At 43.8% G+C, this 576,716-nt stretch overlaps 5 protein-coding genes across 11 annotated transcripts; 2 read left to right on the forward strand and 3 right to left on the reverse strand.

Annotated features, from left to right (window-relative positions):
- The first annotated feature begins 1,702 nt into the window (after positions 1–1,702).
- On the forward strand, positions 1,703–33,991 carry TCTEX1D1 (Tctex1 domain containing 1). The gene is made up of 5 exons (XM_030206073.1): positions 1,703–1,761; positions 6,209–6,332; positions 17,177–17,259; positions 23,089–23,213; positions 33,454–33,991. Exons 2-5 carry the CDS (start codon positions 6,211–6,213, stop codon positions 33,655–33,657), a joined length of 534 nt encoding a protein of 177 aa, XP_030061933.1. The 5' UTR covers positions 1,703–1,761; positions 6,209–6,210; the 3' UTR covers positions 33,658–33,991.
- Positions 33,992–85,254: 51,263 nt separating this feature from the next.
- On the reverse strand, positions 85,255–246,220 carry WDR78 (WD repeat domain 78). Of its 3 annotated transcripts, none has more exons than XM_030207191.1 (17): positions 246,170–246,220; positions 224,674–224,860; positions 194,220–194,410; positions 183,196–183,308; positions 173,532–173,688; positions 173,128–173,267; positions 145,297–145,464; positions 140,578–140,772; positions 133,150–133,259; positions 123,166–123,252; positions 116,910–117,061; positions 113,772–113,926; positions 106,221–106,345; positions 101,589–101,687; positions 96,899–97,125; positions 90,467–90,620; positions 85,255–85,863 (listed from the first exon to the last, which is right to left on the reverse strand). In XM_030207191.1, exons 1-17 carry the CDS (start codon positions 246,214–246,216, stop codon positions 85,813–85,815), a joined length of 2,358 nt encoding a protein of 785 aa, XP_030063051.1. In that variant the 5' UTR covers positions 246,217–246,220; the 3' UTR covers positions 85,255–85,812. The 3 variants fall into 3 exon arrangements, with proteins under 3 accessions (XP_030063051.1, XP_030063050.1, XP_030063052.1); XM_030207190.1 differs by having other exon boundaries at positions 133,117–133,259; XM_030207192.1 differs by lacking the exon at positions 246,170–246,220 and adding an exon at positions 241,637–241,672 and having other exon boundaries at positions 133,117–133,259.
- Positions 246,221–247,002: 782 nt separating this feature from the next.
- On the forward strand, positions 247,003–353,566 carry MIER1 (MIER1 transcriptional regulator). 5 transcript variants are annotated; one of them, XM_030205554.1, is made up of 15 exons: positions 247,003–247,235; positions 266,854–266,889; positions 267,717–267,741; positions 281,298–281,443; positions 300,428–300,583; positions 312,964–313,096; positions 325,206–325,270; positions 331,119–331,191; positions 339,896–340,047; positions 344,966–345,047; positions 346,269–346,363; positions 348,633–348,760; positions 351,384–351,523; positions 351,810–351,853; positions 352,031–352,242. In XM_030205554.1, exons 1-15 carry the CDS (start codon positions 247,068–247,070, stop codon positions 352,142–352,144), a joined length of 1,557 nt encoding a protein of 518 aa, XP_030061414.1. In that variant the 5' UTR covers positions 247,003–247,067; the 3' UTR covers positions 352,145–352,242. The 5 variants fall into 5 exon arrangements, with proteins under 5 accessions (XP_030061414.1, XP_030061412.1, XP_030061411.1 ...); XM_030205552.1 differs by lacking the exon at positions 351,810–351,853 and having other exon boundaries at positions 247,004–247,235; positions 312,964–313,078; positions 352,031–353,566; XM_030205551.1 differs by lacking the exon at positions 351,810–351,853 and having other exon boundaries at positions 247,005–247,235; positions 352,031–353,566.
- A 32,715-nt stretch (positions 353,567–386,281) lies between these two features.
- SLC35D1 (solute carrier family 35 member D1) lies at positions 386,282–468,962 on the reverse strand. The gene is made up of 12 exons (XM_030207194.1): positions 468,577–468,962; positions 467,902–467,935; positions 467,728–467,814; positions 464,960–465,027; positions 463,258–463,329; positions 459,049–459,117; positions 453,772–453,874; positions 446,753–446,845; positions 414,404–414,471; positions 404,552–404,630; positions 391,680–391,762; positions 386,282–386,540 (listed from the first exon to the last, which is right to left on the reverse strand). The coding sequence occupies exons 1-12, from the start codon at positions 468,807–468,809 to the stop codon at positions 386,432–386,434; spliced, it is 1,098 nt and encodes a 365-aa protein (XP_030063054.1). The 5' UTR covers positions 468,810–468,962; the 3' UTR covers positions 386,282–386,431.
- A 14,220-nt stretch (positions 468,963–483,182) lies between these two features.
- C6H1orf141 (chromosome 6 C1orf141 homolog) lies at positions 483,183–571,746 on the reverse strand. Its single transcript, XM_030207444.1, has 9 exons — positions 571,638–571,746; positions 551,508–551,595; positions 539,079–539,248; positions 528,742–528,848; positions 528,455–528,561; positions 511,500–511,641; positions 500,366–500,492; positions 488,661–488,850; positions 483,183–484,662 (listed from the first exon to the last, which is right to left on the reverse strand). The coding sequence occupies exons 2-9, from the start codon at positions 551,580–551,582 to the stop codon at positions 483,481–483,483; spliced, it is 2,100 nt and encodes a 699-aa protein (XP_030063304.1). The 5' UTR covers positions 551,583–551,595; positions 571,638–571,746; the 3' UTR covers positions 483,183–483,480.
- Between the last annotated feature and the right edge of the window lie 4,970 nt (positions 571,747–576,716).

A 576,716-nucleotide genomic window follows, 5' to 3' on the forward strand; every position in this document is an offset into this window, starting at 1 on the left:
GAGTAGGATTGCGTGGCCAGTATTCTCAGTGGAGGAGGGTAGTTAGTGGGGTCCCGCAGGGGTCTGTGCTGGGTCCGTTGCTTTTTAATGTATTTATAAATGACCTAGAGATGGGAATAACTAGTGAGGTAATTAAATTCGCCGATGACACAAAATTATTCAGGGTCGTCAAGTCGCAGGAGGAATGTGAACGATTACAGGAGGACCTTGCGAGACTGGGAGAATGGGCGTGCAAGTGGCAGATGAAGTTCAATGTTGACAAGTGCAAAGTGATGCATGTGGGTAAGAGGAACCCGAATTATAGCTACGTCTTGCAAGGTTCCGCGTTAGGAGTTACGGATCAAGAAAGGGATCTGGGTGTCGTCGTCGATGATACGCTGAAACCTTCTGCTCAGTGTGCTGCTGCGGCTAGGAAAGCGAATAGAATGTTGGGTGTTATTAAGAAGGGTATGGAGTCCAGGTGTGCGGATGTTATAATGCCGTTGTATCGCTCCATGGTGCGACCGCACCTGGAGTATTGTGTTCAGTACTGGTCTCCGTATCTCAAAAAAGATATAGTAGAATTGGAAAAGGTACAGCGAAGGGCGACGAAAATGATAGTGGGGATGGGACGACTTTCCTATGAAGAGAGGCTGAGAAGGCTAGGGCTTTTCAGCTTGGAGAAGAGACGGCTGAGGGGAGATATGATAGAAGTGTATAAAATAATGAGTGGAATGGATCGGGTGGATGTGAAGCGACTGTTCACGCTATCCAAAAATACTAGGACTAGAGGGCATGAGTTGAAGCTACAGTGTGGTAAATTTAAAACGAATCGGAGAAAATTTTTCTTCACCCAACGTGTAATTAGACTCTGGAATTCATTGCCGGAGAACGTGGTACGGGCGGTTAGCTTGACGGAGTTTAAAAAGGGGTTAGATAGATTCCTAAAGGACAAGTCCATAGACCGCTATTAAATGGACTGGAAAAATTCCTCATTTTTAGGTATAACTTGTCTGGAATGTTTTTACGTTTGGGGAGCGTGCCAGGTGCCCTTGACCTGGATTGGCCACTGTCGGTGACAGGATGCTGGGCTAGATGGACCTTTGGTCTTTCCCAGTATGGCACTACTTATGTACTTATGTACTTATGTACAGTACACTGCTGTAAGCAGCAGCGGCCGTCAAAACAAAGACGCGCTCCAGTCTTAAGGTCGTACTTGGATCCGGAAGATCCGGGGATCCCGCAGCTCTAAGAAAGTCGAAAGCTCATACCTCAATGAACTAGCTAGATTTTAAGATTCCGCCAGCCTCTCTGTGTACACTATACTCATTACGCCGTGACCACTGAAATAAGTCTTTGCTTTTAAATAAATGGTCAAATCTAAATAAAAATAAGCTACTGCAACCTCTTTACCATTACTATACAAAATGAATCGAAATTATTTTGCTAAAGGGTTGTAACAATCAACTTGATCATTTTCACTAGCCAGGTTTTATTAAGGTCCCGAGCCACGGCACACACCCTTTAAACCGTCTCGACCTAAACCGGAAGCAAGCAGTACAAGTGAAAGCGAGGCTTGGCACACGTACGTCATAGGGCGTGGTGACTGGAGCCCAGCTTCACAGAGTAGACTCTGGCTTGGGTATGGCTAAAAATGTTTTTCCGCCCATTTTCCATCTCGGGCAAAGGCTGCTGCTTGCCTCTTTCCGATTGGTGCTACGTTGTTAGGGGCAACGGAACGCTGAGTTTAGCTCCAGCCCAGGAGAGAGGAAACTCTGACCGGTAAGAATTGTTTGCATGCTAATATTATTGTTTTCTGCAAGGGTTCATGGGCGTTTTGTTTTCTGTTACCATTAATTTATTGCGTTTTAATGAAGCTGCCTTCGGGGCTTCCAGTTTTGCTTTGATAGAGTTGATATAGCTGTTGAAGTATGGTCCTCTTTTTGTAGTGATAGTATAAGAAGTTTCTCATTACATAGGTAACGTAGGATGACCATAGCGCTTCATATCAAAAGATGCAGGCTGGCTGAGCCTATTCAGATTTTACCATTGCATGCATGGACTTGCTTTTTGTTTAAGAATCTGGAACTTCAGATTCAGGGGCTGACATGCAAGAGAAGCATAGTGGAAAGCTGTGTATGGCTCTAATATGATGATATCAGACCTACTCTTATCTAGCACATGAGAATCTGTACTTTCTGTAAAGTATATGGTTTTATATAAATAGATATAGATATGTGGATAGGGCAAATTGGGTGGTTACCTTGGATGCTGTTCAACGAGGGGTGCTGCTGGATGCATAGGTGTCTCTACGTGGTTGCCACCCCCGTTCTTGTAGATATGGCTCTTCTGCCGCTTCAGATTCCTGCGATGTGTAGCAGCAACAATAGAGCAAGTGAAGCTGCATGTCCTTCCATCACGCATGCTGCTAAAAGCTCTGCTGGGCCCTCCCGCCCCTCAAAAATAGTGTAGCAAACCCCCTGGTGGTAGAGTGCGGAATTACACTTACAGCAGAGAAGATCACTGTCTATGGGGTTTCCAAGGAAAACTCCACACACAAAGGGGATTTGATAAGAAAAATGAGTAAATATTTTATTAAACAATAATAATAAAATGATAGCATTTAATTGTGTTTCATTAACAGAGTACCATTTGTTAAGGTAAGACGATATTACAACAGAACGGTACTAGGTGTTAAATACTTTACAATAAATTAGAACGGCAATAAGGTGCTCAACTTAGCAGCAATTAACATTTCAACACTTTCAAACTCAACTCCTCTAATTGTACAAATATCACACACACATTCCCAGAAATGGGTTATTGCTCTGTTCCCCTCAGCACCTCTACAACTGGGACTCAGGGGCTCAGCAACATGCAGATCCTAACCAAATACAGATAAGAACATAAGAGTAGCCATACTGGGTCAGACCAGTGGTCCATCTAGCCCAGTATCCTGTTTTCCAAACAGTGGCCAAGCCAGATCACAAGTACCTGGCAAAAACCCAATTAGATGCAACATTCCATGCTACCAATCCCTGGGCAAGCAGTTTCTTCCCCGTGTGGAGTGGAGGACTAGCCTAGTGGTTAGTGCAGTGGATCCTGGGGAACTGGGTTTGATTCCCTCAGCATCTCCTTATGAATCTGGGCAAGTCACTTAATCCTCCATTGCCCCAGGTACAAACAAGTACCTGTATATACAATGTAAACTGCTTTGAATGTAGTTGCAAAAAACCACAGAAAGGTGGTATATCAAGTCTCATTTCCCTTCCCTTCCCATGTCCGTCTCAATAGCAGACTATGGACTTTTCCTCCAGAAATTTGTCCAAACCTTATTTAAACCCAGATACGCTAACCGTTGTCACCCCATCCTCCGGCAAAGAGTTCCAGAGCTTAAGTATTCATTGAGTGAAAAAATATTTCCTCCTATTTGTTTTAAAAGTATTTCCATGTAACCCTCATGTGTCCCCTAGTCTTTGTACTTTTGGAATGAGTAAAAAATTGATTTACTACTCGTTCTACACCACTCAGGATTTTGTAGACCTCAATCATATCTCCCCTCATCCATCTCTTTTCCAAGCTGAAGAGCCCTAACCTCTTTAGCCTCTCCTCATACGAGAGGAGTTCTATCCCCTTTATCATTTTGATCGCTCTTCTTTGAACCTTTTCTAATTCCGCTATATCTTTTTTGAGAAACGGCAACCAGAACTGAACACAATACTCAAGGTGTGGTTGTACCATGGAGCGATACAAAGGCATTATAGTATTTTTGTTCTTATTCACCATACCTTTCCTAATAATTCCTAGCATCCTGTTTGCTTTTTTTGGACGCCACCGCACACCAAGCAGAAGATTTCACCGTATTATCTACAGTGACACCTAGATCTTTTTCTTGAGTGTTGAACCCCAAGGTGGACTCTAGCATCAGGTAACTATGATTCAGATTATTCTTTCTAATGTGCATCACCTTGCATTTGTCCACATTAAATTTCATCCACCATTTGGATGCCAGTCTTCTAATTTCCTAAGGTCTTCCTGCAATATTTCACAGTCCGCTCTTGTTTTAACAACCTTTAATAGTTGTGTATCATCTGCAAATTTAATCACCACACTCATCGTTCCGAATACCATATCATTTATAAATATGTTAAATAGAACCAGTCCCAATACATATCCCTGTGGCACTCCACTGTTCACCCTCCTCCATTGAGAGAAATTACCATTTAACCCTATCCTCTGTTTTTTTTTTGTCCAATAGCCAATTCCTAATCCACACCAGAACCTTGCCTCCTATCCTATGACTTTAATTTCTCAGGAGTCTCTCATGAGGAACTTTATCAAAAGCTTTCTGAAAATCTAGATACACTACATCAACTGGCTCACCTTTATCCATGTGTTTATTCACGCCTTCAAAGAAATGAAGACTTCCCTTAGCCGGACCCATGCTGACTCTGTCCCATTAAACCATATTTGTCTATGTGTTCTGTAATTTTGTTCTTTATAATAGTTTCTATTATTTTTCCCGGCACCGATGTCAGCCTTACTGGTCTGTAATTTCCTGGATCACTCCTGGAACCCTTTTTAAAAATCATCATCACATTGGCTACCCTCTAATCTTCAGGTACTACGGGTGATTTTAACGATAGGTTGCATATTACTTACAGCAGATCAGCAATTTCATGCTTGAGTTCTTTGAGTACCCTTGGATGTATGCTTTCTGGTCCAGGTGATTTACTACTCTTTAATTTGTCAGTTTTGCTCATACTTCTTCCAGGTTCACCGAGATTTCTTTCAGTTTCTCCACATCATCATCCTTGAAAACTATTTCCAGTACAGGCAGATCTCTTATATCTTCTTCCATAAAGACAGAAGCAAAAATTCATTCAGTTTCTCCTCCCTGAGTGCCCCTTTTGCTCCTTTGTGATCTAACAGTCCCACAGATTTTCTCACAAGCTTTCTGCTTCTAATGTACCTGAAAATTTGTTTCTGTGAGTCTTAGCCTCTGCGGCAAGTTTCTCTTCATATTCTCTTTTAGCCTTCTTGTCAGGTAAGTGTCTTAAGTGTGTAAGGAGTCAGTATACACAGATCTGAGATTTTTTTCCTCAGGCGTGAACATGTGTTTGCTAGCTGTGCAACTGTCTAGCAGTGGGTACCTTTGAAGTCCTCGGGCATCGGCGTCAGCTCTCTTGTTCGGGAACTCTGGAGTACCTACTAGCCTGACTTTAAAAACGCAAAATGAGAAAACCCTGCCTCCCTATCTTCGGTGAGTGCACCCTACCTATGGTCAGTGGGTACATTGGCCAATGGCCGTGAAAGCTACCTAGGTTCAAATAAAAAGATAATCAGGGGAATTTCCTACCAAGTTTCCAACCCTTTCCCTTGAATTCTCAGTTCTAACTCCCACCCATACTTCCTCCTTACTGGCACTGTTCATTGAGGTGGGCAGGGTCTCCCAGGAGGCAGGCGCCTGGCAGAAGGCACACACAATAGTAGGCTTCAAGGACGGGAATACTCGGCACAGTATATGTCTCTTAGATGAGCTTTTCTCTTAGGGACAGGCAGTTCTACTGGGGCGCACTCTCGCGCAGGTTTCCTCAGAGTCTGGACGCCACTCTGGGGGCAAGAGAGGTAGAGAGTCGGATCTTGAATTGTCCCAGAGGAAGGCACATGACTGAAGGTTCACCTAGAGTGTTAGATACCCATAGGCCAGTCCTGAATATAATAAAATGGTAATGTAAACCAGTGGCTGTCCATCCTCAGGAAGCACCCAACCAGTATATCCACGATGAATATGCATGAGATAGATCTGTATACACTATCTTCACTACTGTAACATATTTCTCTTATACATTACAGTATTTATATTTTTGAGGTATGTGAATGTAATTATAATGTACCCATTTTCTTCTCACTTGTATATTATTGATAGTCCAACTGACCTTATAGAGCTTGCGTTGCAAACCCTTGTTCTCATGTATGTAGAACTGATGCTGAGTTCACAATCAGCATGCAGAATGATAACATTTTCCCCACTATTAACCAAATGTTGTCTTTTTTTTATCCCACAAAGATCATTCTTATGGCGGTAAGAGGTTCTGAATGAACTCCATAAAATAAGTTGAGATAACCTATAAATACCTAATTTTTTATTCAGTATTGCATATATTACATGTTATTACAACATAGAAAAGTGATATTATGAATTAAAATTATTTTGCTTTTTATTTAGACATGTCGGACATTGCCAAGGATAAGGCAGCTCGTCTGTTAAAGAAAAGAGGTAGTACAACCTCTCTAAGCAGCCATGAAGTCAAAGGAAAAGAAGTAAAAGAAAGCACTGGGAAAAACAAAGAGTAAGTTGTTCCACAAATGCTTAACATATGGGATGCTATCTGTTTAAAAAATATTCATGAAGAATTTCTTGTGGCACTGTTTCTCTGCCTTATAACAGAGACATTTCAGTCCATCTTCTTTTGTAGAAATGTCTGCGGTATTTACTCATCTTTAAAAATTGCACTAGTTCAAGAGATCTACGTCCCTCATGGATTGCAGATCACCTTAAGACTCAAGTTTATTAGGGATTTACTATCCCACCCATCATAGAGTAATATCTGGGCGGCTTACAATCTAATGAGAAAATAGGGGAGACCGGACATAACATGTAGGATAGAAGGGGGTGAGCTACAATTCTGATAGGATAGTGAGGAATAGTGCATGAGGGGGGGGGAATAAAATAATTTGACTCATCTCGGGACCGGTACAACACTCAGGCAGCAGAGCCGTAGGCATCTATGAATAAAAACGTTTTTTGAGTTCTGAATTAAAAATTTCTAATGATATCGGTCAGCAGGAAGATTGCGGTAGTTTGTTCCAATGTAGTGGACCTTTGACTGAAAAGATCGCACCCCTGCTGTGTTCGTAGATTTCTCAAAATGAGAGGACTGTCAGCCAATTTTGAGTTGAAGATCTTAAAGCTTTAAAAGGAGAGTAAGGGATTAGCAATTGTGAAAGGTAGGGGGGCTCACCTCTAAGATGGTTCTTGTATATTAAACGTACAGTCTTAAAGATGATACGATGAGGCAGTGGTAGTCAGTGAGCTGACTTCAGGAGGGTTTTTAGATGGTGAAACTTTCTTACCCCCATGATCAATTTCATGGCTGTATTTTGTATTAATTGCAACCATCGGATGTTCCTTGTCCTAAGGCCGTTGTAAAGTGTGTAATCTAATTGACTAAGTATGAAGGAATAGATCAATATATTTAGGGCTGGCGGGTGCAGCAGAGACCTAATAGATCGGTCTGTTGGAGCCTAAAAAAGCATTTCTTAACTACTGCAGAAATTTGTGGCTGAAAAGAGAGTGTCTTATCTAAGATAACGCCTAACATTTTACTATTTGGTTGGGAAGTAATGGGAACAGAACAGAGTAGGATATGCAGAGGTAGAGTGGTGGTTGTAAGATTGGAGAAGAGATCGCATCAATTTATCTAGGTTAAGGGTAAGCCTGTTCTCACGTAACCAGTTGATTAGTTGAATCATGTTATTGTTAAGGCTGTGAATCATATGGGTATCATTCGAGTCTAAAGCGTGAAGGATCTGGATGTCATCAGCATAGACAAAATACCATAAGACCTAAAGATTGAGCAAGAGTCAGCAGGGGTGCTAGAAAAATATTGAAGATTGTGGGTAATAGAATAGATCCCTGAGGGGACAGTGTTGACCTAGTGTTTTGAAAGTTGACATCATAAGATCAATTGGAAAAGTAAGACTGGAACCATTCAAAAACTGTATCTCTCATTCTGATCTGGTATAGCCTATCTAATAGGTTAGTATAATCCATTAAATCAAAAGCAGCAGAGAGGTGCAACGATAGTAAAAGTACTATTTATTTTTATCTAGATGAAAGCATATGTAAGTAGTAACGCCTAAAAGGGCAGTCTCGGTACTGTGATGTGTTCTGAATCCTGACTTCTTGTATTGTAATGTATTTGTTTTTGAAAAGGTGATACCAGATTAAAGTTAGGAATGGGGAGGGGAGTTATAGCACCTTCCCAACTTATCCAGTAGGGATACAGAATCATCTGGACCCTGGACAAAATGGGTCTAAGCTTCTCGTAAAAAATACCTGACTTTTGGCAGTAAATAAATGCACCAGAATAAATGCTTGTAGCATGATATACCTTTTCAAGCCTGCATGTGAACTCATTGGCACTGTCAAGATACATATAGATGTATTGTTGAGTATCCCTGCACTTGTGCTAACAGAACTTTAGTAGACAGTGGTTTTCTTGCATCTTTCTCAGTAAGACAGTGAGAGTTGTACTCTTTCTTAACCTTTGTTTATTTCTTTAAAGCTCAGAGAAGTTAGAGAAAGATAATTGCGCTTAGACAGACACAACCCGGTAATTTGGTACTAGCTAGCTAAGTGCATTCAGTCTTCGAACAAAGTAATGCCGAGTCTTCAGAATGGAAATCGGAGAGGTAAGGTCTAAACTTTTATAGCTCTAGTTTCTATGAATGTAATTTTTAACTTGGATTATTAAGTTTTATTAAGTTTTATCTAGCAAACACCTCATAAAATTCACTGTAAAAGCATTGTCATTCTTCTTGGCCCCGCTAACAACTAGCACACTAAGCTGTCATCTTGCCCAATGCGACTAATCTTCCCCTCATTCCACTCTTGGTTCCTTACCTTCCATGCAGTTCAACAATCAGCCCCACAATGCTCCATTCAGTTGGGAAGTCTAGTGGTCCTGTGGCACCCTAAATTCTTTTGCTGTTGTATCTGAGACTGTTCATGGCAAGGTGCTCATATGCAATGATGTATACATACAGTATATACCCCCACTAGACAGCAACAGATAGACACCACTTGTCTTGAAGTTCATTATATATACAGATGGTTTTGTTTCTGTTCCACTAGTGTCTTTATTGCATAACAATGAGAAAATAAATTCCAAGGGCAGGTTTTTCTACTGAAGACAGCATGAAATCGAGCAAAGCTATAATAAATATAAACAGAAGAAATCAGGCAGCCATGAATCATGTGACTTGCTAAGAATGCATTTTTTTGCAATTAAGAAAAAAAGGTCTTATTCCTTAGCATCCTTCCAAACCAGCCCAGAGAAGACTGATGGGTTGTCCACATCTACCAGCATGTGGAGACTGAGAATTCCGATTCTTGAGTAAGCCAATAAGACCCCTATACAACTCCTTCTAGAATCAGTAGTCTCAGTCTCCAGCAGGTGGTGGCTGTGGTGAGCTTTTCAGTCTGTTAGGATTTTCTGCTTTCTGTCTTTTCACTTGAAAAATCAAAACAAAACAGTATTTACCTTAATCTTTGCTCTGCATCTATGCTCCATCTGTGGTTCTCCAATTTACAGGCCGGGGCTGAGGCCCATGGAAATTCTCTTTTGCCCTAGGGATGCTAAACTCAGATGGCCAAGTCCCTCACTCCTCCTTTCCCCCTGGTTTTCCTCTGGGTTATTGTAGGGCATAGTAGTGCAAGACTCATTGCTGTGCCTCAGCCCCTTCACAGGAAGGGAGACTCGTGTTGTGGAGGACAGCCACACAAAAAATAAAATAAAAAAAAGAAATAGCTCTTATTTAAAAATTGAACCCCTTTCTAAGTCCTCTCTAGCACCAGCACATTGTGCTCCGTGTGCACTCTTCTAGGGTGTCTTCCTGCAGAGCTGCTTGTTTTCCTCTCCAGGAGACATTGTGTGTGCGGCTGTGCGCGGCTCTGCAGTTTGCTAGTGTTACTGCCATGAGCTCTGACAAGCTGAGGAAATACACTGCTTGTCAGCATTGGGGCCTTACCACTACCGGAGTTTGCAAATATTTTGTGGCTCCGGAGGCAGTGGGGGCTTTGATGTCAGGGGAAAATCACGGCTTCTCAGTCCCACAGGACAAGCTCATCTGTTAGCGGCAGGAGCAGAGTCAGTCTCTCATAGGCTAGTGGTTCCCGTTTTAGCAGGAATCACTGCCATTTTGGAACCTCAGGCACCAATTTTTGAGCAGCCTCCATAGCGCTCTGCAGGAGTCATTTAATTCAGGTACTAGAAATATGTAGGGAAGACTCGTGAGGAAGGGGGGGTCCTCCAGAATTTGTGCTAGCGATATACAAGGCCTTTCTGTTGAAACAGTTCAAACCTCTGTCAAATCTGGAAGCAGATCCTTCCCAAGGAGGAGGAGGAGGCTCCCGAGGATTATGTGGACTCTGAGTCTCTTTTGGAGAAAGCTGACCTAGATGTTCCTTTTGAGGACAGAGAGCGTGATGATCCCAGGGAGGGTTTCCCTTCTTCGGATGAATTGCCCCCAGGTGAGGGCCATTCTGTGGTCAGAGTATTTCATAAGGAGAATTTGCAGGAGCTTAGCTATTTGGTTTCTTGTACGCGCAAATTTTGATGAAGAGCCTGTGTCTCAGGAGATCAGGAAGACTGTAGGTCATTTCTCATGTATCATGACATAAGAGACATAGTTCAAGTCCAGTGGGATGTTCCTGATACCCCATTTTGGCTGGCTAGGCCCATGATCAGGCTTTACCCTTTTCCCAAGCAGGATAGGGATTTCTTAAAACCTCTCGTGATGGATGTGTTGGTTTCCTCTGTCACCAAGAGGATTACAGTTCCAATGGATGGGGATACGGCTCTGAAAGACCCTCAGGACCACAGGATGGAAACCCTTTTGAAGCACAATTTCTTTGTCTCGTTTCTGGCAGTCCAGGCTGACATCTATGGTGGCTTGGTGGCCAGGGCATGCTTCAGGTTGGCAGAGAAAGTGGATAGGTCAGCTGATGATTTTTCTGTGGTGGACTGGGAGGTTGCTAAGATTGAGATGAGATCAGCTATCTTGGCGGATGCACTCTGTGATTTACTTAGGGCTTCTACTTACTATTAATACTGGCTTCAGCAAAGTCTATGGCTCTGGGAATAGCGGCCAGAAGGTCCCTTTGGCTTTGGGGGTGGTTGGTGAATGTGGCCTCTGAGTCCAAGCTGAGTAAGTTCCTTTTTGGGGCTCCTTGTTGTTTGGAGAGAAGCTTAATAAATTGGTCAAGAGTCTGGGTGAATCAAAAGTGCTGCATCTGCATCTAGAACTGTTGGACACAGGGTTTCAGCTGGTAGGGGTTGTGCACGTGATTTCCTGTGTTTTCAGTCTGGGAGAGTAGGTGTCTCTCAGAGGTCTTGGTTTTATCAGTGTTCAGCCCTTTTGTGGGGCTAGGTGCAGTGGCAGGGATGTTGGCTCTGGAGCTCAGCTGCAGGGGCATAGTTCACAGTGAAGATGTTGGGACCCGTCCTCTGATACCTGTAGGAGCTTGTTTGAGAGAGCTCTATTGGAGGTGGGCCCAGATCACCTTGGACCAGTGAGTCCTCGATGTAGTTCAAAGGCTACACCTTAGAGTTCATTCATTCTCTGCCAGAGTCTCTTTGTCAATACCATGTGAAAGTGAAGGTGGTAAGAGATATCCTTGAAAGGATTCTTCAGCTATGAGCAGTGTGCCATTCCCTGTGCCTGAGCTTGGGACTGACCATTATTCCATTTATTTTGTGGTTCCAAAATGGAGGTCATCTTCTGGCCCATTTTAGATCTCAAGGTCACTCAGGGTTCCCAGTTTTTGCATGGAGACCCTTTGTTCAGTCATTGTGGTGGTTTATTCTGGGGAGTTTCTGATGTTAGAATTGACGGAGGCATAGCTTCACATCCTCATTCATCAGACCCATCAGAGGTTCCTTCATGTCACAATTTTTTTGGAAAGAATTATCAGTTTTGTGCAATGCCCTTTGGCATGGCGATGGCCCCTCATATGTTTTCCAAGGCCATGGTTGTAGTGATGGTGGCCTTCTGCAAGGAGGGGATTCTTGTCCATCCATATCTGGACAATTGGTTGATTCGGGCGAAATCATATCATGAGATCTGCCAGGTGATGGCACAGATGGTTCAGTTTCTGCAGCCCTCTAGGTTGTGTAATCAATCCTTTCAAGAGTCACTTGGTGCCTGCACAGACCTTGGAATACCTTGGCATCCATTTTAACACTCTCTAGGGCCGTGTGTTCCTTTCTGCGACAAGGATTTAGAAACTACAGGACCAGATTCTGAGCCTTCTCTGCTGCAAGTCTCCGAGAGCCATGGACTATCTTTCAGTCCTGGGAACTATGATGACCTCGCTGGAAGTTGTTCAGTGGGCCAGAGCTCATATGAGGCCTTTGCAGTGGTCACTTCTTTTCAGGTGGTGTCTCCTAGAGATGACTCCAAGCGGCGGCACAGAGAAGTCTGAGGTGGTGGCAGCTCTATTCTCCCAATCTATCAAAGGGAGTTCAGTTGGACCCACTACAGTGTATGGTGGTGACTACTGAAGCCAGTCTCATGGACTGGGGAGCCTATTGTCTCATTCATCTGGCTCAGGACCTTTGGTTCCAGGAGAAGATGTGTTCTTCCATCAACCTGTTGGAAATCAGGGCTATACGATTGGCTTTGTAAGATTTTCAGGCTCTTCTGGTGGGCAAGGCAGTGAGAGACATGTCCGACTGTGTCAATCATCAAGGCAGTATGAAGAGTTGTCTATTAACAGAGGAGACAGCTTCTCGTGCACTGGGTGGAAAGCCAACTTGCAGACGTGTCGGCCTCTCACGTGGCAGTGATTCAGAACATCCATACGTGCAGGACGTCAGACTCACAGAAACAGAAGCCTGCGCAGTTGCATTGCTGATCTGCAAAGGCAGGCTTCTACATGGAATGTTGCTAGTGGAATAGCAACATTCCACGTAGAATCTCCAATAGTAGCAACAGAATCTCCATAGTAGCAACATTCCATCTAGAATCTCCAATAGTAGCAACGTTCCATGTAGAATCTCAAATAGAGAAATGGAAATGGGACTTGATATACCGCCTTTCTGAGGTTTTTGCAACTACATTCAAAGTGGTTTACATATATTCAGGTACTTATTTTGTACCAGGGGCAATGGAGGGATAAGTGACTTACCCAGAGTCACAAGGCGCTGCAGTGGGAATCGAACTTAGTTCCCCAGGATCAAAGTCCACTGCACTAGCCACTAGGCTACTCCTCCAGTCCTCCACAATAAGACGAAAGGCATGACCAAAATAAGAAGAACATTTTGAAATGATAGAAAATATGAATTTAGAGGAGATCCACCTGTATACCAATCGTTAAGGGTACCAACGACTGAAGGTTTACTTGATATAACAATACCATCTATAAAACTATGAATTTACATTAAAACTTGACTGTAAAAAATGAGAAAAGCCAGAGAGCATCAGACAGATGATATCACGAATATTGCAGATTAAAGAAGTTAGGGCCATGTTTACTAAGCTGCGCTGTAGGTGCGCAAACTTTTTAGTGCATGCTAATGCTAGAGACATCCATAGGAATATAATGGGTGTGTCTATCGTTAGCATGCGCTAAAAAGTTAGCACACCTACAGCGTGGCTTAGTAAATAGGGCCCTTGAACCCAGCAACACAAAAGTAAATAGTGCCTGAACCCAGCAACACAAAGAAACCTAACTTGTAATGAACATTATGATCACTATATAACTTCCCTTTCTACGATTCCCTGATATGTCTGAAAATATTTATTTCATTGACAATAACATCACTCTGTATTTATTTATTTATTCAGAACATTTATACCCCGCTTTATACCACTGAAAGCAGCCTCAAAGCAGCTTACAAAGAACTGAAGAAACAATTACAATGTCAGTAGAGAAAAAGGCACAGAGGAAGAAGGGAAGGGAAGAAACAGATAAAATAGAGATAAAGATGGTCCGCAAATATGATGACTGCAGGCGTTATGATGAAGCTCAGGAATAGGCTGAATCTCTGAGTCTACCTGTAGAAACTCCGACAATGAGAAGGCCATGAATGAGCCAATTAGCACCAATAATTGTCATTTTAGCAAGCAATTATTGGCACTAGTTAGATTTCATTGGCATTAACATTTGTTTTCCACTGGAGGTGGCTATCACCTCACGGTACTATGTAAGCCACATTGAGCCTGCAGATAGGTGGGAAAATGTGGGGTACAAATGTAACAAATAAATAAATAAATAATAGGTCTCCCAAAGGGTTTTTTTTTTTTTTTTTTAAAGAACCGCAAGGCATTTAGATCTACATCGGGCAATCATGCCATCTATCAGGACATTAGTCTACACAAATAAGAATTCGTGATCATTCAACAGATAATCAAACAAAGGAAAAGTAAGATGCTTTTGTAGTAAGCAAACCTGAAAGTACCAGCAGAAGTGAAGACGATGTCCTCTGTTATTAAAGGCGTGAAAATGTGCCGAAAGCAATTGAAAGTCTAATTATACAGTTGTCGGCATGATGTGTGATGCTGCGGGTGCCTCAAGGGACGGACGCACAACTCAAAGATGCATTTAGTAGATGGCGAGACTAACTCGGAAAAAACGAGTACAAGTAGTGTGAAAGAAAAAATAATGAAGGTGTAGCAGTCCATAAAAATAAAAGCTATAAGTGTTTATACTTCACAGAAAAACTATAAGAATAAAAAAAAAAGGGACGTGAAAACTAAAAATAAAAAAAGGGATGTGAAACAATCTTAACAAGCAATTAACATGTGTCTTGAAACAATATTAAAGTGCATCTGTGGAAAAAGTGTTAGCACTGTATTGTGATATAAGTGGTCTACTTCAATTAGTTATAAAAAGAGGTAAAAAGGCAATGTGAGGGATGTATGATTAAAAATATAGATGGTGATGAATGGGCAACGATAAAATGATGTCTGTTGAAGAGCAGGTGAAGAGAGTGATTGTGAAGAATGAAACAGATATGTAAAAAAAAATGATTAAGGTCTTAATGATAAGTCCCATAATGTAGTGTTCTATGTTTTATGTGTAAATGTTTCATCCACTCCTCCTATGTGCACACCCATCTATTAAATATACACAGTTATGCATATATTTACTGCATTGTGCTTAGGCAGAACATTTCATAAATAGTTACCTATTCTGTGTAGAAAAGTAGGCACCTACTTTTCTTTATAGAATACTAGCTTAAGAGGTCAAATTTGCATTTGTATATTAGATGGGAGCACTTACACCAGCCATAGAGCTGGTGTAAATCTTCATGTCCAGATTGCTAAAAGATGCACATAGTTTCATTTTCATCCTACCAGACCAGTCCATAATATGTGGGTTTATACTTGCCAACCGAGCTGTGCAGCCTGCACCATATAAACTAGTGCACAGTCACAGCTCCCTAGTATTCTCTGTCTCTAGCAGATGGTGATTAATTTCCCATTCTCTGCCCTGGGCTGGTGTGGGAGGTTCCAGGTTGGGCTGGAGAGTTGGAGTCCTGGCAGAACATAGTGGATGATGAGGAATCCTGGACCCTTGAATTCCCACACCTGATACCCAGAGGAGCTTGGGTCCCTCTCCACTTCCTCAGCGCTGGCAGTCAGGTTGCTTTGTTCCTTCAGCTGGGAAAAAAGAGCACGAGGGCTGTCTGTGGTGCTAGTAGGTTTCAAAGAGAACACTGATTGTTCATTAGGAACTAACAGGCAATGAAAGAGCTGAGGCAGCAGCCACGAGGGAGCTCCAGGGCTGCTCTCTCCCCCTCCCCCTTCTTTTCTGAGCATGCCGGGAGTGGTGCACCAAAGAGAGGCTCCTCTTTTTGAGTGGGTCCCATGGCCAGAAGCAGCGCAATGATGTGACCATATCCTCCCCTTTGCTCCCATGGAGGTGAGTTGGACCGCAGGAGTAGTCTTGCAACCCGCCCCAGTGTGGCCTGGAGGAGTCATGAAGGTGCAATGGGGTGGAAGATTGTGATGGGCCTGCAGTATGCAACATGGGAACTAGCTGCATTGGGTCTCAGTCCCATCATCCGGCAGTTGGCGATGGTGCTTTGTCAAAGCCTGAGGCTTGATTTTAAGGGGGGTTGTTTCCTGCCAGGTCTTCCCAGGCTTAGTACAGTGGAGAGAGGAGGGGAAGGCCTTTCTCTTCAACATGTGGTGGTGGCTTTGGTGATATGGGGAACCCAGGCCTTCGGCTTTTCCCATATCCTTCTCTTACCCCCTCTTCAGCACTCCCATTGTACCTATACCCCCTCTGTCTTTCTCCCACTCCCTAGTCGTCCATGTTCATCCTCTGTACTCATCATCATCTACCTTCCACAGCCTTTCATCCCCTCACCAGCCCCAACTCCATCTGTGTCTCTCCTTCTGTCCCCTGCCTGCAGGCCATTCTTCTATTCCTTACCTTCTAACCATCTCCTTTTGCCCCTCTTGTACCATCCTTTTAGCCTAATTTCTTCTCTCTCTGTCACCCACTTTAGACCCATTGTTTTCCTCTCATACCTCTCCATAGCACCCCTGTGAAGAAACTGTGTTTTAAGCCTGTAAAATGTATTGGATATTTTCCTGCATGAATTTATGTTCTGAAGTGTATTTCTCTATTTGGCCAGCAGGTGGTTTTTCTTTGCTATAAAGCTGTTACGGAGAAAGGAATATTCTTTTCTTTAGTTTTAGCACACAAACAGGAAGCAAGAAGCAGTATATTTTTGAAATGTTCTTGTTCTGGGCCATCTGATTAGCCCAGGAGCTCATTTTCATTTGGAGAATACTGGCTTTTGCTCCAGTCTCAGCCAGAAAGAAGAGAGAGACAGATCTCTTTGCTAAGGCCCTGTAGACAGTTACATTTGATAACTCGTGAGCAGCTATATGTCTTGATCTTCCCAGGTACTTTTTAGAACGTAAACACACAGTTAGTGTTATAATTGATCCATATTTCAGTCTTTTAGGGTAGCACCTGCTGCCCCATGCCATATTGTAATGACAAGGAGCGCTAAGCAAACAGGACACTACAGGACCTAGAGAAAAGTAAATATTTCTTCAAAGACTTTTACTAGTTAATTTTTCATTGTACTCTAATAGCCTGTAGTACATGTATTTAGGAGTAATTCATTTCCACTGTTTTCCAACTTCTAAGAATGACTTTAAAAAGATTGACATAGCTAAAACAAGTGACGTTTCTTTCTGTTGTAAAAACATTTAACACATGTATTGGTTTTCTCATTCCTTCTGTGAATATGTATTTATAATGATGTCATACATAACAATCTGAAAAGGGTGCTTTCCAGGCATCTTATAAACTGAGAGAAAAGTTGTTGCAAATTTTTGTTACAGCAGTCTACATACATACTTCCATGTTTTCATTACTTTTCAGCTTTATAAGTACAGTGTCATATGTGGAAGAACCTGGCCACAATGATGACATCATAGTGCCGATGGAAAATACTTATCAGCTGGGTAAGAAATGTGTCCTGTTCCCTGTGTTTTAGAATGAAAATTCAAACTATAAAACATAACTCAGATATGTACTATGTTTGCAGCTCTAGGAAAGCCCAGAATTCTGCACTGTATAAGGAGACGTCACTTGTAGCAGAATTCTATGCGGGTTATTTAATTATATGATTTTATATACCACCACCTCTAGCAAAAGTCAATCTAGACAGTTTACAATAAAAAGAAAAATAGAACCAAATTTACTCCCCCTATTTAGAAAGCTATTAACATAAACTGATAACATTAGAAATATTATACCACATCATTCCTACCATTTAATCCACTGGGAATAAAAAGGCCTCAACATTTTTTCTAAACATCAACAGATTTTTAGAGGCTTATATTTTAAAAAGCTGATCCCCTAAATTTAAAAACTTATTTTACTACTAGTTGTCATTTCTATAGCTCTACTACTACTACTATTTAGCATTTCTATAGCGCTACAAGGCATACGCAGCGCTGCACAAACATAAAAGAAAGACAGTCCCTGCTCAAAGAGCTTACAATCTAATAGACAAAAAATAAATAAATACTAGACGTACACAGTGCTGAACACTTGAACATGAGACAGTCCTTGCTGCTCAACAGAGTTTACAGTCTAATCAGGACAGACAAACAGAACAAATAAGGGATAAGGGAATTACTAAGGTGGGCATGATAAAACAGACATTGAATAGGGGTTAGAAGTTAAAAGCAGCATCAAAATGTATGCGTGCATTTTCGGTCAGACTTAGAAGTCAGCCCAGCCTGGTGTCCATTTACTAGATTTAAGGGGAACTTTATAACAGAGTGTCATAAAATACGTGATTATTGTGCCAATTTACGCTTATTTTATAAAGGAGATCAAACCAAGGGGCCCTTTTACTAAGCTGTGGTAAAAAAAACAAAGAATTGACCTTAGTATTCCCTTATACAAGTATTTCATTCATTCATTCATTCATTTCAGTATTTATATACCCTTAGACCTAAGCGTTTTTACAGTTTTCATTTGACAGGTACTGGGTCTGTCCCTAGTGAGCTCACAATCTAAGTTGTACATTGTACCTGAGGCAGTGGAGGGTTAAGTGACTTGCCAAGGGTCACACGGAGCTGCAGAGGGAATTGAACCCAGTTCCCCAGGTCAACAACCCACTACACTAACCATTACATAGTAACATAGTACCATAGTAGATGACGGCAGAAAAAGACCTGCACGGTCCATCCAGTCTGCCCAACAAGATAAACTCATATGTGCTACTTTTTGTGTATACCTTACCTTGATTTGTACCTGTCCTTTTTAGGGCACAGTCCGTATAAGTCTGCCCAGCACTATCCCTGCCTCCCAACCAAGCCCCATAAGTGTCTATGTGCGCCCAGCACGCGCCAAAATGCAGTTACCGCCAGGATACTGCATGGCTCTTGCGGTAATTTCATTTTTGGTGCATGTCTGATACGTGCGTCTGAAAAAGTTTTATTTTTGGACGTGCGTATTGGATGCACGTAGGTCATCACCGCCCGGTTACCGTGTGAGACTTTACTGCTAGGTCAATGGCTGGCGGTAAGGTCTCAGACCCAAAATGGATGCGTGGCAATTTTCATTTTGGTGCACGTCCACTTTCGGCAAAAGTTTTAAAAAGGCATTTTTTATAGATACACTGAAAAATTATTCTGTGTGAGTCCAAAACACGCATCTACACTACTGCAGGCCATTTTTCAGCAAGCCTTTGTAAAAGGGCCCCTAGCAGCCTTCAATTATCTTGCACCTTATTTATGCAGTAATATTCCTTTATATCTGAGAACAAATTAAAATTTCACTCCTTAAAAAATTATAAACAGCACAAAATATCACTGCCCACCTTGTATGCAGTGCTCCTCGCTATAGCTGGCCAGAGATGGTTTCTCTCATTAGGTGGGTAGGTGTGTTGGTTATAGACATTTAAAAGAAAAATAGGATATTTTCCTAAAAATAAAAAATAAAAAACCTGGAGGATATATCTGAAGACATCCAATATAACCTGCTATTTTTAGAATTTGTTCCCTTATGTGTAATTTGGATAGAGACCATTAGAAAATGGAGCTTCAAATTTCAGCTGTTTGACAACTGCTCCTTATTTCAATCACCAGTCCCATGTGTGATTGCTATTTTTGATGTTTTTTTTTTATATATGCTGTAAAATCACTCTCACTTACCCCCCTGTTTACTAAGCCACGCACAGACAGCCGCTAGCGCAGCTTAGTAAACAAGAGGTGTTAACATTCTCAGTGTACATGTACAGCCAGCGCTGTGATTGGCTCAGAGACTTCCAGGTCTCTCAGCTGAGTGAAGCACGGCCAAAAAAGATGTTTTTTATTATTGCGGAGGTGAATGACAGCGAAAACGGACGGCTTTTTTTGATGGCCAGCCTCAACTGCACTTTTGTTTTTATTATTGCGGGGGGGGGGGGGCGAATGACTTTTATAGCGGTTTTTCATCAGTTTTCAATTCAGCGCAGCCCCAACGAGAGGTACAGACCTCTTGTTAGAGTTTCCAGCATTAAGGCAATCAGAAAAGCTTAGTGCATCTCATTACAGTAGGGTTTCTACACAATTTGCTCATCAGCATTCCGTTTTCGTTAGCTGCTACCGTCGTCGTAAAATGGCTTTTAGTGCATGCCAGGGTTTACTACTTGCTCGTTAATGGCTCGTTATTGGCTCGTTAGGTTTAGTGCATCTGGCCCTGAGCCGCTATCATATGCCTGACTGTATAAGTTTGGAAAAGACTGTTTCAGGGTCAGTGCGCTAATATTTCTGCGTCTTCCTTCTAAACTCACATTACTACCAAGGTTTTATACTCTCTCGATGCCATTTTAAAGAGCTGCACTGCCGATTTCATCTGTTCAATCAACTTTATTACTCTCTCTAAAACGTTTAAAACAACTGAAGCTCTAACCAAGTGTTAAGGCAAATAGATTATATTTATTAAAACAATAATGAAGGATAGGCTGATTCTCTGTTAAGATGTCACTTAATTGATCAAAATTCAGTCCAAAAATCATGTCAAAAATGTCATTTAAAACTAGTCTACTCAACATCATCATTCAGACCAAAGGGAGGTCTATCTACTGTTCTCCCGAGGTCATGGCGATGCCAGTGCAGCTCCATTTTCTGATGCTCCCTAGTCTGCACACTGCATGCATATTACTAGACATCTCAGTGTGCTTATACTAGCGTGTTTAGATGTTTTATGCATGTAAAAGCCTTTATATGCAAAAAAAAAACTTTCTAAAATGGCCTCTTTAAGAATCTAAGGTAGGCATCTAATGCTAAAAATTATTTCTGAGTATCTAAACTTTTTCCCTACCCTAAATCCATCCCACATAGCCACTCATTTTTTAGGATACCAAGGTCATTATCTTATTCTTGGCTCACCCCAATGATCCAACTTAATTAAAGCCCACCCACATGATTCTGTCCCGATGATTGTTCCATCTCTCCCATTCTCCTTATGCTCACCCCCTATCTTTTCCTCTCCATCCTTCCCCATTTTCATTCCCTTCTACACTCAATCCCTCCTATGCTCAATTTACTTATCCGTTAGCTCCATTATTACTACGTTTACTACAATTTGTATTAATCTTCTTAAAGACTTTGTAATTCTTTTTACTTGTTACTATGTAAGCCGCATTGAGCCTGCTATGTGTGGGAAAGCGCGGGGTACAAATGTAATAAATAAATAATAAATTACTCAATTAAATTGTATGCGTAAATGAGGTACATGCCCAAATTTGCATGTGCAATTCTAAACGCCATATATAGAACCTGGGGGTGAATGTATGGGCACTTAATATCTGTGCCTGTACATTTAGAGTAGGCGCATAGTGGGCTCCACCTCTGGAACAGAATCCTTGCCACGCCCATTTTTCCAAGTGTATAAAACTAGGTACATACTGTTGTGTTCACCTAGTTTTATATGTGCAGCTCTGATGAAAATGAAAGTCAGGCAGCACTTAGACTTCTGGCACAGCACTGAATGTCTGTGCCATTTGAAAATCGAGTGCATGGTTTTTAATGGTACGTACAGGTTTTATTTTCTGCATGGATTATTGTATAATTACAGTACAAGTTCAAAAAATTTTGAATGCCAGAAATCCAGACCACCCAAGAATCCAGATCTCAAAAAATTGTGGTTTCCGGACCGTCCAAGAATCTGGTCTACACATTCTTACACATTCTCCCAAACACTTTATACGCTTCTATCTACATAGGTACTAGAACTGAAAATAGGGATACCATGTTGGCATTATTTATTCGGTTTAGGACTGCAGTTAAAGATGATAGTGGCTGGATATTGTCACTACTCAGATAATTTTTTGGCCTATCCTGACTTTATCCCAAATCCAGCACCTTCTCATATGACTAGTGTCAAGCCATATAGTCAGCTTATTGACCTCATACTGTCCATATAAGTTTCTAAAACATACAAAGAGAGAAGTTGTATGTTTATCAGCCACTAGCGAATATATAACTTCTTTTGATTGGCCCAATAATTTAGTAACAATGTAGATCAAGGCAGAAAAATATTAAGGGTGTTTACTAACATGCATTAAAAGTATAACTTATGATATTTGCCAAATAAATCATGTTAAGTGGTAAAATCATGTTGTTTTGCCTTAACATGTGTCATTTTACTGCAACACAAGCTACATAAAAATGAAATGAAAATGCATGCAGAGCATCTCATTATTATATAAGTTAAATAATGCAACTTGCATTTAACTTCACAAGTTTGTTATTCCTGGATAAATAACACCAATTTTGAACTGACATTATGTTTCCTCTGTGAATGCATCAGGCCACTAATCTGTGACCTAATGCTCCTAGGCCACTGTTTCAAGGGTGTAATGCATATAATATGCAACATGTCCCCCCCCCCCCCCCCCCCCCCATTTCCAAGCATTTAGCAGGGCTATTCCTGTTGTCTAGCAGGAGGACACAAGAGCAAGGCCCAGTTGCTCTTAACCCCTAAACTACCAGCATCAAAATGGCACTGATCAGCCCCTAGCAGTATTCTCAAGGCACTACCATTGTTTCAAATTGTCAAATAAGGAGCATGCACTCCTATGCTCCCCCCCACCCCCACAGTAAACATCAGGGCTATCCATGGTAGGTGCTGGGGGAAGGGTGTCTCGTGCGGTGGGGGGGGGGGGGGGGAGTGTTATGAGCATCTGTGAAGGGGAAGAATTAGGGCATGGAGGGAATTGTTTTTTTTTACACCAGCTTCTTTAAATGGCTGCCCAGGAGCATCAGGCTGTACATTAGCAACCTAGCGCTCCCGGGGAGGTTAAATAATGCCAGCTTACAATGTAGAACGCAAATTGCGTTATTCATTTGATGAGGGTAGTTAGTTACTAACCTGTGATACCTATTTATGGCAAGTTAGTGAGAGCGGCAGCAAATTAAGTTCTAGTAAAATTAAATTTTTACTGCAACTTAGCACCCACCTCTCTAAATGGACCATCCAGTCTGCCCAGTTATTCCCATCCACTGTGCCAAGGATGCAACCCAGCTGCCTCCTGTAGAGCTTATCCAGTTGTACTTACCCTTTGTACTTACCCTCTTGGGTTGAACAGCATACAAAATCTCCTTTCAGTTTGCACTTGGCACCTCCTCTTTTCCCATGTCTAATCACTGCTAACACCGACATAATTGGTGTTAGTGACCCGCATTTTTTTCCCCCAAAATCCATTGAGTTTGATTAATCCAATAAAATGTCAATTTGTTGCATAGCAATCCCTTTAATATATTAAAAATATTTAATATCTATATATGTAACAGGCCCTACAAAACGCTTTCCAGTTACCACAGTAAATAATATACTGAAAGAAGTGCTTACCAGTTATCTTCAAGAAGAAAAGTATGAAGCAGAACTGTGCAGACAGATGACTAAAACCATCTCAGAGGTGAGAAGTCAAGTGAAGCATATGAATGTGTTATGAATTATTATTGTAACCCGATTCCAAATTCATCTCAAAAAGGTTTAGTATGTAGCCTCTAGATATAGAAGTCAACTTTGTGTTATTTGAAATTTGTTATCAATGCTACCTACAGCCTAACTATTTAGAACTAACACTTATCGAGTTCATAGAGATTTATTTTATGAATGAAATAGATGGAGAAAACGGGGGAAAAATGAATAGCATCCCTGTTTAAACAGCCTATAGTAATATATGACATAAGGGCACTCTGAGGCCTAGGCGTCTAGGTTCCGTTATAGAATATTAGCATAGCCCAGTATCAGCTAAAGGCAGCAGCAAATCAGGTAGACTCTGCAGAGGCTGGCTTAAATCCAGCAAATGTGGTCAAGTGAGGTACTTGATATATTTCATAGTCCCCAAGAAGGAAGGTATCTTTTGGCTGATTCTGGACCTCAAAAGAGTTAATAAGAATCCCCAAGCTTTGCATGGAGATGTTTCACTTGGTCATTGTGAGAGTCTGAAAGGGGGAGTTTCTGACATTCTTAGATCTCATGGAAGCATATTTCTGTATCCCTGTTTGAATGGCGTATCAGAGGTTCCTTCTAGAGAATGACATGGGGACAAAGTTTGCCCCCGTCCCCATGAGTTCTGTCTCCGTCCCCACCCCATCCCCGTGGGTTCTCTCCGTCACCATCCCGCCCCATCCCTGCAGGCCCTGTCTCCGTCCCTGCTCCATCCCCGCAGGTTCTGTCCCCGTCCCCATGGGCTCTGTCCTCAACTGCAGAAGCCTCAAACAATTATGATTTTATATTTAAATCTTTAATAAAAAGTATAAAAAGGAACAATATACTGTGCAACTGTTGTGTATAAATTACAAATAGAAAACAAAAACAACAGTGAGCAACTATAATAACCTTTCTCACCACCACCCTCTACAACTTTCAGCCCCAACCATAGCTAAGTTCTACTACCCCAAGGAATCCTAATGAACCCTTTTAAACTGTCCAAGGGTACAAAATATAACCCGTTCTATATGCCCTAGTGGAGAGAAATATGCCCCGTGAAGCACTGTTATGATTTTTTAATCTGTGGATGAATAAGAAGTCATCAATCTCAGGATTCAGTCTAGCTCTCCTGTCTTCCACAGTCCTTCCTGCAATATAAGATGTCTTCTTAGAAGATATGCTGGTAACAGGATGTACAGGATCCCCCATGCAAATTTTGCTGGTTGTGGCCAGCATGTTTGCTTGTTTTTCCAAACAATCGAGCTGTATGTACAACTCGTTCTGAGGGGAGAGGGGAAGCAAAAAAGAGCCTGGAATGGTGGTTTTAGAGAAGAAATCTGGAGAAAGAAATGAGCCTTGAGGCTCTGGAATGGATCGTGGTCACAACAGATGGTAGCCTTAAGGGCTGGGGAGTGCATTTCCAGCGGCAGATGGTGCAAGGCTTGTGGGGCATGAAATTTAAATTTAAAGTTGCATTAAATCTTTTTATTTAAAGCGTTTAACTTAGATATTTGTGGGGAGGGTTTGGTGCGTTAGGGTTTCTGAGGAGGTTAATTATGGCATTCTTCTAATGTTTTGAGATCCCTTCTCATGGTTTCTACTCCCTCCATGGAATCCACTCTGTTGGGTGTCTGCAAAAAGGCAAACTGTTCCTTCTTGCCCTTCAACAATGTCTCGCACAAATGTATTAAACAGAGTGTTATAATAAGCAAGTGTTTATTTTAGTAGGATTTAGAACTTAAGAGACCAGAAGGCTCATTTTCAAAGCACTTAGCCTCCCAAAGTTCCATAGAAACCTATGGAACTTAGCCTCCCAAAGTGCTTTGAAAATATGCCTCCAGGTTATTCGTATTAAAAGTTAAATCACTATTCGGCTGAATAATGCATTCGGGGCACTATTCAGGACCAAATCAAATCGAATTTGAGTATTCAGTACAGCCCTAGTTATTGCAAATTGATGAAACTCCGTCTTTTAAATTTAGCATTAAACAAGTGTTTTGGAAGTCCAGTTGGGATTGTTCCAAGAGCTCTAATGGTGCTGATTATAGTTAATTTGGGCTATTTTGCTAAAAGCACTTTTAGATGGTCTGCATCTTTGGCTTTCCATAATTAGCATTTGCTGCTATTTGAAATTTTCTTTTAGTCTTAGCTTTCATAGTATTTGTTTGTAACGCTGGTTCTTGAGCTGCTAAGATCATTCCTTCTACTTTTTTTTAATGCTCCAATTTTCAGTCATTGCCAAAATAGGTTTTTGCCACATTTTTCATCAATATCTTTTATGTATCGGCTGTGCCATGGCTTGTCTTTCCAGTGGTTGAACCTGCAATTCTGTTTCTTCTTTTTATATTCTGTTTTCAGCTCTGATGGGGTCAATATTCAAAACAATTTAACTGGACAGGCGAGACTCCACCTAAGCCGAAACTGGCTATTCAATGGGTGATCTAGGGGCAGATTTGGGGAGGAATCGGGACTTAACCAATCAAGTGCCAATACTTAGTGCTTTTATGAAAGGGTTGATGTGCGATAGTTCTGGCTCGAGGGTGCACCATTTCCAGTGTGACGGAAAATATTCCTAAATTTCTAGTGCGTCACTAACCGGGTGGTAATTCTGGTTACTGCGGGAGCCCTTACCGCCACCTCAGTGAGTGGTGGTGAATTCCCCCCTCCCCCCCTGCATGGCCACACAGTAAAAATAATCTTACTGTATGGCCATTTGCGGTGGGGGGGAGGCTTTTTACCTGCTGTGGTAAAAAAGGCCCTGGTGTGTGGGGAAAAATGACCCCCCGCTGCAACCGCAGGGCCCTTTTTACAGCAGCTTGGTAGAAGGACCCCTCACCAAATAGGATCACATAAATAGCAGTCTTATTTTTGGCGCTTAACTGGTTAAGTGCCGGCCAGCCACACAGACCTGATTATTTCATGCCAGTGACTGGACATGGCCCGGCATTGAATATGTAAAGCTGTTGGGAGCAAAAATATTACTGACCACCACCAGCTGAATACTTACTCTGATGTTTTCAGCACATTTTCATTGCAAACTTCAATTGAGATGGACGCTCTGCTTCTTATAATACTAGCCATTAAGCCCGTAACAACGGGCTAGTTTTTTGTTTTCCGATGGCCTCCCCCCGTCCACCAACTCTGCTCTCTCCCCTGCCCTCCCCCCAGAGTCTGTTTCCCTCAGTTCCGCCCCCTCCTTCCCTCCCTGCTCCCTCCTCCTCCGATTTCCACGCCCATGTCCAAGCCCTCCTCCCTATTGGGCTGTACTGCTGGTGGAGGCGGGGCTTGGACTTCTACACTCTCAGCGTTCCGACTCTACTGCACATTTGCAGGTGAGTCGGTCACTTGCCGTTTGTATGTTTGATAGTCATTTATGCCTTTTTTTTCTTCTGCAGTTTGATTCACTTTTAACAAGCCTTTGATGCTTGGTATAACTTGTATATAATCTATATATGTCATTTCATGGGTGTAGGGCATGATTAACATGATCAATTTCCTGGTTCTTTGATCAAAATTGTCCAAATCCTCTTGTGTTTACTTTACAATTCCAGCAGAATATATGATGATTGGAATTGTTCAAGGATTAGTAGCTTTAATTACATTACCTCCACTTAACTTTGACTTTAGAATTTACCAAATACTTATGATAAGAGTTTGAGCTACAATTCATTTTGATCTGGTCATGTTGAAAATCTGAGGCTTGTAATAATCTTAGATGCTGTATCCTACTTCTAGTGCCAGTTGTTTAATGAGACTTCCATTAATTAGCTGTAAACCAACTTCCTTTCTAATTTTGCCTCTTTAATTATCAGTTTCAGCTGGTGGTGGTCTGTTTTTCTTTAAACACTGACCATCACTAGCTAAATTAGATTTGGATATTTAATGCCAGGCCACATAATAGGCACCAAACCAGCACATTAATGATATTAAAAGTCCAAAATTTATTTACCACATAAAAGCATAAATACGTTGTGGGCGGAGCCTGGACATGCTGGAAGATGGCTGCCTAGGGAAAGAGATCCCTCAACCTGCATAGTAAAACACCATTTTATCAACTACATATCTGGCACAAAAACTTCTAACTTACTTATATGATATGTCTACTAACCATAATTGTAGAAACAAAGCTCCCCTGCCTTCAGGTTCCAGCTGTAAACGATTGAAACAAGACTGCCTGACACCAGTCAAAATGGCGCAGATCATTGAACGCTGTAACCTGCTGGAACCACTCATGTTGGAACTCAGTGCGATCAAACTAATGATATAGGAAATATGTCTAGCCTTGCTGCCATTAGATTGGAAATAACAGAAGTCAATTGGCAGCTCAAATTATGCACTGACAGAGTTGCTAAGGTGGAAGAGAGAATTTTGTGCATGGAGGATGATATGCAATATTATAAGAAAGACCATGACCTACTTGAAAAACTCAGAGTGGTCTTGGAAGATTCTAATAACCGGTCTCAGTGAAACAATATTCGGATAATTCCTTTTATGGAGAACTTTATACCAAAATTACTAAATATGTCATTCAAGATGGCGTTTGACTGGAGAGAGCACATCGAGTCCCTGCACAGAGGCCTGCAACTTTAAAAGGTACGAGACCCTTTCTGATTAAAATACTACACCACCAACAAGGGATTGAAATCCATTCTAAAGTAAAATCTGCGGCGGATTTGAAACGGAATGGTTTGAGAATTTTTGTTGTCCCCGATTTTGCCAAGGAAACAGCTTTAAAGCACAAACGGTTGCTCGTCACAAGGCTGCAACTAAAACAAATGGGGGCCCGATATGGCCTATTTAATTCTGCAATATTAAAAGTCGCATATAACAATGCTTCGCACAAATTCACGGATCATATCAAATGCTACAATTTATAAGAGATTCGACGGCTTTATCAAATGGATGACTGTGATTCGGTCCTCTAACTGGTTGATCATTCCAACTCGTTCCTTTAAAACTGTGCATCTATGTGAATGGTATATATTTAAGGAATGTTATATTATGAGCTAAATGTCATATGCTTGCTCCAGTACTTCTTTTTGACTGTCATATGCCAGAAATCATTATCTGATCTACTTCTATACATACTTTTGCTGTTCTTTGAAATATGCTTCTTTTAATACTATGTTCTCAATATGCAAATGAGATTGACTCTGACTCTTTGCTCTATCAACCTTCCCCTTTCTCCTGCCATGGAAAATTTTTATGGTGTTCGGTTTGTTCGGTATGTGCTTTCTAAAGTGTGGATAGTGATACATTTTAATATTTTTTTCTTTTTACAGTGGATTAGTCTACCTATTATCTATATTTATTTATTTGTTGCATTTGTATCCCACATTTTCCCACCTATTTGCGGGCTCAATGTGACTTACATGATACCATGATGGCGATCGCCAGTTCCGGTATGAGAAATACAGAGTGATAATTGCATTAAGGATCAATAAGTGATAGAGTACATTGGGTATGAAATACAGAGTGGTACTTGCATTAAGGATCAATAAGTGATGGGGTACATTGGGTAGTCAGGAGGAAGGGTTACGTTTTGTCCAATTCTTGTTTGAGTTTCGTTGTGTTGTGTGGTTCCGGTGTTTAGGTTGGGTCATTATGGTATGCCTTTTTGAACAAATTGGTTTTTAATAATTTCCGAAAGATTGTTAGGTTGTGCTTTGTTTTCATAATGTTTGGTAGTGAGTTCCATAGTTGTGTGCTTATGTAGGAGAAGCTGGATGCATAAGTTGGTTTGTATTTTAGTCCTTTGCAGCTTGGGTAGTAGAGATTTAGGTATGTGCGTGATGACCTTTTTGCATTTCTGGTTGGTAGATCTATGAGTTCTGCCATGTAGATCAGGACCTTGCCGTGAATGATTTTGTGAACCAGGGTGCAGATTTTGAATGTAATTCGTTCTTTGATTGGGAGCCAATGTACATTTTCACGTAGGGGTTTGGCGCTTTCATATCTCGTTTTTCCATATATGAGTCTGGCTGCATTGTTTTGGGTAGTTTGTAGTTTCTTAATAATTTGTTCTTTGCATCCGGCATATATTGCATTGCAGTAGTCTAGGTGACTTAGCACCAATGATTGTACCAGACTTTGGAATATTTCCCTCGGGAAGAAAGGTTTTACTTGTTTGAGTTTCCACATTGAGTGGAACATTTTCTTTGTTGTAATTTTCGCTTGTTTTTCTAGCGTGAGGTTTCGGTCTATTGTGACTCCGAGAATTTTCTGGCTGTCTGAGACAGGAAGAGTGTATTCTGGGGTGTTTATAGTGTGAGTTTGTTCGTGTTGTATGTGATGAGAGGATGAGACAATGTGTTTTTTTCTGCGTTGAGTTTTAGTGAAATGCATCCACCAAGAGTTCATGAGTTTGCAGGCTGAGTTCAATTTTGTTTGTGATTTCTGTTAGATCGTGTTTGATGGGATTATATCGGACCGTCGCATAGATGTAGGGGTTCAGGCCATAGTTGGCTAGGGATTTGGCTAGTGGGGTCATCATTAGGTTGAAGAGGGTCGGTGATAGCGGTGAACCTTGGGATACGCCGCATTCTGGTTTCCAATGGTGGTGATGTATTCGATTTTGATATCACTTGGTATGTTCTTGTGGTCAGGAAACCCTTGATCCATCCAAGTACCTTTCCACTGATTCCGAAGTATTCTAGGATGTTTAGTAATATTTTATGGTTTATCATGTCGAACGCACTAGACATGTCGAATTGTAGCAGGAGTACATTTTTGCCTGTTGCAATTTCTTGTTTGAATTTGGTTAGGAGAGTGATTATTACTGTTTTGGTTCTGTGGTTGGAGCGAAATCTTGATTGTGACTCGTGTAATACTGAGAATTTGTTTAAGTAGTCAGTGAGTTGTTTGGTTACCATGCTTTCCAGCAGTTTGACTACCAAAGGGATGGATGCTACTGGACGGTAGTTGGTGATTTCATTTCCTTTTTTCTTTGAATCTTTAGGTATTGGGGTGAGTAGTATGTTGCCTTTGTACTTAGGAAAGAATCCATGTTGCAGCATGTAGTTTAGGTGTGATGTGAGGTCTGCTATGAAGCGTTGAGGGGCTGATTTTATTAGGTAATTGGGGCATGTATCCAGTTTATGAAGTGGCTTTAAGTGTGTTACCCCATAGTTATTTATATTAATGATCTCTCATGGTTTCTTACTATTCTCTGAACACTGACGGTCTAAACCATCTGGTTAAAAGAAAGAAAAATTCCAGGCTCTTAGAAGATTAAAAGCAGATATCATATGCTTACAAGAATATACAAGGAGTAGCCTAGTGGTTAGAACACCAGTCTTGAAATCCAGAGGTGGCCGGTTCAAATCTCACTGCTGCTCCTTGTGATCTTGGGCAAGTCACTTAACCCTCCATTGCCTCAGGTACAAACTTAGATTGTGAGCCCTCCTGGGACAGAGAAATACCCAGTGTACCTGAATGTAACTCACCTTGAGCTACTACTGAAAAAGGTGTGAGCAAAATCCAAATAAATAACTAAAAATACTGTTTCTCATAGACAGTGGCGTCGTGAGGGCAGCTGACACCCGGGGCGGGTCGCCACTGCGCACCCCCCCCCCCCCCCCCCCCGGGTGTAGCGCGACGCACCCTCCCCCCTCCGTAGCGCAACCCCCCCCCCCCCCCGCGAGAACATACCTGGAAGGCGGTGGCGGGCGGGAGGGCCAATCCGCCGAGTGCACGCTGCTGGGGGGTGTCGGCGCCTTGCTGGTTCCTTGCTTTCTCTGCCCCGGAACAGGAAGTAACCTGTTCCGAGGCAGAGAGAGCAAGGAACCAGCGAGGCACCGACACCCCCCAGCGGCGTGCACCTGGGGCGGACCACCCCACCACCCCCCCTTCCTACGCCACTGCTCATAGACTTAATACAATATGGTTTTAAGCATGTATACACATCACCCGCTAAGAAAAAGAGAGGAAGAATTGCAATCCTAATCAAAAATACTTTACAAGTGGAAATACTGTCGCAGAAATCAGATGATTGTGGCAGGTGGCTTAAAGTAGATCTTAAAATAGATAACAGACATATATCCCTGATGAATATATATGCACCCTCAGTAGGTGAAACTCCTTTTTTCCTGTCCTTACAAACAGTGATAATTGAAAATGCAGATTTTACTGTTATAATGGCTGGTGATCTCAACCATATTATTGAGATGGACATGGGGGAAGCCAATGCTTGTCCCGGGATTGGTAACATGGAATGTTGCTACTAATTGGGTTTCTATAATAGAAAAAAAGAAGAGAATTGTATTTAATTGAAGTTTAAATAAAATTGAAATCAGTATATTATTCAATTTTAATTTTAAAAGTCCAAAAAAATCTAAAAAAAATGCATTCCAGTTTAAGAAGGTAGATGATTATTTCAGAATTTGTGCTGCAGATGTGAAATAGCTTGAGGCTTTAAGAGATCTCATAGCCGATATTTTATATTGATGATGCCTCAATGCTGAATGTGTTATGATGTAATTTAGGCAATATATGTTTTCTACCATTGATGCTCATCTAACACACTTCTCTCCTTTTTTCTATTATACCAATTGTTGTGGAAGTGTTGGGGTTTTTTTCCCTTTTCCAGGTTTGATACTAATTGGGTTTCTGCCAAGTACAGTCCCCTCCCTGGACATATACAAGGAATTTTCTCAATATTGGGGGTGCTCAAGCACCCACAGAACTGGCTGCTATGCTTGTGACCTGGATTAGCCACTGTTGGAAGCAGGATACTGGGTTAGATGGACCATTAGTCCGACCCAGTGGTTCTAAGCAAATAAACCTAAAAAAAAAACAAAAGTAGGAAATGAGTGCATCTATGCATTTCTTCATAAAAATGAGAGAGAAAAAGGGGGAGGAAGAGAAAGAAAACAAAGTGCACTTACCACAGAAGGGGCTGATTGATACTAGCCTCAAACATGTGAAAAGTCCAATTACAGTCAAATATTGAGCTTTTAATAATATGATCAACAATTGGAGTGGCTCACATGAATGTGGCTATTTTGGACTGTGGTGTGGAATTTTTTTTAAAGACTTTTTAACGTTAATGAAGTTTTATATTATATATTAACATCTGCTAGGTGGACTTCCCTTCCGCTGCTTCCTCAATTGATCCTATGCATTTGGGATTTGCCTCTCTTTGCTTGTTGTTATTTTTACAGCCATTTTTTTCATGTGACAGTTTTTTCTCTGCTGCCTTTGCGCCTCCAGCTCAGTCAGAGCTGGCACTGTGAACCTTCATTTTCAACCACATGAGAATATTCCCCTTGTTTATAATCCCCACCCTAATACACCTAATCTGGCCTTTGCAGTGACAGTCCTTCAGTTTACGGTCCATCTTCCTTCTGGTAGCCTGCAATAACGGGCCTTGACTCCGGCCTTTGAGTGATTCCCATCCCTCTGGGGTAGGGTTACCATATGTCCGGATTTACCTGGACATGTCCTCTTTTTGAGGACATGTCCAGGCAACCGGGCGGGTTTTGCCAATCTGCCCGTTTGTCCGGATTTCTGGACAAATGGGCAGATTGCTAGCCTCCCCTCCCCTTAGTTACTACTGCCCTGGTGGTCTAGTGACCTCTTCTGCCTTCGGGGCAGGAAAGAGCCCCCTCTTTCCTGCCCGGAGCGCTGCCCTGCACGCATTCCTTCCTGTTGGTGATCTTGGCGCCGATTCAAAATGGCCGACGAGAGTTGAAGTGACCTCACGAGAAGTCAACACTTGGCGGCCATTTTGAATCGGCACCAAGATCAACAGGAAGGATGCATGCAGGGCAGCACTCCAGGCAGGAAAGAGGGGGCTCTTTCCTGCCCCAAAGAGGTCACTGGGCAGTAGTACGGTAAGGGGAGGGGGGTGACGGGGAGGGGGGGATGGTGTGGTGTGTGACAAGGGGAGGGGAAAATGTGACAGGGGGTGGAGCGAGGGCGTGAAAGGGGATGGAGCGGGGTGTGTGGTGGGGGCGGGGCATGTGTCCTCCTTTTTGGGGGACAAAATATAGTAACCCTACTCTGGGGGCTGTAAATGCTGCTTCTGCATGATCTGTATCTCCAACTGGCCCAGGCAATGAAAGATCTGGCTTGGAGATCGAATTGAGGACATTCACTTGGTAGTACACAGCATTGGCACTGTACAGCACTGCTCCTTTATACATTAATTGTACAAGTAAAATATCCAAACAGTTTAGAATATAAGGAGTAAATAAATCAACAACTTTTATCTGTTGCAGGTTATAAAAGCCCGAGTGAAAGACCTGATGATCCCAAGGTATAAAATTATCGTGTTAATCCATATAGGACAACTCCGTGACCAAAGTATGCGTTTTGGAAGCAGATGCATCTGGGATCCTACGAATGATACATATTCATCTTATGCTTTGAGAAATGGCTCCTTGTTTGCTGTAGCTAATGTCTACGCTGTTTACTTTGAGTGAAAATGTGGTAGGTTGAGGTTAGCCAGAATGAACAATCTGTCCCAAATCTAAAGTGTACTGTACTGTATTTTGGTGATGTTTTAGAAGAGTGTGGGCGCACTGCACCTTTAAAAGTAATCATGTACTTCTTTACCATTTTTAACTTTTGGTTTTTACACTGCAGTCCTTATGAAAACTATTTGCGTGCTGTTTGATGGTAAGCTTTCCATTCTGTTCTCCAGTCAGAAACAGTGTAAGACTCTATTACCTTACAAATATGTGTCACGAAACACCTAGCCTGGGGCTACCCCTGTGGCCACTTAGAGGATCTATCCCCAGCACTACACTAGCACCCTCCTCCCACCGCTGTGTCCCAACTGCCTCTGAGCAGTCTCCCCCTCTCAAATTATCCCCAGTGATTTCTAGGATACTGAGGGCCACAATCTCAGTGGTCCCACAGTTGCCAGAAAGCAGTCACATACACAACACACAAACCACCAGGATTCTTAGTCAGTCCAGACAAGCAGAGGCAATAAACTAAAAATGTTTATTGTCATGAAAAATTAGAACAAGGAACAGAAAAGGTGTAATCAGCAAACAACAACGGGTAAGTGAAATATAGATCAATTATAACACTATCTAAACATTTGTTTACTCTCTAAGTAGTACCTGGGGAGTTCAGGACATATAGCTGCTCATAGGTTATCAAATATAACTGTTCACAGGGCCTCATCAAATAGATCTTTCTCTCTTCCCTCCCAAACTGAGACAGGGGAAAAAGCTAGTACATCCTGGCTGAATTTGAACTCCTGAGCCAATTAGAGCCCAGAACAGAAAATTTTAAAAGTACCTGGCCATATCACTGCAGGTTACTTTCTATGTTAAACTAAAGAAGGAACAGTCATTTCTCTGTAACAGCTTTAAACATAAACACGCACCACCTGCTGGCCAAACTAGAGAAATACACTTCATGAAATATTCTTGTAATTTATATGCTGGAAAATTCACCATTTCGCCACACTATACTTAATAACACACAGTTTAAAGTCTTTTAACTATATCTAATATAGTGTTAGCCTGTACATTTTCTGATTGATGGTTTCAATTAAAAATTAAAACTTTTCTGTTGCATTGTCATGTGCTGGAGCCAATGGCTCGTTATTTTTGAGATGTTATTTCAATAAAAATTCAAAGTTAAAAAAAAAGAAAATTAAAACTTTTTATTTTTATATTGAAACTATGCTATATTTTTATGTTTAGTTTTAACTAATTTTTATTGGTGAACAAAATTAGAAATGACCACATTGCAATCTGTGAAGTCCAGTTCAAGACAATAACAATTTCTTCTGGGATTGTTATTGTATGCATTGTCACCAGTTCATATAATCTGTCTAACACTCCCCCCCCCCCCCCCCCGAATACCCAATACCCACATTACACCCCTATAGGAACACAGTATAGTGATGGGATTTAGCTTCTTATAGTTCTGAAGCTAGCCAAAGACATCAACATAACCCCACCCCTTCATCCCCCTCCTAACCTTCCAAATATAATTAGTTGGATATCTGTGTTGGGGAACAGATAGCCACATTGCTACCATCAGAGGGTGTTTAGAATGAGACTTCTCCATACACAGTCAATTTTTGAATTTAACAGTCCCAAATTCCCAGAAACTTTTGTTTGTGTTTAGGGCATTATGTACAGGGCATATCTCAAGGGCATGTATGTACAGGAAGAGAGCCTTTTTCAAATGAAGGAGAGCTCTGGAAGTGAGGGGGCATATGACAAATTAAGGAGGGAATAGGCTTAGGAGTAACTTAAGGAAGTATTTCACAGAAAGGGTGGTGTGGAGGCGTGGAATGGCCTCCCGGGTGGAGATGGTGGAGTTGATGACTGTTCCAGAATTTAAAAACGCATGGGATAAGCATGTGGGATCACTTAGGAACAGGAAAGAATTAGGGGTTACAGAGGATGGGGCAGACTGGATGGGTCATATGGCCTTTATTCTGCCGTCATGTTTCTAGGGGAACCTTTAGTTAACTGTACCTCCCAGGGGCAATAATAAATGTAATTGATTCCTCCAGTTCCAGTAAGTAGGGGGTTCAGCTACAGTCCAAGATTGCAAAATACATTCTTGCTCCTTTATCCCTCCCTCCTAACTTGTACAAAAACGTTCAGGAGAGCCTATTACTGTAACTTTAAGTTACATCAAGGTACTCTTCTCCATTTTAATCTTGGAATGCCATACCAATTTATTTGGACCAAGTATGGCAAATTATTTCATCCATATTTAATTTGACTTGAAATAATGACTCCTAAAAAGATTATCTTTTGGTTCATTGAGATTAGATCACTCTTTAGATGTTTACAAATCAAAACTTTTTGACACATTGATAGCAATTACCCTTAAATTATGTACTATTCAATTGGAAGGATAATTCGCAACTTATATACATTTGTGGTGGAATAATGTCTTACAAATTCATAAATATTGTACAGCCAGTACTGGTAATTTTCAGATATCTAATCATGAAATTTGGTTAGCTTTGCAAAATTCTTGGAATCAAATCCAACTAAATAGCCACCTAAGGATAATATCTAAATCTCCTCCCACCTCCCCCCCCCCCCCCCTTGTTTTTTTTTTTCAATTAATGTCTTTTCATATAACTTCCCTTAAAGTATATTGAAGCCTCATTATCTGTATACTTGTTGTATATTCACTCAATCAAGCTTTTAACTACTACAACATTATTCAATTTATATCCAGTTAAATGTCTGTTATCATATAGTTTCTCTTATGGAATGGAAGTTAATAAAACATTGTTATTTTGCATTGAATTTGGATGTTCGCTACCCTTTAAAATCTAATAAACTTTATTAAATAAGTAATCATATATTTGAACTACTGCTTTCTAAAAGTATTGTAATGTACGGACAATCCCCCAAAAAGTGTAACAATGATTATCAGCCCTTTGACATTTCATACACAGTGGAGAAATCAAACCCTGGATTTATGTAATTGTACCTGAGTAAAATTTGCCCTATGTAATACTCTAAAATACATTCACAGAGATCAGCACTTGTACTCAACCCAGGGATACTCTTAAAGGGGTCCTTTTATGAAGCTGCGGCAAAAGGGGCACTGCACTTGTGTCGGCGTGTGTTTTTGATGCGCGCCGAGGCCGCCTTTTACCACAGCAGGTAAAAGGCAGTTGTTGTTTTTTTAAAGAAATGGGCATTGTGAAGAATAATGGGCTGTCCTATCCCGGGTAGGCCACTAGATGGCGGTGTTCCCATAGAAATGGGGGAAAATGTCCAGGATGAGTCACTAGAGGGAGCCAGTAGGGGAATGTCCAGGTGGAGGTTGCTAGGACCAAGGAGAGTCCTGGGCTGGAAACAGGTGTAGGTGGCTATGGGCTGGGTCCTGCCTGAAATTAGGGGGAAGAGCCTAGAGGGGTGGAGACACTAATTAACCACCTTATACCTGCCTGAGTGGTGAAAGAGAAGAGAGGAGCTGGAGACCTGGCAGCTAGAGAAGATCCCCTTGAAGCAGTGGTGTGCTGGAGCCGGCTCGCAAGAGCTGGTTGTTAAATTTTGCTCGGACTTGCGAGCCAGTTGTTAGAAAGGGCGAGCCGGCTCTCCCTCCCTCCGGATCCGGTCCCTCACCGACCCTGCCTTGGCCATCAAATTCTTCGGGGCAGGCAGTGTTGCCTGCCTGCTGCCATCGCTGACTCTCCCCTGCTGCCGGTTCGCGCTTTAAAAATGGCCGCCGAGACTTCCAGAGGCGGCCTCGTGCGACTTCTGCTGAAGTCTTGGAAGCTGCCCTGTAAGTCTTGGTGGCCATTTTGAAGCGTGATCGGGCGGTGGGGGAGAGTCAGCGATGGCAGCAGGCACGCCCAACAAAACAACAGCCGAATCCCAAAGGTCACGGAACAATAAAACCGTGAACCAAGCCTAGCCAGAAAGGACTGAGACCTACCTACAACCCGATCGCTCTTTCCATCGGGCACCGGTTGAGAGGAGCTGGGTGGTTCTGGGGAGAACGGCTGAGCAGAGACGGCATACCCCCAACTCGCCCGCCAAGGAAGGGTACTGAGGAGCTGCGGAGAGCCGACGCAGGGCAGACATCCCACTGCCGAGATCGGGGAGCTGATCTGATCCTAGGAGACCCGCGTGGCGAAATGAAGTAGGCACCGGCTGAGAGTGACGGGGTCGATCCGGGAACAGCAGAGTAAAGATCGAAATCTTGGAGACACACGCGTCGAAACGAGAACAGGTACCGGCGGAGAGCGGAGTGGTGGCTCCAGGGAACGGCAGAGCAGAGAAGGCACACCCTCCCAACTCGCTCGCCGGACCTGCAAGAACAGCGAAGGAAACCTGCGAACGGAAGGGAAACGAGGAGCAGCGGAGAACATGTGCAAAAAGGTAGTTTCATCTCCTCCTCTCTAGATAGTACGCTGCCATAAATGCAAATCAACCTTCCACTCTTTAAAAAACCACAAATAGCAAAGCTAAGTACATCTGCCTCTAAGCAGGACAGGCAGGCAGGTATAAGGAAGCTGCCTTTTCTTTGTTTGTTTGATAGTGAATAACCCTAGAGTTAAGGAATCAAGGCTACTGAACCAGACAAGACACATGATCTGAAGACAACCTAAACTCATCCCTCACAAACCCAGAAAACTCTTAAAAAAAAAAAAAAAACCCAAACAGACACAACAAAATGATCCTTCAACAAACTAATTCTAATAACTTTCATACTATCCCTAATACACCAAACACTATCCACCCCCCTCACAAACACGAACAACATGCCCACAATTCTCAGCCTCTTCAGAGTACCCAATTACAACACACCACACTCAAAGTCTGTACCCTAGTCCACGTGATCATCTACGGAGAAGCCCCAACCTACATGTCAGATCTTATAGAATTGCCTAGTAGGAACGCAAAAAGATCATCACGCACTTTCCTCAATCTCCATTATCCTAACTGTAAAGGGATGAAATACAAATCCATATATGCGCCAACTTCTCATACATCTGCACGCAGCTATGGAACGCACTACCGAAGGCCGTAAAAACAACACAGACCTAACCATCTTCGGGAGACTACTAAAAACAGACCTGTTCAGAAGGCCTACCACAAACACCAGCATAAAACTAATATTACATTATACAGTATCTATACAAAAGCGGTGTGCCTTGAGGGGGGGGGGGCTCAATGTACTTTAGTGGAGCTGTTGCCAATGTTTCCACTAGTATGTAGGCGTGGTCAGGATGCAAGGGGGAAGGGGTTCCAGATATGTGTTGCCTCTCATTTTAAGCACTGCATGGTAAGTGGAGGGGGAATTAGGTGATATTCTCTATATCTGATTTCAGCAATAGTTTTTTGGGGTCTTCTTATGAAAAAGCAATAACAGGTAGTGCAACAACAAAAGAACCTCAGGTGCATGTTACCCTGCCTATGTACCTCCACCTGCACTACCCCAACTGTAAAGGTCGCAAGTAGCAAAACTTATATGGATCCATTTCTCCTTCCGTGGCAGCCAACTCTGGAACGCTCTCCCTAGACCTATCCGAGCAATCCATGTCCACCTCCCATTCAGGAAAGCACTAAAAACCCATTTATTCAAGCAAGCCTACCCAAAGGACCCAGATTAATCTTATGAACCCATCTACCTTACATATACCGAAGAGAGAACGACATAGACCCAGACTCTATCTCCCACCTTACTTTCCTCTCTATCACCTGTCTCTACCTACCCATCCATCCTATTGCTATGTTATACTTAATTTCCTACTTTACATAACTAAATTCTGTGTTACCTATTACTATGTAAGCCGCATTGAGCCTGCTTTTAGTGAGAAAGTGCGGGATACAAATGTAATAAATAAATAAATAAATATGTATAGTGCTTGCACATGAGTGGTGGTGTGATTCTGGGGGACAATACTTCACATTCCCCTTTCTACGCTGCTCCTTATAGATCTCCATACCCTCATGGTGACATCCTGTGGGGGCAGGTGATGTGGAGTTTCATTATTTGTTTCCTGTGCCTGAGGCACAGGAGGGCCCGTAGCTCTGCTGCCTCCTCCACAGAATAATGTGGTTCCCTTCTCAGAGACATAGCTTGGCGCTCTATTAGAACATTTCTCCACATGCAGAGGTATATGTGCAGGTTTTGCACTTGGAGGGATTGTCCTGCCATTGGCGTGGACGTTTTTGCAACGTGGGGACCAGTACCGCTGTTGCACGTTTTACATAGTATATATTCGATTGGCAGAAATGTTTTATCTCCAGATGTCTCGGAAGTTTTCAGTACGTCCTCGTTCAAAACATTTTTAAAGTGTATTTTTAAATATTAGTTTTTTGTTCCATTATGGACTGCCGTTTTTTAAACAGCTTCCGATAAACAGTTAGTTCACCATTTGTACAGTATATTGAAAAATGCCCTCCACGTGAGCTAAACGTTCCTCCCTTATTGCCATATCTATATACTGAAATTTGTAATAAGCTAGGGAGTGTCAGTTGTTCTATGATGTATTAACTCGTTCAGGGGTTCTTTTACTAAGGTGTGCCTGCACTGGTGTAGACATGTGTAGTGGAGCTTGCGCAGTTCATTTTTCAGCACACCTGCAAAAAAGGCCTTTTTTTTAGCTGAAAATGGATATCGGCAAAATGAAAAGTGGCGCGTATCCATTTTGGGCCTGAGACCTTACCCGCCACCCACTGACTTAGCGGTAAGGGTAAGGTCTCACATGTAAACCGGGCAGTAATCATCAGCGCACATACACTGCTGAGTTACTGCCCGGTTAGCAACCACGCGGTAGAAAAGAAAAAATATTTTCGGATGCATGTATCGGATGCGCATAAAAAATGGAATTACCGCCCGTGCAGTAGTTCCAAATTGATGCGTGTTGGACGCTGTGAGCACCTACACGCTTTTGTAAAAGAGGCCCTCAGGGCGACAATTGGAGCAGTTGTTATATGAGTTGTGCAATGTGTTTGCCGTAATGCCTTCCTCTTGAACCAAGCTGGTGTTCCAGTTGAAGAATCTTTTATTCTTATGCTTAAATTGGAGTCATTAATGATAGGATTCTCTCAAAATGCATTATGCTCTAATAAAAGAAAATAATATTCAAAGAGCATGTACTTGGGAAAATAGGTACTTACCTGTGTAAATGCCTGAGCTGAAATTGGCACATCTCGCCTTCAGCTGATAGCGTCCATGGGTTCCTTCGCAAGCATGCTGTTAATCATATTAAGAAGAGGTGTTCTGTGGCCGGTATGTGGCTGGCATAAAAGCATGCACTGGGACATTTATTTCTGTGCCCAGTTCTAGAAAGGTAGATGAGGAATTTGAAACAGGGAAGCATGGATATGGGTTCAGCTTTATACCAGGGCTTTTTTTCAGGGGGTACTGGAGTACCGGCACCTTTTCCATTGTCTGCTAAAATTGACCCATGGTCCCCAGGTTTTAAATGAAGAGGCTCAGGCTCTACACATCAATTCTGCCTTGTCATAGATTCTGTGACTGGGTTGCAGGGGTGCTGGCTTTGTGGGGTGTGGGTCCCTCAGTGATCACCCCACCCCTAAAGAGTGGCCTGGCATTTGAGTACCGGCACCTTTTTTTTATAGGAAAAATACACTGGCGTTACACAATAACAAATTCATCTCATATTTTTATTTATTATTTATTTATTTATTTATTTATTGCATTTGTACCCCACATTATCCCACCTTTTTGCAGGCTCAATGTGGCTTACAGGGTGTTAATATGATATAGTCATTACATAATCTTAGATACAGTCGATAATACGCTGAGGGGTAAATGAGGATTTAGATGGAAAGGTGTTAGGAAAGGTGTCTTATGGAAAGAATATTATGTTTGGCCATATGCTTACGTTCTCAACATTTAAGTATGCTTTTACATCAGCTATCTCCAAGGTATTTTATGCTATTCCATATAAAATTCTGGTCTCCAGTAGGTACAGTTTACAAATATAGTAGTGATGATAGTACTTGAGAAATGGTGTCTGCAAAGCAAGGAAAAATATTTATGCATGCTAAAGTTACTCTGAGACCTAATGTATGAGATCAAGTATTTGATTTTGCACCTTAAAATCACTTGCTATAATTAAACAGTACTATAAAAACTCCTCATGAAGTTCAATCTAGACCAGTCGTGGTTTTTTTTCCTGGTTTGATGACTTGTGTTTTAAAATAATTGTTTATTATAGGTGAGCACATTAAATAAAGCTTCTTTCCTTCTCATTATGTTCATAAAAATCTGAAATAGGCAGTGACTTGAATGAGTTGAGCGTCCACAATGTAGACATTGCAATGCAGAGTATTTGCCTTGCAGCTTGGTAAACCTAATGATCTGTTTCTAAAGGTCTTCACAGCCTTTTAGCTGTGTACACATTAGGCAGCAGTTATATAACAGGTGCCTAGAATTAGGTGACCAAAGTTACACAGTAACCTATGCTATAAAGACTGTATCGCCTGAGTATTAATGTGCCTAGCGTTTAGTCCTGAGCACATAACCAAACCATAGAATCTGTATTCTAGGGTATTTACACACACATGCACACAAATGTGAGTGCCCAGGTTTTAGAAATGTCCCCAAAGTGGTAAAATTCTGTCCCTCTAGATAGGACATTTTCTACAAGTCAGAATATTTTGCATTGAATCATACAAAATTAATTTGGTAAGTGCTAACGGTGCCAGAAAATATTACTGCTATTTTTTTAAAGAAGCAGTAACATTAAGGGGCCCTTAAGGCACGTAGGTGCCTATGCACGTAGAATGCATGTCTAATTGGAATTACCGGCCAGCTACCACGAGCCTGGGCAGTAATTCCATTTTTGATGCATGTCCAAAAATACTCATTATAAATTTTCTACTGCGTGGCGCTTACCCAGCGGTAATCAGCAGTGATATGCCGGACAATTACTGCCCGGTTAACGTGCCACTAAGTCAATGATGATGGTAAGGTCTCATTACGAAAATGGACCACACGCTGGTTTTAATTTTGCCACACGTCCATTTTTGGTCACAAAAATACGCCTTTTTGCAGGCGTTGCTGAAAAATGGACCTGCACGATCCAAAACACGCATCGACACCATCGGAGGCCATTTTTCCGGCACGCCGTAGTAAAATGGTATGGCCCCTAAATGATGTTTAAAATAGTATTTATGATATTCATTTGGACTACATATAAAAATATTCAGGCTGTGTAGCATACCTCGACCTAATGGACACGAGAACCCTGCATGGTTCTGGGACGGTAGAGGAAATTGGTAGAGAGGAAAGCAGCAAGCAAACACATTGTACAGGAAATGACAGAGATGCCAAGTTACCCAGTTCCGACTGGAATTTTGGGACAGTCCTGGATTTCTGACCACCCTGTCATGGAGCATTATGAGACTAATTTTAGTGGGCACAATCAGAAACGGGGGTGGTCTTTTACGAAGGTGCGCTAGCATTTTTAAATCACGCAAAAACAGCGCACCTTCGTAAAAGACCTCCTTTGTGAAATAAGTTCAAAACCAAGACTGGCCAAAAGTCTCCAGCCTGGAACTGGGTAACGTTTGATCTCTGAAATGGGGGAAATAGGCAGACCTCTGCAGACAATAGTCAGGGCCGCCGAGAGACTGGGCCAAGCCTGGGACAAGGCCGCCCCTGGGGCGCCCCCCCCCCCACCCGAGGTCGCCGGCCCCCCTCCACCTGCCACCGAGCCATCTGTACTGACCTTAAGCGCCTCACCTTTGAAAGCGCAGCAAGCAGCGGCATACCACTCCTTCCTTCTGTGTCCCACCCTCGCGGAAGTTACGTCAGGCAAGGGCGGGACACGGAAGGAAGGAGTGGTCTGCCACTGCTTGCTGCGCTTTCGAAGGTGAGGTGCTTAAATTCAATGCCAGGGAGTGACGGAGGGCGGGCGGGTCGTTTTGGTATTTCTCAATAAAGATTTGGAATCATATATATACGTCTCCTTTGGTGTTTGGAGAAGACAGCTTGCCCTGCTCCTGTTTCCTGCCTGACTGATTCTCATAGGGACTGAGTGTACCTCCACCTTTGGTGGGTGTCTTTGTCCATTTCTAAATCTATGCACGTGGTTATAGAATACACCGTGGACGGCATCTAATTTAGGTGTTGGTATTATATACCAAGTTTTACTTGGCATAACTGTCCAGACTAAATTTAGTCACGTGATGGGGGCGCTCAGGCGTATTCTATAAACCACACAGAAGTTTAGGTGTATTTTATAAAGAATAAAGAAAATATGAGAACCACAGTTTATAACAACAAAATAAAATCAGCTAGAATAAATTTTATTGTGGTGCTATAATTTGTGCTGTAGACCACAAGTTTTCATTTGCTGCAATGGCATGCCAACACCTTGAATCTTGGTTTTTGTTATTGTTTTGGCAGAATATACTGTATATTTAGATTTAACACATGCTGGTCCAATGTACAATGTACAGTGTTTTATAGTAGATTCCAAGGCTACATAATTAAACTTATACAATTTTTGCTGCAAACAGCATTGTAAAGATTTTTGTGGTGTGTTTATTATATAGGCCGTTCATATTCTTTGTTCTTGGGAAACCGTTTTACTGGTGCTCAGACTGAGGGAACCACCTGCTCCCTGACTGGATCTGTGAGGAACCCCCCCTCCCCGCCCCATTTAGGTTGCCTATGAGAGGGAGCAGTCAGTTCATCCTTTAACTTGGGCAGCAGATTGCCTTGAGTGCTCCTGATCTCATAACATATGCAGACTAACTCATTTGGAGACAATCCTCCTCCCCGCTCCCCCAGCTCAACTTTTGTTCACACAAAAAAAAACAAACATGGAAGGATATCTTTAATGGTCCCATGGGAGGTGTGGAGAGGAAAACGGTAACGGAATTCAAACATGCGTGGGATAAACATAAAGGAGTCCTGTTCCGATGGAATGGATCCTCAGAAGCTTAGCTGAGATCAGGTAGCAGAGCCGGTGGTGGGAGGCGGGGCTGGTGGTTTGGGAGGCGGGGATAGTGCTGGGCAGGACTTATACGGGTCTGTGCCATGAAAATGACAGATACAAATCAAGGAAGGTGATACACAAAAGTAGCATATATGAGTTTATCTTTTTGGCAGACGGATGGACCATGCATGTCTTTTCTGCTGTCATCTACTATGTTACTATCCACCTTATAATCGAAAGAGAAAACGCCTAGATTTCGACCCAAATCGGGAGATAGACGTTTATCTCACAAAACGAATAAATCGGTATAATCGAAAGCCATTTTGGACGTTTCAACTGCACTCCGTCGCAGATGCGGGCAAAGGTTATGGGGGCGTGTCAGAGGGTGTGGCGAAGGTGGACTGGGGCGTGGTTATCGGCCAAGGAGAGATGTACGCGTTAGGGCGATAATCGTAAAAAAAAAAGGCATTTTTAGCGAACATTTAGGACACTTTTGTTGGAACCCTTTTTTCACACGAACAGTCCCAAAAAAGTGCTCTAAATGACCAGATGACCATCGAGGGAACGGGGATGACCTCCCCTGACCTCCCCAGTGGTCACTAACCCCCTCCCACCACAAAAAAATGATGTTTCACAACTTTTATTTTCACCATCAAATGTCATACCCACCTCCATGTCAGCAGTATGCAGGTCCCTGGAGCAGTTGTTAGGGGGTGCAGTGGACTTCAGGCAGGTGACCCAGGCCCATCCCCCTACCTGTTACACTTGTGCTGCTTAATGCTTATTAGTCGTCCAACCCCCCCAAACCCACTGTACCCACATGTAGGTGCCCCTTCACCCCTTAGGGCTATAATAATGGTGTAGACTTGTGGGCAGTGGGTTTTGAGGGGGATTTGGGGGGCTCAACACACCAAGGGAAGGGTGCTATGCACCTGGGAGCTCTTTTACCTTGTTTTTTGTTTTTGTAAAAGGTGCCCCCTAGGGTGCCCGGTTGGTGTCCTGGCATGTGAGGGGACCAGTGCACTACGAATCCTGGCCCCTCCCACGAACAAATGCCTTGGATTTATTCGTTTTTGAGCTGGGCGCTTTCATTTTCCATTATCGCTGAAAAACAAAAACGCCCAGCTCAACAAATTGTCAAATAAAACATGGACGTCTATTTTTGCGAAAATACGGTCGGTCCGCCCCTTCACGGACCCGTTCTCGGAGAATAAACGCCCATGGAAATAGACGTTTTCGTTCGATTAATGCCCCTCTATGGTTCCTCCATATCTCATTTCTGTTAATACAAAGTGCCATTTTGCCATTTTGAAGCTCAGTTGTCAGGTTAGGTTTAGAACAATTTCCAACAATTCCACCAGACTAAAAATATATAACCCAACTAAAGAACTCTCCTAAAGTTCTTTAGTGGGTTATATATTTTTAGTCTGGGTGGAATTGTTGGAAACTGTTGATTTTACCCACACCAGGTTGATTTCATTGAAACCCTTACATTTCTACTAGGTTTGGAACAGGCAACTGTCTGCAAGTAATATGCTGCTAGGCACTGATTCAGAACTTATTGGAATTGCTTCACTCCCAGCCCATATAATTGCTTCTTTGGTGGCCAACCTTAGCAAAGCAGGGGTAAATGCTTGACTCTGCAGACCCCAGATAAGAAAAGGAACCAAGCCTGACCAGAGCCTAGCACCAGTGGAGCTCTCTGCCATGTTTATACTAAAAAGAAAGATGGAGAAATATTGGGCCTGCTCCTTTCTCCGCCAGCATTCACTGCTTTGGACCTTCCTAGAAAGAACTGTCCACAGAAGGGACTGAGAATAAGTATTATTAATTTACAACAATGCATAGTACACCTACAACACTACAGTAGTAGACAGGGAATATAAGAATATACTCAACACCACGTATAAAATAAATTAAACAAAATATTGGTGATCGCTATTGTCCAAAATAGGTACCCAAGCAAGCAAAATTTAAGTTGTTTTCTAAAAGAATACATTTTTGTCATTAATGGCAAAATGACAGGCATTTTGTTCTACTTATTAGGAGTGACAATGGAAAATACTCTATTGCAGTGCTTGTCAATCTTTCTGTGGCTATTATCCAATGATCGAGGTCAAATGAAATTGTATGACACCCCAACCTTATGATATGAAGAGTAATGAGGCACCTATGGAGAGTCATGAGGGGTGTGCTGGTAAATTTTTAACAACAGGCTCTCTCTCTCTCTCTCTCTCTCTGGGCATAGCCAGCCCTGCAATTTGGGGGGGGGCGGGGCATGGGGGGACTGGGGGGACAACGCATGCCCCTCTCTCTCCACCTCATATAGGCATGCTATGGATTGGCACCACACCCCACTGCTTGTTTCTGGCTCTGAGCAGCAAGCTGGGACTTCTTGCACATGGAGGAGAAGTCCCAGCCTGCTGCTCAGAGCTGGAAATCAGGAGCGGGGAGCAGCAGCAGTCTATTCACTTGGCTGGCGAAGCTCAGCATACCCACCAGCAAAGTGAAAGAGAATTGAGGTGGGGGCCCGAGCCCACATTTTGGGAGCCAGTGGTTAAAGTAGCCATGGAGGGCCTACTTTAACAACCGGCTCTCAAAATTCTTCAAAATTTAACAAACGGCTCTCACAAGCCCGTGAGAGCCTGCTCCAGCACACCACTGGTCATGATTCCAAACATGGTTTTTGTGACCCTATTTTGGGTTCCAACCCACAGTTTGGGAGGCTCTGTTCTACTGTGCACAAGCTCTGTGAGGTAATAATAGGATTGACTGAGGTCCTGTCTGGAAATCTAGCGTTCCTTATATGGGGCTCAGCCGAATTGCAAAATATCCCACCTCAGGAGTTTTTACCATGCACAGTTGCATGCCTTGTACTCCCAATCTGTGGAGCCTTGGAAGCATTGAAACTAAGATGTTAAAAAGTTGATTGTGCTTATGAGCATTTTCTGAAATAAGATAATTTATTTTCCTGAAGATTTGTGGTATGTATTGGTAGTAGAATAGGGAGGTCCACTGGGGCCACTTCTTTGCCCAACACAGCATCAGTAACTAAAGAGCTCTGGAGCTGGAGTTTGTCTTTTTTTGAATCTCCAATCAAAAAGGTGTTTCATTGACCCTGGTAGCAAGGGCTGGAACAATTATTTTCCAAAAGAGTGTTATTTGCAATTTTGAAAAGGTGGACTGGTTAGAGATGATCTGGTTGCAGCTGGTTCGGGACACCTTGAATGACAAGTTTTAGCTCTGGAGGCATCAAAATACCAGTTTCACATTGTACAACAATGTGGATTGAAATTCCATGTGTAAAGGGGAAAAGGATAGTGATAGGCGTGTACTACCGTCCGCCTGGCCAGGATGAACAGGTGGATGCAGAAATGTTAAAGGAAATTAGGGATGCAAACAAACTGGGCAACACAATAATAAAGGGTGATTTCAATTACCCCGATATTGACTGGGTAAATGTAACATCAGGGCACGCTAGGGAGGTAAAATTCCTTGAAGAAATCAAGGTCGGCTTTATGGAGCAGCTGGTACAAGAGCCAGTGAGAGAAGAAAAAATTCTAGACCTAGTCCTTAGTGGAGTGCATGATCTGGTGCAGGAGGTAATGGTGCTGGGGCCGCTTGATAACAGTGATCATAATATGATTGGATTTGATATTAGCTTTGAAGTAAATATACATAGGAAATCAAATACGTTAGCATTTAACTTTAAAAAAGGAGACTATGGATAAAATGAGAAGAACGGTGAAAGAACCTTAGAGGAGCAGCTGCGAGGGTCAAAACTTACATCAGGGCGTGGACGCTGTTCAAAAACACCATCCTGGAAGCCCAGGCCAATATATTCCTCATATTAAAAAAGGAGGACGGAAGACCAACGACAGCCTGCGTGGTTAAAAAAGTGAGGTGAAGGAAGCTATTATTTATTTATTTATTTGTTGCATTTATACCCCGCTCTTTCCCGCTCGGTAGCAGGCTCAGTGCGGCTTACATAGTATGGAATTACATAGTATCACAGAAAGAACACAGCTGTAGCAATAGTAGAGGTATGGTGAGGTTGTTAGGAAATAGGTTGAGATAGGTGAAATGGGCAGGGGATGAAGGGGTAGGAGAGGTAAGAGTGGTGTAGAGTGGGTTCATAGGTTAAGTCTGGTCATTTGGGTAGGCTTGTTTGAAGAGGTAAGTTTTTTATTAGAGCTAAAAGAAAATCCTTCAGAAAATGGAAGAAGGAACCGACTGAAAATAATAAGAAACAGCATAAGGAATGTCAAGTCAAATGCAAAATGCTGATAAGGAAGGCTAAGAGGGACTTCGAAAAAAAGATTGCGTTGGAGGCAAAAACACATAGAGGCAGATGCACTAAACGTTTTTCATCGTTAAATGAGCCCTCAGGGAAGAATTTCCTATCCTTTCCATGCACTTAAGCCTATTTCCGACGACAGTAGCAGCTAACGAAAACGGAATGGAGATGAGCAATTAGTGTGAAAACCCCATTGAAACGACATGCACTAACCTTTTCCGATGCCTTTACGCAGGAAAAAGGCAGGAAAACTAACGAGAGGTCTGGACCTCTCGTTAGGACAGCTCTGTGCCAGGAAAAAGTGTTAATTGAAAAAATAAACAAACTTTGAGCCAATCCCAGCGCATTAGCAGAGCTAAAAGCGCTGTGATTGGTCCAAAGGACCTCAGAAAACACATAAAAAAATAAAATAAAAAAAGGATCGGGAGGGGGCAAGGGCGCTCATCAGGAGCGTCCTGTACAGACGGCCTTGCCCCCCCCCCCCCGCTGCTCCCCACTTTTCGCCGCTCCCCCACCCCGAAAAAGCAAACTTCTAGAAGCCCCTGCCCCCCCTCCCTTCCTCAGTACTCTGTCACCTGTGCTCCGCCTCCCGACATCCTCCGTCCGTGCCCCGCCCCCTTTTGGGGTCGTCGCCGCCATTCCCCTCCTCCATCGGGCCCCCCTTCCTCTTACCGGGCCCGTGCAGCGCCTCTCTCCTCTGTCCGAAGGCGCTGCACGGGCAAGAAGAACGCTGAATCAGCTGATGCCTGCCTTCGCGATGGCGCGTCTTTCTCCTCCTGGGCCCGCCCCTGTCTGACGTCAGTAACCTACGTAGGTTACTGACGTCAGACAGGGGCGGCCCAGGAGGAGAAAGACGCGCCATCGCGAAGGCAGGCATCAGCTGATTCAGCGTTCTTCTTGCCCGTGCAGCGCCTTCGGACAGAGGAGAGAGGCGCTGCACGGGCCCGGTAAGAGGAAGGGGGGCCCGATGGAGGAGGGGAATGGCGGCGACAACCCCAAAAGGGGGCGGGCACGGACGGAGGATGTCGGAGGCGGAAGCACAGGTGACAGAGTACTGAGGAAGGGAGGGGGGCAGGGGCTTCTAGAAGTTTGCTTTTTCGGGTGGGGGAGCGGCGGAAAGTGGGGAGGGGCGCAGGGGCTGCTAGAATTTTGCTTTTCGGGGGGGGGAGCGGCGGAAAGTGGGGGAGCAGCGGGGGGGGGGGGCAAGGCCCGTCTGTACAGGACGCTCCTGATGAGCGCCCTTGCCCCCCTCCCGACCCTTTTTTTTTATTTTTGTTTTTATTTGGGAGCCATGTGCTTGCGATTGACTGTGTTGTGACTGTTTGTGGCATGCGCAGAGCAGCTAACATAACGCTTGGCTGCTCTGCGCATGATTTGGGGGCCGATTAACGATGTGTATGTGATCTTTGATACATTGTACGTTTCCTACCGATCTCAGCATGTATGACTTTTTTTTTTTGGTGCATTTTTCGTTATTTTAAAATCGTTAGGGACTTTAACGATTTAGATTTTTTTACGTTTGGTTGCTGCATCTGCCTCATAGTAAAAATGTTTTAAAGTATATTAAAAGCAGGAAGCCAGCAAATGAATCGGTTGGGCCGCTAGATGACCGAGGAGTAAAAGGGGCGATCAGGGAAGACAAAGCCGTAGCGGAGAGATTAAATTAATTCTTTGCTTCGGTCTTCACCGAGGAAGATTTGGGTGGGATACCGGTGCCGGAAATGGTATTCAAAGCTGACGAGTCGGAGAAACTTAATAAATTCTCTGTAAACCTGGAGGATGTAATGGGGCACTTCTACAAACTGAAGAGTAGAAAATCTCCTGGACCGGATGGTATTCATCCCAGAGTACCGATAGAACTGAAAAATGAGCTTGTGGAGCTATTGTTAGTAATATGTAATTTATCCTTAAAATCAAGCATGGTACCGGAAGATTGGAGGGTGGCCAATGTATCGCTGATTTTTTAAAAAGGTTCCAGAGGAGAACTGAGGAATTATAGACCGGTGAGTCTGACGTCGGTGCCGGGCAAAATGGTGGAGACTATTATTAAGAACAAAATTACAGAGCATATTCAAAAGCATGGATTAATGAGACAAAGTCAACATGGATTTACCTCACCAATCTACTACATTTCTTTGAAGGGGTGAACAAACATGTGGATAAAGGTGAGCTGGTTGATACTGTGTATCTGGATTTTCAGAAGGCGTTTGACAAAGTACCTCATGAAAGACTCCAGAGGAAATTGGAGAGTCATGGGATAGGAGGTAGTGTTCTATTGTGGATTAAAAACTGGTTAAAAGATAGAAAACAGAGAGTAAGGTTAAATGGTCAGTACTCTCAATGGAGAAGGGTAGTTAGTGGGGTTCCCCAGGGGTCTGTGCTGGGACCGCTGCTTTTTAACATATTTATAAATGACCTAGAGATGGGAGTAACTAGTGAGGTAATTAAATTTGCTGATGACACAAAGTTATTCAAAGTCATTAAATTGTGGGAGGATTGTGAAAAATTACAAGAGGACCTTACGAGACTGGGAGACTGGACGTCTAAATGGCAGATGTTTAATGTGAGCAAGTACAAATTGATGTATGTGGGAAAGAGGAACCCAAATTATAACTACATCATGCAAAGTTCCACGTTAGGACTCACAGACCAAGAAAGGGATCTAGGTGTTGTCGTTGATGATACGTTGAAACCTTCTGCTCAGTGTGCTGCTGTGGCTAAGAAAGCAAATAGAATGTTAGGTATTATTAGGAAAGGTTTGCAAAACAAAAATGAGGATGTTATAATGCCTTTGTATCGTTCCATGGTGCGACCACACCTCGAATATTGTGTTCAATTCTGGTCGCCGCATCTCAAAAAAGATATAGTGGAATTAGAAAAAGTGCAGAGAAGGGCAACGAAAATGATAAAGGGGATGGGACGACTTCCCTATGAAGAAAGGCTAAAGAGGCTAGGGCTCTTCAGCTTGGAGAAAAGGCGGCTGAGGGGAGATATGATAGAGGTCTATAAAATAACAAGTGGAATGGAACAGGTAGATGTGAAGCATCTGTTTACACTTTCCAAAAATACTAGGACTAGGGGGCATGCGATGAAGCTAAAATGTAGTAAATTTAAAATGAATCGGAGAAAGTCTTTCTTCACTCAACGTGTAATTAAACTCTGGAATTCGTTGCCAGAGAATGTGGTAAAGGCGGTTAGCTTAGCGGAGTTAAAAAATGTTTGGGCGGCTTCCTAAAGGAAAAGTCCATAGACCATTATTAAATGGACTTGGGGAAAATCCACTATTTCTGGGATAAGCAGTATAAAATGTTTTGTACTTTTTTGGGATCTTGCCAGGTATTTGTGACCTGGATTGGCCACTGTTGGAAACAGGATGCTGGGCTTGATGGACCTTATGAACACAAAGCAGAACTCGTAAGTGGGGCAACAGGAGAGAAGCAACGTGTGCTGTTCTAGGCAAAGTATAATGTAGCTTCAACGGCTAGCTAAACTATCCCCAAGTAGAAGCTTTACCAGTAGACTCTCAATTCTTAATCCAACTCTTCTTTATTGTAGTAATCATAGCAAAACAGGGAAAATCAACTTACAGTTCAGTTGCTTGGAAGAGAATTGTTGCCTTCTGCACACAGAGTCCATATCTAGCCACCTCAGAGGCAAGGAAATGGCCAGAACCTTAGCCCAGCTGAGAGAAAAACCTGTAACACTCAATGGGGAATAAGGGGGGCTAACATGGGGAAAATGAATAGGGAATGACTTGGAGAGATGGTGAAAAATCTTGATGCAATCACAGTAGATTAAGGAGGGATCAGCCCCTAGAACAGCTTCTGATCACAAACATATGCTAGGAAGCCTGGAACTCTCTCACACAGCCTCTAGGGCAGAGAGGGAGGGCTGGTCCTGGCCCTGAACTAAGACCCAACAGAGAAAGCTCACAAGGTGTCAATCACAGGATACTGCAAACTGTAGGGGGGAGCTCCAGTACACAATGCTATCTATTACACAAATAATGCAGTTGTATATAAATAATACTCATACTAAATGTCCATAACAATGCACCCTGCCACAATGAATATGGGGGCAGCAAACAAAGACACTGGTGAGGTGACTCTTACTTTCTTCCTTCCCCCTTCTCTCTCCCTCTAGTCTTTCTTATACCATGATACAGTTCATTTCCATTTCCTTTGCATTTTGCCCTGCAAATTGCCTTGTTGTTGTTTTAATAAGGGTGGTATATTTTAAGTGCTCATTTTCAAAGCACATAGACTTATTTTATTTATTTATTTATTTTTATTTTTGGTACATTTATACCCCACATTATCCCACAAGAGCGGGCTCAATGTGGCTTACAATAAATAGTAACATAGTAACATAGTAGATGACGGCAGAAAAAAGACCTGCATGGTCCATCCAGTCTGCCCAACAAGATAAACTCATATGTGTATACCTTACCTTGATTTGTACCTGCCTTTTTCAGGGCACAGACCGTACAAGTCTGCCCAGCAGTATTTCCCGCCTCCCAACCACCAGTCCCGCCTCCCAACACTGGCTCTGGCACAGACCGTATAAGTCTGCCCTCCACTATCCTCGCCTCCCAACTACCAACCCCTCTTCCCCCACCTGCTCTGCCAACCAATTTCGGCTAAGCTTCTGAGGATCCATTCCTACTGCACAGGATTCCTTTATGCATACACCACGCATGTTTGAATTCCGTTACCGTTTTCATCTCCACCACCTCCCGCGGGATTTACAATATTACAAAAGGATGTAATTCAGGGTGGGTACAGTTTCAAGAAATTAAAGGGAGGGGTAAGAACATGAGGATAAGACAAGGGTGCATGACGAGGTTGGTACAATCGGCGGGCAGGCGGGTTCAGTCGATTTGAGGAAGGTTATGACTTAGTATTGTCAGTGGGGTAAGCTTTCTGGAATAAAAATGTCTTTAAGGATTTCTTGAAGAGCTGGTGGTCATCAGTTTCTTTCAGCTGCCGTGGTAGAACATTCCAGGATTTCGGGCTGACGTAGGTGAAGGTTGATGCAAAGACTAATTTATATTTAACATTCTTGCAACTTGGATAGTGTAAATTGAGGAAAGATCGAGGAGACACTGAAGCATTTCTGGATGGTAGATGAATCAAATCTAGCATAAAGTCAGGGGCTTCCCCATATATTATCTTGTGTGTCAATGAACAGATTTTGAAGGTAAGACGGTCTTTAATGGGAAGCCAGTATAGAATATAGCGAAGAGGGTGAGCATGGTCAAAGCGTGATTTGCCCAATGTTAACCGTGCCGCAGTATTTTGTGCAGTCTGGAGTTTTTTTAGGATGAAATCACGGCAACCTGCATACATTCCACTGCAACAGTCAATATGCAATAGAACCAACCAATGAATAAGGGTACAAAATAGCTCTTTCATGAGGAATTGCCTGATACGCTTCAACCTCCACATTGCGTGGAACATTCTTTTTGTAATGAGATTAGCTTGGCTATGTAATTTTGTAAGTCTATGTACTTTGAAACTGAGCCTCTTAACCTAATAAACCATAACCACCTGTCATCCCCACATTGCCCTGTCATGTATACATACAATATCTTATAAACTCCAGAGGGAAGCTCTCTTTGGTACAAGTACTACAGTGAGTGTTAGCAATAAATTTGAGAGACTGACAACATACTCCACATACCCTGGTTTAGGAGCAAAGTTCATTACTGCAGGACCGCCGAGAGACTGGGTCCTGCCTCTGCCCCCCCACCACCTCCCCAAGGCCACCGCCACTCCCCCCCCCCCCCCCCGAGGCCACTGCCTCCCTCCGTCTGCCACCGGGCCGGGCCCCCTGCATTGAAATCACACCGCCTCTCACCTCCGTGAGAAAGCAGTGCAGGAAGCAGCAGATCGCCTCCCTTCGGGCCTCCTTTCCTCCCTGTGCCTTGCCCTCGCGGAAGTTACATCAGACGAGGGCGGGACACAGGGAGGGAAGGAGGCCCAAAGGGAGGCGATCTGCTGCTGCCTGCAGCGCTTTCACACGGAGGTGAAAGGCGCTGTGATTTCAATGCAAGGGGCCTGGCCCAGTGGTAGACGGTCGACAACAGAGCCGAGGGCGGGCGGGTGGGACTGCGGCGCAGGGCCCCGGGGAATTCTGTCCCCCCTGCCCCCCCTCTCGGCGGCCCTGCATTACTGTCATAGTTTTTGCAAAAATAACCCATTTGGAGAAATTCCCCCCCCCCCCCAAGTAAAGACAGAAGAATCACAGCCAGAAAAATATACATGGCGAATTGGTAATTTATTCAATTTTATCCTTAAAATTAGCAGAATACAGCAAAAAATGAATGAGTCAATATTCAGCCACTGCAGTTGGCCTTTTTTTAAACAACAGCTGTGACGGTTAATATCTGGCTATTCGGCAGCACTATCCAGATAGTGACTGGCACCGAGTATCTGGATAAGGCAGTCAGCACCAGAACACAGCGAGACAGTAGCAATATTTACGCTCCGCTTTACTAAGCAGCGCTAGTGGCTATTTATGCGCTATTGCCAACCACAGCCCAGAATGGGCTATGTCAGCACTGGCGCATGGACAGCCACTGGCACTGCTTCGTAAACAGACCCCTTCGTCTGCTATCTGCGTTATTCTTCTATCTGTCACGACCCTGGATAATTCCCAAACCATATTAGCTCCACCCACATTCCACCCAGCACTATCGACCCTAGTGCAGAACATTCTGTGAGGATACTCAGAGGTATTATCTGGGTAGTGCCTCTGAATATTCTGGTCAGCAGAACTTAACCAGATAGAAGCTGCTTTGTCCGGAGAAGTGTTTTTGAATATTGACTCGGCAGGTTTTTTTTTTTTTCTAGAAAGTGTTACATTAAAATATATTTTCCAAAGAGAGCAGTTATCATAAACTAGCACTTCACGAATCACTTACACATGTTCTGAACTCAGATTGCAAAATGTTACACCGCAGAAAGTTAGAATTACAAACGCAGTTTGAATTCCTCCGGATGAAGAGTTTAAGATAGAGCTACTTTTTAGGTGATTAAAATAGTTAAGACGTGTGTTGGTGTTCTAGCATAATCCTCTCAGGACTGCATTACTGCAGCCACTTTTACAGCAGGTGGTGGCGGTGTGGTGTTCCAGATCACGCCGTTCGTGGGTAGAATAAAGCACTCTGTCCCAGAGTTCGTCCACATGCTGAATTCTTTTGCTCTGAATGTCTTCAGTCTGAAAATTAAAAGGATTCCCTCCATCTGCAGGAAAAAAAAAAACCAGGAAGATAAAATTCAGTACAGGAAAATGTTTCATTCATATGCAATAGAGAAAAACACAAAAGTGCTGAAATGGTAGTATTTCTTCAACATTCCTATTAAACAACAAAAGCGGTCACACCAAATATTTATATGCCATAGGGGTTTTTTTCAGGTATTTCCAACTTTTATACAATTCATCTTAAGAACTGGTTCTTGTTGAAACATTCCTCATGAATAGTCATATCAACACTTAAAATTGATGGATACATTTGAATGTAGCTATTAATACCACAAGTATTCTCTGACTGGAAGGTGTACAATAAAATATCAACCTGAACATTTTGAAATTATTTTCTATTAACATTTTCTTAGCCTATCTGATTTCAGAATCTAGTTTATAAATATAATGTGGAATTTTTTCAGTAAAATGAACCCAAGCTGTGAAGAGATTTGATTGATTTTGCTAATATATTTAATACATAGAGGTATACACCCATAAATACATACACTTGTATAAAATTAACCAAATCACAGCAGAGCAAAATAAGCTTAATAAAAACTGTAAAGGAGAATACAAACTATATAAAAGGTAGCAATGATTCAAAACTTAGGTTTAAAAAAACTACCATATAAAATATATAACACAACATGAAACTAAAAATATCTTTCAATATTATCCTGAAAATGGATAAATCAAATAAAAGTTTCAAATCTCCATGTGGACTTCTAATGTAAGAGAGTTCCACGATGTTGGGGTGCAACATGAAAATGCCCTATGCTGAATTTCAACTACTTATTTCCACCAAAGAAAAAACACAAAGTTGAACCTTACTATATAGGGTGGTCTCAACCGTGATTGAGTATATATCCTTAAAGGCAATTTTTTAAGTACAATGGGCTTCTTATCTTTTAAAACTCTCAAACTTATTAAAAGGAAAGCAGTGAAATTTCAGATGGCTGAATTTTAAATCAGTTGGTAACACTACAAACAGATTTCATCAGTAATCCTATACACAGTGGGGCTCATTTTCCAAACCGAAATGTCCAAAAAGTGGCACAACGGTGGCAGGATGGACTTTTTTTTTTTAACCATAACATCTAAATTGCTATTTTCAAAACCAATTTTAAGGCGGTTTTCTATGCAGTTCGTATGCAGTGCATCCAAATCACAAGGGAGCATGTTGGGAAGGGATTTGGGCGTTCCCAAAACTTGGACGTTTTTCTGCCATAATGGAACAAAGCAAAAACGTCTGGGGCTAAAAGTTATACGCTTTGGTCTAGAGTAGACCTGTTTCAGTCATGACTAAGTCACAAACAGCCATGTTCACTACTGGAGTTTTGGATTTTTTTTTCTTATAAAACATCCAAAATCGGATATAGACATATAAAAAATGCCCATCCACTTATTCTAATAAGCTAATCAGGACAATACTAGGAAGGGACACGATAGATGTACAGAGCAAAGTTTAATGAATGCACTCTTTACAACAGAAGTAATATGGGCTTCCATACTTAATTTGGAATGATGCCCTAATTCTGACCAAGTCTGAGAGCAGAATAAGACCATCTAGTACTGAATTTAGATTTAGGCCTGGGGCCAAAAAATCTGATAAGGACCATAAGAATTGCCATACTGGGTCAGATCAAGGGTCTATCAATCCCAGTATCCTCTTTCCAAAAGCTGCTAATTCAGGTCACAAATACTTTGGCAGGATCACAAAGAGTATTTAGATTCCATGCTGCTTGCCTCCAGGGTACATTTGGATATAGTAGTTTTTTTTTGGGTTTTTTTTTTGGGGGGGGGGGGGGTTGGAGGGCTTACCATACAAAATAAGGAGGTAATGGTGAGATGTGTACCTGCGACCTTTTATGTGGATTTCCCCATTCTACTTTAATAACAATTTATGTACATTTCATCCACGAATCTGCCTAAAGCAGCTTTTCCCAACTGCCAGTCCTTTCTCCACCACCCTCCCACTCCCACCACCGCTGCAGTAGCTGCTGCTCCTAAAAGACCAGCAGCAAAAGAACACAAGAGAACAACGGGGCTGTAGCCTTTATACATGTCACTGCCGTCTCTGGTCCCACCCTCCTCCAACATCACTTCCTGTTCTTTAGAACAGAGGGTGAGAGTGACAAAGTCAGCTGCTATTTGTATAGAGGATGCAGCTCTGCTACTGGTCCCAGAAAGCAGCAGCCACTGAGGTGCCAGGGGGTCAAGGTTGAGGGATGCAGGTGATGCTGGGGTGGGGGAGAGGAAAGATGCTGATTATGAGGGGGAGAAAAAGAGGGTGTATGGATGGAAATAGGGGAGTAGAGAGGAAAGATGATGAATACAAGGGGACAGAGTGGGGAGACCTTGGATGGAAGGAGAAAGAGAGAGAGGAAATGCTAAATAGAAGAGAGAGAGGGACACACTAGTGACTAGATGGAGAGGGGAGATGGATGGAAGGGGAGAGAGAAGCGAAATGTTGCATGGAGGGGAGAGAGGGAAAAGGGGAGATCCAATGTAAAAGAGAGAGGGGAGAAGCTGGATGGAAGGGTGGATAGAGAGAGGGGACTTGCTGAATGGAAGTGGAGGGAGACAGAGAAGAGACTCTAGATCCACGTGAAGTGAGAGAAAGAGGGGGAGTTGCTGGATGGAAGATGGGAGAGAGAGAGAGGAGAAGATGGATGGAAAGGAAGATAGAGAGAGGGGACATTACATGGATGGAAAGGGAAAGACGAGGGGGAGATGCTGCATGAAAAGGGGGTGAGGATGGGGAGACACTGGATGGAGGGCGAAAAAGGAAGAGATGCTAGACAGAAGGGGAGAAAGAGGAGGAGGTGGTGGATGGAAGGGAGAGAGAAAAAGGGGACACACTGGATAGAAGGGGAGAGAGGATAGTGAAAAAATGGGGAATAGTGGAGAATGGGAGGGCTGAGATGAGAGAAAAGAGATGGAAGCTGTAGGTTAAACACAGTAAAAAGAGGGAAATAGAACGACTTGTATAGTATGAATGAGAGAGGAATATTGCCTTTGACCACTGCCAAAAAAGGGGCAGGTCAGGGGCAGTACAAGGGGCAGCGTTAGGGAGGAACCTAGGATTATGCAGGTTCTGGTAATATTCAGTGCTGGCACCCACATAGCTAAGCAGCCAAACTTAGGGCAGCCCAAAAGTTGTCCTAACTTTGGCTGGTCTAGCTATGTGGTCCCAGTACTGAATATTGGCCAGGACCCATAAAACCTTTAACCCCCCCATGAGCCCCCCCTGAACTAGGTCACCACTTTCCTCCCCCCAGGCTGCAACCACTCAACCCCTTGCCCCCCCCCCCCCCCCCCGCTGTCATCTAGGTAGACCCCTGGTGGTCCAGGGGCCATTGGGGGCAGGAGCAAAGGCCACTCGCTCCTGCCCTTACAGCCATTAAAGAAAAATGGCTGCTGTGACCTCCTTCAGCAGCCTCGTGAAGTACCATGAGCTGCCATGAGAGATCATGGCAGCCATTTTCCTTTAGTGGCCACAAGGGGCAAGAGTGAGTGGCCTTTGATCCTGCCTTCCAACAACCCCCACTTCCAGCGACCTCAGGTAGGCCCTGGGGGGGGGGAGGTTGAAACTGGCAACGGCCTGGGGGGAAGAGGGAGGGAAGTGGTAACCTGCTCCAGGGGATCTCATGGGGGGGGGGGGGGGAATTGGCTAGGGAGAGGAGGGGCAGGGGAAGTAGAGGGGGAGGAAGAACCCAAAATCTGTTGATTTTTGTTTCCACTTCCCTGGTCCACAAAGAGTTTCTCAGCCAATTTGCTGATCCGTGAGTGTGAAAAGGTTGGGAAACCTTTTTTAAACTCAGACACACCAACTGCTTTTACCTCATCTTCCAGCAATGAATGGCAGAGCTTATGTGTTGAGTGAACAATATTTTCTCCAGTTTGTTTTAATTTGCTATTTAGTAAATTAAGAGTATCTTTTTACATTTTTGAAGAACTAAAAAACTGATTTGCATTTACCTGTTCTGTGCCATCTATGTTTTTTATAGACCTCTATCTCCCCTGAGCCATTTCTTCTCCAAGCTGAAGAACTAGCCTTTCATCACAGGGGAGTTGCTTCATCTCTTATCATTTTGGTTGCCCTTCTCTGCACCTTTTCTAATTCCATTATGAGATACAAGTGATACATAAGGTGTGGTCACATCATGAACAATACAGAGGCATTATGATATTCTGTTTTATTCCACATTCCTTCCTTATAATTCCTAATATTTTAATTTGGGAGGGGGGGGGGGGGTGGCCACACACTAAGCAGGGGATTTCAACATATTTTCCATGATGATACCTAGATCTTTCCTGAGTGTGATTTCAATTACCCCAATATGGACTGAATAAATGTAACATCAGTGCATTCTAGAGAGGTGAAAATCCTTGATGGAATCAAGGACTGCTTTATGGAACAGCTGGTTCAGGAGCCAACAAGAGGAAGAACCAATTCTAGACCTACTCCTTAGTGGAGGTGAATGATCTGGAGCAGGAGGTAATGGTGCTTGGGCCTCTTAATAACAGAGATCATAACGTGATCAGATTTGATATAAGCTCTGGAGTAAGTACACAAAGGAAATACAATACATTAACATTAACCTTCAAAAAGGAGACTAAGGTAAAATGAGAGAATGGTGATAAAAAAAACTTAGAGGGAGCATCTGCAAAGGTTTAAAATTTTACATCAGGTGTGGATGCAGTTCAAAATACCTCCTGGAAGCCCAGGCCAAATTATTCCATCTATTTAAAAAGGAGGAAGGAAGACCAAATGACAGCTGGCATGGTTAAAAAGTGAGGTGAAGGAAGCTATTAGAGCTAAAGAAAAACTTTCAGAACATGGAAAAGGATCCAGCTGAACACAACAGGAGGAAACTACATAAAGAATGGCAAATCAAATTCAAAGCACTGATAAGGAAGGCAAAGAAAGACTTTGAAAAGGAGATTGCAAAAATGCATAATAAAATTTTTTTTCAGGTATATTAAAAGCAAGAAGCTGGCAAAAGAATCGGTTGGACCGCTAGATGACCAAGGGGTAAAAAGGGCACTCAGGGAAGACAAGGCCATAGTGGAGAGATTAAATTAATTCTTTGCTTCTGTCTTCACCAAGGAAGATGTGGGAGAGATACCGGTAAGTCTCAGGTCTACCCTGATTCAGCTCTGGACTGCTCCAGCACTAACCAGCTAGTGCCGTGGTAGGCTGTGCTGATATTCAATAGTTTAAAATGTCTTGATTATACCACTTTTCTTAACTAATCAAAGTGGTTTACAATAAAAAAAATTTTAAATAGATATGGAAAGGATCACCATAAAATTAGGAAAGATCACAATCAACAAGGCCAAATACACCACATAATACAAAATCATAATTAAAAAAAAAAACACTAACAAAATAATATTAAACACAAGTTTCAAATATATGTGGAAATGTTGTCACTAGCTGGTTAAGTCCCACTGAATATCAGCAGCAGAGCCAGCCAGAGGGATTAAACCAAGTTGAAGTCTTTCTCCCTGTTAAATCCCATTGACTATCCATGCCCTGATTGTCAAAATGACTGGAATTTATCAAAATAAGACAGATTCCATCCATTTACACTTTAGAGTAATCATAAGCTAAGACAAGTTTCAAATCCCATTTAAGAATTTGAAACTAATAATGAATCACACTTGCCTAAAAACAGAATGAAATTGCTGTACTCAAATGCCCTGATTGTTCACAAGACTGTTTACAATAAAAATAAAACCCCTACACAAGAAATGCAACTGACCCTTAACTTCTCGTACAAAACTCCCCTGCTACCCCTCTTCAAAAAAAAAAAAATACTCTTCAATTCTCCTAGCATCATTCCCCATTTTTTCTGGCAGCCTGAGCATTATGATTGACAAATACGCTACACGAGTAAATGTGTAACCATAGTTCAAATTGTACTAAGGCAATTTTCCCCATTTTGGGACCTACCTAGATATGAAAAAGGAAAACCTTTTAGTATCAGGCTGTCTCAGTGGTAGAACTGCTTTGTACTTTTAGCCCAAAGTTTTGTGTGAAAGTTAAGAAATACATACAGGGGAACTTAAAGCATTTTACCTGGTGAATTCTTTTCCTCCTCAGTTAGAAGCCTTCTCCATCTGGACCCACCACATGTGTAGACCACTGCTCTAATGAAATCTCTTCCGCAGAGCTTGATTAAGGACTCCTGACCTTTCACTTTGGAGACTGCTGCTAGGAAAGAGAGCAAACAGAAACAGAAAAATAAAGCCCTCATTTTGCTTACAAAAATACAATTCAGTTAGACTCTAAAAAATCATCCGAAGATCTGCTAACTAGTGAAAGATCTAAGAAATCTTACATACAGAACCTGCTCTTTTATACTCACTGTCCTATCACGTTATTGGCTAAGGACTGTCATCCATTATCTGCCAGGACATGAGTTAGTTATCATTAGCAATGTTTACTTGACTTCACAAGTTGAATACTTTGTGCATGATTCTGGTCAAACAGTCATTAGACTACATAAGAATGATTATATTATTGCTGAAGATGTTAATGTGAACTTAATAAGGTTTCAAGAGACATTTTATGACACATTTTCTATGTTTGATGGGATATAGTGCTCCTTATTCTCTGCATCTCTCGTTGTAATATGGAAACATTCACCCAAGAGTAAGGTCTTGTGCAACTGTTTCTTGTCCCTATAGAGTATGATCTGAGTTACTTCCAAGCACAACTTTGTTATCCCTGGAAGTAAGGTGCAAGAACTGTAAGATAGTAAGTTCACAAAAGTTTTGAGCACACACAGACTCAGCTCATGTGTATATGGGACAATTCTTGTGTATGTGGGACAATTTCTAATCTTCAATCTAATAGCTACAAATGTTTAAATTAGGTGACATATAACATAGTAGCTAGTTCTGTAATTTAGGCAGTATATGAGGTAGCCTGGACTAAGCTATTTCAATGGGAAACTCAGTATAATTTACTGCAGCAAAGCCGACATACTGATAGAAGTGCAAAAGTTCAAAGTGAATGTTTAAAGAGGCAGGCAAGAGGGGTAAGTGGGACATGAGGGAACAAACAATTATTCTCAGTAACAATTAACATTTGTCTTTTGTTCCAATCATGCTATTGGGTACAAATATTTCCTAATTCTTTTCTCTGAGTAGGGAAACAATTTCAACAGGTGTGGCCATAATGTAAAGAAAACCTAACAGACTTTCTAAACAATATAGTCAAATTTACTTACAAATGTATGTCTGTAGGTACTTACGGAATTAATCACAATTTCCGTAAATTCGATATTCAGGGAATCTGCAGCTGAACCCAAATATCGTATTGCTAAGAATCCTGCACTGATTTCTTTGGCGATGCAAAGCAAATAAAAGCATATCTTATGTTTTTAGTAAGGCTCTGATTTCTCTCTAATCCCTTAATTTGCAGAAGGCTCATTTGTTCATTTTTAGGGGTTCAACCAAGCTGCATTATGGCAATAATGCACTCTATTGGCCAAATAATGTGCAAATAACTCAGATAAACATAGGACATTTTATTGCAATGCAAATTAAATAATAATGATTTATGAAGTATACATATACGTGCAAAGCAGTTCATTATGCAAAAGGAATAACACAGCCTTGGTTAAACTTCACAAGCTGTGTTATTCATTGAATGTTAACACCACGTCTACCTCTCCTGCTCACATTCCTGCAGCTTAGCTTCCAACCTCTTCTTCCAATACTATATAGCATTGGATTGGAGGCTAAACTCCTGCTTTTGTTCCAGGAGGTTGTCAGTAGGAATGACCTTGCCCAAGTGTTATGTACAAGAATGCAGGTCCTCCATTGCATCCTTAAAGGGCTTCAGGATATATATCAACTGTGGAATTCTACCTGGTGCCAAAATCCTGAATGAAGTTGTTCAGAGTGTGGGTACCAGGTCGTCCCAACCAATGCCTGTTTCTGCTGTAAGCTGCTATCCACCCTTCATGCTTGATCTATCTTCCCACACCTTTCTGTCAAATCATGCAAGAAACTGTTGCCATCCTTGTCCCCTAGTCCAAGTGTATCTGCATGCCAGGAGTAGGAAGTTTGCAAAGTAGTGAATCTCTTTGCAGATTGCTTATCCACTGCCCAGTCACTTTCACTGTTTGTAAGGAAAAATCCCTTAATCATGTTTCTGCTGACTAGCCATCCCCTCCCTTCCCCCTTAATTGCCTCAGTAGTATGGGTCAAGATATGACTGTGCTCCATCATCTGGATGTTCATCCCCTCTGCCCTTCCCCAAGAGATGCTGCCTGCCCTGTCTCATCCAGCTTCCACCAGTTTGCCATCAGGATTAGGCAGACATGTATAGCATTCTGGCTGGTCCAGATGTCAATGGTAAATTGTACATTGCTTTCCTATGCCTCAGCCAACTGCACCTGCATTCAGTTGGGTATGTCATGCCGACTGAACATAGTCCAGCAAGGGATCTTACATATAGGTGCTAACGTGTAAAAAGACCACTGGAAATCCACATTCTTAATCACCTACAGGAGCTAATCTAAATCTGCACTACGCAAGCTGCAAAGGACTTAAATGCAAAACAACTTACACATCTAGTTTTTCCCACATAAGCACACAACTGTGGAACGCATTACCAAAAGCCTTGAAAATGACGTACGACCACCTAAACTTCCGGAAATCTCTAAAAACCAACCTGTTTAAAAAGGCATACCCTACCGATCCAACTTAAATGCCTAATCTCTGCAACACAACCAAACTAAAGCACGTAATGGACATAACACAGCTCTTCCGTTCTCTGATTCCCTAATGTGGCTGTGCCACATGAACTTGATCTTACCACATCACCCTGTATTTGTTCACACCGGAGCCTGCAAAGGCCTCTCCGGTACTATGTAAGCCACATTGAGCCTACAAATAGGTGGGAAAATGTGGGATACAAATGTAACAAATAAATAAATAAATCATCATCCAGAATAATCATTTCCTCAATGTACTTACTGACCACCACAGATGCTGCCTTGCTGTATTGGACTGAGGTATTTGGTAAGCTGTCCAACTGTATTTCTATAGCCCCCCCCCCCCCTACTACTACTACTACTACTTAACATTTCTAGAGCGCTACTAGGGTTACGCAGCGCTGTACAATTTAACAAAGAGAGACAGTCCCTGCTCAAAGAGCTTACAATCTAATAGACAAGTGAACGGTCGGTCCGATAGGGGCAGTCAAATTGGGGCAGTCTGGATTCACTGAATGGTAAGGGTTAGGTGCCGAAAGCAGCATTGGTGGGCTTTAAGCAAAGACTTGAAGACGGGCAGGGAGGGGGCTTGGCGTAAGGGCTCAGGAAGGTTGTTCCAAGCATAGGGTGAGGCGAGACAGAATGAGCGGAGCCTGGAGTTGGCGGTGGTGGAGAAGGGTACTGAGAGGAAGGATTTATGTGTGTGCTGGGCAGTGCCTTGGTTTGCAGGGAGCTCACTAGTCAAGCTTCCAATCCCTTCCTCACTTCTGGAAAACCAGATGTGGATTTTTGAACTGGAAAGATATCCTTCTCTTCAAGGCACTAGGCACAGGTAGTGTTCTAAACAGCGAACTTTATTTATTGCAGAGTTTGATGCAACCACAAATACTTCATTCCTCTTTGCCTTTGACACAGGTCCAACAATATGCCAAGTTCCAACACAATGCCATGCTCGGGAGAGGTTGCTAAATATCATCTCTCCCAATACCTTCTTTCACATCCCAAAGTTATTGGCAGAATAGAACACTAAAAGATGTTGTACCGATAGGTGAACTTCAGCGGCATAACAAGGTGCCTTTATCGGGTGAAGCATCAGCGCTATGGCATTGAAAAATCAGAAGATAGATAAGGAGCACAACACAGCAAACCTATTGAAGAGAAGACAGCGGCCCTTCACAGTCCTTCTGTGTCCACAGTCAGCTCAACACGAGTGGCAGTGATGGAATCTGTGCTCAATAAAAAGCTGTTCCCCGCAGATGAGAGAGAAGATCCTCAAGCACCAAGAAATGCCGTCTGAGACCAAGAAAATGTGGCAGATACAGAAATATTTCCCATTGTTTTGAGAGCCACAGGTTTGCTCAAAAAGAACTTCCAAGCGCACCTGGATAAATTGTCTATAGATGTTATGTCTTATGAACTCCAGGAAGAAGCTTTCTTTGGCACAATGCAAATACTATGGCGATCGTTAGCAATAAATTTGAGACACTGAGATCATGCCCCACATATCCTGGTTTAGGAAAGAGGTTCATTATTGTCATGGAATGTGCAAAAATAACCCATCTGGAGAAATTGCTCACATGAGAAGATGGAATTGGGTCCAAGGTAAACTAGATGATCTACCACACATATCCCAATGAGAGGTTCTAAGTGGTTTACAATGTAAGAAGCTGCACAAAAGCAGGATATAACAAATTAATAAAAATAACATGTTTAAAATTTTTTCAGATAAGAAGGACTTCAACTTTTTACATAACTGCCAATAGTTGCCAATAGTTGCCAATTCTAAGCGAACTAGGCCCTGTAAAGAATTCCACAAAGTAATAGTTTGAAAAGAAAACATAGAATTAATCTGATGTTTAAACCTTATATTTTTAAAAACCAGATATCTCAGAAGTAAATTTTCCCAAACTCTGGCAGAATTATAAAAACAATGAGAGAAAAACTGAATCAACAATTCAGAGGAATTCCCATATAACACTTGAAAGACTAAACAAGCCATTAAAAAAATAATTTGTACACATTTGCAGAGCCAATGTAGTTCATTAAAATAACCAGAAACACTATCATATTTCCTTAATCGGAAGATCAACCATACTACTATATTCTGTAGAAGCTGAAGTTTAACCAACAGCTTACTGCTCAATCCAATATATAAAGAATTACAATAGTCCAATTAGATATTACAAACATCTGGAACAATACAGAGAAATGTGACCTTTGAAAATAAGACCTTATCAGCCTCAGTTGACGCATACGGAAGAAAGATTTTTTTCCCCAAACTTGGCTAATCTGGGCTTCAGCAATCAACGATGAATCTAAAATGATTTCCAAGACCTTAGATTATTTAACCGCATTTAAAATTGTTTTATTGGGTAGCACTAAATTGAGAGGAATGTCATTCAAAGTTAGAAAACCGTAACATTCCAGCAACAAATGGGTAAGCTGGAGAACTGGGTGACCGTGGAGGAGGATTCGCAGTGGCAGCACTCAAGGAAAGGATTGAGCACTCAGCACTGTTCTATAAATGATGGGGATAATATTCAGGCGACGATCAGTATTTTGCTGACTGCCGCCAATGGTTAAATCCGGATATTCAATACCGGGCCATTCATGGGCTTTGCTACTACTACTACTACTACTACTATTTAGCATTTCTATAGCGCTACAAGGCGTACGCAGCGCTGAACAAACATAGAAGAAAGACAGTCCCTGCTCAAAGAGCTTACAATCTAATAGACAAAAAATAAAGTAAGCAAATCAAATCAATTAATGTGTACAGGAAGGAGGAGAGGAGGGTAGGTGGAGGCGAGTGGTTACTAGTCAAAAGCAATGTTAAAGAGGTGGGCTTTCAGTCTAGATTTAAAGGTGGCCAAGGATGGGGCAAGACGTAGGGGCTCAGGAAGTTTATTCCAGGTGTAGGGTGCAGCGAGACAGAAGGCGCGAAGTCTGGAGTTGGCAGTAGTGGAGAAGGGAACAGGTAAGTGGAGGAGTGGCCTAGTTGTTAGGGTGGTGGACTTTGGTCCTGAGGAACTGAGTTCGATTCCCGGCACAGGCAGCCCCTTGTGACTCTGGGCAAGTCACTTAACCCTCCATTGTCTGCCACATAGAGCCTGCCATGAGTGGGAAAGCGCAGGGTACAAATGTAACAAAAATAAATAAATAAGAAGGATTTATCCATCCAATTGAGCAGAGATGGCTAACACATAACTAGTTAAGTCCAATATTCAGCACTTCACCAGCTAAGGATCACAGCATAAAGGACTTTTATGCAGTCCTATTTATATGGTTAACCTGGCCAGTTAAGTGCTGAATATTGGCACTCAACTGGCCAAGTGCCAATTTTTGCCCCAGAATGCCACCAAAATAGCTGACTTGCAGGAACCAGGCACCTTGACCTTTCCCCCTGATTATTCCCCTTCTTCCCTCTCTTCTTCCTCTTGCAATGATTGATACTGCTCTGTCTATTATGGCATTCCTTTCTGATTTCTTTTACTCAGTTTTAACCTGTAAATTGCTTAGGCCAACACTGTTGTTTTAGTGGTATATCAAGTTTTTAATAAACTGTAACTGTTATTTTCAGTGGCACTGTAACCAGTTATTTTCAGTGGCACTAACCAAGGGGCGTAGCCAGACCTCAACGTTTGGGGGATCCGGAGCCCAAATTGGGGGGGGCATAGTTTGGCCTTCCTCCCTGCTACAATCCCCGACCTGCTGCACATACCTTGGTTGGTGGGGGTCCCTAATCCCACCAGCTGACGCCTTTCTCCAGGGCTGTTCTCTATGCATTGCCTGCCCTGCTTCTTCTCACATCACGTGCATGCTCAATCTCTAGCATTTAGCATACACTAATCATTAGCACATGCTAAAAACGCTTCCACGCCTTTGTAAATGACCTCCTAAGTCTCTCAGCTAAGGCCTTGTCCTCCCTGAGTGTACCTTTTACTCCTCAATCATCTAGTGGTCCAACTGGTTTTTCTTCAGCTTCTTGATTCAAATATATGTAAAAACGTTTTTATTATGTTTTTCCCCCAAGGCAAGCTTCTTTTCAAAGCCCCTCTTTGCTTTCCTTATCAGAGTTTTGCATTTGTGCGGGGTACAAATGTAACAAAAATAAATAAAATTCCTTATGCTGTTTCCTATTATCTTCAGTTAGATCCATCTTAGTTCTAATAGCCCGCTGCACCTCACTTTTTAACTATACCAGTTGTTGTTTGGCTTTCCTTCCATCTTTTTTAATACATGGAATATATCTGATCTGGGCTTTCAAGATGGTATTTTTGAACAACATGCATGTCTGATTTAAAATTTTGACCTTTTTAGCTGCTCCTCTAAATTTTTTTTACCACTCTTTTTTGAAAGTTATTTCCTATATGTACTTATTTCAGATATTAAATCAAATTTGATCATATTATGATCACAGTTGCCAACTGATCCCAGCACCGTTACCTCTTGCACCAGGTGATTTAGTCCACTAAGGACTAGATCTAGAATTGCTCCTCATCTTTTTTTGGTTCCTGAACCAGCTGTTCCATTTAAAGCAGTGCCCTGATGTTCCATTTATCCAGTCAATATTGGGAATAACTGAAATCAAGCACACGAAAGCTTCAGATCCACTTAATGCTGCAATCTTCCCCCAAGGTATCAAAACATAAAAGCTCTACAGGAACCTGATATTGATTCACTCATTGCTGGGGTTCTACCTATGAACTGAAACCTAAGCTGTTAACTTCCCTAATTTCTGTTAAAATTTCAACATCTGTTATTCTGGGTCGGTTGGATGGTAGTGTACAGCTATCACTAGTCTATTCCCCTTTACACATGGAATTCCTATCCATAAGAATTCCAAGGTGTATTTGTTTCCTGCAAAACTTTTTATTATATTTGACTCAAGGCCCTTTTTAATATATAGCATTATCCTTCCACCAATTTGATCAACCCTATCACTGTGTGATACAGTTTGTACCCTGGTATGACAGTGTCCCATTGATTATACCCAACCAGGTCTCAAAGATGTCTATTATATCTACCTTTTCATTTAGTGCTATAAATTCTACTTCTCCCACAGCAGTTTACAATGATCATCTAATATAATAATTTGCTCCTGCAACGTTCCAATGTGTCTCACTGCATTCGTAACCATCTCCTGACGTCACTCTCCCGCAGTAGAAGCCTGCTTGCCTGATGTCTACCTCCCACCACTGCCTTCGTTTGCCTGCGCCGCCCAGCAATTCTCCTCTCACCCCTGCAACCCTCAAGCCACCCAACGATTCTCCTTTCTCCCCTGCCCCCCCTCCATCCACCCAGCGATTCTCCTCTTCCCTGCCCCCCTCCAGCCACCCAGCGATTCTCCTCACTCCCCTGTTTACCTCCATCGAAGCGGCCACGTCATTGAAAGCCCTGCACGTCTCCAGCCTTCCATTCAAATTCGTTCCCTCAGAGTCCCACCTTTTTTTTTAATTTATCAACTTTTATTTTAAACAAACTCTTAAGAGTCACAGACATACAAGCCATTTCAAAATCCTTCAACAAGATATTTAACAGAAATTATTTTCTTTAACTATCGACCATAAATTTAAGGCAATGATCCAAGATAGTAAAGAAAATAGAAAAACAAAGTAATAATTGCTGCTGCCAAGAAGCATCTTTCCCCTTAGCCTATCTAGCAGTGCGTCTTGTGGCCCAACTGTTACATTAATCCTCTTTAGAAACCAAAAAATCTATCAACTGTTTTGGGTCAAAAAACTGAAACTTTTTGTTTGATACACAAGTCTACATAAACAAGGAAATTTTAAAATAAAGTTAGCTCCTATGGCGAGAGTTCTCGGGCGTAGTGCTAAAAAAGCACTTCGCCGTTTCCGAATTTCTCTCGCCAAATCTGGATATAACCTTACTTTTGAGCCAAAAAAAGGTTGATTGTAAATGCCTAAAGGAAAGCCTCAAAACAGTGTCCCGATTCATTTCTAAAGCAAAAACAACCATGTTAGCCTTTGGGTTACAACCTCCAATGAGGATTCTAAAAAAGATGTCAAGTTCATCTCATTCCCTCTATTGGGTTGAAAGGTAATATTCTCCGCACTAATTCTATTAGGCAAATATTGTGCTCGCACAATAGGGGGTAAGTTTTCACTCAACATGCCCAAAGTCTCCATCAGATATTTTTTTACCATATCAATGGGGGAAATCAGAGGAGACTTAGGAAAATTCGTGAATCTCAAATTTAATCTCCTAGATTTATTTTCCAGATATTCCAAACGTCTTGCCATATAGTCTCTGTCCTTAATCATTCCCTGATTAAGGACTTCCATTGTTTGCACTTTTCCTCCAATTTTCTCCAAGTTGGAAATTGTATTTATAATTGTTTGTGCTTGCTGGAGGGACACAGTGGGTAATATCTTTATATCTGATGAATTTCTCAAAGTCTGTTGTTGTAAAGAGGCATGCATTACTACTACTACTACTATTATTTAGCATTTCTATAGCGCTACAAGGCGTACGCAGCGCTGCACAACATAGAAGAAAGACAGTCCCTGCTCAAAGAGCTTACAATCTAATAGACAAAAAATAAATGAAGTAAGCAAATCAAATCAATTAATGTGAACGGGAAGGAAGAGAGGAGGGTAGGTGGTCGCAGTTAGGTCCCAGAGTGCTTCTAAAGTCACCACGGGAGGTTTTTTAATTACTCCCGCTTCTAAAGCCAAAAGGGGGGCGTTAACAATTTTTCTTAGGTTACTCACGGTCTCTTCTTTCACCGTGGCTGTTCCTGAGCCTTCCAACGGGGAAAACGGGTTCCCTCACTGCGATGGTCCCACACTTTCTGGAGAGAGCAACGCAGACCTCGTTTCTCCTTCCAATCCTCTTGGCTGCGGGGGCCCCATGCATTCAACAGGGCTGAACGATACCCCGTCATCACTGCTGGCCAGCCCACTCATGCCGGTCCCGACAGCAGGGGAAGAAGTGCTACTCGGCCCCAGAAGCATCCCGTATCGCTCCAGCGTCAGCTGATTCTGAAGGTGGGTTCCGCTCGGTGTAGAGGGAAACACTCGAGTTTTCCCCCTCCGCTTCGCCATAGCTGGGAAATCAGTTCCTTCCGAACTGCTGTGCTGTGCTCAATCAAGCGCGTCTGGTGCAGCAAGTGATCAAGCGGCCATCTTGGATCCGCAGCAGTCAGAGTCCCGCCTTCTGACGTCATTTCCTTTTTCCACAAGAGCGGGACTCAGAGGGATCGAACTCGAAGGGAAGGCTAGAGATGGGCAGGACTTTCAATGACACGGCCGTTCTGGTCGGTTGAGATTTGAGGCTGCACCGCTCCTGCCAAAGCATTCCATTCCCCTGAGGACGCCAACAAGCAAAACATGCTCGCATGTAAGGAACCGGAAAAATATGCGAGGCTGAACACAGGAGCTTAATCCAAAAACTGCTTCAACATTGCAGTCTAGAGAGTACACGTCAGAACTGGGACTCCGGCAGGATTACTCCAGAGCACCATCGCCATCTCCACTTCATAAGATAAGTGCCAGTGAAATGAAAACTTTACATTTCAACAAAGAAATAAGAAATGATCATCAGGCTTAAACTATATTTAAAAAAAGGTGGAGGTAGGGGTGCGATGATGTAACTATGGGTAAATCAAACAGTGATGCACTGTGAGAAAGTCCAGCCAGATAGACCCAACATTGAGCACAATAGCTAATATAAAAAGGAAAAACATTACACTGTATTTACACAATATAAGTTTTAGGGTTAAGAGGTTTTAACACTATAAAGGTTTTTTTTTCTATACAGAAGTATATTAAATATCAGCCAAGCTGCAGTATTCCGTTTAACCTGGTGGAATGTAAATCAATCTAAACCTCAAAAAGAGCTCAATAGGATATCTAAATGAAGTTCATAATACATATAACAAAAAATGGTATCCCTGCGTAATTCTGATGTCATCACCATTTAATTTTAAATAGGAGGAAAAAACCTCAAATTATAAGGGAACACTCCGTCGTTGATATCACCAACATTAGGGAGGTCCCTAACTCATTATGGGTAAAAAACCTCCTTCTGTTATCTCAAAAAATAATTTATATCTACGGCTCCTGCTCTACTTGAGACAACACACCGTCTATTTTTTATATAATATAGTACAGATTACTGCACTTATCTTTTTGGTCTACAGTCAGCTCAAGACCCTCCACGGCCCGACTTTGGCCCTCAGTTTCGAATCCTTCCTCAGGGTCCGTGGTGTCTGACTGGCAAAATAAAGTGCTTTCTTAACAGTCTGCTCACGCTTCCTGGTGAATGTAAGTCATAGGTACAGAGATGTAGAAGACTGGGTCTGAATGGTTTGGATTGAATGTGTTCTTTTATGAGGTTCAGAGGGTGGGGGGGAGGAAGGAGGAAAAAATAATTGACCTAAAGTGTATAATGGGAGTATCTCAGGGCTTCTTTTTCTCCCTACTTCTGTTTATACCTCTCTGTAGAGCCATTGGATGAAATTGTATGGTCTGTATGGGATGAGATTTGATGCAGATGCATGTAACTGGTAGTTCCTCTGGAGGGAAAAGCTGTGGAGGTCATTGGTCAGTTGAACAATTGTTTGATGAAGTTTAAAGACCGGTCGGTGGGAAGTGACCTAGTGCTGAATATGGAAAACCGTTTGTGCTTGGGTGATGTTGTACAGAAGTACATAAGTATTGCCATACTGGGAAAGACCAAAGGTCCATCAAGCCCAGCATCCTGTTTCCAAGTGGCCAATCCAGGTCACAAATACCCGGCAAGATCCCAAAAATGTACAAAACATTTTATACTGCTTATCCCAGAAATAGTGGATTTTCTCCAAGTCCATTTAATAACGGTCTATGGACTTTTCCTTTAGGAAGCCGTCCAAACCTTTTTTAAACTCCGCTAAGCTAATGTACAGTTACAGATATATCCTATGACTGATGTGGTGATTTCATGGATAGATCAGATCATTGGGAGTGACTCTGGAGAGCTGTGGCATTGGTTATCCATAGATCTCATATGTAATGCATAGTAACGTTCCGCAGTCCCGCCTTCTGACGTCATTTCCTCGAGGGCGGGACTGCAGAACGAACTCAAGAAGGGAGGGAAGGCTAGAGATGGGGCAGGGCTTTCAAATGACGCGGCTGCTGGAACGGAGGTAAATTAAAGATTTAAAGCACCAAGGGTGGCGGGGGATGGGGCGAAGGAGAATCGCTGGAAAGGGGCAGGGTGGGAGAAAAGAGATGCTGGGGGGGGGGCGGGGGCACACGGGTGCCGGGGGGGGGGGGCGTGCGGGCACCAACTCATAGTCTGCAGGGGGTGCCAGAGACCCTAGGACCGGCCCTGCATAAACCCTGTTTTACCTGCAGAAAAAGGCTTTTACAAAATTAGACCCTCCATATACATGCATACTTTTTACATGATTATCATCATTAAGTACTTCCCAAATTAGAAAGCTTTCTAAAATTAGAAAGCATGACAAGTGTCCGTTTGTTGAATTAAAGAGTGAAAATATTGGGGTGGTTTTTTGCCTATGATGAGGTACGAATCCCCTTATGATCAGCGATTGGTCAACGGGAGTATGTGTTGCTAGTGAAATCAGATTTTGATCCTGCAGCACCTTGAGGCTTTTCCCCCCCCCCCACACCCCCCCCCCCCCACCCCCCCCCCCCCCCCCCCCCAATTTTCCATACCATCGTGGTGGTGTATATAATATATAGCCACTTTGGTTAGGTTTTCTTTGCTTTTCTTCCATACATAAGCAGTGGAAAGTACTTAATGTTGATAACTATATAACAGCTATCCTACCATCACTTCATTATTATTTTTTAGAGGATTCTACTTTTTACATGACTCATGGGTAGGCACATGTTCAATGACATAATCTTGGAAGAGCATGAGTAGAATCTGAAGAATGTGGGATTCTTTATAAAATATACACATACATATGTATTTCACACACGGACATTTAGGCCTGCTCCTGAGCAAATGGAAATGTGTCTAGGTGTATTTCAGCCACAATGCTGCAGCTTTTATGAGTGTCTATCCAGCTTATTTTCGAAAGTGATCGCCGGCCATTTCCCGACATAAATTGGGAGATGGCCGGCGATCTCACAAAAGCGGCCAAATCGGTATAATCGAAAGCCGCTTTTTTGGCAACGTTGCCGCTTTCCTGTCGCGTCGCCGGCCAAAGTGCAAAGGGGCGTATCGGAGGCGTAGCGAAGGCGGAACATGGGCGGGCATGGGCATGGCTACCAGATGGACGGCTTTCGGCGATAATGGAAAAAAAACGGTGATAAGCAGTATATCGCCGGCTTTACTTGGTTCTTTTATTTTCACGACCAAGCCTCAAAAAGGTGCCCCAACTGACCAGATGACCACTGGAGGGAATGGGGGATGACCTCCCCGCAGTCCCCCAGTGGTCACCAACCCCCTCCCATACCATAAAAATAAAACTAAAAACCTTTTTTGCCAGCCTGTATGCCAGCCTCAAATGCCGTAACCCATGACAGCAGAATGTGTTCTATCCTCTGACAACCTTTCCCTGGTTGCAATGTGGCTCTCGGGTGAGTGTGACACCTTTTCTGTTAGGTGCCCTGCAGAGTCACATCAGCAATGCATTGTGGTGGGTGTAGGGTACAGGGCTCTACTCCCATGGTGCTTTCCCCCCTGCTAACTGGGTCAGAGTGTGCCCTGTTTTGTTTCCGGTAGTCCATGAGGTAGTGGCCATTTTTGTAAGCCAGATGTAGATCCCTTTTATGTGTCACCCACGTTAGAGAACGTTCTTACCTTGAATGTGGCTGAAAGAGGGCATTGTACAGCATTCTGCCAGCTCTGACCTACTGCTCATCTCAGTACCAGGGAGACTCTTTGCCAGTGGGGCACAACCTCTGATCTGCAGTTAACTGTGAGTAAACGTGCTTATTCAATTAAAGGACTTTTTCCAAAGAGATTAGTCTTCAGGTGTCAACTGGTGTGCCAAGGTTATACAGCAGCAACAAGTCATAGAGGCCTGCATGTATGCAGGTCCCTGGAGCCCTTTTAGTGGGTACCGCAGTGCACTTAAGGCAGGCGGACCCAGGCCCATCCCCCCTACCTGTAACACTTGTGCTGGTAATGGAAGCCCTCCAAAACCCACTGTACCCACATGTAGTTGCCCCCTTCACCCCTAAGAGCTTTGGTAGTGTTGTACATTTGGGGGGAGGGTTGGGGGGCTCAGCACCCAAAGTAAGGGAGCTATGCATGTGGGAGGTTTTTCTGAAGTCCACCGCACTGACCCCTGGGGTGCCCAGCTGGTGTCCTGGCATGTAAGGGGGGACCAGTGCGCTACAAATGCTGGCTCCTCCCACGACCAAATGCCTTGGATTTCACTGGGTTGGAGATGGCTGGCATTTGTTTCCATTAGTGCTGAAAACAAACCCGGCCATCTCAAACCCGGCGAACTCCAAGGCATTTGGCCAGGCTAAACTGTATTATCGAAAAAAAAGATGGCCGGCCATCTTTTTTGATAATACTGTTCCGGCCAGCTGTAGCTCTGCTGCCAACATAGATCGCCGGCGATCTATTTGGCCGGCAATGTTCGATTATGCCCCTCCATGTCATCTTTATAGACTAGCCCCAAAATAGGCATCTATTTGGACTTCCAACATAGGTGACCATTTCCCCATGTAAAGCATTGACTTATACATGTAAAATCAGGGGTGGGCAACCATGGTCCTTCTAGGCCACAACCCAGACGGGTTTTCAAAATTTCCACAATGAATATACATGAGATTGATTTGCATGTTCTGCTTCAATTGCATGCAAATAGATCTCGTGTATATTCATCATGGAAATCTTGAAAACTCAACTGGATTGTGGCCCTCAAGGATCATGGTCACCCCTGATGTAAACAGTCTCTTATAAAATGCTGACTGGCATAAAAGTATACATTATGACATGATGGTGAGTACTTTGATGGTAGGTTTGTACAGGGCTGTAGTTTTGGGCAGAGCATATGCCAAGTTCACAACTACACACACAGGTTATAAAATATGCTAATTGCCATCTTGTAAGCAGATCTAAATGCCTGTGTCTGCAAGGTAGGTGTGATTTCTGCCACTAGTAGTTTATAAAGATGCAAAGGTGCCTATCAGGTGAATTTTCGAAAGAGAAGGGTGCCCATCTTCAGACACAAATCGGGAGATGTGCGTCCTTCTCTCAAGGTCACCCAAACTGGCATAATCAAAAGCCGATTTTGGGCATCCTCAACTGCTTTCCATCATGGGGACGACCAAAATTCATGGGGGCATGTTGGCACCGTACCGAACGCAGGACTGGGGTGTGATTAAGAGATGGGCATCCTCCAAAGTTTTTAGTGGGTGCAGTGCACTTCAGGCAGGCGAACCCCTTACATCTTATGGTGGTAAATGCTGAGCCCTCCAAACCCCCCAAAAACCCACTGTACCCACATATAGGTGCCCCCCTTGTATTTCAGATTCCCTCTCCTTTCCTAAGGTTTAGAACTATGCACCTACTTTACCATTTTCAAAAAAAGCACACGTATTTTAACTCAGAAAAACTATCTTTAGACATTAGTAGGTATAAAAGTGTATTTTCCTTACGATAATTTTTAAAATGAAAGGATTAGTGTACTTTTCATCCACCTAAGTAGTTATATAAAATTACCCCTTAATATTAAATAAAAATGGGTATCAAGTTGAATTATTACAACTAGAACCACTGAAGAATTAAAATATAAATGTACGGATTTAGGATTTTATAATAATCTATGAGAACTGCGATTTAACCCAAATAATTTTTCTATAACTGCAGAATGTTTAACCACTGGGTAATAGAATAAAAATGTAATGAATGTAAAATAAGATCTATTACACAGTAAAAACCTGTCAACCTAGCAACCGCATTTCCTAAATGAAAATATGACATGAATAGCTTTCTCTGATGGAAGTAGTCTTTCTGTGTATTGGTTTTTGCTTTTATTGTCGATGGCATAGTTGCTTGTAATACTATTGTTTCAACAGACAGGATGTAATGCTCATTTTGCACACTCTCTCAACCCTGTGTCATCACAGAGGGAACATTGCCTGGGTGATCATGGACCTCATTTCTATGCTAGTTCCAATGTACCTTTCGTTCTGTGGCCATTCTGTAAGCTCAACGTGGAGAAACAAACAATGTTTAAGAATAACACTTTTGAGAAGACATGCAAAACATGCAGTGCTAAAAAGAAAATAGCTTTAAATATAGACGTATTAAATTTTGCAAATAATGAAAACACAGTAAGAGTTATAGGTTGTTGATACCTTTTTTCCTTATAACACTTAAAAGTTGTGTGTTATCTAATGCTCTTAATTACAAAAGACTTTTTGCACAGTATATAACAGCACATATTATAAAACATATAAGGTAATAACAATGTCATTTATTTTATTCAAGTGATACCTTTCTAAAGATATCACATCTGAAGAAGCGGCAGTTCATGTACATCCTTTCTGTTGATCCTATAAAAAGGTATTATAATCTGTAAAGACCCCGTTTTTGTTTTAGATGAACATGGCTGAAAGAACTCTGTATTACAGAAATATATGGTAAATGGGATTGTAAAAAAGCAGTGATTGACTTCCCACCCCTCCTTCCTCATTTTAGGCTCTAGGAAGTGCTCGTGTTCCTGTGGAGTGGTGGTGAACTGCTAGGGAAAGGGGTGGATGCTCCACAATGCAGACAGCCCTCTAGAGATAGTATGTGGGTAAGGGGGGACTATTGGAGGGCAGGGCTGCCGAGAGGGGGGGCAGGGGGGATAAAATTCCCCAGGCTCGGGCCTCCAAGGGGGGCCCGGTGCCGCAGTACCCAATCACCACCGGGCGGGGCCTCTGCATTGAAATCATCACAGTGCCTGACCTGTCACCTCCGTGACTGAAATCGCAGCCGCGGCAGATCGGATTCGCCCCCCTTCGGGCCCTCCCTCCCTGTGTCCCACCCTCACGGAAGTTACATCAGACAAGGGTGGGACACAGGGAGGGAAGACCCGAAAGGGTGGCGAATCCCAATCTGCCGCTGTTGCGATTTCAGTCACGGAGCGAGGTGACAGGTGAGGCGCTGTGATGATTTCAATGCAGGGGGCCCGGCCTGGTGGCGGACGGAGGGGGCGGGTGGGGACTGCGGTGCGGCGGTGACGACCTCAGGGAATGTGGGGCGGGGCCCCGGGCCCGGCCCAAACTCACGGCGGCCCTGTTAGAGGGCTCAGATAGCTGTTTCCAGAGCCAGTAATTGTGATATTCCCATCACCCAGGGGCGTAGCCAGACAACAGATTTTGGGTGGGCCTAGGCAAGAAGTGGGTGGGCACCAAGTGTTCTCCCCTTCACCCACCACCAAAAAAAAATCTCAGCTGGCAGGAAAACACTTCTTTCCACCTTAGCAGTCTGCAGCAGGCACGCGCTGAAAACTGAGCATGCGCAGGTGCGGTATCCTGGAGAATAGCGTTTTCATTACCATCAGGGGGAAGTCTTCTGCTGGCGGAGCTTGGGATCCCCACCTGCTACCGCTAATACGTGTGCTGCTGTTGGGTGGGCCTGAGCCCTAATTGGGTGGGTCCCGGCCCACATGTGGCTAGGCCACTGCCATCACCATTAACATATGCCCATTAAACAACCTGAGCTTAACCTGCATTAAAATGAACATGTGTGTATGTTTTTGAACAAGCTTTTGTTAATAGATCCTCATTACTACTACTTATCATTTCTAAAGCGCTACTAGACGTACGCATGCGCTGTACACTTGAACATGAAGAGACAGTCCCTGCTCGACAGAGCTTACAATCTAATTAGCAAGCCTTTTTAATAAAATACCCAGTAAATTTTGAACATCCCAACATGGATTTTTTTTTGTTACATTTGTACCCTGTGCTTTCCCACTCATGGCAGGCTCAATGTGGCTTACAGGTACTTATTTGTACCTGGGGCAATGGAGGGTTAAGTGACTTGCCCAGAGTCACAAGGAGCTGACTGTGCCCCTAAAGTGGGAATTGAACTCAGTTCCCCAGGACCAAAGTCCCACCACCCTACCACTAGGCCACTCCTCTCTCTCCTGTTTAATAAGAATAGGAGATATTTTCTCCTGTGGCTAATAGTTGTAGTGAATGGATGTTTGTTAATAAGCTACAACATTTTAATTGCCTTCTTTTATTTTAAAAGAAAAACGAAAAGCATATATATATATATTTATTTATTATTGTGTTTGTATCCCACATTTTCCCACCTCTTTGCAGGCTCAATGTGGCTTACAATACATCATGAGTGGTGGAAATATGTTAGAAAATAGACATTTAGTGTTATAGAAGGATCTTGGACAACATGATAACGAAAAAACATAATAGTTGTATAACAAGAAGGATTTTGGGGTAACATGATAATGAATAACGTGCTAGTAGTATAGTAAGCAGATATTGTAAGACAGTTCTGGATGTATGTGGAGGAGCTGTGTATATTCATATTGGTTGATCTTTTTGGTATGCCTTGTTAAAGATGCCTTGTCTAAAGATGTAGACCTTTTCTGAATACTGACTTAATCAAATTTTTAAAACAGTTTAATTAGACAGCAGTCGATAAATTCCAGGAAGCAATAGCATTAAGCCAGTGGTATGATGCTCTGATTGGCTACCTATTTTACAGGTGTGGTTATTTGTCACTATCTAATAGTTATGATAATTGTAAACATCTATATACCATGATTGGATAAAGTAATTCTATTTTGATGTAAGCATATGTTAGTTCTGTTTGTAAATGCTTGCACTGAATTGCAGGGCTGTTGCAGGGTATTAAGTTCTTTACACCCCCCCCCCCCCAAACTAACTTCCAGAGCCCTAATCTGCCCCCCCCCCCCAAAAGACATCATACTTTTAACTATTAAACTTTATTTTGTGTGTCTGTGCATACCACACACACACACAATAAGGATAATTTTCAAAGTCATTTACTCAGGAAAACAGGCTATTTGAAATTCCCTACCCTTCCTGTGTGCATTGATTATTCTTTGTCTGCCTATCAGGATTTGTTTTCTTCTGACTGCAACTGCTCTTTGCTGCCGTTCTAGAAGTTGCTTCTCTGGCATTGGCCTAGTCTTGCGAATTGGCTCATCTATTACACTATTCACTTCTTATGTGCCTTGGAAATGCAGGAGGCTGCAGTACCAGTACTGGCCACAAAGTGTCAGCAGCTTCCATTTGAACAGTCAGTTTAATAGGGCTATGTGGCCATGTTGAGCTGTGGGGTTTGTTGTGACACTGCAATGCATCAGAGGCAGAAGCACCAATGATATATGATAGGGAGGTAAGATACATCACTAAGATGATGAGAGCACTGGCTCCAGCTGAGGGAGGGGGCAGTAGGAAACTTGGTATCAGGGTGGTGTTGGCAGTGAAGGCTACAGTGTTGTCTATACTGTGCTCCAGGCACCCTAGTAGTTGTGAGGACCAAGCTGAAGATGGGCATCTAAGAGGATGTGAAAGGGGATAAGTGGTTATAGTAGAATGAGAAATGGAATCATCAGGAGCTGCATATGTGTATGTGTTACTGTTTGTTTATATGGCTCTTTAGTGTTTTTATTGTTATACTTATTTTGATTTGTATTTATTTTGTAACCTACTTTGACTTTTTAGATAATATATAATAGATAATATATAATATGAAGCTGTATTAAATAAATAAATAAAAGAGAATCCATGCCAGAGGTAGTATGTGAAAAGGGACATAGAACAGGAGAGGATGGAGATGCAAGGGGGAACATAATTTAGATTGACCTGAAACCATAAACAACTAACTGAGAGTACAGCCTGGAACAGAACAAAAATGGGTCTAGGGGGGGTGGAGTTGGATTCTAAACCCTGAACAGATTCTGCAGCACTGACTGCCCAAACCGACTGTTGCGTCGGGTATTCTGCTGAAGGCAGTAGTGAGATGTGAATGTGTGGACTGATGACCATGTTGCAGCCTTGCAAATCTCTTCAATGGAGGCTCTAACATTATGAGCCATTGCATGGCCCTCTAGAGTCAGCCCAGCTTGGACATAAGTGAAGGAAATACAATCTGCTAGCCAATTGGAGATTGTGCGTTGTCCGATGGTGACTCCCCTCCTGTTGGGATCAAAAGAAACAAACAACTGGGCGGACTGAAGGGCTTTGTCCGCTCCATGTAAAAGGCCAATGCTCTCTTGCAGTCCAAGGTATGCAAACTGCTTTCGCCAGGGCGGGTATGAGGACAGGGAAAGAATGTTGGCAAGACAATTGACTGGTTCAGATGGAACTCCGACACCACATTTGGCAGGAACTTAGGGTACATGCGGAGGACTACTCTGTTGTGATGAAATTTGATATAAGGTGCACGTACTACCAAGACCTGAAGCTCACTGACCCTGCGAGCTGAAGTAACAGCCACCAAGAAAATGACCTTCCAGGTCAAGTACTTCAGATGGCAGGTATTCAGTGGCTCAAAAGGAGCTTTCATCAGCTGAGTGAGAATGACATTGAGATCCCATGACACTGGTGGAGGTTTGAAAGGGGGCTTTGACAAAAGCAAACCTCTCATGAAGCGAACAACTAAAGGCTGTCCAGAGATAGACTTAGCTCCTAGATGGCGATGAAAAGCACTAATCGCACTAAGGTGAACTCTTACGGAGTTGGTCTTGAGACCAGACTCTGACAAGTGTAGAAGGCATTCAAGCAGGGTCTGTGTAGGACAAGAAAGAGGATCTAGGGCCTTGCTGTCACACCAGATGGCAAACTTCCTCCATTTGAAAGAGTAACAGCTCTTCGTGGAATCTTTTCTGGAAGCAAGCAAGACTCGAGAGACACCCTCTGAAAGACCCAAGGAGGCGAATTCTAAGCTCTCAACATCCAGGCCGTGAGAGCCAGAGACTGGAGGGTGGAATGTAGAAGCAACCCCTTGTTCTGAGTGATGAGGGTTGGAAAACACTCCAATGTCCACGGTTCTTCAGAGGACAACTCCAGAAGAAGAGGGACCCAAATCTGATGCGGCCAGAAGGGTGCAATCAGGATCATTGTTCCTCAGTCTTGCTTGAGTTTTCAGTAAAGTTTTTCCCCTACTACAGGTATGGGAGGATATGCATACAGAAGGGCTGTCCCCCAATGTAGGAGAAAGGCATCTGACGCTAGTCTGTCGTGGACCTGAAGCCTGGAACAGAACTGAGGGACCTTGTGATTGATCTGAGTGGCAAAAAAGATCCACCGAGGGGGTGCCCCATGCTCGGAAGATCTTGCAGACTACGCCTATGTTCAGTGACCACTCATGAGGTTGCAATATCCTGCTCAATCTGTTGGCCAGACTGTTGTTTACGCCTGCCAGATAAGTGGCTTGGAGAAACATGCTGCGACGGCGAGCCCAAAGCCACATCTGGACGGCTTCCTGACACAGGAAGGTGAGATCCGGTGCTCCCTGCTTATTGGTGTAAACATGGCAACTGATTGTCTGTCTGAACTAAGATTACTCGGTTGGATAGCCGATCTCTGAAAGCCTTTAGAGCGTTCCAGATAGCTCTTAATTCCAGGAGGTTGATCTGCAGACCTTTTTCCTGAAAGTACCAGGCTCCCTGAGTGTGGAGCCCATCTACATGAGCTCCCCACCACCAGGAGAGATGCATCCATCGTCAACACTTTTCGTGGCTGAGGAACTTGGAATGGTTTGTCCCAAAGTCAATTGGATCGAATCGTCCACCCACTGAAGAGAATTCCGAAAGTCGGTGGACAGTTGGATTACATCCTCTAGACCCCCGCAGCTTGAAACCACTGGGAAGCTAGGGTCCACTGAGCTGATCTCATATGTAGACGTGCCATGGGCGTTACATGAACTGTGGAGGCCATGTGCCCCAGAAGTCTCAACATCTGCTGAGCCGTGAACCTGCTGAGATGCTCGAACCATGGACACCAGGGACAGAAGGTTGTCCGCCTTTGCCTCGGGGAGATAAGTTTGAGCTGTCTGAGTGTTCAGCAGAGCTCCAATGAATTCCATTTTGGACTGGGGTGAGATGGCCTTGGGATAATTTATGACAAACCCCCAGTAGCTCCAGCACCTGAACAGTCATTTCGCATGGACTCCAGAGCACCTTCCTTCGAGGTGCTCTTCACCAGTCAATCATCAAGATAAGGGAAACACACGCACTCCCTAGTCTGCATAGAGACGCTGCATACTACAGCTAGGCATTTTGTAAACACTCTGGGCGCAGACGCCAGGCCAAAAGACAGTACACTGTACTGAAAGTGCTGTGTTCCCAGCCAAAATCGAAGATACTTCCTGTGTTCTGGAATTATCAAAATGTGTGTGTAAGCATCCTTTAAGTCCAGAGAGCATAGCCAATCATTTTCCTGAATCATGGGAAGAGGGGTGCCTAGGGAAACCATCCTGAACTTTCTTGGATAAGTACAACGTTTGAAGCCGCTGGGAGTCTTCGATGACATGGAAGGAAAAACAGCTTCGGCGAAATCAAAAGACGCAATTGTGCCTGTTAAAAGAAAAAGGCACAAAAATAAGGGGAAAAAAGCCGGCCGAGTTGAAAAAGAAAGGAAACTTCAAAAGGGAGAAAAACTAAGAAAAGTAGAGGAACTCTTTTCTTTTTTTTTTAAATTTTTTATTTTTAGAAACGATAATAAAAGAAAAAATCGAAAACAAAAAACAAAGACTCTCTCCTGGGCCTGTGAGGAACAGCGAAAAACAACACCGCACCTCAACGCGGAGAAAAAACAAGCGAGGGAACGCGTTCACGCGACGGGTGGGAAATCAGTCCGCGCATGAGCGGTGAAGACTCTGGCAAAACTTTTTTATATTTTGCTTGCAAAATGCCGGCCGATTCCTTGGCCGACGCGGACGTCGACCCACATGTGAGAACAGCAGCCTGCTTGTCCTTGGAGAAAGATTATTTTGACTGCAAATACACTGCAGGTCTCTGCTAATATAATTTATTTTTGTCTATCCTGATGATACTGACACCTCATGGCCACCACCAGTACTACAGCGTCATATCACTACTTCAGGAAGCAGGTGAACCAGGCCTTTAACGGAAGAAGTAAATGCACATATTATAGCAGGACATGCTTATCCACTTCTACCCTAGCCAAGATAATGCTCAAGCACCTTTCTGACCTCATTTGCAGCTCTCTTTAGTCCTTTATTTTCTTACTCCTGTTACTCTCTTATCTATCTATATGTTCCATCTTTGCTTACATCATATGTTGTCTATTAAAATGTTTTATTGTGTATTGTGTTGACATTGTAAGTAGTAAACTATGCCATACTTTGTACTGTTGTTTGAATAGTTTTACTGCTGTAATTGTCTATTGCTTATGTTTGACTTATTCTTGCTGTACTCCGCCTTCAGTGAATTCCTTCAAAAAGGCAGTAAATAAATCCTAATAAATAAATATTGTGGCATTAGCATCTACTGACTGTCAATTACTGCAGTGACTGTCACTGCTGACTATAACCCCCTAGGGGAGGGGATTCTCAACCCAGTCCTTGGGACACACCTAGCCATTCAGGTTTTCAGGATACCCTATATATAGCCCGCATTATAAACTGAATAAATAAAAAATGGTAAACAACAACACTGGGGTTTACTAAGCCCCAAGCACGGCTGGCTGTGTGTTAGTGCCAACATGGCCCATTCACTTTGAGTGGGCTGTGTCGGCAATGCTGCGCGGAAGCCGATAGAGGAACAGACCCCCAAATTTTGTAGAATATTGATTGCTGAACTAATATGCTTATATGAATGTTAAACCTTAATTTCTACTATGACAAAATGCAACAAGTTTATTCATATTTTATCAGTACAAATTAAATACGAAACATAGATTTGAAAAATTATAAAAAATACTTCTTGATGTTAGATGATGATTTTTCTTTGTTTATTGGATTTTTGTTCAATAAACTACAGCTGACTGGCCAATGTTGTCCTAATTATGTCATATAAAGCCTCCACCTGTCAGAAAAAAAACAAATAACCAGTGTGGTAAATCAAAGACGAAGGACTGAAGTATTCTTAGAAAGCACTGAACATAAATCTATATTTTGTTAAATACATATGCATAATGGATCATGAATGAGAAGGAAGAAGTATAATTAGTAAAGCAGTCTGTCATAAATATACTTCTTTCTATATAACACCTTTTAGGAAAAAAAAGGTTGGAAAATTTAATGGTTTTTAAAGCTTGTAAAACTGTTTTACATAGTAGATAATGGATGAGCAAACTGTGCACAACAAACGCATACTCGGTATCGTGAGGATTTGACTGATGTCAGTAAACAGGAAGAGTAAAGACTATTTCACTGTGGCATGGACAAGATTACTTTAATCAATTTTGTGAGAGGGACATTATATTAGTGTCAGACTTCATTATGGTATCTGTCCTTATTATATGGTGATGATTGCGTCAAGGAAAATATAGACTAGTAATGTACTTACATGCCACAAATTACACTGAAAGTACTAAATTAAGAACACAAGTACAAAAAACAGCAATACCATGATATAGTCCGTAGTTACAACAGTTTTGCAATAACATATTTTCTAATACAATCTCTGTGTACATGGGGTTGTTTAATTGTACTGAGTTTTAGAACTGAGTACCGTTTACTTTTTCATCATATTCATGTTTTAAGGTTTTACTCTACCTTTCTAACACCATTGTAAGATACTTAAATCAATTTAAACAGTGTATATATTTTGACATTAAATGGAATTAGCTTTTGTTCATCGGTCTGTACAATTAATTTGAGAAGCAGAGATTTTATCTACATTGATCAATGCCTTTCTAAGATGATTCCATATGGCCAATTTATTAGCACAGTACCAATACCCTTATACAGTACGCTATTCAGTTAGGGCCTAATTCTACAAATTGCGCCTTAAAAACGGGTGCCAAAAAACCACATGGTTAGCGTGATTCTATAAGTGTAGTTTATAGAATATGCCTATAAGCCATTCTTGTGACTAAAATTTAGGCATACCCATTTAGACCACCTAAAACCAGGCCTAAATATCTACTACTACTTATCATTTCTATACCTGCGCCTAAGTTAGGTGCAGATTGGGTGTATTCCATAATAGTGCGCATAGTTTTTGAAACAACCAAACCTGCCCATTCCATTCCCATGACCACAACCCATGTTCAACTTGCACATATTAGAATTTACATTACACCTACAAATTTATGTGTTGCTAATAGGTTAAGTACCAATTATTGGTGCTGATTGGCTTGTTTATCAATTAAGTTGTGCGCACAATTTGACCATATGGCCAAATTAGTGCACACAACTTCAGGAGGAGTGGCCTAGTGGTTAGGGTGGTGGACTTTGGTCCTGGGGAACTGAAGAACTGAGTTCGATTCCCAGCACAGGCAGCTTCTTGTGACTCTGGGCAAGTCACTTAACCCTCCATTGCCCCATGTAAGCCGCATTGAGCCTGCCATGAGTGGGAAAGCGCGGGGTACAAATGTAACAAAAAAAAATAAAAAATATATAGAATTTGGGGGTTAATGTCTTACAGGGTCATTTCCCACACAATTTTCATTATTATGGGAAGGGATGAAAAATCAAGGTTGATAAATAAGAAACACTTAAGTGGGACCTGGAATATTTTGCAGCCTTCAGCCATACAGAAGACTATTTAACACACAAAGAAGCATTACAATTTCTTAAGATGGAAAGTTGCAATGGCAAACGTAACCGTGAAATATGTTTTCATAAGCACCATCACTTATTAACTATTGGTATTAAGAAGAACCAACTTCACAAATTGGAAGAGAACAACAATGGATTCAGGGCTCAGTTTATCAGACTAGGTATATCCTATATTTTAAAAAAGCATGGTTTAGGAAGCAGTATATATGGGAAAACACTAAGGGGCCTCTTTATTATGTTACCGAGTGTGTCACTGCTGCAGATAGAACAGATTCAGTTCCTGCCTCCTTACTGTAGCCAGTCCACTGAACATTTCCCCCCCCCCCCTCCAACTTCCCCAAATGCCTCTCCTGAAACCACCCCTCCCCAATGCCCCCTCCTGGGGTAGGAGCAATCCCCAGATGCTCCCACCTCATCAGCACCTAGGTTCAAAATGGCGCTTCTGACTTCCAGTGATAGCCTCATGGTACTACCGCTAGAGTTGAAGATGCCACATGAGAAGCATATTATATGATAGCCTATGATTAGAGCCAAAAAGTGATGTGATAAACTAGATATTTCATTAAAGTTTTTCAGATTGGAATTACTAGGATATCCTCCCACCTAAATTTTGGTCATAGCCTCACATAGGAAGGCAGGATGTCCCACTAGCTGCAAGATGGTATTACTAGTATCAGGGCACAGTTTTGCCACATCATGTTTGGAGGACTGACAAATAATTATTTCCTGCTTTTATTTAACCTTTGCTTTTTATTGATAATTGATGTCACACAATATGCATCAGATATCACAGGATATCAGCAGGAAATGTTGTCTTACATAATAATAGCCAGTTTCACAATTATCTTGTTACATTTTCCAGACTGATTAGTTTGCTCACCAGTCTTCTGTATGGTATAATGTCAAAACTTAAATCCTCCAATGGGCCACATCACACCACCTCTCTGATCTACTATACATTCACTTCACCAGAAAAATAAAATTTTGGGGTTCAATTTTCACTTTAGGGAAATCAAGTTGGCCATATTTTTCTAAACCATTAGTTTAGCGTCCTGCAGTTGTGTTTCCCTTACTTTGCCTACCACTAACATTAAATTAACTGGTCAGTAATTTTATGCTTCATCATTGTTCCCATTCTTGTGGGATCTGTATCTGTTCATCCTCAGATTCTTGGCATCCCCAGATTCAAGTGATACATTGAACAGAGGATCTGAGGGGTAGTGGGGTACAGTCAGAGGCCCCTGTTTTCCGAAACAGATTTCTCAAGATTCTGTGGAAATTATGTGGCACATTTGCATACATTAAAATGGATTTACATATTGAACATTGCTAACTAGTGTCTTTCTTTACAAAAATAAAGCTGTTTACTGACATTTCTTGTATGGCTAGTTAATTTATTATTTCTTTAGTGAGGTACAGAGCAAGGGATATTAGGAATTAATACTGGAAAAAACAGAAGGGGGATCAAGGAGATCTGGAGGATGGGGAGAGACAGGAGGAAGATGAAGAAAGGATCCCAGAAGAAGGATAGGGGATTAAAGCAGAGGGAGAGGAAAAGAGAGAGAAACAGGGATCAGAGAGGGGAAGGATCACAGGAAGAATATCATGAATTTGATTTCCTCACTCACTCCTTCAATCCCCTTAATCTTCCTCAGTCATTTCACCTATCTCTACCTCCACCTTGCCCCAATCACTTTTCTTTTACCACCATTGCTGCTACACCATCTATGCTCTCCCCTATGCCATCATTGACCCTCCAAGACTGTTAGGGGCTCATTGGAGGATAGCACAACACAATGTATTAGGCTCTACTACTACTACTACTACTACTTAACATTTCTAGAGCGCTACTAGGGTTACGCAGCGCTGTACAGTTAACAAAAGGATGGTCCCTGCTCAAAAGAGCTTACAATCTAATAGGCAAAGTGTCAAGGGGGGGCAGTCTAGATTTCCTGAATAGAGGTATGGTGGTTTAGGTGCCGAAGGCGACATTGAAGAGGTGGGCTTTGAGCAAGGCTTTGAAGATGGGCAGCAGGGGGCCTGGCGTATGGGCTCAGGGAGTTTATTCCAGGCATGGATGAGGCGAGGCAGAAAGGGCGGAGTCTGGAGTTAGCGGTGGTGGAGAAGGGTACTGAAAGAGGGCTTTGTCTTGAGAGCAGACCCTAAACATCATGCTTGAACTACATATACAAAGTATAAAGTATGTATTCAGGTCCCAGAGAGGAGAGAAAAGGAGATTGGTGCAGGCCAAGGCATTATATGTGGTGGTGGTGGTGGCGTCAGAGGAGTGCTGCTTTTTTTTTTACCACTTCTGCCGCCACTGCATCATAGGTCAAGCCAGACCCACAGTCTACTGCCACAAGGGTCAAAGTTTGGAACCCCCTATGAAAGCTGTAGTTATTGTGGTAGACCAGGGACACTGATACAGTCAACATCTACATTAGCTACTTTGATATTCTCAGATGAGCCCCATCCGGTCTCACAATCTTGTTTACTTTCAGTTATCTCAGTACATTGAATATTATCTCCTCATTAAACAGCAATAAAGTTACTCCTCAGCCCCTCTGCCTTTTTCCCTTTAGTCTGAATAAGCAGCAAAAATTTTATTTAGGATATATACCTTCTTCTGTTGCTCCTCTTCATTAAACATATCCTCCCTTTAATTATTACCATACCCTCACAATGCCAGAAGAAGACAGAAGATTGAAAGCTGACAAAAGAAACAAGGACGTCTAATAAAAGGGCGGCAATAAAGATGGGAGTGAAAAGTGGTACTGCCAGTAGATGTACAGCAGAAGAACGTACTTTCTTCAAACCTTTTCAGTCCATTCTTTTACTCTCAGCTTGCCCATCTTTCTTCAGATTACCAGAAAATTGTAAGCTAGCTTTACTGTTAATCGTACCTGATCAGTTTTATAACCAGAAACATTCCTCAGTTCATACACACTGACTTGTCCATCACTGTCTCCAACCAGAACACAGTTTGCTTCTTTTGTAAACAATAGAGTAGTCATCTTAACTCCAGGGTTGGCAAAGCTCACAATCACGGGATCCAAGCTGCAGAAAAAATAAATCTGAAAACTTGCAACATTTGTACACAAGACTAACAAACAATGCACCAACAAAGCCTTATTCACCGATAGTATTTTACAGGCACTAAATAGAGGAAAAGGTTTAACAAAACAGAGGTAAGTTAAGGTGTTCAAGAGACCGCCCTATAGCTCACTGTAAGAAAGGGTTTGGGGATTTAGCTCACACCTTTTTTCAGTTGTAGCTCATGGTTATAGGTACACTAGGAATTATTCCTGTTCCTGGAGGGTTTACAGTCATTGTACCTAAGGCATGGTGGGTTAAGTGACTTGTCCACAATCACAAGGAGCAACAGTGGAATTTGTAATTAAACTCTGGAATTCGTTGCCACAGAATGTGGTAAGGCGGTTAGCTTAGCAGAGTTCTAAAAGGTTTGGACGGCTTCCTAAAGGAAAAGTCCATAAACCATTATTAAATTGGACTTAGGGAAAATCCACTATTTCTGGGATAAGTATGAAACGTTTTGTACTTTTTGGGGATCTTGCCAGGTGTTTGTGACCTGGATTGGCCACTGTTGGAAACAGGATGCTGGGCTTGATGGACCTTCGGTCTGTCCCAGTATGGCAATACTTATGTACTTCCCTATTTCCCGACCATATTGTTGACAGCAACCAACACAGCTCATAAGTTCATTCTTGACAGTATCCCAAAGAGCAGATCCATTTGTTGCTGCCCAAAACCCAGAGGAATAAATGGTGGCTGTCTCAAACATACATGGTTAATAATAGCATGTGGACTTAAAATAGTTGGGTTTAAAAGGGGATTTACTCCTAGAGGCCAACTGCTTTGACCATTTCATTCTGGCAAAGAATTCCTGGCTTATTTGTAAAAAAACAAAAAAAACCTACTTGTCTGATTTGTTTTAAATAGTCCATAAAACTAATAGGTAGCCTATTTGCTCACCTTAGTACTATCTGAAAGGATAAACAAGCGTTCTCTATTTAGCCATTCCATTCCCTTTATCATTTTGATTGCCTTTTGATGTACCTTTTCTAGTTTAGCTACATTGTTTTGAGATGGGGCAGTTAGAAACTGCACATAGTACTCAAGTTGTGGAAAAGCATCATAATTTTCTTTTCTATCTTCCATTCCTCTCAGAATAATTCCTACTACTACTATTAAACATTTCTATAGCACTACTAGACTTAGCAGCGCTGTACAAATTAACATGAAAAGACAGTCCCTGCCCAACAGAGCTTACAATCTAAATTGGACAGATGAACAGACAGCTAGCGGTGGGGAAATTGCAGTGGTTAGGGGTGATAAGTGAGGGTGTTGAGTAAGAGAGTCATGGCTAGGAGTCGAAAGCAGTAGCAAAGAGGTGGGCTTTAAGCCTACACTTGAAGACAGCCAGAGACTAATTCCAAACATTTTATTTGCTTTTTTTGACCTTCCCTGCACACTAAGCTGAGGATTTCAAAGTACTCTCCACAATGACTCAATAACTTTCTCCTGGATGGTGAGTCATAATTTGGAATCAAGTGTCATGTACCTATATTTAATTTTTCTCTATGTGTACCACTTTGCTCTTCTTCATATTCAATTTTCATCTGACATTCAGATGCCCAGTCACCCAATCTTGCAAGGTCTTTCTTTGTAATCAGCTGATGATTTAACACCTTTGAATAATTTTGTATCACCTGCAAATTGAATCACCTTACTTGTTGATCCATGTCCAGATTATTTTAAAATCTGTTTTAAAAATACCAGTTCTAGTACCAATCCTTAACATGCCTATTCCAGAATCACATAAAAGCATATGTGTTCTTCTGTCACTGCCCATACTTTTATGTGGGGTTATTTATGAGCTCAAAAAACAATCTGAAATTACAGTTGCATTGTAGTCAACATATAGATGGATGGGAGAAAAAGATCTGAGAAACCTTTGCAGAGATTAACATTGACATTTTCAGCAGATTAGGCTGGACATTTCTTTCATTATTTTATTTATTTGTTGCATTTGTATCCCACATTTTCCCACCTCTTTGCAGGCTCAATGTGGCTTACAATACATCATGAATAGTGGAAATAAGAAGAGAATAGACATTTGGTATTACAGAAGGATTTTGGGTTACATGATCATGATAAAGCATAATAGTGATATAACAAGAAAACATTATAAGACACATGTATCTGGATACATGTGGGGGATTTCACATGTGTTGATCTTTGTGATACGTCTTGTTGAAGAGATGGGTCTTCAGTAGTTTGCGGAAGTTGGTTAGTTCATAGATTGTTTTTAGGTTGCGCGGCAGCGCTTTCCAGAATTGTGTGCTCATATAGGAAAAGGTTGATGCGTGCGTTAGTTTGTATTTTAGACCTTTACAGTTGGGGAAATGAAGATTAAGGAATGTGCGAGATGATTTTTTAGCATTCCTGGGTGGTAAGTCTATCAGGTCTGACATGTAGGCTGGGGCATCGCCATGGATGATTTTGTGAACTAGGGTACACACCTTGAACACGATGCGTTGAGTGGGAGCCAGTGTAGCTTCTCTCGTAGGGGTTTAGCACTTTCATATTTTGGTTTTACGAATATGAGTCTAGCTGCAGTGTTCTGGGCTGTCTGGAGTTTTTTGAGTATTTGCTCTTTGCAGCCAGCGTAAAGTGCATTACAATAGTCTAGATGACTGAGTACCAATGATTGTACCAGATTAAGGAAGACGGTCCTTGGGAAGAATGGTCTTACTTTTTTAAATTTCTACATTGAGTGGAACATCTTTTTGGTTGTGTTTTTTCCGCGTGTCTTTCAAGTGTTAGGTGCCGATCAATAGTAACTCCAAGAATTTTTAGGGTGGCCGAAATTGGTAGGTTCAGTTTTGGTGCGTTGATGATCGTAAATTTGTTCATGTTGTGTTGACAGGTGAGTATTAGGCATTGGGTTTTTTTCTGAATTAAGTTTCAGCTGAAATGCATCTGCCCATGAATGCATGATAAGTAGACTTTGGTTGATGTCGTTGGAAATTTCCTTTAAGTCTTGTTTAAATGGGATGTAGATCTTTACGTCATCAGCGTATATGTATGGGTTGAGGTTTTGGTTTGATAGTAGTTTGGCCAAGGGTATTATCATTAGGTTGAATAAGGTCGGTGAAAGGGGGGATCTCTGTGGAACTCTGCATTCAGGTGTCCATGTGGTTGATGTAATCGAATCTGATGTCACTTGATATGAGCATGTGGTTAGGAAACCCCTTGAACCAATTGAGAACGTTGCCTCCGATACCGAAGTATTCGAGGATGTGTAGTAGAATTCCATGATCAACCATGTCAAAGGCGATAGACATGTCGAATTGTAGAAGTAGTATGTTCTTGCCGATTGCTATCATTTGTTTGAATTTAGTCATGAGCGTCACTAGTATTGAGAACTTGTTTAGATAGTTTGTGAGTTGTTTGGTTATTAAGGGAATGGATGCTACTGGCCTATAGTTGGTTAGTTCACTAGCATTTTTCTTTGCATCTTTGGGTATGGGGGTGAGTAGAATGTTTCCTTTCTCCTTCGGGAAGAGTCCCTTTTGTAGCATAAAGTTCACGTGTTTCGTTAGGTCTGTTATAAATTGTTGAGGGGCCAATGTCATAAGGTTGTTTGGGCATATGTCTAGTTTGCAATGAGATCTGGCGAATCTTTTAAGCGTTTGGGAGATGAGATCCGATAGTATCTCGAATTCGGTCCAAGTTCTGTCTGCTGGTATACTCCAGGGTCTGGGTCTAGATAGTCTAAGAGTACAGCGTATTCAATGGGGCTGACGGTATTTTGAGTCGCAGTTGTACAATTTTCTCTTGAAGTACTTCGCGAGGTTGTCGGCTCCTGGCGTGTCTTTACTGTTGTTGTGACTGGTGTGGTGTCTAGTAGTTTATTCACGAGTTGGAAGAGTTTATGTGTGTCCTTGTAGTTTGGTCCGATTTCAGTTTTGTAATATAGTCTTTTGGTTTGTCTTATGGTATATTTATATTTTCTTCAAAGTTGTTTCCAAGCGTTAAGTGTGGGGTCGTCTTTCTTTTTATTCCATGCACGTTCTAATCTTCTAACTTGTGTTTTGAGTTTTTTCAGTTCTTCGTTGAACCATGGTATTGAATTCTTTCTGTGTGAGGTTCTGGTTTGAATTGGGGCAATGTTGTCTAATATTGATTTGCATCTATTGTCCCATTCTAAGAGGAATTGGATTGTGTCTGCCTTTATTGTCCAACCGTTGTAGTAGATCTGTTGCCAAAATATAACCGGGTCTATTTTCCTCTCGTGGTGTAGGTTTTCCGTGTTTGTTTGTTTGTTAAGTAAGTCTTTCGTTCTCCATTGGAGGGAGGTGTAGCTTTGTAGTGGTCTGACCACAGTGTAGGTGTCTATTTGTATCTGTTAATATAAGGTTTGAGTCGTGATCGAATTTGTGTGTAATGATGTCTAATGTGTGTCTTTTAATGTGAGTTGGTTGCGTGTTTGGTCCGTGAAGATCCCACAGTTGTAGGAACTCTTTGCATTCTAGGGTGCTTGTTGTGGTGAGATCTTCTAGGTGCAGGTTTGAGGTAGAGACACAAGTGTTCGAGATAAAGTCCATGAAGTGTGTGTGGGAATCTTGCCAGTTGCCTGGTGGTCTGTAAAGTATAACTGCGTTAAGGTGTTCCTGCAAATTTGGGTGATTGATTCTTATCGAGGCAATTTCAAGCTGTGGCAGAATGGATTCAGCTGTGGTTGTGATGGTGAATTAGGATTTGTATACTATGACTATTCCTCCTCCTCTTTTTCCGTTTCTTGTCCAGTGGGTGATTTTGTATCCTGGTGGGCATAGGTCTAAGATTATGGGGTCTTTAAGGTTGTGGATCCAGGTTTCAGTGATGAATAGGAGGTCAAGATTATCTGTGGTGATCCAGTCTGTTATAATCTCTGTTTTATTTAGTACTGATCTGGCATTTACGTATCCCATTTGGATTGAATGGTAAGGTTCGGTTCGGGACATAGATGTGTTGATCTTTATTAGTTGCCTGTTTTCTTGGTATCTAGTTTTGTTGTGTCATTTCTTCCCCATTTTTGTGTAATCTTTCATTATTAATCTCTGCAAAGGCTTCTGAGGTCTTTTTCTCCCATCTAGCTATATGCTGACTATAGTGCAACTGTAATTTCAGATTTTCAATCTGACTGCCTTCTGGTTTTCAACAGTAATCTTATAAGCGGCACTATAGGTGTTTATACTTACATATTAAATACGGAGTGACCAAACTTGGGTATGATCCTGAGTTGCGCGTATAAATAAATTAAAGAACCATTAATACTCGATAATTGGCTGCTGACAATTATTGGTGTTGACACTAATTTGTAGTTACACATGCAACTGCCTATGCGTGATTCTATATAGTACCATGCCTAAATTCTCTCACGTGCAAGCCAAAAGGAGGTGTGGCCATGGGATGGGCAAAGGCATTCTCAAAAGTTACACGCAGTGTTACAGAATTTGGAGGGGGGACGCATGCCCAACTTGTATGCCAGGATTTACAACTGGTTTCAGCAGGCCTAAGTCCTGGCATCTAATTTTAGTCGCAGAAATCGGTGCTATGAGCTACTCTATACAGAGTGCTCATCTCAGAGTGCCCCTTATAGGATAGCGTTGAGCGCCAATTTTTCCTGGTGCCGAAATTTGAGCTCCATTTATTGAATCCAAGCTATATGTGCATCTCTGGCATTTGGGCACAAGCACTTAGACCAGATCTATGGTTGGCACAGGTGTTTCAGCTTTTACGTTAGAGGTGTGTATTTTACCTGTTATACTAGTATTATATAAAAGAAAGAAGGCATCTATTTTCCTGTACAGAATAAGAGCCAAATTCTATAAATAGTGCCTTAAAAGTCAGCACTGAAAAAAACACGCGATTAGCGCGATTCTATAAACTACGGCTAAAGTTAGGCATAGTTTATAGAATATGATTAGAAGTCGTTCTTGCGACTAAAATTTAGATGCACTCATTTAGGCCACCTAAAACCAGGCCTAATACCTGCGCCTAACTTAGAAGCAGATCAGGTGTATTCTATAATAGTGTGCATAGTTTTCTGAAACGCCCACGACCTGCCCATTCCATGCCCATGGTCACACCCCCTTTTCGACTGCACGCATTAGGATTCACGTGCGCCATGTTATAGAATATGCCTAGAAAGTTGCGTGCATAAATCCTGATTAAAGCCAATTAGTGCCACTGTAGCTCCAGTTCACCACATTTTTCAATGCAATCACAATATAGTATTGTTCTATACTTGAAAATGATATACTTACATATTCACACTAAGGTCCCAAATCTCCACTCTGCTATCGTTTACTGCTCCAAATACTAAAGCTGATGTTGGAGACCACTTGATATCATGCACTGCTTCAGTACTGGCAGAAAAGCTTAGTATTGGTTTTAGTATATCCTGACGCCACAAATAAATATTCCAGTCTGCAGAACAGCTTAAAAATACATCATGACAAAATGGAGACCAAGCTATCTTGTAAATAGGACCCTTAATATCAGAAAAAAAAGAAAATATTTATTGTATATTATTTTTAATCAACAAAATCATAACTTAAAAAATACATCTAGTTGAAAAATCAAGTAATTAGGATACAAAGGAATAGGCTGCTCTGTTCATAATAAAATATTTTTTCACTATAATCCATGGAATAAACACTGAAGATCTCTATCTAGAGTGGAGTGGTGTGAAGCAGAGTAGCAGGCTGACCATCCAAGCTGCTGCACCCTGTGATTTTGGGCAGGTCACTGAATTCTGTATTGCCTCAGGTACTAAATTAGATTGTAAGCCCTCTGGGGACAGGGATATATTTAGTGTACCTGAATTTAACTCACCTTGAGCTATTACTATTACTGAAAGAAGTGCGAGCTATATCCAAATAAATTAGGGGGTCCTTTTACAAAGGTGTGTTGGAAAATGGCTTGTGGTAGTAGAGGAGTGGGTTTTGGCCGCGCGCCGATCCATTTTTTAGCATGCCTGTAAAAAAGGCCTCTTTTTTTTTGCCCAAAAATGGACATGCGGCGAAATCAAAATTGCCGCTCGTCCATTTTGGGTCTGAAACCTTACCACCAGCCATAGACCTACAGGTAAAGAATTGGGGTGGTAATGACCTACACGTGTCAGCGCCAGAAAATAAAAAATATTTTTCAGACGCGCGCCAAAATTGAAATCACCACAAAGGCCACGCAGTAACCAGGTGGAAACTCCAATTTGGTGTGCATTTGGTGCACGTAGGTGCCTATACAGCTTAGTAAAAGGGGCCCTTGATAGTCAAGATATTTAGATACACAACTGGGATGCCTGAAAATTCTTTAGACATCTAACTAAACCAGTAGCTATCTAAGGTCAGACGTTAGAATTTTACCCTCTAATTCTATATAGGATGCCAATTAGGCGCCGAAGTTAAGTGGAGGAGTGGCCTAGTGGTTAGGGTGGTGGACTTTGGTCCTGAGGAACTGAGTTCAATTCCCACTTCAGGCACAGGCAGCTCCTTGTGACTCTGGGCAAGTCACTTAACCCTCCATTGCCCCAGGTACAAATAAGTACCTGTATACAATATGTAAGCTGCATTGAGCCTGCCATGAGTGGGAAAGCGCGGGGTACAAATGTAACAAAAAAAAGTGCCAAAATGGGGTAAAACAGCAACTAGGTGCCTAAGGGGGGAATTCATCAAGCAGCGCTAAGGCCTTTGCACGGGCTTTAGGGCCTTAATGCGCACTAAATGCTATGAAGCCCAAAGGTATAAAATGGGCTGCATCTTAGCATTTAGTGCATGCTAATTCCCTTAATATGTGTCAAGGTCCTAATGCCTGTGCGAAGGCCCTAACGCTGCTTCATGAATTCCCCCTTAAGTGCACTTAAGCCTATTCTATAACTTGGTGTCTAAGGGTCAATATTCAAAGTGATTTAACAGCCAGAAACAGCTCCTGATCAGTTAAACTCTTTGTGCAGGGCTGTCTGCTGATATTCAGTGGCACACAGACCACTAAAGTGAAAGTTGACTAGTTTGTGGGCAGTCTGGAGGGCAGGGTTGGCACCTTTGCAAATATTCAGAACTTAACTGCCTAAGTTAAGTGGGCAAATCAACCAATAAAAAGTCAGTCCTATCTTTATGCAGTGTAACTTAGAGGGGCATAATCGAACGTCGCCGGCGCAATAGGTCACCGGCAATCTATTTTGGCGGCCAGCGCAACAGCTGGCCAGAACCATATTTTGAAAAAGATGGCCAGCCATCTTTTTTTTTTCGATAATACGGTTTAGGCCAGCCAAATGCCAGAATTCGCTGAGTTTGAGATCGCCGGTTTTGTTTTTCAGCGATAATGGAAAAAAATGCCGGCCACCTCAAACCCGGCGAAATCCAAGGCATTTGGTCATGGGAGGAACCAGCATTTGTAGTGCACTGGTCCCCCTGACATGCCAGGATACCAACCGGCCACCCTAGGGGGCACTTCTAAAATTAAAAAAATATATACAAATAGCTCCCAGGTCCATAGCTCCCTTACCTTGGGTGCTGAGCCCCCCAAATCCCCCCAAAACCCACTCCCTACAACTCTACACCATTACCATAGCCCTTATGGGCAAAGGGGGGCACCTACATATGGGTACAGTGGGTTTTGGGGGGGGGGTTGTAGCGTTCAACACTTAGCACCACAAGTGTAACAGGTATGGGGGGATGGACCTGGATCTGCCTGCCTGAAGTGCACTGCACCCATTAAAAACTGCTCCAGGGACCTGCATACTGCTGTCAGGGAGCTGGGTATGACATTTGAGGCTGGCATACAGGCTGGTAAAAAAAGGTTTTATTTTTATTTTTTGTGTGGGAGGGGGTTGGTGACCACTGGGGGAGTATGGGGAGGTCATCCCCCACTCCTTCCGGTGGTCGTCTGGTCAATTGGGGCACGTTTTTGAGGCTTGGTCGTGAAAATTAAAGGACAAAGTAAACCCAGCGAAATACTGCTTAACACCGCTTTTTTTTCCATTATCCACAAAAGCCGGCCATCTGGTAGCCACGCCCATGCCCGCCCATGTCCCGCCTTCGCTTCGCTGCCGACACGCCCCCTTGCACTTTCACCAGCGTGGCGATGGTGTCAAAAACGCGGCTTTTGATTATACCGATTTCGACGCTTTTGTGAAATCGCCGGCCATCTCCCGATTTATGTCAGAAGATGGCCGGCGATCACTTTCGAAAATAAGCTTGTTAGGCGGTTAAGTGCTGAATATTGCACTTAATTGTATAAGAGATAGACAGTCGCATAAAACCAGATATTCAATGCCAATGCCTGGACATGGCCCAGCATTGAATATTTGAGAATAACACTAGGGATGGCTAAAACAACACTCACCACTGCGGGCTGAATATCTACCCCTAAATGTTCTAATGTGTTAACTGCAAAGGGGGTGTTCATATGGGGGGGGGGGGGGGGACATGGGCGGATCATGTGCATTCTATTTAAGTACACGCTTTATAGAATACTGTCAGTTAGGCGCCTAACTGCTGTCATTTACACCTGCCTTAGAGCAAGTGTAAGTGGTCATACTTAAATTCAGGTGCCTAATTGCTGACTTATGCTAGTATTCTGTAACAGATTAGATGCACAAGTTTTCCATTACAGAATACTAGCTTAGCACCTAGGTTCTGAGCACCTGATTTTTATCGCTCTTTATACAGCTGCCCCTTTACTTCCATGCTACTTTTAAAAAGCCTAAGAGGTCCTTGTACTAAGTGCAGCGAGTACTAACACATGCTTACCACAGATTAAAAGGGTTTACTGCAAGGCGCGTTGAAGCATCCTGTGGTAAATTTCAAATGTCTGCGCGCTTCCCACAGACTAAAAAATAGTTTTTATTTTTTGGTCTGGGGGAGCAGAGAGTAGGTATTTCTGCACTACTCAGTTAGCGTACAGCAATGCCTGATTAGCGCAGGATTAGCACATAAACCCTTACTACCTACAAAGCAAGTGGTGGTAAGGGCTCAGGCATTAATTTTTGTTAACGGCCAGACGCTACTGGCAACATTAGCTCATGGCCATTAATTTCAAAAATGGAAAATTGGACATTTTCCTGCTGCAGGAGAAATGGCTTTAGGGTGCGGGAAAGACCTATATAAGGACACACTAAGACCACTTTGTACTGCAGCTTTGCAAAACACCTATGAACATTCTAGCCATAATCTGTAAAAAAAATGTTAAAAACCTCTTATATATTTTCTATTTTGGATAATCTATTTCTAGCACGTAGGGTCTCATTTACTGAAGTGCAAACTGAGTTTGCAAATGTGCTTCATGACAAAAATGACACAAATTGCCTAGAACCACAAAAATGCCAAATTTGATGGGGGGGGGGGGGAGAAACGGATGGGCCTGGGTTGACCCTCAGAGTAATTTAAGGGGCAGGGCTACATGGGAGGGGGAGTTTCATACTTCTATTCCTTGTGTTGGAGCTTTTGGGCCACCACCAGGTTTAGGAGGCCCTCAGGGAGAGGGAGGGCTAGGAAGCCTCTATGTCGGCCCCTTTAAATCTGCCCACCACCACCATGTGAATGGGCTCATTTTAGACATTCCTCAAGAGGTGCCACAGCTGCCAAAATACAAAAAAACGTTTGGCCAGCATTTAACTAAGAGATGTTAATGAGCTAAGAGCTCATTTGCATCTCATAGCTAAATTTCACAAAAACATGTACTAATCCACAAACATTTTTGCAGGTTCTTATACGAGGCCTTTAGGTGCCTGAAATTCTAAAACAGTTCTTAGTTGAGCAAGGTATTTAGTACATATACTGCAACATAGCTAAAGTCATCCTCAGAAACTCTGCAAGTAAATTTTTAAAGCACTGTCAAGTGATCTCATTATATGAGAACTTTGCTTTTTAGGAAAATAAAACATGAAAATTATATTGCTTGTTTGGAATATAATTATTCTTTATTATATGTAACTAATAGCATAGTTTAATTTACCTTGTGTGCTTTATAGCTATCTAGGAATTGTTCATTATATGAACAGGAGCATTTATGAATATATCCCTCTTCAGTACCAGCCAAGTATATATTTGTTTCCTGAAATAAAACATAATTCTCAGTTGTGACATTCTACTTCGCATCAATGATCGTAATGCAATCAAAGTTTTGATCATCACAGGAGAAAGTACAATAAAGAAAAGCATAATGTTAACATAGAAAGATATAGTGGAATTAGAAAAGGTGCAGAGAAGAGTGACAAAAATGATAAAGGGGACGGGACGACTTCCCTATGAGGAAAGGCTAAAGCGGCTAGGGCTCTTTAGCTTGGAGAAAAGACGGCTGAGGGGAGATATGATAGAGGTCTATAAAATAATGAGTGAAGTTGAACGGGTAGATGTGAAGCATCTGTTTACTCTTTCCAAAAATACTAGGACTAGGGGGCATGTGATGAAGCTACAATGTAGTAAATTTAAAATGAATCGGAGAAAACGTTTCTTCACTCAATGTGTAATTAATCTCTGGAATTTGTTGCCAGAGAATGTGATAAAGGCGGTAAGCTTAGTGGGGTTTAAAAAAAGGTTTGGACAGCTTCCTAAAGGAAAAGTCACTAGACCATTATTAAAATGGACGGGGAAAATCCACAGCTTATTTCGGGGATTAGAAGCATAAAATGTTTTGTACTTTTGGGGAATCTTGCCAGGTATTTGTGACCTGGATTGGCTACTGTTAGAAACAGGATGCTGGGCTTGATGGACCTTTGTCTGTCCCAGTATGGCAATACTTACCGTATTTTTCGGACTATAAGACGCACTTTTTTCCCCCAAAATTTGGGAGGAAAATGGGGGGTGCGTCTTATAGTCCGAAAGTAGCGTTTTTGGACCTCCGTCCCGTACTTACAGGATTCCATGTTCCCTGGTGGTCTAGTGACGTCGGGGCAGGAAAGAGCCCCCTCTTTCCTGCCCATCGCGCTGCTCTCCGTGCTTCTCAATGCTTTCTGATGGTCTCGGCGATATTCAAATGGCCGCCGAGAATCTCGGCGGCCATTTTGAATCTCGCCGAGACCGTCAGGCAGCATACAGGAGGACGGAGAGCAGCGCGATGGGCAGGAAAGAGGGGGCTCTTTGCTGCCCCGACGTCACTAGACCACCAGGGAACATGGAATCCTGTAAGTACGGGACGGAGGTCCAAAACCCGGACAAGACGCACCGGAGCACCTAGGTTTTAGAGGAGGGAAAGAGGAAAATTTTTTTTTTCCTATTTCCCTCCTCTAAAACCTAGGTGCGTCTTATAGTCCGAAAAATACGGTATGTACTTATAACCTTATCAAGAAGGGCACTGGAAAAAATGAAGAAACTAGTTAGAAGGAAACTATAAGGAGCAGTTACAAGGGTTAAAAGGCTCCCATGAGGCATGCAGGCTGTATAAACATTCAATGAGGATCCGCCTGGGCGGAAGAATGCTGAAATCCCACAAGATGTACGTGAAGACTGAAAGGAAGTGGGAAATAGACCACAAGCTCAAGAGACCAGGACAATAGTCTTGGATCTAAAAAAAGCCTTTATTAGTCAGCGACTTGACACAGTACCATGTTTCATCCTCAGGCCTGCATCAGGAGTTTAAAAACAAATATGTGTCAGATGTAAACAGTACGGACCATAAAAACATGAAAGTATATGCAAACAATATTACATTTAAAGACATAAAAATGTAAAAATACATTAATGTACATGATTATGTAGATATAAGAGAATACACAATTACATGATATATCAAAATATGTATACATCAAAAAAGATCCACTGAGGGGGTGCCCCATTCTCGGAACATCCTGTGGGCAACGCCCATGTTGAGAATTCACTTGTGCGGTTGCATAATTCTGCTCAGCCTGTCTGTCAGACTGTTCTGTTTCATGCCAGATATGTGGCTCTGAGCACAATGCCATAACTAGTAGCCCAGGTCTACATTCCGACAGCCTGCTGACACATAATACATGGCTGTTTGCTCAAGTCAGGATAAGTTGGTTCAGCAGCTGAATTAGGTATACTGACCAGCTGAACTGAGCTGAGCTACAAAGACTTTGAGGCCATAGCCACCCTTTTCTTCCTGCTCCTGTTGCCCTGGTCATTGCTCTGAGGGCCATAATCACTACACTCTATATCATGGCTCAAAGCCACACTCCTGCTGCCTGCTTAGTATGCCTCTATTCGCTGACACTGACACCACTAACACCAGTGAGGAGGCAGGCAGAAGCAGCCAATGAATGTCAGGGTTTCACTTCACTTTCTTTTGCAGCACAGGTTGTGTGGTGGTGGTCAGCAATGCAGTAAGTAACAGACTGGGCAACAGAGGCCGGGGCAGAAGATGGGGAGGGAGCAAGAGGGAGAGATGTTGCTTGCTGACCACAGGGCCAGCGGAATGTGGTAAGCAGGGTATGCACGACAGGGGGGCGCCAACAATGGCACGCACTGCATGGCATGTCTTTCCCTTCTCTACACCCACGTCCGGCGACTCCCTCACCTGCCCGGTCTAACGTTAAAAAAAAACACCAAATGGAATTCAAGTAGAGTTCGTTCTTAGTCTGCTTTTGCAACTTGAAGGGTCTTTGATTTGCATGATGAGGCCTGGGAAGGTTCTTTATGACCACAAGGGGTTAGGTCTGTATCATGTAATTGTTATTGCACAAGTAGAACTTTGGAGGCTTCTTTAATAAAAAGAACTTGTTTAATAAAAAGAACTTGTTTACACTAATATATAAAAAGAAACAAAGTTATCGGACTGGTCAACTTCTTCAAACAAACTGCAGAAATGGGCAGGAGCTGGGTTTACAGAAAATGTTATTTCTGTATTTCTTACTTTTCAACTCAGAAAGTAGTTTTGTTTTTAATCATTTAGTCCAATATCAATCAAGAGGTTTTTATTTTTAAAGATCTTTAGTAATTCAGATGACTGGTTTTCTGATGTATAAAACTCGGCTCCAATGTGTACTTTTGGCGTACACACATGCAGTCAAATGTTTTACCTTATGATCATTTAATATGCCAATTACAGCTCTTAGCTTCCTGCATGTATATGTGTACCTGGTTTAAGTCGCCTCTGCTTTATAAGGGGTTCCATAAAATGCATCAAATATACGTTTTTAGTTCTCTAATTTGTTATTCAAGGACCTGCTGCTGGGTTTGCTCAATGGAAAGACCTCAAGCTCCCAATTTTGAAACTTGACAGTACCTGTCAGCGCTCTTTCACATTCAAATGAACTTTTTTGCATTTACAAAGTAGAAATAAACATTTATCTGTGCAATTAGCAAACGCTGAGTCCCCTTTTAAACGTGTTAGCCAAATAGATGTAACTGCAAAAATATAATTTGCATATGTTTTCAACTAATTTTTTTTTTTTTTAGTATGCATGTGTACATACAATTTATGGTGAACTTTAATTTTAAAAAATAGATTTTTAAATGGTAATCTGATGAGCTAAATTGGGAGAAGATATCATTGTACTCTTTTAATTAACTTGAGCTACACCTAAGTTTAGAAACCTCTCCACACTCATCTCTCAGTGGAACGACAGTTCCCAATATAAGGGGAAGCAGGGAATAAGCTTGGCACCCAGTCTCCTTTCTGTAGCTTGCTATAACTTGCTTCTGAAGACACAAGCACTGAGGAGCTGGACCCTGCAGACTGCAAAGCACATGAATCTTTAGGAAGCAATAGGTAGGCAGGAAAAGCTAGCCCATGGTCCATTAGAAGAAAAATTGTTTCCGAGTACTTCAGCAAGGTGATGCATTAAAAAAAAATGTTTCAAGCTAAGGACCCTGTTTACTAAGCCATGCTGTAGGCGCACAAACTTTTTTGCGCGTGCTAAAAATTAGCGCGCACTAATGATAGAGACAGCCATTATATTCCTATGGGTGTCTCCAGCATTAGTATGTGCTAATTCTTATCACACGCTAAAATGTTTGCACGCCTACAGCACAGCTTAGTAAACAAGGCCCTAAGAAAAGGTAAGATTGAGACAAATTATGAAGAGTCAACCAAGAAGCTACTTAACAACCAGTACTGTGGCAAGTTGAAAATGATGCTGGTTGCCTACCAGCCTTTTACTGAGGTTGTTTGGGCTATTATAAGGCATCTTACCCTTCAGGTGCCCCATCTGAGAGTAGAAACAATGCTAATGTCACTGAAAATCGAACTGCATGAATTTTCGTCTGAAAATAAATAGAAAGGAAACTGGAAAGGTTTCCTTTCTGGTTGGCTTATACACACAGAACTTATAAATTACAAAGCAGCTTAAATGTTCTTTACCACTTTGTAACCCTGGGGTGGGTGGGAGAATGGGGGAGGGAGGAGAAAGGAGATACTGGAACAGGGGAGGGGGTGCCAACAGAGTTTGCGGGGGGGGGGGGGGCACCAGAGTCCCTAGCACCGGCCCTGTGCTGACACCGCATACCCCCTGCTGTTGTCTCATGTACTGGGAACCTCTGATATAAAATATCTAATCTTAAATCTACATGCGTAATTTTTGTCTGAGCAGTGCTATTATATATTTGACTCTATCTACGCAACAGGCTTTTATTGACATTTCAATGAATATGCAGAACAGTAATTAAAATATAGATTTCATAAACCTACCTTTGGATGAAAATCAAAACACATTCCAGGTGCCTGTCGAGAAATAAAGGCTTCAGCTTTCCTTTCTTTTTCATTTGTTAATTTCTTGTATTTATCAGTTCCTGTTCGTTTAAGTTTCATCAGATCTATGAAATAAATATGCAGTAAATATGCTAATCTAAAGTTAGTTCATGTAAAATCCTGCATAGAGTATACTGTACTCCAATTAGATTGTATAAGATGGCGTTTTCTGATTCATCCATATGTATTAAATACATGAAAGAGAAGAAACCTTTACAGCTTGCACTGGTACCTACAAATTTTGCTGTGGTACCCAGGAATTTAATGTCCTGAATATTTTCCTTCTTGTGTTGTAACTGCAATAGCTCTTCTGTCTGGCACTCTGTGGTGCCCAAATTCCTATGCTAGTCTCACAGTCTAATGAGACCACAGGTTGATACCACGACAAAAGCTTAAGCATCGCACAGCTCAAATCTCAGTGACAGAAATGTGGTGCCTTACAGAAGAGTGTCCCAACAGCACTGATGTCAGTCATCAAGATGAAATGGAGGGAGGGGCTCCAAGTACATTGGGTAGGGATCAGGCAATGTGTGGGGGGGGGGGAGCAGAACTCTTAATGGCTCTAAAGAGATCAGATCTTTTTGTGGAATATTATCAATATCTTTATTCCTCACAATTTGGGAGTGACGCTAACGTAGTACATAAATTTTAGGGGTCGATATTCAGCCTCATAAAAGGCTTGGCAAGCCATTTCCAGCAGGGGCCGAACTAATCCCAAATATTCAAAACCAGGACATGCATGACTCCTGGCAATGAATATCCAGGTATATCCACCAACCTGGAAGTTAACAGGCCACCAGCCGATATTCAGACTAGTGTCTAGTTAACTCAGCAGATAAAGCTAGAACGGCTCTTTTGCTGTCCTAACTTGGGGGCCCTTTTACCAAGCGGCGGGAAAAAGGGCCCTGTGCTAGTGGCAGGGGGTTGTTTTTCCCATGCGCCATAAGGGCTCCCGCGCTAACCCGGCAGTAACCGGGCAGTGTGCGGCAATGTCTGATTACCGCCGGGTTAGCACCAGGCAAGCCATTTCTGAGGGTTTTCTTTTTCCCTCGGAAATGGCGCGTGCTCATGGCGGAACTATCGCTGGCAGCCACGTTGGGCCACCGGTAGGTCCAAAAGAGCTAGCAGTAAGCCCGCGTTGGGATTACCACTGCTCTGTAAAGGGACCCTTTATGTGGTTACTTAGCTGGTTAGTGGACTAAAAATTGCTGCTAACTGGTTAAGTTCATGCTCGGCCCTAACTCCACCCCCAGCCTGCCCCTAACCTATTCAGTTAGGGGATAGCCATTTGGCAGACATATTCAGTAATACTAACCAGTTGAGTGCTGCTGAATATTGGCAGCCGACTCACTCAGCAGGGTTTTAACTGGGCAGGAGCCACTCTTGCATGGTTAAACCCTTTTGAATATCAGGCCCTTAGAAGATACTTGCCTGCCCACCTTAACACCTGACCAGAGGAAGGAACTTGAGCAATAGTGAAAGGGGAGGTCCTAGTGGTCATTTGGGAGCGCCAGGGCTATATAAGCTTTCTGTGAAATTTTAAAAACCTTCACCCAAACATTAGCAGGCCCATTAACAACTTTGTTTATCTCTATCCTGAAGGGAGAGGCCCTATCAGAGTCTATGCTGATTGCAGGTATCTTGGTGATTCTTAACATAGTCAAAAAATGGGACAATACCACTATGTTTGAAACAAATGAAATTTTACCATCCAAAGTGGCTCAATCAATTCACAGTTGCTATTCAACTTTTTTATATATATTTTCAGCTTTTTTTAAATATTCAACTTTTTTTAAACTTTTTTTAAATATGTGTAAAAATAAGGAGGAAAAAAGCCTCTGTATTCCCGTTTCAGTACATATTTGTGTCTGTTAAACCGGGATGGAATCTTCATAGGCTAAAAAACCTCCTTATATCTTTAATCAACAAAACACATCATTTTTGACGAACACTTATCTTTTAGTGCCGTCCTTGCCATTGTAATTTGGCTTAACATAGTAACATAGTAGATGACGGCAGAAAAAGACCTGCACGGTCCATCCAGTCTGCCCAACAAGATAACTCATATATGCTACTTTTTGTGTATACCTTACCTTGATTTGAATCTGTATTTTTCAGGGCACAGACCATATAAGTCTGCCCAGCACTAGCCCCGCCTCCCAACCAACAGCCCCGCCTCCCAGCACCGGCTCTGCCATCCAATCTCCGCTAAGCTCCTGAGGATCCCTTCCTTCCGAACAGGTTTCCTTTATGTTTATCCCACGCATGTTTGAATTCCGTTACCGTTTTCATGTCCACCACCTCCCGCGGGAGGGCATTCCAAGCATCCACCACTCTCTCCGTGAAAAAATACTTCCTGACATTTTTCTTGAGTCTGCCCCCCTTCAATTTCATTTCATGTCCTCTAGTTCTACCGCCTTCCCATCTCCGGAAAAGGTTAGTTTGCGGATTAATACCTTTCAAATATTTGAACATCTGTATCATATCACCCCTGTTTCTCCTTTCCTCCAGGGTATACATATTCAGGTCAGCAAGTCTCTCCTCACACGTCTTGTAGCGCAAATCCCATACCATTCTCGTAGCTTTTCTTTGCACCGCTTCAATTCTTTTTACATCCTTAGCAAGATACGGCCTCCAAAATTGAACACAATACGCCAGGTGGGGCCTCACCAACGACTTATACAGGGGCATTAAAACTTCTTTTCTTCTGCTGGTCACACCTCTCTCTATACAGCCTAGCAACCTTCTAGTTAAGGCCACCGCCTTGTCACACTGTTTCGTCGCCTTCAGATCCTCAGATACTATCACCCCAATATCCCTCTCCCCCATCCATACCTATCAGACTCTCACCGCCTAACACATATGTCTCCCGTGGATTTCTACTCCCTAAGTGCATCACTTTGCATTTCTTCGCATTGAATTTTAATTGCCAGACCTTAGGGGCAGGACCCAATGTTGTGCTAGTCATATGGGTCTATATCCCTGCTGAATCTGGATGTTAAACTCATGGCTCAAATATAGACATCATGTTTGAATCAGTGGCGTAGGAAGGGGGGGGGGCGGTGGGGCGGTCCGCCCCAGGTGCACGCGCTGGGGGGTGTCGGCTCGCTGGTTCCCTGCTCTTTCTGCCCCGAAACAGGTTACTTCTTGTTCTCGGGCAGAGGAAAGCAGGGAAGCAGCAGAGCCGATGCAGCTCCCAGTGACGTGCACTGGGGGCGGATCGGCCCTCCCGCCTGCCCCCCCGCTGAAAGGTAGGGTGCGTTTCGTGGGGGGGGGCGCTCCGGAGGGGGGGGGGGTGCCGTGCCCTGCACCCGGGGGGGGGGGGTGCGCAGCGGCGACCCGCCCCGGGTGTCAAGCACCCTCGCTACAGCACTGGTTTGAATAAAGCTATTACAGCAATAATACACACTGACCAACAGACAGTATGAGGCAACTGGTAAACTGGTTGGTATGGGCTTAGAACAAGACCCTGCTGGTCCTGATGGCAGTAGATGCTTAAAAGGCCTTTCACAGGGTGGAGTGGGTCTGTGAAGGATAGGATTTGGACCCAACTTCCAGAGATGGGTGGGAGCACTCTATTCCAAGTCTAAAGGCAAAATTTAGGTCAATGAGGGAAACTCCAAATTATTTTTCTGAAATGAGACACAAAGCAGGGGTGTCCCTCTTTCCTCTCTTTTATTCACATTGGTGGTTGAACCAGTAGCTGTATGGATTCATGCCAATCCTCAGGTACAGGGTGTTTCTGTGGGTAAGGTAAACTACAAAATCTCACTTTTTGTAGGTGACATTATGCCAACAGCGAGTAATCCACACCAATCCCTGAAAGTTGTTCTGGAGGTGATGCAAAATCGTAGTCATGTCTCAGATTTCAATGTGAACCTTACCCAGAGTTCTTAATTATAGTGATAGAGAGGAAAAGGATGAGAGAAATAGTGGCCTCCTTCCCCTTTAGAGAGGCTAAGAGATCTCTTGGGGTGTAGGCAGAAACATTGGATAGGACGTATGAGTTAAACTACACCCACTGTTTAAATCTGTGGTTGTAGAATTAGACAAGACAACTAAGCTCCACTATTCTTGGGGGGGGGGGGGGGGACAGATTTCATGTCCTGAAAATGATGTTTTTATCTAAATTCTTATACGTCTGCCAGACCCTCTCCTTTGCAATCCCTGATAAGGAGTTGAGAATGTTGACTAGCAAGATGTTTCACTGTTATGGAGGAGAAGGTTGCCTAGGTTGCAGTTTGAATCCTCCTAGCCTGCAAGTGATATGGGGGTACATCATTTAGCTAGCTATTATCAAGCCACACAAGTGAAGGCCTTAGTGGAATGGAAGAGAGATCTTCGAAAGCAGTAGGTTTGATGAAACAAATGGTGTTGTGACACTACCCACTGGAGCCTGTTATTTGGCTCTCAAACTGGCTGCTACTACTACTACTACTATTTAGCATTTCTATAGCACTACAAATCGTACGCAGCGCTTCACAAACATAGAAGAAAGACATTCCCTGCTCAAAGAGCTTACAATCTAATAGACAAAAATAAAGCAAGCAAATCAATTAACGTGGGGGAGTGGTTACAAGTCAAAAGCAATGTTAAAGAGGTGGGCTTTCAATCTAGATTTAAAGATGGTCAAGGATGGGGCAGTAATATTCCAGTAAGATGTGTAAATAAAAAACTTAAAGCAAGACGGTCAATATATTGTATATATTGAAAAAGATTAGAAGATTCCAGTGGATAGTGTCCCAATGCCTTCGGGGCTGTTTATAAACAGGATGAAGTCAGTCCAGAGGGCAGCTACTAAAACAGTCAGTGGCCTTCATCATAAAGTGTATTGGGACAGACTTAAAGATCTTATTATATATACTTTAAAATAAGTCAAGCAACTGCGTTTCCAAAATTGCATCTGTTTATTCTTCTTTTAAATCCCACTTAATAGTTTTTATACTATCAAACAATGTGCTCTAATCTGCATTCACTCACTTTCAAATCACATTCATACTTCTCACGACACAACTCAAAGGAGATCACATGATCCTAGAATAACACTCCCCGTAAGTAAATTAACAACGTATAGTTGGTTCCTTACTGACCAGCAAAAGTATTTCCCACTACGATTGCATATTCACTTTTCTTTCCCAAGTACACAATTTACACTTAACATGAAAGTCACTAATTACTTTCAGGAAGCCTCTGTTTATAACAATGGTGTTTTTCCATGAATATGTTAAGGTATTAGCCACACAGTTGCATTAACACTTTTCTTTTCAAATAGCGATTACCCTTAACATCAAAGTCACTTATCACTTTCTGGAAGCCTCAGTTCATAGTAATGGTGTCTTTTCATCTAATCAAACAACTTTTCTTCTGGCTTCACTGTTGGTATCAAGTGATAGTATCTTACAGTTCCATCGTCATTTCCAGTTACTAGTGTCACAGTTCTTCCTTGGGTATTCTCCTATAGGCTCACTACTACACCTTCTGTAATGGCCAATTTCTGACAATCAGCACCAGACATAATCATAAATAAACCCAACGCAATACTTGTACTGTGTTTCGCCTCCTGGTGTCTTCGGAGGTTTAACTTTAATCTTATTATCGGCTGCTTACACAGGATTGACCTCACTCAAGGGACCTGGAAAAATGGCGCCGAGATCAGTTGTGTCGTCAGAAGTATGAATGTGGTTTGAAAGTGAGTGAATACAGATAGAGCACGTTGTTTGATAGTATAAAAACTATTAAGTGGGATTTAAAAGAAGAATAAACTGATGTAATTTTGGAAACGCAGTTGCTTGACTTATTTTATATTATTAATGGTAGTGACTGGATTGAAATTTAGGAACTCAGATTGATTACTCAACTGTTCATTATATATACTTTGGAAGAAAGGTGGGCGAGGGGAAATATCATAGAGACATTTAAATAACCCAATTGCATAAATGCACAGGAGGCGAGTCTCTTGAAAGGAGGCTCTGGAATGAGGGGGCAAAGGATGAAAGTGAAAGGGGTCCTAAAGAAATGCTTCTTCATGAAAAGGGTGGTGAATATATAGAATGGCCTCCTGGTAAAGGTGGTGGAGACAAAAACTATATTTGAATTCAAGAAATCTTGGTACAAATTCATAGGATCTCTAAGGGAGAGGAAGGGATAGTAGATGGTATGGATGGGCAGACTGGATAGGCCATATTGAGGCATATTTTCAAAGCACTTTGGGAGGCTAAGTTCCATAGGTTTCTATGGAGCTTTGGGAGGCTAAGTGCTTTGAAAATATGCCTCATGGTCTTTATTTCCCTTCATTTTCTCTATTTCATTCAGATCCTCCCTCTAGAACTGATATTAAGGGGGGGTTGAGATATGGAAGGCTGTTATCTAAATTGTATAGGGCCTCGTATTATGGTATGACACATAAACCCAAGCATCTTGTTCAATGGGCGCAGGATCTAGGGAAGGAGCTGATTTAAAAAATGTGGAATTTCATCTTCCAAATCACTCATAAAATTGTGATATCTGCAAACCTGGATGAGAATCGTCTAAAGGTACTGTATCAATGGCATCTTATACCACAGTGGTTGAGTAAAATGTTTGGTTCCATATCTGACCACTGCTGGAGAGGGTGTGGCCAGCTGAGTACATTTACCCTTGCGTGGTGGGATTGTCCATTAGCTCTGACCTATTACAGATTGTGCGCTGAGATGTTGCATGAAACCCTAGGGTTCAAATTTACATTGAATCTAAAGGTTTTTTTTGCTACAAGTCCTGCCTGTTGAACTGAACACACAATTTAAAAACTCATCTTTTCACTCTTGCTTTCCAAGGTCTGTAAGGCTTGGGTCCTGGTCGGCAAGTTGGTTAAATTTGGATATGTCAAGCTGAACCTGCAGCCAATAGCATGTTGGTCTGAATAATCCTATTGTGCATATGAACTACTTTCCTATATTTCAATGGAGTTCCTTTCTGATTATATTTGTAATTGTATGTATCACCTTGATTTATTTGGTACAGTAGGCAATTTTAACAAACAGAACTAAACCATAAACACCAGCAGTATTTCCTGAGAATGGATGACTGCATTGGAAATGCATTGCAAGCTGGCCAAGGCATGGAGAACGCCTTACATGCTGTGCCAAGAGGTTTTGTGTTCAGGAGACTCTGGAATGTTTACTTCCCTAGTAAATTAACAGTGAGAGGCAAGTTGAAGAAATCTGAGGACAGGTGGGTGATAGATGGTCCCTGAAAAATCAGCCCTAATAATGATCTAACACTGATATGACTTGCTTTCGCTTGATAGAATGTGGCTGGTGGTATATGGTGAGTTGTTGAATTAAAGAGGGGGAGAGGGGAGTTAGTGGTTGGGATGAAGGGAACGAAGAGAGGTGAATGAGAGCAGGGACTTTGGAGAGGGGGGAATAGCATTGTATCAGTTTGTTTATGTTAAAATATTTGGCTGGTTAAAGATGTTATGCTCTTTTTTGTTTTTAATGATATGGTACTTACCACTAGAATCCAGTCCTTTTCTTATATGCCACCTTGCAATTCTTCCATCTGCAGATATAGAGACTAATGCCTCCCCTTTATCATCTGTTATAACTCTGTCTTGTTCTGTCCATTTCAGCTGCCACACAGGGCTTGTGTGTTTGCCAACACTGTCACTAAAGCAAGATAAAATGTGAGATTTATGAACAAAGATATAGGTATACTAGTTTTATTATATTATTCTATAATAATATTTAAATAATATTTCAGTGGAAGGGTACCTGTGCTGACTGGCTATAGGTTAAGTGGAAGAACCTGTAGCTGAACCTGGCCATTTTACTAGAAAGTCCCAAACTTTCAAGAGGATCCTTCTAGCTCTCAGACAAGGTCATTTAAGGTAAGGAATAGGGACCCTTCTCTGGAGCTAGGGGAATAGGAGCCAACTTTTCAAAATTATTGGGGGGTGCTAAGCCCAATGAAAGTAACCCCTCCTCAGACACATACAAGGAATTTTCTTAATATTGGGGTGCTCAAGCACCCACAGAGTTGGCTCCTATGGCTAGGGGATGACTCAGCAATTCAGTGGAAAGAGGCTAATTAGGAAGAGGAGAGTCAGTTTCCTTGGGATCCTATAAATTAGCCTTTACAGTCAGGGGACGGTTGGGAGTGAAGGCAGGAAGCACCTGAAGAACCCTGTTTGGATCTGCAGAAAGACAGATTGAGGAGGAATTTATGGATATAGATCAGGAATTGAGGATTCGATGATACCAGATTTAGAGGAGATGGAATTCCTAAAACAAGGTAACTGAACTTTGCTTCAAGCTGCCCAACTGATCTTTCTCTCTAGGAGGCAAGGAGGGTGGATGGTAGCAGCCACTGTGTAATGGACTACCAAGTGTTTCCTGCTTTATTTTGGGTACTGGAGATCAACTTTTAGAAAGTGTGAAAGGAAGTGGTTAAGAAAAAGTGTGACATAAAAGGCAGAATATGTTCTTGCAAAACTTGTGCGACTATCAGATTTAAAAGCAATCTCAAATATTTCAAAGAGACTTCTACTTTTGCTGTGAGATTGGTGCTACCAATGAAGCAAGGGAGGCAGAGAAATCATAGATGCCAGACACATAGTGTCTGAACCTACCAGGGAATGGAGTGATGCAGAATCTAGTACTCCTGTTGTCCCCTAATTCAAAATGGCCACCATAGTCCCTTAGCAGTAGTCTCATAATAATACCATGAAAGGGTTAGACTGCATTGTACTGCAAGACTATCTCTAGGAGGCTGAGGCAGCCATTTTAAACCACAGAGTCACTGGAACAGTCTGCTATAGCTGCCTGTAATTATTTAAAGTCACATCTTCCCAAACAATCTGACACATCATATAATCTGCCAATTCGGAATAATTCTAAAATACAAATAGACAAAGGACCTGTAGAATAGCACAATTGGCATAAACAAAATCACCTTTGGCTCATTTCTCTGCTGGTTGCTAATAGAGAATTTAAACTACTTTACTTATTTATTTATTTATTGCACTTGTATCCCACATTTTCCCACCTCTTTGCAGGCTCAATGTGGCTTACAATACATCATGAATAGTGGAAATACATTAGAAATAGACATTTAGTGTTACAGAAGGATCTTGGGCAACATGATAATGATAAAACATGATAGTAGTATAACAAGCAGATATAGTAGGGCAGTTCTGAGTATATGTGGAGGAGTTGTGTATATTCACATTGGTTGATCTTTGTGTTATGCCTTGTTAAAGAGATGGGTCTTCAGTAGTTTGCGAAAGTTTGTTAGTTCGTAAATCGTTTTTAAGTTGCGCGGCAATGCGTTCCATAACTGTGTGCTCAAGTAGGTAAAGCTTGATGAGTGCATTAGTTTGTATTTCAGACCTTTGCAGTTAGGGAAGTGCAGGTTAAGGAATGTGCGGGATGATCTTTTGGCATTTCTGGGTGGTAGGTCTATCAGGTCTGACATGTAGGCTGGTGCATCTCCGTGAATGATTTTGTGAACTAGGGAGCATATTTTGAACGTGATGCGTTCTTTAAGTGGTAGCCAGTGTAGTTTTTCTCAACTGCAACTTGAATTTGGATTACTCGATTCTCAATTCTTTCATTGGTACAATCTGCATAAATCCTTGAAAAAACCTCCTTTATAAACCTTCCTCTGAACTTTCATTAGAATATATTCTTCATTCATATCCTTTTTGTTAACACTCTACCTCAGTATTTTATAAATATTTTCAATGCCATTCTAAAAAACATTTCTCTGTCAAGAAATTGATGAAAGAAATAGATCAATATCTGGAAAACAATGGTCCCTCTTTTGACTTTATGGCCTTTAGACCATCCCTCTCCTCCTCAATCACCCAGTCTTTATTCTTTCTTCAACACAGAGCACATTGGACTCTGATTAGATTTTTCAAGAGCAGCACATTTCATACTGATTACTGCTGGTCATGTAATGGTGCTAAAAGGTCACTCAAACATCTGCTTTTTGGTTGCACAAATGTTTACTCATAGTGGTTTGACATATGCAGGGCCGTGCCGATGCAGTAAGCGGGGTAAGCGCCGCAGGGGGGCGCCATCCTCTGGGGGGCGATGCCGCTGCGTGCTTACCTTGCCCCTCCCGCTCCCATGTAGGAACTGCCCGCCCTCTTCTCCCCCCCAAGATCCCTTTCCTTTTTTTTTCTTTTAAATTTACCTTCCTCCGGCAGCACAGCGTCAGTGAAGGAGGCGGCGCTCCCAGTCCCGACGTCTCTAGCCTTCCATTGGTTCGCTCAGTGTCCCGCCTTCTTCTGACGTCATCCTTCACTGACGCTGCGCTGCCGGAGTGGTCTATCGGTTAGAGCACCGGTCTTGACATCTAGAGGTGTCTGGTTTAAACTCACTGCTGCTCCTTGTGATCTTGGGCAAGTCACTTAACCTTCCATTGCCTCAGGTACAAATTTAGATTTGTGAGCCCTCCGGGGACAGGGGAACACCCAGTGTACCTGAATGTAACTCACCTTGAGCTACTACTGAAAAAAGTGTAAGCAAAATCTAAAATAAATAAATAAAGTTTATAAAACATTGTTGGTCAAATAAACATGTACCACAACCTATAAAGAATCCATCGTTCTCTAAAGCTACATAACCATTTATATAAACCTACCTGCAGTCCAGGACTGGTGTATCACTATTGTTCTGCACATTATAAATTGCTACAACACCATTATACATTCCAACTGCCAAAAGATTTGGATTTGCTGCTGAGAAATCCAGTGCAGTAACCCCACTTTCACAGTGAAAAATACGTTCTGGCCACTGAAATGACAATAAAACAGGTAACGGTTTAGCATGTTTGGCTAAATCTTAAGGATCAAGTTTCTCAAAGCAAACGGCTGATGATGTCTTAATTTTTTGGGAGCTCGGAAACTGCAGAATTTTGTAGGGCATAGGCATCCAAATAAGGGCATTTTGCTAGGGTGCGGCAATTTGAGGAAAGGCTGTGGCCTGGGAAGCCTTGAGGAACCTTTGGTCACTAAGGGCGGGCAGTGGTGGTTGGCCCTCTACAGTGGGAGCATAATTTTAGAAAGCTGTTCCCAGGTATGTATATATGTGGGGGGAGGGGCTGTCTGTATATATTTTTCCCCCATGTGCAGCTTTATGAAAATCGCTGCTACCTCTGTGTGTGGAGGGACTTAATGCATGCAGTTCTGCACCTATTTTACAAAAACCTCTCTGTTTGGCAGAGCCTTTTGTAAAATACTATGAGAATTCTCCATATCTTGACCTGGACATGTGAACTCCTCCCTCTATATACTAAGTAAAATCTGCCTTCCCACCTTTATTTAAACATTTTAAAAATTCTGATATATCGGGTATAGGAAGGGGAGAACCATGGAGCATGTTTGCTGGACATGTCTGAAGGCACTGGCCTACTGGAGAGGTATTCATTACATAATACAGTGGGATCCAGCCAGTATCCTGTTAAATAGGAAGGTGCCAGCTTTGACTATTGCTCATAACACTAGTTTGTCACTGCTTTAGTGCAGCAAAGTTGGTGCTTGCTGGTCACTGGAACTGCGAGTACCTCCAAGAGCCAAGTGGCTGGCCAAACTATGGCATCTTTTTGATATGGAAATATTATCAGCTGATCAAAGGAAGGCTTCTCAAAAGTTGGAGAAGATTTGTGGCTTCCTGGAGACACTGCTTGATAAGCCCTTTCTGATCTGTTACTTCTAACTGGAACACTTGGATGACTGGGGTAAAAAGGTGATGAGAGGTTTGAAATGATATGGAAAATATAGAGGAGGAGGACGGAGGAGATTAAATTAAGCATTGCTTTTGGCAAGCTATGTGACTAATCATCTCAAACACCTTCTCCATAAAAACCTGGATTATTATAATTATCTTATAAAGAATGTTCAGAACTGAAAATCAAGTTGAGAAAATATTAAATGTTTTTTTTCCAAAAACAAAGAAGAACTGGGATTCAAACAAAAGGACTAATTGAGATTTTCATGAATATAAGTAACATTTAGAATTTAATTTACCATCTTGCTGTTCCCAAGAGTCCGTGAATGGGAATATACAGCAGGTTTCCAATTCCGATCCAGAGCTCTGCGCGCAACAGGAAACTGTGGTTCACCGGGGGGGGGGGGGGGGGGGGGGGGGGCCGAATCACCTGATTGCTTTCAACATCTGCCCAGGAAAATAACTATAGTACCCATTCTTTAATAACCACAAGTTGATACTGAGGGGCATAATCGAGCAGGGCACCCAAGTTTCATTGGGCCGTCCTCGCAGGAAGTCCCACAAAGGGGCGGGGAAACCCATATTATCGAAACAAGATGGGTGTCCATCTTTCGTTTCGATAATATGGTCGGGGACGCCCAAATATCAACATTTAGGTCGACCTTAGAGATGGTCGTCCCCGATTTTCGGCGATAATGGAAACCGAGGACGCCCATCTCAGAAACGACCAAATCCAAGCTATTTGGTCGTGGGAGGAGCCAGCATTCATAGTGCACTGGTCCCCCTCATATGCCAGGACATCAACCGTGCCCCCTAGGGGGCACTGTAGTGGACTTCACAAATTGCTCCCATATGCATAGCTCCATTACCTTGGGAGCTGATCCCCCCCCCCCCAAAAAAAAAACCCCACTCCCCACAACTGTACACCACTACCATAGCCCTAAGGGGTGAAGGGGGGTACAGTGGTTTCTGGTGGGTTTTGAAGGGCTCACATTTACCACCACAAGGGTAACAGGTAGGGGGGATGGGCCTGGGTCTGCCTGCCTAAAGTGCACTGCAACCACTAAAACTGCTTCAGGGACCTGCATACTGCTGTCATGGAGCTTGGTATAACATTTGAGCCTGGCATAGAGGCTGGCAAAAAAGTGTTTTATTTTTATTTTTTTAGTGTGGGAGGGGGTTGGTGACCACTGGGGGAGTAAGGGGAGGTCATCCTCGATTCACTCCAGTGGTTATCTGGTCAGTTCGGGCACCTTTTTGAGGCTTGGTCGCAAGAAAAAATGGACCAAGTAAAGTCGGACAAGTGCTCATCAGGGACGCCCTTCTCAGCTCTCACCACAGCTCTTAATTCTCTCCCTCCCCTGCCTGCACACATGGTCTGTCCAACATCGCTTCCTCCCCTCCCAGACCACCGGTGGCTCTCTCTCCCCGCCCTTCCCAACAAGGGTTACCTTTTGTTTTCAGTTAAGTCTTCACCTACAGTGCCAGCTGTATTGGAAGGCCTGCCTGTGGCCTGCACTGGTCCTTTACTTCTGAACACTCCTGTACCAGCCACTTACAATTTGGAGTGATAAAAGGTCACGTATGAGAAAAGCAAATTTTTATTACTTACCAAAGTACAGATACAATCAATAATTTCTCATGGGAGGACAGCACTGCTACATATAGGTGTTATCTGTAACCGTCTCTCCAAAGTATTGTTCTGATTCAACTGCTTATATACCAGTGGTGTAGCTACGTGGGGCCACGGGGGCCTGGGCCCCTGTGGATTTGGCCCTGGATCCCCCTGCCGACAACCCTCTCGACCCCCCCCCCCCTCCTGCCGCCAACCCACCCTCACCAACCCGTCCTCGCCATCGCCTATCTTTGCTGGCAGGGGACAACGTGCAGGATGTCAGACTCAGAAACAGAATGAAGGAAGAAGAGGACCTTGGCTGGCAGGGGTTGGGGGTCCCCCGCCAGCAAAGCAAGGCGATGGCGAGGACGGGTTGGTGAGGGTGGGTTGGCGGGGGGGGGATCAAGAGGATCGTCGGCAGGGGGGGTTCAAAGTTGGTGGCAGTGGCGGCGGTGGGGGGGGGGGATCGGCAATGGCGGGGGGGGGGGTTGGCAGCGCTGGGGGGGGGGTCAGCAATGGCAGGGGGGGCTAAAATGTGCCCCCTAACCTCGAACTCTGGACCCCCCTCCTGCCGAAGTCTGGCTACGCCCCTGTTATATACCTTTATTTTAGACAACACTTCACATAGGTTTAGCAAGTTATCTTCCTCAGAGATCATCCTGTTTTCTTTCAACACCATCTGTTTCCCCTCTGTTGCTAAACCACATTTTTTTGTCTATTCATAATTGCTCCTTTCTCATGCCTGCTTGCACGCAGAAATGTCTTATCAGATCATGAGTTTCCAGTTCACATGCTTATCAGTTTTTGCCCTTTGGCCCTGTTCCATGGTGTATGACCTGTGCTCATTATTTACACAGGTCAGAGGTAAAGCCCAGGTGCTGGCTGCAGGCAGGTCTTTCAATACGGCTGCCGCTGGTGCAGCACGCAAAGACTTACTGAAAACAAAAGATAAACCAGGTTGGGAGGAAAGGGTGGGAGGGGAGGGGAGGGGAGAGAGAGCCAGCTGGCAGTGGTCCTGTAGAAGAGGAAGAGATGCTAGACTGTATGTGCCTGTGTGCAGGTGGAGGAGGTAGGCAGATTAATTATTAATCATGACTAATAATGAACCCATTAATCGTGGTGTTAATCATGACTAACGTGCAACCTTATACTCACTAAGTAAAAAGGTTCAATATTTGCAAGCCCTGATGTTTGAGAAAGAACTGGATGTTGCTGCTATTACATAGACATGGTTCAATGATTCCCATGAACAGGATGCGACCATACTGGGCTATAATTTTTTTAGGAAGAATATGGAGGGCTGAAAAGGTGGAGAAGTGGCACTGGATGTGAAAAATAATATCAGAGCATGAAAAATAATATCAGAGCAGCATAAATGCAAAGAACCTGGGGAAAGGAAGAAGCTATATGGATCATCCTGGAAAGAAAAGATGGAACATGTATCTACATGGGTTTTAGCTACAGACCTCCAACACAAATTTTATTTTTGTTACATTTGTACCCTGCGCTTTCCCACTCATGGCAGGCTCAATGTGGCTTACATGGGGCAATGGAGGGTTAAGTGACTTGCCCAGAGTCACAAGGAGCTGCCTGTGCCTGAAGTGGGAATTGAACTCAGTTCCTCAGGACCAAAGTCCACCACCCTAACCACTAAGCCACTCCTCCACTCCAAATGGAGTTATCCATAAGCTTGGAATAAAAAAATGAGGTGCTGTTGCTGGGAGATTTCGGCTTGCCTGATGTGGACTGGAATGTGTCATCGGCAGAATCAGAAAGAAGCAGAGAGATCATGGATACCTGTCAAAGTGCTTGCCTCAGACAAATGGTAACAGAACCCATAAGGGAAGGGGTGACTCTAGATCTAGTGCTCAAAAATGGAGGAAGTATTTCCAACATACAGGTGGGTGTCCACCTAGGCAATAGTGATTATAATATGTTATGGTTTGATATAAGAGCAAAAGCGGAGTGCAGATACGCAAAACAAAGTAATAGAAATGGAGAATTTGTTAAAATGGGGAAATACCTGAAAAAGAAGCTGATGGCATGGGTAGGCATAGGAAAAGTTGGAAGGGCAGTGGTCCAAGCAGAAAGCTGCTATAAATATAGCAACAGATCTTTATACAAGGAAAGTAAACAAAAACAACAGAAACAGGAAGCCTATATGGTTCTCCAAACATATGGCTGAGAAAATAAGGGCAAAAGAGGCTGCATTCAAGAAATACAGAAGAATGCAACAAGAGGATCACAGAAACAGCTTACCGGATTAAAGTCAAAGAAACAAAGAGGGAAATATGGCTAGCAAAATCACAGGCAGAACAAAAAATGGCTAAAGATGTAAAGAGAGGTGACAAGACCTTTTTCAGATATACATATTAGGGAAAGGAGAAAAGCTAGCAATGAACTTGTAAGATTGAAAGGTGAAGAGAACAGCTATGTGGACAGTGATGAGGACGGAGAAAGCAAAAGTGCTAAACAAATATTTCACTTCAGTCTTCACAGAAGAAAATCTTGGGCTTGATGCTCAGCCAGATAAACAGGCGAACCTTCTGCTTGTACATTGCTGCATATAACAAAAAGGAATAATTTGTAATATTTGTATGAGCAAGAGGAATGTTTATTAAAGTGTGTTAAGTGTTTGCACTTATCACATGTTAGGTGGTTTTGGGAGCATGATTGGCAAGTGCCCTGCAGTTAGCACATGGGTACCAACTTACCACACAGGCCTGTGTTAAGTGCATCGATAAATAGTGTGAATGCACTTATACTATCTGCTGATACATTTGATCCTTTCCCCAGGGATGCTCAACCATTAAAGAAAAAGAAAAAAGCACCCTAACCCCTCAATGACAGGCCCAACCTCCAATCACTTACTCCTCTTAAGAGCATCACCTGACCCTTCCCCCTTCTTCTCCTGATCCTCCTCGCACATACTGGGGTATCCCTGGTGGTACCATGGTCAGGGCAGGAATGGTTCCTTCCTGCCCCATTGAAGCCTGGTTTGAAAATGATGACTATGACCCCCTGGTTGTAGTCTTGCAGTACTGACACTAACAGTTAATCTGACAAATAAGGAACTTCCGGGGGGGGGGGGGGGGGGGGGGGGAGTCGAATGATGCTTGGGGGGGGGGGGGCTGTGATGGGAGAGGTGTATGATCAGGAATTATGTAAGTTACGTGTATGTGATTAGGGGGCAGGAGTTTGACCTGTCTTTGGGAGGGCTGGGGTGCTATGCCATGATCACTTTTTTTTTTCTAGTGTGGGAAGTGGTTATCCTACTTGCCTGCTGGCGGCATAGGTGTGCTTATTACCACCTGTTCAGGGGGCATTAAACACACCCGCACTATTTGCAAGCAGTAGTATTACTATGCGCGGTCAGTGCTGCCCACACCCAGTTCTCACCTTGCAAAGCTTTAAAAAGTTAGCATGTGATTTTTTAATTCACTGCTGTTTTTAATGCGTAGAAGTATCCACATTCTTTTCTTTAACATTTGCTTAGTACAGATGTGAGAAAAGATATATGTTAATACAGATCAGATTGCATTTCCTTTTGTATTACCATAGTGTTCTTTAGTGACCAGCAGCAAGCCAGTCCTTCTTTCTGTTCGGCAAACTCAAACTGGCCATAACCAACAGCCAGAAGATCCTGAAAATAAGGATAAATTTGAAGTGAGATTAGAATGTATGCAGAAGGTTAGGCATTTAAAAGCATATTTAATGTGTAGCAAATTACAGATATGCATAATTTTTACAATTGTATACTCCCATGCAATTTTTATAAGAGCACCCTACTGTGAATAAAATATGCTTTACATATGGAACATGCGTTATAAAATTTTAAAGCTATATGCTGTAAAATCAAGCCGATTGAGAGCCTTATTAACAGGACATGAGACAATAAAACATGACTACTTACCTGAAGCAGGTGTTCTCAGAGGATAGCAAGATAGAAATCCTCACTCATAGGTGGCATCATCCAACAGAACCCTGCATATGAACTTTACCCAGCACTGAAGACCATTTTTTTAGATTGCTTATATTAATGCCTCTTCCCACCTGCCACTGTCATGCAGGACCATGCCAACCCATTAAAAGCTTCATCACAATGCAACTGTTTGGGGAGATGGGAGGGTTTGTGAGGATTTGTATCCTGCTGTCCTCGGAGAACGCTTGCTATAGGTAACTATGTTTTCTCAAAGGACAAGCAGAATACTGAAATTCTCACAGATGGGCCTCCCTAGCTACAGGTTGAAATACATAATAATACATGGCTGCCTTTAATAACATTGGTGCTGCAAGAAGACGACATTTAAATTATTTTTGGCGGCTGCAAATCCTAGGATTGAGCTACCCTTTTTTTTTTCCTTTTTGGTTCTGCGGAAGCTTGAAGAATGGTCTAAGGTTTGGCAATTAAAATTCAATGCAAAAAAATGCAAAGTGATGCACTTAGGGAAGGGAAATCCACGGGAGACGTACTGTATGTGTTAAGCGGTGAGAGTCTGATAGGTACGGATGGGGAGAGGGATCTTGGGGTGATAGTATCTGAGGATCTGAAGGAGACAAAACAGTGTGACAAGGCGGTGGCCGTAGCGAGAAGGTTGCTAGGCTGTATAGAGAGAGGTGTGACCAGCAGAAGAAAGGAGGTGTTGATGCCCCTGTACAAGTCATTGGTGAGGCCCCACCTGGAGTATTGTGTTCAGTTTTGGAAGCCGTATCTTGCGAAGGATGTAAAAAGAATTGAAGCGGTGCAAAGGAAAGCTACAAGAATGGTATGGGATTTGCGTTACAAGACGTATGAGGGGAGACTTGCGGACCTGAACATGTATACTCTGGAGGAAAGGAGAAACAGGGGTGATATGATACAGACATTCAAATATTTGAAAGGTATTAATCCACAAATGAATCTTTTCCAGAGATGTGAAGGCGGTAGAACGAGAGGACATGAAATGAAATTGAAGGGGGGCAGACTCAGGAAAAATGTCAGGAAGTACTTTTTCACGGAGAGAGTGGTGGATACTTGGAATGCCCTCCCGCGGGAGGTGGTGGAGATGAAAATGGTAACAGAATTCAAACATGCGTGGGATAAACATAAAAGAATCCTGTTCAGAAGGAATGTATCCTTGGGAGCTTAGCCGAGTTTAGGTGGCAGAGCCAGTGGTGGGAGGCGGGGCTAGTGGTTGGGAGGCGGGGATAGTGCTGGGCAGACTTATACGGTCTGTGCCAGAGCTGGTGGTGGGAGGCGGGACTGGTAGGTGGGAGGTGGGGATAGTGCTGGGCAGACTTATACGGTCTGTGCCAGAGCTGGTGGTGGGAAGCTGGGCTGGTGGTTGGGAGGCGGGGATAGTGCTGGCCAGATTTATACGGTCTGTGCCCTGAAGAGGCCAGGTACAAATAAAAAGTAGCACATATGAATTTATCTTGTTGGGCAGACTGGATGGACCGTGCAGGTCTTTTTCTGCCGTCATCTACTATGTTACTATGTAAGGTAGCCTGGAACTGAAATAAATGAGCCTAGAGAGGATGAAGTTGAATTCTAATCCCCAAATAGATTCTACAGAACTGACTAACCAAACCTACTGTTGCACTGGGAGTCTTGTCTTAGATAATAAAGCAAAGTGAATATACTGACAGAAGTTCATTTTGCAGCTCCGCCCTGGAGGTCAACCTTGTGGGCTACTGCCACTGCCACAACACTGACATTATGAGTTGTGACATGACCCTGGCCTCTAGCATCAGGTATAATTATGCATGGGCATAATTAGTGAAGGATATACAATCTGCCAGCCTACTGAAGTGTGTGTTTGCTGCTGGCAGCTCCCATCTTGTTAGGGTAAAAAAAAAAATCAAAACGTTGGGTAGAATTTCTATGGGCTTTAGTCCGCCTCATGTAGACCAAAGTTCTCTTGCAGTCTAACCTATGAAGTGCTTTCAACATTGTGGCATGTGGTTTGGGAAAAAAATGTTAGTAAGACTATTAACTGATTAAGATAGAATTCTGACACTAACTTGTGAAGGAAATTACGACGGGTGCACAGAACCACCTAGTGTTGAAAAACTTAGTGTAAAGTGGATCAGTTACTAGAGCATGAAGCTCACTAAATCTGCAAGCTGACCTTCCAGGTAAGGAACTTCAGCTGACAGTTGTCCAGTGGCTCAAAAAGAGTTTCATCAGCTGGGTAAGAAAATATTGAGGTCCCATGTTGTTCTTATCCAGCTTCAATAGAAGCAAGCCCCTCATAAACTGAACAGCTAGAGGCTGCACAGAGATGGATTACCTTCTACATGATAAGTTCTGAAAGATGTAAAAGGTATTCAAGTAGTTTCTGTGTGGGACAGGAAAAAGGATCTAGGATATTACCATCACATGCAACAGTAAACCTCCTCTGCTTAAAACCATATGATCTCCTAGTAGAATCACTTCTGGAAGCTACTAAGAGTTGAGAAACACTGTCATGCAAGTCCAGAGAAACTAATGTTATCCTCTCAATATCCAAGCTGTGAGTAATAGGTACTTAATGCTGGGATGCAACAATGTTCCCTGATCTTGCATGATCAGTGTTGGCAAACTGGACTTCTGATTGAGAGATCCAACAGAAGTGGGAACCAGACCTGCTTCAACCAACAGGGGGCTATGAGAATCAGGGTTCCCTTCTCCCAAGCTTCAGAAGAGTTCTTGCTATGAGAAGTATCAGAGCATATGCATATAGAAGACCTTCTTCCCAATGAAGGAGGAAGGCATCAGAAGCTAGTTTGCCATGTGTCCCTATCCTGAAGCAGAACTGAGGAAATTTCTTGTTGAATGGAATAGCAAAAAGATCTATAGAGGAGGTGCCCCACTCTCAAAAAATCTTGTGGGAAATCCAGTTGACCATGGACCACTCATGAGGAAGGAGGACTCTACTCAGTTTGTAGTGGTATAAGAGAGCCTACAAAAACCATCCTGAACTTTTCCTTGATGAGATATTTGTTTAGGCCCCATACATCTAGGATGAGGAAGAATCATCCCATTTTTTTTGTGATCAGAAAATGCTTGAAAAAAAAATCACTGCCCTCTTTCCCCTGGTAGAACAGGTTCTACCACATTAGCTTCTAAGAGGGAAGAGTTCATTTGTAATTATTTCCCAATATTGAGAACTTGACCTTGATGCTCTGGAGGGCAGTTTGGAGGTATATACAATAACTGAAGATGATATTCTATCTGGACTATTTTGAAAACCCGCCAGTCTGAGTTAAAAGGGGTTATCGGTTTGCATATAAAGGTAGCCTCCCCCTATTTGAAGATTGTCCAGAATGGATACAGGGACTAAAGCTACATTCTTCCGGAGACAGTCAAAACACCGTCACTCTGGTTTTCTGGGCCTCTGCTATCAGGGACATGAGCAACATCCCTGTCAAGTCTGGGAGGAGCGGAAGAGTAGAGGATACATATGCTTTTGAGAGTACTGAGATCTCTGTTGTCCTCCTCTTTGGTACCTCCTGGAAGCTGGGTCAGTATTGGGCCTGGAAAGAGTATTAAAAGTGTCACTATGCTACTTGATGAAAATTGCAGCCTCTGGCATCTTATATCCTGAAGAGATTATATCCACAGCACAGCAGCATGTCCAAACTTAGGTCTGAGGCCCTCAATCAGGTAAATCTGCAGGTACCAATCCCCAATGCAGAAGCTCTCGATGCTGTATCAAAAAATATCATAGGTCACACAGTCCATGTATTTTCCAGGCTCCTTCCCTATGGCTACTAGGTTGCAGAGTTCTTTGACATTTTTCCTAAAGAGAGTGTTGGCAAACTTTGCTCTGCTACACACGAAGTCCCTCAAACACATGCCCAGGAAGAGCTAGTAGGTTGTTATGTGGGACATCACCATAGCATTCTGAAAATATTTCCTCCCCAAAATTCAAATATTGAAGCTTTCCTTCCCAGGGGCACTGAGGAGTGAGTCTTGAAATTTTTGGATCTTTTGAGAACAGGTCCAACCACCATGGAATAATGAGAAAGCTGCTGCTTCTCAAACCTGGGCGTCTTCTGGGCAGTGTGCATAGAGTCAAACTTCTTATTAATAGGAGAAACAGAGAGAAAGGTCTCTCACTTTCTCATCTGAACCTCCTTCAGAATTCTGTGAATGGGCACTGTTACAAGCTGTTTGGGTGGGTCAAGGAACTGGGACATTGAATGCTTGTGCCCTGAGCTACTCCTAGTAACATAGTTCATGACGACAGATAAAGACCTGTATGGTCCATCCAGTCTGCCCAACAAGATAAACTCATAGCATAATAATAATCTTGATTTGTCCTTTCCACTTTCAGGGCACAGACCACCGAAGTCTGCCCGGAACTAACCTTATGCTCCAACTACTGAAACTGTCATCGAAGCCCACTCCAGCCCATCCAAATCTCTCCAGCCATGATTGTGGCACAGACTGTAGGAGTCTGCCTGGCACTGGCCTTGCTCCTCAATTACTGGTGTTGACATCTAATCACCGTTACACTTCTCAATTACTGGTGTTGCCAGCTAATCACCTCTAAGATTGTTTCGTTCCATGCTTTCCATACAGGATTCCTTTGTGTTTATCCCAGGCATTCTTGAATTCTCTGATCTCCACCACCTCCCGCGGGAGGGAATCTACCACACTCTCCGTGAAAAAGTAATTCCTGATGTTATTCCTAAGTCAGAACCCTTGCAATCTAAATTCATGTCTTCTAGTTCTACCAATTTCCCTCCTCTAGAAAAGGTTTGTTTGTATATTAATACTTTCTAAATATTTGAATGTTTTTATCATATCACCCCTGTCTCTCCTTTCCTCCAGGGTGTACATTTTCAGATCAAGTCTCTCCTCATATGTCTTGTGACGCAAACCCCATACCATTTTCATTGCTTTTCTCTGAACCATTTCAAGTCTATTTATGTCCTTAGCAAGATGTGGCCTCCAATACTTACCAACGACTTTCTTCTGCTGGTTATACCCCTCTCTATGCAGCCTAGCATTCTTCTGGCTGTGGCCACTGCCTTGTCGCATTGTTCTGTCACCTCAAGATCCTCAGACATCATCATCACAAGGTCCCTATCCTGAGCTATGCTTATCAATCTCTCTCCTCCTATCTCATACATCTCGTTTGGATTTCCGCCCCCCAAGTGCATCCCTCTGCACTTCTTTGCATTAAAGTTTAACTGCCAGAACTTTGACCATTTTTCTAATTTTATTATGTATTTCTTCTCATGGTTTCCACTCCAGGGTATCTACACTGTTGGCTATCTTCGTGTCATCCACAAAAAGGCAAACTTTTCCTTCTAATCCTTAAGCAATGTTTCTTACAAATATTTTAAACAGAATTGGCTCGTGTACAGACCCCTGAGGCACTCCACTATTCACCTTGCTTTCCTCTGAATGAATTCCATTTACCACCACCCTCTGTCGCCTGTGGGTCAACCAGTTTCCAATCCAGTTCACCAATTTGGGTCCTAAGCTCAGCCCTTTCAACTTATACAAGAATCTTCTGTGAGGAAATGTATAACAGGCTTTGCTAAAATCCAAGTACATTACATCTAGCGCATGTCCTTTACCCAGTTCTTTGGTTACCCAGTCAAAGAAATCAATCAAGATTCATTTGACAGGATTTTCCTTTGCTAAAGCTATGTTGTCTCAGATCCTGCATCCCACTGGATTCTAGAAAGTTAACTATCTTTTCCTTCAGCAGCGACTCCATTAATTTTCCTACCACCGACGTGAGGCTTACTGGCCTATAGTTTCCCACTTCTTCCCTGTCCCTGCATTTTTGAAGAGGGACCACATCCACTCATCTCCAAGCTTGCATAACCTCTCCTGTCTCCAAAGATCTATTAAATAAATCCTTAAGAGGTCCCGCCAGAATTTCTCTGAGTTCACTCGGTATCCTAGGATGCATTCCATCTGGCCCCATAGCTTTGTTCACTTTCAGATTTTCAAGTTGTTTATAGATGTTTTCTTCTTTGAACTGTGCAATATCCACTCTGTTCCCAGAACTACCCTTGGCAGGCGACTGCAGTCCTTGTCCAGGATTTTCTTCCATGAACACCAAAGAGAAGTATTTGTTTAGCACATTTGCTTTCTCCTCATCACTCTCCACATAGTTGTTTTCAGTATCTTTCAGTCTTACAAGTCCATTCCTAGCCTTTCCCCAATATATCTGAAAAAAGTCTTGTCACCTCACTTTACAACGTTAGCCATTTTTTCTTCTGCCTGGGTTTCGATAGCCGTATTTCCCTATTCAATTCTTTGAGTTTAATCCAGTAATCTTTTCTGTGATCCTCTTGTTGCGTTCTTCTGTATTCTTGAACGCAGCCTCTTTTGTCCTTATTTTTTCAGCCACTTGTCTGTAGAACCATATATGCTTCCTGTTTCTCTTGTTTTTGTTTATTTTCCTTGTATAACAATCTGTTGGCATATTTATAGCAGCTTTCAGCTTGGATCAATGCCCTTCCACTTCTTCTGTGCCTATGCATAACGTCAGCTCCTGCTTTAGGTATTTCCCCATTTTACCATACTATACCTCAATAGCTGGGAGGATAGATGCAGAAGCGTACTAAACAAAATAGCACACTTAAAAACAAGAACATCAAGAAGACAGAACACAATACCATGATTCAATGACGAACTAAAAAAAACTCAAAACACAATCCAGGAAACTTGAACGAGCATGGAAAAAAATAAAAGATGAACATACACTCAATGCATGGAAACAAATACATAGAAAATACAAATATGCAATAAAACAAACCAAAAGGTCCTATTACAAAAACAAACTAGGTCCGGATTACAAAGTTATGAAGAAACTATTTCAACTCATAAATAAGCTACTAGACACCACCCCTATCACTACAACCAATACAGACATCCTACCCGCAGACAAACTTGCTAATTACTTTAATGAAAAAATAATAAAATTACGTAGTACACTTCCCCATCACAACACCGACATCGAAAACTTCTTCAATGATCTGGACCTAATCCCTGATGGATACCTAGCTGACCGTATTTGGACAACATTTAATCTCCTCAACACCAAATCAGTTACACAAGCAACTCACAGGTTCGCCAACATCCACTGCAAACTAGACACATGCCCCAGTCATCTACTTAAATCCACCCCTGACCGCTTCATAGCAGACCTCACATCCCACATAAATTTCATGCTACAACAAGGTCTTTTCCCCGAGGAATATGGCAACATCCTACTCACCCCAATACCAAAAGACACCAAGAAAAGTATAAACGATCTCACCAACTACCGCCCAGTTGCGTCTATCCCACTAGTAGTAAAACTGATGGAGAGTTTAGTGACCAAACAGCTTACAGAATACTTGGACAAGTTCTCAATACTACACAATTCACAATCAGGATTCCACTCTCACCATAGCACTGAAACCGTCCTAGTCACCCTCTTGGCCAAATTCAAGCAGGAAATAGCCACAGGTAAAAGCAAACTTCTCCTCCAGTTCGACATGTCGAGCGCATTCGACATGGTAAACCACAACATATTACTAAGGCTCCTTGGCCACTTCGGGATTGATGGAAATGTACTTAACTGGTTCAAAGGTTTTCTAACCACCAGAACATATCAAGTAAAATCAAACTCAAACATATCACCACCTTGGAAAGCAGCCTGCGGAGTACATCAAGGATCACCACTATCACCAATACTCTTCAACATGATGATGATCCCACTGGCAAAGTCCTTATCCAATCGAGGCCTCAACCCGTTCATCTACGCAGATGATGTTACAATCTACATTCCCTTCAGAAATGACTTGACAGAAATAACTAATGAAATCAATGATGGCCTGAACATCATGGACTCCTGGGCAAACTCATTCCAACTGAAACTGAACACTGAAAAAACACACTGCCTCATCCTATCCTCTCAACATAACAAGTACAAACCCACAACCATAAAAACCCCAGGACACACCCTCCCTACCTCAGACAGCCTAAAAATACTCAGCATCACACTCGCCCCCAACCTTACTTTCGAGAGCCAAGTAAACTCTGTAATAAAGAAAATGTTCTACTCAATGTGGAAACTCAAACGATTAAAACCTTTCTTCCAAAGGGAAACTTTTCGAAACCTAATACAATCAATGGTCCTAAGTCATGGAGATTATTGCAATGGAATTTATGTGGGATGTAAAGAACAACTCACAAAAAAACTCCAGGCCGCCCTAAACACAGCAGCCAGGCTGATATATAGTAAAACCCAATTTGAAAGTGCCAAACCCCTCCGAGAAAAGCTGCATTGGCTTCCAATCAAAGAACGAATCATCTTCAAAATCTGCACTCTGGTCCACAAAATTATACATGGAATAGTCCCAGGATACATGATAGACCTTATAGATCTACCAATAAGAAACAGAATCAGATCATCACGATCATACCTAAACCTACATTACCCAAACTGTGAAGAATTAAAATACAAAACAACTTACACATCCAGCTTCTCCTACATAAGCCCACAACTATGGCATGGACTCCCAAAAGCTGTGAAAACAATCCATGACCACCTGAACTTCAGGAAATCACTAAAAACCAACCTCTTCAAAAAGGCCTACCCCAACGATCCAACATAAACCCCTACACCAAGCAACACATCATGACCAATGATCGTACTACACAACATACAATCTTCATTCCTTTTGACCCTTCACAACTACCTCACTTGATCACTATATAACCTTGTATTTGTATTGTATTTGTTATCAACCGACTTGGCAAACGCCTTTGACGGTACTATGTAAGCCACATTGAGCCTGCAAATAGGTGGGGAAATGTGGGGTACAAATGTAACAAATAAATAAATCAGCATATCTGAAATCCAACTCATTGTGCATCTGCACTCCGCTTTTGCTCTTATATCTTATATCAATAGTGATGATCACTATTGCCTAGGTGGACACTACATGGATCTAGTGCTCCATTTGTGAGCACTAGATCCAGTCGCCCCTTCCCTTGTGGGTTCCATAACCATTTGTCTGAGGAAAGCACTTTCACAGGCACCCATAATCTCTCTGTTTCTTTTTAATTCTGCCAATGGGGCGTTCCAATCCACATCAGGTAAGTTGAAATCTCTCAACTACAGCACCTCCTTTTTCATTCCAAGCTTACCGATATCTTCGATCAGATCCTTGTCCAGCTTCTCCATTTGTGCTGGAGGTCTGTAGCGCTCAATTTGGAGGGGACACATCCTTGAGACAGCATTGCGAAACATGAATCATGTCAGATTTAGTCCCCAACCCGACACTGAGTATAAAACTTGTTTAAGGTGAGTATTTTGATAGCGCCTTTTGAATAATATAAAGAATTCATTCAGAGACTTGCACATAAGCTTACTAAGAAGTGGAATGTTCAAGACTATATTTAATTACAATATCAGCATTTTATTGTCATGTTATCCATTAATCTAAGTGCAACCTATTCTTTTATCTTCAGAATTATCCAGTCAACCAGAGAATTTAGTTTGAAAAGAGATATTTGAGAACTAACTGGGTTCTGTTTGTTCCAAGCAATGTCGCTCACGTTGTGCCCTTTTGTCAGCTCACAAGCGAAAGACCACAGACGATCCAAGCTACATAACAGCGTGTCAGTGCTGTCTTCTTTTACTTCTACTTCTTCAGCAACCTCTTGTTCTAAAAGTACATGGAAATGCAAATTATTGTCATAATTCTAAAAACAATAAACACAGTAAAGAGTGCTTTTTTGTGCTTTTTTTTTTGTACTAGTACATACTAACATATTCTGGACACCATTTTACTAACACTGATGCTCTATTTACTAAGCAGTGACAAATTAATACTCTGGGGCTGATGCACCAAGCCTCAATGTAGTCTTCACTTTACCGTAAAATTAGTGCCACAAAAATGCTGTAGTGGTATGGTCTAATAATGAGCAAGCAAATTATTGCCAAGTTAAAATCCAAGCAATAATCCACAGACTCATTTCTAAATGTCAATTTTTCTAAGACTGCCTGAGCGGTGATTGGCTCAGGCACTGACAGGAGAGTTGATATTAAAACACACACACATATGACACAGTATGCATCAGCCACTTGCCCTAGCAGCATTCCCCAAACTCTATATCTCTTCGTGATCCCCCCAAAATATATCCCTGGTGTCTGGTGGCACCCACCCCACCCACACATACCCGATTCCCCTTCTCCTAATGTAAAAAAAAATGCCTTGGTGTTCTAGTGTGCCTCTGCCCCCCCCCCTCGCTCACACCCCCACCACACACAAATTCTCTTGTGGTCATGTAATTTCCCCCCCGTCAGTTCCCCCCCCCCCAAAAAAAAAACAGACAGTCTAACAGGGCATCCCCTCACTCATCCGATTATTCCAAGCCTAGCCCCTGACCCCGTGCCTCAAACATCCTGGGATACATTGGGCAGGGCCTACTATATAAGGGAATTCCTTCCTCATATTTTTATTTATTAGAATTTATTTACCACCTTTTTAAAGGAATTCACTCAAGGAAGTGTACAGCAAGAATAAGTCAAACATAAGCAATAGACAATTACAACAATAAAAATATTCAAACAGTACGAGTAAGGCAACACAAAACACAATAAAACATTTTAATAGACAGCATAGGGTTTAAGCAAAGATGGAACATATAGACATATAAGACAGAGTAACAGGAGTAAGTAAATAAGGGACTAATTTAAAGAAAGTTGCAAATGAGATCAGAAATGTGCCTGGCCCCTGAACATTATCTAGGAGTGGCCTAGTTGTTAGGGTGGTGGACTTTGGTCAAGGGGAACTGAGGAACTGAGTTTGATTCCCACTTCAGGCACAGGCAGCTCCTTGTGACTCTGGGCAAGTCACTTAACCCTCCATTGCCCCATGTAAGCTGCATTGAGCCTGCTATGAGTGGGAAAGCACGGGGTACAAATGTAACAATAAATAAAAAAAGAAAAAAATCTTTGCAGTGGATAAACATGTCCTGCTATATATTTTGTGTGTGTGTCTACTCCGGAGAAGGCTTGCTTGTGGGTATCACATCGTGTGATGTGCTTTGGAAAGTGTTTGGTTAGGGATAAACCTTGGGATGACCTTGGAGGTGTGTTTAAATTTGGCCCTGGTAGCCAGGGAAGTTTTTGCAAAAATGGTGTGATGTAGTCACATTGCTTACAACCTTCCATTAGTCTTGCTGCAGCTTGTGTCCTTTGGGAAGGCAGGGTCCATTGAGACTGCCTCAAATTGAGGCATGCCAGTGGAAGCCGTGTGGCCTAACAACCTCAACATTTGCCAAGCTGATACCTGCTGACTCTGGTGCACTTCTTTGACCACTGAGGTGAGAGCTTCTAGCCTCTGCTGCGGGAGTAATGTCTTGCCTCAGTTGTGTCTAACAGGGCTCCAATGAACTCCAGCTTCTGGGACGGGCACAAGTGAGACTTGGAGTAACTTATGACAAGCCCTAAAAGCTCCAACACTATAATGGTTCTACACATTGATTCTCTATAATGGTTTTACACATTGATTCTCTTGCATGTTCCTCTGATGTGCTCTTGACCAGCCAATAGTCCAAATAGGGAAACACATGTACAACCAGTCTGTAGAAAGATGCTGCGACTATTGCTAGGCATTTCGTGAACTGTTTGGGTGCTGACACAAGGCTGAATGGCAGAACACAGTACTGGTAATGGTGTTTCCCTACTTGAAATCTCAAATACGTCCTGTGACTGGGATGTATCTGTATGTGGATATATATCCTTTAAGTTCAGAGAGCATAGTCAATCTTCTTTCTGAATCATGGGAATTAAGGTGCTCAAGGAAACCATCCCGAACTTCTGCTTCATCAAATACTTGTTCAAAGCCCCTAGGTCTAGAATGGGGTGAAATCACTACATCTTTTTGTTCATCAGGAAGTACTTGGAGCAAAATCCCTTCAATTTTTCCCCTGGTGAAATGGGTTTGACAACATTAGCCTATAAAAGGGTAGAGACTTCCTTTGTACCCAATTTCTGATGCTAAGAGCTTAATTTTGATGCTCTTGGTGTGCAATTTGTAGGTAAACTTTCCAACTAAGTGTATAACCTGTCCAGACTATTTTGAGAACCCACCAGTTTGAACATACCCCTTGTTTTGACTGGAAAGCCAAATGGAACTTTTGGACCCTCTGCTGTTGTAGGCGGGAGTGAGGTCAGGCGGGAAGGCCATAAGGGTATCTACGCTTTTTGAGAGTAGCAGACCTCTGTTATCCACCACCAAAGTACCTCCTGGATGTGGAGGCTGAGCTTGATGGTGTGATAATGCTTTTTGATGAGGTTTGCGGCTTCCTCCACCTTGTCCCCCAAAATATTCTCTCTCCAGCAAGGAACAACTGCCAGCTTCTCCTGCACTACTGGTTTGAGATATGAAGTGCGCAGCCAGGTGAATCTGAATCCCAATCCCCATGGCAGAGGCCCTGGACACCATATTGAAAGCATAATAACGTGCCCAAATCATGTACTTTCCGTACTCCCGCTCTTTGGCTCTTAGCTGATGACAGTTCCTCAACCTTCTTTCTGGGGACAGTGTCTACGAACTCCACCACACTGCACACAATGTTCTGCAAGTGCATGCTTATTAAGATCTGATAAGAAGCTATGCGAGAAGCTAGCACATTGTTCCAAAACCTTTTTTTCCTAAAATATTCCAAGTTCCTAGCCTCCTTCCCTGGGGACCCCAAAAAATGAGTTTCGAGCTCTTGGCTCTTATGAGAGCAGATTTGGCCACCATGGAATGGTGAGAAAGCTGGAGCTTCTTGAATCCCAGAACCTTCTGCTCTCATTGACCTGCTGCACCAGGTTCAGAATTCTGCAGATGGGCACTGGCACAGCCTCCTTTGGGGGAGGAGGGGGGTTGTTGAACTGAAAGATGTTTCTCAGTGTCTAAATCAAATGAGATGGACTTGGCTAGCTCCCATACAAAATCAAAAATGAGAGCACTACTGGAGGAGACATTCTTTCATGTGAAAGGGAAGAGTCCAAAGGAAAACCAAATGATCCTTCCTCTGAAAGGACCTCTGGTCCCTCCTCAGACACCTAGGAGCGGTCTGAATCAGACTCATAGAAATACTCTCTTGGAAACATCTAAGTCTCAGCCTGCCTCAAATGACTGACACTGTGGTCAGGCCTGGGGCTGGGGACATTAAGGTACCGGGGACCCTTGATGCCTTTAGGAAGCTTCCTCCCCCAAGGGACTGTAGGATTGGCACTGGCTCGGCACATATTGGCTCCAATGCTCTTCGAGACCTTGGTGTCAATGTGTTCTCTGAAGACAGTGCATGGGCCTCCAGAATAGGCTGGGTCACCTGAGATGCTGGCACCGATGCCCTCAATGCCATAGCCTTTTGCTCAGCAAACAGGTGCTCCATCTGCTCCTGGAGTATGGCCCTGAACTGTTTCTTGAGAGCTATCATCCACAAAGGCTGGGGTTCAGCCGGAGTGGTCACATCCTTCCAGGGAACTTGGGGTGCATCATAGTAACATAGTAGATGACGGCAGAAAAAGACCTGCATGGTCCATCCAGTCTGCCCAACAAGATAAATTCATATGTGCTACCTTTTATTTGTACCTGTCCTCTTCAGGGCACAGACCGTATAAGTCTGGCCAGAGACTCCATTTTCATATTCTCTCAAAAAGTTTCCTTATGGGAACACAAAGGGGTAAAGTGAGGGTTTATCCCTTGGATATCCTTAGCACCCCTTGACTGCCTCAATGAATAATTATTCAGAGCACAAAGGGACTCAAACTACACAATCAGGATCTTTGCCAGCTGGAGGAAACCTGGAGACAGGAGGACTGGGCACCTCCTCGGTGTCTGATATCTCTCTCAGCCAGGATCATCAAACCTTACTGGAAGGGCTGGAGGTCTGCTTCCCTGAGGATAAGAGATCCGAATCAGCTCCCTAAGCTTTACCAAGGTGCACTGAAAAATGTCTTGTGGTAGTGTAGGCACGGGTTTTGGGCGTACGCCGATCCATTTTTCAGCATGCCTGTAAAAAATGCCTTTTTAAATTTTTTTCCAAAAATGGACGTGCGGCAAAATCATAATTGCCGCACGTCCGTTTTGGGTCTTTGACCTTACCGCCAGCCACTGACCTAGAAGTAACGTCTCACGCGGTAACCGGGGGGTAATGACCTACGCGCTTCAAATGCCACTTGGCATGCGTCCAATACGCACATATAAAAATAAGCATTATTTTTTGACCGCGTGTATTGGCTGCATGCCAAAAATGAAATTACCATAACAGCCACTCGGTAGTCGGGCAGTAACTCCATTTTGGCACGCGTAGACGCTTATGTGGCTTAGTAAAAGGGCCCCTCAGTGAAACTGAACCCACAGCCAATACCAGGGAAATTAGCAGTTGGGTCAGTGGAGGTGATAGAAGGGATAAGAAGAATTGAGGTCCCCGCAGTGCCTGTGAGAGTTTCAATTTCCGATATGGACAGTGAAGATCGGTTACCTATGGTCTCTATCCTGTCTGAATTTTCCCCTAAGAGGCCAGTACAATTCACATTAGTTGATTTAGAATGCAGTCTCTGAATTAGGTCAGACTGTATGTCCTCAGATAAATGCACTCCAGGGGAAATGTCAGGTGCAGGATAAGATGATAGGAAATATTGAGACCGATGTGGTTACTATAAAACTCTTTGGTTGAGATTAAATCTTCAGTTTCTGTCTTGCAAAATACTGATGGTGCTTTAAGAATAATGCAGTTTTAAACTTGAAAGTAGAGTCTGAACCAAATGAGAGGCGCTAACTTTTATTTACTGATTTTTCCTAAATTCCCTACGAGATCATCCAAAGAGGATTTTGTCCAATATGGACTAAATTCTACAAATAGCACCGAAAAACTGACACCAAAGAAACACCGCACTTAGCACTATTTTATAAGAGGCACTGAAAGTTAGGCGCCGTTTATAGAATAGCGGTTAGCAACTTTAGACATAAGGACTTGCACTAAGAAAACCCTGGTATAAATCCTTGTGCCTAAATTAGGCACAAATCCCCCATATTTTATTATTGAATGCATAAATTATATGAAGACCCTTGAGATTCCACCCATGACACTCCCATGGTCAAGCCCCCTTTTTGGAGCCACGTGTAAAATTTAAACATGGATCCCCGTGATTAAAAATGCAAGCATAAATTTTAATTAATGACCATTAGTGCCAATAACATTAGAACTCAATTACTGGTGCTAATTGGTGTTTTTATTCAATTAAATTGTGGGTGCAAATTGAGGGCCTGCCCAAATTTGCATGCACAGTTTTAAGTGTCATTTATAGAATTGGGGGGTATATGACTGACATTTTGAAAAGAGCTCCTCTAATTGATGGCTCCAATAGTTCAGATATATTACTTATCGACAGCTAAGATGAAGTGAGAACCCTTGGCTTTGGATGTGACAGATATAGTGGAGATCTCCGATCCTGATTTAGTGACACTATCAACTCTTAGGGGCCCTTTTACTAAATCTTAGCTGCTGTACACTCAACGCTAGGAAGCCTATTTTATACCTGTGGGCATCTTAGCATTTAGTGCTAATTCTGTTAGCATGTACTAAGCTTTAGTTAAAGAGCAACTTAGTTTCCTTTGCATTAAAGTCTAATAGAAACTATTTACTGCATCTTTTGTTTAAGCAAAATTAGGATTTTTCCTGATGTGACAAAGGAAACACAGAGGAATAGAAGAGAATTCTTGTTATTTAAACCAGGTGTATTATAACTGAGGGCCCTTTTCTTCCTGAAAATCTTGCGTAAATTTATTGTAAAGTATAAATCAATGAAGTATATTTTCTATTGACCTGCACAACTGACTTCATTTTTGGCTACGCATTGACCAGTGGTTCCATTTGCATAAGGTTCAATGGAACTACTGGGGAGTAGTTAATATAGTTTCACTGGAAATGTACTAGTCAAGTTTGTTTATGCAGGTGAATGATAGCGTTCCATACGCTTACAAGAGTCAGGTTCATATTCTTTCTTTATGCCTTGAGAGCGTTTATTCGGGATAACTGCAAGTGGTTAGCCCAGTTAGTGGCATATCCTTTACTGTTTCACAGAGAATTCTATCAACTCTAGTGACCCGTGTCGGGTCTTTTCAAAACAGGAAACTTAATTGTCCTGCTCCTGAAGGTCCTTTTGTGCTTTTTTGCTCTGTCTGATTTTGGATACTTCAGACCCTCTCTTTATCACTGGTTAGTCAAGTTAATAGTAGCCATCCTCTTTTCCTTTTATCTATGTAAGATTTGTGTTGTTGTTTTTTTTATTGCTATTTTATCTTATTGACTTCTTAAACTTTGGGGACTTTAGTGAATGGTAAATATCTTTTCTTAATATTTTTCATGATTGTGATTACCATCTTGCTTTTCTGTACAAGCATATGTGCTTGGTTATATTTTTAATTATGTTGCAATTTCTAAAATTAAAAACAAAAACAAAAAAACCAAGAACATTTTACCACAACTCAGAAACAAACTAAATAGCGATTTGCTGGCATAGTGATCATGGAGAGCAATTCTATAACTTGGCATCTCTATGTAGGCGCCACAATGGTGCACACACTGAGCACCAATTCTATAACAGCATCTGGGAAAGCCTAAGCCATTATAGAATACTAGCACAAATCCATACTGGCATGCCAAAATTTAGACGCAACCATTTACATCAGGTCAATGGCAGGCATAAGTGAGTGTGCCTAAGTTCATCATGTGACATGCATATCTTATAGCATTCTATAAGTTGTGCGTGTTATTTGGAGACATACCATGACCCACCCATGTGAACACCCCTTGTAGTTACATGCTATAGCAGTTACATGCACCTTTATAGATTAGCACATCGTGCACTTACCTGCAACAAGGCGCGTGTAACTCCATGCACCCAGTTACAGAATTGCTTTTATGGTAGAATGCCTAGAATCCCCAGGTCAGTATATGCATTTATGGCTACCAATGTACCTTCCATAATGGGTAATTGTCGATATGCTGCCAGCTTTGCTTGAAAAATGTTTTCTATAATAACTCTCTCCATGAAAAATAAATCTTGATGAAATTTTTCAGATTTCAGTATTTTCTCAGTATCTTGATAGATATCTTCTGTTCTTCGGGTCAGAATAATTTTTTCTACGTCCATGATAGAACTTGAGTAGCTATCTGTGAAGAAAAAAAAAAACAGGCCCACAAAATATTTTATTGCTTTAAGTACCGAGTATTACACAAAAAAGTAATCCTAGTATTGCTGCTTCGAGATTGATCCCAGTAAACAAAAGTACTATGAGAATAACATAATGATACAATAATCCTATATAATAATTCTCACCTCCAGCATTCTGAGGCTGCCTGGAACCATTGTTTCCACTGGAGGTGGTGTCCCTCATGTAGTAGATAATAGTGACATCATACAACCCACACCAGATTGGCCAGTAGAAGGGAGAGGGGGGGAGCCACGATACAGGGAGTAGCGAATCAGCACAACACTGGGAATGCACAGCAGAAGGAACAGAAGCCTCTCTCACACAGTTACTCTCACATACACTCTCTCAAACATACACACTCAGAGGAAAACCTTGCTAGCGCCCGTTTCCTTTCAAACAGAAATGGACCTTTTTTACTAGTAATTCAATAAACATAAAATTAGTTCATATAAGAGGCATTACTGTGAGCAGACATGAAAGTGGATAAAGGTGAGCTGGTTGATATTGTGTATCTGGATTTTCAGAAGGCGTTTGACAAAGTACCTCATGAAAGACTCCAGAGGAAATTGGAGAGTCATGGGATAGGAGGTAGTGTTCTACTGTGGATTAAAAACTGGTTAAAAGATAAAAAACAGAGAGTAGGGTTAAATGGTCAGTATTCTCAATGGAGAAGGGTAGTTAGTGGGGTTCCCCAGGGGTCTGTGCTGGGACCGCTGCTTTTTAACATATTTATAAATGACCTAGAGATGGGAGTAACTAGTGAGGTAATTAAATTTGCTGATGACACAAAGCTATTCAAAGTCGTTAAATTGCAAGAGGACTGTGAAAAATTACAAGAGGACCTTACGAGACTGGGCGTCTAAATGGCAGATGACATTTAATGTGAGCAAGTGCAAAAGTGATGCATGTGGGAAACAGGAACCTGAATTATAGCTACATCATGCAAGGTTCCACGTTAGGAGTCACAGACCAAGAAAGGGATCTAGGTGTCGTCGTTGATGATATGTTGAAACCTTCTGCTCAGTGTGCTGCTGCGGCTAAGAAAGCAAATAGAATGTTAGGTATTATTAGGAAAGGAAAGGAATGGAAAACAAAAATGAGGATGTTATAATGCCTTTGTATCATTCCATGGTGCGAGCGCACCTCGAATATTGTGTTCAATTCTGGTCGCCGCATCTCAAAAAAGATAGTGGAATTAGAAAAGGTGCAGAGAAGGGCGACGAAAATGATAAAGGGGATGGGATAACTTTCCTATGAGGAAAGGCTAAAGTGGCTAGGGCTCCTCAGCTTGGAGAAAAGGCAGCTGAGGGGAAATATGATAGAGGTCTATAAAATAATGAGTGGAGTTGAACGGGTAGATGTGAAGCGTCTGTTCACGCTTTCCAAAAATACTAGGACTAGGGGGCATGCGATGAAGCTACAATGAAGTAAATTTAAAACGAATCGGAGAAAATGTTTCTTCACTCAACGTGTAATTAAACTCTGGAATTCGTTGCCAGAAAATGTGGTAAAGGCGGTTAGCTTAGCGGAGTTTTAAAAAGGTCCATAGACCGTTATTAAATGGACTTGGGGGAAATCCACTATTTCTGGGATAAGCAGTATAAAATGTTTTGTGCATTGGCCACTGTTGGAAACAGGATGCTGGGCTTGATGGACCTTTGGTCTTTCCCAGTATGGCAATACTTATGTACTTATGTAATATTAAAATTATTCTTGTGTTCTGTATCCACCCTTTTCACACGTATTGGTGTCTGATGCCAACAGAATATGGACTACTGGTTTTCCACTTTTCACAGACTACATTTGACAGTGAAAACATTAAGACAAGCACTGTAGAAGCAATTATTATTCTAGTAAATATTGTGCTGTTAGGTTTGACACATGGCAAGGCAAAATGTTTCTTCTGGAAAGCAGAATTCTAAAGCTGTAAAGTGCAGTTAAGGAATTTTTGGAGGCTCCATTGTGAGACAGTATGTTACAATCTAATCCAACCTCAAACATTTATCATCTGCTTAATGGTCCAAAACAGTATACAATGAAAATCAAGTATATATACCATAAAATAAAAAATACAAATTATCTAAAAAATGTATATAAAGTATTAAGATCAAATCTCAAATCATTAATCAAGTATTTTTGGAACAAGGTTTTAAACATTTTGAAATGAAATATAAGAAGATGACTTCTTTACAGTGAATAGTAGGCTATTCCAAAATTGCACTAGTTGAAAAAGACCCTTCTAGTAATTTTTTGAAGCGGGCCTCCTTAAATGAGAGAAACTCTAATTCCTTACAGTCCAATGTTCAGTTACCTCCTACAGTGGATGGAATATGAATTCACTCTGATGAATTGATGTTAAACCATATAAAATCTTGAAGCTGAGACCAGATGAGTGGAGTGGCCTAGTGGTTAGGGTGGTGGACTTTGGTCCTGAGGAACTGAGTTCAATTCCCACTTCAGGCACAGGCAGCTCCTTGTGACTCTGGGCAAGTCACTTAACCCTCCATTGCCGCATTGAGCCTGCCATGAGTGGGAAAGTGCAGGGTACAAATGTAAAAATATATATATATATATGCACAAGCCGTTAAGCCCATTAAAACAGGCAAGATTTTTTATTTCTTAAATAATTTAAAAGCTACCTTAAGGAGAAATGTGAAACATGTAATGAAATAGCCAAAGCAAGAAATGAGAGTGGATGTGTACAGTACACTTTTATATACTACTACTTAACATTTAAGTAGTAGTATATACTATGTTCTTTCTGTGAACAGAATTTGAACCTTGTTATTGTGTGACTTATTTGATTTCCCATGTCCCTTATTGTTCTAATATTGTGTGTGTGTGTGTGTGTGTGTGTGTGTGTGTGTGTGTGTGTGTGTGTGTGTGTGTGTGTGTGTGTGTGTGTGTGTGTGTGTGTGTGTGTGTGTGTGTGTGTGTGTGTGTGTGTGTGTGTGTGTGTGTGTGTGTGTGTGTGTGTGTGTGTGTGTGTGTGTGTGTGTGTGTGTGTGTGTGTGTGTGTGTGTGTGTGTGTGTGTGTGTGTGTGTGTGTGTGTGTGTGTGTGTTTTCAGAGAGAGAGAGAGCGTCAGAGTGTGTATATGTATATGTGTGTGTGACTTATTTGATTTCCCATGTCCCTTATTCTAATCTAAGATCTCAATAACTGATTCTATTTTAGATACCAGGTTGCACTATTATAATCTAAGCTATTTTGTCCACAGGTCAGGAATCCTAAGTGTTTTCTCCAATGTTAGATCCATGAAAGAAAGAATTTAGTACCTATATCCATTAATAGAAATAATTACCAATGATAAAAGACTAAAATCTCCACTGAATAGATATTTATTGCACGATTAGTCGCTACTCTGATGTGGCTGGCAGGGCTCCCCAAGCCCTACCACCTGAAGACTCCCAGCATCCCCTCAGTCTGGCATCTCACCCTCTACCCCACCCCCACCCCCACCCCCCCCCCACCCCACCCCCGTCGCCCCTCTGCGCCTTTTAAAACCTTTTAGATCTTTGCCGGCAGGAACACATACCCACTGCTCACAATAGACCCAAGCATTCCTTATGTCCTGGTCCCACAGTCCCACCTATGTGGAAACAGGAAATTGCATCATGGGGAAGGCTTGGGGACAAGTATAAGTTGCTGCTCACTGCTAGTGAAGAACTAAAAGGTCTGGAGAGGTGCGGTAGGGCAGGAGAGTTGAGATCCTGATTGCCTGAGGGAGGGGAGAGATGCTGGGAGATCCTGATTGCCTGAGGGAGGGGAGAAATGCCGGATGGTGGGGATTTTGGGAGCCACATCAGACCTGCAATTAATCATGCAATTAAACTTTTTAATCCCATAATTAATTTTGATTAAATTTTTTAATAGTTGCCTACCTCTAATCTTTATGACTACAATATATTTTATATATCAGTATAAATTGGGACAGAGGAGTGATTTAGTGAGAAACAGAATGTGGGACCAGGCCATATTTCCTTTAATTTCTTTTGTTATCTTTAATATAAACTCCTTATATATTCTAACCCCCTCTCTATTAGTAGTGGTCTGAGGAAGAGCTAAATTTACTAAGTTGTTTTCTCTATACTTAATCCTAAATGATTACAATTGTTGAAATGTGTTAGCCCTGTATTTCTTGTTACAAGTCTGTAGCTTGTAAAAAGTTAAATTCAATAAATAAAAATTAAAAAAAAGAGAGAAACAGAATGTGTATCAGAGAAACTGGGATTCAAATTCCTCTCAACAACACTGTTTGTAACCTTGAGCAAGTTATTTCCTCCTCTAGTGCCTCAGGTACAAGTAGATTATAAAGCCATTTTAGGCAGGGAAATAACTCATGTACTTGAATATGTAACTCACCTTTAGCTCAGATTTGGAAAAGGTAAGAAATTCAAAATCTAAATCCAATACGAAAATATAAATTATACTCAAAATACAAAAAGGGAAAAAAATAGGGTAACAAAGAAATTAAGTCTTACCATCTCTTCCTGTAGAACTCAAAGACATGGTTCCTTCAAAGTCTTTGCTTACGTCTGATTTACTGCTAGCCACACTTGTTGCTGTGCTATGTCTTTCAATTACTTCTTCTTTTGTTTCTTCCACTACATTGATGGAATCATATAGGTCCCAGGAAGTAGCAATTGCAGCTAAATTAATTACACATATCTGTTACTGAAATACACTCTTAGGTAAACTTTCAAAAACTTAGGGGTCCTTTTACAAAGGTGAGCTGAAAAATGGCTTGCGGTAGTGTAGGCATGGGTTTTGGGTGCGCACTGATCCATATTTTAGCACACCTGTAAAAAAAGGCCTTTTTTTTGCCAAAAATGGATTTGTGACAAAATCAAAATTGTCACACGTCCATTTTGGTTCAGATACCTTAGCACCAGCCATTGACCTAGCGGTAAAGAATCCGGGCGGTAATGACCCACGTGCATCAAATGCCATTTGGCGTGCGTCCATTATGCGCGCCCGAAAATAAAAATTATTTTTCAGACGAGAGTATTTGACGCGCACCAAAAATGAAATTACCGCAAGAACCACGCGGTAGTCAGGCAGTAACTCCATTTTGGCGCATGTTGGGCACATGTAAACGCTTACACAGCTTAGTAAAAGGGCCCCTTAGCAATGTATATAAAGATTTTTTTTTTAAGGTTACTTAGGTAGAATAGCTGAATCCACACACATGGGTTTTCAGTCACCTAAAAGAATATATGTACTACCACAATGCTCCACTTTAGCCATATTAAAAAGAGGTGTTAGTGAGTGGGAGAAGGGAGCATGATCAAAAACTATGGGTAATTTTAGAACAGGGTCTATAGGAAAATGTGGTCTTACCTGCAAATTTTCTTTCCTTGAGTGTTATAAGACCCAATCCAGATGAATGGATTATGTCTCTCTACTAGTAGATGGAGACAGAATAAATGCTTGTAAACCCTGGCCTTATACTGTGCAGCCAGCAGCGCCTCAGTTTTATTCTGAAACAAAGCAAATCTAGATCCCTTTCCCATACACACACACCTTAACCCCCTAGGCAGAAGATGACAGGGTCTACTGGTCACCGGTGGACTGCATCATTCCCCCTTGGGTAAGTCTAAAAGACAATACATGAAAATTATCAACCAATAATCCTCTTATTAACAAATGAACTGTTATGATTCTGCCGGTTTGGCTGAGGGGGAGGGGGGATGTCTCTTCTGATTGGCTGCCAGGGGTTGTGCTGACGTCAGGGGATAGTACTTTAGCCTGCAGCTGAGGAGTTTCTCTGCTTTTGCGTTACTTATTAGGTGGTAACAGGAAAGCCTGATAGGTTTCTCTCAGAACGTGCTCTAGGTTCTGACAGGGATCTGTGTTGATTTAGAGTATTCTTTTCCTTCCCTCTGGGTTAGCTGCTGCTGTGTGTGTGTGTGTAAGTAGCTCTGTAATCAGGGTCAGCTGCTTGGTTGTTTAGTGGGGGCTGGGCATTGCTCAGCCTCCAGGGCTCTGGGCTGAGTGAGAGCGTTCTCCTTTGTTTGTTTGTTTTAAGGATTTCTCTTCCCAGTGTCCCGGCCTGCTGGCTCAGTGAGTTTAACCCTTTGTGTACTGTGTGTATTGAATTCCTGCCTCTGCCAGTGTGTTTGTTGGATGGGCCGCACTCCCTCTGGGGAGGGGAAGCTTCTCTCTGTTGATTTATGGCACTCTCTCTCTGCTGGCTCTACAAGCTTAACCCTTTGTGTTCTGTGTGCCTCTGTCTACAGTGGGTTTGAGGCAAGGGCTTTCTGCCTTCCTTTTGTGTTTGGTTCCTCTGGCTTCTGCCTGGGGCTCCTACCCTGGTGGGGGGGGGGGTTGCTGTGTTAGTTCCCCTGTCCTGCGCTAGTCCCCTGCGTGGGCGTGGCCCGCTCTGGTCCTTTGTTTCCCCCGCTGCCCTATTGCTGGTGTTCAGCGTGTGTCTGGCCTCTTGGGGCCCTCTGGGTTCTTTCACCCCTCCCTGTGTGTGATTGGGTTCCAGTTCAGCCGTGAGGCTCGCACGAGTGGCTCTGTCTGCGTGGGTTCCGGTTCGGCCGCGAGGCCCGCCTGTATGCCTATTTCCCTTCTTCCTGAGGGACAGTGGGGAGGGGTAGCTTAGGGGGTATTGTGTAGCTGGGGTGTGCGGTGGTGGGTCGGTCTCCCCTTGGCCTGGGTCGGCACCCTGCTGGCCTCGGCCTGGGCCCAAGGGCTCACAACCAACCCAACTGATTACAGAACGCAAAAGCCATGAGCTCGACCGATCCATCCCCCATGCAACTGCTCCAGCAATTGCATGCTCAGCTACAACAGGTATCGGGAGTCGTGAACGCACTGTCTCAACGGGTAGAGACGCTGACTGTCACGGGGGCTGCGGAGGTCCCGCCAGCAGCTACTCCGCCAGGTTCCCACGCATGCGGCCGAGGGATTCGGGTGGCTACGCCCCCGAGGTACGAGGGCGACAGTAAGACCTGCCGGGGGTTCCTCAATCAATGCCAAATTGTCTTCGAGTTGCAGGCCCGGGATTTTCCTTCGGATCGGGCGAAGGTGGCTTATATTATCTCTCTACTGGCAGGCCCCGCTTTGGCCTGGGCCTCGCCCTTATGGGAGAAGAAGGATCCCCTCCTGGATAATTTGGCAGAGTTCTTGAAACAATTTCGGCTCATCTTTGAGGAACCCGGGAAGCCCTCCTCAGCGGCGACTCAGCTGTTGAACCTACATCAGGGGCAACTCTCTCTGGGTGAGTACGCCATCCAGTTTCGGACCTTGGCCGCGGAGCTAGGTTGGGATAACCCAAGCCTGACTGCGGTATTTTGGCATGGGGTCTCGGCCAACATTAAGGACGAACTCACAGGCCGGGAGCTGCCCTCAGATCTGAATGACCTCATCCGTCTCTGCACCCAGGTGGACATCCGGTTCAGGGAGCGGGCCTGTGAACGTCGCGCTGGTCAGCAGGTTGCAGGGGCTAACTCGAGGAGCTCGCACAAGAGCCCTGCTTCCCCGCCACTGGGTGTGCCCGATGGGTCTGAACCTATGCAGGTTGACCGGGCGGCCCAGGAGAGACAGCGGAGACGCTCTAAGGGGCTGTGCCTGCATTGTGGAGTGAAGGGGCACTTTGTCCGTGAGTGCCCGAAGAGAAAGAAGTCGGGAAACCAGCAGCCCTGATACCGGCTAGGGAGACCGGGTCAGGGCCAAAGTCCTTCTCCCCTTGGATGCAGGTTTTGGTGCCAGTTCTACTGGCGATTAAGGATACCCCTTGTTTTGAGGCGCTAGTTGACTCGGGGGCGGGAGGCAACTTTATCAGCGCGGACCTGGTGCGGGTTCATCAAATTCCTACGATGGAGTTACCTCAGTCCATCACTGTCTCAGCGGCTTGGGGACTGGTTCGGGGAGTTCTCCGCTCCAGAACCGTGCCTATGACCATACGGGTAGGAGTCTTACACAAAGAAGTTATCTCCTTCTACGTCCTTCCGTCGGCCACTGAGGCCATAATCCTGGGATTACCCTGGCTTCGCCTGCATAACCATTGCATTGATTGGGCCCGGGGTGAATTGACGGCGTGGGGCCCGGGCTGCCAGAAGGTCTGTTTGGATAAGGTCTCACCAGCCCCAGTGACGCTTCCTTTGGATCGAGCCAATGTTATGTTACCGGGGCCCTACAGATCCTTTGGAGATGTTTTTTCCAAACAGCAAGCAGAGATTCTGCCTCCTCATCGCTCCTATGACTGTGCCATAGAGCTACTACCTGGCACTGAACCTCCCCGTGGCCGCGTATACCCCCTATCCCGGCCAAGAGACGGAAGCCATGTCCCAGTATATTCGAGAGAACCTAGCTCGAGGCTTCATCCGGCCCTCTAAATCACCCGCGGGGGCTGGATTCTTCTTCGTGGAGAAGAAGGATGGGGGGTTGCGCCCCTGTATTGACTACAGGGGACTCAATGCCATCACGCGGAAGGACAAATACCCCCTTCCCTTGATTTCTGAGATGTTTGACCGCCTCCAGGGGGCCCAGATCTTCTCCAAGCTCGATCTCAGGGGGGCCTACAACCTTGTGCGGATCAAGGAGGGGGATGAGTGGAAGACGGCGTTTAACACCCGCGACGGGCATTACGAATATCTGGTAATGCCCTTTGGACTTGCTAATGCTCCAGCCGTCTTCCAAGCCTTCATGAATGACATCTTCAGGGATCTCCTGTATAAGTTTGTGATGGTCTACTTGGACGATATTTTGATTTTTTTAAGGGCTGAGGAAGAGCACTAGGAGCACCTGAAGACCGTATTGCAGTGGTTGAGGGAGAACCACCTCTATGTGAAATTGGAAAAATGTGAATTCCATCGCTCCGAACTGCTCTTCCTGGGGTACATCATTTCTAACCACGGGCTGCGTATGGACCCCAGTAAGCTGACAGCCATCCTGCACTGGCAGCAACCTAAGGGGCGTAAGGCTCTACAGCGCTTCTTAGGTTTTGCAAACTACTATAGGCAGTTTATTTGGAATTACTCGTCCCTGACTGCCCCTCTTACTGCCTTGACTAAGAAGAACGCTGACGCTCGCAACTGGTCGCCTGAGGCGTGTCAGGCCTTTGAGAATCTGAAACAGGCATTTGTTGGAGCTCCAGTGTTGCGCCATCCCAACCCGACAAATAAATTTTTCGTGGAAGTGGATGCATCATCGATTGGCGTAGGAGCAGTGCTGTCCCAGGCCCACCCCAGTGGGAAACTTCTCCCATGTGCATTCTTCTCTAAAAAGTATACCCCTGCCGAGAAGAATTATGCCATCGGGGATCAGGAGCTATTAGCCATTAAATTGGCCCTGGAAGAATGGCGTCATCTGCTGGAAGGGGCGCAGGAGCCCTTCACGGTGTTCACGGACCATAAGAACCTGACTTATTTACGAGAAGCGAGAAGGCTGAATCCTCGCCAGGCCCGGTGGGCACTATTCTTCTCCCGCTTTGATTTCATTCTGACCTATCGTCCAGCGGAGAAGAACATCAAGGCAGATGCCCTCTCCAGGTCCATGGAGGCTGACCTGGAGGAAGAACCCCTGCAGTATGTAATTAAACCCGATGTCATTGTGCCCGCGATGACGCTAGCAGTACCTGCAGGTATGACCTTTGTGCCACCCCGGCTGAGAGAAAAGACACTCCAATGGGGGCATGCCTCTCGAATGGCAGGACATCCCGGGATCCTGGGAACCAAGCGGTTCATCTCCCAGCAGTATTGGTGGCCTTCACTTGATCGGGATGTGCAGGAGTTTGTGGCTGCGTGTCCTGAGTGCGCCCAGCATAAAGCTGACCGTCGGAGACCCCAGGGGTTGCTGATGCCTTTACCGGTACCTGAGAGACCGTGGACCCACATTGCCATGGACTTTGTTACGGATCTGCCTAACTCTGAAGGGCACACAGTTGTCTTGGTAGTGGTGGACCGGTTTTCTAAAATGGCCCACTTCATACCCATGCCTACCCTTCCTTCGGCGGTGAAGCTGGCACAGTATTTCATCAGCTCTATTTTTCGTCTCCATGGTCTGCCAGAATCTATTACCTCTGATCGAGGAGTACAGTTTGTCTCAAAGTTCTGGAGAGCCCTGAATCGGGCCCTTGAAATAAAGCTGAACTTTTCGTCAGGATATCACCCACAATCTAATGGCCAAACAGAACGAGTGAACCAATGCTTGAAGCATTTCCTACGGATGTATGTCAATGAGCACCACAACAACTGGAGTCAGCTGCTGCCTTGGGCAGAATTCGCTCATAACAACCGAGTGAGCTCGGCCACGGGCGCTTCGCCCTTTTACATCGTATATGGACGACATCCGCGGATACCAGCCCCCTTGAAAACCAACTTGGATGTCCCGGCAGCGGCCGATGCGGTGACCTCGCTCCAAGCAATTTGGTCATCAGTTCAGAAAGCGCTGCGAGTGACCTCCGCTCGTATGAAACGCCAAGCGGATCGGTCTCGCAGAGTGGAACCGCACTTCCAGCCTGGCGACTTGGTGTGGTTGTCTACGCGTAATCTTCGTCTGAAGATTCCCTCCTCCCGCTTTGCACCTCGATTTGTGGGCCCGTATCCCATTGTGAGGCAAGTGAATCGGGTCTGTTATCAGCTAAAGTTACCACCTACATTACGGGTACATAACACCTTTCATGTGTCCTTGCTGAAGCCTGTGATTCTGAGAAAAGGGGCTTTGCCCGCGTTGCCTGCTAGTCCAGCCATCTCAGCCTCCCAGGGGGAATACGAAGTCCAGGATGTCTTGGATGCAAGGCGCTTCCGGGGACATCTCCAGTATCTCATTGCGTGGAAGGGATATGGACCGGCAGACAACTCCTGGGAGGATGCTACTCATGTCCACGCACCAGTCCTAGTCAGACGGTTCCATCGCCTTTTCCCTCACAAACCTAAACCTCGTGGACGGGGTAGGGGGGGCCCTTGAAGGGGGGGTGATGTTATGATTCTGCCGGTTTGGCTGAGGGGGAGGGGGGATGTCTCTTCTGATTGGCTGCCAGGGGTTGTGCTGATGTCAGGGGATAGTACTTTAGCCTGCAGCTGAGGAGTTTCTCTGCTTTTGCGTTACTTATTAGGTGGTAACAGGAAAGCCTGATAGGTTTCTCTCAGAACGTGCTCTAGGTTCTGACAGGGATCTGTGTTGATTTAGAGTATTCTTTTCCTTCCCTCTGGGTTAGCTGCTGCTGTGTGTGTGTGTGTAAGTAGCTCTGTAATCAGGGTCAGCTGCTTGGTTGTTTAGTGGGGGCTGGGCATTGCTCAGCCTCCAGGGCTCTGGGCTGAGTGAGAGCGTTCTCCTTTGTTTGTTTGTTTTAAGGATTTCTCTTCCCAGTGTCCCGGCCTGTTGGCTCAGTGAGTTTAACCCTTTGTGTACTGTGTGTATTGAATTCCTGCCTCTGCCAGTGTGTTTGTTGGATGGGCCGCACTCCCTCTGGGGAGGGGAAGCTTCTCTCTGATTGTTTGTTGATTTATGGCACTCTCTCTCTGCTGGCTCTACAAGCTTAACCCTTTGTGTTCTGTGTGTCTCTGTCTACAGTGGGTTTGAGGCAAGGGCTTTCTGCCTTCCTTTTGTGTTTGGTTCCTCTGGCTTCTGCCTGGGGCTCCTACCCTGGTGGGGGGGGTTGCTGTGTTAGTTCCCCTGTCCTGCGCTAGTCCCCTGCGTGGGCGTGGCCCGCTCTGGTCCTTTGTTTCCCCCGCTGCCCTATTGCTGGTGTTCAGCGTGTGTCTGGCCTCTTGGGGCCCTCTGGGTTCTTTCACCCCTCCCTGTGTGTGATTGGGTTCCAGTTCAGCCGTGAGGCTCGCACGAGTGGCTCTGTCTGCGTGGGTTCCGGTTCGGCCGCGAGGCCCGCCTGTATGCCTATTTCCCTTCTTCCTGAGGGACAGTGGGGAGGGGTAGCTTAGGGGGTATTGTGTAGCTGGGGTGTGCGGTGGTGGGTCGGTCTCCCCTTGGCCTGGGTTGGCACCCTGCTGGCCTCGGCCAGGGCCCAAGGGCTCACAACCAACCCAACTGATTACATGAACATAGGTTGGGATTCTGGACTAGTATGACTGGACCCTAGGAAAGAAAATGATCACGCAAAACTAAATTTTCTCTTCCTTATTGTCCACCAGAACTGCAAAAATGAATGGGATGTTAAAAAAGGAGAAATTAGGGATTACCTGATAATTTTCTTTCCTTTAGGTCTTCCAGACCAGTCCAGATGCTTGGGTTATGCATGTCCACCAGCAGATAGAGACTGAGACCACATGACTTTAAGAACCATATACGTATGCTGTGCAGTTCCCAGCCAGCTAGTATTCAATAGCAAAGCTAGATGATCAGGACCAACTATGGTTAACCCCATACACTCTCAAGCTCTCTGAATCATTTCCTCTTTGCATAAAAATATTCACACTTTTGTGGAGGGTGGGGTTTTCCATTTGTTATAAACAACCATGACAAAGGTTGCCTGAACAACAAAACCAAACGCAAATGGAAAATACCAAAACCTCATCAGAAAGGATAACTCCATCAAAATGAGACTCTCCTGTGTCAAACTCCCCCCCCCCCCCCCTCAACTCATAAACCAAATCCTGAAACAAGGGTGGAGTTCTAGACCAGTCTGGATGACCTAAAAGAAAAGAAAATCAGCATATAAGCCCTAATTTCTCCATCCCTGTCAGTCCTCAAGACCTGTCCAGATGCTTGGAAAGCTCCAAAGCAGTCTAAAACTAGGGTATGGCCCACAGAGACCAAAAGCTAAAACTCATGCTCTGAAGGATGCATCTTGCTTTGCCTGCTCTTCCATGCAGCAATCCTTGGTAAAAAAAAAGTGCAAGGAAGACCAAACCACCGCTTTACAGATGTTGAAAGGTGGAATAAGACTGTTCTTCACCCAGGAAGTAGCCACCCCCCTTGTGGAGTGCACCCAAAGGCCTTGGGACACTGAACAGCCTTTGAGAAGATAGGCTGATGCAATCACCTCTTTAAACCAATGAGAAATCATAGAGGCTTCCGCCCCTTTATTGTGACCATGAGAAGAACAAACAGGTGATCCAAACTAGAAAGTTGCACGGAGACAGAAATCTTACCTGTCCCCACCCATCCCTGCAAGAATTTACCCCATCTCCACAAGAATTTAATGGTACATTAAAAAAAAATTCCACTCGGCTCTCTCAGTCTCTCTCTGGGTTCAAGCTGCAGGACTGCAGGCAAGGAAGGAACGGAAGTTGGAACTTGAAATACTCTGGTGTGCACATGTAAGACTTGTCTCTGATTCACTGGCACCGTGTGCTAAGAAGTCGCCACATGCACACGCCAGTGGGTCAGCTGACATCTGATGCTCGTGCCTATGTCAGAGCTGAGGTCTGCGCATCAGCCTGGGAGCAGAGAGGATTAATAGTAACACAATAAGTGACAGCATATAAAAACCGGAACTGTCCAACCAGTCTGCTCAGTAGTCACACTGATTATCAATTCATGATTAAATCAACAATAAATGTGATATTATATACTTGATTATGGTCTTTCTGTGCTGTTTCTGGGACATAGACCATAGAAGTCTGCCTGGCCCTATCCTTATGTTCCAACTGCTGGAGTTGCCCTCGAAGCCCACGCCAGCCTATTCATCTTTTCATTTGCGGGACACAGACCGTAAAAGTCTGTCCAGCTCTGTCCTCATGTTCCAGCCACTAAAGTTGCTGTCTAAGCCCTTTCCAGCCCATCCTAAACCAGATTGTCATATGTGAGACATAGACCGTACAAGTCTGCCTGGTATCAGCTCTAGTTCATCACAGTCGCAGTCACCATCTAAGCGTCACTCAACACATCCAGACACATGCTGCCATTTAAGTTTAGGTTTTTTTATAACTTCTATTTTCTAATTAGAGATCCTCTGTATTCATCCCAAGCCTTTTTGAATTTCATCAACATTTGTGTCTTTACCACCTCCTTAATGGCGACTTTCCACATCTGTGCTGTTAAAGCAAGGAGGAGGGGGAGGAGACAGCACTCAAAGAACTTGGTACTTGGTAGGTGAGAGGCTGGCGCAAGTGCAGCATACGTTTCCACAGGAACCCTGCAGGAACTGCTTACGTCCCCATGGGAACCCCGCAGGCACTGCTAACAACCCCACATGGGATCCCCACAGAACTGCTTCCTTCCCCGTGGCATTCCCGCAAACTCCGTTCCCATGCAGGTCTCTAATTTGAACACCAAAACTCCTCCACTCTGGACAAATATGCCTGCAACACTTTTCTCACATCCAGACGATGCAACTTGTGTTGGTTCTTGTCACCTTTGGCATCTCCCAGAACTGGCAATGAGATTGACTGATTCACATGGAAGGCCAAAACCACCTTAGGCAGGAAGGAAGGAACTGGTCACAACAGTACTCTCTCCTCGGAAAACAAGAGAAATGGTTCCAGACAAGGCAAGGCCTATAATTCTGAAACCCAACGGGCAGGAGAAATAGCCACCGAAAAGACTATTTTCAACAAAAGATCCTAAAGAGTCCCACTTAGATACCACCAGATGCAGAAGAGGGCAAAGCAGCTTTACTCCTTGAAGAAAGCAAACCACATCTTGATGAGATGCTAGGGACTTACCACAAATGTGATCCTGAAAGCATGGCAATGCTCTTACTTGCACTTTGAGCATTGCTAATCCCAGATCTCTTTCCAGACCATCTTGGAGGAAATCCAAAATCTCTGCCACTGAGGCTTACAAAGGAATATATCCTTTTTCCTGGCACCAGTTCTCAAAAATGCACCACACTGCACTCTCAAGAGCCAGACCATTAAAGAAAATGGGGATCCAGCATCTTGATTGGCCCTAGCACCATCAGATCTGCTATGGACCTGGAACCTCTGCAGTTCCCCCACCGAGAGCCAGATGAGATCCCTTTACCAGGGTCTCTGAGGCTAATCTGGAGCTACCACTACCACAGGTGGCAATCTATCCACTGAAAGACTCTAGTCCAGGGAGTAAAAACATACAGTAGCACCTGACATGGCCATGGCTGAAACAATGCGTCGATGCCCTATGACTGAGGGTCCTGCCTGAGACTGAAATACCAGGGAACCTGAGTGTTGTCCTTTGCGGCCATAAGAAGAATCAGCGGTTGCCCTCAAGTGTGAACGACCACTCAAATGCCACCCGGCTCAGAGCTCACTCTCTAGGTTCTACTTCTAAGGCATGCCAGTTCAGGAAGTCTGCTTATATTTTATCCTCTCCTGCCACATATGCCACTGAAAGATCCAGAATATGAGCTTCTGCCCAGTCCAGAAATTCCAAAGCCACTGGATGGCTCTTCGTACTGCCGTTGTGTTTTGCAAAGTCTACTAAAAAAAAAAAAAATACTATTCCAGCCCTGCTTGCCTTCAGCTGCAGTTCCAGCCCTGCTTGTCTTCAGCTCCAGAACCAGCCCTGCTCATCTTCAGACCTTGCCTGCCTCCAGCCCATCCCTGCTTGTCCCCAGCTCTACCTGGCCTGGGTTTTGCCTTAGTGCTTTTGTCCTGCCCGAGAGGTTCGCCTGCCACTAGCCGGTATCTGGCGGCAGCACAAGGGCTCACTTAACCTGATTCCATGACAGTACCCACTAAGAGGATGATCTTATAAAGGCATTTTAAGCACATATTTGACAGTATACACTTGTAAAATACCTTTTATAAAATTGCCCCTACGTAAAAGTATGCACTATAACAAGAATATATATACTTTTAGGTGACTGGTGTAGGTGTGTTTATGGGTGGATTTTTGGTGGAGCGCTGACAGTCATGATGTAGTATATACTTTATAAAATATGCTCATTCGGATATACCTTATATGTGGAAATGTTTAAGCCTGCTTCTGATAGGTATAAAAATACATAGCGGTCATTATAACTACTATTTCTATAGGATTTGTGCTAGTATTTTTTAAAGACACGTGGAGGGGCATAATCAAACGGGGCGCCCAAATTTTCATGAGGACGTCCTCGCAGGATGTCCCAGTAAAGGGGCGGGGAAATCCATATTATCGAAACAAGATGGGCAGCCATCTTTCGTTTCGATAATACGGCCAGGGACGCCCAAATCTCAACATTTAAGTCAACCTTAGAGATGGTCGTCCCCGGTTTTCAGCGATAATGGAAACCAAGGACGCCTATCTCATCTCAGAAACGACCAAATCCAAGCCCTTTGGTCATGGAAGGAGCCAGCATTCGTAGTGCACTGGTCCCCCTCACATGCCAGGACACCAACCGGGCAACCTAGGGGGCACTGCAGTGGACTTCACAAATTGCTCCCAGGTGCATAGTTCCCTCACCTTGGGTGCTGAGCCCCCCAAAACCAACTACCCACAACTGTACAACACTACCATAGCCCTAAGGGGTGAAGGGGGGGCACCTACATGTGGGTACACTGGGTTTCTGGTGGGTTTTGAAGGGCTCACATTTACCACCACAAGTGTAACAGGTAGGGGGGTGATGGGCCTGGGTCCGCCTGCCTGAAGTGCACTGCACCCACTAAACCTGCTCCAGGGACCTGCATACTGCTTTCAGGGAGCTTGGTATGACATTTGAGGCTGGCATAGAGGCTGTCAAAAAATATTTTTAAAGTATTTTTTTTAGGGTGGGAATGGGTTAGTGACCACTGGAGGAGTAAGGGGAGGTCATCCCTGATTCCCTCCGATGGTCATCTGGTCAGTTCGGGCACCTTTTTGAGGCTTGGTGGCAAGAAAAAATGGACCAAGTAAAGTCGGCCAAGTGCTCGTCTGGGATACCCTTCTTTTTTCCATTATCGGCCGAGAATGCCCATGTGTTAAGCATGCCCCAGTCCCACCTTCGCTATGCTTCCGACAAGCACCCAGGAACTTTGGTCGTCCCCGCGTTGGAAAGCAGTTGAGGGCGCCCAAAATCAGCTTTCGATTATGCCGATTTGGGTGACCCTGGGAGAAGGACGCCCTTCTCCTGATTTGTGCCGAAAGATGGGCGCCCTTCTCTTTCGAAAATGAGCCCAATAGGGGCCCTTTTACTAAAAGGCAATAAGGGGCAAAAATTGTCCACAACAAGTTAGGCATCTAGATGCAGTGTGCTGAGCGCTATTTTTATAACAGCATCTGGATGCCAGATTCTATTATAGAATATTAGTGAAAGTTGTCACCTCTGCACCTACATTTAGGAGCACCCACTTAAGTCATGTCAATAGCGGGCATAAATCAAGTTCAAATTTCAAGTTTGTTGAAATTTTGATATACAACTCTAGGGTAGGATCCTTCAGAGCAGTGTACATTACATATAAATTAGGTGGACAATAAACAAAATAGGCGAGAGACAGAAACTAGAAGAGAGGATAGAAAGAGGAGAGTGAGGAAGGAAGAGTAACTGTATATGATACAGGACAGGAAAAAGCAGAGTTAGAAATGAGATTAATGTGCTGTTTTTGTTTTGTAAACTGCTGTGAACTACCAGTTAGGTATGGTGGTATATCAAGCAGTAAAAAACCTTAAACCATAAAGAAACAAACCTTACCAGAAAGTCCATCCGTAAAATCACTCACAAAGATGTTAAAAAGAACTGGTCCAAGGCCAGATCCCCGTGGGCACACCACTCATAGCATCCTTTTCGTTGGAGTGAATTCCATTTACCAGTACCCTCTGTCTCCTTCCACTTAACCAGTTTTTAACCAAGTCAGTCACTTTAGGGCCCATACCTAGGGTATTCAGTTTATTTATCAGTTGCCTATGTGGAACCGTGTCATAGGCTTTGCTAAAATCCAAGTACACCACATCTAGCTCCCCTCCCATATCCAGCTCTTTGGTCACCCAGTCAAAGAAGTGAATCAGATTTGTCTGACAAGACCTAATTCTAGTAAAACCTTGCTACCTCACATTCTGAAGTCTATTTAGTTCTAGAAACCTCACAATCCTCTGCTTTAGAAGCATTTCCATTAGTTTACTTTCCACTGAGGTCAGACTAACAGGCCTGTGATTCCCAACCTCCTCCTTTCTCTCTTCTGCAGAGGGACCACAACTGCCCTTTTCCAGTCCTTCAGGACCATTCCAGACTCTAAAGAAGCATTGAAAAGGTCAGACAATGGAGCCACCAGAATTTCTCCGAGTTCCTTATGTACCCTCAAATGTATCATGTCCAGAGCCTGCTTGCAATGGGACCAGCGATGTGGCCTTGGAGTTTTCAGAGGAAGTCGCTCTGAGAATGTTACTCATTTGGTAGCCAGATTTGAGTACATGGTGGATGCCCTCTATGATTTTATTCAAAATTTGATCAGGGGTACGGTGGCTGTAATTTCAGCTGGACAGCTTTTATGGCTGAGGAATTAGGCAGTGAATGTGGCCTCAAAGACTCGGCTTAGTAGGCTTCTCCTTGTTGAAGATCTGGAAAGGGATCTGGGAAAGACCAAGTCCCAAAGAATCAATGAGAAGTCCAGAGGGGCTTTGCAATCGTGCCACATAAGACAAAGGTTTGGAATGTGTGGTGTTGATGCCTGGCCCAAGGGAATCTCTTTGCAGTGCTCCATGTTTTTTAATATGTCGCAATTCTTTCACCCTAAATGAACTGTGAGCACGGGTGAACCTAACACCCCTGGAGGTCTCAGAGATGTCCAGTGCTGGGCTAGGGGATTTATCTTTCTCTCACAGTGGACCTGGGTGACACTGGACTAATGGGTACTCATTGTGATGTGTAGAGACTATATCTGGGAAATTTTCCACCAGATCACAGATGCTTATATTATTTCTCTTTGGAGCTGGCCAAGAAGGTAGCAGTAGAGGCCTCAATGGAGTGGTTGTTGTATTTGTGGGCAGTGGTGCCTGTCCCATGGGATGAATGGTAAACAGGTGGTTACTTCTTCTACTTTGTGATTCCAAAGAATAAGGGCTCCTTTCAGCTCATTCTAAACCCTGAAGGGTAAGTGAACTTGGCCTTATCAAATCTCATATTTCTCCATGGTGATATTGTGCTCAGTCATGGTCAGTAAGATAGAAAGTGTGTCTAACATTCTTTGATCTCAAGGAAGCCTATTTCCATATCCCAATTTGGAATAAGCACCAGAGGTATCTAAGAATGCCATTTTGGGATGTTACCAGTTTCAAGCAATGTTGTTCAGCCTGTAATTACAACCACAGTGCTTAGTAAGAAGACTTCTAGGTGTACCCATATTTGCATAGCAGGGCAAATTCAGAAGCAGAGAGTCATCAAGCCAATGCTTGAGTAACTGAGCTCTTGAAGACTTGGTTGAATTCTTGATTTCAATAACCTAGAACACTTCTTTGATACTTGCAAAGGGAAACAGCTTTTAGCTTCAGCAGAATGTGCTCAAAAGTCAGGAGAAGACAAAATCATGTTTGTTAAGAGCACCTCATGCGTGGGTTTAAATTCAAGTCCATATAGCGGCTTCGCTTGATTTACAAATGACTTAGTCCTGTGGTCACAGTGGCACAGGGACATAGGTCAATGTCTGAGGCTTGGAGGACGATAAATCAGTTAGAAATAATGACCATAGGCGGTCGGTGGCCCAACTGTTTGGGGAGGAGCTTACATCTACAGTATAATTGTCTGACAACACACAGAAATAAAAATAAGTAAAAATAAAATAGTCACAATTAATACCTTTTATTAAATTTAGATATTAGATATGTATCATATGTCAAACAATACAGTGGTTGCTCAAATCATATACTAACCACAATCGCTCAACTGCAAAACACTATGCACAAATTTGTGCAAAAACACACTCAGAGCCTTACTGTACCATAAATATTACACTGGGCAGACCCTAATACACCAATATACCACCCATACAGAAAATGCAGACCGTCAACAATATGAAATAAGGGATCATAATATCACAATTCTCATGTAGAGCCACAAAACACCCTTTTAGGGTGGATAGTGTTCACAAAGAGCTCCTTTTATTAACAACTATATGTAGATCCTTCAAGAGGTAGTGTGTCATGATTTAGGCTCTACACCCTTTCTGATGTTTTGGTGCCACCTCAGTAAGGCCAACACACAATCTCTCCACTGCAAAACACTATACACAATTTTGTGCAAAAACACACTCATAACCTTACCAAGCCATAACAGTACTAATTCCAAGGGCAGGACAAGCTACAGCCTTATGCGTGGAAAGGCAGCACTGTAATTACACCGGGCTCTAAAACACCAGTACACAACCTAGTGGAAAAAAAAACCAAAAAGGGCTGCAAATACTACAGACTAGCAGAATACCACACCTTGATCACACATGAAAAACACATGACACAACAGATAAGTAGGCAAAATATGAAGGCAAAACACTGAACTGGAAAGTTACCTCAAGACGTCAGACTCAACATGCAGCAATACTAGAAAAATTGAAACTTATATGCAAAATATCACAGATGCACATTTCCAAAAGCTGACATATTCCAATTAATAAATTCTGAATAAAATACTTTTTTCTATCTTTGTTGTCTGAATCATTTAGTTTTTCTATTCGCTTTGGTCCCTGTGTCTGTTTTATGCAGTGTCTTCTTTCCATTTGATATTTTTTCTCTCACCATGTCCACCATCCTCCTGTGTCTTTATGTGTCCTGTCTACCATCTGTAGCCCTGTCCCTATCCTTTCTCCAGCTTCAGCATCTGCCCTCAGTATTCCGATCCAGCCCTTAAATTCAGCAATTTTCCCTCCATCCATATCCAGCATTTCTCCTCAATCCCCTCCCCTCCATCCATGTGCATCTACTTCCTCTGTCTTCCCTCCCCTCCATCCATGTGCAGCATTTCTCCTCCCTTCCACTCCATCCATGTGCATCTCCTTCCTTTGTCTTTCCTTCCCTCCATCCTTGTCCAACATTTCTCCTCTCTTCCCTTCCATCCACTCAATCCATGTCCAGCATTTCTCATCTTTTCCCTCCCCTCCATCCATGTGCATCTCCTTCCTGACTTCCCTTCCCTCCCTCCATCCATCCATGTCCAGCAACTCTCCATTCTCCCTTGCCCTCTCCTCCATCCACCCACCCACATCCAGCAAATTTCCTCTCTCCCCTGCCCCATCCATCTGTCCATGTCCAACAACTCTCCATGCCCCCCTGCCCTCTCCTCCATCCATCCATATCCAGTAAATTTCCTTTCTCCCCCGCCCCTCCATCCATTCATGTCCAGCAATTCTCCTGTCCCCTGCCATCCACTCAATCCATGTCCAGCATTTCTCCTCTCTTCCCTCCCCTCCATCCATGTGCATCTCCTTCCTGACTTCCCTCCCCTCCATCCATCCATGTCCAGCAACTATCCATTCTCCCCTGCCCTCTCCTCCATCCACCCACATCCAGCAAATTTCCTCTCTCGCCTGTCCCCATTCATCCATCCATGTCCAGCAATTCTCCTCTCTCCCCTGCCCTCCCCTCCATCCATCCATGTCCAACAACTCTCCATTCTCCCCTGTCCTCTTCTCCATCCATCCATATCCAGTAAATGTCCTCTCCCCTGCCCCCTCCATCCATGTCCAGCAATTCTCCTCTCTCCTGCCCTCCATCCATCCATGTCCAGCAACTTTCCATTCTCCCCTGCCCTCATTCATCCATCCATGTCCAGCATTTCTCCTCTCTCCCCTGCCCTCATTCATCCATCCATGTCCAGCATTTCTCCTCTCTCCCCTGCCCTCCCCTCCTCTCCTGTACAGCAATCTCTTCTGTCCCCCTGCCCTCCCTTCCTCCATGTCCAGCGATCTCTTCTCTCCCCCTGCCCTCTCCTACCATCCATGTCCAGCAATTCTCCCTGCCCTCCCTCAGCTCGACAGCCCTCCTCTCCATTCGTTCCTGCCCCCCCCCCCCCACGCGTTTAACACTTTTATTTTCAGTGGCAGCAACGGCAGTGAAGAAGAAAGCACTGTGGGCTCATCTTCAGCTTCTCCTTTCCCTCACAGTGTCCTGCCTTCTGTGATGATGTATTTCCTGTTTCCGCGAGGGCAGGATACTGTGTGAGGGAAGGGAGAAGATTGAGAGGAGCCCGCAGTACTGTCTTCTTCACTGCCGTTGCAGCCACTGAAAATAAAAGGGTTAAATGTGCGGGGCGGGGGGGGGGGGCAGGAAGGCATGGAGAGCCGTTATAGGTTGACGAAGTGAGGAGTCGGCACCACGAGTGGGGGGATGGATGCCGACGCAGAGAGGAGAGGAAGATACAATTTTGTTTTTCAAGGAGGAGGCAGTCAGGGGAAGGCACGGTTGGGCTGGGGAGGCTTAGCCTCCCCAAGTCTCTTATACAGGGTGCCTGTCCCCTGTATAATGTCTAGACTGTCACAGATGGGTTATGCACTCCTACCAGCAGATGGAGATTAAGAACCACTGAGTTTCAGATATAGGTATAAGTGAGCAGTACAGTCCCCTCAAAATCAGTCTGTTCTCAGTCTCAGCAGATGGTCGCAGTGGTAAGCTTGTGCAGTCCTGTTTGGTGTTTTGGTCCCTGGTGGGAGGGGGGTGTTGTTTTCCATTTCTGGGGTTTTTAATGCCTTTTTGGGCCTCTGAGGAAAAAAAAGAACTGTTATTCCAAAATAAAGTTGATCCCAACTTCTTTCCACTCTCTGCTGTTGGACTGGGGTTGAGGCCTGTGGGGGTATCTGAGTGCCCTGGGGGTGTCACACTTAGGTGGCCGAGTCCCTCCCCCACTTCCCCCTCCTTGGTTTAGGGTGTAAGAGCCTAAGCTATCCTTCTCTACCTGAAAGTGGACAGGCAGTACTGAGTGCCTCAGAAGTCGGCCTTTGGCTTTTGGCTATGCTTGTTGGAGACTGTTTCCACAACTTAATGTAACTTAAATAAATAAACACAGCCTGTTTGGCTTTGATTTAAAGAAAAAAAAAAGGAAATACCTGCAGAGGCCTGCTAGTGTGAACAGTGAAAGGAGTCAGTCTCCTGCCTTTCCCGGGTCTGTTTCAGTTTTGCGCTGGATGGGTATCCTGGTGGAAGTGGTCTTGTGCTCCACGGGTGTTGCTGAGGGTGCCATGAGTTCACAGCCCTGAAGCCTTGCGTGGTCTGTCAATGGTGTGCTGTAGATTCAGCAAAGCACTGTTCGGTCTACGTTGGCAAGGACATGTTGGGGCTGACGGTGGAGTTGCAGGCGTTTTCTTCTGGTGCGCTTACAGCCACGCCGGGGGAGCACTTGATGGCGGTTCCAATTTCAGCAGGAACTGCCGCCATTTTGCTGTCTGTATTGGCTCCCAATTGGCCTCCTGGTTGCTGCCCATGGCTTCTTTGATATTTGGTCCTGGAGTCTGTGATGGTCCCTCAGACTTTGTGTTGGCCTCTAGACTTTGGCCATGCCCAAGGCCTTTTGCCTACGTCTAGAGGGTGGCCAGTCTCTGCAAGGTCCTCAGCTGCCGTCCCAGTGACCTGTTCCTCCCCACTCTCCCTCTCAAAAAAAAAGCAGTGGGTGAAGGCAAGTGTGGAGGAGCTGTTTGAGTCTTATACCTGGGTATCAGTTGAGTGTCTTGTTTGATTCTAGCTCCTGTTACAAATGCAATTCAGAAAACAAATGGGAAGCAGAAGTACATCTCAGAGGTCTCTGAGTTCCCTATCTCACCCCAACCCAGATCACTGAAGCCTCCTTTAGTAGACAGCATGATGAGTTTGTGCCATGTTCTATTCTGGCATTTTTGCTTCTCCCTCCCCTATGTCAGTACTCTGCCATTGTGAAAGTGTGTGCTTCTGTCCTCTTTCAAGCATGAGAACAGTTTGTTTTCCTTTTTTTGTGTGGCAGACTTGATTATTGTCAGCATAAATCAAAACCTCCCAAAGCCCCCTCTCCTTAGGCTGCAGTAAGGTGTATTTTACCATGTAAAAAGTGCAGAAGCGAGCAGCAGTTTATCACTGCATTATTTCAGTTTTGCAGTGTTTGGCACCTTTGATTGAGTGCATGGAGGTCTAGAATTTTCAGATTTCCATGGTCACCGTTAACAGTCCCTCAGCTTAGCATGCACTGTACATGGGGCTGTGGTAAGCTGTATTTCATCACTGCTTTATTCAGTTTTGCAATTGTAAATACAGGGGGGGGAACAGAGTTACCTTGCCCCTCTTCCTATGGGTCGGGGGGGAGGATGTTTGCAGCATCGGGGAACTGCAGGAGGTCCTCCGGTGCCAGCATGAGGGGTGGCAGGGTGCGTGGCACTTTCTAGTGCCGCAATGAGGATGCAAAGGTAGATCAACAAACAAGTACGGCTTTCACCTTGGTATCCCAGCTTGATTTGATCGAACCATGTGTAATAGTTGAGGTAGTGAGGGAATCTGTTAGCTCAGACCAGAAAGTGACCTCATTGATTTTACCTCTGGTGGAGATGAGTTTGGAGGACTTGTGCCTGGTTAAGCTTGACATACAGATATCAGTGAATTCCCTTCTGTCAAGCAAAACAACCAACTTTCCAACTACTGATCTCCTAACTGCGGGGTCCCACAGGCATCTCCCCTCTCACCTATCCTGTTATATCTCTTTATGTCATCCCTTGCCTCAATACATCTGGGTCTTATTGAACTACTATTATCCTACACGGATGACATCCTGCTTCTCTTACCAGTGACAGCATCAAACAAAGATACAACTCAGTCTGTAGCGAATGGCATGACTGCTGTTAGCACCTGGACTCTGACCAATAAACTGAAATTGATATAAATGGCGGGGACAGGAGTGAGTTGAGACTAGTGTTCTAAAGGGGAGACTTGTTTGGGTAATTTCAAAAGGTAACGAGTTTTTTTTAGGCCGTCGAATGTTAGCCATTTGGTTCTGGTCTGAAACCATAGTAGTGTTCTGATGGTATATATTGGCATTGTCTAGCAGGTACCTGACATTACAGTTAGGGTGTTTCTTAGTACAGTGTTTTCTAGACAGATTATAGATTATGGGGATAGGGTTAGGCACTAAGTTACCTGGTAGGTTGTCGCCCAACGTGCTCAAAAGGGCTAAGCAGATCCATGTGAGCCTCTTCATGGTGATAGCTTTTGGAGCTAATTTAAGTCAGTCGGGTTTAGCGCTCTTTATCAGTCCTAAATATGCGCTGATAAAGACTTCAGAACAGAGTCCTCCCTGAGGGTGGAAGCCTCAGCATAGTTTCTTCTTTAATTCATCCAAATCCATGAGATTTTAATACATTCCTTGAAAAACAGAAACAGGTGTCCACATATCTTATCCACAGGGAAGCACTGGAAAGTATGGAAAGCAGCTGAGCCATGTGATTCCTGACTGCCACCTTTTCTATTGTTTTGAAAAAAATGCCTGGTAGGAATAAACGACCTGTACACCCCGGTTTGTATTTTTTCAATTCTTTAAATCTTGCTCTTGTCAAGAAGGTGGTGTAGGCTTATCTTCTGGTAACCTTTGAGACTTGGACTCACCCTAGTCCTTAACTAACTTTTCCAGATTCTCTCTGAATAGCAATTTTTCTCTGAATGGAAACCTTCTGAGATGAGTTTTGGAAGTTGGATCCACTGACCAATTTCTGAGCCATAATAGTCTGGCAGATGTGTGAATAAAATCATAGAGAACGTTTGGCACATAAGCCAAACTGGTTTCTACATGAGTGGAATCCACAAAGTCTTCCACCTCTTCTGAGTTAGATGATGGCCTTGTTGTACATCACATAAACAGGCTCTAGAAATGTACACACTGCAAATTGCCCTACTACAATGAATGTCCGTTTATTCAAGCGATGTTTTAATTCTGGAGGCTAGACTAGAGGACAGATAATTAATTTAGTACCTGGATTAGTCTCTTCAATATTTTAATGAGTTGTTTTTCCTCCTTTAAAAACACATTTTTTATCCCTATGTGCTCTGGATAACTGTTAGTCTATTTGGATTTTATTGTTGTGCTATTCATGTCCCTACCCTTTTCTGTTTTTATTGTTGGATTTGTTTATTGCAAAGTACCAAGCTGAGAATCTAATCACATCAAAATGCTCCTCACCGTGAGGCTTATTTAGATTTAATTAATGGAGGAAAAGACCTCAAAAGTTCTCGCTCGGCAGCAGATAACATTTCTAAGTGCCAGCTCTTCATAGGCTCCAGTATTATCATTGGTCAAAAACCTCCATTTTTTATTGTAATTTTTTTAGCAATTTCTTATGGTTCTTGTGATTTTTGTAATTTTTAGTATATACTTTCATACATCTTCTTCAGTCCTTTATTAAAGAAATAATTTAAACAAGGAGGTTTGATGAAGAGTTTGTCTAGTTTGTTCTGGATTTGTTTATTGAACAGATTTAGAATGTTTTCTCTGCTTTTTTTATCTGGTATTGTAAACCTCCTTGATGTTGTATTGAAAGGTGAAAAAGCAAATAAATAACATTTTAACTTTTGGTCTTGCAAATCCTTTAGTGCAGGTCCTCCTTCCAATGGAATAGTGGTCTTTTTAGTAACTTCTGTAACCAAGATATCTACGTTAGGTTGCCTCAGCCTTTCCTTCTCTTCCTCCTCCTCACACACTAAAGGGTAGAACTTACCCATAGTTCTACCCACATACAGCTCTGCTTTAGGAGTGTCCCACTCTGCTGGAAAAAAAAGCCTGAATGGCTTGATGCAAAACAAAAGACTTTCAGGGCTTTCAAGTGTCTCAGTTATCCACCTGAGGGACTGCAAGAAATGAATAACTCTGGAGGTCACAGGCTTGGTCTTCATGTACATATTTGCCTTGCCAGTCATCCAGATACAGATGGACTCGAACCCCCTCCTTCCACAGGAAGACCACAGTTACAACCATTACCTTGGAAAAAGTCTTTGGAGCTGTGGCTAGCAAAGGTAATGCCTTGAACTGAAAATGCTGAGGCCATGAGGATCTCTCCTGGCCAAACAGCCACAATGACTGTTCTTAATGTTTCCATTCTGAAATGAGGTACGCACAAAGCTTGATTCACAAACTTTAGATCCAGAACTGATAAATCCCCTCCTTTTTGGGAATGACAAAAATAGGTGGAATATCTTCCTGTGCCCCACTCAAGGTTTGGGACAGGAACTACTGCCCCCCAGATCCAAGATATTTTGACAGAAGGACCACACTGCATTCTTCAGCTCAATTTCTTCAGAAAACAAGATAGACATTCTCCTATTTACTGATATACTGAAGAACAGTTCCAGAACCCATCACTGAGCAGAGCAGTTAGACCTAGATGGGCAAGATCCTCAGGCTGTGATCTTTGTCACCACAAAAAGAAGACTGATGAGATTGGAAACAAGACCACTGAAAAAAGCCCAAACAACCTGGTTGGTATTTTCTGGTGTCTCAAAATCTCGTTCTGTAAGTCAACTGTTATGAAGACAACTTTGGCTTGTCCTCAGGTAACCTTTGAGGTTTGGGCTCCTCCCAAGTTCTTAACTAGTTTCTCCAGCTCCTCTCCAAAGAGCAGCTTCCCTCTGAAAGGAAGCCTGCTAAGATGAGCCTCAGAAGCTGAATCCGCTGACTGAGCTGCCACTGTCACAACCGTTCCTGTAGCACAGGTCCTGAATAGATCATAAAGGGCATCTGCTACGTAAGTCACATTTGTCTCCAAGTGGATCAAGTCCTGAGAGTGCTCCATTTCTTCCAGCTTCAAAGTAGAAAGGATCTGCTGGACTATGAGGAGAGATGCTCTGTAAAATAGCCATCTGTAACTTTAAATGCTTGTTTAAGAAAGGATTTTTTACTTTTTGGTCATGAACATCCTATAAAATACATAGATACACACCATAAGATCTGTTGTCAGCAAATGACAAAAAAACTAATTGCAGGTTACAGCAGGAAAAAGGCCTCAAAGAGCTTCCAGGTCTTATTTTAACCTGTAGAAGCTATAACGGGTCTATAGACCCTGCTTTCATCCTTGGCCAAAAAGCCTGCTGTTACTACAACCTGCTAATGAAAAGCTCTATCTATAACTTCATGAGCACAAAATACCATATAAATTTTCTAACATTAAACCCTACACTTATCTTTATGGTGAATACTTTCTTAGATAGTGTGACGTGCTGTATTCCTCTTTCTTTAATTCATGTGCTCAGCCGACGGTGGCCAGCGTTTTGCACGGCTGCTTCAGGGCTTCAAAAACACATTTTGAAGAAAGATCAGCACAACGTATCCTAGTGGATTGTTGGTGGCCAGTGCTGTGACTCCAGAAGCGGTTTTGGACTTCCTGCGGCTTGCCCCAATGCTGTGAGTGTTAGATTTTTTTTTTTGAGTGAACATTTCTAGTTTTATAAGAGTTTTGACAGATTTATGATAAAAGTCTATAAATATATTTAAATGTGTGTTTAAACATATAAAAAATACACTGTATGTATAGTTTGATGGCACCAATGATTGTAAGACATTTTGATCTGATTGTATAGAAATTTTATGGGTTTTTGTCTAAAAGTATAACTTTTCTATTATTTCCTATGGAAACAGTGTTGCCAGGTGGGCGGGTTGCGGTTTTTTGGGCTTCTTTTTTGTCTTTTGGGCGGTTTTTAGGCGTTTTTTTCGGCCGCGGGGGGCGGGGTTAGTGACGTTTTGGGCAGGGTTAGTGACGTTCTGGGCGGGGCCGATGACGGGGGAGGCGGGGCCAATGACGGGAGAGGCAGGGCCGATGAGGGCGGGGGCGGGGTTGATGACACGGGGGTGGGGGTGTCAGGGGCGGGGTTTGAGTTTGGGCGGGTTTTGGGCTGGATTTAGGCTGGTTTGGGTGGGAAAAAAAAACACCCTGTGTTTTGACACCTTATTGGCCAGCAGAGAGAGGTCAGCTGGTGACTCAGAGACCCAGTGTCCCTTGGCAACAACTTGCCAGGAAGTGGAGGAGGGGCTGAAGACACTGAAGAGGAAAGATGTGTTTGGGAGAGCTCTGAGTGCGTGACAGGATGAAAAGTGTTGGATTTGAGCAGAGAAAGAAAGTTATAAAACTGATGGGGTTTTTTGTGTACTGTTTAAGTATCTGAAAGGGAATTGTCCCCAACAATAAGCACCTGCACTATTTTATGAACTGGAAAGGCTTTGGAAGACTTTTCTAATACCAGACAAAATTGGATTTCCTGATACTGGTAGCTCTTGCAACTGGACCTCTGATATCTAGAGCTTGCAGAGTTATGGAAATTAAAGGAGAAAGTTATTTCTTATGGTAAAGTTTCACCACAGTGGGATCATCTCCCTCAGCCACAGGAAGCTCCCTTCCTTGATATCACCGAGAGAGACTGAAGCCAGTCCTGCAAATACTTGTGACTCTAAATTAGGCACAGAAACCTCTGAGTGAGAGGCCCTATCAAGCTCTATATGCCTGTGCTTTAAGGGAACAAAGCAGCAGTACAGCCCATCAGAGCCATTACTGCTGCCACCAACCACCCCCCCCCCCCCCCCCACCCCAACACACACACATATCCCCCTAGTCTTAGAAGACTGTGTGTGTTTCAGCAAAAAAGCTCAATGAAGCAAAAGTACAAATTTTGGCAAAAACGGAACCTTTTCTCCAAGAGGCTCTCCTGAGGAGGCAATTACATGCTATTCTTGACCCACTACAATCTGGTTTTCGCCCTCTCCACTCAACCGAAACTGCGCTTACTAAAGTCTCCAATGACCTATTACTGGCTAAATCCAGAGGTCAATATTCCATCCTCATTCTTCTTGATCTTTCCGCTGCTTTTGACACTGTCGATCACAGCATACTTCTCGATACCCTGTCCTCACTTGGATTCCAGGGCTCTGTCCTTTCCTGGTTCTCTTCCTACCTCTCCCTCCGCACCTTTAGTGTTCACTCTGGTGGATCCTCTTCTACTTCTATCCCTCTGCCTGTCGGCATACCTCAGGGTTCTGTTCTTGGTCCCCTCCTCTTTTCTATCTACACTTCTTCCCTTGGTTCATTAATCTCATCCCATGGCTTTTCCTACCATCTCTATGCTGATGACTCCCAAATCTACCTTTCTAACCCTGATATCTCACCTTGCATCCAAACCAAAGTTTCAGCGTGCTTGTCTGACATTGCTGTCTGGATGTCTCAACGCCACCTGAAATTAAATATGACCAAAACTGAGCTTCTCATTTTCCCCCCCAAACCCACCTCCCCGCTCCCCCCCGTTTTCTATTTCTGTTGATGGCTCTCTCATTCTCCCTGTCTCCTCAGCTCGAAACCTTGGGGTCATCTTTGACTCTTCTCTCTCCTTTTCTGCTCATATCCAGCAGATTGCCAAGACCTGTCGTTTCTTTCTTTACAACAGCCGTAAAATCCGCCCCTTTCTTTCCAAGCACTCTACCAAAACCCTCATCCACACCCTTGTCACCTCTCGTTTAGACTACTGCAATCTGCTTTTTGCTGGCCTCCCACTTAGTCACCTCTCCCCTCTCCAGTCGATTCAAAACTCTGCTGCCCGTCTCATCTTCCGCCAGGGTCGCTTTACTCATACTACCCCTCTCCTCAAGACCCTTCACTGGCTCCCTATCCGTTTTCGCATCCTGTTCAAACTTCTTCTACTAACCTATAAATGTACTCACTCTGCTGCTCCCCAGTATCTCTCCACACTCGTCCTTCCCTATACCCCTTCCCGTGCACTCCGCTCCATGGATAAATCCTTCTTATCTGTTCCCTTCTCCACTACTGCCAACTCCAGACTTCACGCCTTCTGTCTCGCTGCACCCTACGCCTGGAATAAACTTCCTGAGCCCCTACGTCTTGCCCCATCCTTGGCCACCTTTAAATCTAGACTGAAAGCCCACCTCTTTAACATTGCTTTTGACTCGTAACCACTTGTAACCACTCGCCTCCACCTACCCTCCTCTCTTCCTTCTCGTTCACATTAATTGATTTGATTTGCTTACTTTATTTATTTTTTGTCTATTAGATTGTAAGCTCTTTGAGCAGGGACTGTCTTTCTTCTATGTTTGTGCAGCGCTGCGTATGCCTTGTAGCGCTATAGAAATGCTAAATAGTAGTAGTAGTAGTAGGTCACAAAGAGCCTCCTTGTACAGAGAGCACATTCTCCCCTTGCTCACTGAAGTCTCTGATTCAGGAGCAACTCATGTCGAAATGGCTGACACCTCATTTGACTCTACAGGGGAAGCACAGGAAACTGTCTTTCCCCCAATAGCTTCTCTTTACTTATTGAAGGGCTCCCACCCCCTCCCCCAACCCGCCGCTGTCTAAGCACTGCTTAGGCATGATGAGCAGTCCCCTGATGTCCCCCAGTGATTACCACAGCACATTGTTCAGCACATTCAGCCAGTGCTTCTATTGAGAGTAATCATTGCTCACTTCAGGATACCCGAGGTGAGGCAAAGGATACGACCTACTCATGGCTGGGAATTGGAAAGGACCAGCTAAGAAAAAATCTGTCTACTATAAGATACACCCCCAGGCAGCCCCCTCAGGGGCCATAAAAGACAGAAGATAATCACCCCTGCACCACTACTGAAGAAATATCTGCCCAAAGCTGACTTTGACTTACAATTTTTAATTTCCTCTGCCAATTCAGCCAAGAATGGAGGAAGGTGGAGCTCTCCCAAAGTTTCAGGCAGAATGTGTTTTATTTTATTTTAGGAGTTTCCACTAATTCCCAGGGACCCACATGCTACACTGGGTACCAGCTCTCTAACTGGTCGAGGAGCACATTCCAAACACTAGTCTAGGAGCTGCACATCCAACCATCACCATCTGGTGAAGACAGAGAAATACTGAAGATCTGTAGCTGCATGATACCCAAATAAGGCAGATTACTTAAATCTTTTTTCTTTGTCTCCATCTGCTGGTTGATGGGCATAAACCTACATGTTCTGGACTGGTCTGGATGACAAAGTTGTAAAAAAAAAAAAGTAATAATCTGGGTCACTTGAATGGATATAATTTTGGATGTGTGAATTGTTATATGACCAAAATTATCCATCCAAGAAGGCAGAAAGATCTAAGGCATTCTAACATACATCTGAGCAGAAATATTTAGCTGCTTAACACAGTAGTTAAATGGCCAAGGAGGCTTCACAAATAGCATCTAATTTAGATTCAAGTTATACGAGTATACTGAGCAGCGCCACCTAAATAGATAAGCACTGCTGAATATGAACTGAAAGCATCTAGGTTAGACATTTCAAATTGTGCATACACTGCACAGCTGAATATTGACCTCAATGTATCAAGGTGGAAATAATGTCATTATACTTTACTTCTTCATGGAAAAGGTAGTGAATTCATGTAACAGTCTCCCAGTGGAAGTGGTGGAAATGAAAACAATTTCTGAATTCAAGAGAGCTCGGGACAAGTACATATTATCTCTAAGGGAGTGATAGGGAGAGTAGATGGCATGGATGGGCAGACTGGATAGGTCATATGGTCTTTATCAACATTTTTCTATGTTACCACTATGCTTTAACATGCAATGCTATTTGTCTATATGTAAGAAACAGATGGTACCTGCATCTTCCATGACAATTTTATCACACTGCACTTCTTTATTCTTTGGTGCTCCATTAAAGGTCTGCATCATTCTTGTAATGTACTGATCATTGCCAGCTCTGTTTTTGCAGAGCTCTAGATAGGCCAGGTTTTGAAGCCTATAAGAAATACAAACTCAAGTACTAAAAAAAAAAACAGAGAGCATTTCAAATAGAGATTAAATAAATGCAAAATATGGCAAAATTACTGTTTTTGCCACTGTTATCTGTGGTCTTCATAAACATTAATTACCACCACAAAGTAAAGAGGACATTAAATGCAGGAATTCTAGTGGTAGTTAAATCCTTTGAAGCACAAGAAATCACAATTACAGGCTTGGAAAAGGATGAATGTTACAAATAAAGAATTTTAAATGTTCATACTTGACCATTGCAGCTTCTTCACTATCCATGGATACAAACAGAGGAGGTATATCCAGGAACCAGATCATTTCTGTGTCTGTAAGGTAAATGTCCACTACCTTATTTAAGTCTCTTTCAATTGGATATTCTCGCATATCTTCTCTTTTGACACGTATATCTGTCAAATTATTTAAAAAAAAATCTATCTTAGTTCTGATGTTGTACCACACAGTCAAACAGTCCCAAATGTTAAATAGTTTGATGGCTACAAATTAGATTGTGGTAAACTAAGCTTCAAATCTCTCATCTACCAACATATGTAAGATCTAAGTCTGGCTTAAACTGTAGAGGTGAAAACGTTATGGGTATAATAGTGCTTGAGCAGCTAAATTTTAGCACCTGCTGCCAGACCACACCCAGAGCAAAGACTTGAAAATGCATCCACTGCCTCTCCTATTCTGAGAAAAGTTTTCCTGTTTTCCTAAAAATAGATTTTCAGCTTTGTGTAGTCGTAATTTAAAACAGTATAGAACTGCGGTATATAATAAAATGTTACATAAATCTTTGTGTACAGCAATTTCTTCTCAGTCTATTCCATCTCCTGGTTTGTTTGGGTTTTTTTTTTTCACCTTTTCATTGTCATAATTTTTTCTACTGAAATTTCTCTCTTTGGATAACTCTCTATACTCAAATTAATCTCCCTTCTCCTAATTTTCTCTATTTCTCTATCCCATTTACAACACCTTTATCATCTCTTTCCCATCCCTTCTTTTGTGTCCGCAATCTTCTTTCCTTCATACTCTCCCTCACCCCTCTAATTAATCCTTCTGGACCTTATAGACTTCTATTCATTCCCTTATCACTCTGAACCTTCACTTTCTTCTTCTCTCCCACCCACAGACCGCCATTCATGCTATCCACATTGACACTTCATTCAATCCTTCCCTCCACAGACACTCATTCACATTCACTTCTGCACTTAACATTAAAATTAGCCAACTGGTTACCGCAGCAGCCTGAGAACCAGGTTCACTTTCCACTGCAGCTCCTTGTGTCTCTGGACAAGCCACTTAACCCTTCATTGCCACAGGTACAATGCCACACTGAGCCCGCAAAGAGGTGGGAAAATGTGGGATACAAATGCAATAAATAAATAAATATATAATATGTAAACCACTTTGATTGTTACTACAGAAAAGAAGTATATCAAATCCCATCCCCTTGCATCTTCTTCCACCCCAACCCTGTGAGCTCTCACTCATTCCAGGACCAGTGTCTGCAGCTTCCTACAGGCTTCACCAAAATGAGCTGGGGGGGTGGATAAGGAGTCAAGCCCGAGAAAGGGAGAGCAGGTATGAAGGATGCTGCTGCCACCATCATCACTTATTTTGGTTCAGCTGCTCAGGTAGGAGGGGAGAGACTATACAATGGGGGACAGAATTGGAGGAAGGTGAGAAACAGAAGCCCTGATTACCCTGGCTTCCTCCTCCTGGCATTGGCAATGACATACCAACCAGCCTATAGCTATGCACTCCCCCCCCCCCCCCCCCCCCCCCCCCCCCCCCCCCATATTTTGTGTTCCAAGCACCTACATCTCTTGCCTCTCCTTATTAAATCCCTGTTCTCCCATTGCTTCAATTTGCCATTGGCTTGCCCAGTATAGAAACTGCTGCTGTCATTGTAGCCTGGGACAAGCTGTCTGAGGAAAAGGCAAGGAGGGAGCTACAGAGAGGGGACAGAGAGAGAAGCTGGCAGCAGGAAGGAAAAGCAGAAAATGATAAGAATGTCTAGCTGGAGGAAGAGATGCTCAAGAAGGAAATATGTTCAGTGGCTACAGAGAAGGATAGAAAGATTAGCCAAAGAGGTAGGGGAGAGAATGAAATGAAGCACAGGGAGAAAGGAACAGGAGAGAGAGAGAGAGAGAAAAGAAATAGAAGACAGTCATGCACCCAAAATGTTTTTAAAGTATATAAAATAAATCAAAGGGGAAAAAATTCCTGAAGAATCTTCTACAAAGAGTAACTTGGAGTTCCTATATTGCAAAAATAATATCTTAAACTTGGCATGAAGTGCAAAGCCTCAGAAACAGGTTAAAGGCTTGTAACCTTGGCTACAAAAATAAATAAAAAATATGATTGTTGGTGGAAGATGGGCTCTACCTGGCACAAACTCGTAACCTGCAATGCATCTTATATTCCCTTTCAGAAATAATGGCCCACATACCAAAAGTGAGAAAACAGCTATACGGTGGGCTCCATGCACTGAGAATGGGTGTAGCTTGGCAGATTGACCCTTTCCTTTCCAGCCTCCTCCTCCTATAGTTCTTTCCACCTTCTGCAGCAAGAAAATTTCTGCAGGCAGCAGTAAAGTCACATAATATGGAAAAGGAGCAGAGAAAAGCCATTTAGAAAGGGTTGCAGCACAGAGTAATAATCTTTTTTTAGCGCTTGTCAAAGCACTTTGGCTGATGTTTTCTCCACAATGCACTAGCTATATACAGGATCCTTCTTTGACGCATCTCATGTCACAGCTCACTGACACAGCAGACCAATCATGCTTGGGTGCAAGAAGTAAGCTTCAGACCTTGAGCACCAAGAAGCAGCAGTACAAGCTGGAGCAACAATGCTAACCATGCAGTACACTCGACAGAAACAGCACTATCTAAAGTCTGCAATGACCTGTTCCTCGCCAAATCCAAAGGTCACTACTCCATCCTCATCCTCCTCGACCTATCCGCCGCTTTTGACACTGTCAAGCACAACCTACTTCTTGACACACTGTCCTCCTTTGGGTTCCAGGGCTCTGTCCTCTCCTGGTTCTCCTCTTATCTCTCCCATCGTACCTTCAGAGTACACTCTCATGGTTCGTCCTCCTCTCCTATCCCACTCTCTGTTGGAGTTCCTCAGGGATCTGTCCTTGGGCCCCTCCTATTTCAATCTACACCTCTTCCTTAGGCTCCCTGATCTCATTTCATGGTTTCCATTATCATCTTTATGCTGATGACACCCAGCTGTATCTCTCCACACCAGACATTACTGCGGAAACCCAGGCCAAAGTATCGGCCTGCTTATCCGACATTGCTGCCTGGATGTCTAACCGCCACCTGAAACTGAACATGGCCAAGACTGAACTTATTGTTTTCCCACCCAAACCCTCTTCTCCTCTCCCTTCACTCTCTATCTCAGTTGATAACACCCTCATCATCCCCGTCTCATCTGCCTGCAACCTCGGTGTCATCTTCGACTCCTCCCTCTCCTTCTCTGCGCATATCCAACAGATAGCCAAGACCTGTCGCTTCTTCCTCTACAACATTAGCAAAATTCGCCCCTTCCTCTCTGAGCACACCACCCGAACTCTCATCCACTCTCTCATTACCTCTCGCCTTGACTACTGCAACCTACTCCTCACCGGCCTCCCACTTAGCCACCTATCCCCCCTTTAGTCCATCCAGAACTCTGCCGCATGTCTCATCTTCCGCCTTGACCGATATACTCATATCACCCCTCTCCTCAATTCACTTCACTGGCTTCTGATCAGATACCGCATACAGTTCAAGCTTCTCCTACTAACCTACAAATGCACTCGATCTGCAGCCCCTCCTTACCTCTCTACCCTCATCTCCCCTTACGTCCCTACCCGTAACCTCCGCTCTCAAGACAAATCCCTCCTTTCAGTACCCTTCTCCACCACCGCCAACTCTAGGCTCCGCCCTTTCTGCCTCGCCTCACCCCACGCTTGGAACAAACTCCCTGAGCCCATACGCCAGGCCCCCTCCCTACCCATCTTCAAATCATTGCTCAAAGCCCACCTCTTCAATGTCGCTTTCGGCACCTAATCACAACACCTCTACTCAGGAAATCTAGACTACCCCCAACTTGACATTTCGTCCTTTAGATTGTAAGCTCTTCTGAGCAGGGACCGTCCTTAGTTATTAATTTGTACAGCGCTGCGTAACCCTAGTAGCGCTCTAGAAATGTTAAGTAGTAGTAGTAGTAGTAGTATAAAAGCATATCCAAGCCAGGAGCATCCCTGCAGTAAACATACTGCATTGCCTGCAGAATTTGGAGAATAACATAATTATCAAAATCAGCATACCAGCAAGAACTTATCCACCCCAAAAAAGCACTGGAGGACCAGAGGCAAAGAACTGGCAGCTGCTACCAAGGCAAACAGAGATGCTACTTCTGCTCTCATTCTGAACAAGTGCACTTCAACAGAATATAACCTGTGTATCAGGTCTTGATATGGCAAGGACTGAGAGGAGATCCATATAGAGAGAGTGAAAATTCACATGTACTGGAAGAAGTAAGACATTTTTTAACAGAACCCTCATTGGCTAGGTTGGGGCATCCTTGTAGTAGGCCACAGTCCAACTAGCAGCAACACTCCTATAGTCCTGGAATGATTCAGCATGATCATGAAGGGTCCTTCATTACACTGCAACTCACAGGACAGCAGCCGAGACCTTGATTCCAGGAACTGACGGCCAGTACTGGGGTATCTGCAAACCAAATACTTCCCGGCCCAATCACCAGCCAACCCTCACTTCCTGTCATGGTATGTGCAAAACTAACCCATTTTGAGAAATTGCCCCTTAAAAGGCACCTAGCAGCTGGCACCCAGGGAAAGCTGCAGGTGACATGAGCAGTGTCAGAGGGAGTCAATGCTGCTGCAGAAGATGATCATCATACTATGAAGTACCAAGAAAGACCCTCATGCTCCATAAACTGTACGAGAATGACAAAACCAGCACAGGCTTCAGTTACCCAAGATCTCTAGAATGGTGAGTGTATGGTTGTTTCAGAGTGTTGAAACAGCAGCAGAAGGGTTATCCAAAAATTAGTACCTATAGATGCATATGGTAGGAAGAAGAGTCATAAGAAAATCTGTAGAGGCTGTAGGAGGTGGCAAAAATCCAGGTCCTCTTCAACCAGTTAAAGTAGCAAATCAAATAACTCTTCCAGCAGAAGTAGCTAAAGGTCATAATCTACCAAATAGACCCCTATCCCAGGGGCCCAATAGCACTGATGTCCATTACTAAGGAAACAGTGCCTCAATCTGTGCAAGAAAGGCAGCATATTAATATTTTCAGGTTACTCCAGGGCCAAATGAAAGAAGAAAAGTAACAGGAAGGGTAAAAAGAAATGAGGTGAAATCTCTGATAATGATATGTACTTTCTTATATACCAAGAGTGTAATCAGCTGCACAGATGCCACATGTTAACTTATGCAAACATCACACTAGAAGCATACAAGGATTAAAAGAGGTGTCTCCAGCACACAAATAAGGAACATTTTAGAGATAAGACAGAGGAAACATCTTAGGGCTCACAAGACATTAAGCTGTGACTCAAACAGATAAGAACATAAGCAATGCCATACTGAGTCAGACCAAGACCCATCAAGCCCAGTATCCTGTTTCCAATATAAAGTTATATAGAAACCTATGGAACTTCGTAAGTTTAAGTGCTTTGAAAATGAGCCCCTTTGTCAAATGCTTTCTGAAAATCTAGACACTCTACATCAACTGGTTCACCTTTATTTATTTACGCATTCAAAGAAATGAAGCAAATTGGTGAGGCAAGACTTCCCTTGGCTGAACACATGCTGACTCTATCCCGTTAAACCATGTTTGTTTATGTATTCAGTAATTTTATTCTTTACAAAGTTTCCACTGTTTTGCCCGGCACTGAAGTCAGGCTTACTGGTCTGTAATTTCCAGGATCACCCCTGGATCCCTTTTTAAAAATAGGTGTTACTTCGGCCACCCTCTAATCTTCAGGTACTACGGATGATTTTAATGACAGGTTACAGATCACTACCAGCAGATCATATTTGAGCTCTTTCAGTACCCTGGGGTGTATACCATCCAGTCCAGGTGATTTACTACTCTTTAATTTGTCAATTTGTACAGTATCTTCCAGGTTTACCGAGATTTCTTTCAGTTCCTCTGCATCGTCACCCTTGAAAACCATCTCTGGTACAAGTAGATCTCTTACATCTTCCATAAACACCAAAGCAGAGAATTAACTAATTCTCTCTGCTATGGCCTTGTCCTTATGGAAACAGGAAATTAGGGCGGGACCAGAGCTGAGAGACAGAAAAGGGAAGGCTGAAGCGCGAGCCTGCACGCTTTTCACTGTGTGTTGCTGTCGCCTTAACCCAGACGAAGTAAGAAGATCACTTTTGAAATTCGGACGGAGGGACGCCTTGGAATTTGGATGGGGGGGGGGCCTTGGATCTCAGAGGGAGGGGAGGGCAGGGGGGAGAGAAGAGATTGCTGGACAAGAGGGGAGGGCAGGGGGGAGAGAGAAGAGATTGCTGGACAAGAGGGGAGGGCAGGGGGGAGAGAGAAGAGATTGCTGGACAAAAGGGCAGGGCAGGGCATGGGGAGAGAGATTACTGGACAAGAGGACAGGGCAGGGGGAGAGAGAAGAGATTACTGGACAAGAGGGCAGGGCAGGGGGGAGAGAGAAGAGATTGCTGGACAAGAGGGAAGGGCAGGGGAGAGAGAGAAGAGATTGCTAGACAAGAGGGAAGGGCAGGGGGGAGAGAGAAGAGATTGCTGGACAAGAGGGCAGGGGGGAAAGAGAAGAGATTGCTGGACAAGAGGGCAGGGGGGAGAGAGAAGAGAATGCTGGACAAGAGGGCAGGGGGGAGAGAGAAGAGAATGCTGGACAAGAGGGGAGGGCAAGGAGAGAGAGAAGAGATCGCTGGACAGGAGGGCAGGGCAGGGGGGAGAGGAGAATTGCTGAACATGGATGAATGATTGGAGGGGGCAGGGGAGAGAGGAAATCTACTGGATATGGGTGGATGGAGGAGAGGCCAGGGGAGAATGGTGAGTTGCTGGACGCAGATGGACGGAGAGAGGGGAGGGAAGTCAAGGAAGGAGATGCACATGGATGGAGGGGAGGGAAGATAGGAGAAATGCTGGACATGGATGGATGGAGTGGAGGGCAGGGAAGAGAGAAGAAATGTTGGACAAGGATGAAGGGAAGGAAAGACAAAGGAAGGAGATGCACACGGATGGAGGGGAAGGGAGAGAGGAGAAATGATGGACATGGACGGAGGGGAGGGAAGACAGGAAGTACATGCACATGGATGGAGGGGAGGGGGTGAGGAGAAATGTTGGATATGGATGGAGGGAAAATTGCTGAATTTAAGGGCTGGATCGGAACACTTTCAGGACAGATGCCGAAACTTGAGGAAAGATAGGGACAGGGCTACAGATGGTAGACAGGACGCATGAGGACACAGGAGGATGGTGGACATGGTGAGAGAAAAAATAGCAAATGGAAAGAAGACACTGCATAAAATAGAAGACAGGACCAAAGCGAATAGAAAAAACTATGATCAGACAACAAAGGTAGAAAAAAGTATTTTATTCAGAATTTATTAATTGGAATATGTCAGCTTTTGGAAATGTGTATCTGTGATATTTTTCATGCAAGTTTCAATTTTTCTAGTATTGCTGCATGCTGAGTCTGACTTCTTGAGGTAGCTTTCTAGTTCAGTATTTTGCCTTCATATTTATTTTATTTCTAGTTCCTTGTGTCATATCTGTTGCCATGTGTTTTTCATGTGTGATCAAGGTACAGTATTCTGCTAGTGTGTAGTATTTGCAGCCCTTTTTGTTTTGTTTTTCATTAGGTTGTGTACTGGTGTTTTAGAGCCTGGTGTAATTATAGTGCTGCCTTTCCACGCATAAGGTTGTAGCTCGCCCTGTCCTTGGAATTAGTGCTGTTATGGTTTGGTAAGGTTATGAGTGGGTTTTTGCACAAGTTTGTGTATAGTGTTTTGCAGTGAAGAGATAGTGTTTTGGCCTTACTGAGGTGGCACCAAAACATCAGAAAAGGTGTAGAGCCTAAATCATGACACACTACCTCTTGAAGGATCTACATATAGTGCAGGGGCCCGCCCCGGTGGCGGACGGAGGGGAGCGGGTGGAGGGGGAAGCGGCAGTGACCTCGGGGGGGGGGGGCCCAGGGGCGGCCTTGTCCCGGGCCCGGCCCAGTCTCTCGGCGGCCCTATCTGGGCCTGGTTCCTTATATAAGGCACTTTGTTGAATAGCTAGGGCTATCTCTTCCTCAGTTATAGGACCATCAAGTTTACGTGATAAATTTAGACTGTGGTAAATTTAGACTAAGTACATCTCTCCTTCCAATTCCCCATTCGAAGGATGTGTATAAAAGTGCTGATAATATTTCTGAAAAACAGCTCCTATCTCACAATCAGTTCTCACCATCCCCTCGATCCACCTGGGAAATATAAGAGGAACCTCTAGACTGCTTAACTAACTTTGCCAAACGTTTCCCAGACTTATTGCTATGACAATATAGATGATACCTATAATATTGCACTGATTTCATTGCTCTTATATGAAGAAGTTCACCGAAAGAAGTCTGAAGTGCCAACAACACGATGGCGAGCAGAAGGATGCATTCCATACTGAATGAGTGATTTAATTAGCTGTTTCTCGAGATGTAAAATCTCCCAATCTTGTGCCCTCCACTTAAAAGTAGTGGAAGCCAGGATTTCCCCTCGGAGAACCGCCTTGCACATGACCCGCATTATTGGCCTGATAATCGGACCATTTACATAATACGTAATCGCGAAACTCAAAATCCCAATAAAGGTGTGGAGGAAATTGCCAATGATAAGTTTTGACCCCTGAAACTCCAAAAGTGAGAGTACACCATACCAGGCATGATCAGACACACTGTACGGACCAATCCCTGCGTCAAGGACTGAGGAGAAAAGCGCTGTGGAGATAAGCCAGTAGTCTAGATTGGGACCCATGAGCCCTAGACAAATGCATGTAATCTCGATCCATTGGATGAAATGTCCTCCAGACGTCCAAGAGATCCAAAGTGGAACAAAGCAAAGGGATACCTTTAGTGGGGTTCCCAACTTCTCACAAGGAACCCTCAGATCTATCCAGGGTTGGGTCATGCACCATATTAAAATCCCCTCCCATAATAACAGGAATATCTGGTAACCCAAGCACCTTGTGAATTATTGTCTTAATAAATTTGTGATCATACACGTTAAGGCCATAGATATTACACAGAAGCAAGAGTCGTTTATTAATAGTGGCTTTAACAAAGAGAAATCTACCATTAGGATCTTTCCAAGTCTGACATATTTCAACGTCTAGACCTCTCCGGAAAATAATCAAAAGTCCAGCCTTTCAATTCAGAGCCGGAGCTTCTGCCAGGTTTGTAACATGGATGTTCATGCTGGACACAGCCAGAACTTGGACATCCATTTGTCATGTATTTTACAATAGGTTGTATGTCAGCAGGTCCTGCTCTAAAATACATGAGAAAAGGACGACCATGTTCTGAGTTGGATGTCCATTCTAAAATTCTGCTCCAGGAGTTCTACAATAACAGTACAAGAGTAATTTTATAACAGATCACCTAGACTGAGGTGTGTATTTTATAAACACCACCATGTAAAATGTGATCTTGCCTACACAGTACTAAAATCCACCCCCAAACATGCCTACTCCAGAGTCACATACAAGTACACATGTTCTTGTCATTGTGTGAACTTGTATGCATGAGGTAATTTGTTTAAGTGACATTCTCAAACATATCCTATCACATGTATACAAAAATGCCTCTATAAAATGATCACCAAGCAATGGATTTATTCTACACAAATCACTGCAATTATTTACCAGACGTGCTAAGTGCTGTATCTCGTCTAAATGCTGGTACTTCTATTTCATCTGTCACTGACTCTGCAGTAGAAATACTCGATTTAGAAAAACTGCTGCCTCCAAACGTTGACCTAAAAAAATTACAAAAAATGTGCATAATAAAAAATATGATAGTTAACAATGCCTTTGGTAGAGGCACATATCAGAACTGATACTGCCAGTTCTTTTTCAAAGGATATTATTGATCGAGTCAAAGGTGAGACAATGAAATGAGACTAAAATAGTAACAACAGTATCATTTATCTAGAAGACTATGGGGGTGGGTCTTTTACAAAGGTGCGCTAGCGTTTTTAGTACACGCTAATGAACAGCGTGCACTAAACGCTAGAGACATCCATAGGAAAGTATTTAAAAGGTAGAATCTGTCTTTTAACTGTCATGTAAGCAACTGTGAAGTCGAACACCTTTGGCTCCACAGGAATTTCAGGGGTAAAGGAGTAGCTTAGAGGTCAGAGCATCAGGCTGACAAGCAGGGAAGCCCAGCTCAAATCCTGTTACTGCTCCTTATGAATCTTTGGTAATTGGTATTAATGGTCACAGGTCTTAAACTTATTGGGCCTCTCACCATGAAGGTAAATTATATTTTCAGCACACAGTGAAGTTGGACACAAAAGTACAGTACGCTTAATTTTTACTGCCCTTAACAGTAAAACTTACCTGTACATATATTTTTTTAAAAAATCACAGTATTAAGTGAGAACATAAAACAAATGGCCTACTTTGAATTGTTTTAAATGCCATAATGATTCCTGAACAGAATAAAGAATAGTTTGTCGTGCAATCATACTAGTTTTTCAAATTAACAAAGCTGTGGAACTCAGAAAATAATGTTTACATTTTTTTTTGTTTTTTTTTTTAAGTGCATTGAACTCTTTAACTCTTTAAAGGGTCCTTTTATTAACGGGGTCTTTTAGAAAGGCGCACTAGCGTTTTTAACGCATGCTAATGATTAGTGTGTGCTAAACACTAGAGATGCTCATAGGAATATATACATTTCTCCAGCGTTTAGCACACGCTTATTTTTAGTGCGTGCTAAAAACACTAGCACGCCTTTGTAAAAGAACCACTATTACTGCTCGCTAAATGATAAGATGCCCATAGGAATATAATGGGGGAAAGGGAATGAGACTTGATATATAGTCTTTCTGTGGTTTTTGCAACTACATTCAAAGCAGTTTACATAGTATATACAGGTACTTATTTGTACCTGGGGCAAAGGAGGGTTAAGTGACTTGCCCAGAATCACAAGGAGCTGCAGTGTGAATCAAATCCAGTTCCCCAGGATCAAAGTGTGCTGAACTAACCACTAGGCTACTCCTCTCATTTAGCGTTTAGTTCTTAAATGAGAATTTTGACATGAAATTATTGTACAATCCTTTCTGCGCACAGAATGGAAAGGCACATGATTTTTCTGTATTCTCTGAGTTGTATGTCACCATTCTTGTCTTTATCTTTCTTGGTTACATTGTTCAGACAAATGATACAACCCTCACACCTACTTTTCACTCCAGGGATTTGCATCAATCAGTAGCATACCAAGGGCAGAGCAGTGGGGGCAGTCCACCCCAGGTGCAGGCAGCAAGGGGGTACATGGAGCAGTTGCACGGCTGTCAGATCCACCAGTTCCCTGCCCCCTCTGACGTTACTGCCTGTTCTGGGGTGATGCACTTTGGGGGGGGAGGGGTGATGAGGGAAGATAGGGATGATATGCCAAGTGGGAAGCGTAGCGGTGATCCACCCCGGATGGCAGCCAACATAGTTACGCCACTGGAACCAACAGTCAAAGCAAAAATATGTGTGCACTTAGGTGCAAGGCAAAGCCCCCAAGCAGAAACAGAACAAGGGCGAGAAAAAAAGAAGCAAAAACAGATAAGCAAATTTATTATCTTGAACGTCATGACCTTGTAACCCAAAATCCTTCTGTAAAACCAAATGTATATCTTTTGCTATTTCCAGTATCCATGATAAATTGTAAGCCACATTGAGCCTGCAAAGAGGTGGGAAAACGTGGGATACAAATACAATAAATAAATACATTATTATTATATTATTATTAGGATTTATTTATTTACTGCCTTTTTGAAGGATTTCACTCAAGGCGGTGTACAGTAAGAATAGATCAAACATGAGCAATAGGCAATTACAGCAGTAAAAATATTCAAATAACAATACAAAGTATGGCATAGAGGGGCATAATCGAACACGGACGCCCATCTCCATGGGCGACTATCTCTGAGGACGGGTCCGTGAAGGGGCGGGACAGACCATATTTTTGAAAAAGATGGGTGTCCATCTTTTGTTTCGATAATACGGTTGGTGCCGGGCAAATGCATCGGATTTGGGCAGATTTGAGCTGGGCGGTATTGGTTTTCAGCAATAATGGAAACCGAAGCCACCCAGCTCAAAAACGAACAACTCCAAGGCATTTGGTCGTGGGAGGGGCCAGGATTCGTAGTGCACTGGTCCTCCTCACATGCCAGGACACCAACCGGGCACCCTAGGGGGCACTTCTAAAAAGTGAAGAAAAAAAAATTAAAATACCTCCCAAGTCCATAGCTCCCTTACCTTGGGCGATGAGCCCCCCAAATCCCCCCAAAACCTACTCCCCACAACTCTACACCATTACCATAGCACTTATGGGTGAAGGGGGGCACCTAGATGTGGGTACAGTGGGTTTTGGGGGCGGTTTGGAGGGCTCCCATTTACCAGCACAAGTGTAACAGGTAGGGGGGATGGGCCTGGGTTCACCTGCCTGAAGTCCACTGCACCCACTAACAACTGCTCTAGGGACCTGCATACTCCTGTGGTGGAGCTGGGTATGACATTTGAGGCTGGCATACAGAGTGGAAAAAAAAAGTTTTAAAGTTCTTTTTTTTTTGTGAGTGGGGGTTAGTGGCCACTGGGGGAGTCAGGGGAGATCATCCCCGATTCCTTCCGGTGGTCATCTGGGCAGTTGGGGCACTTTTTGGGGACTTGTTTGTGAAAAAAAAGGGTCCAAAAAAAGCGGCCCAAATTCTCGCTACTGCCGCCCTTCTTTTTTCCATTATCGGCTGAGCACGCCCATCTCTCCTCGGCCGATAAACACGCCCCAGTCCCGCCTTCACCACGCCTCCGACATGCCCCCGTCAACTTTGTTCATTCCTGCGACAGACTGCAGTTGAAGGCGCCCAAAATCAGCTTTTGATTATACTGATTTGGGCGCCCATGAGAGAAAGGCGCCCATCTCCCGATGTGGGTCGAAATATGGGCGTCTTTCTCTTTTGAAAATAAGCTGGATAGTATACAGGTGTGAGGATGTTATAATGCCGTTGTATCGCTCCATGGTGCAACCGCACCGTGAGTATTGTGTTCAATTCTGGTCGCCGCATCTCAAGAAAGATATAGTTCAATTGGAAAAGGTACAGCGAAGGGCGACTAAAATGATAGCGGGGATGGGACAACTTCCCTATGAAGAAAGACTAAGGAGGCTAGGGCTTTTCAGCTTGGAGAAGAGACGGCTGAGGGGAGACATGATAGAGGTATATAAAATAATGAGTGGAGTGGAACAGGTGGATGTGAAGCGTCTGTTCACACTTTCCAAAAATACTAGGACTAGGGGGCATGCAATGAAACTACAGTGTAGTAAATTTAAAACAAATTTGAGAAAATGTTTCTTCACCCAACGTGTAATTAAACTCTGGAATTCGCTGCCGGAGAACGTGGTGAAGGTGGTTAGCTTAGCAGAATTTAAAAAGGGGTTAGACGGTTTCCTAAAGAACAAGTCCATAAACCACTACTAAATGGACTTGGGAAAAATCCACAATTCCAGGAATAACATGTATAGAATGTTTGAAGCTTGCCAGGTGCCCTTGGCCTGGATTGGCCGCCGTCGTGGACAGGATGCTGGGCTCGATGGACTCTTGGTCTTTTCCCAGTGTGGCATTACTTATGTACTGCTTACAATGTCAACACAATACAAAATAGAACATTTTAATCGATAGTGAAGGGTAAAGCAAAGATAGAACATCTAGATAGGTAAGAGAGTAAGAAGAGTTAGAAAGTAAGGTGACTGATTTAAAGAAAGTTGTACATGAGGTCACAGAGATGGTTAAATATTATCTCAGCTAGGGTAGGAGTGGATAAACATGTCCTGCTGCAGTATGTGCAGCCTGAGTCACTCCTTGTGAGTGTGTGTGTGAGCAAAATCTAAATCTAAAATAATAAATAATAAAGTTAATTACTTCTTCCATTAAAGGCCTGGTTGAAGAGCCAAGCTTTCACCTGCTTCTTGAAGTAGAGATAGTCTTGTGTTAAGCGAAGCCTTTCAGGCAGTGCATTCCAGAGTTTGGGGGCTACTCCAGAGAAGGCTCACTTGCGAGTATCACATTTTGTAATGTCTTTTGGAGAGGGTGTGGTTAGTGATAGTCCTTGAGAGGACCTTTGTGTCCGTGGCCTTGAAGATCATAGAGTTTTAAATTTAGCCCTGTATTGTACTGGTAGCCAATGACGTTTTTGCAAACATGGTGTGATGTGGTCACGTTGCTTGCAACCGTCTATGAGTCTTGCTGCTGCATTCAGAATCAACTGGAGCAGGCACTTTGTAGTCAGACCATTGTAGAGTGCATTGCAATAATCCAGTCTTGATGTTATCATGGCATGCACAACTGGGATACCTTCTCGATGTAAGGAGAGAGACAGCGTAGCTGTAGCAAATAGTAGAAGCAGCTCTTGAAGGTTGCTTGGATTTGGGGAATCAGAGTAAGTGTTGAATCTAACTGTATTCCAAGGTTCCTGACTTTGTGATTTGAGGGGAAGTTCATACCTCCCAAAAGGGATTTTGATATCAGGTATGTATCCACTTGTGTTAGGGACCCAGAGAAGCTCGGTTTTACTTGGGTTCAGGCAAAGTTTGTTATGTTTAGCCCATTCTTGAATTGATGTTAGACAGGTAATCAGTTTATTCAAGGCTGTAGGTAAGTCAGGTTCAATGGGTATGAGTAGCTGCACATCATCCGCATAGATGTAGAACTGAGTGTCCATTGACCGAATCAGCTCACCTAGTGGCTTGAAGTAGATTCTGAACAGAATAGGTAACAGTATTGATCCTTGTGGTACCCTGCGGGTCAGTGTCCATGATGATGATGAGTTGCTGCCAAACATTATGGATTGTTGCCTGTCTGATAGATAGGATCTGAACCAAGCAAATACTGTTCCATTGATACCTGTTTCTGTCAGTCGTGCTAGCATGATATCATGATCCACAGTGTCAAAAGCTGCTGAGAAATCTAGCAGTACTAACATTGAAGCGAATCCCTTGTCTCAGTTTCTATGAAGATCATCTAGTAGGAATACAAGGACCATTTCTGTTCCACAACCGGGTCTGAATCCAGATTGACATGGATCTAGCCAGTTTCTCTCTTCTAGCCAATCCTTAAATTGAACACAGACTGTTTGTTCTATGAGTTTCCCTAGAAACAGAATGTTGGATACTGGCCTGTAACTTTCAAGTTTCTCCTGGTCAGGGCCGTGTCAAGGGTCTGTGGCGCCCTCCTGCAGAGGATCAGTTGGCGCCCCCCGCAGACGAACAGTTGCGGGCGCGCGCCCCCTCCCTCCTGTGAAGGTGAGTGCTGCCCTCCAATCCACGCTCCTCTCTCCCCTGCCCTTCCGCTCCCATGTCCCAACTGCCCGCCCTCTTCTCCCCCCCACCCCAAGATCCCTTTTAAATTTACCTCCATCCGGCAGCGAAGGCGCAGCGTCAGTGAAGGAGGCAGCGCTCCCGACGTCTCTACTAGTCTTCCCTTCGCTCAATGTCCCGCCTTCTTCTGACATCAGTTGGGACATGGGAGAGGGCGAGGTAAGCATGGCGCGGTGGGGCGCCCCCCAGAGGACGGCGCCCTCCTGCCATGCTTACCTCGCTTACTGTGTTGGCACGGCCCTGCTCCTGGTCAAGGTTGTTTTTCTTTAGCAAAGGGCAAACCACTGCCCTTTTTAATACTGTTGGTAGTTGCCCATTAGAAAGAGAGGTGTTCACAATTTTTGAACTTGCCTGCTGCACTATCTTTGATGGGCAGGGGTCGAAGGAGCAGGTAGCTGGTCAAAGGTCTCTTATGATTTTGTAAAGGCTGTCATAGGGTTAAGTGTCCCATCTGTCTCTGTCAGGAGGGGGCGAGTTTGTGCACCCCTGGTTGACTGGTTGGGGACTGGGTGGGATTGCCTGTAAATCTTGGCGGCGACTTTTAATTTTGTTGGCAAAGTATGCAGCAAAAACATTGCAGTTCAGTTTAGACTGGGAAGGCTGGTTATGTTGTGGGGGCTGCAGTAGGCTGTTTACTATACTGAACAACTGCTTGGTTGAATTGGCAGCTTGTGCAATGCATTGAGAGAAATACTGTTTTTTGGTTGCTGTTAAGGCTTGGCAGTACTTTGCTGTGTGTTTCCTACAGTTTAGCCTGTCTTTATCCAGGCGACATTTACGCCATCTCCTTTCCAGTTTCCATCCTTCACGTTTAAGGATCCGAAGTTCTGGAGAAAACCAAGGTGAGCGTTTGTGAGAGGGGCATAAGACCTTTTTCAGCGGTGCTGTTTTCTCTAAGGTCTTGGCTAAGTGCGTATTCCAGATGTCAACTTGTTCTGACACTGCAGCTGTCTTTTCATCCACATGTGGACAGTCTAAAGCCTGTAGGAAATTCTCAGCGGTCAGCTTTTTGTTGTCTCTGATCTCCTTCCAAAACTCTGGGAGGTGCCATTTGTTTCAGGTGGTCAATTAGGGAAAATTTAATTAGAATATGGTCTGACCATGAGAGGGGTGTTATTTCAATACTGCTAACCCAGTATCACTCCATGGTGTGACCGCACCTTGAATATTGTGTTGAATTCTGGTCATCGCATCTCAATAAAGATATAGTGGAATTAGAAAAGGTGCAGAGAAGGGCGACAAAAACAATAAAGGGGATGGGACGACTTCCCTATGAGGAACGGCTGAAATGGCTAGGGCTCTTCAGCTTGGAGAAAAGACAGCTGAGAGGAGAAATGACAGAGGTGTATAACATAATGAGTGGAGTGGAATTGAATGGAATGGGTAGATGTGAAGTGTCTGTTTACTCTTTCCAAAAATACTAGGACTAGGGGGCTTACAATGAAGCTACAAAGTAGTAAATTTAAAATGAATCAGAGAAAATTTGTCTTCACTCAGGTTTGGATGGCTTCCTAAAGGAAAAGTCCATAGACCATTATTAAAATGGACTTGGGGAAAAATCCACTGCTTATTTCTTGGATTTTTTTTCCACTGGTTAAATGCATTTGCACACTTTTTGAATATTAACTGTTTTTCCATATGGTTTGTTTGCTCAGATATTTTATTATTATTTATTCATTGTATGTCATTATTCATATGCTTGTTTTTATTGTTTGATATTTGCAGACTCCTGAGGAAGGCACGACTTTGTGCCAAAACACATTTGAGTCTTTTAGATTTTTGTCATTTTAGCCACTTCATGTACTTTGTTATGCAATAAACTCTTTTAGGCAATCCTACTTCCAAATGTGTTTCCATCTTCAGTTCTTTTGCAGAGAGTTTGTTGTAGTAGTGGTCCTTATCTTTCTATCTCTGGAAATTCCTATTTAGTTCTTTCACAGGATCTTGGTCTCTCCTTTTTTTTTTTTTTTTGCCTTTTTCCTCTTTGGTGCAATTTCTACCTTTTTCTCAGATAAACATTTGGGGCCCAATATTCAGCCGGTAGCAGGTAGCACTTTGACCGTCCACCGCTGGCATTAAACCTAAATATTCTTTTTATGTATATATTTTATTGTTTTTATAAATCAAACAAATATGCATAGCAACATACTCATTCCATACTACCCCCCACCCCAAACCTAGATATTCAATGCTAAGCTGTTTTCAGTAACCGGCACTGAATATCCAGTATTTTTTGGCCACTAAACATTTACCCGGTTAAGCCAATATTCAGTGGCTGACTAGTAAATTATATTGGTTAAAGATAGGACTGCTATTTATGCAGTGCAATTTAACAGTTAATCTTATCCAGTCTTGTGCTGAATATCCATCAAAATAGGAACAGAAGAAACCAGTCTTGGCAAAAACCAACAATGGACAAAACAGCAAAGATGACCAAAGAAATAAAAAAAAGAAAAAAGGAAAAAAGAAAAATACAAGATGACACTTGTAATTTAAAAACTTAAAAATATTTATTAACCATAAAAATATCCATAAAAAATTATACAAAAACAAGGTGATAGGGACTAGACACAGCTGTGTTTCGGCCTGTCAGGCCTGCATCAAGAGTCTGAAGTCTGTGTCCTCTGGGCACTGCAAAAAATTTCTTCCAGAAATTTACTGCCCCGGATGAGACCCTGATGAATGTCCATTTGGTGTAGGGCTGGAGAGGCAGCATAAGCTGGCTCCTAGCTGGATGTGTTAGCTAGGGGGTGGGGGGGAGAAAGCTTCACTCCCAATTCTATGGCAGCTGCTGACTCCTGGTGTTGGTCTAGGGCTGGATGAGTACCCAGATTTCCCCCAGTGGCATGGGTCAGGTCCCACTTATTTAAAGGCAACAGCAAGGCTCTGGACTTTGCTGCAGATTTCTCCTGCAGGTTCTAGGTCTGAGGTATGCACCAAGCAAGTCTGCGCATTCTAATGCCCATGGCAAAAGCTCTGGATGCCATCTCAAGAACATCATAGGTTGCCCGAGCCATGTATTTTCCACACTCCAACTCTTGGACTACTACCTGGCAAAGCTCCTCAGCATTCCCTGGGGAGAGTGTCTGTCAACTCCACTACACTGCACACAATGTTCACAAACTCATTAAGAGTTGGTAAGAAGTTATGTGGAAGGTGAACATAGTCTTCTGAAAGGTCTTTTTCCCCAAAGATTCCAATGTCCGAGCCTCCCTCCCCAGAGGCACCAAGGAGTGAGTCTTGGAACTGAATGGTGAAGCTTCTTGATTCCAGGAGCCTTTTAGACTCTATACATAATTGGCCTTCTTGTGAATAGGCTGTACAAAGAAAGGGGTCTCTCATCTGTACATTCCTAAGGATTCTGTGCACAGGCATCAAGGATGTCCAACAACTAGGCACTGGACTCATCCTTGAGGTAGATTCCTCCCCCGAGGGACTGGACAGCTACACCCTCTCAACATGCATCAGCTCTAACACCCTGCAAAGCATCAGCATCAATGACCAAGTGATAGGCAGTGCATTGGCCTCCATAATGGGATGAAGCTACACTGGGTCCAACATTGAAGCCCTCGATGCCTCGGCATTGCATCGGGCTAGCAGGCTCCCCATCTCCTCCTGCAACATGGTCCGGATCTGCTCCATCAGTAAAGGCTGGGGCTCAGCTAGTATAGTCACATCCTTCGATGACATCAAGGCCATATCGATGGCCTGGTCCTGGTTCAGTGGAGGCTGGCATGCTCACTCCAAGTCCTTGGAAGGTGAGTAGACCTCAATGAGTGTGTTCTTCATGGGTATTTAGGACTTTGATGTTTCAGTGCTCTCAATGCTGTCTTTGAAGGGGACTGATGTCAGTGCTTGGTTGGGGTCCCTCAGTGTGAACAAGGACTAAGTTGAATCCTTCCTTGTCCTTAGGGTGGAATCAGAGGGTGTTCAATCCCGGTAGCTGTTACTAATGCTTGATGTAGAGGCAGACAGAGACATCCTCGATGTTGATGCATCCCCAGTGTCCTATGCAGCTCCAGGAGCCAATGGGACTAATGCCTCCAATGCCAAAGTCGATGGACTAGACTTCTCTGTGCCAAAAATCCATTTATGCTTTCTTTCACAACCTTTAATACTTCTTTTTGACATCTGGCAGAAGAAGTATTATGGTTCAGCCCCTGACACTGTAGGCAACAGTTAAGGGTGTTTGTAAGGGACATGGTCATACCACAGCAGGTACACTTTATAAAATCACAGAGAATTTTAAGGGACTTGTCAGGAAAATTAGCTGCAGCAAAACCAAATGACTCAATTTTGGAAAGGTTATCCTGACCAGGACACTTGAGGACTAAAGGGGCCTATTCAGCCACAAAAAAAATAAAGAAAATACATACAAAGTGTCGAAAACCTGACAGGGACACTACAGAGGAAGCAAGAAGTGGCTCAGTGCAAACACTTACACAAGAGAAAATAATAAAAGATAAACTTTGAATGGAAAACCCACTGAGGAACGAGAAAGACGCAAGCTGTGGAGAGAAACCAACAAGCACAATCTCACTGCTCACAGAAATAAAAGGGACTGGCTTGGTCCTACATGAAAATAGTGGACAGCAAGATGCATGCATGCATGGTGCACCACCCTCAAAAGCTTTGAGAAGTTGTTGGAGAGCAGTTCCCACACAGGGTTCCGTCGGATGACATCAACCACCAGTGTGGAGATATTATCAGTGTGAAGAAAAATCATCCTTCTTGTCCTCAAAGAATACAAATTAAATAGAAATAATGTGAACTAATGCATTAATACAGGTTAGTAAATCTAGTTCCAACTTTGAAACTGAATCTGCAAAAGGTGAAATTACTTGCCCTGGGTCACAAAGAACATCAGCAGAAATGGAATCCTGGCTTCTCTAGTTCTCAACCTGGTGCTCTCCATTTGTCTAGTCTTTTTCCCCTAGCACCAAGAGGAATTACACTTGACTGGGATTCTGGATTTTCAAGGTATTTTAGATAAAGTGCCTCAAACCTTTAAGTTTTACATCAAATACTTTAAGACATGGCGGCTCTTAAGCAAATATATGATTTTGGTGCGTCAGATTCTGAAGCAAATACATCTTCCTAAACTTGATATTAAAATGAATTTAGAATAGACTGAACGTTGTGGAGCATTACAGAAGGTGCTTCAATTGCTGTTACATCACGGAGAATGTCATTCAATAGAATAAACATTTACAAAAGAAAAAAAAGGGCATTTTGCAAGTAGTTCTGTTTCATCGCTTGCTTGAGACTACTGTATTTAGTAATATAAATAAAAGATGCACAGTAATACCTTGTGAATGGACCAGCAAAACTAACATTTATTCCAGTCTGATACAAAGAAAAGCTGGACAGAATTTCTGATGTATTGATCAAAGAAGATTCCTGGGAAGTGAATATTTTGCTTTGTTTACTCTGGGTGGTGCCCGGTTCTGGACAAAAAAGTGGCCGAGGTGTTACATTTTTCCCTTGGTCATCATAAACCTACAAGAAAAACCCAGTCATAATAGGTAAGACAGTAACTATTGATCAGGAAACATAAGTAATAGGAAACAGAAATATAGTTTTAAGACTGTCTAGTTACTTTATATTCTAATAGTAGCAAACTGAAGTTCAAAATACATTCTAGAAAATAACTGTCTTTATGAAACATTAAACATAAGTAAATAATTAAGCTATGTTTCATAAATAAGAACATTTTAAGAGCAATTTCAAAAGCCATTTATCAGGGTAAAGGGCTTTTTTAAATACTGCCCATTATATTTGTATGTATATAGTCCTACAACACACCTACTTTTGGGACGCTTCTACTAAGCTGCATTAAGTAGGTAACATGAGGTTTCCAGCACGGTAGAGAGTAGTGCAGGCCCATGCTACTCTTAACTGCACTAAAAAGACAGCTGCTGTGGTATATTCTCCATCTTAGCTGCATAACACCGGAGTGGGTGGGATCTGGGCGTGACATGGGCAGGTAAAGAAATGTCTGGCTTTGACAGCTAGCACATGGGTCATTACCATGCACTAGCTGTCAGGAATGCCGGTAACATGGCTGAACTTACTGCCATCTCAGGAGGGAGACAGGTTTACTCTCGTGGGCAGAGTTTCTTAAAGGATTAGGGTGGGGGTGTTACTAATTTTGCATTTTTAAAACTATCCATGCGTTTTTGCCAGAAAAGGTGTTCATAAAAAAAGTTGGTGGGCACTTTTCCTTCAGAAATTTTCAAAGGGAAAATACATACATACCTTTCTTTTAAGAAGTGGTGCAAAATCTATGGGTAGCAGCAGTGGCATAACCAGGTGGGACTGAAACCCAAAGTGGGTGGGCAAAAAAAAAAAAAAATAATGCTCTGCCTCTGTCCCCTTACCACCAGTCCAGCCCCTCCCCAACTCAAAACAGAAATACCTGAGCTGGTGGGGATCCCCAAGCCCCACCACTTTAAGACCTCTTCCGGCGGCCAGACCATCACCCAAGCCCAGCAGTCAGCTGGCTACACCAACCAGCCTCCTGCGCATGCTCACTTTTCATGCATGTGACAGCCCAGCAACACTGTTGCATCTATCTGCCGCATTTAATTGCACCCCATTTACGCCTGCCATACACCTGGCATAACTGAGAGCACCTAAATGTTAAGTGTCTTTCTGCCAACTTACTCAAGTATTCCATAGTGCCCCTGAAAATTCTTACAGACTGTTTGGCACTATCTTGATAATGCCAGGGTTGAGCATCAACGTTCAACCTAACTCTACATATAATTGGCAGCGTCAGCATTACCTTATGCTGTGCAAGGCCCCAAGAGTAAACCTAACAGTGGCTTCAGGGCCTACTTTGTATCAGCCTAAGACCTCTGGGAGAGCAGCTCTGACATTCTCTCCTCCTCTCATAGTCTGATCCCTTGGGAATGACAGTGAAAGACAGGATGTCTCCTAAAACCTGTGCTTCCTAGTAATACAACAGACCAGAATCTGTTTAGGAAAACAATAGAAATATACCACTGTGCTAGGTCACAGAAATTCACACTTTCTTGGTGAATCAGGAGACATAGGATCAAAGCAAAGCAAATTATATCATAGGCAGGTGTGTGAGAAAAGAATTCAGTATTTAAAACCTAAAAGAGAAAGACAAAGAGACAGAAGCATACATTCACACACACACTCACACACACTCTCCCACCTGCATCCATTCCACATCCAAACAGACTCTCATTCACTGAAAGGCATCAAGCAGACCCTGAGCCACACTGAATTATCTTTCTACCCTAAGCGCTGTAAGCTGATTTCTAAATAAAATACCTTTTGCCAAACCACATTTGCGTGTTGTATTATTGTACTATAAAACCCTCCTGCTTCTAAGAAGTGAATCTGGGACCAAGAAAAGAAACTCAGAACCAGACAAAGCCACAGGCTGACATCTGACCTCTGGGGGTCATCTTACTTCTAACAGGCAGTATTTGACCATCATCTGTACAAAGGAGAAATTATATCTTACCTGATAATTTTCTTTCCTTTAACCACAGCAGATGAATCTAGAGACTTGTGGGTTGTGACCTTTTACCAGCAGGTGGAGATAGAGAGCATTGAACACTGTCTTATAGAATGGTACGCTCCTTGGTTAGTCAGTATTTCTCATAACATAAAGAGTCATAATAAAGAATAAAGAGTCATAATAGATCTCCTTCCTCACAGAGAAGCAGCATGAATAGTACAAAACAGCAAAAATTTGTAACATCAAAATGAGCCACTACCCTAAACAGAGAAATTAACAAACCATGAGAACAGAGCACTGAAGAAGGGTGGGGTTCTGGATTCATCTGCTGCGGTTAAAGGAAAGAAAATTATCAGGTAAGACATAACTTCTCTTTCCTTAGCACCTGCAACAGATTAATCCAGAGACTTCTGGATGTAACAAAGCAGTCCTCATGTAGGGTGGGAATCTGAAAATCCTGCGGAGAGCACCAAACAAGAAAGAAGTGTCTGCTCGAGCCACAACATCCAGATGATGAGGCTTGGAAAATGGATGCAATGAGGTCCAAGTAGCTGGTTTACACACGCCTTTGATGGAGAAACCCATGTAGTAGCTAGGAAACTAGCAGAATGTGCTCAAAGAGAAGCTGACAGCCGCTTACCAGAAAGAAGGTATGCAGAGACAATAGCCTCCTTAATCCAGCAAGAAATAGTTGCCTTAGGTGCTGCATGACCCCGATTTGAGCCCAAAAAAAGAAGAAAAAGATGTTTGGACAACCTGAGCACATTGGTAGCCTGCAAATATTGGAGAAGCCCTCGAAGAATATCAAGGCAAGTGAAAAACAATCTTGCAATCCCTTTTCTTAACAGAGGGCAGAAAAAGAGGCTGGCTAAGATGAAAAGCCAAAACCACCCTGGAAAGTCAAGAAGGAAAGGTATGAATAGTCACTTCTGAATCCAAGAAAGGAAGGAACAGATTTCTGCTCGACCACGCCTGTAACTCAAAACTCCACAAGACGAGGCAACAGCAACTAGAAGGAGAGATTTGAGAGGAAGATCTTTCAAGTAGCCTGCTTCAGAGGTTTAAAAGGACCCTTTTTTTTTAAACAGCCCAAAGAACCACGCTAAGGTTCTACTCAGGACAACAAAGAGGAGGCCTAAGACAACAAAGCCCCTTCCAAGAAATAAACCACATCTGGATGAGAAGCGAATTAGGAATCTGGAATCTAACCCTGGTAACAGGCGTGAGCCACCACTGGTATGTTTACATCCCATTCATGGGAACCATGGAGCCATGTCTCTGTGACTGCAACTATGTCCAAGTCAGTCTCCAACATCAGGGCTTGAAGGTCATGAATTTTATTGCTTAGACTGTGAGCATTTGTGGTCATTGCTTTCCAACTACATTTCCTAGTATGTGTTTTGGGTTTAGTGATTTGTGAGTGTCTTTTGTCTTTGGGTACCTTCTCCTCTTTTTGTTCCCTCTTCTTTGCTTTTTCTTTTTTTTCTGCTTCAATTTTAGTTTCAGAAACATCACAGTGCTGTAGTGGAGCAAAAGAATTTTGTAGTGGCAACACTTGTGCGGGTGGATGCTTCTGTGTCACATGACGAATTCTGCCTGAGCCTACTGTGAGCCATCTGTTCCTTTGTGGTTTTATTCTCTGAGGCAGTGGTGAGAAGTTATGATTCTGCACAGTCCTATAAGTTGCTTTAATTGCATCTAATTCTTGCATTACTTTATATAGCTCTTGTTTTAAAGTAGATAGCTGAAGGCAGATAGGACAAGCTTTAAGTTTCCAGATGATTGGCCTTGAAACCAAAGCAGCATAATTATTGCAGAGAATAAAAGTCATCCTGATTGGTTGAAATGGGTATGAACAGGTGTACTATGTTGGAGTATCCGCCTGCAAGACTGCCTGTGTATGACTGTGGAGTAAAGTTAATAAGGTTTGGTTTGTCTATAAATGAGTGGACAACCTTGGGGTGGGTGGGATTATAAGTCCCAATGGGTCAGCTTAAGTGCTGCTATCAAGGGAATTCTCTAGTTGAATGGACCAAAATGGTAGTGTCTGATCCAGCACTTTACAATTTATTATACTTTTTAAAACTGCCCTAAGATATTAATAACTTTCCTTTTAAATAAATCTAGATATTGCCAATAATTATAGCAGTGTCAGCTATGTAAAATGCCCCTCCCCTCTATCAGAGTTTGGCAGGAACAGAAAGAAAGAAAGACAGACAGACAGAGAGGTTTCCCAGTGCTAATTAAATTGATTAAGCAACAAGCCTTAAAAATTTTACAGGTTTCTCACCTAATGCCAGTCAATTTGAGAAGAGTCTGGGATTTAGGGGTCAGAATAAACCTGTCCTTTTTGTAGGAGCTTGGTTCAGTCCCAGCACCTAATGCCAGTCAATTTGAGAAGAGTCTGGGATTTAGGGGTCAGAATAAACCTGTCCTTTTTGTAGGAGCTTGGTTCAGTCCCAGCACCTAATGCCAGTCAATTTGAGAAGAGTCTGGGATTTAGGGGTCAGAATAAACCTGTCCTTTTTGTAGGAGCTTGGTTCAGTCCCAGCACCTAATGCCAGTCAATTTGAGAAGAGTCTGGGATTTAGGGGTCAGAATAAACCTGTCCTTTTTGTAGGAGCTTGGTTCAGTCCCAGCACCTAATGCCAGTCAATTTGAGAAGAGTCTGGGATTTAGGGGTCAGAATAAACCTGTCCTTTTTGTAGGAGCTTGGTTCAGTCCCAGCACCTAATGCCAGTCAATTTGAGAAGAGTCTGGGATTTAGGGGTCAGAATAAACCTGTCCTTTTTGTAGGAGCTTGGTTCAGTCCCAGCACCTAATGCCAGTCAATTTGAGAAGAGTCTGGGATTTAGGGGTCAGAATAAACCTGTCCTTTTTGTAGGAGCTTGGTTCAGTCCCATGGGGCCGGACGGGATCCACCCCAGAATACTGAGGGAGCTCAGAGAGGTTCTGGCGGGTCCTCTTAAAGATTTGTTTAATAAATCCTTGGAGACAGGAGAGGTTCCGAGGGATTGGAGAATGGCAGAGGTGGTCCCTCTTCACAAAAGTGGGGATAGGGAAGAAGCTGGAAACTACAGGCCGGTAAGCCTCACTTCGGTTATTGGAAAAGTAATGGAAGCCATGCTGAAGGAAAGGATAGTGAATTTCCTGGAAGCCAATAAGTTGCAAGATCCGAGACAACATGGTTTCACCAAAGGGAAGTCGTGCCAAATGAATCTCATTGAATTCTTTGACTGGGTGACGGGAGAATTAAATCAAGGACGTGCTATGGACGTCATCTACTTAGATTTCAGCAAGGCTTTTGACACGGTTCCCCACAGGAGGCTCTTGAATAAACTAGAAGGGCTGAAGATAGGACCCGAAGTGGTGAACTGGATTAGGAACTGGTTGACGGGCAGACGCCAGAGGGTGGTAGTGAATGGAGTTCGCTCGGAGGAGGGAAAGGTGAGTAGTGGAGTGCCTCAGGGATCGGTGCTGGGGCCCACTCTGTTCAATATATTTGTGAGTGACATTGCCGAAGGGTTACAAGGTAAAGTTTGCCTTTTTGCGGATGACACCAAGATTTCCAACAGAGTGGACACCCCGGAGGGAGTGGAAAACATGAAAAAAGATCTGAAGAAGCTGGAAAAATGGTCTAACGTTTGGCAATTAAAATTCAATGCGAAGAAATGCAAAGTGATGCACTTAGGGAGTAGAAATCCAAGGGAGGCGTATGTGTTAGGTGGGGAGAGCCTGATAGTCACGGACGGGGAGAGGGATCTTGGGGTGATAGTATCTGAGGACCTAAAGGCTATGAAACAGTGCGACAAGGCGGTGGCCATAGCGAGAAGGTTGCTAGGCTGTATAGAGAGAGGTGTGACCAGCAGAAAAAAGGAGGTTTTAATGCCCCTGTATAAGACGTTGGTGAGGCCCTACCTGGAGTATTGTGTTCAGTTTTGGAGGCCATACCTTGCGAAGGATGTTAAAAAAATGGAAGCGGTACAAAGAAAAGCTACGAGGATGGTATGGGAGTTGCGTTCCAAGACGTATGAAGAGAGACTTGCTGACCTGAACATGTATACTCTGGAGGAAAGGAGGAACAGGGGTGATATGATACAGACGTTCAAATATTTGAAAGGTATTAATCCGCAAACGAATCTTTTCCAGAGAGGGGAAGGCGGTAGAACGAGAGGACATGAAATGAGATTGAAGGGGGGCAGACTCAGGAAAGATGTCAGGAAGTATTTCTTCATGGAGAGGGTGGTGAACGCTTGGAATGCCCTCCCGTGGGAGGTGGTGGAGATGAAAACGGTAACGGAATTCAAGCATGCGTGGGACAGGCATAAAGGAATCCTGTGCAGAAGGAATGGATCCACAGAAGCTTAGCTGAAATTGGGTGGCGGGGGGAAGAGGGGTTGGTGGTTGAGAGGCTAGGATGGGGGAGGGCAGACTTATACGGGGTCTGTGCCGGAGCCGGTGATGGGAGGCGGGACTGGTGGTTGGGAGGCGGGAAATACTGCTGCACAGACTTATATGGTCTGTGCCCTGAAAAAGACAGGTACAAATCAAGGTAAGGTATACACATGAGTTTATCGTGGGCAGACTAGATGGACCGTGCAGGTCTTTTTCTGCCGTCATCTACTATGTTACTATGTTACCTAAACCTCTAAGAGCTGTAAGCGAGACCTTGCTAAGATCATCCTGCAAGAAGGCTAATATGTGTGGCAAAGAGGCCTGAAACAGAGACCATGCCCGTTTGGAGCACCATCCTTCAAAACTCGCCAGACACAAGCATAGACAGCTAACGTTGGACATTTCTTGCCAGAAGTAAAATTGCAATGACATCGTTAGCATATCCTTTCCTTCTCCATTTCGGCCTCTCAAGAGACAGGCCATAAGATCAAAGCAGGAGGGATCCTCTATCCAAATTGGACCCTGACAGAAGAGTCCGTGTCTCAGAGGAAGGCAAACAGTTGCCTATCAGACAATGAATCAAGCCAGCATACTCCTGTGCTTCGTTAGAGGACCAGCAAAGAAAGGGAAGTATAAATATGATAAATAAAGGTAATTTAGCACTCTGGGGTTAGATCACATGCTTCCCACTCACACAATCCAAATTTAGAACAGTCCAAATTATAAACACTGAGAGGGAAGGACAAAAGGTTTAGGTATTAGAAAAACAGGAAAGCGGTTTTATTAGACAATGGCAGCAAATGTGATTAGAGACAATAATTATGCAACTCAAAATGATGGCAAAGTACTAGGTTTTAAGTACCAGTCAAGGTGTAATAAAGAGAAAACACACTACCTCTAGTCCAAAACTTATAGGATACCTGACACCCCAAGCACTAAGAGGGTAGCAGTTCAACCTGACAGATGGTAACACTCTCACCAGGGCCGGTCTTAGCAAGCGCGGGGCCCTATGCAGACCAATTTGATGGGGCCCCACCCTAGCTCCAGGGCCGACCGCCGCTCCCTCTGAGCTGCTCCCTCCGAGCCACTCCAAGGCCCCCTCCCCCCTAGGGCCCCCAGCTCCAAGGCCCCCCTCCCTCCTCCCAGCTCCAATGGCCCCCCTCCCTCCCAGCTCCAAAGTCCCAGCTCCCAGGGCCCCCCTCCCTCCTCCCAGCTCCGAAGGACCCCTCCCTCTGAATTTTAAAAGCTACCTCGCGTTGACGTCGGGACGGGTTACAGTGCCGGCAGGCAGCAGCAGCAGTCAGTGAAGCATGAGAGCTGCTCGGCGCTTCCTTTCCCTCACTCAGCTCTGGTCCCGCCCTCATAGGAAATGAGGGTGGGACCAGAACTGAGCAAGGGAAAGGAAGCGCTGAGCAGCTCGCACGCTTCACTGACTGCTGCCACTGCTGCCTGCCGGCGCTGTAACCCGTCCCGACGTCAACGCGAGGTAACTTTTAAAAACCAAAGGGAGGGGGAACTGGAGCTCGGGCGGTTGGGGCGGGGCGACTCAGGCGTGCCGCGCGGGGCCCCCTTGAGCGCGAGGCCCTATGCGGTCACCTCGGTCGCCTCGCCCTAAGACCGGCCCTGACTCTCACACAATCATGAACACAGGATCCAGGACTGGTCAAAGAGCTGTTGACAGAGATAGGCAAGTTGGTTTCACCTCACGATCTGGCAAGGCAGCAGCAGGAACCTCAGGCTGATCAGCAGATGGTACAAATGGTAGCTCTACCCAGGCAGGTAAGCTTGCAGGGGGGGGGGCACATATCTTTTAATGAGCCTTCAGCTTTCTTGCGTGAACTGCTCAAGATAACAGCCAGCTAGCTATTAGCTTATGGAAGGGGGTTTTATACTTTTCCTCAAGTTTTGGTGCCATACTGACTAGAATAACAAAGCCTGGTGCTTTCTAGTTTTGTGGCTTTACGGGTCCAAGGACCTGACTTCCTGACGCTGTAGATGTTTTCTTCTTGTCCATGAAGGTTCCCAACACAGTAAACAAAAGTTTTGTGAACAGCTGTTTTGCCTCTGTTAGCCTTGATGTGTCAGTAATGTACTTGAGGCCTATTGCAAGAACAAGCTTCTGCATGGAAACTGACATGGCCAAAGTCTATAGAAAGTCAGGTTCATGTTGTAGTATAGTGCTTCATTGTAATGCTTGTTTTGCCCTTACACCCCGGTCTCCTGGGCCAATCTGGAGTACATCAAATGACCAACCCCCGACAATGAAGAACTCTGTGAAGAACTCATCCTATTAGGGGCCATGGGAACACAAAACAGAGCCAACTCTGGTGAAGGCTGAAGAGTATCTGCACCTTCTGAACTGACCTCCCATCTTTAGCCGAAGAACCTGGAAACTCTGACAGTGTGACATGTCACCATGAGATCTATTAGGGGAGTATCCCACCTTCGAGTTACCAGCTGGATGGTGTCCAGCACCAGCTCCCATTCCATTGGGTCCAGGGAGGTCCTGCTGCAGAAACCTGCTTGCTCACTGAGAGTTTCCACTAGGTGGGTGGCTGAAAGCTGCTGCAAATGCCTTTCCACCCAATTAAACAGAAGGCACACTTCCACTGCCAGAGGAAGACAAAGAGTGCCTCCCTAACTGTTGGTGGAATCCTCTGCCATCATGTTGACTGACAGAACCTGAGCCAGTTTGCCCTCCAGAACAGACTGAAAGGCTTGAAGAATGTTGTGCACTGCTCTGAGCCCATGCCAATTGGTCTGCCACAGTGCTGCCACCCACGCCAATTGGACTGCCACAGCGCTGCCATGTGGCTCCATAGACCTCGAGAAGTGTGTTGAAGACAGTGGGCTCCCCAACCTGTCAGGCTGGTACCTGTGACTACAGCTATCCAAAGAGGAGACACCAGAGATGCTGCTTGGAGGTGCTTGTTCAGTTGAAACCACCCCGACATACTGCACTTTGCCAGAGATGCTAATGGTAGCCCCGAGAAACCAATGACCACTGGGACAAGAAAGACTGCTGGAGCAGATACATGAGAGCTCCAGCCCAAGACATCACCTCCAAGGACACCACCATAGCACTTAGCACCTGAACATAATCCCAAGCTTAGGGATTCGGAATTCACCCCAAGTGGCAAATTTGCGCTTGAAGCTTGTCTTCTCCATTTTGGGAAAGACACCTTGCCCCCAGGTCATGTAGAATCGTTCTTCCAGATATTCCAAAGTCTGTATTGGGACCAGATGACTTTGTCTGCTGTTGTGTGCTGTTATATGCTGACTGCCATCCCTGCTTTGTGTTACAGAGTCCAGCTGATTGCTCACATTCTCCCTGCCATGACAGCGGCAGTCTATCTGCCTAGATCGTCGCTAAATTCCGGAAGTGATGTTTACCACGTCTCTAGTCCAGCTGATTGCTTACAGTCTCCCTGCCACAACAGCGGCAGTCTATCTGCCTAGATCTTTGCTAAATTCCGGAAGTGATGTTTACCACGTCTCTAGTCCAGCTGATTGCTTACAGTCTCCCTGCCACAACAGCGGCAGTCTATCTGCCTAGATCTTTGCTAAATTCCGGAAGTGACGTCTACCACGTCTCTGTCAGTATTGCTATTTAAACTTCTCCTTAGCAGCGTACCGTGTGGAAATGCCGAAGGAGCGAGCATAAGTAACAGGTTCTACTTCTTTGCACGCTGAGGTAGAATCGTGAACTTCTTCCTTTTCTTATCATGTCTTCATTATTTAGATCCCACTAAATCAACCAAACGGGTGTGGAATCATACAACTCACAAAAATTGATATCCAAAAAACTATATTATGATCCGCTTAATATTAGAGATATAATTGTAGTAAATGATCATTGGAATTAAAGGAAGGAAAAGCCTCAAAGAGCACTGTGCAATGTTTTCAAGGCAAACATTGCACACAGATCCTGTGCTATTGAATTGAAAACAGTACTTATCTCTGCATGCACACAAGTCTTGGGGACTGTGAAGTACTAAGGGGCTTGTCCTGTACATGCAGAGATAAGTACTGTTTTCAATTCAATAGCACAGGAACTGCGTGCATTGTGCAATGTTTGTCTTGAAAATTATTGCAGAAATAAAGTGAACATTAAGAAAAGTGTACTGCACTGATTTTGGACGTTGTTATTCACTAGTGTTGAAGAAAGAAGTAAAAGTTTAAAAGTAAAAAAAAAAAAAAGTCTAAACGTTTTTGATAAGACTGGGAAGGATTTTGAGCCAATGATGAAAAGTAGATCCTTGGGATCATTTTAAGCTCTATAAACCTGTTGATTTGGAGCTCTTTGAGGCTTTTCCATCCTTTAATCCCTATGATCATTTATTACAATTATATCCCTAATATTAAGTGGATCATAATATAGTTTTTTGGTTAGAATTTCCTTATTTAGATCTACAAATTTAGCCACAACACTTTTTATTTTTGTACATGAGCTCACCAGCCCCCCACCCACAGCTTCTCCCTACAGACCGTTTCCAAGGCACGGCAATTAGTTCCTGTATTATCAACCATCTCTACTGCAAATGATATTACTTCATCTGCTTGCACTGTGTTTCTGGGACTTCTTAACTGTTGCTCTCTACGATACAAACATTTTCTTATCAAGGATCTGCTCCAGACTTATAAACTTTCAATGCTTAATGTGGCTTTCCAATACCGATGCTTCTTTCTTACATCAAGCCACCCCACCTGGCTATGCTTACCATACCAGTAACCGTGCTTCAGAACGAGGCGGAGGCATAACAATAATTTTTTCTAGAAGTTTTTTTTTTTAGACTCACGAGCATTTTAAACTTTTGTTAGAGGCTGATTTATAGGCTTTTTAAAAAGATGACATCACCTAATGAAATATGCATGATTTGGAGTATACTAATTTTTTTGATTTTTAAGCTTATTTTATATTTTTAAGCTTGTCCAACTATTTGTTTAGATTCTAGTGCATTTTAACTTTTTTTTTAGAAGCTTGTTTCAGAGGGTTTTTAATTTTGATGACCCTCCATACCTCAATAACTTGAACAATCAACATCATCTCTTAATTTTCAATTTATATTGTTTTTTTTGGTAACCTTTTCTTTTGTTCCATATACAGAACCATTGTTATTTGATCATGTCTTCGTAATAATTACCAATCTGTCTCGCACATTATGCAAGCCAGAAGTGGGGATATATTATGCAAATCCCAATTCCTAGTATTAAGAGGGTTGCAGTTGAAGCTCTGATCCCTACCAATCAGGAGATATAAATTCATATATACTGTTGCTATTTATGTAAATTGGCTTTTCATTATTGAACCCTTATGGTTTCGCTTTTGCTTTTGCACTTAATTAGCACTGTTTTCTCCATGTTTACATTGTCTTTCATGTCTCTTGACATCTATATATTATTTTTGCTTATTCAGCTCACGCTGATTATGCCCACCAAGATATAGCAATGTATCATTCAGGCATACAGTCATTTTGCTTATTCCTTTGCCAAACTCTGACTCTTGATGGACTAATTATGATTGTGCATGCCTAGAATAAAGACATGGAAAGATCCAAGTTTGTACACCATAAATACGTCTTCAAGCTCTATCCAGGCCCAAATGATGTTAGATCCCCCAAGGTTGTGGCAATAATCTTTACACCTTGCAAACTACTGGACCACAAGTCCTGGGTCCATGTGAAAGATATACGGGTTTACTCAGCCACAGGACCTGAGGTTACCAGCCTAACCATCTCAAGACCAGCCACTTCCTTCAGCAGGCCAGCCTGAAAACCCAGATCTCCGTCCAGATTCTTCAGCGCTTCCACCGCCTCAACCATGATCGATGAAAGAGAATTCAGAACGGATACTTAATTTGAGATTTACTGTTGCTGTTTATGGACATTATAGACTCATATTTGTTTTATTTTCAGTTTAGCAGTAATCCTGTCTATATATTGAAAAGGTTTTATTTTTATTTTCCTAATATTTCCTGTATTGTTCTTATTGTTTTTCTAAGAGTTTCCCCGTTATTTCTGTTTATGTAATTTAAATTGAAGTTGATATTGCTCAGATACAGGGGTAACATCAAACCCTAATACTGGCTATGATATCATAATGTAGGTGTAAACCCTGTTAGTATCAACCAGTTATGCAATTGTTTAACTTTGGTGCAGGCTTACTTAAGCTGCATGTCTTTCTGTAGGTTTGACTAAGCTCCAAGTGGGGTAACGGATATATAAAATGCTTCCCATACTTCCAGATCATTATGCATATGTCAAGATCCATGCATGACCTTTGTTAATATAAATATTCCTAGGATTGACCATTTTTTTTGCAGTATAAGGCAACCTCATACTTGCTATCCACTTTTTAGTGCTCATGATTGGATGCTAATGATGAGTAATAGTAAGGTCCAGGAATTCCGACTTGTTTAAGGATTCTGAATACCTACAACCTAAAACAGCTTGCAATCTGAGTACTAACCATATATTTGTTGAGCCACCATAACAATGCTTAATCAAAACCACTATTCCTTCCCAAGACCACTGAGATAGATACATTAGATTATCTCCCCATGCACTATGCAACAGATACAATAGAAGTCATAGCAAGACCTGAAAGTGTTTCTTAGTATAATCTACCTGAAATTGCTATTACCCGCATACCTATACTTCATGAGATTTTGTAGATGAACTGATGAACTCATGGATTTGTCCCATTCATAAAACCTTTCTCACTACAGGTTTGAGTAAGTCTCAAGAGAGATGACATCAGGATTAAGCCCAAGGGGTTGGGTAATATAAAGGGAATTCCATATGCCCAAAAATATACCACCTAAGAATGAAGTTTTCTGTCTTGCATAATATCTGCTAGCAATCCATAAGAGCAAAACTCCCCCTCTCGTTTGATAGCTTGCCACCTTCTGGAATGGATGATGACGAGCTTGACGAGCTTTGTGTCACCCCTCCTCAGAGGGGGTGACAAGTGGGGAATGTATAATTATAGTACAGCAAGAGGCCCTCACTGGATGCCCACCGGAAGGGTGGAAGGCCAGATTTTAGGACTCAGGCTGTAAAAATACCAGCTAGGTTTAAAAATCTATGACTGGCTGAGCAAGGACGTGCTTTACCTGTAAGTTAATATGTGTCCCCGCTTGGGATCCATCCACTGGAATAGTGGTGGATCAATTTACATACCTTAAACAGCTTAAACTGCTAAAAGGCACTGACTGGGCCTCATTAGAATTTGGTGTGACATTCAAAAGCAGTGCAAAAGCCAAGATCAAGGAATTGATGGCTAAAATGCTAAGTCAGATTACAAGATGATATGAACCTGAGATATCTATATTTAGATATCTTCATAAAAAAAGTTGTTTTGTTCATGTTTGGATGTCCGTATCTAGGGAAATGTCCATGTTTGGATGTTTGGATGTCCGTATCTAGGGAAATGTTGACAAAAAGGGAAGTTGCACAACAAGTTGCAATACTAAAACGGAAGAGCACCTGGCCGGAGGGCATGACTCATAGATTAAGCAATATTAGAGAAAAAAATCCCTCTCCATAGACTTGTATAGTGACCAAATTGTATAAAAGCAGGGTGCATGCAAGCCCTCGGAAGAACTTTTCTCCAACGCCTCGGAAGCAGCAGAGCTCCGGTCAGCTGAATCCAGAATTTGTCTGATGAATGTATCTGATTAAAAGTCTGATTTGTAAATAAACTCCTCATCCCAAATGGTGATTTGTGGGTTTCACTTAATAATGAAAGGCTGTAAGTATAAATGCTTTTGTCGCATCCAGCAGCTATCTTTCACTGCATTGTATAGCTTGTAATCTGATACCAGTTTGTCATAAGGCTGGTACCTTTTCCTTGGACCTAGCGTCTCTCTCAGTGGCAATTTCTCTTAGAACTTCACAACCCCCTGATTACCCCAGTACTAGTGCTATTTAGAGATGGAGTCAGATTAAGGTCACTCTAGCCTTCTTGGGGGGGCTTGGGACCCCTGAATTTCTCAACATTGGTGACCCCGATCGCTGACCCGTACCCGCCCGCCATTTGAACGCAAGTGGGGATACCTTAATCTGTGCGTTCAATGCTTTATTTCTGTCACTCAATATTCCTTTCTCTTTTTCTCTCATATCCCCCCCCCCTTATCTCCCTGACCCCCCTCTTCCACCTGTTCTTTCTCACCCTCTTTTCTTTCTTCTATCCTGTCCATCTTTTTGATTTGTGAGATGCGTGTAAGTGTGTGATTGCTGTGTGATTGGTGCATAACAACGAATCCAGGCGACTGCGATTTGGAGTTTGCTGACTGTTTATATCACGCTCAATTCTTTGGATTGGTCTTGATGCGAGCATTCTGGCTCAACGATCCTTAGAGGTTGCGCGTTCTCTTTTTCTCTTTCCTGTTCTCTTCTCTCCTCTTTTATACCCCTACGCTCTCTGTATGCTTTCTGGCTCACTACAGATGTTCTGCCTGCTTCAGACGCGTTTCTGTTCCCTTCCCATTCTATTCTCGGTTTTCCTTTATTCTCACATCTATTGTCTCTACCTATGAACTCCCCTACTTGCCCTTCTGACTTCCTCTGTTCTTTTCCCTTGTGCGGTTCCTTCGCCGCCTCCCTTCTGTTCTTAACTTTTTTGTCTTTCCCTCAATACATCTGTATTCGTGGGATGCAGTGCTTTCTCTCTCTTATGTCTTCTCTGTACTTATATGTCTGAAGATCTTGGGTTGAGTCTGATCCAGACACAGTTCTGTTCCGTCTTACCCAGAATCTACTTTCTGTTCCTTCATGTCCCTTATTTCTCCTACTCTCTATGATTTCACTTTTTCCTGTGGTTATCTCCTCGCCACTTGCTCTTCCGTTATACTTTTCTATTACTGTCAGTGAACTCTATAACCTTCGCATCTCCTGCAGTGCACTCTATGCTTTCTCCGCTCCTTTCTTCGTACTTGGTTTTGTCATTGTCATTTTTGACCCGGTGGTTTTACCCGGGTCTGCACCACTAAAATTCCTTGCAACACTATGCCTGTTTCTCTGTTCTTCAAAACTGACAGCTCAAAACTGACAGCCCCCACCTTTTCACTTCTGCTTTCACGTGCCTATTTTGTGTAGTTACCGTTATGTATCTTATGAATGTGTACTAACCCTATTCTTCTGCTTTAATTTCACTGGACTGGCATATACCCTGGTGAAAAGTGCCCATTTGAGGGGTACTGGGAACTGGTATTCAGTCCGCTCCTTTTCTAACCCCTTCCTCTGGTACTCTTCTGTTTTTCTGCCTTCTTCCTCTGTTCTCTTATCGCTTTCTCCTTCTGCCCTGAGCTGCCACATTTGTTTTTCTATTCTTGTCCTTTTGTGAGTCTGTCTAACGATTGTTATCCCTGTTATGTTTCCCTCCATCCCTACCTGTAGATCTAGTGTTCCTACTTTTGTCTGCGCTCCTATTCACTGCAGTTCCCTGAAATCCTAAAATCATTCTGTGTGTTTTCTAAACTACTCTTCAAAACTGACAGCCCACAGAACCCCCCCTTCCTTCCTGTTATACAGCTTTAGGCTTGATAAACCACACTTATTTCCATGCCCGTCTGCATTGGAAACTCCCGTCTGAAACTTTCATGATATTATAACTCTCCACTTGAGAAGTCCCGGTCTGTATTCTGTCTCTGTTCCCCGCAGCCACTTTAGATGCTTCCGGGTTTAATTTTCGCTGTATAGACCCTGTCTCTGCCACTTTCGGCACCTTTCTGTCATACTCACTATATATGAAACTGTTATTACGCTCCAAGTCTTCTACCTTTGTATTTTGTCTTTGCTAAAAGTCCCAAAGGTCCTGCACTAATCCTGACAGTTGTCTGCCTTAAGCTCTCGTTGTTACTGCTTCTCTGAGTGAATTTGCCACTTTTTTCTGTACCCCTCTTTCCTGTCACAGCCTTGGCTGTAAGACTTTTAAATTTATCTCACTTCCACCTATACTTTCTCCTTGCCAAAGGTCTCTTAGCTACTATTTTCAGTTGTAATTTTAATTTTGTACTTGTCCTAGTAGCTGTTATCACACCCTTTTAATTTACAATTTGTTTTGGGACAATGTTATATTTTTAATTAATAATGCTTCAGATTTGTCATTTATTTTCCTTATTTATGTCTTGGATATGCTTTGGGCTCTCACTTTGACGGCCCATACTTGGGATACACCTCACGGCCCTCCTCTCTGATGCTCTACCGACTCTTGCACCTTTTTATTTTCTTCCCTGCCCTCCTCTCTGATGCTCTCCTCTTACATAATTTATTTATTTTCCTCCTTCCGATTGCCCCTCATATCAAAAGTAGTAACATTTAAATGTGTGGCCCTCCGTAGATTATTGTTATTATATTTAGAATTGATATTTTTAACAGTAATTGTGTGTGTCCGTTTTTGGATTAGGACAACCATATGCTGCATTTGTTTAGCTGTGAGGGGATAATTGACGTGATAACCCGTTATGTAGTTTCATGATAACATGACTTTGTATGTTTTTTTTGACTCCGGAATCTAGCTTACGGCATTGTTTCTGAACGGCATGATTAATATGCACTTATTTCCTGTGGAACTGCTTGCCCGTAACTTTTCAGGATGCAAGCTAGACTTTAAACTACTGATTACCTCTGCGGTGTAAAACTTGGGTTTTCATTTTTAGTTAAGATTGCAAGACTATGTTCGAGTTCTATAAATTAATGGTGTGCGGCATTGTTTTCAGTTCAATTATATCTTCAGTTTTCTGCAAGTTTTCTAGCTGGTGTAATCTGAATTCACTTTTATTTTAAGGTTTCCTGTTGTTGACAATGCCAGCCGATGTCCTTTCTCCCAAATGGTGTATAATCTCATATATAATTGTTGAGGTTTCCCTGAATTTGTAGTTTGAAATGGGGCTTTATTGTGATATAATTAGGAAACATACCTTTACAGTTTGCTTTTTAGACACTATGTAAATTATATCCTACTCTCGTTATAAGCTATGATGTCCCCGCCCATCTGCTTCTATTGCTTGTGCTATATATGGACACTAGATATGAGGAGATCTTATTCACTCTCTAGATAAGATTCTCATATACTTTGCATTTCCGATACTCATATAGTTCTGGTTTCTTGTGCTCTGTTTTAATGGTGTACTCGTTTAAAAGAAATATAAGTTACAGCCCCAGCACCGTACTATCGTGTTAGTTTATTTCAGGATGCTTTTTAATACTTTTTAATCTTCAGTGAGCCTGACTATATTATAACGTTATCTACAGGAAATACTGCACTTCCTCGCTTGCATTGTGGTTTTCGTCCTCCGAGTGCATACAACTTGGACTGGCTTATTTTTAACACTTGCAGTAATGACTTATGTTATAATGTTTCTTAATGAATATTTCCACGTCTTGAGAATGACAATCACTTTTAAATGATATGGTTCCATAAAGAATTAAATTGTGTAAGTCTTTATAACAAGTTTTCTGTTTTTACTCGACAGCATTGTGAACTCGGATCCAACACAGAAAGTTACTTGAAATTACATTGGTTTATTGTTACATTAAGAGCTAGACAACCCCTTATATAACTTATATGATAGTGGAAGTATTCTGTACTATATAGAAACATTTCTTCGCTTTTACCTTAATAGATATGTATATAAAATGAGTTTTACCTTTCCGGTTGAGAAGATGATGGCTGTGTGCCATGAGAATACAGCGTTGCTTCACTTCTTCAGTTATTTCCTGTTGGTTCTTTATAACCCAACCCACCTTCTCTTTCCTTCTAATGCTGCAGCTGTTCTGTTTGTCATCATTTAGACAAGTCGTTTCAGTCACTGATGTTTTATGCCGTATCGTTGGAAGTTCTTGGTGTAAGAATCACATGCTTTAATTTGTTTTTTTCCCCCTTTCACCTGTTTAGGCACAGAAGCTTCCTGCCATCGCATTCGGGTTTATTTTATTTACTATGTTCCTTTTCTGAGTTTATGGGTATTAATTTGTCATATTTATGGCTATTAACTTGTGATATTTGCACCACGATTCTGGTGTCCTGTTTCACAATTTATTGAATTATATGCTTCTCTTATATTTTCCTGTTTAGATGCTACTTCCAATCTATCTGGTACCCGCCCCAAAAGCATTTAATATGTATTTTCCTTTATTTCATTTATTCTAGGGGTACAGCTCTGGACTACACATGTTACAATGCCTTTCTTGCCTTTTGTTGAAATCGGTGTTTCAGTAACATATATGGTTATCCCCACAGTCTGTCCCACCCACTTCCCCATTTTCTGCATGTCAGATATTTTTCAGACTTTTATGCTTGTGCTCAAGTTTTGTGTTTTAATGTTATGGTCATTGCTACACAACTTTTTTATTTCTCCACTTTATCTTTACATATAAAATACTTTCCTGTTGTACTACAGGTATAACTATATGGATGAATTTATTTTTATTATTTGCCCCGTCCTTGCTCAATTTCTTGTGTCCTCTTTAATGCTCTTGAGTTTCCTTCTCGTGGTTTGTTGAGTGGAAAACATATTGTCTAGCGAATGATGAACGTGTAATTTTTCACATTTTTTGTTCTGACTAATGTGTTCCAACTAATGACTTTTTTATGGTAGTACCTTCCCCGAAGAGCTTACATGTGTTTTATTTCTTTTTTTATTATCCTTTCTTGCTACCTCTGAAGTAGGTTTCAGGGGTTCTTCCTAGGGATATGTCATACTTTTGTTCTTTCTTTTCCCTCCTTTTTATTTATTATTTTCTACTAGTGTCACGCTATAACCATTGGGTTTGATATCGATGCCTGGGGCTTACACCCATTGGAGGTGATCCTTCAATGGATGACGGTATCTCAATTATTAGATTTAAAGCAGAATTCCATTCCATTTTCGGAGTGGCCTGCGGATTCGGCATTATTGCCCACATTGGGGTTACTTGTATATATGATCGCCGTGGCAATAAAGGGACGCCTAAGACATTGGTTGAGATTGTGTACAGGTTGACTCGGGCATTCAAAATTTTAGAAATGGTTAGTTGTATACGCGGGAGAGCCTAACCTATCAAATTTTCATTTTACAGCGTTGTAGCGCTAAGGGTTTGTTGACCCTGCAGATGGTTTGTAGATCACTGCAGGTCCATTGGGGTGATTATGTTGTAGCTAATCAGCGGGACCCATTGGACCGCTGCTCCTCGACTCAGGAGACCTTGTTCGCTGGTTTTTTTGGGTTCTTTTCGGGAGTGTTTGCAATGTCCCTTTTTGGGGACTCTATCTTGGGTTGGAGCCCATGTCCGATAACCGGGAAAAGTTGTTGGCAGACAAGTTGTAGCTGTCTTTAGAAGCACACTCTGGGGAGTAGTATTTATTAATTTGGGATAGAGTAGTATAAATATATAATAGCTGACACTACGTATTTATTTACTTTTGTACTGTCTCTCTAGGCATATTTCTGTTTACAGTTTTTGTCTTGCTTTCTCCTAATGTCACTTGCGGTCAAAGCGTTGAGCTTTCCGCCAATTAGTAATTTTCATTTTGGGTCCCTATGTTGGAGTACATTAGCAGATGCGTGAGTATGAATGTGTTATGTCTCTGCATGTTTTACTATCAGGATAATCATTGCTTGTTTTTGTAAACTGTTAGCACCTTATCATTTCTAGATCTCCTTGTTATCTCTGAAGCTGCCTTTTGAATCACTAACCTTGTACCAGGTTCTAGGTCTGGTCAATATATATATATTAATATTAATCTAATTCATTTTCCTATAGCATGTTACAGGTCTGGAGCTTATCTGTAGACCACTTGCTCACTAGGTCCCGTTATTATATATATTGGGTGATGATGTTCACTACCCATTATATCATATCTTCCTGTTACTCTTATTATAGTATGTAGAAGTATCATGTCTTGTTTAATGTCTATATTTTGTTTCTATACACAGCTCCCAATATAACTTTACAGTTTATTATTTGCCTTACATTACAAATAGGGTAGGCCCAGTTTTTACCATATAATATGTACACTTTACTTTTATTTCGCAGCTGGATCCTTAAAGTCTTCAGAATCAGCTGCCGCCCTTAAGGTGCCCTACAGTTCGTCCCTCATATACGTAAATATACAAACATGATGCCAGGCTCTGCTGTTACCGGCTGGAGATTATTGCCAGGTCCTTGTTTACATTTTGTAATTTAAAGTTGGGAAAATTTTTACTCCAATTCCCTATACTCTATATCTTTTCTATTTCTATATCTTTATCTTGCAATAAGAATAATTGACAATTACTGGTACTGGCTGGGATTGCGGTAAAACACCCCATATTGGGATTAATATCTGCCATAAGCAGGGTAACCGTGGTTGGGGTAACAGTAACTAAAATTATAAATTTTGGAATATACACCTGTTTTAAGGTGTCCTCTAGTGAGGTGTTTGATTTTGCGTAACTGGTATATCTGGCCCCCTTGGATATACTTATAGCTGGTGTCGATCAGTTGCTTGGGATTCACTACTGATCTAGAGGTTAGTCGGGAGGGTGCCTGTCCTAATTCCGGCATGGTATATCCTGGAGGTGTTGTATAAGACTAGATTTGCCAGTACAATTTGACACAACCCAGATATCGGTGTTCTACCATACCAGAGTTCTGGTGCCCAATACATTATGCTGCCTCTTGAAAGAGTGATAAATCACTTCCCAGGAGACCGCATAAATCTTATAAAGTTTTGCCAAATATGGCATTCCTGGAATAAGTTTCAGCCTGGACTCTCGTGGCCCCGTAAAGGCACCTTTAAAACCAAAAATCTGCAAAGGTTATTAGACTTTATTTACACATACACACCCGATTCCACCCGTCATCTCCATTATCAGATCCTCAGTAGATGGGTATCGACTATCACAGATTATGTGATCCCAGACACTGTCGATCTGACATCGTTATTGATACCTGGTGAGGGCAATCTTAATCCGCGGCCTAGTAGACGGCCCCCTGTAAGAGCCGATTCACTCATTCCACATAAATCCAATGCTCCTAGTGCTAACAATCAGTGCCGGGACTATCGCTCTCAGCCTACTCCCAGCCACCGAACTGAAGTACAGTGCAACCGTTGTTTCCAATTAGGACATTACGCCATGGAATGTCCGTGCTGGCACTTTCCTCATAGTCAATACCGTCAATCTCCTTCAGACTCCCCATCGCTACGTGTCTCCCGGATGCAGATACGACAGCCACAGAGAGACCGCAGGCGACCGAGTGACCTCCCCTCGCTAGATAACCCACATCACCAGGACTGTAGGAATGATTACCCTGATAATTGTGGCCGCCGGTCTCAACCTAAAAAAAGCCCACCCGACACTAATAGACTACCTACAGACTACCATTCTGGCCCTAGTCCTGATCGCTATCCAGATGTCCAATGTTATCGCTGTTACCAATATGGACATTACGCACGTAAATGTCCACAACCACCACGGAACAGACCTAGAAATCAATTCCGCCAAAATCCTCCGGATCGCCGGTCGTTCCCTTTGTGGAACCCGGATCAACGCCGTCCGCAGTGACCATAGACCTAGGGATCAATATTACCCACGCCATACTGACTGGGCGTAATCCGAACCCGATCTGATTTTGTTGCTCTCAGTTACTCATACTACTCAGCTCCTCATTTGATATCCAGAATCCATTTATCTGTATATGTGTTGGTGTTATGTTTCTGTTTCTATTACAGGTGACATGTTTTTATTTTATATTTTTTTAGGTTTAATTGCAAGTGTATATTTATGGTACCATACAAATGACCTAACTGAGTCAGCAAGTTATTTATTTGCTTCTATGCATACCTTCCCTGGGGAGTTCTTATCAACTGCAGGGATGAGTGATCCCCAGAGGATATTCATTTTATGTTTCTTTATATATATATACCTTCACTGACTTATTTATGCCATTTTACTTTATACGGGTTCCCTTTTAAATAAAAGCTATGTATTGCTCATTGTTAAAAATGTTTTCTGCTTTAACTGTTGCGCTGTCTAAATTGATTTGACCGTTACTTCTTTCGTTTTTTTTCCATGAATATAAAGTCTTCATTTTTGAAATCTCTTTATGATGTGTGTGATATCTGAAAGCTTTTCATTATTTCTTTGTCTAAGAAAGAAGACATATTTAATAACCATTATCCGTTATATGGAAAAACCGCGAGAAATACTCCCTTGAACTGGCCATTTGGGGGAGCATTTTGCGCTGATCATAGAATTTGTAGTATTCTTGAACGGAGAATTGGTGAAGCTTTCAGACATGAATAAGGAAAATTATGCACTCCACTTTTTAATTCCTTTCTATTTACAACAGGTAATCACAATAACCCCTGGAATGCCAACTATTGCTCTTTTTATCTGTCTGTCTTTCACTGCGAGTGATTGTGAGACAAACTGGTGTAGATTATTTGTGGGCAACGGTCCTGGAATTCATGCTTTGTGTATTTAACTAACACCTTGCTTCAACTAACTCTTGCCGCGTGGTGGATTTGTCTTGAAGCGATATGCTTCTTCCTACTTCTTTGTCTGATTGAAAAGGGTTACTTAAACTCTATGTGAAGGTCAATCAATGGTGTCTGCACTTTTGAATGTTTTTTTCATTTGTCTTTTTCAAGGAACCTTTTTCTGGCATTGCCTTCTGAATATGCCTTGCTGCAATTCAGATGTATCATATTTTGTTTTATTTCTAAGGTGTTTTTTTTAATTTTTTTTAATTTTTTTTAATTTTTTTAATTTTTTTATTTTTTTTCATTCTCGATGCTTTGTTTCTTATCATGCCTACTTCCTGGCCCACATTTATACCCACGACCCGCCTCCTAGCATTATGACTTCTTTCAATAAATTAACCACATAAATTGCACTACTGGTTTGTTTAAGTTTTGCCTTTCCCCAGATGGATACAGGAATTCCGTTGACGTCCCAGGAGACGACTGCTAGCAAAGAAGAGCTACCCAATAATGTTTCTGATCTGAAGGCTATGTTGCAGCAAAGAATCGCTAGATTAAAGGACAGATGCATAGACCCCAACATTACCCGGTGTGAGATACGAGACATTATTGAGCGTGAGTTTCATCTGATGCATCGATTGGTCCATGAGCGAAAGAGACAGGCTCTACACTTACTGGAGTTGCAAGAAGCTTTGGCCTCTACCCTTCTTTCTGAATCATCTAACTTGTAAGTCCTGCTGGCCTCCTGCAACTGAGGGCTCAACCCTTGGTGAATGGTAGTCATCGCAGGTGAAGATTCCATACCTACTGGCCATAGATTGCAGCGCATTATCCGTGCCTTTAGACTATTTTTGTGCACCATATTCCTGACCCTCCATACCTCAATAACTTGAACAATCAACATCATCTCTTAATTTTCAATTTATATTGTTTTTTTTGGTAACCTTTTCTTTTGTTCCATATACAGAACCATTGTTATTTGATCATGTCTTCGTAATAATTACCAATCTGTCTCGCACATTATGCAAGCCAGAAGTGGGGATATATTATGCAAATCCCAATTCCTAGTATTAAGAGGGTTGCAGTTGAAGCTCTGATCCCTACCAATCAGGAGATATAAATTCATATATACTGTTGCTATTTATGTAAATTGGCTTTTCATTATTGAACCCTTATGGTTTCGCTTTTGCTTTTGCACTTAATTAGCACTGTTTTCTCCATGTTTACATTGTCTTTCATGTCTCTTGACATCTATATATTATTTTTGCTTATTCAGCTCACGCTGATTATGCCCACCAAGATATAGCAATGTATCATTCAGGCATACAGTCATTTTGCTTATTCCTTTGCCAAACTCTGACTCTTGATGGACTAATTATGATTGTGCATGCCTAGAATAAAGACATGGAAAGATCCAAGTTTGTACACCATAAATACGTCTTCAAGCTCTATCCAGGCCCAAATGATGTTAGATCCCCCAAGGTTGTGGCAATAATCTTTACACCTTGCAAACTACTGGACCACAAGTCCTGGGTCCATGTGAAAGATATACGGGTTTACTCAGCCACAGGACCTGAGGTTACCAGCCTAACCATCTCAAGACCAGCCACTTCCTTCAGCAGGCCAGCCTGAAAACCCAGATCTCCGTCCAGATTCTTCAGCGCTTCCACCGCCTCAACCATGATCGATGAAAGAGAATTCAGAACGGATACTTAATTTGAGATTTACTGTTGCTGTTTATGGACATTATAGACTCATATTTGTTTTATTTTCAGTTTAGCAGTAATCCTGTCTATATATTGAAAAGGTTTTATTTTTATTTTCCTAATATTTCCTGTATTGTTCTTATTGTTTTTCTAAGAGTTTCCCCGTTATTTCTGTTTATGTAATTTAAATTGAAGTTGATATTGCTCAGATACAGGGGTAACATCAAACCCTAATACTGGCTATGATATCATAATGTAGGTGTAAACCCTGTTAGTATCAACCAGTTATGCAATTGTTTAACTTTGGTGCAGGCTTACTTAAGCTGCATGTCTTTCTGTAGGTTTGACTAAGCTCCAAGTGGGGTAACGGATATATAAAATGCTTCCCATACTTCCAGATCATTATGCATATGTCAAGATCCATGCATGACCTTTGTTAATATAAATATTCCTAGGATTGACCATTTTTTTTGCAGTATAAGGCAACCTCATACTTGCTATCCACTTTTTAGTGCTCATGATTGGATGCTAATGATGAGTAATAGTAAGGTCCAGGAATTCCGACTTGTTTAAGGATTCTGAATACCTACAACCTAAAACAGCTTGCAATCTGAGTACTAACCATATATTTGTTGAGCCACCATAACAATGCTTAATCAAAACCACTATTCCTTCCCAAGACCACTGAGATAGATACATTAGATTATCTCCCCATGCACTATGCAACAGATACAATAGAAGTCATAGCAAGACCTGAAAGTGTTTCTTAGTATAATCTACCTGAAATTGCTATTACCCGCATACCTATACTTCATGAGATTTTGTAGATGAACTGATGAACTCATGGATTTGTCCCATTCATAAAACCTTTCTCACTACAGGTTTGAGTAAGTCTCAAGAGAGATGACATCAGGATTAAGCCCAAGGGGTTGGGTAATATAAAGGGAATTCCATATGCCCAAAAATATACCACCTAAGAATGAAGTTTTCTGTCTTGCATAATATCTGCTAGCAATCCATAAGAGCAAAACTCCCCCTCTCGTTTGATAGCTTGCCACCTTCTGGAATGGATGATGACGAGCTTGACGAGCTTTGTGTCACCCCTCCTCAGAGGGGGTGACAAGTGGGGAATTTATAATTATAGTACAGCAAGAGGCCCTCACTGGATGCCCACCGGAAGGGTGGAAGGCCAGATTTTAGGACTCAGGCTGTAAAAATACCAGCTAGGTTTAAAAATCTATGACTGGCTGAGCAAGGACGTGCTTTACCTGTAAGTTAATATGTGTCCCCGCTTGGGATCCATCCACTGGAATAGTGGTGGATCAATTTACATACCTTAAACAGCTTAAACTGCTAAAAGGCACTGACTGGGCCTCATTAGAATTTGGTGTGACATTCAAAAGCAGTGCAAAAGCCAAGATCAAGGAATTGATGGCTAAAATGCTAAGTCAGATTACAAGATGATATGAACCTGAGATATCTATATTTAGATATCTTCATAAAAAAAGTTGTTTTGTTCATGTTTGGATGTCCGTATCTAGGGAAATGTCCATGTTTGGATGTTTGGATGTCCGTATCTAGGGAAATGTTGACAAAAAGGGAAGTTGCACAACAAGTTGCAATACTAAAACGGAAGAGCACCTGGCCGGAGGGCATGACTCATAGATTAAGCAATATTAGAGAAAAAAATCCCTCTCCATAGACTTGTATAGTGTCCAAATTGTATAAAAGCAGGGTGCATGCAAGCCCTCGGAAGAACTTTTCTCCAACGCCTCGGAAGCAGCAGAGCTCCGGTCAGCTGAATCCAGAATTTGTCTGATGAATGTATCTGATTAAAAGTCTGATTTGTAAATAAACTCCTCATCCCAAATGGTGATTTGTGGGTTTCACTTAATAATGAAAGGCTGTAAGTATAAATGCTTTTGTCGCATCCAGCAGCTATCTTTCACTGCATTGTATAGCTTGTAATCTGATACCAGTTTGTCATAAGGCTGGTACCTTTTCCTTGGACCTAGCGTCTCTCTCAGTGGCAATTTCTCTTAGAACTTCACAACCCCCTGATTACCCCAGTACTAGTGCTATTTAGAGATGGAGTCAGATTAAGGTCACTCTAGCCTTCTTGGGGGGGCTTGGGACCCCTGAATTTCTCAACATATTTTACTTCTTTAAGCTTGTCCAGCTATTGTTTTAGGATTTTGAGGTGGTTGGGTTTTTTTTTTTTTTACCCTACTTTTAGAATTTTTTTTTTAGAGGGAGTTTGTGAGTGAACTCTGACCTGCAACAGGATGTTAAAATTGAGCCTCTTGGGCCTTGACACAGCTGCACTCTGTATACTTGAGAAAGGAGGAGACATGCTTTTTATCCTGCTGCTAGCTGTAAGTATATTGTGCTTCCACATTTGTCTTTTGACATGGATTCTCTTATTTGATTTCTTACATTGATGTCATTTTTTTTTTTTTTTTACTGTTTGATTCCACTGCTTTGTTGTTTTTTATCTACTGTTTTGTAAGCAGTTGTGTGCCTTTTTGTTTTTTTTTTTGATTTAGTTATTATTCATTTGTAATAAATGTATGTTTTTGATGTTTTTTTGCCATACAGTTGTTAAACCCTGACAGGCTCTAGAGAGGTGAAGCGTGGCCATGTTGGGTTGTGTTTTAAAGTGACAAGAATAAAAGCCTTTTTAACTATTAGAAGACGTTAATTCTGCTTTTGTGGACTATAATGATTTTAATACAGTTTTTATTTCATGAGACTGTATGTTTGTACCTGAGGTAACAGAGGCTCAAGTGACTTTCATAAGTTATAAGGAGTGTCAGTAAGAGACGCGTGATTTGAACCCTGGCTTTCCCTAGTTCTCAGCCTGCTAAGTATTAGGCTGCTGCTCCTCTGTGTAGCTGCATCTTGCCTGGTAAAGTATTATGTCCTTTTTGGTCAGTAATTAATAATGCATGCAATTTCCTCATTAGCAATGGCAATAAAATACACACAAATTAAAAAGAGTAGTTAGGGCATGGATTGTAGAAGTAAGAAATATTAATTAAGAACTAGATAATTAAGAGGTCTTGAAGAACAAAAACAAAAACTCCACTTATCAGGCTGAGAAATTATGCAAAAAAAATTGAGACAGAATAAAACATCCTAACTACAATAGGATATATTATCAGATTTTGCTTCTTCAGCATAAATGTTATCATTAATATTATCCTATATAATAATTCTCACCTCCAGCGTTCTATGGGTCTTGCTGCCTGTGTTCGTGACTTCTTCGGAGTTGGTGTGCTAGGCTCCATAGCACAGGCTGACGTCACCGTAGCCATTATGATGTCAACATCAGAACCCACGAAAAAAGGAAAAAAAAAACACACATGCATGCCTCACAGCTGATCCACCCCTCCCCCCTGTAGCTGGGTCCCCCTTCCAGGACCCAGCCGGGCTTGACCCTGCTTAGCTTCCTTCTTCACCCGACTGTTGCCTCGCTCCACACCCCCTTGGCCTGTTCTGGGAACTCTGCACCAGACCCCCTGAGAGCTTGCAGGACATCCTCCTCTCTCTATTGTTTCCACAGAGGCTCAATCAAGGCAAAACGTTTATAGAAAAAAAAAAACTTTATTTTCTTGCTTCCATTCAGCATAGACACAAAAGGAAAACACCTTACTCCCAGGTTGTTAAGGTTTGCTGCCAAAGTCTCATTCAGGGTTTAAACAGTCCATATAACTTCACTTTAGCCAAAATTACTTCTTTTAGGGAACAGTACATTATCAGAAAGAAAACACAATAGCTTGGTAGGTTGCAGGCCAAGACCTTTTCAGTATGAAACAGTTTACACAGTCTTTCTTACAGCACAGATACACAGCTTTGGTCCCACCTGGTTCAGACTGGGGTTTCAATTGTGCCCAGCCCTCTTTCTCTCCCAGGGGCTGCACCTGTTTCCTCTTTAGTAGAGATCTCCCCCAGCGCCTCAGTCTCTCCAAGGCACAGCTAGCTACCCTCTTACAGCAGCTTTTCGGGTTTGAGCCAGAGCTCCAATCTCCATCTGTTCCTCCCCTAGTCCTTCAGTAACCTCCATTTTATCCTCCTCTCCAACTTCCCCCGTCCCCAACCTCTCCAGCTGGCCCTCATCACCTTCCTCAGAGACCATTTCCCAATCTTCTATCTCCTCCCCTAACTCTTGCACAGCCGGGTGGGGAAGAGAGGGATTCTGGGACTGGTAGTTCCTCCTCTTCTTCCTTAACCCGGCCAACCTCTCTGCCTCCGGTAGTGCAGCTTTCTGAATGTGGGTGTTGTGCACATGATGTCTGCCCCGTTGGGGTTCCCCGGCTGCCTGCACCCCCCTTCTGCGTGCCTTCCCGGATCCCCTTTCACCTACCCTCTCACACCCCCAAAACTGGCTCGCGCATATTTGAACCACCATACAGCTTGACAGCAAAAGAAAAAAAAAGTGGCTCGAGCCTGCCTGATGCCAATGGCGCGCTCAACAGCCGCCCTCCCGACTTACCGCAGTGGTTCAAGCGTGCCTGCCTCGCAAATTATCCGACCTTCCGGTTAATGAGTGATGAGACACGCCTGACGACGTGAAGATTACTTTTAAAATTCGTAGGGAGGGGGCCTGGAACTGGAAGGAAGGGACGACGATCCTGGAACTGGGAGGGAGGGGGACCCTGAAACTGGGAGGGAGGAAGGGAGGGGGGGACCCTGAAACTGGGAGGGAGGGAGGAAGGGAGGGGGGACCCTGGAACTGGGAAGGAGGGAGGGCCCCTGGAACACACTCTCATTCTCACACACACTCTCTCTCTCTCAAAGACACACTCACACCCAGTCTCACTCTCTCTCTCTGTCACACACACACTCGCACATTCACTCTCTCTCTCTCACACACACACTCTCTCAAACATACACACTCCGAGGAAAACCTTGCTAGCGCCCGTTTCATTTGTGTCAGAAACGGGCCTTTTTTACTAGTTACATAAATATGTAAACATGCATATCACATATATGATAGACATATAAACAATCTGGGGATGAATATTATTTATACTTGTTAAAGACCAGCTTCAGATGACTACCTTATGCACTTCTCCAATATAAATACCTGCGAATATGCATTTTGAAAGATACTTAAACTGGAGTTATCCACTATGTTTCAAATGTACCACAAACATTTTTTATGTTATTGTGAGATGTATGAATAATTTAAGTTTCAGCTACATCCATTGAAACAGCTATCATCCTATTAACGGGCCCTGATACTAAAATGCAGCTAATGATTTAGCCAGTCTCCTTACGTCCAAGGTTCAAACACTGCAACATTCTATCGGTTGTTGTCCGCCAATACCCTCCACCCTTATCCTTTACCACATCTCCTACCCTTTCATCCCTCCCTGGCTCCAGCTCCTGGTCATAATTCGCAGTACCACCTCTCATCTGTCTAGAAAAGATTCTCCCTATGATGAATCTTACTACCTGCCCTTCAGATAGTAAGCAGCATTAGTTATACCGACTGTAATTCAGGCACAGATACGCTATCTTGAAAAACAAAACTATCATAAATAGCATACAAATGTTTGTACTTTAAAATGTATGTAATGCATACATTAATTCAGAAACAAACAAAACCAAGAAAATGCAACAGGAACAGATTTATCTATTTGGCATGGTTTCTGCAAAACAGAAAATTTAACTTGTTTAAAGTTGATTGGCATTCACAAGTATAGTACCTGTATGTAGTGCTTCCCAGTTGAGAGAGATCCTTTATCCATGGCCTTGCTCTCAGCTTGCACATTTATGCTTTTTCGACTAGATGTTCCAATCATACTTCGATTCATAACACTAAAATTCATCCTGCTTTGGTTCATAGAACCAGACGCAGCAGATGCCTTCTTTCCATGTAGTCCTTTCTTAGGCCTGTATCAGTTAAGAATACAATCAGAACTAGCACATGCAAACATAAACCTTAGAAATAAAATAATAACAGGAAGTAATTTAATATTTAAAAAAGCTATTTACCAGGCCTCTTCAATATCTAAACATGGTATGCAAACTCCTTCATACGAACAGAGAAAAATGTAGGCAGATAAAGACCATATGGCCTATCCAGTCCCATCCATGCCATCTACTCCCTTAGAGATCTTATGTACATGTCCCACGCTCTCAAATTTAGATACTGTTTTCATCTTCACCACTTCCACCGGTAGGCCATTCCATTAATTCACCATCCTTTCCGTGAAGAAGTAATTCCTTAGGTCTGTCCCCTTTCCCCTTCATCCTATGCCCCCTCATTCCAGAGCTTCCTTTCAATTGAAAGAGACTCGCCTCCTGTGCATGTATGCATAGGTATTTAAATGTGTCTATCATTTCACCCGATAGCTATAGCAGTATGGAGTTCTGATACAGAATTTTTATGTGAAATCAATTATTCTTAAAATCACACACCCTATTAAACTAGATTGCTGCTTTCGGGGTCCTTTTACAAAGATGTGAGGAAAAGTGGCCTTAACGTGCCCTTCTCCTGCTCGCTAAGGCCACTGTAAACCACAGCAGAAAATGGTCATTTTCCATTTTTTTTAAATGGTCACGTGCTAATGTTGCCATTAGTGCACAAGCACTTACCAACACCTATTTTGTAGGCAGAAAGGGCTTACATGCTAATCAGTTAGCACACGGTGCACTAACTGATCAATGCTGGCATGCCCACTCTCCGCCCCACTACATGACGCCTCTGCCATATAAATGAAAAGAAATTTTAGCACGCACTAATCTGAGACTTACCACTGGATCTCCTGTGGTAAGCCTTTTCAAGCTGTGGTAAGCAGGTGCTAGCTCTTACCCAAGCTTAGTAAAAGTACCTCTTGGTTTATAAAACCAGCAACTATGAAGTTAAAGTCCCCCCAAAAAAGGCCAACTCTAACAAACGAAAACAAGTACATATAAAAGGTCTCACAAAACAAAAACTGGAGGCTCTCATCTATGTAAGAAGGCTTCCTGTAGAATGTTTCCTCCACATTTTCAGGAAATTTTGCATTTTTAACCCATCTCATAAAGAGGCATTCAGTTTATTCCACCTGATTTGACCCAAAAGTTTTATGCTGGATATATAGCTCTAAATATATATTTACTGTATATCACTGGATGAAAAAGCTTATTTAAAAATGATGCTATCTACACAAACAGCATTGTTTTAAGAACAGTCTGAGAAAACAAGGCAGTCGATCCACACAAGCCAAGGTGACAATGAAATAGAAGACCAGATGGAAAGTCTATTTTATTACATAACTAAGACACATAGATTAATCACAAACCAATGCCTGATGTGGAGGGGCATTTTTGAAAGGGACGTCCAAGTTGCGATTTGGACGTCCTTGCAAAATGGCGAAATCCAGGGGCGGGGAAACCCATATTTTCGAAACAAGATGGACATAAGTACATAAGTACATAAGTAGTGCCATACTGGGAAAGACCAAAGGTCCATCTAGCCCAGCATCCTGTCACCGACAGTGGCCAATCCAGGTCAAGGGCACCTGGCACGCTCCCCAAACGTAAAAACATTCCAGACAAGTTATACCTAAAAATGAGGAATTTTTCCAGTCCATTTAATAGCGGTCTATGGACTTGTCCTTTAGGAATCTATCTAACCCCTTTTTAAACTCCGTCAAGCTAACCGCCCGTACCACGTTCTCCGGCAATGAATTCCAGAGTCTAATTACACGTTGGGTGAAGAAAAATTTTCTCCGATTCGTTTTAAATTTACCACACTGTAGCTTCAACTCATGCCCTCTAGTCCTAGTGTTTTTGGATAGCGTGAACAGTCGCTTCACATCCACCCGATCCATTCCACTCATTATTTTATACACTTCTATCATATCTCCCCTCAGCCGTCTCTTCTCCAAGCTGAAAAGCCCTAGCCTTCTCAGCCTCTCTTCATAGGAAAGTCGTCCCATCCCCACTATCATTTTCGTCGCCCTTCGCTGTACCTTTTCCAATTCTACTATATCTTTTTTGAGATACGGAGACCAGTACTGAACACAATACTCCAGGTGCGGTCGCACCATGGAGCGATACAACGGCATTATAACATCCGCACACCTGGACTCCATACCCTTCTTAATAACACCCAACATTCTATTCGCTTTCCTAGCCGCAGCAGCACACTGAGCAGAAGGTTTCAGCGTATCATCGACGACGACACCCAGATCCCTTTCTTGATCCGTAACTCCTAACGCGGAACCTTGCAAGACGTAGCTATAATTCGGGTTCCTCTTACCCACATGCATCACTTTGCACTTGTCAACATTGAACTTCATCTGCCACTTGCACGCCCATTCTCCCAGTCTCGCAAGGTCCTCCTGTAATCGTTCACATTCCTCCTGCGACTTGACGACCCTGAATAATTTTGTGTCATCGGCGAATTTAATTACCTCACTAGTTATTCCCATCTCTAGGTCATTTATAAATACATTAAAAAGCAACGGACCCAGCACAGACCCCTGCGGGACCCCACTAACTACCCTCCTCCACTGAGAATACTGGCCACGCAATCCTACTCTTTTGTTTTGAAAATACTGTCAGAGACGTCAAAATCCTTAAATTTGGAGGTCCCTAGATTTGGTCATCCCTAGACATGGACGTTTTTGACTTTCGGCGGTTTTTGAAACCAAATACGTCCATGTCAAAAACGGCCAAATGCAAGCCATTTGGTCGTGGGAGGAGCCAGCATTTGTAGTGCACTGGTCCCCCTGACATGCCAGGACACCAACCAGGCACACTAGGGGCACTGCAGTGGACTTCATAAATTGCTCCCAGGAACATAGCTCCCTTACCTTGTGTGCTGATCCCCACAAAACCCACTATCCACAACTGTACACCACTACCATAGCCCTTATGAGTGAAGGGAAGCACCTATATATGGGTACAGTGGGTTTGTGGTGGGTTTTGGAGAGCTCACTGTTTCCTCCACAAATGTAACAGGTGGGGGGGTATGGGCCTGGGTCCACCTATCTGAAGTGCACTGCAGTACCCACTAAAACTGCTCCTGGGACCTGCATGCGCTGTCATGGAACTGAATATGACATCTGAGGCTGGCATAGAGGCTGGCATAGAGGCTGGCACGACATATTTTTAAAGATGTTTTTTGAGGGTGGGAGGGGGTTAGTGACCACTGGGGGAGTAACGGGAGGTCATTCCCAATTCCTTGTCATCTATATCAGACCAGTCCAGACTAATGGACTGTGTCCACCTACCAGCGGAAGGAGACAAAAATAGTTCCAAGTGAACGGCCCCTTAAGGGTATCGTGCAGCCTGGAATGTTCAGTATTTTCTCTGTCTCCTAGCGGATGGTGCACGGATCGTGCAGCTGCTCTAGATTGCTGGCTGGTAGCTCCTGTCCCAGATTCTTCTGGTGACAGTGGAGCCAGGGGTGTGCTGGTAACTGTGTTGGGGCTAGTTTTAGATGATACTCAGTGGTCCTGAGTTCCTCATCTGCCAGCTAGGGTGATATCCAATGACCCTGGCTCCCTCCCCTCCCCTGGCTGTCTTTCTAGCAGGGTGATGGTTGATTGTGGCATGGAATAACTTGTTTCCCCTGTGGGGTTCTTCTCTTCTGTGGTGGTAGGTATATCTGAATTTCTGCCTCTTAGGTAAACCTTTATTTATTCCTGTAACTAGTGAAGAAGGTTGTTTACAAAAAAAAAAAGGAAGCTTTGTTTTTCCCTCCTTTTCTGCCTCTGAGGTAAACTTTTATTTATTCCTGTCACAAGTAAAAAAGGTTGTTTACAAAAAAAAAAAGAGGAAACTTTGTTTTTCCCTCCTTTTCTGCCTCTGAGGTAAACCTTTATTTATTCCTGTCACTAGTGAAGGAGGTTGTTTAAAAAAAAAAAAACAACAACTTTGTTTTTCCTTCTTTCTCTTGCCTGTTACCTGATTTAGTTTCCCGCCTTTGGCAATGTATTCTAGGGGGCTGCTTGCGAAGTTTCTTTGAATTTCGCTGGCTGGCGTCTGATTCTGATCTTGGACCCTTCCGAGCTGGTACCAGTTGCTTTGATTCTTGTTTTGACAGCAGTTTTTCCTTCCTTAGGAAGGTTGTGGTTTTCTCGTCCCCGTGGAACACTATCTGCTCTGGTTTGTCTGCAGTGGTGGGGGTCCGAGTTGTCCTTGGTGTGTAACTGCTAGCTCATATCCCTCTTCTGAGTACCCTCGGGAGCGCCATTCTTGCTAGTCTTTTGCTTGGACTCAGTTCACGGAGAGAGTGGTGGATACTTGGAATGCCCTCCCGTGGGAGGTGGTGGAGAAGAAAATGGTAACGGAATTCAAAAAAGCGTGGGATAAACATAAAGGAATCCTGTTCAAAAGGAATGGATCCTCAGAATTTTAGCCGAGATTGGGTGGCAGAGCCGGTGGGGGGAGGCGGGGCTGGTGGTTGGGAGGCAGGGCTAGTGCTGGGCAAGACTTCTACAGTCTGTGCCCTAAAAATGGCAGATACAAATCAATGTAAGGTATACACAAAAAGCAGCACACATGAGTTTATCTTGTTGGGCAGACTGGATGGACCGTGCAGGTCTTTTTCTGCTGTCATCTACTATGTTACTATCCAGCTTATTTTCGAAAGTGATTGCCGGCCATTTCCCGACATAAATTGGGAGATGGCCGGCGATTTCGGAAAAGCAGCGAAATCGGTATAATGGAAAGCTGCTTTTTTGACAGCATCGCCGCTTTCCCGTCATCTCGCTGGCGAAAGTTGAAAGGGGCATGTCGCCGGCTAAGATAGGTGGCTTTTGCCGGGTTTACTTGGTCCTTTTATTTTCACGACCAAGCCTCAAAAAGGTGCCCCAACTGACCAGATGACCACCGGAGAGAATGGGGGATGACCACCCCATACTCCCCCAGTGGTCACCAACCCCCTCCCACACTAAAAAAATAAAATTAAAAACCTTTTTTGCCAGCCTGTATGCCAGCCTCAAATGCTGTACCCACCTCCATGACAGCAGAATGTGTTCTATCCTCTGACAGCCTTTCCCTGGTTGTGAGTGTGACACCTTTTCTGTTAGGTGTACTGCAGAGTCACATCAGCAATGCATTGTGGTGGGTGTAGGGTACTGAGCTGTACTCCCATGCTGCTTTTCCCCCTGCTAACTGGGTCAGAGTGTGCCCTGTTTTACTTCCGTTAGTCCATGAGGTAGTGGCCATTTTTGTAAGCCAGTTTTAGATCCCTTTCATGTGTTAGCCACGTTAGACAACTTAGTTCTTACCTTGAATGTGGCTGAAAGAGGGCATTGTACAGCATTCTGCCAGCTCTGACCTACTACTAATCTCAGTACCAGGGAGACTCGTTGCCAGTGGGGCACAACCTCTGATCTACAGTTAACTGTAAGTAAACATGCTTATTCAATTAAAGGACTTTTTCAAAGAGATTAGTCTTCAGGTGTCAACTGGTGTGCCAAGCTTATACAGCAGCAACAAGTCCTGTCCCTGGAGCACTTTTAGTGGGTACTGCAGTGCACTTAAGGCAGGCGGACCCAGACCCATCCCCCCCCCCCCCACCTGTAACACTTGTGCTGGTAATGGGAGCCCTCCAAAACCCACTGTACCCACATGTCTAGGGTGCCCAGTTGGTGTCCTGGCATGTCAGGGGGACCAGTGCGTTACAAATGCTGGCTCCTCCCATGACCAAATGGCTTGGCTTTCGCTGGGTTGGAGATGACCAGCATTTTTTTCCATTATCGCTGAAAAACAAAAACGGCCATGTCAAACCCGGCGAAATCCAAGCCATTTGGCTGGGCTAAACCGTATTCTCGAAAAAAAAATGGCCAGTCATCTTTTTCGATAATACGGTTCCGGCCAGCTGTAGCACCTCCGCCACAATAGATCGCCGGCGAACTATTTGGCCGGCGACGTTCGATTATGCCCTTCTATGTTACTTTACAGGAATGTGCCTTTTTAGGACTAGTTTGCCACAGCTGTTCCTTGCTTTCGGGCGGGAATTTTAGCTTGACATAGGCGGATTTTGCCTTTTCTATTTTCAGGTGCCTCTCTCCTGGCACATTTGACACTCCTTCCTTTTTGTGTAAGGGGTGTAGTTCTTTCCTGCTGAGCATATCTATTGCTGTGCATCTGGATTATTGCCTCTTAGCTCTGTGCTTTTCTCTACTTTTCTGCAGGGAAGTGGCTGTGTTCAGGGTCTGGAGTTTGACTCTCCCTTAGCTGGTTTTTCCTCTTTGCTCCTGGCCTGGCAAGAGTTGTTTCTTGCTCACTGCCTTACGGCTGCATTTTGCTCCCTATGGTCTGAGGATTCCAGACCTGTGGTGCTTACCTCCCTCTTGGTGGGAGTTCTTTCTCTATGTTGACTGCTGCTCCATCTCAGTTACCCAGGAGGGTGGTCATTGTGGCTCAGAGACCACTTGGGACTGAGAGTGTCTCTTGGGGCATGAGGCCTTCTCTTCTTGTAGTTTTAGTCCCTCTGGGCCAGGAGAATGCAGCACCAGGTCTGCATTTCCACAAGTTGTGCTCCTTTCTTGTTGGCCTCCTGGCAGCACCTTCTTCTCTGGCTGTTCCCTAGGGCTCCATCTGTGCATTTTGCTTGTTGAGCACAGCTCCATCGCTCCATGTTGAGCACAGCTCCATCGCTGCATGTTGAGCACAGTTCCATCGCTGCATTTGAGCACAGTTCCATCGCTACATATTGAGCACAGCTCCATTGCTGCATTTGAGTGCAGCTCCATCGCTGCATTTGAGCGCTGCTCCATCGCTGCATGTTGAGCGCTGCTCCACAGTTCCAGGTTGGCTTTAGCTCCATCGCTGTATGTTGAGGACAGCTCTATCATGGCATGTTGAGTGAAGTTCCTTCGCTGCATATTCTGCAGCCTTTCATCTTGCATATTGAACGCATCTCCATTGTCGCATGTTGAGTGTTGAACATGGCTCTGTGTCTGCCTGTGGAACGCAGCTCCTTGTCTGTGTGTGGCATGCAGCTCGCTCTCTCTGCGTATGGAACACAGCTCCCTGTCTGCGTGCAGTGCGTAGCTCCATTTATGTGTGTTTAGCACAACTCTTTTCTGCAGATTGGGCGCAGTTCCAGGGCGGTATTTTGAGCACAGCTATGTGACTGCAGGTGCTGCACAGCTTTATGTCTGCGTAGGAAGCATAGCTCCTTGCCGATGTCTGGAGTGCAGCTCCTTGCCAATGTCTGGAGCGCACCTCCTTGTTTGCGTGTGGAAAGCAGCTCCTTGTCTGTGTTTTATACACAGTTCCATCGCTACCGCAGCTTCAGTTCTGCAGGTACTTCTAACATCCAGATCTTTCAGTGGGGCACTGCTCATCCTCTGTCTGTTACTCTCAGCTTCTTCTCTGCTTGTTCAGTGCATTTCTATCTTTGCCAGAGGTGTGCAACTCTTTCTCTGCCCACAGTGTGTGGCTCAGTTTGTGTGCCTGAGTGCAAATCCATTTGTTCTCGTTGAGCATGGATCCTACGTTGCCTGATGAGCTCAGCTTCGTTTCTGTCCCTTAAGCACAGTGCAGCGTATTTTCCTTTGCTTGCTGGGCACTGTTTCACCTTGTCGGTCAACCCCAGCTCTTTTCTGCGGGTTGGATATAGTAACTTCTCGCCAGCTGTGGCTTACCGCAGTTAGATTGCTAGATAAGGCTGCTTTGTCTACTGTTAGCTGCCATTCCTGTAGCATCTTTTCTTGCCGTAGCCTCTTGGTGGCTGGCAAGAAGCTTCTCCATTGCTGGAGTTTGAATTCGTCTCTGTTCCTTTTGTGTCTTCTTGGCACCTTGGGGGTCTTTTCTCCAGTGTGACTCCCGACTCTCTTTCTGTCTCCTTTTGTTCTCTTGGCTCTGTTCTTTCATCCCTAAGTCCACAGCAAGCTGGTTTAGAAGTACTCTCTTTCTATGGTTGTACCTTGATATGCTGCTGCCCTTTTCTTCATGGTTCTCCTGGAGAGACTAGCGCTCCACTTAGTTGGTTCTCTGGAGTCTCTTCTTCTTCTGTGGAGTTTGATTCTCTCACTAGGCGCGGGTATGGGTGTTTCCTGGGCCTTGCTTCCTTTCTTCTATGAAGTGTGGCCCACTGTTTGGGGTTGCGTACTCCTAGTACTTGTTAGGGTCGCTTCCTCCGACCATCTTGTACTCAAGGCAGACTGGTAGGTTTGGGAGTTAGCCTTTGTCCTGCCAGGGTTCAGAGAAGTGGATCCTGGTCTAGGAGAGACAATTCTTCTCCTTGCTGCTCGTATACGACTGTTGCCTCCCTCCAAAGGGGGGTCCTTTGGCATGAGTATCTTTGCTGCTTCTTTTGCTACTCTCGAGGTGCGTAGTTTTTCTTTTGCTCAGTACGTTTGTTTTACGTCCTACAGCTTCAATTCCTTTTCTGATGTCTAACTCTGTTCCATTTTGGCAGCCTGGTGGTTTGGATATTCGAATCCTTTTCTGCTGATCAGTTTTTGCTGTGTGTATAGCTTTGTTAATTTTTCAATCTTCTGCATTCTTCTTTTCTCCAACCCCTCCCCTCTTTGGGAAACTGCTTTGCTACATCCCATTAGTCTGGACTGGTATAGATGACAAGGAAGGAAAAATTATGTTCTTACCTGATAATTTTCTTTCCTTTAATCATACCAGACCAGTCGCCCTCCCTGGCTAATGTCTGTCAGACTGTTGTTTCGTTTAGGTATCCCTGGCTGTTCCACGATGCTTCAATACGGTGGGAAGTCCTACAGCACTGCCTACTTCATCTTCTCTATTCAATCTCCTGCCACTTGTTGTGCCAGCTCTGTATGACTCCTGTTACTTGGGATTATGGAGATCTTTCCCCGGATTCAGGGGTAGATCTCTATGTGCTTGGGCAAGCTCAGTATGGACCATTCCCTCCCGCTTACTTTACTGTGAGGGGAAGTTGAAGGTGCCGTCGGCCAAGCAGAAACAGTGAGGTTCTGCATATTGGCTCCAAGAGTTTGCCTGTTTGTATTAACTGTATTTTCTTCTAGACTTCAGAGCACCATTGCTTGGCTATTTGAAATACTAAACATTCCAGGCTGCACGATACCCTTAAGGGGCGGTTCACTTGGAACTATTTTCTCTGTCTCCTTCCGCTGGTAGATGGACACAACCCATTAGTCTGGACTGGTCTGGTATGATTAAAGGAAAGAAAATTATCAGGTAAGAACATAATTTTTCCTTCTCTCCGGTGGTCATTTCAGGCACCTTTTTGTGCCTTAGCTGTAAGAAAAACAGGTCTGGGTGAAAACATCCAAGTGTTTGTCAGGAACGTCCTTGTTTTTTTTCGATTATGGGTCAAAGACGTCCAAGTGTTAGGCATGCCCAAGTCCCGCCTTCGCTACGCCTCCGACATGCCCCCTTGAACTTTGGCCATCCTTGTGACAGAGTGCAGTTGGAGACATCCTAAATCGGGTTTCGATTATACCGATTTACTTCCCTGGGAGAAGGACGTCCATCTTCCAATTTATGTCAAAAGATGGACGTCCTTCTCTTTTGAAAATGAGCCCAACGGTCATGTTTTGCCCAATGCTAGGCTACATCATGGCAATAAAACAGTTGAGGCGAATAAACTAACAATGTCTTTTTGGGTAGGAAAGATTATATTTCAGGTTCAGCTGAGTTTGGTGTGGAAAGAGAGCTGGTGCGTGAAATTCTGATTGCTTTTTATTTAGTAAAAGAAAAACAGGAGTGTGTGTGGGTGCTGAAAAGAGCAAATGAAAGTATAAACAATGAATAAAATATCCTGCTTGGATAGGAAGAATGAGCAATTTGTGAAAATATTTTTCCAGAAAATTTGCTTTAATGAACTTGGCAAAGTTTAGAGTGAGAGAGTATCTGAAGTTGTGAGAGACTGATAAATAAAACTGAACTGAAGACTTGTTAACAGTAAGGGATAAATATATTGTCACTAGGTCAGCCTGCTTCCTCTCTCACAGTGGGGAAATCTAAAGGAATCCCAGAACAGGCTCTTTGAGCAGGGACTGTCTTTCTTCTATGTTTGTGTCGCGCTGCGTACACTTTGTAGCACTATAGAAATGCTAAATAGTAGTAGTAGTGGTAACACACAGTGGCACAGTGAGAGCAGATAGACCCGCACAGTCCATTGAGTCTGCCTAACAAGGTGGCCAGAGCTGCGCCCACCACTCTGTGCTGGCCCCAGCCACCCATACTTTAACACAGGCTGTCAAGTCTCCACCATGCCAACCATATAGGCAGCCAAACATGATGGAGTCTTGGTTGTAATCATGTATCATCGCCAAGTACTGCTGATAGTTTTCAACTTACCAGTCAAGATGTCTTCCTATCATCCTCTCCCCTCTGGGCTGCATAGCACCCCAAGGAGGATTAATAGACAGAATCCTGACCAAGTGACATCAACATGGTGAAACCAATTAGGTCAGTCTCACTTTCCTCTGCCCTGCACAGCCATCATTGCTGTACTTTCAAAACAAAGCAAGCAAACCTATGAGCTGCTGCATCCACGTTGTCACTCTTTATTGATTGGTAGCATTTGTATTTAATCTCGCTTATATTTTCAAACATGCTGACTTGTGCAATATAAAGATGTACACAAAAGAAGTATAATAACGGAATAACTTTTCATAGGTAGAGAAGTAATTTGTTATAAATCGTAATCAGTGTGACATTTGGAGGGGATGGTTATAGGGACGCTCTAGCACGTATTACATTTATGAGAGATTTTCTTTCTTCTGGTAAAGGGCCACTCAAAGAGACATCATGTTTTGAGAATCAGGTGCTCAACATTCAGAGTTTCTATCTATTTATGACATTTATACCCCACATTAAACATGAATTAGGTTAAAACCTGGGAGCATTTTAAATCTTTTTTTTCCTTGTGCTTACATTTTAAAAAAGGCATGTGGGAACTTGCTCCTTTTGTTTTGCGGATTGCAGAGGTATATTATAAAAATGTACTTGACATTTTTATTACTATTATTTAAAAGACATATCAAATAATGAGGGCAGAGCTACCTTCATGCAGAAGTCCAGAGTCAGTCTAAATGTGCCAACATTATCCAGTTCAGCATACTATTAGTCACAAAGTTCATACAAAGTTAATTATGTTCAGTGAAGAACAAATCTGTTGGCTCAGGCTACCTGCTATGTGAATTTTCCATCGTTTCATTATTGCTACCACATTTTACGTATGGGCATTTGCTTTAAATTTTGATTGTGTTAGTTTGTTTATCCAGACTTTACATACACATGGTTTGCTTTTTAAACCCAAAGGTGAATCCTAAGGGTGGTTGAACAATTAGGTATAAACTGTGTTGTTTTCTGACTTTACTTGTTTTGGAGTACTTTGAGTCCTGCTGATCAGTATATCTGATGTTTGGAATTTTGGAAGATGGAAATAAGGAAATAAAAATTAAATTTTGGATGTACTCTGTAGAAGTGATTTATTTTTGCAATGTGATGGATGCCTGTTCTGGTGTGTGCATGTCATAATCTTTGAATAACTGTCTAATGGCTATGATTTTTGAACACGTAGAGGGGCATAATTGAATGGGGCACCCAAGTTTTCCTGAGGACGTCCTCGCAGGACGTCCCCGTGAAGGGGCGGGGAAACCCATATTATCGAAACAAGATGGGCAGCCATCTTTCGTTTTGATAATATGGTCGGGGACACCCAAATTCCAACATTTAGGTTGACCTTTGAGATGGTCGACATAAATGTTGAGATGGTTGACACCAACCAGGCACCCTAGGGGGCACTGCAGTGGACTAACTGATGCACTAACTGAACGGAAAAAGCCCTTCCCTTACCGATCCCTTAGCAATTCGGAAAGGAACAGGCATGCATGAAGGAAATTGCATGCAAATGAGCTGCTCGCTGTTAGCTCATTTGCATATGATTTCCTTCCTAAGGAGGGGAAGCCAGTGCAGAGCAGCCAAGTGTTATGCGTGGCCGCTCTGCGCATGCCAAACAAGCTGCATGTATATTAGCCATCTACAACCTTAAATAAATTGCTGTCTACAACCTTAAAAAAAACACAAGTCCAGGTGAAAACGTCCACGTGCTCGTCAGGGACGTCTTTTTTTTTTTTTAGTATGGGTGAAGGACGTCCAAGTGCGAGAACAGTTGAGGACGTCCAAAACGTGTATGTTTCTGTGAGAAGGATGTCCATGCCTTTGCTATGCCTTCGACACCCCCTTTATTTATTTATTTGGATTTTGGATCACAAGTAGCAGCAGTGAGATTTGAACTGGCCACCTCTGGGTTGCAAGACTAGTGCTCTAACCCAGGGGCGTATCTGAGGTTCAGCGGTAGGGGGGGCAGGGGCTAGAGTGAGGGGGCACATTAAAGCCCCCCCCCTGCCGCCGTCAACCATCCCCCGCCGTTGCCTACCCCCGCTGAAGTCCGCTTCCTCCTGCCTGCGCCTTTTACTTCAGCTGGCGGGGGACCCCAACACCCCCGCCAGACCAGCCAAGGTGTTGTTTAAGTTTTCTTCCTCGTGCTGTGCTGTTAAAAGCTGCATCCCTTCCCTTCCAGTTTCGGACGGAGTCTGACGTCGCAGGAGGAAGCGGACCTCGGCGGGGGTAGGTGACGGCGGGGGAGGGGGGGGTCCAGGGTGAAATCTGCGGGGGACCAGGCCCCTGTGGCCCCACGCAGATACGCCCCTGCTCTAACCACTAGGCCACTTCTCCACTCCATGCTACTCCACTCCCTTGAAATTTGGCCATCCCTGTGGGGGAGGGGGGAGGGGGGCCAATTCAGGATGTCCAAAATGTTTGAAAGGACATCTATGCCTCCGCTGACACACATACACACCTCCTCCCCCCCTCCCCCCCCCAGGGACCTGCATACTGCTGCGATGGACCTGTGTATGATATTTGAGGCTGGCAAAAAAAGATTTTAAAGGGTTTTTTTTCAGGGTGGGAGGGGGTTAGTGACCACTGAGGGAGTCAGGGGAGGTCATCCCCAATTCCCTCCAGTGGTCATCTGGTCAGTTCAGGCACCTTTCTGAGGCTTGGTTGTAAGAACAAATGGATCAAGTAAAGTCGGCCAAGTGCTCGTCAGGGACGCCCTTCTTTTTTCCATTATCGCTTGAGGACACCCATCTGTTAGGCATGCCCCAGTCCTGCCTTCGCTACGCCCCCGACATGCCCCTGGGAACTTTGGTCGTCCCCTCAACGGGAAGCAGTTGGGGACGCCCAAAATCAGCTTTCGATTATGCCGATTTGGGCTACTCTGAGAAGGACGCCCATCTCCCAATTTGTGTTGAAAGATGGGCGCCCTTCTCTTTCGTAAATAAGCCTGATGGTATCATTAAAGGACAAACTTTTAAATGCCCAGTTGGGTATATATGCTAATCTGAACTTTGTTAAATGTTTCAGACATATCCATCTATTTGTTCCCATGATATAAATGAATTCTATAATTCTGTCTCAGTGTATTTTCAAATGTAAGCCACATTGAACCCGACTTTGCTTTGGATGTGTGATATAAATGTAAAAAAACATTTTTTTTAAATCCTTTATCATTCACCTTTTAAGACACTGCCTACCTGCTGGATAGTGATGGCACAAGGAAAGCAAGTTTGGTTCAGTGAAGACTAACTCAAAATAACCTGTTCCTTAGCTGGGCCCTAGTATTACCATATTAAAAATGCGACCATACCATGCCTCTGTGGTTATGTTCCATTAATAAGTTAAACAATTAACTGGATTTCTTGAAAGGATTATATAAACACTAGTAAAAAGAGGCCCGTTTCGGTGAGAAATGAAACGGGCGCTAGCAAGGTTTTCCTTTGAGTGTGTATGTTTGACAGAGAGGCTCATTTTCAAAGCACTTAGCCTCCCAAAGTTCCATAGAAACCTATGGAACTTAGCCTCCCAAAGTGCTTTGAAAATATGCCTCAGAGTGTGTTTGACAGTGACTGTGTGTGAGAGAGTGTGTGTGACTGTGTGTGTGTGTGTGTGTGTGAGTGAGAGAGAGATAGACTGTGACAGTGTGTGTGTGTGTGTGTGTGGGAGAGAGAAAGACAGAATGTCTATTGATTGTGTGTGTGTGTGTGTGTGTGTGTGTGTGTGTCACAGTCAGAGAGACACAGCGTGGCTGTGTGAGTTTTGCTGTGTGTGTGAGATACCGACAGAGTGTGTGTGTCAGAGAATGTGTCTGTGAGACAGAGAGAGGTAGGGTTGCGGGGTAGGCAGTTTTTGAGGAGGGGGGGCGACGTGCACAGAGGGGGACAGCGGGGCCAGCTGGGTGGGAAGGGTAGCAGCATGGGTGTAGGCATTTCAAGGAAGTTTGTGTGCGTATGTGACAGACATTGTGTATGTGTGCAACAGAGGGGTAGGCGCGGGCTTGGCAATTTGGGAGGGGGGTGGGTCAACATGCATGGAGGGGGATCTGCGTGGCCAGACTTGGAGGGGGGAGTGTCAGAGATGGAGTGTGTGTGTGTGTGTGTGTGTGTGTGTGTGTGTGTATGTGAGAGAGAGAGTGTGTTTGTGATATATATAGAGTGAGTGTGTGTTTGTGTGTGTTCTGAATTCTTTACCTTCATATGGAAATATTAAACATTTCATGTCCTATTCTTTTTCTGCCTCCCTGTTGAGTGTATTTGTTTGTTTAAAAATATGCCTTAGTTTGCAAATAAAAACTATACACAATGTTCAGCCAAATACATTTCCAAGCATCCTGTATCTGGTCTGCAGGAGTTTAAAAACAATTATTTTTTTTTTTGTTTGTTTTTCTGGAGGTGAAAGTGCTCTTTAATCCTAAGCATTCATAGTACTGTTACTGGTACCATATCATGCCATAATAATTAGATACAACAGATGTTTTGACTTTCTTTGGGCTGTAATCTCATACCACAACAGAATTAAATTACACTGATCAGGGCACAAAATGCCAAACTTTCTCCCCATACCCCATCCTGCAGATATTTTGTTGAATGAAATCATAGAAGAAAAAAAGTTATTGCACACCCATTACTTTGAAGAAACTACATTTGCTGAGTAGAGTTTCCGTTGCAAGTGTTGTTTGCTTCGTCATCATCCTGAGTCCTCAGTGTATAAATTGTGCCTTTCTGTTTTGAAATCATCTCCACAGTTTCTGACTGACACTCGAAACTGGTTAGTAAAAGATTAGCCGTCTGAAAGGCGGCATTGAATTCTGGCTATTGCACTTCTTTCCTTCAGAGCAGCTTCTTTCCTAGCTTCTATTTTAATCTGCTGCTTACAGAGGGGGAGCAGGGGGGCCAGTCAGGGGTGGGGAGGGGCACTCGACATATCGGGCCAAAGCAAAGATTAAGGCAGCCTGAAGCTGTATCCGTCCCTGCTCCCCTTCACTCTTTTTAACAGCCAGCACTAATGAAGGGGAGGAGCTGCAGCACATGTCCCCCCCCTTCAGATGGGAGCAGGAAAGAGTGAATCTTCCGTTTCTCCCAGTCTTTGCAGTCCGGAGCAGTACCTTAAGAGGTGAAGCCGGTTGATGGATTTTCTTTCGTGGTTGCGGGACAAGTGGTGTGGAGGGGGGATTAACCTGTTGTCTCAGAGAAAGTGCTGATACTTTACCGGCACTGCTCTTCTCCTTTGGCGCCCTTGGCAGTTTCTTTTTTTTTTAAATACTTTTTTGGTGACGTTGACTCGCGCTGCTGTGCTGTGATTGGGCACAGTCGTTTGAGACGTCATCATGTCAGCAGATGGATACATGGAGCACGAATGCTTCAAGGTTTTTCTCCACGCTGCCAGCTTCAGAACGTTGGGGGTGGGTTTTATTATATAGGATAGGATGCATGACTAGGGACACAAACATATCATTATTTATTCAATATCACAATTCCTCATGTACTGGGTGGATAGTGTTCCTTTTATTATCAACCAGATAGAGATAAGAGTTTTCAGTTTTGGCACAGTATAAATCATCTTAAGAACAAAATATAAGAAAACCAATGGATTGCATTAGGGGCTTATAGCCCATTTATGTTTAAACAAGAGAGATCTGCATAAAACAAAATATTTATTTTTATTTTGACTTATAAAACCACTTGCCCCTGAAACATGTTCAAAACAGAATAATCCATTTGTGTATCTAAAAGGTAAACTTCTACAAAACAGAAGAAGATGTGATTCCATGTACCCCAATAAAAGGAGAGTTTAATTCTACTTCCATTTAATTTCAATATATTCTATTATCTTTATAACACCAGGCTTCCCAAGGCAGATTACAACAGTTAAGATGAACCCATCAGAAAAAGGCTATCCTCACTGAAATCTGGCCATCTGTATTGAAGAACTGTGAAGAAAAACGAGCACAAACTACAGATTTATTATTGCTGTTTCTACCAGCAACAATAATTTTTGAAGCTGTTTTAGTGATATTCAATTGTTATTTCTTTTCTCCTCCACCTTTTAAAGCACTGCCTAACCAACTGAAACAGCTTTAGACTACTTACAGATAGACCAACAATAAAGAACGACAACATGGATGCAGCAGCTCATAGGTTTGCTTGCTTTGTGTTGAGTGAATGGCAATGACAGCTGCGCAGGGGCAGGGCCGTGCCTAGGGTCTCTGGTGCCCCCTCCAGACTATCAGTTGGCGCCCCCCCCCCCCCCCCCCGTCTACATAAAATACCATAAATAAGTAAATAAATATAAACGTTTAACGTTGAGCACCTGATTATCAAAGTGGCCATATTCCAAACACTATAATGAAAATAAAATGATTTTATCTACCTTTGTTGTCTGGTGACTTTGTTTTTCTGATCATGCTGGTCCAGTACCTGATTCTGCTGCTATCTGTCCTCTTAACTCCATTTCCAGGTCTTCCTTTCCATTTATTTCTTTACTTTCCTCCTTTCTTCTTCATTTCTTGCCTTACATCCGTAAGTAAAAGCTGGGTCCTCTGCAGACTTGACTGTGGAATGTGTTTGCTGTAAAACCTCTCTCTAGAGCTGTATTAAGCCACTTACCTACACAGCTGGTTGGATTAGGGGAAGACAAGGTTAAGAAATGCACCAGAAACGCCCCAAACCACAGCTGTAAGGTAGGGATAACCAGAAATAATGCCAGAACAAGTCTTATCTGTGAGCTTTCAGCACTTCAGGCAGGAGTCAAGAGACTGTGTGGTAGCCTTCAGCTCTCTCAAAGCAGAAGTTTTAGCCACACCTAAGCTATACGAATTGACTACAGAAAACCAGGTGGGGGGAGGGCTCAACACACTTAAAAAATGATCTAATACAGAGTTATAGCAGTTTTTAAATCTAGTACTCAGATTAACAGATATCAAATAACTTGGTAAGTTATACATGGAATATATTTGGCCTTGGCTTCCAGGATGGTATTTTTGAACAGCATCCACGCTTGATGTAAATTTTTGACCTTTGCAGCTGCTCCTCTAAGTTTTTTTGTTTTTTTTTCAAACATTCTTCTCATTTTATCAGTTTGCTTTTTGAAAGCTTAATGCAATGTAATAGATTTCCTGTGTGTACTTACTCCAGAGCGTATATCAAATCTGATCATGTTATGATCACAGTTATCAAGAGGCCCCAGCACCATTACCTCCTACATCAGATTATTCGCTCCAAAAAGGACTAGGTCTAGAATTGTTCCTCCTCTTGTTGGCTTCTGAACCAGGTGCTACATAAAGCAGTCCTTTGTTTTGTCATGAAATTTCATCTCTCTGGCATATCCTGATGTTAGATGTATCCAGTCAATATCAGAGTAATTTAAATCAACCATTATTATTGTGTTCCCCAGTTTGTTAGCCTTCCTAATTTCTGATAACATTTCTACATCTGTCTCTTCATCCTGGCCAGGTGGACGGTAATATACTCCTATCACTATCCTTTTCCGCTTTACACATGGAATTTCAATCCATAGGGATTCCAAGATGTGTTTTGTGTCCTGTAGACTTTTTAGTCTATTCAAGGACCTCCTTAACAATACAATGCTACACCTACACCAATTCGATGAACCCTATCACTGCAATATAATTTGTATCCTGGTATGACAGTGTCCCATTGGTTATCCTCCTTCCACCAGGTCTCAGAAATGCCTATTATATCATTTTTTTTTTCATTTAGTACAATATATTCTAACTCTCCCATTTTATTTCTTAGGCTTCTGGCACTGAATGTAGACATTTCAAACTGTTTGTTGTTCCTATTTATATCTTGTGAAGGAAGTAAGAGAGATGACCTCCTAAAGGGAGAGTGTCAAAAACTAGGAGTAGGTTTTAGAAGGGTAGTTGTTGAAGATAACTGTGACTTCCTCTCCCTAGGTCTGAAACGTTGGTAAGAGATCCGGTTGGATTGTCATGATGGCAGCTGCCTAGATTAAGGCTGGTGGCGCTTGTGATATGCAGGTTGACATTGAAATTTTTTTATGGAAGACTACATTATTCCAACGTTTAAAAGATGAAAAAGAGTCATTAGACAGATTAGAAAGCTCCCTAAAAGTAGATGTCATCTTTAACGTCAGATAGTGCATCCTTCACTTTATTCCCAAATAAGTTGTCTCCCAGATATGGGGCATTTGCCAATCTGTCATGAAGGTCATCTCTAAGCCCTGAAGCATGCAGCCATGCCATTCTGCGTGCTGCAATGGAAACAGCTCCTATCCTGGAAGTGGTATCATACAGATCATCAGTGTTGGTAATCAGATGAAAGGTAATTTCTTCCAGTGCAGATAAAGAAATGTGCCACTTGTTCTAGTAAAGGTGAAGAAACAGCTTCCAATGCAGAATATAGCTTAGAATGCCGATAGTGTAATATCTGCAATTGATGTGCAGCAATTCTGGAGGCAAGCAAAGCTCCTGCAAAAACTTTGCGGCCAACTGCATCTAAAATCTTTGGGTCTTTTCCAGGAGGAAACTGAGAATGAGCCTTCATGGACTTAAACTTATTGATCACTGCCTCAAATACCACTGAATGATGTGGGAGTTGGTTCTTTTCATGACGTGGTGCAGGCTGAACCTTGTATTTAGCATCTAGGCGCTTTGAAGTAGATTGCTGAATATAGGGGTTTGCCATAGTTTTGTCTGCAGGCCTTGAAGAACAGAATGCAAAGGGACTGCCACTGGTCCTGAGGAAGTACCAATAGAAATAAGAATGCTTTGAAACTCCTTTTTATTCATAGTACTTGCCTGTGTTCCTAAAGCAAGATCTTTCAGCAGCTTTTGAATAAATGTATACAGTTCAAACTCCTCTTATTGACTTATAAGTGCATTCACTCTGCAGCTCCTCAGTACCTCTCCACTCTCATCTCTCCCTACATTCCTCCCCGGGAACTCCGTTCACTGGGTAAATCTCTTATCTGCACCCTTCTCCTCCACTGCTAACTCCAGACTCCGTTCCTTTTATCTTGCTGCACCATATGCCTGGAATAGACTTCCTGAGCCGGTACATCAAGCTCCATCTCTGGCCGGCTTCAAATCTAAGCTAAAAGCGCACCTTTTCGATGCTGCTTTTACCTCCTAACCCTTATTCACTTGTTCAGAACCCTTATTTTATCATCCTCACTTTAATATTCCCTTATCTCTTGTTTGTCCTGTTTGTCTGTCCTAATTAGATTGTAAGCTCTGTCGAGCATGGACTGTCTCTTCATGTTCAAGTGTACAGCGCTGCGTACGTCTAGTAGTACTTCAGAAATGATAAGTAGTAGTAGTATCATAATTGACGTCTTCAGGAATATCTGTCTTTCCTGGTTCTGTAGTAGCGTCTATGACAGTGTCAGAAGGAAGTGAGTCTGAAGGCAACTGCTCTGGAACAAGTTGATCTTCTTCAGAAGAATAAACATCAATAGGGTCAGACTGAGAAAAAAAGGCACTGCTGAGAATCCAGAGCAGGGTTGACTGGGCCCACAGAAGGAGCTGGTGAGGGAGTGTGTAACACTGGCAGCGGAACTGCTGTTGGTACTGCAGGCAGGAAAGTAGTCTGTGTCAGCAACTGAGGCTGTTAATGGAACAGCAGAGAAGCTGCCTTGTGTGTGACTGGTACTGACTCAATAGGAGGTACCTTTAGATTGTAAGCTCTCTTGAGCAGGGACTGTCCTTCCCCATGTTTAAACTTGTACAGCGCTGCGTAACCCTGGCAGCGCTATAGAAATGCTAAGTAGTAGTAGTAGTAGTACTTTTACAGTAGCTTGCTGACAGGCGAGCCTAAAAATGCTAACACGCCTCTAGCGTGTGTAGTAAACAGGGCCCTAAGAGTCTTAGTTTCACTTAAATGATTAACTTCAGTGAGCCAAGAGTTTTGAAAAAGAACATCTTTATTTTCTATAACAAAACCACTAGGCAGGTGTTACTGCTGTTGTGATAAGTTCTGGGCCTTATGAAAATTTTGTCCCACCAGCTGGTGCTGCACTTATAACTGCTGTGTCAGCAATTAAATCCAGATACTTTTCTGGCTGCTGCTTATTTTAAAACTTTTTGTTTTGGGGAAGTGAGGAGGGAAATAGCTTCATGCTCACCGGCTCTGAACATTGTGCACCAATAAACATGGGTACTAGTCCAGCACTAATGACCTTTAGAACCCGCATTTATTTTTGATCACTGGCAACTCAATGGGCTTCATCGTCATTGTCGCACAGGAATCGCTAGCACACTTTGGTAAAATAGGCAATTTGCACTGATCTCTTGTTAAATGGGTGAACTGTTAATTGTTAATAAATAGGTTTAAATAATTAATGGAAAACAACACACACAAATGCGGTGGTGGTTGGAATGGGCATTTTAAAATACAGTCAAAGCTATAATAGGTGTATTTTACTCAAGCAGGCACTACAGTCTCTCTTAATTCCTAGCCATATATGCCAAAACTGTGAACACACTTGATTCTAACACACTCCCCATACTGTGATAACCTCTGCCAGTAACATGCCTGCCCATGGTTTGTTTCACTAAGAGGTTCGACTGTAAGCTCTGTCGAGCAGGGACTGTCTGTTCACGTTCAAGTGTACAGCGCTGCGTACATCTAGTAGCGCTACAGAAATGATAAGTAGTAGGTTCGGTAGATGTAAGGTAAAACACGGACCCTCCGGATTCCACGCTTTCCACCTTAAACACACCGGACTTGTTTTTCGGGCTCCTACCCAATCTGGTAAGAAGACTATTTTGTACCTTTTGCTTGTGCTAGCTGATATAACGTAACGCGCAGGTCGGCTTGTTACTACACAAAAAGTGCTTATCTAGGATTAAAAACAGTTCACTCTTTAATGAACAGAAACGCTGTAAAAGGAGTGCAGTGAGACACATTGTAGCTCGCTTACCCGGAGATTACAGTACTTTGTTTCTTCGATTTAGTTGCGCTGTTCATCGGACCAGACATAGTGCAAAGATGATTTTATAGTTTTCAGCGTGAAAACAAACCAAACAACCCTTAGCAGCTCGCAGCAGCAGGGAAAAAGGAAGCCGGGGCTTGTTTGTTGTCACTATAGCAACAAAATTCCCTCTCACGAACCTTGGCTGGCAAGGCCGGCGCGAGGCTTTACAATCCCTCACTGGCATTCTAATAGTCTACAAAATAACCTGACAAGTCAGTGGTTTTGAAGGAGAGAAAAAAAAAACATCTAAAACGCACCCGATTCCAATCGCCATTTTTAAGCTTTATAATGCAGAATTCAAATAACAAGGAAAGCTGCCAGTAACCGAACAGGAGAAAAAAAAACTGCATTTTGTTACCTGACTCTGAAATATGACGTTTATCTCGCTATAGACCCCCAAAATCTATTACCAGATTATTCCCAACGAAAACGATACAAATCCTGGTAAAAAAAAAAAAAAACTAAGCGGTTCCAAACAAAAAATAGACGTTCGAAATAACTGGGAAAGGAAATAAAAAGCGCGCCTGACCATACTCCCCCAGCAATTGCAAACCAAATAACGCCTCCTACCTAAAACTAGCCAAAATTGGTCCCTGCCCAATCAAAAACTCATCACTCCCCAAAATACAACTAAACTGTGACAGAGGCCCCTCGTCGGGAAGTGCGCACGCAGCCATGGATCCCATTCCCTACTTCCTCTAGCGTTTCTCGCACACCCGGCCACGGTCATGGTGCGCTCTCGAGAATATTCCCGCAGTAGGAAATCCCCATTCCCCCTCCTCCCCATGCACGCAACCATTCATTCACACTCTCCAGACGAGCTTTGCAGCGAATTTCTGACAACATGCTAATGCCCCTCCTCAGCCGCCTTCTGATTGGCCGACTACCTGAAGCCGGGCGCTTCAGCGTTCCCGCCTTTGCAGTCAGTCACGCTGTTCTGTTGCTGTGTCTTCATCCGGGCTCCTGGCTGACCCGCGATGTGACCCCTTCTAGTACGGCAAACATGGCGGAGGTAAGGAAGAAACTCGGAATAACATTCTAGAGATTTATTTTTCCTCATTCAAACAGGAGCGCGGGTTGGCGGGTCCGAGAGCGGGCACGGCCCGGCGCGACAGGAGTGCTAGAGGCTGTGAATGAAAGGCTAGGATCCGCGGTGGCGCCCTCTGAACTTGTTGCGTTCATTTTGCAGAAGTTTAGTTATATATTTTGCGGAGGGATGAGTTTTTGGCTGGGCGGGGACCGTTTTAACCCAGTTTTAGATAGGCGATGGAGTTGTTTGTGGCCTGGAACCAGCGAGACGTTGTTAGCTTTGTAATTGTTGGGGGAATATGATCGGGCGCGCGTTTTTTTTTCATTTACTTGGTTACTTCGAACTTCCTTCCTTTATTTTTTTTGAATTGGTAGGCCGCCTGTTTTTTTTTTTAGTTGGTTTTATATCGTTTTGTGAGCAGCTCCAGGGTTCGGGATTATGGGGTGATAAACGTCGCAGTGGCTTGTGTATGGACCGTTTCAGTTTTGTTTTTCGTTCTTTCCGCTGTTACGTTTGGGAGTAGGAGCCGGGTAGAAAGCGTTACGTTATTTTGGAGATGACTACTGGCAGTTTTTTGTTTTCTTTAACAGAATATTGATTTAGAAAGGTGAGAATAGCGAAAGTATGTACTTGGGTTTTTTTTTTTCTCTTTGAAAGCTTTTTACCTGTGGTTTCATATGGTCCTCTTTGAAGGGTATGCTTGTACGCTACATTTTAGTGAACGCACAAATACAATGGTAGCAGCTTGCTGAAAAGCGAAAAACACTTTTACAACCCCCTTCCGATGATGTATTTGGTATCTGTTGGTGAAGAAAGTCTAGTGCGTAGTATCGTATTCATAGTGTTACGGGTAAATCACCCCCCCCCCCCCACCCCATTGCTGAACGTTTATTTTTCATAATTATTTTCTCTTATCGTTAAAGGTAGTCGCCTTCTCGTGTACCCGAGTATAAGTTATCAAATAGGTAATAAAGCTAAAATGTGAAGAAAATAAAAGTGCAGGAATCGCGCAGAACGTCGAGGAGTCATGGCTTTTGAGTTTTAAGACTGTAAATAAATGTGATATTCCATAACTAAGTTTAAATCCCTGTTATGAATTCGGTTGTGCAATAATTGCAATCGTATTAAACTTCAAGCTTTTTCTGATTCATTTTTCATAATATAAGAGTTTGTTGCTACCAGCAAACCTAGATATAGACTAAGGAGGGTCTTTTACTAAGCCACAATAGTGTTTTTAGCTGGGATACAAATCAGCTGGTCTCTCAGCAAAAATAAGCCAGCTGATTTATTTTACCTTGTTGGATTAGTACAGGACCCCCTCCTCCCTTAAGGCTTACAAACATTGCTCATGTTTTAATATTTTATAGCCTATTGGAAAATCTGTTTTACTAATCTGTCTAGTGCCATTCTGTTTAATAGTTGACCTAACTGAAAATACTGGAATTCTTTTGCTTTATGTAAGAAGTGTAATTTTAAGAAGCAGAGCTCTAGCATGGATGAGTTTGTCAAGCTTCTGCTACTGCTCTTGGTTGTGGGTTTTTTTTTTTTTTTTTTGGTACTGTGCACCTTGTGCAAGAATTAACTTATTTTTTTTATTTTTTGCTGATGGAATGGGGAGAAGAATAATGGTGCAGTTGAAAGAGAATTAGATCAAATCATAGAGTTCCATTCCACAGTTTCATTTAATTCCTGAGGGCTGATAGTTTGTAACTTGTGTATCCACCACTGCTCTCTCCTAATTAAACTTGAAGTCCGGTCCCGACCTCCATATGACTCTAATACCTGCTCTATAATAAACCATCGAAGATCTGAAAAAACATGATGGTATTTAAACAATAGGAGACTAATGGGGACTTTGGAAATTAGTTGTCTAAAGCTGCAGTTTGCTTGGTTGATCATAAACCTTATAACCAACCTCAGCAAACAGATAAGTTGTTTGTGCAGCGCTGCGTACACCTTGTAGCACGATAGAAATGCTAAATAGTAGTAGTAGTAGTTATAAAATATGACACAGTTACTGGAAGTTGCATGTACCTTAGAGCATTTGTTTGCTTTTAATTTCTCAGTGGGTACTCAAGGTGTGTTTATAACCAGGTGGAAAGTGCCTTATCATTTTCTAATGCTTTATTTACAAGCTTTCTACTTTTCCTCAACTACACTGCACTGGGTGTGGAGGCATTGCGATTTGGTAAAGTGGAAGATACACAAAATGAAAAATATATTTAGAAGATGACAAGATTACTGGAAACTATATTAAATTCTATAAAAAGCTTGAAGATGGTGTTACAGTAGTATTCTAGTAACTGTACTGGTCTAGTAGAAAACTGAAATCTTAATAGGTTTTGATAGCTTTTAGTGGATCAATTGAATTGGGGTTGGGTAAATATTAGAAAATCCTAGATGCTAGGTGATCTTTAGAAGTAATACAGATATGATGAACTTTGGTCCACCTTGAGAGTTCTAGCTTTAAATTGCTTATACAAAAGGATGTGGTTAGTCACTGGGGAAATAAAAACCCAGGGCAGGAATAAGACAGAGGAGGCCCAAAGCAGGCAGGAAGAGCCCTTCAGAGTAGACCTACAAGAGTTAAGGAGGAGTGGCCTAGTGGTTAGGGTGGTGAACTTTGGTCCTGGGGAACTGAGGAACTGAGTTCGATTCCCGGCACAGGCAGCTCCTTGTGACTCTGGGCAAGTCACTTAACCCTCCATTGCCTGCCATGAGTGGGAAAGTGTGGAGTACAAATGTAACAAAAAATAAATAAATAAGAAACCAGAGATGTGGCCAAGGTAGAAAAGTTCAGTTGAAGGTTATAAAAGACTGACCTCTTGGCTTAACAGAATCTGTGCCCATTATTGTCAGTTAAATGCTAACCTTCAAATTGATACCTTGTGTAGCTTTAGCCTGGCAGGAACCATATCTTTTGGGTTGGAATGGAGCTATGAGAGGATTGTTCTTGAAATCAGGCCTCTGATATGAACAGGCCTGGGTACATAATGCACAATCCAATAAAGATTTTTGTTCTACTTTACACTGTGGTTTGTCTGTGTCTCATGCCCACTCAAGCCAAAAGAGCATCTGTATAAAATATTTGAGGGGGGAGGGGTGAATTAAAAATTGTAGTGAAGTTCAGTTTTTATATTTTAGAGGCTACAATTAAAATGGTGTACCATACATATTATATAGAGGGATTTTTTTTCTGTCCACAGCATGTTCACTTTTTTTTCTACCTGGGGCAGTGGAGGGTTAAGTGACTTGCCCAGGGTCACAAGGAGCTGCTGTGGGAATTGAACCCAGTTCTCAGGCCACTGCACTAACTATTAAGCTACTCCTGCTTGAAGGGGCTGAGATTAGAAATAGGATGGAAAAGGCTAACTGGTGGGAATGATGGTGAAATTTATAATGGTGAGGTTTGGTTTTAGACGTACATAGCAGTGGCATAGCCAGAAGGCAATTTTTGGGTGGGCCAACAGGTTGGATGGATGGGCACTAGAGAAACACCTGCCACCTGATATGCCCTGCCCATGCCCCTACTCCTACCGCATACCTACCCCACTCCCAATAACTTCAATGGGAGTAGCAGTGCTGGCCTCTGGGTGCAGGCCACATTGAGAGCTAGGGGAAATATAAGAGGTTGCACTCTTCATCCTCCACTAAGCCACGGTCTGCCAACACACTTATGCTTCCCCCAAATATGCCCTAAATATTACAGTGGGGCCCTAAAATAGTGGTTAGGGTGGTGGACTTTGGTCCTGGGGAACTGAGGAACTGAGTTTGATTCCCGGCACAGGCAGCTCCTTGTGACTCTGGGCAAGTCACTTAACCCTCCATTGCCCCATGTAAGCCGCATTGAGCCTGCCATGAGTGGGAAAGCGTGGGGTACAAATGTAACAAAAAAAAAAAAAACTGAACAAGCCAAAGTACTATATAGAATACTGCATATAAAATTGATGCTAACAGAATACTTTGGTCACACACACAGAACACAAATGCCAAATACAGAATAAGTGACCACAAACTATAAATTAAATCAAAATCCCAAGAGGCCAGACCTTGCATTTAGCACAGCACAGAGAAGTACAAAGAGATGCATTTTCTCCTATACTGTGCAAAATATGATAGCACATGCAAGAGACAGTGTTAGGGAAGGTACAACTAGGGCAACTGTGTTTGGCCCCCTAGCCAGAGAGAACCCCAGGCCAGCTGGAACTGAAGAAGGTGCAGCCTGTTAATAACTTTGGGGTCCCCTCCTAAATATCTGCCTTGGGCCCTAGCCATATTCTAACACCAGCTCTGGCAGGATGTATGTTTCAAATCTGACATTTTCTAGTCACAAAATAGAAAAATAAAACTTTTTTTTTTCTACCTTTTGTTGTTTGCTCATTTTATTTTTCCAAGTTGTGTTGATCCCAGACTTTGGTTTCTACATCCTTCTGTCGTCTTAACTCACTCACCAAGGTCTCATGTCCATTTGATATTTCTACTCTCTCTCCATGTCCACTATCCATCTTTTTCTATCTTTGTACCTCTATCTTCCTCCATGATTAGTATCCCCCTTTCTCTGTTTCCCTATATTTCTCTGGCCATCTTCTCCCCTCTCTTTGGTCCCAGTGCCATTATATCTCTACCCTCTCTGACCCTACCCCATCCAGCTTCTCTCCCTCTCACTCCCTCCCCTTTCCAGCATCTGGTTTGGTTTCCCTGTCTGCCCTCCCTCCCTCCCTCCCTCCCTTCCTCACTCACACTGTAAGTTTACTACTTGTTCCTTTTCCCTTCATCTCCTTGGTCTAGTATCTGTTTCCCTTCCCTCCCTCCTTGTGCTATACCAGCAGTTCTCTCCCTTCCCTCCAGTTCTTCTCCCCCTCTTCCTCCCACATCCAGAAGCTCTCTCCCTTCCATCCAGATCCCCTCATCCTCTTCCTCCCACATCCCGCAGCTCTTTCTCTCCAGCCCCCCCTCCTCCTCCCACATCCAGCAGCTCTCTCCCTTCCACCTAGATCCCCTCCTCCTCTTCCTCCAGCAGTTGTCTCCCTTTCATCCAGTCCCTTCTTCCTCTTCCTCCCTTGTCCAGCAGCTCTCCAACCCCTTCCTCCTCTCCCTCCCATGTCCAGCAGCTCTCTCCCTTCCATCCAGTACTCTCCTCCTCTTCCTCCCATGACCAGCAGCTCTCTCCCTTCCCTCCAGTCCTCTTCTCCTCTTCCTCCCATGACCAGCAGCGCTCTCCCTTCCCTCCAGTCCCCTCCTCCTCCCATGTCCAGCAGCTCTCTCCCTTTCCTCCAGTCCCTTCTGCCTCCCTTATCCAGCAGCTCTCTCCCTTCCATCCAGATCCCCTCCCTCCTCTTCCTCCCACATCCAGTAGCTCTCTCCTCAAAGGTCCAGTACTTACTTTAGTTCTGCCCTCCAGGCCCACCCATCCAACATCCTTCACTCGCTGTCGCTGCCTTTTCTCCCGCGGCTCCGGGTACGGCCATCTGGGAGGCAGCGTTCAGTGTTGCCTGCCTGTGCTGAAATAATTCTTCTCCCCAGGCTCCACTGCATTGGTCCCTGCATTCTTTTTTTCGCCCGTCGCGCAGCATTGCCGTTCACACAGGCAGCTCCGCTCCCCTTTGCCGCGTCCATCCAGCCCTCTCTGATGCACTTCCTGGTTACGTAGGGCCAGATGGATGTGGCGAGGGGAGCGGAGCTGCCTGTGTGAATGGCAGCGCTGACAGGTGAAGAAGAGAATGCAGGTACCGATGCAGCAGAGCCTGGGGAAAAGAATTATTTCAAGGCAGGCAACGCTGAACGCTGCCTCTTGGGCGGCCGTACCTGGAGCCGCGGGAGAAAAGGCAGCGACAGCGAGTGAAGGGTGTTGTGTGTGTGTGTGTGTGTATGTATATATATATATTTGGTAAAGTGGGAAGGAGTAAACAGAATACATAAGGCATGATGCAACTTTATATATGAGGGAAGAAAGCAGAAGGTAAGGTACAGGAGGAAAGCAAAAGGGTGGAAAGTCTTATTCATTATTCAATTGCATTTCCAGCCAGATTGGGTAAGGAATGACAAGGGACCAAGGAATCATTTGTTCTGTGCATTTGGGAAGGCTGCAGAGAAAACAAATTTAAATAATTGCTTAAAGTTTTTATATTTTAAGGTTTTAATCTGAGGTAAAAGGGAAGACTATTCCATAGGGTGGAGCAGTGACACTAAAACAAGAGTGTTTAGTGATATCCAAATAGAGCTGATTGAAAGAGTAGGTATAATGTGAGGGGCAAAACATCCTTTGAGGAGTATAGGGTATGGAAAGACTAGTTAAGAATAAAGGTAGACCTAAGGCTGGATCTGATGACTTAGTACCAGAATCTTGTAAGGGATTCTATAGGCAACAGGAAGTCATTGTTTGGTTAGGAAGAGAGGGGTAATAGTCACATTTTCTCCAACCAAAGAGTAACTTTACAGTTTGTATAAAACTGCCATTATCTGTGTAGTCAATTATTTATTGGGGAGCACCAGAAAGAAGGAATTGGGATGGGTCTCAGCACGCTTTTCACAAGTTTTATGGGGGAGAAAATTAAGTTTTGTTTTGGCCATGTTAAGGTACTGGCAAGAAATGCAAGCAACAGTGATAGGCTAAGTTTTGTGTATGAATACTGGGTGAGAAATCTAGGACTCAGCATAAAGGTAGTACTGGAAGTCATGGGAGATGAGCGTACCAAGGGGACAATTTTTTTCTTCCTCTGTAGGCCATTTTAGCAATGTTGGCTATAGCATTTATATGTGGTCCCCAAATTTTACGTTTTTATCCACCATCTTTTTTCTCCTTCCTTGGGCTTCTAGCCTAATTGGAACCTTTCTTTTGCATATGGCTGGAGTACCATGAGCCTTTGCACAGCTACCAAGGGATTTTTACTGATATTTTTTTTTAATCCACCTGTCTAGCACACTTACTACAGTGATGGCCTTCTGACTGAGACATACTCTGCAAATTGTTGTGTTAGGAGTTAGCTGTTTTCACTATTGTTTTCACTATTGTATTGTATATTGTTAGCTGTTTTCACTATTGTTTAGTTTTTCTACTCCTGAAGATTGTAAACATTGATCTTATAAGCGTAGGTATCCCATAATGAGCCCAGGAAATACCCAAGACTTCCCAGTGGTAGGAGCCTGCAGTTGAATCTTCCCCCTGCAAGTCTGGTACCCCTCCCTTCTCCTGCTCCTTCTCCCCGGCTCTAGTATCTCTCTAGTGCCCCCCCCCCCCCAAGTCTTCCAAATGTGTAATGGATCACTAGCAGAGGCAGCAATAAATGAAAACAGGTTGCATCCAGCTCACCCCACCATGACCTTTCCTCTGTGGAATCCCACTCACAGGAAGTTGCATCAGAGGAGTGGGGCCAGCAAGAGGTGGTCTATAGCCTCTGCTGTTAACCTGTCACACATTTGGAAGACTAGTGGGGGGACTATGGAGAGATGCCATTCCTGCGGGGGGGGGGGGGGGAGGGAGGGAGAGAGATGCTAGAATGGGGGGGGCGGGGGGAGAGAGAAACCTGGAGCAAAGGGGAGGATGAAGAGTTGGAGATATGCTGAACTTGAGGGCAGTAAAGCTGAGGAAGGGGGAGAGACACTGGACCTAGAAAGTGATGAAGCAGAGTGAAGAGAGAGAGACCCAGAGCAACGGGGAAGAGGGGAGAGATACTGGATAAGAGGGGGAGAGTGAAGGGAAGAGACCAGACCGGATTGGGGACATATTGGAACAACAGAGCGAAGGAGAGAGAGTTGCCAGATCATGGGATCAGGCATGCAGGAAAAGAGGGGGAGAGAAGCTAGGATATGGTGAAGGAAATGGGCACAGAAGAGATTCTGGGCCTTGAGGGAACATAGGGACATGGGCAATGCTGGAGAGAGTAAAGGTCTCTTTTACAAAGCCACACTATCGATTCCTGTGCGGCAAATGAGAGGAAGTCCATAGGAATTGAATCAGCTTCCTCTCATTTGCCACACAAGAATCAAAAGAGGCCCTGAAATAGGGTGAAGGAGAGGATAGGGACACTGAGAGGGCAGATACTGAACATGGGGGTGGGGGGGAGATGCTGGAGAGGATGGAAAGGGACACAGAGGAAAGATGGATGGTGGATATAGAGAAGAAATGCCAAAAGGCAGGAGACTGTGGAAAGAGAATTAAAAAAAAAAACGATAACCATTTAAAAAATGGCACCAAAAGCTGTGTTTTTTTTCTGCATTTATTTATGGTAATATGCCAGCGTTGCAAAATGCAAGATATCTGAAATGCACATTTCACTTAGTATTTCTATCACAAGTTTTATGGGGGTGGGCAACCTAGGTCTGGAATGTGTGTGTGTGTTTTTTTTAATTTTTTTTAAAGGATTTGTTTACTGGCGCTCTGAAGGGATTCCTCTTCTCCCCACACAGTCCCCCAGTATTTTGAGAGAGGAGGTGTTATGAGGGGGGCGGGGATCTTAATTTTTCTGCCCTGGGTACATTCAGTTCTGGCTATTCTACTGCTCTTATGGTGTCTGCAGTTAGCATAAGAAGATAAAACATGGCTTGGGAGTCAAATGTTAGTCTTAGACACAAGTGTGCTGCATTACTGCTGAGTTGTACTAGTTCTCTTTTTCATCATTTTAATCTATATCCTGCCTTGCCATAATGTTTACAAGTCCTTTTGCTCTGGTTACTTGGTGACAAGACCTGCATACTTGACTTTCTGTCTGGTTTCTAAAGCATGTGTTGTGCTCCATAGACCTCTTTTCCATCCTTGTAAAAAAAAAAAAAGGGGACCCTAGATAAGGAGAAGATACCGGTAGCAATACATAGAGGTGTATTTAGAAAGCACTTAGACTTACAAAGTTCCGTAGTAATCTATGGAAGTTTGTAAGTCTAAGTGCTTTGGAAATGAGCCCCATAGTGTTCTAGTTTCTTCAGGAAGAGTTGTTGTTTAGGGATGTAGCCCAGAGACTGCTTAGCCAATAATCATTGTCAGGATTTTTGTTATAAACTAAAACATTTACACTTACAACAGTTTCATTGACACCATTTTAAATTATTTTAACGATTTTATAATGTTATGAATTCTCAGTTAACAGATATTGTTTATTCCTTAGCCTCTGCAGCAGATGAATCCAGAAACTGATGGATTGTGAATGTCTACCAGCAAATGGAGAGAGAGTACTGAACTGAAGTAGTGATACCAGAAGGCCAGCCCCTCAGTCAGTATATCTCTATCTCCAGCAGGTGGTGGACGGCTTCTCACCAGCTCCTGGATTCCTCATTTGTGGGGCCACTCCTGGGCTAGTATTTGTTAGCCAGTTGAGCTAGGGGGTGTTTGGCCAAGCAGTGCCATATTTGGGGGCATACCTGTTGTCCAGGTCCCTGCCTTTCCCTGAGTGCTCTTACTCCTGGTTGTCTCTGCTATTCTGGTTTGCCTGTGAGCCTTCCTCACCAATAAAAACCAATAAAAAACAAAACAGGAGAGCGTTACTGCCAGTTTAAAAAAAAGAAAAAGCAAGGAGTTCTCGGTGTCTGCTCGCAGTGTTCACTAGTGGGATCCTGCTGAGCTGCCTGGGCGGCAGGCCCACTTCTGGAAGGAACCGCTGCTGACCGAGACTGCGCTGCTCTTTCCCTCGTGAGTGAGTGCCTTTGTTTTTTGCGGTGGGGGTATCTTGTAGGTTATGGCAGCGGAGGCAGTCAAGAGATGCTCCTGCTGCAGGAAGAGACGATCAGCAGCAGAGATTCACCTAGGGGGTTGTGCCGAGGCCTTGGTGAGGGAAAGCGTTTCCCGTTCCCCTGTGATGTCCGTTTTTTTCCTGGAGGTGTCGGGCGTGCACACCATTTTGCATTCTCCCATTGATGCAGTTCCTGTCGGTCAGCTGATGTCTGCTTTGGAGCTCTCGCACTCGAGCAGAGTTCGGAATTTCCTCTGCTGGGATCCCTTCTTTTGCAGCTTCTCTGATGGGTTCTTCAGGGCCTCTGGGCTCTGGTGATTCCCCCCCCCCCCCCCCCCCCCCACCAGAATTCGTGCTTCTTTTAGGCCCATTTATTAAAATTGGCTTTGGCTTTGCCTCAGTCCCAGCCTTCTACAGTTCCTACAGGGGTCCCCCCTTGGGGATTTTGGTCAGATTTTACAGACCTCTGCTGAGTACCTTCATGTCTGAGGTGGGGTCATTGGGCCCCATTTCCCCCTCCCCATTGCGGCATTTTCTGAGTAGATGCGCCTTTCGCTCATAGATGAACTGAAGGACGGTGAGCTGTTCCAGGAAGAAACTGATGATCTTACGGCTCTCCATCCTTTCATAGGGAGGTGTTGCCCGCTCTTATTTCTAGCGCTTTGTAGGCTTTGAACATCATGTATCCGGAGGTGCAAGCGGCCTCAACAGTCAGTCTTAAGATGGCTAGCACGAGGAAGCCATCTAAGGCATTTCCAGTGCATGAAGCCATTCAGGAACTCATTATGGCTCAGTGGTCCGACTCTGATGGGGGTTTGAAGGTGGTGAGGGCTATGCGCCGTTTTGCAGTTGGCACGAACTAGGCGGACAGGTTTGATATCCTTAAAGTGGATGTCTTGGTAACAGCGGTCACCAAGAAGACTACACTTCCAGTAGAAGGAAGGCTAGCCTTGAAGGATGTGCAGGATCAGCACCTAGAGGCTTCTTTGAAGCGGGCCTTTGAGGTGTCCGCGCTTGTGCTCCAGGCCTCTATGTGTAGCTCTTATGCAGCCAGAGTGCTGGTTATAGCAGAGTATGTATCAGGAACAGGACTGGGCTCCCTCCTTGGCGGCCACTGTACCTTATATTTTATTTATTTGTTATTGTATCCCACATTTTCCCACTTACTTGCAGGCTCAATGAGGCTTACATAGTACCAGAGAGGCGTTTGCATACTCCGGTGTGAACAAATACAAAGTGATGTTGTGGTAAGATAAAGTTCATGTAGCACAGCCACATTAGGGAATCGTGCAACGGCGGAAGAGTTGAGTTATGTCCATTATGTACTTTAGCTTTGTTGTGTTGCAGAGATCAGGTATTTAAGTTGGATCGGTAGGCTATGCCTTTTTAAACAGGTTAGTTTTTAGTGATTTTCGGAAGTTTAGGTGGTCGTATGTCATTTTCAAGGCTTTTGGTAGTGCATTCCACAGTTGCGTGCTTATGTAGGAGAAACTGGATGCGTAAGTTGATTTATATTTAAAGTCCTTTGCAGCTTGGGTAGTGCAGATTTAGGAATGTACGTGTTGATTCGGATGTGTTTCTAGTTGGTAAGTCAATCAAGTCTGTTATGTATCCTGGGGCTTCGCCATAGATGATTTTGTGAACCAGGGTGCAGATTTTGAAACCAATGCGTTCTTTGATTGGGAGCCAGTGTAGCTCTTCGCGGAGGGGTTTTGCGCATTCAAATCGCGTTTTTCCTAATATAAGCCTAGCTGTTGTGTTTTGTGCGGCAGCTAGGCTGAAGTTTCTTTAAGGTTTGTTCTTTGCATACCGCATAAATTCCATTGCAGTAGTCTATGTGGTTTAGTACCATTGATTGTATCAGGTTGCGAATTGTTTCAAGCGTTTGAGTTTCCACATTGAGTGGAACATTTTCTTAGTTGTGGATGCCACTTAGCTCTCTAGCGTTAGATTACGGTCCATCATAACGCCGAGGATTTTCAGGCTGTCTGAGATAGGAAGGGTGTAGTCTGGGGTGTTGATACTTGTGGGTTGTCCGCGTTGTGTTGTGATGATGAGAGGATGAGACAATGTGTTTTTTTCTTTATTGAGTTTTAGTTGAAATGCATTTGCCCATGAGTCCATGATGTTCAAGCTGAGATTGATTTCGTTAGTGATTTCTGTCAGTTTGGTTTTGTAAGGAATGTATATTGTGACATTGCATATATGAAAGGGTTAAGGCCTTCGATGGATAATGTCTTGGCTAATGGGATCATCATTAGGTTGAAGAGGGTTGGTGATAGCGGTGATCCTTGTGGTAATCCACAGTCTGCTTTCCACGGTGATGGTATGCTGGAGTTTGATTTTTCTTGGTATGTTCTTGTGGTTAGGCAGCCCTTGGTCCAGCTGAGTATGTTTCCACCAATTCCAAACTTATCTAGTAGTCTTATTAGTATATTATGGTTTACCATGTCGAATGCACTAGACATGTCGAATTGGAGGAGAAGGATGTTTCTGCCTATTGCTATTTCCCGTTTGAATTTGGCTAGGAGAGTGAGTAGTACTGTTTCAGTGCTGTGGAGTGGGCGGAAACCTGACTGTGATTCGTGTAATATTAAGAATTTGTTTATATAATCTGTAAGTTGTTGGTTACCATGCTCTCCATCAGTTTGACTACCAACGGGATCGATGCTACTGGACGGTAGTTAGTGATTTCATTTGTTTTTTTTCTTGGTGTCTTTAGGTATTGGAGTGAGTAGGATATTGCCATTTTCCTTGGGGAAGAGACCCTGCTGAAGCATGTAATTTAGGTGAGATGCGAGGTCTACTATGAAGCAGTCGGGGCGGATTTCATTAGGTAGCTGGGACAGGTATCTAGTTTGCAGTGAGTGTTGGAGAACCTGCTAATCGCCTGTGTGACTGTTTAGACTGTAAGGTGGTTGAAGTTTAACCAAGTCCGGTCGGCCAGGTATTCTCCAGTGGTTGGGTCCAGCTCGTTAAGGAAGGTTTCGATGTCCGTGTTGTCCTGAGGTAGTATGCTCCGTAGGTTTACAATTTTTTTCATTGAAATACTTATCAAGTTTGTCTGCAAATGGGATGTCTATATTCGTTGTAGTGACCAAGTTGGTGTTTAGGAGTTTGTTCACGAGTTGGTATAGTTTCTTTGTGTCTTTGTAATCAGTCCCTGTTTTAGTTTTGTAGTATGATTTTTTGTCTGTCTTATTGCGTATTTGTATTTTCTTTGTATTTGTTTCCATGTGTTCTGTATGTTCATCTATGGACTCGGGACTCACTAAATGACTCCCTTTATGATTTGGTGTGTACCTCGACCAAATGGCTCTAGCGGTCTCTTCCTTCCAGTAGTTGTGGTTTTGTCATTGGTCAGCAGATAGGGCGTTCAAGCTATCTGCTTTTTGGGGAGGATCTGGAAAAGATTGTGAAAGATTTGGGTGATTCCAAATCTCAACGGCATCCCAAGGATAAACCCAAGTCCGCTTCGAGGCCACGGCTTTGGGAGGTATTAAGGTACCACCCAGGGCGAATGGTTGGCCGTGTTCCAGGAACCTGGGGGACGCTCCACCCAATGGTGGGGCACGGTCCGTGCTTCGGGGATCAGGATAGGAGGTCGGCTGATTCTCTTCTACAAAGAGTGGACCAAAATCACTTCATACCAATGGGTCTTAGATCATATCAAAGATGGTTACAGGCTAGATTTTTTTTGTCCTCCTGTTGGCGATGTGTTTTTGGAGTCCTGGTTTACCACTGCGACCAAGTGAGTTGCAGTTGAGGCCACATTGCAGTTTCTCATTGACTTGGGGGTGGTCATGCCTGTGCCCTGCCTTGAGGCTCACATAGGTTGATATTCCATTTATTTTGTGGTGCCTTAAAAAGGGGGCTCCTTCTGTTCCGTCCTTGATCTCTAGAAGGTGAACTGTTTTTTTTCAGGTCCAGCATACCCGCATGGAGAAGCTGCGATCTATGATGGCAGTGGTGCAACCGGTGGAGTTTCTGACGGCACAGAACATCAGGGAGGCTTGTTTTCATATCCCTATTTGACCCTTACACCAGAGGTATCTGTGTTTTGCTGTTCTGAGGCAACATTTTGAATTTTGAGCCCTTCCATGTGGCTATATTTATTTATTTTATTTAGTTTGCTCACACCTTTTTCAGTAGTAGCTCAAAGTGAGTTACATTCAGGTACTCTGGATATTTCTCTGTGCCAGAAGGGCTCACAATCTAAGTTTGTACCTGAGGCAATGGAGGGTTAAGTGACTTGCCCAAGATCATAAGGAGCAGCAGCGGGATTTGCTGGCCACCTCTGTATTGCAAGACCGATGCTCTAACCACTAGGCCACTCCTCCACTCCACTATCAAACCTATAAATGGCAAGTGACCGACTCACCTGCAAATGCGCAGTAGAGACTTCCCTCTCTGTCCCGCCCCCGTGTCAAGACGTGATGACGGGGGGAGGGGGCGGGACAGAGAGGGAAACTGCGCGGAAGGGGAGGGAGGGAACCGCTGACTTCGCTACCGTCACACGAGGGCGAGGCATAGGCAGTGAAGGAAGGCCAACGGGAGCTGCTGCTTGCTGCTGTTTTGGCACTGCTGTAAGTTGAATAACGAAGAGAGGGCCCGGGCCGGGTGAAGAGGGGGTGGTGGCGACTCCGGGGTGGGGGGGCGGTAGCGGCTACCTTGGGGGGGGAGGGGACGTGGGAGGTCTCAGAAGGAGGGGGGCCTTGGAGCTGGGAGGGCTGGACTGAAGGGGGCCTTCCAGCTGGCTGGGAAGAAGGGGGGGGCCTTGGAACTGGGAGGGAGGGAAGGGGGCCTTGGGAGCTGGGGGGCCTTGGGAGCTGGGGGGGCCTGGGGCCTTGGAACTGGGAGGGAGGGAAGGGGGCCTTGGGAGCTGGGGGAGGCCTGGGGCCTTGGAACTGGGAGGGAGGGAGGGAAGGGGGCCTTGGGAGCTGGGGGGGCCTGGGGCCTTGGAGCTGGGGGGGCCTGGGGCCTTGCAGCTGGGAAGGGGGGAGGACTGGAGCCTTGGAGCTGGGAGGGAGAGCAGGGGGCCTTGGAACTGGGAGGGAGGGAAGGGGGCCTTGGGAGCTGGGGGGGCCTTGGGAGCTGGGGGGCCTTGGGAGCTGGGGGGGCCTGGGGCCTTGGAACTGGGAGGGCGGGGGGCCTTGCAGCTGGGAAGGGGGGAGGACTGGAGCCTTGGAGCTGGGAGGGAGAGCAGGGGGCCTTGGAACTGGGAGGGAGGGAGGGAAGGGGGCCTTGGGAGCTGGGGGGAGGGCCTGGGGCCTTGGAACTGGGAGGGAGGGAAGGGCGCCTTGGGAGCTGGGGGGGAGGGCCTGGGGCCTTGGAACTGGGAGGGAGGGAAGGGCGCCTTGGGAGCTGGGGGGGAGGGCCTGGGGCCTTGGAACTGGGAGGGAGGGAGGGCAGGCAGGGGGCCTTGCAGCTGGGAAGGGGGGAGGACTGGAGCCTTGGAGCTGGGAGGGAGGGCAGGGGGCCCTTACAGTTGTGAGGGAGAGCAGGGGGCCTTGGAACTGGGAGGGAGGGAGGGAAGGGGGCCTTGGGAGCTGGGGGGGGCCTTGGAACTGGGAGGGAGGGAGGGCGGGGGGCCTTGCAGCTGGGAAGGGGGGAGGACTGGAGCTTTGGAGCTGGGAGGGAGGGCAGGGGGGCTGTTACAGTTGTGAGGGAGAGCAGGGGGCCTTGGAACTGGGAGGGAGGGAGGGAAGGGGGCCTTGGGAGCTGGGGGGGAGGGCCTGGGGCCTTGGAACTGGGAGGGAGGGCAGGGGGCCTTGGGAGCTGGGGGGGAGGGCCTGGGGCCTTGGAACTGGGAGGGAGGGCGGGCAGGGGGCCTTGCAGCTGGGAAGGGGGGAGGATTGGAGCTGGGAGGGAGGGCAGGGGGCCCCTTACAGTTGTGAGGGAGGGAAGGGGGCCTTGGAACTGGGAGGGAAGGGGGCCTTGGGAGCTGGGGGGGAGGGCCTGAGGCCTTGGAACTGGGAGGGAGGGAGGGCAGGGGGCCTTGCAGCTGGGAAGGGGGGAGGACTGGAGCCTTGGAGCTGGGAGGGAGGGACAGAGGGGGCCTTGGAGCTGGCAGGGAAGGAGGATGGCAGGGGGCCTTGCAGCTGCAACGAGAGGGGGGCCTTGGGAAAAAAAACATTCCAATACGCGCCCGTTTTAACGGGCTTAACGGCTAGTAAGTATATAAGTGTAGCCATACTGGGACAGACTGAAGGTCCATCAAGACCAGTATCCTGTTTCTAACAGTGGCCAATCCAGGTCACAAGTACATGGCAAGATCCCAAAACAGTACTATACATTTTTTGCTGCTTATCCTAGAAATAAGCAGTGGGTTTTCCCAAATCCATTTTAATAATTGCTTATGGACTTTTCTTTTAGGAAGCTATCCAAACCTTTTTCAAACCCTGCTAAGCTAACTGCTTTTACCACATTCTCTGGCAATGAATTCCAGAGTTTAATTACACATTGAGTGAAGAAATATTATCTATGATTCATTTTAAATTTGCTACTTTGTAGCTTCATTGTGTGCCCTCTAGTCCTAATATTTTTGAAAAGAGTAAACCAGCGATTCACATCTACCCATTCTACTTCACTCAGTATTTTATATACCTCTATCATATCTTCCCTTTACCGTGTTTTCTCCAAACTGAAGAGCCCAAGCTATTTCAGCCTTTCCTCATAGGGAATTAGTCCCATCCCATTTATCATTTTCATCGCCCTTCTCTGTATCTTTTCTAATTCCACCATATATTTTTTGAGATGTGGTGACCAGAATTGAACACAATATTCAAGGTGCGGTCGCACCATAGACCGATACAAAAGGATTATAATGTTCTCACTTTTGTTTTCCATTCCTTTCCTAATAATGTCTAACATTCTATTTGCTTTCTTTGCTGCAGCACACTGAGCAGAGGATTTCAATGTATCATCGAAGATTTCGAGATCCCTTTCTTGGTCAGTGACTCCTAACGTGGAACCTTGCATTACGTAGCTATAGTTCGGGTTCCTCTTTCCCATATGCATCACTTTGCTTTTGCTCACATTAAATGCCATCTGCCATTTAGATACGCAATCTCGTAAGGTCCTCTTGCAATTTTTCACAATCCTTTTACGATTTAACAACTTTAAATAACTTTGTGTAGTCTGCAAATTTAATTACCTCGCTAGTTATTCTCATATGTTAAAAAGCAGCGGTCCCAACACAGACCCCTGGGGAACCCCACTATCTACCTTTCTCCATAGAGAATACTGACCGTTTAACCCTACTCTGTTCCCTATCCTTTAGCCTGTTTTTAATCCACAATAGGACACTACCTCCTATCCCATGACTCTCCAGTTTCTTCTGGAGTCTTTCATGGGGTCCTTTGTCAAACACCTTTTGAAAATCTAGATACACAGTATCAACCTGCTTGTCGTTATCCAACTGTTTATTCACCTCTTCAAAGAAATGTAATAGATTGGTGAGGCAAGATTTCCCTTCACTAAATTCATGTTGGCTTTGTCTCATTAATCCATTCTTTTGAATATGCTCTGTAATTTTGTTCTTTATAATAGTCTCTACCATTTTGCCCAGCACCGACATCAGGCTCACAGGTCTATAATTTCCCGGATCCCCTCTGTAACCTTTTTAAATAACGGTGTTACATGGGCTACCCTCCAATCTTCCGGTACCACATTCAATTTTAAAGATAAAAATACATATTACTAACAATAGTTCCGCCAGTTCATTTTTCAATTCTATCAGTTTTCTTGTAATTAAACTCTGAAATTCGTTGCCAGAAAATGTAGTAAAAGTAGTTAGCTTAGCGGTGTTTGAAAAAGGTTTGGCTAGCTTCCTAAAAGAAAAATCCATAAGCTATTATTAAGAAGGACTTGGGGATAATCCACTGCTTATTTCTAGGATAAGTAGCATAAAATGTATTGTACTGTTTTGGGATCTTGCCAGGTACTTGTAACCTGGATTGGCCACTGTTGGGAACAGGATACTGGGCTTGATGGACCTTTGGTCTGTCCCAGTATGGCAACACTTATGTTCTTAGTTCACTCATTCTTCAAGCACTGGCTGGACTTGCAGTCGCCCAGTTAAATGCAGCTCAGGTATGTCCCTTTTGCTAGACTGGTCTGGCAGCATGAGAAGCAAGGTGAAATTTGCACTTATATTTCCTTTATTGGTATGCTGCCTGACCAGTCATGAGCCCACTCGGGATTTCAGGATCCCGAATGAAGAAATGAGATATTTTATATGAAGGCGTGAAAGCATTCATGGTGGAGCTTGAGGTGTTTCTGTTTTTTGGGGTTTTTATTTTGAATAGTTGAGTAGAGTTGGGGTGTGTCAGGTTGTTTTGTGGTCAGTAGGGCCATGGAGACTGCTACACTTGGGGGGGGGGGGGGGGGTGGAAACAGGTTAGTTTGCAGTCAGCAGGGCCTGAAAAGTGGAGATTGCTACACCGAGTCGGGGGGGGGGGGGGGACACATGGAGAGGGGAGCTCATGGTGGTTTGGCATATGTTTGTTGTAGCAAGTTAGTTGTATCGATAGGATATTGACTGTCTGACCCAACTGCACGACCTGTTGAAAATTGAGTCTGGATTGGAGTTCTTCTCTTCATCCATCTGCTGGTAGGAGTACATAACCCACTCATTTGGACAGGTCTGAGAAGTTTCTAGGGAAGGGAAATAACTGAAAATTTTCACCTTTGAAGTTAGATGTATTTGTATGTATATTTAAACAAAAACTTATATTTTTATTATTTTCAGAGGTGCCATGTTAATTTTATAAGTGGACTAGGGATTATATATAAAGTAGGTTGTTTTTAGAATTGGCAATGACATTTCTCAAGTCTTAAAAAAAAAAAAAAAAGCTGTAACTTACTGTATATGTTTGTTTTTGTAGCCTTTAGACTCCTGATGTAGGTGGGTTGCTAAAACATGGCCATGTTGGATCATCGAAAAACAGTTTGTATCTCCTGGCTATGGGTGCACCCTTTGTCCATTTCTTTTCTGTGTTTTTTGTATTGTGGCTTTTCTGTGGAGTCCTCCCCTTCTGATGTTACAGAAGTTTCAAGCATTTTGTGGTCTTAAATGCAATCAAGACAGTATCTTGTTTTTTTGTTATTATTGTTGCAATTTAGGGATTAGTGGTAGTTAAAGGAGCTTATTTATCTTTGCTGTCTGACAGTGTTCTACTAACCTACAAAGTCTATTATGGATGTGCATTTTAGTATGGTTTCATTTTGTAAAATAATGCATGCCATTTCATTTTGAGGCCTTTTTACTAAGGTGCACTAACAGATCTAGGGACCCTTTTACCAAACAGTGGTAAAAGGTGGCCTGTGTTAGCACATGGGATTACCACACTCAAGGCCACCTGTTATCGCCGCTGGTAAAAAGGCCCAAGTATTTACATGTAGTTTCATTGTGAAGGCTCTGACAATAATTGAGCAGGACACGGCACTGCCCAATTACCACTGAGCATTATTCCCTGCTGCTAGAAAATAAAAAGGTATTTTCTAGCACTGGAAATGGTCTGGGAGACCTGGAACTACCACCGGGCTCCTGGGTGAGCCCGGCAGTAAGGCCGATTCCCCATGTGCCAAGCCCTCAGTAGCCCTACTGCCCTTTAGTAAAAGGGCCCCTTAGTGCATTCTAAATAAGATGCCCATAGGAATATAAAGGGCATTTTATCATTTAGCACATGCTAATCAGTTTGCCCTAAATCCATTAGCACACCTTAGTAAAAGGGCCCCTTAGTGTGCTAATATAAAATTAAACAAAATGGTGAAGAAATTTAAAAATAATATTTCTACCTGCACATCCCTAGAGTTCATCAGGAATTGTACAATTCACAGCTGCTTCCTTGCTGACTTCACAGCAGAATGGAGAGAACCTGGAAACAAGACCTACATTTTGAAAGGAAATAACTTTTTTCTTTTCTTTTTTTTTTTAGCCTACTTTCCGAAGGAAAAGAAGGCTTATGAGATTGGTGTGTATATGTTTGTGTGTCCTATTCATTCCAAATTTTCTGGACATGTCCGGGATAGCATGAAAGCTCTGACGTGCATGAATCCTTTTTTCACAGATGTGTGCATATATGTGTTCTGAAAGTAGGCTCTTTTTTTTTTTTTTTAAATTTCTAAATATAACTTGTTTGATTTTATATGGGGTTTTTTTCTTCTTTGGACCCAACTGTTTCTTGGGCTGCTTGCTCATTGAGATAGGGATTGGGGTCTAGTGCCAGTACCCTTCTTTCACAATTATTCGGGTATTTTTCCTTGTATATACCCTTCTAACTCACTGAGTCCAATAACAGTCCTTGACAGTGGGACCTGCATCAGGACTCTGTTCAGACCTCTGCATTTGTGGACCACTATGTTTGGCCACCAGCTGTCAATTTATGATGATTGGGACTTGCCCCTCCTAATAGGTTGTGTGCCTGGGAGCAGTGATCCTGATCTGGGAATTCAGCTCAGGTGCTCTGCATGATAGTGTGCAGGCTAGCCCTAATGTGGCTTTTTAAGCATTCAGTAGATACTGGTATTTTTAACTTGTAAGTTATAGGACCACTAATTACCCTCTAGTGATTTTTACATACTGGTAAGATAAGTTGATAATATTGTTTGATCATATGCTGCAGTTACAAATAAGTATGTAAGGAAATATAAACCAGTGTTCAGCTGCTTCAAAGTTGAATTTTTAGCATAGTGAAACTAGTGTTTTATGGATGAAGCGCACAGATAAGTTAGCTTATAGGTGCTGATTATGTGGTTTTTATATGAAATAATATATTTTTTCCCTTTTCTTTTTTAAAAGCCGTCTGTTGGGACTTCAAGCCCAGGTAAACACAGTAGTTTTATTTTTCTGTTTACCATATATAGACTTCATAAGTGCTTTGCTTGCTATTTACCCTCTACATTTTCAGGAAATACGCTTGTAACCAGTAAAGTGAACCATTCCAAAACTGCTTTTATTTCTTCTGTCTTTTCCTTCCTTATATCTCTCTCAAATTGATCTTTCCTTTTCATCCTTTCCTCCTTCTGTGTCCCTTTATCCAGTCATAGATAGGTTTCACCTTCCCTTTCATGCTCTCTCTCCACCCTTTAGTCTTTGGTCTTCCTTTTTTCACCTCTTATTTACTTGCCAACTTTCCATCTTTGACGTTTTTTTCCTCCCCATTTCAACCCATTTCTTCCTATCTCTCTGTCCTTCCCTGGGCCTCTGTTCCTCCTGTCTTTCTAGAACCCTATTTCCAGTCTTCTGTACTCAACACTCCCCCCAGCTCTCATGTACCACCTTCTGCCTCTTGTCTTCTCATCAGCCTGAAATCCTTATGTCACTCATTCCTCCTCCCTGGCCTCCAGCTTTTTCTTCTATCTCGTGTCCTATACCCCTTTTTTCTCCTTTCCAGCATGTCTGTACTTAACCATCATTCCTTCTCAGACTAATCCCTTTCCTCTCTTACCTCTTCTCCAGCACCTTTATATTCTTCAGTGTTTCATTACATCTCTCTAACCCACCCTACTATGCCTTTTCTAAAATACTCTTATACATACTCCTACACAGTTAAGAGTGGAGTGGCCTAATGGCTAGTGCAGCAGGTTGTGGACCTAGGGAACTGGGTTCAGTTCCCACTGCTGCCTGATTGTTGGCAGTGGGTTGAGATCCTGGGGAACCAGGTTCAGTGCCCTCTGCAACTTCATGTGACCCTGGGCAAGTTACTTTAACCCTCCATTGCCCCAGGTACAACAGTAGTACAATGTACTACTTAGACTCTGAGCCCACTAGGGACAGACCTAGTACCTGTAAAATGAAACTGTAAACCGCTTAGGTCTAATCTGTATATAAATACTAAAACGAATGAATAAACATTGCCATACTGGGACAGACCAAAGGTCCATCAAGCCCAGTATCCTGTTCCCTACAATGGCAAATCAAGGTGACCAAGTACCTGACAAGATCCCAACAGTAAAATAGATTTTATGCTGCTTATCCTAGTAAATATTCAAATATAGAAAGTAGAAAAGTGAGTGCCACCAAGTACTGTTCTGATTGAATCTCAGGGATGTCTCATATAGTCTCAATTGGCTGTATGTACGAAAGAATACTCTTATCTACCAGCCATGACAGTCTTTAATCATTGACGACCCCCACCATCCAAATTTTATAAGTGTTTTATATGTAAAAAATATTCATGTAAGAAGTACTTGGGGCACACACTTAAAAACAGTAGGAAGGCATCAATTTAAACTACCACTGTTTACGTTGTCTCATGTGCAAACTCTATCATTCAGCAGTTACATGAGACTCAATCACTTATCTGTGCGTGTATTGAGGAGCATCCAGGGATAATAAAGGTTCCTGGATGCTCCTCAATACACGCACAGATAAGCATATTTTATTTTCAAATTTGTTTATTGGTTTTCAATAGTCAGAACAAAAATACATTGTCCTTAAACATCTTGAACTAGTTAAGAAACTCATCTACTATTACCTAGCACACGAGAGAATTAGCTAGATGAAAACATTATTAACACTACTATAGTCCATTCCTTATCTTGCCAGAAGTTACGTGCATCTTGGCAGATTGCTGTCCTTCCTGCTAACCTAGAAATCCCCCCTCCCTCTTCTACCTCCCCCCCTACCCACCCCACCCAGGGAAAATCTCTCAGGGAATTCTTCTCTCCTGTCCAAATGTCTGGTTTACATATTCAGAATGCGTCCTCTGCCCTTTGAGGGAATAGTCTGCCAGAATGGTGTCCAGATTCTGTGGAAGTCTTTCTCCGTAAATTTCCGGTCCCCTTCACCGTCTGCCATTTTCTTTTCAAATCTCATATATTCTATCATCAGGCAACGCCACTGCTGTAATGTTGGCTCTTTATTTGTAATCCATTCAGTGAGAATTAGCTTTTTCCCTACCAGTGTGGCTCTATGAGTAAAGCTCTTGAAGCCCCTAGGGACAGGACACACCAATCTCTGTCGCCCAAACAAAGTCTGGGGTCCACTCTTCCAGGTTGCCCCCCACATCTTCGATGTCGACTGTATGAGGGAGTTCCAGAATTTTTGGACAGCAGGGCATGCCCAGAACATGTGTCCAAGCGTCGCTCCCTCTGCTCCACATTTGGGGCAGGCACCATCTGGGGAAATTCCCATATGGAACGCCCGTCTTGGGGGGATGTGTGTTCTCATTACTAATCTGTATTCCATTTCACTGTACGTGACCATCTTGGATGAATTGTGTATCCTATATATAAACTCCTGTATGTCTCTTGATGTCAGGTTTGTGCCCAATTCTTTGTTCCATTTTTTTGATAAAGTTTCATAATCAGGCTCCACCACCATATCTCTGAGGTGTCGATGGTGCATTGTCAGGGATACTCTTTCCTGGGATTGTAGGGAATAGGCTGACGACAATTCTTCCTGTACGTCCTCCGTAAGACATTCCCATGGCAGACTTTTAATATAGTGTCTCAGTTGCCAGTAGTGGAAACGATCCATCGATTGGAGGGAAAATTGTGTCTGTAAGTCTTCAAATGGCCTCGTTTGCCCGTCTGCTGTTAAAGCTTGATATAGATACACTAGGCCTTTACCCTTCCACCTGCGAAAGGCTCCATGAATAGAGCCTGGCGGAAATGCCGGATTATCACAAATAGCCAGAAAGGGGCTGACTTTACTTTTGAAACGATGATGTCTGCAAACCCATCTCCATACTGCTCGCGCCACTGGTAATATATGTGATTGTTGCAAGACCTGTGGAACGAGTCCTCCTCCCATGTGCAATAGGTAGCTGAAGTGCACTCCTTGAGTTAGAGTCGTCTCCAACTGAGTGTCCGAGAAATCTGAGGTTGCTCTATACCAATCCGAGATATGGCGCATGCCACTGGCTACGGTGAGGCATCTTATACTTAGTAGACCCAGGCCACCAAATTCTCGTGGGATTTGCAATATTGCAACTGAAAGTCTGGCTTTGCGCCCTCTCCACAGGAACCTTTGTATAAGCTTATTTAGACGGTTTTCATCTGACTGTTTGAGAAAAAGTGGTAGGGTCTGAAACGTGTACATCCATTTGGGCGCAATCAGCATGTTATAAGCTGCTATTCGACCCATTAAGGATAATGGAAGATTCTCCCAGAGCCGTAATCTTGTGCGGGTTATCTCAAACAATGGTTCCACATTTTCCTGATACAGTCTCACTAAGTTCTTCGGAATGGTGGTCCCCAGGTATCTTATCTTGTCGCCTGCCTTTGTTAAAGGCCCGTCCACTCCCGGCTGCGCCCTATCAGGGTATACTTCCATGACCAAGGACTTCTTGATGTTTAGGGTGAATCCCGAGAGTTCGCCAAATTCCTGTATGAGCTGTAACAGGTGTTTTTGAGAGTCTATTGGACGTGTGGTTGCAATCAGCAAGTCGTCCGCAAATGCTAGTGTCTTGATGACTGTGCTCCCCACCCCAACCCCAGGAATGTTGTCTGTTTTCTTTAAGGCCCTCAATAAGGGTTCTAGAGATAATATGAACAGGGCCGGGGACATAGGGCAACCCTGCCTAGTGCCTCTGGCAATTTCAAAAAGCTGTGCACTCACTCCATTCACCAACACTAACGCTTTCGGCTCCGTATACAGTGTGGCTATCGCGTTGTAATACCAACCCTCGACTCCCATATATCGCAGGACTGCGAACAGATATCTCCACCCCACCCGATCAAATGCCTTCTCGGCATCCAAGGCATATAAAGAGGCTGGTGTTTCCGATATTTGAGCTGTGGACATAGCCAATAGAAGCCTGCGAACATTCCTAGCTGCCTGTCTAGACCGAACAAACCCCACTTGCTCCTCTCCTATTACCCTTGGTAGTATCTTAGCTAGTCGGTTGGAGAGGATCTTTGCTAACATCTTTAGGTCTACGTTGATCAGGGAGATGGGCCTGTAGGAATCTGCCTGATCTGCTGGTTTCCCTGGTTTTTGAATCAGTGTAATGGATGCTGTATTTTCATGTTTTGGCAGTCGGCCGTTAACAATCACCTGCTCATAGTAAGCACTGATCACCGAGATAAAGGAGGCGGGTAGAGTTCTATAAAATTCTGCAGGAAACCCATCTGGTCCGGGCGCGGATCCCATGGGCAGTGTTTTTATTACCTCCTGTATTTCTTTAGCCTCTAAGGGTGCTTCCAATTCCTCCTGTTCCCCCTCAGTCAATTTTGGCATCTCTACCTCATCCAGGAATTTTTTTATTTGCTCTTCATCTGGGTCTTTCCCTGCTGTATATAAGGAAGCAAAGAACCTGGTGAGGATCTGGGCTATTTCTTCGCTTTTATTTTGGATATGTCCCCGCTCATCTTTAAGTGTCAGTATTGGACGGCGAGGGCCCCATGCTGTGATTAACTGTGCCAACATTTTCCCTGATCTGTTTCCATATCGGCGGAATTTATATTGTTGGGAATTTAGGTATTTTTGCCCTCTCTCATGTATTAAGGCATTAAGCGTTACTTGAATGGCTTTCAACTGCTCTCTTGTCTCTGCGGATGGTTGCCTAATATGTTGGGCCTTTGCTTTTCTTAGATCTTGCTCTAGTCTTACTATGGCTATTGTCTGTTTTTTATTTTTTGCATGTACATAAGCGATTATCTCACCTCTTATAACAGCCTTAGCAGCGCTCCATAACAATTCAGGTTGACCCACGTGCTCTCTATTGTTTTGAAGGTAATCTTCCCACTTTTGTCTTAGAAATTCTTGAAATTCGTTATTTTGTGAAAGGTAGCCTGGGAACCGCCAATTACGGGCCTGTTGGTAAAAATGTGGTACCTCCACGTCAATCCAGACTAATGAATGGTCTGTTATCTCCTCTGGTCCAATCGTAGAGGCCAGGACCCAGGGGAAGGCCGTTTGGGTAATAAAGATATAATCTAGTCTGGAATATGTTCCATGGGCCCTTGACAAATGGGTGTAATCGCGTTCCCCTGGGTGCAAACATCGCCATGTGTCTATGAGGTTAAGGGCTCTTTGAAAATAAGAAAGGGCGTGCGCTTTGGGTCCCCTTCTCGAAGTTGCCCCTGGATTTGAGCAATCCTCACCAGGATCCATTACCAAATTAAAATCTCCCAGCACTAAAAGGTGAGCTGACCCGTGTAAGAGGCACACCCGCACTAAATTTGGATAAAACTTTGGGTCATATGTGTTAGGTCCATATACCCCCAATACTAGCAATTCTCTTTGATGTACCCACAGCCTTATCAAAATGTAACGCCCATTTGGATCCGCTTCTACCACCTCTGATTTTGTGGCTAGCCCCCTACGAATCAACACTGCCACTCCAGCTTTTCGATCCCCTGACGACACGGCATGGACTTCTCCTACCCACTGCCTCTTTAATTTATCATGTTCCTCGGGCGTGAGCCTGGTCTCCTGTAGGCAACCTATATCGACCTTGTGACGCCTTAGGCTTGCTAAAATTTTTGTTCGCTTGATCGGGGTGGAGACACCTCCTACATTCCAGGAGGCGAACCTTATAGACCTAATATTAAAGTTTCCCTGCGGTTGTATGTACTCTAGCGCTTCTTGTCTGTGGTCTCCTCGGGCGCCCAGCCTCGCCCAAGGGTGTTCTGTTACCTATTTCTTCCCAGATCCCCCCTTGTAACAAAGGGCACCTCTCTTCTTCATGTCCTACTCTCGACATCAGGAGTGATTCCCTTAGTCTTCTGGTCTGCTTTCCCTCCTGACAATCAAATCCTTCCCTTTCCCTATCCCTCTCCCCCCTCCCAATCCCTTCATTTTCCCTCCAGTCTCCATTCTATCCCCCTCAGATGTCTATCAGGAGAACAGTGGGATCAATGACGTGAGGTCCCCCCCTCCCCCATCTATAATATTTTGATTCCCCCATACCTTCTTTGGAAAATGGCAAACTCTCAGGCCCCAGTTTCTTTTCTGTTTTTCCTCCTTCCTTCTCACTTGAGCTTGCTTTGATAGCTATTGGAGTCCATAATCAGGTTTAAATTCTCAGCCATCCAATCTTGCGCTTCTTTTGGAGAATTAAATGCATGCCATTTGCCCTGTTGATTGATCCGCAGAGTGGCCGGGTATGTTAGCATGAATTTTTGGCTGGAGTCTGCCAGTTTTTGGCACACTTTCCCATAAGCCCGTCGTCTCTCTTGTAAGGCCAGGGAGTAGTCCTGGAAAATCTTAACGGACGCTCCTTCAAAAGTCAGTGAGTCTCGTTTCATTCTCGCTCCTCTCAAGATTTCCACTTTATGAACAAAGTTGTGAACTTTCACCATAACCGCTCTAGGCCGCATGTCAGTGTTATTCCTCCTACCGACTCTATGGGCTCTCTCCAGGCATACTGCTCCAATGCTGTCCGTCAGCGCAAATTCCGTCTGCAGCCATTTTTCTAGCCTACTGGATAATGAGCGGTCTGGTACTGTTTCTGGAACGCCGATTATACGAAGATTGTCTCTTCTGGATCGATTCTCGAGGTCATCCAGCATCTGTGACTGTTTCCTCACTGTCCGTTTCAAGTCTTCGAGCTCTGCTGCCCTTCCGGCCTGCTCGTCTTCGGCGGCTGACACTCGCTGCTCCAATTCCCCTGTGCGCCTCGTTGTATCCGCCAAAAGGCTCTCCATTGCCGCTAGCTGACCTGAAAGTTGCTGTAGGTCTGGTTGCAGGGCCAGCTTCACGGCCTCCGCCAGCTGTTGTAGTTGCGGGGGGGAGAACATCACCGCCTGCCCATCCGGCAAAGCGCCCGCCGCCATCTTGGGATCTGAAATGCGGGGCTTGTCCGCCTCTTTTTTCCCTGTTTTCGGTGGCATTTTAGGCTCCAATCTTGTAACAAATTGGTCCATGCACTCGCGGGTCCTTCTTATCAAACTCGTTCGGTATCAGAGGTCGAATCGGCACTTATGAGCGATGCGGGGGGAGGGTTCGGCCTAAGAGAGGAGCTTCTCTGCTTCCGCTCCTCTCAACACATCACGTGATCTCCCCACAGATAAGCATATAAAACACTTATAAAATTTGGATGGTGGGGGTCGTCAATGATTAAAGACTGTCATGGCTGGTAGATAAGAGTATTCTTTCGTACATACAGCCAATTGAGACTATATGAGACGTCCCTGAGATTCAATCAGAATAGTACTTGGTGGCACTCACTTTTCTACTTTCTATTTTTGAATATCATTGCTGTGTTCTTTTGGACATAATAAGTAGAACGCCTTAATATTTTGACAGTATCCTAGTAAATAAGCAGTGGCTTTTCCCGTGCATCTTAATGGCTTATAGACCTTTCTTTTAGGAAATTATCCAGACCTTTATTAAATCCTACTAAGCTAACTACTTTACCACATTCTCTTAAAATATATACCCTGTTTCCCCGAAAGTAAGACATCCCCTGAAAATAAGACCTAGTAGAGGTTTTCCTGAATTGGTAGATATAAGGCCTCCCCCGAAAGTAAGACCTAGCAAATTTTTGTTTGAAAGCAGGGCTGCCGAGAGCCAGAGAAGGCCGTCCCCGGGCCGCCCCCCTACCCGAGGTCGCTGGGCCCCCCCCCTCCGTCGCTCCCGGAACTAACCTTAAACGCCTTCTTTCACCTTCGCAGCAAGCAGCAGCAGGGCAGATCTCACCTTCCTTCCATGCCCCGCCCTCGCGGATGTTACGTCAGGCAAGGATGGGACACGGAAGGAAGGAGTGGCCTGCCCTGCTGCTGCTTGCTGCGAAGGTGAAAGGAGGCATTTAAGGTTAGTTCCAGGAGCGACGGCGGGCGGGCCAACCCCGATGCTTCCCTGAAAAATAAGACAGCCCCTGAAAATAAGACCTAGCGCATTTTGGGGGGCAAAAATTAATATAAGACAGTGTCTTATTTTCGGGGAAACACGGTATATATTTATTTATATAAGGGAACTGTCACTGCTCAATAGGAAAATGAGACAGCAAAGAGAGTAAACAGAACTGTTGTTCAGTTTTGTCTACTCCCTTTGCTTTCTCATTTACCACATTCTGTGGCAATGAGTTCCAGAGTTTAATTACACATTGAGAGAAGAAATATTTTCTCCGATTTGTTTTAAAATTACTACTTAATAGCTTCATTGGGTGTCCCCCTAAGCCTCCTATTTTTGGAGAGAGTGAACAAGCACTCTATTCCACTGTTCCGCTTCACTCTATTTTAAATATGTAGAAGCAAAAATAGCATATATAGATACAGAAAGAGATTGAGATTTTTTCAAAACACAAAGTTACGTGGAGGGGCATAATCGAAAGGGGCGCCCAAGTTTTCCTGAAGACGTCCTCACAGGATGTCCCTGCGAAGGGGCAGGGAAACCCGTATTATCTAAACAAGATGGGCGTCCATCTTTTGTTTCGATAACACGGTCGGGGACGCCCAAGTCTTGAACTTTAGGTCGTCCCTAGAGATGGTCATCCTTAGACTTGGTCGTTTCTGATTTTCGGCAATAATGGAAACTAAGGACGCCCATCTCAGAAATGACCAAATGCAAGCCCTTTGGTCATGGGAGGAGCCAGCATTTGTAGTGCACTGGTCCCCCTGACATGCCAGGACACCAACAGGGCACCCTAGGGGGCATTGCAGTGGACTTCAGAAAAAGCTCCCAGGTACATAGCTCCCTTACCTTGGGTGCTGAGCCCCCAACCCCCCCCCCTAAAACCCATTACCCACAACTGTACACCACTACCATAGCCCTTAGGGGTGAATGGGGGCACCTAGATATGGGTACAGTGGGTTTTTGGGTTTTGAAGGGCTCACATTTACCACCACAAGTGTAACAGGTAGGGGGGGATGGGCCTGGGTCCACCTGCCTGAAGTGCACTGCACCCACTAAAACTGTTCCAGGGACCTGCATACCTGAAATATAGAAAAAGTCAAGAAGAGGAACACGGGCAGGAATACCGGATGAAACTGAAAGAAGCCAAGAGAGAGGTACGTCTGGCGAAGGCGGAAGAACAAATTGCTAGAAATGTAAGGAGGGGTGACAAAAATTTATTAGTGAAAGGAGAATGACTGACTAAAAAGGGAATTATGAGACTAAAAGATACAGCGAACCGCTATGGATAATGATGAAGAAAAAGCCAATTTGCTAAATAGATACTTTTCTTCTGTTTTCACTGAAGAAAATCCTGGAGAAGGACCATGAGGGACTGGCAAAAGTACATTTGAGAATGGAGTGGATATAGCACCGTTCACAGAAAAGAGTGTGTATGAACAACTTAGAAAGCTAAAGGTGGACAAAGCCATGGGACCGGACTGGATCCACCCCAGGATATTGAGGGAGCTCAAAGAGGTTCTGGCGGGTCTTCTTAAAGAATCTAATATAATAAAACGCACCGTGAACGTTCTAATGAGGACAACGTTCTGAAGCCATCTGACGTCACTCCCTGGCTCTGGCTGTAGGGTTCGTGGCATTCGTGGTGTGAAGCCACCCAGCCGTCTCTGCCCCGCCCTCGCGTCTAAACAAACCAATCCGGAAGCGAAGCGTCAGGGAAGGAAGCGGCGCTCCCGACGTCTAGCCTTCCCTTCGCTGTGTTCCGCCTTCAAAAAAAGACGGAACACAGCGAAGGGAAAGCTAGACGTCGGGAGCGCCGCCTCCTTCCCTGACGCTTCGCTGCCGGAAACGCCACGGAGGTAAAGTTAAAAAGAATTAAAAAAACAAAAAAGGGATGCATGGATGCGAAGGGGGGGGGGGGGGGGAGAAGAGGGCGGGCCAGGCTGGGACATGGGAGAGAGAGGAGCATGGATGCGAGGGGGGGCCATGGAAGGGAGAGAGGGGACTTGCTGGAAAAGGATGAATGGAGGCAGCAGGGGACAGAGGAGCATGGATTGGGAGGGCAGGGCTCAGGGAAAGAGGGAAATTGCTGAAAAGGGATGAATGGAGGGGGCAAGGGACAGAGGAGCATGGATGGGCATGGATTGGGAGGGCAGGACTCAGGGAGAGAGGGAAATTGCTGGATAGGGATGAATAGAGGGGACAGATGGGCATGGATGGATATGGATTGCAGGGCAGGCCTCAGGCAGAGAGGGCAATTGCTGGATAGGGATGAATGGAGGGGCCAGGTGACAGAGGAGCATGGATGGGCATGGATTGGAAGGGCAGGACTCAGGGAGAGGGGAATTGCTGGATAGGGATGAATGGAGGGGACAGATGGGCATGGATGGATATGGATTGCAGGGCAGGCCTCAGGCAGAGAGGGGAAATGCTGGATAGGGATGAGTGGAGGGGGCAGTGCCCATGGAGAGAGGGGAATTGCTGGAAATGGATGAATGGAGGGGGCAGGGGACAGAGGAGCATGGATGGGCATGGATTGGGAGGGCAGGACTCAGGGAGAGAGGGAAATTGCTGGATAGGGATGAATAGAGGGGACAGATGGGCATGGATGGATATGGATTGCAGGGCAGGCCTAAGGGAGAGAGGGCAATTGCTGGATAGTGATGAATGGAGGGGCCAGGTGACAGAGGAGCATGGATGGGCATGGATTGGAAGGGCAGGACTCAGGGAGAGGGGAATTGCTGGATAGGGATGAATGGAGGGGACAGATGGGCATGGATGGATATGGATTGCAGGGCAGGCCTCAAGCAGAGAGGGAAAATGCAGGATAGGGATGAATGGAGGGGGCAAATGACAGAGAAACATGGATGGCCATGGATTGGGAGGGCAGGGCTCAGGGAGAGACTCACTCTCTCTCTCACACACTCACACTTTCACTCTGACTCTCAAACAGTCACTCTCACATACACTCTCCCAAACATACACACTCCGAGGAAAACCTTGCTAGCGCCCGTTTCATTTGTGTCAGAAACGGGCCTTTTTTACTAGTTGCTTAATAAATCCTTGGAGACGGGAGAGGTTCCGAGGGATTGGAGAACGGCAGATGTGGTCCCTCTTCACAAAAGTGGCGATGGGGAAGAAGCTGGAAACTACAGGCCGGTAAGCCTCACCTCGGTTATTGGGAAAGTAATGGAAGTGATGCTGAAGGAAAGGATAGTGAATTTTCTGGAAACCAATAAGTTGCAAGATCCGAGACAACATGGTTTTACCAGAGGAAAATAGTGCCAAACGAATCTCATTGAATTCTTTGGGTAACTGGAGAATTGAATCATCGACATGCTATAGATGTAATCTACTTAGATTTTAGCAAAGCTTTTGACATGGTGCCCCACAGGAGGCTCTTAAATAAACTCAATGGGCTGAAGATAGGTCCCGAAGTGGTGAACTGGATTAGGAACTGGTTGACGGACAGACGACAGAGGGTGGTGGTGGTAAATGGAATTCGCTCGGAGGAGGGAAAGGTGAGTAGTGGAGTGCCTCAGGGATCGGTGCTGGGGCCGATTCTATTCAATATATTTGTGAGTGACATTGCCGAAGGGTTAGAAGGTAAAGTTTGCCTTTTTGCGGATGACACCAAGATTTGCAACAGAGTAGACACTCCGGAGGGAGTAGAAAGCATGAAAAAAGATCTGCGGAAGCTAGAAGAATGGTCTAAGGTTTGGCAATTAAAATTCAATGCGAAGAAATGCAAAGTGATGCACCTAGGGAGTAGAAACCCACAAGAGACTTATGTGTTAGGCGCTGAGAGTCTGATATGTACTGAGGGGGAGAGGGGTCTTGGGGTGATAGTATCAGAGGATCTGAAGGCGACGAAACAGTGTGACAAGGCGGTGGCCTTAGCGAGAAGGTTGCTAGGCTGTATAGAGAGAGGTGTGACCAGCAGAAGAAAAGAAGTGTTGATGCCCCTGTATAAGTCGTTGGTGAGGCCCCACCTGGAGTATTGTGTTCAGTTTTGAAGGCCGTACCTTGCTAAGGATGTAAAAAAAATTGAAGCGGTGCAAAGAAAAGCTACGAGAATGGTATGGGATTTGCGTTCCAAGACGTATGAGGAGAGACTTGCTGACCTGAACATGTATACCCTGGAGGAAAGGAGGAACAGGGGTGATATGATACAGACGTTCAAATATTTGAAAGGTATTAATCTGCAAACAAATCTTTTCCGTAGATGGGAAGGTGGTAGAACGAGAGGACATGAAATGAGATTGAAGGGGGGCAGACTCAAAAAAGATGTCAGGAAGTATTTTTTCACAGAGAGAGTGGTGTATGCTTGGAATGCCCTCCCGAGGGAGGTGGTGGAGAGGAAAACGGTAACGGAATTCAAACATGCATGGGATATACATAAAGGAATCCTGTGCAGAAGGAATGGATCCTCAGAAGCTTAGCCGAAATTGGGTGGCGGAGCCGGTGGGGGGAAGAGGGTTTGGTGGTTGGGAGGCGAAGATAGTGGTGGGCAGACTTATACGGTCTGTGCCAGGTCCGGTGGTGGGAGGCGGGACTGGTGGTTGGGAGGCGGGGAATAGTGCTGGGCAGACTTATACGGTCTGTGCCAGAGCCGGTGGTTGGGAGGAGGGGATAGTGCTGGCCAGACTTATACGGTCTGTGCCCTGAAAAAGACAGGTACAAATCAAGGTAAGGTATACACATGAGTTCATCTTGTTGGGCAGACTGGATGGACCTTGCAGGTCTTTTTCTGCCATCATCTACTATGTTACTGCGGTCATGGAGCTGGGTATGATATTTGAGGCTGGCAAAAAAAATATTTAAAATATTTTTTTTAGGGGGTTAGTGACCACTGGGGGAGTAAGGGGAAGTCATCCCCGATTCCCTCCGGTGGTCATATCCAGTTCCCTCTGGTGGTCATCTGGTCAGTTAGGGCAGCTTTTTGAGGCTTGGACGTAATAAAAAAGGACCAGGTAAAGTCGTCCAAGTGCCCTTTTTTTTTTCCATTATGGGTCGAGGACGCCCATGTATTAGGCACAGCCAAGTCCCGCCTTCGCTACGCCTCCGACACACCCCAGTGAACTTTAGGTGTTCCTGCAATGGAAAGCAGTTGGGGACGCCCAAAATCGGCTTTCGATTATGCCAATTTGGGCGACCCTGTGAGAAGGACTCCCATCTTCCGATTTGTGTCGAAAGATGGGCATCCTTCTCTTTCGAAAATAAGCCTGATAGTAACCTATAGAACTTTCAAATCTAAGTGCTTTGAAAATACGCCTCTGAGTATGTCGGCGCTCTGGCTCATTTTAATAAAGATAGCAAGGGTTTTGAGCAATGGGGATTTTGTAGAGCAGCTTGCATGACAGTTACTACTCTTAATTAGCATAAGAGACATAATACCTATATTCATCTCACAAGCTGACGCCTTCCTCAGTTAACTAGGATATTTTTAAACAATGATATTGTCTTTTTTGTAAAAATACTTTATTTTAATTGAATTGCACTTTACCCTCCCCCCCCCCATTTAGAAAGCTGTGTGACAGTTGCTAGCGAGCTTTGTAAACGTGGGTAAATGTTTTAATTCTTATGTTTCTTCTCATGTGATCTGACCAAGCCTTTTCTTCAAATATTCTAAACCAGGAGGTTCAGCTGGATCAGATGACCATGAATTCGACCCATCAGCTGACATGGTGGTTCACGATCTTGATGATGAACAGACATTAGAAGAGGAAGAGATGATGGAAGGAGAAATAAATTTTAGTTCTGAAATAGAAGATCTTGCAAGGGTAAATGACACTTCCTATATAATAATTCTCACCTCCAACGTTCTAATGTGCCTGGGACCGTGGCTCCCTCGGAGGTGGTCTGCTAGGCAGTTTAGAATGCACTGACATCAGTGATGTCACTGACAGCTGATTCCAAGGCAAGGGGAGGAGTACCTACTCCTCCCCCTGCCTTGGAATCAGCTGCCAGTGCCCCTGCCCTGCAAAACCGCGAGCCAGGCAGGGGGAGGAGTAGGGAAACACGCGGAGCGTATTTCCTTACTCCTCCCCCTGCCTACCAATGAGCTCTCAGTGCCCCCCCTCGTCGCAATACCCAAGCCCCTCCGCCCCGGCGCAGCACATCAACTCCCTCGCCACCCGCAGCCGCCAATACTAACGCTGTCCGGCTGCTGTGGCTTCTCCTGTGGAGCAGCAGCGGCCGGTACAAAAAGAAAAAAGCCAAAAAAAGATTTTTAACCTGAAACGCGGCTCCGTAGACAGCCATCTGGCATTGGCTGTCGTCACTGCAGCCGCTCCTCCTCTCCCCTCCATGTCACTGCCCCTGCAGGAAGACCCCGGAGGAGTGCAGCGACGTCAGAGGGGAGAGGAGGAGCGGCTGCAGAGATGACAGCCAATGCCAGATGGCTGTCTACGGAGCCGTGTTTCAGGTTTAAAATATTTTTTTGGCTTTTTTCTTTTTGTACCGGCCGCTGCTGCTCAACAGGAGACGCAGCAGCGGCCGGACAGCGTTAGTATTGGCGGCTGCGGGTGGCAAGGGTGTTGATGTGCCTGAGGGGGGGGGGGTAGGGGTTTGGGTGATGCACCGAGGGGGAGGGTCGCTGGACATGGCTGGCTGCAGGGGGAGAGGAGGGTCGCTGGACATGGATGGCTGCGGGGGGGGGGGGGGGGGGGGGGGGGGAGGGGGTCCTGAGACCAGATGGGTGGCTGCAGGGGAGGGCAGGGGAGACAGATTGGATGCTGCAGGGGGGCAGGAGGAGAGGAGGGTCGCTGGACATGGGTGGCTGCAGGGGGGGCAGGGGAGAGAGAGGTGGGTCGCTGGACATGGGTGGCTACAGGGGGGGCAAGGGGAAAGGCGAGGAGGGTCGTTGGACATGGGTGGCTGCAGGGGGGCAGGGGAGAGGAGGGTCGCTGGACATGGGTAGCTGCAAGGGGAGCGGAGGGTTGCTGGACAGGGGTGGCGGCAGGGGGAGAGGAGAGTCGCTGGACATGGGTGGCTGCAGGGGGAGCAGGGGAGAGAGGAGGGCCGCTGCACATGCGTGGCTGCAGGGGCAGAGGAGGGTTGGTGGGGAGGGGGTCCTGAGACCAGATGGGTGGCTGCAGGGGAGACAGGAAGGACGCTGCAGGGGGGGGGGGGGGATTAACTTGCTAGCGCCCGTTTTATTGCCTACCGAAACGGGCCTTTTATACTAGTAAGACTATAAAAACTAAATTGTTTTATTGATGCCTACCAACAAATGAAGTTGTTGTACATTACAAGCCATGGTTTGGAGAGTTTCCTGGTAAAGGTTTTCTTGTTTCACATTTTATTTTTATTTCAACATATAGACAGATGGCGGTCCAACAATATATTAAAACATTTAAAGGAGTATAAATAGTGAATAAATGAGAACTCCTGCTCATGGGTTCTCAAATCACTCAGCAATCGAATGTTTCCTCTCTTTTTCTCCACCCACTCATCTTTTTACCTAAGTGCATTACTCAGGTTAAAGTTTACTCTGTTAAAAGTGAAACTTAAAACTATAAATATAGACAGATCATTTTGTGGACACAAGTCATTTTTAAATGGCAACTGGATTTCATGTTATCTGAAATTGTACTGTTAGTACATGGTCATAGGTCATAAACTTTTTATTATCCAGCCTAGTTGTTTCTCTCTTATGTTATCCACTAGTAAATCTAAATCTGCAGAAAGAATATGTGAAAAGAAGGTATCTGCACACAGCATCATCCTTCTTTTAACCATCTGTATATCTTTCTGTATTGTATTGGCCCAACTTTCTTCTTTCATATATGTGGTGTCAACATAAGTTAATGACAGTATACAAGTTTCAGATAAGTATGGCGCACTGTTCCCTACTGAATCCAAAGACTCTTGAATTTAGTTTGGTTCCCTAATGTCATAGGTGAACAAATTTTGCTGGGTTTTTATATATTATGATGATAACCCTATTGGATGGCATTGTAATCAAATACTCATCAACACTGAAGAACATCTCTTCCTCTTTTTGCCAAAATGATCAGATTGTTGATTCATTAACCTTTAATTCACGGCCAACAGCGGAAACAGATATGGTGGAACGAAGCTCACCCCCTGGACGCTTGGTGGCCATTTCCAGAAGCAAACTACTGTATTATTTGGTGAAAAGTCCTGGGATTGCCACAGACTCTCTGTGTGATCCCTTGGGCAAGTCCCTGTTTCTCACTGTGCCTCTATCATCCACATAGAAACATTCTCCGAGGACAAGCAGGCTGCTTATTTCCACAAGTGACTCGACATTCTCATTGGCCTGGGAACCGGCATTTTGCCACAGCAAGAAAACAAAAAAGTTTTGCTGGAGTCTTTTGGGGCGCATATGTGCGGACTAACTTCCCGCCTGCAGGGACAACCTTTTTGGTGAAAAAGTGGAGGATCTTGTTGACCAGATCAAGAAGCATAATGATGCTATGGATTCTCTCTTTCGCCGGGCACCTTCTGCTACAACCTCCTCAACTAGGAGTTTTTTTGTGAGAAAAGTAATGCTCCCTATTCCTATGCTAGGTGTAGGTACAACTCCGGCTTCTCAACAGCCTAGTCAGGCTCGGCCCCAGCGCGCTCGTTCTCATCAACAGTGTGTGCCTAAGGCCCTGCTGCTCCCCAGCAAAAGCAAGGGACAAACTTTAGACCGACTCCAGTTAAGCATAGCTGCAGTAAAAGTGTCCGTTCCGGACGCCTTGCCGGTTGGAGGGAGGTTGTTTTTTTCACCAAAGGTGGCCTCTCTTAACCTCTGACCGGTGGGTTCTTCAAATAGTCCGGTTAGGATACACACTCAATCTGGAATCGAAACCTCCAAATTGCCCACCAGGAGCAGGTACTTGCAAAGGAACTCTCCACCCTTCTAAAGGCCCATGCAGTTGAACCTGTTCCACCAGGGGGAAAAAGGGCTGGGATTCTATTCCAGGTACTTCCTTGTGCAAAAGAAAACGGGAGGGGGGGGGGGGGGTTCCTTCCTAGACCTAAAGGCCTTGAACAAATTCAAGATGGTTTCCCTAGGCACCCTCCTTCCCATGATTCAGGAGAACAATTGGCTATGCTCCCTGGACTTAAAGGATGCTTACACTCACATGTCAATACTCCCAGCTCACAGGAAGTATCTTCAATTTCGTTTGGGAACACAGCACTTTCAGTACCATATACTGCCCTTTGGCCTGGCTTCTGCACCCAAGAGTGTTTACAAAGTGTCTACCAGTAGTCACAGCATCGCTACGCAGATTGGGAGTGCATGTGTTTCCTTATCTCGACAATTGGCTTGTGAAGAGCACCTCGGAGGAAGGCGCTCTGGAGTCCATACGAATGACTATTCAGCTGCTAGAGCTACTGGGGTTCGTATTAAATTACTCCAAGTCCCATCTCACTCCTGTCCAAATATTGGAATTCGTTGGAGCTGGACATGAGGACAGCTCGGGCTTATCTTCCCAAGACAAGGGCAGACAACCTCCTGTCCCTGGTGTCTACAGTTCAAGCGTCTCAGCAGATCACAGCTCGACAGATGTTGAGACTCCCAGGTTTTTTACCAAATGTCTAGTGGTAGTCACATCATCGCTATGCAGACTCTGAGTCCGTGTGTTCTTTTATCTGGATGATTGACTGGTGAAGAGCACGTCAAAGGACGATGCTTGGGAGTCCATGCAGAGGATTATTCAGGTGCTTGGCATATTTATGATTGGTTGGTCAAGAGCACTTCGCAGGAAGGGGCGTTGGTCAGTGTGCCTAACTATTCGGGTGTTGGAGCTCCTAGGGTCCAGCGATTGGACTACATAGGAGCCCTGCTCGATACATTGCAGGCTCGGGCTTTTCAGGTCACAACTTGGCAAATGTTGAGATTGATGGGCCAGGGATAAGTGGACAACGCTGCAGATAATAAAACAGTATTAAAAGATGATTGAGACTCAACACAGCTGTGTTTCGGCCAACTAGGCCTGCATCAGGAATCTCTTGTATCCAATAAAGTGATCCACTTGAAAAATTGGTTGCAGGATTGTATAGTATTACTTTTAAAATTTGTACCTTGGTCCATAAAATTATATATGGTGATGCTCCAGGATATGTCTAACCTTATAGACCTTCCAATTAGGAACTCAATCAGTTCATCACGTTCTTATTTAAATCTCCGCCACCCTAGTTGCAAAGGTCTCAAGTATAAATCAATTCATGTATCCAGCTTCTCATTTATAGGCACAAGACTCTGGAATGTACTCCCAAAAATCCTGAGGACTACGTACGACCACCTCAACTTCCGGAAATTACTAAAGACTTACCTGTTCGGAAGAGCATATCCTACTGACCCAACTTAATTACCTAAATCCAACAACACAAAGAAATCCAAACTTGTATTGAACTTTATATTCGTTATATAACTTCCCTCTTTATGATCCCTTGATGTGTCTGTTTATATCTATTTCATTGTAAATAACTTCAATCTACATTTGTTTCTTCACCGTAGGTGGCTATCGCCTCACGGCACTATGTAAGCCACATTGAGCCTGCAAAGAGGTGGGAAAATGTGGGGTACAAATGTAACAAATAATAATAATAAAAATGATGAAAGACAACTTTTGAAGTAGGAAACGAACAGTCTCAACCCCCCGACACATGATCTCACCCTAGCAGTTTGCCTGGGAGAACCATACCAAGTCTTAACTGTACTCCTACACTGTATTTGTTCACGCTGGAGACCGTAACCACCTCTCCAGAACTATGTAAGCCACTTTGAGCCTACCAATAGGTGGGAAAATGTGGGATACAAATGTAATAAACAAATAAATAGGTATAATAAATTATGCACTCTGTGCGCCCAAATGGTGCAGAAGCTTTTGCAAGCAGTAAAACACAGTGTAAGCTTTTGGTATATTGTATTCCTGTACAATCCTGACAACCAATTTTTCAAGTGTATGACCTTATTTGATACAAGAGACTGCTGACAGAGGCCATCTTTTAATAAACTGTTTTATTATCTGGAGCGTTGTCCACTTATCCCTGAGTCATCTTTGCTGTCTTGCTGCATACTGTGTACTCTGCAGAGATTTGTTTCTTCTGTGTATACATCGAGATTGATGGGCTGCATGGCCGCAGCAGTGTATGTCACTCCCATGGTGTAGCTCCATTTGAGAGCAGCCCAATGGACCCTAGCTTCCCAGTGGTCTTAGGCAGCTGGAAATCTAGCAAATGCAATCCAGATTTTGCAAGAGTTAACTTAGGCCTTCTCTGGTGGACAGTTCAATTGAATTTGACTGTGGAACTACCGTTCCAAATTCCATGTTAACTACGGATGCATCCAAGTTGGAATTGGGAGTTCATGTAGCTGGGCTTCTCCCGGGGAACTTGGTCTGCTCAGAAAACAGATCTTCCTATCGACCTCGAGCTGAGGGGCATTTGGAATGCTCTAAAGGCTTTCAGAGATCGACTACAGAACCAAATTATTCTCATTTAAATGGACAGTCAGGTTGCAATGTTCTATGTAATCAAGCAAGGTGGGGATATGGGTTCCTATCCCTTGTCAGGAAGCATTGGGAATGTGGCAGTGGGCCCTTTTTCACAGAGTGGTACTTAGAGCCACATACCGACCAGGAACGGTCAGCTGCCTGGTGGACAGACTGATCTGGATTTTGCAACCGCATAAGTGGTCTTTCAACAGGGGCATAGCCCGCAATGTCTTCCGAGCAGGGGGTCTCCCTCATTGGATCTCTTTGCCACTCATCTCAGTAACAAGGTCCCCCAGTTATGTTCCAGGCTTGGACTACACAGCAGACTGGCTATGACTTTCTCCTACATTGGGGGAAGGGACTTCTGTATGCATATCCTCCCAATACCTCTCATAGGGAAGACTTGCTGAAACTCAAACAAGACCAAAGGACTATGATCTTGATCGCTCCTTACTGGCCGAGGCAGATCTGATTTTCTTCTCCTCTGGAGTTGTCCTCCAAAGATCCGTGGAGAATGGAATATTTTCCGAACCTCCTGAAACAGAATAAGGGTACTGTCCTGCATCCCATCCTCCAATCCCTGGCCCTCACGCCTTGGATGTTGAGAGCACAGAATTTGAATCCTTGAACTTGCTGGAGGGAGTTTGTTGTATTTTACTGACTTCCAGGAAAAAGTCCACTGAAAGGTGTTACTCATTTAAGGGAGGAGGTTTGCCTTCTAGTGTGGGGGCAAGGCCTTAGATCTACACAAAAACTGCTTGAATGCCTCCTGCACTTTTCTGAGTATGGTTTGAAAAACAACTCTGTAAGGGTTCATCTAAGTGCAATCAGTGCTTATCACAGTGTGGGAGGTAAGCCCATCTCTGTACAGCCTCTAGTTCACTTCATGAGAGATTTGTTATTGGCAAAGCTCTCCGTCAAACAGCCAACTTTCATGGGATCTCAATGCTGTCTTCACCCAGCTGATGAAAGCTCCTTTTGAGCCACTTGATTCCTGTCATCTGTAGTATTTGACCTGGAAAGTTATGTTTTTGGTGGTGGTCAGCTCACAGGGTCATTGAGCTTCAGGCCCTAGTAGCTGATCTACCTTACACTGTTTCACCACAATAGAATAATTATCCGCACACACCCTAATTTCTTTCCTAAGGTAGTGTCGGAGTTCCATCTTAGTCATCCTGCCAATGTTTTCCTCCAAACCACATGCCCATCTGGGAAGAGTGTACTGTATCCCTTAGATTGCAAACGAGCCTTAGCCTTCTATCTGGAGCAGAGTAAAGCCCATAGACAGTCCACCCGGCTTTTTGTTTTGACCCAAAGAGGATGGTGGTAGCCATCGAAAATGCACAATTTCCAGTTGCTTAGGCTGGGCTGACTCTAGAGAGTCATGTCAGAGCCATGGCTATGTTGGTAGCCCACTTGAGGTTAGCCTCCATAGAGGAGATTTGCAAAGCTGTGATATGGTCATCTGTACATACATTTACATCTCATTACTGCCGTGATACCTGTCATGATAACTAGTTTGGGCAGGTAGTTCTGAAGAATTGTTCAGTGTGTAAAAATCAGCGCCCCCCCCCCCCCCCCCCCCCCAATAGCCAGTTCTTGTTTAGCTCCAGGCTGCTGCTTCACAGTTAATAGTCACATATTTTCAGGTTAGTTGACTTCCCAGTCCTCAACATTTCGAGTTCCTGTTGTCCTAGCAATTTTTTTCAGTATGCCTGGTAGCTACGAAGGCCTGCTTGTCCTTGGAGAAAGTAAGTTACTCACCTGTATCAGGTGTTTTCTGAGGGAAGCAGGCCAAGTATTCTCACATAACTTCCCACCCTCCTTGGAGTTGAATTCTTTTAGTTATTGTATATGACCGAGGGACCCATGCTTTGCACAGTGGGCGGGAAGACACCAGTGCATGTGCGGTGGGATGATGCTAGAAGGTTCTTAGTCTTGTTAGTCAGTGTGTGCACCAGGCTCTGTCAGATGATGTCATTCAGCTATGAGAATACTTTGCCTGTGTCCTCAGAGAACACCTGCTACAGATGAGTAACTTTGCTATTCTAGAACTCCATGCCCTCATACTCAGGTGCCAAACACTACAAAGCTGAATAAAGCAATGATAAAATACTGCTTATCTTCTGTACAGTTTGGATACTGGTCCAATCAATGATACTATCACAACTAGACTACTGCAATGCAGCATATGTAGGGTGCAATTAAAACACACTAAAATCGCTTCAAACAGTCCAAAACATGGTGGCAACTGATTTTCAAGAAATTGAAATACGAAAGAGCAACTCCACTGCTTGAAACACTACATTGGCTATCGATCAAGGCAAGAATATTTTAGTGAGCACCCTAATCTTCAGATACTGGCACCCAAATATATGCTTAACATAATTGAACTATCCTCAAGAAATGCCAGCCCAGTAAACAGAAACTACCTACTCCTACATCTACCCAACTGCACAAACACCATCTACAAAACTATCTACACAGATACCAAACCATAAGAAGCATCACAAATCTCCAATTCAGAAAAGAAATTAAAACTTACCTCTTCAAAAAATTCTACAGCTAATCACAAAGATATCATCACCTTCCTTTCAAATCTACCTCTTCAAAAGCTATATGAATAAACATCACCAAAACCCTACAACTGAAAACAAAAGCTACCACTATCTTTTCCTCTTCAAATGTATCTCTTCAAAAACGCTATGAATAACCACATGAACTATAGATGACCTCTCCACATTTCACAACACTATTGTAACTTCACCAAAATGTAAATTGTAAGGCACTTTTTTTTTTTAATTACATTTGTACCCCGCGCTTTCCCACTTATGGCAGGCTCAATGCGGCTTACATGGGGCAATGGAGGGTTAAGTGACTTGCCCAGAGTCACAAGGAGCTGCCTGTGCCGGGAATCAAACTCAGTTCCTCAGGACCAAAGTCCACCACCCTAACCACTAGGCCACTCCTCCACTTTGAACCAAAATTTGTTTTCGGGTAATAGTGGTGTACAAAAAAGCATAAATAAATAAAGCTATGATAAAATACACCTTACCACAGCAAAAGGAGAGGGGAGGGAGCTTTGGGAGGTTCTGAACGATCCTGTCATAATCTAGTGTGCCACAAGAAAAAGTAAATCAAACTGTTCTCATGCTTTTGAATGAGAACAGAGGCGCACACTCACACAAACTCACAGTGGCAGAGTATTGACATGGGGGTGGGGGGGGGGGGAGGAAAGAAAAATGTCAGAAAGTAGCATAGCACAAATTCACCACACTGCCTTCTAAAGGAGGCTTCAATGGTCTGGGTTGGGGGGTGGGTTAGGGAACTCGAAGATCCCTGAGATGTACTGCTGCTCCACATTTTTTAAAATTGTGTATTTAACATGAGCTAAAGCCAAACAAGGTACCCCCAAAATCAGCTGAAATCCAGGTATGAACTGGGTCAGGGGAAAAGCCCAAAGGGTTCCCCCAACGTGACAACCACAGCAGAATTACTGGCTCAGAAAAAACAAGCTGAAAAGGCCCCCTCCAAGGCAAATGAAGCTCAGAATAAAACTGGCTCAGAAGAGAAAACCTTCATAAAAAGACTTATAGCTCAACTGAAAACTAATTGGAAACAGTCAAGAGCTGTAGGAGGTCCAAGAACACTGAGAAAAACTGCCCACCACCATGGCAAAGCTGGGTGCTGCCAAACTGAGCACAAAACAGAGAGAGACCGCGGAGCACTGCCAAACCAGAGATTTGGTGCTTCCTTCTTTTTTTTTTTTTAAACATGGCAAAGATGAGGCTCACCTCCCAGGTACCAAGACCCCTAGACAGCACAAAGGACTGTGACACGAAAAGGACCTCCAGAAGCAAAAAGGAACACCTCAGGACCAAGGAACCAAGTGGTATAGGGAGGGATCCATGGGCCTCAACCCCAACCAACAGCCAAGAAGGAGCCCTGGGAGAGAAGCAGAGAAGTTAGGAACCAGAATGAATTACAAACATTGCTGACCCAGTGACATTTTCCCCCCACTAGGAATCCCCAGGCCTACCACACCAGTCAAGACTTCACAGGCTCACCCCTCTGCCACCTGCTGGGAGACTGAGAAATACTGACTCTGGGAGGAACTTCACAGCTAACTTGTAGGCTGCACCAGAATTCTTTAGTTCTCAGCCTCCACCCACCTGCTGTTGATAGGAGTGCATAGCCCATCTGTCTAGGCTGGTCTGGTGGGACAGTAAGGAAAGCAAATTAGCAGCTAAGGTCTAATTTCTCCTTTAGTGCTTTAAAGACTGAAAGCAGAATGCCATACAGAATTATTGTATTATCCTGGAGAGACAAGTAATTAGGCCCCCTGCTGATTATACCTCCTTTTTTTGAACCAAACGCTTTTCTTTGACCGACAGGATGAATTGGCTGCACAAGCAAAGGATGTCATCCGACAGTGCTGAAGCGGTGTATAACTCTTGGAATTACTAAAGCTTTCTGAGCATGCATAGGAATTCCTATACTCTGCATCCCTGTGCTAGTACCTGAGGTTTTTTTAGGATCTGCCAACAAGACATGCTGGTAGCAATCTCAACCCGTTTTTTTGTTTTTCATATTTTCTTCATTTTTATGTCTTGTTTTTGGTATTGAAAATATAAAATGCAACGTTGTTTAACTTTTCCTATTGTATTTACAATGTCTGCTGAAAAGCCTCAGTTAAGAAAATATCTGTCTTTCAACAGATCAGCCTTGTGGAAGGACACAGTATATATTGTATTTGGAATCTTTAATGATTGACAACTGGTAGGATGTCTCCTGGACATAGAAAATGTAGACAAAGCAGGCTAGCTGATTTACCCAGTGATGTCAGTGGGTCAGACTAAAGCATATAAAGACCTTCGAACCTGAGCCAGAATTGATTGTCACATGGTGGCAGATAGAGCCCACTAACAACTGTTCAAGAGAAATCCAAAGATGCTCCCATGGTCAGCACTAAAGAAAAGTGCCATGACTTAATGGTAGTACACTATAACTCACCCAGCACTAGTTATCCTTTTAACACACCTCAGTACCACAATCAGCATGCATAATCAAACCACTTTGTTGGTAAGACCTCAGTAGTGACTCGCTGCTTCATCGGGCGTTAATTACTATAATCAATTTAAAAAAGCTTTTTATCAGCGCTCCATATTTTTTCTATATTTTGATTTATCATATTTTTTCAATATATTGATTTTGTGGAAAACTTTAAGAAAAAAAATAATCTCCCTCTTATCAGTAGTAGTACAGCGTACTTAAATGTGATTAGTACTGCTGGGACAGCTCGCTGACGTGCGGCATGCTTCGCATATAGCTGCGTCAGGGTTTGGTCCACTAGAACAAAGGAGAAAAAAAATTCAATTCCAAAATGTCAACTAATGCATTGCTCTTAAATAAACTCACCCAGCCATGTCTGACCATAAATTTTGCTTAAAACCCACTGACGTGGTTGATTTTTTATTTATTAAAAAAACCCAATCATGTGACCAAACTTCAAACCAATCCATGTCAAATAAAGACTTACATCAGGAATGCCCAATCCAATTCACTAAGGCCTTGTGGTGATAACATATTTAATGCATAAATCCAGTATTATTCTTTGTAGTTTAATAATTTTGTTATATCACTGCCCTCACACCCCAATGTAATCTGATCAATTATATGCCAATGCAAATCTGACAGAGTATGTTAAAATTTTAACCAATGCTGAACAATGGGTACTGCCATTATACTGCCCTTTATATGACATTAATGTTCATTTAATCGTAACTTGATAGGTCTGTTGGAACGTCCAATGTAAATTTTGTCACAAGGACACAGCAATGAGTAAATCACAATTTTACTATCACTATTGGTGTTGGTACTAGCTGAAATCTTCTTACCAGCACCAGGAACAGTCCAAGTAACACTTGTAATCGATGTAGCACACCGTTGACATTGAGCACAAATTGTATGTCCATTAAGAGGAGCAAAGCTTGTATCGTAATCCAAACATTTGTAAGATACCATTTCAACTATATTTTACCTCTCTGGTAGGCCACAATGGGATGATCTTGAAAGCATTGATGAATAGATAGAACATGCCAATGCTTATGTATCATTTCAGTCACTGCTGTTCTGCCCACAGGTCTTACAAACAAAGTAGCTTGATTATGCATTCTGGTTGTGATACTGAGGTGTGTTAAAAGGACAACTAGTGCTGGGTGAGTTAGTGTATTGGCACAGGCTGTTGATTCAAAGAACTTCACACAGAGCATCAGAAAAGAAATTTTGATGTAGACCAAAGCCTAAAAGATTGTATCACAAAACTTCTGTGTAATTGGTTGAACAACTGTTACTGTCAAGAAGAAAGACCATGTATCTACAAATGTCACCTGACAAGGAGAGGAATCTGTCTGGTAAGAAGACCAGAACAGTACAAATTTGTCATCTCTCCCAACTAGCACCTGGACCAGAAGTAAATGACTCATTTTTCTGCAGCAGACTGATGAAGATAGCAAGGCAGCTAAAACCTTAATAGTTTCCACAGGCTAAGCATCCTACTCCATTTTAACTTAGATGTCCAGAGATAGCTAAACCACTCACATAATATCAGCATGCTCTTCCTGTGGGGAGACCATTTAGTATACTTTTTCAGCAGCTGCTTCCATGAAACTAATGGGTGAGGAAGTTAGTAAAAGAGGGATACTGCTTAAAAGTTTCCAAATTCTTTTGATTGCCCACTGCTGCTGACCTGTGCTTTAGGTGAACCTATTTTGCACGCATAACTCCATTCTCTCTTGGATTCCAGAGAGCCATAGAACTTGTTCCTGCTCCACAGATAAATGAAGATTTCTATTCAAGATACTTTCTCAACCCAAAGAAATCAGGAGGATTGCACCAAATTTTGGAGACCTTCATTAAAGTTCAAAACTTACTACCATTCTGCTATTTTAGAGCACAAGCGATTGGCCATTCTTGCTGGACCTAAAGAGTGCTTATACACGGATAAGGATCTGTCCAAGTTGAAGAAAATTTTTGCACTGTCCTCAGAACCTTACAGTACAGGGTACTTTCAGCCCTTTAGGAAAGGGATGGTGAATAAAATCAAAAATACTATAATGCCTCTGTATTGCTCCATGGTGAGCATTGCATTCAGTTCTGGTCACTGTTTCTCAAAAAAGTTAAACTGAATTAGAAAAGGTTGAAAGAAGAGCGACCAAAATGATATAGGGGATGGAACTCCTCTCATATGAGGAAAGGCTAAAGTGGTTAGGGCTCTTCAGCTTGGAAAAGAGATGGATATGGGGAGATATGACTGAGTTCTACAAAATCCTGAGTGGTGTAGAACGAGAAGTGAATAGATTTTATTTTTATTTTTTCATACTTGTTCCAAAAGTACAAAGACTAAGGGACATGCAAGTAAGTTACATGGCAATGCTTTTAAAACAAATAGGAGGACCTCTTTAGCTTTTCCTCAGAATTACTACATGTAATTCTGATAGCAGAACTGAAATCAAGTCAGCATAGTAACATAGTAGATGACGGCAGATAAAGACCTATACGATCCATCCAATCTGCCCAACAAGATAAACTTGTATGTGCTACTTTATATGTACACCTGACCTTGATTTGTACTTGCCATTTTCAGGGCACAGACTGTAGAAGTGTGCCCAGCACTAGCTTTGCTTCTTAATTACCGGCGTTGCCACCCAATCTCCACTAAGCTTCTGTGGATCCATTCCTTCTAAAAAGGATTCCTTTGTGTTTATCCGCATTTTTGAATTCCGCTATTGTTTTCATCTCCACCACCTCCTGCAGGAGAGCATTCCAAGTATCCACCAATCTCTGTGAAAACATGCTTACTAACATTTTTTTCTGAGTCTGCCCCCTTTCAACCTCAGTTCATGTCCTCTAGTTCTACTGCCTTCCCGTCTCCGGAAAAGGTTTGTTTGCGGATTAATACCTTTCAAATATTTGAATATTGTTTGTATCATATCACCCCTGTTTCCTCTTTTCCTCCAGGGTATAAATGTTCAGGTCAGCAAGTCTCTCCTTGTATGTCTTGGAGAGACAGAGATGAAATTGGCTGCCTGTAAATAGCTAAACAGACTATGGCTGTTCTGCTTTTAGAGGAGACAAGTGAAAGATAATGTGATTAGAGGTGTGTAAGATCATGAGTGGGGTGGAACAGGTAAGTAGGGAGTGGTTGTTTACTCTTTCATATAGTACTAAGATAAGAGACACTCCTTGAAACCAATAGGTTAGTCATTTAAAACAAACTAGAGAAAAAAAATTTCAGTCAACACATTAAACTGTGGAATTTATTGCTGGAAATTGTGGTCAAACCAGTTTGCATAGCTGGGTTTACAAAGTTTTTAGATATTTTCCCAGAGGAAAAGTCTATTAAGCATTATGAACCATCTAGACTTGGAAGGCCACTGCTTAAACCTGGGAGTGAGCAATAAAAAAATGAATATTTTGTTTGTGATCCTGTCAGGCACTGATAACTTGGATTGGCCACTACTGATAAAAAGATGCTGGGCTTCCTTAGATCTTACCCAGTATGGCATATCTTATGTTAAGATTGAGAATATCACCTGCTGTGATACAAAATCAAGGAAGATTGTGCTGTCCTAAACTAGAATCTTTAGTACAAACACCTGCAGATTGAGCACCAGTTATTGTCTCGTTTCTAGTGTTGCTTCTGCTGCTTACGTGTTCATTCGGGCAGTGCCTGTCGTCCCCATCTCACACACACACACAAATTAGGTCTGCCTACCATCATATAAAGTTCTCACATTTGCTACTAGTTCTTTTCCTCAGCCAAGAAGCAGACCCTTCACGTGTCCCCCATTCATCTTAAATTTTGTACTCTTTAACAGTCCCCCTTCCCTCCCCAGGAGACTCACTGTTCCACAACTCTCAGAATATGGCTGAAGTAAGGTACAGTAAAACAACATATGTGATAGAGTTCTGGTATTTCCCTTAGAGTGCCAGCAGTGATTTGTCAGTAACCTCCATGAGCTTAGACATTTTATAAGATGTCTGGTATTCTCTATGAAGTAAAATACAAGACATTTGTCACATAGTCACCGAAGCTGTAGTATGAACAGATGACCAACAGATTACTTTCAACACAGGTGGTTCCATTTTCTGATCTCCCAAACCTTTCCAGTATTTAAGTAGTTTATAGAAATAAGAGCCAGATCTGGACCAAAAGGAACATGTTAAGAAAATTAGCTGTGGGGTTTTTTTTTTTGTTTTAAATCTTCTCTATTTGTTGTAACAGCTAAAAATATACACACTTTCTGCTGAAGCTAGCATTTGTCTGTGCATCATTTCCTCTATTGTTGGGGGGAAAATACAACAGAATCAGACCTACAAGTAGCACTAATTACCAAATGTTTATTTGTAATTTTAATATAAAAAATTAAAATTATGCACCCCTCCTTAAGGGGAGACTATACTCAAAATGCCAAAACATTCAATAGGAAATGATTAGCTACATATGAAATGAACCAATTTTTAGATTAATTGGAAAGTACGTTTTGTGCAAGTTTTTCATTATTTATTTTTTAAACTTGTATACCACTTAATTGACTAGGAGCTTCTTTTACAAAGCCACGCTACCAATTCTTGGTGTGGCAAATGAGAGGAAGCCCGTTCAAATTTCTATGGGCTTCTCATATTTGCTGCATGGGAATCGCTAGCATGGCTTTGTTAAAGAAGCCCTAAGTGGTTTACAAAAGAACATACATAATCATCTACTATAATAATTTGCTCCTCCAACTTTCTGAAGCTGACTCCGTGGCAGTGAAGCAGTGTAGTGTTCATAATCACCCTGCCCTCGAGGGAATTCTGTATAGTTGCCAGCCCCCGCGCCTCCCTCCCTCTCTCTCTCTCTGCCCTCCAAGCACGACCTGTCCTCTGGCAGCCCCTCGCCTTCCTAAGTGCTGGCTGTATTTTAAAAATTCTTACCTTGGGGTGCGGCGTCCACAGTGAAGGCGAGCGGCGCTTCAGACTGCCTTTGCATGTGTCTGAGCTCTGCCTCTGGTCCTGCCCTTCTGGAAACAGGAAATGAGGGCGGGACCAGAGGCAGAGCTGAGACACATGCGAAGGCAGTCTGAAGCGCCGCTCGCCTTCACTGTGGACGCCGCACCCCAAGGTAAGAATTTTTAAAATACAGCCAGCACTTAGGAAGGCGAAGGGCTGCCGGAGGACAGGTCGTGCTTGGAGGGCAGAGAGAGGGGGGGGTCCTGGAACTCGAAGGAGAGGGAGGGAGGCGCGGGGGTGTGGAACTCTAACAAGAATGGGGGGCCTGGAACACGGAGGGCACAGAGAGAGAGAGGGGGTAGGGAGGGGGCCTGGAACCCTGAGGGGAGAGAGATGGAGGGAGGGGGGGCCCTGGTATGGGTGGATGGAGGAGAGGCCAGGGGAGAAGGCAGAGTTGATGCATATGTAGGGGGGGCAAGGGACAGAGGAGAATTGCTACACTACGATGGATGGAGGGGGCAGGGGAGAGTTGCTGCACATGGATGGATGAAGGGGGCAGGGCACAGAGGACGTTTGCTGCATATGCATATTACCAATTGTATCTTTACTCTGAAATGGCATAAGTCATGACAGAAAATTGTAAGCCACATTGAGCCTGCAAATAGGTGGGAAAATGTGGGATATAAATGCAATAAATATGGATGAATGCAGGGGAGAGAGCATAATTGGTGCACACGGGACTCACACAGACACACACACATTCTGCCTCAATCACACACACTTTCTCTCTCACACATACTCATTCACTCTCTCTGACACATACTCTCTCCTAAAAACATAATTGCCATTAGAGGCCAACCTTGCTAGCGCCCGTTTCATTTCTTTCAGAAACGGGCCTTTTTTGCTAGTATTATATAGAACCTAACATACAAATACACACATTTTTTATACAGAATCACAGTTCAATTTATGTTGTATCACAAGGCATAACGTTCCAAAAACGTAATAAAATGCATCCACAAACAACTGTTTTGAGAAGTTTTTTTTTTTTTAAATTTCATCACATTACTACAAATCCACAACTGTCCTGTAACAGCATTCCACAGTTACATACCGGCAACAGTAAAGGAAGATGTTCTAGTTTCCACATAGTGTATCTGCACTACTGGATCTAAGGACAGTTGTATCGCGTTTTCTGATCTTAAATGCCTTTTTAGATGGTGCACTTTGAGGACATGTTTAAAGTACAAAGGGGTAACCGCATAAATAGGTTGATGAACCAAGACCAGCACTTTATAGTGAATATGCTGAATAATTGGTACTAATGCAAATTCCTAAGAACCAGTAATATATGTGAAAATTTTGCTACACCAACAATGTCGTGCTGTGGCATTCTGTACCACTTGAAATGCCCTGAGTCATGGAGATGATAAACCAAGGTGTACAGGGCATTGCAATAATCCAACCGAGACAATATCAAGCTTTGCAGAACAGTTTTGAAGTCATATGCAGATAACATAGGTCTTAATCTGTGCAAGAGATGTAGCTGGAAAAAAAAACAGTTTGTACTATCTTAAGAGACTCATACACTCATATTGAGTGCACTAGAGTTCACTATGCTAATAACCTCATCTCTTTTTGCACAGCAATATATCTATCCCCTAAGTTTACACAATCAGGCTGCATATCTTGCTCACTTCCTATAATCATTACACAGTCCCACAAACCATTCATCATCATCAAATTCCTCACTTGTTCCATGTAGAAACTCAACTGGTCATACAAACTATGATCCCAAGCCTTTACCGGAAAGAAAAACTGGACATCATCAGCATATAAACGATAGAAGACACCTAGAGATTCAAACACTGCACCTAACTCTGCCAAAAAAGAGGCCAATAGAGCTGAACTCTGTGGTACACCACTCTCCTCAACTACTACTACAGAAACCTGAAGAGCCAGCACACATTATCATAGTTCTTCCAAACAAATAAAATTGGAACCATTTTATCACCTGCCCACCTATGCCTAAATGTTTATCACTTAGCTTTAAAGCTAACTTTACAGTCTCAATTAGGTCATGAAAAGTCCAGTAAGTAAGATAGCTTTTACTGAATGATATGTAATCTGACCAAACGAAGGGAGGGGAGTAAACATTTCTCAAGGGCCACAGTTATATCTGATATTCAGAGTAACTAATCTATCTGAATTTAGCCTTTTACTTTGACCTTTTGTTTGCATATCAACACTGGATATCCTGAAAAGCAGATCTATTTGTGGCCCTTGATTTTGGACACTTGTGCTAGGGTATACATAGAAGCAAACTACAGATATTCTAGTGTATTGTTAGGAAAATGTATAAAAATGTTCCCCGTTGGTGCTACAACCTTTGATTTCGCCATGGTTTAGTTTTAGATTTAATTGCTCTCATTTACAAATATGAGCACAAATCAGTTTACAGTTCAAGAACTGGTATTTTCTTGCTCAAAGGGGCTTACAATAAGTTATAATTCTAAGCCTAGGGAATGGGGCAAGGAGTTGCTCAGTCACAGGAGTAATCAGTGGGAGAAGCGGGACTTTGAACCCTGGCTTCCATAGTTTTGCTCTAATCACTAGGCTGTTCCTCCAATCTGGCTGCCTCTGCTGTACCTTTCAGTCAGGACAGCATAATATACCCCACTAGACTGAGCAAAAACTGCTTTCATGGAAGAACTGCAAATCAAATCCAGTATTATGAAACAGAATTCATATTTCTGAGACGATTTCTCTTAAGAATTTATAAACTGGCATTCAGCAATATACACCCTTGAGAAGACATTCTAATTTAGAAGACTTTTAAACCAGCTAGGAATGATTACTTTGAGAACTAAGTGCCATGTTTGCTTATAGTTTATTTGGACTTGCTAGACCACTCTAACTGCCAGGGCAGAACAGAATGGTGTACAGGCTACCATAAAAATTCAGGAAAGGAATGACAGTAAAGTTATACAATACATAGAGAGGGAAGGAGAGACAGGTGAGGATAGGGAAGGGGGAATTGAAGACAACCTCCAGCTGTGCAGCCCATTTTATTCTTATGGGCTGTACATCATTTAAAGCATACTAAACTTTAGTAAACATGGTCCTAAATTAGGTAGACATATCCATATTCTTGCACTTAGTTGCTATTTTTCAGTCAGGTATCATTTCATCTCCATGTGCTAGTTAACAAGAAGACTGATAATAGTCTGGTTAGAGACCCAAGTTCAATTTTATTTCTAGTCAGGGTTTTCTGCAGTACAATGAAAATTGTGTAAAATTAACTTATTATTATTTAAGGAAGGTGAGATGCCAATCCATGAACTTCTTAGCCTTTATGGCTATGGCAGTACAGTTCCTCTTCCTGGTGAGGAAGAAGAGGATGAAGAAGAAGATGGAGAAGACGACGATGATGTAGATAATGATGAGAACAGTGGTTGTAGTGCAGAAAACAAGGTATGTGTATTCACACGTTAATTTGAAGAAATAAGATATCTCTTTAGATGTTTTTGTTACAGCTAATAGTGTGTATTGGGCAGGGTCCATCCATATCTGTCTGTCCGTCCGTTGACCTGTGTGCAGTGGTTTGTTTGCGTGTGCCATCTTGAACTCCTAGCCTGCTTGACCGTGTTCTTATGTTCTTAACTAAAAAGCTGCTGCCATGCCAGAGTAGTGTGGTGTCTACTGGTGGGGACTAAAATCCCTCGCCAGCAGGACAATGGAGAAGTCATTGCTGGTGTGCTGCAGCCTCTTCACTTCAGCCAGGACTGAAGGCTTTGGCATTACAGAAACAATTTCAAAGGTGTGATGAGAAGTGAAAGGATGGAAGTGATAGGGAGGAGCGTGTGAAAGTTAAGAGTGAAGATGGGGGGAAGGGGGAGGGAGTGAGTGTACATGGAGTAGGAGAAAAGGAGAAAGTGTGTGCACATACACCTATCCCCTCCCATACACATAAGGCACCCACCTATTCCTCCCCTCACCCATAAGTATATAAGTAGTACCATACTGGGAAAGACCAAAGGTCCATCAAGCCCAGCATCCTGTTTCCAACAGTGGCCAATCCAGGTCACATATACCTGGCAAGATCCCAAAAAAATTCAAAACATTGTATACCGCTTATCCTAGAAATGATGGATTTTCCCCAAGTCCATTTAATAATGGTCTATGGACTTTTCCTTTAGGAAGCCATCCAAACCTTTTTTAAACTCTGCTAAGCTAACTGTCTTTACCACATTCTCTGGCAACGAATTCCAGAGTTTAATTACACGCTGAGTGAAGAAACTTTCTTCGATTTGTTTTAAATTTACTACATTGTAGCTTCATCACATGCCCCCTAGTCCTAGTATTTTTGGAAAGCATAAACAGACGCTTCACATCTACCCGTTCAACTCCACTCATTATTTTATAAATCTCTATCATATCTCCCCTCAGCCGCCTTTTCTCCATGCTGAAGAGCCCTAGCCGCTTTAGCCTTTCCTCATAGGGAAGTCGTCCCATCCCCTTTATCATTTTCGTCGCCCTTCTCCGCACCTTTTCTAATTTCACTATCTTTTTTGAGATGCGGCGACCAGAATTGAACACAATATTCGAGGTGCGGTCGCACCATGGAGCGATACAAAGGCATTATAACATCCTCATTTTTATTTTCCATTCCTTTCCTAACATTCTATTTGCTTTCTTAGCCGCAGCAGCACACTGAGCAGAAGGTTTCAACATATCATCGACGACACCTAGATCTGTTTCTTGGTCCGTGACTCCTAACGTGGAACCTTGCATGATGTAGCTATAGTTCGGGTTCCTCTTTCCCACATGCATCACTTTGAATTTGCTCACATTAAACGTCATCTGCCATTTAGACGCCCAGTCTCGTAAGGTCCTCTTTTAATTTTTCACAATCCTCCCGCGATTTAACGACTTTGAATAACTTTGTGTCATCAGCAAATTTAATTACCTCACTAGTTACTTCCATCTCTAGGTCATTTATAAATATGTTAAAAAGTAGCGGTCCCAACACATACCCCTGGGGAACCCCACTAACTACCCTTCTCCATTGAGAATACTGACCATTTAACTCTGCTTTCTATCTTTTAACCAGTTTTTAATCCACAATAGAACACTATGTCCTATCCCATGACTCTCCAATTTTCTCTGGAGGCTTTCATGAGGTACTTTGTCAAATGCCTTCTGAAAATCCAGATACACAATATCAACTGGCTCACCTATATCCACATGTTTGTTCACCCCTTCAAAGAAATGTAGTAGATTGGTGAGGCAAGATTTCTCTTCAGTAAATCCATGTTTACTTTGTCTCATTAATCCATGCTTTTGAATATGCTCTGTAATTTTGTTCTTAGTAATAGTTTCTACCATTTTGCCTGGCACCGACGTCAGACTCACCAGTCTATAATTTCCCGGATCTCCTCTGGAACCTTTTTAAAAAATCGACGTTACATTGGCCACCCTCCAATCTTCCGGTACCACGCTCGATTTTAAGGATAAATTACATATTACTAACAGTAGCTCCACAAGCTCATTTTTCAGTTCTATCAGTACTCTGGGATGAATACCATCCGGTCCAGGAGATTTGCTACTCTTCAGTTTGTAGAACTGCCCCATTACATCCTCCAGGTTTATAGAGAATTCATAAGTTTCCCCGACTAGTCAGCTTTGAATACCATTTCTGGCACCGGTATCCCACCCAAATCTTCCTCGGTGAAGACCGAAGCAAAGAATTCATTTAATCTCTCAGCTACGGCTTTGTCTTCCCTGATTGCCCCTTTTATTTCTCGGTCATCTAGTGGTCCAACCGATTCTTTTGCCGGCTTCCTGCTTTTAATATAGCTAAAAAAAATTTTTTTTACTATGTTTTTGCCTCCAACGCAGTCTTTTTTTTTTTTTTTTTTTCCGAAGTCCCTCTTAGCCTTCCTTATCAGCGCTTTGCATTTGACTTGACATTCCTTATGCTGTTTCTTATTATTTTCAGTCTGTTCCTTCTTCCGTTTTCTGAAGGATTTTCTTTTAGCTCTTAATAGCTTCCTTCACCTCGCTTTTTAACCACACCGGCTGTCTTTTGGTTTTCCGTCTTCCTTTCTTGATACGCGGAATATATTTGGCCTGGGCTTCCAGAATGGTGTTTTTGAACAGCATCCACGCCTGATGTAAATTTTTGACCCTCGCAGTCACTCCTCTAAGTTTTTTTTTTTTTTTTCACCGTTCTTCTCATTTTATCATAGTCTCCTTTTTTAAAGTTAAACGCTAACGTATTTGATTTCCTATGTATACTTCAGAGCTAATATCAAATCCGATCATATTATGATCACTGTTATCAAGCATCCCCAGCACCATTACCTCCCGCACTAGATCATGCGCTCCACTAAGGACTAGGTCTAGAATTTTTCCTTTTCTCGTTGGCTCCTTTACTAGCTGCTCCTTAAAGCTGTCCTTGATTTCATCAAGGAATTTTACCTCCCTAGCGTGCCCCGATGTTACATTTACCCAGTCAATATCGGGGTAATTGAAATCACCCATTATTATTGTGTTGCCCAGTTTGTTTGAGTCCCTAATTTCCTTTAGCATTTCTGCATCTGTCTGTTCATCCTGGCCAGGCGAACGGTAGTACACTCCTATCACTATCCTTTTCCCCTTTACACATGGCATTTCAATCCATAGTGATTCCAAGATGTGTTTTGTTTCCTACAGAATTTTCAATCTATTTGATTCAAGGCTCTCATTAATATGCAATGCTACCCCTCCACTAATTCGATCCACCATATCACTACGATTTAATTTGTACCCCGGTATGACAGTATCCCACTGGTTATCCTCCTTCCACCAGGTCTCAGAGATGCCTATTATATCTAATTTTTCATTTAGTGCAATATAGTCCAACTCTCCCATCTTATTTCTTAGGCTCCTGGTATTCGCATATAGACATTTCAAAGTATGTTTGTTCCTATTTACATGATGCTTAGTACTTGACAGTATTGATTTGCAATCTTTTGTCTGATTTTTATTTAAGGACACCTGATCTACTACAACCTCACTATCAGGAAACCCTCTCTTCCCTGTTTTGGTGATATCTTTGAAAGATACCTTATCCCAAACCATGCGCTTTTGAGCGACTGTCTGCCTTCCCCCCATTTCTAGTTTAAAAGCTTCTCTATCTCCTTTTTAAATGCCGATGCCAGCAGCCTGGTCCCACCCTGGTTAAGGTGGAGGCCATCCTTTCAGAATAGGCTCCCCCTTCCCCAGAATGTTGCCCAGTTCCTAACAAATCTAAAACCCTCCTCCCTGCACCATCGTCTCATCCACGCATTGAGACTCCAAAGCTCTGCCTGTCTCTTGGGCCCTGCACGTGGAATGGGTAGCCTTTCAGAAAATACTACCCTAGGGGATCTGGATTTGAGCTTTCTACCTAAAAGCCTAAATTTGGCTTCCAGAATCTCTCTTCCACATTTTTCTATGTCATTGGTACCCACAGGTACCAAGACAGCCGACTCCTCCCCAGCACTATCTAAAATCCTATCTAGGTGACATGTGAGGTGCACTACCTTCGCACCAGGCAGGAAAGTTACCAGGCGATCCTCATGTCCACCAGCCACCCAGCTACCTGTATGCCTAATGATCGAATCACCAACTACAACAGCTGTCCTAACCTTTCCCTCCCGGGCAGCACTTGGGGAGACATCCTTGGTGCCAGAGGATAGTACAACCCCTGGTGGGCAGGTCCTGGCTACAGGAGTACTTCCTACGTCACCAGGGTGATGCTCTCCTTCTAGGAGACCTCCCTCCTCCAAGGTAGCACAGGGGCTACCAGACTGGAGGTGGGACTTCTCTACAACATCCCTGTAGGTCTCCTCTATGTACCTCTCTGTCTACCTCAGCTCCACCAAGTCTGCTACTCTAGCCTCAAGAGAATGGATACGTTCTCTGATAGCTAGGAGCTCTTTGCATCGGGCACACACACATGACATCTCACCAACTGGGAGATAATCATACATGTGACACTCAATGCAAAAGACTGGATAGCACCCCTCTCACTGCTGACTCCATCGTAGTGTTTTTGTTTTTCAATAACTTAAAACTTGCTACAGTATTAAGGATATTAGCCTAATATAAATGTGTCTTTTAATTTATATAGTATATTGTATGATTTATTTAGTGTTTCCTTCTCAGATGGTACTGAAATGTTTTTAAAATTCTGTAAGAGCACTCCTTGCTTGTTACCCTAATTACAATAACTGACTATAAATGTCCTAGGGGTGGGCGGGACGACTAAACTAGATCCTGCAGTGCCTGCTAGATTCTATCTGTTAATGTTGTGGTACAAAGTTTTTAAAACTGAGTGGAAAGACTATGGAGATTAGTTGATAAAATTTGCTTTTTATATTTTTATTTTGCCTAACACTAACCTACAATTCCTCCTTTAAACCCTAATCTTTAAGTTCCCAAAGCACAAAGCAAAATAGCGTTCACTTACCAGAGAAATGTCCTCTTCTCTCGGAACTTCTCAGAAAGAAAGTTCAGTGGGACCTTTCCTTTGAATCTAAGGGGCCTTTTTTAAACAGGCTCTTTGAAGCTGACTCAGCAACCTATGCAAGTATTCTACTTCCCCACACCTTAATTACCACTTAATTGAGGTCGCTGGATGAGCTACCTCTCCAGCAGCCAAGGAGCAGAAAATAACTGTCTTTTAGAACAAGAGTTTTTGGCTGTTTAGTTTCTACCTCTAGAAAAGGTTTCAGTTTAAAACTATGGGGAAAATGCCTATTTCTAGAGAAAATTTCAGTTTAAAACTATGGGAAAAGGGTTTGTACACTAAGGGGCTCATTTTCAAAGCACTTAGCCTTCCAAAGTTCCATAGAAACGTATGGAACTTTGGAAGGCTAAGTGCTTTGAAAATATGCCTCTATGGCAACTAGTTAATGATGCTTGCTGCTTTTTTTTTTCTCTCTCTCTTTCTTTTTTTTTTTTTTATTTCCCCCCCCCCCCCCCCTTAATACTAAACTAGGTCATGCTTTTTTCTTTCTTTCTTTCTTTTTCTTTCCCCCTTAATACTAAACTAGATTCTGCAGTGCCTGCTAGATTCTATCTGTTAATGCTGTGGTATAAAAAATTTTTAAAACTTGAGTGGAAATGACTATGGAGATCAGTTGATAAAATTTGCTTTTTATATTGTTATTTTGCCTAACACTAACCTACAATTTCTCCTTTAAACCCCAGTCTTTACGTTCCCAAAGCAAAATAGCATTCACTTAACAGAGAAATGCCCTCTTTTCTCGGAACTTCTCAGAAAGAAAGTTCCATGGGACCTTTCCTCTTTATATACCCACATATACGTGCACACACTTGTGCACTCTCCCTTCCCCACACATGAACACACCTACCTATTTCCCACCCACACGTATGCACACATGCGCCTGCCTGTCCCCCACCCACAGGTGTGCACGCATGCCCCTGCCTAGCTCCCCCAGACATTTTGTACGTCAAAACCATAAACTCATACTTACAGCAATTTTAAATAGCAAAAACCTAAATAGACTACCTGTGGAGACTGATATGTAAATGCATTTATCACCAGAATTATATTTATAGAGTTCTCCGAGGACAAGCACGCCTATAATTTTCACAAGTGGGTAAACGCGACCCACGTTGCCCAGTCCGGAGCTTATTCCAAGCTTAAAAGAGCTTTGTGGAGTGAGAGATTCACTCCACTGCACATGCACAAGTGCCTTCCCACCTACCACAAGAGTGCAGGACCATCAGTTCTTTCCCATTGTCTGCTCTCGATGGACGCATCTGGAACTTATTTCCTGAACTGCTGGCTGGCTTCATTCAGCAGAGTGTATCAGCCTGTGGTGAAGACTCCAATACTGTGTTGCATGCAGTCCCAGCATTGACTGCCGCCCAAGCCGGTACTCTATTGACATCGATGAAGAAAGCTTCGCTGGAATCGATGCGGGAGCCAACTTCTCAACACCCCTTTCAGGGACATAGCTCCTCTAGGTCAAGCCAGGCTCAGTCTCAGCCTTCTCCAGAGGAGTTTTTGGCTGATACCGGTGAGGAGCGCTCTTGGAAGTCGAATGATGACCCTTGATACTTCTCAGAAGAGGAGTCTTATGGGATACCATTCTACTCCTCCACAGGAAAGGAGAAAGACTCCTCCAGAGAGCCTTTCCCTCTTTTGTTAAGGAAATGTCAGCTGCCATTCCATTTCCTTTGGAGGTGCAAGACGAGCCCAGGGCCAAGATGCTTGAGGTCCTGGACTACAAGTCTTCTCCTAGAGAGGCTATGACGGTCCAAGTTCACGAGATCTTACATGTTGTTCTTGTGCAGAATTGGGAGTCCCCTCTGTCAGGTACTCCCCAAGAAAATTGACACCATATACTGGATTCAGAGTTCCCCTGAGTTTCATAAGCCTCAGCTGCCTCATCATTCCTTGGTGGTTGATTCCGCCCTCAAAAGGGCCAAGAGTTCTACAGACTATGCTACGGTGCCCCCAGGGCAAGGAAGCTAAAACCTTGGAATCTTTTGGGCGTAAGATGATTCAGGCCTCTATGCTCATCTCCCATATTCAATCTTACCACTTTTCATGAACATGTACTTAACATGTACTTGCAGGACTCTGTGCGCAAGCTGCTAGATTTGGCAGACACTCTCTCCCTCCAGAGCAGGCCAAATTGCTCCACCAGCCGGCATCAGGGCATTGCAGTACGTGCAAGCCAGGAATCCTCTGGGACGTGGAGGAAATGGTCTACAGCACACATCTTCAGATTTGCCTTCATCCGAATATGCTGGGGTTTTTGGGCTCTCTGGCAGGGCCAGAGTGCAGTTTAATGTGGGAGAGTGCGGGAGCAGGCACCTTTTTGTCAGGACCGACTGGCAGTGAGGAGCAGTCTCGGGCTGATCATGAGCGGAGCACAGCTGCCACTTTACAGCCTCAGGGTCTAACAGAGCATTCAACTGCATTGGGATCTTTGTTTTCTCTGGAGTTTACCTGTACACCACCTTGGGTGAATCTCTTCATAAAGGCGATTAATAAATCCAAATAAATATTGCTCTTACACCAGCCCTATTTACAGAAACAGGGACAGTCAGAGTGCCTGCTAGGTGCTTCAGTTTCTTACCCTGCCAACTTCTGACTCCTAAGAGATCTCGTTTAGTCCTCCAGGAGTGGGCAGATGAGGCTATCTCTGCTTCTTCCTCATCTGATGAGGCCTCAGTCTATTCAGAGGAGTCATCGTTGAAGGAGCTGTTAGTGGATTGAGAGCTTCCTCCTGAAGAGGAGGATGATTTAAAAGTATTGAAGTTGTGTCATAAAGAGGAGCTCTGCACTCTTATTTCTGTGGCACTGGCAGTGCTTTCCATTGAGGAGTCTTCTGCTTCGGTTTCAGGAGTTCTATCTTTGTCAGTCATGAGGGGGCTTAAAGGTCGTTCTAAGGCCTTCCCGATGCATCCAGACATTCAGGACCTGATTACAACAGAATGGGTTTCTCTGGACACAAGGCTGAGAGTGGGAAGAGCCATGTCTTACCTCTACCTGTTAGTTCTGGAAGAGAAAGATAAATAACAGCTTCCTAGGATGGGCCCTCTGGTTATGGTGATGAGTAAGAAGACCACCTTGCTGTTGGCAGGGGGCATTACCCTAAAAGACCTACAGGATAGGAAGCTCTAAAGCTCGCTGAAACAAACCTTTGAAGTGGCCTCTTCGGGCCTTCAAGCGACATAGTGCATCTCGTTCTTGGCGAGAGCATGCCTGAAGTGGCCTCAGCAGTTAGCAATACAAGACGTGCACCATAATGCGCAGCTGGAAGCAGGGTCTGCCTGCTTGGTGGATACTATTTATGGCATGTTACGGGTTATGGCCTGCAGTATGTATTTGGCTGTCAGAGCACATCGGCAACTCTGGTTGCAGCATTGGGCAATGGATGCAGCATCAGTCATATCTAGGTCAAGTGACTATTTGGTGAAGACCTCATTAACCTGGTAAAGAACTGGGGGAAACTAAGCCACGGTGGTTGCCGGAGGATAAGCCGAAAGCCTCTGGTCGTCCATCTTCAGGGGACTCTCGATCTCAGTTTCAAGACAACAGATGGTACTGGCCTGGTAATCAGCAATATGGTCAGAAATCCCACTTTCAGGCATGCCAATCTTTATTTTGTGTGGAAGTTCTCTTCATAATCAGCTAGAGCACCCAATGTCTCCAGAGCTTGCAATGATGTGAGACTGGTCCAATATTCTCTTTCTACGGTGGGAGGATGTCTTCAGGAATTTTGGGAGGAGTGGGCCAAAATCACATCGGACCAATGGGTTCTGGATAATATGTCAGAAAATTATAAGTTGGAGGTCTTCAGCCCTTTCGCTTCTCTCTCTTTGTAGTCTTCTTGTCAAAAAGGAATGAAGGCGGTCGAGGTTCAGGCCACCGTAGATTCCTTGTTGACGCTTCGGACCATTGTTCTAGTTCCCCAGGCCAAACAAGGACAAGGCAGATACTGTCTACTTCATTGTCCCAAAGAAGGAAGGCACCTTTTGTCTGGTCTTAGATCTCAAAGGTCTAAACCGGTACTTCTGAGGGTCCTGCTTTCGCATGGGACACCTAGAGCAGTCATAGCCACGGTTCAAGTGGAAGAATTTCTCACCACCCTAAGTCTCTAGGAGACCTACTTCCATTTACATATACGTCTGCTGTATCAGAGGTTTCTATGTTTTGTGGTGCTGATAAGTCACTTCCAGTTTATCGCTTTGCCCTTCAGTCTTTACCAAGGTTGTGGTAGTGGCAACCTTTCTTCGGTGCCACGGAATCGAAGTTCACCTGTATTGCAACAATTCGCTCATTCATACGTTGTCCTATTCGCACAGCATGGTGGCGATGGACAAAGTTGGTAGTCTTCTGCAGTTGGGTTGGCTGATCAATTTTGAGAAGTGCAGATTAAATCCATCGTAGACTTAGGAGTATCTGGGCATTCCTACCCAGGAGAGTATCTTCCTCATGGAGCACATGAGACCAAAGCTGTTTCAACAGATTTATCTTCAGTCAAGTCAGGCCCAGGTTCTGGGGTCACTGATGGCAGTGGTGCCATGGGCAAAGGCTCATATGCAGTCATTACAGGAATCTCGTCTCAGCGGCTGCTCTCCTGTGTCACAGAAATACAACTTTCATCTTCGTTGGATGCTGGTTGCCAGACAGTATGCAGTGGTTGTCGCCCAGGAATCTGACCATTGGAGCTCCCTTTCTGATAACACAATGGAAAGTGGTGACAACAGACGCCAGCAAGTTGGGGAGCTCATTACAAGTTCTATCTGGCACAGGGCACCTGGATGGAACAGGATTCTCAGTGGTCGATAAATCACTTGGAGCTCAGGGCAGTGCGGAATACCTTATACGATTTTGCTCCCTTTCTGGCAGGGGCCCCAGTCTGAGTTTTCTCCGACAATGGGATGGCTGTGGCTTATATCTGCAAGCAAAGAGACCCACAACTGTACAATAACAGTGGAGGTGGCCTCCCTCATGGGTTGGGTGAAGAAAAATCTTCTCTGCTTGTCGGCAGCTCACATCGCTGGGTCCTTGAATTTGGAGGCAGACTTTCTCAGTAGGCTCTCCTTGGACCTGGGAGAAAGGGAACTATCTAGCTAGGGTTTTCAGCTGATAGTGAACTGATGGGGTTTTCTGTTTCTGGACTTGATGTCGACAAAAAAGAATGTCAAAGTGCCTGTGGACTCAATGGGGGTCAATGCCCTACTGCAGACATGGCTGGAGACACATCTACTGTATGCCTTCCCTCCATGGCCCATGGAAGGCCACATGTTGACAAGGATTGCATTGCATGAGGTCAAATAATTCTCATAGCCCTGGATTGGTCACGGAGACTGTGGTACACAGACCTGATTCGACTGCTGGACTGGGGTCCTCTCCGTCTTCTGCAGGTACACGGCCTACTGAAGCAAGGTCTGGTGCTTGTGGAAGATCCGTGGCCCTTTGGCCTTATGGCTTAGCCATTGAAAAGACTTGGTTGAGACAAAAAGGTTATTCTGATTCGGTCATTACTACTTTGCTTCATACTCGGAAACGCTCTACATCCATGACATTTGGGAGGGTGTGGGCGTTTGAGGTTTGGTGCTGTGTTCTGAAAGCAGACTTTCTCCGTTCTCTGCTCAGATCGCAAGTACCTAATGTTTCTCCAGGCATGTCTTCATGAGGGATTGGCGTTGGTTCTCTAAAAGTTCAGGTTGTAGCTTTGACCTGTTTCAAGGGTCGACTATAGAAGACCTTTCAACTCACCCAGATATCTTTTGATTATTGCAGGGAGTGGGCCACTTGTGGCCTCCCTTTCATATGCTGTGTCCAGGGTGGAGCCTTAATTTAGTCTTGGCTATTCACAATCCTCCTTTTTAGCCTCCTTGAAAGATCTTATGTTAAAGACAGCATTTTTGGTGGCTGTTGCGTCGGCACATAGATTTTTGGAGCTTCAGGTTCTTTCTTGTCCAGATCCCTTTGCATTTCAGAGGCAGGAGTGTCCCCTGTGCACAGTTCCTTCCTTTCTTCTGAAAGTGGTATCAGCATTTTATCTCAGCCAATCTGTGGAGCTTCTGTCCTTTTGCAGAGAGGAGGAAGAGGCTCAGTATTTTTCCTTGAAGCATTTTGATGTGCGTAGAGGCCTCATTAGACATCTGGAAGTCATGAATGAGTTTTGCAAATAGGACAGACTGTGCTTTTTGGTAAACAGAGGCTTTGCCTCGTGGCTTCCAAGCCCTCAATTGCTAGATGGCTAAAAGAGACCATCACATCAACTTGCAGGGAACCAGGCTCCTCAGGCCTTTGGGCTCATTCTACAAGATGTACTGTGACATCCTGTGCCGAGACTACCTTACTGTCTGCAACGGATATTTGCAAGGTGGAGATTTGGTTGACGCTGCATACCTTTATCAAGCACTACACGGTAGACATTGCAGCTTGCTCAGAAGCCAGTTTTGGGGTCTCTGTCCTCAGGGTGGCGGCACCAAGATCCCACCCCACTCTAGATTGCTTTTGAACATCCCACAAGTTCTGAAATAGTGAGATACTACATAATGGAAGGAGAAATTAGGTCTTACTTGATTTAATTTTCTTTCCATTAGTCCTTCCCACTATTCCAGAGGCCTGCCCGTAGTTCCTGAGCTGTTTAGTCGGTGTGAAGTAATGGGTCAAATAACGACTATCACCTTGCATGGTGCTTCCTGCATATCTCTTGTTCTCAACAAGTTGTCCAGAGATGAGAGGTCCACACATTTGCTTTGTCTGGTTAGTGTTAGGATAGCAAGTTGTTTAAGATTTTTGGGTTTATTCTGAGTTTCTCCTTACTGCTTGTTTACGTAAATACTGAGGAGCTGGACTTCATACCAAGAGAGATGTCTCATCTCAGTTTTCAATTCTCTATCTCCACCTGCTGGTTAATGGACGGAACTGTCCCACAGGTTCTGGAATAGTGAGTGGGAAGGATGCACAGGTTCTAGAATAGTGGGAAGGATCAATGGAAAGAAAACTATCAGGTAAGACCAAATTTCTCCTTGTTATTCATTTGAAGTGTGCTGCTTTCTGATGACACATGCACTTCTGAATGTGCAGTTAATCAAATACACATGAGGAGTACATTCTTATTTTTGTGTGTTGTATTCCCAAAACCATTGTGGCTAAAATCTGAAAATTCTTAATGTACAGCTAAGTCATGGAGAAATTTAGTCATTCCTTGTTTAGGTTAGTGAGAAAACACTTTTTATTAATTGTAAGCTCAAATGTAGGCACTAGAGAGAGAAAACTACAGATGTCAGAAATGGCTTATGTTTGACTTAACATATTGCAGGAAGAAACTGTTAAGGACTCATCAGGACAGGAGGATGAAACACAGTCCTCCAACGGTGACCCATCACAGTCTGTTGCTGCCCAAGATGTACCAGAGATAATCCGGCCACGTCGATGTAAATATTTTGATGCAAGTATGTGTATATAAGCTTAATAAAATGTCTAAACCAGAACTTGGGACGAACAAAGTAAGTCTGGTTTCAAGTTATCCACAATGCATATGCATGAGAGAGATTTGCATACAACGAAAACTTATCTTGGGCATATTCATTGTGGATATCCTAAAAACGTGACTGGATGTGTATGTCTCAAGGACTGGATTGAGAACCCGTAGTCTAATCTGATACTTTGCTATAGCCAGATTTTGTGCTATATTGGTAGTACTGCTAACATTTTTCCAGCACTGTGTAGTTCAGACATGTTAATTTAAAATGTTGTGAACCTCAGCTATAGTTAACAAGCCAAGGGAATTTTCATTGAGCTCATGTATTGATTTAATAGACCATTAACATGGGGGCTTCCTAGAGTTGGTCTTTATTGTAAACTGCTGGTTTTCTGTCCTAGATCACATTCAAATTCTGCTTAGAGTAGGCTTTTGGCCTAGACTAAAGAACACTTTTTCGTTGGATGGACCAAAGAAACCAATCTTAAGCTCCATCCCCAACTTCTCTGGTTGTTGAGCAAAATATTGGTCAGTGCCTATGAACTAATCGAATTAGGGCTGCTGAATGATTTTATTACACTCTTGCTGCATAGTATGAATGTCATATTCTGAAGTTTACCATTACTTTTTAAATTTTATGATTTTCAGAGCACAATTCTGCAGATTAGCTAACCAGATAGTTAATAGTTTTTCTAATTACTCAGAAAATGTTTTCAGTACATCTGTCAAATTGTGCTTCTGTTCAGTTGTAATATTCCAACCTCGCCTGTCTTGATTGGGCTGTTTTTAAAGTAGTCTATTCAGTTGTAGCCATTTTTCTGCCATTTTCTTTAGTGTTTTGTTTCCGCTTCCCGCTCATGCAGGAAATCTGTACTGTAGAAGCTATTCTCCGAGCAGGCCTATCTATTCTCACAAGTGTGTAGCACAGACTGCGTTGCCAGGTCCGGGTCTTATGACAAGCATAAGAGCTTTGTGGAGAGCAAGACACTCGCCACCGCGCATGCACAAGTGCCTTACCACCCGCTGTGCGAACGCAGCCACCTCAGTTGCTTTTTTACAACGGTGAGGAAAGGGTATATTTTTTCACAGTCTTCGCACTTGCCCAGTCCAAGAGCTGGACCTTTTTGTGCCTCTGTCGTGTTTTTCTTCGCCTTTTTACCAGTTCTTCTGTTTGCGAAGCTTTTTTTCCTTTTCATTAATTTTTCATCATCACAAGGCCGCTTTTGGGTCTTGACCTCGGCCAGGTTCACTCCCTTTTTTTTCTCAGGTGCCTCATCCCTTTTTTCGGCACCATCACTTCTTTTAATTTAGCCAAAGGTTTTCCCGTCCATGTCCACTGAAGTTCCCAGTGGCTTCAAGCGCTGTACCCATTCTTAAAGTCTCCAGTGTTTAGGGCCTGACCATAGCCATGCAAACTGCAGTCTTTGTCTTCATATGAAGATAAGGACCCAACCTTTCAGAGAGGCTTAGCGCAAGAAACGTTTTGGAGCCAAGTCCTGTTCTTCAATGTCAACATTGACGTTGAGCATTGCACCGGCGTTGGAAGCATCGGTAGGCATGGCTGCTGCTAGGCCTGTAAACACTGGGAGCAGTGGTGCATTGAGTTTGTCTCCACCTGTGTCGAGGCCCACTGCTGTGCAGAGCCCCTTGGACTGTCCATTGTCGGACCCGACCCCAAGGCGCCGTGAGGATTTGACGTTGGCACAGAGGAGCCTCGGTGACTAGCTTTAGGAGAAGGCCAAGAAGCATCATCATTGATCTCCATTGGCACCATTGGTGCAGGGAGTTCTGGGACATTCAGGGATTCTACACTCGAGAAGCATTAGTGTCGGGAAGACTGCTCCCCCTCCATACAGGAGGTACTGGCGCACTCTTCTACCAGCAGCCGGCTCTGGTATAGACCTCGACAGTCCTGCAGCCTGTGTCTCAACCAGAGCCCCAGCTATTCCCTATGTCGGCCCTCAGTGAGTGCATCCAGAGCTTCTGGATGGCCTTATGCTGTGGTATGCCTCGGTATCAGGGGTGCTTGCGCCTGCCATACCTCCCATTGCGGCTCCGCCTGGCCCTCAGCCTACAGTGTGGCCTCCGGCACCACTTGCGGCCCCAGTGTCAACTGCCACCCAAGATGGTACTTCCTCCATGTCGGTGGAGGAAGATTCGCCAGAGTCGAGACAGGAGCCGGCTTCTCGACACTTTTCTTGAGGGCACGGTTCCTCAGCATTGAGGCAGGTTTGGTCTCTGCAATCCCATAGGGAAATACTGTCTGACACCAAGGAGGAGCACTCAAGGTATTCAGAGGAAGATCCCAGATACTTATCCTCAGATGAGTCTTATGGGATCCCCTTTGAACCCTCTCCTACACCTGAAAGGAGACTGTCTCTGCTGGAGAGCCTTTCATTTCCATCTTTTGTTAAGGAAATGGCTGATGCTGTTACGGGAGGATGAGCCCAGGGCTAAGATGCTCGAGGCCCTGGACTACACATGTCCTCTAAGGAGGCTGTGACTGCCCCTCTCCACGAGGTACTCAAGGACGTCCCCGTCAGGAACTCGGCGTCCCGTCTCCTTTGTCGGTTCTTGTCGTGCCCTAAAACATTTACACCCAGTAAATAGAATCTTGCCAGGTATTTGTGACCTGGATTGGCCACTGTTTGAAACAGGATGCTGGGCTTGATGGACCTTTGATCTTTCCCAGTATGGCAATACTTATGTACACAGTGAACATGGTTTTGTTAGGCCTCAGTTACTTCACAGTTCCATGGTGGTGAAGTCCGCTCTCAAAAAGGCCAGGAGTACTAGAGACTATGCCTCGGCACCCCCAGGCAGAGAAGCTAGAACCCGGGATTCTTTTTGGAGGAAGATGTACCAGGCTTCAATGCTCATTTTCTGTATACAATCCTACCCTCTCTTCATGAACGTCTACTTGCAAAACTCAGTGTGACAGCTGTCGGACTTGGATGTGCTCCCTCCAGAGCAGGCCGAGCCTTTTCGCCAGTTGGTCAAGCGGCAGAAGGCATGTCGAAAGTTCTTGGCCAGGGGCTCTTATGACACTTTTGATGTGGCATCCAGGATCTCTACTCCAGGTATACAAATGCGCAGACTCTCATGGCTGTGTGTTTCTGGCTTAGAATACTCTGTTCAGCAGCGGTTGGTGGATGCTCACAGGGTTAGGAGGGTTTTTGGCAAGCCATGAGTAGTCCCTACTACTATTCTAGGCATAGGTACAATCCTTCAGCTTGTCAGCCTACTCAGGCTCGGCTCCAGCGCACTCGTTCACGTCAACAGCATGCGCCTAATTCCCCTGCTGCTTCCCAATCAAAGCAAGGGACAAGCTTTTGACTGGCTCCAGCAGAGCATGCCTGCAGTAAAAGTGTCCGTTCTGCATGACTTGTCGGGGGGGGGGGGGGGGGGGGGGAGGCAGGCTAAAACTTTTTCACCAAAGTGGCCTCTTATAACCTCTGACCAGGGGGTTCTTCGTATAGTCTGTCTCGGATACGCCCTCAATTAGCATCTCAAACTTCCAAATTGCCCACCGAGAGCTCATTAATTCAGCTCTCAGCACTGGCAGGTACTTGCGGAAGAACTCTCCGCCCTTCTAAAGGCCCATGCGGTTGAACCTGTTCCACCATGGGAAGAAGGTCAGGGATTCTATTCCAGGTACTTTCTTGTGCAGAATAAGACAGGGCGGATGTGTCCCATCCTAGACCTAAGGGCCATGAACAGATTTCTAGTCCGAGAAAAGTTCAGGATGGTTTCCCTGGGCACCCTTCTCCCAATGATTCAGAAAAATGATTGATTTTGCTCTCTGGACTTAAAAGATGCATATACTCACATTCCGATCCTTCCAGCCCACTGGAAGTATCTTCGATTTCGGTTGGTAACACATCACTTTCAGTATCGTGTATTGCTGTTTGGCCTTGCGTCAGCTTCACCAAGTGTCTAGCAGTAATTGCAGCATCACTATGCAGACTAGGAGTTCATATGTTCCTGTATCTCGACAATTGGCTGGTGAAGAGCACCTCAGAGGACGGTGCTCGGCAGTCCATGCGACTGACTGACTATTCAGCTGCTAGAGCTACTAGGGTTCATTTTAAACTACCCCGTCCCCTCTCCACCCTGTCCATCGATTGGCGTTCATGAGAGGCCTGCTGAACACACAGAGGTGAGCGGACAATCTTGTCTCGCTGGCATCCAAGGTTCGTGCCTCTCGGCAGGTTACAGCTCAGCAGATGTTGAGATTGCTGGGCCACATGACTTCCACAGTGTACGTTACACCCATGACACGTCTTCACATGAGATCAGCTCAATGGACCCTGGTTTCTCAGTGGTATCAAGCCACAGGGAGTCTAAAAGATGTTATTCAAGTGTCCCCAGAGCTTGTACGCTTTCTTCAATGGTGGACAATTAGATCCAATTTTCCACTGGGACTCCCATTCCAAATTCATCAGCCACAAAAAGTGCTGACTACGGATGTGTCTCTCCTGGGATGGGGAGCTCGTGTAGATGGGCTTCACACTCAAGGAGTTTGGTCCTCCCAGGGAATGAATCTTCAGATCAACCTCCTGGAGCTTCGGGCAATCTGAAATGCTCTAAAGACTTTCAGAGATCGACTATCTCATCAAATTTTTCTCATCCAAACAGACAATCAGGTTGCAATGTATTACACCAACAAGCAGGGGGGGGCACAGGATCATGCCCTCTGTGTCAGGAGGCCATCCAGATATGGCATTGGCTCGCCAAAATTTCATGTTCCTTCGAGCCACTTATCTGGCAGGCACAAACAATACCCTAACTGACAGACTGAGCAGGATAATGCAACTGGACGAGTGGTCTCTCAATATGGGCATCGCCTGCAAGATCTTCTGAGTGTGCGGCACCCCCTCGGTAGATCTTTGTCACTCAGATCAACCACAAGGCCCCTCAGTTCTGTTTCATGCTTGAACCCACGGCAGACTAGCATCAGATGCCTTCCTCCTTGATTTGGGGAGACAGGTCTTCTGTATGCGTATCCTCCTATACCTCTAGTGGGAAAGACTTCGTTGAAAATCAAGCAAGATCGCAGAACCATGATTCTGATCACAGCGTTCTGGCTGATCTTGTTCCCTCTTCTTCTGGAATTAAGCTCCGAAGAACTATGGAGATTAGAGTGTTTTCCGACCCTCATCACACAGGACGAATGGTCACTTCTACATCCCAACCTCCTGTCTCTGGCTTTTCAGCTTGGATGTTGAGAACCTAGAATTCGCTTCCTTGGGTCTTTCAGAGGATGTCTCCAGAGTCTTGCTGGCTTCCAGGAAAGATTCAACTAAGAGGTGTTACTCTTTTAAATGGTGGAGGTTTGCCATCTGGTGTGACAGCAAGGCCTTAGATCCTCTTACTTGCCCTACATAAACGCAGCTTGAATACCTTCTACACTTAATCAGAGTCTGGTCTCCAGACCAATTCTGTAAGGGTTCACCTTAGTGCAATTACTGCTTATCAACATGTAGAAGGTAAGCCCATCTCTGGACAGCCTTTAGCTGTTCGCTTCTTGAGAGGTTTGCTTTTGTCAAAGCCCCCTGTCAGACCTCCACCAGTGTCATGGGATCTCAGCGTCGTTCTTATCAGGCTGATGAAAGCTCCTTTTGAGCCACTGAATTCCTGAAATCTGACGTACTTGGCCTGGAAGGTCATTTTCTTGGTAGCTGTTTTAACTCGTAGGGTCAGTGAGCTTCAGGCCTTAGTAGTGGATGCACCTTATACTAAGTTTCATCAAACAGAGTAATTCTCTGCACGCACCCTAAGTTCCTGCCGAAGGTGGTTTCTGAGTTCCATCTGAATCAGTCAATTGTCTTTCTACAATTCTTTCCTCGAACTCGTACCCATCCTGGCGAAAGCAACATGCACACCTTGGATTGCAAGAGAGCATTGGCATACTATATGGAGCGGACAAGACCCCACAGACAGTCCACCCAGCTGTTTGTTTCTTTTTATCCCAATAGGATGAGGGTCGCCATTGGGAAATGCACCATTTCAATTTGACTGGCACATTGCATTTCCTTCACTTATGCCCAAGCTGGGCTGGTCTTGGAGGGTCATGTCAGGGCTCATAATATCAGAGCCATGGCTGCGTTGGTAACCCACTTGAGATTGGCCTCTATTGAAGAAATGTGCAAGTCTGCGACGTGGTCTTCAGTCCACACATTCACATCTTACTACTGCTTTGAGCAAGATACCCAACACGATGGTTCGGGCATTCAGTGTTGAGAAACTGTTTGGGGTCTTGAATCCAACTGCACCCTCTTAGGCCCATTTTATTCTGTTCCAGGCTGCACCCTCATTCAGATTGTATATAGTTTCAGGTTAATCTGTGTTATAGCCTCACTGTTGCGAGGCCCAGTTGGCCATTGTTTGTTGTTTTTGGTGAGCCTGGATGCTAGGGATTCCTCACTTGTGAGAAGGTTGAAGCCTGCTTGTCCTCTGAGAAAGCAAAGATACTTACCTGTAGCAGGTAATCTCCAAGAATAGCAGACTTCATATTCTCACAATCCCACCTATCTCTCCTTGGATTTGTCTCCTTGGTTATTTTTACTTTATTTTTTTGCTTTAGTATTAAACTGAGGAGACCGCATTCGTGCGACGGGTGGGAAAGCACTCGCAGATGCGTAGCTCATGCTCCACAAAGCTCTCTCATTTTTACTATGACAAAAGCCTGACCAGGTGACGCGGGTCGGCGTCACCCACTTGTGAGAATATGAAGCCTGCTGTCTTCGGAGAATACCTGCTACAGGTAAGTATCTTCTGTTTTCGATCTACTGGATTCCTGCCATCTGAAGTACTTGACTTTGAATGTCATTTTCTTGGTGGCTTTTAGTTCAGTTTGTAGAGTCAGTGAGCTTCAGGCCTTAGTAGTGGATGCACCTATACTAGGTTTCATCACAACATAGTAGACCTCTGCAGACACCCTAAGTTCCTGCTGAAAGTGGTGTTGGATTTCCATCTGGACCAGTTGATTGTCTTGCCAGCATTCTTTCCCCAACCTCATGCCCATCCTGGCGAGTACGCCTTGCACACTTTGGACTGCAAGCGAGCATTGGTCCAGTGGACTAAGCCCCACAGACAGTCCTCCTAATCTGACTGGCAGGTTGCATTTCTTTCACATGCCCAGGCTGGGCTGACCCTGGAAGGTCACGTCAAGGCTCACAATGTCAGAGCCATGCCTACATCAGTAGCCGACTAGCAGTCAGCCTCCATTGAAGATATTAGCAAGGCTGCAACATGGTCTTCAGCCCACACATTCACATCTCACTACTGCCTTGAGCAGGGTACCTGATGCAACAGTCGTTTTGGGCTTACAGAATCTCTCTCGGGGTCTAGAATCCAACTCCACCCCACTAGGCCCATTTTCTTCAGGCACAGACTACACTCTCACTGTGTTTTTATATAGTTTCAGGTTGATCTGTATTCTGTCCTTGCCGTTGCGAGGCCCTGTTAACCAACGTTTGTTGTTTTTGGTGAGCTTGTTTGCTAGGGATTCCCCACATGCTTGTCGTCAGAGAAAGTGAAGTGAAGTTACTTACCTTTAGCAGGTATTCTCTGAGGACAGCAGGCCTTATATTCACATCCCTCCCATCTTCCCTTGGAGTTGTCTCCTGTTTTTCTTTTTATGCTGTAGTATTGTATTTTTGGTAACCACTCTCACGGTGAGCAGGAAGGTTCTAGAGCATGTCTTCCGCAACCTAGTGCAATCACTTGTACTCAGTCATCTGGATTACTGCAACTCAATATACGCAGGTTGCAAAGAACAAATACTGAGAAAACTTCAGACAGCCCAGAATACAGCAGCCAGACTCTTCTTCGGAAAACCAAAATATGAAAGTGCAATACCCCTACGTGAGAAGCTACACTGGCTCCCGCTCAGAGACCGTATCACCTTTAAAGTATGCACGCTAGTTCACAAAATCATTCACGGTGAAGCCCCTGCATACATGTCTGATCTAATAGACTTGCCACCTAGAAACGCCAAAAGATCATCTCAAACCTTTCTCAACCTCCATTTTCCTAAGTGCAAAGGCATAAAGTACAAAGCACTACATGCATCAACCTTCTCTTACATGAGCACGCAACTCTGGAATACATTACCACGTAACTTGAGAATGATTCACGAATTAATCGACTTCCGCAAACGACTGAAGACTTATCTCTTTGAAAAAACTTACTGCAAGGATCAAAACATATGAAATCCATGCACACTAATAGATATGCATCAATACACTCCCTCATGAATTCTCTTCCCCCGTATTCTACCCACATTCACAATTCAACCTACAGATAAATTGTTATACTCAACCTTATCTTGCTATGATCCGTACACCCTATCATTCCCCCAATGTTACATCCTACATTATCTATGCCCCAAAGATGATTTTACCGAATTTGCTTCCTATAACTCCTCATAATGTAACCCATAATCTTAATGTAACAAACTGTACTTCCATCATTCACAATGTATTGTAAGCCACACTGAGCCCTCAAATAGGTGGGAAAATGTGGGATACAAATGCTATAAATAAATAAATAAAAATACGCAGTGGAGCGTGTCTCATGCTCCACAAAGCTCTTAAAAGCTTGTTAGAATCGATAGACCAGGCAACGCAGGATAACGTTACCCACACATGAGAATATAAGGCCTGCTGTCTTCCAAGATTACCTGCTACAGGTATATCTTTGCTTTATACTACTACTAGTTCTTATCATTTCTGCAGTGCTGCTAGACGTACGCAGTGCTGTACACTTGAACATGAAGAGACAGTCCCTGCTCGACAGAGCTTACAATCTAATTAGGACATACAAACAGGATAAGGGAATTACGGTGGGAAAGATTAAACATGGGTACTGAACAAGTGAGTAAGGGTTAGACGCAGTGGTGTGCTGGTAAATGTTTTAACAGGCTCTCTCCCCGGTCCACCTCTGCACCCCCCCCCACCCCCCCAAAAAATTGCAGAACTAGCTATAGCCGGAGAGAGAGCCTGGGGGGCGGGGCAATGCATTACTTTCTCCAGGAAAAAAAATTAAATGATCCCAGGTTCCAATCTAATTCATGTTTAATGTGGGATAAAATGCCATACATAAGTAAATAAATATAAACTTTTAACGTTGAGCACCTGATTCTCAAAGTGGACTTATTCCAAACACTATAATGAAAATAAATTGATTTTTTTCTACCTTTGTTGTCTGGTGACTGTTTTTCTGATCATGCTGACCCAGTGTCTGATTCTGCTGCTATCTGTCCTCTTAACTCCGTTTCCAGGGCTTCCTTTCCATTTATTTCTTTACTTTCCTCCTTTCGTCTTCATTTCTTGCCCTACATCCGTAAGTAAAAGCTGGGTCCTCCGCAGACTTGACTGTCCAGTGGGTCCAGCTTCTGCCTATTTTCTCCATCTATGTACAGTTTTTCTCCTCACTTCCTTTTCCCTCATCTCATCTTCTTCCTCTCCCTCCCCTCCATCCATGTCCAGCATTTCTTCTCTCTCCCTTCCCTCCCCTCCATCCATGTCCAGCATTTCTTCTCTCTCCCTTCCCTCCCCTCCATCCATGTCCAGCATTTTTCCTCTCCCCTCTCCACCCATGTCCCGCATTTGTTCTCTCCCCTCTCCATTCATGTTCATCTCCTTCCTCTGTCTTCCCTTCCCTCTCCTCCAGCAACCCTCCTCTCTCCCCTGCCCTCCCCTCCCACTCCCATTCATATCCACCTGCCTGTCTTCTTCTCCCTCCAATATCCCCCTTTTCCTGCGTAGTTTAAATCTTTTTTATTACCTCCATCGAAGTGGCCGCGTCATTGAAAGCCCTGCCCGTCTCTAGCCTTCCCTTCGTGAGTTCGTTCCCTCAGAGTCCCGCCCTCGCTTTTAGCCTAGATTTGAAGACGTCCAGAGATGGAGCTTGATGTACTGGCTCAGGAAATCTATTCCAGGCATATGGTGCAGCAAGATAAAAGGAACGGAGTCTGGAGTTAGTGGAGGAGAAGGGTGCAGATAAGTGATTTACCCAATGAATGGAGTTCCCGGGGAGAAATGTAGGGAGAGAGAAGAGGTCCTGAGGAGCTGCAGAGTGAATACACTTGTAAGTCAATAAGAGGAGTTTGAACTGTATACTGAAACAGGGAGCTAATGAAGTGACTTGAGGAGAGGGCTAATATGAGTATAACGACACTGTTGGAATATAAGTTGTGCAGCAGAATTTTGAACAGATTGAAGGGGAAAGAGATGGCTTAGAGGGATTGTCTGAGAGGTGATAAGTGTGGGTAAAGGTTCTGGTAGTGTGCTCAGAAAGGAAAGGATGAATTTTGGTGATATTATAGAGAAAGAAACGGGAGACGATATGTGCAGAGAAGGAGAGAGAGAGCGAGAGGAGTCTAAGATGACCCTAACTAAGGTTACGAGCTGATGAGACAGGTCAGTACATTTTTTTTTTAAATTCTTATCTAATTTTAATTATGAAAAAAAAGATATTTTTAGTTATAGTTCTCAAGAACTAATGACCAAAAAATTTTGTTCTGATTATTATTCTCTTTAACAACAATATCCCTGGTCATATATTCACATCCCACTGTTGCTTAGAACAGAACTCCTGATGTGACAGGTTAACAATACGATCTTTGAGAATCTAGCTGGGGTTTAGAATCAAATTCCATCTCTCTTAGGCCTTTATCTTTTAATTCCAGGTTGCCTTAAAGTTAACAATACAGTCTTTGAGAATCTAGTTGGTGTTTAGAATCAAATTCCATCTCTCCTTAGGTCCTTATCTTTTAATTACAGGCTGCCTTCCAAAAAAAAAAAAAGTGTGTATCCCCCTTATTTTTTTTTCTATTGAAGGCAGCCTGTAGCTGAGGAGTCCCATGTGTGATGATTTTACAGTCCTGCTTGTCCTCTGAGAAAACAGTTACTTATCTGTAGCAGATGTTCTCATAGGACAGCAGAACTTAAATCTTCACAACCTTCCTGCCTCTCCAGGCAGGAAGGTTGTGAAGAATTGTATTCCTCTAGCTTGCAGTAGACTGAAGAAGGTGCTGCAAGTCAGTGGCGGATAGAAACAGGTGTGCATGAGCAGTGAGCTTACCCAAAGGCTTCTAGAAAATTGCTGGGGCACTGCATTCCATGCCAGGCTCTGTCGGTGACATCACCCATATGTGAGGGTTTTATAAATCCTATCTTTGGAGAATACCTGCTTTATAGGTAAGTAACTGTTTCAATGCAGAAGGGAGAGTATTGGGTCTCCATAAGTATTATATTGTGTGTTTCCTCTACAGTACTCAGACCCTAAAGTGCAGTGAATGGGAATCCCCAGGTCACTTCAAACCCCTGGCTATCCTCCAAGGAAACACTAAAGGGGCAAGAGGTGGGGAGCAGCAGCACCCCCCCCCCCCCCCCAAAAAAAAAAAAAAAAAAAAAACAAACATTGCATCGCTGAATTGGACCACTACCTCACTACCAATATGACTTGCTTAGTTTTGCTTTTCCCCAAATCAAGCAGGCAAGCTACATTGATAGTTGTTGCTGTGCTAGTCCACTTGAATGTGTGGAAAGATCAATAAAGAAAAATATTTTTTTATTGAATGAACGTGATTCATTCATTGACTAGTTTTGGGGAGCTAATATTCCTTTCATCAGATCAAAACAGTTACCTTTATTTACACACATTTAAGTGAGTTAACACAACCACCAAACAGTTTTATCTAAAATGAAAGGTATCTCATACAGCTATGTGAAATAAATGAGCAAAGTTACCAAAATGGCATGTTTGTACTGTTTTGACTTGAAGGCATGAATATGGCTTCTGAAAGCTAGTTAAGAAACGTATATATTAGTCTGTTAAAACAGTATTACAAAATTGTAAAACCACTCTTCCAAGATTGTATGACTGCCCTGTTTGTGATGCCAGTATTTGATCATGATGGAATGGCAGGTGCAGCTCTGGCTGCCTTTACTGGGCAGACTAGATGGACCATGCAGGTCTCGATCTGCCATTACATACTATGTTGTTATTTTTGTTTATTGAACCTCATTTCCTGACTTATATTTGAAATGCAGTCTATCATTTTCTTGCAGACAATGAAATTGAAGAGGAATCAGAAGAAGATGAAGACTATATTCCCTCAGAAGACTGGAAAAAGGTAGGAGGTCGGGGGGGCCTAGTTGATATGGGTAAAGTTCATTTTACTTGAAAAGTAACATTTAATTAAATGTATCAGATATGTTTAAAACAGTATGGAGCACTGATATTAATGGAAAGTGAGAATATAAACTGGAATAGAAAATGATGGTTCATTTCTAAATTCATTTAATATTTTTTTTCAATCTGTTTCAAAATGTTTAAACATATTCCAATAGCTTCCTCCTGTTCCTTCAGGGCTTCAAGCATGATCAGAACTCTTTTGTGCTGGTGCTATAGTGTTGTGAGCCTTCATCCACAGTTCTTTGGGGATCTTCCCTATTTTTAACCTACTGTAGGGTCATCAAAAGTGGCAGGCAAAACCAGTGGGTTCCACCATCACTAGAGCACTGATCAGAATACTAAAAGGAAATTTAAAACACTTAAGAACATAATCACCAAGAAAGGACGGCAAAGATCTGGGGTTCCGCTTCTGGGTTTCTGCTTCTGTGGTTTCTTCTCTATCACATTGTAAACCATAACATTTTACTGCTTTGTCACTCTGATAACCCATCCAACTCTTCCTGTTTCTCATTCCCTACTCCTCCACCCCTGCCTTTCCCATTGAGACTGACAAAAAAAGGAGGAAGAAAGCATCTAACTTCCCCTACCTGGGATCCCAACTCTGGAATGCTCTACCCATCCACATTCGGTCAATTAGTGAATATCTTCCCTTTGGGAAACTATTGAAAACCCATCTGTTCAAACAGGTTTACCCGAATGACCTGACATACCATAAGCAATCCATCTATTTACCGGTTCAACTAATTATTAACTACAATGACTCAGAAAATATCTCCTACCAACCTTATTTATCCTCCATGCTCTTCCCAATTTCTCCTTTATCGCCCCACCTCCTTACCTATCCCTGTCCTTTCTCTCACACCTCTTCTATCCCATTTACTCCTTGTTCATATGTCCTATCACATACCTCCTTTGTTGATTCTGATACTACAGATTGTATTCTCTTGTTACTATGTAAGCCGTATTGAGCCTGCGATGAGCGGGAAAGCGTGGGGTACAAATGTAATACATAAATATGAGTATATGAATAGTGTCTGTAATTGGATAATTAACTGGAAAAAATTAATTTATTTATGGTGAACATTTATAGTTAAAATGAGGAGGAAATGACATCAGGACAGTTGTACTTTTGATCTTGGATCGTCTTACAGCACACAGCTTTTCCAAGTTTGAGATCTTTATGCAATTTTCAAATCATTTGTCATACCTCCACCTCCTAAACAAAACAAACATGGTGCTGTTATTAAGGATGGATATCCAGTTCTGTGTCCCATGTAAACCACAGGGTATCACAGGTGGCATTATTAAAAGAGGCACTCCCTGTATGCCACTTTATCTTACAACATCCATGTTTGAAGCTGGGGTCATCTCGCTGCTTACAGTATTGCCCTCCCCCCACTCCTCCAGAGTACAATGACACCTCTGTTCTTCAGTGCTCCTAAGCAGTTGCAGAAACAATCCTGTGGCTGTACAGGCCATGGTTCTCTCTGGAACCTTGCTTAAGTGTTCACTTAGCCAGCCACTAGGTTATACTGTTTTCTCCAAGGGCAACCGGGCCTATAATTCTCACAAGTGGATTAACGTGACCTGCGTTGCCCAGTTCGGAGCTTATATCAAGCTGAAAAGAGATTTGTGGAGCAAGACTCACTCCATTGCGCATGCGCGGGACCACCAATTATTTTTTTTACTTTGGTGAGGAGTGGACACCATTTTTCTTTGCTTCTCACTATCTTGGTTCGGAAAGAGCTTGAGGGTTTGTCGGAAGCGTTTTTTGCTGTGATTTTTCTTGTTCCCATATTTGTGTTCTTCCCTTCTCTTCCCTTCTTTTTTTAGTTCATTTTTTCCCCACTTGTTTCCTATCTTTTTCTCTAGGTCGCATTTAGGCCTTGACTTTGTGCTTTGCCTTTTTTTTTTTTTTTTCTCACCATCAAGCTGTTTGATTTGGAGCGGAGGAGTAGCCTAGTGGTTAGTGCAGTGGACCTGGATACTAGGGAATTGGATTGGATTTGATTCCCAGTGCAGCTGCTTGTGTCACTTTTGCCTATGTAAACCGCTTTGACTGTAGTTGCAAAAAAAAAAAAAAAAAGACGGTATATCAAATCCCATTCCCATTTCCCTTTCCCCTTTCCTTCCATGTCTGCAAAGGTTCCCAGTGGCTTTTAGCACTACTCCCGGTTCAGTAGGGCCGTCTCTAGTAAAGACACCCATTCTTGGTGTCTTCAGTGTTTCGGGCCTGATCATAGACCTTACAATTGTCCTGGACCCAGTTGCCCAGAGAGGCTCAACATGAAAAGGTATTTGGAGCCTGCTAGACCTGTTGACACCGAGAGTAGTTGTGCATCGAGTGAGTCTCTACCTGCCTCAACGCAGACTGCTGTGCAGAGTTCCCGGGACCAACCTGCATCGGGCCTGACTGAGGCGATGGGAGGATTCAACGACATCCTCGTTGGCACCGAGGAGCTTCGATATCGGGGTTCAGGCAAAGGCCAAGAAGCGTCAGCATTGATCCCCTTTGAAACACAGTGCTGGAGGCTCGAGGGCGCTGGGAGGACCTCTTCCCCCTCCATACACGAGGTGCCGGTGCAGCAGTCCTCCATGTAGCCAGGACCAGCCTCCGGTCTCAATCCCAGCAGTTCCGCAGGCTGTCTCTGAGCCAATGCCCCAGCCTTTCCCGATGTCAGCCCGCAGTGAGCACATCGGGCCTTGTTCCTGAACTGCTGGCTGGCTTTTTTTCAACACAGTGCATCGGCATCAAGGGTGCATGCGCCTGCCATTCCTCTAGTTGCAGCCCCGCTTGGCCCTCAGCCTGCAGTGAGGCCTCTGACGCCAGTGTCACATGTGGCTCCAGCATTGACTGCACTCTCTCAACGTCAGTGGAATAAGCTTCACCAGAGTCAATGTGGGAGCCAACTCCTCAATGCCCCTTTTGGAGACATGACTCCTCTAGATCGAGGCAGACTCAGTCTCAGCCTTCTCTAGTGGAGTTTTTGGCTGATACAGATGAGGAACGCTCTTGGAAATTGGATGGTGACCTTCGATACTTCTCGGAGGAGCAGTCTTATGGGATATCATCTGACCCCACCCCTCCACAGGAAAGGAGAAAGTCTCCTCCAGAGAGCCGGTCCTAAATCCACTATTAGGGTCCATAAGCTGCCCAAGGTTACTTCAGTGGGTTTAACTATAAATATAGTAAATTGAGTCACTATTACCTCAGATTTGCTTGTGGAAATTTCCTGCTCCATACCTGCAGCTTTAAACTCCCTCACTGCATTTGCTGTAACTGATGCCGTTCCCTTCATCGAGGTCTCAGGTTCTTCGTTGCTCCGAGTTCCCTCGGATGATTGAACCATCTCCCGTATCCTCTCCCACACCAACCACGGGAACTGGGATTGAGGACGCCAACATCGGAGAGCTACCATCACCTGGCTGTGGGGGAGGAGCTCTCGTGTCGGGACTGAGCAAGAGCTCTAGCCCAGGTGATGCTCCGGAGTCTCCATCAACCTCAGAGCGGGCCAATGGGCTGCTTCCCGACATCGCTGTCCGAAGATATGCCTGCAAAGGACCGATTTCTGAAGAGGGGGTTTGCCGCTGAGGGGCAGCGGAGGCAGGGCAGCCTCTCCTCTTCGGCATCTCAAAACGCAGTAAGATTCAGAGAGCTGAAAGGTGTGTCGGATGACAGCAGCAGCCATCTTGGATCCCTACTACCTTTTTAACTTGGCAAGTTCAGCAGTGTCCATATGCGTCTCTTGTAACATTGCAATATCTGCCTTCTGATTCCAGAGGACTTTCAAGATCTTATACCTCTTTACCAGAAAGACCAGCTTGCACAGTTCACCTGCAACTCACCCTATTTCACACAACCAATGAGGTGCAAGCCAGACATCTGCATCCCCCATATACTTTCTGCCTTCTTGCCTTCCTTTAACACATTTCTCCCATTTTCATTGCTCACACTCACCACCTAGATCACCTTGTGCATGTCGAAGCATTCTCCCTTCAGCCAGTCATACGCATTGAACAGTGATTTCCCTCCTGCCTACATACCTTCCATGTTCACTCCCCACCACCTCCATCCCTCACGATGCCAACCCTTCACCTCCAAATTCCTCCTGGGGGTTGGGATGATCCACATTCATATAAGATCATTCTCTTCCCAAGTGTGTTTTAATATTTCACCCTTCCACCTGACGCAGTCTCCGCACATGGTCACAGGTGCTAGGAGTCAACCTCTTTTACATACCCATTTCATATACACCCTATCCTCCCTACCACACACTTGTGGCACTACACTACCAACCCAGTATCCATCCAGTCTTTCCCCCTACTCACAAATAACCCTCCCCCCCAAATGCTTCCCCAAGCCCACCGTCCAGCACCCCCTCTCAACTGTACTCTAAAGATTGAAAGGGGCATCCACTTCAACAGTTTCTCTGTTGTCACCATCCTGTGGGCCCATGTTATAGTGCAAAAATAGTCCAGATAAAGGAAATGTCCCAGACATCCCTATTGTTTCTCCCTGCCTCCTGACACCCTTCACTCCTCTCCAGTCTGCACCTAATCTTCCAGCCTCACCAAGAATGTCCTTTTCCAACACTGAAGTGATGATCTCACTTCTCCCATTGTTCTGTACCCATAATCAGGCAGGGTACAGTTGGGCAAACTTCATCTGTTGATCATACAATTTGGAGTAGATGGATGCTATATTCACCGAGCAACAGCTCTCATGCTGCAGCCTACTAAAGGGGATAAAGGGTTATAGATTTGTTATACCACCTTTGTGGTACATCCAAAGCTCACAATCTTGCAGCTCTAGGGATCTCTTCCTTTTATTTATATAGTTTAAAAAGTGAGCCCAGAACTACCCAAGGCTTTCCCATCTCTACTTGCTTAGGTCCAGTGTGATGCATTCTATGGTCACCAATCTCAGGGCCACACTAAGCCTAAGTTCCAACAGGAGCAAGGTTTTTAAGAACCCCCCCACAGCTCAGCCATTGAAGTGTATATTATGGCATGAGTGGATCTTATAATTGTCCAGTTATTTTTAAAGCTGTGTTAATATTTGATTAAGCTTGGCAATCTCACCAGCTAAGTGCGCCACATCCTCCACTGCAGATACCTTCTGCAGACTGTAACAGCCCTCTAATGTGTTGGTCACACCATTGATTGTAGCTGCTAGTATATCAAACTTCCCTTTCAGTGCTTAAAACTATTGCCCAGTGACCTCAGATGCTAGCAGCTCTGTATCACATATTGGGGAGCATGGCTCCATGAGTTGTTCTGCCAGTTGCACCTTCTCTTTGTGCTTTCCTAGGACCTTTGCTGCCATCACATGCTTATGACTGACCACTAAGGGGGGGGGGGGTCATCTCTACCATATGCCTACTGCCAGGAGGCAACGAGAGGAGGCCCCGGAGGGCAACAATCATCCAATAAGGAGACAGACAGTCTCCAGAGCCCCAAGAAATAACATCCCCTTAGGCTCACCAAATCACATAATCCACTGCAAGCTAAGTGGATTTCAGTCTGGCACTGAATGTATTGCCATATTTTTCCTAGTGTTAAACTTATCTTTTACTACTACAGAAGGTGTTAACTTGAAGTATGAGAGAGGTTTCTAGGGGTTTCTTAGTATGTATGTAGAGAAATGTTTAGTATATTTGACATCCATACAGATTGTTTTAGGAAAGTTATGTAAATTCAGAAAACTCTTGTGGGTGGAGATAGTACAGATTTGGTCTTTCCTGAAAAATTTCCGACAATCAAAATTTTCTCTTTTTTCTGTATAGGAAATTATGGTGGGCTCGATGTTTCAAGCAGAAATTCCACTTGGTGTCTGTAAATACAAGGAGAATGAAAGAGGTAAACTTTATTATTAAATAGAATAGCTAATTAATATAGAACGAATTTATGAAACCACTTTTCAGAAAATAAAGTATGCTTCTGAGCTATTTGCTAGATGGCTACATATCCAGGATATTGTCAGATCTTCTATGATAAATTAAAAGACCAGGTATTAAAGTGCAGCACAGAACAAATTTTCCAATCTGGCAACTCTTAAATCCTCCATACCAATCCACCAGTTATTCTGCGGTTGTGAACAGGGCCACATAAACAACTGGTCTTAAAAATAATTGTTATTGAGGCAGAACTGTTGCTGTGATATGAATAACCTTATATTTTCCAAATAAAAAATATGGTGGCTATTATCTTTGAACAATATATATATTTTTTTTTTAATTTTAAATGAGCTTTAGAATTTTGGAGCAAGTGTACAAGGTAATCATTTATAAAAACTGGAAAAATATATTTCTAGAAATAAAATAATCGAAATAAAATGTCTGTCTCATTCTGTCTTTACCTCTGCCAACTCTCTCCTTATGTTGCTCCCAAAATATTACTATAAATTTTTTTTTTTTTTAAGTAGCCATGTTTGAAACAGTGTCGCAAATTAAGGCATGGTTGTATATCTGTTCTATGTTAACTTTGACATCACACATGACATACTGTATGAGAAACACTGATCTTTTTTAATCTTTGGTAATGTTTGATACTGCTTTTTGATTAGGCATTTCCACCTTTTGATCAATAGACTTTGCAACAGCTCTACAAAGGTCTTTTTCAAGACTAACCCATTATATTACTGGACAGATTTTATCTTGAAGACATTGAAATTCATTTATTGGAAAAAGACCCCTGAGGCAGGCCATAGGCCGAAACACAGTACTGTGTCAGGTCTTTGATTAATAAATCTTCTCAAGCATCTCTACCAGTCCATTCTTTCTACTCATCAAAATACTAATGATATTAAATATGGATTGCAGGTTTAGTAAATCCATATCCTTTGGAGGCTGTAGTCCAGAGAAAGTTTGCAAACCCTCCAGGTAGTCGGTATTTTAACAAAGTTTAGGATCTAATTATGTTTTCAATATAGTATAAACTTTGATAAGAGAGAGAATTCTATTGAATAAATACAGGCATGAAGGGTTTATTTTGATCATTTATTCACGTAAAAAGGCAAAGAACATCAGTATCTGTGTAAAAAGTATGTGAACTCTCCATTTAGGGGCCCTTTTACAGAGCGCTGTAAACCCAACGCAGGCTTGCCACTCGCTCTTCCAGGACTACCGCCGGCCCAATGCAGCCACTAGCGGTAGTCCTGCCCTGAGCGTGCTCCATTTCCAGGGGAAAAAGAAAACCCCCGGAAATGAGTTGCGTGGCAATAGCCCTTCGGTAATCAGGCATCACCACGTGCTGCTCGGTTACTGCCAGGTTAGCAAGGAAGCCCATATCGTCGCCTCAGTGGGTGGCAGTAAGGAGTCCCTGCCGCATGGCCATGCAGTAAGAGTTCTCTTACCGAATGGCTATGTGTGCTGGGGGCTTTTTTTTACCTGCTGCGATTAAAAAGGGCCCTGGTGTGCGGGGAAAAACAACTCCCGCCGCTAGTGCAGGGCCCTTTTTTCTGCAGTTTGGTAAAAGAACCCTTTAATAACTAGTGGCACCTCCTAAAACAGCAATAACTTCAACTAAGTATTTGATCGGCCTCTTACTCTGCTCTTGAGAAATTTTGTCCCATTCTTTCATGTAGAACTGTTTCAACTCTGACATTTGACTCCTGTCTTTCCTTACTTTTTGGGTCTTGCCACTACATTTCAGTGGGGGGTTTAGGTATTTGACTTTGGGTGTTTTAAAACACCAAATCTTTTTCTTCAGTCCTTTTGTAGTAGATTTAGTGTCATCTTGCATGATGCACTCGCAGGTCACAGATGGATGGCTTAACATCCCACTTGAGAATCTACCCACTGGAAACATCTCTGAAAATTCTCAGAATCATTAGATCAACAATTAACAGGAGAAGACCAAGTTAACACCGTGGTATCCAAGACCCTCAGATCATTATGGAAGTTAAAAAGAATTAGATTCCTTTTCCCATCCAGTTCGTTCTGACCAATTGTGCAAGCATTGGTCCTATCACAAATGGACTACTGCAATGCATATTACCTAGGTAATAAAGAATCTTTAATCAAAAAAATGCATACTACTTTAAACACAGCTTATGTTGAGAGTTTCAAAATTCAACAGAACTTCTCCCTTACTTTCCAAATTACAGTGGCTTCCAATTAAAGTTAGAATAACCTTCAATACCCGCACATTCATTTACCAAAATACATGTTTTGGCACCTAAATACATGTTGGATTTAATTGATTTACCAGCTTGAAATGCATCTGCAAAATCCAGAAAATACCTTTATACTTCATTATCCTAGCTATATAAACATCAATTTCAAGTCTATATTATGCAAAGATTTCTCTCACATAGGCACTAAATGGTGGCATGATTTACCAGTTGAAATTAAACAAATTTCTAACTATTTAACCCATCCTGTTAGAATATCAATGATATGCTTTGATGTCCCCATGCATACCTCCTACCCACCCCCATCCTCCCACCCTGTCAGACTGTCATAGTAATGCTTGAATGTTTTCACTTATATACGCTGTCAGCTAGCACATTTGCTTATTTCCGATCTGACGAAGAAAGGCAACCTTCGAAAGCTAATCAAGAAATGTATTAAGTTATGTCCAATAAAAAAGGTATCATCTTATTTTCTTTTCCATGTTTTATTTTGTTTTTCTATTGAGAAAATTATAAAACCACTGGATAAGAATCAATGTTTTGTGGACTGGGAACTGGATAAAAGATTTAAAACAGAGTAGGGTTAAATGGCCAGTTCCCTAAATAGCTGAAGGTGAATAGTGGAATGCCACAGGGATCTGTGGTAGGACCAGTATTTTTAAGATATTGATAAATGATCTGGAAATGGGAATAACACATGAGGTGATCAAACTTGTGGATAATACAAAACTATTGTTAAATTGCATGTGGACTGGGTGTCCAAATGGCAGATGAAATTTAATGTGGACAAGTAAAAAGTGATGCACATTGGGAAAAATAATCCATGCTCCAATAACCCCAAACTGCCATAAAAATATCCCTTTCAAAAGTAACAGGTAACAGTGCACCTTGATCTGCACAAATGGAGAACATCAGTACTAAACGAAGTAACATCTTCTAACATAAAAGAGCTCTATTCTAGATAAATTCTCATACAGAAAAAAGACAGTGGAGAGCACGTCCAGTTCTCAATCTGCGAGATTTAAACAAGTTTCTACAAATTTCATATGGTTTAAGTACATAAGTACATAAGTAGTGCCATACTGGGAAAGACCAAAGGTCCATCTAGCCCAGCATCCTGTCACCGACAGTGGCCAATCCAGGTCAAGGGCACCTGGCACGCTCCCCAAACGTAAAAACATTCCAGACAAGTTATACCTAAAAATGCGGAATTTTTCCAAGTCCATTTAATAGCGGTCTATGGACTTGTCCTTTAGGAATCTAACCCCTTTTTAAACTCCGTCAAGCTAACCGCCCGTACCACGTTCTCCGGCAACGAATTCCAGAGTCTAATTACACGTTGGGTGAAGAAAAATTTTCTCCGATTCGTTTTAAATTTACCACACTGTAGCTTCAACTCATGCCCTCTAGTCCTAGTATTTTTGGATAGCGTGAACAGTCGCTTCACATCCACCCGATCCATTCCACTCATTATTTTATACACTTCTATCATATCTCCCCTCAGCCGTCTCTTCTCCAAGCTGAAAAGCCCTAGCCTTCTCAGTCTCTCTTCATAGGAAAGTCGTCCCATCCCCACTATCATTTTCGTCGCCCTTCGCTGTACCTTTTCCAATTCTACTATATCTTTTTTGAGATACGGAGACCAGTACTGAACACAATACTCCAGGTGCGGTCGCACCATGGAGCGATACAACGGCATTATAACATCCGCACACCTGGACTCCATACCCTTCCTAATAACACCCAACATTCTATTCGCTTTCCTAGCCGCAGCAGCACACTGAGCAGAAGGTTTCAGCGTATCATCGACGACGACACCCAGATCCCTTTCTTGATCCGTAACTCCTAACGCGGAACCTTGCAAGATGTAGCTAGGGTCACTACTTCCCATGATAGAACTCAACAATTGGCTTTGCTCTCTAGATCTCATTGAGGCACACATGCATATACCTATTCTCTCTGCACACAGAAAGTTCCTCCTCTTCTGCTGTGGGACTCTCCACTATTAATACAAGGTCTTACGAAGTGTCTGATAGTGGTAGCATCAACACTTTGCATGTCAGGAATCCATGTCTTCCCTTACTTGGATGATTGGTTAATCAAGACAGACTCCTGGGAGTCAGCACACACCTTCATTCTATCCGCCCTAAGGCTCCTAGAACTCCTCAGGTTTGTGATCAATTACCCCAAATCACATCTTCAACTGCTTCAGTTCTTAGATTTCATAGGTGCTGTCCTTGATACTACTTAGAGCTAGGCCTTCCTTCCTCAGCCAAGAGCAGAAACATACTGAGACTGGGCACTCAGATGTTCAAATTCACCCAAGTATCTGCTCGTCACATGCTCTGCCTACTCAGGCACATGGCTTCAACAGTCCATGTAACACCTTTAACTCGATTCCACTTCTGAATTCCTCAGTGAACCGTCTCTTTTCAGTAGTCACAAGCCACAGGATTGCTCTAAGCTCAAATTCAAGCGACTCCACAATTACACCACTCTCTACAGTGATGGATAATATCTGATATCACCCGGGGTCTTCCATTTCAGCCCCCTGCACATTACAAGGTCCTCAACATGGATACTTCCATGGTAAGTTGGGGTGCTCACCTTGATGGTCTCCACACACAGGGTTCTTGGTCCCCATGGGGCAATCATTTCAACCTCCTGGAATTGCGAGCAGTCAACACTCTCAAAACCTTCCAAGACTGCATCCTCAATGAAGTAATACTCGTACACACAGACAACCAGCATGGGTAAAAGGTGAAGTAAAAGAGGCCATTACAGCCAAAAGATTGTCCTTCAAAGAATGAAAAAAGGACCCAAATGAAGAGAATAAGAAGTAACATAAGCACTGGCAAGTCAGATGCAAAGCATTAATAAAGAAGGCTAAAAAATATGAAGAGAAACTTGCCGCAGAGGCTAAAACTCACAGTAACTACTTTTTCAGGTACATCAGAAGCAGACAGCCTGCAAGGAAATCCATGGGACCGTTAGATCACGAAGGAGCAAAAGGGGCGCTCAGGGAGGGCAAGGCCATAGCGGAGAAACTGAATGAATTCTTTGCTTCTGTCTTTACGGAAGAAGATATGAGATCTGCCAGTACCAGAATTGGTTTTCAAGGATAATGATGCAGAGGAAGTGAAAGAAATGTCGGTGAACCTGGAAGCTGTACTGAGCCAAATTGACAAATTAAAGAGTAATAAATCACCTGGACTGGGTACTCAAAGAACTCAAGCATGAAATTGCTGATCTGTTGTTAGTAATATGTAACCTATCATTAAAATCATCCGCAGTACCTGAAGAATGGAGAGTGGCCAATGTGACGCCGATTTTTAAAAAGGGTTCTAGGGGTGATTCGGGAAATTATAGACTGCTAAGCCTGACGTTGGTGCTGGGCAAAATAGTGGAAACTATTATAAAGAGTAAAATTACAGAACACGTAGACAAACATGGTTTAATGGAACAGAGTCAGCCTGGGTTCAGCTGAGGGGAAGTCTTGCCTCACCAATTTGCTTCATTTCTTTGAAGGCGTGAATAAAGGTGAACCGGTTGATGTAGTGTATCTAGATTTTCAGAAAGCTTTTGGTAAAAGTTCCTCATGAGAGACTCCTGAGAAAATTAGAGTTATGGGGATAGGAGGCAAGGTTCTGGTGTGGATTAGAAATTGGTTATTGGACAGAAAACAGAGGGTTGGGTTAAATGGTCATTTCTGTCAAGGAGGAGGGTGAGCAGTGGAGTGCTGCAGGGACCGGTACTGTTTAACATATTTATAGATGATATGGAATTCAGAACGACAAGTGAGGTGATCAAATTTGCAGATGATACAAAACTATTCAAGGTGTTAAAACAAGTGCAGACTGAAATGTTGTAGGAAGACCTTAGGAAATTGGAAGACTGGGCGTACAAATGGCAGATTAAATTTAATGTGGACAAATACAAGGTGATGCACATTGGAAAAAATAATCCGAATCTTAGTTACCTGATGCTAAGGGGGTCAGCGTTTAAGAAAAAGATCTGGGTGTCGTCATACATAATACGTTGAAATCTTCTGCTCAGTGTGTGGCTGCGGCCAAAAAAGCAAATAGGATGCTAGGAATTATTAGGAAAGGGGTGGTGAATAAGGCCAAAAACACTATAATGCCTTTGTATCGCTCCATGGTGCGTCCACACCTTGAGTATTGCATTCAGTTCTGGTCGCTGTATCTCAAAGAAGATATAGCGGAATTAGAAAAGGTTCAAAGAAGAGCAACCAAAATGATGATGGGGATGGAACTCCTCTCATCTGAGGAAAGGCTAAAGAGGTTAGGAGTCTTCATCTTGGAAAAGATACGGATGAGGGGAGATATGATTGAGGTCTACAAAATCCTGAGTGATGTAGAATGAGTAGAAGTAAATCGATTTTTTACTCGTTCCAAAAGTACAAAGACTAGGGCAACTTGAGGAAGTTACATGGAAATACTTTAAAAACAAATAGGAGGAAATATTTTTTCACTCAACGAATAGTTAAGCTCAGGAACTGTTTGCCGGAGGATGTGCTAACAGCAGTTAGCGTATCTGGGTTTAGAAAACGTTTGAACAAATTCCTGGAGGAAAAGCCCATAGTCTGCTATTGAGGCAGACATGGGGAAGCAACTGCTTGCCCCAGGATTTGTAGTATGGAGTGTTGCCATGATTTGGGTTTCTGTTTGGAAAACAGGATACTGGGCTAGATGGACCATTGGTCTGACCCAGTATGGCTACTCTTATGTTGTGATATATTACCTGAACAAACAAGGGAGAACAGATATGGACTTGGGCAGCTTCTCGAAACATCTCTATATGAGCAGTTTACCTAATTTGGCAAACAGAATTCTGTAGCAGACAAATTGAGCAGAGTACTTCAGCTTCACGAATGGTCCCTCAGCATCTCTGTAGTTCGTTAAATATTCCAACAGTGGGGGACCCCAGCAATAGATCTGTTTGCTTCTCCTCAGAACAACAAGCTTTGGTTTCAGAATATATGCTCCCAGCTGAACAGCCCCAGATGCCTTCTTGTTGCACTGGGGAACAGACCTATACACCTTTCCCCCGCTACCTCTCATAGGGAAAACTTCTCAAACTGTGTTGAGGCCAAGGGACCATGATTCTAATAGCTCCCTACTGGCTGTCAAGTCTGGTTCCCTCTTCACCTAGAGCAGTGGTTTCTAAACCTGGTCCTGGATACACCACAGCCAGTCAGGTTTTCCAGTGTACCCACAATGAATATTCATGAGAGAGATTTTCAGGCATACATTCTCACATCCCTCCCACCTCCTCTTGGAATTGTCTTAGCTTTAGTACTGTACTGCTGGTCCCATACTCGAGCACCGCCTCAAAGATTTAAAGTGACAGTGCACTTGGCAGTGACTGCACTGGGCTCCATAGGTGACATCGTCCACATGTGAGAATATATGCCTGCTGCCCTTGGAGAATACTTAGCTTTATCTACTTAGTCCTGATCACTTCCCTTGGTATAACTGAGCTTTTTACATGATACTCCTGAATGATAAATTTTTTTCTTTAATTTATTCATGTATCATCTTTGGTATGGAAGTCAAAATGGTATGGAGGAGTGGCCTAGTGGTTAGGGTGGTGGACTTTGGTCCTGGGGAACTGAGTTCATTTCCCACTTCAGGCACAGGCAGCTCCTTGTGACTCTGGGCAAGTCACTTAACCCTCCATTGCCCTATGTAAGCCGCATTGAGCCTGCCATGAGTGGGAAAGCGCGGGGTACAAATGTAACAAAACAAAAAAATAGTTCAAAAATAGGTATTTTAATTTATTCTGAATGTTATGTATTGGTACTACTTATTTTTTGTCTTCCGAGCATCACATTGTTGTAGATAATCCTATTGTTGTTTTTTTTAAGGGCTTTGTATTTTCAATTGTGTACAAGTACAGCAAACGATGCTTTTGTTCTTGGTAAAAGGTTGTACCCATGGTGATATGTTTTTGTATGTGTCAGGGCAAGGTCAAAATTTTTTACAGAAATTTAATCATTCTTAATACCATTGGGTGCTATTATGCATCTCGCCTCCTGCCATATATATGAAAACTACTGGACCTATAACTATCTTAGAATTTATGGAAATAACTTACGTTATTTTCTGCATGTGATACATAATGTTTGTATAGCATTTAAACATAGATCTCTTAATATTTGGCTCTGAAATCCTGTCTGCAGAATGTGACACCAGTATTTCTTTATCTAAGAGCCAGCCAAATATCAGATCTGAGCTGTGAGTCGTGTGGTCCTTTGAAATTTTGACCGATTGAGAATTGGTAGAGTGTGGTGGGATGGGATTAATAAACTACAACTTGACTGCACAGGGGGACATGATTATGTTATGATCAAACCTCAAGTTAAAAATAGCATGAGATGAGTTTGTATCCTACTTTTCTCTGTTTTAGTCTATGAAAATGATGATCAGCTTCTGTGGATACCTGATTTTCTATCAGAAGACAAAATAATTGAATTTCTCAGTGAAGCCTCAAGGCGAACAGGTGATGAGAGAGGTGTGGATGCAATTCCAGAGGGTTCACATATAAAGGACAATGAACAGGTATGTTTAACAAAAAGTAATCAGACTTTTATGTTGTTGGTTTTTTTTTGTTAAGTTAATTTTTAGCTGGGTTAGCTATGTTACAGCTTATACTGCTTTGTACCCTTTAACCTGCTACATTTATTGCTTAGATAGAAGCATCTCTGAACTTTTGGTGCTGAAAGAGCCATTTCTTAGGACAAAACAAAACTATTAGTGTTTCAAAAATATACTTACCTGTAAATAACTTAAAATGTTAACCATATATCATCTTTTTTTGTTACATTACTTGCGATTCCAGTATTTACAGCCCTATTTGGAAGATATCCTAAATTATTTTGCATACTGTATGAAACAATGTTTTATGATAGGCCTCGACAATTTTTATTGAAACTAGGAGTGAGCCAACAGCTGAAACATCTCCGCTGTCTCCCCTCTCTCATGCCTTTATTCCCATCAAAGTTCAAGAGTAGGAGAATCCCTGTTGAGGTGTGTTGTAGCTAGTTTTAGGGTCTAATACTTTAAGGCTGTTTTCCTGTTCTTTATCTGTGAGAAGAGAGAGCATAACAAATTAGGTCTTTTATGCACAATTGCACACAGCAGGCAGAAGCCAACATCTGCCTTACCCAGGTCCCCCTCCCCACCCACTCACCTCAAGCACCTAGACAGCTGTGTTTGAGGCTATTTTCAAGGCATCTCATTGTGATCAGGGTCCTCATCAGTCTTTGTCTTTATTGCATGTATAGCTCACCTGGTCTAATGTTCAATTAGTATCTCTCTTAATTCTGACTCTTGTTTGTTTTTTAACTGTATATCTTGTCAGTCTGTCTTTGACTTGATTGTAATCTCCAAGGAGTAAAGATGACCTATTATATGTCTGTACAAGTTAGTGAACTGTGTGATTTATAGGAGCGAAGGAGAAGATTGTTGGAGTCGGATCTTTGGGGGGAAGAGAGTTGATATATATTTCCCCACCCCTGCAGCCTACTAATTAACATCAGTGTCTGGGGTGACCACACCAATTTCATCTCCAGTGCCATCCCAGAGCTCGAAGCTTCCCAGGCTGCTCCTTCCCCCAACCCGGTCTGCAGCAGCAGTAGTGGAAAGCACATGGCATGGATTCACAGGCCTCACAGCAGCTATCCCCTTACAAATTTTTCTCGGTAACATGAAGCCCCATTCTTCAGGGCCCCACTAACCCCAGCTGAGAGTATTCTTGTTCGGTGATGTCCTAAATCGACAAGTTCCCTTGGCACTTATGTAATAAACCATCAGCTATAAATGTGATTTAATGTGACAATTTTAGTGCAGGTGGCTCTTTAAAAAATTATCATTCACTATACCAAAAACCATATATAAAGCCTTTATTCAAGGATAAGCAGGCCATATTCTCACATGTGGATGACGTCATCCATGTTGTCCGGTGCAGAGCATAAGAAAGAGCTAATATTGTTTTAAGAGCATGCGCCATGAGAGCACAGGACTAGCAGTCTCTTCTCATCCACTGTGAAAAGGGGATGCGCGATTTGTGGCTTCTCACACTGGTATGTGAGTACTTTTTATTTGAGCGGTTTGTGCCTTTCCTGGGAGATTTTTTTTTTCTCCTATTTTTTTTTTTGTTACATTTGTACCCCGCGCTTTCCCACTCATGGCACCTTCCTTTGTGTTAGGTACTTTTCCCCCACATAAGTTTTTGGGCTTCAGCTAACTGTCTTAAACTATACACAGAAAATAGTCTTCTACTATTTTTATATATTGTCTTAGTAATGAAAAAGTATTCCCAAAGAAGTTTGAACAGGACAGAAAACAAAAATGTTATCCACATACGATAATGAAAAAATGTTTAAAGACTGTAAGTAACCTTCCAAATAGCTCATGTAAACAATAAAAAGGTGTTACCCTTTCAAATGGAGGAGGTTTGCTGTCTGGTGTGAGGGCAAGGCCCTGGATCCCATTTGTTGCCCTACACAGACCCTGCTTGAATACCTTCTACACCTCTCTGAGTCTGGTCTCGAGACCAACTCTGTAGGGGTTCACCTTAGTGCGATTACTGCTTGCCATCATCTGGACAGCCTCTGGTTGCTCGCTTCATGAGAGGTTTGCTGTTGACAAAGCCCCCTGTCAGACTTCCACTTGTGTCATGGGACCTCAACGTTGTCCTCACCCAGCTGATGAAAGCTTCATTTTGAACCATTTGATTCCTGTCATCTGAAATACTTGACCTGGAAGGTCTTGTTTTTGGTGGCTGTTACTTCAGTTCACAGGGTCAGTGAGCATCAGATCCTAGTGGTGAATCCACCTTACACTAAGTTTCATCACAACAGAGTAGTTCTCTGTGCGCATCATAAGTTCTTGCCGAAGGTTATATTGGAATTCCATCTAAACCAGTCGATTGTCTTCCCAGACTTCATGCCCATCCTGGTGAAAGCCCTACCGACAGTTCACCCAGCTTTTTGTTTCTTTTGATCCCCACAGGATGGGGGTCACCATCGGGAAACGCACAGTCTCCAATTGGCAGGTAGATTGCATTTCATTCACTTATGCCCAGGCTGTGCTGACTGTTGAAGGTCATGTCAAGGCTCATAATGTCAGAGCCATGGTAGCGTCGGTAGCCCACTTGAGGTCAGCCTCTATTGAATAAATATACAAGGCTGCAAAGTGGTCTTCAAGCCACACATTCACATCTCATTACTGTCTTGAGCAGGACACCCGACATGATAGTCAGTTTGGACAGACAGGTGTGAGGATGTTATAATGCCGTTGTATCGCTCCATGGTGCGACCGCACCTTGAGTATTGTGTTCAATTCTGGTCGCCGCATCTCAAGAAAGATATAGTAGAATTGGAAAAGGTGCAGCGAAGGGCGACTAAAATGATAGCGGGGATGGGACGACTTACCTATGAAGAAAGACTAAGGAGGCTAGGGCTATACAGCTTGGAGAAGTGACGGCTGAGGGGAGACATGATAGAGGTATATAAAATAATGAGTGGAGTGGAACAGGTGGATGTGAAGCGTCTGTTCACGCTTTCCAAAAATACTAGGACTAGGGGGCATGCGATGAAACTACAGTGTAGTAAATTTAAAACAAATCAGAGAAAAGTTTTCTTCACCCAACGTGTAATTAAACTCTGGAATTCGTTGCCGGAGAAAGTGGTGAAGACAGTTAGCTTAGCAGAGTTTTAAAAGGGGTTGGACGGTTTCCTAAAGGACAAGTCCATAAACCGCTACTAAACGGACTTGGAAAACTCCAAAATTCCAGGAATAACATGTATAGAATGTTTGTACGTTTGGGAAGCTTGCCAGGTGCCCTTGGCCTGGATTGGCCGCTGTCGTGGACAGGATGCTGGGCTCGATGGACCCTTGGTCTTTTCCCAGTATGGCATTACTTATGTACTTATGTACTTATGTACTTATGCTACAGAAAATTGTTTGAGGTCTAGAATCCAACTGTACCTGCTCCCCCCTCCCCAAGGCCCATTTTGTTCTGTTCCTGGTTGCTCTCTCACACAGTTGTATATAGTTTCAGGTTAATTAGTATTACACCCTTGCCACATTCACATCTCATTACTGCCTTGAGCAAGGACACCCGACACGATAGTTTGGACAGACAGTGCTGCAGAATTTGTTTGCAGTCTAGAATCCAACTCTACTCCCCCAAGGCCCATTTTGTTCTGTTCCTGGCTGCTCTCTCACACAGTTATATATAGTTTCAGGTTAATTAGTATTACGCTCTTGCCGTAGCAAGGTCCAGTTGACCAGTGGTGGCTGTTTTTGGTGAGCCTGGTAGCTGGGGATTTCCATGTGTGAGAATATGGATTGCTGGTCTTCAGAGAAAGCGAAGATACCTGTAGCAGGTATTCTCTGAAGACTACAGGCCATTCATTCTCAAATACTCTTCCTCCTCCCTTTGTAATGGATTCCATGCTATAGTATTGTACTTCTGGGGTCTCGCTGTCGCGGAAGGCGGGAAGACACTTGCGCATGCGCTGTGGGAACGCGGCACATGCTCTTAAAGCAATATTAGCTTTTTTTAAATTCTCTGCACCGGGCAGCATGGATGACATCACCCACAATGGAGAATAAATGGCCTGCTGACCTCGGAGAATCCCTTCTACAGGTAAGTATCCTCACTGTTCATCAGGAATCAGTGTATTGTACTATGGGGTAATGATTGTGATTCCCCCTGTCGTAACAAAAACAACAAAACAAAAAGGGGCCACAGTTCCACAATCCACCTCACCAACAAAAATCAAAGGCCCTTGTCCCCTCTTAACCCCCTCCCATCCCCTCAGAAAAATCAAAGTGACTGTGCCCTCAGTGGCCCTTATTCTAGCCCTTCAGACCTCTGCACCCCCAACACAAAAATCAAGAGGCCTCATTGCCCCAACTCACACACTACTGTTTCCACCCAGTTTATCCCTTCCAGCAATGAAAATAGGGCCCAAAGAGAGCACTACTCCTTCTGCTCTGCTCCAGACATATTCCAAAATGGTGCTGGCTTGTCTCACATTCTTCAGTGTACATGCATTGCTTTTTGCATTGATTTTTGCTGACCCATAAATATTCATGAGCAGTTTGGTATGTATTTGCATGCTACATAGCTCATTTACACTTTTTGCACTTTAGACTGGATTAAGTTGCATCTGTGTTATGTGGTTTTAACGCACTTTAATACATTACCTATTGCAAGCATTGACATACTGTACTACATACCACCCCCAAACTCCCATTTTCTCAGGTACCTGCCTAAATTGTAAGCCCTCTGGGAAGAAGAGCTAATTGTGTATGTAGTTTATGTGGGAAAGGGGTGACAGTGAAGGTAAAAGTAAGTTCACTTGGCTTTTGTGGCAGAGAATATAGATGCATTGAAGACATTAACAAATGTCTAAAGCTGTTCTTTTATTCCACAGTACTAGTATGAAATAATGTATTTTTTCAGGCACTATATGAGTTGGTTAAATGCAATTTTGACATAGAAGAAGCCCTAAGAAGATTAAGATTTAATGTAAAAGCTGCTAGAGGTGAGTCCAGATTTATTTAAATTCTTCATTGCTCATTGTGATTTGCATTCATGCATGTTGCAAATGTTGGCGTCTACCTTTGTTGCCGACCAGCAACATATATAACATTTGCAATATATAATAATTCTCACCTCCAACGTTCTAATGTGCCTGGGGCCGTGCCTCCCTCAGAGGTGGTCTGCTAGTCAGGCATGCAGTGACGTCAGTGACAGCTGATTCCAGCGGGGCAACACAGACCCCCCCCCCTCGCCGCATCACCAACCCACCCCCCCCCCCCACCCGACGAGCATGAACACCCCGTGTCCCCTCACGAATCTCCCACCGAGTTCCACACTCCACCCTCCCTCTGATTTCAACCCCCAACCCCCCCCCCCCCCCCCCGCATTACGGCCTCCTGTACCCCCCTTCCATGACCCTGTTGACCCCCCTTCCCGCCAAAAAACATCCCCCGCCGCCGTCCAGTACCTGTGCTGACTGGGGGCCCCAACCCCCGTCAGCCAAAGTCCTGTGCTGGCCTTCGCGGCGTTGCTTCATTGATCTTCTGTTGAAGTTCCTCTGCGTCTGTCTGACATCAGACACACGCAGAGGAACTTCAACAGAAGATCATTGAGGAAGCAAAGCTGCGGAGGCCAGCACAGGACTTCGGCTGACGGGGGGTTGGGGCCCCCCGTCAGCACAGGTACTCCACGGCGGCGGCAAACTGTTTTCGCTGAGAAGGGGGGTCGACAGGGTCGCGGAAGGGGGTACAGGGGTCCGTAACACAGAGGGGGGGTGAAAAACGGAGGGAGGGCAGAGTCTGGAACAGCGAGGGAGGGTGGGGGATGGCCTTGCTAGCGCCCGTTTCCTTCCCTTAAGAAACAGGCATTTTTTACTAGTATTATATATTACAAAGTTCATAAGCAAGTATCTATCGAAGTAAAACTGATATTGACAAACATGTAATATCAGATAAAGCAAAAAAACTGGTCTAACTATAGAAGTATCCAAGTACATCTTGGTTTCTCATGTTTTATGTGAGACTCACAATAGGGAATCGTGTTGGTGAAACCAGTCTTTAGGAAAACAGTGTTCTGAAGTAATGTGCTTTGGTCTTCTGTGCTTTCAGTAATAGCAGTTGCAGTTTCTGTGGATTAATTTCTGGATTTTGATCTGTGTTCCTGAGTTTCTGAAAATACATTGTGCTGCTGTTTCAAGATTTGATTTTGTGTATTTTTATTTTAGAGGAATTGTCTGTCTGGACAGAGGAAGAATGTAGGAACTTTGAACAGGGGCTCAAGGCTTATGGGAAGGATTTTCATTTGATTCAGGCTAACAAGGTAAGATGTAAATTGTAAATAATTGAAGAGATAACCAATAGTGTGATTATCCACCATAATATGAGTACAAGAATTGTAATACAGACAGCGTGACAACTTATGAAGAGCACTGTTTGAATGTGCTCCTCGGGTGGTTGTAGCAGGGAGAGCTGTGGAAATTCCAAGGGAAACGCACAATGATGGAAAATGAATAGTACTGGTTTGTGCTGTCCTCTATAATTCCAAATAGGTTTATTTGCAATAATTAACCTAATTATATCCTCCTACATATGGAATAGAGTGTATCGAGAGCACCATTCAGACTCATTAACATCTTCCAGAGCTTAGTGTGGGGTCTCTTTGCTATATATATATAAAACCAAGAGGTCAGGTGCTTTGCTAATTCAAAACAACATGGAATAGACGTTGAAAAACATTCTGCTGTGCCAAATAGTCTAGTGTTGCAATTTTTGCCACTGGAATGAAATTAAGAATAGGATATACTCTTAACCCTCTAAGTCTATCAAGGGGGAAAACTCACAGCGTGGTTTACACTCTTCACATATGTTTCTCCACCTCTGCTATATGTTGTAATTTCTTGTTTAAACCTGGAGTGGAAAAACTGATAAATGTAAGTGCCAGATTGAAGTGCTTGATTTTGCTGAAGGAGTTTTTCCTGGGGAGATAAAGCGGTATATAAGAATTTTAAATAATATTTTCTCAAACTCTCAATAATAAGTTTTTGTACTGTGTATATCTCAATTTTTTAACTTTTTCAGGTAGAGCATTTTCTTCATTCCAATAAAGCAGATTTTCTCACACCAGTAAATGAGCTTGAACTTATATTTTAAGAGAGACATGTAGGCAGAAGTTTTAAAAAAACGTTTTGCAGTAAAATATCAAAAACACACCCTCCAGAAAGGGGGAACTATGATAGAAGTGTACAAATACCTCTAAGTAATGAATGCACAGGAGAAGAGCCTCAATAGAAATGAAGGATTGGAATAAGGTATCATGGGATAAGAGTGAAAGATGGAAGACTCAGGTTTAATCTAAGAAAATATTTCTTTAAAATATTGGTAGATACATGGCATCCCGATAGAAGTGGTAGAGAGGAGAATGGTGCATGGGACAAGCACAGAGGCTCTCTGAGGGAGTGGAAAGGATTGTAATGCTGAGCAGGAGGTGAGGATGGGACACTGTACAGACAATTGTGGTCCTTATCTGTTTAGTAAGACTAACAGATACATGATTTCAGGTTCACAGTGGAACATATGTTGTTCATACCTATGTGACTAACATATTTAAATATGCAATATAAAACTGGTTCTAGTCATGTTTAATTCTAGCTTTAAGTAAAGTACACCCTGAAACACCAGACAGCAGTTATTGGAGAGGCAGCATAGTTAAGGAATCCTTTAAGTATGTGAAAATGGTAAAAATCATAGTATTACAGGACTGAAGCTTAACTTGAGCTTCTAATGAACTGTGCAGTTGTGCTTCTGGACTGTAATACCAGGTCTAAGAGTTAACTTTCAACAAGAAAAGTTAGCTGTTAGATTAGCAATAATCTGGAAACTAGTTTCTTCCCCTCCCCCCACCCCCATTTTGGAAATGGAACATCTTTGCACTAGATATAACAAAGTTACTCATCTTTAGTAGGTGTTCTCCAAAGACAGCAGGCCAAGTATTCTCACATCTGGGTGACATCATCCGACAGAGCCCGATGCACTGGGCTCCATCGAATAATGTCACACCCATATGTGAGAAACCATGTCCTGCTTGTCCTTGGAGAAAGCGAAGTTACTTACCTGTAGTGTGTGTTCTCCGAGGACAGGAGGACATGTTTTCACATGTGGATGATGTCATCTGACGAAGTTCCGTCAGATGACATTGCACACGTGAGAATATAGCTGTCCTGCTTGTCCTCGTAGAATGATTTTTCATCTCTTCATTCTGTTTGACCACCCTTTATGGATTATGCCCAGCAACATAAGAAACAACTTTGTTGTTTCTCATGTATGTTCTGATTGTTGTTCATTCGTGCAGGATGTGTTAATATAAGTTGAAAGAAAAGTGATGACAAACTTAGAACTGTTTAACTTGGATGAAAAAGGGCTTTCACTGAAAGACTTAAAACATGTGGTGGAAATTGTTTATATATAATACAAATAAAATATAACAGGCTTGGATCAGCTGCAGGTCGAACTCATTGGTAGGAAAGTATTTTAATTATTGAATTTCCATCATACCTTTTAGGTAACAAAAATATTTGACATGTATTCTCTAGGTTAGAACAAGATCTGTTGGAGAATGTGTGGCATTTTATTACATGTGGAAGAAATCAGAGCGCTATGATTTCTTTGCTCAGCAAACACGATTTGGAAAAAAGAAGTATAATCTTCACCCTGGTGTAACGTAAGATCAACTATTTCCTCATGTACTAGTACCAGGGAAAATAGTGGTAGTGGTTATGATAACTTTGTATAGCTGTCAGTGGGATAGAGACCAAAACTTCTTATCTGTGGAGGTCCGAGGCTTAGAAAAGAAATTAAATGTGTGTGTGTGTGGGAAGGGGATAGTGAATTCAGATTTTTTTTTTTTTTTTTTAAGGATAAGTTGAACAAATATGAAGTGACTAAACAGGCTTGTAAGGATTTGAGAGAGAACTATGTGGGAAGAAACATGTAGAAAATACCTAATGCTGTATTTGAACTATAAGAAAATTGTGTTAATATTTGCATGACCATAAAGAATCATCATTGTACAAAGCTGGCATATTGTAAAACTGTTCTAGTTTCCATTTGGCAGAAATATTCACTCTTTAAAAAAAAAAAAAACCTTCACTCAAGAAATCGCAATCAAAACCTTTTTGAAAATTCACTCTAACTGTTAAGTCTAATGAAAAAAAGAAGACCATTGCGCCCAAAGCACAACACAAGAACAAAGAAAAACAATTGGGGGAGACCAATGTAATTCCAACCAGAGGAAACGATTTATTGATAGTACTAAAAGTATGTAAGATACAAAGACTGATAAGTCCAAAATATCAAGAAGACTGAATGGACTTCTGAGGCAGGCGCTTGCTGCGCCGAAACACATGACTGCGTCAAGTCCATTCAGTCTTCTTGATATTTTGGACTTACCAGCCTTTGTATCTTACGTACTTTTAATATTATCAATAAATTGATTTCCCTGGTTGAAATTACGTTGGTCTCCCCAATTGTTTTTCTTTGCTTTTGTAACTATTAGTCTGTCACACTGGTGGTTCAGCATAGTCCTGGTGCAACTGCATGTTGATAGTGTATGATACAGATGACATTTGTGCCTGCCCTGGAAAGAATTGTCAGTAGAACTCAAAAGATTTTCATATGAGCTTGTGTTGAGATTTAATCATTCATCCTGGAAAGACATTTAGGGCTGGATATTTAAAGGGATTTATCCATTTAGCAGCAGCCACTGAACATAGAAGTCTCTGATCTATGAATTTTCAGTTGGTGCAGTATATATTGTTAAACCACTTGATTATATGGATAGCAGCTGACTATTGTCACTATAGATATAGTAACAGCACAGCGAGAGCTCTACACACATTCAGCGCCACTGCCACCCATCCAGGCAACAGTTTGAACAAATGCCAAAGTGTTTAAATATTGACCTGTTAATATATTGAAACACAGTTATTTGGAGATATTGCAAAGAGCATATTAAAAACAAAATTCATGTGCAAAGTAAATGGGAAGGAAGTTGTGCTAGGGAAATAATTTGATATTCATGCTTCAGGAAGTTTTTGCAAACAGCCTTGATAGAATTCAAGCATGCTTGGCACAGAAGACATGGTTAAGAGCAAGGGAGGAAAGTGAGCAGTGTAAACTGCTAATTTGTACCTTGCCATTTAAAAAAAAAAAAAAAAAGAAAGGTATTTTATTTGTGAATTTGAGTTTAACAAACCTTGCTGGGTCAGACGAGCCCAGCATTCTGACTCCACCAGTGGCCAATTTGGGTTACTGTAAAACACTTGCAGATCCCACTGCAGCTCCATGTCATCTTGGGCAAGCCACTTAAGCCTCCATTGCATCAGGTACAGGCTTAGACTATAAGCCCTCCAGGAACAGAAAAACTATACCTGAATGTACACCGCTTTGATAATTTTCGAGCTTGTAGGCGATATACAAATAATAATAATCCCAGAGATAAAGATCCCAATTCACTTTTGCTCATACCCAGATGTAAGATTAGCTTTTCACAAGTTTGTATGTCTAGTAATTGTTTATATACTTTTCCTCCAGAAATGTGCTTAACAAACCACCTTTTCTGTCGTTTCAGGATTTAATTTAGTTGGTGCAGTGTTTTAGTAGTGGTATTCAGAGCTAGCCCAACTACTAGGCATCTGCCTAGGGTGACACATTGTGGGATGGTGGGTTTTGGAAGTGTCTCTATGGATGATCCAGGACGACCAGTCTAGGACCTTCAGCATCTGCATGTGATCAAGACCCACCGGGTCCTCTCCTCACTAAACTGGTTTGGAGAGGGGAGGACCCAGTGGGCCTTGAGCATCCATGGAATGCTCAAGGCCCTGTGCTGACCATGATGAATCTTCTGTGGTCTCGTTGACTGTCATGACTCTGCCATCTCAGATGGGAGTAAGGAAGGGAAAGAAAGCTGCTGGACACCTGGAGTGGGTGTAGGAAAGTAGGAGGAGAGATTCTGGACACTTCAGTGGGAAGGTCTTGAGCCACCCCTTGGTGGAAGAGGGAGGAGGCACATGGTTGAAGCTTTGCATAGGTTATTAGATAACCTTGGGCCAGTCCTGGCAGAATTGGTCATGTAGAGAACCAGATTATTTGTTGATTGTGTACCTTTTTATTAACACAAGGGTGTAGAACATGAACTTCGAAAATTCAGATATGATTTGCTGATGGTTGTGGGATTGGAAGAGATGTTTGTGTACAAAGAATACAACATAGTATATGTACACAGCTAAATTTTACTTTGAGATGTATAAAGGCAGTCTTGTGTAGTTATTATTTTGTTCTTTCAGAGATTACATGGATCGTCTTTTAGATGAAAGTGAAAGTGCTGCTTCTAGTCGGGCACCATCCCCTCCTCCTCCTACTTCAAACAGCAGCACCAGTCAATCTGAGAGGGAGGATAGCACAGCCAGCAACAGCAATCAGAATGGTAAGCAACCAAATGTCTCTTCTCTCCATGTGACTATTTCCTTTTCAGAAACTCACCAGCATCAATTAACCTGGAAAATATATGATTTGTGCACTTGACATTATGCCTCTAATTAGAAGCTGTGAAAGTAACCTGAAGCGTTTGAAATGTTTCTCTACTTCCCACATACCTACACCTCTTATCCTTAGATAGTTGTTCCTGTCTACACTTTACTACCAGAAGAATTTGAACAGTCTTGTTTAGTTTCTCAAAAAGTGACAGTTTTCTCTCCCTCATCACCTTGCAGTAGACAAGATGGCAGGCTGGGGCTGGTATACAGCTCACTCTAAGGTAACATCATCTTGCTTTTACTCCCTGTAATTAGTCATTTTTAAGCAAAAGTACACAAACATATTAAATGTATGCCCTTATAAATTTAATGTATTTGTTTCTTGACCCTTTACATGTGACTTAATCTCTTAGGTTTTTGTGATGTACAATAATTTACAGTTTTCTTTTAATCTTTAGGTGTATCTGCCCATGTCTCGACTGAAATATCAATTAAAGACGAAGCAAAAATTGAAGGATTACATGTCAATGGACCCATTAACAACAACAAGGAACCGCCTCACTCAGATATAGATAGCAATGGCTATGAAACAGAAAACATTTCCAGTGACCCCAAAACTCTGCACATGAATGCCAGAAACGAAAATAACATTGAAGAAAAAATTGAGAGGCCTGGGAAGAGGCGAAGAATTAACAGCAATGACAAGGAGGGTCCAGGTTCCTCAGAGTTTTTCCAGGAATCGTTTTCGCAAGGGAAATTTGAAGAATTGGAAACTTTGGATGACTGAATGTGAGACCATTTCTATTTCAAGGAGTAAATTCTGGGATATCCCCAAAAATCCAATTTTCAGGGTTGGTGGGTAACCTTAACAAACTGATTTTTAGGAGCAGTCTGCCAAGTTGTTCTAAGGTCTTTATGTGACTTGGAATCCAGCTACTGTTTTGGTTTTTTTTTTTTCCTTTTTCACACCCAGAAGGTAAAAGGAAATGCTACAGAAGGAAGATCATTTGTTACTGAAACAAACGTTACATATAGGCCGCCTTTGCAAAAGCTAGGCTTTGAGATATACTGATACAGTGCTTTTGTGCAAATAATGAATTGGCCCATATTCATGTAAAAATGCTGCTGTTGACAGAACTCATTTAGAAAAGAGTATCTGAAATCTGTTGTAAAGTTAAGGAAGCCCATGGATCCTGAAAGTTATATTTGATGACATTTTTATATATAGAAGTTTAAACAATAAATCGAGTCAGGTTTGTTTATGTAAATTGTTGACATCAATGATGTCTTTACATATTCCTATCTGGGCTAAAGAAATACATTCTGTATTTTTCCAGATTTCTTTGTAGCCTTTGAAAGATTTTTACAGTACTTGTGTCTTTCCTGAACCGTTCTTTCTTAAACAGAACTTGTATACTTCATAACTTGTACAGTTGACCTTTTATCATACCAATCAATATTCTGAAAGTCTGCTTCATTTCATTTTGCAAATGCTGTTTTTTTTAGTGACTGAATTTCTAGTGTCTTCATGTTTCCTATCTGACTGAATATAATGTTCATATTTAAATTATGAGATTCAGATTTTTCTACATTCAAATGAATGATGAATTTTAAAGTAGTGGAATTAAGCATAACATTTGGATTGCACAAGCTTTCTTGCATTTATATTTTTTGATTTAGCAAGACAAAGGCAAAATGTCAGCATTTAAATTCACTTAGCTTTGTTTGGCCAGGGTCCTGGACTGGATTGTTGATTGAACTCTGATGCAATTTGCTTGTGCAAGTTTACACCAAGTAGAAGAAGGGGTTACATGGTTCTGGTTGTGTAGGATAGGAAGGAATGTACATGAAATGATTACTTTTGAGGCAGTCTCTCCAAATAAGTTAGTTTTGTGCATACCACTAATGGTAGTGAACCTCATTCCTAAGCCAAGGTATTTGGAAAATGATCTCTCTCAAAATTTACTGGTTACTGTGTTATTAGAATATATATATATATATATATATATATATATATATATATATATATATATACACATACACACACACACACACATTCTAATATAATCCCATTCAAGTATAAACTGAGAGAAGCTCCCCCCCCCGCCAATTAACTCAAACATAAACTGGGGCAGGGAGTTTATATTCAAGTGTATGGTGACTTCCTTCCCCACAGTTACCAGCATTTCTTCCTCTACCCCTGAGAGTCTTGGAGAGGGTGGGAGCTTTGCAGGCCTCCAGCAAGCACAGATGCTCAAAGCCCTGCACTGGCTCAGCGCATAACTTTGTCACCATCAGCTGAAGGAGGTAGGAACTTGAACTCAACTACAGGGAGGAAATGCTGGTAACCATGAGGGAGGGGGGGAGTGAAAGATGAGACTGAAATATAAACCAAGCCCCCCCCCCCCCCCCATTTTTGTGCATTTATTTTTGGACCAAGGAAATCTGTTTATATTCAAGTATGTATATATGTGTGTGTGTATATATATATATATATATATATATATATATATATATATATATTTTAGAGTACATGCTAGTGCTAAATTATTTTAAGTCAGATGTCAGTAACTCCCAGCACACATACCAACTCTGCTACAACACATTGATCTCGCCTAACTTCCAGTAATACAAATAATTTAAAAAGTTGCACGCCATCTATGCTACTTTCACCATGCAAAAGCCATCCTGAATTCAGGGGAGAAAGTGTGCAGAAGGAAGTGGATTTGAGGACAGGTGGGACTCTCTTATCTCTTGAAGAGGCTCCTCTGGGACATCAGACTCTTACCCCACGGTGACTGGTTCTTTACAGAGGGTCCTTCACAGTGACGTAACCACTGGTGCTCTGGGCCCAGACCCACTCAAAATTCTTGCACACTTGTTGTTGGCTGGTGACAATCCCCAAGCCCCACCAGTTGCAAGGGTCCTCTGGCAGCAAGAACGGCTCTCTTTCCCACTTGCACTGGCTACACACTGCTGTCGCACTGGCCTCCCCCTGCCACACACTCTATTTTCATGCGGTGTGAAAACCGAGCATGTGCAAATGGGCAGCAGGAGCGCGTGGACAGTGCCGCCTGTTGGAGCAAGAAGGAGGGAGCTGTTCTTTTTGCCAGAGGACCCCTGCAGCTGGTGGGGCTTGGAGATCCCAAAGCACAGGTATTTACTGTAAAGGTTTGACGGCATGGGGGGGGGGGGGGGAGTTGTTGAGACTATACAGTACATGTGCCCGCCCAGTGGCCCATCCAAAATTTGATGTCTGGCTATGCCTCTGGTCCTTTATCTATGGCACAGCAATATTACTATGAATGATGTTACCTTTGAGTACTTGGCCCAAAAAAGGTTGCCATTCCATGTTTTAGAAAGTAATTATGTGGGTCTGGGCTTCCTCTTATTCTGTGCACGTGGGAAAAATATTCTGATAATTCAGGCACCAAATGGTCAAGAGCCTAAATAACAGATTTAAAACTTGGTGGCTGGTATTTAAAGGGTTTATGTTTCTAACTTTGAGAGTTAGATTCTTAAATGGCTTCTTTGAAAATTTACTAGGGCTGAGTAAATATATGCTCAAAATTTTGCTAAACTCCTAAATTTAGTAGCCTAAAAAGTGGAGGTAACAGGCAGATTTAGAACAAGGAGAAAAAGTTTAAAAGCTACCACTGGCACCTTAGGCTCCTAAATCTACGTAAATGAATGACAGGCCTAAATTTAGGATCATAAATGTTATGCTGAAAACTTAGGCTCTTACATTTAACTGTAAATAGGAGACAAAGGGGCCCTTTTTGTAAGTCAGGCTAAGAAGTGGCCAGCACTGTTGTCAGCTTGTGAGTTTCCCACACGCTCAGCCACTTTTAGCACAGTAAAATGACTGCGTTTCTATATTTTCCTTAAATGCCACACTAATTTTACAATTAGTGTGTGCCATTATCGCAGGAGCCCTTACTAATGCTTATTTTGTAGGCGCTGAGGGCCATATGAACGCAGTGGATAATAAATACCTTTGGGGAGAGAGACAAATCTTTTGAGCCAGGAGGCAGGTTTTAATCTCCCCCTCTGATTAGGTCTCTTGAATGGTAACCCTTGTCATTATCAGAACTTCTGGTTACATTGGTTCTGTTAAAGGGTTCCTACTGTAATCTAATTCTGTATTTGGGAATCGGGTATTGAGGGAAATATGGGCTTTTCATGTCTATCACTTGCCATCAAATTATGTGCACAAGATTCTGAAATTAAGGGTTAGATCTGGAGTATAACTTTTGGATATTAGCCATTGAAGTGCAGGTACACTGTTTGAAATTCTGCCTCTAAGGAAATAAATTTAAATAAACATTCTAGGTTTTTATGAAGTTTTGTATACAACTTACTACCCATTAGACCGAAAGTGTCTTGGAATAGTAATACTTTATTAAGTAGTACATGCCAAGATTTAGCTATCCAGAACTTGGAGGGCTGGCTTTATCATGAAAGTGTTGATAGATACATCAATGTGAAAATCTGTGTAGTAATTTATTCAGTTTGATATTGGCATTCTTTCCTTAATAACCCTGCATATATCTATCAAAGAGCATATCCTTCCTTCAGAATGCATTATATTAGAGGAATAGTGGCATTGGGCTTCATATAACAGCTCAGTCTGTTTCTTCCCACCCAGAATTAAGTATTTCAAGTACAAGCATATGTAAACATTTTTTTTCATAGATCATCCTTTTTATACAACACGTATTCATCTGCCAAAGTGAGATTGGTGGAGGGAGTAGTTTTAATTATTTCTTCTGGTTCAGACAATTGAAATCCAAAGTGTGGGCACTGCAGCCTTATATCAAAGATTGGTCATGAGAAAATGCTTTGTAATGAGGGTCTTTGTGTACTTTTAAAAATTAATCAGAGACCTATTTTCAATTTATTTTTTGTATGCATTTTGTTTGCAAATTTATGAAATGCTTGCAAACTGAATTTATTATAGAGTTTATAAATATAACCTCAGGCTTTTTTGCAGATTAGGGTACTGTGTATATTTTCAGAAGAGTTGCTTCTTGTTTAAAATATGTCTTTAAAGTCTGTTGGTAAAAGTGAAAAAAAAAATTTAAATCTGACATTCCAAAAATAGGCAATGCTGAGCTATTCCTTACAGATACTTAAATGTAACTTGCATTGTTTATACTGTTTCTGACAATGTAAATCATCAAAATGCAGCCATTTATAACTTGATATGTCATTGCACTAATACTGTTTGAAATTCTGGTAATGTAGCAACTAGCAACATTTTTTCATTTGTTTAGGAACTGTATTTAATATGATTTGGAACTGATTTTGCTGGCTTCTAAAATGCATTGGAAAGTAAGTGGCTCGATGTACTTGTGGTACTTATGTTCATTTTGTCTAGCTTTATCATGATCTGTCCATCTTGAGATCAGTTGTTCGGTTTCATGAAGTGCTTTTTTAAGAGTTTAGACTGAGTGAAAATAAGTTTGCTCAGTCTAAAAGCTTTGTTGAGCCTTGTTATTAAGGGGCCCTTTTACTAAAGCTTAGCATTCACTAACTGCTAAGAAGCCCATAGATATAAAATAAGCTTCTTGGCATTTAAAGCCCCTTTTTACAAAGCGGCGCTACTGAGTAGTGGCGCGCTGAATCCAGAGAAGCCCATTCAGTTTCCATAGACTTATTCGTATTCATTGCATACTAATCGGTAGTGCTGCTTAGTAAAAGGAGCCCTTAGTGCACACTAAGCTTTAATAAAAAGGGCCCCTAAAAATGGTATTTAAGGGGAGGGAGAGAGAGAGGACAATTAGTTAAAAATCCAGTTTTATAAACTTTCATGCATACTTTTGCACTGTTCATATGTCCCTAAATTTCTTACCCAGTTCCTGTCTGCAATTCTGGAAAAGCTTATTAAACTATTTTTTAAAAAATATTGTGTGTTTTTTTTTCTGATGATAGTAAATATGTAGTAGTGTGGCACACTTGTATTAATTTTTTTATTTATGGCATTTCAACAAATCCAAACAATCAAACCACTTGTCTAGAAAAAAAAAAAGTTATAGGGAAATTAATAAAACAGACAAATCTAATAAAATCTTTTAAGGAAATTTTGCTCACCTCAAGTCCTCAATTTAGGATTCAATACAATCAAGAAGGATTAAGGAAATATTAAAAATAAAAGGAAAAAGGGGAAACAAAACAGAACCTGTACCTATTTCAACAGATAATTACTTTTTATTGAACAATCCCAGACAATGCCCTGGTGGTCAAAAAAGTGATGGAGATGGTTCCTAAAAAACATATTTACAGACTAATATATTATGCATTTACAGGAAAATTTTAAATGCCCCCAACTGAAGAATCCCAGCATGAAATAATAAAAATGAACTCTGCCTCTTCTGGGGCTCCTGATAAATATCGGGGAAGTACCAACATTTTTGCAGCCATAATTTGCTTTTCCTTTTTAAAGTATATTTTAAAGAGCCGAATCCCTGTCAAAACTTGTAGCTAAAGTAATAACAATAGTAGCAAAGGTTCAACCCTGCAGTCCAGAATGATCCCTAGAAGATTCCACGCAGTCAAGATAGATTACCTTCAGCAGTACCAGTTCCATGTTTCTTCTCTGGCAGATCAGTTCAGACAGTTGGTACCATTGAGCACTTTTAAGTAAATATTTTTTGCAGTATATTCCTTGCAGAAAAATCTTAAATTTGCACTGCCAATTATTTTCTCCTTATTTTCAACTTTAAAATCTTATTGCAGTTATATCTGCATTCGAGAAACAGATTTATCTCAATTCTTCAATTTGCCCGCTATTGTACTGACCTTTTTAAGTTCAGGCTCCTTAATTTTAACTTGTGTTCTCAAAACATTGACAATTGGAAGAGGTGTTTTCCCAAAGTCTGATGTAGCTAGCCATATAGGGGGAAATTTTATATAAGTCACCAAACATTAGGTGCTAATTTTGTCTAAATTCTCAGCACAAAAAAGCATTCTAATGGATGTAAGGTGCTGAAATGTGGAAGAAAAGGCAGATCCATGTGAAAACATCCGTATCTTTCAAAAACGTGGTAAATAAATCCAAATATATTTATAGAATAGAGCCTAACTGTTTGCATGAATCTGCAAAGGGACATGACCATGGGAGGAGTGTGGTCAGGCCAGGAGTGTTCCCTTAAAATGCAAGCAGTGTTATAGAAATTTGGGGGATCCACTCTCAACTTGTGCGCTGGGACTTACACCTGGTTTCAGTTGGTGTAACACCTCACACCCAAAGTTGAGCACTAATCCCAGCGCTTTATAAAGGATGCTGATCCAGGAACACCCTTTATAGAATGCCATTTATAGAATTTTCTCCATAGTGTCCACTCATCTGTCTGAGGGTTTATTCAAAAGAGAACCCAGAAATGATAAGGAAGCAATTCTCACAGTTTTACATCATCTCTTTGCTACTTATTTGAGATCAGCTTGGGTCTCCAACAGGTTCTCTCAATGGGTGTTCACTTTCTCCTGCGTAAAGATGATGATCCACAGCATCTTCAGCAACAGCTCCCTGAGGCCCTGCCATATTCCCCACCTCTCTAGCTCACCATTTTCCCTCCTTCAATGGGTTCCGCACTTCTAGGATGGGGAGCTTGCTTCTCATGGCTGCAGGGGTGGAGGTGTCGAGTCCTGGCTCAATGAGACTTCTGGTCCTACAAATTGTTTCAGCCCTCCTTTTTGGGGCCCAGCCCATACAGACTCTGCTCCATACAGTTCAAACTCCTCTTATTGACTTATAAGTGCATTCACTCTGCAGCTTCTCAGTACCTCCCTACACTCCTCCCCGGGAACTCCATTCACTGGGTAAATCTCTCTTATCTGCACCCTTCTCCACCGCTAACTCCAGACTCCGTTCCTTTTGCTGCATCATATGCCTGGAATAGACTTCCTGAGCCAGTACGTCAAGCTCCATCTCTGGCCGTCTTCAAATCTAAGCTAAAAGCCCACCTTTTTGAATCTGCTTTTAACTCCTAACCCTTATTCACTTGTTCAGAACCCTTATTTTATCATCCTCACTTTAATATTTCTTGATCTCTCATTTGTCCTAATTAGATTGTAAGCTCTGTCGAGCAGGGACTGTCTCTTCATGTTCAAGTGTACAGTACTGTGTATGTCTGGTAGCGCTATAGAAATAAGTAGTAGTAGTAGTTGCTGTCCTTTGTGGACAACAACTTGATCATCAGGCCAGCTTGAGGAGTGGCTGATGGCTGGGAAGCGTCTGCATTTCTGTCCTCCCTTTCATTCGCCCATAGAAGTGAATTTCTTTCAGCAATGCAAGGTGTAAGGTCTACAGCAGTTTGATACTACAGCATTCACATTATTATTGGGAGACATAAATTTAGTATTTTTCAGTACTTCTAACTGCAATGTTCAAGACTTTTGACTTTGAGTCAGGGTTTTTATTTTTCATCTGTACAAATTACACATGAGAAGGGCCACCAGTTGGATTTGATTGCATATATTGCATGTTTATCTACTCCCCTGGTTATTGAATTAGGACAATGGTCACCCTCACTATGGTCTGATCACTATCTTGGATTTTACAATTAGATGGTATTGTCGACACTTGGGGGTTCATCAAAGTATAGGTAATTTTGCTGCCAGTAAAACAGATTATACAACTAGGAGCAACATTCCAGGAAGTATGTTTTGGAAGGCAGTGGATAGTTATTTGAATTGACAGATATTAGATGCAATTGCTCCCTTACAAACCAAACAAACATTTAAGGGACAAATGATTTTGCTCTGACCTGTTGACTTTAAAAAAAAAAAAAAAAGCTTGCAGGAAACTAGAAAGGATCTGGAAAAGGGATAGGACAAGAAATAAGTCCCAATGGGGACAGACAACAATTATAAACTTCCATAGCGTCCCACAGATCAAGCCAGAGACTTGTGGGTTGTGTCCCTCTACCAGCAAGTGAGAGAACTACAGAGGCTTGGTATATGTGGTCACTTACTGGCAGAACCTCAGTATTCTCTCTAGCAGGGTCCCAAGCTCTGTGCCAGAGGCTTCACTTGTGAGGCCAGCTAGTGTTGACCTTAAGCCATGTCTTTCAGCGAAAGGGTGAGTAGTACTCCTCTTCCTTTCTATCCCCCCCCCCCCCCCCCGCTTTATCCTCTGGGCCCCACCACATATTTGAAAAAAAATGTCAGGGCATATGTTAGCCAGAGCTCCTGGGCTCCCATTTTCTTCACACCCCCCCCCCCCCTTTGAATTTAGCTAAACTTAGCACGGATTCTACCATACTTTCTACTCTCCGTTGGAGTCGTTCTATGGACAAGTTTGTGTAGCGCTCACCTCCAGCTATGGCCAGCAAGGATGAGGAGCGGTGTGTGCAGAGAATTCTAAAATGGCAGAGCTCACCGAGGACTTGTCTATGCTGCTGCTACCACAAGAGCCACCTGAAATTCCAATAATAGCTAAAATTCCCCAATGTAGCCGTCTGGCCCAGCCAACTTGTTCAAGGCCAGAAACTTCTGCAATAGGTGCATTGAGAGTCCAGCTCTGCCTCTTGCAATCGAGGGAGCCCCAAGCCCTCCAATTCAAATGGGGGAAATCTTGCTCTGAAGAGGGAGAATACAGACTTTGAAAAAAAAAAAAAAAAAAAGCCAACGGAAACATTCAGCCATTGTCCTAGGGTTAGTGCACAAATCGCCCCCATCATCATAAATAGCATGAATAGGTTTGGAGGCTACTATGAACATATCAATTTAGATACCATGGTGCCTGCCTTATTCCTTCTTATTGCAATTCATATGTTACAACAAGCAGACCTCTTGCTACAGAAAAGTTTGATGTAAGAATTAGATATATAATTATCTAGAAAACAACAATACTTCAAAACTTCACCAGTCCACAATTATGAGGGAGGACCAATACAAAAAAAGAGAGGAAAACAATAATAATGCAATTGACATGAGATCTAAATAGTAGCAGAAAAAAATTTCAAACACGGTTATTGGAATCCTGAACATACAGGGTCCCAGCCACTACTACTTCAGAGATAGCTGAAACTACTCATGAGAAAAGATATCACAGTGACTGAAATGCCAGGGACCTGGGGAAAGGAAGAAGCGATATGGATCACCTTGAAAAGAGAAGGTGGAACTTCTGTCCACATGGGTGTTGTCTACAGACCTCCAATAGATAAAGATCTGGTTATAGATATCCAAAAGTTGGAAAAGAAAAGAGAGGTGCTGTTGCTGGGAGATTTCAACCTAAAGAATGTGGATTGGAAAGTTCCAGCTGCAGAATCAGAAAGGAGGGAGATCATGGGTGCCTTTCAAAGTGCACTGCTCAGACAAATGGTAAACGGAACCCACGAGGGAGGGAGCAATGCTGGGTCTGGTGCTCACAAATGGGGGAAAGTGTGTCTAATATCGGAGTGGGTGCCCACCTGGGCAGCAGTGCTCATCAAACTAGTTTGATACAACAGCTAAAAGGGAGGGAAGCCACTTAAAACTCAAAGTCCTGTATTTCAAACATGCTGACTTTAGTGAAATTGGGGAATTCCTGAAGAAAGAGCTGATTGGCTGGGAGGATATATGAGAAGTAAAATGGCAGTGGCCTAGGCTGAAAGGAGTAATAAATATGGTTACTAACCTTTATGTAAAGAGAGTAAATAAAAGGAAGAGAGAAAGGAAACCAATATGGTTCTCCAAGCAAGTGGCTGAGAAAATAAAGGCTAAAGAGTTGATGTTCATGAAATACAGGAAAACTCAAGAAGAGGAACACAGAGAGGAATACCAGATGAAACTGAAAGAAGCCAAGAGAGAGGTATGTCTGGCAAAAGCACAAGTGGAAGAATAAATGACTAGAAATGTAAAGTGGGGCGACAAGAATTTTTTTTCAGGTATATTGGTGAAAGAAGGAAAACTCAAAATGGAATTGTAAGACTGAAAGATGCTATGACCCACTATGTGGATAATGATGAGGAAAACGCAAATGTGCTAAACAAATTCTTCATGGAAGAAAATCCTGGAGAAGGACCATGATTGACTGGCAAGGGTAAATATGAGAATGGAGTGGATATAGCAACATTTATGGAAGAAAAGTGTTTATGAACAACTTGAAAATTTAAAGGTGAACAAAACCATGGGACCGGACAGAATCCATCCCAGGATATTGAGGGACCTCAGAGAGGTTCTGGAAGGTCCTCTTAAAGGTTTGTTTAATAAATCCTTGGAGATGGGGGAGGTTCCATGGAATTGGAGAAGAGCAGATGTCCCTCTACACAAAAGTGGTGACAGAGAAGAAGCTGGAAACTACAGGCCGGTAAGCCTCACTTCAGTTATTGGAAAAGTAATGGAAGCAAGGCTGAAGAAAAAGGTAGTGAATTTCCTGGAATCCAGTAGGTTACAAGATCCGAGACAGCATAGTTTTACCAAAGGTAAATTGTGCCAAATGACTCTGATTGAATTATTTGACTGGGTGACATAAGAACTGGATTGAGGATGTGCGCTAGATGTAATCTACTTAACTCTGGAGGAAAGGAGGAACAGGGGTGATATGATACAGACGTTCAAATATTTGAAAGGTATTAATCCGCAAACGAACCTTTTCCGGAGATGGGAAGGCGGTAGAACGAGAGGACATGAAATGAGATTGAAGGGGGGCAGACTCAGGAAAGATGTCAGGAAGTATTTCTTCACAGAGAGGGTGGTGAACGCTTGGAATGCCCTCCCGCGGGAGGTGGTGGAGATGAAAACGGTAACGGAATTCAAACAAGCGTGGGATAGGCATAAAGGAATCCTGTGCAGAAGGAATGGATCCACAGAAGCTTAGCTGAAATTGGGTGGCGAGGTGAAGAGGGGTTGGTGGTTGAGAGGATAGGGGAGGGCAGACTTATACGGGGTCTGTGCCGGAGCCGGGGATGGGAGGCGGGAAATACTGCTGGACAGACTTATACGGTCTGTGCCCTGAAAAAGACAGGTACAAATCAAGGTAAGGTATACACATATGAGTTTATCGTGGGCAGACTAGATGGACTGTGCAGGTCTTTTTCTGCCGTCATCTACTACTACTTTGACACAGTTCCTTGTAGGATGCTTTTGAATAAACTTCAGGAGAACAATACAAACCAGAGTGAAAGTAGAAATATTTTTATTAAAATCAATTGTGCGTTGTCACATTTCACCTCCCAGAGGCTGTGTCAGGGGCTTACCATTTCACTATCAGGGACCCTAAAGGCATATACACCTGCTAGCAGCTGAAACAAACACTACAGCAATAAATTGCAATTGCCAAAAGCATTAAATGCTTCATCCTTTCACAAATTCCCACCAATCACAGGACATCTGGTTTAGGCCAGCATCATCCATTCTATTTCAGCATTTAACCCCGTAGGACTGTTTCGTCCCTTAAAATTCAATCATTTATCAGGGTGATTGGTGAGAATTTGTCAGCTGATATATAAATTTGCTTGCAGAAAATGCAGCTGCCATCTTGGCTGGATTAACCTGAGTTGGCAAGATGTGCAGTGGCGAGTGATAGGTAGGAGATATTGTAAGGTTGATTTGTGAGCACATGAAGTATAATTGTTGGGACTGTTTTTGATTTTGTTTTCCTATTTTAGGGGACATCCTTGTTAAAGTTTTCACGTGAAACATATGCCGTGATGGATAATAAGTGCCCCTTTGCTGACAAATTATAAACAGGGTCAGCTTTTGAAGATGAGTACAAATTAATATATTTGTTATAAACATTAAAAGGCAGGATGGACCAATGATAATATGGGTGTATAAATTGTGGTGTGAACTTCCAAGCCACAACGTGATGCCGCTGAGGTCCTTGTTAGACATATTTACTTGCATGTGTTAAATATTTGTTGCAGAGAACTCTTGCGAATACTATGTCTGGTTTTGTGTTATTATTTTGTTGAAGATAGCCAGATCGTAAAGAATTATTTGCCATATTTTAAGGTCTTTGATGTAAAACTATGGCTCAAGATCAAGGAGCATTTGTGGGTTACTTGGAGGAACAACTTCAATTTTACAGAGACCCACTTTCTTGGATGGAGATGATGAACCCACCATACAGGACACCTGCATAGAAAGAATTTGTATAAATGAGCAGTTCGTGTGGAACTACATAGAAGTGTCTTGATACAATATTTAAAGAAATCTATGATCCCTGAAGGATTATGGATAGTAGAAGAACCAAAGACTCATCTCTGATAAAATATTTATGAATAAATGGAGATAATGATCCTGAATCGCTGTAGTCAGGACTTAATGATACTGTTGTCTGAAATCACAACAGTGATTGAGGGTGAATTGAAAGCAAAAGTCATAGCGATGGAAGCAGAGTTACAAAATAAGTTTGTCAATGACTACACAAAACATATAGCAGAAAAATGACAATTCAAAAATGTAGCGAACAAATTCATCAAACTGGAAATTTAAATATTTAAACGTGACAAAAATGATTACTAACTTGACCGTGTGTATTTATGGGTACAAGATAAGCAACCTCAAAATAAAAAGAAAAAAGTTGCCTTTTAGGGGTCCTCTAGGGACTTGGATGAAGGGAGTGGTGAACAGAGTGAGTCTTATACAACTGCAGCAAACCGACAAATAAGTGATGGGGTGTAATCGAGGAAGAAAGAAACCAAAAGACCAGGATGTACAAGGAGGGAAAATGGGGGCACGAACCGGGATGAATCGGTGATGCCCATAATAAATTTGTCTAAGAAGTGTTTGACAAATGAACAAATGGCAACTTTGGCTCTTGGTTTAAGTTTTGTACCAACTACAGTCTATGATCCTTTTAAATTACGCATTGCATTTTTTCAATTTTTGAGGAAGTAGCATTTGAAGATATATTTCATGGAAAATCCCCCTACATCTGATATTTCAATGTCATTTAAGAGCCCATTGGTATCCCGCTCGTGCAATGGATCTGGTTATTTCCCACATTTAAAGATCTGGTATTTAAGAATCTTGTTAGTCTTGAACTGCAGAAAGAAATTGTACACTGGGCTAGCAATATGACTAGGGAAAAAGCAATAGGATTAAAGCAATTAAGAACATCATCTATGCTATTCGTTGTACGTACAGATAAAGGGGATTACCATGCTGAAGCTGTGAAAGAATTATCAGATGAACATATGTATAAGAAATTGGATGTTGATCCTGTGCATGAATTAAAAGCAGAAATTAAAGAGATTGTATCAATGCAGTTGAAGAAGGGGATGTTATTTATTTAGTTACTTGTTAATTAGGATTTATTTACCGCCTTTTTGAAGGAATTCACTCAAGGTGGTGCATGGCAATAAGTCAAACATAGGCAACAGACAATTACTGTGATGTCCTCTGCACTGACCACTAGGCTGCCCCTCTGCACTGTTGGGATGTCTCTGTGGCCAGTTCATTAGGAATCAGGGTTGTACCTGATATTTGTATGTGATTCAGCCCCAAATACATTCAGATTTGAATATGAATAATTCAGGGCTGTACTGTGCTAAATCCTACTGAAATAAACACTTGATCTCTGATTTCACGTTGCTTCTTTTATTTATGTTAAAGCTCAATGTCCATAAAACAAACTCCCTGAGTTAGATTACTCACCCTACATTCAATGTTGATATGCGGACTTGGGGATGCAAATTTGTTGCAACTGTTTCAAACGTTGTTTGTTGCACTGTGGTCAACTGACTAGAAATGTTTTATGTATTGAATTCCAGTACAAATTTCTTCTGGCTGGATTAACCTGAGTCGGTAAGATGTGCAGTAGCGAATGATAGGTCGGAGATATTGTAAGGTTAATTTGTGTGCATGTGAAGTATAATTGCTGGGATCATTTTAAATTTTGTTTTCTTATTTTAGGAGGCATCCTTGATAAAGCTTTTGAGCAAAACATGTGCCATGTTGGATAATGAGCACCCCTATGCCGACAAATTATAAAAAGTCAGCTTTTGAAGATTAGTACAAATTAACACATTTGTTATTCAACAATTTATAAACGCTAAATGTATTGGAGGCAGGGTGCACCGATTATGTATAAATTGATGTGGTATAACCTTCCAAGCTACAATGTGATACTGCTAAGATCCTTGTTAAACACATATACTTGCAAGTGTTAAAAAATTTGTTTGGAGAGAACTCCTGCAAATACTATGTCTAGTTTTGTTATTATTTTTGTATATTTTTCAAACCGGTCCATTGGCTCTGTGCAGATGGGACAAGCTGCAACTGCAGCAGTTGTTACACTCTTTCCCTTCCAAAGAAAATGATGTGCTTTACTTACAAACAATTAACATTATTTATTTATTTATTTAGATATTGCTCACACCTTTTTTCAGCAGTAGCTCAAAGTGAGTTACACTCAGGTAGTAACATAGTAGATGACGGCAGAAAAAGACCTGCACGGTCCATCCAGTCTGCCCAACAAGATAGCTCATATGTGCTACTTTTTGTGTATACCTTACCTTGATTTGTACCTGTCCTTGTCAGGGCACAGACCGTAGAAGACTGCCCAGCAATAGCCCTGCCTCCCAACCACCAGCCCCGCCTCCTACCACCAGTTCTGGCACAGACGGTATAAGTCTGCCCAGCACTATCCCCGCCTCCCAACCACCAGACCCGCCTCATGTCTAATAAATCTTTTGTACACACATAAATGGATGTGGAGTCACTCAACTCTTTACCAGAACATAAAGTTTAAAACAAAGACCCACTAGTGTAACAAAAAATATGTGGAAGTATGGCATGTTACACTGTGAAGAAGGAAAAAGCCTCAAAGATCTCCACACCTATAGAGCTAGAAGCGATCTAAATGATCAATTCCTCATCATTGGCTGAAAAAAAAAAAAAAAACCTTCCTCACTATTTGTCAAAAACTGGAACTAAACACTCAAAAAGACAAATTTCATATTTCAAAAGGTTCAACACATGCCAAACTCAACAATACATTCACTCAAGGTGTCAGAGGCTGTCACCAAATATTTTCCATATGAAATAGGAAAACAAACTTTGAGTACTTAGTTAAAAATGTCATCAGTCCTGGAGTAATTTCCAAAGCTCAAATGACCCCATGGACGGACCAACATTGGCCAGCATTTCACTAGCGCTCCAATAGGCAATGCTGCTTCAGGGTCCTGACCATGTGAGGGAAAAGCATACATCAACTCCTGAGGGGGGAGGGGGAGGGAAGGAAGAGCAAGACCACCTGCATTTCTGCCTTCATCGGCAACATCCAGAGTGAGAGCTGTCTGCCATCAAGTCAGGTTCTATCTGTTGCTTCTCTGCCTTGGGGAGTTAGAAGTCCTAATTAGTTCAGGACTAGGGCATGTGTGTGCATTCTCTGCCCTGCCTTGACAAGTGCATAAATGCTCAGTTCTTTACCATCATTTTGGGCATATTACCATAAGTACATCATTTCTGATTTATACTGTTTTACTGCTACCAAATAATAAAATTTATTTTTCTGTAACATCTGAGTCTTGTGTCTTTATCAATACTTTAGGCTATAAGAACTTGGATCTGACCTCAGTGAGATATCTCATTTGAGCCAGAGTTCTACCATTCATATTTTTCCCATCTGTCATTCGTCCCCTGCACGCCAGCTGGACCTCTACCTGAGGCTAGGTAACTGTAGCTTTAGCCCTACAGGTCCACCCTGGAGGGTCAATAAAAAGATCTAGGTGTCATTGTAGACAATACATAAATCTTCTGTCCAGTGTGCACTGGTGTCCAAAAAAGCAAACAGGATGCTAAGAATTATTAGGCAAGGCATGGTAAATAAGACCGAGAATACTATCATGCCTCTGTATCGCTCCATGGTACGACCTCACCTTGAGTATTGCATTCAGTAGTCTAGTTAAGATATCTCATAAAAAGATATAGTGGAATTAGAAATGGACCAAAATGATAAAGGGGATGGAACTCCTCTTATATGAAGAAAGGCTAAAGAGATTAGGACTTTTCAGCTTGGAAAAGAGACAGCTGAGGGGAGACATTATTGTGATCTACAACATCTTGAGTGGTGTGGAACAAGGAGAAGTGAATCAATTTTTACTCTTTCAAAAAGTACGACGACTAGGGGACACTCAAATGAAGCTCAATGAAAATACTTTTAAACATAAATAAGAGGAAATATTTTTTTCACTCAATGAATAGTTAAGCTTTGGAACACGTTGCCAGAGGATTTGGCAACAGCGGTTAGCATGTCTAGGTTTAAAAAGGATTGGACAAGTTCCAGGAGGAAAAGTCCATAGTCTGCTATTGAGACAGACATGAGGAAGCTGCTGCTTGCCCTGGGATTATAGAACTGTAAATAGAAAACACTAGCCTATGCTCAATTTAACAATTGTTTATTGATATAGAACATACAAGGCTTAATGGCAAACCAGGTATGTTCTAAATTCTGGACAGAGGCCAGTTCCTTATAAAGGAAATTTGGCATCTTGAACACAAAAGGGTCAAAAGAATACATTAAAATATTTATTATTACAGGAGCATAGGTTAGTTTTACTGAGGTTTATCATCTCTGAGACAGTCTCCTTCACCTCTTGACCATCAGATTATCCAATATATTGGAGTCATAAATTGCTCCTAAGTTTAGATACACACAGCTTACAATGTTTTTCCATTCCTAAAGGTCTCTAGGCAGTGGTGTGCTGGTAAATTTTTAACAACAGGCTCTCTCCCCGGTCCACCTCAGTGCCCCCCCGTCCACCTCTGCGCCCCCCCCCCCCCCCCAAATTGCAGCGCTGGCTATAGCGGGGGAGGGGGACAATGCATTACCCTCTCCAGGAAAAAAATTAAATGATCCCAGGTTCCAATCTAATTCATGTTTAATGTGGGATAAAATGCCATAAATAAGTAAATAAATATAAACTTTTAATGTTGAGCACCTGATTCTCAAAGTGAACATATTCCAAACACTATAATGAAAATAAAATGCTTTTTTTCTACCTTTGTTGTCTGGTGACTGTTTTTTTGATCATGCTGGCCCAGTATCCGATTCTGCTGCTATCTGTCCTCTTAACTCCATTTCCAGGGCTTCCTTTCCATTTATTTCTTTCCTCCTTTCTTCTTCATTTCTGGTTCTCAGCTTCTGCCTATTTTCTTCATCCATGTGCAGTTTTTCTCCTCTCTTTCTTTTCCCTCATCTCTTCTCCTTCCTCACTTTTCTCTCCCCTCCATCCATGTCCAGCATTTCTTCTCTCTCCCCTCCTCTCCCCTGCCCTGCATGCACCCATGTCCAGCAGTGACCCTCCTCTCCCATGCCCTGCATGCACCCATACCCAGCGACCCTCCTCTGCCCTGCCCTGCATGCACCCAGATGTCTAGCAGTGACCCTCCTCTCCCCTGCATGCACCCATGTGCAGCAGTGACCCTCCTTTCCCCTGCCCTGCATGCACCCATGTCCAGCAGTGACCCTCCTCCTCTCCCCTGCCCTGCATGCACCCATGTCCAGCAGTGACCCTCCTCTCCCCTGCCCTGCATGCACCCATACCCAGCGACCCTCCTCTGCCCTGCCCTGCATGCACCCAGATGTCCAGCAGTGACCCTCCTCTCCCCTGCCCTGCATGCACCCATGTCCAGCGACCCCCTCCATCCACCCATGCCCAGCAGCGACTCTCTTTTCCCCCCTGCCACCCCCTCCCAAGCTGTTTTATGAAATTCTTCTTCTCCTCCCTCCCTCCCATCCTCCCGATCCGGTCTCTCACTGCGCGCCCGCTTGTTTTTTAAATTCTTGGCTTCCAGCGCCGAGTCGCCGACTGTCTGAGTCCTCCCTTGCCGATTCGCGCTTCAAAATGGCCGCCGAGACTTCAGCCGAAGTCTCGCGAGGCCGCCTCTGGAAGTCTCGGCGGCCCTTTTTAAAGTGCAAATCGGCAAGGGAGGACTCAGGACAGTCGGCGACTCGGCGCTGGAAGACAAAAATTTAAAAAACAAGCGGGAGGTGAGGCGGATCCGAAGGGAGGGAGGAGAGCCAGAGCCGGCTCGCTATTTGCAACAACCGGCTCGCAAGCCGGAAGAAAATTTAACAACCGGCTCTTGCGAGCCGGTGCGAGCCGGCTCCAGCACACCACTGTCTCTAGGTCACTTAACACTCTGATCACTCTGTTCCGTAATACACATTCAGAAAGTGGTCATGTTTACTAAATTCTAACCTACTATTAAAATATATTTCTAAGGTAGAATATTTTCCACAATTCCCCTCTGGTCCGTACTCTCACTAAAGAGAGTTATGGACCCATTAAAAATTTGTCATCCTCAAATTCAGTATCAACGGCTAGTTCTGGTTACATCACATTATGGGACTAAACTGCAGCATACACTTGAGGTGCTATAAGGACAGAAAGACACTGGCAACAGCAGATTCTGTTGTTTCTGAATCCGGGTAGTAGGAGGAGGGGTGGTTCCTGGTGCAGGAATATGGAATTTCTGATGAAGGGATAACATATACCACCCCAATTTGGAGGTAATTTTGTGTAGGCCTTATTACCACACACAAAATAATGCCCTGCCAATGCTTCGAGTCCTTTAGAAAAATGCCAATTAGGAACAGGGGGTTCATAAGTTAGGTGGTAAACCGGAGCTATAATATACACCAATAACAATAAAATAATAAAAGTAAAAGCATGCACCACAAAGGACCTCTTGTATCACTCCATGGTGCGACCACGCCTCTAATACTGTGTGCATTATTAAAATGGACTTGGGGAAAATCCACTGCTTATTTCTAGGATAAGCAGCATAAAATGTATTGTACTGTTTTGGGATCTTGCCAGGTACTTGTAACCTGGATTGGCCACTTTTGGAAACAGGATGCTGGGCTTGATGGACCTTTGGTCTGTCCCAGTATGGCCATACTTATGTAAACAAGCAGGGGAGTACAGGATTCTACCCTTTGTGTAAGGAAGCAGTCGGACTGTGGCAGTAGCAGGGTGCTCAGAGGCAAATATGTAGCAGGCAAGGACAACAATATGGTGGACAGGCTGACCAGGGTGATGCAACTGCATGAGTGGTCCCTGCACATGAGCATTGCCCAAAAGATCTGAGAGTGGGGCACTTCCTTGTTGGATCTCTTCACCATACATCTCAACAATAGGGGCCCCCAGTACTGTTCTTAGCTCAGGTCACACAGCAGACTACTGTCAGATGCCGTTCTCTTGAACTGGGGGATGGGCCTTCTATACAAGTATTCTCCCATCCTTCTGATTGCGAAGACTCTGCTGAAACTCAAACAGGACTGAGGCACCATGATCTTCATTGCACCTCACTGGCCATAGAGATATGGTTTCCTCTTCTTGAGTTATCCTCCAAAGAAACTTGAAGTGTTTTCCAACCCTCATCAGCTGGAATGAGGGGTCTCTCTGCAAGCCTTAGCCTTCTATCTAGAGTGGACTAAAGCCTATACACAGTCTGCCCAGCTTTTTGGTTTCTTTTGACCCAAACAGGATGGGGGCAGCCATGAGTAAACACATTCTATCCAACTGGCTAGCAGACCATCTCCTTCACTTAGGCCCAGGCTGGGCTGAATCTGGAGGGTCATATCTCAGCTCAAAAGGTCAGAGTCATAGCAGCATTGATAACCCACTTGAGATCAGCCTCCATTGTGGAGCTTTGCAGAGCTGTAATGTGATTTTTGGTCCATACATTCACATCTCACTACTGCCTAGAACAGAATTTCCAACGTAACAACCAGTCTGGTCAGACAGTTCTGCACAATTTGTTTGGAGTCTAGAATCCAACTTCACCCTCATAGGCCCATTTCTTTTCCAGGCTGCGCCTTCATAACATATGTTATTAGTTCATATTGGCCTTGCTGTTACAAGTCCCTATTGACCACTGTTTTTGGTGACCCTGGTAGCTAGGGATTCCCACATGCGAAAACTGCATGTCTTGCTTGTCCTTGGAGAAAGCGAGGTTACGCACTTTTAACAGGTATTCCCTGAGAACAGGACATATGTTTTCACATACCCCCCCCCCCCCCCTGTGGGTCCAATGCAAATTAAGCAGGTGGGAAGCAATGCACATATGCACATTTGAGCCTGCAAAAGCCTCTAGAAGATAAGAGAATGCTGGGCAGAATTCATAATGGATTCTGTGGATGACATCACCCACATGTGAGAACATATGTCCTACAGTCCTTGGAGACCACCTGCTACAAATGAGTAACTTAGCTTATTAGATGGCCAGGCTGTACTTTTGAGGAATTGGGAACCCTTCCCCATGTGCATACATACAAATGGTTAATTTACTGTCTTGTTTTCTCTTTCACTTTAGTGATGTCCTCCTTTCACTTTTGCAACCTGCTAGTGAGCGTGAAAATGTTTTTTTCCTTAAATGTCGACATTTATTCTTCAATCAAAATTTTGTTTCCTGTAAATCCAATCCAAATGCTTTTTAATGAGTACGATGCTGTCTCACTCACCCATCTTTAGCAACAAGCTGTTTGCAGTCAGAATTTGCACAACACGTTAATTTTGATGGTAACTTGTTAAAAGCTTAGGCGGCAATTCTATAAATTAGTGTCTCGGTCTAGGCATCCCAAGGCTGTGCGCTTAACACCAATTCTATAATGGCATATTAGTAACAAAATTCCATCATAGTGTAGGTCAGCATTGGCGTGTCCATGCTTGATTAATTAAAATACTTATGCTTGCCATTGATATGCCTAATATGGAAAGATAAGCACGCCAAGTTATAACCTGCAGTAGGTGCACCAAGTGATGTATAATTTATAGCATTCGATAAACTACAGTGATAACTCGGTTTTCGTCGATAATCCGTCCGAAAACAATCGTCGAGATCCAAAAACGACGAAAACCGAGGCAATTATTTCTGAGCAGGAGACTGTGTGCGTCGCCCTTTGTTTTTGCAAAATTAGCAGCGAGGTCAGTGGGCACGCCAACGAAATCCGAGGCAACCGACGAAATCTGAAACAAATTTTTCGCGGAAAAAAAAGACGAAAACCGAAACCAACGAAAACCGAGGTATTACTGTATGTGCAAAACAGAGTCATGCCCACATCCTGCCCGTATGTATCCCCCCCTTGTAGATTGGCACTATGGCACTTAAATGCTACCTTATAGAATAGCACCTAGGGCACACAGGCACCTGTCAATGGCGCCTTTGACGTGTGTAAGCAACGTGTATCTCTAGGCACCAGTTTATAGAATTGGCATATTGTTTTGACCAAGTAATCAAGTTTTATAAATATATGTCAATCTAATCACTCCTCCGCCAAATGTATCAAAGCAATGCCCTGAGCATGCATGGAAGGATACTTCAAGAAAGTTTTCAGGGGAAAAAAGGCGTTTATTTAAAAATCAGTACAAATACATGTAGGCATAATAAAATTCCTTGTTGCCGCCACTTACATTATAAACTAGCAGAGCCATCCAAAACCAAGGTTACTTTATTTCTCACACAAAACTTACTATTCTGCACATTGCAATTATTTAGAAAAAATTGTAACATGGTTAATAGTGTAAAATATAACATTTGTCTCAATTTTATTTGTTCATCCTGGCTACTGCAGACAACCAGAGCAAATGCATAATACAAAAAAAAAAAAAAGGTGTTCCTTACAGACAAAAATAAACTTTGCAAATCTTTTACAGTAACATCTCCACAGGAGATTGCTTAAACATCTCCCATATTCATAAGCTTTTCTTTCTAAATGTCTTTCACTCACATCATCAACATAACCGAAGCAAAGGAAGGCACCTAACATACAGCAGGGCTCATTTACCTCAGAAGGAATCAACACTCCTCGACTAAACCAACATAGTCCTGTGAATCACAGTACAGTATTACACACAACATAAATGATCCCAAAGCAAGTCTTTCACCCACCATGAAAATAAAGCCATCGCCTTATTGTTCACATTTCAGCATTATAGCATTTGCTCTTGACGAATGTTTACAGATAGAGAAGTGAAATCTGTAATGTCAAACCAGGACCACACCATGGTCTGTGTGTGACCCAGTTACAAAAAGCACATTAAAGTTTGCACTTTGATGCATCCTGAGCAAATCTGAACTTCCTACCCCTCCCCCAATTAAGCAAACTACACTGATGTTTGGGGGGAGGGGAAGCAAAGAGGAGAAAAAGGTGCTGCACCAGAGGTTTGGACACTGGGGTAGGTGGTCTGCAATACTGGAGGAAGGTAGTACGTGTATGTTGCCCCTAGAGCAGTGGTTCCCAAACCTGTCTTGGGGGCTCCGCAAGCCAGTCAGGTTTTCAGGATATCCGTAATGAATATTCACGAGAGATCTGCATGCAGAGGAGGCAGTATACGTAAATCTTTCTCATATTCATTATGGATATCCTGAAAACCTGACTGGCTGGGGAGCCCCCAGGATAGGTTTGGGAACCATCACCCTAGAGCTAAAGACGACGTTTGGAAATTTTGTGTACTTTGTGAAGTACACCTTTCCAAACTTGTTTTCCTAGCTGTGACAACCCCAATACAGAAGCCTTCATCCCATGCAAACCCACTAAGACAGTGAGCTCATTATGTGCAAAACCTTTGAAGTTTGTGGGAATGGTGGGCATGTAGTGAAGTTGGCCATGATGTTATCGCACATAAGAGGTTACCACCACAGCAGATAACTGAATCTGCATTAACCACCCCTTTAAAGCTATAGGCAACAGTATCATCATGCATGTGAATTGCCAGATTTACAGTTAGCATGCAGAATGCATGTAAATTATCAACAGCAGACAAAATAGAGGAAAAAAAACTCCCCAGACAACCTTGGAAGTCCAAATGGGCTAAAGCACTGGATATCCTTTTTGATAAGTGCATTATTTGTACTTTCATTGCACTGGTATTTATACATTTGAAAATATATATGGGAAAGTTTTGTTTTGCGGAATGGCTTTAGATACAATATTTTTCTAGCTTTAGTAGCATTTATTAAAGAAAAGTTTTGCTAGGAACTGGAGGTATGACAAGTGATTAAAAACTGAGAAGGGTCTCTAGCTTGAAACAGCTGGGTGCTGTAAGAGGCTCTAAGATCATTCTTATTATGATTCCGATGTCATTTCCTCCATATTTTAATCACGTTTAGATGTCGTTACTTTAATTACTTGATATTTTCCATTATCGGATACACTATTCTCATCTTGAGTTGTCTCCCTTGTTGAGTGATCATGAACTATTCTGTAAAATGGCACCTAAATGCAATGGAATATAATTTTAATATGGACATACAAGTAGACTTGCATCTGGACAGAGCACGGGTGGAAAATACTACAGTATGTGTGTGTGTTATAATGTAGGTATGCACACTGAATTCAGATCTATCTATGGCTGAGCTAGATGCTTCTGCCTAAAATACAGGTTCCTATAATACCCCAGGAGGCTGGTATTGTAACAGAAAGCTGGTGTCTATTTTTCAATAGAACAGGTTCCAGCTCAGCATCACTTTACAGACTTGTTCTCCACGAGTGTAAAACGAGAATTAAGGTGCATCAGCTCTTAACCCGCATTGAAACCTAATGCAGTTCAGTCCCTATATCTCACCACCCTTTTTATGTGATGGCAGACATATTATACACAAGTTTAACAGCATTTCTGACATCACGTTGCTGCTAGACAAATTCCACCTTCAAACCCTGCTAGTAACCTGGATATTTTATTTACCAGTATTGTACAAATCAGAAATGAAGCCTTAAAATCTGCTGGATAGTAAGATACTATGCTATGAGCTAACATTCAACTCGTATCTTTGCTCGCTATTTTTAGTCTATGCAAATCATTTTGTCAGTGCAGATGCTAAGAACTGCATTCAACCCTCTCCACATTGTTTCTATGTAATACAAATGAAATCATCAACAGTGTGACCTGCCACAATGATCCAGCTATACTTTTGACAAGCTAGGTTGTAATTGGACCCACAATAGCGTTGAACCAAAGTATGCTCAAAACAGCAGCTCACGCAACAGGAAGGGAGATCTAAAAATGTAAAATTAGAGCCGGTTCAACCACGACAGATTACACAGTAGAAGACGGCAGATAAAGACCTGTTTGGTCCATTTATGCACATTGTTACAGAACTCGATCAGCACCTAAGGGGTCCTTTTAAGAAGCTGCAGCAAAAGGCAGGTTTTTTTTGCCAATTGAAGCACTTGCTACTTGTCAATTTCAGGTGGGAGCACTTACCGCCACCCACTGAGGTGGCGGTAAGGGCTCCCAAACTACCCCAGTGGTAACCGAGCAGTGTGCGGTACTGCCCAATTACCGCCAGGTACACATCGGCACTGCAAAAACTAAAATATTTTTGAAGCACCGGAAATGGTTCGCTCTGGGGGTGGGAACTACCGCTAGGCTGCTGTGATAGCCTGATGATACTTCCCTTTTAGCGAGCGATAAGCCAACTGTTTATATGGGACATGCAGGTTATGAACCATAAAATAACTTTACAGCTGTAACTGAGAATTATGAGCAAAGCCTCTATGAACAGGCTACGAACAAGAGTCACTGAGAAGCTAAATAATAAGAAATTATAAGAATTATACAGAATGTGAATCTCATGTCAGCCTGCCCTTCTGTTGGAGACACAGGCAGATATGGAGTCATAACAAAGATATGTGTAGTAGGAGAATACTATAATCTAAGAGGGAAAATTTGCTGTTGACCATGAAAGCAGATAATGAAGGAGACATAACTTTAGTTGCTGGGAAGATGGTTACTGCTTACTGCTGCTTAGTAAAAGGGCCCCTTAGGTGCCAGCATTTACATCTGCTTTCAGCAGGCATAGATTTTACGCTTAGCGCAATTCTGTAAAGGACACTGATTCTTTATAGAACAGTGCTCAGCACGACCAGTGGTCGTCATCTAGGACTGAAGGATTTTTTTTTTTTTGAGAGAGTATGGAGGAGGGGGGCAAAGAACAGCTGAAGTTAAAACAATAGGCCTTAAAATTCATAACAACTCAAGAACCGCTTTTACCTGCAAAGGTAACTATGCCACATACCAGTGTAAACTTTTCTCAATTTAATATTAAACTTTTATACAGAGTACATAGGAGCCAACTTCTCAAAATTATTGGGGGTGCTAAGTCCAATGGAAGTAATCCCCTCCCTGGACACATTCAAGGAATTTTCACAATATCGGGGGTGCTCAAGCACCCACAGAGCCGGCTCCAATAACAGAGTAGCTTAGTAGTTACAGCAGCAGGCTAAGAACCAGCAAAGTCAGGGCTCAGATCCCACTGATGTTCCTTGTGACCTCTGGTAACTCACTTCAGACTAGATTCTATAAATGGTACTGAAAAATCAGCACTGAGCACATAAACGACACCTGCTGAAAGTAGGTGCAAGGCACCGAATGAGTCTATTATCTAACAATGTGCGTAAATTCTAGGAACGTTCCTGGAATCCCTCCCCTCTCCCAAAATGCCCCCTTGAAACTACACGCTATAGGAGTTCCGTGCACAGCATTATAGAATACAATGTGCGCGCATCTCCCAATTAATCCCAATAATTGGTTAGGTAAACAAAGAGGTGCTGGGGGTCTTGCAGCAGCAGAAAAGACACAACAGAGAGCAGACATCAAAAGTCCAAACAAGTCCTTTATTCAAACAGACCCAACGTGGCTACGTTTCGCCAATTAGGCTACATCAGGGGTAGAGACACAAAACAGCTAACCAGGGGCAGAGAAGGCTTAGCCCAGGAAGCACAACTGGCCATCGAAGATGACTTCAGTATCAGTTTCCGCAGACATCGGGTCTGTTTGAATAAAGGACTTGTTTGGACTTTTGATGTCTGCTCTCTGGTGTGCCAATAATTGGTTGTCAGCATCCAATTATTGGCTCATCAATCAATGAAGTTGTGTGCACAACTTTAGTCGCCATATATAGAATCCTAGGCTTAATCTTTTACTGCCTCATGCAATTAGATTGTTGAGCTCTTTGGGGAATAGGGATATACCTCCTGTACCTGAAAAACCTACCTTAGCTACTACTGAAGAACTGAGCATGAAAACACATGACTCTATTATGTATTTTTCCAGGATGTTTTGCACAGTGGCATAACAAGGAGGGCTGCCACCCGGGGCGGTTCGCTGTTGCACCCCCCCCCCCCAGGTGCAGCACGATGACACCCCCCTCAGCGCATCAACACCCCCCCCCCCCGACCCAGTGCCTACCCTCCTCAGCTCCCTCCAACCAGCTGAGCACCCTACCTTTAAAGAAATTTTGGAAGCCGTGGAGAAGCGAGGCGCAGCGCCTTGCACCTGCAAGTAAAAGAAGCGAGGATCGTCATCTGGCCTTCCCTCACGCTGTCTGTCCTGCCCTTGCAGAAATAGGAAGTTGCATCAGCGGAGGGCGGGACAACAGCGTGAGGGAAGGCCTGATGATGATCCTCGCTTCTTTTACTTGCAGGCGCGAGGCGCTGCACCTCGCTTCTCCACAGCTTCTGAAATTTCTTTAAAGGTAAGGTGCTCAGCTGGTTGGAGGGAGCTGAGGAGGGTAGGCACTGGGTTGGGGGGGGTGTCATCGTGCTGCACCCAGGGGGGGGGAGCTGGCAGGGAGCACCCCCCCCCCCCCCCGAGTTGACACCCGGGGCGGACCGCCCCTCCCGCCCCCCCTTGCTACGTCACTGGTTTTGCACAGAATAGGTTTGGGTAAGTATTGGGGGGGTGGGAAAATAAAAGGCTTGAAAGATGCAAACGAGCCCCTCCAATTTACAAGGCTCAAAGTTTGCCTAAGGCGCCTAATACCCTTTCACTAGCCCTGAATGCACCGATGGAAAAATACTGCAGAACAAATTGCTTACATACAAGGCAGATGTGTTTCTAGCAAATACCACATGTCATGGAAACATCAGCAAAGAGAAGAAAAGCATAAATGAACTTATAAGTGTGTTACAGGAACAGATGCTTCCTGGCACGGCATTAGTTCAAGTTTCTGGAAAATTGTCTTGGCTTTTTTGTTTGTTTCTTTTCTTTAATAGTCAGCAGCATGAAATGAAACATTTAAATTAAAGCCATTTTGCTTTTTAATTCTGGGATTGTGCATTCTCAGAACGGTTAAAATAGCCCTTTGGATCCCACAGACCATGAGCTATTCTTGAATACAGCCCCAGTAGGGAACAGAGGGGTAACCATGAGTGCTTGACTCATGACAAACTCTAAAATCATGGAAATCAACAGCATTTTAAATTTGGACATTCTATAAAAGCATTATTTAACAGACTGATTAGCTAAAGGTGAGGTTCTACTTTATGAATAAATTCACTGTGAAGCAATCATTCACATTATAGCTTATGCAAACCTAGTTTAAATAAAAGGCCTATTCTTTAATACCCATACACATAAAAGGAGCCAGCCAAAGCCTTTCATACTAGTATTACACAAGGTATGTGTGCAAGATTTCAACACACTGGCAATAGTGCAAGACAGAATAGCTTGTGAACCGATCAAGTCTGAGAGAAGAGCTCAGTAGGGATGGGGACAGAAATATTGGGAAAGCAGGATAAAATATTTGTGTTCACACTGAAAGCAACTACATTAGTATATAGCCGTTTTTAAAAGGTACAATTAAAAATAAACCCATCCACAACATAGTAGATGGAGTTCAAGTATTTGATATAAAATTGGAATTAAAATGTGACTTGGTTAACATTTTGGATGGCCTAGAATCTACAACAAGCTGAGTCCTTTTACTAAGCTATGGTAAGCACTAGCACGTGCTTAGCACAGCATAAAAATGGCTTACTGCAGGATAAGTACATAAGTATTGCCACACTGGAACAGACCAAAGGTCTATCAAGCCCACCATCCTGTTTCCAACAGTGGCCAATCCAGGTCACAAATACCTGGCAAGATCCCGAAAAGTTCAATACATTCTATGCTGCTTATCCCAGAAATAAGCAGTGGATTTTCCCCAAGTCATTTTAATAATGCTCTATAGACTTTTCCGGCCAAATCTTTTTTAAACCCCGCTAAGCTAACTGCCTTTACCAAATTATCCAGCAATGAATTCCAGAGTTTAACTACACGTTGAGTGAAGAAACATTTTCTCCGATTCATATTAAATTTACTACTTTGTAGCTTCATCGCCTGCCCCTTAGTCCTACTATTTTTGGAAAGAGTAAACAAATGATTCACATCTACCCGTTCCACTCCACTCATTATTTTATAGACCTCTATCATATCTCCCCTGAGCCGTCTTTTCTCCTAGATGCTTCAGCTTTTCCTCATCCCCTTTATCATTTTCATCGCCCTTCTCTGTACCTTTTAGAATTCCACTATATCTTTTTTGAGATGTGGCGACCAAAATTGAACACAATATTCAAGGTGTGGTCACACCATGGACAGATACAAAGGCATTATAACGTCCTCACTTTTGTTTTCCATTCCTTTCCTAATAATACCTAACATTCTATTTGCTTTCTTAGCCGCCGCAGCACACAGTATCATCAACGCCGCCGCCGAGATGCACTCAGGTGTCCTGTGGTAAGTTCCAAACTGATGCATACTACCTGCTCGCTAAATAATATTTTTAAATTTTTGTTGGAGGGGCATGTCAGGGGGTGGAGAGTGGGTGTTTCTGTACTAATCTGTTAAGAGTAGCCAAATTACCACTTGCTGATTAACACAAGATTACTACGTGAGCCGCAAGATAGGTGATGTCGGTCAGTGCTCTTGCAGTAATTTTTAAAATAAAAAATGTAAATAGTCCAACAATTTTTTCTTTCGGCGGGGGTATATAGATGACATCTTTAATGTCAGCGCAATCTTGAAAGGAAGTTAACGGGGCACCATGACGGATTTGGACCTGGCCTGACACAGCTTTGCGCAACATGATTCATTTTGGTGGAGGTCCTACATAATGAATGAAAGAAGAGATAAAGAAAAGTCACGGATTTTATTATAGAATAAACTGAGATGTTTAAAGTGTTAAAAATATTTTAAAAGATAAACAATTAATGCGATAACTGTGAATCTTAATAGGAGCCGATGATGAATTCAACAAATCACTAGGTGGAATACCTAGTGTGAAACGAGTCATTTCAGAGGCCTCCCGCGCAGTTGAATATTCACACATACCTTAGCTAGCTGGTTTAAGGGTTCTTTTACTAAGCCACGGTAAAAAGTGGCCTGCAGTAGTCTGGACGTGCACCGGGCGAGTTTTTACCGCATCTGGGAAAAAATGCTTTTTTTTTTCAATGGGCCGAGAAAAGGGCCTGCAGTAAAACTGAAACCAGGGTGCGCCTATTTACGGTCTGAGTCCTTAATGCCACCCACTAATCTAGTGGTAAGGTGGGTGACTGGTCGGCGCGCGCGCGCCAATTGCCGATAAATGTCACGCAAGGTAGGAAATGTTTTTTAAAAAAAGTTTGTCCCGGCGGTATAGGCGTGCGCCAAATCCGAAATTACCACCAGAGGGGCATGCTAGCCTGGCAGTGGTCTCGTTTTGGCACTTTGGCACGCACTGTACGTGCATAGAGTCTACCACGCCTTTGTAAAAGGGCACCTAAAAGATTTAAGATACTAGTGCACTGGGTAATTTTTATTTATGGCTTTGCACTAGGTAAGTCTAAAGAAGTGTGAAGGTACCACACAGAGTGTGGAGGTGCACTTAATCCCTACGAAACAAGTAGAGGGAAAACAAAGAGGGGTGGGGAAGATAGGCTCTTTCCAAACAATGGAGAAGACGTATAATTTTAAGTAAAAAGTAATGTTTATTGCAACAAGTTGACTCAACAGAGCCATGTTTCGGCACCGTAGCGCCTTCTTCAGGAGTCTTCATAAGGTTTATCAGGTGCTTGGATAGTTAACACACTAAAAGACAATGTACAGAGGAATACACAATTCCTTCTCTTCAAAGAGAAGGAATATGTGTATGGTCAGGAGATACAACAGCAAAATCTCCTACTGATATTTTGCGGGTTGTTTGGGGGGGGGGGGGGGTAGTTTTATTTTCTCATGCTAATCAGGTATATGTAGATATAGTGGAATTAGAAAAGGTTCAAAGAAGGGGGACCAAAATGATAAAGGGGATGGACCTCTTCTCGTACAAGGAAAGGCTAAAGAGGTTAAGGCTCTACAGCTTGGAAGAGAGACGGATGAGGGGAGATATGATTTAGGTCTACAAAATCCTGAGTGGGGTTGAATGAGTAGAAGTAAATCAATTTTTCACTCGTTCCAAAAGTACAAGACTAGGGGACATTAAAGGAAGTTATATAGAAATAATTTTAAAACATATAGGAGGAAATATTTTTTCACTCAATGAATAGTTAAGCTCTAGAACTCTTTGCTGGAGGATGACAGCAGTTAGCATATCTGGGTTTAAAAAAGGTTTGGACAAATTCCTGGAGGTAAAGTCCATAGTCTGCTATTGAGACAGACATAGGAAGCAACTGCTTGCCCTGGGATTTGAAGTATGGAGCGTTGCCACAATTTGGGTTTCTGACAGGTACTTGTGACCTGGCTTGGCCACTGTTTGGAAAACAGGATACTGGGCTAGATGGACCATTGGTCTGACCCAGTATGTCTACTCTTATGTTCCATGTATTGCTATGTACCGTTTGAGCCTGGTTTTGTTGTTCAATTTGTAAGTTGTATTTCATTTTTTTTAATAAAAATTTAATATAATGGCTGTGCCCTAAGGGCAACATTAGTGAATGACCATTAATAGGAAAAATGGAAAACTGGCCCATTTTCCTGCTGTGGTAAAAATGCCCTTCGCACACAGGGAAACACCCGCGTTAAGGGTGTGCTAAAGGCCACTTTTTACCACAGTTTAGTAAAAGGACCCCCTAAGTAATAAATTCTAAATAATGGTTCCACACATTGAAGCTTAGACTGCCTATACATTTTTTTTTTTAATTAAAAACTTACCTAGGACTATTTTACCTCAAAATCACACAGACTGCGCATATCGTAAGGCCAGTGCAACTGGCCCCTAGGTTGGACTGGTAGTGATAACCGGCAGATATCTTCCTGACAATTTAAATACAATGGAACGCCAATTATCTGGACTAACCTAGGCAGAGGGCAGTCTGGATAATGGAAAATCCAGATAATTGGACAAACCTTTTAGAAAGGTTCGTGTTTCGAGGAGTGGGTTGGGAACCACTGGGATAAGGAACTAGTGAACAAAGACACAAACAGCCTGCTTAGAGAGAAAACAAGAGACAATTTAAAAAAATATATCACAATGAACAAGTACTTTTCAGGGGCTGATGCAAAAAGCTACCACAAGCTGAAGGGTGCATGAGGAACAGACACACATTACTAGGTACACAATGCAGAAAGGGGTTCAGCACAAAAGTGAACTCGCATGGGTGCACAGTGTATTAACATAAATGGTAATGAGGCCATTAGGTATTCCTCCACAATACACCAAAATAAACAGAGGATTTAACACACAAACAACCCGTGAAATTCACTGCCAGCTCCGAGGCAACGCAGAAGGGTTAGGCAAGAGGATTTCATGCCAGTTTCTTCTTTTCCGTGACAACTTTAAAAGACAGGACAGGAGGTTAACATTTTCTGTGCACGTGCTCAAAGAAAACGAACATACCAGCACACATTTGACAACAACCAGAGTGTTCTGCGCCTGAACATTAGACTCGCAAAATTTCTGGTTGATGTGCAGATGCACACAGAAAAGTCCCTCTCACCTTAGGCTTTCCCTCATTAGTGCCAAGTTCTGCAGGCTTTGAACATGCATCTCACGCATCACCGCAGAATATTTTCTCATTGATCTCGCAATGGAAGGTGAGCGCTTAGCCACGCATCCAACTCTATCGTGTGCCCTTCAGCATCAATCCCTCAGTCTGAAAAAAAAAGAGACTTACCATCTATACTAGACTATAATCAGAGATTTTTGGGCCCCCCAAAATTGGGGGCTCAGCTTATAGTCGAGTCAGAAGATATTTTAACACATACAGTGCTTTTTAATGCTGCCTGATTTTTTAAAAGCAGACCCGACCCCCACGCTTACCTCTACAGTAAGGCTTGGGCTCCAGATTTTTTTCTCCTTCCTCGGCGCAGCATCAAAGTCCTTGTCTTCCCCTGCACGGCCAGGCTCTGCAGATACTTGAGCAGCGCCATGCAGGAAGGTGGGGGAAGTCTTGTAGGACTTGAAACCATGAGACTTCCTCAACTTCCTGCAGAGGCCGGTCATGCAGGGTAAGAGAAGGAATTTGAGGCAGCGCTGCGGAAGGAGGGAAAAAAAAATCAGGAGCCCGAGCTCTGGGGTAGAGGTAAACAAGGCTGGGGGGGTGGGGTATGTTGTCTTCACAAACTGTTCCCCAATACTGTGCCTCCCGCCATATACTTAACAGTTTTCCCCCCCCTTTTTCAGAGGAAAACTGTTAATTCAGCTTATACTCGGATAGGCTTATTCGGTACTCTGTACAAAAATGAACATGTGGCAAAGAAACAGTCCTAGCTCCATTAAAATACACACACACACAAATGATTACATTAAAAGATATGCCGAAACATACCAGATCCAGTATCACACAGCACTAAATCCTGCTCTAACAGGGGTTGCACCCACTCCATGCACAATCTTCCTGAAAACCAGGGTGTAAATGGTTTAAAAGACAGCTTGCAACACTCATGATCCCACTGTTTGGCCAAACAGATCATAACATGAACAATATTTTAAAACATTCAGACATAAATTAAATGCCAACATGCATTTTACAGGGTAAAAATTAGACTTTTGCATATAAAAATCAGAGAAAATTAATGAAATATGACCTATGTTCATTACTGAACCAAATAGCAATCTTTTACAAAAAGTGATAAACATTTCTTCTGTAGCATGGGGCACAAAAGAGAATTTTCTCTGCAGCATCTCTCCATTCACATTTCATGACTCTTTGCTGAAGATGACAAGAAAATATTTCTATTTTTAGATTTTCTGTACAGGGAAAGTTATTAAAAAATTATGGGATCCTTTGACAAAAGGCACGCTGGTGTTTTCAGCACACGCTGATTAGCGTACGCTAAACACTAGAGACGCCCATAGGAATAGATGGGCGTCTCTAGCATTTAGCACACGCTTATTTTTCAGCATGTGCCAAAAACCGCTGACGCGCCTTTATAAAAGGACCCCTACGTTAGCTGCTTAAAAAAAATATGATAAATTTAACCATTACCGAAGAATCTTCTCTCCAAAATTCTAAGAAGTCTTTCATCGATACTATTGCTCTCAGATTGTAGAGGCTTTTCATAATGAACTCACAGGACAGCAAGGTTGTGTTAGAATGGTTTCTCTTAAATAAGCCTACGATCAACTACAGTGCATCCTTTTTATGGAAACAGCAGGACTAAAGTCATCATCATCTCTCTACTGATAGATGACATTATCTGCCTTTGATATCGCCTGTGGTGTCAAGGGAAGCACACGGGGGCTATTAAGGCTGTCGACACTAATGACAGGTCTATCCACAGACCAGTGTACTTCAGTACACACTGCAGGAAGAGGTCTTCACTTTACCTGTGCCACAGAAAGTTCATTTGGAAAAACATGCACCTGGATTTACTATTTCAGAGTCAAAGACTCAATGTTTCACATACATCTTTGTGGCATGAAACTTGTCACGCTGAGATGCAAACTCCCACTGCTAGGATCAGAAAAAGAAATCCAGCAGAAGAGAGGAAGTTAAAAATACATCTCTTGCAATCTGTTACAAAATCATTTTACATCATTGTCTACTCAATTGCTGCCTGTTACATTATCGCTTTCAAATTATTTTTTAAAAAACTACATATATATATATTTTTAAAGGCATCGGTTATCAGATTGTGCAAAGTCACAAGTTGCTCTTTCTAAAGTCACACTGAATTAACGTTACACCTCCAATGATCAGACTACAAAGAATGGCTGCTGCTGATCTTCAGCCACTGCAGTTATACAGAACTTTTTCCACCCATGTCCATCTTGTTGCTGGATTCCGGCTGCTTGTTCAGTTGCTCTTCTGTGAAAGTGATGTAGGAGTATACCAAGCTTCCAGCGATACTACAGAAACACATTTGATGAAGACAAAAAAAAAAAAGAAAAGAAAACAGATTATTTGGTCAGCTCAAGCAGTAAGTCCAGCAAAGATTTTTCTGTCTCAGTCAAGTTTCCAACTAAGGCATAAAGGAGTCCTCTACCCACGTTTCTACCCTCAGAGGTGATGCAGGAATATCGCAGTTTCAAATCCCAAGGGGCAGGCAAGTGCTGAAGACCTTCCAGGAGACTTGCCTGCTCCTTGTGACTGAAACTGAGATACTGGCATTCCACTCCCAATGTTAAGGCTTCGCTTGTGCACCTTACATGGTAAGAATTCCTCTAGACATCCAGTAATAGTTAATCTAAGTTATAATCTGAAATCTGATAAAAGCAGTTCGTCTAGAACAAGTAAACAAACACCAAGTTTCCAAGTTTATTAGAGATTTACTATCTCGCCCATCAAACAATGTTATCTGAGCAGTTTACAATCTAGCTAAAAGGATAGAATAGAAAGACTTCACAGGACAGAGTAGGGAAGGCAGGGGATTCAAACTACAAAGTTTAATAGGACAGTAAGGGGATTAATACAAAAGGAGGGGAGCTGTGCTGTCCAGACCAATCTTATAAGAACATAAGAATAGCCATACTGGGTCAGACCAATAATGGTCAATCTAGCCCAGTATCCTGCTTCCAACAGTGGCCAACCCATGTCACAAGTACCTGGCAGAAAGTCAAACAGTAACAACATTCCATGCTACCAATCCCAGGGCAAGCAGAGGCTTCTCCTATGTCCACTCAATAACAGACTGTGGACTTTCCCTCCAGGAACCTACAGAAATAGCCTAGTGGTTAGTACAGCAGACTTTGATCCCCACTGTAGCTCCTTGCGACTCTGGGCAAGTCACTCAACCCTCCATTGCCCCAAGTACAAAATAAGTACCTGTATATAATACATAAACTGCATTGGTTGTAACAACAGAAAGGTGGTATATCAAGTCCCATCCCCTTTTTTAAACCTAGGTACGTCTGATGAGATAAAGGTGTCTTTATCAAGTGTATGCATCGTTGAATAAAAATGTCCTAAGGTCAGCTTTGAATTGTTGGAGAAAGGAATGTAATTTAAGGTGCTGCGGAAGCATGTTCCAGTGCTCAGGGCATTGAAGTGAGAAAACTGAACTATGAGTACGATCGTGAATAATTTCCCTGAAAGAAGGTACAAGTAGGCATTTTTACTGCGATGATCTAAGAGATCTAGGTGGGCAACAGGTGGTTAAAAACGTGAAAGATATAAAGGATCGCCAGAGGATTTTGAATACCAGGAGTAGAGTTTTGCATGTGATATGGTGAGATTATGGTAACCAATGCACCAATGTTTTTTTTTTTTTGGGGGGGGGGGGGGGGGTTATGTGATCAATTTGATAGCGGTGTTCTTATCAGTGGCACTCTTTTGAGGTCCTTTACTCTTGAGTCTATTGTAAAGAGCACTACAATAGTCTAACTGGCTAATGACTAAGGAATGAACTAGGATATTCAATGATGGGAGAGGCAATAGGAACTTTATGGAGCGAATCAGTCCGAGATTTAAAAATTATCTTTTTACAACTGCCGTAATCAGACGTGTGAAGGTGAGGGAATTGTCAAGGATTACACCTAAGATTTTTGTAGTCGATTCCATTGGAATAGGAGTAGAGAAGAGAAGATTGGGTACAACAGATGCTTTATTTCACCAGTGAAGAGAACACATTTTGACTTGTTAGGATTCAGAACGAGTTCAGTCAGTTATTTGTGTTAATTTGTCTCAAGTCCCGCAAGAGCTTTCATAAACTTTCCATTGACAGCACAGTCAGTGCTCCATCATTGTTAGACTTCCTCGTAGTGTCCTTTGGTGTCTCACCTGTGCATGCAGCCGAGATGACCACAAATTCTGGACTCTCTAGCCACATTAAAGAAGCCCCTGATGACGCTGGACATAGTGGAGTACTCGGCTGCAGAGGAAAGACTGAAATATCATGTCTCTAGAAGGCAGCCATTCCTTCATGCTGCCCCACAGAAGGAACTATGACTCTGGCAAGGTTTGTGGTTCCAGTGATGAACTGGTCCATCTGAAAGGTCCAGGAACCACCCTCACTACTCCCTCCCTTTTAGTATGGGGCATCAATAAAAGGTAAAGAACAGAAAACAGCTCAGGATAGCCGTCCCTATTCAATTTTAATTTGAAGTCACATGCCCAAGATGCTATCAGGTCTAAACCTGATTTAACCACTAACGGAATTTCTTGAACGAGTCATGTAAAAAGGATGTTAATTGCGACATCATCCGTATAAACAAAGGAATGGAACCCTTGTGCCTACAATAGCCTTCCCTAAAGGTGTCATCATGACATTAAATAAAATGGGAGACAGAAGAGAACCCTGAGGTACACCACAGTCAGGAGTCCAGGGGGATGAGATAGAACCAGAATTTTACCTGCTAGGACCTAGCCATTAGGAAACCCTGGAACCAGTTAAGGACATCACCACAAATTCTGAAGTGACCTAGCAAATGTAATATGACATCGTCAACTACATCAAAAGCACTCAAAATATCAAACTAGAACCTTTCTCCATAAGCTAATTCCTTTCCTCAAATTTGCCACAAAACTGTTTCAGTACTGTAACATGGTCATGAATCCATGTAAAGGTTTAAATGTGAAAAGATATTCCGTGAATTGATGGCCAACTTTCTGTTACCTTAATCAATAAGGGGATGGAAGCAACTGGTCTGTAATTAGTGACATTGTTTAATAATGTGGATCTGATGAGCCGTGAAGGGGTCTAGAGTGTACAATATCTGAATATCATCTGCATATACGTATGCTGTAAAATCCAGAGATTGTGCAAGAGTTAGCAGGGGTGCAAGAAATATAAAAAAAAAAAAGAGAGAGAGAGAGAGTAGGGGCTAATATGGATCCTTGTGGGAATCTAGAGGCTGGTGAAAAGGGTTCTGATGAAGTATCATTGAACTAGACTGTGTAATAGTGGTTCAAGAGGTAAGATGTAAACCATGCAAGAACAGTGTCTTAAGTCCAAGATGGCGTAGTCCATCCAGTAAGACAGAATGATCAGCTAAGTCAAAAGCCACAAAGAACGAGAACCAATTTTGACTGATCAAGGTGGTAGTGTATGTAAGTAGTGATACATAGTAGAGTTCTGTTGGTGCTATGGTGTTGAACGACACCAGGTAGGTTTGGATGCAATGCATTTGTCTTGGTAAGAAAATCCTGAAGCTGGGAATAAAACAACTGATTCTGCAATTTTTGCTAAAAATGGGAGATTGGCAATGGACCGCTAATTATTACAGTTTATGGCTGATCTTTCAGTTTCAGTCTTATAAATAGCAAGTTTCCAGTTCTGTGGGACAAGTCTCTCCCGAGACGTTAGAGCCTCTCCTCCTCTCGCACCTTATCAGTCCCCAAATTTACCAGTTTCCTCCTCATACCAGGGCTGCCGAGAGCCTAGGCTAGGCCTGGGGCAAGGCCCCCCCGCTGCCCCGCCTACGCCCCCTGCCGCTCCCCCCGCCGCTCCCGCCCCCTGCCGCTCCCCCCGCCGCTGCAGTCCGCGGTCTCACCTGCCTGCCTCCACGGCTCCAGGCCCCCTTCATTCAAAGCGGCAGTCGCAGATCGTGTCTCTTCTGGCCATCCCTCCCTGTGTCCCGCCCTCGTCTGATGTAACTTCCGGTTTCCGCGAGGGCGGGCCACAGGGAGGGAAGACCAGAAGAGACGCAATCTGCAACTGCCGCTTTGAATGAAGGGGGCCTGGAGCCGTGGAGGTAGGCAGGTGAGACCGGGGACTGCAGCGCCGGCAGCCTGACCCCGGTGCTAGGCCCCCCCCCTTGGAAGCCCGGGCCCGGGGAATTTTGCCCCCCCCCCGCCCACCCCTTTCGGTGGCCCTGCCTTATACATGCTGTTCTCAATGATAAAACCTCCCTAAAGTTCATGTATCATGGGCCAGGAGATACTCACATGGTGTGCAATTCACCAGGTAAAAAGAAAAAAAAAGTTATTTCTTCTCTAGAACACTAAAATTTATGCCGACGGCGATACCCTAACAAAGTGCTGGATAATTAATAACTGTCCAATAGCAATGATAAATAAGTTACGCTACACTGGCTCTGTGATTACTTACATAATACTTTGAATACGGTAACTTTGGTTATGTGCATGCTCCAGATAAGTGCAAATGGAATTTTGGTCCGGAGCCCTTGCACTAAAGCGGAGTGCATTGTAGTTGGATTTAAGGCCCATGATTACAGGATTCTGTAAGATGTTCTGATGCATTGTCCCTGGCTATGTGTCATCACTGCAATGACTAGACTAAAAGTACATTGGGAGGGATAAAATGCAGACGATATTCCTAGGTAATTGTAAATGACGATTCATGGCACCAAAAAAGCCCTAAGGAGGAGGAAAATGGCTGTTTCCCCTCCCTCCACCACTTAAAAAAAAAAAAAAACCTTGTGACCCTGTAACTTTCTTTACATGCTAGTCCCCTATTGGCCTGCAGCTGCAGTACATATCTTGAGTCACAGGCACAAATTCATAGCGAGTTATCAGTTTTATAAAAACACTGTTTCACCAATGGCAACTTTGTTGTAAATTAATTATAAAACTCCGGGCACTTCATTTCTTTGTTCTATGTTAGATCTACTTTTCAGTTCACGGTGGGAGAACAGAAGGCATCTGCATATTGTAAATATAAAACATTACATTTTATAACATTTCCCTTTTTGTACATGCTAGTTCCTCATTTCACTCTGTTCTTCCATCTGAGTCAGAAGCCAATACTGGGATTCTGGAACCAGGAGCCTTCACTCACCACAACTCAGAAGCTTCCCTCTATTTTAATATTTGTTACTGAGGCCAAAAGCCATGCATCATGAGTCCTTAACAGAGGTTCCAGAAGAAGTCCATTTGGCTACTAGCTGTTGTCCTTAATACTACTACTACTACTATAAATTAATATCCAGGACACTCCCTCCTCTCCCCCAATATCTCTACTGCACACCCACATGGGGTAGGGAAAATATCATTTGAGAACTGAACCGGGGACCTTTTGCATGGAAATGCACAGCACTTGCCACAGAGCTATTGGGCTGGGGGTGGGGTTGAACCCGAGATGTACTTACCTAATATTTAATCCAAGGAAGTTTGCCCATGAGAAAATATAATCCCCGCCAAAAACCATTCCAATATATGTTATTAATATATTCTGAAAGGGGAAAACAAAGAACAAAAAAAAAATGATTGGTTTTGTACATATTTCCCTACAAACGTCATATGAACTTCTAGAGAAAAATATATCTTTACTACTATGTCAGAACTGAGTTCAGTATGAAACACCAGCTCTGTATGTGTATGAAAGATGACCTAAATATTTGCCTTTACTTACACATTTCACTTGTTCTGAAGATTATCTAGAGATCTCCTAGAGAAGTGGTTCTCAAACCTGACCTGGAGAACCACCAGCCAGCTGGGTTTTCAGGATAGCCTTAATGAATATGCATGCGAGATATTTGCATATAATAGAGGTAGTAGTCAAAAGAAATTTCTCTCATGTACATCTGTGGATAGCTTGAAAATCCAACTAGCTGGTTATCCCTCAGGATAGGTTTCAGAACCAGTGATCTTGAGAAGAAGGGAGATCTAGATACATTTATGCGTATTTCTGGATATTTCAACCAATTTCTTCTACAGTGTCCTTTCACAGCAGAGTCTGAGGAAGATGACAAAAGCAAAGTGCTCCCAAGACAATTCATCTTCCCTCCCTAGAGGCACTCCTAGTCCCTGAAGAGCTGGTGAAGGATCAGAGGGCTTCGACTCCAGGACTCCCCACAAGCTCTGCAACGGGTGCAAATGCCACCGAAAGTAGGGCATCCAGAATACATCCACAAAGAAATGGGAAAGTAACCGATTCTGGATGGAACATTTCAACTTACCCAATTTTTGAATCAATTAAGTTTAAATGCTATACTAAATATAGATGTTTTTCCATTAAAAGGACAGTGTCTTGTTTTACCAGGCTGTTTTCAATGTCAGTTGCATGAAGAGAACCTTCCGTTCCTATGATTGATAACCTATCACTCTTCTCTCAGAGAATCTCAGACATCCCAAGGGACAAAGGCTCCATCATTGGTCAGGCAGCAAGATCCAAGGTATGTATAAGTATCAGGCTCACACAACATACCAAGCCATTTCAGCAAGTCAAGGTGACTATGGATTCTAAATACCTATCAATATCTTAAAACATGTAATATACTAGTATAAAATGAGAAAAAGCCAAAGTTAGAACATCTAGAGCCCAGCTTGAAGGATAAGTACTGTTACTTTTGAAGCAATACTTACTGTGTCTGAATGTAACTTTGCCTTGAGTTACTACCAAAAAGGCCTGAGCTAAATCCTCTACATCTGAAGAAATAACATTTTAGCAGATCTACAAGTAGCTCATTTAAATTTTAATACTACAATAGAAAAGCCAAAAAGATTATAGCATCAGTCATCCATCTACTATAATTGGTTGGCTGTCTGAATGCTTAATCCTATCAATATATGACATTCCCCTGCTCTTATCCTGTGCTGCCAATATTCTTTAAAAAAAAGAACTTCACTTTGCATTGTTCTCTTACATAACACTCTAGGTTTGCTTAAATAGTATGAACATGGGTTGCAATGTGACAGATATTCCCTTGCTAGAGGCTGCATGACAAGGGCGGGCAGGAAACGGCAGTGCCGTTCTCAGGCTGTTAATTTGCATCTCCTTCCATGGCACCCCTGTGCCACAGCGTGCAATTTGGGAAATACTGTACTAGTTGACCTGGAGGGGCTGCAGCCACCAGGCCTAAGCATGTTGACCCTTGACTGGCCAAGTTCTCATTCATCATGGCCAGTCAAGGTCAACAAGGAATGGTGGCTGCAGTACAGTATTTCCCAAACTGTGCACTGCAGCACCCTGATGTGCTGCGCTGAACTCACGGGGTCCTGAGGAAGAAGATGCAGATTAACAGCCTGTACACACCACTGCCGTTTCCTGCCTTCCCCCGGCATGCCGCCTCTAGCAGTGGAAGCAGCTGTACCATGAGAGCTGATACCTCTAGGAACAGCGATTCCCAGGTCCCGCTGCTGCTGGAGGGTGAGAAGTACTGGAGGCTGCAAACGAAGCAGCTGGAGCTCTCCATCTGGGGAAGGCTTGAGCGGGGATGGAGCAGGATGTGAGAGGAGCTGAGGGCCCGGCAAAGGCTATAAGCTAGACACAGAGGAGGCGGCTTGGCTGTCACTGGAGCTGCAAGGGAAGTGAGATGCTCTGTTCCCAGACAAGGTAGGACTCCATGCTGCTTTGGAGGGGGGGGGGGGGGATGCAAAAGAAATGTATGGCCGGGGTGGGGGGGGGGGGGTGCGTGTGCTGTGAAACAAAAAAAAGTTACTAGTAACTCCAAGAGTGCATCTTGGAGAATGAGATCTTTGTGCCAGCAAATCTCAGCTTCCTGGGTATTGCTGCCCAAGGAGAGGTGAGGGACAAAATACTATTATTACCATTTATCATTTCTACAGTGCTGCTAGGTGCATGCAGTGCTGTTGATATCAGGGGTGTGTAGTGTGAGAATTTTTGTGTCATGACATTTCCAGATAAGTTTCTTTGGAGGTTTTTTTGGTATCTTTTTGTTACAGGAGCAACGTTGCTAAGAGTGCATGCACTTTGCAGTCTTCTGAAAGGAGGGCAAACTTTTTCCTAATAGTACACTATTTGGAAAGAGTGCTCCCTTTCAATGACATATGAAAAAACTACTACTACTACTTGACATTTCTAAAGTGCTACTAGGGTTACGCAGCGCTGTACAATTTAACATAGAAGGACAGTCCCTGCTCACAGGAGCTTACAATCTAAAGGACAAATGTACAGTCAGTCAAATAGGGGCAGGCTAGATCTGAAAGGTCTAAAGGTTAGGTGCCGAAAGCAACATTGAAGAGGTGGGCTTTGAGCAAGGATTTGAAGATGGGTAGGGAGGGGGCTTGGCGTAAGGGCTCAGGAAGTTTATTCCAAGCATAGGGTGAGGCGAGGCAGAATGAGCGGAGCCTGGAGCTGGCGGTGGTGGAGAAGGGTACTGAGAGGAGGGATTTGTCCTGAGAGTGGAGGTTACGAGCGGGAACGTAAGGGGAAATGAGGGTAGAGAGGTAATGAGGGGCTGCAGACTGAGTGCGTTTGTAGGTAAGAAGGAGAAGCTTGAACTGTATGCGGTATCTGATTGGAAGCCAGTGAAGTGACCTGAGAAGAGGGGTGATATGAGTATATCGGTTCAGGCGGAATATAAGACGTGCAGCAGAGTTCTGAACGGATTGAAGGGGGGATAGATGGCTAAGTGGGAGGCCAGTGAGGAGTAGGTTGCAGTAGTCAAGGCGAGAGGTAATGAGAGCATGGACGAGAGTATGGGTGGTGTGCTCAGAGAGGAAAGGGCGAATTTTGCTGATGTTAAAGAGAAAGAAGCGACAGAAAGAAGCGAAATTCCATGTTTGAAAATGACAAGCAACGACATTCATTGATGATATTTCCCATGTCATTTCAAACAAATGCACATCCCTAGTAGATACACACAAGAGATGGTCGCAACTCTGTGAAGCTTACAATTTGACCAAGACAGGCAAACAAGACAAATAAGAGAATTAGACTACTACTACTACTACTATTTAGCATTTCTATAGCGCTACAAGGCATACGCAGCGCTGCACAAACATAGAAGAAAGACAGTCCCCGCTCAAAGAGCTTACAATCTAATAGACAAAAAATAAATAAAGTAAGCAAATCAAATCAATTAATGTGAACGGGAAGGAAGAGAGGAGGGTAGGTGGAGGCGAGTGGTTACAAGTGGTTACGAGTCAAAAGCAATGTTAAAGAGGTGGGCTTTCAGTCTAGATTTAAAGGTGGCCAAGGATGGGGCAAGACGTAGGGGCTCAGGAAGTTTATTCCAGGCGTAGGGTGCAGCGAGACAGAAGGCGCGAAGTCTGGAGTTGGCAGTAGTGGAGAAGGGAACAGATAAGAAGGATTTATCCATGGAGCGGAGTGCACGGGAAGGGGTGTAGGGAAGGACGAGTGTGGAGAGATACTGGGGAGCAGCAGAGTGAATACATTTATAGGTTAGTAGAAGAAGTTTGAACAGGATGCGAAAACGGATAGGGAGCCAGTGAAGGGTCTTGAGGAGAGGGGTAGTATGAGTAAAGCGACCCTGGCAGAAGATGAGACGGGCAGCAGAGTTTTGAACCGACTGGAGAGGGGAGAGGTGACTATGTGGGAGGCCAGCAAGAAGCAGATTGCAGTAGTCTAAACGAGAGGTGACAAGGGTGTGGATGAGGGTTTTGGTAGAGTGCTTGGAAAGAAAGTTACAATTATTATGGGAATGGTCAACAACAACATGGGTAGGAATAGGAGAATAAGATGTTAAGATTTAAAAGCAGCCTCAATAATATTGGCTTTTAAGAATGAATTTGAATAGGGCCAGAAAGGGAGCATGACACACTAACTGAGGAAGTTTTTTCCAGGTGTGCAGAGCAGCAACATGGAAAAAGCAGAGTCTGGAGTTGGTGGTGGTGAAGGGCATAGATAAGAGACTTAATTGATGAGCGGAGTTCCTGTGGAATGGTATAGGGAGAGAAGCGAGGACAGGTAATGAATTTGCAGAATGAATGAAGTTTGAACCATAAGCAGATGTGGATCAGGAGCCAGGGAAATGACTTGAGAAGAGGAAGGATGTGAGAGTGTAGCAGCACTGGTGGAAGATAAGTCATGCAGGTGAGTTTTGAATAGATTAAAATGGGGAAAGAGTTTAGTGGGATAGACTATTGCAACCTGCTCCGCATGGGTAAGTGAGAGGTGATAACATTGTGGTTAAGGGTTTGAATTTGGTAGTGTTGAGGAAGGAAAGGGAAAGAAATGGGATTCAAACATGTGTGGGATAAACATAAAGGAATCCTGTTCAGAAGGAATGGATCCTCAGGAGCTTAGCCGAGATTGGGTGGCAGAGCTGGTGGTGGGAGGCGGGGCTGGTGGTTGGGAGGCGGGGATAGTGCTGGGCAGACTTATACGGTCTGTGCCAGAGCCGGAGGCGGGGCTGGTGGTTGGGAGGCGGGGCTGGTGGTGGGATGTGGGGCTGGTGGTTGGGAGGCGGGGATAGTGCTGGGCAGACTTATACGGTCTGTGCCAGAGCCAGTGGTGGGAGGCGGGGCTAGTGCTGGGCAGACTTATAAGGTCTGTGCCAGAGCTGGTGGTTGGGAGGCGGGGATAGTGCTGGGCAGACTTATACGGTCTGTGCACTGAAGAGGACAGGTACAAATCAAAGTAGGGTATACACAAAAAGTAGCACATATGAGTTTGTATTGTTGGGCAGACTGGAGAATTCCTTTATTAAATGAAAGCGGAAAATCAAATTTCAATACATTACACTGTGCAGTTATAAAGCCAGCCCCTCTATACTTTTATACAAAAATGCAAATTTTACACAAAAAACCGTCCCCCCCAACCCCCCCCCAAACATTCAACTCAACTTCAAGCGTACATGCTTCCACCAAACCCCAAAGGTCTTTACCCCCACCTCCACCCGTTCCCATCGGGCCACTTCCTGGACAGCTCGGACAACGTCCCAGGAGACCTGCTCAGCAGACCTGCACTCCTGGCCCAGGGACACCCCGCAGCGAGCCATCCATAGGCAGTATCTGATGATAACTGAGATTAGAAAGGCGGTACCTGGCTCTAGCCGCCCCGTCTCCCCCTGCCTCCCATACACCCAGTCCGCATAGGTGTAGGACGTGAAGCTGGGGATGGCCAGCAAGGCAGCCACTCTCCGGCAAACCGCTATGGAGAATGGACACTCCTTCAGGAAGTGGTCCATGGTCTCCAGCCGGCCAGCACACTCCCCCCTCGGGCAGTCTCGGTCCTGCTGGTTCCTACACCGAAGGTTTGCCCTAACATACAACCTGCCATGTAGGGACAGCCAAGCAATGTCCCTGTACTTGTGTGGGATGCGTTTGGATGAAATAAACCGCAGGCCCTGCCTCAGCACGGGCTCCGGAGCATCCCTAAGAGCCAGGGGAGAGGAGAAGCGTTGGGAGCGAACCCGCTCCACCCAGATCTCCCTCTGTCCTGCCCTAACTTCCTCCCATGTAATGTCCCACAGCCGAACCAGCTTTACCAAAGATTTATAGTAGCCTACCCCCTCCGGGAACCCTTTCCGCAACCGTCCCACCCTACCTCCCCCCAACCAAGGACCCCAAAATCCCTCCCACCACTGGACAACACTGTGTACCCATCCTGGGGCATTCAGACCCCCCGCCCGCCCCAGGTTAAACTGGATGAAGAGGGAGGAGAATAGCAAGACTGGGTTTACCATTCCCACCCCCCCTTCCTCCCGCGACCGGTAAGTGAAATTACGTCGAACTGGGTTCATCCTGTTCCCCCACAGGAGTTGAAAGAACACGCTGTAAATTGCCGTGAAACAGCGTTCCGGCAGGAGACAGATGTAGCTCAGGAACAGGAACATGGGGACCACCTGGCTCTTCAGCAACCGGACCCGGTCCTCCATGGGCATCCGCCACCCCTTCCAGCGGTCCACCTTCTCCCTCGCCTCCGCTATCCTTTGTTCCCAATTTTCCCGCCCGTAATCCCCTCCCCCAAAATACACTCCCAAAACCCTCATTTTCTCTATCCCATCCGGGAACCCTCCACCTAAATTAAACCGCCGTCCCTCTGGCCCCACCCACAAGCTGGTGCTCTTGCCCAGGTTTACCCGAGACCCCGAAGCCTGGGAGTATGCTGCAAGGGTCTCCTGCAGCCTCCTCCCCTCCCTGCGATCCGCCACCCAGACGGTGATATCGTCCGCATAGGCGATGACTCGCAACACATTCCCTTTGCCTACTTCCACTCCTCTGAGCCCGTCCTCCCCCCCCCCTTCCAGCCTCCTCACCAGGGGATCAATGGCGAAAGCGTACAGCAGGGGGCTCAACGGGCACCCCTGCCGCACCCCCGCCGAGATCCCCACCTCCGCCCCCCTCCATCCATTCACCAGGGGAAAGAATCGCGCCCCCGCATACAATAACTGAAGTTGCGCGATCCATTCCCCCGGGAATCCATAGTGGTCTAGGACCTTCCATAAAAAACCCCACTGCACTCGGTCGAAAGCCTTGTCCTGGTCCAAGGCCACGACCAGCCTGCCCTCTCCCACCCGACTACGTTCCAGGCCCTCCCTCACCCAGGCCACTGCCTCTAGCACCCCCCTTCCCGGGACCCCACACCCCTGCGGGGCTGCCAGCACTTCCCCGGAGATCTTCCTCATGCGGGCAAGGAGCATGTGAGCGAAGATCTTCCGGTCGGTGTTCAGAAGTGCAATCGGCCGCCAATTTGCCACATCCTGGGGGTCCTTGCCTTTGCTAAGAAGGACCAAAGCTGATGCCCCCATCGACTCAGGCAAGGATCCCCCTGTTCGTGCCGCCTCCCAGATTGCCAACAAGACTGGCGCCAACTGATCCCTAAACTGCTGGTAGAACTCTGCCGGGAGTCCGTCTGGCCCCGGCGCCGTCCTGCGCCGCAAGGCCCCAATGGCCTCCTGTACCTCCCGCAGCGTCCACGGCCGCAGCAAGGCCCGAAGATGAGGCCCCCCCTTACCCACCCCTGGGGTTTCCTCAATGTACCTCGCCATGGCCTCCTCCCCCAACCGTTGGTCCAAAAAGGCCCGCCCAAAGTGGGTCCCCACCACCTGCAAGATACCTTCCCTAGACTGCTGGAGCGTCCCCCCCTCATCCCTTAACCCCTCTACCACCCTCCTCTCCCTTCTTTCCTTACAGCAGTCATAAGGGTTCGGGCTGAGCAGCTTCCCGAAGTCCCGCTCATAGACGAGGGAAGAGTACCGATTGTATTGTACCCGTTCCACCTCCTGCTGCAAGGCCTCAATGTCCTCCCTCTTCCCTCCCCTGGAAATCAAATTGTCCCTTCGCTTCCTCAGAGCAGTTCCTAGCCGGGTGACCTCCCTCCCCTGCCTCCTCGCCTGACGGAGAAAGAACCCCCTGGTGCGGTGTTTCAAAACTTCCCACCAGTCCCCTAGGGAAGGGAAGACACCCTGAATGGATACCTGGTCTGCCAGAAACTCCAGATACTCCTGGTACAACACCCCCTCCCTCAACCATTTCTGATTTAAACGCCACAATCCTTTCCCCAATCCGTGAATCCCCCCTCCCCCCAGCTCGACCAGCACCATCTTGTGGTCTGAGAAATCAACCTCTACCACCCTTGGTGCCTTCCCACACGCCCCTCCCCGAACTAAAAACCGGTCGATTCTACTTCTACAAGTGCCCCGGGCAAAAGTGAAACCCTGCGTCCCACCACCAAACTCTATGTGCGCGTCCACCAATCCCGCTCCCTTCATGATCCCTGCTAGCCGTACCCCATCGTAACCTACTTGCGCCGCCCTCCTCCCCCTATCCTCCTTCCTCAGGACTGTGTTAAAATCCCCCCCCCAAACTAGCTGCCGTGAGGTGTAAAGGTACGGCCGAATTTTCCCAAACAGTGCTGCCCTTCCCCGTTTGCTTTGCGGCCCGTAGATGTTAATCACCCGCAAAGCCACCCCCCGCAATCTCACATCTAACACCAGACACCTCCCAATTCCCAGCTCCACCACCCTCTGGATCTCTACTTTAAATGTTTTGAAGAGGATGCCTATCCCCCCATACCGTTCCCCTGCCAGACCCCAAATAGAGGGCCCCCATCTCCAGGCCTGCTTTGCCCGCCGAACCTCCTCCAGCGTTCGCAGCCTGGTCTCCTGCAGAAGAAAACAGTCCACCGCCACGGCAGAGAGGCCATCGAACGCCAAGCATCTCGCCCTCTGGGAGGCGACACTAGCCACATTAAGTGTGGCGAATGTTAACAGCAGTCCAGCCATCATTGTGCCGTTCCATACCCCCCGCCCTCCTGGCTACCTTCCCTCTGCTCCATACTACCTCCAGGGATCCCTTCCCCTTCACCCTCCCCTTCCTCGTCCGCCCAGTCCCGGACCCCTAGCTCAAAAAGCCCCCCCCCTTTCCTTACTTTCTTCCTCCCCTTCTTCCTCTTTTCTTCGCCCACCTCCCTCCCTTCTTGGGAGTCGTCCACTGACCCTCCCCCCCCTGCCTCCTCTCCCGCCCCTTCTGCCCCTTCTTCGACCCCCTCCATCAATCCTGCCTCCAGCCCATCCTCCCTCTCCTCTCTTGCCTTCATCCCTGCCTCCTGTCCTACCCTCCTTTTCTCCCCCACCCTCCCTTCAGCCCCCCCCAATCTGCCCCCCACCTCCCCGACCTCCTCCACTACCATTTCCTCCTCTTCGTCCCTCAAAACCTTCTCCCTCTTCTTCTTCTTCCTTTTACCCGCTGTTCCCTTTCCAGCGTCTGCCATGCTTTCCAATCCACCCTGCCGGCTCATCCCATCCTCTCCTTCCTCTCCTGCCAGTTCGTCACCCCCTTCCTCATCTTCCAATCCCCTAAATCTGTTCTCTACTTCTATCCCCATTCCTGCCTCCCCTCCCCCTTCCTCCCGTACCCCCTTCACCTTCCGTTGTTTTTTTGACACCCGCGTCCAACCCTCATCTGCCCCGTCCTGCCGCTTCCGCCCTTCCCCCAACCCTTCCCCACCTCCCACTCCCTGTCCCTCCGCAGCTCCTTTCCCCCCCACCCCGGGAACCTGATCTCGCCCTACATTCACTCCCCCCCTCTCCCTCTGAACTGGACCGCCCCCTCCCATGTCCTCCTCTCCCCCGTTATGGGAGGCCCAAGGGCAAGCTCTGAATGCATGCCCCAGACCCCCACACAAATTACACCGGATAGATGCACAAGACTCCGTAGGATGCTCCTTAGACCCGCACTTCCCACACTGCCGTACTGGGCACGACATACTAAAATGTCTGAATGACCCGCACTTGTGACATTGCCGCGGCTGCCCCTTGTAAAAGCAGAGGATCCGATCCCTGCCAATGAACGCCGCGGAGGGAATGTGCTGGGTCACGTGTCCTGCCTGCTTCAGCCTAACCTGCGCACACCATCCTCCCGCCCACACCCTACTGGGGTCAGGGAGTTTGGACAAGGGGGTACGCAATTCTGCGTACCGCTGTAGCCAGAAGGCCAGGTCCGCCCCTGAAATGGATTCATTTCGGACCAGCAGGGTTACCTGCACCAGGTCAGGTCTGCTGATCGGTACGGCCCTAAAGTTTCTCCAATCCCCTTTCCCCCTTACCCCCTCGTATTTCCCCAGAAGACCTCCATGCCTCGCTGGGTCAGAAAACTAACATCATACTCTGGGATATTCACCGGGTGGATACAGGCATAGAGGTCCTCTGGGAGAAATCCTAAACCCAAGACCAACTTCAGGGCCTCATCCCTACTTGGCATCCCCCCCTCCCCCACCCACCTTAACTGAATCACATTCCTCCTTTTGGGAACCTGGCCCCCCCACCCTCCCCCCCATCCTTCCCCAATGCTTCCTGCCCCCCCATTCCCCCTGCGCCCGCCCCTCCCACCTACTACCGCCGCAAAGGATGGAGCACCCCCCCACCGCCCCCCTCCTCCATCTCCTGCACTGAGACCCCCCTGCTCCTGCTGCGCCGTACCCCCCCTCTCTCTCTTGCCTCCCCTCTCAGCCTCCCTCCCTTCTCTCCCTTCTGTCAGCAGACTTTGCACATCCCCTGCCTTCACAGTGTGCTTCTGTACCATTTCCCCTGCAGCAAAAAACCTGCCATTGTCCCCTTCAAAACGTTCGCTAGAGACAGTGAGAGCAGGTTCCCCTAAATACTTGTTCCCCTCCCAATGCCCCTGACCCCCTCCCCCGCCCACCGAGCCAACCCTCCCCTCCCGGCCCGAACACTCCCCCCTGGCTCGCACCCCCGCAGCCTGGCCAACTGCAAAGTCAAAGGTACCAGTCAAGTTTCCTTCTGGCGCACACTGCAAGGCAAACACCTCCCGCTCCTCCCCCCCTCCTTCCCCCCCGGAACCTGCTCTCTGTGCTGGGTCCCTCCTTGCAACGTGCTGCTCCAGCTTTCCCTGTGCGGGCCCGCTGTTTTCCTGGGAACTGGTCTCCCCTCTGGCGTCCTGCTTCGTTGGGACTTCCTGCTCTGCCGTTTTGCAAAGTAAGAGTGGCTTCCCGCACTCCAGCACCACTCGCTCTCCCAAACATGGGGAATCCTCCTGCGCTGTAGCATTCTCCTCTGCGGCCATCCCTGCTCCTCCAGCCCGATTGGCTGGCGCCTCCTGCTCCAATGTGCTGGGCGGGCATGGCATCCCGCCACCCGGCAGCGCAGTTCCTTGCCATTCTGAACCTTTATGTGGGGAACACTGTGTGGCCTCCTGTGCTTTCTCTATGGAAAACCACTCCTTGTCTTCACCTGCCTTTCTTCCTGCATTCTCCTTTAAGAGGCAGCTCCCTGCTGGAACATCTCCACTTTCAGTCCTTAGCCCTGCTGCAGGCTGATTGGCTGGAACATCCTGCTCCTCAGAGCTTTGTGGGTGAGGCCTCCCAGGCATTTTTTCCTTGCCGTCTGCTTTTACTACAGGCAATGGGAACAGGACAACCTCCTCTTCTCCAGGTAAGTTCTCTGTTTCAACTTCCACCACCACTTCTGTGGAAAAAGGTCTCTCTCCTGAAATTGCAGCCTCTGTTTCAACAATGTGAAAAGTCTTAGTGTTTAAGTTTTTTTCCTGTTCTGTTCTCCCACACTCAGGTGCTCTCAATGAGGCTTCCACAGCCCCACCTTCAGTCCTGCTTACTCCAGAAGCTGCCTGCAGAGGCCCTGACTGACTAGCAAGGTATTGCATGAATTTCAATGTATTTTGGGTGCTAGTTCCTGGCAGCTCCCCTGATGCTTCAATGTTCTGGGGTCCAAAGCCTGGGCTGATTCCTTCCTGCTCTGTTTGTTGCTTCCACTGTACCGAGGCTGACGGGGCCTGTCCCCCCGAGGCCATCCTGTCTCTGTTGATATAGAGTTCTCTCAGAGGATTTCCAGGGCCTTTCCTCAGGGCCCTCAGCAGCTGTTCTTTTCTCTGGAGAAGCCTAAGCAGCCTGGTTTCCTCTTTCATATAGGTTTTGCGATGCTCTGCTGGGGCCAGCCTGCTCAGGGCTTTTGCCATTTTGACTCGCTTCCCCAGGTCCACCACCTCCTTCTCCGTACTTTTAATTCTCTTCACCACTTTAATTATGCCACTGGCCGGGTCCTCTGGATCCTGGCAGTAGTCCACAAGCTCTTCCTCCTCTAGATCGTCACTATCCTCACTGCTTTCCTCCTCCACCTCCGGCAGGGCCTCTTGACAGATCTCCATTACCACTCTTTCCTTCTCAGACCAGCTCTTCTCTAGGGTCTCCGCCAGCTCTCTCTCCCCCTCACCTGCTGGACGTCGTGCGGCCGCGAGGGGGGTACCAGTCCGGCTTCCTCCCTTGGAGTCTGGCCCTCTTCTATCCACAGGGCTCCTTTCCCTCCTCCCTGCGGCACTGCAAGGGAGGAGACCGCTTTTCCTGACCCTCTGGTCCCTGAGCCCAAGAGGCCCCATGGCCTGGGCCTGTCCTGGGGAACGCTCCCCAGAGGCCCTCCACATCCTTGGGGAGGGAGTTAGGCCTCACTCTCCTCCCACTGGAAGTCTGCAGAGCTCTCTGAAACACCTCCTTCCACCTCAGCAGACTGGATGGACCGTGCAGGTCTTTTTCTGTGCCGTCATCTACTATGTTACTATGTAAACAGGTTTTAACAGTATGCTGGATATGTGGAGAAAGAAAGGGACAGAGTAAAAGATGAGACCGGTGTTACAAGCTAAGGGGACTTGGAGAGTGACAGCGTTATCCACAGAAAAAGATTGGAGGGGGTGGGGGGCTGCGATTTGGAAGCGGATTCCTGGTGAAAGCAGGTATCAAAGACTATATTACAGAATGGGATAAAGAGTAAAATGGTACAACCACATATTTAGAATCTTAAGAAACACTCAGATATACAGAACGTAAAAGGTTTATCCAACTTACTTTAATGCAGCCAACAATTGTGGTGGTCAGAGCGGAATTATACTGAGTGCAAAGAACTGTGGAGTACATGAGAACAAACCTACAAACACACAAAAACAAAACAGGTCAGCACTAGAAAACTCTTTATACAATAGTGCAAGAACATCTTAGAAAGTTGGTGATGATAAAGCAGTGGCGTAGCCACAGGTGGGCCTGGGTGGGCCGGGGCCCACCCATTTAGGGCTCAGGCCCACCCAACAGTAGCACATGTTTAGCAGTAGCTGGTGAGGATCCCAAGCTTGGCCAGCTGAAGACTTCCCCCTGATGGCAATGAAAACGCTACTCTCCACGATACTGGCACCTGTGCATGCTCTGTTTTCAGCACGTTCCTGCTGCAGACTGCCAAGGTGGAAAGAAGCATTTCCCTGCCAGCTGAGGTATTTTTTTTTGGTGGTGGTTGGGATGGGGGAGAACACTAACACTTAGTGCCCACTCACTTCTTGCCTAGGCCCACCCAAAATCTGTTGTCTGGCTACGCCCCTGAAGGTTCCAAGCACGTACTAATCTAATCTGTCCATTTTGGGTAGGTGCAGGCAAGACCTAACTGTCCATCTCATGACAGCAGGCTATGCTCACCATCTTAGATATTTACACCAAATTAAACTGCCAGAAAGTCAAAAATCTACAATCCTGTTTCTGGCTGGCTGCTTTTCTTAGCAAAATAAGGCAACAAAAATCATCACGCCGACGCTGGAAATAACTGCAGGTTTTAGCTTTTTGTTGAACTAAGTTCATACACTGGTGAGTGGCCTTGCAAAGTGGCACTCCCTTAAGCAGGTGCTGCTCTTCCTTAAGATTTGTCTTCATTTTTGGATGTTTGATTCTTATTACGTGGGATTCATACTGCTTATTTTATTTAGGTCTGTATTTCCTTGATAGATATGCTTATTGAAAATAAGGGAAACACATGGCAGAATTTACAGCTGTAAACAGGTACTCCTCAGAGATCTGAATAAACCAGAGAATTCTGTGCAAAAATAAAGTGTACAAAGTTCTGCAACTTTGGGTCTTATTCATTAATGTACAGTAACTGGCAGGTACAAATTAATGCACATTAATTAAAGTAAAAACCCCGTTATTCTCAGTGGGGTTTATTTACTGTGATGCAGGAGCTGTTTCAGACCACCAGGGGTCATGATGGTTAGGATGTAACTGGTTTCTATACTACTACTACTACTTAACATTTCTAGAGCGCTACAAGGGTTACGCAGCGCTGTACAGTTTAACAAAGAAGGCCAGACCCTGCTCAAAAGAGCTTACAATCTATACCCAGTAAAAAAAAAAAGGTCCAAAACAAAAGCAGAAATAAAGGTTAAAATAAGTCCTTGCTCGAGAAATATGAAATCTGTTCCAGCAAAAAATTCCTTTAACCAACCACATGAGAGGCTCTGCATGCAGCCTGGGAAGGAAGCTGCTTCTGCTGGGAAATGTAGTGCTGAGCCTGTTTCTTCCCAGGTGGGAAAGGTACTAAGCCAGGCTTCTCCAACTTTTTCTATCAAGGACCACATTTTATATTTTGTAACATTCAGGGGGGGAGGGCCAAAACACACACCATCATATTTTGCTGCATGTTTAGTCAAATACGCTGGAATTCTATATAGCGCGCATATGCGAAACTTAACAAGCTAATGAGCACTGATAACGGCACTTAACAAGCACTAATGAGCACTAATTGGCACTGATTAGAATTTAGTTGCACAAGTTGCTAAGCTTATTCTATAATGGTACTAAGCCACGCGCACTATTGCAATGGAATTTATGCGGGCTGCAAAGAACAAATCATAAGGAAACGTCAGACCGCCCAAAACACAGCAGCCAGGCTTATATATGGAAAAACACGTTTTGAAAGCGCCAAACCCCTCCGAGAAAAACTGCACTGGCTCCCAATCAAAGAACGTATCGCTTTCAAAATCTGCACAATGGTCCATAAAATTATCTACGGTGAAGCCCCGGCATACATGATAGACCTCATAGATCTGCCAACCAGAAACACAACAAAATCAGCACGATCATACCTAAACCTCCACTACCCAAGCAGCAAAGGACTCAAATACAAATCCACTTATGCATCCAGCTTTTCCTACCTGAGCGCACAACTATGGAACGCATTGCCAAAAGTAAAAACCACGTTCGACCACTTAAATTTCAGGAAAGCACTAAAAACAAACCTGTTCAGTAAGGCTTACCCCACTGACTCAACATAAAATCTTGGCTACCTGCGACATGACATAAAACCAAAATGAGTAATGGACATATCCTAACTTTTCCTCTTCCTCTCTAATTTCCTCTCCAAGTTCACCCATGCATTTACCAGACTTGAACCTTATTATACCACAACACCACCTTGTATTTGTTCATACCGGAACTAGCAAATGCCGTTACGGTACTATGTAAGCCACATTGAGCCTGCAAATAGGTGGGAAAATGTGGGATACAAATGTAACAAATAAATAATAGTGTGCGCCGAACTTCTAACATGCGCAGGCAAAAAGGGGTGTGGCTAGATAGGCAGGGAAATGGACGTTTTGTAGGCATTCCAAACTTTACGTACCTAGTTACAGAATATGGTCCACTGCGCCTAAATATACGCACTGGGATTTATGCCACGTTTTTGCTGGTGTAAAAAAATGCATATAGATTTAGGTGCTGAAATATCAACTAAGCGTATTCTATAAATCAGTGCCTAAATCTAGGCACCGATTATAGAATACGCTTAGTTGGCACCGATTTCCGTGCCGATTTTTTAGGCGCCTTATGTAGAATCTCCCCCATAGTGATTAAATAAGACTGTGCGTTGTCCACTCTCCAGCCTTCAACCAGCCTCTCTCTCACTTTTTCTCATGTACCCCCCCTAGCCTTTACCCAGTCTCTCTCGGATTCCCCACCCCCCACCCCAGTCTTTATCTAGTCTCTATCCCCTTACTTGGCTTCAGTTACAGAAGAAACAGTGGGATTCCCGCTTCCACCATGACATGACTGTCTGCAAGCTAGAGCTGCATGGTGCCAGAAGTTCAGGTTGGTCTCACAGTTTCAAGTCTGAGACTTGAAACAATATTATCAATCTAAACTTCCAACACTGTGTGGCTCAAGTTTACAGAGCTGAGTCATGGCGGGGAAGCAGGAATCCCAAGCAAGCTCCACAAAAAAAGCACTTAGTGGGCCAGGTTTTGGATCAGGGCCGCCGAAGAGACTGGGCCGGGCCCCCCTGAATTCAAATCATAGCGCCTCACCTTGACCTCGCTCCGTGTGAAAGAAGCGCAGCAGCAGCAGTCTGCAGATCGCCTCCCTATGTCCCACCCTCCCTTCGGGCCTTCCCTCCCTGTGTCCCACCCTCGCACAAGTTAGGTCAGACGAGGGTGGGACACAGGGAGGGAAGGCCCGAAGGGAGGCGATCTGCAGACTGCTGCTGCTGCACTTCTTTCACATGGAGCGAGGTCGAGGTGAGGCGCTATGACTTGAATTCAGGGGGGCCCGGCCTGGTGGTGGACAGAGGGGGGCAGGTGGAGGGGACTACGGAATTTTGTCCCCCCCTGCCCCCCCCCTCTTGGCAGCCCTGCGTAGGATGGACAAGCCTGTACCAAGCTAATCATCCTAGCAGTTCCAGGAAAGGGGTGTGGCTGGAAACACACCAGTAGGACTAACAGCCACTATAAGAAGGAAAAGACAGAGAGAGAGTAAAGTCTGGAACTTGGTAGCCTAAGAGGGGTTTGGAATTGCCCTGGAGTAAAAGAAAAGGGGATTGGAATTGCCCTGGGTTGTAAAAGGAGTTTGAAAACTGCCCTTGGTTGGGAAAAGGGGAGTGCTTTTTGGGGAACTACTCTTGGGTTTAAACAATAGCCCTGAGGTAACCCAGCTGTTGGCAGCTAGAAGCTTGGGAGTAGTAAAGTTGGGGCAGGAGTAATAGAAGATGATGTGTTTAAAGAGAACCTTGCATAAAGTATTTCCTACAAGTTTGCAAAAAGGAGTAAATAAATTGAAAAAAAAATAAAACTTGGAAAAGAAAATAAGGTGATACCTTTTTAATTGGACGTAACTTAATACATTTAAAATAAATTGAATCCCACCCTTCTAGATCGTAAACAAGATTAAGGGGATCTCTTTCAAGCGTGCACTAACCATGTAGATGCCCACAATACTTTTACAGGCATCTACAAAGCTCATGCTAAAAATGGTAGCACACCTTTGTAAAAGGGGCCCTAATTGATCTGAGAGAAGAAGAAGTTTTCAGTCTCTTTCAATATAACAAATAACTAGATTATAAATAAAGCTCCAGAAGGAGACCATGCCAGAGAAAGCTCTTTTGCAAATAAATGAAGGGTGCAGTAGTGTACCAAGGGTGGGGCAGTCACGCAGATCTGCGGCTGTCGGCTGCCTGACCCCATGATGTTACTTCCTGTTCTGGGGCAGGGGACCGGCGGAGCAGACAGTCATGAGACTGCTCTGTGCACCCTCAGATGGTGAGGATGGTACGCTTCAGGGGAGGAGGTGGGTGATACGCCAGGGAGGCGCAATGCACTGGAGGGAGCGTAGCGGCGACTCACCCCAGGTGGCAGCCAACCTAGGTACGCCACTGGAAGGGTGCACCTCCTGAGCTGTAGAAAAATATTGTACAACCACTGGGCTAAATAAAAGGGGGCAACCCCTTCAAACCTGTGAATACCACAAGGATTTTTAAATGAATTTGCAACATTATAGGCAACCAATGTAATATTATGGATAATGTAACTATTCCATCACTTACTACCCCCCCCCCCCCCCCCACCCCACCGGCTTATGTTCTTTACTGTTGTATTTTGTTACCAGCTGAAGCCTAGCAACTGATCTTATCTTAACTGTGCTAAAGCAACACATCTTAAATCTTTTCTTAAAATATAGGATTGTATCTGCTTTACCATCCAAAGCATACAAAGATGTCCTGATTACTGAAACCACTTGTTCATCCATTGTATAAGTGTGGAGCCAATGACTCAGACTACAGACTTAAGAAATGGATAAGGCTAATCTTTTCCATTAAGGAAGATAAGCCATGTACAGTAATCTTAGAGCTTCATACCAATAACTCAAGTGTTATAGGAGTTAATTTTTAAATTTAAACAAACATTCAGTCACAGAGTATAGAAAGGCAGCCCCTCAAGGCATTAAACATAGAAATCAGTTGTGCTGATGTCATCCATTTATCCCTTTTCTAGCCTTACTAAAGAGCTGGTAACTCTCTGACCTAAAAAAAAAAAAAAAAAAAAAAAAAAACACGGTTAAAGACAGACATTAAAAAGCACTAAGTACGGAGGCCATTTCTGCCTGCCAAGTTTATGATGTATGGTATCTCATCCTTTGTTGTTGGTTTTTCTAGAAAAGATTCCAAGCACCCTTTAATCCCAAAGGACTAATCTATTCAACAGCACAGAATGATCTATGACATCATTGGTGGAGGATAAATCTAGTAACATAAAGACACGACCTTCGCCTTTATACAGATGTAGTCAAAGTCTGTCTAAAAGGGAAAAGGGGAATAGTCGGTACCACAACGGAGGAATCCTGCAAGTAAAGGAACTCCTGAAGCTGGCTAGGTGTCTAACTTGAAAACAATGAAGGCTTTAAAAGCGGACTTTTTTCAAGGTAGGGGGCAGGTTTCAGGGAGCACAGAATGGGCTTAATGCAAGGAGCAATTCACAGTTCACAAAAAAAAAAAAAAAAAAAAAAGAAGATACCAAATTACTTAACCAGGAAACCACTCATATCTGTTTCTAAATGAAAAATGTTAGATATGGGTCCATTTCATTATTGCCTTTGATAAATGGCATACGTTCTCCGATTGAAATTTCACCAAATGTTTCCCCATACTAAAATATCTGCATTTGACAAAGTAGGGGAAAAGAAGGGAAGAATGTGAACTTGTGGTCAAACTTAGACAACCGTTAGTTCTATAGATAGAAAAGATGGGTTGTGGTCTTAAAAAAAACAACAAAACTGTTCACAATTTAGAATCTCTTGTATGAGTGAGATAAGACAAGGTTGTACTGTCTCAGACTCAAACAGGTGGTTTACCATTACAAAAATAAAGCTCCCCATTGCTATTTCAAGCTTTTCAAAAATTAAGTGTGTGTGCGTTTTTCTTAATCTTTATAATTACATTTTTATATCACTTCAACCTCCAAGATGCCCCAATTCTCTCCTCTCCTGGATGTACACCAATGGTGTATCTTTGGGCAAAAACATCCTTGGACTATTCTGTACTGACCAGAAGGGAGAAGAGCTCTCAAATGCTAGATACAGTTAGGGGCCCTTTTACCAACTGGCGGTAGGGCTACTGCCGGGGTAGCATGTGGTGAATCGACCCTACCGTTGGGCTTTCCCAGGAGCCTGGCAGTAGTTCTGGTGCTAGAAAATAGCTTTTATTTTCTAGCGGGAGTAGGCGTACCCAGTGGTAATCGAGCAGCGCCATGGGCTGCTCGATTACTGCCGGAGCCCGGCAATCAATGGCCACGAACCAAATTGTTAACTAGCGCATGGCCATTTACCGCCTCTGTTGGGGAAAATGCCATTTTACCTGCTGCAGTAAGAGGTGGCCTTGGCGCATGGCAATCTCACGCATTGACACCACTACAGGCCACCCTTTAGTACAAGGGCCCCTAAAGTTTGGGTTACCATATGTCCGAATTTACCCGGACATGTCCTCTTTTTGAGGACATGTCAGGGCAACCAGGCGGGTTTTGCCAATCTGCCCGTTTGTCCGGATTTCTGGACAAACGGCAGGCTGGTGGGTGGGCCGTCCTATAGGACACCCACCAGCCTGCCCGTTTGTCCAGAAATCCGGACAAACCGGCAGATTGCTAGCCTCCCCTCCCCTTACTTACTACTGCCCTGGTGGTCTAGTGACCTCTTCCGCCTTTGGGGCAGGAAAGAGCCCCCTCTTTCCTGCCCTGCATGCATCCTTCCTGTTCCTCATCTCGGCGCCGATTCAAAATGGCCACCGAGAGTTGACGTGACCTCGCGAGACTTCAACTCTCGGCGGCTATTTTGAGTCGGTGCCGAGATGAGGAACAAGAAGGATGCATGCAGGGCAGTGCTCCGAGCAGGAAAGAGGGGGCTCTTTCCTGCCTCGAAGAGGTCACTAGACTACCAGGACAGTAGTAAGGTAAGGGGAGGGGGTGGGGAAAATGTGACAGGGGGCGGAGCGAGGGTGTGAAAAGGGGGCAAGGCGGGGCATGTGTCCTTTTTGGGGGACAAAATATGGTAACCCTACCTAAAGTAGCCCCCCAAAAAGGTGTCACCTACAATCTGATTGTTAGCTTTTATTTCTACATATCTAAGTAGCCATATGTCAACCACATTACTTCACATGAAATATACTGAAATATGTTAAGTATTAGCACACACAATATAGGTTAAGAGAGAAACATCGCTTAACCATTATTCCTGGAACTTTCTTACTCAAAAGTACTTCATCCAACAAAAATCTCTTCAAGCCATCATAAAGGTGAACTGACTTGTACACCGCAGGGGCGTATCTGGAATCCGGCGGTAGGGGGGGCCAGAGCCAGAGAGGGGGGGCACATTTTTGCCTCCCTTCCACCCCGCCTCTCTCCACCCCCCTCCCCGCCGTCAACCCTCCCCCACTGCTTACTTTTGCTGGCGGGGGGCCCCAACCCCCGCCAGCCGAGGTCCGACCCGCAGTCTTCATATTTCGTCTTCCTCCGACTCCTCCGTGGCCATGCTGCAAGGAAGTAACGCTGCAGTGCTGATTCGTTGAATTCAGTTCGGATCTGACATCGCAGCACGTTGTACGTGCGTACAACGTGCTGCGACGTCAGACTCCGAATTGGATTCAATGAATTAGCACTGCAGCGTTACTTCCTTGCAGCATGGCCACGGAGGAAGACGAAATATGAAGACTTTGGGTCGGACCTCGGCTGGCGGGGGTTGGGGCCCCCCACCAGCAAAAGTAAGCAGCGGGGGAGGGTTGACGGCGGGGAGGGGGGCCAGTGCGAAATCTGCGGGGGCCCAGGCCCCTGTGGCCCCACGCAGATACGCCCCTGGTACACCGATACCAGTATGCCACCAGTTTGAAATCATGACATTACAATTTCAGATACAGAGTTGAAATGTATGTTTAGTAGAACTAATTCTTAATGATGGGGATCAGAGTTATTATGAAATACTCTATTATATTAAATGAACCTAACCATAAACCCAGTCACAGCTGTAAACTAATCCTCCCTTTTACAAAGCTGCACAGTCATGCCGACAAAGCCCATTTCAAAGTGAATGGGCTGTGTTAGCATTGCTGAGCGGCTTTGTAAAAGAGAGGGTAAGTTATGTTATTTTGATAAGCAAATATACAAACTATCTTGGCTGTTCTACAAGACATTGCAGAATTTTATGTTTTAAAGTAAAAACATTCTTTTCTTTGACATAAAAAGAAGAAAAAGATTGGGAGGGGGAATAAGATTTACAAGAGATGTACTCTATTTTACTTCACAGCTCGTTAAAAAAAAAAATAATTACATAGTAACATAGTTACATTGTAGATGACGGCAGAAAAAGACCTGCATGGTCCATCCAGTCTGCCCAACAAGATAAACTCATGTGTATACCTTTACCTTGATTTGTACTTGCCTTTTTCAGGGCACAGACCGTACAAGTCTGCCCAGCAGTATTTCCCGCCTCCCAACCACTAGTCCCGCCTCCCATCACCGGCTCTGGCACGGACCGTATAAGTCTGCCCTCCACTATCCTCGCCTCCCAACCACCAACCTCTCTTCCCCCACCTGCTCCGCCACCCAATTTTGGCTAAGCTTCTGAGGATCCATTCCTGCTGCACAGGATTCCTTTATGCACATCCCACGCATGTTTGAATTCCGTTACCGTTATGAGACTTCAACAATTCACCAAGCAAATAACCACTTGTACAGTAATGCTACAGGTAAACCAGAAATCAAAGACAATAAATTACACAAAGTCATAACCCATATCTAATATCACAAACATTAGGCAAACATTATCAAGTAATATTGAAAAATTAGCTAGTTTAATGAGCTTCTAAAAAAAACCCAACATCCACATTTCAGAGCTTCCGGAGGTTTTCAAGCCTACACATTTAGCAGATTTTCAGAACTGTACAGAGGATTGTAACTAACCAGGGTCCCTGTTTACTAAGGTAGGTGCGTTAATGTTTTTAGTGTGCCTACACTTAGCGCTCGCACTAACCATGTAGGCGCCTAAAGGGATATTATAGGCATGTGCGTGGTTAATGCGCGCATATAGTTAACATGTGTTAAAAACGTTAACGTGCCTATAGCACTGCTTAGTAAAACAGGGCCCCTGGTTTATTGGTAACTGAACCCAAAGTTTTGACAATGTTGGAGTGATCTCTCCAGTGCTCAACACACGGGGGATGGAGATACCATGCTGATGACAGATAAGCACCTTAATTGCACACCCAAAATATTTTGGCACTTATGGTCACTTTATCTTGAAAGGCATGCCTCTACTGCCACAAAGAGTATTCGCTCAGGCCAGTGGAAGACTGAAGTTGGAAAGCCCTATTTATTGTGAGAAACAAGGGGCCAGGGACATTTACAACAAGGATTCATTTACAGCTACTGCTTATTTAATTAGTCATGAAGGGATGAATTGCTTGCTTAGACTTTTCCCAGACATGAATCTGTGAACCACACAGCTTATACAGATGGTAAAAGCAGATTCTTTAGGTCCCTTCATCTGCTTTTATACTGCAATAATAAACTTTGCTGGGTCAAAGACAGCAAAAGGTAACAAAGAAAAATAAAACAAACAAACAAAAAAAACACTTACCCCATTACACATGAAAGTATGAACTGCATAATGAAGAACACATCATTCCAACCTTCATATTCCACAGCCTGAAACACAAATAACATTCAGAAACCTCTCTGCAATTCTAGTAAACATTAGCATAACTGCATAAATTTTGTGTGACACTTCTTTATAACTTATTGGGTAAAGAGCAGGGGTGTGCTGGTAAATTGTTAACAGGGAGCTCTCTCTCGCCAGCAAAGTAAAAGAGAATTCAGGAGGGGCCCAAGCCCACATTTGGGATCCATTTGTTAAAGTAGCCATGGAGAATCGGCTCCCAAAATTCTTAAAAACTTAACAAACGGCTCTCGAGAGCCTGTGAGAGCCTGCTCCAGCACACCACTGGTAAAGAGGCAGGAATTTATTTTAATTCAAAGTGAAAATACAAGCCAAAGTGGCACCGTACAGCTTTAAATAAGAAAGAATACTAACTTCTACATACAGTGCAGTTACAAACTATGGTGCTTACACTGGACCATAGATATGGCTATTCCTCAGGGAATTCTACATAGAATTTTCAGGATATTTGAAAATTCTTCAACTTTTATTGTATAAAATTATTTTAAGTACAATTCCCTTATCAAGGCCTGGAACTCCCTGCCCCAGGTCTGACATGCCCCAACTTTCTTCCTGCTAGACCCCCTCCAGCAGTCTCACTCCCCAACATAGCTTGAAATCCACCCTAGGCTTGATTTCTCTCCCCCTCCACCCCTCCCACAGGTTCAACCCCTATTTTTCTCTGCTCCCTCTCGAGGTGGAAATCCCCCGTCCCCAATTATCCCAGTTTTCCCACTCTCCATTCCCCAGCAAGACCCCCACAATTTTCTATTCCACTTTCTCAGATCCCTTTTAGCACATACATCTCTAAACCTCTCTCAATCCCCCCCTCCATATGTTCAACCATAACTCTCCCACCCTTCCAAGACAGACCACCATAGCTCTCTCTCTCTGAATCCCTCTCCCCTCCCCATATCAACACAACTATGCTGTTCACTCCACCACGGCTCTCTCAAACCCTCCCCCCCCCCCCCAAATCTGCTCACTTCACCTCAAAGGGGCGGATTGACCATTCGGGCAACCAGGCAATGCTCGAGGGCCCAGAGGCTCCGCCCTGTTCCATTGCCCACCGAGCCTCCGCACATTGCCGCTGCCTGTGTCCTGTGCCAGCTCCGCGGTTTAAAATGGTGGCCGCGAATTCTTGCGAGAGTACTGTGAGAGGTCACAGACGCCATCTTAAACTGTGGAGCCGGTGTGGGCAGCAGCAGGGATGGAAGAAGGTGGGAAAGGGGAGATTGGAGGACATGCTGCTGGACATGGAGGAAGGGAAGGGCTGCGGGGACATTGGTAGTGTGTATGGGGGGGCAGGGGCGGTAGCGCTGGGGCCCAGAGTTCTCTCAGTCTGCCCCTGCCGCCACAGCTCTCTCTCTCTCTCTACTACTGATCATTATTATAGCACTACTAGATGTACACAACATCGTAAACAAAACACGTAAGAGACTGTAGGCTCTGTCAAGACTAATAGGACAAATAAGAGATTAGGGAGTTATTACGGGAACGGTTAAAACAAACATAAGTACTGAAGTGAATTCAGGAGGTTACGAGTTAAAAACAACCTCAAAAAGGTGAGCTTTTCGCCTAGATCTGGACAGAGCATGACGCATTGATTCAGGAAGTCTATTCCATGTATACGGTGCAGTATGAGGAAAGGAATGAAGTCTAAAGTTGGCAGTGGAGAGAAGGGTAGAGATAAGAGTGACTTACAGATGAACAGAGTTCCTGGGAAGAGATGTAGGGAGAGAAAAGGAGAGATACTAAGGAGCTGCGGAATGAATGCACATGTAAGTCAGCAAGAGTAGTTTAAACTCTATACAGAAGGAACAGATTATGAGCCAATGAAGACAGGTGCTATACAAGTGTAGCGACACTGGTAGAAGATAAGTCATACAGCAGAATTTTGAACAGATTGAAGGGGAGATGGTTTAGTGCAGGCTTGTCCAATTTTTTTTCCATCAAGGGCAACATTTTATATTTTGTAACATTTGAAAGGCCAAAATACGCACCATCATATTGTGCCACATGTTTAGTCATATAGTGACTACATGCACATGGATGAACAGATGGGACAAAAATAGAGGCTCTTCCACTCATGAAACACCTGAAATCCCTCATCATTAAACAGAGCCGAGCCACAGAGCATAACCACTGCATTATAAAGAATGGGCTCTGTTCACAATACTTAAAATTCTCTCTCAGGCCTTAGTATCCCCCTCAATGTACTAAGATATTAATTTCTCTATTCTACTGGCAGTACTGTCATATATGAATTATGACCCCGGATGCCACAAAGTGCAGTAAACCAGGCCGCAAGATTTACTAAAGAAAATTACAAGCAAAATATTAAGGGCTGAAATATTAAGCTGTAGAAGTTCTAGAAGACATTTCTTAAAATATCTCACAAGGGGGAAAACCAGCTATTCTAGGAAAGTTAAGGAACCACACAGATTAAGATGCCTGGTGAAGTTCTCTGTTTTATTTAATTCCACAATGACATTTTTTTAAAATCTTTAATCCCCTTCTACCTCCTCCTCAAACACCTTCACTCTGTCCTGTACCTCCTTAGAGGTGGTCTCCTAATTCAGAGCTAATACAATCCAATATTACTCAAATATTTTAGATACAGAAAGTCAATCTTATTAAAACTGCCTAGACCGTATCAAAGGTGACCACCAGTGGTGCAGGCAGTGGACGAAGAGCACCAGAAATCAAATTGAGAGGGTGGTAATTACCTTCAACATGGTTGTTCTCTCTCAGCAGTTTTTTTTATTAGCAAGTGGGACGCAGCTCCCCAGACACAGCTCCTTCTCCAATACCTCGGACAATGATTTCATCAAAACGATCTGAGAAAACCACTTTTATCTCAACACCAACACACCAGGATTTCAGGCACTCCGGAGAAGAGAGCAAAACCTCCTCTCTGGGCAAGTCCAACTCTCTTCCCGCTGGACCTCCAATGAAACCACTCCAGTAACTCCCTGGTTTGCTACAGAAAAATAAAACCTATCCAGTCTCTGCTATGAAGTGGGAAGCGTTGAAGTCTCCGGGAAATAAAGACCCAAACCTGGCCTTTTTCTTACTTTGTGCTGACATATCAAGAAAAAAGAAAAAAAAAAACAACTAGGTAAATTAATCCCTTCCCTCCCCTGATTTCCCTGTTCCTTTCGTTTCTTCCCCATCCTCTCCTTTATTTCTTATGTAGGTTTCATGATGTATTAGCTTAATTCACTGCATTGGCGTCCGCCTTTGCAGTGTGATGTAAGCCACACACTGGGCCTGACACAGTTGGGAAAATGTGGGGTATAAATGAGATAATAAATAAATAAATTCACATGCCTGGATCAAATGGTCCCCCCAGAGATCACATCACCATCTTGCCTTGTTCCCCCACTGGCCCTTCAATGTGGGATTTGATATGTGTTAACTTAATGTGGAGTCAAATAAAATACCACACACACACTAACTGCAATATTAAAATACAAAGGGTCCTGTTTACTAAGGTATGCTAGCGTTTTTAGCGCGTACTAATGCTAGAGACACCCATAGGAATATATGGGTGTCTCTAGCATTAGCGCATGCTAATTTTTAGCGTGCACTAAAAACACTAGCACGCCTACAGCACAGCTTAGTAAACAGGACCCTGAATGTAGAAATTCACATATTGGGGGGGGGGGGGGGGGGGTTAATGCACATTAACTGTTCTGCGTTATGTCCCACTTTAACAATTACCACCACCTTCACAGATATAGTTAACTGCATTTCACAGTAGCAACCACTCCATTAACACACAGTAGTGACCAGTGGCCTAAAGTGGCACAGCTGCCTTCCCCGAAGTGCCAGGAATAATCCTTGACATTTACTACAAAGGTTTTCTCTATTGCAGGCTAACTTTTACATTTAATGCAAGTTATTTATTATTTATTGCATTTGTATCCGACATTTTCCCACTTTTTGCAGGCTCAATGTGGCTTACAGTATGCCGTAGTGGCGATCGCCATTTCCGGTATGAGGAATACAAAGTGGTATTGCATTAAGTACATAGATGGTAGAGTAAATCACAAATTAAATTAGATAATCAGCTCATTTCTGCGTGAGAAATAAGGTGGAAGTGTATTCGTGGTCATTAGTGACAGAGTTATTGAAGCACTCAGGTGTAGAGAGTTTGGTTTTGTCTAATTCTGGAAGAGTTTCGTTGTCTGGTATGCCTTTTTGAACAAATTGGTTAACTGCAAAACTTTACTGCAGTTTAGGGAGTTCTACCAATATATCAATTCATCACATAATAAATGAAAAAACAAAACAAAAGTGTAATGTACTTCTAGGGATTGTCCTGTCTAACAGAATTGACTTGACTGCCTTCTCGGGTTCAATGACTACAGCAAAAAACTAAACTAAAACATAATTGTTTCTCAACTCAAAATGTTTGTGCGTCAGCATGTGTGCATACTTTCAGGTTTGAGACCGTGACAAACTGAGGTCAGATTTTAAAAAGCAGATGCCAGTCAAAATCTGCTAGACTGTCTCAGAAGTGGAGAAGACAAGGCGAGTCTGTTCATCTCTGCTGCCTAAAGTTTGTTCAGACTGCAAAAATGTTTACTTAAGAAATTTCAGCACATTAGGACACTGGTTCCACAGCTGTAGCACAGTATTTAGGTTCTACTCTATAAAAAAAAAAAAAAAAAACATTTTCCTTAAATGTTTGCCTGCTGCGTCACCACTGGTTTATCTGAAGAGGGTTTTAATTTCAATCTGAGGAGTGGCCTAGTGGTTAGCGCACTGGTCTTGACATCCAGAGGTGGCCAGTTCAAATCCAACTGCTGCTCCTTGTGATCTTGGGCAAATCACTTATCCCTCCATTGCCTCAGGTACAAACTTAGATTGTGAGCCCTCCAGAGACAGGGAAATACCCAGTGTACCTGAATGTAACTCACCTTGAGGTACTATAGAAAAAGGTCTGAGCAAAATCCAAATAAATAGATAAATCTTCCTGGCCCTGAACCAGCTCACTTCAGAGCTGAACTCACACACACAAAGATGGAACCACTCTTCAGGTGGTGATGGGGAAAAGAAAAAGAAAGATGAGGGATTCATATTGTGTCCCAGTGCCTTGGGCTCAAGCCCTCTCCAAACCTTCAGCACCCATTAAATAGCTGGCGAGGATGCCAAAACCTTGCCAGCCAAAGAAATTCACTGCCGAGCCGCTCCCTCCTCCTCTTACTGCTGCAGGAAATAGAAGTCAGTGGCCTGTCTCCAGCTGCCCTTGCTGGGACACCTCAAAGATAATCACCCTTCACTGGTCTTTAAAAAGACCCAACACTGTGAAATCTCACTGCTGTCTCCATGAGTTTCCTACATACCCATGCGCGCTACTGATACCAGCGAGTGAAATGGGGATTATTTTTTTAATATGTATTTTTCCAAAATCTATTTCAGTTTTATTTGTTCCTTAGCTATGGGTGAACTAACCAGTGCATTCTGTGATCACTGGCTGTCAGCACTGACTGGTTTAATCTGCTGCTGTTCTGAAGCAGTGACATCACCCTGATCAGGGCCAGTCTTAGCAATTGCAGGACCCTGTGCAGACCAGTTTGGGTTGAAGGGGTGGGGTTGCTGCCACTTACCACCAGAGCTTGATGATGTTAGCTGGGGAGTGGAGGATGATGAAGAGCCCGGAGCTGAGCACAGGAGAGAGGCAGCATGGTGTCCCGCAGCCCCAGTCTCCCTCCCCGAGAGCTGAGTAGTGAGCAGCCAGAGCTTGAGGCAGGAGCAGGCCTCCAAAATTCCAGGCCGCTAGCACTGGCAATGATGTAAGCGCCGCCTTCAGCCTGCCCTGGAAGCCTTCTCTGTACAGCCACTTCCTGTTCCTGTGTAGGTGGGATGCTGTACAGGCTTCAGAGGCAGGCTGAAGGCAGTGCTTACATCACTGATTTGCTGCCGATAGCCTGCAAGCAGACAAGCGGACGGGAGGTGGAGAGAGGAAGAAGAAGAATACTGCACCAGTTGGGGGGAGGGGGAGGATGGGCGCTCATGATAGCATCCTTTCATGATTGGCACGTGGGGTGCACCACCCCCAACGCCCTGCCCTTAATATGCCGTTTCATCAGCCGTGTGCTTTGCATTAAGGTAGGTTCAGGGAGGGGCATGGGACCCCTGGGAGCGTGAGGCACTGTGCAGTTGCCCCTGCCTAAGACCGGCCATAACCCTGATAACTGAAAGGCAGTTAGTTTCAATTGCTTCGATGGTCAGTGAGGGAGGGGAGCCCACAGTCAGTTTTAGGTGGGAGAAACCACTAAGGGCCAGATGCACCAAACTTAACGAGCCCTTAATGAGCCATTAACAAGCAAGTAGTAAACCCTGGCATGCACCAAAGACTTTTTTCCGACGACGGTAGCAGCTAACAAAAACGGAATGCAGATGAGCAAATCATGTAGAAACCCTACTGTAATGAGATGCACTAACCTTTTCCGATTGCCTTAACGCTAGAAAATCTAATGAAAGGACCTCTCGTTGGGGCTGCGCGGGATTGGAAAAATTATAAAAATGTTAAAAAAAAAACGGGGGGGGGGGGGGGGGGGGGGGGGGGGGAATGGCCAAGAGCTCATCAGGAGCATCCTTTATGGACGTTCTTCACTAAATATATATATATATATAAAAAAATCAAACAGGCTCCGATGCTGTTTTGATAAATGTTCAATAAAGACTTCATACAACTTCACGCGCGCGCAGTTCAGTGTTAAACGGCTTATAAAATTTTTTTTTTTTTTTTGGGGGGGGGGAGGGAGAATTTAACGGAGGGGGGAAGGTATAGAATGTATTATTTGGATGTAAATGTGCCTTATTCTGGAGAATCTTTAGTTGCATCAATGTGGGTGGGGGATGGATTCTTGGGAGGGGGATAGGGAAAAAGGGGATGACACCCAAAACATAAATTTACATTGAATTACTCTTGAGTGTTCTATACATGTAAAAAAATCCCATAGAATATGGAATAGTATTGGAGGGTGTGAACTTACTGCAAGCCTATGTTTGTATTTCTTGTGAATGGTGTAATGTTTGCACTGTGTCAGTTGGATCTTAATAAAAGTGTTGAAACATAAAGACTTCATACAACTTAAAAAAGTGGAAAAATATCCAAGGGCTCCTCCTTTTTTTTTTTTTTTTTTAAACAAAACTATTAGTGGGATTTGAACTCACCACCTCTGGATTACAAGACCAGTGCTCTAACCACTCGGCCACAACTGTACTTGCTTGGATATCCCTCCCTTACTTCCAGGTCTCTCAGCTGAGTGAAGCATCATTACCTCTCGCCTCGACTACTGCAACCTACTCCTCACTGGCCTCCCACTTTGCCACCTATCCCCCCTTCAGTCTGTTCAGAACTCTGCTGCACATCTTATCTTCCGCCTGGACCGATATACTCACATCTCCCCCCTCCTCAAATCACTTCACTGGCTTCCGATCAGGTACCGCATACAGTTCAAGCTTCTCCTCCTAACCTACAAATGCACTCGATCTCCAGCCCCTCCCTTCCTCTCTACCCTCATCTCCCCTTACGTTCCTACCCGTAACCTCCGCTCTCAACACAAATCCCTCCTTTCAGTACCCTTCTCCTCCACCGCCAACTCCAGGCTCCGCCCTTTCTACCTCGCCTCACCCCATGCGTGGAATAATCTCCCTGAGCCCATACGCCAGGCCCCCTTCCCTGCCCATCTTCAAATCCCTGCTAAAAGCCCATCTCTTCAATGTCGCCTTTGGCACCTAACCACTACTCAAGAAATCTAGACTACCCCAACTTGTTATTTCGTCCTTTAGATTGTAAGCTCCTTTGAGCAGGGACTGCCCCTTTTCTGTCAAATTGTACAGCGCTGCTTAACCCTAGTAGCACAACAGAAATGTCAAGTAGTAGTAGTAGTAAAATGGACTTTTTTTTTTTTTTTAAGTGAAGCTTTATTTAAAAAAAAGCAAACAGGCTCCGATGCTGCAGGCTCTTTCTTGGACATCATTCAACCACGGAATAATAAAAACGTCTTTTTTGGCAGTGCTTCACTCAGCTGAGAAGTCCCTGAGTCAATCACAACGTGTTCAGCTGAGCTAAACACGCTGTGATTGGCTCATAGACTTCCAGGTCTCTCAGCTGAGTGAAGCACGGGCAAAAAGGGCATTTTTATTATTCCGGGGTTGAATGATGTCCAAAAAAGAGCCTGCAGCATCGGAGCCTGTTTGATTTTTTAAATAAAGCTTCGCTTAAAAAAAAATGTCCATTTTGTGCGTCCTCTCCCCCCCCCCCCCCCCCCCCCCCCCCCCAATAATAATAAAACGTCCTTTTTGCCCACACTTCACTCAGCTGAGAGACCTGGAAGTAAGGGAGAGACATCCAAGCAAATAGAGCTGTGGCCGAGTGGTTAGAACACCAGTCTTGTAATCCAGAGGTGGCGGGTTCAAATCCCACTAATACTTCTGTTAAAATTGGAGTTATTTATTATTTCCTCCCCATTTTTATTTATTTGAACACTTGTTATTCTGCCATTCGTGAACCTTTTCAAGACTAACAACTTCCAAACTGCACTTGCTTGCTATGAGTGAAATTCAGTCAACACATTAGCAGAAGCCCTGGCTCCGATGCTGCAGGCTCTCAGCTGAGCTAAACGCGTTGTGATTGGCTCAGAGACTTCCAGGTCTCTCAGCTGAGAGCCTGCAGCATCGGAGCCAGGGTTACCTCGCAGGAGGGAGAAAAGCGTTTAGCTCAGCTTGGCTCAATGCTTCCTTCGCTGTGATTGGATGGAAGATGGCGCTGGGCAGATGGAAATCCTAATGACAGTCTCCAGAATTGCTTCTATTTGTACCATGGTCGGTGCAGTGGATGCCTGCAGCATCGGAGCCTGTGATTTTTTTTTTTTTTATAATACACTACAGTGAAGAACCTCCATAAAGGACGCTCCTGACGAGCACTTGAGGTGTATTTGGCATGCGCAGAGCAGCCAGCATAACCCTTTGCTGCTCTGCGCATGCTTGACCGGCCAATTCTCCGACTGTTTTATGAGGGAATAGAGAATGCAAGTGAGCTACAAGTAGCTCATTTGCATTCCCTTTCCTTGATGCATAGCCATTCCCTACGGAATTCGGTAGGGAACAGCTCTAACGATGACTTTTGTGCATCTGGCCCTAAGTGTCAACAGGAGTGGAGGAGTGACCTACTGGTTAGAGCACCGGTCTTGCAATCTAGAGGTGGCCAGTTCAAATCCTGCTGCTGCTCCTTGTGATTTTTTATTTATTTTAGTTACATTTGTACCCCACGCTTTCCAACTCATGGCAGGCTCAATGCAGCTTACATGGGGCAATGGAGGGTTAAGTGACTTGCCCAGAGCCACAAGGAGCTGCCTGTGCTGGAGGTGGGAATTGAACTCAGTTCCCCAGGACCAAAGTCCACCACCCTAACCACTAGGCCACTCCTAGTCTCTTAACTCTCCATTGCCTCAGGTACAAACTTAGATTGTGAGCCCTCTGGGACAGAGAAATATCCAGTGTACCTGAATGTAACTCACCTTGAGCTACACCTGAAAAAGGTGTGAGCAAAACCTAAATAAATAAAATAACAGGAACATAACAAGTGATAGGCATTTTGTACCCAGGAGCAAAGACTGAAGGTTATTAGGATCATTTGATCTGACTAAAAGAAGGTACAGGATAAACAAGTTGATGTCAAGAATTGGTGTCAGTACATAAGAGCTGACCTACTGGGTCAGACCAAGGATCCATCTAGCCCAGGAGTCAGTTTTCAACAGCGGCCAGCCCAGGTCACAATTAGCTGGCAGAGTCCCAAAAAGCAGCAAGATTCCATGTTACTGACCTTAGGGATAAGCAGTGGCTACCTTAATAGGTTTATGGACTTCTCCTCCAGCTATATCAGCTGCTTTTACAACTTGCTCCGGCAATGAGTTCCACAACTTAACTATATGTTGAGTGAAAAGATTAAGTACATAAGTAATGCCACACTGGGAAAAACCAAGGGTCCATCGAGCCCAGCATCCTGTCCACGACAGTGGCCAATCCAGGCCAAGGGCACCTGGCTTCCCAAATGGACAAACATTCTATACATGTTATTCCTGGAATTGTGGATTTTTCCCAAGTCCATTTAGTAGCGGTTTATGGATTTGGGACCCCTTTAACTGTCTAACCCCTTTTTAAACTCTGCCAAGCTAACCCCCTTCACCACATTCTCCGGCAACAAATTCCAGAGTTTAATTACGTGTTGGGTGAAGAAAAATTTTCTCCGATTTGTTTTAAATTTACTATACTGTAGTTTCATCGCATGCCCCCTAGTCCTAGTATTTTTGGAAAGCGTGAACAGACGCTTCACATCCACCTGTTCCACTCCACTCATTATTTTTTATACCTCTATCATGTCTCCCCTCAGCCGTCTCTTCTCCAAGCTGAAAAGCCCTAGCCTCCTTAGTCTTTCTTCATAGATAGTTTCTCTTATGTTTTAAATGCATTACTATGCGATTTCATGGAGTGTTCCCTAGTCTTTGAAAAGAGTAAAAAGTGCAAACACCAATTTGCATTTGCCCATTCCACTCAAGCTTTTACAGACTATCTAGTAGGAACACCATTTTCTTTTGCCTATCTGCTGTATGAAACTTTTCATCTTGTTAAGTTCATACTAAAACTGGATTTGTATTTAATGCATATTTATGAATTGTATTTTAAATATATCATTTTAAATTTGCTTTGCATGGCCCTATAAAGCCAATGAAGAGGGACAAAAGTATAAAGAACAGAGTTGTAGTTGTCAGTTTTGTGTTTATAACCGATATGTGACCCAGGGAAGAAATTTAGTGGATATTGCAGAGTTTTCAATTTATTTATTTTACAATTTCCCACAGGTAAAACACGCTTTACAAGCACAGAAACCATTACCCCTGTGTGTGTTACGCCACAGCATCCCTATTCCTGTCTAACCTGAAATGTAAAAGAGCTGAGCCAGGAATTTAACAGGTTCTTCTCTGCATGGCAGCATATAGCACCGCCACTGACCTACCAGCATAGGTAAACACGGCACCATCAAAAAGAGTCACAGGGCTATTCTTTAACACTGTTATCTCAAAGTTACTATTTATTTATGTGGGTTTGGCTCGTATCTTTTTCAATTGTAGCTCAAGGTCCCCGATACAGAAAGACTCGCAGTGGAGCTGCATGCAGATGTCCGGGTGAGCGGCTTCTACCGTAAGCGTAATACCACCACCTGCAAGAAGATAACTGCTTGCAAATTTTAGGTGTGAAAAACCTGTGGCAAACATTTGGAGGTTGGCGGGGGGGGGGGGGGGGGGGGGGGAGTATGCCTGATGCGTGTACATAAGGTTTCATGGTAAGTGCAGCTTCTTGTGCCCATGTCCAAACAAAAAAAAAAAACCTGTCACGTCAGCACTCTTTTCATCTGTGCTTCAATATGACTGAGCAGAAGAACAAGCTGGTCCGCGCGTTCACTTTTGGTTTTGTTCCAACACATGTATGTGCTTATTACTTTCCATCTGCCTTTAAAACTTGCAGGGGTTTCTGCCTTCCACTTGCAAAACAAGACAAAACTGGCAGTTAAGTTTGAAAGATCCGACATGAAATCCTCTCCACAAAACCTTCTATGTCACTCTGATCCCTAGTGTGAAAATTCTCACCTTGTGCCCCGCACCATAAGTGAGCAGTATATACTCTCAGTTGCGGCTGTGTCTTCCATGCAAGTTAAAACCCCGTGCAAAAAGTCCTCTCTGCATTGCTTTGGAGTACAACCTGGAGTAACCCCGCAGCCAAGTCCGTGGTTGCTTTCTGTATCGACGCAAGCCTAATACTGACTTACAGTAGTTAACTATTTTATTAAACTAATCTTATCTCAAATTACAAACCCTTTGTCTTTATTGTTCTACTTTATTATTAACCAAAAAAGACTTCATAGAGCTTACGTAGCTAGAATAATATAATGATCTAAAAAGCAGCTCTACAAAAAAAAGTCCGTTAAGAACTGCTGCTGCAGTTAGGAAACATGTTTGTCCAAGTGCACCAGCAATGTGTATGGCTTTCTTTGAAAAAGGGGACGTGCACATGGAGGGCTGCTCAGCTGAAGACACATGGTACATGTCCAGTAGATACGTCATACTGTTGTAACAGTACTACATTAGACTACTGCAATTTACGCTGCCTGTCCACTTCTTTATGGCTGCAGTTTAAGGGTTAACTTTGATCTTTAAGGATTACTAGGAGATTAGGTCATGACCAGCTGCTCCAGCAGATATATAGCAGCCTAGCTTAAGATCAAATGGTTTATTATGGTTTATTCAGATTTGCTGAAATCGCCTTTATCAGATAATTCAAGGCGATGTACAATAAAGAACTCACATTTGTTCACAGGAAAGTACACCAATCATACAAGAAATAATTATACTTCCCATCAGTGAACAGCAGCATCACACTACTACTACTACTACTACTACTAACTAACATTTCTAAAGCGCTACTAGGGTTACGCAGCGCTGTACAATTTAAACATAGAAAGACAGTCCCTGCTCAAAGAGCTTACAATCTAAAAGACAAGAGAACAATCTAGAGGGCGAGTGAACAGTTAATCTGATAGGGTGGATAGATTGGGCATTCTATATTTCTCAAGCGGTTAGGCGCCGAAGGCAGCATTGAAGAGGTGGGTTTTAAGCAGAGATTTGAAGATGGGTAGGGAGGGGGCATGGCGTATGGGTAAAGGAAGATTGTTCCAGGCAAAGGGTGAGGCAAGGCAGAATGAGCGGAGCCTGGAGTTGGCAGTGGTGGAGAAGGGTAATGAGAGAAGGGCTTTGTCCTGTGAGCGGAGGTTACGGGCGGGAACATAGGGGGAGATGAGGGTGGAGAGGTAGTGAGGAGCCGCAGACTGAGTGCATTTGTAGGTAAGGAGGAGGAGCTTGAATTGTATGCGATATCTGATCGGAAGCCAATGAAGTGATTTGAGGAGAGGGGTGATATGAGTATATCGGTTCTGGCGGAATATAAGACGTGCGGCAGCGTTCTGAACGGATTGAAGGGGGGATAGATGGCTGAGTGGGAGGCCGGTGAGGAGTAAGTTGCAGTAATCAAGGCGAGAGGTAATGAGAGCGTGGACGAGAGTTCTGGTGGTGTGCTCAGAGAGGAAAGGGCGAATTTTGCTGATGTTGAAGAGGAAGAAGCGACAGGTCTTGGCAGTCTGTTGGATATGCGCAGAGAAGGAGAGGGAGGAGTCGAAGATGACATGTTCAGTGGGGTAGACCTCGAGTCAACGCAAGGCCTCATTACATAGATGAGTTTTGAGACTCGATTTAAAGTTTTTCGGAGATAGTCCAACTTAAATCTCAAGCGGCAGACTGTTCCAAAGGAATAGAGCCAAAGTAAAAAACACTTTCTCATATAGGCTTGAGAAGGGTTAGGTAGAATAAGTCTATGGTTGTTGATAGAGCAAAACAGGGGGGGGGGGGGGGGGGGGGGGGGGTTATATGGGATCATTAATTTAGATAGATTGTACTGGATTATCAGATTAAGTGCCTTGAATGTCAGAGTAAGTATTTGGATTCTAAAAATTGTACTGGCTTCCAGTCAGTTATAAAGAGCAGGATAACATGGTCACTTTTTCTAGTGTGGCATAATGTTCTAAGAATTTAAAATATTTTGTTTCAATTACCAAAGAAGCCATTTGTAACAACAAATGAATCTTAGCAAATGACAAATCCTGTTACAAATGGCTTCTCTGGTAATTGAAAAAAATTATTTCAGATTCTTAGAACAATATAACCTGCAGATTAGAGGCGTCGCCATGGGGGCGATTGTTGCCCCCACGGAAGGGCGTATCTGCATGGAGCCACAGGGGCCTGGGCCCCCGCAGATTTCGCCCTGGACCCCCCTACCGCCGTCAACCCTCCCCCGCCTACCGCCGTCACCTACCCCCGTCGAGGACCGCTTCCTCCGGTCCGGTGCCTTTAAAAATGTTACTTCAGCTGGCAGGGGACCCCCAACCCCCGCCAGCCCAGCAGAGGTCTTGTTTTAAGTTCTTCTTCCATCCTCATGCTATTGAAAACTGCCTGCCTGCCTGCATCCCTTCCAGTTTCGGACTGAGTCTGACGTCGCAGCACGTTGACGTCCTGCACTTACAACGTGCTGCGATGTCAGACTCAGTCCGAAACTGGAAGGGATGCAGGCAGGCAGTTTTCAATAGCACGAGGATGGAAGAAGAACTTAAAACAAGACCTCGGCTGGGCTGGCGAGGATCCCCCGCCAGCTGAAGTAACATTTTTAAAGGCACCGGATCGGAGGAAGTGGACCTCGGCGGGGGTAGGTGACGGCGGTAGGTGGGGGAGGGTTGATGGCGGTAGGGGGGGAGGCGGCGGCTGGGGGGGCTATAATGTGCCCCCTCACTCTAGCCCCTGCCCCTCCTACCGCCAAACCTCAGATACGCCCCTGCCCCACGGTGGCTTGCCTCTATATGGCAGAATATGATTCCCAACATGTGTACGCCTCTGAATATGCTCGGAAAAATATTATAGCGTGGAAAAGATACATTGACGATGTGTTCATTATATGGTCAGGCACAAGGGATGAAATACAGTGGTGGAAATAAGTATTTGATCCCTTGCTGATTTTGTAAGTTTGCCCACTGACAAAGACATGAGCAGCCCATAATTGAAGGGTAGGTTATTGGTAACAGTGAGAGATAGCACATCACAAATTAAATCCGGAAAATCACATTGTGGAAAGTATATGAATTTATTTGCATTCTGCAGAGGGAAATAAGTATTTGATCCCCCACCAACCAGTAAGAGATCTGGCCCCTACAGACCAGGTAGATGCTCCAAATCAACTCGTTACCTGCATGACAGACAGCTGTCGGCAATGGTCACCTGTATGAAAGACACCTGTCCACAGACTCAGTGAATCAGTCAGACTCTAACCTCTACAAAATGGCCAAGAGCAAGGAGCTGTCTAAGGATGTCAGGGACAAGATCATACACCTGCACAAGGCTGGAATGGGCTACAAAACCATCAGTAAGACGCTGGGCGAGAAGGAGACTGTTGGTGCCATAGTAAGAAAATGAAAGAAGTACAAAATGACTGTCAATCGACAAAGATCTGGGGCTCCACGCAAAATCTCACCTCGTGGGGTATCCTTGATCATGAGGAAGGTTAGAAATCAGCCTACAACTACAAGGGGGGAACTTGTCAATGATCTCAAGGCAGCTGGGACCACTGTCACCACGAAAACCATTGGTAACACATTACGACATAACGGATTGCAATCCTGCAGTGCCCGCAAGGTCCCCCTGCTCCGGAAGGCACATGTGACGGCCCGTCTGAAGTTTGCCAGTGAACACCTGGATGATGCTGAGAGTGATTGGGAGAAGGTGCTGTGGTCAGATGAGACAAAATTGAGCTCTTTGGCATGAACTCAACTCGCCGTGTTTGGAGGAAGAGAAATGCTGCCTATGACCCAAAGAACACCGTCCCCACTGTCAAGCATGGAGGTGGAAATGGTATGTTTTGGGGGTGTTTCTCTGCTAAGGGCACAGGACTACTTCACTGCATCAATGGGAGAATGGATGGGGCCATGTACCGTACAATTCTGAGTGACAACCTCCTTCCCTCCGCCAGGGCCTTAAAAATGGGTCGTGGCTGGGTCTTCCAGCACGACAATGACCCAAAACATACAGCCAAGGCAACAAAGGAGTGGCTCAGGAAGAAGCACATTAGGGTCATGGAGTGGCCTAGCCAGTCACCAGACCTTAATCCCATTGAAAACTTATGGAGGGAGCTGAAGCTGCGAGTTGCCAAGCGACAGCCCAGAACTCTTAATGATTTAGAGATGATCTGCAAAGAGGAGTGGACCAAAATTCCTCCTGACATGTGTGCAAACCTCATCATCAACTACAGAAGACGTCTGACCGCTGTGCTTGCCAACAAGGGTTTTGCCACCAAGTATTAGGTCTTGTTTGCCAGAGGGATTAAATACTTATTTCCCTCTGCAGAATGCAAATAAATTCATATACTTTCCACAATGTGATTTTCCGGATTTAATTTGTGATGTGCTATCTCTCACTGTTACTAATAACCTACCCTTCAATTATGGGCTGCTCATGTCTTTGTCAGTGGGCAAACTTACAAAATCAGCAAGGGATCAAATACTTATTTCCACCACTGTATGTTCATTTGTGAGATTTTTGAATAGTTGTGATTCTAATATTCAATGTGAGGTGCAATCATTGGGTACCACAGTACAATTTTTAGATATTGATATATGTTATGTAAGCAACCAATTTATAACCAGTGTTTACCGTAAACCAACTGATAGAAATACCATCCTACATTTTGGCACTCATCATCCCAGAGAGCTGAAAGAGAGTATACCCATTGGACAATTTTTACGGATTAAAAGATTGTGTTCAGATAACATGCAATTTGTTCAACAAGCTCAAATAATGACAGAGAGGTTCCAACAGTGAAGATATACCCCCTACATACTATTCGGTCGGCCTATAAAAGGGCAAAATATGCACAGCGGTGCTGGTTAACAAAAAGAAGGGAGACAAATGAAAACCAAGGTGGGCATATTAATTGTATACTCCCGCATTACAAGCAAACACGGGCGATTCAAAATATTATCATGAAACACTGGTCAATACTATCATTACATCAGGGTTTATTCGAAAAACCCAAGTTTTCTTGTACTCGGGAAAGAAATATGGGAGAAATTCTATCTAAAAAAAAAAAACTGCTCAATTCACAGTTCATAGAAGAGTCAAGTAGAGGGCATACGCAATGTAACGCATGTGTGTACTGCAGGTATGCAATATGTACAGATCAAATTTGGATAAACAATTAAGAAATATTTTTATTTAAAAGCCAGAACTGATTGTAACACACAAAATGTTGTATATGGTATACGTTACCCCTGTCAATTATGGTATACAGGGGAAACAACATACAAGATCAAGATGCGCATAGCGCAACATTATACAAAAGTGACACTCCGTTAGTCAGTCACTGGCTGCAATACCAACATTGAATATATGATTTACAATTTGCCGTACTCGTTTGCATTCAGAAAGGTAGAGGTTGCATTGAAAAACACTTAATTCGCAAGGAACAGCGATTAATATTTAATTGGAATACTGTGGAACCCAACGGACTTAATAAGGAGATTGATTGGTCCTTGTTAATGTCCCTATAAAAGGAAATAGAGTCTAATGTAGGGTCATCAGATTCAATGCGATGATGTTATCATGCCAGAAGCTGGAGTAAGTCATGGTGTGCCTGACGTTCAAGTGAGGCTGCTTAAGGTATTTTGTTTAAGAATAAAAAATAATCTATATTTAAGAGGTATATTGTGTGACAGTGTGTGTAATTCATTATGTTGTTTGTATAAGGTCTCCTGATGAAGTAGTATGAAACACGGCCTGTGTCGAGACCGAAGAAAGATACCGAGTTTGTTGGTACGTGAGAAAACTATCTAGATGAAGTTCGACTAGAGACTTTTCTATTGGTGGACTTTGTTTCAACTGCTTGGATACAACATTGGGTAATTTGGATACGCCAAGTGTGTCAGGATTATAAATCAATCATCTATTGTATTTGCAAGATTTACCACTACTGCCTGGACATATGATTAGGCAGTATGAGTTGAGCACGCTAGATGTGTCAAGATTAATAGACTACTCTGTGTAGATAGAATGTATTTGGATACAGGCAGCAGATGATGTTTTGTATATTCCTGAGAATCTAGCATGTGATGTTTTTGTTCTTTCCTGAGAAAGTAGCAGAATAGCAGGTGATGTTTGTACATTCCTGAGCAGGTTCACGAGCTGTTCATGTAGAGTTGTTCTTGTAAGCAATGCATGATCATGGTTGTGTAAGCAAAATGTAACCAATAGTAATGATAATACATGTAATATCCATGAATATTCATAGAGTATATAAGAAGGGGATTGACTCCCAAATAAAGAGTTTTTTGCCCAGACACACGAGAGGAGAGTTATTTTGCAACATCTGGTGACCCCGACGTGATCGGTGAAAACGTGACGTACTTACTACGACTGGAACAGTCAGCGCGCCATTCCTTCTACGGAACACTGTAAGTATGGGGGAAATTTAACATCATCACATAAACAACATGCACAGGAGCTATATACTATAACGCAAAGATATGGTTCCTCCCGAAATCCAATAACTCTTAAAGATATAGAGCGTTTTAATTGAGGAAATAGTTTGTCAATGTCCCTGGTATCCAGAGAAGGGATCATTCGATCCTCAAACATGGGAAAAGATAGGGCAGCAGTTTCGTTTAGAGCCTAGAGTTTCGACTCCTATATTATTGACTTGGAGAGAGATATATTCTACTATAGTAATTCTCTCTTCTGGATTGACAGGCATTACTAACGAAAATATATCCAACAAATTGCCAGGCAAGACCTGGTCTCTTTTACCTCCCGCGACTCTTGGACCTACACCTTCTCCTCCTTCTTGTCGGCTGGCCACCGATATGGGAAGGGAAGAGCAAAACAAAACTCCTGACTTTACTACTACTACCCCTAATAAACCAATTGAAATATCCAAAACAACAACGCTAATGATAGCGTTATTATTACCAAAACACCAAAGAGCGTAGAACGACCTAGTTTAATTCAATTAGGTATACAGCAAGCACGAAAAAATGGTGAATTCATTTGGAACGATGATCTATGGGATAATTCGGAACCTAATCCTAATTTATACCCAGTTACTAGAACTACAACAATAGAGGCAGGGAACGAAACACATCATGCAGAATGGACTGCTCTACCTTATCAAGTTTTGAGAGAATTACGTAGAGCTATCGTAGAATCAGGTTTAAAAAGTTCATTTGTTCAAGGCATGATAGAAGGGATTAGTAACGGTTACTTAATGACTCCAAAAGATTGGAAAGACCTTTTCCGTATGCTGTTAACTCCTGCGCAATATGTAGTGTGGGATAATGAATATAAGCAAGCAGCACAACTTATCACTGGGACTAATTTGGTGCCTGATCAAATTTATGGATCGGGACCATTTTCAACCCTTGATATGCAAATTCAACAAAACGATACCTGTTTTCAAGCCATAGGCACTTGTATCTTGCGAGCATTTAAAAGAACACCAGAAGGGAATAAACCAACAAAATCTTTTGCATCAATTAAACAGGGTGCAACCGAATCTTACCTTCAATTTGTTAATCGATTGCAGGAAGCTGTAACTAGGCAAATTGATAATCTTGATGCGCAAACAGAGTTATTGATTAAATTAGCCCAAGAAAATGCAAATTCAGATTGCAAAAAGGCATTGCAGACTGTAGCTCATCGCCCAGGAATTACTTTAGCAGATTTATTGAGCGCATGTGCAGATGTGGGGACTCATGGTTATTCTATGAATTTGTTAGCAGGAGCTATACAAAAAGGTAATAAGCCACAGGGGACGTGTTTTAATTGTAAGAAACCAGGACATTTTCGAGCTCAGTGTAGAGCCCCAGGAGGGGGTGCCAACTTTGCAAAAGGACCTTCTCGACCTTCTCGAAAATGTCCTCGATGTCAAAAAGGATATCATTGGGCCAATCAATGTCGCTCTAATCCAATTAATTCCACACCGCCACCCCCAAAAAACTTTGCTCCGGGTTAACTCCTAACCTCGGTCCAAAGGGAGTGCAAGGGTCTTTTGCTCATAGTACTACTGCTACACAAGGTAGTGCAGGAATTGACCTTATTGCAGCGGAATGTAAAACTGCCATCTTACCTCATGAAGTTTTGGTATATAATACTACCTTTAAAGGACCCATTCCAGCGGCTACTGTAGGTTTAGTATTACCTCGCTCCTCTGCATCGAAGGCAGGTATTCATGTTATCCCTGGAGTTATTGATGCTGATTACACAGGCATTGTTAAAATTCAAGTATGGTCCTCATCACCTTTAACAATTTCTCCCGGGGACTCGTGGGCACAATTAATTATTTTACCATATTTTACAGCACCTATTCCTTCTACTGTCTCTCGTACAGGGGGCTTTGGATCTACGCGACAGGTAAGTGCAGTTTTAAAACCGGTTTCTAATGCACGACCCACTGCTCAATTTTTTTTGCAACAAAAGCCTTTTGTTGGTATATTAGATACCGGGGCGGATGTTTCTGTCATAGCTTATAAACAATGGCCTGTGGAATGGCCCATTGAAGATACTTCACATGTGACAGGAATAGGGGGAACTCAGTCAGCCTCCCAAAGTTCTCAATGGTTATCTATTACATATCCTAACGATACCAAGGTTCTAGGACATATTAAGCCCTGTATTTTACAAGTACCCTTTAATTTATGGGGTCGTGACCTTTTGGAACAATTAGATGCATCATTGATCCTACCTGATTAACAGTTCATAAATATGTCTTTTTCTCTTCCTTTGGAATGGAAAACTGACAAACCTGTTTGGGTAGAGCAGTGGCCGATTACCAGAGAAAAACTGTTGATTTTACATCAATTGGTGGAAGAACAATTACAATTAAATCACATTGAGCCTACCAATTCTCCATATAATACTCCGGTATTTGTGATCAAGAAAAAATCCGGAAAATGGAGATTTTTACATGACCTACGAGCTATTAATGCGATTTTAGAACCAATGGGCCCGTTACAATGTGGTATTCCAAATCCTAATTTGATTCCTTATGATTATCAATTAGCTATTATAGATCTGAAGGATTGTTTTTTTTCAATTCCTCTCCAGGAAAAAGATTATAAATACTTTGCTTTTACTGTACCTGTTTACAATAATGCACACCCTACTACTAGGTATTGTTGGAAAGTTTTGCCCCAGGGAATGTTAAATTCACCCACTATTTGTCAATACTATGTTCATCAAGCCTTGCAACCATTTCGTGCCTATTTCCCTCAACTTTTGGTATATCATTATATGGATGATATACTAATTGCAGGGATAACTCTTCCCCCTTCTTGGAAATCTACTTTAATTTCTATCTTGGCCTCCTCAGGATTAACAATTGCCTCAGAGAAGGTTCAAGAAAAGGAACCCTATTTATATCTAGGTTTCCGTATGACTAAAGCTGCAGCCCAACCTGTCGCTCCTCATCTCAATTTACAGTCTCCCACGACATTACATCAATTACAAGAGATTTTAGGAAATCTCAATTGGTTACGTCCCTACTTGAAACTTCCTACAGAATTTTTACAACCCCTGTTTCTCGCATTAAAAGGTCATAAAACACCTGCTGAATTAATTACACTCACTGCATCGCAACAAACAATTCTGTCACAATTGGATCAAATCTTACAAACAAAATGGACAGATAGACGAGATGCATTTGCCCTTTTTTGTTTTTGCGTTCTCAAAGACCCCACCCACCGACAACCGTTTGGTGTCTTATATCAAGATACAACTCCTCCGAAATTGATAGAATGGGTCTATTTACAGAATACTCTCCATTCTACTATTACACAATGGCCCCAGCAACTAGCCTTGCTGATTACTAAAGCTCGAGAGCGAGCAACATTCATGACTGGTTTCGACATTCTTAAACTCATCATTCCTCATTCTTTGTGGCAGTGGGAAAAAATGATTCAGTTCTCCGACGACTTGCAATTTATTTTAGCCACTTATGTTGGTATTATAGATTGCCACTATCCTAAAGACCCTCGCATACAGGGCACATCCATTTTGCCAATCACTCTTCATGATCCCATTTCTTTACGTCCACTCCCTACTGCTCTCACCGTCTTTACAGATGGTAGTCCCACTCGTGGGGTGGTTACTTGGTACAATCTGAACAAATGGCACGTCAAATTTACCTCTCCACAAACCTCTGCTCAACGTTCAGAGCTTGCTGCCATCATCCTGGCTCTTTCTTTATTTTCAGATCAACCACTGAATCTTATTGTTGACAGTCAATATTGTGCTAATCTTGTCCGTCGCATGCCCGACAGTTATGTATCATTCAAAATGGATGCCTCTTTTTATGCTTTACTGTTAACCCTCCAAGGTTACTTGGAGAATCGCCTTTCTTCTCTCTTTATAGGTCATATCCGCAGTCATCAACCTTTTCCTGGTGGTCTGTCTGAAGGGAATGCTCGAGCGGATCGCCATCTTCATTTTTTCTCCACAGCACACTGCAGTCATGAACTTCATCATCAAAATGCACCTAGCCTAGCTCGCCAGTTTCAAATTTCTTTAGAAGAAGCTAGAGCTATTATCAAAAATTGTCCACAATGTTCCTTTTCAGCTCCTACTACCTTTTTCCTGGAGTTAATCCTCGTGGTCTGGAAGTTAATAGCCTCTGGCAAATGGACGTTACTCACTTTCCCCCTTTTGGTCAATGGTCTAAGCTTCATGTGGTTGTTGATACTCATTCTGGATTTTTGTGGGTCACTGCACAAAAAGGGGAAACTACATCTCATGTCCGCTCTCATCTTCTCCAAGCTTTTGCGGTCATGGGTGTTCCTAAAACTCTCAAGACAGACAATGCCCCTGCTTATACTTCCACCTCCTTACAGGAGTTCCTGACCCTCTGGCATATTGAGCACCTTTTTGGTATCCCCTATAACTCCACTGGTCAAGCTATTGTTGAACGTGCTAATCGCACACTGAAAACTGCTTTAAGTAATCTGACTACAAAAAAAGACGGTATTCTCCGTCATAGAGTAAGCATTGATGAATGCTTAGCACAAATCCTTTACACACTGAATCATCTCAATCTCATCAATAATCCTGCTACAAAAACTTTTTCTTCCAGATTTGAACAACATTTTCGTACTCCTGCCCCACCTTTATCTCGTCCTTTGGTCATATACCGACAACTACCTTCTGATCAGTGGAGTTCCCCTGTGCCTCTCCTTACCTGGGGTCGTGGTTACGCTGCTGTTCAAACAGATTCTGGCCCGGTGTGGATTCCAGCAAAGTGGGTGAAACCTCATGTCGTGGCATCAAGGTCTTCACAACCCAATTCCCAATTTCACACTCACCCTTCAAGGACCGCAGATGCAAACACGCAAACGGTCAGTGACTCGTCAACCTAATGCTCCTGTTACTTGGGGACAAATTAAAGCCTTGAGTCAACAAGCTACAGAGACTTTAGAAAAAGCTCATATTGAAAAGACTGATGATAACTTCGTAGTGGCTATTATTGCAGCGCTTAATGCTAATTCCATTACATTGCTTCTACTGTGTTGTTGTTTGTACATACCTTGTGGACAGTCACAATTACTTCCCACAAAAAATATTTGGGAAGCGTTTGCAATTTCACTGAACCAAACTGATTTCTGTCTTTCTCATCAAAAGGCAGTTGGAGAAGTTTTGGCAACTTGCCTGATTCCAGTATGTCATGATCCTAAAGATATGCAAAATGATACTTGGTTTTATTCACAGCTTCCTGTTAATTCATCCTATCGAAATGCTTCTTATGAATACCATAATTGGGGAACACAAACCCTGTTGCCGCCTACTTTGGCAATGCATGTGAGAACCAATCAAATAGCTAGTATCAATATGACATGTGCTCGTATGGTTAATTGTACCCGATCAAATTGTGTTAATTTTGGACCAACTTTGTTAAATTGTAGCTCCTACGAAAATGTTTCATATATTTATAAATTTACTCATTTACCCCCTGGCTGGTTTTGGTCATGTGGAATGTATACCTTTAATTATATTCCAGCTAATATATCTGATGGTACTACATGCTGTCTAAGTCGACTCACTATGGTACTTCCCAGTAAACATATTTTATTTTCTAACTCCTCACATATGCGATCCAAGCGTATGACCCTTGCTGCCAATTGCAATGATAATGTTAAATTTCTGAGTCAAACTGAATATCTGGCACTTGCATTTTCATTAATAGGTGTCCCTGCATTGGCAGCGGCAAATGCAAAAAATATTCGTGAATTAGCCTGTTGGGCAATTAAATCAATCAATGCAACCTCCACTGCTATTAGTTTACTTAATGCTGAGCAACAGCAATTACGTCATGGAGTTTTACAAAATCGAGCAGCCATTGATTATCTTTTATTACTTAACCATCATGGTTGCGAAGAGTTTCAGGACATGTGCTGTTTTAATTTATCTGACAATTCAAAGGCCATTGACAACAATTAGCTTTCCTACGGAATTTAACTACTCATATTACTATTCATAATAACCTACTCTCTGATGTATGGGATCAATTGTGGCAATGGATCCCTTGGACCTGGCTCCGCCCTATTATCCAGTATTTAGTCATTGGTATTTTGTTTTCACTATTTTTTGCTGTTGTATACAATGCATTCCTAACCTTTTTTCTTTATGTTTTCCTCGTCCATTCGCTCCAACACGTCACTCTGCTCAATATGTTTATAAGCTATTACAAACATCTCCACCTCCATCTCCAGCTGGCACACCACGGAGATTTCATTAAAAAAAAAAAAAAAGGTGGAGATGTAGATAGAATGTATTTGGATACAGGCAGCAGATGATGTTTTGTATATTCCTGAGAATCTAGCATGTGATGTTTTTGTTCTTTCCTGAGAAAGTAGCAGAATAGCAGGTGATGTTTGTACATTCCTGAGCAGGTTCACGAGCTGTTCATGTAGAGTTGTTCTTGTAAGCAATGCATGATCATGGTTGTGTAAGCAAAATGTAACCAATAGTAATGATAATACATGTAATATCCATGAATATTCATAGAGTATATAAGAAGGGGATTGACTCCCAAATAAAGAGTTTTTTGCCCAGACACACGAGAGGAGAGTTATTTTGCAACAACTCTGTAGCGGACACATGGCATTGAATACACAAAAGTATTGCAGTTGACTTTGGGATTTTGCATATGGAAAAGACATGTTGGACTTTATCGATTGTGTATGTGAGAAATGTGTTAATGATAATAAAAGTTACAAATACTGCATTTGGGTGGGAGGGGGTTGGTGACCACTGGGGGAGTAAAGGGAGGTGATCCCCGATTCCCTCCAGTGGTCATCTGGTCATTTGGGGCACTTTTTTTGAGGCTTGGTCCTAAAAATAAATGGATCAAGTGAAGCCGGCTAAGTGCTCGTCAGAGCCGGCCTTCTTTTCTTCATTATCGGCTGAAGCTGGCCATCTCATAACCACGCCCCTGTCCCGCCTTCCATACCCTGCCGAAACGCCCCCTTTAACTTTGGCCGGCCCTGCGACGGAAAGCAGTTAAAGCTGGCCAAAATCGGCTTTCGATTATACCGATTTGGCCGGCTTCAGGAGATGGCCGGCCTTCTCGTTCGAAAATAAGCAGGATAGACAACAAAGTACCATAGGTTACTAAGTGCTTTGAAATTAGCCCCAATTGTGACTAAATATTGTTGATGTAACCCATTTGTTAGTAGTATATACATTTCTATGGGCATATTAGCGTTTAATGCACGTAAACCATTTACGCACGTTCAAAACACTAACGCGCCCATAGTGCCACTTAGTAAACATAGGTCCTTGTTTTTTTTTTTTTACTTTCTGGTATTTTGGTTTGCCTATCAATATTTTTTTATGTTTTTATATACACACATACCTTTGCCCTGGATCTAAAGTACTGGTAAATAAGTTTCAAGTTTAATAAAAGTTGATATAGTGCCTCTTAGTATAACTTCTGAAGTGGTTTACATAAATAATACATTTATTATATTCTATTATATATAAAAGTGAAAGGAACTACATTATGTACAGGACAGAAAAGGGGAGAAAAGAAAAAAAAAATTAAAAAGCTGCAAAACCAAGTTGAACACTGCACTCCCATAGAGCATGGCCATGGGATGGAATGAGTGACTGGGTCAGCCAAAAGCCTCTGTAAATAAGCGAGTCTTCAGTTCAATCTTAAAAGTTATATTTACCAGTACTTTATATCCAGAACGAAAAATTTAAAGCCTAATATCAGTTGGAGCTGGAGTTGGAATCGAAGGCTTGGTGTACTAACTATAGCCCTGCCTAAAAGTGTGGCTGATTTGTTAAATTGGATACTACGTGTTGGCAATATGAAGACAGAACGTGGCCACGTACTTGAACAGTGGCGATGCTGTGATTTTCCACAGGCATGGCACGTAGTTTATAAATTTATAAGCCACACTTTAAATATCAATTAAATTAAATTGCTGTCTGGTTGCTTTCCAGTGGAATGCCTCTGTCTGTTAAGTTCCGGCAGTACGCGTAGCTGGCCTGTTCTTTGTTCACATATTTTGCTTACTTCTTATTCAGACCTTCTGCCAGTATCCTGTCTGTTATTTACTCAACCTTTAAAAAACACACACACAAACAAACAAGCAAAAAAGAACACCTCTCAAAAACAAACTGAGGAAGTTTCTTTCTGTAGGGTCTTCCCTGTTCAAGGTCTTATCTCAAGTCGCCCTCCAGCTTGTTTCAGTGTTAGGAAATATCAGCAATCCTAGTTATATTTATTTATTTTTTGTTATATTTGTACCCCTCGCTTTCCCCACTCATGGCAGGCTCAATGCGGCTTACATGGGGCAATGGAGGGTTAAGTGACTTCACAAGGAGCTGCCTGTGCCTGAAGTGGGAATCGAACTCAGTTCCTCAGTAGCAACCAGCAGTGAAGAGTCTGGCTCCATATGTTTGTGAATAAAGGTTTTAAACACACGTGAGCAGGTTTTGAAGCACACGTGTTTAATAAAGATATTTTGTATTTAATAAGACTGGAGCTATTTAGTGATCCATATTCCAAGCCCATATGTGTGAATGAAGTAGGAAGTACTCCTGTAGCCAGGACCTGCCCACCAGGGGATGTATTATCCTTTCGCACCGAGGATATATCTCCAAATGTTGCCCGGGAGGGAAAGGTTAGGACAGCTGTTGTACTTGGTGATTCGATCATTAGGCATATAGATAGCTGGGTGGCTGGTGGACGTGAGGATCGCCTGGTGACTTGCCTGCCTGGTGCGAAGGTGGCGGACCTCACGTGTCACCTAGATAGGATTCTAGATAGTGCTGGGGAGGAGTCCGCTGTCTTGGTACATGTGGGTACCAATGACATAGGAAAATGTGGGAGAGAGGTTCTGGAAGCAAAATTTAGGCTCTTAGGTAGAAAGCTGAAATCCAGATCCTCCAGGGTAGCATTTTCTGAAATGCTACCTGTGCCACGCGCAGGGCCCAAGAGACAGGCAGAGCTCCAGAGTCTCAATGCGTGGATGAGACGATGGTGCAGGGAGGAGGGCTTTAGATTTGTTAGGAACTGGGCAACATTCTGGGGAAGGGGGAGCCTATTCCGAAAGGATGGGCTCCATCTTAACCAGAGTGGGACCAGGCTGCTGGCATCGGCGTTTAAGAAGGAGATAGAGCAGCTTTTAAACTAGAAATGGGGGGAAGGCCGACAGTCGCTCAAAAGAGCATGGTTCGGGATAAGGTATCTTTCCAAGATATCACCATAACAGGGAAGATAGAGTATCCTGATAGTGAGGTTGCAAAAGAGATTGTAGTAGATCGGGTATCTTTAAATAACAATAAAAATCAGACAAAAGATTGCCAATTAATACTGTCAAGTACTAAGCATGATGTACTTAGGAACAACAAACATAGTTTGAAATGTCTATATGCGAATGCCAGGAGCCTAAGAAATAAGATGGGGGAGTTAGAATATATTGCACTAAATGAAAAATTAGATATAATAGGCATCTCTGAGACCTGGTGGAAGGAGGATAACCAGTGGGACACTGTCATACCGGGGTACAAATTATATCGTAGTGATAGGGTGAATCGGATTGGTGGAGGGGTAGCATTGTATATTAACGAGAGCCTTGAATCAAATAGATTGAAAATTCTGCAGGAAGCAAAACACTCCTTGGAATCACTGTGGATTGAAATTCCATGTGCAAAGGGGAAAAGGATAGTGATAGGAGTGTACTACCGTCCGCCTGGCCAGGACGAACAGGCGGATGCGGAAATGTTAAAGGAAATCAGGGACGCAAACAAACTGGGCAACACAATAATAATGGGGGATTTCAATTACCCGCATATAGACTGGGGTAATGTAACATCTGTACACGCAAGGGACATAAGATTTCTTGATGAAATCAAGGACAGCTTCATGGAACAGCTAGTTCAGGAGCCGACAAGAGAAGGAAAAATACTAGACTTAGTCCTTAGTGGTGCTCATGATCTAGTGCAGGGGGTAACGATACGAGGGCCCGCTTGATAACAGTGATCATAATATGATCGGTTTTGATATTGGCATTGAAGGAAGTGAAACTAGGAAATCAAGTACGCTAGCGTTTAACTATAGAAAAGGTGATTACGACAAAATGAGAAAAATGGTGAAAAAAAGACTGAAAGGAGCAGCTCGCAGAGTAAAAACTTGCATCAGGCGTGGATGCTGTTTAAAAACGCCATCCTGGAGGTTCAGGACAAATATATTCCACGTATTAGAAAAAAGGGAAAAAAGACTAAACGTCAGCCGGCGTGGCTAAACAGTAAGATAAAGGAAATCATTAGAGCCAAAAAACAATCCTTCAGAAAGTGGAGAAGAGAACCAACTGAAAGTAACAGGATAGATCATAAGGAATGCCAAGCCAAATGCAAAGCGGAGATAAGGAGGGCAAAAAAGGACTTTGAGAAGAAATTAGCGTTGGAAGCAAAAATACATAGTAAAAACTTTTTTAGATACATTAAAAGCAGGAAACCGGCCAAAGAGTCGGTTGGGCCGCTGGACGAAAATGGTGTTAAAGGGGCGATCAAGGAGGACAAAGCCGTAGCGGAGAAATTAAACGAATTCTTTGCTTCGGTCTTCACCGAGGAGGATTTGGGGGGGACACCGGTGCCGGAAAGAATATTTGAAGCGGGGGAATCGGAGAAACTAAACAAATTCTCTGTAACCTTGGAGGATGTAATGGGTCAGTTCAGCAAGCTGAAGAGTAGTAAATCACCGGGACCTGATGGTATTCATCCCAGAGTATTAATAGAACTAAAAAATGAACTTGCGGAGCTACTGTTAGAAATATGCAATCTGTCCCTAAAATCGAGTGTAATACCGGAAGACTGGAGGGTAGCCAATGTTACTCCGATTTTTAAGAAGGGTTCCAGAGGAGATCCGGGAAATTATAGACCGGTGAGTCTGACGTCGGTGCCGGGCAAGATGGTGGAGGCTATTATTAAGAATAAAATTGCAGAGCATATACAAAAACATGGACTGATGAGACAAAGTCAGCACGGATTTAGTGAAGGGAAGTCTTGCCTCACCAATCTAATGCATTTTTTTGAGGGGGTAAGCAAACATGTGGACAATGGGGAGCCGGTTGATATTGTATATCTGGATTTTCAGAAGGCGTTTGACAAAGTGCCGCACGAAAGACTCCTGAAGAAATTGCAGAGTCATGGAATCGGAGGTAGGGTATTATTATGGATTAAGAACTGGTTGAAAGATAGGAAGCAGAGAGTAGGATTGCGTGGCCAGTATTCTCAGTGGAGGAGGGTAGTTAGTGGGGTCCCGCAGGGGTCTGTGCTGGGTCCGTTGCTTTTTAATGTATTTATAAATGACCTAGAGATGGGAATAACTAGTGAGGTAATTAAATTCGCCGATGACACAAAATTATTCAGGGTCGTCAAGTCGCAGGAGGAATGTGAACGATTACAGGAGGACCTTGCGAGACTGGGAGAATGGGCGTGCAAGTGGCAGATGAAGTTCAATGTTGACAAGTGCAAAGTGATGCATGTGGGTAAGAGGAACCCGAATTATAGCTACGTCTTGCAAGGTTCCGCGTTAGGAGTACGGATCAAGAAAGGGATCTGGGTGTCGTCGTCGATGATACGCTGAAACCTTCTGCTCAGTGTGCTGCTGCGGCTAGGAAAGCGAATAGAATGTTGGGTGTATTAAGAAGGGTATGGAGTCCAGGTGTGCGGATGTTATAATGCCGTTGTATCGCTCCATGGTGCGACCGCACCTGGAGTATTGTGTTCAGTACTGGTCTCCGTATCTCAAAAAAGATATAGTAGAATTGGAAAAGGTACAGCGAAGGGCGACGAAAATGATAGTGGGGATGGGACGACTTTCCTATGAAGAGAGGCTGAGAAGGCTAGGGCTTTTCAGCTTGGAGAAGAGACGGCTGAGGGGAGATATGATAGAAGTGTATAAAATAATGAGTGGAATGGATCGGGTGGATGTGAAGCGACTGTTCACGCTATCCAAAATACTAGGACTAGAGGGCATGAGTTGAAGCTACAGTGTGGTAAATTTAAAACGAATCGGAGAAAATTTTTCTTCACCCAACGTGTAATTAGACTCTGGAATTCATTGCCGGAGAACGTGGTACGGGCGGTTAGCTTGACGGAGTTTAAAAAGGGGTTAGATAGATTCCTAAAGGACAAGTCCATAGACCGCTATTAAATGGACTGGAAAAATTCCTCATTTTTAGGTACAACTTGTCTGGAATGTTTTTACGTTTGGGGAGCGTGCCAGGTGCCCTTGACCTGGATTGGCCACTGTCGGTGACAGGATGCTGGGCTAGATGGACCTTTGGTCTTTCCCAGTATGGCACTACTTATGTACTTATGTACTTATGTAAGACATGATTTGCAATGACTTCCAAGCATTTGTAAGTCTCTTAAAATTCCCTTCATGTCTGTCTGTTTCCACTGCTCAGGGATTCCCTATCCTGCTTCTCCTAGCCTTTCCTCTGTTCCCTCTCCTGTTCATTCTGTTTAATCACACTGGCACGAAAGGCAAAAAAAAGTAAAGCTTTGTAATTGAATTTTACCTTTCTACTTGCCTCTCCTTCCGGTCCCTGTTCCAATATTCTGTTACCATCCTTCATCTCCTACACCCCACTATCCCACTAATGGCCAGCCTTGCTGGCCTGCCTGGCCCTCACTCTGGTTGCTGGCCATGCTGTTCAGTTCTCCTTACATTCCTCTGCTTGTCCCTCCATCCCATGAACACCACTAACTTCTGCCCATTTTGCCAACTGTGTGATGTTAACGCTATGAGCCAACAAGTCGGCTTCAGGCAGTGCTGGTCGTCTGCCTCGCACTACTGTGGCAAACGTTGCAAGCTGCCACCAGCAAATTCCCAAAACGTAGTAACAAACTGGTCATATCACAACCCAGCGCTCTGCACGTGCCACCCGCCAAATTTCAGCAAACTTTCTCTGTGTTGTTGCGGCAAGAGGTCACAGACACAACCAGGACATAATAATCTTGGGTGGTATTCTTCTCAATGCACAGGCCACCATCAGCGGTAGCTCACGTCGTATGGTGCCCCTCCTGTGCTTATCACTTCCCACATCCCATCAGAAGGGGAGGAGAAGGAAGAAGACAGTGACACATTGGGACTACGTGTTCTCCTCTGATCCAAGGAATAACTGGGTTAATTGGAAAGTGTAGGATTATCCGGTGTCTTGTGTGGTTCAAATCTGCATTCTGACTCTGGCCAGCAAGGAGGAACATGTGGCCTGATGTGTGGCTGCTCATCTTATACCTCCTAATAGCTGCAGGACACAAAGTGTGGGTAGGAAGAGGAGCAAGAAACAAACTGTGTTTGAGTACAGAGCAAGCTGGGGTTCCATGATTGTCGGTGGTGGTGGGGGGGCAGGAGATGGCAAGTTGCCGGTACAAGCCACAATAGTGGTGGGAAGAGAGTAAGCTATGGGGGGTCAGTGATAGAGGGAACAGGAAAGTAGACAAGGAAAAAGCTGGGTGGGGAAGTGATTCGATATAAGTTGTAGAGAGAATCGAGGGAGTGTGACCTGGAGAATAAGTTCCTTAGACACAACTTTGTAGTGAAAGAAAAAAAAAAAAAAAAGTTAGGTGTCAGGACTGGCATAAAAAATGAGCAAATCCTGATGAGGGAATTCTGCATAAAAGAAATAAAGTATGCAGAATTTGAAGACATTGTGCACAAAATTCTCCCAATTATAACAAACATTTTAAAAAAAAGTAAGATTGTATCATGAAACACTTAAACACATCCAAGGTGGTAGTCATACTCAGGATAAAATAGTATTAGTAAGGCAAAAAAAAAAAAAAGTATTTAGGATACAAATGAAAGGAAAACCAGGGATAACTTTGCAGATCCCTGTCAGCATCCAGTGTGCCACTAGAAATAAACCCAAACAGAAACAAAACCGGTATTTTACAAGGGATTCCACTGTACTAGTGATGCTGTAAAACAGATAGAGATAAAAAGGATGCCCCCTCTCGAAAAGCCACACTTTTGCATGTAAAAAATGAAATTATTCTCTGAGCAGAAGATTTATTACAAACGGATTCTTAAAAGTTCTACCTTTTGTGCATCTCCCATGATGTAGGCAATGGCTGTGGTAGGAAGGATCATGAACAAGGCATTGTAATAGAGCAGGCCATATTTTCCCAGCTCCTGTAAAAGAACAGCAAGGCTTAGAAATGGAAGGCAGTGCACAAAATGCAGCAGTGGTATGTGAAAGGGTAAAGGGTCATGGACCTGATGCACCGCCTTTCTGTGGTACAACAAACAGCTGACATGATATGCTGGTACTTTTTACATTCCTAGGGAGCTCACAATCTTAGTTTTTATACCTGGGGGCAATGGAGGGTTACATGACTTGCCCAGAGTAAGAAGGAGCTGCAGTGAGATTTGAACCTAGTTCCCCAAGTTCTCAGTCCACTGCACTAACCATTAGGCAGAGTTTTAAACTCACCAGTAAATTTGCTCAAAAAAAAAAAAAAAGTTCAAATAATCAAACAAGATAATTAAAACAGTCTGAGTAAGAAATTCAAATGAGCTTAAGGAGTTTAAATACAATAGCCTTCCCAACCCCCAGGGAATGAACCATGGCACAGCAATGGGGGGAGGGGCCAAGGTCCCCCCCCCCCCCCACTTTGGGCTCAGGCCTCCTCCTGAACCGCAGCAACTCTTTACCATTGCTGGCAGCCAGCCAAATACAGTGCCACTGCTTCCCTCCTCGCACTGCTTCCTCCCTGCAGACGTTGGTGGCGTGCCTTCAGCTGCCAACGCCGGGACCTTCTTGTGCATCTGAGCATGCGTGAAAGTCCCAGTGTTGTTGGCTGAAGGCAAGAAGGGGAGCGATGGCACTGTATTTGGCTGGTAGTGCCTTGGCATTCCAGCTAGCAAAGGTATGGTTAGCACAGGATGGGGGAGGAGGAGGAATGCAATGCACCCTCTCCAGTCCACCCCAAGAACTGGAGATATTCCCAAGCTTTGTTCATTCAGATCTGATCTGACTGGTACCATTAAAAGACTCCAGCAGTAAATATAGCAACTACAGAGATGGTGTTACTTTTCCCTTCAGAGTATGCTGGAACGTTCCCTGCTAAATAAAACAAACTGTTCTTTATAGTGTCAGGAGTTAAGACCTATGGGTTTCCTTCAGCCAATGAGATTTTTTTTTTTTAAAGATCCCTCTGCATTTTTGTTCCACACAGAATGTATACACACAGGAATATTCTTTTCCACTGTACTTTGCTTTGATTACATAACGTAAGAACCTAAGAATAGCCATACTGTGTCAGACCAATGGTCCAGTATCCCGTTTCCAACATTGGCCAATCCAGGTCAAAAGTACCTGGCAGAAACCCAGATAGTAGCAAGATTCCAAGGTACTAATCTCAGGGTAAGCAGGGGCTTTCCCATGTCTATTATCTCAATAGCAGACTATGCACTTTTCCTCCAGGAACTTGTCCAAAACTTTTCTTAAACCCAGCTGTTACAATATCCCCTGGCAACGAGTTACTGTAGAGCAATCAATAGGGCTGTGAGGCCCAAATATTTTTGTTTTTGACATTTATGGACCTTTTGTTTTGTTCTGTTTTTTCCCCCCTTCATTACAGGAACAATATTGTTGGTAGTAGACTCTCTTTACTGAAAGAGGGAACACTATTTTAAAAAGGGACACAAAACAGACAAAATATTTTTTCCCTGTCACTTTTGGGCAGAAAAAGGATTTAAAAAATGACATGGGAAAAACTATTAACATTTCCAAATCATTTCAAACAAATGCACATGCCTAGCAATTAAAAAAGAACGAGTGAGCGAGGAGGGGAATCAAGATGGAGAGGGACTGTGGAGTGTCTCCTCCAGTTCCTCCCTTTCCTTCCCAATTCCTGCTATCCCTCTGCCCTGCCTGCCTAAGGTTCCTTTTCCATTTAGCTCCCAAGATCCTCTCCTCCCTTCTCAGCAAGAGCCCTTTTATTATGCTGTGTTAGGCACCAATGCATACCTAATGTAGCTTAAAATGCCATACCATGGGACACGCTCAACTGTCCTGCAGCAAGGGTCAAATTTGTGCATTAAAAAATATTTGTACTTTTTTGGGAGGGGGTCATGGGGTGGAGGGTGGGCATTCCTGCGCTACACTGCTCATCCACATTAGCAAGCGCCAACTGGTTAGCACAGGATTACAGGAGGGGAGTGGGAATAAAATCCAGGGTTTTCCAGAAACAGGACCACAAGAGATCTTGAGTGAAACAGGGTTTTACTGAAAATCAAAGTGACTCAACACAACGTGTTGAGTCACTTTGATTTTCAATAAACACTGTTTCACTCAAGACCTTTTGTGGTCCTGTTTCTACATAGTAACATAGTAGATGACAGCAGAGAACGACCGGTATGGTCCATCCAGTCTGCCCAACAAGATAAACTCATATGTGCTACTTTATGTGTATACCTGACCTTGATTTGTATCTGCCATTTTCAGGGCACAGACAGTAGAAGTCTGCCCAGCACTAGCCCCGCCTCCCAGCCAATGGCCCCGCCTCCCACCACCAGTGCTGCCACCCAATCTCCGCTAAGCTACTGAGGATCCATTCCTTCTGAATAGGATTCCTGGAAAACCCTGGTTTTTATTCCCACTCCCCTCCTCGACTTTCTTCGTGGGATCTTTTGAGTTCTCCACGCAAGTGGATTCTCTTTAGAACAGGATTACCACATGAGCCCTTACTTCCGCCCATTTTGTAGATATTAAGTGCTCACATGGTAAAAAATTTTTTTTTTTTTTTTAGTGACCACACACTAATGGTGACATTAGCGCATGGCCATTAATACAAAAGATTAGAAAAATCGGTTATTTTACGACTGCGGTAAAAATAGCCTTAGCTTGCAGGAAAAACCCATGCAAGGACTAAGTCCACTTTTTGCTGCAGCTTAGTAAAAGGACCCCTAAGATCCCTTCCCCCCCCCCCAAATAAAAAGCTAAATTAACTGGACACGAATGTTACGTCATGCAAGGTTCAGCGTTAGGAGTCACGGAATGAGAAAGGGACCTGGGAGTCATCATTGATGAAACATTGAAATCTTCTGCTCAGTGTGCTGCTGCGGCTAAGAAAGCAAATAGAATGTTAGGTATTATTAGGAATGGGATGGAAAACAAAAATGAGGATATTATAATGCCATTGTATCGGTCCATGGTGCGACCGCACCTAGAGTACTGTGTTCAATTCTGGTCGCCGCACCTCAAAAAAGATATAGTGGAATTGGAAAAGGTGCAGAGAATGGCGACAAAGATGATTAAGGGGATGGGACGAGTTTCCTATGATGAAAGGCTAAAGTGCTGGGGCTCTTCAGCTTGGAGAAAAAGCGGCTGAGGGGAGATATGATAGAGGTCTATAAAATAATGAGTGGAGTGGAAAATAGATATGGAGCATCTGTTTACGCTTTCAAAAAATACTAGGACATGGGGGCATGCGATGAAGCTGGAGTGCGGTACGTTTAAAACAAATAAGAGAACATTTTTCTTTACTCAGCGCGTAATTCGACTCTGGAATTCGTTGCCGGAGAATGTGGTTAAGGCAGTTAGCTTAGCAGAGTTTAAGAAAGGTTTGGACGGCTTCCTGAAGGAAAAGGCCATAGAATGTTATTAAAGGAACATAGGGAAAAATCCACTATTCCTGGGACAAGCAGTACAGAATGCTTTGCTCCGTGGATCTTGTCGGGTGATTGTGACCTGGATTGGCCACTGTCGGAGACAGGGTGCTGGGCTAGATGGACCTTTGGTCTGTCCCAGTGTGGCGATGCTTATGTCTTATAAAATGACCTTAAATATATTTTACATGATAAATTAGGGGCCCTGTTTACTAAGCCGCACTAGACACGCATTAGCATTTTTAGTACGCGCTGTATAGGAACTCACAATATTCCTTCTGGGTGCCTACACAGTTAGCGTACGCTAATTTTGTGCATGCGCTAAAAACGCTAGCGCACCTTAGTAAACAGGCCCTAAGTAGGCAACTACGCACAGCTTTATGGAAATGTGCCACAGTTGCTGCTGCTGTGACTATCCGGAGCTGGGTCTTTTCATGCCTCAACGTTAAGATCAAAGATTTCAAATCAGCTTGCATTTCTGGTAGCAAATACACCGTATTAACTAGCAACCAATGGTGAAAGACAGCAAGTTCTTCTAGAAAAAAAAAACTTCTATTTGGCACCTGGTATTTCCTAAATTGTTTTTTTATTTGCTTTTCTCTTACAATTAAAGAAAAAAAGGTAAAAACAAACATGAAAGATGGAAAATTCCACCACAATAAAATAAGCAGACAGGGTGGGAGAGAGGGGAGGGAACTGTTCTAGGGTAGACAATTGGAAGGGAGGGGGGGACATAGTCAGTGAAGTTCTGTAGTAGAAAGGATGATAGCTTCAGTAGTAATTGTTTGCATGGGAGCAACTAATCCTTGTTGAGGAATGTAAACCGTTCTGTTTTGCAGTTGCAACAAGACACGGTATATAAATCAACATAAATAAATAAAAATGTTATCATTTTCATTGTATGTGAATCTTTCAATAAAAAGTTTAAGCTAAAAAAAAAGCAGACAGTAAGAAAAGTGATGACACTAAATCAAAAAGAACATGAACATTTCTGGATAAGAGAAATAAATCTATTTATGACGACACGTGAATTTGGTTTAAGAAAGTGAACGAACCACTATGAGTTTCTGATGATCACAACTCTACTGTAATTCATTTTGGCTTGAGTTTTGCTTAAAGTTTTATATAACTCCTTTCTTGAGCAGATAATAAAAAACATATAACCAAAAGCAGAGGAAGCAAGCACATAACATAAAATCAATACCCTGACAAGGAAACAAATCAGCAATGCCACTACCTTCTCTTACATGAGCACGCAGTTATGGAATGCATTCATTACCCACAGACCTGAAAAAAAATTGAGGAAATAACTAACTTTCGCAAATCTCTGAAGACGTATTTCTTCAACAAGGCCTACAAAGAGAACCTATAGCCCCAACAATCCACCTCACCAATCCATCCAGTTATGAAAGTCCACCTTCTAAACTTACCCGCCCAACCACTTCCTTCTTCTTCCCCTTACTTAATCTCTACACATTACTAATTGTATCTAATATCCTGGAATGACAATATCATAACTAAACTACGTAAGCCACACTGAGCCTGCAAATAGGTGGGAAAATGTGGGATACAAATGCAATAAATAAATAAATAAGTCTAAAATTACAAAAAAAAAATAAAAAGCCCAAAAATATCCATTCATGCAGAACGGCAGTAATCAAGTGAACTTCGCACCAAAGGTTCACTGAATTCCTGCCTTAAATACCAATAACTAGAAAGCAAAGTCTGCTAGAGGACACACACACTACATTACATACAGGTCTATCATTGAGAAAGCTGTCTCTAGTCTTGCCCTTATAAACTGACAACTGAGGGAACATTTATTCTGCATCAGACTTCAATTGGGAGCCAATATAACTTAATGACAAAATGCTATCCCTCCCAGTTTATTTGCAGATGGCTTAACAGCAAAATAATCTGTAAATGAGCCTTTCAGGGAGCCCAAGCCCATTTGAGTAATTTAAATACAACAAGCCAAGCCCACACAAGAATTTAGTTATACTGAGGCTGATGAACTGTAGGAAAAACTAAAGAAAGCTTGTCTAATATCTCAGAGGTGTGTCCTTCCAGGGTAACCCCTAGGTTATAAACAATCAATTTGAGCAAACAGAGAACTCCTAGGGATCCTTTTACTAAAGGGTTGCTGCATGGCAACCAAGAACTACCGCCGGCCCAATATGGCCGCCGGAAATAGTTCTGCCTCCTGCACGCGCCATTTCCAGCACTACGAAAATTGTTCCGTATTTAATATACCGCTAACCCGGTGGCATTACGTGCTCTCCCCCATGCATGGCCATGTGGTAAGTGGAATCTTACTGCATGGCCATGTCTTTTTACCTGCTGCAGTAAAACGGCCTCAGCACACTTCAAGAACGGCCCCTGCCACTAGCGAGGGGCCCTTTTTACTGCAGCTTAGTAAAAGGTCCCCTAAGGACAACTATATTCTGTCCACAAGAACTTTGCATACATTTAGGTTCAGAAAGCTCTTAACTGCAATGTGCTGTCCACACCCACTTTCTGCCCATAACCTACCGAGTTTCTGCCCCCTAACATGACATGCCGTTAACAGAGGAGTTAGTATGCTGTCATGCCAACATAACACTTACTATTCTCATGCACCAGTAAGAACACTTTACTAAGTGGGTTAAGCAATTAACACACAAATTAATGGGCTGCAAATTTATTTTATTTTTTATTTTTGTTACATTTGTACCCCGCACTTTTTCCCACTCATGGCAGGCTCAATGCGGCAGGCAATGGAGGGTTAAGTGACTTGCCCAGAGTCACAAGGAGCTGCCTGTGCCGGGAATCAAACTCAGTTCCTCAGTTCCCCAGGACCAAAGTCCACCACCCTAACCACTAGGCCACTCCTCCACTACTTAAAAAAAAAAATTTTATACCAAATGGAGAAGTGTTCCCTTATCACCCCAAAAGAAGTTAAAAAAAAAAAACCCTTCCTTTAAAGGGAGCAAAACAACCGCAGAACCCATTTTCATTTCAAATAGAACAAATGGGTTCAACTTAATCTTACCTCATTCTTTCACCATTCCCTACAGTAGGTTGGGCTGAATCAAGGTGTACAACTGCTTCCAGTTTCCACAGTTTTTGCAAAAAGACCAACATTTTAACCTCTTATCATTAAAAAAAGGTCAGCTTGTAAATTTTACCATAAATGGGAAGGGGGTGAGGGTGGGGAATACAAAAAAGTTAGAAGTGTGCCTGAATTGGTTTATAAGGTTGAGAGGACTGAAGAAGGTAAACTATGGCCTGGCCGATGCATCCACCCCACACTCTTAATAAAATAAAAACTCACACCATCTCCTGGAATAGCTATGCAAAGCTGTCTGCAATACAACAGCAAGTGCTCATCTCACACATCCTGGCACACATTAAAAAAAAAAACAGCCCTCGTGTTGGGCTACTGAAATAACACATCAGCCACCTACCTTAGAATCTAGTTTCTGTTTCACATAAGCACCATTTGCTGCCGTCAATGCATCGTTTATCAGAATAAACACATACCCTTCCAAGTCAAAAGCTAAGTCGGAGCTGCAAACAAAGGGAAAATTAATTAAATTTTATTTGCACAACCAAAGTGCACCATGGTACATTTCTGTAATTGAAATTTACCTTCCTTTAATTAAATACCTTAGTTTAAACAAATAATATCACAAAATGAGAAATAACAGTTTACACCCAACCTTGGAAAAGAACAAGGAAAGAGAAGAGGTGGAGGCTGGGAGTCACTGAGAAAATCAGGAAAGGAACTTTCAAGGAGGAACCCTGAAAGGATAAGGGAGCACTGCGTCCATCACAGAAGTAAATATTCCAACAAGGAGAAAAAAAAACTGCCTTTAGTGAGAAGGGAAGGAATGCATAAATAAAATAGGGTCCTGCTTTGAAGTAGGTTAACAATAGAATCAGTATGATAAAAATGCATGTCTAGGAGCCTTTTAGTTAACCTGCAGCAATGCAGAGCTGTGTGCTGATGACTACAGGAAACCTACTGCCAGGTCTGAGACGGCATACAGAAGAACCCCCGTGGTAAGAAACCCCTGCCCCTAGAAAGCTTCCTGCATCAGCTCGCCCTCCACCCCCACACATTACAATAAAATCCTTGGTAGTCTAGTGACCCCTTTGCCTGACTTTAAAACAACCCCCCCCCCCCCAAAAAAAAAAACAACCCACAATAACCCTGGTGTTTAGTGGCACATCCACCCTCCCCAAGGGAAACATTGCGTAAATACCAGCATATAGATTTAGATGCAGAGGGCATATTCTATAACAATGTGTGTAAAATTTGGAATGCCCAAAAAATGCCTAATTCCCCGCTCATAACCACGCCCCTTTTTGGCTCCATGCATTAGAATTTAGGCGCTCTGCATTACAGAACATGCTTAGCGAGTTATGCGCTTAAATTCTAACTATTAGAATTGCTTGTTAAGTGCTGTTAAAAATGCTGATTGGCTTGTTCAGCCAATTAAATTCCCCGTTTTCTTATAGAATTCGCTTGGATTTCGGCATGGAACGCTAGGCGCGATATATAGAATCCGGCTGAAAATGACTAAAACTAAAGGAGGAGGGGAGTGAGTTGCACAACAATAAAAATTTCCAGGACTCAAGTTACACCAAAGACAAAGGGAAGGTCAAATATAATAACTATGAACGCTTACAAACTCAAAAATGTTACAAGATTGCTGGAATAACCAGATTTCCAATCCCCTTAAATTTTTAGTAAAAAGGTCTAAGATCAACTGGAGGGGTTTTCCAGTAAGTTGGGGCAACACAACAGCGTGCCTAGATGAAATTGAGCCAGATTTTCTTATGCGAGGGAATGTCTAATTGATTAGTTTCTCATGGCCTCAAGGCACAAACTGGTTGATATGGCAAAAGCAAAGAATGAAGATAAACTGGGATACTTGTGTAATGGGCTCAATGAGCCAAAAATCAAAATTTTATATTTTAATGGGAAGCCAATGCTGTTCTTGCAAAAGATGTAACGTGTTCAAAAGGTTTAAATAAATAAAAGGTTTGCTGTTGTCATCGTATGAAACGCACAAGGAACCTGCTTTCAATTTATACAGCGTGGCATCTCTCCCAAACCCAGCTCATTAGCAACTAGGGGGCACACAATGAAGCTAGAAAGTAGCAAATTTAAAACAAATACGTGTAATTAAACTCTGGAATTCGTTGCCAGAGAATGTAGTAAAAGCAGTTAGGTTAGCAGGGTTTTAAAAAATGTTTGGCTGGCTTCCTAAAGGAAAAGTCCATAGAGCGTTATTAAAATGGACTTGGGGAAAATCTAATGCTTATTTCTAGAATAAGCAGAATAAAATGTATTGTACTGTTTTGGGATCTTGCCAGGTACTTATGGCCTGGATTGGCCACTGTTGGAAACAGGATGCTGGGCTTGATGGACCTTTGGTCTGTCCCAGTATGGCAATACTTATGCAACTGCTGAATTTCCACCAGTTTTTCACTGTAGCGTGCTGCTCTGCTGGTCAGTAGAACAGATTGAGGAGAGGGTAGGGTGGAAGAGAGGACTGTAATGAGAAACTGAACTGCCAGACTCTTTGCTTTGGGATTACCAGATCTTTGTTTTGTCTGGGAATCTCTCACTATCTGTTCAAAAGCAGCAAAGTCCTGAATTATCTCTTTCACAATGAAGTTCACAAGGACATCCTGAAATTGAATTTTACAGCTAAAGACTCCCTGTTTATGGACCATCAAGTCAGGATGTCCCCAGATGTGAACAAGAACTCAGTAAAGGAAACAGTTCCTCTTGCTTCATCTAGGTGTTTTACAGCAGAGATGGGGGTATAGAAGTTCACACTGGATGTATGAAATCACCACTTAGATTTAAACTATTCCTTTGAGGCATTTGATTTTGAGTTGTGTCATTGAAGACTATTAGGAGATTTGTACTGCCCTTTCTTATTATTATTGAATTTACTTTATTATTTGTGCTCGAATGCCGCTTTCTGCAACAAGTTGTGTATTTGCTTGTGATATTTTGAAGTGCAGAAAGATACACCCAAGTTCACAGAATCTGCCCTCCCCCCTCCCACACTTGGTTGAGAGTACAGAGGATGCCAATCTGCCCGTTTCTTTGTATTCTGGAGTTAGATCTTCAAGGCTGTCTGCCCCTCTCCTCCTTCTCTCTATTACTAAGGTCCCTATGTCTCTAACTGATGCATGCTTCCATTGCAATCCTGTTTTACATCCTATAACTGCCTCTGGAAATCTGCTCCAGGTACCCAACTGCAGTGGCGTACCAAGGGGGGGGGGGGGGCAGTCCGTCCCGGGTGCACACCGCTGGGAGGGGTGCCGCGCGCCGGTCAGCTTCCTTCGTTTCCATGCTCCCTCTGCCCCGGAACAGGAAGTAACCTGTTTCGGGGCAGAGGGCGCATGGAAACGAAGGAAGCTGACAGGCGCGTGGCACCCCCACAGCGGTGTGCACCCCGGGGGGGGGGGGTCGCTGCACCCGGGGCTGGGGCGCTGTCGGCGATCCGCCCCGGGTGTCAGCCCCCCTAGGAACGCCACTGCCCCTCTCTTTGAAAAAGGATTTTCTCACATTCTTTTTAAGACCATTACTGTCCAGCTCCATGACAATGGTTGAGGAGGGAGTGGTCAACATTTTATACTTGAAGTTCAAAGAGACAAAAATTGGGATTTGAAAAAAAAAAAAAAGAGAGAGAGAGAGAGAGAGAGAACCCCCCCCCCCCCCCACACACACACACATATATTTTTATGCTTAATTCTGGCCACAGTACATAAAAAATATAAATTATTATTTATTGCATTTGTATCCCACATTATCCCACCTATTTGCAGACTCAATGTGGCTTACATAGTTTTGTTAACATAGTCATTACAGGGTGACAGATCCATTTAATTTTGTGCCAAGGTTAAGTAAGGGTAGAAGGAAGAAGGAAAGGGTGATTAAGGTAGTTATAGTAGGTGGGCTATCTTGACTGAGTGGGTTGTCGGGTGGATTAGTGTGACTGTTGTATGCCTTGTTGAAGAGATATGTCTTCAGAGATCTGCGAAAAATAGTTGTTTCATTGATTGTGGTGAAACAGTGGGTTTTCAAGCCTGTGAATCATTTTTTTCATGCAGTGTATTTCTCTTGTTTTTCTGTTTTAAACTTTTTGCAGAAAAGACTGTTTTCCTTTTCAGTTTAAGCCCTGCGGGAAGGCAACCTGCAGTGCCACTGGACAGATACCTTCAAACTTGGTGCTCTGATTGGCCATGGAGTTCAAATCCAGCCAGGAGATACTGGATTTTCCCCTATCTCAGATAGGGAGTGCAGAGGGTACACATCACTGCCCCGAGGCCCTGTTTAAGAACTGTGAGCAGTTATTTTCCTGAAACTCCCAGGTACTAACAAAGTGTTTAGATTGTTTCAATATAGATCCTTATTCAGTTACCTATTATTGCTTGCTGTTTTTCCTTCTGTTTTACATCGTTCACTGTTCTATTCTTCTGACAATAAACCAATTAGTTTATTAGCTCTGATGTCCTGACCAGGAAAGGAAGCAATAATATACATAAATCACTGGTCTCTACATCATCCAGGCTCTTAACATCAGCTGGAGGGGCCCGGTTCACAGTGAGAGCCAGGAGCTTCTTGGACCAGAAAAGGATCCTCTGCGCACTACGTCTACTCACACAGATGAGCCCCCCCCCCCCCCACCCCCCAGCTGATGTTAAGAGCCTGGATGATGTAGAGACCAGTGATGTTGTATGTATATTATTGCTTCCTTTCCTGGTCTAAAAACTCTTAGCATTGCTTAGACGTAGAGACCAGTGATGTAATGATTGTTTATGATTGTTTCTAATCATTGTGTGTATATAGCTAATCATTGTATATACCAATCACTGTAGAATTTACCTCCTCTAATAAAGGTCTCATTCACTTAATACAAATCCAAAAGAATCCACAGTAATTACTGCGTAGTCTGTGTCAGTGAAGCAGGCTGTAAATCCATAGCAGTTCACTCCCTCCCCCCACCCCTCCTCTATATGAATGGTGCTGCGGTGGTTAGATATTTTGAGCCTGGCATTATTTGTATAGCTTCTGAATCTCTGTAGAGTGTTATACATTTACCAGTGGCTGATAAATGTATAAATTCCATTTGAAAACTGACAATTTACTTAATTATCATTTTACTTGGAAAGAATCAATGCTGGGATTTACTAAGCCGCTAGCGCAGATGGCTGTGTGCTAGTGCCGACACAGCCTATTCACTTTGAACGGGCTGTGTCGGCAATGCCGCTTGGCTTAGTAAACAAAACCCTTTAGGGACCTGTTTACTAAGGCGCGTTAGCATTTTTAACGCGCCTACAATTAGCAGGAGGAGTGGCCTAGTGGTTAGGGTGGTGGACTTTGGTCCTGGGGAACTGAGTTTGATTCCCACTTCAGGCACAGGCAGCTCCTTGTGACTCTGGGCAAGTCACTTAACCCTCCATTGCCCCATGTAAGCCGCATTGAGCCTGCCATGAGTGGGAAAGCGCGGGGTACAAATGGAACAAAAATAAAAACTGTGTAGGGGCCTATAGAGATATTGTAGGTATGTACACAGTTAACGCGCCTATCACATGGTTTAGTAAACAGGGCCCTTAGACATTTATGACCATCTCTGGTCCAGTTACATTATTTCTTTTCAGCAGCTATAAGGAGGTAAGAGTTTAAAAAAAAAAAAAAAGGTATGAAATCCTACCTAGCAGCTATAAATGCCCCAATTATCATTGCAAATACAGTCATCTGAACGCCACGAGAAAACTTCTTCCTGTAAAAGACATAACATTTTTGAGGTCAATATAAATTTGAAATGTCTAACCTACACATTTCTAAATTATATTCAATGGTGCTATCCATTTAGATGGCACTGTTGAAGATACCTGTGTAACTTGAGGAAGCTCAGCTAGACGTTTTGTCTTCTACCTGCTATTTGTGCAACCATAACATGTTTCATTGGACAGTAATTTTTTGAGACTGCGCCAAAGATTCAGTTTAAGCAACCCAGATTTTAAAATAAAGGGCATTTATGCCTCTGCCTCTACTGATCACTTTATATTTAATTATGAATACAAGAAAAAAAACTTTCACTGTTATAGGAGAGATGTGAGCTAAACACAAATAAGAAAACAGAATTCTTGAAAAGGAATTTTAAAAAAGCAAAACAAACAAACAAACAAACAAACAAACCCCCAACAGACTCAAAAACCATATTCTCCAAGGACAAGCAGGCCAATAATTCTCACATGTGGACAATGTGTCCCATGTTGCCCAGATCGGAGCTTGAAAACAGTTTTGTATAGATTTAACAGCATGCGCTATGCACTCACTGCGCATGCATGAGAGTGCATTACCGCCTACCGCAAGGGCATGGGACCACTAGTTCTCTTTTTACCGTGGTGAGGAGAAGACGCCATTTTCATCACTATTCATAGCTCAGTTCGAAATAGATTTTTGAGAGTGTCTTATTTTGTGTGTTTCTGTATTTTTTTATTTTTGTCTTGCTTTCTTTTGCGTGACTTTTTTTCCTCTTACCCTTATGGTCTTAGGTTATTTTGTCCCTTCTTTTAAGTTTCCTTTCGTTTTCCCATGCTCGGTAGGTCATACTTAGGCCTGAGCCTTGGTCAGGCTTGCCCTTTTCTTTTTTGGGGCTTTACCCTTTTTCAGCACCATCAAGTCTTTTGATTTAGCCACGGTTGTTTTCCCTTCCATGTCACTGAAAGCTTCAAGTGTTGCAGCTGGTGCAATATGACCATCTCTGGCAAAGACACCCCATTCTTGGTGTCTTCAGTATTTGGGGCCTGAAAATACCCTTTCCAACTGTGTTCTTTGTTTTTGTAAGAAGAAAAAAACCCAATTGGCTAGAGTTGCTCAATAAGAAAAACTTTTTGGAGCCAGGTCCGAAGTCTGAACGTCGGTATTGGCATTAGGAGTTGCATCGGCATTGGGTGCATCTGTCTGCATGGCTGCTAGGTCCTTAGACACTAGGAGTGGTTGTGCATCAAATGGGTCTCCAAATGCCTCAAATGTCGGTTACTATGCAGGCCTCCCTCCGGACTGGTCAGGATAGGACCCGACCCCGAGGCGACGTGAGGATTCGATGTCATCCTCATCGGCACCGAGAAGCATCTATGACCAGCATCGGGGGAAGTCCAAGAAGCACTAGCATTGATCACCCTCAATGCACAGTGCCAGGAGCTCCGGGACACACAGGGAACACCCAGTACCCAAGAAGCGTCTGTGCTGGGAGGACCGCTCCCTCTCCATACAGGAGGTGCCAATGCATGAGTCTCCATGCAGCTAGGACCAGGCAACAGCTCTGACCCAGGCAGTTCAGCAGCCTGTCTCTGAGCTGACGCCCCAGCCCTTCCTGATGTTGGCCCTCGATGAGCATCTTCGGGCCTTGCTCTCTGAGCTTTTTGCGGGGCAGATACACCAGAGTATATCGGCATCTGGGGTGCTTGCGCCTGCCATGTCTCTTGCTGCTGCCCTACATGGCCATCAGCTTGTAGTGAGATCATGGCCATCAGCCTACGGCCTTGGCATCAACTGCTGCCCGTGTCAGTACCCCCTCAATGATGGTGGAGGAAGCTTTGCCGGAGTCCAGGCTAGAGTAGACACCTTGAAGCCCCTCATGGGGCCATGGTTCCTCCTTGTCAAGGCGGGCTCGGTCTCAGCCGTCCCATGAGGAGTTTCTCGCCAACACTGATGAGGAACGCTCATGGGAAACTGAGGATACATAGTACTTCTCTGAGGAGTCCTATGGTATCCCATCCGATCCCTCCCCTCCACAGGAGAGAAACAGATTTTCACTGGCGAGCCTTTCCTTCCCATCTGTCATTCCTATTCCTTTGGAAGTGGAGGACGAGCCCCCACAGATCCGATTCACTCTTCTTCTAGAGTTATCCTTCGAAGAGCCATAGAAGTTGGCCTGTTTTGACCCTCATCACACAGAACATGGGGTCTCTTTTGTATCCCAACCTCCAGTCTCTGGCCCTCACAGCCTGAATGTTGAGAGCTTAGAATTGTCTTCCTTGCATCATCCAGAGGGTGTCTCTAGAGTCTCACTGGCTTCCAGGAAAGATTCCATAAGAGATGTTACCCTTTCAAATGGAGGAGGTTTACCATTTGGTGTGACAGCAAGGCCCTAGATGCCATTTCTTGCCCTGCACATACCCTACTTGAATACCTTAGTCTGAAAGATCAACTCTGTAAGGGTTCACCTCAGTGAAATTAGTGCTTATCATCCTCATCGTTTAGAGGGTAAGCCCATCTCTGGACAGCTTCTAGCTGATTGCTTCATGAGCAGTTTGCTGTTGACAAAGCCCCCTGTCAAACCTCCACCTATGTCATGGGACCTCAGTGTTGTCCTCACCCAGCTGATGAAAGTTCCTTTCGAGCCACTTGACCTGGAAGGTCTTGCTTTTGGTGGCTGCTACTTCAGCTTGCAGGGTCAGTGAGCTTCAGGCTTTAGTAGTGGATCCACTTTATATTAAATTTCATCACAACAGAGTAGCTCTCCACATGCACCCTAAGTTCCTGCTTAAGGTTGTGTCAGAGTGAACCAGTCAATTGTCCTGCCAACTTTTTTTTCCCCATACCTCATGCCCATCTGGCGAAAATGCACTACACACCTTGGACTACAAGCGAGCATTGGCCTTTTACTTGGAGCAGACTATGCCCCAAAGACAGTCCATCCAACTTTTGGTTTCTTTTGTCCCCAAGAGGATGGGAGTCGCCACTGGGAAACACACCATTTCTAACTGGCTGGCAGACTGCATTTCCTTTGCTTACGTCCAGGCTGGGCTGACTCTTGAAGGTCATGTCAAGGCTCATAATGTCAGAGCCATGGCTACGTCGGTAGCCCACTTGGTCAGCCTCCATTGAAGAAATCTGCAAGGTTGCAACATGGTCTTCAGTCCACACATTCACATCTCAGTACTGCCTTAAGCAGGATACCTGACGCAACATTCAGTTTGGATACACAGTACTGGAGAACTTAGGGTCTAAAATCCACCCCCCCCCCCTCCCCAGGCCTGTTTTGTTCTGTTCTGGGTTGCACTTTCACACAGTTAGCATATAGTTTCAAGTTAACCTGTTTTTTAACTTCACCATTGCAAGGTTCAATTGACCACTGTTTTTGGTGAATCTCATAGCTAGGGATTCCCACATGTGAAAATTATTGGCCTACTTGTCCTCAGAGAAAGCAAAGATACTTACCTATTTACCTGTAGCAGGTATTCTCAGAGGATAGAAAGCCATATGTTCTCACATACCCTCCCTCCTCCTCCCTCTCCCCCTGATGTTGTCTCTCTGCTGTTTCATTGTAATGGTGGTCCCACACTCTCACAGTGGTCAGGAAGGCACTCATGCATGCATGGTGGGAGAATGGCACATGCTCTTAAAGCTATACAAAGCTTTTTTCCAGCTCTGAACCAGATGACGCGAGACGCGTTACCCACGTGAGAATATATGGCCTGCTATCCTCAGAGAAACAGGTAAGTATCTTTCCTTTTCCTACCCAAAGAATACCTGGCATGACTTTTAAAGAAAAAAAACTAAAAGCCTGGTAAATGAATGATGCCCTATCAAAAGCATTAAAATATTGAAATTAAAAAAAGTTGCATATATGTAACTATAAAAAATCATAATGAAATGGGTATGTTCTAAGCTCACAGATCTAGATGCACTTACACAAAAATAATCACAAAAATGTTTTGAGTTGTTACTTTGGGAACTTCTAGAAAGAGTCAGTAAATGGATCATTAATGCCAAGACTCTCTACCGAGTATGTTTACCTGGCATGAAAACTTTCAGTTTTCACTCACAGATTGTAATCACTGCAGCATTCTCACCAATATTAGGTACCTTAAAGTCTAACTGGACAGCAAGAAATCAAAATTTGGCTCACTTGAGTAAAAATCCTTCAGCAAACATTGTAAACAGAATGGAGAACCTCCTGAGGACTGTAAACATCGGCAGACTGAAGGAAAAAAAAAAAAAAAAAAAAAAGAGAAAGAAAAACGTTTTTAAAGGAGGTACAAAAAAGGACTTGTAGTTACAATTCCATCTTAAGTTGGACACTGAGAAACCAGCACCCAACTAACAGTCAGCCCCAGAAACATTCACTTCTTATATTTATCAATGGATTCGGGCAGTGGCAGTGGAGAGAGACAAATCACAAGGAACCTTGAGGTGGCTATGAATACCGGGTAAAGGCCTGATTTGATCCTATTTGCTTCTGTTACAGAGGTTTTTAATTGTGTCACTAGATGAATCAATCACTAGAGTCACACAATCTGTATGTGTTGAAGACAGGGAAGTTACTTCAAGACACTGAAAACATTTTGCATCCTTAAATATAATAAAACTAGGATGTGTGACCAGCAGTTTAATCCTATCCCTTTGGACATACAGCTTGACTGAACTGGCATCTAGTAGCCTACCATACCATGAGCATGTGCTATCTGAATATAGCAAGTTAGATATAAAATAGAGGAAGACACCACAGACATTGTGTTTAAAAAAAAAACCCAAACCATGCAAACTATTATAGAATACACCTGATCTGTGCCTAACTTAGGCGCAGGTAATTAAGCCTGGTTTTAGGTGGCCTAAAATTTAGGTGCAAGAATAGCATGTCAGCATAAACTATGCCTAACTTTAGGTGTAGTTTATAGAATCACACCTAACACGTGGTTTTACGGCACCGATTTTTAAGGCGCCATATAAAGAATTTCCCCAGATACTGGTATTTACACACGTAAATCACAAATAGGATCAAAATAAGGGCCAAAGAGCTGGATTCTATAAACCATGCTCAAAAAGGGTGCCAGTCAGCGCTAAGCGTGATTCTATTTAGGGCAAGTGCACTTATAGAATTTTTCTAAGCATCGATTCCCAAGCCCATGCCTGCTGAAACCTGGTGTAAAATGCTGGCACCCAAATTGGGCACACTGACCCAGTATCCCATAACTACACGCGCAACTTCTTGGAACACTCCCGACACACCCATGCCCCTCTTGTGATACACGCTATGGAGTTAGGTGCACTGCCTTACAGAATAGCGCACAGCCAGATGTGTGTGCAAATTTTAATGGATGCCGATTAAGCACCCAATTATCGATGGTTCTGAGCTTGTTATTCAATTTCCACCCATCTTGGAATCACGCCCAAATCTGAGTGCCGTATACAGAATCTGGAGAAAAACATTATCTTTCCTAAGGCCAGCATTCATTTTGTTCAGCAAACTGCCTTAGGATAAAGACTACATGTAGTTCCTACCCCTAGACTCTGCACCACTTTTCAGACGAGAAGGCATGCACAAAATGTTTCCTTGGAAACTTGCAGTAAGTAGTACCTACTTTTTCCTTTTGCTGGAAAGTGTATTCTATGCACATATTTTTGCTTCCCCAATCTAAGCATTTTCTACTTTTATTTCAACGCTGGCACAAAGGTGGCATACAAGGCTTTATTATGCAGAGAAATCAGAGCCATCTGTCTAGCTCCTAACTCTATATGGATTTATAATTGTGGTTAGCATTATTCTTGCTATCACACACAGTCATAGCAAAGCAATACAAAAAACAAAAAAAATATATATATATCCCTACTTGAGTTTCTTTGTGCTGAACAGTCCTGTAATTTGATTCCCAAAATACAGCAGAGGTAGTGGAAAAGTCTGAAAATGTTTTTAAAGAGAGCACAGTCAGCAAAGCCAAGAGAGCCAATTTATCGATTGAAATCATGAAGCCCCCCTCCCCCCCCCCAACTGAAGTCAGCCAAACACAGCATCATCTAACCCAGCTGGATAGCTTTATAATGCACAATTTGAGTCCAGGCGATATATCTTATGTCATATTAATAGCCATTTTCATAATCATTTTGTGCCCATCAAATCTAAGCAGATAAGATTATACGTTGTTGAAATAAGTTTATACATTTTCCCCCCCAAATTATAATTTTAAAAATATATAAATAAAAATGTTATGTCACAAGAGGCATCAATAGACTATCCATGAAAAAAACAATTGTTAGGCATAAACTAAGGATGCCTTTTTATTTATGGCATGAGAAAAAAATCTCACACTGATTTAAATAACCTATGGAAGACATTAGATCCAGTCAGATCCATCAAAGCAATGTACAATAAAAATTGCAATACATTTATACAGAACACATATACACATAGTAGATTTGAGAAATCGAGATCATACGCCTTGGCTTAGGAGGGAATTCCGGTCACAATTTGGGGGGGATTCTATATATGGTGACTAAAGTTGTGAGCACATTGCTGATTTGCTTGTTCAACTTAAATTTGAGCAATGAGTTAATTAACGCCAATAACTGGCTGCTAAAAAACAATTATTGGCATTATTTGGGATTTACAAACGGATTGTATTCCATAACAATCGACCGTAACCTCACACTAGAGAACCAAGTGAAATCTACAACAAAGAAAATGTTCCACTCAATGTGGAAACTCAAACGCGTGAAACCATTCTTCCCGAGGGAAACATTTCGCAACTTGATACAATCAATGGCACTAAGCCATGTAGACTACTGCAACGGAATTTATGCGGTATGCAATGAACAAAATTATAAAGAAACTTCAGACCGCTCAAAACACGGCAGCCAGGCTTATACTTGGAAAAACGTGATTCGAAAGCGCCAAACCCCTCAGAGAAAAACTGCACTGGTTCCCAATCAAAGAACATATTGCTTTCAAAATCTGCAACCTGGTTCAAAAAATTATCTATGGCGAAGCCTCGGGATACATGACAGACCTCACTGACCTACCAACCAGAAACACAACAGGATCAACACAAACATATCTCAATCTCCACTACCCAAGCTGCAAAGGACTCAAATACAAATCAACCTTATGCATCCAGCTTTTCCTACATAAGTACACAACTATGGAATGCATTACTAAAAGCCATGAAAACAACTTATGATCATCTAAATTTCCGGAAATCATTAAAACTAACCTGTTCAAAAAGGCATACCCTACCGACCCAACTTAAATGCCTGTACCCTGCAACACAACGAAACCAAAGCTCGTAATGGACATATAAAAACTCTTCCTCTCTACGAGTCCCTAATGTGTCTGTACACACGAACCTTATTCTACCACAACATTACTGTATTTGTTCATACCGAAATTGGTGAACGCCTTTACAGTACTATGTAAGCCACACTGAGCCTGCAAATAGGTGGAAAAATGTGGCATACAAATGTAACAAATAAATAAAAATGATCTATGGATAAATCCTAGGACGTGTATTTTTTAAGGGTCATTCCTATGAATTACATACACGGCCAAGCAGGAATATACCCGTTATAGAATACTGCTCGATGCATGATTTTTCAGTTCGATTTACTGAATCTAGTCCACTATTTGCTAAAATTAACCCACATGGAGAAATTGCCCCCAAGACAAACCATACACAAGCCAATTACATTTTTAAAAACATACTATAAAATTAAAATAACTCACTGTATATAAACATACAGCCTACTTCTATCCCCTATTATAGTAGATTAGACAGCTATGAAGGTCCTACTTTAGGGCTAAAACATCAGAACCTGTACTTAAGTCAACCTTGTAATATACAAGTTTGATACCAATATAAAGCAAATTTCTGAACCAGCCTTTCTGGGACTCTCATAGCTTGTTTTCACTAGGGATGGGCAACAAAAACTGTTGGGGTTTATTGTTGTTTTCAAATGAAAGTTGTAAAGAGCACACATATGTGTGTATAGTGCATGCTATTTACACACAGCGCACTAACCTGTAAGTACTTGGGAAAGGGCACACACTATGGACTAAGCAGTCTATAGTTTTAATTAGTGCAATTACTTGTTAAAAAGCCAATTATTGGCACTAATTAGCTCATTTCAATTAAATTGCATGCACAAGTAGTAGTAGAATTCAGGGGTATATATGCACATAATGCATGCTCTTGATAGTGAACAGTATTTGTCTCAAATGAATTAAAACTGAATAGCATCAATACTATGGCTACAAGTTACAAAGTTACATAGTGAACTTTCATGTCATTACCTATTGTGCTCAGATGGCAATTTAGTTTCAATATATTTCTTTAATATGAAAGTGTCACTACTGCGTTTTTTCTAAATGAAGTCATAACCTTCATTGCATTTATTCTTAACTTTGTTTTCTGCCTGCTGGATTCACTTTCAGCAGCTTAAAAATAGATTGTGACCTGGACGCTGTGCCTGGCCCAGGAACAGCGTTTGTCTGATAAAATAATTATTTAAGACGTTCAAAAGCAGATGTACTTGGTGGTTTACCAAATTTTTACTTATAAGAAAAATCCTTAGTAAATTCTGCAATGAACTGTCATAGTGGCTGTACCTTTCGAGGTATACTGCTCTCCAGATCAGGAAACTTTACCACCCTGAGTGCCTTGCCCACCCAGAGTACGATTACAGTAGCCAACATCTGTAGGAGATAAGATTTCATGTTACACTGGACTTGCAACCTCTTTACATCTTTAATGCTGGCTCAATATTTAGTATTTAAACTGACCTGACCAAGTCCAACACATAGTGAGGAAGGAAATCTGCAAGAAAAACAAAACAATAATACACACCCGATGGGCAGTTTTTTGTACCGTTTGTTCTCTACAAAGAATTATTACACTTAAATCAAATGAGAATGCATTTTTCAGTCTAACACCATAAAGAACGACGTGTTTCGATTCATTTCGTAAACGGTAATTGGGTTTCTCTAGCGCGGTTGCTTGCAAGTTGCAAGTATAGCATCTTACAGCACACATAGGACAGCGCGCACAAATGAATGCGAAGTGTGAAAAGTGTCAGAACAGGGCTTCAACAGTTTTATGCAATTAACATCCTACCATCAAAGACTACGATCACTCAACAAAACAGCAGCAACAGAAGTGTCAGCGGAGTTAAAAACGATCTAACGGCAATGCAAGAATGCCTTTAACATCCCTCCTTGAAACCACTCTTTCTGTGACCCTTTCAGCAGTTTTCCAAACAGCTGCCGAGCTCTTTGTGCAACCGTAGTGGAATCGCTTGACGCTTGCTCGCATGCATGCAGGAGAGGGGCGGAGGATCGGTCGTGCCAGAGCCACGGGGCTGCAAGCGCTGCCCACCCCGAGCCTCTGCTCACGGGGCAAAGGGCAGGACGCTTGCATTCCCTTCCTCCCTCTTGCGAAAGCGCCTCTGCCTGCCTCACCTGTAGCTGGTCAGCACGCTCTTGTTGACCACCACGATAAGGAAAGAGCTCACCCCGTAGAAAACAGCGGCGAGCAACTTGACGAGAAGGCTCATCGTTTCGGCCTCCTGCTGCACGCCCTCATCCCTGTGTGCTGGTGCTCTGGCGCGAGCTTCTCCTTTAACCCGAGCATGCTGACGTCTACTCACTTCCGCCATGGCTGCAATGGGGGACGGCGCAATGGAGATGCACATGCGCACTGCGACGTCGAAGAGAGGGGCGAGGACTTGAAGTGCCGCTCCGCCCAAGGAGGTGTAACCTCCTTAGCTAGCCTCCGCCTCGCGCACTGGCTGGGCAGAGAAGACGCAACGTGGGCGGTGTTGGGGTTCAGAAACTTCGGAATGGCTGTGCGCTACATTAAATTACTAAACAAGATTGTGATCCTTTGTAACGAATCGACTGTGTATTGTGCCTGCCATAGCTGCGTCTGTAAATGCGTTTTGTGCGTATGTGGGTTGCTACTGCTGCAGCGATCCATTGCAGAGCTGATTGTTGTAGTAGACTAGCCCACTGCAGATACAAGCCAGGCAAGAGAAGCCAGTCAAAGGAGGGGGGGGGGGGGGGGGGGAGGTGAATATAAAGCTTCAGAGGACATCAGGCTCTCTAGCTAGTAAACGGATGATCAGAAGCAAACACCGGCGCTAGAGGCTGATAGCGCCATACTCGCTCCGGCGTTTGCTACCACCCCATGATCAGAGTCCCCGAGTGTGTGAAACAACATGCTCAATAGCTCTGAACGCAACTAGCATGCAAATGCATGCAGAAAGGGGCTAAACCTATTCATCCCCAATAATCAGCGACCATCGCGCCAAAGATTGGGTTGCTGGCTGCGGCAAACTCTACGCCAGCTCCATGCTGGCGTTAGGGTTTGCAGACCATTGGGGAGGAATGGTGAGCCCTGTCCAGCATGTATTTGCATGCTAGCAGGCCCACATTCTCCTCAATGAAGCAATCCCCCCCCCCCCCAGCGACAGGGGGCTGGAGGTCCGGCGGACTTCCAGTCCCCCCCCTGACGACCCCACCCAGGTTCATAGTAACATTCTCCAGCCCCCCTTAACACTCCTCAGCATTTGTAAAAGGCCCCTGGTTGCCCAGTGTGCGACCAGCCCCCCCACCCCCTAGCGACAGGGGGGCTTATATGGTGTGAAGCCCCGCCCAGCGCATCCCTGGGCAGGGCTGGGTGTTGCCATTTTGTAGGCGTCGTCGAAAGAAGAGGAGGGAGGCAGGCTACCTCCCTCCTCCAACTCAAGGTAGGGGGTGGTGGGGGTAGGGGGATTGACACTGGACCACTAGGGACCCCTTGTTAATGTTAGGGGGGCTGGAGACCCACCGGATCTCCAGCCCTCCCTGAACTGTGTCAGCGGGGGGTGGGGGGGGGTCAGGGGGACCAGAGGTCCAGTGGACCTCAGGCCCCCCTGTCACTGGGGGGGTCAGTCGCCCACTGGGCCACCAGGGACCTTTTACAAATGCTGAGGGGACGACGACAACTGGAATGGCGACTTTTACCTGAAATCGCAGCAACAAACGGGCAGGCAGTGCTGCGGTAGTAAAAGCAACAAGGAGGCAGGTTCGACTCCGTCCGTCACTTCCCTGTCCTCTGCGTCCCGCCTTCCTGTGATGTCATTTCCTTTCGGGCGGGACGCTGAGAGGGCAGGGAAGTGACGGACGGAGTCGAACCTGCCTCCTTGTTGCTTTTACTACAGCAGCGCTGCCTACCCGTTCGTCGTTGCGGGAGCTGCTTATGGTGTTGCTGGGCTGTGAGCTGATCGGGGTATGGCTTGTGGTCAGGAGGCTGGCGGGGCGCTGTTGCCTAGAGGACTGCTTCAGTAAGTGTGATGCGAGCAGGTCCCTGGTGTAAGTAGATTCTCGCACGTTAGCGAGCGGAGGAGGCAGGTGAATAATGGAGGATACTGGAGTTTTTGGTGGCTAGAGAAAAAAAAAACAAAAGAAGGCCTTCCTATATAGGAGGGAGTAGCAGAATGCCAGGTATATTAGATCTTTCTTGCTGTGTTTTTACTCTTTCCTCCATATTAGCATCCTTTGCCCCCCCCAAATGAAACAGTCAAACTACGCCTATGACCCCCATCCTGTTGAGATTAAAAGAAACAAAAAGTTGGATGGACTAAGTGTAGGGCCTGGTCCGTTCCATGTAAAAGGTCAATGTTCGCTTGCAGTCCAAGGTGTGCAAGGTGCTCTTGTCAGGATGGGCATGAGGTCGGGGAAAGAATGTTAGCAAGACAATCGACTGGTTCAGATGGAACTCCGACACAACCTTTGGCAGGAACTTAGTGTGCGTGCAAAGGACTACTCTATTGTGATGAAACTCAGTGTAAGGTGCATCTACCACTAAGGCCTCAAGCTCACTGACCCTACGAGCTGAAGTAACAGCCACCAAAAATATGACCTTCCACGTCAAGTACTTTAGATGGCAGGAATTCAGAGGCTCAAAAGGAGCTTTCATCAGCTGGGTGAGAATGACTTTGAGGTCCCATGACACAGGAGGTGAACCCTTACAGAGTTGGTTTTTAGACCAGACTCAGGTAAGTGTAGAGGGTATTCAAGCAGGGTCTGTGTAGGGCAGGAAATAGGATCTAGAGCCTTGATCTCACACCAGATGGCAAACCTCCATTTAAAAGAGTAACACCTCTTAGTGGAATCTTTCCTAGAAGCAAGATCTGGGAGACACACTCTGACAGATCCAAGAGAGCAAATTCTACACTATCAACATCCAAGCTGTGAGAGCCAGAGATTGAAGATTGGGATGTAGAAGAGATCCCTCGTCCTGAGTTATGAGGTTCGGAAAATACTCCAAGCTCCATGGTTCTTCGGAGGATAACTCCAGAAGTAGAGAGAACTAGGCCTGACAAGGCTAGTAAGGCGTGATCAGAATCATGGTTCCACAGTCTTGCTTGAGTTTCAGCAAAGTCTTCCCCACAAGAGGTATGGGAGGATATGCATACAGAAGACCTGTCCAATGCCGGAGGAAGGCTTCTGATGCTAGTCTGTCATGGGCCTGAAGTCTGGAACAGAACTGAGGGACTTTGTGATTCAGGCAAATGCAAAGAGATCCACTGAGGGGGTGCCCCATGCTCGGAAGATCTTGTGGGCAACACCCATATTGAGAGACTATTCGTGTGGTTGCAAAACCCTGATCAGTCTGTTATCCAGACTGTTGTTTTTGCCCACTACATAAGTGGCTTGCAGGTACAGGCTGTGTGGAAGTATCTGGAATAGAAACCCAGCACTTCCTCTCCTGGTGGAACGGGCTCGACTGCATGGGCCTTTAGAGGGGCGGAGAGTTCCTCTGGAAGTACCTGCTGGTGCTGAGAGCTGAAGTAATGATTTCTCGGTGGGCAATTTGGAGGTTTTCTAAGGCAATTAAGGGTGTATCCAAGGTGGAGAATTTGAAGAACCCACCCGTTGGAGGTGATAAGGGGCCACCTTTCACAGAAAAACTTCAGCCTCCCCCCAACCGGCAAGTCATTTGGAAAGGACACTATGACAGCAGCTATGCTGTGCTGGAGCCAGTGAAAAGCTTATCCCCAGCTTTGACTGGGGAGCAGCCGGGGCCTTGGGTGCACGCTATTGATGAGAACCAGCATGCTGGGGCTGAGCCTGAACAGGCTGGCGAGAGGAGTGGTGTACCTATACCTCTGATAGTAGTAGACACCCCTTCTCAACTTTCCAAAAGACGTCCTGGAAGAGGAGGCAGATGCAGAAGGCACTTGGCGGGAGAGAGAAGAGATAGTATCAGTGTGTTTCTTGATGTGGTCAGTGAGCTCCTCAACCTTCTCTCCAAAAAGGTTAGCCCCCTGCATGGAGCATCCATCAACCTCTGCTGAACAGACTGTTCCAAGTCAGAAACATGCAGCCATGAGAGTCTGCACATTGCTATACTTTGAGCAGAGATCCTGGATGCCATGTCAAAAGTGTTGTAGGTCCCCTGGCCAAGTACTTACAACCTTCTGCTGCTGATTCAAAATGGCTGCCAAGAGTTCAAGCAGTGACCTTGCAAGACTTCTGCAAAAGTCGTGCGAAGCCTCTGCTTGAACTCTTGGCAGCCATTCTTAAGCAGGAGCTGGGAGCAAGACAGTCTGCTGCTGCGCTGGGCATAGGGTGAAGAGGAGGACAATTTCAAGAAGGTGGGAGGGTCAGAGTGAGTGTAGGACACATGAAAAAAACTTACATCTCTCCAAAAGAGATCCCACATAGCCCTTAAGGACTAGACTCTATATATCATGCCTAAAAAAATTGGTTAAAAAATCCCCACACCTAGGTGTATTCTTTATACACCTAAATTTAGGCATACTTCATAGAATACTCTTATAGAATATGCCGAGCACCCTTCTGCACAACATATAGTCGTGGGCACTTATACCAAGTAAAACAGTGTAAATGCTGAAGCGCAGACCAGGTGTATTCTATAACAATGTGCATAGATTTTAGAAACACCCATGACCCACCTATTCCATGCCCATGGCCACACCCCCTTTTATTTATGCACATCACGTTACAGAATATGCTTAGACAGTTGTGTGCGTAAATTCTAATGTCATTTAGTATCAATAATTGCTTGTTAATTGGCAATTAATTGGCAATCCACTCCTACCCTAGCTGAGATAATACTTAACCATCTCTCAGACCTCACGTGCAACTTTCTTCAAATCAATCACCTTACTTTCTAATTCTTCCTACTTTCTTACTCATCTATATGTTACAACTTTGCCTTACCCTTCACTACCAATTATAATGTTCTAGTACATATTGTGTTGTCAATGCAAGTAGTATATCATGCCATACTTTGTATTGTTGTTCGAATATTTTTACTGCTCTAATTGCCTATTGCTCATGTTTGATCTATTCTTACTGTACACCGCTTTGAATGAATTTCTTCAAAAAGGTGGTAAATAAATCCTAATAAATAAAATTATCAGCATTGATTGGCTTGTTAACTAATTAAGTTGCACGCACAAGTCCAGTTCAGAATATGACTGGATTTGTGCATGCAACTTAATTTGCGCTATATAGAATCTGAGGTATGGACTAGATTCTATATATCAAGCCTAAATAATTGGCACTGAAAAAAAAAATATGCCTAGGCGTATTCTATAAACTATGCCTAAATTTATAACCATCTATTTCATGACATTTGATAAAGAATTACAACAGTAAAATAGATGCTGAAGATCTGGATTACATTACCTTCATTTGATACCAGGGATAGTTACATGAGTAGGGAAAGGGAAATAGGACTTGATATACTGCCTTTCTGAGGTTTTTGCAACTACATTCAAAGTGGTTGACATATATTCAGGTACTTATTTTGTACCAGGGGCAATGGAGGGTTAAGTGACTTGCCCAGAGTCACAAGGAGCTGCAGTGGGAATTGAACTCAGTTCCCCAGGATCAAAGTCCACTGCACTAACCAGTAGGCTACTCCTCCAAAGGGCTCTGGGTAGCTGGAACTGTCACGGTACTTTTCACATTCCTTAAAACAGTGCTTCTCTGCCTTCCCAGTCAGTTAAGTCAAGTTGAACTCTCCCATTAACATATTAACTACAGCTTGGCAGTGGGGAGCGCTGGTTGTTCAGTTACAATTGTTTTTCTTTTTGACACAAATTTTGGTATTCATGTGATGCAATCAGAAAAATAAAAAAAATTAAAAAAAGAGTTATAAATAGTTTTGCACAACCATTCTGGTTGGCTGGGGGTTTTTTTGACCGATGATTATATAGCAACGAACTGTGACCAGGACAAATCAGTTACTTCAGTCTTGGAGTGGCAGGTCTTTTCCCCCGTTTTTTTGACTTTTTACTTTTCAATTGCATGGTGTTAATTCAAGGTTTACGCTCGCTTTTGGTTGTATTACTGAGGTTGACTTTAAGCGAGCTCCCCCCTTTTTTGTGGTTGTCTACCTCTACAGTAGCCACACCCATTTTACCAGACATGATGTGTATATAATAAGGTATCATAGAAAATAGTTCACAAGTCTCTAGGCCCAACAAAAGAACCCTTGACCATAAACTAATAAAATGTGTAGACAAAAAACAGTAGAAACCTCCAAAAACCAGACTCTGGCATGTAGCTCTAGAAATGTTAAGTAGTAGTAGGATAACACCAGATAAACAAAAATATTTTCCCCGTGCTATAAAAATAAGACATAAAAATTCCATTTACTACATTACAAATTAATAACTACAAATAAAACCAAAAAAAATTAGCACAGCTACCACACTACTTTATCTTAAAATAAAAATAAAATTATTTTTCTATCTTTGTTAGGCGGTGCACTTTTCATTTGTATTGGTCCCAGTCTATGGTTTCTTCTTTCCTCATCTCCTCTTAACTCTATTGCCAGGATTTCCTGTTTTTCATGTTTCTCTCCTCCATTTCCTTTCAGCTTTTTTCACTTTTATTTTCTGCCTTTATCCACATTTAGTTCTTTCTTACTATTCAGTTTTCTAGCATTTCTCCCCTTGCCCTCTATTTCCATCCAGCAGCATATTTCTCCTTGCCCCTTTTCTCCCCATCTACTATTTCTCCCCTCGTCCCATCTCTCCCCACCCAGCATTTCTCCCATTCTCCCCATTCAGTATTTCTCCCCTTGTCTTCTCCCTCCCCATCCAGTATTTCTCCTTCCTCCTCTCTCCCCATCCAGCATTTCTCCCCTTCCTCCTCTATCCCCATCCAGCATTTCTCCCCTTGTCCCCTCTCTCCTCATCCAGTATCTCTCCCCTTGTCCCTTCTCTCCCCATTCAAGTATTTCGCCCTGTCCTCCTCTCCCATCCAGCATTTCTCCTCTTGCCCCTCTCCCCATCTAGTATTTCTCCCCTTGTCCCCTCTCTCCCCATCCAGTATTTCTCCCCTTCCTCCTCTCTCCCCATTCAGCATTTCTCCCCTTGCCCCCTCTTCCAATCCAGTATTTCACCCCTTGTCCCCTCTCTCCCCATCCAGTATTTCTCCCTTGTCCCCTCTCCTCCCCATCCAGTATTTCTCCACCTGCTCACCCCATCCTGCAACTCTCCTAGGGCTGTTGCTGCTTCTCCCAACCAGCAGCAGTGGCGGCCAAAACAAGAAGTAAAAGGCGCGAGGCCACAGTGCTCAGATGCGCATTGTTGTCTCTGCCGAGCCCCTGCCCTTCTGACTTCAACTTACTGTTCAAGGGCAGGGGATCGGCAGAGACAACAGTGCACTTGCTACTCCTTGCTGTGCCCGTGGTGCTGCTGCTGCTCATTGGGAAAAGCAGCTGTGGCTTCGGTAGAGGTGGGAAATGGGGGAGATGAACGCAGAAGGGGAAAAAAAGGTGCTGGTATGCCGTACCGGCGCGTACTGGCACAAAAAAAGCCCAGATTGTGATACGTGTTATTTCATTTAGCCGAATTATAAACAATGATTCAGTTTAAAAGGCACTGATTTAAATATGCATGTAACAATTACTGTCACGTGACCAGATTCTATTAATATTGTCTATATGTGCTGAGATTTATATTAGAAAACAAACATCTGAAACAAAACACAACAAAAGGATTGATTTAAACTAGGGATTCTCAGCGCAAACCTCCAGACGCACAACGCCAATCTGATTTACAGGCTATCTACAATGAATATGAATGAGACTGATTTACACACAATGAAGGCGATGCATACTCATTATGAATATCAAGAAAAGCTGACTGCCTTGGTGCAGGACCAAGAATATGGTTAACTTGTTTCCAAGAGTGGTCAATCAAGGTCACTCGCCTCCACCTACCCTCCTCTGTTCCTTCCCGTTCACATTAATTGATTTGATTTGCTTACTTTATTTATTTTTTGTCTATTAGATTGTAAGCTCTTTGAGCAGGGACTGTCTTTCTTCTATGTTTGTACAGCGCTGCGTATGCCTTGTAGCGCTATAGAAATGCTAAATAGTAGTAGTAGTCACAAGTACCTGGCAGAATTCTAAATAGCTAGATTCCATACTATCAATCCCCGTGTCTTTCTCAACAGCAGGATATCAGTTACTAAAAAAGCTCCAACTGCCTATTCAGAAATTGAGGGCCATGTGTACTAAGGGGCATGTTTACTAAACCGTGCTGAGCAGTTAGCATAGGATTTAGTGCACACCAACCACTGGTTGCTAATGGTACCATGCGCTAAAAATTCCACTGTTAGTGTGGGATGAGGTGGGGATTGGGCAATTAGTGCACAATAATTAGAACACACATACTTGTGCAGATAGTGTGGGTGCACGGAACACCCAAGAGGTGGCCTTAAGTGCACCTGCGTTAACAGCCCAGTGGTTGGGAAAAATCCACAATTCCAGGAATAACATGTATAGAATGTTTGTACGTTTGGGAAGCTCACCAGGTGCCTTTGGCCTGGATTGGCCGCTGTTGTGGACAGGATGCTGGGCTCCATGGACCCTTGGTCTTTTCCCAATGTGGCATTCCTTATGAACTTATGCTGAAAGGAATCTTTTTTGTTTGGTAACGGCTGGGGATATCCTGGTTATGCCTCCAACAGTTACCGCACAGCATGTTTACTGCATATTCATTTTACCTATTATAGGGGTCCTTTTACCAAGCCAAGCTTAAAAGTGGCCAGCGTGTGGGTTTTCCATGCACTGTGGCCACTTTTAGCGCAACGGTAAAACGGCCACCGTCATCTTTTTTTTGTAATGGCCACACGCTAATTTCTCCTTTATTGCAGGAGCCCTTACTGCCACCTATTTAGGAGGCAGGAAGGGCTCCCGTACTAATTGGGTAGCACGCAGCAATGTGGCCTGTTCTACCTGATTAGTGCAGGTACACCTACTCTCCACCCATGGGCACGCCTCCTGCACCAGTGTGGGATTAGTGCATGCTGCGTGGATAACTACCTTGGGACACCTTAGCACGTCCTGCAGTAGTGGCCTTTTAGCGCGCAGTAGGCCCTCGTTAATTATAGTTTATTTCATTTGCTATACTGTTAGGCCTAAATACATAAGATCATAGCAGTTTACATTATAAAAAGTAAAAACATGCAGGGGCGACCCAAGGCAATCTGCTGTTCGAGGCAGGGATGAGAGGCCGCCTCTACCCCGCCCAGTCTGGCATCTCCCCCCTCTTCCCCGTGTTGACCTTATTTTTTTCTTTTCCAAATGGTGGCAGTAGCAGTGGCAGCGATTCCCATAGGCTGGCCTGCTGTGGTGCTACCGGCACCAGCCTCTTCGCTCTACTGCGTCCCGCCTCTGAGGAAACAGGAAGTTAAGTCAAGAGGTGGGCCACAGCAGGGAGAAGAGGCCAGTGCCGGTGGCAGAACAACCTATAAGAATCTTTGCTGCTGCCGCATTTTGGAATAGAAAAAAAATAAGGTAAATGTAGGGAAGAAGATTGAGGAGGGGAGAGTGCTGCTCCATGGAGAGTGCTGCGTGAGGCTCCCACCTCAGTTGGCCTAATGGTAGGGCTGTCACTGCAGACAGGAAAAGAAAACCATTAAAAACAGGAGACAACCACAAATGCTTCCAAAGAATACAAAATTAACAAACAATTGAAACAGACCCCCACCCGACTGCGTCTTCGTACCCATAGTGCGGTACTTTAGTAAACAGGCCTCTAATGGGCAATTCAATAAATTTGTGCTTCAGTTTAGGTGCCCCAATGCTGTGCGTTTAGCACCAATTCTATAATGACATCTTGGTGCCATGATTCCATTACAGAATACTAGCATATGTGAACACTACTACTACTACTATTTAGCATTTCTATAGCTCTACAAGGCATACGCAGTGCTGGTATGTTTAGGCACTCTCTTATACCATGCCAATGGTAGGCCTAAGAGCGCCAAGAAACATGCATCATTTATTCTATAAACTATACATGTAATTGGGAGATACGCTCCTCCCCCCTTGCAGTTAGGAGGTAGGGCACTTAGGTGCTACCTTGTAGAATAACACCTAATGTACATAGGCGCCTTTGACACATGAAAGTGTCTTTGACACATGTAAGTGGCGAAAAACTGCTAGCCGCCAGCTTATAGAATTGCCCTGTAAGTGTTTTCTTCCTGCAGGTGCAAAATGGGAACAAACCTCTTAATATATCTGGCTAGAGGTTATACAAAAGCAGTTTCACTTTCAAAGAATAATGAGTGTAATTCCAGTTGCTCTATTAGTCCTGGAGAAAGCAGGCATCTTATTAGTTGAGGATATTTTTTAAAAAGACCATCAAAAAAAATCCATGGCCATCACCTAGGATGTAAGAAACTTTTACCGGCATGCTTGCCCAATTAATTTCCCCACATCTCTGAACAGACTTGTGATCATTCCTTGCCACACACTTCATAGTAGTGCAGTTGTATCAGGGATCTTGTGCAGTGCGTGCTCAGCTCACAGGCTTTGCAGAAGAGTGGCTTAACCCTCCTCCCAAGACTGATCCACTTCATCAGGATGAATACTTTTCATACAGCATGCCAACATCTCTTAAGATGGTTTTTGGCACTTGGGCAAACATTTTCAACCTCTGAAGTAGTATATGAGTTTTCCAGACAATGCAGTACATTTCTCAAAAGGTTAAGAATTAAAGGGTTTATGTTGATCCTTTAAAACGTGTGACCATTCTACAAAGATAATCCATAATGGACCAAGAACATTCCATTCAAGGGCATCTAGAAAAGTGTAAATATAAGTGATGTGAGGAAATCTGCAAGGGTTTGTGTGATAAATGATCTGCTTTTTAAAAACAATACAAACTTTATATAAAAATATACAATAATATAGTTACAACATGATAATTTGTCTATTGCAGTTTATACAGTATGTAAACTTTTCAGCATCTGTTAAGAAGACTGAGAGCATATATAGCTTATACTCATTAAATGTATTTATTTATTTAAGAACTTTTATTCCGCTTGATCCATAGTTCTCAGTGGATTACATACATGATATAAAAACAAACTTCCTCAGAGAAGATTAATATCGCTCAAGTTAAGTACCTCCTCTATTTATCAACATAAGAAAAGGCTCAGTAAATTAGCAAGTATATTTCCTGAATTTAAGCTTTTCAAGTTGATGTTTTGATAAGAAGGCAGGCTAAGAACACCAGGAGGTTTTTGCCGATGATGAAGTAGCCCTAGCCCTTTACCCGCCTCTTTAGTGGGATAAAGGTGCTTCTCAGGGCTTTTTTCCTCATGATATACTCACTCATTTGCTTACTATATTACTTGTTTCCAAGTGTTATACTAAAAGGGTTCGCTTGTATATGGAAACTTGCTCCCTTAATTCACTTTAGTGTATAAAAACAAACTAGACATTACCAAATGATATCACAAAATAACTGCTAAAACCAATCAGCGTTCCAGAGCAGATGTTAAATCATTATTCATTACCCCAACTGTAGGCTTGCATACACAACAGTGTCTTGAGTTCTCTTCTAAACTCTGTAATAGTTCTGATTCAAAGAGGCAACTTATTCCATACTGGACCAGCCACATAAAATATCTTACTTCTGTACTCATCAGATCATATGACATGATGAGATGGAATATCAAGAAATTTCTGAGTTGCACATCTCAACAATCGATTTGGCTGGTAAATATGGAGCTTCATGCCAATATCTCTTAGACTTGTGTGGTCTAAGAATCTTGAAAATCAAACAAACAACTTTGAATTGAACCCGACACTCAATGGGCAACCAATGTAAGCTCTTCAATACTGGCATAATATGTTCAGACCAACTGGTTCCGGTCAAAACTCTGGCCACTGAGTTCTGAACTGTTTGTAGTGCCTTGATTTGAGTCCTCTGAAGCCCTAGTAACAATGCATTAGAATAACCAAAACATGGAGTAATTAAACTCTGTATAACAGTTCTAAAATTATGCTGTTCCAGGAAATTATTCAATCTTACTACTACTACTTATCACTTCTTTTTTTTTTCTTTTTTTTTACTACTACTTATCACTTCTATAGAGCTACAAGGCATACGCAGCGCTGTACACCATACATGAAAAGACAGTCCCTGCTCAAAGAGCTCACAATCTACATAGGACAGGCAAACAGAACAACTAAGAGGTAAGGGAATTAAGAGGTGGGGATAAAAGGGCACAGGGCAAGTGAGTAGTGGTTAGGAGTCAAAAGCAGCGTTGAAGAGGTGGGATTTTAGCCTGGATTTGAAAACGGCCAAAGACGGGCTACGTACATAGTAACATAGTAGATGACGGCAGAAAAAGACCTGCGTGGTCCATCCAGTCTGCCCAACAAAATAAACTCACATGTGCTACTTTTTGTGTATAACTTACCTTGATTTGTACCTGTCCTTTTCCGGGCACAGACCGTATAAGTCTGCCCGCACTATCCCCGCCTCCCAACCACCAGCCCCGCCTCCCACCACCGGTTCTGGCACAGACCGTATAAGTCTGCCCAGCACTATCTCCGCCTCCAAACCACCAGTCCTGCCTCCCACCATCGGCTCTGGCACAGACCGTATAAGTCTGCCCAGCACCATCTCCGTCTCCCGCCACCGGCTTTGCCACCCAATCTCGTCTAAGCTCCTTAGGATCCATTCCTTCTGAGCAGAATTCCTTTATGTTTATCCCACGCATGTTTGAATTCCGTTACAGGCTCGGGAAGTCTATTCCAGGCGTGAGGTGCAGTGAGATAAAAGGAACGGAGTCTGGAATTAGAAGTAGAGGAGAAGGGGACAGACAAGAGAGATTTATCTACAGAACGGAGTACCCGAGGGGGGGCGTAGGGAGAGACAAGAGTGGAGAGGTACTGGGGAGCGGTAGAGTGAATGCACTTATAGGTCAGTAAGAGAAGTTTGAATTGAATGTGGAAACAGATAGGGAGCCAGTGAAGTGACTTCAGGAGAGGGCTAATGTGAGCATAGCGACTCTGGCGGAAAATGAGTCGCGCAGCAGAGTTTTGGACTGATTGAAGAGGAGAGAGATGGCCAAGTGGGAGGCCGGTGAGAATCTTCTTACTAATCGCAGTTTAAAATAAACATCACTAATGATCTTAAGTCAAATCTTCGTCAAGCGTAACACCTAAATCTCTCAATTTTCGAACAGGTATTGATTCATTATCATACTGAAACACTGTTGGAATATCAGGTGAGTCATAGGTTGTTCAATAATAAAAATCAGAGTTTTACTGATATTTAATTTCAGACTGTTTGCAGACATCCAACAATTAACAGATTGCATCATAGGCGCCCGGTATAAGAGGCATGGACAGGCTAAGCCTCCCCTGCTGTGCTCCGAGAGGTTTAAATTGTTGATTTACCTCCATCCTCACAGCAGGAGCTGCAGTGAAAGACCTCTAGCCTTGTGTAACCAATTGTAGAAATTGGTTTATGGTTTGTTTACCTTACTCCTGGGAGAGCAGGGGGGGGGGGGGGGTTGGCTGGGTTGCCAGGGAGATATTTAACGAGGATGACTTCCTGACCTGCACTGAGAACAGATAGCAGCAGAATCGGACAACCAGACAACAAAGGTAGAAAAGATCATTTTATTTTCATTATAGTGTTTGGAATATGTCCACTTTGAGAATCAGGTGCTCAACATTAAAAGTTTATATTTATATACTTATTTATGGCATTTTATCCCACATTAAATATGAATTAGGGTGTTTTGTAGCTCTACATGAGAACTGTGATATGATCCCTTGTTTCATATTGTTGACGGTCTACATTTTCCGTATGGGTGGTATATTAGTGTATTAGGTTCTGCCCAGTGTAATATTTATGGTACAGTAAGGTTCTGAGTGTGTTTTTGCACAAAGTTGTGCATAGTGTTTTGCAGTTGAGCGATTGTGGTTAGAATATGCTTTGAGCAACCACTTTATTCTTTGACATATGATACATATCTAATATCTAAATTTAATAAAAGGTATTAATTGTGACTTTTATTTTTATTTATTTTTTTCTGTGTGTTATCAGACAATTATGGATTTAAGCTCCACCCCTGGCCCCACCCCTAACCCCACCCCCTTTAGCCTCCCCAAACAGTTGGGCCACCGACCGCCTATGGATTGCATTATTAACTTCAATTTAGCAAATGTACCTCAAAAACTTTTCTCCAATGGAATCACAAATTGTATGTTGTCTGCATACAGTCTGAATTGTATGCCAAAACAATTTAGCAATCGGCAAAGAGGTATTAAAAAATATTTTTAAAAACAGCAGTCAAGCATAATCCTTGTGGGACACCCGTTACTACTGACTTAAACTCTGACACTTCATCACCTTGTATAATACAGAAACCACTATGTTCCAAAAAAAAAAAAAAAAAGATTCAAACCATTTTAATACTTTACCATTTATTCCAATTCCTTGCAATCTATATAACATGATGGTATGATTTATGGTATCAAATGCCACAGAGACAATAGAAAATGTTGGCCATTACTAATGCCAGTACACACCACATCGAACAATGACAATAATAAGATCTCAATGTCATGGTGTGAACGAAATCCAAACTGGTTGGGATCTAAAATCCTATGTAAATCCAAAAAGTTCAAAAATTGATCATACACTATCTCCTTCGCCATGAAAGGCAATGATAAAATAGGTCTATAGTTCTCAACAGAGTTTAAATCAGCATTCATATTCTTCAATAAAGGTCTTCAGCCATTTTAAAGATTTCAGGTACTATACCTGCTTCCAAATGTCTCTTAATTTTGATAAACACAGGAATTATTTCCTTAAATCCCTTTAATCACACATGGTTGACAAGTGTCACTTCTACAAACACTATTGTTTACCCTGGAAAATGTATGCTTAATCATTTCCTGGGATACCCCAGAAACGGTAACCTATTTAGGAGTAGTTTCAATACTGAAGATTCTTTCTATTAAGTCTTCTGTAAATAGGTTTTGGATAATAGGACTGCATGTTTTGAGAGCTATAATTTTCATAGTTCAAAATCATTCTCTGTTTTGACTTCTTCTGATTCAGAAACACTGCCCTCTGCTGTAGGAATATTAATAACGGGAAGAGACCTTATAAAGAAAGTTCCAGCTGCAGCAGCCTCGGGTGCTATGTCTTCCTGCATCTGGGTAGTTTTGTCATCTGGCTGTGTCTGTGGACCTTGTAGTGGTGATGAAATCATAGGTGGCTTGCTGGTATTGCAGTTTTGCAGAGGGTCCTGTCCATTTGTGATTTCTAAGTACAGTTCCTTGTCATCTAATTTTGCATCAGTTGGCATTTCTTCAGTGAAGTCAGTTTGTCGAGAATATTTTTGCCAAGGTATGGATTTAAATGTACTTTCTTTCCAATCCTCACAAATTGGAGATTTGGTCACGGGAGTAATCTCAGATATGGTACTGCTTGCCAGACTTCCCCAAGGAACTACATTCATGGACTCTTCCTGATGTGAGAGTGAACTTATTAACTTAGTGTCACTCAAGGCAATTTCCTTTCTAGGTAAGATATGTTTTTCATATCTAGGGGTTGAAAGTGATTTTGCTATGGATACATATTCCCAAGTTACCATTTTATCCAAACTGCTATTTGTGTGAAAATATGAACATGTAACAGGTTGACAATGAGAAAAGCAGTGAGAGTTAGATTTTAAAGACTTCAAATTATCAGAAGAAATTTCATTCTGTAAATGAATAGTAGGGTTTACTCCATTTAGTACTAGACCAGCGTCAGTAGGCTCATGCTTTCTCTCTGGGATGATAACAGATTTGAAGGTCTGCTTGTTAACAGGCACTTTGGTCTCCAGCGTGCTCTTGGAAATATTCAGTTTTGGGGCAGGCTTGTCCCTTGTAAGTCGTAAGATTTCACTTGTCCCATTAGCGGATAAAATATGAATACTGATTTTTTGTTTAGATGAAACTGTTGTTAGCTTTTTATTTTTCTTCAGATACGCATTACAAGATTGTTTTTGCCTTCTTTCAAGTAAGGCTCTTGCATACTCTAAGCGGTTTTGTATGAATGGATTTGCTTTTCTATATGTGACAGAATTTCCCCTCTTTTCTGAGAGGTTGTCACAAGAGGCTGGATCTGCATTGGAGCTTGACCATGTGTTTGTTAGAAACCTGCAGCTGAATTGGTTGTTATAGATGATAGGATATGTTTCACTTACTCTCTAAGGAAACAAAAGAACACATGTTTTAGTTGTAGCTACCTGTTTATCAAATGAAGAACAGTAAAACATTTTTTAAGGACATACACAAAAGTATCATATGTGATAATACCAGAAGATTTAAGGTTTAATAATATATTAAAATTATGGAAAAAGGGAGCTTTAGACACGAGCACCTGCTGTAGAAATTAAGGGGGTCTTTTACAAAGGTGCGCTAGCGTTTTTAGTATACACCAAAAATGATCATGCGCTAACCATGTAGACCCCATAATATTCCTATAGGCATCTACATGGTTAGTGCATGGTAATTTTTAGCACGCTAAAAATGCTAGTGCACCTTTATACAAGAGGCCCTAGAAGCACAGGGATCTCCATCTTTTTCATGTGATTGTGCACACTGTTTTTAAAGAGTATTATTTGCTAATATATTCAGATGAATATGGGGCTGAATTCTATATATGGTGCTGAAAAAAGAGCAATTCTATAAGTCGCGCTTAAAGTTGGGTGAGGTTTATAGAATACCACTTAAGTCCTGGTATCATGCCTAACTTGCACAACTAAAACGTGGTGCAAATGTACGCACCTATCCCCCCTCATTTTATAACAGCGTGTATAAATGTAAGGAATACCCCTATTCCACCCATGACCCTCCCATTTCCAGGCTTCCATTTTCAACTCATGCATAAAATTTAATGGAAATAATTGCTTGTTAATTAAATTGTGTGCACAAATCGGGCACGCACCCAAACCTGCACGTGCAATTTTTGGTGACTTTTATAGAATTAGGGATGGAGTCATTCTGTCATTTCTTTATAAGTAAATTTGACTTTTCACCACCATTGGGTTCACATGTTCACTTGGCTCTAGCTTGCTACTTAACAAAAGGCTGCAGACTTAGTGCAGTTCATGAGTCATATCAAATTAATTTTGATTGATTGTATCTTATATATACACACTATAGTCTCTATTCTCTTTTTCCTTATTTCAGCACACGATGTTAAACTGATGTGGACTGACCTGCAGGTTTGCTACAACTAGCCATAGAAAACTTGAAGCACCAGTTACTTTAAATGTAGTGACCCTGAAGGATGTGGATGACTGAGGCTAATCCAAAATTTGCGTTCTTTTAGAGAATAGAACTATGGTCCCTATTCTGAGAGATTTGGAGATGTACAAACAATTCTGTGTAGGAATACATCTTTACAGCACAGAATTCAATAGTTTTTCTCATCTAATCTAATCCAAGGATTTATAAAGCACGAAATCCAAGAAGGTCCTAAGTGGTTTACAATAATAACAAATTACAAAAATAGTAACAGAGAGGGGCATTTTTGATATGATGTCTAAGTCTGACTTTGGACGTTTTGCAAAAAAACGTCCAAAATCTGAATAGGAAAGAAGGTTATTTTCAAAAAAGAAAAAACGTCTTATCTTTTTTTTTCCCCCAAAATACTGTTTTGAACAAGGTTTTGTGCTTTGGACGTTTTGGTTTTTGGTCCATTTTTGAAAAAAAAAAATTCCAAGTGCAAAACACACAAAATCAAGTCATTAGGATGTAAGAGGAGCCAGCATTTTTAGCAGACTGGTCCCCCTGACATCCCAGGAAAGCAATAGAGCACCCTAGGGGGCACTGCAGTGGACTTCATAAAACACTCCCAGGTACACATCTCACCACTGCTTCCTTACCTGGTCTGCCAAGCCCCCCCAAAACCTACACAACACCCACTACCCCCAACTGTACACCACTACCATAGCCCTTATGGGTGAAGGGGGCACCTATATGTGAATACAGTGAGTTTCTGGTGAGTTTTGGAGGGCTCACAGTTTCTCCATAAATGTAAAAGGTAGGGGGAGGTATAAGCTTGGGTCTACCTGTCTGCAGTGCACTGCACCCACCACTAGACTACTCCAGGGACCTGCATACTGTTCTAATGGACCCGAGTATAACATCTGAGGCTGGCAAGTAATGTTTTTAATCACATTTTTTGGGGGTGGGATGGGGTTAGTAACCACTGGGGGAGTAAGGGGAGGTCATCTCTGATTCCCTCCAGTGGTTACCTTAAAAACAGGTCTAGCTCAAAACATCTTAGTTTTTGTCCTGGATGGTTTTGTTTTGTTCCATTATGGCTAAAAAATGTCAAAGTGTTAAAAAAACGCCCAGATCCCGCCCTTAACACGCCCCTGACACCCCCCACCCCTTGTGACTGGAACGCACTTCTGATGGGCTTCATAGAAAAACATCTAAAAACTGGTTTTGAAAATACCAGTTTGAATGTTTTTGTGAGAAAACATCCAAATGCAGATTTATGCCACATTTTAGACGTTTTTCTCTTTCGAAAATGAGCCCCCAAGTCTAGTATATACTGTAGTTCTTTTCATAGGTTGATCACCTGAGTGAATCCTAGAACTACCATCGTATCAAAGAAGGCAGCAGTGGCAGAGGCCGTAAGTAAAATCATCTATTACAACTGGTTCCAGATTCCACATGCATGCTCAGCACCCTTAGTAGCGGGGAAATGCTGCTTAATCTCTCCTGTTTTTTTGCTTTAGGAAGCCATCAGAACACTGTTTGAATCAAACTACCCCAGCTGTACAAGATCCAAGGTATCAGCCTGTGTTTCAGCACAATTTTCACAGTGTTTTTCTCCAGGGTTGATCAGAGCCTCAGGCTATTGCTGCCATCCCTGCGGATGATATCACCGGAAGCCCCGGACATGGATTTTAAAGAGAAAGCTGTTGACATGTCCGTGAAGTTTGCCCAACATGGTTACCCTCATAAAATAAATTTTAAAAGCCTATAAAATGGGCTTTGCATGCTCATAGTGCTTGGTTGATGTTACCCGAACCAAAGGCTCAGGAGGTGACCCCCAGTATGTATCCTCCCTTATTCCCAACAGGCGATGGCCATAAGCAAAATTATTCAAAAATATTGGCATGTTTTGCAGGTTCATCCAATCTTGTGTGATCATCCTAAAGTGGTTTATTGCAGAAGTGAAATCATGGGGGAAATATTAAACAGCAGGAGTCAAAATTATGATAGTGAGGGTCATGCCCTGTGTGGACATTGTCTATTGTTGCAAATTTCTCAGCTGCAGATACTTCATTCCTCATCTGTGTTTTATTTAAAATTTAACACTACTTTTGAGAGCCAACAGGTGGTTTATTGTATAATTTGCCCATGTGCGTTATATTACATGGGACAAACTCGTAGAAAAATTAAGCAGCATATTGCTGAACATGTCAGCAATATTAAAAATGGTCGCATGGAAGCACCTTTGGTTGCTCATTGGCTCTCATGTGATCATCAAATATCAGACCTCTGTTACAGTCATTTTGCAGATTGTTTTAGCAAGAGGAGGGGATATGTCTGCATTGCTTTTGCAATGAGAGCAACAATTTATTTATTTATGGAAAACATTTGCTCCAGGGGGATTGAATGTTGAGAAAGAATAGCTGGGAAGGTTAAATATGATAAAAAATGATGGTTCTCCCCAAGCTGTTATATTTCTTTACAGCGGCTGCGGAAGAGTTCTTCCATCTGAACTCAAATAAGCAGGAGAGCTGAGTATACTCTCCACTAAACCGTTCACTGCATCTGGGCCTCCAAACTGGCTTCAATGCTGGACAAAACTGTCAACTGGTCCAGATTCTGGAGTAGATACATCAAGGTAAACCTTGATCTCTTCCATGTTGACAGTATAATTTCCAAAAAGCTTAAGCAGCGGAGCTCAAGGAGCCAGCATCCTACCGTCAGCCAACTTGACTCCATAGGGGTTTTTAAATGATAACTCAAAGTAAGTTCTGGGCAAATGATGGAGCTATTTAAACCGCATTTTCAACAGGAAGCATTAATCAAAATCCAGTGTATCTACTTTTTGGGGGAATAGGCCATATGCAAATATTTTCTGAAAGAATACAGTCCATGTGCGTTTTTTTTTATATATGTGGCTGAGAAACAAGAATGCCATCAGCAAGAAATCTTGAACAAATGTGTGGCTTACCAGATTAGGAGAATTTGTCCTTTGATTTTTAATACTTAATATTTTGACATTTGATTTCTTCATTTCATCCTCAAGGCTCAAAGATACTAAATCTGCCTTATCTTCTGAAGTAGTATCAGAAGGATGTAGGGTTATCTTCAAACATTCTCTCTTGTTATGATCAGAGCTGTCTTGTTTACAGCAAACATTTCTAAAAATAATAATAAAAAATAGATAAATCTCAATCTCTCTCTCTATATATATATACTAGCCTTTGAGCCCGTAAAAACGGGCTATTATAGGAAGGGGGGGGGCTGAAAGGCCCGCCCCCGCCGCCGAGTTCGCCGCTGCCCCTCCCCCTCCGAATTTGCGCCTCCCCCCCCCCCGAGCCGTCACCACCCACCTTCCACCCGGCCGGGCCCTCGCTCCACTATTGAAACAGCGAGGGTCCGGGAACGCAGCACTGAGCTCTGCTGAGCTGCCGACGTCGGCCTTCGTTCTTCTTCTCTGCCTGTCCCGCCCTCGTGTGACGTAACGTCGTCGAGGGCGGGACAGAGGCAGAGAAGAAGAAGGAAGGGCGACGTCGGCAGCTCAGCAGAGCTCAGTGCTGCGTTCCCGGACCCTCGCTGTTTCAATAGTGGAGCGAGGGCCCGACCGGGTAGAAGGTGGGTGGCGGCGGCGGTGACTCGGGTGGGGGGAGCGTTAGACGGCGGTGTCCCTCCCTCAGAAATGCAGTACAGCCCCTCTCTGTTCCGCCCCCCGTCATCACGTATTGACGCCGGGGCGGGGCAGAGAAGGTCTCTACTGCACATTTGCGAGTGAGTACGACACTCGCCTTTATATATATTGATATCAAATGCGCAGTAGAGACTTCCCTCTCTGTCCCGCCCCCGCGTCAATACGTGATGACGGGGGCGGGACAGAGAGGGAAACTGCGTAAAGCCGGCCGACGTCGCTACCGCTCCCCCCTGCCCGAGGTCGCCGCTACCGCTCCCCCCACCCGGTGTCGCCGCCGCCAGCCCTCCACCCGGCCCAGGCCCTCTCTCAGCTACTGAACTTACATCCATTCGCCGGAACGCAGCACGCACATCAGCTGAGCTGCTGTCCGCCTTCCTTCCCTGCCTGTGTCCCGCCCTCGCTGACGTTACATCACTCGAGGGCGGGACACAGGCAGAGAAGGAAGGCCGACGGCAGCTCAGCTGATCTGCCCTGCTGCGTTCCAGCAAATGGATGTAAGTTCACTAGTGGAGAGAGAGGGCCTGGGCCGGGTGGAGGGCTGGGGGCGGCGGCAACCTTGCGGGGGGGGGGGGGGGAGCGGTGGCAACCACACGGGGGGGAGGGGGGCCAGCGTCGACCTCCGAAAGCCCCAATACCAGCCCATTTTAATGGGCTCAATGGCTAGTATATATATAAAACAAAGTATTTATGAGGCTTATGCAAAATATAAACCCATCTCTCCTAGTTATTTTGCAGTGCTGAATATGTAGTGAATAAAAATGGAAGCAGTATACATGCAAATCTCTCTCATGTACCTGAGGACTGGTAGTGAAGACCAAGGACCTATGGAATCAGACATCTTTGAGATGGCCCTGCCAGTGACCAGTCCTAGCCAGTCTGCAACTCAGACTCTCACCTAGTCAGCCTGACAGCGAACCACAACAAGCCTGCCTGTTAGTCAACCCCTACTCATACTGCTTGTCTCCCCCTCCCCTGTCAGCTGCATGCTCTCCTTCAATAAGACAGCAATCAGGACTGTCAACCCTTGCCTCTCATCTTGCTGTTGCTGCTAGTGCAGCTGACTGCTTTCTGAGCCAGCTTCAGTCTCCTCTTGGGAGGCTGTGTACTACGTGGTGTATTAACTCCCTTGTTGTTTGTGCAAGAGTTTAAAAAACAACATGGAAGTTTAGGCATCCAGCGACACATGTTCTCTTGAGAGTCACGCAACAGTGGCAAGTAATGAATCATTCCTTGGCTTCAATTCAGAACTGCTGCCAGCAGGTTGCATGAGAACCTAAGGCAAGTTAGGAAATATCTAACCTAATATAATCTAGGTACTTTACTTACAACCTGCCAAATCCCTATGTAAGTCCAAGGTGGCTTTCATAAAAAAAGCCAGCAACCTATGTGAATTCACAATTTAAAAGAAAAAACAATTATTAGGTGATTTCTTAAAATCCTAACATTAAAATTTACATAAATCAATAATTTTTAAAATACTTAGGGCGCCTTTTACTAAGTGGTGGTAAGCCCAATGTGGCCTTACCATTCGCTAAACAGAAAGTACCGCCAGGCTACCGCAGCAGCCTGGCAGTACTTCCCACCCCTAGCGCACCACCACATCTGGCGCTACAAAAATATATTAATTTTTGTAGCACCGGGGTGTACCCGGCAGTAATCGGGTAGTGTCAAGTGCTGCCCGGTTACCGCCGGCTTAGCGCGGGAGCCCTTATCGCCACCTCAATGGGTGGCGGTAAGGGCTCCCCCCCCCCTCCCAAATGGCTGCGCAGCAAGTGCTTTACTTGCCACACGGCCATTTCCTGCAGGAAAGAAAGACTTCCCTTTTAACTGCTGAGGTAAAAGGGGGCCTCAGCACACGTGAAACACATGCCAGCGTAGGTTCCCTTTTGCAACAGCTTTAAACAGAGAGGCTTTCAAAACCTTTTGGAAGAAAGAATAAGAAGTCTGTCGTCTTATGTTACACAAAGAAACTTCCTGAAATGAAAAAGAAGACTCTGAAATACGTTTATGTTTAATTCATTTACAGTAGGAAAACAGAGCAGTTGCGATGAATTTTGATTAACCTGGAAAGCTACTTATTTAGATAAATAAGCAGGAGCCTAGCCAGTGGCGTGAGGAGCGGGAGTTCCAGCTGCAGAAATTAAAGATGGAAATGGCTCATATCCAAAGCTCCAGCCCAACCCCCTGCACCAAGGCAGGATCCACAGCCCGGATCGCACCCAACTTTTTTTTTCACAGTTTGATGTTACCAGAGGTGACATAGATTGATATCTAACTGCTTTTGAAAAAAATTTGCTGCCTCAATGAGATTCCTCAGAAAGACTGGGTGTGGTATCTGGGAGGAAAGCTCACCAGTAGAGCACTTGAGGCATTCTAAGGACTGTCCATGGAGACGAGCTCCCAGTTTGAGGAGCTGCGCAAAGCTTTGTTGAACCGTTATGCCACTAGCCCCGAGTCCTACAGACTAAAGTTCTGGACTTTGCAAAAGGGGGTGGATGATACTCACAGCGAGTCTGTGATTCAGCTAAGATACCAACATCAGCGGTGGCTCAGCAAATCCTGGAGGATGAAAAACTTGATGGTCCTGTAACAGTTTCTTCAGCGTTGTCATCCAGAGGTGAGGGAACATGTTCAAGATCACCAGCCCCATGCTCCAGAGAAAGTGGCTGAGTTGGCTGACATCTTTACGGCTAACCCTCCCTGGTTGGCAAAGAGAAGCCGTCCATATCCACATGTGCCAGTATCTAAGGGTTGCCAGCAAACCCTCTAATGTTCCCAAAAAACCTAGACTTCAAGCATGAATGTCCTTGTTACCACTGTGGGCGCACAGGACATTTCAAAGCGGATTGCCCAGATAATCCCAAGCCTGCACTAAAAGGCATTCAAGTTCCTGTACCAAGGCTGGCAGCTTTTGAGGGTGGCTCCAGTACCACAGAGACCCACACAGTTGCGGCAGCACAAAAAGCTACTGGCTATTCATCAAGCAAGGAAGCAGATGGGTTTCCACAACACTACAGCACCCCAGTAATTGTGAATCAGACCCAGGTAACTGGGCTTGTGGACACTGGCTCTAGCATGACTTCGTTACGACTAGAGCTAGTGCCAGAAGATGCTATTCTACCAGGGCGAACTGCAGAAGTTGTGCTAGCCAATGGATCCATTGCTCGAGTATTCCTGGATTGGGGTACCAAGCCTGGATACAGAGAAGTAGGCATAATGAAAAACATGCCAGTACCAATGCTGTATGGGACCGGCATGTTTTTCATTATGCCTATTTCTCTGTATCCGACATGGGTCCAATGAACATTACCCTTGATAGCAGAGTCAGCATGTCCGCTATGGTGACCTGTAGTCAGGCCTGGACGGCCCAACAAGCAGAAGCAGCAGAGATCACCTCTCCAGTTCCAAATCCTGAACCAGTCTAGGTGGGACCAGCTGACCGGGGCTGTAAGTATGGAACAGCCTGACTTAACTGACACACCAACTGATCAGACTGTTGACTCGGATTTGTCAGAGTCACCAGAAGAGACCCTTCCAAATATGGATACTGATATAGGACATGCTTTTCAGGAAGCACAGCACTCTGACCCTGACCTGGAACTCTTAAGGCAGAGGGGCTGGTCAGCCAACCAATGAGCCTGGTAAAGATCGTATCCTATGGAAAGGGGGCTTGTTGTACAAAGAGATTGATCCTGTTGATCTTAATAGGCCCTAGACAGCAGGCAGGCAGCTTATAATGCCCAGGGCATACAGAGAACTCTTACAGATTGCACATGATATTCCACTAGCAGAACATTAGGGGATGACACGAACACACATCAGATTGACCCAAAATTTCTATTGGCTGGGCTTGCGCCGTTGCTGATTATTGTCGAGCCTGTGATGCATGCCAAAGAATGGGTAAGACCCAAGATCACCCCCAAGCTCCCCTGAAACCTTTACCCATTATCAGAATTTGAGAGAATAGCTGTGGATATAATGGGGCCTCTAGATGTCCCTAGCTGGACTGGGAAAAGATTGACAGTAGTGGACTTTGCTACCAGACATCCTGAAGTGGTAGCTTTATCCTCCATAGAATCAGAGAAAATTGCCACTGCCCTGCTAGAAATATTTTCCTGGGTAGGATATCCACGAGAAATACTCTTTGACCAAGTTTATGCCCGAGTTGATCCAGAATCCACGGGTACACTGTGGAGTGAAATCTGTACATACCACACCATATCACCCTGAAACTAATGGGCTGGTGGAGAGATTTAATGGTACATTAAAGCATATGTTAAAGATTTTCATAGAATCAAGAAACCATGACTGGGAGAAATACTTACCCTACCTACTGTTTGCATACAGAGAAGTACCTCAGGAGTCTACAGGGTTCTCCCCATTTGAGTTGCTTTATGGCTGGAGGGCAAGAGGGCCCCTTGAACTAATAAGAGAACATTGGGAGGAGAAGTTCTTACCTCTGACACCCCTGTAATTGAATATGTAGTTAATATGCGGCAGAGATTAGAAGAACTTGTGGGCTTTGTCAGAGATAATTTGCAGGCAGCCCAAACTAAGCAAAAGACCTGGTATGATCGTACAGCCTGAAATAGAGAGTTCTATGAGGGCCAGCAGATACTTGTTTTAGTCCCAGTACATCAGAATAAACTTCAAGCTAATTGGGCGGGACCTTACAAGGTCATAAGGTGCCTGAATGATCAAACTATGTTATATTTATGGACTCTCAAGACAGGAAGCAGCGTACCTTTCATGTAGATATGTTAAAGGCCTATACAAATCGTATAGCTATGGTGCTAGCTGTGTGCAGCCTACCAGAAGCATGTCAGGATAGTGAACCCATACCTGACCTCCTAGCAGAAACATTACCAGAGTGATCTGACACTGAAGAGAGACCATCTAAATGTACAGACTGTGGAAAAATCCTCAGTCAAAAGGTAGAACTAGAACAACGGGAAACATGTATAAAAGACACCATAGGCCCAACTGTTTGGGGAGGCTAAAGGGGGCAGGGTTAGGGGTGGGGCCAGGGGTGGAGCTTAAATCCATAATTGTCTGATAACAAGCAGAAAAAATAAATAAATAAAAGTCACAATACCTTTTATTAAATTTAGATATTAGATATGTATCATATGTCAAAGAATAAAGTGGTTGCTCAAAGCATATTCTAACACAATCGCTCAACTGCAAAACACTATGCACAACTTTGTCCAAAAACACACTCAGAACCTTACTGTACCATAAATATTACACTGGGCATACCTAATACACCAATATACCACCCATACGGAAAATGCAGACTGTCAACAATATGAAACAAGGGATCATATCATCACAATTCTCATGTAGAGCCACAAAACACCCTAATTCATGTTTAATGTGGGATAAAATGCCATAAATAAGTAAATAAATATAAACTTTTAATGTTGAGCACCTGATTTTCAAAGTGGACATATTCCAAACACTATAATGAAAATAAAATGATCTTTTCTACCTTTGTTGTCTGGTGACTTTTTCTGATCATGCTGGCCCTGTATCCATTCTGCTGCTATCTGTCCTCAGTGCAGGTCAGGAAGTCATCCTCGTTAAATATCTCCCTGGCAACCCAGGACACCTCCAGCCAACCCCCCCTGCTTTCCCAGCAGTAAGGTAAACAAACCATAAACCAATTTCTACAACTGCTAGAGGGCTTTCACTGCAGCTCCTGCTGTGAGGATGGAGGTAAATCAACAATTTAATCCCCTCAGAGCAGCTGGACTCCACAGCTGATCCATTCTGCTGCAGCAGGGGGGAGGCTTAGCCTCTCCAAGCCTCTTATACCGGGCGCCTATGAAAGACACACATTTTACATGCTCTAATTATGAGAAAGATTGCAGTATGAAAAAGGAGCTAATGCAGCACCTGAAAAATAGTAAAGAAAATGGATTGAGCGCACAGGAGGGGGAAACTAAGATGCCTGCCGCACCAGTCGGTGTTTGAGATGCTCAGCGGATACGAGCCAAAATTTTTTTCTTCTAACACACAATGCCTCATACAAAACGAAAGGCAGTGGTGAGAGTAGTGCCTCCACCTACCTCAACCTCCTCTCCGGTTCAAATGCCGATTGAGCGTTTCTTCCCGGGTGTCTCCAGAACTATTCGGGGACTGGATCCCATTGCAGGAGTCTCTGGGGAAGCGGAAACCCTGCTGGGAGAGGAAATCTCCCTGTCTCCACCATCAACATCGCTGATTCCTCCCAGCCCGGCATCGCGAGTGACCCTGGAGAGAAACCCCGTCGATCAGGAAGTGATTTCGACGAGGGCGTCTGGTGAGGACCCAGGCAAACAACCGATAGTCCGGGGCGTTGGGGGAAGTGTCCCCATTGCAGCGCAGACCTCGGAGGTGTCCCTGGAAACCCTAAAGGCGATGTTAGACCAGATCACAGACACACTTCAGAAGACGTCAGGTGATGTAAAAAGCCTTAATATCAAATTTGAAGAAATGAAAAGCACCGTAGACTCTGTTAAAACTGATTTAACAACACAAGTTCATTCTATAAAACAAGAAGTAGATATCTTGAAAGAATTTAAATGTGTGGTTTCTAAAGACTCTCCAGATATTCGACGAAAGATTGAACAAATTGAAAACTTTAATCTGTGTCTCAACCTCCGTCTTTTGAATTTTCCTATAATAGCAGGGGAAACGCTTACAGATACTTTTCATAAATATTTAATGGAAATTCTCCATATTCCTCAGGCGGCAATACCCCCTATAAATAAAATATATATTTTATTCCTCAATCTAAAGATGGACAGCAAGATCATGAAAAAGATACCGCTAATTTACAAAATATTTCAGAAATATTGGAACAATCTTCTGATATAATCATACACAGAGCCACGGTGATCGTTGCAATGGTATTTGAACAAGATTACAATAGTATCTTAAGATTACACTTCAAAAATATAAAAGCCCAATTCCATGGTATTAAGGTTTGGATCTATCCTGACGTGACAAAAATGACTCAACAAAAAAGAAAACAATTTCTTGCCTTGAAACAAAAAACTATAGAGATTGGAGCTACTTTTTTCCTAGCATACCCATGCAAGTGTGTAGTGAAATTGGGTCAAACAAAATATAATTTCTTTTCGCCGGAACAGCTTAAAGTGTTTCTAGAAGTTAAAACAGTGAAATAAGTTAATTCTGGAATTTACAGCCTGTATTTTATTTAAACATGAGTGCCTACTAAGGTCTAGTTTAATTTGATTAATGCCTATATAACTTCTCTTACTCTTTTCCCCCCACGCAATTATTGGGGTCTAAGAAAGGTTAAACATTTATTTGTATTTGTAATTATACTCATTATAATTTTCCTATTTTTTTATTTATGACAGAAATGTAAATTTCTATTTGATGAGAATGCTACAAATTCTTAAGTTTAAATATTTCTTTACCTGTATTGCTTTAACAAGGTTATCCTTGTGAATTATAATTAAAACTATAAATAAAATATAAAAAAAGAAAAAAGAAAATGGATTATGTACAAGTCTAGAATATGGGAAAAGCTGTAACAATAAAGCAAACATTATAGAATATCAGAAAAACACTGATAATAGACTATCTTCATGTCCTGGTTAGGACAGTAGGTTCAACCAGTAAAAAAGCTCCACAAGAAATGTAAAATTTCACCCAGGAGACCAGTTTACGTACGGAGTGTAAGAAACGTTTCAGTTGCCAGAAATTATTGTCAAAGCAGCATAGAATCCCTTCAGGGAAGAAACCATTGTAGAAAAAAACTTTATCCCTAAATCACAGCTAACAAAGCACCAGAGAATACACACAGGAGTAAAATCATTCACATGTGCTGTGTTTGGTAAAAGTTTCTGTCAGAAGATACTCCTTACTATTCGGGGACTGAAACATACAGCATTAAGACTGATAGCATGTACTGAGTGTGATAAAAACTACAGTTATAGGCACCAAAAGGGCAATGAACGTGGCAAAGCTGATAGCCTCTCCAGAAAGGAACAGCCAGAACCACCCTGACACTGAACTGTCGAGACCTGATCAGCGGTCTGTGGAAGCTGCAATCCGGGGTCTCTCTCTTAAGGAGGGAGAGATGTGAAGAAACAGTGTGTATTAAGCCTGTAAAATGTATTGGATATTTTCCTGCATTGATTATGTTCTGAAGTGTATTTCTCTAGTTTGGCCAGCGGGTGGTGCATGTTTATGTTTAAAGCTGTTACAGAGGACTAACTTCTCTTTGTTTTAGTTGGCATACAGATAATAGGAAGTGCCTGCAGTGATGTAACCAGTTTTTATTTGAAACTTGACTATTCTGGGCTCTGATTGGCCTGGAATTTGAAATTACTCAGCAGATGCTGGCTATTGCTTCAGTTTCAGCCCGGGAGGAAAAAAGAGGCAGATCTCTTTGCTGAGGCTCTGTGAACAGTTATATATCATGGCCTTCCCAGGTACTGTTTAGACAATATGCAGATGTTTAGTTAGTGTTATAATTGATCCATATTTCAGCTACCTGTTATTGTTTGCTAATTGCACATGATTTGTTCATTGTTCCAGTGTGAGAATAAATACATTTGTTTGTTCGTTCTGCCTGTCTGGACTGATAAAGAATCCTGGTGGTTTGTGTGTTGGGCCTGTGAGTGCTTTCTGAGAACTGTGGGGAAAACTGGAGAGAAGGACACTCACCCAGAGGCAGTTGTGACCTAGTCGGTGGGAGCAGGGTGCTAGTGTAGTTTCGTGACAGATGGATGCTGGAGTAAAAGGAGGAAAGGCAAGATAAATGTACATTGGAGAAGGAAGTAGATGGCCTATGCTAGGGAAGGGGATAAGGAGGCAGGAGGGCAGATACTCAGGACATAGGGATGCAGGAGACTGGGGACTCAGACTGAGGTGGAGACTCTGAGATTGCCTCTTTCTGGTCTCCCACCCAGAGTCTAATATTGGTTGGATATTAGGAAAGTGGGGACTTGGGGCTTGGCTGGAATTGAATGAGGGGCATAGTGTCGGTAGGCTCTCATCCTGACTGCATAGCTAAATAAATGATAGATTAGTTTGATGCAATCTGCGAAACATAGGACTATGTTGAAATCAGCGAGAAGTTGGAAGATGGAATTTGAACAATTATAGGAAAACACAAGCATGTTAAAAAGTCATTTTAAAGCACACAAGAACAAGCAGCTGATTCAACGTGGACTACTAAGAAGTTTTTGAAGGATTATCTGGTTAAGCTAAGTGAAACTTTGTAGACTATTAAGAATTGATTATTGAAACCTTGAAAAGTCACTGGATTGGTGCGATGATTGAATATTTTTGTTTCTAGCCCGCAGCTGAAAGCGGTTCTGAACACCTTCACATTATTTAAGAATAATTTATAGATTTCTTTATGCATACATATCTCCTTTAATATAATCAATGTTCTAAATAGGGAGAACCATTACAGAATATTATTCCCATTTTATTTTTAAAATTTCTTTACAGTAAAGAGGGAATAGTGGCATTTGAAATGTGGTGTTAGAGAATTCTGAAAATCAGCTGGAAGGGCATGATCTCAGTTGAAAAGTACAGAAGAAGATGAGAGATGGAAGAACCTTGCCTGGCCAAAAGGAAAATGAGACACTGATCATGGGTTCAGAGGCTTTCATGGACTGCATAGAGAGGGCTAAAGCGTGAGAAGACAGCAGAGAGCAATCTGGGGCAGTGACATTAAAAAAATGCACAAGATCTGGAAACATAGCCAACACTGAGAGATTTTGGCGGGTCCCACATATTACTACTACTTATCATTTCTATAGCGCTACTAGACGTACGCAGTGCTGTACACTTGAACATGAAGAGACAGTCCCTGCTCTAATTAGGACAGACAAACAGGACAAACAAGAGATAAGGGAATATTAAAGTGAGGATGATAAAATAAGGGTTCTGAACAAGTGAACAAGGGTTAAGAGTTAAAAGCAGCATCAAAAAAGTGGGCTTTTAGCTTAGATTTGAAAACAGTCAGAGATGGAGCTTGACGTACCGGCTCAGGAAGTCTATTCCAGGCATATGGTGCAGCAAGATAAAAGGAACGGAGTCTGGAGTTAGCAGTGGAGGAGAAGGGTGCAGATAAGAGAGATTTACCCAGTGAACGGAGTTCCCGGGGAGGAATGAAGGGAGGGATGAGAGTGGAGAGGTACTGAGGAGCTGCAGAGTGAATGCACTTATAGGTCAATAAGAGGAGTTTGAACTGTATGCGGAAATGGATAGGAAGCCAGTGAAGTGACTTGAGGAGAGGGCTAATATGAGCATAATGACCCTGGCGGAATATTAGTCGTGCAGCAGAATTTTTGAACAGATTGAAGAGGAGAGAGATGGCTAAGTGGGAGACCTGTGAGAAGCAAGTTGCAATAGTCTAAACGAGAGGTGATAACAGCGTGGATGAGGGTTCTGGTAGTGTGCTCAGAAAGGAAAGGGCGAATTTTGCTGATATTATAGAGAAAGAAACGACAGGTTTTAGCAGTCTGTTGAATATGTGCAGAGAAGGAGAGGGAGGAGTCGAAGATGACCCCAAGGTTAGGAGCTGATGAGACAGGAAGGATGAGAGTGTTATCCACAGAAATAGAGAATGGGGGAGGAGGAGAGGTTGGTTTAGGGGGAAAGATAAGAAGCTCAGTCTTGGTCGTGTTTAGTTTCAGATGGCGCTGAGACATCCAGGCAGCAATGTCAGACAGGCAGGCTGATACTTTGGCCTGGATTCCTGCTGAGATTTCTGGTGTGGAGAGGTAGATCTGGGAGTCATCAGCGTAAAGATGATACTGAAAACCATGGGATGAGATCAGAGTACCAAGGGAAGAGCTCTCCTCTTTTATGTCTGCGTATCCTTTTCATAGTCCTCTCCCTTCCCCATCTCCTTCTTGGAACTGGTCTAGACATAAAAATGGCACAGTTATGGTTTTCCCTATTCTTCATTTTATTTAGAAATAAAAGAACATTGGAGATTTTTCTTAAATTACCTTGATTTCTGGTTAGCTGATTCTGACTGCTCATATCTACCAACTTGGCTTTGTTTGTCTCTTTGTGCTTGACTAGCAATCAGTTTGCCAACTTCACCATAAATTTTGCACAGATCCACTTCCTCTCCTGGTGACAAAAAGAAACAGTATCTTTGATAACATCTTGAAAAACACTGCAAAAAATGTGTCAGTGCTTCAACATAATAAATTTAAAACCAACAGCCAAACAATCCAAAGTACAGAAAGTGAGGAGACATACTTCATCTTGGTATAATACACCAAAATCCAACATTTAAGCCCACACAGAAAGATTCTGCCAGGTCTTTTATGTCTAATTATTTGTTTTGGTTTATTGGGGGCTATTTTAACCAGCCCAACCATATCTAAGGATAGTATCTGGTGCCATAAGCCTTTCTTCAAAATGTGAATTTTATATCCTCCCCCCACCCCTCCCCTCCCTTGTCACTAGTACATCTGGGTATGATCATTGTAGAGAGAGTCCTCAGATGCGCTTCATAAAGTAGAACTCATCCCCGAACTCTGCAATTATTGACCTTGAATCTGGCCACTAGATGTCACCCTTACACAATGACAATGACTTGTGCCCAGTGTTGCCAGGTGGGTGGTTTTACCGCCCAATTGGGCGGTTTTCCGCGACCTGCCGCGGGAAAGTTTTGCCCGCGGCGGGTTGCGGTTTTTTGGGCTTCTTTTTTTTTTTTTGGGTGGTTTTCAGACGATTTTTTCGGCCGCGGGGGGCGGGTTAGTGACGTTTTGGGCGGGGTTAGTGATGTTCTGGGCGGGGCCGGTGACGGGGGAGGCGGGGCCGGCGGGGGCGGGGTTGATGACGGCGGGGGCGGGGGTGATGACGCGGGGGTGGGGGTGTCAGGGACGGGGTTTGAGTTTGGGCGGGTTTTGGGCTGGATTTAGGCTGGTTTGGGTGGGAAAAAAATTTTCCACCTGGCAACCCTGCTTATGCCAGAGGACTCAGGAACAGAGAAGTTGTTGGGAGTTGAACCGGTGACTTTCCAAATGGCAGTGCATAAAACTTACCTTTTGTGCCTTTTTCCCTTGGCTATTTTTTGTTTGAAAATGGCCCTTAAAGAAAGATACACTGAGCACAAAAAAATGTCTAAAATAGGGCAATTTTCAAACCAAAAAGATATACATTTTTTTTAATTAAAAAATGACCATGTTTGACACTGGATTTTTGAATGTCTTTTGCAAAATGTCCAAAATTGGATTTGGATGTCATATGAAAAATGCCCCTCCGTGTGTTTATAAAATACTAGCCAAGTGGTAGAAATCATACCTACCTTGTCGGCACGGCCACTTACACATGTTGTCGAGCGGGTATTAATGACTGCACCTAAATTATTCATGTACATCTGTCGAGTAGCTTTTTTTCTTTTTACAATCTATGTGTGCACTTGTGAACTCTGCCCATGTTCTGCCCAAATTCTACCCTGTATGTGCCTATCAGCAAAATATGTGTCATCATGTCATGGTGCTTAATTTTAACACCAGTTGTATTTTATAAGAGGCTATTTATGCACATATGTGGCCACATACATGTGAAAATAACTATAAAAGTTGCCTCCTATATGTACAGAGATTTTTTTTTTTTGTGAAAAGACTTTTCAGGTCTGGCAATTTCTTCTTTTCAGCTACCAGTCCAATTGCAGCTGGCCTCTGTTGGGCTAAAGTGCCTTATTTTTATATCTTTCTTCCCAACTCAGTTCCCTATTGCAGTGTCCATCCCTAGCCAGGGACCAGAATTAGCAGCACCCTCCAGATCCTGGCAAATATAGACCCTACATTTAACCACTTGGTGTCACTGTTGTGCAAAGGCAGAGATTCCCTTCTCAATATGGGCTAACAGGGTAGTTACTAAGCTGTAATAAAGTTCGCAATGTTACTGCAGCCAAATTTACCATACAAGTCACTAATTTATGGAACCTTAGTACCATAGGCTAGTGACGTGGATGGAAATTAAATTTTATGTTGCTGCTGCTGCTGGGAATATGAGACCGTAAGCTCTGTTGAGCAGGGACTATCTATTCAAGACAAACAGGACAAAAAAGGGATTAGGGAACTACTCTTTGTGGGACTAATAAAACAGACAAAGGGTACAGGACAGGTGCGTAGGAGTTAGGAGTTAAAAGCAGCCTCAAAAATGAGGCTTTTTAGCTTAGATTTGAATATGGCTAAAAGGCCACCTTTTTGAGGCTGCTTTTAACTCCAAACTCCTACTCACCTGTTCAGTACCTAGGTCTGTTTTATCATTCCCAAAAGGAGTAATTCCCTAACCCTTATTTGTCCTGTTTGTCTGTCTTGATTAGATTGTAAGCTCTGTTGAGCAGGGACTGTCTCATACGAATTTAGTGTTCAGCACTGTGGACGTCTAATAGCACTATAGAAATAAGTAGTAGTAGTAGTAGGAATATCATAATTGATCCCAGATATCCTTTACCATCAGTGCCCAGATTCAATATTGCTTCACAAGCCCTCTAGCAGTAATCTCATCCTATTACCACTAATGATCAAGACACCAAATAAAAGAGAGCATTCTTAAAAGGCAGCATGATCCCTAGCAGTAGAGCCACAAGAGGCTTTCAGTGCCATTTTGAACTGGGGTGTTGATGGGGCAGGCGCAGCTGGGGATCACTCCTATTCCCCCTCCCCCACTAGCCACCAGAGAAACCCACGGTAAGTAATGGGGAATAAGGGAGGTATAGGGTTCATGTTGAGAGGTTCTTGTTGGGGAGTCAGGGGTGAGAGTGTTTCTGTTGGGGTGATTGGGGGTGGGGAATTGGCAAGTTGTTTCCTCATTCATTGGCCCCTTTAAATGGGCTGCTTGGAATATTAGATTGCACGCTAGATGCTCCCAAGGAGAAAAAAAAAAGCCAGCTTGAAGCAGGAATTATCTTTTCATGACTAACAAAGCCTGTGAGATCAAACACAAGCTCTGTTTTTCGTTTTGATGCTTTGCATATCATTATTACTTAACGTGTACTGGGCTAAAATAATTTGCATTAACAACAAATAAAATATGATTTCGCTACTTAACATGCATTATTTGGCAAAAAATGTACATTATTCCCTTAAGTTAGTAACTATCCCCCCCTGTTTACAAAACTGTGCAGCAATGCCGACACAGTCAACTCAAAGTGAATGAGCTGCGTTGGCATTACCACACTGGCAGCCGCTAGCGCGACTTTGTAAACAGGAGGGTATATCTGGCAAAAAAATAAGCATTATTCCCTTAACTTAAGTTAGTAACTACCCCTCTATGACTGCTGCCTCTGCAATGTCCACAGTTAGGCCAAGAAGCAAATCCAGATCCAAGAATCAAACCTAGATCTTTTGAATGGCAGTGTACAGTGTTCGCTAGGGCACCACCAGGTCAACCCACACTAACAGTTTTAAGATAACAATGGGTACCAAAGCGAATGCTACATACCTGTAGAAGGTATTCTCCGAGGACAGCAGGCTGATTGTTCTCACTGATGGGTTGACGTCCTCGGCAGCCCCCTCCATCGGAAAGTTTACTAGCAAAGGCCTTTGCTAGTCCTCGCGCGCCCATGCGCACTGCGCATGCGCAGCCGTCTTCCCGCCCGAAACCGGCTCGAGCCGGCCAGTCCAGTATGTAGCAAGACAATACACTTCAAGGGAAGACTCAACTCCAAAGGGGAGGCGGGCGGGTTGGTGAGAACAATCAGCCTGCTGTCCTCGGAGAATACCTTCTACAGGTATGTAGCATTCGCTTTCTCCGAGGACAAGCAGGCTGCTTGTTCTCACTGATGGGGTATCCCTAGCCCCCAGGCTCACTCAAAACAACAACCATGGTCAATTGGGCCTCGCAACGGCGAGGACATAACTGAGATTGACCTAAAAAATTTACCAACTAACTGAGAGTGTAGCCTGGAACAGAACAAACAGGGCCCTCGGGGGGTGGAGTTGGATCCTAAAGCCCAAACAGGTTCTGAAGAACTGACTGCCCGAACCGACTGTCGCGTCGGGTATCCTGCTGCAGGCAGTAATGAGATGTGAATGTGTGGACAGATGACCACGTCGCAGCTTTGCAAATTTCTTCAATAGAGGCTGACTTCAAGTGGGCTACCGACGCAGCCATGGCTCTAACATTATGAGCCGTGACATGACCCTCAAGAGCCAGCCCCGCCTGGGCGTAAGTGAAGGAAATGCAATCTGCTAGCCAATTGGATATGGTGCGTTTCCCTACAGCCACTCCCCTCCTATTGGGATCAAAAGAAACAAACAATTGGGCGGACTGTCTGTGGGGCTGTGTCCGCTCCAGATAGAAGGCCAATGCTCTCTTGCAGTCCAATGTGTGCAGCTGACGTTCAGCAGGGCAGGAATGAGGACGGGGAAAAAATGTTGGCAAGACAATTGACTGGTTCAGATGGAACTCCGACACGACCTTTGGCAGAAACTTAGGGTGAGTGCGGAGGACTACTCTGTTGTGATGAAATTTGGTGTAAGGAGCCTGGGCTACCAGGGCCTGAAGCTCACTGACTCTACGAGCCGAAGTAACTGCCACCAAGAAAATGACCTTCCAGGTCAAGTACTTCGGATGGCAGGAATTCAGTGGCTCAAAAGGAGGTTTCATCAGCTGGGTGAGAACGACATTGAGATCCCATGACACTGTAGGAGGCTTGACAGGGGGCTTTGACAAAAGCAAACCTCTCATGAAGCGAACAACTAAAGGCTGTCCTGAGATCGGCTTACCTTCCACTTGGTAATGGTATGCACTGATTGCACTAAGGTGAACCCTTACGGAGTTGGTCTTAAGACCAGACTCAGACAAGTGCAGAAGGTATTCAAGCAGGGTCTGTGTAGGACAAGAGCGAGGATCTAGGGCCTTGCTGTCACACCAGACGGCAAACCTCCTCCAATGAAAGAAGTAACCTCTCTTAGTGGAGTCTTTCCTGGAAGCAAGCAAGATGCGGGAGACACCCTCTGACAGACCCAAAGAGGCAAAGTCTACGCCCTCAACATCCAGGCCGTGAGAGCCAGAGACTGGAGGTTGGGATGCAGAAGAGCCCCTTCGTCCTGCGTGATGAGGGTCGGAAAACACTCCAATCTCCACGGTTCTTCGGAGGATAACTCCAGAAGAAGAGGGAACCAGATCTGACGCGGCCAAAAAGGAGCAATCAGAATCATGGTGCCTCGGTCTTGCTTGAGTTTCAACAAAGTCTTCCCCACCAGAGGGATGGGAGGATAAGCATACAGCAGGCCCTCCCCCCAATCCAGGAGGAAGGCATCCGATGCCAGTCTGCCGTGGGCCTGAAGCCTGGAACAGAACTGAGGGACTTTGTGGTTCACTCGAGATGCGAAGAGATCTACCAAGGGGGTGCCCCACACCTGGAAGATCTGTCGTACCACACGGGAATTGAGCGACCACTCGTGAGGTTGCATAATCCTGCTCAACCTGTCGGCCAGACTGTTGTTTACGCCTGCCAGATATGTGGCTTGGAGCCCCATGCCGTGTCGGCGAGCCCAGAGCCACATGCTGACGGCTTCCTGACACAGGGGGCGAGATCCGGTGCCCCCCTGCTTGTTGACATAGTACATGGCAACCTGGTTGCCTGTCTGAATTTGGATAATTTGGTGGGACAGCCGATCTCTGAAAGCCTTCAGAGCGTTCCAGATCGCTCGTAACTCCAGAAGATTGATCTGCAGATCGCGTTCCTGGAGGGACCAGCTTCCTTGGGTGTGAAGCCCATCGACATGAGCTCCCCATCCCAGGAGGGACGCATCCGTGGTCAGCACTTTTTGTGGCTGAGGAATTTGGAAGGGACGTCCCAGAGTCAAATTGGAGCAAATCGTCCACCAATACAGGGATTTGAGAAAACTCGTGGACAGGTGGATCACGTCCTCTAGACCCCCAGCGGCCTGATACCACTGGGAGGCTAGGGTCCATTGAGCAGATCTCATGTGAAGGCGGGCCATGGGAGTCACATGGACTGTGGAGGCCATGTGGCCCAGCAATCTCAACATCTGCCGAGCCGTGATCTGCTGGGACGCTCGCACCCGCGAAACGAGGGACAACAAGTTGTTGGCTCTCGTCTCTGGGAGATAGGCGCGAGCCGTCCGAGAATCCAGCAGAGCTCCTATGAATTCGAGTCTCTGCATTGGAAGAAGATGGGACTTTGGATAATTTATCACAAACCCCAGTAGCTCCAGTAGGCGAATAGTCATCTGCATGGACTGCAGGGCTCCTGCCTCGGATGTGTTCTTCACCAGCCAATCGTCGAGATATGGGAACACGTGCACCCCCAGCCTGCGAAGTGCCGCTGCTACCACAGCTAGGCACTTTGTGAACACCCTGGGCGCAGAGGCGAGCCCAAAGGGTAGCACACAGTACTGGAAGTGGCGTGTGCCCAGCTGAAATCGCAGATACTGTCTGTGAGCTGGCAGTATCGGGATGTGAGTGTAGGCATCCTTCAAGTCCAGAGAGCATAGCCAATCGTTTTGCTGAATCATGGGGAGAAGGGTGCCCAGGGAAAGCATCCTGAACTTTTCTTTTACGAGATATTTGTTCAGGGCCCTTAGGTCTAGGATGGGACGCATCCCCCCTGTTTTCTTTTCCACAAGGAAGTACCTGGAATAGAATCCCAGCCCTTCTTGCCCGGATGGCACGGGCTCGACCGCATTGTGCTGGAAGCTGTAAGACTGAGCTCCCGGTGGACAATTTGGAGGTTTTGATGCCAAATTGAGGGTGTATCCTTGCCGGACTATTTGCAGAACCCACTGATCGGAGGTTATGAGAGGCCACCTTTGGTGAAAAGCTTTCAACCTCCCCCCGACCGGCAGGTCGCCCGGCACTGACACTTGGATGTCGGCTATGCTCTGCTGGAGCCAGTCAAAAGCTCGCCCCTTGCTTTTGCTGGGGAGCCGCGGGGCCTTGCTGAGGCGCGCGCTGCTGACGAGAGCGAGCGCGCTGGGGCTTAGCCTGGGCCGCAGGCTGTCGGGAAGGAGGATTGTACCTACGCTTACCAGAAGCATAGGGAGCAGTCTTCCTTCCCCCGAAAAATCTTCTACCTGTAGAGGTAGAGGCTGAAGGCTGCCGGCGGGCGAATTTGTCGAATGCGGTGTCCCGCTGGTGGAGAGACTCTACCACCTGTTCGACTTTTTCACCAAAAATGTTGTCCGCACGGCAAGGCGAGTCCGCAATCCGCTGCTGGAGTCTATTCTCCAGGTCGGCGGCACGCAGCCATGAGAGCCTGCGCATCACCACACCTTGAGCAGCGGCCCTGGACGCAACATCAAAAGTGTCATAGACTCCTCTGGCCAGGAATTTTCTGCACGCCTTCAGCTGCCTGACCACCTCCTGAAAAGGCTTGGCTTGCTCAGGGGGAAGAGCATCAACCAAGCCCGCCAACTGCCGCACATTGTTCCGCATGTGTATGCTCGTGTAGAGCTGGTAAGACTGGATCTTGGACACGAGCATAGAGGAATGGTAGGCCTTCCTCCCAAAGGAGTCTAAGGTTCTAGCGTCCTTGCCCGGGGGTGCCGAAGCATGTTCCCTAGAACTCTTAGCCTTCTTTAGGGCCAGATCCACAACTCCAGAGTCGTGAGGCAACTGGGTGCGCATCAGCTCTGGGTCCCCATGGATCCGGTACTGGGACTCGATCTTCTTGGGGATGTGGGGATTAGTTAAAGGTTTTGTCCAGTTCGCAAGCAATGTCTTCTTTAGGACATGGTGCAAGGGAACAGTGGACGCTTCCTTAGGTGGAGAAGGATAGTCCAGGAGCTCAAACATTTCAGCCCTGGGCTCGTCCTCCACAACCACCGGGAAGGGGATGGCCGTAGACATCTCCCGGACAAAGGAAGCAAAAGACAGACTCTCGGGAGGAGAAAGCTGTCTCTCAGGAGAGGGAGTGGGATCAGAGGGAAGACCCTCAGACTCCTCGTCAGAGAAATATCTGGGATCCTCCTCTTCCTCCCACGAGGCCTCACCCTCGGTGTCAGACACAAGTTCACGAACCTGTGTCTGCAACCTCGCCCTGCTCGACTTGGTGGAACCCCGTCCACGGTGGGGGCGTCGAGAGGTAGACTCCCTCGCCCGCATCGGCGAAGCTCCCTCCGCCGACGTAGTCGGGGAGCCTTCCTGGGAGGTGGCCGCGGTCGGGTACCGACGTCGGGGACCTCAACCTGGGCGATGGGCCAGCCGGCGCCACGCTCGACGGTACCGGAGGCGCAAGCACCGCCGGTACCGGAGGGGTAGGGCGCAACAGCTCTCCCAGAATCTCTGGGAGAACGGCCCGGAGGCTCTCGTTCAAAGTGGCTGCAGAAAAAGGCTGAGAGGTCGATGCAGGCGTCGACGTCAGAACCTGTTCCGGGCGAGGAGGCTGTTCCGGGCTGTCCAGAGTGGAGCGCATCGACACCTCTTGAACAGAGGGTGAGCGGTCCTCTCGGTGCCGATGCCTGCTGGGTGCCGAATCCCTCGGCGACCCAGAGCTCTCGGTGCCGACACGGGGAGGGGACCGGTGTCGATGCTTCTTCGACTTCTTCCGAAGCATGTCACCGGAGCTCCCCGGCACCGACGAGGAGGACGTAGAATCCATCCGTCGCTTCCTCGGGGCCGAGACCGAAGAGGGTCGATCCCGGGGCGGCTGTACCGCAGGAGCCCTCAGGGTAGGAGGAGACAAACCCGAAGGCTCACCGCCACCAGCAGGGGAATGGACAGCCCTCACCTGCACTCCTGACGATGCACCTCCGTCCGACGACATCAGCAGACGAAGTCTCGGTACCACCGACGTCGATGCAGTCGCCCGATGCCTCGGCGCCGATGCAGAGGTCCGATGCCTCGATGCAGTCGATGGAGCGGCAGCCAAGGAAGATGGTCCGGACGCTGACGACGTCGATGCACTCGATGCCTCCGGTGCCGATGTCGACGAAGAGCCCGAGAACAAAACGTTCCACTGGGCTAATCTCGCTACCTGAGTCCGCCTTTGTAACAGGGAACACAGACTGCAGTTCTGAGGGCGGTGCTGGGCCCCTAGACACTGAAGACACGCAGAGTGCCTATCAGTGAGCGAGATTACCCGGGCGCACTGGGTGCACTTCTTGAAGCCGCTGGAAGGCTTCGATGTCATGGGCGGAAAAATCACGCCGGCGAAATCAAAAGCCGAAATGGCGAAAATTGAAGCACCAAAATTTAAGGGGAGAAAAAAATCTCGACCGAGGCCAAACTAGGCCTACCCCGACAACGAAAGAAAACTTACGGGGCAAAAGCTGAGAAATTACGGGAAGGGCAGAAAACCCGAAAGGGTCTTCCGGAACACTTCCGGAGCGCTTCCCGAACTTTTTGTAACGAAAAAGAAGAAAAAACACGTCGAAAAGGACGCGCGAGGTCGACTCTCTGGGGCACGAACGGCGTAACACGACCGTACCGAGCGCGGACGAAAGAAGACTGGCCGGCTCGAGCCGGTTTCGGGCGGGAAGACGGCTGCGCATGCGCAGTGCGCATGGGCGCGCGAGGACTAGCAAAGGCCTTTGCTAGTAAACTTTCCGATGGAGGGGGCTGCCGAGGACGTCAACCCATCAGTGAGAACAAGCAGCCTGCTTGTCCTCGGAGAATAACCAATACATACTATGGGGCCACTGTTCAGCCAGTATAGCGACTGTATTAAGTGCTATCAGTGCTGAATATATGTATAACCTTCAAGCTTTGTACTCTGGTCCACAAAATAATCTATGGTGAAGCCCCTGATTATATGATTGATTTACTTGATCTTCCGGCAAAGAACAGAAATAGATCATCTCGTAATTATATGAATCTTCATTATCCCAGTTGCATTGGTCTTAAATACAAAACCACCTACGCGTCTAATTTCTCCTACTTAGGAACGCAGATGTGGAATGCATTACCAAACTGTGTGAAAACGCTGCATGATCATCAACTCTTTAGGCGCTCTTTAAAGACCTATCTGTTTTGTAAGGCCTACCCTACTGATGCTACTCAATAGACTCTACATTATATTGCCTCAAAGGACCATTTTATTCCTTATTATTTTGTACCTTATTTTACCCATGTACCCCTCCCTTACCTGCCCCTATTTCTTAAGCCACATTGAGCCTTTTTGTGTGTGGGGAAAATGTGGGATACAAATGCTGCAAAGTAGAGAGGTGTGCTAGCCGTGTTAGTCCACTCTTAAAGGTTATCAATAGAAATCAAACAAAATAAAACATGGAAAAGAAAATAAGATGATACCCTATTTATTGGACATAACTTAATACATTTCTTGACCCCACCCTCCCACTCTGTCAGACTGTCAAAGTAATGCTTTGATGTTTCTCTTATATATACTATCTGTTAACACATTTGCTTATTTCTGATCTGATGAAGAAGGGCAACCTTCGAAAGCTAATCAAGAAATGTATTATGTCTAATAAAAAAGGTATCATCTTATTTTCTTTTCCATGTTTTATTTTGTTTGATTTCTATTGATAACCTTAAATGCTGCAAATAAATAAATAATACAATCACCGCACTGGCACTATCCATCAAATTATAGCAAGCCTAAACTAAATAGATAAGATATCCACATGGCAGCCAAATGTTACTGCAATTCAAACAATTTTAAAACTTACTCTTGCTCTGCCCAAACTTGGCCCCAAATTACATGGATAGTATGATGCTATACTTCTGATCTCAACAATTAATTATATTGGTAGATAACAATATCCTTTGTCCATACAATACTATAGCTCATTTTTGTCAAAAGTGGACTTAGCGGGTTTTGGAAATAAGCCCTTCAATTAGTGTTTTGGCCCAATAGGACCCATACAATTTCCAAAAATATATGGATGAATTTATATGTTCATTGCCACTAGTGAATATAATGTTCAGTATCAGGTTGTATATTAACAGACTAGTGATCTAAATGAGAGGACATTTCATCATAAAATAACTGTGTAACTTTTATAATGAGCTTTCACTTAGGATAACAATCATTCTCCTCACACTATAGATGTTGTACATAATGTAATGCCTGTGTATTTTTTGAGTCCCTAAAATATGTTTGACTGCTCATCTTCCCATACCATAACTTGCATATTTAAGTATCATTTAAATGGAGGACATAATTCATATTTCAGTGGTTCATACCAGTTAAAATCGTGAATTCTGGTGGACAATTAGAAACTGCCAGTGAATACCAGCGGCTAGAGTCTCTGTGTTCAAGAGCAGATCCTATGGGCATTTTCCACTCCTTCTGGCATAAAATGTCCAACTTCGGGAGACCTTCAACCTATACAATAAAAAATACTGGAACACAACAAGCCCTGTGCAAGAGAGAGCTGGAGTTTGCATTTTGGCATTGCTTTTCTTCAGCTATTTTTTATTTTACCAAACAATACCAACATAGACTGTCATTTGACTGTTATCTGTTACTTTATACCTATGTGTCTATCCGTAATACTGCACAAATGTTTTTACACAAATTTATACCTGGTTCAAAGAAAGAATAAATATGTGCATTTACTCCAGGTGTGTACATGTGTTATTTTTTCCTGAGATGCAGTACATCTTAATCCCAACCAAGCTTTACTGAAACTATGCTCCTGAGAACACCTACACACAGACTGTATAAATTTAGGTGCAATTTTGCAATGTACATTTTTTCAAAATGTGCTAATACCTGTGCACAATTTGTTAAAACATGCTTTCTACATGGAAAAAGCTTTATAAAATTACCCCAATAATGTGTTAAGGATCTTATTTACAAACTTATAGTATGTAATTATATGTAAAACATCCTGTGTTTCAACAGAAATCAACTTTATGCAGTTGAGAAATTATACTTTTTTTTTTTTAGTTCTTTGTAAATTAAAGAAGAGGAGGAACTTACCAAGATGGCAGATGTGTATCGGTTCATTGGAGCTACACTGTGTGTGGCCCTGTGTGAGACAGGAAGGAAGAGGAAAAGCCAAGTAACAGTCAGGCCCAACTGTGTGGCACCTGCAGCAGTGGCGTAGCCACAGGTGGGCCTACTTAGGGCTCAGGCCCACCCAACAGTAGCACACATTTAGTGGTAGCTGGTGGAGATCCCAACCTCTACCAGCTGAAGACTTCCCCTAATGGTAACAAAAATGCTAGTCTCCATGCTACCGGCACCTGCACATGCTCAGTTTTCAGCGCATGCCTGCTACAGACTGCCAAGGTTGAAAGGGAAGGGAACTGGGACTTGATATACCACCTTTCTGAGTTTTTTGCAACTACATTCAAAGCGGTTTACATATATTCAGGTTTTCTCACCAGCTGAGATATTTTTTTGGTTGGGGGGGGGGGGGGGGGGGGGGGGAAGAACACTTGGTGAACCACCCAGTTCTTAGCTAGGCCCACCCAAAATCTATTTTCTGGCTACACCCCTGATTGCAGTACACGGTCCAGAGTGAGTCATCTGGAGCTTCAACAGCAGAAAATGCTTCTTTGGCATCTTTAGCACCTTTGGACACCTCACTGAGCTCTGGGGATAGGTTTTCCCTGTCACTCCTACAAGTATTGTGAGAAACGGTACCATTCCTGTCTCCTTCAGGCAAGATGATGGTGTGGCCATAATGAGTGAAGCCTCATTAGAACAGCCATCCCTGCCCAGCTGCTTCACTCAAGTGATAGAGGAATAGACTCATGGTGAGTGTTCCCTGCAGCTGTTACTTCAGGTTGAACTGTTTCACAGTCAGCATCGGATTCAGCTTTGACCCGAGCAAACTTTGCTGGGAGTAACCCTTCTGCTAGAATAAATGCTGGATCCCTGGTTAACCATGGTTCTTTTCTGGAAGTATCTCATTTATCAGTTCTTGCTTTTAAGTTTTAATATGCCTCCTCTACCAACTCCAGCTCATAGGGTTTCCTTGGGTCAAGTTTAGTGCTTGGTTTTCTGCATGGAGTCTGTGTCAATGGAGTCTGTATGGTTTATGGTTTGCTTTATTTGATATACCACTTTTCCTTTAGTAATAACAAGGTGATGTAGAACAAAAAACTTTAACAGGCAGGAAAAGAACACCAGTGTTTCCAGAAAAGTCAGAAAGTGAAACAAGATATATAGTGAGCTGGGAGGACAGGAGGGGACCATACATGGGGGAATAACATATCAGTCATCTAGGAGGAAGGGAAGGAGTGTGTGTTGGGGGGGAGGGGAGAGAAGCAGTTGTACAGCAGTTATGTGAATTTTCTAAAGGGACCTCGATGAAATTGCAATCTCTGGATATGATACCACAGCAGGATGAGAAGCTGCAAGGATGTGAAATATTAGGGGATTCCCTTGTTAACAAATACTTTTGTTAAGGACAATCTGGTGCTGCAGAACAAAGTAGACATTCTGGAGATTTCTGCCCGGAAGAAGAACTTGTGCTCTTTAGGAAGTATTTCCTGAAAGTTCTGCAGTTTCTGGCTGAAGCTTTTCCACCTATCTTCAGCCTTTATTATGTTCTGGCTTATAGAACAACTGCTACCAGTGGTGAAAATTGTGAGTGAGAACTGACTGCAATGCTAGTCTTCCTCTGAACAGTTTTCTTTTTTTGGAGGGTAATGCATGTACACATATCGTGCATTCTGACTATGTGCTACTCTAAATGCAATTAATCAATAAGCACCAAAATATTTATCTTGAAGGGAGCTCACAAAATAATTAATCAAAAGATGCTCAGCTTCAATCCTTTTTCAACATATATTTTATCATAGCTTACTGAGTTCAAAATCACAGTGTTTATCTATATAAATATTTTTATATATATATAAAGGGATCTCTCAGATCGGCGCACCTTCCCCTAAATAAGGCTAAATGAGCCTAGCATATGTCTAAAGGGGCGTAGCGCAATCGTCATCGATCCTTACATATTCTTCATATCTTTTTTTATATATATATACTTTTTAAACTTTTTATCTCTATTGTTTTCAATTGTTACATCCAATATATTCATTAGGTTAAATAATATTTTCAAGTACTTAACTTATCCGATTTTCTCATATTCGGTATTCAGTTATTTTTAATTTCAAAGGCTGGAGACCAGATGTCACACCGACACAGATCCATGTTTCGCGTTATAAAACGCTGTTTCAAGGTAGTCTCCTATATATGAAAAGATTTATAATCAGTGTACATATAATTAGCACTATGTTTCAACCTACAGATAAGCTTAACTCACCCCGCTCTTGTCAAACAGTCTCCATCCAGGATGGCCGACATACACTTACTACGGATTATATATCCGGTAACGTAAACTAACGTACAGCGTCACTCCCAGACTCCCGGGCTGTCAGCTGATAGAAATTCAAAAGTCAAAATAATCACAGAAGTACAGCTTTCATTGTATATCATTCATATAAGAGTCTGCCTCGAATGACAAGGGGACTCCAGAAACCTTTCGGGAGGCGAGCCGTCGAACTCCAGAGCGTATCCGTCTCGCACCACTTCGAGAACCCACTGATCCAATGTGATTTGGGCCCAGTCCTGGTAAAACAGACTCAGCCGAGCCCCTACCCGAACCAGAGCCTGGACCCGCACACCTTCATTGCGAATTACGCCCCGAAACCTGTCCTCCTGCGGAAAAATCACGCCCTCCGCGTCGATTCCCACGAAAGGACTGTGTTCGCTGGAAGAACCGACCTCTAAAGGCTCCACTAGCCCTCCCGGGCCTATACCGTCGAGCCTCCTTAAACCTGCCTCGAGAGGAAGTACCCCTGGAAGCCGCCTTCGGACGAAAATCCGGAAGCCGAGGGGCCTTGGCATCGCTGAGTCCACGCACCAACTTATCCAAATCCTCACCAAAAAGCATGGACCCCTTAAACGGAAGCGAACAAAGCTTAGCTTTGGAGGCCGCGTCCGCGACCCAACCGCGCAACCACAGAGCCCTACGTGCCCCCACCAGCATAGCCATATTCTTGGCCGAGGCACGGAGCAAATCATAAAGCGCATCAGACAAAAAGGACGATCCCATTTCCAATTTGGCTAATTCCTGTACCCCGGAGGTCCCAACCTCCACCGAATCATCAAGCAGTTTCTCGGCCCATCGGAAACACGCCCGCGCAACTAGCCCCCCCACAAATCGAGGCCTGCAGGGCCAGGGCCGACAAATCAAAACTCCGCTTGAGGAAGGACTCAAGCCTCCTATCCTGGGGATCCCGGAGAGCAGTCCCCCCGTCCACCGGTATAGCCGTGGCTTTTGTCACTGCTGTCACCACCGCATCGCCTTAAAGGAATCTCTATCTTCCTGTGGGAGCGGGTACAGTCTAGACATAGCTTTAGACACTTTACAGGGAGAATCCGGCGAATGCCACTCTTGAAACACCATATCCCAGATGTCCTTATTCATGGGAAAGGACCTAGCCTGCCGCTGAATCCCCTTAACCAAGGGATCCACCTGTCTAGCCTCCCCCAAAACCGCCTCTGGCTGTTCGAACTTAAGGGTGGAAGAAATCTGCTCAATGAGCTCCGCAAGCTCCTCCCTGTGAAAAATCCGCACTACAGAGGGATCCTCCCCAGGGACCACCAACTCCGGATCCTGAGGACCCTCAAGCCCCTCAGGATCCCCAATATCACTCAAAGCACCTTCGGATCCTACAGGGGAGAATCCCTCCTCGTCATCCCATTCAAACCGAGGCCTCTTCGCCAGCGCCGCACTAGTCCCCTCCCCTAAAGGTGGGGGACCCGCCTTCCAGGCTTGAAAAAGGGTCCAAACGAAATCCGGAGGAAAACCAACGCCTCCTGTACCCTCAGGCGCCACCTTCGGAGCCGATCCGGGAGCAGCAGGGCCAAAAACAGCTGATTCCGCGGGACGCGCGGAATCCAAAATGGCGGCCGTTCCCGCCAAAACTAAATTTGTTGAAACCGTCCCTGCCGGTGCCCCTGCTGCCCCCGACACCCCCGAACTAGCTGGGGCCTCCGCAATCAACACCGGGGGTGCCACCATCGGCGAGGCCTGCTTCGGTTCGCCGCACAACCGGCACTGACCTCCCGGCGCTTCTATGCCTCGGCGCGAGCACGCGCGACAGCAGAGAAGTTTGCCTGCCATGACCTCGAAGCACACCACACGCTGAGCTGAGCAGCACACACTGTCTCTCACAGCTTCCCCACAACAATTACCCGCTCTGCTCTCTCTCGCTAGCAATAGGAAACGAACCTGCCGTCCGTTCCTATCTACATAAAGCCTCAGATGGCTCTTAAAGAGATATCACCCAATTTCTTTCTTCCTTTCTTTCTTTCTGGCAGCTGAAAAGCGGGGGGCTCTCAAGGCTACAATCTTAGAAAGCAGCCGAGGCACAAAGCTGCCAGAGTCTCCAAGGAGAGCAGCACAGGGGGAGGGACCTGAACACAGGTGTAACACCCCAGGGGGAAAAACTGGGCCCCACCGGACCCAGGGCCCCGAAGCACTTTTTTTTTTTTTTTTTTTTACCACGTACAGGGAATAGTCCAAACTAATAACTTAGGCAATAAGAGAAGAAACCTCTTAACTGAATAATCAAACTACCTCACCAGACTATTGAAGACTGCACAGGCTGTCCATCTACCTCTGCTGAGACTGAGAAAATACTGGCTAGTGGATGTACTGCACAGGTTATATATACAGTATTCAAAAGCTCAGTGTTTCTCAGTCTCCCTCTGCTGGTAGGAGGACATAACCCATGCGTCTTGACCGGTCTGGAGGGTCGTGGAGGAAATATCCAATATTGCTCTTTATAATTTAATATACTTTCAAGATCTCCTCCCTCCCACCCTTCTATAATTTGATCGATAATCCACCATTGTAGATCTAAAATAGAATGATGATGATCCATCCAATGTTGAACTAGGGGTGCTTCTACTTTTTTATTTAGAATCCTAGATTTATGCTCTGTCAATCTGATTCTTATCGGTCGCATACTTCGCCCCACATAGATCTTCCTACAAGGACATTCAATAGCATATACTACCATCTTTGTGTTACAATTTGAGTCCAATTTCAAAAACACTTGTTTACCTAAATGGGGATCAGTCCATAAGGATCCTATTATAGCTGTAGTACACCATTGACAATGCTCGCATCTAGTCTGCGTAGCCGTAGATATCCTATTCATATCTCTATATAGTTTCTTCCATGATAACATTTCACCGATATTTTTAGATCGGGTAAAAGCTATCAATGGCTTTTCATCAAAAAATCCATCCATCTGGATAACATGCCAATGTGTCATAATGATCTGTATAATATATTTAGACATAGATGAAAAAGGTAGGATGCATACTGGTCGGTTCTGCTCTTCATGATCCTTATAGGTTAATAATAACTCTCTCTGGGAAAAACGCGCCCTCAGATATGCTCTCCGGATAATTTTCGTCGGATATCCCCGAGTTTCAAACTTTTTTGTGAGGTTATTTGAATGATATTTAAAATCCTCCAATGATGAACAAAGTCTTCGTAGACGAAGGAACTGGCTTATAGGTAAATTATTTTTCAAATGCACAGGATGAAAGCTATTGTAATGAAGATAATTATTTCGATCTGTTTGTTTACAGTATATAGATGTTATAATATCTCCATTCTGCTTCATTATATGGATATCTAGAAAATCAATGAAATTCTGATGAAACGTAGCTGTAAATTTTAAATGTTCATTTATGGAATTAATCCATTCTATAAAGTCCCGAAGTTCATCCTGTGTACCTAGCCATATGAAAAAAATATCATCCAGATATCTCTTCCAAATATGTACCCGAGATTTAAAAAGTTCAGATGGGTATATATATGATGTCTCAAACTGGTCCATGTACAGTGGGGGAAATAAGTATTTGATCCCTTGCTGATTTTGTAAGTTTGCCCACTGACAAAGACATGAGCAGCCCATAATTGAAGGGTAGGTTATTGGTAACAGTGAGAGATAGCACATCACAAATTATATCCGGAAAATCACATTGTGGAAAGTATATGAATTTATTTGCATTCTGCAGAGGGAAATAAGTATTTGATCCCCCACCAACCAGTAAGAGATCTGGCCCCTACAGACCAGGTAGATGCTCCAAATCAACTCGTTACCTGCATGACAGACAGCTGTCGGCAATGGTCACCTGTATGAAAGACACCTGTCCACAGACTCAGTGAATCAGTCAGACTCTAACCTCTACAAAATGGCCAAGAGCAAGGAGCTGTCTAAGGATGTCAGGGACAAGATCATACACCTGCACAAGGCTGGAATGGGCTACAAAACCATCAGTAAGACGCTGGGCGAGAAGGAGACAACTGTTGGTGCCATAGTAAGAAAATGGAAGAAGTACAAAATGACTGTCAATCGACAAAGATCTGGGGCTCCACGCAAAATCTCACCTCGTGGGGTATCCTTGATCATGAGGAAGGTTATAAATCAGCCTACAACTACAAGGGGGGAACTTGTCAATGATCTCAAGGCAGCTGGGACCACTGTCACCACGAAAACCATTGGTAACACATTACGACATAACGGATTGCAATCCTGCAGTGCCCGCAAGGTCCCCCTGCTCCGGAAGGCACATGTGACGGCCCGTCTGAAGTTTGCCAGTGAACACCTGGATGATGCCGAGAGTGATTGGGAGAAGGTGCTGTGGTCAGATGAGACAAAAATTGAGCTCTTTGGCATGAACTCAACTCGCCGTGTTTGGAGGAAGAGAAATGCTGCCTATGACCCAAAGAACACCGTCCCCACTGTCAAGCATGGAGGTGGAAATGTTATGTTTTGGGGGTGTTTCTCTGCTAAGGGCACAGGACTACTTCACCGCATCAATGGGAGAATGGATGGGGCCATGTACCGTACAATTCTGAGTGACAACCTCCTTCCCTCCGCCAGGGCCTTAAAAATGGGTCGTGGCTGGGTCTTCCAGCACGACAATGACCCAAAACATACAGCCAAGGCAACAAAGGAGTGGCTCAGGAAGAAGCACATTAGGGTCATGGAGTGGCCTAGCCAGTCACCAGACCTTAATCCCATTGAAAACTTATGGAGGGAGCTGAAGCTGCGAGTTGCCAAGCGACAGCCCAGAACTCTTAATGATTTAGAGATGATCTGCAAAGAGGAGTGGACCAAAATTCCTCCTGACATGTGTGCAAACCTCATCATCAACTACAGAAGACGTCTGACCGCTGTGCTTGCCAACAAGGGTTTTGCCACCAAGTATTAGCTCTTGTTTGCCAGAGGGATTAAATACTTATTTCCCTCTGCAGAATGCAAATAAATTCATATACTTTCCACAATGTGATTTTCCGGATTTAATTTGTGATGTGCTATCTCTCACTGTTACCAATAACCTACCCTTCAATTATGGGCTGCTCATGTCTTTGTCAGTGGGCAAACTTACAAAATCAGCAAGGGATCAAATACTTATTTCCCCCACTGTATAAATTCGCTATTGATGGAGCTAACGTCGCTCCCATGGCGACCCCATGTATTTGTTTAAAATACTTGTAGTTGTACCAAAAGTAATTGGATGTAATAACTAACTTTGCGAGCTCTAGTAGAAAGGAGGTAGAGATCCGAAGGTTCGGATTCCGTTGTTGTAAAACGGTCTCGATAATCGTTAAGGCTATCTCTTGTGGTATATTAGTATATAGTGCTGTCACATCAAGTGTGACTAGCCAGGATTCTTCTGGAATATCGTGTGTTTCATTTAATAATAGGATCCTTAAGGACTGATCCCCATTTAGGTAAACAAGTGTTTTTGAAATTGGACTCAAATTGTAACACAAAGATGGTAGTATATGCTATTGAATGTCCTTGTAGGAAGATCTATGTGGGGCGAAGTATGCGACCGATAAGAATCAGATTGACAGAGCATAAATCTAGGATTCTAAATAAAAAAGTAGAAGCACCCCTAGTTCAACATTGGATGGATCATCATCATTCTATTTTAGATCTACAATGGCGGATTATCGATCAAATTATAGAAGGGTGGGAGGGAGGAGATCTTGAAAGTATATTAAATTATAAAGAGCAATATTGGATATTTACTCTGGATACGATTGAACCTTCGGGATTAAATCGTGAAATTGACTGGCAGACTCTTATATGAATGATATACAATGAAAGCTGTACTTCTGTGATTATTTTGACTTTTGAATTTCTATCAGCTGACAGCCCGGGAGTCTGGGAGTGACGCTGTACGTTAGTTTACGTCAGTTTACGTTACCGGATATATAATCCGTAGTAAGTGTATGTCGGCCATCCTGGATGGAGACTGTTTGACAAGAGCGGGGTGAGTTAAGCTTATCTGTAGGTTGAAACATAGTGCTAATTATATGTACACTGATTATAAATCTTTTCATATATAGGAGACTACCTTGAAACAGCGTTTTATAACGCGAAACATGGATCTGTGTCGGTGTGACATCTGGTCTCCAGCCTTTGAAATTAAAAATAACTGAATACCGAATATGAGAAAATCGGATAAGTTAAGTACTTGAAAATATTATTTAACCTAATGAATATATTGGATGTAACAATTGAAAACAATAGAGATAAAAAGTTTAAAAAGTATATATATATAAAAAAAGATATGAAGAATATGTAAGGATCGATGACGATTGCGCTACGCCCCTTTAGACATATGCTAGGCTCATTTAGCCTTATTAGGGGAAGGTGCGCCGATCTGAGAGATCCCTTTATATATATATAAAAATATTTATATAGATAAACACTGTGATTTTGAACTCAGTAAGCTATGATAAAATATATGTTGAAAAAGGATTGAAGCTGAGCATCTTTTGATTAATAACTCTAAATGCAATGGCATGTAGTTTGAAGATGGGCATACACACGGGTACAGTCTTGGTGCAGACTGGACAGGGCACAGTTATGCATGTGAAGTTGGGGGCTCGGTTCGGGAGGCGGCTGCCTCCAGTTTACCCTGAGTCAGTACAACCCCCTTATATAAAAACAGTATTTATTTGGTCAGGTCCAGGGCTGGGACTGTAACTCTCAGGGAGGCTGTAAGCAGCTTCTCAAGCTCTTTCCTTTTTCTCCACTCTCACAATAATTCAGCTGCCTCTAAAGTTGTTCTGAACCAACTGTTTACTGAAATCAAGTCTTTAGACAAATTAACTCAATGTAACAGAGGCAGACACAATACAAGCGGCAACTCAGTTATTTACAGTGTGTCTAAGGCTTGATACACCTAACTCCAACTCTCCTTCCCTTTAAGTCTACTACTGTGGGTAGCAGTTCCGCCCAATATTCATTTACAGTTCTAATGTTGGCTCTGGTGAGATTCAGGGGCTCCGAGATTCAGATGCAGTTCCTTGCTATCAGGATCAGCTGAGTTGTTCTGGATCCTCAGGAACTCTGCAGATTGAGAGAGCAAACTGCCTTCAGCCCAGTAGATGTTCTTGGACCACCAGTAGATAGAAATAGCCCAAATCACCTTTGCTGGAGAATATGGATGTAGCCCAGTTTCTCCTTTCTCCTCAGTATCTCAGAAGGGATGACGAGGGTTCCCCAGTTTCTCAGGCCCCTAGCAGGACAAATGCTTAAATGGCTTCTGTTACTTGTATGCTCATGGATCACTCCTTGACCTATTGTACCAGCTAGGGAAGCACAAAGCACAGTATAGAGTTTGAAGAACTTCTGGTTCTATTATTTATGGCTAAGGCTTTAGACTTGAAGGGCTCTTCCTTAATGTTTATGGTCAGAGGCCTGGGAAGGCAGAAAGGTCAAAAATAGTTATTTAAATGTTAAGATAGGGGTTTTATATTCAGGGGAGTTTCCTACCAGTATTGTTCAATCCTTCTGGTGACAACATCAAGCCACTAGATCCTCCTTTTCTTCTGAAAGGAGCTAGATGGTGTAAGTACTGTGTAGCACTCTGCCTAGCAACTAGTGATGTCAGACAACACATAAAAAGTACACTGCTTTTAGTAGGGGCTCTGGAAATCAATGCAGACACCCATGCTGCAAGATTCCAGCTGCCCTACATGTGTAAATTAAATAATAAATATAAATATATTCTATAAGTTTGATATACGGCAATTAGCTGTCCAGCAGATCAATGCGGTTTACAAAGCGAAAGTAAAAACATTAAAAAATTAACAAGAAAAGGAATGACAATAATTAGAAAAAAGTTCAAACAGTCATACCATTCAGGGACAGAGGGCATAAAAAAGTAACAGAAGAGGAAAATAAGCTTTCCAGGAGATGGCAGCCACGCAGAAGACTCAGAGTAAATGTCCAAATGTTTTCTCAAAGTAGAAGGTTTTCAAGAGAGTTTTAAATTTGGAGTAAGATTGTTCCAACTGTATGTCAGGCAGAAAACTATTCCACAGCTGTGGAGCAAGAAAGTAAAATGCTGAATGTCTAGTAGTTTCAAGATACGCGAAGCAAAGTGAGGGTAGAACCATACGATGTGAATCCAAGGATTAAAGAGACCAAGTTGGAGTATAAGGTATTGTGTGGGCTGAAAGGTATGATGGAGTTCCTTGATGATAGACTTCATGAGCTAGACAAAGTATTTTGAAGTGCATCATGATATGAATGGGTAGCCAATGTGAGCGAAATTTAGATGATTTTAAAATAATCTAGCTGTATGGCTGGTGTAAGTGTTCATGCCTAAATTAAACACACTTATCTTACCTAGCTACTTTTCTCTAGGGTCTGGATAAACACCCTCTAGGCACCTAAATATAGGAACCCTTTTATAAAACTGCCCTCCCTGTGTCTTTTACTTTGGAGCTTGAAAGAGATTGGGCTTTTTCTTGTCATAAAGATTCTTTGTTCTAAAATGAGAAAAAAAAAATTAGATCTTACCTGATAATTTTCTATGGATTATTTGTTGGTGTGGACAAAGAAAATTATCAGATGTCAAAAAAAAAAACACACACAGGGCAATTCTGGTGGAGAAGTGGAGCTAACATCAGACACCTAGAGGTGCCTGTAATACTGCAGTAAGAAAGAGAAAGTGGCAGGCGACATAGGCCTGACAGTTTTCTTATATCGTGATTTGGGTTTTAGATACATTATTCACCTTTTCCACATCCAAGCTCAGGTACACAAGTTATTTCCCTGCCCCAGGTGGGCCCACAATCTAAGTTGTAGTTGAGGCAATAGAGTCACAAAGAGGCTCTGTGGGAGAAGCAGGATCTGAACCTTGGCTTCCCTGGTTCACAACCTGCTACTCTAACCATTATGGAGGTAATTTTATAAAGACTTTTTTGTGCACAAATGTCTTTTATAAAATTACTCTGGGTTCAGTTCCATGCTCACCACTACTACTTCTTTTACACTTTGTTTCTGATGCTGGGGTTGCCATTGGAGGGAAATCATTTCTTTGTATCACAGTACTGATGGCGCTAAAAGCGATTTTATCTGATTGGCTATCCTCAGCGGGGACAATGTTAGCACTCCTACATGATTTACCAATTGCGTCTGGAACATTTTCAGATTCATGATTTCACTACTGTACAGGGGACTAAATTTAGGGCCATTTGGGAACCATTTTGGCAAACATTGCCTTCCCGGGCATAGTCGGTTGTTAAATAAGTAACTGTTCTTTTGCCAATGTGATGTATTCTCAGTATTTACCACGGTGTCAATGGGAGGGGTGGGGTTGGGTGGGAAAACATCTACAAAACTTTCTGCTAAGATTTGATGGTGCTTATTGGACCTATTGTTGGCAGTGTTGCACTGTTCCTTTTTTTTGTTCAATAAAAATGATTTAAATATAAAATTACTCTGGGGTTATCCATGTAAAAGTACACATGGTGCTAAGTAGGTATCTAGTTTTATGTGATTCATATAAAGGCATGTTCTAGGGCAGAGTTTAGCTGGAGTCTTGTGTATTTTTAAAAAATATATGTGAATTCATATCCTTAAAAATCGGCGCTGAAACACCACGCAGTTAGAATGATTCTATAAATTACACCTAAAGTTAGGCATAGTTTAAAAAATATGCCTACATGCCGTTCTTCCAATTATAATTTAGGGGCACCCATTTAAGCAACCTAAAACCAGGCCTAAATACCTGAAGATTAGAGGGTGGCCAATGTAACGCCGATTTTTAAAAGGGAATCCAGGGGTGATCCTGGAAACTACAGACCGGTAAGCCTGTCTTCAGTGCCAGGGAAAACAGTGGAAATTATTATAAAGAATAAAATTACAGAACACATAGACAAACATGGCAGAGTCAGCATGGGTTCAGTCAAGGGAAGTCTTGTCTCACCAATTTGCTTCATTTCTTTGAAGGCGTAAATAAACATGTGAATAAAGGTGAGCCGGTTGATGTAGTGTATCTAGATTTTCAGAAAGCTTCTGACAAAGTTCCTCATGAGAGATTCCGGAGAAAATTAAAGTCACGGGAAAGGAGGCAATGTCCTTCTGTGGATTAGAAATTGGTTATTGGACAGAAAATAGAGGGAAGGGTTAAATGGCCATTTTTCTCAAAGGAGGAGGGTGAATAGTGGAGTGTCGCAGGGATCTGTATTGGGACTGGTGAAGTTTAATATATTTATAAATGATCTGGAAAATGGAACAAAGAATGAAGTGATTAAATTTGCAGATGACACAAAACTATTCAAAGTTGTAAAAACGCATGTAGATTGTGAAAAGTTGCAGGAAGACCTTAGGAAACTGGGAGACTGGGCATCCAAATGGCAGATGAAATTTAATGTGGACAAATGCAAAGTGATGGACACTGGGAAGAATAATCCAAATCATAGTTACCTGATGCTGGGGCACACCTTAGGAATCAGCACTCAAGAAAAAGATCTAGGTGTCATTGTAGACAATATGCTGAAATCTTCTGCCCAGTGTGTAGTGGCAGCCAAAAAAGCCACCAGGATGCTAGGAATTATTAGGAAGGGATGCTAAATAACAAATCTAGGTTTAAAAAAGGTTTGGACAAATTCCTGGAGGAAAAGTCCATAGTTCGTTATTGAGATAGACATGGGGAAGCTACTGCTTGCCCTGGGTTTGGTAGCATGGAATGTTGCTGCTATTTGGGTTTCTGCCAGGTACTTGTGACCTGGACTGGCACAAGAATACTGGGCTAGATGGACCATTGGTCTTGACCCAGTATGGCTATCCTTATGCTCTTAACATTTACACCTGCTCCCAAGCAGGTGTAAATGTCTGCAACTTCAATGCAGTCACAATATCTGGAGGTTTTACCTCTAGTATTTTATTACAAAAAAAAACCACAGGCACCTATGTAACATCAGAAAATAGGAGCTTGCTTGCCCTCCAACCCAGGCAACCTCCAAAAAGCGAGGACTGTCTTTTATGTGCTGCTATATAGGACTGCAAGTATCAGGTATGCTCTATACAAATATTAAATTAATAATAATAATTTGTATGCTCTAAATTGAGCAGAATATAACAGAGTCAAAGTTTCATAAGCATGTATGCTGACATTTGAAAACTTTAGGGCTTTTTAAAAAGGAATTTTCTTCATTATGTATTTACTAAAAATATTTTCACTTAAATGAGACTGTGCTCTCTCTTTGAAAGACATGTAACAAGAAAACTGTAAAAAACTAACATTTCTAGGCAAAAGAGGGAATTTCCAACCTAAACAGGGAAAGCTGGTAACAAAGCTTATGCAATAAAGCTTGCGGTAGTCCTATAGTGAACTTTAACATGTTGCTAATTAAAGTGCCTAATCAAAGTTAATTTTCTAAAAAGAGGAAGAAAGAGATCAAATATATATAACTAAACTCAACTCTTTCTATAAAAGAACTAGCAAGATTTGTGAACCTCTTACATGCAATGGAGTACAAAAAACTCATAGGGGAAAAAGCCCCAGAACCCTTCCTCCACTTCTTCTTTATAGAAGAACATATGGTAGGAATATCCCAGGTACATTTACTTCATCGGCATAAAAAGCCCCTTGGGAATTAAAATGTTAAGGGGTCCTTTTACTAAGGTGCGTTGAAAAATGGCTTCGCTAGTGTAGGTACATGTTTTGGATGCGCGCAGATCTATTTTTTAGCATGCCTGAAAAAAAGACCATCTTGTAACACAAATCCCATACCATTCTTGTAGCTTTTCTTTGCACCGCTTCAATTCTTAAGGTCTCACGCATTAACCGGGTGGTAATCGTCAGCGTGTGTACAATGCCGATTACCGCCCAGTTATCACTGTGCACTGGAAAATAAAATATATTTTCCAGTGCACATAGTGGACGCGTGTAAAAAATAAAATTACCGCACGGGCCACGGGTGGTAGTTCCAAATTGGCACGCATTAGACACATATGCGCCTACGCGTCTTAGTAAATGGGCCCCTAAAACTCCAATGCAATCAGTTTTCTTGGATCCAAATACAAGTGACGTTTTTATTTATTTATTTATTTGTAGCATTTGTATCCCACATTTTCCCACCAACTTGCAGGCTCAATGTGGCTTACATTTGCCATAACGGCATTAATGAATAAAGTTCATAAAGTAGTGGATGCTACACGGGGAGCTGAATTGCATGAATGTTCAAGTTAAGTCACATTTGAACTTTATTCATAACGTCACTTGTATTTGAATCCAAGAAAACTGATCGCACTGGAGTTTGAACAATTTAATTCTCAAGGGGTTTTTTATGCCGATGAGGTAAATGTACCTGAGATATTCCTACCATAAGCACCCGTGGGATAAACATAAAGGAATCCTGTTCAGAAGGAATGGATCCTAAGGAGCTTAGCCGAGATTGGGTGGCAGAGCCGGTGGCGGGAGGCGGGGATAGTGCTGGGCAGACTTATACGGTCTGTGCCAGAGCCGGTGGTGGGAGGCGGGACTGGTGGTTGGGAGGCAGGGATAGTGCTGGGCAGACTTACACGGTCTGTGCCCTGAAAAGGACAGGTACAAATCAAGGTAAGGTATACACAAAAAGTAGCACATATGAGTTTATCTTGGGCAGACTGGATGGACCATGCAAGTCTTTTTCTGCCGTCATCTACTATGTTACTATCCACCTTATAATCAAAAGAGAAAAACGCCTAGATTTCGACCCAAATCGGGAGATAGACGTTTATCTCACAAAAACGAATAAATCGGTATAATCGAAAGCCGATTTTGGACGTTTTCAACTGCACTCCGTCGCGGATGCGGACAAAGTTGATGGGGGCGTGTCAGAGGTGTGGCGAAGGTGGAACTGGGGCGTGGTTATCGACCGAGGAGAGATGTACGCGTTAGGGCGATAATCGAAAAAATAAAGGCGTTTGTAGCGAACATTTAGGACACTTTTGTTGGACTCTTTTTTCACACGAACAGGTCCCAAAAAAGTGCTCTAAATGACCAGATGACCATCGGATGGAATCGGGGATGACCTCCCCTGACTCCCCCAGTGGTCACTAACCCCCTCCCACCACAAAAAAAATGATGTTTCACAACTTTTTATTTTCACCATCAAATGTCATACCCACCTCCCTGGCAGCAGTATGCAGGTCCCTGGAGCAGTTGTTAGGGGGTGCAGTGGACTTCAGGCAGGTGGACCCAGGCCCATCCCCCCCTACCTGTTACAATTGTGCTGCTTAATGCTTATTAGTCGTCCAACCCCCCCAAACCCACTGTACCCACATGTAGGTGCCCCCTTCACCCCTTAGGGCTATAATAATGGTGTAGACTTGTGGGCAGTGGGTTTTGAGGGGGATTTGGGGGGCTCAACACACAAGGGAAGGGTGCTATGCACCTGGGAGCTCTTTTACCTTTTTTTTGTTTTTGTAAAAGTGCCCCCTAGGGTGCCCGGTTGGTGTCCTGGCATGTGAGGGGGACCAGTGCACTACGAATCCTGGCCCCTCCCACGAACAAATTGCCTTGGATTTATTCGTTTTTGAGCTGGGCGCTTTCATTTTCCATTATCGCTGAAAAACAAAAACGCCCAGCTCACAAATTGTCGAATAATACATGGACGTCTATTTTTTGTGAAAATACGGTTCGGTCCGCCCCTTCATGGACCCGTTCTTGGAGCTAAACGCCCATGGAGATAGACGTTTTCGTTCGATTATGCCCCTCCACATGTTCTTCTATAAACAAGAAGTGGAGGAAGGGTTCTGAGGCTTTTTCCCTTATGAGTTTTTTGTACTCCATTACATGTAAGAGTTTCACAAATCTTGCTAATTAAAGTGCCACATTATTTTACGATGCATACCTTGGATATCCACTTTACTCTTCTGAACCCTGATTTTCTATAACCAGCAGATTTTGATTCGGACTTTAATTTTACATTAGTGGATCCTTCTAACGTTGTTCTAGTTTCTATCACAAAGAGAAAAAAGTAAAACAAGATTACATCAATGTTCCTCTGTGACCAATGATAATTATTCAAAAGATACACCTTTAAAAGAACACAAACAGAAAAATTACTACAAAAAGAATGAAGATAGCAACAACCGTACAATGAAATATATGTTTCTATTATCACAAAACTGAATTCACCTTTCTGATAAGTTGGTTTGACTTTTTGATCTTCTGGCACACTGAACGGCCTCAGCTGATTACTTTTAATAATCCTCCTTGCTGTTGCCAGTGGCTCCAATACAGAACTAGGAATTATAAAATTAAAAATTACATTGTACTCCTCTATGGTTTAAATTACATTTTACCCAATGGAAAAACACTACAGAGTGAGTCTGACTATTAAGAACAAAATTACAGAGCATATTCAAAAGCATGGATTAATGAGACTAAAGTCAACATGGATTTAGTGAAGGGAAATCTTGCCTCACCAATCTACTACATTTCTTTGAGTGGGGTGAATAAACATGTGGATAAAGGTGAGCCAGTTGATATTGTGTATCTGGATTTTCAGAAGGCGTTTGACAAAGTACCTCATGAAAGACTCCAGAGGAAATTGGAGAGTCATGGGATTGGAGGCAGTGTTCTATTGTGGATTAAAAACTGGTTAAAAGATAGAAAACAGAGAGTAGGGTTAAATGGTCAGTATTCTCAATGGAGAAGGGTAGTTAGTGGGGTTCCCCATGGGTCTGTGCTGAGACCGCTGCTTTTTAACATATTTATAAATGACCTAGAGATGGGAGTAACTAGTGAGGTAAGTAAATTTGCTGATGACACAAAGTTATTCAAAGTCGTTAAATCGCGGGAGGATTGTGAAAAATTAAAAGAGGACCTTACGAGACTGGGCGTCTAAATGGCAGATGACGTTTAATGTGAGCAAATTCAAAGTGATGCATGTGGGAAAGAGGAACCCGAACTATAGCTACATCATGCAAGGTTCCACGTTAGGAGTCACGGACCAAGAAACAGATCTAGGTGTCGTCGATGATATGTTGAAACCTTCTGCTCAGTGTGCTGCTGCGGCTAAGAAAGCAAATAGAATGTTAGGAAAGGAATGGAAAATAAAAATGAGGATGTTATAATGCCTTTGTATCGCTCCATGGTGCGACCGCACCTCGAATATTGTGTTCAATTCTGGTCGTGCATCTCAAAAAAGATATAGTGGAATTAGAAAAGGTGCAGAGAAGGGCGACAAAAATGATAAAGGGGATGGGATGACTTCCCTATGAGGAAAGGCTAAAGTGGCTAGGGCTCTTCAGCTTGGAGAAAAGGCGGCTGAGGGGAGATATGATAGAGGTCTATAAAATAATGAGTGGAGTTGAACAGGTAGATGTGAAGCATCTATTTACGCTTTCCAAAAATACTAGGATGAAGCTACAATGTAGTACATTTAAAATGAATCGGAGAAAATTTTTCTTCACTCAACATGTAATTAAACTCTGGAATTCGTTGCCAGAGAATGTGGTAAAGGCAGTGCTTAGCGGAGTTTTAAAAAGGTTTGGACGGTTTCCTAAAGGAAAAGTCCATAGGCAATTATTAAATGGACGGGAAAATCCACTATTTCTGGGACAAGCAGTATAAAATGTTTTGTATTTTTTTGGGATCTTGCCAGGTATTTGTGACCTGGATTGGCCACTGTTGGAAACAGGATGCTGGGCTTGATGGACCTTTGGTCTTTACCAGTATGGCAATACTTATGTGCTTATATATGTACTTATATATGTAGCTATACTGGCCAATGCCCTATAATATTAAGACTGGGGTAATTCAGACAAACAAGTGTAAAAATATTATCATGATAACATTCTGGCAATTGTATTCATTTTACAGGTTTAACACTATAGACAATCATCAATGTTCCCAAACAAGCACATAAACAGATGCCACTAAACTATACTACTACTACTTAACATTTCTAGAGCGCTACTAGGGTTACGCAGCGCTGTACAAATTAACGAATAAGGATGGTCCCTGCTCAGAAGAGCTTACAATTTAAAGGACGAAATGTCAAGTTGGGGTAGTTGAGATTTCCTGAGAAGAGGTGTAGTGATTAGGTGCCGAAGGCGACATTGAAGAGGTGGGCTTTGAGCAATGATTTGAAGATGGGTAGGGAGGGGGCCCGGCGTATGGGCTCAGGGAGTTTTTTCCAAGCATAGGGTGAGGCGAGGCAGAAAGGGCGAAGCCTAGAGTTGGCAGTGGTGGAGAAGGGTACTGAAAGGAGGGATTTATCTTGAGAGCGGAGGTTACGGGTAGGGACGTAAGGGGAGATGAGGGTAGAGAGGTAAGGAGGGGCTGCACATCGAGTGCATTTGTAGGTGAGTAGGAGAAGCTTGAACTGTATGCGGTATCTGATCAGAAGCCAGTGAAGTGACTTGAGGAGAGGGGTGATATGAGTATATCGGTTAAGGTGGAAGATAAGACGTGCGGCAGAGTTCTGAATGGACTGAAGGGGGGGAAGTGGGAGGCCGGTGAGGAGTAGGTTACAGTAGTCAAGGCGAGAGGTAATGAGAGAGTGGATGAGAGTTCGGGTGGTGTGCTCAGAGAGGAAGGGGCGAATTTTGCTAATGTTATAGAGGAAGAAGCGACAGGTCTTGGCTATCTGCTGGATATGCGCAGAGAAGGAGAGGGAGGAGTCGAAGATGACATCGAGGTTGCGGGCAGATGAGACGGGGACGATGAGGGTGTTATCAACTGAGATAGAGAGTGAAGGGAGAGGAGAAGTGGGTTTGGGTGGGAGAACAATAAGTTCAGTCTTGGCCATGTTCAGTTTCAGGTGGCGGTTGGACATCCAGGCAGCAATGTCGGATAAGCAGGCCGATACCTTGGCCTGGGTTTCCGCAGTGATTTCTGGTGTGGAGAGATAAAGCTGGGTGTCGTCAGCATAAAGATGATAGTGGAAACCATGGGAAGAGATCAGGGAGCCTAAGGAAGAGGTGTAGATTGAAAAAAGAAGGGGCCCAAGGACAGATCCCTGAGGAACTCCAACAGACAGCGGGATGGGGAGGAGGACGAACCATGAGAGTGTACTCTGAAGGTACGATGGGAGAGATAAGAGGAGAACCAGGAGAGGACAGAGCCCTGGAACCCAAAGGAGGACAGTGTGTCAAGAAGTAGGTTGTGATTGACAGTGTCAAAAGCGGCAGATAGGTCGAGGAGGATGAGGATGGAGTAGTGACTTTTGGATTTGGCGAGGAACAGGTCATTGCAGACCTTAGATAGTGCCGTTTCTGTCGAGTGTAGGGGCGAAAGCCGGATTGAAGCGGATCGAGGATGGCATGAGTGGAGAGGAAATCAATGCAGCGGCTGTGAATGGTGCGTTCAAGTATTTTGGAGAGGAAGGGTAGGAGGGAAATGGGGCGTTAGTTGGAGGGACAGGAAGGGTCAAGTGATGGTTTTTTGAGGAGTGGTGTGACCACAGCATGCTTGAAGGTGTCCGGGACTGTTGCAGTGGAGAGAGAGAGGTTGAGGATATGACAGATGGTGGGGGTGATAGTAGGAGTGATGGTGTTAAGTAAGTTGGTGGGGATGGGGTCTGAGGAACAGGTGGTGGATTTTGAGGAGGAGAGGAGATGGGCGGTTTCCTCTTCGGTGATAGCAGGAAAAGAGGAGAAGTAGGCCTGGGTAGGTTGGTTGAGAGAGTGGGTTATAGGATGAAGAGGAGGAGAAGGTTTGGTGGTGAATTCGAGGTTGATCTTCTGGACCTTGTTACGGAAGTAGTCAGCCAGAGACTGGGGAGAGAGTGAGGGGGGGTGGGAGCGGAGGGCACTTTGAGGAGGGAGTTGAGGGTGGCGAAGAGACGACGTGGGTTAGAGCTGAGGGAATTAGTCAGTTGGGTGTAATAGTCCTGTTTAGCGAGGAATAGGGAGGAATAGGGAGGATTGGAAGTCCTTTGAGCAGGGACTGTCCTTCTATGTTAAATTGTAAAGCGCTGCATAACCCTAGTAGCGCTTTAGAAATGTCAAGTAGTAGTAGTAGTAGTTGGAAGGAGGATAGCATGAATTTAAAGTGAATGAAGTCAGTATGGGCGCGAGATTTCCTCCAGAGGCGTTCAGCCGAACGGGCGCAGGAGCGAAGGTATCGGGTGCAAGGGGTCAGCCAGGGCTGGGGATTGGTACGCCTTGTGGGACGGGAGATGGACGGTGCAAGGGTGTCTAGAGCAGAGGAGAGAGTGGCATTGTAAGTGGAGACAGCTTTGTCAACAGATTTGGAGGACATGATGGAAGGGAGGAGATCAGAGATACTAGAGGATAAGGTGGGGGGGGTCAACAGCCTGGAGATTTCTGGACGTAGTAGTTAGTGTTGGGCGAGATTGAGGGGGAGGGTGCTGAAGTGTGAATGTGATTAGGTGATGGTCAGAGATAGGAAGAGCTGAAACGCAGAAGTTGGAGGGTGAGCAAGTAGAAGAGAGGACGAGATCAAGACAGTGGCCAGATTTGTGAGTAGGGGTGGTGGGGCTCAGTTGGAGGTTGAAGGAGGAGGTAAGAGTGAGGAACTGAGAAACATATGAGTCGGATGGGTTATCAGTGTGAATGTTGAAGTCACCAAGAATGAGGGATGGGGATGAGGGCTCAAGAAAAACGGAGAGCCAGGCATCGAAGTCGGTAAGGAAGGAAGGGAGGGATTTATCAGGGGGGGCGGTAAATGACTGCCACTCTGAGTGGCAATGGGTGGAATAGACGGATGGAGTGAACTTCAAAGGATGAGAAGCTGTGAGACTGAGGTAGGTGGAGAGGTTGAAAACTGCAGGAGGGCGAAAGTAGTAGCCCGACGCCGCCACCGTGGCCAACTGGGCGGGGCAAATGGGAGAAAAGATAACCTCCGTGGCATAGGGCTGCGATTGAGGCAGAGTCGTCAGGGGTGAGCCAGGTTTCAGTTAGGGCGAGCAGTTGAAGGGAATGGGAGATGAAGAGATCGTGGGTGAAGGGAAGTTTGTTGCAGATCGGGTGGGCGTTCCACAGGGCGCACGAGAAGGGGAGGGAGGAGGGGGGGAGGAGGGGAATAGAGATGAGATTGGAGATATCGCGGGAACGTTTGCATAGATGAGATGAGGGCGAGGACAGGTGTGGGGGACCTGGGTTGGGACTGATGTCACCCGCGGATAGCAGGAGAAGGAGCAAGAGTGCGGAGAAGGGTGGGTGAGGAAGGGCGACAAAGGCGACGAAGACGGGATGCGCTTAGTAGGAAAGGGGAAGGGTTCATGGCAGGAAGGAGGTGTTGAAGGTTGAGAGCTAGTAAGGAGGAGGACGACAGTAGGGGTGGTGAGGTGGTGGGGGACAGGGGTAGGTAGGGTATTGCAGTAGTGAGCAGGACGGAAGGGGACAGGGCTGGGTAGTGAGATCGTGTGGTATACTGCGGTAGGAGCTATGTGAATGAGAGATTTTGTTCAAGGGTCATGTGGCGAGGGCAGGGCCAGCTTAAGGAATCGGCCACCTGAGGCACTGGTTCAGGGTGCCAAAGCTCAAGGGGTCAAAAGTCTGCCTTACCAGTTCACACTTCACAGTGGCAAGAGTACTGTTCTATTCTTGCTGCCGTTTTCTCCTCTTTGCACTGTCATTGGCATAATTATAGGTTTAAATGCAAGAAAAGTTACTTCCTCTCTTTGCATCTTTAAACCTGCAGCACAGCCAGCAGCAATGCAGGAAACCTAAGATGCCCAGGAATCCTCTTCTTTGGGGGAGGGGGGAAGGAAACTCAAATCCCTGGTGGTCCAGTGGGGCTGATGTAGCCCCCCCCCCTAGCCCCAACATGGGGCTAAAATATAAGCCTGTCACCAAAGCCCCTTCCCTTTCCAAACCCTGCTCCTTCCTCTTGATCCTTTCCCCATGTTATTCCAACATCCCCCAACGGAACTCTGATTCATCCCAGAGTCACAAAGGTGACAGGGAAAGGAATGATCGCTACTTGCTCCTACCTCAGCAACTGCTTCTTCAAAATGATTCTGCTGACCCCTAGGGATAGTCTCGTGATACTACTGCAAGGAGTTCAAGCTGCCATATAAGGGCTTTTTTCCCCATATATGGCAGCCTGAACCCACTAGCAGTATTGTCGCGACTACTGCTAGGTGTCAGCGGTGCCATTTTGTAGAAAGCAGCCACCAGGGCAGGTACATGAGACGTGGTTAAGCAGGTGGGTGGGGGTGGGGGCGGAGCTACCTGGAAATGAGCTGGTGCCAGTGGGCAATGGTGGTGGTGGGGAAGTTGGCTAGATAGGAGTTGATGCAGGCGCACAGTTGGGTGGGTGACTAGGGAAAGCTGGATAGACGGAAGGCAGATGATGCAGGTGGTTGGGGGCTGCTGGCTGGCCGGGAACAGATGTGGGCAGGCTGGCTGGAAGTGAGCTGATGCAGGCAGGCATGTGGGCGGGAAGGGCACCAAAACAAAAGTTGGCTCAGGGTGCCACAATTCCTTGAGCCAGTGCTTGAAGAGGGAATCTCAGCCATTGTGCAAAAGCAACACTTAGTGACTGGACTTATGGTCCCAGATGAGGACTGTCACAATGATATCTGGACTGGATAAAATAGGAAGGAACCCTCCCCACTTGAATAGTTGCAAAATTAATAATCCAATAAATACCGGTTCCAATTGAGTTGGAAAACCAGAGGTAGTTTTCTGTTTTTGTTTATTCAGTCATCATGACTTTAATGCTTTCCTTTTATCCCCTTACCCTCTTCCATAAAATAAGCCAAGTACTGCAGGAACCACCTAAAGTCAAGAGATCTAACTGCAGCTCCCTCAGTTACTGCAGCTGTGCGTTCATTACATAGATCAGTGACTCTGCCTCTACCTCTGTTATGCTGGGTCCGTTGCTTTTTAATGTATTTATAAATGACCTAGAGATGGGAATAACTAGTGAGGTAATTAAATTCGCCGATGACACAAAATTATTCAGGGTCGTCAAGTCGCAGGAGGAATGTGAACGATTACAGGAGGACCTTGCGAGACTGGGAGATTGGGCGTGCAAGTGGCAGATGAAGTTCAATGTTGACAAGTGCAAAGTGATGCATGTGGGTAAGAGGAACCCGAATTATAGCTACGTCTTGCAAGGTTCCGCGTTAGGAGTTACGGATCAAGAAAGGGATCTGGGTGTCGTCGTCGATGATACGCTGAAACCTTCTGCTCAGTGTGCTGCTGCGGCTAGGAAAGCGAATAGAATGTTGGGTGTTATTAGGAAGGGTATGGAGTCCAGGTGTGCGGATGTTATAATGCCATTGTATCGCTCCATGGTGCGACCGCACCTGGAGTATTGTGTTCAGTACTGGTCTCCGTATCTCAAAAAAGATATAGTAGAATTGGAAAAGGTACAGCGAAGGGCGACGAAAATGATAGTGGGGATGGGACGACTTTCCTATGAAGAGAGGCTGAGAAGGCTAGGGCTTTTTAGCTTGGAGAAGAGACGGCTGAGGGGAGATATGATAGAAGTGTATAAAATAATGAGTGGAATGGATCGGGTGGATGTGAAGCGACTGTTCACGCTATCCAAAAATACTAGGACTAGAGGGCATGAGTTGAAGCTACAGTGTGGTAAATTTAAAACGAATCGGAGAAAATTTTTCTTCACCCAACGTGTAATCAGACTCTGGAATTCGTTGCCGGAGAACGTGGTACGGGCGGTTAGCTTGACGGAGTTTAAAAAGGGGTTAGATAGATTCCTAAAGGACAAGTCCATAGACCGCTATTAAATGGACTTGGAAAAATTCCGCATTTTTAGGTATAACTTGTCTGGAATGTTTTTACGTTTGGGGAGCGTGCCAGGTGCCCTTGACCTGGATTGGTCACTGTCGGTGACAGGATGCTGGGCTAGATGGACCTTTGGTCTTTCCCAGTATGGCACTACTTATGTACTTATGTACTTATGTACTTATGTAAGTACCATTTTAGAAACATTCTCAGGTTGGTTTGGTTCCACATAGAAGAGATCTATCTCTCCTCTCTCCTACACCCTTCCTTGGGAACTCCATTCTTCGGGTAAGTCACGCTTATCTGTTCCCTTCTCCACTGCCAACTCCAGACTGCAAGCCTACCATCTTGCTGCGAAGTAATGCCTGCAATAGACTTCATGAGTCAATATGTCATGCTCCATCTCAGGCCCTATTCGAGTCAAGTCTAAAAGACCACCTTACTGAGGCTGCTTGTAAATCATAATCCCTTATTCACTTGTTTAATATCCATGCTATTTTAATCACTCCCATAATAAATGAATTAACTCCCTAATCTCTTATTTGTTCTGTTTGCCTGTGTGGTAAAGCTCAGTTGATCGGGTATTGTCTTTTATGTGTTAGTGTATAGTTCAAGTTCACATTTATTTTTTGATATACTGCATAGTGTTGCACATATCTACTAGTAGAGCTGTACCAAATAGCATATTTTACTATTCGGTCAAATGCAAATAATGAAAAACATTATTCGGCCAAATACGAATAATGGAGACTGAGCTTTAACATAAATACTAAAAGAAGCAACATGAAATCAGAAACAAGTGTTTATTTCAATTGGATTTAGCTCAGTAGGGCCCAGGATTATTCATATTCAAATTTAAATCACTACTCAGCCGAATACAAATAAAATATTTGAGGCATTATTCAGGGCTGAATCGAATCAAATACGAATATTCAGTACAACCCTATCTACTAGTGCTACGGAAATGAGAAGTATTAGTAGAAGCAGTAAAGGGCCCTGTTTACTAAGCCATGCTGTAGGTGCGTAAACTTTTTAGCACGCGCTAATGCTAGAGACACCCATAGGAATATAATGGGTGTCTCTATCATTAGCGTGTGCTAATTTTTAGCACACCTACAGCGCAGCTTAGTAAACAGGGCCCAAAGAAGGGCATAATCGAAAGGGACGCCCAAGTTTTCCTGATGGCGTACTCGCAGGACGTTCCGGTGAAGGGGAGGGGAAACCCATATTATCGAAACAAGATGGGCGTCCATCTTTCGTTTCGAAAATACGATCGGGGACGCCCAAATCGCCAAATTTAGGTCGACCTTAGAGATGGTCGTCCCCGATTTTCGGCGATAATGGAAACCAAGGACGTCCATCTCAGAAACGACCAAATCCAAGCCATTTGGTCGTGAGAGGAGACAGCATTCGTAGTGCACTGATCCCCCTCACAGGCCAAGACACCAACCGGCCACCCTAGGGGGCACTGCAGTGGACTTCATAATTTGCTCCCAGGAACATAGCTCCCTTACATGGTGTGCTGAGCCCCCCAAACCCCATTCCCCACAACTGTACACCACTACCATAGCCCTTACGGGTGAAGGGAGGCACCTACATGTGGGTACAGTGGGTTTCTAGTGGGTTCTGAAGGGCTCACATTTACCACCACAAGTGTAACAGGTTGGGGGGGCCTCGGTCCGCCTGCCTGAAGTGCACTGCACCCACTAAAACTGCTCCAGGGACCTGCATACTGCTGTCATGGAGCTGGGTATGACATTTGAGGCTGGCAAAAAATATTTAAAAAGTTTTTATTTGAGGGTGGGAGGGGAGTAAGGGGATGTCATCCCCGATTCCCTCCGGTGGTCATCTGGTCAGTTCGGGCATCTTTTTGAGGCTTGGTCGTAACAAAAAATGGACCAAGTCGTCCAAGTGCTCATCAGGGACGCCCTTCTTTTTTCCATTATCGGTTGAGAACGCCCATGTGTTAAGCACGCCCCAGCCCCGCCTTCACTACGCTTCCGACACGCCCCCGTGAACTTTGGTCGTCCCTGCGACGGAAAGCAGTTGAGGACGTCCAAAATTGGCTTTCGGTTATTCCGATTTGGGCGACCCTGGGAGAAGGACGCCCATATCCCGATTTGTGTCGAAAGATGGGCACCCTTCTCTTTCGAAAATAAGCCTGAAAGTTAAACTCTCTTACTTATGAAATGTCAGCATTACGAATTGAGAACACACTGTTTATCCTTATATCAGAACCAGGATTAGGTAGCTAACGGAACTAGACACCAAGAAAGAAATATCACATACTAGTAAAAGAGGCCCGTTTCTGGAGCAAATGAAACGGGCACTAGCAAGGTTTTCCTCCCCAACCCCCCCCCCATCTACGTACCGACCCCTTCGTCGTTCTGACACCTTTGCTCCGCAGCTCCTGAACGCATGGTACGCCATTGCTCCGCCCTCGGTGTGACGCCATTGCTCTGCCCTCGACGTCATCACGTTTGACGCGAGGGTGGGGCCCCGAGACTTGGCGATTTCGGTGGCTTCACCACCACGAACCCTGAAGGAAGTGACGGACGTGAGGTCAGTGTCTTCAGAACGTTGAGAGTGAGTTTTATTATATAAGATCTGTTTCCTTAAATTCATATTACGAGAGACATTGATAATGATGGTGGCTTAACACAGGTACATGAAACATTTGAAGATCTTTGGGGGAAATTTATAAGTACATGATTAAAGTTAAGTTATTTGACAGCACATAATCAATGGTAACTTACTGTTAAAAAATACAATCAAATCACAAATCTTTTACAATTCAGTCACCTTGTTTGTTTGTGAATTAGATTCTTCTCATCTTCTTTGGTCTCTGGAGTTGAATTAAGTAGAGAAATATTTGTTCTTGTAGTACTGATTGGATCACACTCTGATGCAAAGTCAAATGTCAGAGGGGCACTCACAAAATGCATCACTGTTTTATTTTGTAGATATTTGCTCTGTAGAGGAAGCACAATTATACTTAGACTTTGTTAAATAAAATAATTTTGTTCTCAGCAGTGAGTAATCTCTGGCTGAAGGTTTTACTTATATCAGTGGAGACAAAGCCTAGAACTAAGACAAAATTAAAAGCAAAAGGCAGGCCTAGTAAACTTTGAAAACAGATTTTGCCCATTATACTAACACTGTCTTTAATTAAGTTGGATATATGTTTTTCTGCACATATGACAACCTAATCCAAGGCCCCTTACAACAATAGAACAAATAAAAAAACAGATATGTGATAAAGATTAAACCAAATGGCTAAGTATGGCTGCTTTTACCTGCTTTGTCTGTTACTCTGAAGTAGTAGTAGTACTCTACACTCTAGAAGCTTCCAGTCGTCTGAGTATATCTGATGTTATGTCCTGTTGTTGAAGCAAGAAGGTTGCTAGGTTGTATAGAGAGAGGTGTGACCAGCAGAAGAAAGGAGGTGTTGATGCCCCTGTATAAGTCGTTGGTGAGGCCCCACCTGGAGTATTGTGTTCAGTTTTGGAGGCTGTATCTTGCTAAAGATGTGAAAAGAATTGAATCGGTGCAAAGAAAAGCTACGAAAATGGTATGGGATTTGCGTTACAAGACATATGAGGAGAGACTTGCTGACCTGAACATGTATACCCGGGAGGAAAGGAGAAACAGGGGTGATATGATACAGACGTTCAGATCATAGGCGGTCGGTGGCCCAACTGTATGGGGAGGCTAAAGGGGGCGGGGTTAGGGGTGGGGCCAGGGGTGGAGCTTAAATCCATAATTGTCTGATAACACACAGAAAAAATAAATAAAAATAAAAGTCACAATACCTTTTATTAAATTTAGATATTAGATATGTATCATATGTCAAAGAATAAAGTGGTTGCTCAAAGCATATTCTAACCACAATCGCTCAACTGCAAAACACTATGCACAATTTTCCGTATGGGTGGTATATTGGCTGCCCAGTGTAATATTTATGGTACAGTAAGGTTCTGAACCTCAGAACCTTACTGTACCATAAATATTACACTGGGGAGAACCTAATACACCAATATACCACCCATACGGAAAATGCAGACCGTCAACAATATGAAACAAGGGATCATATCATCACAATTCTTATGAAGAGCCACAAAACACCCTAATTCATGTTTAATGTGGGATAAAATGCCATAAATACAGTGGGGGAAATAAGTATTTGATCCCTTGCTGATTTTGTAAGTTTGCCCACTGACAAAGACATGAGCAGCCCATAATTGAAGGGTAGGTTATTGGTAACAGTGAGAGATAGCACATCACAAATTAAATCCGGAAAATCACATTGTGGAAAGTATATGAATTTATTTGCATTCTGCAGAGGGAAATAAGTATTTAATCCCTCTGGCAAACAAGACCTAATACTTGGTGGCAAAACCCTTGTTGGCAAGCACAGCGGTCAGACGTCTTCTGTAGTTGATGATGAGGTTTGCACACATGTCAGGAGGAATTTTGGTCCACTCCTCTTTGCAGATCATCTCTAAATCATTAAGAGTTCTGGGCTGTCGCTTGGCAACTCGCAGCTTCAGCTCCCTCCATAAGTTTTCAATGGGATTAAGGTCTGGTGACTGGCTAGGCCACTCCATGACCCTAATGTGCTTCTTCCTGAGCCACTCCTTTGTTGCCTTGGCTGTATGTTTTGGGTCATTGTCGTGCTGGAAGACCCAGCCACGACCCATTTTTAAGGCCCTGGCGGAGGGAAGGAGGTTGTCACTCAGAATTGTACGGTACATGGCCCCATCCATTCTCCCGTTGATGCGGTGAAGTAGTCCTGTGCCCTTAGCAGAGAAACACCCCCAAAACATAACATTTCCACCTCCATGCTTGACAGTGGGGACGGTGTTCTTTGGGTCATAGGCAGCATTTCTCTTCCTCCAAACACGGCGAGTTGAGTTCATGCCAAAGAGCTCAATTTTGTCTCATCTGACCACAGCACCTTCTCCCAATCACTCTCGGCATCATCCAGGTGTTCACTGGCAAACTTCAGACGGGCCGTCACATGTGCCTTCCGGAGCAGGGGGACCTTGCGGGCACTGCAGGATTGCAATCCGTTATGTCGTAATGTGTTACCAATGGTTTTCGTGGTGACAGTGGTCCCAGCTGCCTTGAGATCATTGACAAGTTCCCCCTTGTAGTTGTAGGCTGATTTCTAACCTTCCTCATGATCAAGGATACCCCACGAGGTGAGATTTTGCGTGGAGCCCCAGATCTTTGTCGATTGACAGTCATTTTGTACTTCTTCCATTTTCTTACTATGGCACCAACAGTTGTCTCCTTATCGCCCAGCGTCTTACTGATGGTTTTGTAGCCCATTCCAGCCTTGTGCAGGTGTATGATCTTGTCCCTGACATCCTTAGACAGCTCCTTGCTCTTGGCCATTTTGTAGAGGTTAGAGTCTGACTGATTCACTGAGTCTGTGGACAGGTGTCTTTCATACAGGTGACCATTGCCGACAGCTGTCTGTCATGCAGGTAACGAGTTGATTTGGAGCATCTACCTGGTCTGTAGGGGCCAGATCTCTTACTGGTTGGTGGGGGATCAAATACTTATTTCCCTCTGCAGAATGCAAATAAATTCATATACTTTCCACAATGTGATTTTCCGGATTTAATTTGTGATGTGCTATCTCTCACTGTTACCAATAACCTACCCTTCAATTATGGGCTGCTCATGTCTTTGTCAGTGGGCAAACTTACAAAATCAGCAAGGGATCAAATACTTATTTCCCCCACTGTAAGTAAATAAATATAAACTTTTAATGTTGAGCACCTGATTCCCAAAGTGTACATATTCCAAACACTATAATGAAAATAAAATGATCTTTTCTACCTTTGTTGTCTGGTGACTTTTTCTGATCATGCTGGCCCAGTATCCGATTCTGCTGCTATCTGTCCTCAGTGCAGGTCAGGAAGTCATCCTCGTTAAATATCTCCCTGGCAACCCAGGACACCTCCAGCCAACCCCCCTGCTCTCACAGCAGTAAGATAAACAAATTAAACCATAAACCAATTTCTACAACTGGTTACACAAGGCTGGAGGGCTTTCACTGCAGCTCCTGTTGTGAGGATGGAGTTAAATCAACAATTTAAACCCCTCAGAGCAGCAGGACTCCACAGCCGATCCATCCTGCTGCAGCAGGGGAGGCTTAGCCTCTCCAAGCCTCTTATACTGGGCGCCTATGGTTCAGATATTTGAAAGGTATTAGTCCGCAAACGAACCTTTTCCGGAGATGGGAAGGCAGTAGAACTAGAGGACATGAAATGAGATTGAAGGGGGTTAGACTCAAGAAAAATGTCAGGAAGTATTTTTTCATGGAGAGAGTGGTGGATGCTTGGAATGCCCTCCCGCGGGAGGTGGTGGAGATGAAAACGGTAACGGAATTCAAAAATGCGTGGGATAAACATAAAGGAATCCTGTTCGGAAGGAAGGTATCCTCAGAAGCTTAGACGAGATTGGGTGGCAGAGCCGGTGGTGGGAGGTGGGGCTGATGGTTGAGAGGCGGGGCTAGTGCTGGGCAGACTTCTACGGTCTGCGCCCTGAAAAAGACAGATACAAATCAAGGTAAGGTATACACTAAAAGTAGCACATATGAGTTTATCTTGTTGGGCAGACTGGATGGACCATACAGGTCTTTTTCTGCTGTCATCTACTATGTTACTATGTATCTGCAAATTTAATGCATATTTACTTGTTATTTGCTGATCTGAATAGATTTTAAATAATTAAAAAGCGAACATGGCAGGTGCAAAAGTTGGGACACCCATTCATTTACTTCACTACTACTTTTTTTAAATTGTTAATAAAGCCCCCAAAGTTTAGTAATTCATTAGGCCTTTATTTAGTCACAAGTGAAAACAATTCCATGGTTAACAAATACTCTGACCTTTCTAGCCTCTCTGCTGCTTGTTATTTCCAGTAAGCTTGCCTACATTTATGAGCTCTTTCTCTCTCATTTCCTCCATCTTCTTGTTTTGACCTAGATCTGGCTTTTGAGCTCTCTGCCTCTTTTGCTGCTCTCTGCAATGGGGGGTTTCATTTCTCCCACATGTAGTGGTAGTGCTGGGCTGCTACTTTTCTCTTCTTGAAAGTTTCAATCCCTTCTTCCATCTCAAGCCCATCCATTCTCATCATTTGAGGTCTACTGCATCTCTCTTTTCACCCTTCTTTCACTCTGGGTAACTATCACCCATCATCTCCCTAGTAAGTCCCCTTTTTTCTTCCTTGTTGATTTTGATTGCTTTGCTGCACAGCCTCTCTCTCTCCCATAATAGGGAAAATAGAAGGGGGAGATTCGGCACCAGGACCAATTGAAAAGGAAAGATTGTGAGACTTCAGCCTGGCAGTGAGAGGTGCTTCTCTGGCTGCCAGGAAAGAATACTTTATTAAAAGTATTCTTTCCTGGCAGCCGGAGAAGCACCTCTCACTGCCAGGCTGAAGTCTCACAATCCTTCCTTTTCAATTGGTCCTGGTGCCGAATCTCCCCCTTCTATTCTCCCTATTATGCTTTACTATTGAATTCTTTACATATTTACGATTCTTTCCTAATTGATATGCGTGGGTTTATGTATTTTGTTTCATATTTTGTAATGACTTCTTTTTAGCTTGTTAGACACATTGAACTCAAAATTGTATGGGAAAATGTGGGGTATAAATGTCATAAATAAATAAATAACTATATAAGAGCCACTACATCATGTGGCTATCATAAGACTTCGATCTGGCAGTCAGAGATCTTTCTCTGTCCACCAAGAAAAAAATAACAGAAAGAGGGAAATGGAGGGAGGAGGTGCGGAAAAGTAATTTTATTTGAAAATATCTTTATTGTCATATGCAACAAGAACAACAAACAATGCACAAGCAATCTTATAAAGGCAATCAAGCTTTTGATAAAGGCAATACAACTGACATGACAATAATCTTTTCACCCCTCCTACCCCAACCCTTTCCCTATCCCCCAAAACCCTCCCCCAATTCACTCCCCCCCCCCCCATCCCTATACTAAAAGTACCAACATCTAAGATGTAACAAGACATGGACTGCATTTGACAGAATTCCGAGCTCCAACCCAACAGAGCTTATATATCCAATGTATTAAGATACAGGAGCAAACCCGAGTGGTCAATGTGTTCAGATAGAGTGTCCAGACATTTAGAAATTGTTTTTTTCACTGGGCATCCTCGGGTGTCCACTGAGAGTCGTTTCATAATCAAAAGATTATGCATGTGATTGCACCATAACATCAGAGAGGGAGAAGTGTCTTTGATCCAGTGTAAAAGAATGCATTACTTAGCTATCAATGAGGCTTACGCAAAAACAGACTCTATACTTGAATGCCCTCTGCAATGTCAATCATGATGTCCAGGAGGCTATTGTGTGGAGTGGCAACCCAATGTTTGTGATGCATATAGCCCAAATGGGCCCACACTGCTGTCCAAAACTAACTAATAAACGTGCACTCCCATATGCAGTGATTATAGGCAGTGTTGCCAATTACCCGTCCCCAAAACCCGCCCAAAAAGTTCACACCCCGCCCCCGCCGTCATCAACCCCACCCCCACCATCATCAGCTCCACCCCTGCCGTCATCAACCCCGCCTCCTCCATCATCAACCCCGTCCAAAACGTCATCAAACCCCGCCCAAATCGTTATCAAACCCCGCCCAAAACGTCATCAAACCCCGCCCTGCGGCCCAAAAAACTGCACAAAAAAAAACAAAAATAACCCCAAAAAACGTGACCCGCAGCAGACAAAAATTTCCCGCAGCGGGTCGCAGAAAACCGCCCAATTGGGCGGGAAAACCACCCACCTGGCAACCTTGATTATAGGAAGCTTCCGACTGGCTACACTTGGGACAGCTCCCATCTGTGGGAAAGCCCATCTTCTTTGCTCTCGAAGGGTGAATGTGCATACACAAGAGAAACTTGTAATGAAATTCCTGAAAATGAGCACTCTCTACCAGGTGCAAACTTTCTTTCAAACTTTTCTGAAAGCATTCTGCAGAGTAAGGTCCAAAATCTGTCTCAAATTGCCACCACCTTGTTCGTCAGTGACCTGTGGGGTCACTGTAGAGTGGTGGAGGCCAAGCTGGTGATGTCATCAGAACTGAGCACTTCTTAAGCTGGCTTCTGAGTACGCTCAGTGTTCTGGCAATTTATCCTTAATTAGGTCTGCTAGTTCCTACTTCTGTTTCTTTGTGAGGCTGGGGCCTGAAGCTTTGAATACAGCTTTCTCCTTATGCTGTGTTCCTGTGAAGCCTGCTTTCAAGCCTGGTAGTCCAGAGGAGTGACACCTTGCTTACAGCTTTCACCTTATGCTGCGTTCCAGTGAGTAAAGCTTTGCCTTCAGCTTTTACTTTGCCTGCCCTGGGAGCACCGGCTCTGGTTTTGCTACTTCACTTCACCAACCCTGGGAGCGTCGGCTCGGGCCTTGCTACTTTATGTTACGCTGTGCTGCAGCCAGTGTTGAGAGACACAACTAGGTTGTTTATGTTTGTTTTCCCTATACAGCTGGCTGTTCAACTTTACCTTATTTTGTTTTATGTTTGCCTTGCTCCAGCTAGGTTACACTGTGTAGTTAGGCTGCTTGTTTTCTTTCTGTGCCGTTTGGCTACCCTTTTAGCCTTGTGCTTTGCTATGATTAAAACTGACTCTATTCATCTCCAGTCCGGTTCTTTGGAGTACTCTTAGTTCTGAGGGGACTCGGTCTACCCAGAGGTGGTTGGATGATTCTCACGCGGCCACCTCTGGGCCAAGGGCTCACAAACATCACAGACGCCTCCGCACAGCAGGGGATGTTTGGATGGAATTTATGTCACTGTCCTTGTCTGGACAACCCTTGCCTTAACCTCCTCATTTGATCTACAACTATACTTTACTGCTTCCACTTACCACTCCAGCTGCTCTCTCCCAGGCTTCTCCACTTGTATTCTCCCCCTCTCTTATCATCTGATAAATTTCATTCAAGTAACCTCCTCTTGCAGTCTTTTCCAGTCACCACCAATACCTTTGGGAATATCCAGGATATTGACCCTTATATCCTCTCCAATACTGTCTCTTCTCTCCTCTCCTCTCCAGCTTTGATAGATTCTGCTAATGAGTCAGTTTGTTGTTAAAACACTATACTCTCTTTTGCTTTGGACACTCTTATCTTGCCCTTCTTCTACTGTGCAAGAGTGTCATCTAATGTTACAGTAAATGAAGACTGTCATAAAAGTAAAATTATCTTCACTACAAGTATAAAAATAAGATTCACATTTGGTAACTGGAATGCATATCAATGTGTACATGGATGACTTTCTTGCCTTCCTTACCTAGTTACCCCTGCAATCTTCCAATTCCCACTGGGTTTTTAAATGGCCTTCAAATTGTTCATTCCCCATGGTCATTCAACTCACTGGGTTTACTTTGTCTCTCTTATTTATCTTCCAATGAAACTAAATGGGCAAAAAATACTCCTTGCACTGATTGCAAGGTATGTTTGGGTTTTCGTCTTGGACACTACACAGTGTGCCAAGACACCAAAGTTATATGTCATAAATATCAAGTTTATTATAAATTTTGCTACCCCGCCCATCATGGAAACGTCTGGGTGGCTTACAGACTAAAAGATAGAGAGTAAAAAAGGAGAAAGTGATGAAAGAGGAGGGGAGGGATGGAAGTACAATTATATAGAGGAAAGTAGGAGGGACGAAAGAAAGGGAGAGCTGAGACTGGCTAGATGGGAATCACAACACCCACCTCCACAGTGCCCCAAAGTAAAATTAGGAGTACAAATCTAGGAAAAGAAATGTTTTAAGATTTAAAAAGCTTTGCCGGTATGTTTCTTGGCGAAGGGACCGGGGTAACTTATTCCAATGCTCAGTAGTTTGAACTGAAAAAATGGCTTTTCTGGTGTGTTGATGGATGAATATCAACTTCGCAGCTACATGTTCATCTCTCATGTCCATGGCCAAGACTGTTCCTGTATTGAAAGTATATGTTCGAACCGTACCTTTACCCTTGCCTTTTTCATCTGTACTCCTTGAACACCGCATTGCATGACAACTTCAAGAATATTTGAAAACATCACAGAAAGATTGTGCTGCATTCCACGCAAAGTTCATTATAAGGTGACAGTAAATGCAATAAAAACAATGTGGGCAATATTCCGTCAGCACCCATCTGCATTTCTTTAAAACGCAGGTCATGGCTTGCTAAATTAGACCTCAGTATTCAGTGCCGGCCCCTAGCCGGGTACAGGTACCGAATATCAGGTTACAAGGTGGCTCCTGGGAGTTACCCAGGATACAAGGAGAACCTTTTCTATGTCCTATGTTAACCAGATAGCTATCCGGGCACCACCGTTGAATACTGGTGGTGCCTGGCTAACTCCCGGGTCTGCCATGACTCCACCTCCCCTCCTCTCGACACTAACTGGATAGTGCTGCGGTGTCCGAGCAGATAAACAGCACTAATCTGGTTAAGTGTCAACAAATATCTGTTCTAGGGCTAGCCAACGTGATTTAAATCAGGCAGAAGCTGCTCCTGCCTGGTTACATTGTTTGAAATATTAACCTGAATGCATTTTGGGGTAAATTCTATAAGTGGCACCTAAAAATCAGTGCCACAAATTTTACGTGTCCTTTATAGAATAGCGCTTAAGGCATAAACTGCGCCTAACTAGGCGCCAGCAATTACGCCTGCTAAAAGGAGGTGTAAATGCCGGTGCCGAAATTAGGTGCGGTTAGGCTGAATTCTATATTTACGCATGTAAAATTTTGGAAAGCCCCCCCCAAATTTACACACATTAGGATTTACTCACAAACTGTTATAGAACACGATCTGTGCGTAAATCCTAATTAAGGCCAATTAAAGTCAATAATTGTTCGCAGCCAATTACTGGTGCCCATCGGCATGTTAAGCAATTAAGTTGCGCGCACAAATCAGCTACGTGCCCTGACTTGCGTGCATAAATTAGTCACGATTTATAGAATCCGAGGGTTTATGTCTGTGAAAATATATGCTGTAAAAGACACACAAAAATATTGTGGGATCGCAGTAGCATTACAGCTCCCTGCCTGGAGAGATCACAACACGTGATGAAGCCGCCAGCATTACACTGCCAATAAACTGAATTAGCACACTGTTCTACTCAGCAACTACTTCCCAGAGTCTTGTCGAAACGATACTGCATTGGTTCTACACGATATAGGTCTTTTGAGCTAAGAAATAAGTGGGTCAATTTTCAAAAGAGAATATGTGTCTACTGGCAGTCAGTAATCATATAGGTCCCATTGATTTTAAAAGTCTATATTGATAGTGCTACGGTGAAAATTTGTCTAACTGTCTGGCACTATGGGCTAATTTTATAAGATGCTGCCTAGTTATAGACATCAAGAACACACATAAAATGCAGTATTTAACGAGTATATATGGCCTCATATAAAATACTGACTGGCATAAGTGTATGCCCGTTATTTGAACGGTGCGAGTTTGGGCGGAGCAAGCAAGTGCACATATTGATTTTAAGACTGTAACACACAACTACACATTAGCGTCATTTAGTGTTTGTTAATGACAATTATTGGTATTTATTTAGTGCAATAAATAAATAAATAAATAAAATTAGTTAATTATGTTACGTTTGCCACTGGCCCTATTCTATAACTGTTCGCCTAACTTTGGGTGCCATTTATAGAATTTGGGGGTATATGGAAAGTTTCTATATTTAGTTTAAACCTGCTGAAAGGCACCTATTGATCTGCAACTGGTGTTTAAATAAATACATTGAGTGCTGCTGCTGAAAATGCCCCCCCCCCCCCCACACACACACACCAATTTTTTATTTGATGAATAAATTGTATTCGGGAAGATAAAGCACAAGTGGTTACACAATTCAAATCTGTTATAGGCTCAATAGCCTCCAATTCTTTTTGCTCTGATCAAACAAAAAAAAAGCGATTTAACAAAATGAAACTGCACTGGTGGAAATAAATGTGCTTATTCAAATCACTAGTGCTATGAGACAGGACAAAACTGACTGCACCAAATTCTCAGACAAAACATTTAGCAGTTTTGCAGGGCATAAAAGTCTTTGGAAATTAATACTGCTCACGCAAGCCAGTTACTGCTGCCCCAGTTTGGAATTAGTGACCTTGGTCACTTGATCACTGTTAATGTTAAAACTATATTAACAATGAGTGAATTAAAAAAAACAAACCTTTCCTTCAACGTGATTTTCTTTTGCTTCACCAAAACAATTTTGTCCAAATATTTTGTTCTAAAGAATTTTTAATTTGCTTTATATCAATACTCCAGAACTGTTGCAATAACCCAGAAGTACTTTTGGTTAACAAGTAAATACTACCCCCCCCCTCTTTTACAAAGCTGCACTAGCAGCTGCAGCACGGTAATGCCGACACAGCCCATTCACTTTCAATGGGCTATGTTGGCATTATCATGCAGCTCTGTAAAAAGGGGGGGGGGGGGGTAACTGTATTTTAGCAAGGCTTAATTTAGCTCAGGATAAAGTAATCAGATGCCCCTGTTAAAACCACTGCATTATTAACTCAGTGTATTTGTAATGGTATCAGTTTATTATATTTTGCTGGATTATATATACACCAATATATTTGTGCAGCTTTTATATATTTGACACTGCAGCAGAGAAAATAGTTTCATTTCAAGCCCCTCTCTCCCCATTCCTTTTCTGGGAACTTCTGATAGCAGGGATAGTTAATTACAAACACTTAACAAAGACAAAAGAGAGATATATAACTCTCTCTGCCCTCCCACCTAAAAGGACTGAACAAAAGCATGACTAAGGTGGGTACTGGACGCTCATCAGGACATCTCTGAAAACCAAAGACCCAAGAGACCGAAAGTCTGGAGAGCCCATTGAAGACAAAGACTTCAGATGGGGAAACCATAAACAGGACATTTGCTTGTCAAAGGTATACCTGCCCCTCCCATCAGCTTTCAGACATGTGCAGAAAGGAAGGACTTATAATGTGGTCATGTGAACAGACTACATTAACCATAATGCCTTGCAAAATATCCAGGACATGCACACACCATGCTTCTCTGCTAACATTATAAAAGGCCTGAAAACAGCCCAGCTCGCTCTCTTGGAACCTGCCTCCTCTTGGGACCTGCTGCTCTCTTTGGGGTACGCTGATGCCTTGCTCCTGAAACATGTGCTCATCAATCAGCTGGACCACAGAATGCTTGTAACAAGGACTTGTAAGTAACATAACTTTTGATCTAGACCTGCTACTTTGCCTTACTTAAGCACAGATTATCTGTAAAGATCTCTTAAAACCTACCTCTCATGTGCCATTGTATATTAAATCAACCTTTTTGAAGCTAAAATTACGGTCTCTTTGTGTTCTGAGTATATGGTATCTTTTATATATACTTAATTTATTTAATTTATTGCAATTATCACCTTTGGTGATTGGTGGAGAAATTAATATCCTAAAACTTATAAATACAGCACCTGCTCTTAAATTATAAACAGTAGCGAGTGCTCTCTAGAGCTCTTTTCCCCAAATAAATCATTTCTTGTAACATATTGTGATAGGCCACTGAACATGGCAGTACATATCCTATATAATAATTCTCACCTCCAACATTCTATGTGTCTGCCTGCCTGTGTCTGTAACTTTCTTCACAGATGGGCTCCGAAGCCCTAGCTGATGTCACTAGACCCATTATGACGAATCCTATATAATAATTCTCACCTCCAACGTTCTGACTTGCCTGGGACCGTGGCTCATTCCGAGTTGGTCTGCTAGGCTCCGTAGATCAGGCTGACATCACCGTAGCCATTATGATGTCAACTTCAGAACCCGGGGAAAACAAAAAACATGCCTCACAGCTGATCCATGTCCAGAGGAGGGTCGCTGAACATGGGTGGGTGGAGGGGGGGCAGGGGAGAGAGGAGGTCGCTGGACATGGGTGGCTGGAGGGGGGGCAGGGGAGAGAAGAGGGCCGCTGGACATGGGTGGCTGCAGGGGAGAGAGGAGGTTTGCTGGACATGGGTGGCTGCAGTGGGCGCAGGGGGAGAGAAGGGTCGCTGGACATGGGTGGCTGCAGGGGAGCCGAGGAAAACCTTGCTAGCGCCCGTTTCATTTGTGTCAGAAACGGGCCTTTTTTACTAGTGTCAAATAAACTTGAGATTTTAGCTGTTATCCAAGAAACATTAAACATTGATTTACAGACTTTTACTAACCTTTGAATGCTTAGCCAGAATCTTCTGTGAACGCTTGTCTAAAGCATCAAATCCTACTAACAATCTCTGTGCCATTTCAGGAATCTTCCTAATTCAAATAAAAAAAAAAAAGAGAGATGTTTACTACAAAGATTTTGCAGACATGGATATTTAATACGTTAAAAAGACAGTGGATGTGTAAAACTGGGCTATTCTTGGGGGGAGGGGGGTCATTACAGAGGAAAGGAGGGGGGAGGATTTTAAATAGAGTCTTGAGAAAAAAGGGGAAAAATCTCTGGTCACTCATCACATTTGTAACTGTTTTACTTTATGTTATGCTTTATTGAAATGAATAATGTTGTTGTACTATTGAGTGACTTATTAAAGATATTTAAAGATAAAAGGGCTTACCACTGGATGCCCCTATGATCAGAGATAATAGCATGCAAATTTAAGCACACTTCTACCCTATTATCACAGAGAATAGTGTGCTTAAATTTGCATGCTTATTAAAGATATTTAAAGATAAAAGGGCTTACCAACTGGACGCGCTCAGGCTCCTGTGGTAAGTTTCTAATCTGCTTGCACAAAACGCAGGCTTAAAAATATTTTCACAGACGAGGTGCATCTGGGGCAAAGAGAGATAGAGAGCGCTAACTGATTAGCGCAGGATTAGCATATGAGCCCTTGGCCGCCTACAAAATAGTATCGGTAAGTGCTCATGCATTAATTTTATTTTAATGGCCACACACTAATGGCGACATTAGTGTATGGCCTTTAATAGGGAAAATGGAAGAATCGGCCATTTTCTGGCTGCATTTAAAAATGGCCTTAGCATGTGGAAAAAATCGATGTATGGGCTTCGCTAAGGCCACTTTCTACTGCAGCTTAGTAAAAGGACCCTATAGTTCATTGTTTGAAACAAAGCAAGTTCAGCTAGTTTGCTCAGAAAAGCAAATAAGACACAACAAGTTCTGTTATTTTTGTAGCTGATTGTATTAGACAACTGAATAATAATGGGGCTCATTTTCAAAACAGAAAAAACATCCAAAAAGCGGCACAAAGCAGCAGATGGAGGTTTTGTTTGCCGAAACATCCAAATCGATGTTTTCAAAATACATTTTAAGACTGCTTTCTATGCAGTTCGTATGCAGTATATTCAAATCACAATGGGGTGTGTTGGGGGCGGAATTTGAGCATTCCCAAAACTTGGAAATACTTCTGCCATAATGGAACAAAACAAAAAACATTTAGGGCTAAAAGTTAGATGGTTTGGGGTCTGTTTTACTAAGCCACGCTAGCGGCTTCCACGCGGCATTGCCAACGCAGCCCATTCAAAGTGAACAGGCTGTGTCGGCACTAGCGCACGGCCAGCCTTGCTAGCGGCTTAGTAAAACCCAGTGTTGGTCTAAACCTGTTTTAATCATAACAAAGTCACTAAAGGTTCCTAGATGACCAAATGACCAATGGAGAGATTAAGGCATGACCCCCTCCTTACTCCCCCAGTGGTCACTGATCCCTTCCACATCCCAAAGATGTGAAAGAAATAGTACATACCACTCCCTATGAGGCCCTTTTACTACGACACGTAAGAGTCTACGCACGCCCAAAGCGTGCCAAAATGGCGTTACCACCCGACTACCGCATGGCTCTTGCCGTAATTTCATTTTTGGAGTACGTCCAATACACATGTCTGAGAAATATTTATTTTCGGGCACACGTAATGGACGCACGCCAAGTGGCATTTGGCACGTGTAGGTCATTACCACCTGGTTACCGCGTGAGTCTTTACTGCTAGGTCAATGGCTGGTGGTAAGGTCTCAGACACAAAATGGACGCGCGGCAATTTTCATTTTGCCACACGTCCATTTTCAGCAAAAAAAAAACTGGGCCTTTTTTACAGGCGCGCTACAAAATGGATCGGCACACGCCCAAAACCCACGCCTACACTACCGCAAGCCATTTTTTAGCGCGCCTTAGTAAAAGGACCCCTAGGTTTTTTTTTAAGTTTCCTTTGTCATTTATACAAAATTTTCATTTTGTTCTCTTTTTGAAAAAATGTTTTAATTTCAGGGACAATGTTGTAAATAATTGTGAACTATTAAGAGTGCACACTATTTGTGAAGAGAAGCACTCCTTTTCAATAGTGCACATTCTTTAAGTAGAGCATGATTTATTTCTTGGAAAAGAATGTGCACTTATCACAAATAATACCAGGGCTTTTTTTATGAGGGTACTGGGGGATACTGAGTACCGGCACCTTTTCCATTGTCTGCTAAAACTGACACATGGACCCCATGTTTTAATTAAAGAGCTCAGGCTCTACACAACAATTCTGCCTTCTCATAGATTCTGTGATTGGTTGCAGGGGGCTCAGTAATCACGCTGCCCCTGAAGGGTGGCCTAGTATTTGAGTACTGGCACCTTTTTTGCTAGAAAAAATGCACTGAATAGTACACACTATTTACGACAGGAAAAACCATGAAATTTCAGGGTTTTTCCCCCCTGTTTTGGGCTAAAAAACACATGAAAAGAATTGGAAATGCCATTGACATTTACCATGTCATTTCAAATAAATGTACATCCTTAACTATCTTATGGTTTGAGCATATCTGCTACAGATTGAACAATTTCAAGTTTCATATTCACCTTTTCTCTGTCATACTAGTATCAAAGTGTAAGAAGCCATTTTCACTAGAACTCCCATTTCCTTCACAAGAACAAGTGGCTAAAATATAAATACAGTAAAATAAAATCACTGCATAATATTCAGCTGCATTTATCCAATTAGGAGAACTTCCTACCCAGACTGATGTCACTCACCAGGGCTGTACCTGGATGCATAACTGTCCGGATAAGGTGACTGAAAAGCTGGACAGACTGCCCCTGTGCTATCTGGAGAGTGCCAGGGTGGTCTGAGCAGCGCCAGATTTTATCCCGATATTTATTTTGGGGGGATTTATTAACCGCCTTTATGAATAGATTCACCCAAGGTGGTGTACAGCAGGTACAGTTTAACAATAAACTTACAATTTTGTTAATGAGTGGCCAAGTGGTTAGAGCACCGGTCTTGCAATCCAGAGGTGGCCGGTTCAAATCCCACTGCTGCTCCTTGTGATCTTGGGCAAGTCACTTAACCCTCCATTGCCTCAGGTACAAACTTAGATTGTGAGACCTCCTGGGACTTAAAAATATCCAAAGTACCTGAATGTAACTCACCTTGAGCTACTACTGAAAAAGGTGTGAGCAAAATCTAAATAAATAAATAATAATTAAAATAAATAATAATATTAAAATGACTAAATATAAATACAATAAATTAGGTAAACTTGGAAATACGATGTCAGTATAATACAAAGAATACCATAACAGACAGCATGGAAAAATATTCAAATAATATAGATATAATACGATGTCAGCATAATACCAATGAAATACCTAATAAACAACGCAGTAGGACATTCAAATAGCACAGACATGATGCTAATGCTTTTATATGTAACTGAGGGGCCAAGTGTGGACAAGATGGGTAGTACAAACAGATGGGTGGGACCACATTCAGTTCAAGCTTCTGCTACTAACCTACAAATGCACTCGATCTGCAGGCCCTCCTTACCTCTCAACCTTCATCTCCCCTTACGTTCCTACCCGTAACCTCCGCTCTCAAGACAAATCCCTCCTTTCAGTACCCTTCTCCTCCACCGCCAACTCCAGGCTCCACCCTTTCTGCCTCGCCTCACCCCATGCGTGGAACAAACTCCCCGAGCCCATACGCCAGGCCCCCTCCCTGCCCATCTTCAAATCACTGCTTAAAGCCCACCTCTTCAATGTCGCCTTCGGCACTTAACCACTACACCTCTACTCAGGAAATCTAGACTGCCCCAACTTGACATTTCGTTATTTAGATTGTAAGCTCCTTTGAGCAGGGACCGTCCTTCTTTGTTAATTTGTACAGCGCTGCGTAACCCTAGTAGCGCTCTAGAAATGTTAAGTAGTAGTAGTAAACTCAAGGCAAAATCTTTGTAGAGTTAAACAAGATATAAGGAACTGATCTAAGTCGCAGGGTGTGCAGCAAGCTGGTCCAGGAGTGGAGCGAGTATATAGTCAGTCACCACATGCATTAAAAGCTTGTGAGAAGAGCCAAGCTTTCACCTGCTTCCTGAAGTAGAGGTAGTCTCAAGTTAGATGTAGACCCTCTGGGAATAAATTCCAAAGCGTGGGGGCTACTCATGAGAAAGCTCGCTGGCGGGTATCACACCAAACAATTTCTTTTGATGATGCTCCTTGAAAGGACCTTAGCAGGCTCATTTTCAAGAGGACGCCCATCTTTCGACACAAATCGGAAAATGGGCGTCCTTCTCACAGGGTCGCCCAAATTGGTATAATCGAAAGCCGACTTTGGACGTCCCCAACTGCTTTCCGCTGCAAGGACAACCAAAGTTCACGGGGGCATGTCGGAGGCGTAGCGAAGGCGGGACTTGGGCGTGCCTAACATATGGACGTCCTTGACCCATAATGGAAAAAAAAGGGCGTCCCTGACGAGCACTTGGACAACTTTATCTGGTTCTGTTTTTCTTACGACCAAGCCACAAAAAGGTGCCCAAAATGACCAGATCACCACTGGAGAGAATCGGGAATGACCTCCCCTTACTCCCCCAGTGGTCACTAACCCCCTCCCACCCTCAAAAAAAATCTAATATTTTGTGCCAGCCTCTATGCCAGCCTCAAATGTCAAACTCAGCTCCATCACAGCAGTATGCAGGTCCCTGGAGCAACTTCAAGCAGGCAGACCCAGGCCCATCCCCCTCCCTACCTGTTACACTTGTAGTGGTAAATGTGAGCCCTCCAAAACCCACCAGAAACCCACTGTACCCACATCTAGGTAAGGGCTATGGTAGTGGTGTACAGTTGTGGGTAGTGGGTTTTTGGGGGGGGGGGGGTTATGGGGCTCAGCACACAAGGTAAGGGAGCTATGTAACTGGGAGCAATTTATGAAGTCCACTACAGTGCCTCCCAGGGTGCCCGGTTGGTGTCCTGGCACGTCAGGGAGTCCAGTGCACTACGAATGCTGGCTCCTCCCACAACCAAAGGGCTTGCATTTGGTCATTTCTGAGATGGGTGTCCTTGGTTTCCATTATCGCCGAAAATCAGAAACGACCAAGTTTAGGGACGACCATCTCTAAGGACAACCTAAATTTCAAGATTTGGGCGTCCCCGACCGTATTATCGAAACGAAATATGTACGTCCATCTTGTTTCGATAATATGGGTTTCCCTGCCCCTCCATTGGGATGTTTTACGAGGACGTCCTCAGCAAAACTTGGGTGTCCCTTTCGATTATGCCCCTCTAGATGTCTCAAAGGTGTGTAAAGGGCTAACTTATTCTTTAACTACTCTGGCCCATTTTGTCTGGGGACCTTGAAAATCAAACACAGGGCCCTGTTTACTAAACCACTATCGTTTTTAACTTGCGCACTAAAAATACTAGCGCACCTTAGTAAACCGGGCCCACAGGGTTTTAAATTTAGCCCTGTAAAGTACCAGTAGCCAGTGTAGTTTCTGCAGGAAGGGTGTGATGTGGTCATGCCGCTTGCAGCCTTCTATCAGTCAGGCTGCAGCATTCTGAATTAGCTGGAGCTGATGCAAGCTCTTTTTGGTTTGAACAGTGTACAGGCATTACAGTAGTCTAGTTGTGACGTTATCATGGCATGGACCACTGTGGTCAGACTCATCTTTTGAATATATGGAGAGAGATTTCATAGTTGCCACAGGTGATAGAGCCAATTTTTTTCAGGTTGTTTGAATTTAAGGGATTAGAGTGAGTGATGAGTACAGCAGTATCGCAAGATTCCTGACCTGTGATTTTAGGGGGAGATCTTATTTCGCAAAAGGTATTTTGAAGTCAGGCATTTATCCACTTGTGTTATGTACCCAAAGAATCTCTGTTTTGCTTGGGTTCAGGCAGAGTTTGTTGTTTATTGCCTATTCCTGAGTTGCAGTTAGACAGATAGTCAGTTTATTCAAAGCTGTGGGTAGATCTGGTTCAGTGGGCATGAGTAACATATAGTAAATGACGGCAGATAAAGACCTTTATGGTCCATCCAGTCTGCCCAACAAGATAAACTCATTTTACATGGTTTGTGATACTTTAATTGCATACCATCAGCATAGATGTAGAATTTTGTGCCAATTGACTGAAGCAGTCAGTCAGAGGATTGAGGTAGATATTAAATAAAATGGGACAGTATGGATCCCTGTGGCACCCCACAGTTCAATGCCCAAGGTAATGATGTGCTGTTGTTGAAGAGAACTGATTGTTGTCTGTCTGCCAAATAGGATTTGAACCATGTAAATACCATGCCACTGACACCTGTTTCTGCTAGTCTTGTAAGCATATTGTGATCCACTGTGTCTAAGGCTGCTGAGAAATCCAGCAACACTAGCATCGAGGCAGATCCCGTCACAGTTTCTGTGTAGATCATCGAGAAGGGGCACAATAACTATGTTCCGTACCCAGGTCTGAAGACAGATTGACCTGGGTCTAGCCAATTACTTTCATTTAGCCAGTCGTTGAGTTGAACGCAGACTGTCTGTTCTATAAGTTTTTGCCAAGAAAGGAATGTTACAGACTGGTCGGTAGTTTTCAAGCTTGTCCTAATAAAAGGAGCTGTTTTTCAGTAGGGGGCGAACCACAGCTTTTTTTAGGCAGTTGTTGGCAGCTGTCCTTCCACAAGAGAGAAGTTAATTTTTGTGGCCCCTTCAATGAGGCCTGTGTTTGCTCGCTGTACTATCTTTGCTGGGCAGGTTGTTGGCCGCAGACCTTTCAAAATATTTTCAAGAGCTTCCTCTGTGACCTGGTTGAACGAGTCCAGATGGCTGTGCATAGTTGGGCGAGAGGGAGTGTTCTCCTCATTAGCTGGTGATAGCTTTGATGGGACTGTCTGTAGGTCCTGATGGAGACCTTTAAGTTTGTTGGCAAAGTATGTGGCAAAAATTATTGCTGGTTAGTTGTGACTGGGAAGGCTGGTTCTGTTGTGGGGTTTGCAGTAGGCTGTTTACTATTTTAAATAGTTGCTTGGTTGAATTTGCAACTTGCTCAATGTGTTGAGAGAAATATTGTTTTTTTGGCTGTTAAGACCTGGTGGTACATTGCCATGTGTTTCTTACAGTTGAGCCTGTCTTCATCTAGGTGAGATCTGCACCATTTTCTTTCAAGTTGGCGTCCTTGATGCTTAAGAACCTATAGTTCTGAGGAGAACAATGGGGAACATTTGTGTGTAGGCAATAGGACCTTCTTTAGAGGAGCTGTTTTTTTTTCCAATGCCATTGCTAAGCAATCATTCCAGATATCAGCCTGTTCTGACACTGTCTTCATCTTTTCATCCACTATGGGGTAGGACAAGGCCTCTAGGAAGCTATCAGCAGTCATATTTTTCATGTCTCAAAATCCCTTCCAAACTTTAGTTGGTCCCATCTGTTTTTGGTACTCCTTAATAGAAAATGTGATTAGAAAATGATTTGTAAATGATAGGGATGTTATCTTGATGCCACCGGCCTTATTATGTTCAAAGATGTCGACCCCTTTGCAGAACTCCAAGAGGGGCATTTTTGATATGACGTCTAAGCCCAACTAACTGAAGTGGGGTATAAAGACATTTTCAAAGACATCTCTCTTTTTTTTTTTTTAAATGGCTATTTGCTAGATGTTTTTGTGCTTTCTGCGTTTATCTTTTTGGCCCATTTTCGGGAAAAAAAAAAACGTCCACATGAAAAAACACACAAAATAAAGCCATTGGGATGCAGGAGGAGCCAGCATTCTTAGTAGACTGGCCACACAAACATCCTAGGAGAGCAATGGGGCGCCCTAGGGGACACTGCAGTGGACTTCAAATAAATGCTACCAGGTACACATCTCACCATAGCTCCCTTATCTTGTCTGCTGAACCCCCTAAAACCCACTACCCCCAACTGTACACCACTACAATATCCCTTATGGGTGAAGGGGGCACCTATATGTAGGTACAGTGGATTTCTGGTGAGTTTTGGAGGGCTCACAGTTTCCAGCATAAGTGTAACAGGTAGGGGGAGGTATTGGCCTGGGTCCACCTGTCTGCAGTGCACTGCACTCACGAGTAGAATACTGTCTCCAGGGACCTGCATGCTGTTCTAATGGACCCAAGTATTACATCTGAGGCTGGCAAGTAATGTTTTTAATCAAATTATTGGGGTGTGGGAGGGGGTTAGTGACCACTGGGGGAGTAAGGGGAGGTCATCTCTGATTCCCTCCAGTGGTCATCTAGTCATTTAGGGCACCTTTTTGTACCTTATTTGTTATAAAAACAGGTCTAGCTCAAAACATTTTAGTTTTAGTCCTGGACGGTTTTGTTTTGTTCCATTATGGCTGAAAAGCATCCAAGTGTTAGGAACACCCAGATCCCGCCCTTAACAAGCCCCCTTGTGATTTGAGCACACTTCTGAAGGACTTCATAGAAAAACGTCCAAATGCAGATTTATGCCACTTTTTAGACATTTTTCTCTTTTGAAAATGAACCCCCTAGAAATGCCATCATATCAAGGAAGGCAGAAGGTGGTGTCTGGAGTTTCGCTGTGTAAGTTAATGTCTCCCATGATCAGTAAGTAATCTAAAGCATTGACAATATTCAGTGCTAGCACCTGGATAAAAGCTGAATTTATGGAATAATTTTAAAGTTTTTCAGAATAGATTAAATTCAATGTTTTTGATGGAGACTGGTAATTATTTGTAATGCATTAAATTTGTGATGCTTTGAATCACCCCATTCATGAAGTAAGTCACACTAAATTTTCACAGTGATGTATTTAACTGCAATGACCTCATTAAGGGGTCCTTTTACTAAGGTGCACTGAAAAATGGCCTGTGGTAGTGTAGACACGTGTTTTGGGTGCGCGCAGAATCATTTTTCAGCTTACCTGCAAAAATTGCCTTTTTAAAATTTTTGCTGAAAATCTACGTGTGGCAAAATGAAAATTGCTGCGCATCCATTTTGGGTCTGAGAACTTACCACCAGCCATTGACCTAGCGGTAAAGTCTCACGCGGTAATGACTTATGCAAATCAAATGCCACTTAGTGCATGTCCAATACGCGCATCCGAAAATAAAAATTATTTTTCGGACGTGCGCCAAAAATGAAATTACTGCAAGAGCCACGTGGTAGCCAGGCGGTAGCTCCATTTTGGCACACATTGGGCGCGCATAGATGCTTATGCGGCTTAGTAAAAGGGCCCCTAATTTTAATAAGGCTGAGTCACAATGAAGGAGTGGAACGCCGGATACTGCTCGAATACTATGAATACTACTGAGCAACAGGACAACCTCATGTTTTTGTGCCTACTGATGGACTTATACTTATGCACTCTACCTCTGCTTTTGGCTGTTTAGCCACACCTTATCACTGCACTGGACATTTGTGCCTTATCCAGTTTTACTGTTTGCTAACGAAAGAAGTTTGCTGTTTACTAATGTAAAGATAGAATGCAGGGCTATTAGACATATAGCTTGTAACAGTAGTTTGCAAGGCCTATACAAGACCAGCTTGCATGTAGCAGCGCCATCTGAATAGACGACCTTGGTGGGTGCTGACACCCCGCCCTGCATTCCTGAGCCGAACGAACCTTATCTCCTGTGCTAGAAAGGAGCATTGTGTGTGTGAAGAATAAGCTGCTAAGTTTCGTTTTTCTTGCCAGTATCATTTCAGTGTTATGACGTGTGTACGTACTGGGACTACAATTTTGTACTGTAAGAACTACAAATGTTTACTGCGCATGTCGGTTGTGGCGTGTAAGGGGCCAAATGCGCAGGCCTGTAGGGGAGTATAAATGTAAGTGTCAGATGATTTATGACACACAGTGTCCCGAGACTACTCGGTGCTGTTCACTTGCTAGCAATAAAGTTGCCTTGTTTGGAAACAAAATTTGCCTTTCGTCTCCTGATTCCCCACCTGTTTCATTGGCGACCCAGATGGGACAGAAGTAGAAAGGGGAATCGGATTATATTCTTCCCCTCCCCCACTGCGGTCGGATCGGGTCATCGACCCCCACCCGAGAAGGTGGTGAGTGGCCACCGCTGATTTCAGCGTCCATCTCCCGGAGGAGGGCCGATCAACTCCGCCTGACTGTAGAGGGGGCTGTGTGGTTCCGACAAGGCACCTTTTTCCATTTCAGAGAGAAGCATACGACGGCGCGGCCTGCGACCCCGGCGGACAGGCGAGTATACTCTACGTAGTGACCGGCCCAGTAAGGACCGAAGAAGAGGCGTGATCACCCTCTTTTAGCCAGTGACTAATACGGACTATTGGTATACGACTAGGTCCCGAAACTCACTAGGCTCCGACGACGAAACCGAGCGGCGAACGGGAGGGTTTCTTGTGGCGTATGAAAGTGTGTGAATGGGCTTGCAGTTCCAGGCCGGGCGACCGCGTCCTGGTCAGGCCGAGTGTTGACCCTTCTGTGTCTGGTGGAACGAGACCCCTTACTCCTCCACCGCCCCTTTCCCCCTTTGTCCGTCACCTGTCCTTTGGCACTCAGGTTAGGATGGGCGGGGGTGGGTCTTCACCGTTAGATTTAATGATGGAACACTTTAGCGAAGTGTTCGACCTAGATAAATGTAGCAGGGCCGGGATGATACAGAGATGTCAATTTATGTGGCCAGGGCTAGGTATTGCTGGATGGCCCCCGGAAGGGTCATTCGAGTATGAAAAAGTGGCGGCGGTCATGAATATTGTTATAGTCGAGGGAAACCCAGGCTGTCCCGAGGACATTCCATACATAGAAGCGTGGTTGGATGTAGTCCGGGATCCGCCGGCTTGGGCCCAACGAAAGGTAGAAAAGGCCGCCCTCATGTTGGTAAAGCAGAGAAAAGGCCGGAAAACTAAACTTAAAACCCTGCCGACCCATGCCTTCGCTCTCCAAAGCTCGGCAACCGCTGCCGTCCCGAAGGCCGCAGGGACCGCCCCCATACGGCCTACCGCCCCTAGCGCTGAAGCCACTGAGACCACGCCCCCTGCTACCATTGGTAAGGCAGGAGCTACGCCCAGTACGACCAACACACTTTCTAGAATGAAACCCCCAAAGAAAACCCCAGGGAAAGTTCAGGGTTTGCCCGAAAAGAAGCTTCCAAAAGCCCCGATACTTGCTACGGCGGAAGCATACGAAGACGACATCGCGCCACCGCCATATGCCCCGATATACCCCGACATCGCGAGCCTGGAGGAGGGCCCGGATAACGCTGAGGCTTCCGGGTCAGAGTCGGATGCCGGAGAGATGTCCCGTCCAGACTCACCTGAGTCACCTGGCCCCGCAACCATACGGAAGAGTAAACGGGTTGTGAAGAACATTACTCGATTCCCTCAATCGAGTCCGCGCAATGCCCTCCCTTCGAGCAGGAAAGGGGGAGCCACCCACTTATTTCCAGTTCGACAATCTACCACCTATACCCCTAACCCGGTGGAAGGGGGGGGCCAGCCCATTGAATCAACAGTTTATAGCCACGTTCCCTTCTCAAGTGCCGACTTGTATAACTGGAAATTGCATGGGCCGTCCTACGACCAGAAACCCGAGCAGTTGGTAGAGCTGGTGGAAGGCATTATATACAGTTATAATCCGACTTGGGGAGACCTTAGGCAGTTGAGCGCCCACATCCTGACCACTGAAGAACGCCGCCTTTTACAACAAAATATGGAGCAAGCCGTCCGGGATGCGAACCCTACCCATGCCAACTTACAGAACCTAATAGAGACGGAGGCGCCCATCGCTGCCCCTGCGTGGGACTACCGAACCGCTGAAGGCCAAACCCTTATCCGCCGATACCAGCAGGCGTACCTGGCCGCCTTAAAGAAAGGGAAGCAGAAGGTTACCAACATGGGGAAAATCCACAGTGTAGTCCAACAAAAGGACGAGAGTCCAGGGGACTTCCTTGAACGACTTATGGAGGCATTCAGAAGGCACAGCCCGATAAATCCCGAAGACCCTAAGAACCTCCCAACCGTGGTTATGAGTTTTGTTAGCCAGTCAGCACCGGATATACGAAGAAAGCTACAGAGAACGGAGGGGTTCGAAGGGATGAGCCTCAGCCAACTGAAAGCTATAGCTGATCGCGTATTCGGATATCGCGACCAGGAAGAGAAGACGGAGGCCCGAAAGGAATCGACCAGGCGGATGCGGGAGAAGGCAGATGTGTTGGCCACGGTGCTGGAAGAACGGATGAGGTCTAGACCAAAGGGGAGGGGCAGAAGAACAAGAGGAACGCGGTCCCCCATAGGACGTAACCAGTGTGCAAATTGTCGACAAGAAGGACACTGGTGGGCTGATTGTCCAGAGGAGATACGGGACAGCCCGAGAGAAGAGGAACCATGGGACCGGCAGAGAGAGGAGGAGACGGGCGACCGTACAGGGGCCCCCAGACGAGGCCGGGGAAGGGGCCGAAGAGATAGAGGACGGGATGACCGGAGGGAATGGCAGATGGCTGTGGACGCTACCCGAGACAGCACAGCATGAAGAAACCGGGAGGGCAGAGTCCCCACTGACCCTCTGGTGGAAATTCGGGTGGGGACAGAGTCTATGAAGGCCTTACTAGACACGGGGGCCCAGCGATCTGTTATCACCACCGCCATAGCCCCAGCCACGAAAGAAACTATACCAATTGTGGGAGCCTCCGGGAAATCCCTTGCGGCCCCCCTCCTCAAGGAGCGCCAAGTCCAGATCGGAGGGACGATGGTGTCTCATCAGTTCATACACATCCCTGGATGCCCAGTCCCCTTGATTGGTCGGGACCTGCTCTGTAAGCTCCAGGCCACCTTGAAGTTCAAGACCACGGGTGAAGTGGAAGCTCGCTTTGAAGATCGGCCAGTAACACTTATCTGTCCAGTAAGAGAAGAATGGAGACTACACGCTCCCTCAACTGTAGGACCTGGCGACTGCCGTTACGACCAGAATACCCCTTTTGCCCAGCAGAGGCGAGCCATAATGGATGAAGTGCCTGATGTATGGGCAGAAGTGAACCCCGGAGGACTGGCCGTTAACGCTATCCCCATCTGGATTGAGCTCAAGCCGAATGCTCAAGTTGTCAACCAAGGACAATACCACGTCCCCTATGCAGCCCGGCATAGTATGCACACTCATCTACAGAAACTCCTTCAACAGGGGGTTCTTAAACCAATCAGATCCGCATGGAATACCCCATTGTTGCCCGTTAAGAAGCCAGGAACATCCGAATACAGACCCGTCCAGGACTTGAGGAAAGTCAACAACCAGGTAGCCGACATAGTCGCCCTCGTACCAAACCCCTACTCCATCTTAGCCCAAGTGCCATCCCAGACCAAGTGGTATAGTGTCATTGATCTGAAGGACGCCTTCTTCTCCATCCCCCTTGCTGCCGACAGCCAGAAGTTGTTTGCCTTCACGTGGGAAGACTTACAGACGGGAACCAAGCAGCAATATACATGGACCCGGCTTCCTCAGGGGTTCAAGAACTCCCCCACCCTCTTTGGTGACCAGCTTGCCCAGGACCTGAAAACGTACCAAGACGAGTACGGGCCGGTCGTCCAATACGTGGATGACCTGTTGGTGGCCCGTGAAACGTACACGGACTGTGCAGAAGCTACCCTTTACCTCTTGAAAACCCTGGAAGCCCAGGGGTACCGGGCCAGTCGCAAGAAGGCCCAGATATGCGAGATCGAAGTCGAGTATCTAGGGTTTCGCCTCCGAGAAGGAACCCGGAGGCTCGGTATTCCCCGAACTCAGGCTATCCGCAATCAACCCACTCCTGTTAATAAAAAGGAGTTGCGAGCACTCCTCGGAGCCGCTGGATATTGCCGGATATGGATCATCAATTTCGCTGTTCTGACCCCTGATCTGTACGCCAAGCTAAAAGGACCTGAACTCGAGGGCCAAAATCTCCAGTGGGAGAAACACGAACTGAAAGCCCTCCAGGACCTCAAGGATGCCCTTGCGGCCCCACCAGCGCTCGGACTGCCAGATGTGACTAAGCCGTTCCACTTGTTCATCGACGAAAAGAAGGGATTGGCACTTGGAGTCCTCACCCAACTGGTCGGCACCTGGCAACGCCCTGTAGCATACCTCTCCAAGGGCATGGACAATGTGGCACGAGGATGGCCGGGCTGCCTCCGAAGCATTGCGGCGGCCTGTCTGCTGATACACGAGGCCAATAAGCTCACCTTCGGCCAGACACTCTTTGTGACCACACCCCACACCATCCGCGGCCTACTCGAGAGCCATGGACCTAGATGGATGACCAACTCCCGATTGGTCAAATACCAAGCCCTCCTGTGCGAAAATCCGGAGGTGCGGATCCTGGACACAACCAACCTTAATCCCGCCACCCTCCTTCCGGCCCCTGAATCACCACTCCACGACTGTGAGGAGGTAATGGCCACTGTGCACTAGAGCAGACCTGACCTGAAGGACCAACCCTGGCAAGGGGGCATCACCCTTTTTACCGATGGAAGCAGCCAGGTGATAGAGGGAATTCGAAGAGCTGGCTATGCTGTTGTGTCTGAGGACCACGTGATCGAGGCTATGGCTCTGCCGCCCGGAACGTCAGCCCAGAAGGCGGAACTGATAGCTCTCACCAGAGCCCTCCGGTGGGCTGAAGGAAAAGTTGTTAACATCTACACAGATTCCAAATACGCTTTTCTCACCCTCCAGGTGCATGGAGCCTTGTACAAGGAGAGGGGATTTCTGACAGCTGAGGGGAAAGGACTTGCAAATGCCGCTGAGATCTGCCAGTTACTCGAGTCAGTATGGAAACCGAAGAAGGTGGCTGTGATGCACTGTAGGGCCCACACCGGGAGAACGGACCCTATCGCCCGGGGAAATCAGCGGGCAGACGACGCTGCAAAAAGGGCAAGTCAGCTCCCCCACTCCTCTCACCCTTCTGACCCCGTACTCGTCGTCCAGCTCCCTACAGAGACCCCTATCTACACCCCCCAAGAAACGGAGTGGGCCCAACAAGAGGGTCTGGAGTCACGCAATGGCTGGTGGATACTACAGGATGGGCGCATATGGATACCCGAAGCCTTGGCCTGGACGGTGGCCAAGGAGGCTCACGACCGCACCCACCTGGGCAGGGACGCCCTGGGGCGCTTACTTGAGAAGACCTACTACATCAACAAACTATCCCTGTGGACCAAAAACGCTTCCAGCCGATGCGCAACTTGTGCCCGGAACAACCCTCGAACGGGGCCCGGCCCTATGCCAGGACATGTTCTCCGAGGCACCAGCCCTTTCCACGTATGCCAGATTGACTTCACACACATGCCCCCGGCACGAGGCTACAAAGCTATCCTCGTCGCCGTGTGTACCTACACCGGATGGATTGAAGCCCAGCCCACTAGAACGGAAATGGCTAAAGAAGTCACCTCCCTACTGCTTCATCAAATCCTACCCAGATACGGTCTCCCCAAGCAAATAAACTCTGACAACGGTCCCGCCTTCGCCAGCGAAGTAACACAACAGCTCAGTACCAGACTGGGCCTCGATTGGAAGTTGCATTGTGCCTGGAGACCCCAAAGCAGTGGAGTAGTGGAGAGGGCTAACCGATCCCTGAAGAACCAGCTAGCCAAGCTATGCCAAGAAGCAAAAGCCAAATGGCCCGACCTGCTCCCACTGGCCTTGCTGCATCTTCGGTGTACCCCCAAGGCTACTGGCCTTACTCCTTACGAGATGATGTATGCTAGGCCACCACCACTACCCTCTTTTCCCGACTCCTTGCAGATACAGGGCGAGAGTTCCTTAGTGAAACAGATGAAAGCATTACAGGAGGTAGTGCAAGACATCCAGCAATACACTGAAAGAGTAGCTCCCTTGGTTCTCACCAGTCCCACACATCGGTTCAGGGTAGGAGATGAGGTCTGGGTAAAAGAGTGGGATGAATCTGACTGCCTAAAGCCCAAATGGAAGGGGCCCTCCCTTGTTCTCCTAACGACCTCAACCGCTGTTAAAATTGCAGGAAGCCCAGTGTGGATACATTGGACCCGACTGAAACCTGCTGCTCCCACTAGCAGCACCCTGAAGCGTTGGACTGCGCACCAACATCCTGACGCTCCATTACGGCTGACTCTAAGAAAGACGTGAACCACCAGATTCATGCCTGCCCAGCAACAGGAACTCAGCTTCTGGACCCACTGCGTTTTTGGCTCTCTGTTTATCGCAGCCTTCATCGTGGGCCTCATTATCTTCTTGCTGCAAAAGCTCGGATACCTCCCACCACATATATAATGCTGACCATCTTCCTTCTCCTGTGTGCAGTCCCGAGCTATCCTGCCACCCTGAGCCTGAATTGCACTGAATGTTTGCGCCTCGTGCGCCATCGTATAGAGGGAGGATATCACCTAGTCACCACCCTCATTCACCAGACGCAGCCACCGGAAGGCGATTGCCGGCTTCTCCCGACTTGTGCCCTCATCACTCCGAATGGCCTCCAACAGTTCCACAGATGCCTCCAAGGAAATCTCACTATCTGCCATAGCCCTACCAAGCCGAGATACTACAATGTCACCCTCAGCGTAGGACTCCCTGCGTATGTGGCCGGGCCTCCGGGAGTCGAGGGAGATGGCATTCTGTATTACATAAATTCCACTCGCATCCTTGTCGGTGGCATCCAAACTGTAGCAACCCTAACCTTCGACGTCTGTGCCGCCATGGACAAACACCCTTGGTCTCGCAAGTGTGGCAGCCAGAGTTGGCGTAAGGCATATGTTAACGACCACAAGTATGTCTGCCCCTTCAGTCCAGACATGAGATGCTGCTCCCCGTGGGTTTGGCTCCCATGCGCCGGCGACACTCGAGCCTCGGGCTGGGACCGAGTATGTGCTTATACGGGAGGAGGATATGCCGGATGCACCGGCCTGGGCGAGTTTCGTCGAGGTTCTGGTAACTATGTGTCCCTAGACTGGCCCATTCGAGGACACGACATGCCATGGAGAGAGACGTGGGGCCTCGGCATTGACGGCGGAGGAATGGATCCGTTGACATATATTACCATATATCAGAGTCTCGAAACGAAGCCTCCTACGCACTACCAGACTACTGTCGTCGGCTACCAAGACGTATTCGATGAAATCGCTCGTGCTGAACAGACCGAGACTAAATTCCCCATTTCCCCAGAAGCCCGGAATATGTTCCTCAACTTGGCTGAAAACATTGCCCTCTCCCTGGGAATTGCCAACTGTTTCGTCTGTGGAGGCACCGACATGGGTGAACAATGGCCCTGGGAAGCGAGAGAGATCCGACAGCAAACATGGGATGCACTCAACACCACCAACATTACCTTTCCCCAGCGGCCGAAGCCGTACGAATGGGCCCTGAGAACAAATATCATAGGTACCCTCTGCGCTAGTCGAGCGCCATCGAAGCGTTACTCTGTACCAGTGGGAGATTCCGCTTGCACGGGGGTTCTTCAGTATAATGGAAGCCGGACGACCTGGTGGCAAACAGACAACCTGCCCGCCCCGGAGCCTATCTGGACAGAACCCACCTTGAACACGACATGGACGTACGGAGGAAACGCCTCCCTCAAGTGGGTAGCCCCGGCGGGCTACTACTATATCTGCGGACGCAGGGCCTATGAACAGCTCCCGGCCCGCTGGTACGGTACCTGTCTCTTGGGCACTGTCCGACCTAGTTTTTTCCTTCTGCCCCTGCGAGTCGGCGAAACTTTGGGTATCCCCCTATACGTGGACAAGGGGCCTGATAACCCTGCCAGACGTAAACGGTCTTTCCCAAACATCAAGCCCAAAGTCCAAATTGGAGACTGGAAAGACAACGAGTGGCCGCCTGAACGCATCATTCATTACTATGGACCGGCCACATGGGCTGAAGATGGTACATACGGGTACCGTACCCCTATCTACATGCTAAATCGCATTATTCGCCTACAGGCCGTACTCGAAATCCTTACCAACGATTCGGCCCTTGCCCTCAATATCCTAGCTCGACAGAACACTAAGCTCATTACCGCAGTTTACCAAAATCGCTTGGCTCTTGACTACCTCTTAGCCCAGGAGGGCGGGGTGTGTGGCAAGTTTAACCTCAGTAATTGCTGCTTACAGATTGATGACCAGAGCCATGTCATCAGAGAAATAACTGACCGGATGGTCAAATTAGCCCACGTCCCCGTCCAGACCTGGAACAGTGCGTGGGATTGGACTTCCTCCCTAACCAACTGGCTACCAACCTCCGGGAGCCTGCATGGCCTCCTCGTCATGGGTGGCCTGTTCTTGTTGTCCTGCTTATTAATACCTTTGTCTCTCCCCTTGGTTTTCAGGTGCTTCCGCTCCACCATGGAAAGCATCGCTGATCGCCGTGCTGCTGCCCAACTTATGGCTCTCCAGATGTACTCCCCCATTCCCCAGTCTGATGAAGCTGACGATGAAGCACCTTGTGGCTGATGGGCACTTTTCACCTCCTGAGTCACTTAATGAGCCAGTACCCTTGTGCCAGCATAAGACCGGCTACAAAGGGGGGGGGATTCCACTAGGGACCTTCCGTCTCAACCCCGGCGAAGCAACCACCGGCTGCGCAAGGGCTTAGGGCTTGCTTGTTGCCTCCCTCGCTAACTATCCTTGTCCTTTCTTTCCTTTTCAGGGTTCATGGAGGATGGAGGTGATACTCTCCACCAGAATGGATGTTCAAGTATCAAAAGGGGGGAATGAAGGAGTGGAACGCCGGATACTGCTCGAATACTATGAATACTACTGAGCAACAGGACAACCTCATGTTTTTGTGCCTACTGATGGACTTATACTTATGCACTCTACCTCTGCTTTTGGCTGTTTAGCCACACCTTATCACTGCACTGGACATTTGTGCCTTATCCAGTTTTACTGTTTGCTAACGAAAGAAGTTTGCTGTTTACTAATGTAAAGATAGAATGCAGGGCTATTAGACATATAGCTTGTAACAGTAGTTTGCAAGGCCTATACAAGACCAGCTTGCATGTAGCAGCGCCATCTGAATAGACGACCTTGGTGGGTGCTGACACCCCGCCCTGCATTCCTGAGCCGAACGAACCTTATCTCCTGTGCTAGAAAGGAGCATTGTGTGTGTGAAGAATAAGCTGCTAAGTTTCGTTTTTCTTGCCAGTATCATTTCAGTGTTATGACGTGTGTACGTACTGGGACTACAATTTTGTACTGTAAGAACTACAAATGTTTACTGCGCATGTCGGTTGTGGCGTGTAAGGGGCCAAATGCGCAGGCCCAGTAGGGGAGTATAAATGTAAGTGTCAGATGATTTATGACACACAGTGTCCCGAGACTACTCGGTGCTGTTCACTTGCTAGCAATAAAGTTGCCTTGTTTGGAAACAAAATTTGCCTTTCGTCTCCTGATTCCCCACCTGTTTCAACAATACCACCTTAAAGTTAAAGTGATATGGGTTAATTTAGAACACCTTACTACACTTTAGTGAACAGGCCATGTGTTACTTAGAGGAGGGTTTTTACATTTTTTTGGAATAAAAGATTTTTTTTCTATTATTAGGTTAGTTTGTGGGTTTTATTAAATCTTTTCCTTGAATCTTTTAAGTTTTACATACTTGCTGAAAGCTTTGATGTCTGATGGCTGTTGGCAGTGCTGCACCCTTGCACCCCAATTTACTTATTTAATGGTAGGCTAAGTAGGATGAGCTTTCCAAAGAAGAGATCCAGTCAGGATTGAGACATACACAAAAATGGTACAAGGAAAGGGGAAATGTGCACTTCTTTTATTTAACAACTGAAGAATCTACAAAATACTGTCCACAACTTTTCGCGGAAAAACTGGCCATATACCCAGTAGACCTGCAAATCAGTAATGCAACTGTCTCCAGAGATTCATCTTCTTTAGTCCAAGACACACAATGACAATCTTGTATTTTATTTGTATGGAAAGTCTACTACAGATTTCAAAATACCTGACCTGCTGAAAACCGCCCAGAAAAGGAAAACCTGAGTTACCAACCAGCACCTGAAGTTTTGGCAATTCTCAACTTCTTTCTATGTTCTGCCTGTGGGAAGCCTACTTGGAATAGCTTTCCATCGCAACACACAATTTAAGAAAACTGAAGTGAAAGTATTTATTATTTACAAAAGTGCCTGCAAAAGAAGCGCTGCTCTTACCTTGCAGCCGTGCCGGGGCTGTTGTTCCGCACTCCTGAGTCCTGCCTGCAGTGCCCGGTGGCGCGTTCTTCCGTGTCTCCATGGAAACGCTCGCGGTCCCGCAGCAACACGCGTGCGCCCCGCCAAACAAGGCGCTTCCGCTTGCCGTACGGCGAGAGATGCGGAAAAGCCCGCGGGCGGGGGGGAAGGGTAGAGAAAAAAAGAAGAGGAAAGTTTTCAATTAAACGTTTATGACAGCGGGTGCCCCATACTTAGAAGCTGAGAACCTGCACATAGCGCCCTCTTGTGTAAACAGTAATAGCGACGGGAACTAAGGTCAAGGATCGTTTTTGTTTAATGGAGAAAAGCGTCAAAAGTATAGTGTCTGTGTCCCTGCAAACAAACCTGCTCTCAACCACCCCAATCAATCTCAATACTGCTCTTGAAAAAAAACACCCATAAGTTACCCCTTGTTCTGCTGTATGAGGGTCACCTATATGACAGAGTTTTTTTCATATGGACACACAGACAAAAGCAATTACAAAAAGTGTTTTAAAGAGAGATTTGATGAATTTGAGGTGTGGAAAATGAATAAGCCTTTATAGTGGAGCTGAGGCGAATTTAAGCCACTTTTGGTGCCTCTCTCATCACACACATATTTGTATACAATACATTTATGTGCAAATAGTGTTCATGAATAACTATGGTGGCCTATTTTTTAAAGCAGAATTTTTTGTCTCCTGGTTTGTGGTTGATAGATACCAGCAATTACGAAGAAAGGGACGGCGTGGAAAGTGTGGCTCAAAGTTTGGACCACAGTATCTGAGCAAAACCTCTCTTCTGGTGGCCTCATTTCTCTCAAACCCACTGTCTCTTCTTTCTGTTGTTATGATGAGTCAAAAGAAGAGCTGTGAGAACCAGATAGATTTGTCCTACTGTCCTGATGGGCTCTATAAAGAGATCATCAGGCAGACAGCCCAGGTCTAGAAGATAATGGCTGTGCTGGGCTCACAGCAATGAGTCCTAGACCAGCGTAGGCCACAGCCTCGGAGACAGGATTGCTAAATCCTATTTGAGGAAAGTCAGTCACTGTGAAAATTGTCCAGCCTAGGTAAAGTTAAACTACATGCTGATTCCTGCATCGAGGTGCCAACTGTAGCTGGCAAATTTTAAATCCTAGTCATCCTAAGATTTGTGTGGATTGGAGGAAATAGGGCTTGTGTTTCTCTCAAATGTACAGGACCAGCATTAGCAATTGTTGTGGGGCCTTGTACAGCTGCCCCTGCACACGCATAGTACCTGTTTCTCTCTCAGATACACGCTCTCACTCTCTGACACTCACTCAGAAGCAGAGGTGCCAAAATTGGACCATATCCAAAGAGTGAGATTTTTCTGGTAGTGTGTATGAGGTATAAAAAAATAGAAAGGTTTAAGCATCCTATTGTTTGTTTTGTAAATGAAAGAAGCAACATTTATCTTTCTGGGGTGCCTCTAGACTGATGTTGACAGAAAGGAGGCAATATGACTATAATTTTCAAAGAAATTTGTCCTGATAACTAAGTAGTTACGTGGATAAGTTCTCCAGGCTGAAAATTTGCTTCTCAATCAGTCACTACAAATTATGCACCTAGGTTTCACAGTAGGGGAGGCAAAGTCTATATGTGGATCTGATGTAATTTGTAATCCGCTTAGGATTTATGCGGAATAGAAGTTTTAAAATAAATAATAAAATAAATCTGCAGGAAAAAGACACAAACAGATGGTGACCCAGACCTAGATGGAGACAAAGGCCCAGATGCATCGACCATACGTAAAAAAATCAAAAACGTAAAAGTCCTTACCGAAGTTGAAAAACCGAAGAATGCAGTAAAAAAACAAGTCCCACATGTTCGGTTTGGTAAACGAAAGTCGAATGCATTAAAGAAGTGTAATCCCTGTCGTTAATGTGCCCGTAAAACGTGCGCAGAGCAGCCAAATGTTATGCTGACTGCTCTGCGCATGCAAAAAAACGTCAAAGAAGCTGAGGATCGGGAGGGGGCAAAGGCGCTCGTCAGGAGCGTCCTGTATGGATGCCCTTGACCCCCCCTGCTCGAGGTCGAAGCTGCTCCCCGCTTCCCCCTGTTTTAAATAAAAAATCAAAACAAAACTCAAAACTGTAGCAGCCACGGCCCCCCTCCCTTCCTCTCTATTTCTCCTTCTACCACACAGCTCCACCTCCCGCCGTCTTCCACCCCCATGCCCCGCCCTCCTGAGGTCATCGCCGCCGCTCCCCCCTCCACCGGACCCCCCCTCCGCCTTACCGGGCCCGCGCAGCGCCTCTCACCTCTGTGTGAAGGCGCTGCACGGGCAAGAACAGCTGATCGGCGATCAGTGATGCCTCCTCCGACGTCCCTCCATTCTTCCTGGGCCCGCCCTCCTCTGACGTAAGTTACCTACGTAGGTTACTTACATCAGAGGAGGATGGGCCCAGGAAGAACGGAGGGACGTTGGAGGAGGCATCACTGATCGCCGATCAGCTGTTCTTGCCCGTGCAGCGCCTTCACACAGAGGTGAGAGGCGCTGCACGGCCCGGTAAGGCGGAGGGGGGTCCGGTGGAGGGGGAAGCCGCGACGATGACCTCAGTGGGGGCGTGGTACGGGGCAGAGGATGGCGGGAGGCAGAGCTGTGGGAGAAGGAGAAATAGAGAGAGAGGAAGGGAGGGGGGCCATGGCTGCTACAGTTTTGAGTTTTGTTTTGATTTTTTATTTAATATAGGGGGAAGCAGGGAGCAGCGTCAACCTCGGGCAGGGGGGGCAAGGGCGTCCATACAGGACGCTCCTGACAAGCGCCTTTGCCCCCTCCCGATCCTTTTTTGCTTTTTGGGGTTTTTTTTTCAATTTTATGCAGGGGGAAGCGGGGAGCCACGTGTTTGAGTGGGGTTTTTTTATTTTCAAACATGCCAGCTTGGATTTTTATGCTGCAGGGAGAAGCAGGGAGCAGTGTCTGTATGACAGGCCTTAATGACAGTTCTGACCTCACGTTAAATATATCACGGTAAATGGTTTGTTGCAATCATCGGTATGGTTAGTGCATTGCGAATTGTTCACATTTCAATTGGAAGTGACTCGTTTGCATTCCGTTTTTGTTAGCTGCCAGCGTCGTCGGAAAATGGCCTTTAATGCATGCTACGGTTGAAAATTTCTTCGTTAAAGGGTCGTTAAAGTTTTGTGCATCTGGGCCATAGAGACAGACAGTTTGGAGATAAACACAGTTAGGCAGAAACACAGACACATACACATGGCGAGATAGAGGAAGAGATAACACATATCTATATGCAGAGCTGGAGGGAGAGACACATGCAAAGACACACACAATGGAAAGAAACAGACACAGATAAAGGTGAATACGAGAGTCACACACCTGGATGGATGAGGAGATAGACACACCCAAAGTTGGAGACATACAGGGCTGATAAGTGCATATTGCATTTGTTCCTGTCAATGTCATTATTCATATATTGTGTTAATCTTATCCTTTATTTTGATTTGGGCTATCATTGATGTTTTTAACTTTGTCTGGCACCAGTTTTCACATTTGTTTCCTCATTAAAAGAATAATAGTTATTTTAGTTTCCTTTTTTTCATTATAACCCAATGGTTTGCATCTGTCCCGCAGTGCTCCTGTAGCTGTTGATCAAAGGTGCAGCACAGGAATTTTCTAGTTTAAAATGGCTGCTGCCACTACAGACTGACTTCTTGTGAAAAGCAGTGACAAGTAAACTTTTAGTTACAGCGCTGTAAGTTTTATTTATTTGGTGTTGAAAAGGAACATTCTAATAACAGAGTAGCTGCATGTATCTGAACGCTCTGCTAGACATGCCTGCAGAAAGTTACCATAATAGCATGACATATAGGGAGTAATTCTGTGAAGTAGGGGTGATCACCTGCTGATTACTGCGTACATTTTTAGAATACTGGCATATACATATATATGTCTATACTTATGGACATTGCCATATAAATGCTGAAAATCCACCTAAACGCTGTTCTGTAAATATTCACATATCTTACATAGTGCATATTTGACAGGTAGGTGTACTCATGGGCAGTCTAGGCAGAGAATGGGCAGGATTTCACATGTTAGCTGCATAATGTGAAATGGAGCAGGAATGGGTATCGACTACACCTTGCAGTTATCACTTGGTAACTTATTGCATGCTGCAACCACTGTAATAGCAATGATGCACTTAACTGCCCCCTTAATGCTGTTTTGGGTTAGGTAAGGTGACAAAGCTTTAACAGCCAGCTAAAACATTCCCAAGCAGGGCCGCTGAGAGGGGGGGACAGGGGTGACAAATGTCCCCGGGCCCGGGCCTCCGGGGGGGGGGGGGGGCTCGGCGCCACTGCAGTCCAGCCCGCCCGCCCTCCGTCGCTCCCGAAACTAACCTGAAGCGCCTTCACGTTCGCAGCAAGCAGCAGCAGCAGGGCAGGCCACTCCTTCCTTCTGTGTCCCGCCCTCGCCTGACGTAACGTCAGGCGAGGGCGGGGCACGGAAGGAAGGAGAGGTCTGCCCTGCTGATGCTGCTTGCTGCGAACGTGAAGGCGTTTCAGGTTAGTTCGGAGGGCCCGGCAGCAGGTGGAGGGGGGCCCGGCGACCTCAGGCGGGGGGGAGCGCGACGTGACCTCGGGTGGAGGGGGGCCCGGCAACTTCGGGTGGGGGGGGGGCACGACACAACCTCGGGTAGGGGGGCCCGGGGGCGGTCTTGTCCCGGGCTCGGCCCCGGCTCTCGGCGGCCCTGTTCCCAAGTAAAAACTTTACCAGTAGACTCTAATTCTTAATCTACCTCTTCTTTAATGTAGCAAGCATAACAAAAAAAAAAAAAAAGAAAATCAACTTTCAGATCAGTTGCTTGAACAAAATTGTTGTCCTCTTAACATAGAGTCCATATCCAGCCACCTTAGAGGCGAGGAGATGGCCAGCACCTCAACCCAGCTGAGAGGTAAAGCTGTAGTACTCAAAGAGGAAAATAACCTGGGAAAGTGCCCTGAGAAATGTAGACTTGGGCAAATGGTGAAGAATTTTTATGGAACCACAATAGATTTAGAAGGGATCAGCCCCTAG

This window comes from Microcaecilia unicolor, chromosome 6, assembly GCF_901765095.1.
Source record: "Microcaecilia unicolor chromosome 6, aMicUni1.1, whole genome shotgun sequence".
Classification (NCBI taxonomy): domain Eukaryota; kingdom Metazoa; phylum Chordata; class Amphibia; order Gymnophiona; family Siphonopidae; genus Microcaecilia; species Microcaecilia unicolor.

Excerpts from the sequence above, each read along its gene's own strand:
- TCTEX1D1 (XM_030206073.1), top strand. The coding sequence starts at position 6,211 with ATGTCGGACATTGCCAAGGATAAGGCAGCTCGTCTGTTAAAGAAAAGA. Across the intron at positions 6,333-17,176 it reads AGCACTGGGAAAAACAAAGA|CTTTATAAGTACAGTGTCAT; the intron begins GTAAGTTGTTCC and ends ATTACTTTTCAG. Across the intron at positions 23,214-33,453 it reads TGACTAAAACCATCTCAGAG|GTTATAAAAGCCCGAGTGAA; the intron begins GTGAGAAGTCAA and ends TATCTGTTGCAG.
- SLC35D1 (XM_030207194.1), bottom strand. The coding sequence starts at position 468,809 with ATGTGCATCTCCATTGCGCCGTCCCCCATTGCAGCCATGGCGGAAGTG. Across the intron at positions 453,875-459,048 it reads GGGGCATTTATAGCTGCTAG|CTCCGACTTAGCTTTTGACT; the intron begins GTAGGATTTCAT and ends CTTTGTTTGCAG. Across the intron at positions 391,763-404,551 it reads CAATTGTTGGCTGCATTAAA|AATATATTAATAACATATAT; the intron begins GTAAGTTGGATA and ends TTCCCCTTTCAG.
- WDR78 (XM_030207190.1), bottom strand. The coding sequence starts at position 246,216 with ATGAACAGCGCAACTAAATCGAAGAAACAAAGTACTGTAATCTCCGG. Across the intron at positions 113,927-116,909 it reads ACACCAGTCCTGGACTGCAG|TGACAGTGTTGGCAAACACA; the intron begins GTAGGTTTATAT and ends ATCTTGCTTTAG. Across the intron at positions 106,346-113,771 it reads AAAAGGACTGGATTCTAGTG|ATCTGATGAAACTTAAACGA; the intron begins GTAAGTACCATA and ends TTTATTTCATAG.
- C6H1orf141 (XM_030207444.1), bottom strand. The coding sequence starts at position 551,582 with ATGGCACAGAGATTGTTAGTAGGATTTGATGCTTTAGACAAGCGTTCA. Across the intron at positions 488,851-500,365 it reads TCAGCTAACCAGAAATCAAG|AAATGTTTGCTGTAAACAAG; the intron begins GTAATTTAAGAA and ends TATTATTTTTAG. Across the intron at positions 484,663-488,660 it reads GGACAAATTCTCCTAATCTG|AGAGTAAGTGAAACATATCC; the intron begins GTAAGCCACACA and ends TTGTTTCCTTAG.
- MIER1 (XM_030205551.1), top strand. The coding sequence starts at position 247,068 with ATGCTAATGCCCCTCCTCAGCCGCCTTCTGATTGGCCGACTACCTGAA. Across the intron at positions 345,048-346,268 it reads TAATGTAAAAGCTGCTAGAG|AGGAATTGTCTGTCTGGACA; the intron begins GTGAGTCCAGAT and ends TTTTTATTTTAG. Across the intron at positions 346,364-348,632 it reads ATTTGATTCAGGCTAACAAG|GTTAGAACAAGATCTGTTGG; the intron begins GTAAGATGTAAA and ends TGTATTCTCTAG.